The sequence below is a fragment of the Equus asinus genome, chromosome 23, assembly GCF_041296235.1.
Source record: "Equus asinus isolate D_3611 breed Donkey chromosome 23, EquAss-T2T_v2, whole genome shotgun sequence".
Lineage (NCBI taxonomy): Eukaryota > Metazoa > Chordata > Mammalia > Perissodactyla > Equidae > Equus > Equus asinus.
In genome coordinates, this window is record NC_091812.1 from 47,941,603 (window position 1) to 48,518,318 (window position 576,716).

The 576,716-nt window shown below is 38.8% G+C and overlaps 3 protein-coding genes, 2 long non-coding RNA genes and 1 other non-coding gene across 20 annotated transcripts; 4 read left to right on the top strand and 2 right to left on the bottom strand.

Annotated features, from left to right (window-relative positions):
• Positions 1-12,060: 12,060 nt before the first annotated feature.
• Positions 12,061-53,292, top strand: SNAPC3 (small nuclear RNA activating complex polypeptide 3). 2 transcript variants are annotated; one of them, XM_044757061.2, is made up of 10 exons: positions 12,061-12,597; positions 13,282-13,359; positions 25,198-25,282; positions 33,355-33,459; positions 35,783-35,932; positions 43,295-43,377; positions 44,914-45,078; positions 48,017-48,124; positions 49,342-49,980; positions 50,698-53,292. In XM_044757061.2, the coding sequence occupies exons 1-9, from the start codon at positions 12,281-12,283 to the stop codon at positions 49,487-49,489; spliced, it is 1,239 nt and encodes a 412-aa protein (XP_044612996.2). In that variant the 5' UTR covers positions 12,061-12,280; the 3' UTR covers positions 49,490-49,980; positions 50,698-53,292. The 2 variants fall into 2 exon arrangements, with proteins under 2 accessions (XP_044612996.2, XP_044612997.2); XM_044757062.2 differs by lacking the exon at positions 44,914-45,078 and having other exon boundaries at positions 12,242-12,597.
• PSIP1 (PC4 and SRSF1 interacting protein 1) lies at positions 52,528-91,492 on the bottom strand. Of its 5 annotated transcripts, XM_044757053.2 has the most exons (16): positions 91,048-91,492; positions 90,334-90,540; positions 87,382-87,458; positions 75,489-75,627; positions 73,110-73,214; positions 71,808-71,870; positions 67,454-67,550; positions 66,312-66,387; positions 61,647-61,875; positions 60,275-60,393; positions 57,546-57,601; positions 56,903-56,973; positions 56,581-56,682; positions 56,250-56,463; positions 55,113-55,224; positions 52,528-54,327 (listed from the first exon to the last, which is right to left on the bottom strand). In XM_044757053.2, exons 1-16 carry the CDS (start codon positions 91,327-91,329, stop codon positions 54,267-54,269), a joined length of 2,010 nt encoding a protein of 669 aa, XP_044612988.2. In that variant the 5' UTR covers positions 91,330-91,492; the 3' UTR covers positions 52,528-54,266. The 5 variants fall into 5 exon arrangements, with proteins under 5 accessions (XP_044612988.2, XP_044612992.2, XP_044612993.2 ...); XM_044757057.2 differs by lacking the exons at positions 52,528-54,327; positions 55,113-55,224; positions 56,250-56,463; ... (1 more) ...; positions 56,903-56,973; positions 57,546-57,601 and adding an exon at positions 58,319-58,862; XM_044757058.2 differs by lacking the exons at positions 52,528-54,327; positions 55,113-55,224; positions 56,250-56,463; ... (1 more) ...; positions 56,903-56,973; positions 57,546-57,601 and adding an exon at positions 58,319-58,917.
• A 37,117-nt stretch (positions 91,493-128,609) lies between these two features.
• On the top strand, positions 128,610-424,049 carry CCDC171 (coiled-coil domain containing 171). 10 transcript variants are annotated; one of them, XM_070495541.1, is made up of 26 exons: positions 128,653-128,780; positions 137,950-138,107; positions 146,743-146,878; positions 162,981-163,155; positions 168,455-168,645; positions 171,342-171,473; positions 182,287-182,433; positions 201,207-201,299; positions 205,275-205,435; positions 209,378-209,516; positions 228,757-228,859; positions 241,499-241,605; positions 243,368-243,457; positions 244,497-244,697; positions 247,296-247,463; positions 249,001-249,189; positions 270,985-271,489; positions 272,271-272,387; positions 288,713-288,939; positions 289,840-290,022; positions 297,818-298,003; positions 336,316-336,461; positions 338,468-338,522; positions 355,100-355,231; positions 382,227-382,379; positions 422,087-424,049. In XM_070495541.1, the coding sequence occupies exons 2-26, from the start codon at positions 138,064-138,066 to the stop codon at positions 422,306-422,308; spliced, it is 4,002 nt and encodes a 1,333-aa protein (XP_070351642.1). In that variant the 5' UTR covers positions 128,653-128,780; positions 137,950-138,063; the 3' UTR covers positions 422,309-424,049. The 10 variants fall into 10 exon arrangements, with proteins under 10 accessions (XP_070351644.1, XP_070351642.1, XP_014698973.2 ...); XM_014843487.3 differs by lacking the exon at positions 128,653-128,780 and adding an exon at positions 129,088-129,367; XM_044756726.2 differs by lacking the exons at positions 128,653-128,780; positions 422,087-424,049 and adding exons at positions 129,088-129,367; positions 414,862-415,771.
• Positions 424,050-457,838: 33,789 nt separating this feature from the next.
• Positions 457,839-457,945, top strand: LOC123280316 (U6 spliceosomal RNA). Its single transcript, XR_006519123.1, has one exon. It is a non-coding gene; the product is annotated as a U6 spliceosomal RNA (small nuclear RNA).
• Positions 457,946-465,495: 7,550 nt separating this feature from the next.
• On the top strand, positions 465,496-507,696 carry LOC123280165 (uncharacterized). The gene is made up of 3 exons (XR_011497271.1): positions 465,496-465,701; positions 492,856-493,014; positions 493,988-507,696. It is a non-coding gene; the product is annotated as an uncharacterized lncRNA (long non-coding RNA).
• Positions 507,697-518,256: 10,560 nt separating this feature from the next.
• Positions 518,257-531,962, bottom strand: LOC123280166 (uncharacterized). The gene is made up of 4 exons (XR_011497272.1): positions 531,824-531,962; positions 527,216-527,302; positions 526,356-526,456; positions 518,257-519,943 (listed from the first exon to the last, which is right to left on the bottom strand). It is a non-coding gene; the product is annotated as an uncharacterized lncRNA (long non-coding RNA).
• Between the last annotated feature and the right edge of the window lie 44,754 nt (positions 531,963-576,716).

Consider the following 576,716-nt stretch of genomic DNA (forward strand, 5'->3'; position numbering starts at 1 on the left):
AAAGTTCATGTTCTGAACTTCCATAAGATCCCTCAAGGGGATGACTCGGTGGCATGATGGTTGGGTTCACACGCTCTGCTTCGGTGGCCTGGGGTTCGAAGGTTCAGATCCCAGGCACACACCTACACACCACTCATCAAGCCATGCTGTGGTGGCATCCCACATACAAAAAACAAAGGAGGATTGGCACAGGTGTTAGCTCAGTGGCAATCTTTCTCACCAAAAAAAAAGAGGAAAAAAATTTTTTTAAAGATCCTTCTATATCTTTACAGAAATAAGAACAACAACCACTTTCATCTAGAAAAGGAGTTGGCAAACTTTCTGTAAAGGGCCAGATAGTAAATATTTCAGACTTTGCATGCCATACAGTGCCTTGTAACTACTCAACTCTGCTGTTGTAATGCAAAGGTGGCCATAGACAATATGAAAATGGATGAGCATGGCTGTGTTCCAACAAAACTTTATTTACAAAAATCAACAGCAATACCATTCTCCAACAAAAGGAACCAGGGCTTCTTGGAGAAATGACTGATCTAGGCATTAAGCAGGGACTATATGTATAAGGAGCATCTCGTAGTGCCAGAAAGTAAGGAAGTGCTCAAAAAAACAAGAAGACCGGGAGAATGTGGGGGGGATCAGAATTTGCCACCCCAAAATATGTCTCTTTGGCATAATAATATTTTAGGACAAAAGACTCAGAAAGAAACTTTGACGTCCCCCTTAACTGCCTAAAAGAATTTAAGATAAAAGACCTGTTCCAGGAAGGAGCTAATATCTTAAGACAACTATAGCATAATATGAAGTAGATGTGGTAGACAGGGAGGGACCTAGCAAGGCCCATTTAATCAAAGTCCTCTCCATGTCCCATTGTTTTCACAAGATATGGCAAACATTTGTTGCCAAACATTTGCTTTTCCATCTCCATGTAAATTACCTGCCTCCCCTTTGAAGTCCCAAACCACAACCCCCAACATCCTCCTTTGTCTTTAGCCGAAGATGGTATTTAAGGTGGTAGCTTCAGGACAGCCTGGTAGCACAGCAGTTAAATTCACATGTTCTGCTTTGGCAGCCGGGGGTTCGCCAGTTTGGATCCCAGGTGCAGACCTATGCACCACTTCTCAAGCCATGCAGTAGCAGGCGTCCCACATATAAAGTAGAGGAAGATGGGCGTGGATGTTAGCTCAGGGCCAGTCTTCCTCAGCAAAGAGAGGAGGATTTGTGGCAGATGTTAGTTCAGGGCTAATCTTCCTCAAAAAATTAAAGAAAAAAGAAAAAAGGTGGTGCCTTCAGCCATTTTGGCAAGTTACTCAGTTTTCCTGGGTTTCTTCCATGTGTACATATTATAAAGCTTTGTTTGATTTTCTCCTGTTATTCTGTCTCATGTCAATTTAATTCTTAGACCCATCAGAGGAACCTAGAAGGGTAAAGGAACAGTTCTTCCTCCTCTACCCCTCTCAAAGGGACACGAGATCCAACCTGAAAGAGCTCCCATTAGTCAAAGCTGGAAGGATCTGAGCCATAAAAGAAATAAGTAGTTGTTTTAAAATGTTAGCTTTTATCATTATTCTTCTATGGTGAAGGCTAACAGATCAGGAGACAGACGACTACCGGTAAAAATATTGTTCCACAGGGTTCCTAAGAGGGGGCATTCCACACCACAGGGACCACACAAGGAAGCACTAGGATTGATCAGGAGGCAGAGGGAGCAAGGAGGAGATGTGTGCAAGAGGCTTTATTGTGGTTTCTGTGGGAAGGAAGAGGTGAGGCAGAGTAAACAGGTTTAGGATTGACTAGTTTGAATAATTTCAGTGGCTCTGGGGCATAGGGGCTGTCCCCAGTTGCTGGCACCTGGACCTGGCTAATTAGGGCAGAGGAATATTAGCCCTGAGCGTGAGAACCTGATAGAGGTGTTGGGGTTGCGGACTCCGGCTAGGTTGGTTTGCATTTGAAAGGAGCACTCAAAGGAGGGTCATTTATTATCTTTAGGAATCGGCTATCCCTGGGAGGGGCAGTCTCTCCAGGGTCAACAAAACCCCAGAAGTCAACGCATCTGGAAACATGGTTAATGCAGTAGTATTAATGATAACCCAAGGCGTAAAATACTGATGTAAATAAAAGACTGAATATTTTAAATAGATGGAGGAGAAAAGACAAATTTCCCTCATAGAACTCCAAATAATTTAAATAACTACTCCCCACTCCAGAAGATGAAGCTTATTTCCCACCCTGCCCTCCTTGAGTACGAACTGTGCTCAGTGACTTGCTTCCAAAGAGTGGATTACAGAAAGAGGAGGAAAAGTAACTTTGCAGTGCAAAGACGCTTTCCTTCCAAGATGGGACAGAATGTTATATCAGAGAGTACTTCATATCTGATCCCACAGCTTCTAGCCTTCAATCATTTTATATCATCTCCAGGATCTAATCCTCTTACATCAATGAATGTATCACATAGAGGTGCTGATACCAGCTCAACACAAGGTTGACATAAGGGAAGCGATATTGTAGAAAAGAAACCATATTGTAACTTTAAATAACCTCTGATTAACTAGCCAGACGTGTTCCATAGATTATAATGGCCCCTTCCAGCTGCGGTAAGTTGACAACTTTGTTCTTGTGAGTTCCTTAGGCATGTGATGACCCCCATGCAGAGAGCCCATGCTGATAGCCATCATCAATGACAACTGAAAGATCAGGGTATAGGGCATTGTTCAAGTCTCTGATGCATATCCAGTAAAACAAAAGGACTGTCAGAACTAAGACCAGACGTCTGCCTCCACCCAGAGACCAGCTGGTCCCCAACCCAGAAACCAGCCCCACATAAAACGGGCCTATAGTCTTTGTTCTGTAAGATGGTTCTTTCAGACTTAGTCAGCTATCTTCCCTCTTTCTAGCAAGCTGTAATAAAGAAAGCTTTTCTCTCCTACCCCACTTTGCCTCTTGACTATTGGCATGTCTTGCAGCGAGCAGATGACCCGCCTTGGGCAGTAACAATCCTAGGGTAACTTAAGCAGATAGAAGAATGTTTGGTTGCGGAATCTTAGGATGATGCCAGCCTCATGTCGGGAGAGTCAGACAATGTCCTGGTCCAAGGTCTATCCAAAAATGACAGCTTCTCCTAAATCTCCTCTCCATGTCCACAGTCCCCATAACCGAATGGGGCTAGAACGTTTCCTGATATTTTTCTCTGATTCTATATTTTCTGCTAGCAGTCTCTCACTCTTTGCTAATCCAAGATTTAAAACACCTTACAATAGATTTGGCATTGCCCTTGGAAATAGCCAATTTTTCCATATCAGTAGAACTGAAATGGGGGTAGTGAGAGAACAAGAAACAGTAGAAGTATCTTACAGCAATTAACCAGGGCAATTTAGAGAATAAAAAGAAAGGCATTATGCAAATACATCTCTATTAGCAGTTATTCAGCCTTGAAAAGGATCGTTGCTTAGAACAGAAGAGGACAATAGATTCACGTTTTCCACCTCAGTGCTTAAAATTCCTTATAATCAATGTCAGACCTCGGAAGAGTTATAAATCTGACTCCTCACTAAATGGTTGTTATTATTATTCCACCCACCGCATTAGGACTAAGAGCCTTCAGCTGTCTTTCCTGGTCCCACCCCTCCCTTTCTGTCCTACTCCTCCTTTCTTTGGCAGAGAGAAACCCCATGTGGTCCCTGGTTTCAGGAAAGCAACTCTCCACCTGAACACACGATCGATCTATTGAAGAGAATCCAGAAAGAGTTGCAAGCAAAAGGTTTTTCTCCTTTTTGTATTTTCAAGGAGGAATCCCCAACCGCTTTTGCGGAGAAGAGCTTGGCTCCTTCTTATTTCCTAAAGCCTTGCAATGTCTAAGGTGTGGGTGACAATTGCGCATTTGCCCCTGTTCCCTTCTCACTGGAAAACACCAGAGAGTTGGCTGTGGCAGCAGCTGTTCCACAGTGGCTCTTGCAGGCCTTTCTTTGAACCTGGTGGGAATGCCTGCCCCACAGGGCTGGAAGGAAAGAGAGATCAAGCACATTGTGATTGCCTCTTAAATTGAGAATTGAGATATGCTCCCCTGCTAATCATGGTCCAATGTAAACAATTGAATCACCAATTGGTTTAGGATATGATCAGAAGCACTGTAGCTTTGGTAATGCATCAATAGAGATTTAGGCTCAATTGAGGTGATATTCGATTGCAAAAGAATGCTTTTTACTTTAGAGACATAATTTCTATTTTTCAGATAAAACTCATCAGTGCTTTGAAACACAAACAACTCTCAACCAAAAAAGTCCTTTATATATTTATGAGTGTGTGTGTGTGTATCTCACAAAGGTGAAAGCAAAGAGTGGACAAAAAAGGAGACGAGTCTGCCTGCTCCCCCTTGTCTCTCTTTGATTATCCAGATTTTTCCCAAACAAGATGGTGACACCTCAAGGCAAGAATGTCCCCAAGTGGTGTCCCACAATTAGAAGCGCTATTGTCAGGGAGGAAAACAATTCCTCTCTCCTCTGTGGGTCCTTCTATTGGTCTAAGAATTAAATTGACATGAGACAGAATAACAGGAGAAAATCAAACAAAGCTTTATAACACGTACACATGGGAGAAACCCAGGAAAGCTGAGCAACTCAGCCAGCATGACTGAAGCTGTCACCTTAAACACCATCGTCAGCTAAAGAGAAAGGATGCTGTTGTGGTAGTAGTTTGGGGCATCAAAGGGGAGGAAGGCAATTCACACTGAGATGGAAAAGAAAATGTTTAATAAACAGAACTTTGATAAGGATGGGCTTAGCAAGGACCCTCACAGTCTACCGGTACCCAGGTATCTGTGGTGATGGCCTGTCCTGGGGACAGACCTTCTATCTTAAATTCTTTTAGGCAGTTAGGGGGAAGGTCAAAGTTTCTTTCAGAGCCTTTTTTCTTTAAAATTAAGCCAAAGAGACACATTTTGAGGCGGCCAATTCTGATCCCCCACACTTTTCAACAAGATGGGACCAACAGAATCAAAAAAAGATATCAGAAGAATGAAGATGCCATTCAATATGAAGAGCCCTTTCTGACCAAGCTCATAGTTTAATGGTGATTTTAATGGTGCAAGAGCATTTAATGCTCTGAATCAGTCATTTTTTGAAATATTGCTGTGTATGAGTCTTCATTCATTTTTATTATCATCACACATAATTTTCACCCCTACCCCACCAAACTCCTTGCTTTCTAAGATGTATCCTGTGTTGTGCTGGCCTAAGCCCCAGAGCTTTGCTCCACTGAGGGTCTCCTCTGGGTATCTCCTCTGGAGCCTGAGGTCTCCTCCTGCTCGTTTTTCTACCACATTTGTGTTCTCTGTTCTCCATCTCAACAATCTCATTTTTATTATCGCTTTATCTAACATCCCCCTGAACAGCTCTACAAGTCTGTGTCCTTAGCACTGTTCACTCTCATTTAGGTTCAACTTTTTATCTCCCTAACGGACATCTCAACTGCACTTCACATTTCCTGTGCCCAACAGTAAAGATGTCTGGATATAGACCTGGATTTGAGTCATGACTCTATGACATCAATGCCATCACTGAAACTTTCTCTGCCTCAAATTCTTAAGTAGGGAAAATAAAAAAATCCACCTGAGACAATCACTCTGAATGTTACTATTTCTCCCTCCATTGTTCCCTGTTTCTGTAATATTATCACCATCTTCCAAGCCAGCTAGGCCTGAAACCTTGGAACCATTCTCCTCCTTTCTTCTGTCTCTCATCTTTCTTTTTCTCTGTATTTCTCTCTGTAGGGGAGGAGGACATTTCCTCTCCCCAAATGGGGGTTCGTCTGGCTGGAGAACGAATTAAATTCACCTGAGACAGAATAGCATGAGAAAATTAAACAAAGCTTTAAGAGGAACCATGGCCCGGGGCCTTTCTTCCCGAAGGAAGAAAGGGCACCAAAGAAGTGGGGTGCAGACAGTGGTTATATACCCCCAAACGGGGTGTTTCACATGTGATTGAGATGTCCCTCCCACAATAGTCACAAGATTGCCCTGTCGGCACAGTGCTTGATGGACACAGCAGGTAATGGTCTGCTATCTCGGTGGGCGTAGCAGGAGGCAAGTCTATGTCTGGAGCTGGGCAAGTCTATGTCTGGAGCTGGGCGGTCACAGGTGAGCGCAGCAATCAGTTCCTAGCCTAAGGAAAGATGCTTAATCCTTAAGGAATGCCAACGTTGGGAGGGGGAGGGAAGTCAGTTACGGGAGGTTACCAGACTAGCACAATAAAATGCAGATTTTAAGTCCTTGCCTTTGGTATTGATTAAGAGTTTTTGGAGAGTAGGTCATCTCCTTTCTTCTTCCTGGTACAGAGAGGGAGGCACCTTTTACAGATAGAGATTTACCTTACAAATGTAAACGTGTCCTAACAAAGGGCAAGTTCCATTCCTCAGAGCCTCTTTCCCTGTCCCAGTTTATCAAAAGCAATCAACCTCAAATAGTCCTGATACCAAAGAGACATATCTTGGGGTGGCCAATTCCAGGTCCCCACATCTCCTTAATCCTTTTCTCTATTCATAGACCCTCTGTTGCCTCTTGACTGGACTGTTACGCTTATTTGCCTGCTTCTTGTCTCTCTGCCCAGGCCCCCTGGATAGATTTAACCTCCTAATGTATGGTTCTGTTCGCATCACTCCTATTACTTATCTATTGCTGTGTAACAAATTACCCGAAGATGTGGCAGCTGAAAAGAATAAATATTTATTATCTCACACGGTTTCTGCGGGTCAGGAATCTGGAAGTAGGAAAGCTAGATGGTTGCAGCTCAGCCTCTCCTGAGTCGTAGTCAAGTATCGGCAGAACTACAGTCATCTGTAGGCTTGACTCGGCCGGCGGGTCTGCTTCCAAGGTGGTTCCCTCACCTACCTGAAGGGTTAGTGCTGGTGGTTGGTCAGAGGCCTCTTCTTAGTTCCTCACCCTGTTGGCCTCTCCATAGCACTGTCTGAGTGTCCTCAGGACATACAGCTAGCTTCTCGCAGGGTGAGTGATCCAAGAGAGTACAAAAGAAAAATTTTTAAATAGACTTTTTAACTGGGACCAGAGGACAGATATCCATGAGCAAGATGACTTCTTGCAAGATTATTCATTGCTACATTAATTGTAACAGCAAAAGACTACAAATATCCTAAGCGTACTTCAAAAGAGGACTAGTTGAAGAAATTTGACAGATCTATACGGAGGAAGAATTAGGATGCTCTCTATATATTAAGATAAAAGGATGTCCAAGATATAACCTTACATGGAAAACACGACGTATGGAATATAGAACAGCATGTATAGAATGCTACCACTAGTGCAAAAAATATATTTATCTATGATTTCTCGGGAAAGATACAGAAGAAACTGTTAACCGGAGGAAACTGTTATAGCTGGAGGAAAAGGGAAAAATGAGACTTTTGCTGCATGATCTTTGCATCTTTTAAATTATGTGCCATGTGAGGCTATTGCCTATCCAAAAATTATTTTTAAAAATCTAGATCAATTGGGGGCTGGCCCTGTGTCCGAGTGGTTAAGTTCACGTGCTCTGCTGCAGGTGGCCCAGTGTTTCGTTGGTTCGAATCCTGGGCGCAGACATGGCACTGCTCATCAAACCATGCTGAGGCGGTGTCCCACATGCCACAACTAGAAGGACCCACAACGAAGAATATACAACTATGTACTGGGGAGCTTTGGGGAGAAAAAGGGAAAAAAATAAAAAATCTAGGCCAATTGTACACTCAACAAAAAAAAGCTGAAGCCAGAGGAGAATAATAAAATACATGATTTATCTATGGGAAAGATGTAGGCATCAGAGAGAACTGGATGCAAATACAACTTGGACAGACAACATTGAAGTCGTGGGAAACATACGATTTCAATTCTAGGTGAGGCTTCCAGGTACCTATAGTCTAATTCTGAAAGAGGAGGTGTTGGGGCCATGGTAGAATTACTTTGGAAAGCAAGCTGAAAGTTCACATGGGAGATTACATAAATTGGGAACTGGATGGATTTCAGAGATAGTAGATCAGACTCACAAACTGATGGACCACAGGCCAGATGCCCACGTGTGGGTTTGGTCTGAATACTGTTTTTTGTTTTGTTTTTTTTTTTGAGGAAGATTAGCCCTGAGCTAACATCTGCTGCCAATCCTCCTCTTTTTGCTGAGGAAGACTGGCCCTGAGCTAACATCCATGCCCATCTTTCTCTACTTTATACGTGGAATGCCTGCCACCATGGCCTGCCAGGCAGTGCCATGTCTGCACCCGGGATCCAAACCGGCAAACCCTGGGCCACCGAGAAGCAGAATGTGCGGACTTGACCGTTGCACCACGGGGTCAACCCCAAAAAGCTTATTCTTAAATGCCTTCAACTCAAAATAATTTTTATGTCACAGTGGCATATTCTGGACCCCTTCAGCCTTATCTCAATGGGGGGCCGCTGATGATAAGATTCAACTGACTGCCATGTTGTCGTAACTCCTGCGGGCGCTCACCACTAATCTTTCTTTCCTCACTGATCCCTGCCATCCACGCCTCTTGAGCTGCTGTTCCCCAACGCCACACCTCACAGTGACAATGAACCACACTCCCCTGCTATGCTCATTTAGTCCTGCCCCTAGACACTGCTACCCAGGAACCATTGTGGTCTCCACTCCTGAAGCCAAAGTTACTAAATCTCCAAATATATGTCACACTTCCTGCACCTGAAGTGTGACCTCATTCTCTGGAGCAACAGCTGCCCCCATTGAGGGATTTGGACCACGTCTTACAGGCCATGGAAGACTATTTGTCTTCAGGTTGTGAGAATCCAACACAAACCAGCTTAAGATAAAAAAAAAAAATTACTGGGGCCGGCCCAGTAGCTCAGCAGTTAAGTGCACATGTTCAGCTTCAGTGGCCCAGGGTTCGCCGGTTCAGATCCCAGGTGCAGACATGGCACCGTTTGGCAAGCCATGTGCTGTGGTAGGCGTCCCACATATAAAGTAGAGGAAGATGGGCACGGATGTTAGCTCAGGGCCAGTCTTCCTCAGCCAAAATAAGAGGACTGGTAGCAGATATTAGCTCAGGGCTAATCTTCCTCAAAAAAAAAAAAATTACTGGTTTACATGATGGCAAGTCTAGGGGAGAAGATGGCCTCAACCACTCCAAGTCATGTGACTTCTCTCTTTCTCCATCTTCCGTCTGTGTTTATTTAAACTCTTGGCTTTCTTCCTTATAACTCTTCTATAGCCCGTGTCTAGGGTAGATCCTTAGGTCCTCAGAACAGAGGGAGAATTTCTGAGCTTATAGACAAAATCCCAGAGGAAGATTCTGATTGGCTCTAGTTGAGTCACTTGCTCATCTTTGAGCCAACCACTGTGGCCAGAATGGGAAGGGATCTTCTATGATTAGTAGCCCCAGGAAGAGCCAAAGGAGCAGGGAAGGCCAGTTCTAAGAAACAGAACACTAGGGAGACAAGAACAACAGATGTCTCCTACCACGCTGTACTGATAAATACCAGGCCTCCTATAAAGAGACACATAGCCTAATTTAAAAGTGCACAGAGGACTTTGTAGGGGAGGAAGAACTATTCCTCTACCCTCTAGATCCTTCTGGCTGGTCTAAGAATTAAATTGACACAAGACGGAATAACAGGAGAAAATCAAACTAAGTTTAATAACATGTATACGTGGGAGAAATCCAGGAAAACCGTAACTTGCCAAAATGGCAGAAGCTACTACCTTAAATACTATCTTCAGCTGAAGACAAAGGAGGATGTTGGGGGCAGTGGTTTGGGACTTCAAAGGGGAGGAAGGTAATTTACATGGAGATGGAAAGGTAAATGATAAATGTTGACCATGCCTTGCAAAGACAGTGAGAGATGGAGGGGACTTTGATTAAAAAGCCCTTGTTAGGTTCCTCCCTGTCTACCACACCTTGTTTATATCAGACTATAGTTATCTTTTAGTATTATCTCCTTCCTGGAACAGATCTTCTATCTTAAATTCTTTTAGGTGGTTAGGGTAGAAGGTCAAAGTGTCTTTCAGAGTCTTTTGTCCTTAGAAATAATTACGCCAAAGAGACACATTTTGGGGTGGCCAATTCTGATCCCCCACAACCTAAATACACATTTCTCCAAACATATATAAATGGCCAACAAGCACATGAAAAGATGTTCAATCTCATTTGGTACCAGGAAAATACAAAACAAAACCACAAGATATCACTTCACACTCACTAGGATGGCTATAATCAAAAAGTCAGACAGGGGCTGTGCCGGTGGTATAGTGGTTAAGTTCTCATGCTCTGCTTCAGTGGCCTAGGGTTTACCGGTCCAGATCCTAGGCATGGACCTACACACTGCTCATCAAGACATGCTGTGGCAGCATCCCACATACAAAATAGAGAAAGATTGGCACAGATGTTAGCTCAGGGCCAATTTTCTTCACACACACAAAAACGTCAGATAATAACAAGCATTGGCAAGGACATGGAGAAATCGGAATCCTCATACAATGCTGATGGAAAACAGTCTGGCAGTTCTTCAAATGGTTTAATATCATTATCATACGACCCAGGAATTCACTCCTAGATAGATCAATCTCCAAGAGAAATGAAAATATGTCTGCACAAAAACTTGTACATGAATGTTCGTAGCAGTGAATAAGGATTCATAATTGTAGAAACAACCTTTTGATGAACGGATAAACAAAATGTGGTATGTCCATACAATGCAGTATTATTCAGCCCCGGAAAGGAAAGAAGTACTCATACATGCTACAATATGGATAAACCCTGAAAATATGCTAAGGGAAAAAAGCTAGTCACAAAAAGACCACATATACGATTCCATTTATATTAAAAGCTCAGAATACATAAATCTAAGAGACGGAAAGATTAGTGGTTGGCTAGGACTGGAGGAGTTGGGAAGACTCGGGTAATAGCTAAAAGATACAGGGTTTCTTTTGGAGTGGTGAAAATGTTCTCAAATTGATTGTGGTAATGGTTGCACTACTATGTAAATATACCAACACCATTGAATGAATGCTTTAAATGGGTGAAGTATATGATATATGAAGTCTATCCCAATAAATAAATAACCAGGGCTTCTGTATGTCCTGGTACCGCCTCTAGAGCCTCTGAGAGATGGAGGAAGTTCCATGTGAAGCAAGACAGTTTGAGTGCCAATCTTGCTTCTATTTCCTAGCAGTTAATTCCTTCTTCAGCAGCAACATAGGGATGATAGGCCCTACCTGGAAAGGCAGATGTGATTTTTAAAAATACTTTTGTTGCTGGTGCCATGAGAGATTCCAGCTCCCAGCAACACCCTGTGTATAGTAGAGCAGAACCCTGCCTGTTCTTTTGGGTCATCCTCTCACCTTCTCGTGCTGTATCAGACCAGTGCTTTATCAGACAATGCTCCGCTGCTATTCGTAGGGTTTTCTTGGTGAACTTTTAAAGAAATTGGTGGCCAGGTCGTTCTTCCTAGTCTGTCTCAGTCTGGAAGCTCCGCTGAAACCTGTCCACCATGGGTGACTCTGCCGGTGTTTGAAATACCGGTGGTACAGCTTTCAGCATCACAGCTACACACAGCCGCCACAGTATGACAACGCAGCGGGTGGTGTGGTTCCCTGACCGGGAAAGGAACCCAGTGAGAACGCCCAATCTTAACCACCAGACCAGCAGGGCGGCGTTTAAAAATACACATTAGGGTTAATCATGTACAGTGATACATAGCAGACGCTCAACAAGCACTGTTGTGTGTGCCGACAGCAATGCACAAGGTATATAGGTGCACCCCGGGCGTTGGGGAGGCTCTGAAGGAACCGGCTCTGGAGGGCCGGTCATGTCCCTGGGCTCAGCCCTCGCTCCACGGCTCTCAGGCTCTGGGGCAGCGAGGCAGCAGCGCAGCCCACGAACTCTGGAGTCAAGGAAAAGTCTCGTACCCCGGGCCGAGGACAGCAAACAGCAGGACCGAAGGGCGTGGCCAGGACGCCCTGCCCAGCCGAGCGCGACGCTACGGAACCATAGGGGCCGGCCACCAAGGCCGACAGGCTGCGGAGAAAGCAGAGCCGCAACCGCCCCCGAGCCGCCCCGAGCGGAGAACAATGCGCTCAGCCCTGCGCTCAGGGCCTCGCGGGGCCGCGCCCGGGGACGGGCCCGACGCGGCGCCTGCTGGGAAACGTAGTGTCTGAAGCTCGGCGGCGCAGCCCAGTTGCTTGCCAGCGCGGGCCACGCGCAACTACAAGTCCCATCACACTCCGCGAGGCCTTGATCGCCCGGCTTGTGCAGGGAAGGGAGTGAGGCGAACATGGCTGAAAGCAGCCGGGGTGGCCCAACGTGCGGCGGGGTGGGCGGCAGACAGGATCCCATGTCCAGCGCTGGCGGCAGCAACTTTCCAGAGTACGAGCTTCCCGAGCTAAACACGCGCGCTTTCCACGTGGGTGCCTTCGGGGAGCTGTGGCGTGGCCGGCTGCGCGGGTCAGGGGACTTGTCGCTGAAGGAGCCGCCGGCACCCCCACTGCCCGGGCGCCGAGGGGTCGCCGACGCCGGCCGGGAGGATGCCGCGGTGGCCCGGGATCTGGGCTGCAACCTGGAGGCGGCAGCGGAGCTGAGAGCGGTGTGCGGGTGAGTGCGGGGCCTAGGGGCTCTTGCTCTTGGGGCCAAGTGGGTGCAGCCTTGCTCCTGCGCTCCCCTGGGACTCATCCTTGGGAGGGCCGGTCGTTTACTCCTGGGAGTAGCGGGGAGCCTTCAGAGCCTTCCACTTGCCAGAACCAGATCTCGTGATCGGAACGCACAATTTCTGCGAGTTGGAGTGAAGGGACGAGAGAACTGCATCAAAGATTAATTTTCCTATTCGCTAATTTTTAAAGTGCTTGTTAGTATAGAAAAGCAGAGTAACAGCGAGGTGTATCTACCATTGACAGACACTTTGACAATGGAGGAGCTTTGGTAATAGGCTGGAAGGAGAGTTAATCAGAGGAGTTTTAAAACCTTGGTTAACTGGTCTCTTTGGGGGACTTCCCGGGTATGCTATTAATAAAGTTTTCCCCAAAAGTACCTTATTTGGGGTGAAAAATATAAAAATAACTTTTAACGAGCTCTTTCTCCATTTAACAGTGTTGGCCACCTTCAACCGGCCATTTATTCTTTTCTTTGTAGAATGTTGGCACAGAAATCATTGCCTTGAACTGGCCTCCTGTGAGCCGCCTGCTGGATTTTATGACTTCTTAATTATTCATTGATGTATTTAGGACACAGCCCTGACTCGCTATGGACAAGATGCATGATTGCTTCTCGTTTTTGTTTTAGCCTCGATAAACTGCAGTGCCTTGAAGAAGGCGAGGATCCGGAAGTCATCCCAGAGGATACTGACCTAGTGACTTTGGGGTATGGAAGACTTTGCTTTTATGATGTACTATTTATTTAAATATTTTTCAACATTATATTATTCAAAAGTTAAAAGTATAGTATTGTTATCATCTATAAACCCACCCCGTAAATTCAGCTATTGTTAACATTTGACCATATTTGCTTTAGCTGTATGTGTTTGAGATACCTCCTGTCTTTTTCTCTTGTTGAATCATTCAGTAAGTTGCACACATCATGATAATTGACCCCTAAATACATCAGCATATAGCTCCTAAAAGTATCGTTCTCCTGCATAATCAGAGTGGTATTACTACGCTTGAGAAAATTAGCAGTAAATACATACCCTCTCATATGCAGTCCACATTCAAATTTGTGTCTGTTTTTGAGTGTGCGTTTACAAAGGTACAGTTAACCCACTTAGCTAGGTTTCAGGTGCCCGCTAAATACTCTGATAGTGCTTCTCAAACTATCTGTGGGAAAGGACCAGTTTTATTATTTTTAAAATTTTGACAGATCTATACTTTTGTAAAATAGGATGAAAATGAATTATTAGAAAAATGGAATGAAAAGACAAACACAATAAAAGTCCAAATTTTTTCTTAAATTCGATAGTAAAAAAAAAAATTCCACAGTGAAATTGCTGTCATATTGCTATAAATGTTTCTAAATGCTTACTCTCGTTTTCTGTCCTGACTGGAAGACAAATAGCCCAGAGATCAGTTCCGATCTGCCAACCACATTTTGAGAAACACTGCTTTATGCTAATACTACTATAGAGAAACTATGCGTGTGATATATAATTTCCAGTTTGTAGCCCACCTGGCTTCACACCGTTCAGCTCTGTTGTCATCCTTGATCCTGCCCTTCTATTGTCTACCTTAGAAATTCAGGAAGGTATTTCAAGTCTACGTTGGTTTCTTTTGTAGTAACTCCCAAGTCTGTTTCCCTTATCCCCACTGCTAATTTTTACATCAGCAGCACTTGGAGCACTGTGAAAGGCTCCTGTCTTTCCTAGGTCTGGTCTTTTTTTTTATTCTGATTTATCCATCATGCTATCACCTGAGCAGGCTCTGTTGCTGAGAAATTGTCAATGGCTTTACCTTTCCTACCTGGATAAATTTCAGACTCTTTACTTAGATATTTGAAGTCTTCCACATAGAGCCCAAATCTGCCTTTCCAGATTTATTTTCAACCACTTTTCTCTTTGAAATGGCTCAGGATGTACATGGCTCCTCTCCCATCTAAAACCTACCCCATCTTTGAGACCCTAAGATTCCTTTCCATATTACTACAACCCAGCTCTCTCCCTTAGGGAATAGATGCACTTGTAATATCTAGAAATCTTCTAACATTTCTAAAGTCCTTGAAGGCTCATTGAGAATCCAAACTCCTCCATCTGTGTGTTACCTTTAAGCCTGTTGTACTGCTTTGCTCCAATTGGTTCTCTTTAACTATTGTTGATTGATTAGTTGAATTTCCCTAAAATGCACATCTGATTGTGTCACTCTCTTTCTTAAAACCTTTCAGTGGCTCTTAGGCTAAAGTCCTGAGTTAAGTGGCTCACGAGGGGCCCTGTGGAATGGATCTTGCTGATCTTTTCACCTCTATCTCTGCAGTACTCCAGCCACACTATGCTGTTTTCAGTTCCTGGAATGTGCTCTCTCACTCCAAGCTTTTGCCTAGAACACTCTCTCTTCCTTATCCCCCTGGTCTTGCTGCCTTCTGCTCATCCTTCCAGTCTTAGCTGAAGGACTAAGGACTCCATTTAGGTCCACTTTCTGCTTATATAGCCCCCGATACTACCTCCCTGTTGAAATATTCATCACACTTATAATATACTTGTTTAATTTTCTGTCGTCTTAGCTAAACTTAAAAGTTCTATATGCTGTATGTGTCATGTACACTAGTATATCCCAGTTCCAAGAACTTTGGCACATAATAGGGAGTCAGTAGATATTTGTAGAATGAGTGGAATAAATGAAGCTTTCATAAACCTAAGGAAGTGATTTTTAGAGATTGGCTTAAATAAAAGAAGGTTGCTGATAATTGTAAACAAAGCATACTTTTTTTACTATAGTTAATAACATACTAGTTGGTTTATAATGATTTTATTAAGCCATATTAAATAGTAATTATAGACTACTTTCCACATTGCTTCCTCTGGCTGTTTTCCATTACTAGATCAACTACATCTCCATGGTTGTCTTCTAGTCTCTTCCATAGGGAATATGGGTAGAAATATATATACAATATAATGTAAAAGGAGTTAGTACAGCATTCCTCAGCTAGGATTATTTTGATATACTTTGAAACTATTATATTTAAAATATGACTGGGGCCAGCCCCATGGCATAGTGGTTAAGTTTGGCACACCCTGCTTTGGTGTCTGGGGTTTGCGGGTTCGGATCCTGGGCACAGACCTACACCACTTGTTAGCTGTGCTATGGGGGTGACCCACAAAAAAGTGGAGGAAGATTGGCACAGATGTTAGCTCAGGGCTAGTCTTCCTCAGGGAAAAAAAAATTGACTAATATTAATCTTAACAATGCCACAAGTAAATTAGACTTGTGCCAAAAGTCAAAATCTATATCTCTATGTTCTTTCTCTAAACCTTCCTTTTTTCTCTGCACCAATAACTTAAAAACATAAAAATGAAGACAAAACCTCAGTATATGATCCCTTGATTATGGCATAAAATAAATCAATTTCTAGCACTTTTTCTTTTGCCTATCAGAGGAGCTACTTGACTCATTTTATGCATGTAAGGGGAAAAAAAGGCAGTTGATAGGGGTTGATTCTCCTTTGATGTATGCCGATCTCCTTAATCCATAGCAAGCTAAATAACTTACCTTCAGCACTTCTGAAATTTTTTGACTACTTAAAGAGAAGATTTTAATTCCTAGGAATAGGAGATAATTGCTACCACATGGATGCTACTGAAACTTATCTGTCATTCCAAAAGCTTCAACAACATTACATTTAATACAATACTAATTTCAGGTAAATTAGCCTGCCCATCCCTCTCACTTCTCTGGCTAAGAAAGCACTGTTCACTGTGCCATTTGAAGGATGAAAAGGGGAAACTTTCGAGTCCTTCAAGATAAAGAGAAACATAAAATTGGAGGACTCTCTTACCTTACTATCAAAACAAACAACAAAAAAGAAAACTCTGATATACCTGGGCTTTGTTAGAATGACAGGAAACGGTATCAGTAAACTAGAAATCTTTTAAACCATCCCCCCACAAGTATCACAAAATGAATAGGAAGAAATAAAATCCATAGAGAATTTATTGCAGATAATCAGGAAATAACACAAATTAACTGAGGAAATCCGGAAATAACACAAATTAACTGAGGAAATCCTCCCTTCCCCCAGAAAATAACTAGGAAACAAGAAAGGTCTAACTCTGCACTCCAAACAGGATTTGAATATACTGAAACAAGCATTTGAGGATATAAAAACACTTTGGATCTGAAATTTTAAAACTAAGAATAGAAAAGAAAAACAGAAGAAATGAAAAAAAATGATGGAACTCAGGAAATGGAAGAAAAAGACAAAATTATCTCATGAATTATGAGATTCTTAAGGAGAATAGACACAAATTTAACAAGAGGCAATGAAGAAAGTATGAATACAAGCAAGAGTTTGAAAATGCCATAAAGGGAGACATTAAATGAGTCAGCGAAAGTAGTGGGAATGGAAGACAGACAAAGAAGACAAAATATATTCATATTGTCAGTCTCTGAAGAAGAAAAACAAAGCAATTGAGCAAAATTAATATTTAAGAATATTGTCTAAGAAAAAATTCCAGAATTGGAAAAAAACTTGATTCTACAAATTAAGAGGGCTCACTAGGTACCTGGGAAAATTAACCCAGAATTATCAGCTCTGAGACATACCCTAGTTAAAACTATTACATTTCAGAGATGAAGATAAAATTATCAAGGCTTCCAGACAAAAACAACACATAATTTACAAAGCAAAAGAATTAGACTAGTATCATACTTTGCAAAACAGACGTACAAAGGAGGCCACAGTGGAGCAGGATTTTCTGATAGCTCAAAGTGTGAACCAAGGATTTTATTCCAGCTGAGATTCCCCTCAGACATCAAGGCTATAGAAAAAAGTTTTTCACATACAGGGACTTGCGTAATTCTGCACCCACCAGCCATTTCTTAGAAATACGCCAGAGGATGAGCTTCATCCAACCAAATGATGTCTGGGAAATTTTCAGCAAAATGACTAATAGAGTAAGGATGAGAATGGAAGGCTAATGTACAGATGTCATGTACTGTAACAAAATAGAAGACTGCATCTAAAAAAAATGGGGTGAGAAACTAGGAAGAGGATAATGTGTGGGCATTAGGTGGTTTTAAAGAATACTGGGGGGAAAATGTCCCCCCAACCTTGACAAACTACATAGTAAAATGTTAAATAAGTAAATGGGTAATGAAGAACATTAAAAAATATGTAAGTATGAAGGTAGCCACTGGAATAAATATACAAATACCAAACCTCTCTCAATTTCTAGAAAATAGACCATCAAAAACTACATATCTCATAATGAAGAAGGCAACTAATAGAATGAAATATGTGTAATTAGAAAATGTGATGGGGCCAGCCAGGTGGCGCAGCAGTTAAGTGCGCACGTCCCGCTTTGGCCACCTGCAATTTGCTGATTCGGATCCTGGATATGGACATGGCAACGCTTGTCACACCATGCTCTGGTAGGCGTCACACATATAAAGTGGAGGAAGATGGGCACGGATGTTTGCTCAGCAACATCCAGGGCCAGTCTTCCTCAGCAAAAAGGAGGATTGGCAGCACATGTTACCTCAGGGCTAATCTTCCTCAAAAAAAAAAAAAAAAGCCTACAATAAAATATTTAAAAAAAATAACTACAATAAAATATTTAAAAAAAAAAAGAAAACGTGATAGAATTGAGACCAAAGGCCTCAGTCTTACACAGTCTATCAAAAAGGGTTTGGATTCAGCTCACAAAACAAAAACTTTGCAGAGACAACAGACATATCTAAAATAAAGTGATTCAGTGATTTATTTAAAAATAAAACCTGGGGGGGCTGGCCCCGTGGCCGAGTGGTTAAGTTCGCGCGCTCTGCTGCAGGCGGCCCAGTGTTTCGTCAGTTCAAATCCTGGACGCGGACATGGCACTGCTCATCAAACCACGCTGAGGCGGCGTCCCACATGCCACAGCTAGAAGAACCCACAACAAAGAATATACAACTATGTACCGGGGGGCTTTGGGGAGAAAAAGGAAAAAATAAAATCTTTTAAAAATAAAACTTGGGCTAAAGTATATCAGATAAATGGAAAGAAAAATTGAGCAGATCTAGCAGTCCTGATATCAGACTGTTAGAATTCAAGCCCTAAAACATTAAATGTGACAAAGGACACTTTTTAATGCTAAAAGCCACAAACCACAATGAAAATAGAATAGTTATAAATATATGTACACCAGATAATAGAGCAACCAACATTATAAAACAAAACTAGGAGAGGCAAGAAACACAATAACAGTAGGACGCTTTCATATGCCAATCTCAGCACAAGACAGATCAAATGTTTAAAAAATAAGCGAGGAGATAAAAGCTCTAAATAACATAATAAGTAGGATATGTCTTAGGGATATATACACACACATATAATTATATAATTTGCAACCTGATTATAGAGACTACATGGCATATTCACAGAAATTGATTGTATATTAGGTCACAAAGGAGACGTCAGTAACATCTGTAAAGTAGGAATACTACAAACAACACTCTCTGATCACAACATAATAAAACTAGAATTTACTAACAAAAACAAAAATCAGACTGTTACACCTGGAAATTGTAAAACTTATTAAATAACTCCTGAGCAAAAGGGAAAATACACACTGAAATTACAGAATTTTTAAGAAATAATGACATTGAAAACACCACATATCAGAAGGTAAGGAATACTTTTAAAGCAGTTATTAGAGGGAAAGTCATTGCCCTAAACAGTCTATTAAAAAGTGAAATAATACAAATAAGTGAATTAAATTTCTAGCTCAGAAAACTAAGGAAGAACAATAAAGTAAACCAAAAGAAAATAAAAGGACAGAAATAATAATGATAAAAGCGGGAATTAATGAGGAAAAGAACAGAAAAAAAATGGATCTAATTAATCAAGATCTTGCCTTTTTAAAATAATTCATAGGGGCTGATGCAGTGGTTAAGTTCCCAAGTTCTGCTTCTCAGCAGCCCTGGGTTCGCCGGTTCAGATCCCAGGTAGGGACATAGCACCACTTGGCAAAAGCCATGCTGTGGTGGGCGTCCCACATGTAAAGTAGAGGAAGATGGTCATGGATGTTGGCTCAGGGCCGGTCTTCCTCAGCGAAAAGAGGAGGATTGGCAGTAGTTAACTCGGGCTAATCTTCCTCAAAAAAAGAAAAGAGAAAATAATTCATAAAATAGGTAAACCATTGGTTAACTTAAGGAAAAAAGTGGAAGAAACTACAAATATACAAAATGAGGGAGAAACAACCAGTGAAACAAATTTTGAAAATTGTGAGAAACTACTTTGCAGGAGTTGGCAAATAGCCCACTGACTGGCTGGCCGATTTTTACAGAAAGGCTTATTGGGACAGGTCTGCCCATTTATTTATGTATTGTCTGTGGCTGGTTTTGTACTATAATGGCAAGTTGCAGAGTCATGAGAGAGACCATATGGCTCACAACCTAGAATATTTACTATTTGGCTCTTTAAGGAAAAGTTTGCTGATCCCTGCTCTATAGAAATAAATTTGAAAACCTAGATGAAATGGATAATATTATAGGGAAATGCACATTACTGAAATTAACCATTTTAGAGGAGAAACTTAAGTAGACTAATTTCTGTGGAAAAACAAAGTTATTTAAGGAACTATCCCACAAAAATTCCAGGTCTAGATAGTTTCACGGGAGAATTCTACCAAACATTCAAAGACCAGATAGTCCCAGTTGCTCTAGGGCCTTGAAAAGGAAGAAAAACTGCTTAATTCTTCTTATGAGGCAGGCGTAACACCAATACTTAAACTGGATAAAGACATGACAAAGGAAGAAAACTTGAGACTAGTATCACTCAACACTCAGCAAATATTAGCAAATAATCCAGTGCTATATTAGGAAAACAATACACCATGACCAAGTGTATTCCAGGAATGCAAGGCTGGTTCACTATTAGGACATCTATTAATATATACCATATTAATGAATCTAAGGGAAAAAAAATCATTTGATTATTTCCAGAGATGCTGAGAAAGCCTGTAATAAAATTCAACACCTATTCATGATAGAAACTTTCAGGGAAATAGAAATTGGAGGGCTGCTGTTCCAACAAGGCAGAAGAGATATACCTGAATTGTAAAGTTAGTATCTTATTTAACAGAGAAGCAGTACAGGCATTTCTACAAAAATCTAGGGCAAGGCAAGTGTGCCTATTGTCTCCACTTCTTTGTAACATTGTACTATAAGTATTAGCTATGCAGTTTAACAAGAGAAATCAATTATAAGCATAAGAATATATAAAGAAGAAAAACTAGCTCTGTTTGGAAATATGATAATGTATCTGGAAAAGCCAAAAAAAAGTCAATGCTAAAACAGACAAGAAACAAGAAAAACAAGAAAAGAATTTAGTGTAATAACAGGCTACAAAATTGGTATATAAAAACCAGTAGACTTCATAGATACAAAGAATGAATAATCAGAGGACATAATGGTAGAAAAAAATCCCATTTACAGTAGTCAAAAAGAAAGTTAATACTTGGGAATAAATGTAACAAGAAATGAGTAAAACTTAGGTAAGGAAAATTTTAACACACTCCCAAAAGATTCAGAAAAAGACTTGAAAAAATCAAAAGATATTCTGTTCTTAGATAGAAATGTTAAACATCGTAATGATGTCAGTTCTTCCTAAGTTAACATATAAATTAAGTACAATTCCAATAAAAATACCAAAAGTATTGGTGATTTTATGGAGTTAGACAAGTTGATAATAAAGTTCATATGGAAAATCCCCAAGAATAACTAGGAAAAACTCTGCCTGGGGGGGAGAAAATTGTGAGGGTGAGTCATTTTACCGGATATTAAAATATACTGCAAGGTTCTTATAGTTAAAACAGTGGGTACTAGCTCATAAATAGACAAATAGAAGAGAAAATCCAGTTAGATTCAAAGACATACGGAAATTTAGTATGACACTATACAAAAGAATAAACTCCAAAGGGATCAAGGGATCGAAATGTAAAGAATGAAACATACAAACCTTGGTATGGTGAAAAACTTTCTAAATATAATTTAAATCCAGATGTAATAAAAGAAAAAGATTGATAAAGTTGACAACATAAAAATTTTGCATGACAAAAAAACACCATAAACAAAGTCAAAAGAGAGCTGCCAAACTTGAAGAAAATATAACATATACTACAAAGAGCTAATATTCCTCATGTATGAGAACTTGAAAGTTGAGGGGTAAAGACCAAAAACCCAATGGAAAAATGAAAAAAGACATGAACCAATATTTCATACACAAAAAACATAGAAAAATGACTCCTAGATATGAGAAAAATGTTCAAACATATTCATAATTAGGGAAATGCAAATTAAAATGACACTAAGATACATTTTTCTCGTTTATCAAGACTGGCACAAATCAAGAAATACGATATATTCTTCTAATGAGGCTGTGGGGAAACAAGCATTTTTGGACATTGCTGATGGAAATGCAAGTTGGCACTACCCTTCTCTAGGAAAATTGGGTAATGCCTAACACAAAATTACGTAGGCACTTATCTTTTGACCCAGCAGTGAAATCTATACTGAAGACACATTTCCAACAATATGAAAATACATGATGTACAGGTTATTCATTGCAGCATTGTTTGTAATTGCAAAATACTTGAAATACCATGAATACACATACATAGGAGAGTGTTGAACAAACTGTAGGACGTCCACACAGCAGAGCATTGTGCAGCTCTACTAAAGAATGAGGGAGGATGAAGCACTAGAGGATTTCTAGGAAATACTGTTGCATGAAAAGAGCAAAGCCCACAAGTATATTCCCCTTCATATAAGAAAGAAGATTCACCAGGTATCAGTTTATATTGGCTCTCATCTATAAATTTACCTTGTTTGCCTGCTCTGTAAAAAATGGGCCTTGGCCCTTTACATATTTTTCTTTTGCCGGCTGCCACAGTATTAAGCTTTGTCGGTAAATGGTGCAGGAGAGAGTTTGCAGGAGGAAAGGATTTTGCTTCCCCGTCCGATGTGCTGGCTCAGCAGGGTCCTGCCGCACACACAGTGTCCCCCTGCCCAGTTCCTGCAGTACCCAGCGGTAGCACCCCTGGCCCAGCAGCTTTTCCTGCTGCTCCTCTCACCTTGACACCTCCTCTGAATAGCTTTTCCTGCCACCTTTGAGGGCAGATTTCTAGCAGGTTCCCCTGCTGGAGCAGCAGCTTAGCTTCTTTGCCGTCGAGTGAGTGTCAGCCAGGCCTGTCCGGCAGGTCCGGATCTCAGTCCTGGTGGAAGGAGAGGGAAGCTTCCTTGGCACTCTTTCTCAGTCCAAGGGGTAGGGTAATCCTTGTATCTCCTGTTCCTGTGTTCTCTAGAGTTCTCTTATTTGCCAGTCCCTCATTTCTCCAATCCTCTGTTAAAGTTAATAATACTTTAGATTAAGCTTTCTCTGTTCAAATTACTGTTTGGTTTTTTTCTCCTAATTGAACTCAGATTGATACAGAAAGGGATATAAGAAAATACACAGGTATCTGCTTATTTGAACAAAAGAAATGGAAAGGATAAACCAGAATTATAGAGATTGGTTGCCTACAGCGGGTGGTGGGAAAGGGGTAGAAAAAAAGGGAAAGGGAACAGGTTAGAGATAAAGAGGGAATGACACTTCTCTGAGTATGTATGTTTTTTATAACTCTGACTCTTAGAACCATAGTAATGTTTCACATATCTTTCACACACCCCAAAAGTAATCAGTTAAAACCAACCAGAATGGGGGTGGTGGAACCCAAAATAGAATACAAAAACTAACCAATGAGCCTAACTGTGTTCCAAATGAGTAACAACACTACTGAAGAGAGCAGGGAAGGAAGAACTAAGTTTGTACAGAAGTGTGTCTTGATTCGGTGTTATAAGGCTGAAGACAAAAAGAACTGCTCATGAGTTAGTGTTCCTCACAGGGGTAGGTTAGCAATTCTGAAACTATATTTTGTAGAATTGAACAAATAAGTTAATAGATTATAGATAATAGGAGCTGGGTTTTTCACTTATGGAGAAAGAAGTTATAAACAAGGAAAGGTTGAAGGCTAAACAATCCTGTGATTTTTGTTTGGGATTAGAAGTATCAGTATAAACTTATGATTTTAAATATATGACAGATAGACAAATACAGATATTTGTACATGTGTGGGTTAGCATACCTATGTATGTTTCCTACATCTCTCTGCTGAGAGGCCTGGAAGCTGTGATTGCAGTAGCACAGAGAACCCCTCATCTCTATAAACACCTCTCCCAATGAAGGAACTAGGGCTCTTAGGAGAAGTGATTGATTCCAGGGCTGAGACAGGGTGAGCCTTGAGCATCTTATGGTACCAGAAAGTAAGGACAGGAAATGCTCAAAAAAAAAGATGAGGGCTTGTTGAAAGTACAGGAGCTAAATTGAAGGAGCTCCTAATGGCCAAAGCTAGAAGAATTTGAACAACAAAATAATGATAGTATTAGATTTTAACCTGGAGAATAAAATAAATTTCAATGAGTTCAGACTCGTATAAATAATCAAATAAGTAAGTGGGAGGAAAGAGACAGGTCTTCCTCATAAGGTCAAGGAAGAAATGTAGAAGGGAAATAGATAAACACCATTAGGCATATAGCACAGTAATAAATGTTGCAGACAAAACTACTTTTGAATGCTAAAATTCCTGGGTGAAAGTTTGAGAAGTAAGATTTGCATAGTTTCAAAGTATCTTCCCTCAAATACTTAGCAAGTATAAAGGAAAAGAAAGTATCTTTCTGGTGTAGGAACCTGGCAGATAGGAACTTTTCCAAGGTAAACACTTGCCAGTAATAAGACATACTAATATTAGCATCATGAACCTCTTACCGTGATACAGTGAGGAGGACATCATCATTCTTGTGATATTCTTGCCAAAGATGCATCAGCTTACTGTACTCGTGAGGGAACAGCAGTCAAACCCGCATTGAAGGACATTCCACAAAGTAACTCTTAGAGCTCTTTGAATGTATCGAAGTCCTGAAGGACGAGGAGAGATTGCAGAACTGCAAAAGGCTAGAGGGGAAAGGAGAAATAAGAAATGCAATCTGGGGGCTGGCCTGGTGGTTCAGCGGTTGCGTGCACACGTTCCGCTTCGGCGGACCTGATCCTGGGTGCAGACATGGCAGCGCTTGACACGCCATGCTGTGGCAGGAGTCCCGCATATGAGGTGGAGGAAGATGGGCACAGATGTTGGCTCAGGGCTAATCTTCTGCCAAAAAAAAAATGCACTGTGGTGTCCTGCATAGATCCTGGGATAGAAAAAAGGCATTAAATTAAAAAATTTGTGAAATTCAAAAAAGATTTATAGTTAATAACACTGTATTAATGTTAATTTCCTGGTCTTGATAATTATTCTTTGATCATGTGGGTTGTTAACATATGGAAAGCTGGGTGAGAGAGATACGAGAACTCTTTGTGCTATTTTTGCAGCTTCTCTCTAAGTATAAAGTAAAAGTAGTTCAAAATAAAAAGTTAAATTTTAAGGATACTTGGGAAGATCCAGTAAAGAATATTGAAGTTTGATTTTTCTTGGGTCTATAACAGGGTTAGAAAGAAGCTCCTAGAACATCGGGAAGAAACCATAACAATAGATCGGGTCTGCAGACAAGAAACATTTGCTTACGAGATGGTAAGAGTCTCATCTTTTTCACCTTTTCCCACAAAACAACAACCTCTCTGGAACTGGGTGTTAATGATGACGGTATGGTGGCTTTATACTGGACATGCTTAGTTGAAAACAAACTAGAGAAACTTCATTGGGACTGGGAACTAGTAGGAAAAAAGACCTACAGAATTCAAATCATGGCATATTTGACTCTTTCAGATTGCTGCCTTTATTTTTGCTGTTAATTTGGTTTTACTCTCTGTATTAGGCTAAATTCGTGCCTTTTCACCACCCTACTCCTGGTATTTTTATCTGTTCCTGATTTTGGTTTAGCCACATTCTTTGCTAATCCATCATCTCTTGTGTAAATCCTCAGAAAGATTTAAGATGATGAGTAAGGAGGAATTAAGTGTTAGTAGACATGATGGGTTCATTCAGCACATATTCTCGAGAAGCTGCCACGTGCCAGATGCTGTCTTGGGCACTTGATAGTGCATAAGGGCATCTCTGGTCACTGCCATTTTTTTTATTATGGTAAAATTTAAATAACATGAAATTTATCTTTTTAACCATTTGCAAGTATTCAATTAAGTGACATTAAATGCATTCACTATGCTGTGTATCCAGCACTGCTATTTCCAGAACATTCTCCTCCTCCTGAGCAGAAATTCTATACTGATTAAACAGTAACTCCCCGTGTTCCCTTCCCCCAGCCCTTGGCAAACCTTTATTCGACTTTCTGTCTCCATCAGTTTGTCTATTGTAGATCTCTCATGTAAGTGGAATCATGCAATGTTTGTCCTTATGTGTGTCGAGCTTATTTTACTTAGTATAATGTTTTAAAGGTTTGTCGGGGCTGTAGCATGTATCAGAACTTCATTCCTTTTTGTGGCTGAATAATATTCCATTGTATGGATAACTCATTTTGTTTATCTGTTCATCTGTTGATGTACATTTGGGTTATTTCCACCTTTTGGCTGTTATAAATAACACTGCTGTGAACATTAGTATACAAGTATCTGTTTGAGTCTGTTTTCTGTTCTTTTCAGTATATACCCAGGAGTGGAATTGCTTGGTCATATGGTAATTCTAGGTTTAACATTTTGAGAACCAGCAAACTGTTTTCCACAGCAGCTGCATCAGTTTACATTCTCACCAGCAGTGCACAGAGATTCCAGTTTCTCCACATCTTCCTCAACATTTGTTATTTTTATGGGGTTTCTTTTGTGTGTGTGTGAGAGGAAGATTGGCCCTGAGCTAACATCTGTGCCAATCTTCCTCTGTTTCATGTGGGATGCCGCCACAGTATGGCTTGATGAGTGGTGCTAAGTTGCGCCGGGGATCTGAACCTGCAAACCCCTGGCTGCTGAAGTGGGGCATGCAAACTTAACCACTCTGCCACGGGGCCAGCCCCATCTGGTTTTTGATAATACCTAGTGGGTGTGAAGTGATGTCTCATTATGGTTTTGATTTGCATTTCCCTAATAATTAGTGATGTTGAGCATCTTTTCATACACTTACTGGCCATTTGTGTATCTTCTTTGGAGAAATGTCTATTCAAGTCCTTTACCAGTGTTTTAATTGGGTTGTTTGTCTCTCTGTTATTTTGGTGTAAGAGGTCTTTCTTTGTACATTCTAGATACTAGATCTTACCACATATATGCTTTTAAAATATTTTCTCCCATTCTATGGGTTGTCTTTTCACTCTCTTGATAGTGTCTTTTGATATACAAAAGTTTTAAAAGCTGATGAACTTCAGTTTGTTTTTTTCTTTTATCTTTGCTTTTCATGTCAGACTTAAGAAACTATCACCAAATCCAATGAGAAGATTTTTCCCTATGTTTTCTTCTAAGAGTTTTATAGTTTTAGCTCTTAGTTTAAGTCTCTGATCCATTTTGAGTTAATTTTTATGTATGGTATAAGGTAATCTTTTAACTTCATTCTTTTGCATATTGATAGTCAGCTTTCCCAGCACCATTTGTTGAAGACTGTCCTTCCCTATTGATTGGTCTTGGCACTTTTGTAGAAAATCAGTTGACCGTATAAGGTTTATTTCTGAGTTCTCTATTCTATTCCGTTGGTCTGTATGTCTATCCTTATCCTAATACCACATTGTTTTGATTACTGGAGCTTGTGGTCATTTCTGAAAGTGGGAAATGTGAGTCTTCCATCTTTGTTCTTTTTCCAAATTTGTTTTGGCTATTCATGTTCCCTTAAAATTCCAAATGAATTTTAGGGTAGGTTTTTCTATTTCTGCAAGAAAAAAAAAAAAAAAACACCACACCATCGAGATTTTGATAGGGATTGCAGTGAATCTGTTTATCATTTTGGTTTGTCGTCTTAATAATGCTAAATCTTCCAACCCATGAGCAAGAGATGTCTTTCAGTTTATTTAGATTGTCTTTAATTTCATTCAGCAATGTTTTATACTTTTTTAGCATACAGGTCTTTCATTTCCATTAAATTTTTTCCTAAGTATTTTATTCCTTTCAATGCTATTTTAAATAGAACTGTTTTCTTAATATCCTTTAGAAATTATTCATTGCTGGTGTATAGAAATACAACTGATTTTTGTATGTTGATTTTATATCCTTCAACTTTGCTCAGTTTGTTTATTAGCTCTATCAGGTTTTTTGTGGATTCTTTAGGATTTTGTACATAGACGATCATGCATGTCATCTGGAGAGATAACTTTATCTCTTCCTTTCTTTTTTTTTTTTAAAGATTGGCACCTGAGCTAACAACTGCTGCCAATCTTTTTTTTATTCTTCTCCCCAAAGACCCCCAGTACGTAGTTGTATATTCTAGTTGTGAGTGCCTCTGGTTGTGCTATGTGGGACGCCACCTCAGCATAGCCTGATGAGTGGTGCCATGTCCGCCCCTGGGGTCCGAACTGGTGAAAGCCTGAGCTGCTGAAACAGAGCGTGCAAACTTAACCCCTCGGCCATGGGGCTGCCCCTTATCTCTTCCTTTCCTATTTGATTCCTTGCTCTGTCTTCCTTCCTTTTTCCCTTTCTTCCTTTTTTTATCTAATTGTTTTAGCTAGAATTTCTAGTACTATGTTGAATAGAAGTGGCAAAAGTGCACATCCTTATCAGTCCTTCACCATTGAGTATGATTTTAGCTGTGGGTTTTTCATATGTGGCCTTTTTTGTGTTGAGGAAGTACCCTTCTATTCCTAGTTTATTTAGTGTTTTTATTGTGAAAGGGTATTGGATTTTGTCAAATGCTTTTTCTTTCTTTTTTTTTTTTTTAAAAAGATTTTATTTTTTCCCTTTTTCTTCCCGAAGCCCCCCAGTACATAGTTATATATTTTTCGTTGTGGGTCCCTCTAGTTGTGGCATGTGGGATGCTGCCTCAGCGTGGTTTGAAGAGCAGTGCCATGTCTTCACCCAGGATTTGAACCAATGGAACAGTGGGCCACCTGCAGCGGAGCACACGAACTTAACCACTCGGCCATGGGGCCAGCCCCTCAAATGCTTTTTCTGCATCAATTGAAATGCTTTTTTTCTATCATTCTGTTCCTGTAGTGTAATACATTGATTGATTTGCATGTGTTGAACCACCCTTGCGTCCTGAGGATAAATCCCACTTGGTTGTGGTATATAATTCTTTTAATATGTTGCTGAATTTGGTTTGCTAGTATTTTGTTGAGGGATTTTGCATTTATATTCATGGGGGATACTGGTCTGTAGCCTTCTTGTAGTGTCTTTGTCTGGCTTTGGTGTCAGAGTATACTGATCCCAGAATGAGTTAGGAATTATTCCCTCCTCTTCAGATTTTTTGGGAGACTTTGAGAAGGATTGGTGTTAATTCTTCTTTCACTGTTTGGTAGAATTCACCAGTGAAGCCATCTAGTCCTGGGCTTTTCTCTGTTTGGAGATTTTTAATTACTAATTCAGTCTCCTTGTTATAGGTCTATTCAGATTTTCTGTTTCTTCTTGAGTCAGTATTGAGTGTTTCCTTTCTTCTGCCAGCTTTGGGTTTGTTTGCTTTTCTTTTTCTAGTTCCTTAGTGGATACAGTTAGATATTGATTTGAGATTATTCTTTTTTAATGTAGGTGTTTGCAGCTGTATGTTTTCCTCTGTGTACTGCTTTCGCTGCATCCCATTAAGTTTCTTATGTTGCGTTTTTATTTTAATTTGTCTCAAGGTATTTTCTTTTCTTTTTTTCTTTTTAAAGATTTTATTTTTCCTTTTTCTCCCCAAAGCACCCCGCTACATAGTTGTATGCTTTTAGTTGTGAGTCCTTCTGGTTGTGGCATGTGGGACGCTGCCTCAGCGTGGCCTGATGAGTGGTGCCATGTCTGCGCCTGGAATCTGAACCGGCGAAACCCCAGGCCACCAAAGCAGAGCACACAAACTTAACCACTCGGCCATGGGGCCGGCCCCCATCAAGGTATTTTCTAATTTCCTTTGTGATTTCTTTTTTGACCCATTGGTTGTTTGAGTGTGGTATTTAATTTCCACATATCTGAATTTTTCAGATTTTCTCATTTTACTGATTTCTAGTTTCATTGAATTGTGATCAAAAAAGATAATTTTTATGATTACAATCTTTTTAAATTTATTAAGAGTTGGTGCTCTGTCTTAAAAAATGGTCCATGTGCACTTGAGAAGAATGTATTCTCCTTTTGTTGGATGGGTGTATTCTGTATACAGACAGTCCCTGACTGACGATGGTTCCACTTAACAATTCTTTGGTTTTACAATGGTGTGAAAGTGATATGCATTCAGTAGAAACCTTCAAATTTTGTATTTCAAATTAGTACTTCAAATTTTGAAGTTTGATTTTTTTCCCTGGGCTAGTGATATGCAGTATGATACTCTCTCATGATGATGGCCAGCAGCAGAGAGCCACAGCTCCCAGTCAGTCACACAATTATTAATTAAGTCACACAATAATTAAATAACTGATACACTTAGAAGCATTCTGTACCCATACAACCATTCTCTTTTTCACTTTTGTTACAGTATTCAATAAATTACATGAGATATTCAACACTTTATTATAAAATAGATTTTGTGAGATGTTCAACACTTTATTATAAAATAGGCTTTGTGTTAGATGATTTTGCCCAACTGACTAATGTAATTGTTCTGAGCACATTTAAGATAGGTTAGGCCATGAGCCAGCCTGGTGGCGTAGCAGTTAAGTTCGCATGCTCCACTCAGTGGCCAGGGATTCACTGGTTCAGATCCCAGGCGTGGACCTAAGCACCACTTATCAAGCCATGCTGTGGCAGGTGTCCCACATGTAAAGTAAAGGAAGATGGGCACAAATGCTAGCTCAGAGCTAATCTTCCTCAACAAAAAAAAGATAGGTTAGGCTAAGGTATGGTGTTTGGCACGTTAGGTGCATTTTTGACTTAAGATATTTTCAAGTTACAATGGTTTTATTTCAATGTAACTTCATCGTAAGTTGAGGAAGATCTCTGTGTCTGTTAGGTTTCATTGGTTTATGGTGTTCAAATCTTCTATTTCCTTATTAATTTTCTGTCTGGTTGTTCTACTAATTCTTGAAAAAAGGGTATTGAAGTCTCCAACTATTGTTATAGCACCATCTATTTCTTCCTTCATTTATCTCAGTTTTTGCCTTATATATTTTGGAGTTCTGTTGTTAGCTGCATATATGTTTATAATTAATGTATCTTCTTGCTGGATTGTACCTTTTATTATATGTAATGTCTTTCTTTGTCTCTTGTCACCGTTTTTGACTCAGAGTCTATTTTGTCTGACAATAATACAGCCATCCTAGCTTTTCTTTTGGTTATTATTTGCATGGAATGTCTTTTTCTATTCTTTTACTTTCAACCTCTTTGTGTCTTCATATCTAAAGTGAGTCTTTTGTAGAATGTGTATAGATGGATCAAGTTTTTTTTCTAATCCGGTCTGCCAGTCTTTTTGCCTTTTTAATAGGAAAGTTTAGTCCATTTACATTTAAAGTAATTACTGATAAGGATTTACTTCTGAACTTAGCTGTTTGTATGTATATTTTTTTTTGTTCCTCAATTCCTCCATTACTGCCTTATTTTGTATTTAGTTGAATTTTTATGGTGTATTGTTTTGTTTCCCTTCTTTCCTTCTGTATATGTCCTACTTTTTTCTTAGTGGTTACTTTGGGGATTACAATTAACATCTTAAAATTATAACAAGCTAGTTTTAATAATACCAACTTTATTTCAGTAGTATCCTGAAGCATAGATACTCTGTTATACATATAGTCCTTCCCTTTTATATTGTTACTGTCACAGATTACACCTTTATATATTATGTGTCTGTTAACATAAATTTATAAATATTGTTTCATGCATTTGCTTTTGGAAAAAAAGTTAAAAGCCAAATGTGCAGCGACTCTGGCTTTCACATAGACCTCTGCGGTTAGTGTTCCCGGTGTTCTTTGTTTCTTCATATGAATTCAAGTTACTGTCAAGGTCTTTTCATTTCAGCCTGAAGAACTCTCTTTAGCATTTCTTATAGGGCAAGTCTACTGGTAACGAGCTCCTTCAGCTTTTGTTTATCTGAAAATGTCTTAATTTCCCCTTCATTCCTGAAGGGTAGTTTTGCCAGGTATAGAATTCTTGGTTGACAGGGTTTTTCTTTCATGGCTTTAAATATATCAAACCACTGCCTCCTTGACTCCATGGTTTTTGGTGAGAAATCAGCTGTTAATCGTATTGAAGAACCTGATTTCCTTTAGTTCCTTGTCTGTGGTTTCCTTTAGGTCATTGAGTATATTTAAGACAGTTGATTTAATGTCTTCGACTAGTAATTTCAGTGTCTGGGCTTCCTCAGGGGTAGTTTCTGTCAAATTCTTTTTTCTTGTGAATGGTCCATATTTTCCTGTTTCTTTGTGTGTTGTATAAGTTTTTATTGAGAACTGGACATTCTGAGTATGCTTTTTTCCTTATTGAGGGCTAGAGGTATCTGTGACTTATCCTAACTATTTTTCCAATGTGTGTGTTCCTTGTTGTGTATAGTCACTGATGTTTCTGTTTCATTATTTCTGTGGTCAGCCAGAGACCTGGCCAAGATTTCTTTAAATGTCTGCCTCCACAAATGAAAAAAAAGGGCCCTATTTCTTTAAATTTTCCAATAGCTGCTCCTAGGGGAAGCCACTGCTGACAAGAGGGCCAAAACCGAGGCAGGTGTGTGCACCAGGCCCTCAGGTCATTGCCAGACCAACCAAAACACACAACCCCAGTTTTTGGAGAACAAGGTCCCCACTGCCTGTCCTGGCCTCAGCCATCTGCTCCAGGAACATGGACTGCTATCTACACTCCTGTGATGGAGCTGAGGAATGGGGGGTGGTCATTGGTTGGCACCTTCTGCTTCCTTGTGGAAGATCAGCAGCTTATCCCTTCATCAAGCACTCCCCTGGTTGATATAAGAGTCTGATCAGGTCCAGACTTCAAAATACTTGGTTTCCATCTTCCTTTCCATCTTATTGGTTGCTTTGGTGGAGGAATTGATCCCTAGACCTTCCTACTATGCCATTATGTGTGATGTCACTTCCACTTATTTTTAAAACATCTTTTGCACCTTTATTTCTTATCCAGTCATCCAGGTGGCTCCCATTTTATAGTTATTAAACACATATGAAAGAGGGTGATGTATTAAAGATGTGACAACGTTGTAAAAAGCAGAGGTTTTAGAGTCAAACGAATCTGTATTTGCATCCTAACTCACTGATTTACTTGGGTAAATCTGAACCTCTGAGCTTCATGTGTCAAAAGTATGTCATAATAATACGAAAGGAGGCATGTAAAAGTGTTGTAAGTGCCAGCGTTACACCAACATTAGTTGATGCTCTGTTTTATCATCAGTTGCTAAGCACTTATTGCCAAAAATCTTATTAGAGTCTTTACGTACACATTCCCAGCAAGAGTTCTGTAAAATAAATATTTATTGTTTTTTACAGAATATGTAACTAAAGGTTAGGGAGGTTTTAACAATTTTCTTGAAGTAGAATCAGGAGTCAAACCCAGGGCTGTCTGACTCCAGCCCTTGCGTATAGCCATTATTCCACACTGCCTCTCATCTGGGTCACAGCGTCTGATTTTAAGGTCTCTTATTAATGCGTTTTCCTCCTTTAGGAGTCACATGCCATAGGAAAAAAGCCTGAAAATCCCGCAGACATGATTGAAGAAGGGGAGCTTATCCTGTCTGTGAATATCTTGTACCCTGTTATTTTTCATAAGGTGAGTAGTAAAATCTTTTGAATTTCACAGATAATATGAGTGACTTTTGTCAAAGCATTTGATTATTTGAAGAATCACCTTCCTTGGGGACTCAAAATAAATGCAGGCATATGCTATCTTATCTGAAATGCTGGCTGTAATTTTGGGTTGTTTGTTTTAATAATGAATATCATAAATAAGGTCAAGTTTCAAATAATCTCTTGATAAATATGATTTTGATTATAGTGTTGGAATATATACTTGATTTCTGCACTAGAAGCAACTGAAAGTATATATAAATCCACAATGATTCTAATTATATGAATCCTTAAGGGTTTTTTGCAGATTAGGTGACTGGTGAAGGAGTAGGGTGACCTTTGCTCATCAGTTCATAATACTTGGAAACTTAGTGAACTAGCTAAAGATGGTGCTTCTTTGATGAAAATAAAGAAAAGTAACAGGTCGAGGGTATCCAGGAATTTCTTAGGAGTATCTAATAAAAAGAACTCTGTCCCAGCCCAGAGGGAATGTATTCTTGATTCCCCAAATAGATGTGTCATAAACCTTGATAAGGTTTAATTGCAGTGTTACTATACATAAATTCCACTTGTGAATAAATAGGCTTTTATGAAGCATCTGGGATATAGTTAGTACCAATTACCTTGTTTGATTAAGAACTCAGATTATCAAACAAAACTAAACTATACTAAACCAATAAAACTGAACCTCTGGATTTATAACCTGAGGGTAGCGTATAGATTGCTTGATTTCAATGAGGTAACTTCCAGGAAATTTTAGAAGACAGTGCTGCAGATGAAGTTATATTCTAAAGGCTCTTTAGGCTAATGTCATTTTTAGTAGCATTTTGATTGTAAAGTTTAGCTCAAACTAAAAAAGTTCTGTTGCCAAGTATCTTAGTCTGTTCCAGCTGCTGTAACAAAATATCACAGACCAGGTGGCTTATAAACAACAGAAATGTATTACTCACATTTCTGGAGGCTGGAAGTCCTAAGATCAGGGTGCCAGGATATCAGGTGAGGGTGCTCTTCCATGTGGCAGACTTCTCATATGGCAGAAGCGGTAGGAGCTCTATGGGATCTCTTTTATAAGGGCACTAATCCCATTCATGAGGGTGCCACCCTCATGACCTAATCACCCCGAAGGCCCCACCTCCTGATACCATCACGAATTGGGCATTGGGATTCCAACATGTGAATTTTGGGCAGATGCAAACATCCAGACCATAGCAGCGAGTGTCTCAACTGTACCCATGTACCCAGGTGACTGAGTGCCAACACTAGAGGCTAATGCTGTTGAAAGAAGTTTTTTGGCTTTTTTTTTAAGATTTTATTTTTCCTTTTTCTCCCCAAAGCCCCCTGGTACATAGTTGTGTATTTCTAGTTGTGGGTCCTTCCAGTTGTGGCATGTGGGATGCCGGCTCAGCATGGCTCAATGAGCGGTGCCATGTCCATGCCCAGGATTCGAACTGGCAAAACCCTGGGCCACCAAAGCAGAGCGTGCAAACTCAACCCCTTGGCAATGGGGCCGGCCCCTGAAAGAAGATTTTCATTACTTACATTTCCTGAGAGGAGGGGCTAAGCCACACTGTGCAGGGCCACAGGGAAGCACAAGTGTCAGTCGAGAGGCAGCAAGGATCGAGGGAAAAGCACAGGCCACAGCCTTTATTGGGGTTTTTTTGAAGAAAGGCAAGGTAGGACAGGGTCAACAGTTTAGGATTGGCTAGTTTGAATAATTCCAGTGGGCTCTGGGGTATAGGGGCTGTCCCTAGTTGCCTGGTACCTGGCTCTGGATTGATTTAGGACAAGGGGAATGTTGGCTTGGTGTGTGAGAGTTAGATAAAAGAGGTGGTTTCAGAATATAGGCTCTGGGGCTGGCCCCGTGGCCAAGTGGTTAAGTTTACACGCTCTGCTTCATCTGCCCAGGGTTTCAGGGTTCAGATCCTGGATGCGGACATGGCACCGCTCATCAAGCCATGCTGAGGCCGTGTCCCACATGGCCCGACTAGAAGGACCCACAACTGAAAATATACAACTATGTACCTGGGAGCTTTGGGGAGAAAAAGGAAAAATAAAATAAAATTAAATTAAAAGAAATAAAAAAGAATATAGGCTCTGGATCACAGGGGAGATATAAACAACTTTGACCATTAGTTTGGACCTGTAATTAATGGATGCAAAGTAGACAAATAAGAATCTAAGAAAATGCAGAACACCAAAATGAGGATAACTTAAGAAAACTAGTAACTTTTGATTTGGTCATATCAAGTTTTATAGTTGAATTGCTTTGTCTCTAAGTGAACACTTATTTACCATTTGACTTTTAGCACAAAGAACACAAACCATATCAGACGATGCTGGTATTGGGCAGTCAGAAGCTTACAGAACTGAGAGATTCAATCTGCTGTGTCAGTGACCTCCAGATTGGTGGGGAATTCAGCAACACTCCTGATCAAGCCCCTGAGCACATCAGTAAAGTAAGATGGGTTTTTTTTTACCCCCATAAAATAAGAGAAAATTAAATAATAATAAGCTAAGGAGGTAGTGATTACTCTAGCAGGCTCGTAAATATTCCAGGAAATGCTTTCTTCTTCTGTGCCGTTCCATCATGCCTATCTCTTCCTCTCTCTCTTTTTTTTTTTTTTAAAGATTTTATTTTTCCTTTTTCTCCCCAAAGCCCCCGGGTACATAGTTGTGTATTTTCAGTTGTGAGTCCTTCTAGTTGTGGCATGTGGGATGCTGCCTCAGCATGGCTTGATGAGCAGTGCCATGTCCGCACCCAGGATTCGAACCGGCAGAACCCTGGGCCGCTGAAGTGGAGTGTGTGAACTTAACCTCTCTGCCACGGGGCCGCCCTCTCCAGACCATTATTTTAAGTACCTACTGGACATTTCCACTTAACCTCAGTGCTGCCTGGCATTTTTACTGCACTTCTGTTGTGGATTCACGCTGCCACTTTTCAAGGCAACTCTTTTATTCCTTCTGAAACTGCCAACATCTTTTCCTCATGGCTTACCTTCAGCTGAAACCCTTGCTGTTTATTTCACTGAGAAAATAAAGTTATCAGAGAAGAATTTTCCGTCATCTCTTACCCATGTTTACCCATCTACCCATCTGCCGGTACACATTGCTGCCCACTTGTTACAATGGATGGACTAAGCCTGCTCTCTAAGGCCAATCTGTATGTCCACTGGACCCCATCCCTGACTGCACAACCAAGGACTTTGTTCTCGTAATTATCCCCTCTTGTTCCTGCATCATCAGTTTTTTCCATTCTGTTGGCTATCCCATCTATAAACAGATGTGCTGGAATATCGTCCATCCTGAAACCTCCTTTTAATCATGTGTCTTCACCTACCAGCTTGTCTTTCTGCTTCCTTCTCAGCAAACTGACTCAAGAGTTAATAATAGTTAATAATGAATCAATAATAGTACCTAAATTCAGTTTCTCTTTTTCTCCCCCCACTTTATTTTGCACTCAGTTTTGTTCCTGCCACTCCACCAAAATCACTTTTATTGATGCCACGATAGATTGTTAGCTTTTATCTTTGATGTCTCATCAGCTTGTGACACAATTGAATATTCCTCCTTCCTCAAAACACTTTCTTTACTTGGCTTTTAGAACATTATACCCACCTGATTTTCTTCCTATCTGACTGATTTAATTCCTTTGCTAGATGCTTCTCATCTTCCTGATTTATGTTATTAAGCCCTATGAATCAATCCTCAGACCTCTCCTCTATAGATACTCCCTAGGTGATCTTGTCCAGATTCATAGCTATAAATACCAGGACTCCCAGATTTATATCTCCAATTTCAACATCTTCTCTGAACTCCAGACTTAAATATCCAACAGCCTCCCTGACATTCTTTATTAGATGTCTAATAGCCATCTCAAATTAATATGTTGAAAAGCAAACTCTGGATCTCTCTTCCCCCTCAAATCTATACCTTTCTCGGTGCTCCCATCTTAGTAAATACGCCCATTCTGCACCTGCTTACTTAGACTAAAACCTTGATGTCATCCTTGCCTCCTTTTCATCCCACATTGAAGGCATCAGCAAGTGCTTTGGCTCTACTTTCAAAACATATTTAGGATCTGCCCATGTGTGTGATCCTTAACTGGTACCGGGCTGGTTAACCCACCATCATCTCTTGCCTGGACTCCAGCAGCAGCCTATTGACAGTCCTCCCTGCTCCCGTCCACCCTCCTAGTTATCCACTGTGCCAGCCAGAAGGATGCTGTTCAAGTATCAGTCAGATCTCCAGAGGCTTCCTCTAATATCCAGGGTAAAATACAGAGTCCTTATTGTGGTCTACAAACAGTCCATTATCTGGCCCTTTCTCCCTCCTAACTTCATATCCTAACACCTTCTCCCTCAGTTGTTGCCTTCAAACCACATTGCCCTTCTTGCTGTTTTTCATGTATACGAAGCAGGCTCCTGCTCGGAGCCTTTGTATCTTGTGTTCCCTCGCCCTAGAATGTTCAACACCCAGATATTCAGATGGCTCATTCCTTTGTTTCTTCCTGGTCTCACATGTTGCCTCAACAGAGAGGTCTTTGCATACAGCATCCAGATTACAATTCTCTTCCCCTGTCAGGCTGTATTTTCCTTAGTAGCACTATCACTACTTGACATCCTGTATTTGTCTGTCTTGCTTAACTTGAACATAAGCCCTACGAGTGTAGGGACTTTGTTTTGCTCAGTGATGTGTTTTTATTGCTATGCTGATGTGTGGCACAGAGGAAGCACCCAATTATTTGCTGAATAAAGGAATGAACCACAGATACCTCAAGCTCAAGGTTTAAATTAATATGAAACTCATTATTCTGCCATCTCCCTTTTTCTTCAGATGACACTCTCCCTTTTCATTCCTGTTTATTCTGCCTTAATAGCTCCAGATTGTGTTTTTTCCATTGTCATGTGCTTTACTTCAGCTTCTCGGCATCTTCTTCTGAAACTATTGTAGAGACTTCCTAACTGGTCTTCCTTCCTTTAGAGTGTCCTATACATGCCACTCAAGATGTCTTCCAAAAACAAATCAAACACTAAGAGTGAACTCTGAGGTAAACTGTGTACTTTGGGTGATTATGAGGTGTCAATGTAGGTTCATCCTTGGTAACAAATGTACCATTCTGGTGAGTGATGTTGGTAATGGGGGAGGCTGTGCATGTGTAGGAGCAGGGAAATCCCTGTACCTCCCTGTCAATTTCGTGGCAAACCTAAATCTGCTTTAAAAAAAATTAAGTCTTTAAAGAGCAATCAATCCTGCCATTCTCCAATCTAAGAATCTCAGTAGGTCTCCAGTGCCTGTAGTCGACTCCTTAGGCTGATTTATAAGACCTTTTGTAATGATGAATCCCAAGCTAACTTTCTATACTATTCACCCCCTACTTTTACACCTTAGGCTCCTGCCGTGATAAATTTGTTTCTCTTCCTCAAGCAGGCCATACTTTTTTTTATGCTTCTGAGTGTTTGAACATGGTAGGAAGCCCTTTCCCTCCCTCCATCTGGTGAGTTCATGTTCATATTTCCAAAGCCAGCTCAAAACTCATTACATGAAATTTTCCCTGACTCTCCTCTCCTCCTGGCTGTGGCACCATTTCATTTGTCCACTTTGGAGCTTATAATAATATGCTGATACTATTTGATGTCTGTCTGCCCACAAGGCTGGCTGTGTTTCACTCTTTTTGGTGACTGTCACGGAGGCTAGCATCACTCACATAGATGTCACTTAAATAGTTTTTGAGTTATGTTGAAAATGGTTTTAAGATATTTGGGTTCTTTAGGTTTGCCATCCTAGTGCTCTTGGAGATAAAGATTAGATGAAAGAGAAATATGTGGAGTTTCAAGGCTGTATGCAGACCGGGAAATAAGAGATTTCTCTTTTCTTTTAAAGGAGAAGTAATGTTCTGCAAAGTTTCTCAACCCTGCAAAAAAAAGTGTAACTATAAACTTTATAAAATCAGTTTAATAAGAACAATCTGAGTTCATCCTCCTCGTTCCAACCGCGTCATCACTTGCTCAAGGCGGTTTGAGTCATATCTGGGAATCAGTCTTAGCTCCAGGAACCCTGGAGAGAGTTTTAAGCAGCTGGGTTAGTTTATTGTGTTTGTACATCAGTGATGATGCCTTCAGCAAAGCTTCCTAGGCAGGGGGCTGGATGACTCACAGTCGGACTTTAAAATATTTACCCATCTGCTGTTTTATTCTTTCTGTCTCTTTCATCTGTTAAACAATATCCTCTGATTATTGAGCACTTACCATGTGCTAGATGTACAATACGCTGTCTCTGGAAAGAATGATCACCATTTTACAGGTAAGAAGAAGATGGGGCGGAGCATTGTCATGAGGTGCCTGTGTTCAATAAGCAGTGGCGGAGGCTGGATCCAGACTCTTGTCAGCTCACCTTCAAAGCCCCATGTGCTTTCTGTGCCGTGTTAGCATTATGTCTGGTTTGCGATGTTTTTCCCCACCCTTGTTTACTGAGCGGAAACTTGAGCTGTGCTGTGATCAATGACGAGCTTCTAGTACATGGACTTTGTGGAAACTTTGCCTGTTCAGAGACTTGCTTTATTTGCTTCCTTGTTCTCCAGCTGTTTTAGAAAGGTGAACCCATATAAGTAAGTGAAATTTTGCCGATGCTAACAGTTGTTTGGCCCGTGAAAGATTTTTATTTCGTTGATTGGTATTTTTATTTTATGATGGTTTTTTTTTTTTAAGTTTTGCCTTGCAAAATGTTAAACACACACACAAGAAAGAGAATAGTATAATGAGCCCTTATGTACACATTACCCATCTTCAACAGTTCTTAGCATTTTGCCAGAACTATTTCATCTCTTCACCTCATGCCATTGTCACATCTAACAAAATTGAAAATAAGTCCTTAAGTCAGAGTGCTTGCTTTGACAGGGAGATATTTGGCATGTGTTCCACTGGTAGTCGTGGAACAAGGAGTAAGCTGCAGTTCTTGCCCTGGGGAAATTGGAATCTTTATTCCAGCCGATAAGCAAGACTTTTGAATAAAATACTTTCTTTGACTGATTTGGTACGTGAGAAGACTAGAATTGGGCCAGTATATTCAAGTCTCTTTTAAAAGCTTATGTCTAAAATGTAATGTTTTGCTAACATTTGTTTTTGGACTATAGTACTTCAAGAATGGAGTGCATTTTAAAATATACGTATAAAATCAGTGCCAGTATTTTCTGCTTAAGTTTTTTTTTCTTTTTACATATTCCCTCATGTTTAAAATGTCTGATCTGTTGATCGTTTTTACCTTGCTCAGATTAATCTTTTTTTTTTTTTTAAGATTTTATTTTTTCCTTTTTCTCCCCAAAGTCCCCGGGTACATAGTTGTGTATTTTTAGTCGTGGGTCCTTCTAGTTGTGGCATGTGGGACACCGCCTCAGCATGGCTTGATGAGCGAGCGGTGCCATGTCTGCACCCAGGATTTGAACTGGTGAAACCCTGGGCCGCCGAAGCAGAGCATGGGAACTTAACCACTTGGCCACGGGACTGGCCCCAGATTAATCTTTTTTTGTCAATAATCTCTTAGGGTCTTTCTTAGAGAAGCTCTAAGAAAATCCTTTACACACATATTATTCTGTTACTTGATATAGGAAAAACAGTAACATAAACTAAATTGTAAAAATTTCTTTACCCGTGTTCTCCAGCACTTCTTTCCATTACCATTTTCCTCACAGCAGATCCTAGGACTGTTTCTGAAGTTCTAATGTAGTTGATTTGAATGTTAGCAAGAGAATAAATGACCAATTGATGCCTAAAATTATAAATAACGACTTAGTTCAAATGATCATATTAGTTATCGAAAGTTACTTTGTTTATAATATGGAAATTGTAATAGTAGACTCTTATGTAACATTAACAACAGAAGTAACTTCTTAGACAAGTTTTTCCATATTGGATGGTGATTCCTCCCTCATACCCACCTTGGAACTTGGTCAGCTAAACCAGCTGACAGAATAGGGAAACTAGTTAGTGAGGATCTCTGGTTACCTTTAACAATTAACTGGTCTATCCATTTGTATACTGAGATAAGAAGAGGTTATTAATGGATGATTTAGGATTTAGATGGAAAACATTCATGTCCTTTTAGTGTTCCCCTATGCCAAAGGCATTAAGATCCCTAAATCACTCAAGATGACATTTTTTTTTTTTTATAAAGATTATTTTTCCTTTTTCTCCGCAAAGCCCCCCGGTACATAGTTGTATATTTTTAGTTGTGGGTCCTTCTAGACGCCGCCTCAGCATGGCTTGACAAGCGGCGCCATGTCCGCACCCAGGATCTGAACCGCAAAACCCCGGGCCGCCAAAGTGGAGCACGTGAGCTTAACCACTCGGCCACGGGGCCGGCCCCCAAGGTGAAGTTCTATAGAAGCATTTTGTAATGAAAAAAATTTTATATACACCAAACTTTGTTTTTGATTCCAAAATAAGGCAACAGTTATTCTTTCAGAACCTTTATTTTGGACCCTAGCTCACCTCTTTGGGGGTTTAGGAGTATATGCAGGCTTTGTGTTGAGTAGCCAGAGGTGGCTTTATAGTAGGTCACATCCTGTTATCTGTACAACCGCCTGGAAAGACAGTAATGGCGTTACTCATGTTTTGCACGAGGAAGCAGGATCAGGAGATTTAGTGAGCAGTCCAAGGAGAAATAGCACAGCCGGTCTTGTAAGGGTGTCTGATGCCAATGCTGGATATCTGTAACTGGGGGAATGAAGAAAATTAAGAAAAATAGAAGCTTCAGAGAAGTAGGAGAGAAATTAGGCTATTTTAGGGTAAAATTATCTTATTACCTGAAACTTACCTTTTTTTACAGTTCGTAAACTGCTTTTGATTCTCATCACAGTCCTGTAAGATAGCACGGCAGATATTACTCTCATTCTACAGGTGAGGAAACTGAGGTCTGAGGACTAGGTGTAGGTTAAGGAAAAGAACCCAGGTCTTCTGACCCTCACCCAAGGGTCTAATTCTACACATATGGGGAAAGACAAGTCTGACAGAGTGGTTCTCAACGCTGGGTGCACATTTGAGTCTCCTGGGGGTCCTGGGAAAGCACTGGTGCCTGGGCCACATCCTCAGATTGTCATTTAAGGGACCTGAGGTGAAACGTGGTCTTGGATGTTTGTGGATTCTGCCATGCAGTCAGGATTAAGAGACGCCCCTCTGATGGAAGGTCTGGTAGACTGAAGGTTAGGAAACCTGAGGGTTCAGACCAGTTGTGCAGTGACTGTGGTATTCTGGGCAAGACTGCTTAAGTGAGAATAGAAATTCACATTCTGCCTAAGAGTTACTGAAAATATAGAGAGAGAATTTTGAGAAAAGCACATTGAAAATAGTTTTTAAATGACAGAAAATCCTCTCTCCATGATCACTGCTGTTATGGGAAACATCAAAGACGTGACTTTGTTTAGTTTTTTGTTCTATCCAAAATAACTCACTGCTGTGTATTCATATAATAAAATAATATTGAAGTTTATTTCATTTCTAATTGGATTCCTTTCATGAATCTCGGGAGATTATATAAATTTAAATCAAACCTAGTGATTAAAACAGCAATATGATAAAACTGAAAATAGCAGCAAGAATCATGTCTTTACAGCTTTATCTCTGGTAACTAACACAATCCTTGTCACATAGGAGGTTCCCATTAAATATTAAATTAATAAGCTGAGCCTATTCTGTGAGTTGCATAAAGTTATTGTTAAAACATAATTAGTATGGTTTTATGACATACAAATTTTGAATTAATACTTAGAGCAATTTCATAATTGTTAATTAGTGAACTTTCCCTTGATGCCATCTGTTTTCTTGTAGGACCTCTACAAATCAGCCTTCTTCTATTTTGAAGGAACGTTTTACAATGATAGAAGATACCCCGAGTGCAGGGATTTGAGCAGGTAAGTTCCCAAGAGTCTCCTCCAAGTCTTTCCTGTTTCTAGTTCTCAAAATAATGCTATCTCCACAACTCCTATTAGTGGTCTCTTAAGGCTATTGCTTTGGGGTCAACCTTGAAAATATTTTCAAAGTTATTTCATCTGGTTGGCCTAGGTACTAATAATCAAAATTAATCAAAAAGTAATCGTAAATTAGTAATCCAATAAATTAAAAGGTTAATCAAAAATTTTTACTCGAAAAAGAAAATTTTCCTACTAAAGGCATAAATAGACCATTTCAAGACCTTTGCCAGCTGTCCGGAATTATTTTTTAAATGTATTATCTACTATTTTAGGAATTACAGTAAATCTTGTATTGAGCCTTAGATACATCTAAAAAAAATTAAATTCCACTTCAACATTTTATTCTTCTCTGTCTTCATATTTAGTTGATAGCAGTAAATTAATCTTTCACCATTTTTTCTACATGTCCAATGTAAACTATGATTTGTCCTAGATGAGTGTATATATATATGTAGGTATATATATATATAGTTGGTTAAGTACCTACATGAAAAATCTATATCTAGTATTAGACTGTACTTTTATTGTGTCCTAGCAACTAGAGTATATATGCCTATTTTTTGTTTATATAAATTCTTTTTCATTACAGCCTTTTGTATCTGTATTCTTTTTTTTTTTTTTTTTAAAGATTTTATTTTTTCCTTTTTCTCCCCAAAGCCCCCCGGTACATAGTTGTGTAGCCCCCCGGTACATAGTTGTGTATTCTTCGCTGTGGGTTCCTCTAGTTGTGGCATGTGGGACGCTGCCTCAGCGTGGTCTGACGAGCAGTGCCATGTCCGCGCCCAGGATTCGAACCGACGAAACACTGGGCCGCCTGCAGCGGAGCGCGCGAACTTAACCACTCGGCCACGGGGCCAGCCCCTGTATCTGTATTCTAATATAGCAGTTCTGAAACTTATTGGTCTCAGCACTCCTTTATACTGTAAATAGTAGACTCCAAAGAGCTTTTGTTTATGTGGGTTATAACTATCAATATTTTACCATATTAGAAATTGAACTAAAAAATATTTTAAATATTAACTAATGTAAATAATCCCAATACAGGTTAACAATTAACATTTTGTGAAAAATAACTTTTCCAAAATAAAATAACGAGAAGAGTGGCATCACTGTACATTTTCCATTTGATCTGAAGTGATAACACATCACGTAGCCTCCAGAAAACTGGTCATTTATGAGAGAATAAGAGCTTAAAAGGGCAAATGACATTTTAGGTTTATTGTAAGGATAATTTTAATCTCACGAACCCTTGTGGGGTCTCAGGAACCACACTTTGAGAACTGCTGCTGTATGAGTGAAGAAAAATTCAGAATTCCTAATTCCAACTTGTATCAACCACTTCAGTTTTCATCTCAAGATGGCAACTATCCAGTCATTCGAGGGAGCCAGGTTTTGTGCAGTGCTGCAGTCACACACCATCTTCTGTCACAGTGAGCTTTCTGTGGAGCAATGATACTTCTTCACCTTCCCCCTCAGAACCATCATTGAGTGGTCAGAGTCGCATGATAGAGGCTATGGAAAGTTTCAGACTGCAAACATGGAAGATTTCACCTTCAATGACTTGTATATTAAACTGGGTTTTCCTTACTTATACTGTCACCAGGGAGACTGTGAACATGTTGTTGTCATTACCGACATAAGGTAAGTGGCAGCACTCGGGACATTTTGTTCTTTGTTCTATTCTCTTCTTTATTTCACAGTATAAAAAAAACAGGTGTTTTTTTTTTTAAATAAGAGGAATAAAAGTAATCATTGCTGCCGCTTGGCTCGGAAGCAGCAAAAGTCAGTATCTGCTTTCCGTGCAATGACCAACTCTGCACCCATTTGCATCCTGTTGTTCATTGTTTGGAAAGTCTGTAATAAATTCTTTACTGTTTATTAGAAGGTTTTAGAAATCTGTAAATACTTTTAAAGGTATCTCCATTTGTATATTAGACGCTGTCAGTAAGGTAGTTGTCATCCACTTTGTATCTCCTGTAGGCCCTTTGCTTTACTAATTTAAAACTGTTTTTCTAGGTTCCTTGTCTTTTTGCCAAAATGTTGAAGGAGATAAAAAGAACTAAGGGAAGAGAAGAGTAATTCTAACGTTTGGCAAATGTGAAGTCTTGATGCTTTGATAGAGGTTTGAAGTGGGAAGAACTAAAGTAGTCTAAAATGAGATTGGGGATTAATCACACATGTTGTATAGCTGCTATCTCTCTTCCTCATGAACAGGGCTATTCATTTCCTCACTCAGGCAATCTCAATTTATGGAGGACTAATATATAGGAATGAGCTCTGCTCTTTCCCTGGTTTGATTCTTCTGAGAGGCCATTTTAAAGGTTTTTTGTGGAGCAATGATATACCCAGGCTGTTATTATCCCACTAATAGGAACTGCTTTTAGAAAGTCCCTGCTTTTACTTTTCTTGCATCTTAGTGACCACTCTCCAAAAATTTACCTCCTGTGCACTCATTCTCAGGAAGCTACCATAGGAAGTACTTCACATGAAGACTAAACCTTAAAAAAGAAAAACATGGAATGCAAAGCTGAATAGATAAGACATAAAAGGAACTCAGTGATAGGAAAGAGAAGTCCCAGAATGATGGTTGGATAGCAGACCTAGAGAACAGCTTAGTCCAGAGATTGGAGCAGGACGGGGGACCCAGGAAGGATTTCTAGAACTGCTAGACCTCCCATTGGTGCGTAACCCACGTGGAGAGAACAGGGAACTGAATTAGTGACAGGTACACTGAAACCTAAGCAAATGTAAACGTGAGAGAATTAGTAGCTGGAAAACATAGTGTTACACAATAAGAGGAACCCACAGTCAATTGTGTAGCTTAGGTGGAAGTAGTATTAACTCATCATAATTTAAACATTAAATTCTATTCAACCAAAGTTACAATAGTTCTGTAGAGGGGTGCTGAGGAGCTAAATTAAAAAGAAACAGTTAAGAATGGAAAACAGTTGCCCTAGTGGAAGAATTGATGAAGCAAGAGTCACGAGAGCACATACACCTCATGGATTTATATGACTTAATTATGTACGTTTCTTTCTTCAATAATGTGTTCTTTAAATGTTATATAAGCTGTTCTGTCTGCTTTTCCACTCACTGAAGGAGAATGTGCCTCAGAATAAGCATAAAATGGAAGACAGTCCACTTTTCTCTGATGATCTTAGTTTCCTTCCATTTCTTAGAGTGCAGGCATATTGCTGTCCAGTGTCATTCCTTAAACTCAAGGTAACTTGGAAAAACAATTTACACCTATTAAGCATTTGCAGTAGGATTTTCCTAAGTTGTTTTTTGAACCTAATTTAGAATACAAGTCATTGTTTTTTCTTTTGCTGAAGAATTTTAGTCCTGAGCTCACAGCAAACTTCTGTTGCTAATCTTCCTCTTCTTTTGCTTGAGGAAAATTAGCCCTGAGCTAACATCTCTGCCAGTCTTTGCTCTATTTTATATGTGGATCGCTGCCACAGCATGGCTGACAAGTGGTCTAGGCCTCTGTGAGGGATCTGAACCCGTGAACCCAGGCTGCCTAAGCAGAGTGCGCCAAACTAAACCACTATACCACAGGGCCAGCCCCAGAAAAGTCACTTTTATCTTACAGGTGGATTTTTTCATTCAGTGCCATTCCACAGTTTAATAGTTGACAAACTTAAAAGTTTAATAATCATTTTCTGGTGAAGTTGATATATTGCTGCTCTTTCTTACCAAAAAGAAAAATCAAGTTTTAGAACTGTCAGAGGCCTTTAGAATATTCTTATCAGCCCCTTCATTTTTCAGAAAAGAATCTGAGCATGGTTAAGGGATTTACCCAAACCCACTCAGCTCATTAGTGGCATAGTGGAGATTGACTTCCACTTAGAATTTTTTAATTCTGACACCTAAAACTAAAGTCCTACCAATTCACATTATACCAGGTGCCAGATTTGGATTCTAATAAGGGGGACAGTAAGCAACAAGAGCCATGTAGTAACACATAACCAGTTAATCTAGGTAAAATAGCTAGATAAAATAGTTAAATGAAACAGTTGCTCAAACTATGTTCCATAAAAAAAGGGGGCTGGCCCAGTGGTGTAGTGGTTAAGTTCATGTTTTCTGCTTCGGCAGCCTGGGGTTTGCAGGTTTGGATCCTGGGCGTGGACCTACACACTGCTCATCAAGCCATGCTGTGGTGGCATCCCACATAAAAATAGAGGAAGACTAGCAACAGATGTTAGCTCAGGGCCAATCTTTCTCACCAAAAAAAAGGTACGAAGTATCGAGCAAAGATTCTTTTGATGGAATACATTTAAGAAAAGCTGCATACAGTATCTCCCTCTTAGAGTTACAGTGCACACTATCATAAAGAGATTTGAGAAGTTCCACAAGAAAGAAAACATTGTTTAATCCAAAATGCTCTTTTGGAGATAGTGTTTTGTGGAAGACTATTTGGTCAAACCCAGTGTAACAAGTCAGTTTGTTCGTGTATCTTTGTAAGCAAAAATTTGAAAAATAGACCTGCTGTGTTCTTAATGTTGAGGTACAGATATATTTCTATACAGATCACAAAACCTGCACTTAGTATCTTCATTTATTTTCTCATGTACAAAAGGCTTGTGCATCGTGATGACTGCTTGGATAGGACACTTTATCCCCTTCTTATCAAAAAGCATTGGCTATGGACCAGAAAATGTTTTGTTTGTAAAATGTACACAGCCAGGTAAGTGATACCTATTTTTTGAGAAGTATTGGTTTTCATTTGTCAAGTACTTTTCCTTTTTGGTATTTCAGTTCTTTTCTATTCTGAATCTGAGGACTTATGCTTTGGGGTATAAATAATACAAAAGTGCTTTATCTAGTAGGGAAGTGCTGCAGGTCACTTTAGTAGGTTACACCCACGTTGTAAACAATAAGGAAATGAATTCCCACGTACAGTGGAAGTCTGGTGTAGGGCAGACTCTAGTTTGGTTGATACAATGCTCAGTGTCATCAGGGAGCCATGTTCTTTCTGCCTCTTGTCTGTAGTTTACAAAGTCAGCTTTTCTTCCATGAAAACCTAACAGCATTTCATATATGAGATCAAAGTATGGTTTTATAAAATTTTTGCTGTACATGATTCTGCATGTTTAGATTATTTCTTAACTGTGGATCAGAATCATAAAACCATTCAGAGGAAAAGGGAAGAATTTAGTATCATCAATTTGTTTTGGGCTCCTCGCTTACAATATGCTTTTCTAAATGATTAATAAGAAAACATAATTAATAAATTATTTATCAGATCAAAATGGAAATCAGGAAATGTTAAAGCATTCCATGAGATGTAGAATTGAGGTAGACCAAAACATAGCATTTTCATCTTACTATGACCAGTAACATCTCAGGCCAAAAAAAAAAGCAAGCCTCAGTTGAATAATGTTGCCCATATTCCCATTTGTATACACTCTAACATTTTTTTAGGTAAAACAGCTGGAGTTTCACATTAACCAGTAATAATTTACCAGTTAGAAAGATAAATTAAGCAAAAGTTTATCAGGCCTGTAGCATCTAATTTATTTTGGTTTTTCAAGATGGCCTATTAGAAGAAAACGATGTTCATATTAAAAGTTACTTGGGGTATAGGTATGTCATGGCAAAAGTATATGATGCTTTCAAATACATATCTATTATTATTCTCTACTTACCTTTAAAAAGTCTTTCAGAGAAACAGCTTTCTGCAGTGTTTCTGTTAATTGCCCTTTTGCCTTATGCAGTTTTGGTAGTGATATGTCTATATATATATAGAAACTCATATAAAGGATTATTGTAATGTATTAAGATAGAATGATAAGGCAATAGTGGGAATGTTATGTATACATATTACTACAGATCATAACTTACAGCATGTTAAAGCATGAGAAAGTTGATTGTAATGCTATACCTTTTTTTTTTTAACTACAGATGGGTGACAAACAATGACAGTTTTGCACCTGAGGACCCATGTTTCTTTTGTGATGTTTGCTTCCGAATGCTCCACTATGATTCAGAAGGCAACAAACTGGGGGAATTCCTCGCCTATCCTTATGTTGATCCTGGAACCTTTAACTAATAACAAGTGTACCCTTGTGAAATAACTACTCTTGGATGGTGACTTTATTTCCAAGAAATGCCACTACGGAGCAGGATCCACTTGAAACAATCAGCTAAAGTTACCACCGCCCCCCAACCCCCAAAGTTCAAATCACAGATTGTCTTACAAAGTAACTTGATTGCATTTAGATGTTTAGAAATAAATTAAATTACTTTAGTATTTATTCCAAAGTACAGTTTTCAGTTAGTGCTTTTTGCCCATTTTTAAGTGAGTTGTTTATCTTATTGAGTTGTAGGAGTGTTTTATATATTCTGAATATAAATACTTTGTCAGATACATATATTCTGATTTTCTCCCAGTCTGTGGCTTGCCTATTCATTCTGTATCCATAGTACGTTTTGCTCATCTATCATTAGCAAAATTCAATGAATAATACATCAAGTGGTGGCAGTTTTGAAAATTCTTTGAAGAATGTGAGAGCTACACCTTGTACCATTGAGGCTTCCAAGGTAAAGATGCTTCAAATATCTGTAATGAAAATAAGGGAGAAGTTAAGAATAAAAGTTTATTTAAAAAATACAGTATTAAGAATAGCTATTGTGTAATTTAATCTCACAGTGGGCTCTTTTGTAATCAAGTTAGGTTTTGTTTGGGTAGAATATAGACCACTGAACATTTTAATGAAACACTTCATGAATAATGAATATAAAAAGATCTTGAGTATATACTCATACCTTCACAGAAGTAACATTTAAATTGAAGCTTCACTTCTTGACAAGAACTTCTTGTGAATCACAAATGCTGAGTTTAAAATGTATGTTAATTTAACATTTTTATGATTTAGAAAAAATCACAGATTTTATGTAGTATGACCACTGAGACATAGTAAGTCCTGGGAATTGCTAGCTCTGGCTCACGTTCTTGAGCAGTAATACCCAGTATTCTTTTTGCAAAAAGAAAACAAACACAGGAGTTCCTCTGGCTCAGCTCTTCCATTCTTCTGGCCCCCTTACTATGAAAATCCTAGTTATTCTCTTCTATCATTCTGGTCCAAGGAACAACTTTGATACATTCCAAAGCCTAAATCATCAGAAAAAATTGTAGCTATTGAAATGTTTTTCTGGAAAAGTTTTTCGGTGGAAACTTTCTGTTTAAGACTTTTAGAAATGTTATAAAATAGTTCATTTTAAATGTGTAATATTTATATTTCACTTTCTCTCTTCTAGGTTGTCTTAAATGTGACTGAACTCCACATTCCCTGGATGACTAAGAACATTTACCATATAAATCAAAAACTGATGAAGACTGTCTAAGCCTGTCTGTCTGAAACATTGACAGTGAAATGTTTTATGGACTTAAATGCCACATAGCCGATTGAGTCACCTGGTGTGTAGAGGACAAGTGCCTGTTTCCGGTATGTCTAGTGGTGTTCTCAGTCACTGAGTAAGTCAGTACACTGGCTTATGCTACTGCCTCAATTTTTACTTTCATGTTTCCAGTTATGCTCAATTTAACAGACTGAAAATTCTGCTGGAAAACCATAGATTTATGCAATTTCCAAAAGTTCCACAGGTAAAAATGCATTTTCGCTTCCTTTATTTTTACACTGCATTCCTCATAGGTCTTGCATTAATTAGTATGCAAGGGTCTGTGCACTTTTATTCATTTTCATCATTTCATATTCTCAAAATGGCAAATCCCAGGAAGTGAACTGTCATAATGGAAGCATTAATACACATGTGGTGCCAATCAATTCATAAAAGAAAGATTGTCAGTTAAAACATTAACTGCTGTTGAAATTCTTGTTGTATCATTTATTGAGAATGTTATCCTGCTGGTTCTTAAGGTTAACTTTTTAACTGAAGTTACAAAGGCTCAGATACCTTTCTATTATCGTTTCCTGGTGAAATGTAGAAAGGAAAAGCTAACTAGGTTACTCCTAGAATTTGCCACTGTATCAGTTATACAGGTCTCCCACCAAGTTCAAGTCAAAAGAAGCTCCTAAATTTGAAATAGGCATAAAAGATGTCTTGAATCAGGGATTTTATAGCTGCGAAATTCAGTATTAAACACAACATGACTGAGTACATCTACAAAGAAAAAAGCAAATATGAAACTGTCATGAATTTTCAACATCCTCTGTAGTGTGAACCGAATTAGATTTTGATAAAATAGTGGATGGTCATGCATGAAATCACTACTTAGGTATTTATTTCCTTAAACATCTTTTTCAGGCTTCAGTATCCTTAAAGGATAATTTCACCTTTGTTCCATTTATCATTACATAGCACAAATATAAACACATTTCTACCTATAAAGAAGCTTCATTTCTTAAGGTGTAATGATGGGTTTGCTATTTCCAATAGATCATCCGTTCTCTAGCCAATGGGACAAAATAAGTTGTTAGCAGAGCCTTCGCTTTTGTATAGGACTAGATGGCAGACTTCATCTTGACCTGACATCTTGAGCCAGGTAAGTGTGTGTGGGTACACTACAATCAGTTAACAGCAAAAACTGGGTAAAATCAATCATCCTACTAAAACACAGGATATAACAGCAACTGTAAGGCTTTTCAAGCTATTTACACATACAAAATCCCGTTCAGGTTCTGTAATTCATATATTACATCTGAAATTTCTCCTAGGCAGCCGAGAAAAGCTTCCAACAGTTGATTCCGCTGGGTCATGCATAATTTACTTTTTTAAATGTTATCCAGTGGTTAAAAAGCACCAAGAAATAGGTGTTGTTTATACATACCAAAAAGAGTTGTTTTTTTGTTTTGTTTTTTTGTCTTTTTTGCTAGCTTCTCATTTAAATTATCCCCTAGTGACTTGTTCAGCTGTGGAGTTTTGACCAAATACACAAAGTGAGCCAATGCTCCTGAAAGTGGTAGTTATCTGTGAATCAACTTACAACAAAGAGAAACATTTCTTAAAATGAAGATTCAGATAAAAGAGAAGGCAACTGTGTTTTAACACTACATAAATAACTGGTTAGAGCAAGGTCAGCCCACACAAGCAAACAGATTATCGAGAAAGCTGCTATGTATCTCTCTAGAATTTGAATTTGCTGTGGTTTCTTGGTAAAACTATCTAGATCTGTTGGGTCACAGAAAAAAAGGGAGGAGGAATGAAAAATAACATTTCCTTTATTTTTATCATTTTGAGCTTACGTTTTAATTACCCTGTCTCCCCAAACAACACAATCTCTATGCCAAGTTAACCAAGAAATTACTCCCTTAGAAGCAAATCCAGAATTCCAACACACTTTTTGTAAATAGTAAAGAAGTAATTTACTAGTAGAGTTTGATAGAAAAATTCTTTAATCAAAACAAGTTTACATGTTGACACCTATGGCTTAACTAGAATAAATCTGTCCAAATTTAAATTGTATTAAGGACCAAACAGATATAATGTAATAGCAAGAGTTCCCTCGAAACAGTGGGTCCTAGAGACCTCTCGAAAGCAAAACACCAATTATTGAAATAATTAAAACTTTCCATCTATAGATGAAAACAATTATCCGAGAGATCAAAACATAAATGCATGTCACATGCAAACACTGGTATAAGCCTTTTCCCCATATTCATAATTTCAAAACATGAAAAGTCTTTCAGCTACTGAAAACCACCAACTGACCTAATATCCAAAATCTCTTAGAAATTCTGCGTGTTAAGTTTTCCGTAGATTTGTGTTACCCTCAGTTCGCCTGATTAGTCCATATATGAATATACAGACCATCACAGCACTCCTTTACTTGATCTGCTGCCTCGGAACAACGAATGATTCCGCTTTTTGCAAGCCTGTCACATGTATGATATAGAAATAAAAATTCCTTATGTTTCCTTATATAGTATTTACTTTTATTTACTGCATAAGCATCATGGCTGGTTTGTTCCCAATTAAAAAAATACTACTTACTGACTTCCTTAATGAGTGACTTTAAAAAATTCAGCAACTTGAGACATTCCTTGAAAAATAAACTTTTATCATTTAGTTTTCAGTTTCAGCTACTGGTGCCTATAAGGGCTCTTAGATGGTTGACCCCTAAAGCCAGATCCATTCCTATATATACCCATTCTGCTCTCTGCAGGTAAGTCATGTGACTCGAATTCCCAGCCACAAAACTAAATTACCTTCGAAAGTTCACGTGAGTTTTGTACCCTGTAGAATTGTCAGTTCCATGTCAGTTGGATAAAAGGCATACAGACCACACATTGTTACAAAGCAGCAGGAGAATATAGCACAATGTAGACTGTGAGATTAAAATTAACTTTTTGATAAAAGAACGGAGTGAGTACTTGTATAGAAGTAACATTTTATCTACCATAAAAATGCATAACTTCTACAAAACCCACAAACAGTGAAAAGACAGTCTGGTAAATCCAAGATTTGTAAAAACTATGCACAAAACCCACAGTATTTGGGAAAAAGAGGAAAGGTTTTTATACAAGTAGCAGTTTTAAAAATGTAACTTCTACTATCAATTACACATTAACATACACACACTAATTGAAAATATGCTACAACCAATGTCTGGAAAAGCAGTTTAACATTTCCTAAATGGATTTTCCCTCACATTTACTGTATAATGTAGCTGTTAATACTGCACAAGTACAATTAGCAATAACGTTTAATTACTTTTAAACTAAGATAAAGGGATTTTCTCCCTCAAAACAAGTTTTAAACATCAAAACCTATGCTTATAAAAATTTTAAACTTTCAGCAGTCTAAATATTTCAAATGAAAACCATTACAAACTTCTCAAATGTTCTTTATATTCCAGGTATGTCAAACTAGTTATCTAGCGTAGACTCCTTCAGAGATATCTCAGTCTCTCTCTCCTCACTGGATGGCCTACAGAACAGGGGGACAGAAAGGTGTGACAACTGGGATTAGGGGCTTTTTTCCTCAGGAGAAAAAAAAGACATTAAATGCATTGTTTTTTAAATCACCAAAAGATTAAAAAAAAACAAAATCTTGACTTTTTGTGTTCAAAATTTTGTTTTACCCTGTTGTGTCTTCTTCCCAAAGTAATATGCAGATCAAGCAAAATAACTCAGGGAAGCATCATGGCCCAGGCCCTTTCCATCATTTCTAGCTTTAAAATGAATTGTCTTTTACATGAAAGTGTTTCATCAGTGATACCAACATATTACAAACTTTAGTAGAAAGAAGGGATGATATACACACACGCAAGATTTTTCTGCATTTCGGAATTAGGGATGCTTGATTCCAAGTTCTTAAACAGAACAAACCAAGACTTGGGTAACTATAGTTCCCTATCTAGTTATTTTAGAGTGGGTACTATAATACAAAAGAGGCTGTGATTCTAGATCTGATTTTTGTATTATCGTGTCACAATTCAAGAAAGTATGAACATGAGTCATTATTAAAGGTGTATCAGTGAAAGGAGTACAAGGAAGAATAGTTCTTTTTTAAAACTGGATTCCTACCTAGCTCTCTTCCCTTGAATACGGTGGCAAATTAGTTATAAATTTTGCCCTTTTGATTTTTATCCTTCTTCCTGAATTCAGGGAGTGATCAAAATACAACCCCCTTTACAAACAACCTTGGAACAAGAATATGATTTAAAAATTAAACAAAAGCCCACATTACCACCCATTAAAACATGTCCTCACTTTTTCTTACTGCTGGCCTCATGGCTGTCTTTGCTGTCTTCATTGCTATCTCCATTATGTTGTGGTTGATTACTGTCTTGAGCATCAGATCCTCCATTTAGAGTCTTTGAACCTTTAGAAGGATCCGGAGGAAAAACTGTTAGATCTTCTAAAACTTTAAGATGGTCTCTCAAGATCCAAAATCAAAAATAAAACATGGCCCTGAAGTTTCTAATACTTAATGTATTTTATTTGAAATTACACTGTAATCCTTGTGATAGGTGAGGCACAATAAGAAGCAAGGTTACTACATATATCTGGGTACAAGAAGTAGAGTATTAATCTGATTATTCCATGTTACCATTATCAGGAAGACTATGGGTGGCACAACTCTTTAGAGCATTAGGATTTATTCTAGTTCTTAGAAAAAACAACTGTGAATCACAGTAAAATTTTGTATTTATCATTATTGGTATTTTAGAACAAAGTGTCAAAAGCAGTATTTCCTAATTAACATGATTTTGTGCCCTATTACTAATTAAACTATGAGGACTTCCCTGTATATCTTACTTCATTAACAAATCTCTAAGGAGATTCCCTATTAAATGAGTAAAAAATTCCAACTCCTTTGGAATGCTGGTTTCTAGATTAAGCAGCTGTTGCTAAGACATTTAATAACAGGAATTAGAGGCTGGATAATGGTACCATGCTTTTAAGAGTGTGTCAGAGATACATCCTAAAATATTTATGGTTGAAATGGCGTACCTAGAACTTGCTTCAAAATAATCCTCAGGGGTGTCAGAGAGAAACTTGACGGGGGTATGAAAAAGCAATGATCGTCTATCGATAATTGCTGAAGGTGGGTGATGGGGACATGGGAAGTTCATTTCTACTTGTGTGTAGGTTAGAAATTTTTCCTAATTTAAATGAAAAGAGGATTAACAACCACTACAAGTAGTAGTATTTAACTACAACTAATTTAAACTTGATGAGAACTTAAACTGGATTAAAAAGCAGAAGCTAAGGTTGAGCACTTTACTACATTCTGCTAAATGCTTTGATTTTTTACGTCATTTAATGTAGATAAGGTATTAAGCAGATTGTACATCAAAGCCATTTCTAAGAAGCAGTCCCTGTGAAGGATTTATTCCCACTTACCTGTTTGTTCCTTTTCTAGTTTTTTGTTTGGCCCTTTCTTCCCTGGATCTTTGGTTTTATTTGCTTCCTCATGCTGTCTTTGTTCGGCAAGAGATTTATTCAGCACTTGTGTGATCACAGAATCTCCTTCACCAACCAAAAACATGTTCTTAAACTTGTTATACAACATTGTAGACTTTTCCATGATAACCTGACTAACTTTGAATCGCCGTATCTGAGAAAACAAAATACACATTCATAATTGTTTTCCTGATTTTTTTAAAGTTACTTTTTAATGAAGTGGTGATAATAAGGAAATTTTAAAATTTCTGCATAACTCCACATCACTTACTTTTTTCAGTGTTGTAATCATCTCTGTGTGTTTCTGAGCTTGCTGCATTGTGACCTGAAGTGAAGCGAGTTCATCCAAGGCCTCAATACATCTGTTCACATCCTTCATGACAAAACAGTGATTTCATAACTGTTAATCACCACAACCTATATAATCTATTTCTAAAGTTTATTTTTCAAATCTCAAACAAGGCAGTTAAAAATAACCAGTAATAGACCCTGTTACCTTAAATTTACACATACTTATAAAAATCTTGTGAGAAAATAAAATATGAAGCTATAAAAGCAGCACTGTATTTTTAAATGAGGTATTAAACACTTACGAGGTTATCAATTTTGAGTGAATTTTTTATTTCAGCATGTATCCTTTGAAGTCGAGAATCCATTGATGTTTCTATAAATTAAAATGTGAAACACAGTAAATAGTTTTTCCAAACCCAATATTTCTGTATCATCTAAGCAAAATATAATGGAAAGGTTTGGTGAATTTTAACAAATGTTCTTAGTAGTCTGCCTACGTCACGAAGAAGTTATCTGGCATTTTTACTATTTGGTTTAGGAAAGTCACATTCATCATATAAGCAAAAAGAAGTCTAGCTGCATATGTTTCTAAAATAAGCAGTCTGCAACCTTAAACACCTGCTTCACCTTACAAGTTTGACCAAAAATAGAAAATCTATCTGAAACCATCTGTCAAAAATGGGAAAACATGTAGCTTTTGGCAATGTTGCAAAAATTTGACTTCATCAGATAATGAGCATTAACACGACTCCTTAGCATCTTCACCTGATTACAGTTAAAATTCAATGCAATGTATATAGAATCCATTAGGGTTTGAAAAAGTCTATTTGTAGGATTTAAGAACATAAGATGACTGATTTCAAAACTTATACATGAAAAATTAAGTGTCTATAACTTCCTATGTTTAACATAATTTTATACATTTTAGAAAATGAAACAACTAACCTCGCTTCTTCTCCACTTTCTTTACTTCTGGCTTCTTTCCTTCATCTTTATTCTGCCTATCAAATGTTAACACAAATATTTCAAAATATTGGAACTCTGTGATGGATTACCAAATGCCCACAATCCCTTAAGTAAAAGTTAAAATTTAAGTCAGTAGCCTAGATCACAAAGAATTGACTGATTTTTAGAATGCTGCAATGCCACAACATTAGTATTAACTACTGTAAGTATAAAACTCAAAACATGTAAAAATTAACATGCTAAAATAAATACTCTAACAATATAATTTTTCAGTAGCATCACAAAATAATTTTAACAGTCATCATGGTGAAGTTTTTTCCCAGCAACAGTGTGTTGTTAAAAGACCAATCTCGTGGTCAATGGTCAAACAGGTCATAGTGGGAAAAGAATGCCTTTGTTTCATAATTCTACATCACAATTATTTTTAAGAGTAGCAGTTCAAAATAGACTGATTTAATTGTTCCCACATCTCCAAAGGATAGATAATTGAGAGGTGTGAAGTCAGTTTCAAGGTTAAATAGTTTATATTAAAATAGTTTCTTTGCCAATATATCAAACTTAAATGACATTCACTAACATTTACATGTTTCACAAATAAAATTACCGTTTTACTGTAAATCACAAAAATAACCATTTAAAAATGAATTCTTAATCATTTCTAGTACCTTGGCTTGGAGTTCGGGCCCTATTATAAACCAATTCAAATAGACAAGAACAAAAAAAATATCTAAAAATCAGTTTGTTTTTTTTTTAAAAAACTTTATTTTAAAATTTTGGTTACAGTTTCATTTTTGTTTTCTTAACAAGTCTACTGTTTAATCTCTCAGGATTAAAAAAACAATTATTAAGATTCTAAAGAATTAAACAACAAAGGAATGTCAAGGGAAGGGCGCAGCTGCCCCATTCTCTAGGGTAGTATAGCTATTCCAGTTTAACACCTAGCTTAAACAAAATGAAGTTTTATATTTTCTAAATGAAATAATGTACAACCACCGTCTTCATCTGACCTTATTATAACTTCCAAACACAAAGCTTCATTTTAAGCTTGGTAAAAAAAAACTTAACAGGAATGATGGCCGACCTTAGTATGTAGTGTGTACCTTACAGGAAGTTTTTTTTTTTTTTTTTAACAATCATAACACAGTAATAATGCCATTAATGAAGTCCTCAATTTAGAATCTGGAACATTCTTCCATCAAGGGGGGGGAGGGGGAAATTCAGTCCAATGAGTCTGTCTCAAGATCTTCATCTCTTGTTTGCTCCACTTGTATTCTCTTTTCAGTAACTGGATTAATGCTTTGAGCCCAAAATGAGATATATTTTTTATTACTGTAGATTACATGTTGTTTGGCTGGGAATACAATACAATAAACTTTATTTTGCATAATGCATTTCACACAAGCTGCATCTGAAATGCTTTACAGAGCAAAACTGTCCAAGTACAAAGTTTTGTAATAACAGGAGAAGGAAAGAAAACACAAATATTAGAATTTGAGAAAGTTACATTCGGAGGACATTCAAAAGAAACTGAAACACATAAAGATAACTTTGAGATACTGAAGAAGGGTTGGGCTAGATTAGTAAATCAACAACTAATTTTATATCTTAATTTGGGAGCATAATAAAGTTAAAAGCAACAACACACAGTCCAACTTTTCAGTGAAAGGATAGAAGAGGGCAGGTAACAATTTCAATATTTACAGAAATGATCAAAATCTAACAATTAGAGGGAGTAACATTTCTGACTGTTAGATCAATTTTTAAATTACTCCCTCAAGCAGCTCAAACTGCTTATATATCCTCCAAACAACTAAGAAAGCAGATAGTCAAATGCTATACTTGTAAATAAAGAAAAAGTACAAAATTATTTAAGAATACTTTAAAGAGTTTCACTGCTTATCATTAGGTTTGTCTTAGTAACCTAGAACATGTTTCTAAAATCACCACCTCACGAAAACAAAATAAACAAATTTTAGTGAGAAAAATGCAAGGCGCTTCACAAAGAAACGCTTGTCAGAGAAAGAACCCCAAAGGGACAGTCTAAAGATAACTAGGAAAACAAACATAACAACACATGAAGCGTAATCATCATTGCCATTGCTGTTTTCCTTCTAATACACTTATTTTATAGAGTAAAATTAAAGGGGAAAGAAATTCCCCCATGCTAAGTATATGTTGTCTCCAAGTATCAAAACTTAAAAGAGAAATCAGCTTGGAACTTGATTTACATGGCACACATCTAATGCAAACCCTGTCAGCCTTTTAGATTTACTTTTACTGGCTTCTTGGATTTCCAACTGTGCTCTTCTTATTTTTGGCTGGTCTTTTGGGGGAGGCCTGATGGTGGTATGAAAAATAAGGATATTTCTTTCTCCACCAATATATTATCACCACTCTCTGTATTTAACACTATACAAGTAAACAGTAGAGGATGAGGCCATTTTCTGGAAAGCCACTAACAGTTAAATCCATCTGCACTTTCAGATTAAATTAAAAATAATTCACAGGGTGATTACATCAGTGAATTTCATCCTCTTACTCAGAAAAGAATGAAGACTGAAACACGATTATCATATACTGAAGATGTTCTTCTAACACAAAGGAAGAGTTGCTTCTTTAAAAGGCTTCATAAGGTCTGGAAAATGAGATTCTACTGTTTAAACATTTCATGCTAGCTTAAGAAACAAAATTTAGGAAACAATACTTACTGCTCAGTTTCCATTTGTTCCTCCTGCTTGCGTTTTCTATCTGATGCCTCTTTCTCATGTTGTCCTTTCAGCATATTCCTTCTGTGAGCAGTCTGAAAGTTTCTTCCACCTTTTCTCTTCTGTTTTGAGAATTAGGATGGATTTATGAGTTAACTGTTAAATCAAGTGACTAGTGCTTTTATGATTACAATCTTGGGAGAAAAAAGCAACTGGTTTTCTTAAGGAATAAATACTTAAAACTACTAATTTAGAAAAATCTCAGAATTACATATGTTGCTGCTATCTAAGTTTAACTTTCCCTTCTAGGCTCTAGAAGGACAATCAAATGATGCCAATGCTAACCACATAATTACTTTTATGGATACGTTCAACTACAGCAATCCTATAAAGAAATACCACGTGAAGCTTGGATGAGCTGTTGCTAACCTTTTTACTGTTCAAGGAATTTCATTGAGATTTTTACAAACTACACAATTACATCAGTGGGTTTGAGAGCTGGAAGGGACTCAGATCATATAGTCCAATCCATTCCACTGGACAGATAAGAAAATGACAATGCAAAAGGTCAAACAATTTGCCCAATGTCTCAATTCCAAATCCAATGACCTACCAGACAACTGCTTCCTTGAACCCTTAAGAGATTAAACTGGAACAAAAATAAAATCTATTTTCTGCACAATAGGAGTAATGTTCTTTGGTTAAAATGAAGTATGTTCTTTGGTTAAAATGAAGTACATCAGGCTGTTTGCCTCTACACTATGATTTTTGACTTAAGGACGTGTTTACTGATAAGTAGACTGCTCATCCTATTCGATTTGAAAATTTTTGGCTTCTAAAGTACTAACGAATCAGATAAAAATAAACAAAAGATGTACACAACCCGGGTGTGTAGATCTGCAAGGCTATACACAAAACTTGTTTTTCTACAGAGAAGGATATGTATAGCTTTAATGAAATTCCCAAACTGTGGCATCGAAATAAAGTACCATTGATAAATGAACACTAAATAGGTCAAAAGAGTGGTAAGAGTATCACTGGGATAATTAATAGAAAAAAATATATATATATAATTGCACCTCTTTTATATCTGTCTTCCTTGCTCACAGCCTATTTTGCTTAATCTCTACTTTTCTACCTTTTCTAGGTGGGGTTTTGGAAGTTTATTATATAATATTTAATTTCCATTTCTTGTGAAAAGGTAAGAAATCTAGAATGTATTTTAACACAGCTAATTCAAGTTTATTCAGAAAGGTAAAGAAACTCAGTTTATAAAAGTTAGACTTTGAAAGACACTGAAAGTTTACTAAGATTAAGAACTAATAGGAATCTAAAAGTAGAACAAATATTTTATTGGGTACATAAAATGTTCTACCTTTTCACCTTCTTGATCGTCTCCTTCCTCTTCAGAATCAGAGGCTGATGTAACCCCTGTTTTAGCTAAATTTTTCCTTTTTGATTCAACTTCTTTCTTCCCCTCTTTTTTGTCTGGCTCTTTTCTTGGCTTATCTTCTTCCTTCTGGCCCTCTTCATCCTTTTTAAGCTGTTTTTTAGGTTGCTTTTCCTCTTGCCCTTTTTTCTTACTTTTTTCTTCTTCAGTTACCCTATTTTAGAGAGAGCAAGGGTGGACAATGAACTTTTATGTATCATTAATACTTCTCCTTCAACCATACTCTCCCAGTCAACTGAATAAGTATTTTGGATAACAATAAGCTATAATTTATTTTTTATTTAAGGACTAATTTAAAATACCTTTAAGTAAAATATAATGGAGTGTCTTTACCATCCAACCATAAAAGGGAAGAACCATCCTTTTCATATCCTTTTCATATAATAAATGAAAAGATACAAAAACTATAGTGCCATTAATGTAGCAGACAAGTGATTTTCCCATTTGTTTTCCAAGTTTTTTGTAATGTGATTTACTCATTGATAAAAATAACATGGAGTACCATCTTATATGCCAAGGTACTATTCTTGACTCTGGGGATACAACACTGTATAAAATGGATGATATCCCTGCATCTTATGGAGGTTATATTCTACATATTTATTATAAATTATGTTTAAAAAGTAGATACACTGGGAAAAAAGTTGCAGAAGTGAACTGTATATGATCAAATATGGTCATTTTAGAATTCAAAGAAATATCCCCTGCAAGGGCAAGGCTCCCAACTTACACATACAGTGGTAAAATATATGGCCAAGTAAGCATAATATCAAACAGGGCTGAACTCACTGCATCTAAGCATTCCTATCACCACTGGATTTCACTGACATCACTAAACAGGTCAAACTACAAAAACTGCTCAGTAATCCTAGTATTAGTATTGGATGATATTTATGCTGTGTACAGCAGAAATTAACATGAGTATTTATGTTATGACAGTAGGCTCTAGAAGGACAATCAAATGATGCCAATGCTAACCACATAATTACTTTTTATGGATACGTTTAACTACAGCAATCCTATAAAGAAATACCACGTGAAGCTTGGATGAGCTGTTGCTAACCTTTTTACTGTTCAAGGAATTTCATTGAGATTTTTACAAACTACACAATTACATCAGTGGGTTTGAGAGCTGGAAGGGACTCAGATCATATAGTCCAATCCATTCCACTGGACAGATAAGAAAATGACAATGCAAAAGGTCAAACAATTTGCCCAATGTCTCAATTCCAAATCCAATGACCTACCAGACAACTGCTTCCTTGAACCCTTAAGAGATTATTAAACTGGAACAAAAATAATTCACTTTTTATCTTTTCAGAAACTTTTTTGTCACATAACTATCATTGGGTATGCTTATTTTCAAATGTCATATGGGTTTCACCTTTTAACTGATAGAAGGAAAAGCATGCAACTAAAATCATTCAACTTTCTTCAATATTTCCATGTATGTAAATACTGTGATAATCAATTTCATGGAGATGGGAATAGACAAATAAATATAAACAGCATTTTTATGGCTCTTAAATAGATATTGACCAATTGCCTCCCCAAATTGTTACTCCCTTACAGAAGGAAGCAGATATTAAAAATGCAAATACCCTTTGACCCAGCAGCTCTGCTTTGAGAAATGTCTTCTAACCAATACATTTGCACATGTACAAAACAATAGATGACAATGTTTTTAAAAGAATGTATTCATACATGGGATAGATCTTAAGAATCGTGATACATACACAGTGGAATACCATGCAGCTGTTCTTTTCTTTTTTAAACATAAATTAAAAAGTCTATCATAAGGTCTTAAGAAACGGGATTATTATTTCGAGGTTTTTTTAACATTATCAAAGCAGAGAATTCCCATAAACCATAACTATCACTGCTTGCTACAAATAATGAGTCTTTGCCCACTGGTCCTCCTTACTTCCTTCAGACTTCGCCATACTAACAATTTCCCTTTCTAATAGGTCAAGGTACAGAAGGAAAATTGTATTTGTAAATTTCTTTAGTCTTTTAATATATGTTAACACAAGCGAAAACTTGTGCTAAAAATGCAAACACAACCCCAGACATCTCAGCGGCTTATAACAAATATTTATTTAACATGAGGATTATGAGACAGTTTCAGCTCTTCTGGGCTCTGTTCTACTGTCTTATCATTTCAAGACCCACTGCAAAGAAGCTGTCACTAACAGATACATGCTATTCTCATGGTGGAAAGCAGAGGTTTCAAAAGAGCTTAAATAGTTGAGCTCTGCACTCCACTGACTTTATGCCCAGATACACAGCCAGGAGTAGCTACAGTCAATGCCCAGCCGACATATAGCATAAATAATAAATCAATATTGTAGACTACTGCTATTTTGGGGTTGTCCATCACCTTAGCAAAAAAGCTCAATTAACAGAGAAATTGATACCAGTAACAAAAACCTAAAACATGTGACAATGGCTTTGGTACTGGGAAATTGAAAACCTTAATATTTTACTATACAATGGGTAAAACTGTCACCTAAAAGAAAATTTATTCAGTGACCTTGTTTATGCTGGCATCTTTAGCTGGTTACTATCAAGATACTATTTTTTCCTGTTTTTTTCTCCCCAAATACCCCCAGTACATAGTTGAATATTTTAGTTGTGGGTCCTTCTAGTTGTGGCATGTGGGATGCCACCTCAACATAGCCTAATGAGCGGTGCCATGTCCGCACCTGGGATCCGAACCAGCGAAACCCTGGGCCGCCGCAGCAGAGCGTGTGAACTCGGCCACGGGGCTGGCCCTAGCAAGATGCTTTTGATAGGGCACTTCGAGAAAGAGATGAGTTCAAAAATAATAGGATGACAAAGGAGAACTTAAAAATTTCAGTGTTGAAAGTCACTTCCACCCTGTACAAGATTTTCACATTCAGACAAAGACTGGGGTCAAAGATCCAATAAGGGTATAAGCTGCCAGCCTTTCCTTAAGAATTCAAATTGGGCTACTTTGATCCTTCAGATGGACAATTGGTTCTAGGAAAAAGAGAGCAAGGGGTCTCTTCTGAGGAGAACCTGTAAATTCAAGGTGCCTGTAATTAAGTATAAAAAGATAAGCATGTCTGGTGATGTACACTCACTGCACATGAAGCTGAGTAGAATGAAACAGACACAACCCCAACAATGAAGTGTTATTACCAAAAGTGACACCAGCCTTCATCAAAAGAAAGTAATGGAGATCTAAAAAGGAACCATGGGACCCCAACTCCCTATAGTTTGAAAGCACACTGAGAAAGTAACTCAGCTGAGAAAGGGTAATGTTCTCCAAGACCTTTTCAGATGCAACAAAAGATGATACTGAAAAAGCAGAGAACTCTCAGAGGAATCAGCCAAAAGCCATGGAGAAATATGGACTAGGAAGATGCTTTCAGGGAAAATTGAGGCCCAATCAAGGGCACATTCCTTATATCTAAAATATGGGGCTCTCACAATATTTTCCCAGCATTCAGATTTCCTAGGGACAATGACTGCTGTGTGCCTCTTGATCTTGTCCTTTCCAAATGGAAGTAGTACTTATTTTGATTCCCCATCCCACATCTACATGTATGTATGAAGGTGAGAAGGGAGCAGATACTTGTATTTCTAGTTCCAACATAAAGCCTTGATCATGAAATCCTAGACTTTCTGCCTGATGCTATGATCAGACATCTTACTTACAGAGGGGATGAGTGAGATTTATTTGTCATGTTTGGAAACAAAACCCAACTCACCTGCATGTACCTAATTTCTTAATTTCACTGCAGTAGTTAAAACCATGTTGTAATTTTGTGCCACTATTTTTGAGAATACTTTAACAGTTAGCTTGGTAGTAAAATAAAATTCTTCAAACATATTTTGGTTGAAAAGTACCAACACTCCAGTATTCTGTAACTAAAATTTCCTATAAAAATGTTTCATTCAAAACACTGTAAATACATTTTTAAATAACATACTTACTTGAGCCTTCTCTATACAATCTTTAAACACAAAAGCTACAAAACATTTTGCTCTCGTTGTCTAAATATACACTCCTTCTGGTGAAGTTTCTACCCAGAAAAGCCAACATAAACAAGATCCATATGGGGAAAAGTGTCAAGGAAAAAAACCTGATTATTTTGTTGACAACTAAGTAGTTATCATTCAAAAAATACTTTAAAATTTTAAATTTACAAAAATAATTTTAGTGTTATTTTAAAATAAAACTTATTCTGGAAGAGCTAAAAAAGATTTGTGGAAATTCCTTCAAAAATACTTTGTCTAAAATTTCCTTAAACATACAATCTTGCCCAATTTCCCTATTACAGATTTTACCCTGCATTATATCTAACTATCTTTATATCCTATATATGAAGAAAATGTCTTAATTAATGAAATCACATCAGATTTTTCCTGATTCCCCAATATTACCTTTTACATAATAAAAGTTTTTCAACAGTTTTCCCCATAATTTTTAGAAATAGAAACTGTAATAGCAACAAACATCCTGTAAAATAAAAGTGGTAAAAACACACAGAAAGTTATACTTATTTAAAGTGAAATGTCTCATTTATTAAGTAACTAATTATACGATAAAAATAAACTCACATGTCACTCTCTGAAGGACAGGGCTGTTTAACCATTTTGGGTCTGCCTCTTGGTTTTGGAATCTTGACTTCTGTAGCTAACATTCACAGGAAAAGAAAATTTGTAACTACCAGCTTTCCCTTTATGATGGAAATCTCACATACAAAGATTACAAATGATATACTAAGAATATTTGTGGTTTATTACAATTATTTTAAGTTTTAAAGATAATATCCCCCCAGTAGTTTAAATGAGCAACAGAAGAAAACTGAAAGAGGCACATCAACAGAATAACTTTCTTGTCCTTCGTATGGCTGAGAGGGCTTAAAAGAACACCCTTCATTGTTGTTTTAACAGGAATATCACAAAATTCAACTTTATTATAGACAGCAGGACTTACACCCAATATTCATATGCATATTACAATATTATGTGTATATGTACATTCACATTTTTGAATTCACTGAATTTTCTACCACCACCATTAATTTGATCCATTACAATATTAAATTCCAACATAAAAATTACGTAAACAAATTCTCAGTTTTTTCTTTTCTTTTCTGGGTATTACTCATCTTACCCCTTATCAGCAAGAATCCTATTATGAAGTAGAAAAAAAAAACTGGCTCTATTTTGGTTAATTTTCTTTGTTTTTACTTTGTATTAGAGGCAGATCCTTCCAAACTATTTCCAATTTGCCAAATTAGGAAAATACTTTAAAGAGGCAGTGCTGAAGACAGCTGCATATTGTCAAGGTCCTAAACAAAGAATGCAATAATTGAAAATATTAATAGCTTTAATTATTCAAATGATGTTTCCCTTGCTTTCATTATGACTCCATTTGGAAAACTTGTATTTTCTAAAGTAAGAGGTAAAATCAACCTATCATTCATGGAATTGAAACCTCAACACAGCCTTATTTGCACCTATTAGAGGAAAATACAACAGGGATAAAACAGAAAATGAGAAAAGTCCCAAGCAATTATTTCATATTTAAATACTTTATTACACAGGACAGAAACAATCATGTTCATCCCCTTTGAGATTTGTGTATTGTACAGAACCAACTGCCTATCCACTTATTCCAAAGCAGCTGATGTACAACACTTTCATGGACTGGAATATTAATCAAAAGCCAGAGATTGAAACATTAAAAATCCTACCTGCAGGTCGTCCTCTTTTAGGACTCACTTTTAGATTAACAGACGCTGTTGCTGTTGTCACTACTCCTGCCTCCTCAGTTTCTACTTGTTTTTCTGCCTGAATCACAAAGATTTAATTAACGTATTCAGCAAATAGTAGGCATTTCAAGTTTAAATCAATGGCAAAAATACGCTACTCTAAGATAATGAGTTCAAGTATAAGCATAACTTCTATATGATCTTTATTATTTTTCAACAGTCAACTCCTCACAGAGTGACATCCCCAAACTTAGCTTATAATTCTCGTGAACAATTCTAGGAAACAAAAAATTTGACTTTTTATATATTCTGAACCTAAAAGTCATTTGTAAAAATAAAGCTAATATTCTTAATGCAAAATGGTGACCAAAGTATGCTGTAATTACACTAACAATTCATACATTGCTTATAAATGTATTTTCATTGAGTATCTCAAAATGCTAACACTTTACATTGTGTACTTATGATACAGAACCTAAGTTAGTATTCTAATACAGTCACGCGGTCGCTTAACAACAGGAATATGTTCTGAGAAATGCGTTGTTAGGCAATTTCGTCATTGTGCAAACATCACAGAGTGCACTGACACAAATCACTACACACCTAGGCTATATGGTACTAATCTTAGGATACCACTATCTTATATGTGGTCTGTAGCTGAAATGTCATTAGGCAGCACATGACTGTATTAGAAAATGCAAGAAGTTGCTGATACACTTCTTAACTTTGTTAATACAAATACGTTTTACTTTTGAACTGAGATTGAGATCTGCTGGTCTTCCCTAGGAGTTATTCTTATTTTCATAAAGAGATTTACTCTCACAGAGTAAGAAATTCCAATCACCCTTTGCAAACTATAATGTCCCCTAAACAGACAATAGCACCAAACGAGAATCAGTTTACTTGGTTCAGGCATTAGAAGAGAACAAAGGTTAAGAACTACCGATTAGGTATGATCTGCAAACATTTAAGAGATAATGCCCAGTACTGGTAAGGATGCAGAGAATCATTCATATATCCATTACTGATGATCAGTAAGTAATAATCAACAGACTGCTAACACCTTTCTTAATATTGTTATGAATATCAGCAATAAAGAATACACAAATCTAACTCAGTAATCCCACTTCTAAGAATTCATCCATTTCTTTTTTTAAGCTTTTTAAACATTATTTTTGCTTTTATAATTGGAATAATGCATATTCAAAGCATTATTAAAAGTCAATAAACTCACTGAAGGTAACCCTTGAACTGCTCCCTAAACATTAGCTCAAGGTGCATTTCTAGCATTTTAAGAATTTACAGATCACCTAGCCCTGCCCCAATCCTGAATCAGTAGCTCTGGGGTAGGGAGCCAGGCATCTACCAAACTCCCCAGGTACCAAAGGTTGAGAACCCAAGACTCTATGAGAGCTCCTTTACCACTGAGGAATTAAGAGGGCAAAAGTTCAATAAAATTCAGTTCAAAGTGATGAGCTCTTCAGTGCAAGAAAAACCCTCTTCACTCACACTTTCTGCTTTTGGAAATAAATCAAGACACCGCATGAGAATTACAAGTAAAACGGATCATTCTGAGGAGATACCAATTTAAGAGGTAACAAGTTCTTCAATAACTAATACTATAAATAAAAATATATTAACACTAATACTAAGCAAAAACCAGCCCTACCATGGACACGTATTCTTGACTGTTATAGCAAAATCATTCCTTATGAAAATAAAATCAAAGAATAAGAAATAATTTATCCAGAGAAAGGACAGTTATTTCAAATATACATATATTTAAATATCTTAAATGCAAATATTCTGACTGAAAATTAATTCCATATTTTACCTGATCTCACTAAGACCTCTAACCCTTTGACACAATTTCTCCCCATTTATTACCCACCCCACTGTCTAGCTCTACTCCTCTCATGACCTTACCTAAGGCCTACCAAAATCACCTCATGGGACTACCACTCACACACATCCTTAAGCCCTCCAAATTGTTTCGCTGCACCGCTCCCACAAATCTCCACCAGAGGATGACTATAAAACTTCATCTTCCCTGCTCTTATCCCCTGTTGCTGAGCCCCGCTAAAAAAATCCTACAGACGTTTATTCATTTTATGCACTCTCAGTTGGGATCTCAAAGCCATCCATTAATCCTTTACCCTGTCTGTTGTCATGCTCTCCTCTTCTCCCCTCACTAGCATAAACTTTCAATCCTTTCTTCCAGCCTTATACCATACGTGCAGTTTTCTTTTGAATTGGGTGGGGGAGAAGGAAGACTGTAGCCAACAGAAAGGAATTCTCTTAATTTCCCAGTCTCCGTAGAAATTAACAGCCTCCTCCAATGCCTTTCAAAGTTAGAAAGAATGAAATGTCCATCTCCTTCCAAAGTTCCTTCAAATGTGCCCTCCCTTCTCTCATCCAGCATATGCTTACATACAATAATTTATACTCTTTCCACATCTCCGATCTTTCCTACTTTTGCAAAGTAAAAGTGTTAAAGCCTCTACTTATATTTTTTCACTTTAAACACTCTCTTTGCAAATCCCTGTTGCTACATTCTTTCTCTTTCCCTTCAAAGGTTTCAAAAGTAGTGTAACTTTAACCTCAAACATTTTATTCTCCAACCCACTTCATCTATCCTTACCACTTGACCTTAAAGTATCCAGGGGGAGCCTACATGTCAAATATCCTAGTGGCCTCCTCTACATCAGGACACCACCAACCACTCCCTCATTCTTAAACTCTGTGCTCTCTTGTTTAGCTTGATTTAGCCTCTTACATTTTCTCCTGACAGTTCATTCTCAGTCATAATTTTACAAAGCAACCTGTCAACTCAATTATATTCCCTTGGGGTTCTGGTTTCTGCATTCTCCCCAGTAAATTTCTCCCTTGACTACTTTATCTATTATCCAATCTTTCCGCAAGTGACTGCATCTTTAACTTTTACCTTTCCCCCTTTGGTTCCAGAACAATATATATCTTCAGTCCAATTCCCACAGGTGTTTCACTTTCTCCTCCCCATGCCTCTGTTCCAAACCGACATCCCTTGCATTCTCAGAACCTAATCTAGTCATCCAAGCCAACACCCTGGAGTCATCCTAGATTCCTCCCCCCTCCCTTTATACCCACTTCCAATCAACTATCCACTGTGCCTCCTAAAGTGCTCTTAAATCCATCTCACCCACACTACTAAAAAACCTGCTATAACATAAGGCCCCTCTTGCCCTTCCAATCTGATGCTAATTCCTTAGAAAGGCCTTTCACAACTTAGTTCCCAAGTCACTATCCTAAGTCCCCATTTTAACTCTCATTTTATGTATTTATTGTCTGTTTCAACAAAAACCTAAGTTCAATGAGAACTGAGACCTCCTCTTCTTTACTCACTACTCAATTCTGTGCCTGGAAAGTGAATGAATGAATTAGCGAAGCCCCATCCTTCATACTGCTTTAAAAGAGGAGGCATCTAAAATTTTAAATGATTCACTGGCTTCCCTTCCTTTTTCTAAGTTCAAGTTCCTCAGGATAACACGGGGTTTTTTGTACCCCTTTCCCTCAAACTTTATAGTCAGGTAATACTGAAATGCAATACTTGAAATGTTTGGAATGAAATTTTCTCTACACCTATACTATTCAAATTGCCTCACATCTCCTTCCCCTCCTTCATATGACTTACAAAATTCTGCCCATCTTTTAAAATCTTGTTAAAGTTATCACAGCCCCTGCCACTGTAATTATGTTTTCATATTTTGCTTCCTCGAGATACTGAACTCTTAGTTTTCTTTGTATCTCTGGCATACAATAAGAGCCTGAGACATAAATAGGTCAGAAAAAGCTGTGATGAACAGAATTTCATATAGAGAAGAAACTCACACTGATTACAATCATGAGGTACCTAGTCCTGAACTGTCACATACTCTCCTATCATGCAACAATGCTGTGAAGTAACAACAACATCATAACAGACAACACTTACATAGCAGTTACTATGTACCAGGATTTATTATGAAGATTTCACTTGTGTTAACTCACATAATCCTCTCAACAACCTTATGAGTATATATTATCCATTTTACAGAGAAAACTTGAGGCAGTGTCATTAAAAGAAATGAAAATTGGTGCATTTTATTTCCCTCACCATTTAACTTATCTTAAGGGTGCTATATCTAGGAAAAGATACACAGATAAGTAAACGACATAACCTACCCTTTAAAAAAATTAGAGGATTTAGACTAAAAGGCCAAGTTTAAATTAAATAGTAAGGTTTCATTATCTCTATTTTTCCTCAATGCAACTAAAATAAAAATTCTTTTAAGATCCTGTGGTTAAGCAGTAAAATTACCTTTCTCTTTCTCCCTCTTCTGGCAGCTTTTGGAGTGGTTATGTCAATTGCTTTAGTCACATCCTAAAAAAAAAAAAAAACAGATGAAACGGAACAAATTATATCAAGACTGAAAGAAAATTTTTATTTTTTTAAAGATCGGCACCTGAGCTAACAACTGTTGCCAGTATTTTTTCTTTTTTTTTCTGCTTTTTGTCCCCAAATCCCCCAAGTACATAGTTGTATATTTTAGTTGTGGGTCCTTCTAGTTGTGGCATGTAGGACACCGCCTCAACATGGCCAAATGTGCGGTGCCATGTCCGCGCCCACGATGTGAACCGGCAGAACCCTGGGCCGCCAAGGCAGAATGCACGAACTTAACCACTCAGCCGGGAGCCATGAAAGAAAATTTCTTAAAACTAAAAGCCACAGACATGTTTCATTAAAAGTAATAGGGAAACTTGTTTTGCTTCTCCGACATTTGAAATTATAAACATTAAAAGTCTTAACAGTATCATTATAAAGTGAAATAGCCAATATCTTTGCCCCAAAAACCTTTCCTCTGTCAGATCAAATATAGAAGTCACCCTTGCTAGTACATAGGAAGTTTGTCTATTTAAATTTACAGAGCCACTTTTTCTACAGTAGAATCTGGAACTTTAGGGCTGTAAATTTTAAGAGATGACTGAGACTTGGGCGATGATCTGACCACCATTTTATGAGGCCTAGAAGGGCTAAATGAGCATCCCCACCCAGAGATAATGAGAGTTGGAAACAAACCACGGTTTTTAAAAATTTGGTTCAATGCCCTTTGCAGTACATCCATCAAACAATACCCTGCTTTAAAAACACCCCTGACAGGGGCTGGCCCCGTGGCTGAGTGGTTAAGTTCGTGCGCTCCGCTGCAGGCGGCCCAGTGTTTCGTTGGTTCAAATCCTGGGCGCGGACATGGCACTGCTCATCAAACCATGCTGAGGCAGCGTCCCACATGCCACAACTAGAAGGACCCCCAACGAAGAATATACACCTATGTACCAGGGGACTTGGGGGAGAAAAAGGAAAAATAAAATCTTAAAAAAAAAAGAAAAACCCCTGACAGTAACCACTCTCCTACAGCCAGACCTCATATTTTGCACAGCAAAGTAACTTCAAAGAAACATCCAGGCATCTTAAAGATGCAAAAATTATTTTAGAATACAAATTTAATATTTACACAAGGAAATTTTAAGAGTACTTTCTACTTTGTGATCAATTGACCAACTTATTTTACAATTTATTCCTTGCAACAAAATGGGTTTAAAATGCAAGTGAAGTCAAACACACCTCATTGCTGGCTTTTTCTTCATGGTCAGTGTCTTCCTTTGAAACACTAGTTTCTTTTTCTTCAACTTCAACATCAGATGATGCATTTGATTGTTTAGTTGATGCCTATGAACAATCAAGTCTATTAATTTGACAAAATAAGATTTTACCTCAACTTTAAAATTTCTTACCCATGAAAAATCAAAAGCCTGTGTGCAAGGAAGTTAGAAAAGTACCCACATTTCTGTTCCATAGGACGCTTTTAATATATACAATTTTTAAATAGTTTTTAAATGCTCTGATTTTCTTCTAAGTCTTATTAAGGGATTGGATTCCTGTAGGTGAATATATACAAGTGCAGAGGATAAAACAACGAGGCTGAAATGAAAGGATATTACAAAGAACACCATTCTGATGTTCTAACCAACAAATATCCAACAAGATACAGTGGAAGTTGATTGAGAATAGCACAGACCTGCACTGTATTCAGCTACTGAGATATTCTGGAGAGACAAGCTTATCTATGTACTCTAAGACAAACAGCTTCTGCAAAGGATATATATCACAGCTTTATTTAAAGACTTTGATTAGTCTATACTTCAAACTTAGTTTATTTATAATGCAGATTCCTGAGACCCAAACTTAAGTGATTCTGATTTAACAGGTACTAAGTGGAAGTCCAGTAATCATCACTAGATTTTAAAAGTACCCCATGGATGATAGATACTTAAGTGGGTGATCTAGGGCCCAAGACTCTACTAACACCAACCAAAAAGATAAGTAACAGAAGCAACAAAGCACATCTTGGGAGGTGAGGGTACGCACAGATCTACAAAGTAGCACTGTGATCCAAACTGTGCCCCTTTCCAGTTCCATGTATTCTAGCTAAACTTTTAAACTGTAAACCCATTTCCTCTTTTGTGAAAAAGGCAATGCTGATAACCCACAAAATTATTATGAAGTTATAACAAAAAAATGTAAAAATGCCTTCAAAATTACTTATAGCACTACAGAAATTTTCATAAATTATGATGGCCATTTTTTGTCTGTCTGTCTTGTGTAAGTATGGGCATCACGGCCTTTCCCAAACCCTAGAAATATGCCACTAAGGATGCATCTGGGCAGAGAACAGAGTACATCACACCAGGACAATCATTTGTACTTTTGTTAAAGACAGAAAATTCTTGGGTTTCATACATACAACCCACTAAAAATTTCATTGTGAAATGGAAAATTCCAAGTATATGTGGTGAAAACTACCTGGAGATTAAGTAGGTAGATAGAACAGAGAACAGGGTGACCAAGCTGTGCGATCTGGTGGATGAGAGAGACCTTGAAGGTAGAATCACAGGACACGTGATCCAAGTGAAGTTACAAAATGTTAGCTTCAGGAAATAACCAATTCAGTCTCCTTGGACTCCCATTACACAGTCAAGGCAATAATGATGGGAAACCATTCATCCATTCTTACATTCATGCAACAAATATTTAGTGAATACCTATTCTTCCCACACACAGAATAATGCCAGGCACATAGGACATACAACGTCTTTGTTTATGGAGTCAACGCCTGTGGTAGTTAAGACAAGTACAGCCAGCAATTATGATATGACATGATGAGTACTCTAACAAATGAGTTTTGGGTGATAATGAAGGCATTTAGGATCATCTAATGCAGCCTTGGAGCATCAATGAAAGACAAACATTCCAGACATAACAGCCTCTGAAAAGTTCTCAAAGACAAGAAAAAGCGTGACACATGCAAAGTAAAAAAACATAGGTTTAAAAGTAGAAAGTTGCAAAAATTTCAATTTGTTGCCATCTACTTCTTTACTCATACTCTTCCTGGTTTTTTACTACCTCAAGTCTAATAGAAATGAACAAAAGCTCTGGACACATGGAAAACAGAATACAAAGGAGGTTTAAGGATGTTCTTCTAGACACCAAAAACATTAAGTGTAATTTGCATAGTGCTGTAAGTACTTTTGTCACATATTTAACTTAACCCAAGTGAGGATCATTTCCTAATACAATTTTACAGATTTAGAAATTAAAGCAAATAAGAAAAAGAACACACACCCTTCAAGTTACAAAACCTGAATTTAAGAGAACAGTACACATGGGTTTAAATTCAATAACACATTAAACAAAAACTCTCAATCAGGAGCTAAATAACCAAATATTTCCCAGCTTTCTGAGATCTGTTTAACCATGCAAATAATATTTTCATCAGTTCATCTAGATATGAAAGGTCAAGGTTCAATCTCACAAATAAGAACAATTTAATCTGAAATTCACAAGGCTCTTAAATTAGTATTTATTTTCCTACAGCTAGAATAGTGATTATTCCTCAAGACTGAATAAATACTACTAAACTAAACGTGACATAAAATGACGCACCTGTTGACTTGAAAATTTCACTTTCGGATTGTTATCTATCTCCCATAAACCTTCATTAAAGCCTTTTCGCTTATTTGGTTTGCCGTACTTTTCCTTATTTTCTGAGTAAGGAAATATATCCTTTGGGCCTAAAAAAGCACTAAAAAAGGAGAGGGGAAAATGTGAGTGCAAAGCAATCTCAAATATATAATAAGTTATTAAATAGCACTACCCTATGATGCAATTATCAAAAATTCTTAATCTAAAATGCATTAAAAATCTTACATAATTAAAGGGTAGACACAAGTAATTATATTTAATTCCAAATACTTTTATTAAATTCAGTCACAAGCTCCTAGATCCATAATCCTGTTTTAAAAAAACATGCAAGTTGCACAACAATATGAATGTACTTAATGCCACTGAACTGTACATTTAAAAATGGTAAAACAGTAAATTTCATGTCTATTTTACCACAATAAAAAAAATGCACAAAAGTGAAAAAAAACTATGTGACATAACTGCATTAATCAACATATTTAAATGCAGTCCAAATATAATTTTATTTGAAAGTAGTTTGGTATATTCCACAACTCATAAAACACTGTCAACAAGGTATATTACTATATGTATATTTCTTACATTTGTACATACATATACACACATCTTAAATTTTTAGAGTAAAATGAATATGTGTTAAGAATTTTACTTTATTCAATGAAAGAATCAGATGCTATAACTGGTTCATTAGTTCATTCACATATACATATATATAAAAAAGTCAATTTTTGTATTTGTGGTAATTATGTTCGATGAAGTCACTGTGAACACTGAATTAGTAAATATTGTACCACTGCTCCAGGGGAAATACAGAATAGGTTCCTGTGAGCCTCTCTCTGGTCACAAAATTTTAGTTAACCAATCAATGCATAACCTTGTTTTATGTGTTTCTGTTTAACGACACCTTAGTTAATACATATTGGTAATTAATTAACAATGAACTCACAGCCAACAGCTCATGACATACCTTCTCTACAAGGCACAGCACAACGTTCTTGCACTTGAGAACACTAAATAACACTTCAGCACTATGGTTGGGGGGCTATTATAAACAGTGAAATGACCAACAAAACCACAAAAATACAAAAACCCTGGAGATACATGACTGCAAAAAGGACGCCTGTTTACAGTCTGAAATCTGGAACAAGAAGGCAGAGCACTGCCTCGTCCAGCCTTAGCTAGGAATGTGTGTATCAAGTTCCTCATTTTTTTGGGCCATTTTGCACAGACATGACCATGAAGGTGCCACAAGCACTGACTTGAGATTACAAATAAATTTTAATAAGCAAGTAAATCCACAAATACGGAATCTGTGAATGATGACCATCAACTGTTTTGCTGTGTGTACATACACCTATATATTTACATATATTCTCCGGAACAGAGCCCCTATGTCTCCCTAGGTCAGTCAGTTCTATAGAAGTCTGTCAGTTCTATAAAGGTAGATGCACAGTATATATGAGTTTTTTGCTATGAGATGGTTGATAGACATGTATTTTCCAAAGCAAGAGGAAAACCAAATTACTACTCATTTCCTCTAAAATGTGCTACAATTTAAGATTAATTATTAATTAGGTACATATCACAAATTCCTTATCTGCTGAAATTCTTTAAGAATTAGGGACCTAATGACTACAGTTAACACTCTAGTTCGAATATTTAAAAAGGCTTTAAGATAAAATTTAAAGACTGAGAGCTCTATTTAAATATATTCAATGCATATAAAAGTCAGCTTTACTATTTAAATTCTGTAATTTAAGAATACTCATTATATCCATGTATCTTAACTGCACCATCGATTAAGGCACACTTAAATCACCATCATCTCATTTGATCCAGAAATTCAAACTTTTACTAGGCCTCATTCATTCCTACCCATAATCTCAAATTAGAAAAACAACACATTTAGTTAAAACAGTAAAACAATTCCTACTATGTAATCAGTTTAAAACTCCAAGTAAATGACCCGAGTTAAACCTCCATCAAAAATAAAGTATACCAGGCTGGCCTTGTGGCCTAGTGGTTAAGTTTGGCGTGCTCCACTTCAGCAGCCTGGGTTCAGTTCCAGGGCACGGACCTACACCATGTGTTGGTGGCCAAGATGTGGCATCAACCCACATACAAAATAGAGGAAGACTGACAACAGATGTTAGCTCATGGCAAATCTTCCTCAGCAAAAAAATGAATGAAGTACACTTCCAGTTACAACAAAGCAATTCAACACAACACAAATTCTCTCCTAAAAGTCCACAAAAACAACTCATAAGGCGAAAGACAACAACAAGAGAGACGATATCAACAGAGATCTGGAAGCTGGAAAGAAGACTGAAAAAACTGGATACTAAGCAGCAATATAAAAAGACAGCACCCTCATTTATAGTTCAAAATCCCCAAAGGGCTCAAAATTGGTGGCAACAGGAATTTCAAGAAGTGGAAGGGATCTTAAATACTTAATGAAATTACAGAAAAACGGGTGGGTTTTTTTTTTTTTTTTGAGGAAGATTAGCCCTGAGCTAACATTTGCCCCCAATCCTCCTCTTTTTGCCGAGGAAGACTGGCCCTGAGCTAACATCCGTGCCCATCTTCCTCTACTTTATATGTGGGACTCCTGCCACAGCATGGCTTGCCAAGCGGTGCCATGTCCACACCCAGGATCCGAACCGGCAAACCCCGGGCTGCTGAAGCAGAACATGCGCACTTAACCGCTGCGCCACCAGGCCAGCCCCAGAAAAATGTTTTAAGACCTTAAACAGATCAAATCCTGGGCACGGACATGGCACTGCTCATCAAACCACGCTGAGGCAGCGTCCCACATGCCACAACTAGAAGGACCCACAACAAAGAATATACAACTATGTACCAGGGGGCTTTGGGGAGAAAAAGGAAAAAATAAATAAATAAAACCTCAAACATAGGGCATTTTTAGATATGACTCTAAACTTAAAAGCTATTCAAAAGAGAAGACTGATTCTACCACGATGTTATTTAGCATATAAAGGTCTGAGTTAAATTTACATGGATTATTTTTCTTTTCTCAAAACAGGTAGTCCTCACATTGCGTGGCAGTGTGAAACCATAACAATGATCATGTAAGGCAAGCTTAATAAACAATGGGAAAAATTACAATTGTTCCATAACCTTTAAAAACTGTCAAAACATTAAACACTCTATTAAGTGTTAAAAGTAAAAAAAAAAATACTAAATTATTTAGTACACTGTAATTTAAAACATTAGAAACCTCGAGGTCAAAGCGTTTCATTTCTTTGTAAAAAGCTGAAGAGTAGTTTGAACAGTTCATATAACTTATGACACCACTGAGTGGCCATATTTTTTATGCTTTGGCAAATTGTTATACTCTTTTATAAGTCTGATCGTGATCAGCTTCCAACATTTTATCCTGTGCACTTTCAATGTTCTGAAGTATCTTTAATGTTTTCTGTTGGTGTCACTTCCTCTGAGACATCTTCATCCTCTTCATCACAACCACTTTCCCTATTTATGTTGCTGAGCTTGCTGTGAATTATGTTCCTCTGGGTGCAGATCCAGTCTCTCCAAATGCAGCATGTCTACAGTCACAAGGTTAGCTACTTATTCTAGAAGTCCACTTACATTCAACTCAAATTTCACTTCTAGCATTATCAGTTTGTTTCTCTGCTGCCCTTTCATCTTTCTTAGCCAATTCCCTATTTTGTTGGTTTTATCTAATGTAACCTGGGTGGGTATATGGAGACAGAGGCAACAACACAACTACACTTCGCTGTCTATGCATGAACTGAGAGACAGATGCACACTGCCCAACACCAAGACTCTGAAGTAAGTGACATCTATGCATCTGTTATTTACACCTTCATCTGTGCACTGAAAAGCTAGCCACAAATTTTGTAGTTTATGCAATTACAGTTCATATTCCGGGGTAAGCGAAATCTGAACCATGTTGTTGGGGGACTGGTGTGATTTAACTAAACCATGGTAACCAATATGCATGTAGACTTGAACTATGAAAAGCTAAGGACTGCCTGTACCCTTCTCTCCTCTTCATGCTTCGACTTTAAATTCTACTTTTATCAAATAGCAATACTGCTCTTCTTGCTTCCTTTGTGACTACATTATACTGTTACTTGGCCATGTCTTGTTTGAACCTTGTCTCACAAAGTAAGACACAGCGAGATTATTAATCCAACCCAAAGTCTTACTAGAACTTGATCTAGTCACATAATGCAATCACTTATTTGGTTTTATACCACCTCGTTCTACATATACCTTTTTATTACACGTGGTTAACCTTTATTCTTAATTTTGCTGAATAGTTTTTAAAAAAAATTCTCCTGCTGCTCCTCCAGATTCAAGTTTTCAAGCTCTACTTTCTATTATTTTACTATTATGTTCACATGATGTCGTACTTAAATGTACATCTTTATCACTATACCAAAAATTAAATAACTATGCCTTTCCAACTGAGAGAAGACCTTTACAAATATAAATAATTCATGTTATGTATCAAAGGTTAAAAAAAATATTCACACATGAAAAGATGCTCAACATCGTTAGCTGTAAGTGGAATGTAAATCAAAACCACAATAAGATACTACCTTCACAACCACCAGGACAGCTTTCATAAAAAAGACAGATAATAACAACTCTTGGCAAAGATACGGAGAAACTGGAATCCTCATTCATTGCTGATGGGATTGTAAAATGGTGGGGGGCTGATTTGAAAACAGTCTGGCCATTCCTCAAAAGATTAAACATGGAGTATCATTTGACCTAGGAATTCCACGGCTATAGAAATGAAAACACGTCCACACAAAAGCTTGTACACAAATATTCCACAGCATTATTCATAACATTTAAAATTGGAAACAATCCAAAAATCTATCACCTGATGAATGGATAAGTAAAATATGGTAGATCGATACAATGGAATATTTGGCAATAAAAAGAGATGAAGTACTATCATATGCTACAATATAGACAAACCTTGAAAACATGCTAAGCAGAAAAAGTCAGTCATAAAGACCACATTTTATAGTTCCATTTATATGAAACACCCAGAACAGGCAAACAGATCAGTGGTTGCCTACAGCAAGACAGGAGGGAGAACTGGGGAGAAACAGGAAGTACCTGCTAATGGGTACAGGGTTTCTTTTCGGAGTGATGAAAATGTTGCGCTAATGGCCACACTACTCTCTGGATATACTAAGATCTATTGAATTGCACACTTTAAATGGATGAGTTGTTTGGGATATGAATTATATCTCAATAAAACTGTTAAAATATTTTTGAGTGAATGAATATCATATCCTATCAAAGAAAACAAAAATGATCCATAGTTTTACCAACTATAGACAGCCAGTTTTCAGTCTTTTTTTTTTTTTTTTTTGATTTTTGGTGAGGAAGATTGGCCCTGAGCTAACATGTGTGGCTAATCTTCCTCTTTTTTTTTTCTTCTCCCAAAGCCCCAGGACACAGATGTATATCTTAGTTGTAGGTCATTCTAGTTCTTCTATGTGGGATGATGCCACAGCATGGCTTGATGAGCTGTGTGTAGGTCCACGCCCAGGATCCAAACTGATGAACCCCAGGCCACTGAAGCGGAGCATGCAACCTTAACCACTCAGCCATGGGGCCAGCCCCTCAGGACACTTTTTAGTTGTATATATACATATAAATATGTAATTTTAATGTATTTGATACATATGCATCCATAAATACTTTTTCAAATTAAAATGAACATCTTTTAATGTCAACAATTACTTAACAACTACATACTATTTCATTGAATAACTATCCCAAAATTAATTTGCCTATTGTTGGACCATTTTCTATATCAAATTTTTATTTATTTATTATAAAGTAATGCAGCTATAATAAACATATTGCTCAATCTTTGCACATATCTTCATAATAAATTCTAAGTAGAACCGCTGAGTCAAAGGATATGCTCAAGACTAAGGGGCACCTTAATGAGACTCAAAAAACCTGGATGAAAAAGATGGTGGACAAAAAAAGAATCCTCCCACGTTCTCCTAATAAAAAAGAAATGATAATTATAGGACACGATGGAGGTGTTAGCTAACCCTATGGTGGTAATCATATTTCAACTTATAAATGTATCAAATCAACATATACACAATATATGTCAATTACATTTCAATTAAAAAAATATGAAAACACACAGAACCCTCCCTGGGGATGCAACCCCACCCACTTGGTGAAAGGGGCCTGGACTAGTCTGTAGACGGCCATCACCAGTCCCGCAGGGCTTACGTGGCTGCAGCTCTATTATTCTTCAAAGCACTGCATCTTAACATGACATCATCATCTCAAAGAAAACACAGTACAACATTCAAAAGTTTAGGGGGTGTTTCTAAAACACAGGAGTAAAAATGATTTGTTTTCTTTGTATAGAACTATCCTTTTATGTTGTTTAAAAAATTTAACAATGGGGGCTGGCCCCGTGGCCGAGTGGTTAAGTCTGTGCGCTCCGCTGCAGGCGGCCCAGTGTTTCGTTGGTTCGAATCCTGGGCACGGACATGGCACTGCTCATCAAACCACGCTGAGGCAGCGTCCCACATGCTACAACTAGAAGGACCCACAACGAAGAATATACAACTATGTACTGGGGGACTATGGGGAGAAAAAGGAAAAAATAAAATCTTTAAAAAAAAAAAAAATTTAACAATGAAAAAACATACATTAATTAAATTTACCCACTGAAAAGAAACTTAGGGATCACCAAAATTCTCATTTTTTTTTCCCTTAAAGATTGGCACCTGAGCTAACAAATGTTGCCAATCTTCCTTTTTTCTTCTTCTTCTCCTTCTCCCCAAAGCCCCCCAGTGCATGGTTGTATATTCTAGTTGTGGGTCCTTATGGTTGTGCTACCAAAATCCTCATTTTAAAGATGAGAAAACTAAAAGCCAGAAAGATTAAGTGAGTCAGGCAAGGTCATCTACTATACAGGAGAGCCTCAACTCTGTACAATGTTCCTTAAAAAGGTATTCAGGGTTTCCCTTATCCACTGTAATATAGTCTTTGAAACACCTACCAATAAAATATCGATGCCATATCCCTATACCTGTGAACTCGGACTTCAAATACCAATGTCAAAGCCCACAAGAATCCAAGCTAATGTAAAATATCCTAAGAAAACATCAAATCATTAACTACAGTACTAATTTTATATAATTCTGAAGCAACTTAAATCCTGCAAATGTGTTTCTTACGTGGCATACCCCTAAAGGTCCTGTCTTCCTGTGTATCCCAATTTTCACAGAATACAAGTACACAGAAAAGCAGTTACTTCTCTAAATTCACCCTTTTGTAAACAATGTGTAAAGGCACAAGAACACCGACATGTATCCCTCCAAAGCTCAGTTACCACAAAGCTAGGACTCTTCCTTTAAAGCAAACCAGAAGTTGCATATAAAAAATGGGAAAGCTTATCAGAGCTGATGATACAAAGCTCAAAACACATTTAACTGTTGCCAAATAACACTACGAAACAGAAAGTCCTACTTTCTAAAACACTGATTCTAACTTGCTGCTTCATTTCTCCATTATTAAATCACAAAATATGAAACAGTGTTTCATAACTAGATTTTATATTTTACAACAGCATGCTTTATAATAGAAAATGATTCAATAAACAACTGAATATACATCTACCATGTGCCATAAACCTCTGGTATAGAGATGAACAAACAGTTCCTCTCATCATTTGGTATAAGGCTTACAAGAAACCAGACAAAAGTCCCACACTAACACATGCAGAAGTTGTACACAAGAACCACTGTAGAAAAAAATAAATTCTTATCCTATGATTCATACCTTTATTCTTTTCTTGTGGATAGGTTATATGAAAAACTGACTACCACCAGTACCTCCCCATTTACCTTCACTCCTAAAACTGTATATTAGGCAGGTTTTAAAACAGCCTGTGATGGACATTTTTAAAGTTCCTAGAACAGAGAATCCAACTTCCTTGCACTAAGACAAGAGCAGTAAGAAGATAAAAGCAGCAAGAACACCATCTTCATGTAAATTTTCTAGACTTTAGAGAGATAGACCCTATCTCTGAGAGTATTCTCTCAATTAGCAATGGTAATAAGCCAGCAAAACTCAAACAGCATTTCAAACAATTTAACAACACTACAGCTATTAGTCTTGGAAAAATAATATGCAAGACTATCTTTAATAATAGCTGACAATTATATAGTGTTTACTACATGTCAAGCATAGTTCTAAGCATTTTTCATGTAGTATCTTGTTATTTGCACCCCAAAATTCTGAAGTGGAATATATTATTATTCCCATTTTATAAATAAGGAAGAAAAGCACACAGGGCTAAGTAACCTGCCCAAGGTCATACAGCAAGTAAGGCAGCTAAGATTCAAAGACAGTCTTCTGATCTACTTGTTTTAAACACTACATATAAATATTCATTAATGGACAGCAAATTCAAAATCAACAAATGATTTTACCCAGGGCATAGAGCTTTCAATCTATCACCAAATATGTATTTAACAGCTACTGTGCACCAGGCACTTAAGTAAATGATGACAAACACAAAAACCAAGGTGCCTGGCTCTCCATGCTCTTCACTTATGAGTGAAGGAAAAAATTTCAGTCATTATTACAATTGAGAAAATACACATAAAAAGGAGGATTTGAGCTAAGATCTAAATGACTGAAAATCTGAAAGCATTGCTCAACAAAGGGAAAATAAGCAAGAAGGACCTGAGAGAAGATAAGCATATTTATCTAACAGTAAAATGTGATGAGGTTGGAGGGGTAAGGATAGGCTAGTTCATATATGGTCTTACAAACAGCACTTGTAGACAAAATCTGGGGGTTTTGTTTGTTGCTAATGTTAATAATGGAGCCACTGGAGGTTTTCGGTCAGGGAAATGACATGATCTGATTGGGACACAAAAATCACTTTGATGGGACCGGCCCCGTGGCTGAGTGGATAAGTTCGCGTGCTCCACTTCAGCGGCCCAGGATTTCATCAGTTCGGATCCTGGGCGAGGACATGGCACCACTCATCAGGCCATGCTGAGGCGCCATCCCACATGCCACAACTAGAAGGACCCACAACTAAAAATACACACCTATGTACCGGGAGGCTTTGGGGAGAAAAAGGAAAAATACAATCTTAAAAAAGAAAATGAAATCACTTTGACTATATATGAAAAGTGGAAACTGAGACAAAGCTAGTGTTAGGACACTATTTGTAAGAGTTAACTGTGGCATGGACTTGAGTTGTAGTAAAGGAGATGGAGAAAAGTGGACAATCAAAACGCATTTTAAAGGAAAAGAACAAGACTCGCTGGCTGACTAGATGTGGGGACAAAGGGGAAAGACTAATACGTAATCAAGGAAGGCACTAAGACTTTTGGTCCAGCAAAGGACTGGGTCCACGTCAGTCTCATTTACTAAGACTCTGTTTTGAATATGTGAGTTTTTAGATACCTAATATATGGTCACAGTTGGCATACATCAGGGCTCATTATTGTCTAATATTCAAAACTTGATTGCTGGATGAATATACTGTGAATGTCATAAAATGCTAAGAAAAATCAGATGTTTGCAGGCCAGGAAAAAATGCAGTTACAAAAAGATTCTACTCTAAATTCACAATAAAAAATATCCTAATCTATAAATTAGTTATGAGTGAGTACAGTTTTCCAAATTACCATTTCTTCTTCTATGTTCTTCCTTTCCCATCTCCCTAACTACAGCCTGTTAGAGTAAACTCCCATTTATGCAAAATCCGAATTGAAAGGTTAAAATAACTACTCTCTCAACTTTCAAGGGGTAAAAAGACAAATCATCAAAGATCTAGTTTCTAAAAATTAACCTTAAGTATAAAAAAAGTTAAGTCACCAAACCAACAGACACAGCAGCACTGCCAGTCCAAAGATAAATGGTATACTTAGAACACTGAGGCACAAAACATTGCAAGTGCACTTTGAAATAAAAAGTTAGTATCATTAGCTTAATTTTAAAGTTACATTCTAATTCCTTGAATATATTCTAATTTCTTGAATATTAATAATTCATTGTTTTCATTAACCGCTTTATACTACTGTTTTGTTATTAACCAAAGAATGCTTATAAAAGTTTAGTTATTTGGTGTAGTTTGTTTTAAAATTTACAGATATTTACAATATAAAAATCCTCATTTTTAAATGTTGGTGAAGGTATGATCACTCTTCTAAATTTAACATAAGAATGAACTATGTGTTCTATAGAACTATAAGTATATAAAAGGTCTAAAATCTGTCCCATTTCAGAAAAATCAAATTTAAAAAATTCTAAACTTGTAAAATTGAAAAGTTCTAAGGACTGTCTACTAACAGTACTCCAATACAGTGTTTCCAAACTTCACATGCATCAGAATCATCTGGAAGGCTATTAAAACAGACTGCTAGGCCCCACATGTCAGTTTCTGATTTAGTAGGTCTGAGATGGGGTGTCCAAGAATTTGCATGTCTAGCTAAAGTTCCCATGTGATTCTACTGCAGTGTGACCTGGTACCACATTCTGAAAACCCCTACTCCAATACACAGTATACAAAGTTTTCATTAAAAGATATCTTTACCTATAAAATTTATGGAAGAATTTTTTTTTAAATGGTAGATTATCCCATGGACTCAGAAATTCATCATTTCTTACAAAATTAAACTTATATAGGATATACCTAAACCCAACTCAAAGTAATTATGGTGAAGACCAATCCAATTCTGGACTCAAAACTGTATTTTAAAGAAAATAATTATGTGGCACTGTATACCATGAATATGAATGTCCAGAAGTGGCAAATCTAGACAGACAGTAAACTAGTGGTTTTCTGGGGCTGGGGAGGAGGGAATGGACAGTGACTGCTAATGGGTATGGAAGTAAATACACTAAAATCCACTAAATTGTACACTTGAAACAAGTAAACTTTATGGCATACATTATATCTTAATAAGGCTGTTGAAAGAAATTATGTAAAAGTTCACACAGTAGCTAAGTAATGTTAAACCAAATGTTGCCAGCATAGACACTCTCAGGAATACATAATTCTAATTAGAATCTCAACAGCTTTGTTTCTCCTAGTCCCAGGTAAACAAGCCTACTTTACCAAAATTACTGCAAATTCTAAATTTCAAGTCCAAAGTCAGTGAGATTATATAGTACTCATAAGGCTATAAAATTATAAGTATGTAGGATATTTTCCAAAATTAATGAGATAGCCTCTAAAGCAATCCTATGCACCTAGAACTAACAGTTCAATATTCAGTTGCAATTTTTGAAAAATTAATTTGCGTCACCAAATCGGTTCTCTGTCCACATATCCACCAGGGGCAGCAGAGCATTCAAAGTGGCTCTTGGGACCACATAAATACACACAAAGGGAATTAACCAGCTCTCTTCTCACCTTCCCCACAATACACCATTTGTGTGGCTTATATCACAAATCTAAAATAGGGTGCCAGCTTGTCGTTATGAAAAGGGCTTATTATACTAAATATGAGCACTGAATGGCTTGTTAAAACTTTCCTTACATACTTGCGTCCAGCAGTCATTCTCCTTGTTGCTAACACAATCCATATGTATCGTCCTTTTATGATTAAGGAAACATCTACCCCAATGAAAGTTAAACCTACAGTGTCTAATTTTTCTACCTTAAAAACAAATTTAAAAAGGGATACTTGAAGACTTTTCCCAAAGTTCAAAGACGATTTTCAAGTTTCCTACTACTTTACTATTTTCCCTTTGAATTTATCTTTACTTGTTTTCTATTTTATGCCTAAAGACTCTGCTAAATTAACTCTGATTTGCCTTTAGAGCTAAAAGGACTTACGTCTCATGAGTTCCAAAAAAGAAAATGGGTAGTTTGTTTGTGGGTGGTTTTACAGCTCCATCCGGAACTTCATCTACCTAAAAGAAAGATCAGAAAAATTAAAAACTTTCAAATTATATACACCTCAACACACCAGAATAAACAGAAAACAAGACATCCAAAAGGGATCTGATATAAAGTGGACCAGTTTTACATGTCCACAATCTCCTATCCCCAGTTCTGAAACCCAAGAAGTTCTGAAAATCAAGATATTTCTCAAAATTCGTTTGGTGGGAAAACCTAGACTGACACTGAAGCTATTCCATCATTTCTCTTATCCACTAGTGTTTCTACCGATGCTCCTCTGCAGAAATATTGTGTTAGATTATCACGTGCCAGCCCAGAACTTACCAGAAGCAAAATATATGGCATAGGTACCATCACTACCTTTCTAAAATCCCTAAATTCTGAATTTTTAAAAATGCCTGGCCCTACGCATTTCAGATAAGGGAATCTGAATCTATTCAGAAATCCTAAATGCTATTTCCGCAGGGAGGCTATGCAATATCAGAGTAAGGTAAAAGCAGACATTAACAAGTTTAAAGCATTATTTCTCAAAGTCTGAAACACATTTTCTGAAAAGATCATACACCTACATGGCTGAATCATGAGGTTACCTGTTCCTTTTTCATTCCTCTTCCAATCCTCCTAATTAAGTAGGGAAGAAAATATCAGGTGCTGTTATGTCTAACACATGTGCATATTTCTTACTTTCTCTTATCAGTAAAGGGAAAGCAGACCTCAGAGTTAAAGCCATCAGGTAGTAGTATCTAGCAAGAATTTAATAACATTTCTATTTTATTTCATTACCTATTCATTTATTTAAACTTCATCATAACATTCCTTTCTCATAATTTTCCTAATTCCAAAGACACTTTAATTAAAACATCAGTTGACTTTGTAAAGAACGGAGCAGACCAGAGGACCTACTATGCTCTATATACATTGCCATGTTGAAGACCATGAGGGTGATCTGACTGGTTGGCAGTCTCGAGGTTTCAGACACCAACAGAAGCATTACCACTCAACACCCCTAGGGACTTTAATTTCCTCACCTATACAATGATTATACCTGTCATTTCAACTTTGTGAGAAGGCCCCAAGCATTGTGAAAAACCTTAGAGGTCTTAAGGGATATTTTCTGTCAACCCAGTTCATATGCTTCCATCTGCTAGCAAACACCTTTAAAAATCTGTGCAAATGTCCAGCACCTACAGAGTTTAATAAATGTTAGGCAGTTTTTTTAAGTTGACTTTAAAAACGATTTTTACTGGTATAGGATTACAAGAATGTGCAAGACTTAAAAATTATCAGCACTAACTCTTGGTTACCTAACATACTGAAGCCTATGGGGAGGATGATTTGGAAGAGTAGATCATTTTTAAAACATTTCCATTTGGCTTTTAACTGCATTGTGGCACTGAAATCTGAATATAGATGTTATCCCATACCCTCAGATTTTATAACACCTCAAAATAAATAAGGATGCTAAAACCATGAAGAAAGTATCTTGGAGGGGCCTTAAACCTGGCCAGTTTCCCTATGCTCTATTTAAACACAAAATACAGTGTTTTATAAGCACATGATTGTACACTAGGGACCATGGGGGTAGGAGGATAAAGAACTTCAGTTTATGTCTACTACCCTCGGGAAGCTTACAATCTATTTGGAAGTCAAAGCATGCACATAAGTATTAAAAGGTTATCACAAAGGAAATAGACTGGAGTTGTCAAATATACAGACAAAAATTATGATTAAGGATTGTTCAAGTAAGACTCCACTGAAAAGGGACACTTGACAGACTTGGAGGAAAGGAAACCTGTAAACCGGAGTCTGTAAAGAGCTAGATGGGAAAAATCAAGAAACAGTAAACATTTTGTACCTGGATAGCACTTAGCAACTCACTCCATGATTCTCCGTAACCAATGGGTATGTTTCCTCCCAGATGACATAATTAAGACTATAGGATTTAATTATCTTTTTTAAAAAACACCCCTCAAAGAGGAGTAAATTAGTGGAAATTACAACTTTAAAACATCACATGTTTACATTTAAGAAGGGTCTTGAACTTACTGATCTAAATAAAGCATCTCAACACTTTTTAGGTTCTATCACTTTCTTAGAACCTGAGCCCTACCATAAAGTAACAAAAAGGCCTCTTTTTCTGAAAATAGCGCTTAGATACAGTCTCAATTTCTAAATACCACAAAAAATCCTGGTTCCTTAATCCTCTCTCTGTACCACTAGGTGTGAACCCAGGAATCCAGGTCTACTCCTCTTTTGCCTATGGGAGACAATCAAAGAAGCAAAACAACTTCTTCAAGGTCAGAAGGCAAATTTCAGCAATAAAAAATCGTGAAAATAAATTTTCTAGATCCTCTTTGGTGCTAACTTATTGCAAAATGTTTAAAACTATCCAGTGCTAAATCTCTTTATTAAACAAGCAAATACAGAAGGCCTCAACAACTACAAAACATACGAAAAAATACCTGTACATCCAATTTAAATACATATAACTCTGTGACATCCCAGAGCCTGCATAGATGCCACTGATATTTTGCCTTTTCCTCAAAATTAGGAAAATGTCAATGTTTCATTAATTTTTCAAAATAAAACCCCTTTTTGATTATTTCCACCTATAATGGGACATTAACTGTAATCTCATTTAGATCTTTCAGATTAGGAAAATCTGTCAAAGTCTGCGATAAACAAACCACAAGGAATTAGACCCTGGATTTTCACAATTACATGGGAGATTACTGGTGAAAAGAAAAACTACAGTGGAAGCTCAGGTTACAAATGAGTAAAGGAAAGAGGGAGAGAGAACAGGAGAAAAAAAATGAAGAGAAAGCGTAGGAAGTAGGCCTCGGAGGAAGGTAGCACCGCTAAATGCGAAGGCTGTAAATCACTTACTCGAGCTGGCCAATGAGGATAACCTTTCATCTTGGCGAAGATGAGGTCTCCAGGTTTGAAATCGCGAGTCATGTTTCGGGGGCGAGGCCGGGGGTCCGAAGCCCGGGGAGAAGGTGCGGCGGGAGGACGGCGCGGGGATGCGGGCGGACCGGCGCCGAGGCTCCCGGGGCGCGGGGAGGGGGAGGATGCCTCGGTGTCCCGACGCGCCTGCCAGGGAGAGCACGGAGGGCGGTTAGAGCCGAGAACCCGAGAGGGAGGGGCCGCACGGGGAGGGACGGGGGAGGGGAGGCCCGGGCGGGGGCGGGGGTGGGAGAGTGAGGGGAGAGCCGCCTCCCGCTCCTCCTCCGCCAGTGCGCGGCCTCCGCAGCCCGAGAGCCACCCGCCAGGTTTCCGCAGGTCCCCCGCTCGACGACAGAAAAGACGCCACCACCTGAGCCAGAGATGCTGCTCAGCCCCACGTTCCCCTTCCTCCCGCCCCATCTTTCTTCACCAGCTCCGAGCGAGAGGAGGGTCTGGGGGAGAGGGAAAAAAAGATGGCAAAAGACAAGGGGAACGCTCCCCTGCCAGGCACACGCGCCCTCTTGCTCAACCTGCTCCCGACGGCCGCGGCCCCGGCGGCCCCTCGGCTCCTCAGCGGGCCGCGGCCACTTCCCCGCTACAGCCAGGAGCGAGGCCACCGAGGGGGGGCGGGGCGAGTGCCTGCCGCCCGCTCACCTGCCGGGGCGGCGGGCGCTGAGGCTGCGGTGGCGGGCCGGCCGCCTCTGCCCGCGTCCACGCAAGCCACCTGCGCCACCAGCTGCCGCAGGGGCGTCTCAACGGCTCCGAATCGCAACCGCCGCCGCCGCTGCCGCCGCCGTCGCTGCGCTGCTCCCGCGCGGCTCCCGCTCGGCGCCCGCTAGCACTGGGGCGGGACCAACTGCTCGCCGAGGGAGGGGGACAACGCAGCACCCACCTAAGGTGTGTGGCTCCGAAGCGGAACTTCCGAAGCCCCTCCATGCGCAAGTCCGCTTCTAGTTAACAGTGGCAGCCAGCTGGAGAGAAAGACGGGTGCGAAGGAGAGAGGAGCGGGCGAAAATAGCTCGGCCCGCCGCGGCTCCCCCCCGCGGTTTGAGGAGTGGTCGGGCCCGGCCCGCCCCTGCTGGCCGCTCTGCGTGTGTGTATTTGTATGTGTACTGTATGTAAAAGGCGGGGAGGGAGGAAACGATTGTTGTGGACGGGGTTTGGGGGCGGGTATCCGGGCCTCCAGCCCTTGGCCGTGTGTTAGGGAGAGCCTAAGTTGTATGTTCTCCCATCGTTTCCCAGGGTCGGGGGCGGCTTTAATGCTGCACTTGCGCGGTTTGCACCATCCAAAAAAGAACTGTACAAAACCCCATAGAAGAAATCGGAGCGTGAGGCCGTGGCGGGGTGTGCAGCTTGTAGGCCTCCGATACGTCGCTGAATGAGCCTTGCAGTCTCCTTTTCCTTGAAATTGTAATATGAGAAAGCCCCATTTCTTTTCTTTTAAATTTAAAGCAGCAAGAACTATTAAGAAAAATGCAATCCTAACGAATACAAAATGTGAAGGGTAGAAAACAATGACAGGAAAGCGTAAGCCTTTTAGATAGGATGTGGGTTTGGGCCCGTACTAAATTTCACCTGCATCTAAATTTTGTTTCCCTCGCAGAATGGTAGCTGGTAGGTGGTACAGTGTGGAAGTGTTACTAAACCTCAAATGTTTTCTCTCTTAAAATACTCTTCAAGGAATTTCTAAAATTATTTTACTTTTTGATCCCTTAGCCAATACATTTTTTAATATGTTGGTAGTAATATGCCCAGCCTTCTGATGTGAGCTGGTGTTTTAATATTTTTACTGTACCAGAATTATGTCATCAGAATTGTCTAATTTTATTTAACCATTAATGTTCGCCCAGATGCCAAATAAACGTAGTAAATAAGGCATTTTGAAAATTAATAAAAATCTTATTTATTTCATCCTTCATTGAACCACTCAAAAAAGTCCCTACTGTGTGTCAAGCGCTCTCAGGTGCTGGGCATGAACAACAAGCACAGATACCCGTTTAAAACAGAGAATGAAAAAGGCGTAAGAATATTAAAGTATATAAATACTAGTATGTAGCTCATACTCCTTTAAATGAAGGACTCACAACTCGGAATAAATCAGAAAAAGCTTTATTAAGTAGGTAAAAATTGAGAAGAATTTTTTGAAAGAGATGCACATGCCTTTAAAAGAAGTGAATGAAGATGTTCCCAATGCAAATGTCCTGCAATATGCGGAGGGTCCCAAGTGGTTCAAAGAGAGAAGCTGACTGGCAAAGGAGAGGGCAGGATTGGAAAAATGTCTTGAAGTTTCTCATCCTGAACTTGAGTTTGATAGGATGTGTACTAGGAAGCTGCCATAGGTTGCTGAGCAATAACCGGGTAAAGATGAGTCTTTAAAAAGTTATTCTTGCTTGCTACAAAGTAGGTGTTAGTAGAAAGAGGCTGGAGTTTACTATTGTACTCCCTAAGTGACCCATTTCTGGATGAGACTGGTAACTATGAAAGGGGAAAGGAAGGGCACAGCTCAGTACACAAAGGAATAATTGTCAGCTGTTAGTCATAAATCGTGCACAAGAAAAAGTGGAGAAAGATGTATTGAAGAAATTCCAAGACACCGAGCAGGAGAGACCAAAGCATCATCCAGCAGCTAGTTCTTGGGCACTTTGCTCTAGGCCCCGTAAGGCCTTTGCAACTCCAAGTGCAGTTTGGGGCCCACCAGCAGTGGCTTCACCTGGGAGCTTGTGAGATGAAACACAGCCCCTCCCCAGACCTGCTAAATCAGAATCTGCATTTTAACATGATTCCCAGGTGATTCTTATGCATATTCAGGTTTGAGAAACTACTGCTATAGAGGCTACTACGGAATACAGGAACTTAAAATCAAGTAGGGAAGACATTTAATGGATAAATTATGATTAATATAAAAAGATAACCTTTTATCAGTGCTAAACAAGAAGTAAGGAGGGTATAGTTATTGCGTGGTGGAGGTCCTCAGATAAGAAATGGAAAATAGAGGAAAATGGAAAAGCATTGATGTTTTAGTGCTAGTGTTAAAAAAAGAAAGTACAAACTTAGCTCTTGCTATCTTTAAGTTTTGGCAATTTCAGTTTGTGATAGACTGTAGAAAATGGGCGATACCTTTTAAACAATAAGTCAGGGCAAAACAGGTGGTAGTTTAAGCCTGCAGAGAACAAAAGCCCAGGATCCCTGGAGCAGCAGTTCCCAACGGGAGCGGGAGGAACGAGGGAGGGCCGGGCTCAGCAGAGCCACTTAGCTTTTCTGAGCTACTGTGAGCCTGCCCTCCTCCCCAGGAGAGCCTGGCTCACCCCTCCCCCATAGTCAGCCTTCTTAGTGGGGATGCCAGGAAAAGTATAGCAAGATACAGGTTAGAGGAGCAATGAGAAAGCTGTAAGGAAAAAGAGTACAATTTCCGAAACAACTGAAGCAAGGGGGAGGCAGAAAGGAGAGCTAAATTTGACTGACGTTCTCTCATTTAATCTGGGTGCTACTATTCCCATTTTACAGATGAGAAAACAGACTCACCGAAGTTCAGTAACTTGTCCCAAATCACACACCAAGTGTCCCAGGCAACGTTCCAGCCCATCTGTTCTCAAGTCCACACCTTTGTGTGATCCTACACCACCTCTAGGTGGAGCAGGGGGCTAGGAGTGCTGCAGGCAGAAGAGCTTATAATTAGAAGAAGATGCTGGAAGTAAAAGCAGCCCAGCATCCTTCCACCTTCCGCCTTTGGACTTGAAAGTATTGCCAGCTTCAGATTTCCCAACAACCTCCCTCTACCACCCCCCCCCCCTTTCCCCAGCTTGTCCCCACCACCAGCCCATTCTGTTTAACTCCTTCTAGTCCTAAAGGGCTCAACCCAAAAAAATCACTTCTGGAAAGGCTTCTGACCTCATCTTACTGTGGCATAATTTCTTTTCTTTTCTTTTTTAAAGATGAATTTTTTTTTTAAGATTTTATTTTTCCTTTTTCTCCCAAAGCCCCCCAGTACGTAGTTGTATATTTTTAGTTGTAGGTCCTTCTAGTTGTGGCATGTGGGATGCTGCGTTAGCATAACTTGATGAGCAGTGCCATGTCCACACCCAGGATCCGAACTGGTGAAACCGTGGGCCGCTGAAGCAGAGCGCAAGAACTTAACCACTCGGCCACGGGGCGGCCCCACTGTGGCATAATTTCTCTATTTACGATCTTTCCTACTAGTCTTTAAACTACTTAGAAGTAGGCACTATCTTAGTGATCAGTGCCTGGCATTTAGTGGACACTCAATAAAATTTTTCTCAATAAATATTTGCTGAATGAATGAGAGGGAGGGGCAGGGAACTCCCTTGTCCTTTAGGCTGAGAAAGCAAATAAGAAGACACTTAGGGCATTTGTTTTTGTTTTGACTTTGAGAATTTTTCATGTATTTGAAGATTAACTCTTTAAAAGCACTGACATTTTTCTTTGATTACAAATACATTCATTTTAGCCATTTTAATAGAGATCTTTCTAAATGAGGTTTTACTTATCCTAAAAATTTAGAGATAATAATCCCTTCCTTCACATCTTTTACATAGACTATACATAATTCCCCACATTATTACACAGTATTAGTAACATACCTTAAATTTCATGTGAACCCCAATTATTGAACTGTTTTCTTATGTGTGATACTTTAGGCCTCGTGATGGAGAAGTTAGTAAGAATATGGGGAAGATAAAGAGCATTAATCAGAGCTAGCTCACTCAGAGATCTCATAAATCTGGTCTAGGCCTGGAAATCAATACGCATGTGGAACTTTAGGAGGCCTTTAGGAGAGGGAAACCAAGGTGCACTAGTTTATGAGGCAGTGACTAGATACATTGCTAAGCTGGTTTACCTGAGGAGGGTTGTTCTCTGACACAGGATAAGAGAAGCGCTAATGCGTCCGGTTGGTCATGAGAACAGCTGGAAAGAAGCTGGCCCAGGACAGGGACTGACAGTTGGCCTGTGTTGTTGGTGCCTGTTCTAGGCTGTGTTCTGTTCCAGTATAGTCTTTTAAATCCCTGCACAGCTTCCTCTGTAATCACATCTTTCTTTCTTTCTTTTCTTTCTTTCTTTTTCTTTCTTTCTTTCTTTCTTTCTTTCTTTTTGAGGAAGATTAGCCCTGAGCTAACATCTGCCAATCTTCTTCTTTTTGCTGAGGAAGACTGGCCCTGAGCTAACATCCGTGCCCATCTTCCTCTACTTTATATGTGGGACGTCTACCACAGCATGGCTTGATAGGTGGTGCCATGTCTGCACCCAGGATCCAAACCAGCGAACCCCAGGCTACTGAAGCGGAACATGCTAACTTAACCACTGTACCACCAGGCTAGCCCCTGTAATCACATCTTATCTCAGATGCTTGGTTTGCATCTTTCTTACATCTCCACATCTAGTCTCGGTTATCCCACATGTCTGTGAACCATGCTCCTCTTTTCTCTTCTGCTTGTTTTTTGTGCCCTTTTCCCTTCTTCACCTCCTTATTCTTTCTCGTACATTCTTCCTCATTTTCCTGTGTGTTCTCACTTACTTCCTGATTTGGGTAGCTGAGAGGTGTAGCTTTGAAAGTAGAATGACCCCTCGTTGCCTTTTTGCCTTGGATTCCTCTAGGTCAGCCTTCCCAGAGTATGTTCTGAGAACAGTCGTTTATCTTGAGAAATTAAATGGTATAAATTGGGGAAAGGGGAATAGTGTAGACAAGCGGATTTGGGAAATGTTGAGTCAAACAAAGTTAAGCAGGTTTCTTTAGAGTAGGACCTCTCAGAGCCATTCATATATTAATTTGCTTTGTGAATTTCTAAGAAGGGTTTTTATCCATCAGTCTAAGGTTACTTGATAATGGAATTCCCACGTTTTCTTCCTGGAAAGCCCTCACCTGGGAGCACTGATGGTAAATATTGTACTATGCTACATTTCGGTGATATGCTTTCTTATGGGCTCATTGATATGCAGGGAGTGTGAGGGTAAGCTGTGATAGCCAGACACTGGAGGCTTTGCTTTTTCTTTAATTTAATTTTATATTTAGAAAAAGTAAGAAAGTCACCTGCTGGATGTTCAATTACAGAGAAGAAATAAATAGTCAAAGCTCTGATGTGGCCTAGGAAAAGAGAGCACAGGCTTAGGAGTTAAACTTGAGTCCTGATCATGGCTCTGTCACTTCCCACACATGTGATGTTAGGCAAGTCTTTTTGGGACTTTTCCTATCAGTGAAATGTCAATAATAACCCTTGCCTTTGAGGGCTGCTGTGAGAATTAAATTAAATGATAAATATATAATGTGTGTCGTACAGCATCTGGTGAAATCTTCTTGGATATATTTACAGTCTAAAAAAAATTGTCTTCCATATATGCAGATGGTTATACTGTAGCTGGCTTTAAAATCCAACCAGCTAGAAAGGAAAAAGTTCACTAACAGAACTGTACTTCTAAGGACTGCTTGATGACATATGACTCATTTAACTTTGCTATTTTGTTGGTGTTTTTAACCGCCAAAGTCTATAATTTACAGTAGGGTTCACTCTTGGTGTTGTACATACTGTGGGTATTAACAAATGTATAATGGCATGTACCCACCTTTATAGAATCCTACAGAATAGTTTCGCTGCCCTAAAAATCCTTTGTGCTGCACCTGTTCATGCCTTCCTTGCCCCTAACCAGTGGCAACCACAGATCCTTTTACTGTATCTATAGTTTTGCCTTTTCCAGAATGTCTCATTGTTAGAATCATACATATGTTGCCTTTTTGGATTGGTGTTTTTCATTTAGTGATATGAATTTATGGTTCTTCTGGATCTTTTCATGACTTGATCTCTTGTTCCTTTTTAGTGCTGAATAATATTCCATAGTCTGGATGTACCACAGTTTGTTTATCCATTCACCTACTGGAAGACATCTCAGTTGCTGCCAAATTTTGGCAATTATAAATAAAACTACTATAAATATCTGTGTGCAGGTTTTGTGTGGACGTAAGTTTTCAACTCCTTATGTCCAAGGAGTAATGTCAAGTAAATACTAAGAAGTGTGACTGCTGGTTTGTGTGCTATTGGTTTTTGTTTTACACTTTTCTCCCTGTGCCTTTCTTCACGCATTATCACCCTCAGAAATGTCCTTCAATTACTCTCGGCTTATTCGTTTTTTTTTTCTTCTCTTGCTAGTCCAACCTAGTTACACCTCTTAGATCCTTCCTTCTTACCCTTGTCATCCTATTCTGAAATCCCATATTCTCTACTGTCTGTAGTGCTCATTTTTTTTTGAGGAAGATTAGCCCTGAGCTAACATCTGCTGCCAATCCTCCTCTTTTTGCTGAGAAAGACTGTCCCTGAGCTCACATCTGTGCCCATCTTCTTCCACCTTATATGTGGGACGCCTGCCACAGCATGGCTTGCCAAGCGGTGCCATGTCTGCACCTGGGATCCAAACCGGCGAACCCTTGGCCGCCGAAGTGGAACGTGTGCACTCAACCACTGTGCCACCGGACTGGCCCCTGTAGTACTCATTTTTAAATTAACATATCGCCTCAGTTTAAAATGTTTTCATCTTTAATTAACAGAAAACTGCTATAGTGGCTTGTGCAAAAGAAGTTAAGAGAGAGACGCTGGCACTGCAGCTGGATGACTTCAGGGCCAGTGTCTCTTCAATTCACTTGACCTTTTCGTCACACTGACTGGTCTACTCATGAGCAGAAGATGACTGCTGTTCTGGGAACCACATCTCAATTTTAAGTAGGAAGAAATGACATAGAACAAAGGGATAGGCTAACCAGGTCCATCTCTTTTTATTTAGAAAACAGAAGCTCTACCAAAAGTCACATCCACCAGACTTCTTATTTTGTCTCATTGGACAGAATTCTGTTACATAGCCACTCCTAGCTGGAAAGTACAGGTGAGAAAAGGGTTGTGAAGAGGAATTCAGTTAGCCAAATAATGATGTCTGCCATACATATGCATACATATCTGTATAATCCATTTGCATAAATCTTCTGTCTCTCTAATTAGTTTGGAAGATCTTTGAGACCAGAGATCCAATCACAGTCATTTCATACTTCACACCAGAGGAATGTAACAGTCTTCCTAAATTCATATGTTTCTGCTGCACACAACAAATAAAGAGAGAGGGTCCAAGATGGTGGCAAAGGAAGCCCCTGAACTCACCTTCTCCCACAGACACACTGAATCTACACTTACATATAGAGTAATTCCTCCTGAAGAAAAACTGAGGGCTGCACGAACAGCTTCTATACAACAAACAATAAAGGGACCACTGGAGTCAAGTAGGAGAGATGGAGACACAGTGTTAATGGGAACCCCACCCACCACGTGGCAACCTGCAGTAGGGCAGGATATCACTGAGGGGACAGTGCACAGGCTTGCACACCCTGGGGCAGAGCAAAAAAACAGCAGTTTAAAGGACACCTGGACTATACATGAAGGAAATCCATCTATTTTTTTTTCCATTTTTTTTTATTGAGTTATTGATAGGTTACAATCTTGTGAAATTTCAATTGTACATTAATGTTTGTCAGTCATGTTGTAGGTGCACCACTTCACCCTTTGTGCCCACCCCCCACCCCACCTTTCCCCTGGTATCCACTAAACTGTTCTTGGTCCATAGTTTTAAATTCCTCATATGAGTGGAGTCATACACAGATTATCTTTCTCTCGCTGGCTTATTTCACTTAACATAATTCTCTCAAGGTCCATCCATGTTATTGCAAATGGAATGATTTTGTTCTGTTTTGCAGCTGAGTAGTATTCCATTGTATATGTGTACCACATCTTCTTTATCCATTCGTCTGTTGATGGGCACTTAGGTTGCTTCCACGTCTTGGCTATTGTAAACAGTGCTGCAATAAACATTGGGGTGCACAGGACTTTTGGGATTGCTGACTTCAGGCTCTTTGGATAAATACCCAGTAGTGGGATGGCTGGATCGTATGGTAGTTCTATTTTTAGTTTTTTGAGGAATCTCCATACTGTTTTCCATAGTGGCTGCACCAGTTTGCATTCCCACCAGCAGTGTATGAGGGTTCCTTTTTCTCTGCAACTTCTCCAACATTTGTTGCTATTAGTTTTAGATATTTTTGTCATTCTAACAGGTGTAAGGTGATATCTTAGTGTAGTTTTGATTTGCATTTCCCTGATGATCAGCGATGATGAGCATCTTTTCATGTGCCTATTGGCCATCAGTATATCTTCTTTGGAGAAATGTCTGTTCATGTCTCCGGCCCATTTTTTGATTGGGTTGTTTGATGTTTTGTGATTGATTTGCGAGAGTTCTTTATATATTAAGGATATTAAGCCTTTGTCAGATATATGACTTGCAAATATTTTTTCCCAGTTAGTGGGTTGTTTTTTTGTTTCAATCCTGTTTTCATTTGCCTTGAAAAAGCTCTTTAATCTGATGAAGTCCCATTTGTTTATTCTTTCTATTGTTTCCCTTCTCTGAGAAGGCATGGTGTCTGAAAAGATCCTTTTAATACTGATGTCAAAGAGTGTACTGCCTACGTTTTCTTCCAGAAGCCTTATGGTTTCAGGTCTCACCTTTAGGTCTTTAATCCATTTTGAGTTTATTTTGGTGAATGGTGAAAGAGAATGGTCAATTTTCATTCTTTTACATGTGGCTTTCCAGTTTTCCCAGCACCATTTGTTGAAAAGACTTTCTTTTCTCCATTGTATGTCCTGAGCTCCTTTGTCAAAGATAAGCTGTCCATAGATGTGTGGTTTTATTTCTGGGCTTTCAATTTTGTTCCATTGATCTGTGCACCTGTTTTTGTACCAGTACCATGCTGTTTTGATTACTGTAGCTTTGTAGTATGTTTTGAAGTCAGGGATTGTGATGCCTCCCGTTTTGTTCTTTTTTCTCAGGATTGCTTTAGCAATTCGGGGTCTTTTGTTGCCCCATATGAATTTTAGGATTCTTTGTTCTAATTCTGTAAAGAATGTCATTGGGATTCTGATTGGGATGGCGTTGAATCTGTAGATTGCTTTAGGTAGAATGGACATTTTAACTATGTTTATTCTTCCAATCCATGTACATGGAATGTCTTTCCATCTCCTTATGTCGTCATCCAATTCTCTTAGAAAGGCCTTGTAATTTTCATTATATAGGTCCTTCACTTCCTTAGTTAAATTTATCCCAAGGTATTTTATTCTTTTTGTTGCGATTGTGGGAAATCCATCTATCAATCCTAGAGAATCGCCAAATGGGCAGGGAACTAAAGGAACTCTCTCTGGGGTCGGAGGTGCTGGCAAGCAGCCATTTTTTGTGTTCCCCCTCCACCTTGATAGCACAGGCAGAGCATGGTCCAGGCACTAGATAGCCTGCCAAGGCTTCCCTAGTGTGCCCTGGGCCCCTGGCCCACACCAGCTCCAGTTGTCCCCTGAAAGTGGCTCCAGCACAGCATACCACAGGCCCTCTGCCTGTACCCACCCCAGTTCCAGCCATCCAGCCAAGATGGCCCCAGTGCAGCATGTCCTGGGACTCTCCTGGCCTCTGCCCAATCCAGCCATCCCACCAAGGAGGCCCTTGTGCAGTACACCCTGGGGTCCCCCAGTCCACAGCTGCTCCAGTCCCAGCCATCCCATTGTGGTGGCCCCAGCACAATGCAATCTAGGACTCCTCCAACCCACACCAGCTCTAGCTCCAGCTGGCCTACCAAAGCTGCCTAGCACATGCAGTCTACACAGAGGATACTTCCTCACAACGCCACTCCTTTAAGACCAGGAGAGGTACCTGTTTTGCCTAGTTCATAAAAACAAAAAGAAAGTCAAACAAAATGAACAGACATAGGGATATGTTCCAAATGAAAGAAGAAGATAAAACCCCAGAAACAAAAGCCTAATGAAATGCAAATAAGTGATTTACCTGATAAAGAGTTCAAAGTACTGGTCATAAAAATGCTCATCAAACTCAGGAGAGGAATGGAGGAACATAGTAAGAGCTTCAACAAAGAGTTAGAAAATATAAGAAAGAAGCAATCAGAGCTGACGAATACGATAACTGAAATGAAAAATACACTAGAGGCAATCAACAGAAGATTGGATGATACAGAAGAATGGACCAGCAATCTGGAAGACAAAATAGTAGAAAACACCCAATCAGAGCAGCAAAAAAAAAAAAGGAATTTTAAAAAAACAGGATACTTTGAGATGTCTGGGACAACATCAAGCATACTAACATTTGTGTTGTAGGGGTCCCAGAAGGAGAAGAAAGAGAGAAAGGAGCAAAAGCTTATTTGAAGAAATAATAGCTGAAAACTTTTACAACCTGGGGAAAGAAACAGACATGCATTTCAAGGAAGCACAAACAAGATAAATAAACAAACCAGAAAAGATCCACAACAAGACATATTATAATTAAAGTGGCAAAAGTTAAAGGAAGGATCTTAAAGGCAGTAAGAGAAAAACAGCTAGTCACATACAAGGGAAACCCCGTAAGACTACTATCAGCTGATTTTTCTGCAGAATCTTTGCAGGCCAGGAGTGAGTGGCAGGATATGTTTAAAGTTCTTAGAGGAAAAAACTTGCAATCAAGAATTCTCTACTAGGCAAGGTTATCATTCAGATTTGAAGGAGAGATAAAAGTTTTCCAGACAAGCCAAAACTGAAGGAGTTCATCACCACTGACCTAGGCTTACAAGAAACGTTAAAGGGTCTTATTTAAGTGGAAAAGGAAAGGCCATACTAGAAATAAGAAAATGTATGAAAGAAAAAAATCTCACTGGTAAAGGCAAACGTATATTAAAGGCAGTGGATCAACCACTTAAAAAGCTGGTATGAAGGTTAAAAGACAAAAGTAAAGTCAACTATAACCACAATAAGTAGTTAAGAGATATACAAGATAAAAAGATGTAAAATATGACATCAAAAACATAAAATAAGGTGGCCAGCCTGGTGGCACAGTGGTTAAGTTTGCATGTTCCACTTTGGCGGCCTGGGGTTTACTAGTTCAGATCCCAGGTGTGGACATGGCACCACTTGGCAAGCCATGGTGTGGTAGGTGTCCCACATATAAAGTAGAGGAAGATGGGCAAGGATGTTAGCTCAGCACCAAACTTCCTCAGCAAAAAGGAGGATTGGCAGCAGATGTTAGCTCAGGGCTAATCTTCCTAAAAAAAAAAAAACCCAAAAACATAAGACATGGAGGGGGGAGTAAAAATATAGTGTTTCTAGAATGCATTTGACCTTAGGTGACAATCAGCTTAAAATAGACTGATATATATATATATACATAGACATATATGAACCTCATGGTAACCACAAACCAAAAACCTACAATAGATACACAAAAAATAAAGAGAAACGAACCCAGATATAACACTAAAAAAAGCCATCAAACCACAAGGGATGAGATCAAGAGCAAAAGAAAGGAACAGAGAAGAATTACAAAAACAACCAGAATTGGCATTAGCAATCAGTACATACCTATCAATAATTACTTTAAATGAAATTAGACTAAATGCTCCAATCAAAAGACATAGGGTGGCTGAATGATAAAACAAAAAACAAGACCCATCTATATGCTGCCTACAAAAGACTCCCTTCAGATCTAAAGACACACACAGCCTGAAAGTGAAGGGATGGAAAAAGATATTTCATGCAAATGGAAATGAAAAGTAAGCTGGGATAGCAAGACTCATATCAGACAAAATAGACTTTAAAACAAAGACTGTAACAAAAGACAAAGAAGGGCATTACATAATGATAAAGGGGTCAATCCAAGAAGAGGACATAACATTCATAAATATTTGTGCACCCAACATAGGAGCACCTAAATATATAAAGCAAATGTTAACAGACATAAAAGGAGAAATTGACAGGAACACGTTAATAGTAGGAGACTTTAATACCCTACTTATATCAGTGGATAGATCACGCAGAGAGAAAATCAATGAGGAAATATTGGCCTTAAATAACACATTAGACCAGATGGGCTTAATAGATATATACAGAATATTCCATCCAAAAGCAGCAGAATACACACACTTTTTCAAGTGAACATGGAACATTCTCCAGGATAGATCACATATTAGGCCACAAAACAAGTCTCAATATTCAAGAAGATTGAAATCATATCAAATATCTCTTCCAAACACAATGGTATGAAACCAGCAATCAATTACAAGAAGAAAACTGGAAAAAACACAGATATGTGGAGACTAAATAACACGCTACTAAACAACCAATGGGTCAACAAAGAAATCAAAGAGGAAATAAAAAAATACCTTGAGACAGGGCCTTGAGGTGGCATAGTGGTTAAGTTCACGCACTCCACTTTGGTGACCCAGGGTTCATGGGTTCAGATCCTGGGCGTGGACCCATATACCTCTCATCAAGACATGCTGTGGTAGCATCCCACATATAAAATAGAAGATTGGCACAGATGTTAGCTCAGGGACAATCTTCCTCCCCACAAAAAAAAAACAGAAAAAACATACCTTGAGACAAATGAAAATGGAAACAAAACTTTCTAAAATCTATGGCATGCGGCAAAAGCAGTTCTAAGAGGGAAATTTATAGCAATACAGACCTACTTCAAGAAATAAGAAAAATCTCGAATAAACAATCTAACTTTATATCTAAAGGAACTAGAAAAAGAACCAAACAAAGCCCAAAGTCAGTAGAAGCAAGGAAATAAAGATCAGACTGGAAATAAATGAAATAGAGACTAAAAACACAATAGAAAGATCAATGAAACTAAAGCTGGTTCTTTGAAAAGATAAAATTGATAAATGTTTAGCCAGATTCATCAAGAAAAAAAGGGAGAGGACCCAAATAAATAAAATCAGAAATGAAAGAGGAGATATTTCACCTGACACCAGAGAAATGCAAAGACTCATAAGAGACTACTATGATCAATTATATGCCAACATATTGGACAACCTAGAAGAAATGGATAAATTCTTATAAACACACAACCTTCCAAGACTGAATCATGAAGAAATAGAAAATCTGAATAGACTGATTACAAGCAATGAAATTTCATCAGAAATTTAAAAACTCTCAAAAACAACAGGACAGGACCAGAGAGCTTCACAGGTGAATTCTACCAAACATTTATAGAAGAGTTAATACCTTTCCTTCTCAAATTATTCCAAAAAGTTGAAGAGGAAGAAATGCTTTCAAACTCATTTTACGAAGCCAGCATTGCACAGATACCAAAGCCAGACAAGGATGCCACAAAAAAAGAAATTACAGACCAAAATTCCTGATGAACATAGACACAAAAATCCCGAGCAAAATATTAACAAAACAAATTCAACAATACATTAAAAGGATCGTATATTACAATCAAATGGGATGCAAGGATGGTTCAACATCCACAAATTAGTCAACATGATACACCACATTAACAAAACAAGGGATAAAATCATATGATTATCTCAATGGATGCAGAAAAGGCATTTGACAAACAACATCCATCTATAATAAAAACTCTCAACAAATTGAGTATAGAAAGAACATACCTCAACATAGTAAAGGCCATGTATGACAAACCCACAGCTAACATCATACTTAAAGGTGAAAAGCCAAAAGCTTTTCCTTTTAACATCAGGAACAAGACAAGGAAACCCATTCTCACTACTTTCATTCAACATAGTATTGGAAATCTCAGCCAGAGCAATTAGTCAAGAAAAATAAATAAAAGGCATCCAAATTGAAAAGGAAGAAATAAAACTGTCACTATTTACAGACGACATGTTACTATCTATAGAAAACTCTAAAGACTCAATCAAAAAACAATTAGAACTAATAAATGAATTCAGCAAAGTTGCAGGATACAAAATTAATGTACAGAAATCACTTGCATTTTTATACACCAATAATGAGCTATCAAAAAGAGAAATTAAGAAAACTATCCCATTTACAACTGCATCAAAAAAGAATAAAATACCTAAAAATAAATTTAACCAAGGAGGTGAAAGACGTACTCTGAAAACTATCAGACATTGATGAAAGAAATTGAAGATGACACAATAAATGGAAAGATATACTGTGCTCATGGATTGGAACAATTGATATTGTTAAAATGTCCATACTACTCAAAATAGTCTACAGATTCAATGCAATCCTCATCAAAATACCAGTGGCATTATCACAAAACTAGAACAAAGAACCCTAAAATTTGTATGGAACCACAAAAGACCACAAATAGCCAAAGCAATTTTGAGGAAGAAGAAAACTGGAGATACTATACTCCCTGATTGCAGACTATACTACAGAGCTATAGTAATCAAAACAATATGGTATTGGCACAAAAAAAGACACGTAGATCAATGGAATAGAATGGAGAGCCCAAAAATAAACTCACACCCATATGATCAATTAATCTATGACAAAGGAGGCAAGAATATTCAATGAGGAAAGAACAATCTCTTCAGTAATGGTGCTGGGAAAACTAGACAACTATAAGCAAAAGAATGAAACTGGAGGGCCAGTCCTGGTTTCCCAGTGGTTAAGTTCAGTACACTCTACTTCGGCAGGCCAGGTTTGGTTCCCAGGCATGGACCTACATTACTCACCTGTCAGTGGCCCTGTTGTGGCGGCTGCTCACATACAAACAGAGGGAGATTGGCAATGGATGTTAGCTTGGGGTGAATCTTCCTCAGCCAAAAAAAAAAAAAAAGAATGAAACAGGACCACTATCTTACACCATATACAAAAATGAATTCAAAATGGATTAAAGACTTGAATGTAAGACCTGAAAACATAAAACTCCTCGAAGAAACCATAGGCAGTCAGCTCTTTGATATTGGTCTAGCAATATTTTTTTGGACTAGTCTCCTCTGGCAAGGGCAACAAAAGGAAAAAATAAATGGATGGGATTACATCAAACTAAAAAAATTTTTCATAGCAAAGGAAACCATCAATAAAATGAAATGACAACCTACTGAACAGCAGAAGATATTTGCAAGTCATACATCCAATCAGGAGTTAATATCCAAAACAGACAAAGAACTTATGCAACTTAATATCAAAAAAACCCAACTCGATTAAAAAAATGGGCAGAGGACTTGAATAAACATTTTTCCAAAGAAGACATACAGATGGCTAACAGGCACATGAAAGGATGCTCAGCGTCACTAATCATCAGGGAAATGCAAATCAAAACCACAATGAGACATCACCTCATACCTGTCAGGATGGCTATTATTGAAAAGACAAAAAAATAACGAGTGTTGGTGAGTATATGGAGCAAAGGGAACCCTCGTACACTGTTGATGGGAATGTAAATTGGTGCAGCCACTATGGAAAACAGTATAAATCTTCCTCAAAAATTAAAAATAGAACTACCATACAGTCCAGCAATTCCACTTCTGGGTATTTATCTGAAGAAAATGAAAACAATAATTCAAAGAGATATGTGCACCCCTATGTTGATTGCAGCATTATTTACAGTAGCTAAGATATGGAGGTAACCTAAGTGTCCACTAATAGATAAATAGATAAAGAAGATGAGGTATATACAGTCATACATTGCTTAACAAGAGGGGTATGTTCTGAGAAATGTGTTAGGTGATTTCGTAGTTGTGTGAACATCATAGAGTGTACTTACACAAACTTCTGTGGCATAGTCTACTACACACCTAGGCTGTATGATACTAATCTTACGGGATCACTGTCATATATGTAGTCTGTCATTGACTGAAACATTGTTACACAGCGCATGACTGTGTATACAATGGAATATTACTCAGCCACAAAAAAGAATGAAAACTTGCCATTTGGCACAACATGGATGGACCTAGAGGGTATTATGCTAAGTGAAATAAGCCAGAAAAAGAGAGACAAATACCATGTGATTCACTTATATGTGGAATCTAAAAACAAAACAGAAATAGACTCATAAACACAGGAAGTGAACTGGTGGTTACCAGAGTGGGGAGGGGTGGGAGGCGCAAGGAAATAGATGAATGGGATTAAGAGGTACAAACTTCCAGGTATGAAATAAGCCATGGGATATAATGTACAGCATAGGGAACATAGTCAATAATATTGTACTAAGTTTGTAGGGTGACAGATGGTAACTATACTTATCATGGTGAACATTTTGTAATATATATAAATATCAAATCACTATGACGTATGTCTGAATCTAATAGGATATTATATGCAAATTATATTTCGGTTTAAAAAAACCCAAAAAAACAAATAGAGTTCTTAAATGGGGATTTTAAACCAAAAATAATTATTCAAGGATTATTTAGTTAGCTCAATTTTTTCTGAAATTAATAACTTTTTCAGTCGAGGAGGCAGAACCACTATGAGTTATGGGAGAAGAATTCCTTTTTTCTTTTTCTTTTGTATCAGAAGTAGACCTTACACAATTGTGGGAGGAACTTGAGACGTGAAGGTCCGGGAGGTATATCGGAAGATCAGAGAGGTAGTAACTAAGGAGTCAATCTGAGAAACCAGTCATGGCCAACTGCCAAAATAGGACTGTGTAGGGAAGGCTTAAGGGGAGACCTGTGGGAAGTTGTGCCTCTGCTCAGGTACCACCTCTGTGGGTCAGCTGCCAAGCATCTGGCATTGGGCCTGGGACCATTGTTGGTCAACAAGTTCAGGAGTTGGGAAGAAGAGCCAGATGGGGATTGGGGGAGAATGAGGACAACCTCTACATCTGTCTCTTCCTGCATCTAACCACAATGACCTTCAGAGTAATGACTGCTGCTTCATTTCTACCTTCCAAATGTGTCTCAAATTCTTCTTTTGGCCAACTCTAATTTGGAATTCTCCAGGGAAGGGAATTTTGGGAAATGTAATCCAGCTTAATCAAGTTGACATAGAACAAACCACCACACTAAGTAAACTATGCAAATGCAAGTCGAATCTCTAATCACTGGAGTACTAGAATGACTGTATTGCCTGGAGAGCTGGGACTGTGTCTTAGTCCATTTCTTCCATCCCTTTTGTCCTAGCCAATAATTTGATTCTCAAATCACACGTTGTCCTCACTGATCTCATTGTGCAAGCTAGTTTTCCCTGGCCCTGGTACTTACCTCCTAGAGGGAAAAAGGGGTCCCTTCTTTGGATTTAGGCTATAAAATACTGCCCAGGCAGTCTTGTCTTTTAACTTTTACTGGTCATTTTTTTCTTTTTGCTCTTGGTTCTTCTGTTTCTGTTGTCATTCCTCTCCCATTTCTCTATTCTGGGTATAATTCTTGTACATTCTCTAATACATCCAGCTTCTCCTTTCCTGCGTAAGCATGTTTATGAATCACTACTTCTAGCTGGTAATTTATCTTTGAGTAATGTAGTTCCACCATTTTTCTTTTAACAAAAATATATATAAATATACATCTATATTAATTTATTATAATGTATATAATTATACACTATTTATTTATATTTATGTATTTATTAATTTATTACAATAATGTTAATATATATTCAACTGCAGACATTTATTAAACATCTAAGATATCATCCTACTCCATAGGAGCTCAAAATACAAAAATATCTATAAAGCATGAGAAGAAGTAAAAAATATCAACATAGAGCAACAAATAAGCAACCCTCAGAGTTCAGAGAAGGGATTGAATCCTGTCTCCTTATGGCGCTTCATTTACCTTTTACCAGTCAAGGTAAGTTTTACCAATTTACCTATTTTACCAATCAAGGAACTTTGTATAAGCTTTCCAAATTGTCATAATATGGTTCTATTATTTACATTATAATTGAGCTAAAAACAGAAAAATTAGTTGTTTGATTATACAGGATTTGAACAATATTAAATAAATCATGTTGAAAAAGCTATATAAATATGTTTGTAAAGGAAGATATAAATAATTTTAAACCACTTAAAGATGGGAGAAACACTGATTATGAAAATATAAATACAGAGCTAAGAGAACTAAGGCTGTAATTTTATTTCTACTGTCTTTTTCAAAAATTATTTTCAGGGCCGGCCCACTGGCACAGCGGTTAAGTTCGCACATTCTGCTTTGGCGGCCCGGGGTCCACCGGTTCGGATCCCAGGTGTGGACATGGCACCGCTCATCAAGCCATGCTGTGGCAGGCGTCCCACATATAAAGTAGAGGAAGATGGGCACGGATGTTAGCTCAGGGCCAGTCTTCCTCCGCAAAAAGAGGGGGATTGGCAGCAGGTGTTAGCTCAGGGCTGAGCTTCCTCAAAAAAAGAAAAATTATCTTTCTTTTGGTAGTGTTTCAGTGACACGGACTTCTGGGACTCAGAATTATTTAGTGTTACATGCATTCACTCAAGCTTGCTTTTCTTATCATAAAATCTGTAATTTAATGGCATGAGTAATCAATACCCTGGCAGTGGTTTGAGAGCATTTTATCCATATGCACCCTCATCACTGATGAATGCCAGAACAGTGTTTTGAGGACTATGCAGACATACGGGATTTTATTTTTTCAGAACACTTACACATTTCCTCTTCGTATAAAAATTAAATACCATAAACTACTTAAACGATAGTTATAATTTTACATTTGTGTGTGTGAACAGAAAAGGGAACTATGACCGTGCTCACTATGAAGTTCAAGTGTGTCAAACTTCACATGTCTGAAGGGCTGAGGAAAGGGTCGTTAATGCTGTGCAGAGCTGAGAAGCTGTCAGTCATTTTCTTCACTGACGTTTTAGATAAAGGGAAAATTAAGGCATAGAATTAGTTTTGAAGGATGCAAAACTCAGCTTCTCGTTCAGTTTAGGCTCCTCAGTCCAGCAAAGATTGCTCGAGTATCTCAAGTTTATTTATTTATTTATTTTTGAGGAAGATTAGCCCAGAGCTAATATCTGCTGCCAATCCTCCTCTTTTTGCTGAGGAAGACTGGCTCTGAGCTAACATCCATGCCCATCTTCCTCTATTTTATACGTGGGACGCCTGACACAACATGGCTTTTGCCAAGTGCACCTGGATCCGAACCTGCGAACCCCGGTCCGTGGAAGCGGAACGTGTGAACTTAACTGCTGCGCCACTGGGCCAGCCTCTAACTTAGTATCTTTTTACCCACTCTTACTTCTTGCTTCCTGGTTAGGGTAGAACAAAAAGGAGGAAAGGGATATACTAAATTTTTATCTTTATCGCCTGTTGTAATTTACTATCAATATGGCACCATAAGGCTTTCAAGAGAATTCGTGTTTTTTTCTATTTCACGATACCTTACAAAAGCCAGGGTAACTATCTTAAAAAGAACACTTCTTTTTTTTTGTTGTGGTAAAATATAATGTAAAGCTTACCATTTTAAGCATTTTTAAGTGTACAGTTCAGTGGCATTAAGTACATTTACATTGTTGTATAACCATCACCATTCTCCATCTCCAGAACTTTTTCCTCATCCTAAAAAGAACACTGCTTTTTCTAATAAGTTAGGTCATTGGGATAGAGAGGTAATTAGAAAAAAATAGCATGTTCTATGTGTTAGTCATGACCCTAATGGAAAGAGAGAGTGAGCAAGAGAGTTTTGTTTTTTTGGTGAGGAAGATTGGCCCTGAGCTAATCTTCTGTTGCCAATCTTCCTATTTTGCTTGAGGAAGATTGTCACTGAGCTAACATCTGTGCCAATCTTCCTCTATTTTATGTGGGATGCTGCCACAGCATGGCTTGATGAATGGTGCTAGGTCTGCGCTTGGGATCCGAACCTGTGAACCCCAGGCTACTGAAGTGGAGTGCATGAACTTAACCATTAGGCCACCAGGCCAGCCCCAGCAGGAGAGTTTTGACCTTGGTAAGCAGTCTACCTCATGAAGAAATACGAACAGAGAACAGCTCAGTAATGCACACTGTTCCTTGCTTTGTCATCATGTCGTGGATCCCCTGGGTGTAACCCTTGGATTTGTTGTGCTGGGTTGGATCTCAGGTGATCTTGTAGTATTTTTTTTTTAATCCCTGTAGCCTCAAATCTCACTACAAACAGGCCAAACTTGTCCGTTCTTAGGGGCCATGGAAACTTGTCTAGAGTTGAAAAGAGGCACAGGAAGATGAAGCCAATAAAAAGAGTGACAAGGAAAGGGAAGCATTTCTCTTGAACGCATAGGGCAACCGGTCTAGAACATCTACCCCCTCTGTGTTCTTAATCTTGGGCCCTGCTCTGAATTCTCCTTGGTCTTCTAGACAGGGTGGGGGGTGGGAGGATGAGATTCTAGCTCTTCTTACTACACCGGCTACATCGAAGGGGATGGGATTAAACAACCCAAAGAAATAGGACATTCTAAGAGAATGAAATTGCAAAACTAAAATAAAAACTGAGAAATGCAAAAGGGATGAAGCAATCAAAAAAGTCCTCCCAAAAGATCCTAAAATAATGATAATAATAATAACAATAACAATAAATGATTGCATGCTTATTGTGTGCTCACGGATATCTTATGAGAGAGGTACAGTATTTTCCATTTTCTGATGAGGAAACTGAGGCACAGAGAAGACAAATAGCTTTATCAACTCATTCATTCCACTAATACTTATCTGTTTGGTGAGAGGGTGAGGATTACAACAGTAAGCATAACGGATATTGGCCATTCTGCCCTTGTGGAACTTACAGTCAAGTAAAGGAGACAAACCAACAAAAAAGCAAGCAACAAATGAATAAAATGATTTCAGGTTGAATCAAGCGGTGTGAAGGAAATGTATGCAGAGGAGGGTGAGTTTGGGGCTAATTTAGGCACGGTCATCAGGGATGACCTCTCTGTGGAGATGAGGTTTACACAGCCTGTCAAAGGAAGAGAGAGCACTTGTCATTCAAAAGGTGAAGGAAGAGCTTCAGGCAAGACGAATAGCATGTGCAAAGAGTGTGGAATATTCCTGAAACTGAAATAAAACCTGTTTGGCTGGAGTGTGGAGAGAAGGGTGGGAACAAGGCATCAGATGACATTTAAAGACTCCAGATCATGCAGGTCTTGTGGAACACAATAAACGGTTTGGACTTTCATCTCTCTTTTTTATGTATACCAATATCTTAACTGTCAGTTGCTCCTGGCAGTCCAGTTACAATTGGTTTTCAGACTTTTCTTCTCCTTTTTAAACCTGTATTTCTAGGGTTTCTAGATCAAACATACATTACTTATGTCAAAACAAATATGAATCTTTTTTTTTTTTATAAATTTTTTTTTTTTAAAGATTTTATTTTTCCTTTTTCTCCCCAAAGCCCCCCGGTACATAGTTGTGTATTCTTCGTTGTGGGTCCTTCTAGTTGTGGCATGTGGGACGCTGCCTTAGCGTGGTTTGATGAGCAGTGCCATGTCCGCGCCCAGGATTCGAACCAACGAAGCACTGGGCCGCCTGCAGCGGAGCGCGCGAACTTAACCACTCGGCCACGGGGCCAGCCCCCAAATATGAATCTTTTTTCTTTTAAAAATGTATGTGATATTATATGACTCCATTTATATGAAATGTCAATAAATGGCAATTCTACAGAAACAGAAAACAGATCAGTGGTTTCCCAGAGTTGAGGTGGGAGTGGGTAACAGGCATGAGGGAATTTTCTGGTGATGAAAATGTTATAAAACTGGATTGTGATGATGGTTGCCCAACTCTATAAATTTATAAAAAACAAACAAACACACAAACGAATTTAATTGTACACATACAATGAATAAATTTTCTGCCATGTAAAAAAACACCTCAATAAATCTGCTTAAAAAATGGAAGTGAATACAAACATGGGATGATTTCTAAAACCAGGAAACAAGATAAACCACCCGTAGAAGGCAAAAGGTTCTGGAGCTTGTAAAGGACCTTAAAGCTTTATCCAAATTTGCACTCTTTTGCAGAACTGTGTCTGCTGCTTCAAGGCGCTCCTGCAGCTCGCTTCTGACATCTGCCCTTAATCTAAAAGGAGTTGAAATGAGAGGTGGGGTGGGGGATATGAGCAGAATATAAGGATAATACACTATTAATTATAAGACAAAAATAGTCAAATAAACCGTAACGGAAATAAAAATAAGGGCTTTGGGTGTGACCATCAAACTATTTGACTTTCTAGGACAGTTCTTTAGGGTTAAAAATTTTTCGGCTGCTTAGAATCTTTGGAAGAGCTTCTTCAAATTTTGATAATTCTCCACAGCAGGAATCTGCTTTCTCAAAATTAGAATCCCCAACCTTATATTATCCCAGACTCTCTTGTTCCTAGACTTATGACCTAAAGTCCACCGATCAGAAGCATTTGCACAAGCCTTTGATTCAGAAGTGATGACACAGGTAGGGTGGGAAGCAGCCATTTTGCTGGCAGAAGTACCCGCAGAGGCAGCGTGTTTCTGAGATTGGCGGTGGTGGCAACTTTCTTACCAGGTCAGTTCTGTGGTATGATCTTGCAAGCTTTTCCCCCTCAGAGTTTGGGAGCTGGTTATTTATTGCTGTGTAACAAACTACTTCAAAGCTTAATAGCTTTAAACAACTGCGTTATTATTTCTCAAAATTCTGTGAGTGAGGAATTTGAATAGGGCACAGGGGGATAGTTCATATCTGCTCCATGTGGTGGTACAGGGCTTGGGCCATCCAAGATGACTTCTTCACTTCTTCACTTGCATGTCTGGCGCCTCAGTGAGGGTAACTCAAATGGCTGGAGGCCGGCTGGAAGAGCTCAACGTGGGTCATATGTCTGGGGCCATAGTTCTCACAATTGCCTGGGTTCTTCAGGTCTTCACTATCTAGTCTCGTGTCTCTACTTCTCCATGTTGTTTCTGCATCTGGTTTCTCCCATGGGGTAGCTGGACTTCTTACAGGCAAATAGCTTTCCCAGAGTGCAAGAGCAAAGGCTGCCAGGCCATCCTAAAACTTAGGCCGAGAACTGGCACAGTGTCACTTCATTACATTCTATTGGTTAAAATAAGTCACAGGGCCATTCCAGTTTCAAGGCACAGGGTCTCCACAAGGGTTTGACAACCAAGAAGCATGCTTCATTATAGGCCACCAAGGTAACTGTCTACTACACTTAGCCTAGAGCCTTTTCCTTCAGCCCTTTCAATTATTCAGTAAGCTATTGCATTAAAGATAACAGATATTGCTTCATATATCTAGAGTAAGATTCTGTTGAGTGTAACAAACAACTTTGCCTTATGCAATTCTCAATGCAAATATTTTCTCTATGATTAAAGGAAAAAAAGATCCCAATAACAGTAGCAACTTTATTTCTCTTCTTCTTACTCTTACATGTGATTATTCAAATTCCAACATGATCCTTCAAATCCTTCCACGGTTATTTCTAGGAGTCCTAGTGGTTGTTTCAAGTCAAAACTCTTCCTCTCCAAGAGACACCAGGCATAGAAGATGTAAAGGTGAGTTTTTATCAACTGTTTAAAGAAAAGGTTATTCTTATAGTATTTGAAGATGAATATGAAAAGATCTCTAATTCATTTTACAATCCCGTATAATGTTAACACCAAAACATATAAAAAATAGCATGAAAAAGGAAACTATAGCCCAATCTCATTTATGAAATAATTATAAAATTAAAAAAGTAGCAACTCAAATCCAACAGTTATTACAGATACAATAAATATAAATTTGAATCTTATGATCAAGTAGTTTCAGGATTGCAAAGATGACTCAACGTTAAAAAATATTAATGTAACATCCTATTAATACAGTAAAGTAGAAAAAATGATCACATGGTAGGATATTAAACATGAAGTTTTGACAGTAATGAGGGATCAGTTTCAAAATGAGTCATGAGATAGACCAATATGCAGGTTTTCAAAGGAATAACAACACATTTTGGACCCCATATTCACTCTAAGAGCATTAAAAAGGGTCAGGTTTGTGGAGATTCAAGGACTGTTCTGAAGAGATTTCTTTACAGAAAAATTTATGATATATTTCGCATCCCAAACGCACCAAGCAACAGAGGTAGAAAGTTCCTCTCGACTTCCAAGTCAGAGGCCTTAAGAAGATCTCTTAGAGAACTTGATCCACGAACCCTGTGGTAGGGAAACATAGACAGTGGGGCAGAATGGAGTCTTGTTGACTCCTGACCAAGAAGACTTGAGCAAAAAGCAATGACAGTCCAAAAGAGAGACCATGTGGAGTACTATCGGAAAACCAGGAGCTGAATGGAAAGCAGCAGACAGAAATTCTGTGGTCCATGTTATAGGCATTGTAGGTGGAGGATCCAGCAAGGGGGCTCAGAAGGGTCCACAAAAGTCTTCAATGCAGGATAAGATAGCTTTAAATATTTACTAGACCTTTGGAGCCAGTGATTCCAATCTGTATATACCCAACAGAAAATGTATACATGTGTACATCAAAGACATGTACAAGATGTTCATAGCAGAATTATTCATAGTAGCCCAAACTGAAAGCTTCCCAAATGTTTATCACCAGTAGAATGACATGGAATATTATCTAGCAGTTAAAAAATGTACTACAGGGGCCGGCCCGGTGGCGCAGAGGTTAAGTGCACACGTTCCCCTTCAGTGGCCCGGGGTTTGCCAGTTTGGATCCCAGGTGCCGACAGGGCAACGTCTGGCACGCCATGCTGTAGCAGGCGTCCCACATATAAAGTAGAGGAAGATGGGCACGGATGTTAGCTCAGGGCCAGTCTTCCTCAGAAAAAAGAGGAGGATTGGCAGATGTTAGCTCAGGGCTAATCTTCCTCGAAAAATAAAAAATGTACTACAAAGGTACAATAATTGAAACAGTGTAATACTGGCACATAAACAGATAGATAGATCCATTGGACAGGATAGAAAATCTGGAAATACATCTACACATATCGCAAACTTTCATTCTCTTTTAAGGGTCATCCGTCTCAAGTATATTTTTTAAAAGCGGAGGGATTTGTCTCACAGCTGTTTCCGAGTTGACCATTACTTCTCTGTTGGTGGGTCCCTCAGTGGTGCTTCTGCCTTCCTTTGGGCTGCTCACAACCTGGAGCTCATGTACTGCGTGTACCTCCTTCATCAATGCTGGTGTCTCCACAAGGGCTTCTAGAGAGGGCTTGAAGAGAGTAATACGGGGTAGGCCTCACATCCCGTTGTGAACTGGACCTTAATTTCATCTACAACTCTGACTGTAAAGTTGTCAATTTCTCTAACAAGAGTTATAACATTTAAAACCATATGTTAAATGTGACTTTTCACAAGGCTGGAGACAAAGATGCCCACTAAGTCACACACTTCTTAGGAATCCACTGTGAACTCACTTGGTTCTTAACTTCTCTCCTCAGTCCTCAGATTCATCCTCCTTTTTGCCATAGTACCTCCTTTTCCCTTTTGGGAAATCTTATTTTCTAACCACAGGAGGATAGTCTTACTGTGGGAGACATTCTATTCCCCAGAAATATAGTTCTCTTCTTTTTTTTAGGAAGATTAGCCCAGAGCTAACATCTGCCGTCAATCCTCCTCTTTTTTTGTTGAGGAAGACTAGCTCTGAGCTAATACCCGTGCCCATCTCCCTCTACTTTATATGTGGGACACCTGCCACAGCATGGCTTGACAAGTGGTGTGTAGGTCCATACCCAGGATCTGAGCCAGCGAACCCCGGGCCGCCAAAGCAGAACATGCGAACTTAACTGCTGAGCCATTGCGCTGGCCCTGAAATATAGTTCTCTAAATTTGAATTATTTCATCTAGAACAATAGCTCAGAGCTTCAACAGGGAAGTGTAAGGTGAGCTTTGGGAGATGAAATCCTGTGTAGCAGGCCCATACAGGTTGTAAACAAATCTGGACCTCTTTCAGATCTTTCCACCAGAGATAAATGCACATATCTTCTTTATTATTTTTTTGGAAGTCTCTTGGGGGGGTAACATTGGAATTAGAAATAAATACATTCAGATCATTTAAGGATAAATATTGGAGAGTATTAGTCTAAATTTACAAGTAGGAAGAGGAACACTTTCTTATTGCCCATAATTTGTAGAGGGATCGCTAGCCATATTGGAGTAATTACTGCACATTGTTATACATACTGATTTTAGTTCCTTTCTTCCATCATTGTCCTCACTCCCACCCCTTAACATTTCTGCTTTCAAACTGTGCTCTTCATATCAGCTAGGAATAATAATAAACAGACTCAATACTCAATATATTTCTTTAAAGGATGCTACCTTATCTACAAAGACTTGGCTACAGCTTTATAATTATTCATCGTAAGCTTATGAATTAAATTCTTAGACTTGGTAAATTCTCCTCTTTAATTTCTGATAGCAGGGGTAGGTGGAGTAGCGGTTTTATGCTTCCAGTTACGTAAGATAAAAGTGGCATCTCTAGAGGTTACTGAATTTCATTAATAACCAAATGCGAATTGAAAGAACATTAAAACAATGATGTATCACTTTTTGCCTATCATATTGGAAGTTTCAATACCACAAAAATATCTACTGCTGGCAAGGGCAAAGGGAAGTAGACACTCTCATACAGCGTTGATATCTCTTTAAATTGATACACTTTCTTAGATGATAACTTAGTACTATGTGTAAAGCTTAAAATATGCTATCAAATGTTGACTCCTCAAAAACACATCATAAAAACTGTTGTTGAAGCAAAGTTAAGTTTATTAATTTACTGCAGCAGGGAGGAACACCACCTTGACTGAGCCTTAGTAGGATCTCAAAATAAAAAATTAAGACAAGTTATTTTTAAGGTTTTTGGGGGTTGGGCTGAATAATTTTCGGGAGGGTCTCGCCAGTCAGGGCAATGATTGAGATTAGACAGACTTTGGGATAGAATAGCCTCAGATTAGTGGGCACAGTAAAGCAATGGTTTTGAAACATTTCGTGGTAAGTAAACTGCTAGTCTTCATAAGCAATCTAGTAAGTTCCCAGTCTTATCTTTCAGGAATAAGTATTGACTGGAACAAGCAACCAAGTTGTTTTTGGTACCAGAATTGTTTAACATAAATACAGGAAAGTATGTCTAGTCCCAGTACTATGTAAGATAGAGACAGGCAATTACGTTGGTTTCAGTTTTCAATGCTCATCCTTTTAGCCATCAATTTCTATTCTAGGAATTTATACTATGACTTCAAAAAGACAAGTATACAGAATATACCTACGAAGACAGTATTTTTATTTTTAGTTTTTAAGTAAAGGAACAAATCAAAAACAACATAGATGACTGGATAAAAAATTGATGGGCATTCATAAAATAGATTACAGTGTAGCCATAAAAAAGGTATATATTTTCATATGGACATAGAAAAGGGTCTATGCTATATTGTCTAGGAAAAAAAAGCATAGAATTACAATGCATCAGGGAGCACTTGCTTGGCTTGTAGCAGTGATGTGCTAGATCTGGCTTCTACGACGGGCTTGAGCCAGCACAGGGCTGTTGAGAACCGAATGCACACATTTCTTCTTAACTCTGCAGTCAGAGACTGCATGTTAGTGGCTTGAAATTAGCTAGGGCTGCAGTATTTAGAATATTTACATCAAGGAAATCAGCACACCAATGCCTTCAAGCAACAGAAAACAGGACTAGCACAGACTTGAACTCTAAGGCCACTTATTGCTTAGGTCAGAAGTGGTAGGTAGTTCAAGAAGGGGCCAGCAACTAAAGAGTGTTATTGAGGATCAAGGCTCTTTATTCTCGCCTTGGTACATGCACCTTTAGATTCCATTGTTCAGAACTGGTCACAGAGCCAATCCTAGCTACAAGGGAGCGTCGGAGAGCCGGTAGCTGGCAGCAGGAAACAGGATAGCATGATCGGAGTATCAGCTCCTGGAGTTCTACCTATTTTTACTGCAAATAAATCAGGGTTTATCAGTAAGGATGGGTAAGGAATAGATAAAAAACTAACAGTGTCTGCTACTAGTGTGTGTGTGTACGTGCATAAATATAAAAATAAATGAATAAACAAAGTACATTCTTTTAAAACATAAATTTAAAAGAAATAAAAGGGATCCACATTGGAAAAGAAGAAGTGAAACTGTCACTCTTTGCAGATGACATGATGTTATATATAGAAAACCCTAAAGAGTCCACTAAAAAACTTTTAGAAATAATAAAGGAATACAGTCAACTTGTGGGATACAAAGTCAATGTACAAAAATCGGTTGCATTTCTATACACTAACAACGAAGTAGCAGAAAGAGGAATTAAGAATACAATCCCATTTACAATCGCAACAAAAAGAATAAAATACCTAGGAATAAACTTAACGAAAGAGGTGAAAGATCTGCACACCGAAAACTATAAAACATTGTTGAAAGAAATCGAAGAAGACACAAAGAAATGGAAAGATATTCCGTGCTCTTGGATTGGAAGAATTAACATTGTTAAAATGTCCATACTTCCTAAAGCAATCTATAGATTCAACACAATCCCTATCAAAGTTCCAACAACACTTTTTACAGAAATAGAACAAAGAATCCTAAAATTTATATGGAACAACAAAAGACCCCAAATAGCCAAAGGATTCCTGAGAAAAAAGAACAAAGCTGGAGGTATCACACTCCCCAATTTCAAATTATACTACAAAGCCATAGTAACCAAAACAGCATGGTACTGGCACAAAAACAGACACACAGATCAACGGAACAGAATTGAGAGCCCAGAAGTAAACCCACACGTTTATGGACAGCTAATATTCGACAAGGGAGCCAAGAGCATACTATGGAGAAAGGAGAGTCTCTTCAATAAATGGTGTTGGGAAAACTGGACAGCCACATGCAAAAGAATGAAAGTACACCATTCCCTTACACCAGGCACAAAAATCAACTCAAAATGGATTAAAGACTTGAATGTAAGACCCGAAACCATGAGACTTCTAGAAGAAAAGATAGGCAGTACGCTCTATGACATTGGTCTGAGCAACATATTTTCAAGTCCCGTGTCTGACCGGGCAAGGGAAACAAAAGAAAAAATGAACAAATGGGACTACATCAAACTAAAAAGCTTCTGCACGGCAAAGGAAACCATCAATAAAACGAAAAGACAACCTAACAATTGGGAGAAGATATTTGCAAACCACATATCAGATAAGGGGTTAATATCCAAAATATACAAAGAACTAATACAGCTCAACAACAAAAAAAACACAACAATCCAATTAGAAAATGGGCAAAAGATCTGAACAGAGATTTCTCCAAAGAAGATATACAGATGGCCAACAGGCTTATGAAAAGATGCTCAACATCATTAGCTATCAGGGAAATGCAAATCAAAACTACAATGAGGTATCACCTCACTCTGGTCAGAATGGCTATAATTAACAAGACAGGAAACAACAAATGTTGGAGAGGATGTGGAGAGAAGGGAACCCTCGTTCACTGCTGGTGGCAGTGCAAACTGGTGCAGTCACTATGGAAAGCAGTTTGGAGTATCCTCAGAAAATTAAGGGTAGATCTACCATATGATCCAGCTATTCCACTGCTGGGTATTTATCCAAAGAACTTGAAAACACAAAGGCATAAAGATACTTGCACCCCTATGTTCATTGTGGCATTATACACAACAGCCAAGACTTGGAAGCAACCTAGGTGCCCATCAAGGGACGAATGGATAAAGAAGATGTGGTATTTATACACGATGGAATACTACTCAGCCATAAGAAATGATGAAATCCGGCCATCTGTGACAACATGGATGGACCTTGAGTGTATTATGCTGAGCGAAATAAGTCAGAGGGAGGAAGTCAAATACCATATGATCTCACTCATAAGTAGAAGATAAAAACGACGAAAAAAAAACCACACACATAGCATTGGAGATTGGATTGGTGGTTACCATTGGGGAAGAGGGGAGGGTGGAGGGCAAAAGGGGTGATTAGGGTCACATGTGAGGGGATGCACTATAATTAGTGTTCAGGTGGTGAACATGATGTAATGTATACAGAATTTGAAATATGATGTACATCCGAAAAAAATAAAAATTACAAAAAAACAAATTTATGCATCAAAATATGTATGTCAAGAAATATAACATACTCCTAACTTTACAGAAATATAGTATACTCCTAACAGTTTTTATATCTAGGATAGAAATGTAGGACTTTGGGGAGACTTTCACTTTTGTACAATTGCCCTAATTTCTTAAGTGACTGTGTGTCATCAGAGCAAATGATAAAGGTATTTACATTTTTGAAAAAAATTAGAATAAATGTGAAACCACTTAGCATAGTGCTTGGCACATATTACATGTTTAATAAATAATGTTACCCATATTTAAATCTTTTATGTTAACCTATATATCTTAAAATTTTTAATATAAGGCCATGCCTTCCTCTTATTACATTTATTCTCAGATATTTTGTATTTTCCATCGCTAGTGTGAATGAGAGGAAATATTCATTGTGAGACAGGAGAAGGCAAGGCTGGAAAGGCAGGTAGGGATAAGACTAGGGGTCCTTGACTTATGGGGAAAAAGCTTGGTTTTATCCAGTAAGAACTGGAGCCATTAAAAGAATTGATCAAGAGGGTAACACAATCAGAGTTATGCTGTAGAAGAATCATTTCTGTTGTAGCATACCGAATAGGGATTGAAGGCAAAGGACCAGAACCACTGAGAGCATCAATTATGGCAAGGCCTTGCAGTTCTAAGAATTGATACCAAAAAGCAGCATAATTATCAAACACCTGGTGTTTGAACCTTCTTGGGGAGGTTACTGAAGGGTCAAAAGGATATGGCTCATCTGGTGCTTAAAAAACCCTGAGGCTCACATGCATACAATCAGCTCATAATACTGCCCTAGTGTCAGAAGGGTACACATGTGCCTTTAGGCCTGCTTTTGATTTTTTCTGCTTTTTGATCCTCTCCTCTCATATTTGTCAGTTTAAAAATGCCCTAGATGTTAGCTGACAACTTGTAAAAATGTTGAGAATTTGCACAGAACAGGGAGGTGAGTGACTTGCATCAGGCCACAGAGAAGGTCTTGATCCCAAGTGTCTGAATATAAAGCAATAAGGAAACAAATAAATGAAGATGTTTAGAAGTAGGTGCAGAAGGAAGACAGGAGACTTAAAAAGTAAGTAGGAGTTAGTGATTCTTAGATGAAGGAACTGAGAGCTTGAGAGAGAACAAAAGATTCTCTGGGTTTTTTTCATTTGCGTGCCTAGGAGATCAGAAGTTTTATAAATAGTTAGAACAGTAGTTTGAGGGGTTCCAGGGAGCCGTCGGGGAAGATAATTAAATTTTACATATATTGAATTCAATATAGCCGGACATTAAAATGGCACTGTTCGAATGAGTTAAAAATTCAAAACGAGAGCTCTGGAGAGGTCAGAGATGGACATAAAGAATTGAAGATTGTGGACCTAGAGTTCACTCTTGCAGGAATGGATCACATCACCAAGGAAGCTTATGTGGTAAAACATGAAAGTTGAGGGCTGTCAAACTGAGCAAATATCACTTCGAGGGGCAAGAAGGGGATAACAGTTCCCTGAGGAGCAGCTAAAAGGTCAGAGGGTAGGAGAAGCCAAGAAAATTGATTTCTTGTGAAAATTAATCAACAGAAACCTCATTTAAAATGGAGTCAGGAGGCCAGAAAGGGAAGATCTAATGCCCTAAGATGATAGAAGAGCCCAACAGCAAGAAGAAAGATTTCCTCTTCCTGCTCAGCAGGAGCTCAGCCAATGAGAGACTATCACAACCAGCCGATGGAAAGCCACTCCACTTCAAACTCTCAATTCCGCCAATGGACTCTCTGTTTACAATAGGCCTTCCTACTTCCTCTTCCTTTCTGTAAAAGAGTTTTTCTTCCTGTTGTTGCTCAGAACTTGCACATGGCTCACTACAGTGGCAGATCGTGAACTGCAATTCTTTAGTGATACCAAATAAATCCATTTTTGCTGGAGAAATAACTGGTTGTCTATTTGTTTCAGGTCAACATTTGGTGGCCCATACAGGGATCCAGAGAAGACCCCAATAACTCTCAGGCTGGTGGACAAACAGGTGTTAGTGCCCACAGAGCCCATTGAGCTCACTGCTTTTCTCACGCCCCTGGAGTTTGAGGATGTCTTTCTCCTGGATCCAAGCTTCTGCTGTCTTTGCATTTTGAAGCCCTCCAGACTATTTGGGATCTATTTTAAGGCTTTGTCCTTTTCTGGTTAAGGCCTTGTTACTTGGTTGGCACTTCAGGTGGACTCTTCTGAATCAGGCTGTTCCACTGGAACCGTGCTGTTCAGCCTTCAGTGCAGTTCCTCTGGACTATTTCCCTGGAACTATGCTGTTAGCCTTTGACCCAATTCCTCTGGAACTGGGCTGTTGTATTGGAACTGTGCTGATTAGCCTTCAGCCTAACTCCTTAGTCATTAGGCTGCTCTATTTGAACTGTGCTGTTCAGCCTTTGGCCTGACTTCTTTACAGTAATTGATTCATGCACTGCATTCTTTGGCATTCCAGTTGATGAAGGTAGTCAGTACTTTTTTTTGCCTTCGCTTGGGAAGGAAAACAATTCACCTGCAAAGTAATGCCTCAGAGTTTTACTGAGAGCCCTTGTTATTTTTCACAAATCCTGAAGGCTGATCTGGATGATAAAAAGTTCCATACAGGTTCTACTTTGTTGCAATATGTAGATGATTTGCTTCTTTGCCCTCCCTCCGAAGCTTCCTCACAGGAAGACAGTATCCACTTGCTAAAGCTTTTAGCGTGACAGAGACATAAGGTCACCAAGGAGAAATTGCAGTTTGCCAAAGCCAGGCTTGCTATTTAGGGCATCTGATATCAGAACAAGGGCTACACCTACATCCAGATAGGCTTCAATGGTGTCCTAAGTTTCCCAAAACCTAAAGCTAAATGCCAACCATGATGTCTTCTTGGGCTAGCTGGTCTCTGTATGTTTTACTAAAAAGAACAAACAACCTCAACCAAATTTTATGGGAAGAACTGGACAATATAGCCTTTAAGGACTTAAAGGTGAGATGGATGAACCCACTTGCTCTTGGACATCCCAGTTATCAGATTTCATGTTTCTTTTTCCTATATGCAAAGCAAGGGAATGCCCTTGGGGCACTCACCCAAAAACATGGGGACCACCATCAACCCATAGGGTATTATAGCCAGCAACTTGACCCTATGGTACAGGGATACCTGCCTTACCTTAGGGTCATTACTACTACTGCTCTTTTGGTTAAGGCCATTGATGAAATCATTGTGACATCTCATTAGCCATCTTTGTACCTCATGCAGTAGAAGCCCTTCTGAATTCTCATCACATTCAACACATTTCCGTCAGCCCCCTTACTTCCTATGAAATCCTTCTGTTAACTGCTCCTTAATAACTCTTGCATATTGTAACGACCTTAACTCAGCCATTCTTCTCCCCTCCATTACTGACAAAGCCCTTCACTATCGTTTAATGCTGATGGAGCACCCTCTGACCCATCATGATCCTTGGCAGGAAACTCCTTTGAGTAACAGTGACTTCTCATGGTTCACTGCTGGTTCTTATTTAAAATGCAACAATGGCAAATATTGTTCTGGGTATGCTATTGCAACTCCTTTTGACTTCACGGAGGCAGCACCTTTACCTGTGGCTACTTCGGCCCAATGAGCTAAATTACATGACTTAAAAGAGCTCATTCTTTAGTCAAGAGCAAAACTACCAAGATTTATCCTGATAGTAGATACACTTTTGGAGTAACGGATAATTTTGGAATGTTGTGGAAGCAATGTGGCTTCCTTACTTCCAGTGAAAATAAAATAAAAAATGGCCCCTCTGTTCAGGAATTATTGGATGCTATACTTTTACCTGCTGCTTTACATATTATTAAGATCCTGGGGCATTTCTAAACTTGACTCTTTAAAAGCTAAAGGAAATCACCTTGCTGATACTTCCACAAGGAACGCTACTCTTAAAGGAACCAACCACAGCCAAACCTCTGTCATGGTCCAAAGGGCTATTATCCTAAATGATAACTTAGAAAAACTGGCTAGAGAAGCCCAACAATTGGCCTCAGAAAACAAAAAACAACAGTGGAAATTCAACAATTGTTGGTTTGATAAAAAGAGAAAGCTCTGGTTTGGACCAAATAACAACCCAGCCCTACCAGAGACTCTAAAATTCCCACTCTTAACCACTGTACATGTATTTAACCATTGGTCTACTGACAAAACGTTAGCACTCATGAATCAATATTGGTGGGGAAATATTAATAATGCCACAAAAGTGTCCGTCTCTCTCGTCCCACTTGTCCAAAATACAATCCAGGGAAACCTTGTTTGTACTGCTCCTGGACATTTTAAGCTGCCTTACTAGACCATTTGAAGTCTGGCAAATGGATTTTACACAACTTCTCCTGTCTCATGGATATAAATATGTTTTAGTCATGGTCTGTATGTTTTCTCACTGGACAGAAGCCTTCCCATGCAGACAGGCTACTGCCTCTTGTGTGGCTAAAGTCCTTTTGGAAAAGATTATCCCTACCTAGGGAACTCCTCTTGAACTTCAGAGTAATCAAGGAACTCATTTTACTGGTCAGGTACTTTAAGTCTGCACTATTTGGCTGGTTTTACAACACTTTTCATTGCACTTACCACCTTCAATTTTCTGGTTTAGTTGAACATACTGATGGCATTATTAAGACTCAAAATTTGTAGAGACCCTCCAGACAGCTTGGCCAAAAGCATTGCCATTGGTCCTTCTAAATCTCAGATCCATCCCCTTTGGAACTCATAAACTCTCACCCTTTGAGATAGTCACCAGACGCCCAATGCACTTGTCTCCTGCCTCTTTTGACCCACAGCTGATAAAAGGAGATACATTCCAAAATTGCAAAGGCCTAATTGCTTCTATTAAAAATAACCATGTTTTGGTGGAGCAGTCTTTCACAGTGCACTCTAGGGAGACGAAGACCTTAAGCATCACACCTTGCAACCCGGAGATTTTGTCTATTGGAAAAGACACCTCCAGACGGGCTCTTCAACCTTGCTGGAAAGGCCTCTATCAGGTACTGCAAACTAACCCTTGTGTTGCAAAACTCTAGGGAACAGACTCTTGGATTCACGTGACACACCTAAAGAAAGCACCAAGCCTGACTGGACCTGCACATCATCTGATGACCTAAAAGTAAAGATTTCCTGGCATTAAGCAGATGACAGCTGGTGAGACAGCTTTCCCAAGGTGTTGGACAAAGCTTGTGGAAGTTTATCCGCCAAACCTTTGGCGATGATATAACGCTTCAGACAATCTCCAATGCCTATGATCTTGCTAACATACAGACTTTAGGAAAAAACATGCTTCAGAGTTCTCCCTCCTACCCCTTCTTGTTACTTGAATGCAACATTAATAGGTTTCCAATCTGTACACTTTTCCTCCGACATGGGACACGACACCCAACAAAGGTCCTCATGCTCTATGAAGATGCCCAGCAAGAGCTCAGCCAATGAGAGACTGTCACAACTCAGCCAGTGAAAAGCTGCTATACTTCAAACTCTCAATTCCTCCAATGGACTTTTTGCTTATAATAGCCCTCCTAACTTCCTCTTCCTCTCTATAACAGAGTTTCTCCTCCCCTTATTGCTGGAACTTGCAACTCCCCCATGGTTGTAGATCCCCATGTAATTCTTTGTTGATTCCCCAAAAAACCCATTTTTGCTGGAGAAATAACTAGCTGTCTATTTGTTTAAGGTCAACACACTTATGCTGGAGAGAAATCTGAAGAGGATCAAAGTGTCAGTGAATTTAAGGGCTCAGGGTTTGGCAATGAGGTCAGTGACTTTGGAAGCTGTTTTGGTGGAGTGGTAGAGATGGATCAAATAATATCTCAAAAGGCTTGGTAGAAAGAAGAGAAAAGAACGAGGTGAGTATTATAATTCTTGAGGCTAAAAGGGAAGTGTGTTAGCATCTTTACCTACAGCTTTTCTCAAGTAGTAATAGCATGTTAGGCAAACGACAGACAACAGAGAATTGACCTTGTAACAATTAGAAAAACATAAAAAATCGCCAAGGATTTTAAAACAGTCTGATTTATTTTGTAATTATTGTAACTTTTCTGCCTAATGCCCTTCATTAGCTTCATTGTTTGATAAACTAATGACCGAGAAGTGTCTCCGTGATCTGGATTCTGCTTACTTCTCCAGACTTATAGCTCACTCCTGCCCAACCCCGGACACATAGAGAGCTTCTTCCAGCTTTCCAAAAGCCTCAAACTGTTTCTGGTGCTGGTGTTTGTAGCTTCCATGTCTTCCAGTTCCTTCTCAGCTTGGTGAACCATAACCATCTTCCCAGACTATGTTCAAAGTTCTTTATAGTCTCTCACGGTGCTCAGGGTTGATACTAACATATCCCTCTTCTGATTCCCACTGTACCTATATTATGTATCTTGTTTCTATCACCTAGCTCCAGGCTGGGTATATAGTCTATTTGATAAATGTTGAATGAACAAATAAATGAAGATTGCAAGTCTTCATGTTGCATCCATTTTTCGTTAAAAAAAGTGTGCAGTATAGCACAGTTGGTATTTATTCTTGCCATACAATACTCAATTTTGTGATTTTGTTAAAACAAATAAGAAACCTTGTAAATATTATTTAAAACTTTTAAAGTAAAAAAAGCCCTAATCTCATTAGTCTATGTAATTTTCCATTTCATTTCTAAATGTTAAAGTGGGCTATTTTTTCTTTTTCATAAGCTCTTTCCTTTCAAGCAATTATCCTCTTTCTGGCTAAATTATTACGAAGAGAGATGGGCTTCTTTTTAAATCCAAAGGACTAAACTCAAACCAATTAAAGTTTCAGTGTTAGAGGCATCAAGGTGGTTTTAATCTCAGTTTATATGTGCATTTATGACCGTTGGCTCTCCCCAGCGAGACAAGGGAAAGACGGCCCCTACACCTGGTTTCCAGGTTGATTACAATCAACATGGGACAATGTTAGCATAAAAGGCTCATTTTATATTAAACACCTTTTTGGGAGGAGGAGGCGGTGGCGGTGAAGATAAAAATCCTTAATCAAAATCCTGCCAATTTGCATTGTTCTTTGGAGAACAGGCTTTTAAACGCCAAGGAACAAAAGAGGATTTGGTTTTCCCATCTCCTCGAGGCCGCAGCAGATTGTGAGGCAGCTACTGGTAGAAACCAAAGTATAAATTATCAACAGGAGGAAGGCGTGTGTTTGCGCCCGTGTGTGTATGTGTGTGTGTGTGTGTGTGTGCGCGCGCGCGCGCGCTGGCGGTGGGGGTAGGGTAGGAAAGAGACGGAACACTTGCTAAGGCTCCAAGGACTTTTTTGAGAGATACTTCGTTATGTAATATTTATAATGAAAGGCGCTGCAACCGCATCAGCGCACTGACCCGCATTCTTCCGGCCCTGTTTACAACCACAAGCTGGGATACAATGGGGATGGGAGGAGGGGGCAAGCAGTGCCGTGCAGGCGAAGAGCGGTCCAACAGCGGGAAACCAGCCCCTGGCGCAGAAGCCGAGCCCGGAGGATTTCCCCCCGGCTCTGGCACCCGTCCACGGACCCCGAGGCGCTGTACAGGCTTTAAGGATCAGCAGGAGAGCTGGTTTAAAAATGCAGGATCTGGGATCCAGCCTCCCAAGATTTTGATTCGGTAGGCGGGGAAAAGGGGTTAGGGCTTAGGAATCTGCAGTCAGTCCGCTCTCTGGGGATGCTGAGACGGTGACCTGGGGACCTCACGCTGACTATGGCACACTGGAGCGTGGGCAGCGGCGGTGTCGCGCCGAGGGGGCTCGCCTGGCGCGGGACCGCGCGCGATCGCGAGCGCGCCGCTCCCCAGCAACGGCGCATGCGCCAGCTCGCCGTTCAGCGAAGCCGCCGTAGCTTCGCGGGCCCGGCTCCTCCAATCGGAGCCCGGCGTTCTCCGAGCGCGTCTCCTGGAGCTGCGGGCTGCGGGAGGCGGGAGGAAGGGGCGGGCCCGGACGGCCAGCGAAAGTCTGGGGAGGTCTGCGACGCTCGTCAGGTCTCCGGAAGTGGCCGTTGTAAACACCTCCGTGGGGCTTGTCCCCTGAAGTCCCCTTTGCTATTTGTCCCCCCCCCCCCCGGGTCCTAGAGTCCGTCAGTTTCCAACAGTTTATGCTCTGACCCCCGCCATCTGCCTGGGCCTCATTCTACCATTGAGATTTGAAGCCGCCTCTGGGGTCTTGGGTGTGCGGTCTGGACCACGGGAGCCCCCCTGAGGTAACCACGGGGTGTCGGGGCTTCGAGGCGAACGACTTTGGCGGGCAGGTGTTGAGAGGAACGGTATAGGGGGCTTCGGTGAGAGTTGTGGGGGACCCCGAGTTAGTTTGGAGGTGTCTTTGGGGCAATTCGCGTCGTCTGTGGGGACACGCCTCCAGCTCCCTGGACAGGGCCTCCCCGCCCACTTGGAGGAAGATGTCCCTGGAGCATCCTAGCCAGAAACCGCTGCCGCAGTACCCAGAGGGCTGGGTAGGGACCAGAGGGCAGGACCCAGGGGGCCTGCACTTGGAGCTGCTTAGGTTTCTCCGGACTGCCGCTCTCTTTCCCTCTCGAGAGTCAGTAAGTCCTTCGAGGACAAGGACCACGGTTTTTGACATCCTTTTTGAAAAACGCCAGCGACACACTAGACACTGTATAAATATTTGCTAAACGGAAGAGTGAGTTGTGCTAGGCTGTCTTCTGTAGCTTCTCCTGCTTACCCTTCAGGACTTTAAGAGACTTAGAAAAGTCAGCCGTGAGTTTTTCTGAGGCTGTAAATTTTCTGCAGAAGTGGAGTCTCCTTTTGACTGTTCCTTATTCCATTATGATATTTTCTTAGGCAAATACATGTTTTTTCGTTCTAAGCAGATCTCAAATGATACTGCGTAAGTTTACTTGAGAAGCCATTTCACTTGGTGTCCGACTCTTTTGAATACATTATACAATCGATGTTTTGCAGTTGTTCCCATAGTCTTGCAGAAAAGAACCTGTCATTTGTCATTTGTTTTATTGAACAGTTAGTGCCTGCTAACAACAAAACAATGGTAGAGCAGGAAATGAACATGTTTTCCCCATGAAATGAAGAGGAAAGAAAGGCAGTGCAACCTGCTAAGAGGAAAGATGAAGGGAGTAGTTTTAGGCTGGAGCTTTCTGGATTAGTCCTGGCCGACTTTGATTAGCTGTGTGACCTGAGCAAATAACCTAAGCTCCCCAGGCATTAGATTCCTTATGTGTCAAATAAGAAGGATGGACTTGGTCTGTAAAGTCCCATTTAATTCTAAAATTCTTTGATTGTCTCAGCCCATGTGTCTTGGTCTTCTTTTGAAGGAACCAAACATCCCCTTTAAAGGTGAAATATGTAGCTCTTCAGATATAACTCTTCAGACATCACCAACACAGATGTGGTTATGGTTGGAGACACCACTGTGTTATGAAAGAAGATGGACTCAGGAGATGTGGCTTTGAGTTCTAACCCTCCCACTGAGCATCTTTTTTTTTTTTTTTTTGAGGAGGATTAGCCCTGAGCTAACTACTGCCAATCCTCCTCTTTTTCCTGAGGAAGACTGGCCTTGAGCTAACATCAATGCCCATCTTCCTCTACTTTATACATGGGATGCCTATCACAGCATGGCTTTTGCTAAGCGGTGCTATGTCCACACCCGGGATCTGAACCGGCAAACCCTGGGCCGCTGAGAAGTGGAACATGCTCACTTAACCGCTGCACCACTGGGCTGTCCCCCTGCTGAGCATCTTTATACAAGTTAGTCAAACTATCCAAGCCTCAGTGTTCTCATCTGTGAAATGTGCATAATAATCTCATAGGGTTATTGGGAGGATTCAGTGAGATCAGGTTATGCTTAGTGCAGTATCCAGCATGTAGTAAGTGCTCAGTATTGTAGTTTTTATCTTTTCATCATCTCCCCCTCCTTTTTCCCGTGATCTGTGCAGACACACTGGGAGATGAGTACATTCAGGATGACCTGCTGAAGGACTCAGATGTGGGGTAGGAAAACTTTGAACCAGCAGTGGCTCTGAAGTCTAAAGTAGAATTGTCTTTCTGGCTGGTACTTCTCAGGATGTCCAGATAATTGGTCTTTTGGCCTCAATTGCTCTATGACCAATTTCTAAAAAACTTCTTATTGAAGAATGATATACATAAACATCCCCCCATCTATTTTAATAAGAATGGTGAGACTAGTCCAACTCCGCTACCAAAAGAAGATTGATCTATTCATACGTTAACATAAAAAGCTGATCTAAACGTTGCCTGTATCTATCACTGCTGTAGGATGGCCTGGTTTTGGTCCAAGCCTGTGGAAGTGCCATCTGGATTGAGAATCCACCGGAGGTCTGAGTCATCTTTCATTAAGAAGACTCTAACTTGTAGTTAGTTTGCATGGGGAGAAGAATCATCTGTGTTTGAGAAATATGCAGCAGGGAGCAGGAGTGCTTCCCTGATAACTGAGGTCTCACGTGCTCCCTTGCTGGGGATGAGCCATGTCTTGAAGGCCAATAGCAAGGCACACAGCAGAGTTCTGGAGTCAGCCAGTTTGGGTTTGAATCCAGACTCTGTCACTTACTAGAGATGTGACTTTGGAAAAGTGACTGACTATCTTTAAGCCCTAGTTTCCTCGGGTATAAAGTGAGGATCTTAACAGTATCTTCCCTTGGAGTTAGTGGAGAGTGAAGTAAGATAATCTATAGAAAGTTCTTAGCACTATGTCTGGAGAAGGGATGTTTGTCATAGTTGGGATGATAACAGCAGGCAATGGATTTGAGGTATCAGGTAATTGGTTCGTAGATAATGACGTATTGAATATTTTCAAGTGGAAAGCACTGTCTACAGAGTTACACAGATATTGAAGACAAAGGCTGACACTGACCACATCGCATAAGGAAGTTTTAATTACTCATGCAGATTAACCTGAGTATTTAACTTGTGGAGTTTGATAGGGAAGTTGCAGGTAAAGCTAGGAACACATATTATGTGGGGACCCTGCATTCTTTGACTTAGCTTACTGTTCCACTGACATTTTCACTGCTGTACCTAGCTACTTGACTTTCCTCATGTTTCCTTGCTTTCTTTTCACTCTGGTGGATGAAAAGGGAGATTTTGCTACATCTCTGCCATGTTCAATAGCATAGAAATCCCTTTGTAGTTTAAATTCAGCCACAGACCTAACTTTGGCTCTTCATTGATTTAATATTCCTAAAACACACAGAAGTAGGCCCTTGAGCCCTAGTGTCATCAGGAGCTAATATCAGAGAGAGAGGAAGAAAAGAAGAGTGCTAAAGGAGACTTTAGCTAGGATTTTTTTATGATGAGGAGTTTTAAAAATTGAGATATAATTCACATAGCATAAAGTTCATCATTTTAAAGTATATAATTCCATGGTTTTAAGTATATTCAGTAGGTTGTACAACAATCACCACTACATAATTCCAGAACATTTCCGTCACCCCCAAAAAGAAACTTTGTACCTATCAACAGTCAGAGCCAATCCCCCCCTCCCTACCCTCTGGCCACCATGAATCTGCTTTCTATTTCTGTGGATTTGTGTATTCTGTACATTTCATATGAATGGCATCATACAAGATGTAGCCTTTTGTGTCTGGTTTCTTTTACTTAGCATAATGTTTTCAAGATTCACTTATGTTGTGGCATGTATTAATACTTCATTTCTATTTTTTTTGAAGATTTTATTTTTTTTCCTTTTTCTCCCCAAAGCCCCCCAGTACATAGCTGTATATTTTTAGTTGTGGGTCCTTCTGGTTGTGCTATGTGGGATGCTGCCTCAGCATGGCCTGATGAGCGGTGCCATGTCCGTGCCCAGGATCTGAACCGGCGAAACCCTGGCCTGCCAAAGTGGAGCGCGGAACCTTAACAACTTGGCCACAGGGCTGGCCCTTCATTTCTTTTTATGGTTGGATAATATTTCCTATTTTATTTGTCCATCGATCAGTTGGTGGACATGTGGATTGTTTTCACTTTTTGGCTATTATGAACAGTGCTTCTACGAATATTTGTGTACCAGTTTTATTAAAGTCCAGTAATTATCTTAGAATGTATCATTGTGTTAGTTGTGCTGTGTTCTCAGATGTGCAGTTTGTTTTTCGAAATGCAGATTAAAATCTTTTTGTATTTCAGGAAAGTTTTCTTGAATTACAGTTTTTAGTGTTTGTTCTGTCTCCTTGCTTTGATCTTCTTATTCAGGACTCCTGTTATCTGCATGTTGGTTGTTCTTTGCCTATTTTTCAGTAATTTGTCTGTCTTTTGAATCCTTTTGATCTCTTCCTTCATTTTTTTATTTAAACATTTTTCGTGTTTCATTTCCTATATCTTTCAAGGCATTTTTGTCATATCTGTTTACTCTCAATGTTCCCTCTAATTTAGTCTTCATTACTGAAATGATGTTTTCTTTTATTTCTAATTTTTTCTGATAGTTGTCACCTTATTTCTGAGTTTTTTGAATTCTGATTCCTATTCTTTCATGTCCTATACCATTTTGCTAATGTCTTTTAGCTCATTTTAAAATAGTAAGTGATAGTTTTCAACTGTTTTGTGGGCATGTCTTTCTGTTATGCTTTCATTTGTTGGATTCTATTCTGCTCCTAACTCTCTTTTTTCTTACATTAACTTTGTATGAGATTTGACTGCACTACTTCTCTTTTGCTTATTTTTCTGGAAGATTCATTTATCTGAACTTTGAGAATGGGACAAGATTCAGGAAAGCTTTTCGAACTTCGTAGAATGCTGTCTGGTGTTGTTTTTTGTGAGTGTTAAAAACTATGATGGCTTGCTTTCTTACATTTCTTGGCCCTGTTTCCTCCTACAGTTTGGTCTGGGCCATCTCTTTACTTTGTCTTTATTTTCCCCGTCCTGCTCAATTTTGATTCCATCCTCAGCAGTTTCTCTTTAGTGTGGGCCCCTGTCCAGGAAGGAGGCCTTGGCAGGTCAGTGTTGAAAGTTCATGAAGACTCTCTTACCATGTACCCATTTCATGTGTCAACTCTTGGAATGGGCAGGCTTCTCCCAGTTTCATCTGCTGCTCTCAAATTGGCCTACTGTGCTTTCCATTAAGTATCTCTTGACTCTTTGGGAGTTCTGTTAAATGCAGCCTTGTTCTTTCCCTCTGTTTTCTCCTCTGTAGACACCTCAACTCCCATGCAGGTTTTGTGGCTGCTGGAGGTTTGCCCTTATTCATTTGTATTTTATGGTTCTTTTTGTTGTCAATGTTGCCCATGATTTTCTAGTTTTTCTTTGTAGTTACCTTAGATAGGGTTTTTAAACTCCCTCATTTAAGTTAATAAGGAAATTAAACTATAGAAAAACAGAGACTTTATAAAAGACTTAGACAAGCAGGGCTGGTGTGAGAACGCTGTTTTATATTTTACCTGTCACTCAACTTCTTTTTTTTTCTTTTTAACTCTGCAAGAGCATTTTCAAGCTTCTTATCCATATTAGTTTTGTATTGTTGTGTAACAAGTTACCACAAACTTAGTGGCTTAAAACAGCACCCATTTATTATCTTTTGGTTTCTGTAAGTCAAGAGTCTGGGCACAGCTTAGGTGGACCCTTGGTTCAGAGTTTCGGTAGGCTGCAGTCAAGATGCTGCCTGGGCTGTGTTCCCATCTGAAGGCTTGACTGGAAAGAATCTGCTTCCCAGCCCATTCAAGCTCTTGGGGGCATAATTTATTTCCTGTTGACATGTATATGACTGAGAGATCCAACTTTTTATTTGCTTGTTGGGTGGAGGCTGCCTGCAGTTCCCTGCCATGTGGCCCTCTCCATAGGCAGTTCACGCCATGGCAGTTTGCTTCTTCAAGGCCAGCAGGAGATTGTCACTTTAGTCTGCTAAGACAGAGTCTTACATAACATAACGTAATCATGGAGGTGTTATCCCATCACCTTTGCCATATTCTGCATCCCATCACCTTTGCCTTATTCTGTTGCTTACAAGCAAGTCAAGTTCTGCCCACAGAAGAGGGGAGAGTATCGTACAAGAGAGAAACACCAGGGAGCAGAGATGATGGGAACTATCTGTCTACTGTGTTATCTGTGTCAATGATCTGGAAATTGGCTAAATTTGCTCCTGAGCTATAAAAGACACTTTCTGGAAGACCATTCAGATTTTAAGATGTTGGATACCAAAATAATGCACTGAACAATGATGATTCTCTTCAATATAGCTTTATTAAAATAGCTGTATTAAAATTTGGTAAACTACCTCTTCCTACACTTCTCTGCCCAAGATAAAAACAAGCAAAAGATAACAGACATTATTAAGACCCTAACTATGTAAATTCTTCCCCTGTGAGGTAAATAGAGGTTCTTTTTTGTGCCTCTTGTGACACATATGCACACATACGTGTGTGTGTATTTAGTCTTTTTCACAAAAATGGAAACTTTTATATATGTACTTTTGAACTTTGGACATTACTCTTAAGTCTGGAAGAGTCCATTCCTTCTAAGTTCTACGTCTTTTACATCCATTCTGAAGGCAGTTTCTCTGGAGTTTGGGAGCATGGTGGTGAGGTGAAAATATTTTGGGACTTAGTTTCAGAAGAGCTTTGTTGAGTCCTCAGTGGCTCCCACTTAGTAGCAAATCATTTAGCCTCTTCGAGTCGGGTGAGTTTCCTTAATTGAAATGAGGATAATAAACCTGAGGTAAGATGATTTATGGTTCAACTCTTTGTAGCAACAGTGGCCTTGTAGAAAGAGCCTAGGCTTTAGAGTTAGATAGTTATGGGTTTGAATCTTGGTCCTGTAACTGTGTGTCTTTTGGCAAGTTACTTCTCATTTCTGAGTCTTAGTTTTCTCCTTTGAGCAATGGGAGGATCTTTACCTTGCAGTGTTGTAAAGATCAGAGTACTGTATATAAAGTACTGAGTACGGTGCTTGGCACTGTCGTAGGTGCTCAGTAAGTTAACGACAATGGTATTTGTTTGTCTACCACTATTCCCAGACTTAGTCTTTTAGGTCCTTGGAGAAGTGGTTCCCCCCCGCCCCATCTGGGTGAAAATTCCATCCTCTTTGTCCTAGGTCGGACTGTGCTACTGTCAGCCACATGAATTGCTGACTGTTTTAAAGATCCCTTGGTATCTGTCTAGAGGAGCCATTAGTCAGTTCTTAGCACTGTGGTTGAGTCTACGTCTCAGTTGGCTTGTTTGAGTCCTTTTCCTTCAGTGGTCTCTCTGAAGGGGGGTTGTTTATTGGGAGTGAGGACAGAACAGTTCAACCTTTTTTTTTTGGGTCTTCAAGATATTACTCTGCACCTACAATTTCACTAAACAATTCTTTTACTTTCTTTTCTTTTTTATTTATTTTTTTTGAGGAAGATTAGCCCTGAGCTAACTGCTGCTAATCCTCCTCTTTTTGCTGAGGAAGACTGGCCCTGAGCTAACATCCATGCCTGTCTTCCTCTACTTTATATGTGGGATGCCTACCACAGCGTGGCTTGACAAGCGGTGCCATGTCCGCACCCGGGATCTGGACTGGCGAACCCCGGGCCGCTGAAGCGGAGCGTGCGAACTTAACCGCTGCACCACCAGGCCGGCCCCAACAATTCTTTTATTACATCTTTCTTCCGGACCAAATCACCCCAAGTATCACCCATTCCCTTCATTTATCTGGGATCATTATATTTTCTCAGAGCGTTCTTTGTTCTTCAATAGAAACTGACAGTGACTGAGCACTGTATATGTGCTGTATATATTATTTAAGTCTCAAATATATATGTTGATATAGTTGTTCCCTTCTTATGGATGAGGAAACACCCTCAGAGAGTTTAAGTGACTTGCCCACGGCCACATACTTGTAAGGTACTTACTGGAATCCTAACTCAGGTCTCTCTGAGTCCAAAGCTCATGGTCTTAGAATATTAGACTTTTTTTTTTTCCTGCTTTATCTCCCCAAACCCCCCCGTACACAGTTGTATATCTTAGTTGCATGTCCTTCTAGTTGTGGGATGTGGGATGCTGCTTCAACATGGCCTGACCACTGGTGCCATGTCCGCGCCCAGGATCCGAACCCAGGGCCACTGCAGCGGAGTGCTGAACTTAACCACTGGGCCATGGAGCCGGCCCCTATTAGACTTTCTTTTGAGGAAGATTGGCCCTGAGCTAACATCTGTGCCCATCTTCCTCTATTTTATATGTGGGACTCCTGCCACTCCTGTTTAAAATGTTTACCCAGAGATTCCTTCATACTGTAGTAAAGTAATTTACTTTAAATGGTTGGCTCTATCTCATTTGGAGTATCTCCCATAGAAGAGGGTTCCAGAGAGAAGGCCAGTGTAAGTGACGATACTCTCCTCTTTTCTTCTTCCTGTTTATCCCTTGGGAGAAGGCCTTTGAAAATTACCATGAGATCTTTTGTTTGGGAGTACATTGGCCTCTTTGATTGTAACATTGCAGCAAAAATATCTCATTTATGAAAAAACTTTGGGGACCCAAAAATGTCCCTGGACTTCATTATCTTTCAAACTGAATTCTGTGCCCTAGAGATAGGCACTACATGTTCTTTTTCTAGTTCAAGAACAATTTGTCACTGTTTTATTACACTATTTTTTCTTTTTATTTGAGAAATTAAAATAATCTAATAGTATTATTCTTACAAGAAGGAACATCTTTCCAACATTTTGTCATTTTTGCTTCTAATCTTTTTTCAAAAGAAAACATCACGGCTTTAAAAATACGAGTATTTACGTGTTTCTTAGACAATAATTTAAAAAATACAAATACGTCGAAGAACAAAAGAAAAATCACCTGTAGTCTCAGGATTCACATATATAACCATATTATATCGTTTACTATTTTAACAGACTTCAGCCCCTCTAACCTGTAAGCCACAGACATCTTGGACAGTTTTAATCATCAATAACGAAGTATATCATTAAGAAACAGTGGGGTATTTTGAAAGAGTTGGAAAACGTATCATGAGTTTGAACACTTCAAGTAATGCCACTGGTGATACCCAAAGGTAAGCCTCCTGTCTCTTCCTTTAGTCAAGGAATGCTTTTGTTGCAAGGAACAGGGAGAAGTAAGTGTTGGAGGGGTTGATTGGAAGAATTCTCATGGAATGGTAAGGGGAGGAGAAATTTCATGGGACTGGAGGAGCAGGAGTGATGCCTCATGAGAACGGGAGCTGCACCTGAAGACTTTGTGCTGCTCTTTGTGCTCCTTCGCTACCTCGGTCCACACAATCACAGGTCTGTACTTTCCCCTGCCCCTTGAGACTTGCTTAGTCTCCTCCGTTTCTCTGCATGTTTTCTTCTCTGTATGTTTCTTCTTATTCACATTTCTGGGTGGTCATTACTTTGGCTTGCCATAATCTCTGTGGCTCCAATTCCTCTTCTTTCCTCATTCTCCCAACTCTAGTTCATGACTTCTTTTCAAGCTTTCTTTTAGTTTTGGCTCCTGTTACTAACGCCTTTACTTGGAGTTTATACTCCAAGAATTGCTATTGCTCATCTTTTTTGTTCTATTGATATCTGCCTTTGGGTGAGGTGCCTGCCTTTGGTTTATTCCCCTGTGTTGTGAAAAATATAAAACTCTGAGTCTATAATATAAAATGAAGCCATTTTGGAGGGTGAAACCCAAAGTGTGGTTTACAAAGAAATAAGTGCAGAAATTGAAAGTAAGCATTTTGAAACTTTTATGATCATGTAACAGGGTATTTTCTGTTTGTTGAATCTAATAATAAGACACTTGGGGTTGTATTTTATCTGTTTTTAAAATTTCTTTTTTAGTAATCCATTTTAAATATCTTTGACAAAGGCGTCATTTGGTGGGGGGAATAGTCCTTGCTCATGTTTAGTGTGAGAAGAACTGGCGTAGACTGCCTTTTCAGCAAGGCTGTGTGGGTGGGGCAAGTCCCATGACTAACATGTACTTCACCTATAAATAGGATTTGCTATAGGAACATTTTCCACCTACCTTTAGGAGCTACCTTAAGTCCTTTCTGAACAAGGTAGAAAATAAATGAATAACATAGAAACTTTTTTCTTTGCCAAACTTTCACCTCAAAGAGTACTTTTTTTCTTTTATCAAATGTTGCAAGGGTTGAGAGTGAGGTCTTATCAGCTTGTTCTTCACCGCCACAGTGGAGTATGGTTCAAAAACTGCCGAAGAGAGGGTCTTCAAGGTTCCTTCTTGCTCTGATTTTCTGTTTTATATATGTACCTGTATATATATATATTTTAATGCAAATAATACAGGTATTTTTAGAAAAATTAAATAATACAAATGAATAAAACAAGAAAACTACTTATAATCCTACTGCTTAGAGATAACTACACCTGGTATTTTGGTATATACTTATCCAGACCTTTTCTTATGAACATATAAATGTATATATGTTTATATTTTTTTTTTGAGGAAGATTGGCCCTAAGCTAACATCTGTTGCCAATCTTCCTCTTTTTTTTTCCTCCCCAAACCTGTACACATAGCTGTATATCCTAGATGCAGGTCATTCTAGTTCTTCTATGTGGGATGCCACCACAGCATTGCTTGATGAGTGGTGTGTGAGTCCACGCCCAGGATCCAAACTGGTGACTCGGGCTGCTGAAGCAGAGCACGTGAACTTAACCACTTGGCCACAGTGCTGGCCCCGTAAATATATATTTCCAAAATTAGAATAATATTTCACATTATTTGGTGTCTTCCCTTTTCAGTTTTGGGGGAATATCTTATCATATCAACATACGTCTGTCATAAGTTTTTTGTTTTTTTTTTTAAACATTGGCACCTGAGCTAACAACTGTTGCCAATCTTCTTTTTTTTTTCTGCTTTTTCTCCCCAAATCACCCCGGTACATAGTTGTATATTTTTTTCAGTTGTAGGTCCTTCTAGTTGTGGCATGTGGGACGCCACTTCAGTGTGGCCTGACGGGTGGTGCCATGTCCGCGCCCAGGATCTGAACCAGCGAAACCCTGGGTCGCTGAAGCGGAGTGCGTGAACTTAACCACTCAGCCACGGGACTGACCCCTGTCATAAGTTTTAATGGCCAAATTACTCTTCAGAATTCTAGAATCTGGATAAGTGAAGTTACTTAAACTCTCCTATTTACCACTAATCTACTTTCTGTTTCTATAGATTTGCCTTTTCTGAACAAATCATGTAAATGGAATTATACAATATATGGTCTTTTGTGGCTGGCTTCTTTCACTAGGCATATTATTCAGGTTTATCATGTTGTAACATGTATCAGTACTTTGTTTTTATTGCTGAATAATATTTGCTTGTGTAGCTATACCATGTTTTGGTTACCCATTCACTACTTGATGAACATTTGGGCTGTTTCCACTTTTTGGTTATTAAGAATAATGGTGCTATGAACATTTGTGTACAAGTCTTTATGTGGACATATGATTTCATTTCCTTTGGATGGGTTTTTAGGAGGAACATTGCTACATCGTGTAGTAAATTTGTGTTAAATTTTTGAAGAAACTGCCAAATTGTATTCTAAAGTGGCTGGACCGTTTTACATTTCTACCAACAATGTATGAGAATTTTGAGGTCCCTCCGCATCATATCCAATAGTTGTTATCTTCTGACTTTTTGATTATAGCTATTCTAGAGAGTGTGAAGTGATATGTCATTGTGATTTAATTTGTATTTTCCTAATGAGTAATGATGTTGAGCATCTTTGCATGTGCTTTTTTGCCACTTATATATCTTCATTGCTGAAAGTCTATTCAGATCTTTTGCATATTTTTTTGTTGTTGTTGTTTGAGGAAGATTAACTCTGAGCTAACGACTGCCAATCCTCCTATTTTTTGCTGAGGAAGACTGGCTCTGAGCTAACATCCATGCCTATCTTCCTCTACTTTATATGTGGGACGCCTAACACAGCAACGCTTTTTGCCAAGCGGTGCCTTGTGCGCACTGCACCTGGGATCCGAACCGGTGAACCCCAGGCCGCTGAGAAGCGGAATGTGTGAACTTAACCGCTGGGCCATTGGACCGGCCCCTCGCCTATTTTTATGTTGGGTTATTTGTCTTTTTGTTATTGAGCTTTGAGTTCTTTATGTAATCTGGATACAAGTCTTTTATCAGATGTATGGTTTGCAAATATTTTCTTCCATTTGTTGGCTTGACTTTTCATTTTCTTAATGTCTTTTGCAGTGCAAAAGTTTTTAATTTTTGTGAAGTCCAGTTTATCAGTTCTTTCTTAGGGTTTGTGCTTTTGGTTTCATATCTAATAAATCTTTGCCTATTTTAAGATTTTTCTCCTATGTTTTCTTGTGGAAGTTTTATAATTTTAGTTCTTACAGTTAGGGCTGTGCTCCATTTTAAGTTATGTTTTATGTGTGGTGTAAGGTAAGGGTCTAAATTCATCTTTGTGCATGTGGATATCCAGTTGTTTCAGCACCATTTGTTGATGACACCATCCTTTCCCCATTGAATTGCCTTGACACTTTTTTTGAAAATTAATTGACCAGACATGTATGAGTTTATTTCTAGAGTCTCAATTCTGGTGCATTGATCTACATGTCTATTTTTAATTCATTTACACACTGTTTTGACTACTGGTGCTTTATGGTAAAGTTTTGAAATTAGTAAGTGAAAATCTTCCCATTTGTGCTTCAAGATTGTCTTGGTTCTTCTGGGTCCTTTGCCTTTCCACATACATTTTAGGATGAGCTTGTCAATTTCTGCAAAAACAGCCTGCTGGGATTTTGGTAGAGATTGTGTTGAATTTGTAGATTAATCTGGGGAGGATTGCCACTGTAATAATATCGACTCTTCTAATACATGAATGTGAATGTGGAATGTCTTTCCATTTGTTTAGGTCTTCAATTTCTTTCAACAGTAATTTATATTTTTCAGTGTACAAGTCTTACACTTTTTGGTTAAATTTAATCCTAAATCTATTTTGTTCTTTTTGATGCTGTTGTAAATGAAATTATTTTCTTAATTTCATTTTTGGATTGTTTATTGCTAGTATATAGAAATGTAACTGAATTTTGTATATTGATCTTATATTCTGTGACCTTGCTGAAACTGTTTTTTAGTCCTTGTCTTTTTATTTCTTCATGGATTTCTTAGGATATTCTTACAGGATCATGTCCTTTGCAAGTAAACACAGTTTTACTTCTTCTCTTTCAATATATATGCCTTTTATTTCTCGCTTTTTGTGCTTTTTTAATTTTTGTTTTTGCATGATTGCACTGTCTAGAACCTCCAATACAGTTTGGAATAGAAGTATTCATAGCAGACATCATTTTTGTCCCCAATCTTAGGGGAAGCTTTCAGTCTTTCACCATTAAGTATGATACTAATTGTAGGTTTTTCATAGATGCTCTGTATCAGATTGAGGAAGTTTCCTTGTATTCCTATTTTGTTGAGAGTTTTTATCACAAATGGGTGTTATCACAAATGGGTATTATCACAAATGGGTATTAGATTTTGTCAAATGCTTTGTCTATCAGTTGAGATGATCGTGTAGTTCTTGTCGTTTATTTTAGTAATATGGTATATTACACCAATTGATTTTCAGACATTATACCAATTTTCTATTTTGGGGATAAATCCCACTTGGTCATGTTGTGTAATCTTTTTAAGATGTTGCTGGATTTGGTTTGCTAATGTATTTTTAATTAATTAATTAGTTTATTTATTTTGGGGAAGACTAGCCCTGAGTGAACATCTGCTACTAATCCTCCACTTTTTGCTGAGGAAGATTGGCCCTGAGCTAACATCTGTGCCCATCTTCCTCTACTTTATATGTGGGATGCCTGCCACAGCGTGGCTTGATAAGCACTGCGTAGGTCCATGCCTGGGATCTGAACTGGCAAAGCCTGGGCAGGTGAAGTGGAGTATGTGAACTTAACCACTATGCCACTCGGCCAGCCCCTTATATTTTTTATTTTTATTTATCTATTTATTTTTTTGAGGAGGATTAGCCCTGAGCTAACTACTGCCAATCCTCCTCTCTCTTTTGCTGAGGAAGGCTGGCCCTGAGCTAACATCCGTGCCCATCTTGCTCCACTTCATATGTGGGATGCCTGCCACAGTATGGCATGCCAAGTGGTACCATGTCCGCACCCGGGATCCGAACTGGTGAACCCTGGGCCACCGAAACAGAATGTGCGCACTTAACCACTGTGCCACTGAGCCGGCCCCTATTTTTATTTTTATTATTTTATTTTATTCTTTTCCCTTTTTCTTCCCAAATCCCCCCAGTACATAGATGTGTATTTTAGTTGTGGGTCCTTCTAGTTGTGGGATGTGGGACACTACCTCAGGATGGCCTGAGGAGCGGTGCCATGTCCGCACCCAGGATCCCAACCAGTGAAACCCTGGACCGCCAAAGTGGAGCGTGCGAACTTAACCACTTGGCTCCAGGGCCAGCCTCGGTTTGCTAATGTTTGGGTGAGGATTTTTTGCATCTGTATTCATGAGGGATATTGGTTTATCATTTTCCTTTCTTATGAGGTCTTTGTCTCACTTTGGTGTTAGGCAATGCTAGACTAACACCAATGAGCTGGGAATTGTTTCCTCCTCTTCTAATGTGAGGATTGCTATATTTCTTCTTTAAATATTTGGTGGAATTTCTATTGAAACCATCTAGACTTGGGCTTTCTTTGTGGTTAATCTTTTAAATTATTAATTCAACATCTTTATCTGTTATAGGTCTATTCACATTTTCTGTTTCTTTTTGAGTTATTTTTGGTAATTTCTGTCTTTGTAGGAATTTAAATTGTCTAATTTGTTGGTGTAAAGTTGTTCAGAGTAGTTATTATAATCCTTTTATGTTAGTCGTGTCTTCTTCTTTCATTCTTTGTTTTTATAATTTGAATCTTTTCTCTTTTTCTTTGTCAGTCTATCCAAATGTTTATAAAATTTGTTGATTTTGTTAAAGGACCAAATTTTGGTTTCATTGATTCTCTCTATTGTTTTATTTTAGTCTTATTTTAAAAAATTACTATTGCATATGCACATCATTTGAAGAATCTTATTGTTCTGCAAAGCTTACTTACTGCTCTTAGGAAAATAGCAGTACTGATTTCCTGAGACAGATCACTTTCTTGTTCCCTAGAAACAATCTTTTTCATCTCTCTGAGATGATTTTAAATCTATGTCTCTTTTTTTCTGTAGTCTAATTTTTATCAGTCACCATACATTACAAGTCATTTTATTTTATTTTATTTTTGAGGAAGATTAGTCCTGAGCCAACATCTGCTGCCAATCGTTCTGTTTTTGCTGAGGAAGACTGGCCCTGAGCTAACATTTGTGCCCATCTTCGTCTACTTTATATGTGAGACACGTGCCACAGCATGGCTTGCCAAGCGCTACCATGTCTGCACCCGAGATCCGAACCAGCCAACCCCAGGCTGCCAAAGCAGAATGTGTGAACTTAACCGCGGCGCCACTGGGCCAGCCCCAGAAATCTATATCTCTTAAAAAAATTTTTTTATATTGCTATTTAATTCTCCAGGTTTTGCCATTATCTGCTGACTCCCCAGTACAGAAGATCATAGTTTTCATTCATTCATGCCTCCCCTTTCTCTCCTTTCCACATATAGTGGTTATAGTGATATTGTAATCTTGCTTAGATTAGTTATTCAATGTTTACATTATTATAATTATGAAAACTTCCCAGTTGAGCCATATACTAATTTTTAATAATTTTTCTCTCTTGTACATTTTGTTTTCCTTGGATTTAATAGTTGTCTCATTTATCATTTAGTTTGCTTAAATTCTGTGAACTTAATCATGAATTCAACTTCATACTCCAACCAAGTTGTATAAATCTCTCACTATGTTCAAATAGTGCAAGTGTTTTGTAGTTTTCTGTTTTCATCATCTTAAAGAAATCGCTCCTGGCAGCTTGGGCCAGTCCAGTTGGGACAGATGGCCCTTTACGGGCTTTGCTGCACAGTTGTCACTGGTGTGTCCTTTCTTCACTATCTTGGAAATCCCTTTGCTATTTTCTTGTCTTAAATACTCTGCTTCTAGGATCCTGTGTCTTTCTCTTTCTCAGTTTAGGTTCTTATTTTGGTGGAGCAAATCTTCCATTATCCTGTTGAGAAAGTTCATGGGAGGTAAATATTTTGATGCCTTTCAGATCTGAAATAGTCTTTCTCTTACCCTTGTCTTTGAGTGGTAACTTCTTGGGCATAAAGTTCTAAGTTGGGAATTATTTTCCCTCAGAATTTTTTCAGGCATCTAGGAGATTGTTCTTTTACATTTGTTTATTTAATTTTTCATTTCTTAGTTTGTGTTTTTGATTTCCCAGAGCTCTTTTTTGTTCTCTATTTCATTTTTTATCACGTCCAGTTTTTGTTTTCTGAATGTTATTTTCTCTCCTATTTTTCTGAGGATATTAATGTTAGTTTCTCTCTCTCTCTCTTTTAAAGTTGTCTTTTCCCTGCATTGTCTTCAAGGGCTTCTTCCACCCCTCCGTACCCCCCCCCCCCCCCCCGGTATCTGTCTTTCATATTAGATGCCTCTTGACTTCTGGTGATCCTTAGCTATCTGTTCGTATTTAAAAGTAGGGGCCTAAAAAGATGGTTGGAAGCCCAGTGTGTGAGACTTTTTCTGTTTGTGGCTTTCTCTGTAGGGTGATCTGGTTAAGCTGTTTTGCTGGAGAACCCCTGGTATTAGCCTCTTTAGGTTTTTTTTCACCCTGTTGGTTAGATTCTCCAGGAAAGACCCTTCCCATTTCTGCAGGGCTCTCATTTATTAGATAACTTTTTACTTGAGCCTCTTGTTTTTAGTCTGGAGCCCTAACTCCATTTATATCTGAAATCTCCAATCCAGAGACCTTCTGTTTTATCATCTCCAGGGAATAAACTCCTAGTGTTGTGCCAGAGTCGGGAAGAAATTGGTACCCAGTTGTGTGGTTTATAGGGTAGAGGATCTGAGGATCTCATTATTTGTTTGGCAGACTTTCAACCAATTCTCCTATTTTCTGCTCTACATTTACCCCCTTTTCAAAGGTGTTTCCAATTAACTGCATTTTTTGGGGCTCTGGTGTAAATCAGGTTAATTTCCCCACTGTTGGCTTTGAATTCAACTGTCTTATGTAAATCACTTACCACCTGTCTACTTGCTTTCCAGCTTCCAATGTGTTATTGCTATTGTTTTGTCTTCTGTGCTCTTTCTCCTTGTGGGTTTATACTTCTAAATTCTCTTTGCTGTTGTTTTAATTAAAATTTTAATTTTAATTTTTTGGAGAGAGTAGAGTGCTTTAGTCTGCTGTTTTTAAGCAGGAATCTGTATTCTCTTATTTATGCTTTTTCTTTTTGTAATACATATTACATTTACAATCAATGAAATATATCATTTAAAAATGTAAAAAGGAAAGAACTCAATCTCTTCCAAAACTACTCAGCTCATGATAGGATCAGACAGTCTTTAAAAAGGTACCAATCTTGAACAACGTGGTGGTTTCCCAGTGGACAGTGTTGTTTCTTGTCATATATTGCTTTGTGTTTTTACCTAGCTTTTGCAGTCGACATCTTTTACTAGACTGTAAGTTTCTGTAGGGCAAGGACCGTATCATGTTCCCTGTGTTTTTTGGAAAAAAAAGTTATCAGAAATACCAGAAATGTAGTGATATATAACTTAATGAGAATTATATCTTATTATGATCTTATTTTATAGGTTAAAGAATGCCTCATCTGATGTAAAACAAATGCTTAAAAGTGAAACAGACTTAGATGTTACTGCTGATCTCAGAAAGAAACTCCATCGGGCTAAGAAAGAAAAATTAGAAATAACAACTAAACACAATGCAGAGGTAGAATTTATTTTTCTCTCAAATAATATTAAAAGTAGAGTTTGATTATTTTAGATTATTTCATGTTACAAACTTCATGTTTAATGTTTATCACTGTAACATTCTTGTGCTAAAAAGGGAATGATAAAGAAAACATATTTTTTTAATACAGTGGAATAGTGTAGAAGTGTTAAAGTAGAAATTTAATGAATTATGTTTATTTATGTGTTGTCTTAAATTTATTTTAATTAATGGGTTAAGCTTGATAAAAAGTATTAATTGATGAATGTGTTTGTTGACTAAAGGATTTGTAAACTAGATGTTTTTGGAATCTTAGTGTAGATTCCTTGTGGTCTCAATCATGGAACAATCTCTTAAGTATATTTGAGTATGGAATTTTTATTTATAGTGTAATTCATAAATTATCTTAGTTTCTTTGTTTTATTATATTATTATATCTTTTATTAGTATGTGTGTATATATAAATGTATATCTCATATGTATATGTACATATTCCAAGGACAATTGTTCTCTTTCCCTCTAAGATAATTTATGAATTGTATGTTTATGTCTCATCTGTCTGTTGTGTTTTTTGCTCTGTTTTCTCCTTTTTTCTCTATTGAAATCTTACTCATTCTTAAAACTCAGCTTAGGCAGCCTGGTGTAGTGGAAGGAATATTGAGTTACATGCCTTAGACTCATTGTTGGCCCTTCCATTTACAAGATATGTGACCTTGGGCAAGTTATTTATCCTGTACATCATTGGTTTCTCATTGTGAAATGCTGGTCCCAAAGGGTTGTGGTGATAATTAAGTGAAATGGAATTTGTGAAGTGCCTGTGCACTGTAGTAATAGCTGTAATTTATTGACAGTTAAGCATAAACAGTGTGTTTTCCTTCTCTTTTTGCTAAATTCCCGTATTGTTCTGTCAGGAAACCTTTTAAAGCCTCCCTAGGTGAACTGATTATTCCTTCCTTTGTTCTCCCATAACATGTTGCTGTTACAGATATTGTAGAGCTGAAACTCTTTTTTCACACTTCCCTGCCTGCTTCCGTCTGTAAGCTTCCTGAGAGCTAAGGAAGTGACCACACTTTGTCTCTGTATCTCTCACGTTACTCACTCACACACAGTAGGGCCTCAGTGGCTGTGTGTTGAATAAATGTTTGAAAAAATGATTTTCTCAGGCTATCTAAGGAGCAGTGGTTTCTGATTAAAATAACAAGCAAGAATATATGACTATTTTATTTGTATCTTTAGTGGCAATTGAGGTAATTTTAAAGTGGTAATTGAAGTAATTGCTTTTTTTAATGTTGTGATAGTACATACTGAATATAAAGTGGTATTTGTTCAATGTGTGCTAATTGTTCATCTCTGAAGCTTATTTTTTAAAACCAAATATGCATTTTACTTGAGAATATTAGTGTCATGATAATCATTCATCTTTTACATATATTTGAAGTTGTCATCAGATTTCTCTTGGCATAACCCTCTATTTATTCTCTTTTATTTGATCAAAATGTTTTGAAGTATGTGTTCACTTTAAAGAGGTAGGAAATTATCTCAGAGAAGAAAGAGAATTTCCTCAAACAGGCAGTTATAATGGGTTCAACTGAAGGTTTATATTACTGTTCATTCTTATTGCTTCAATTACTTGTTTAGATGATTTTACTTATATTGTGTAGTAATGTTTTTTTTAGCCATATAATCGCCAAATATGCCCATTATAAAGCAAGGCAGAGAGGAATGAAGCTATCCAAAAATTAAGGCCATATATTTGTCTTATTGGATACTCCTAATGCTGACACACGTCATGCTGGATGATTGTTGCAAAATGTCTTTATAATCTAGGTGTCCATTGATGGATGAATGGATAAAGAAAATGGGTATACAGTGGAATACAATGAAATATTATTCAGCCATCAAAAATAATGAAATCTTGTCATTTGCGACAACATGGATGGACCTTGAGGGCATTATGCTAGTTGAAATAAGTCAGAGAGAGAAAGAGAAATACTGTATGATCTCACTTATATGTGGAATCTTTAAAAAACTGAGCTGATAGGTATAGAGACCAGATTGGTGGTTGCCAGGGGTGGGGGGTGCGGGTGTGGGTGAAATAGATGAAAGGGGTCAAAGGTACAAAAAAGTACAGACTTCTGGTTATAAAAGAAATAAGTCATGAGGATGTAATTTAAAGCATGTGACTATAGTTAACAGTACTGTACTGCATATTTGAAAGTTGCTAAGGGAGGTAGATCTTAAAGTTCTCATCACAAGAAAACAAGTCTTTGTAACTGTGTATGGTGACGGATGTTAACTAGACTTACTGTGGCAATCATTTCACAATGTATACAAATATTGAATCATTATGTTGTACACCTGAAACTAATATAATGTTATGTGTCAATTTTACCTCAATAAAACAATTAAATTAAATTAAATTTTAAAAATCTTTAAAATGACTTCTCTAGGAGTTTTATTATTGTGGGTTCTTGGACAAGCTATTTAATATTTCTGAGCCTTAATTTTCTTTGGTAGGTATAGAAATAATAGATTAATGTTGGGAAAATTTATTAGTAGGCAGAGGGTTTGGGGAGAGGAGTTGCTTATAGACTCAGCTTCTAGATGAGACCAAGCTGCATTGATGTGGATGATTGGGATGGGAAAATGCCACAAGGTTTTCATTGTTGTAGTGGTTCTTAGAATCATTTGAGCCCAATAATATGGATGTATAAAACAGGACAAGAGACCGTGAAGCTGTTCATCTATCTCATTGGCTCAGATAGTGATGATAGAGTAAGAAAATCTAGAGAAATGAGGATGGGAGAGGTGAAGAAGAAACATATAACTTTCTCTAGCCAGAAGGTACTAGAAACCTAAGACCAAGCAGTGAGCTTTTTAGGCTTTGGGACCTGAAGATGTTGTTTGACTGATCCAGCCAGTCTTCTTCTGAGGAATTCTTAAGCTGGGGTCCTCAGAAACAGAGAAATCAGGGAATCCATGTACTTGGATGAGGAAAAATTACATTTTTATTTTTATTAACCTCTAACTCATATTGAGCATTTCCTTCAGTTATGAAGGGTTTGACCCAGCCAGTCCTTTTCACAATAAACCATAATAGTATTAGCAGTACTTTTGCCTTTATCATCAGTAGAAATCACAGATACATACCACAACTCAGTTATTGCCAATATTTTGAAATATTGTTTATACTTGTCACTACTTTGAAATTACAATGCTTATTAGACCTGCAGGTGGAGCTTGTTATTTAATGTGTTATTAAAGAAGTACGTCGAGGCCAGCCTGGTGGTGTAGTGGTTAAGTTTGTGTGCTCTGCTTTGGCAGCCTGGGGTTCATGGGTTTGGATCCTGGGCATGGACCTACACACCTCTCATCAAGCCATGCTGTGGCAGCATCCTACACATAAAGTTGAGGAAAATTGGCATGTACGTTAGCTCAGGAACAATATTCCTCAAACAAAAAGTGGAAGATTGGCAACAGGTGTTAGCTCAGGGCCAATCTTCCTCACCAAAAAAAAAAAAAAAAGAAGAAGAAGAAGTACATAGATTATGACATCACAAATTTGTTTTTAGATTATTCATTTGTTTTTGTACTTTGATTCTCTTTGTTATCCTGTGTATTTTATTTTATGCAGTTAATTACATTATTCTGAGAAGGGCCATATTGCCAAAGAGGGTCATGGCGTAAAAATGGTAAAAAACCTTTCTTTTAGGGCTGATATGCTTTAGAGGGCATAAAGGAAGATATGGAGGAAGATGCAGAGAGGAAGTTCTAAGATAGTTGGTTGAGCATAAAAACTTAACAGAATGAAGACATGTTTTAAAAAAGAAGGGCGATACCATTTTGCTGCTGTTGCATCGTTTAGTGCATGTGTTGAACCTTGAGTGAGAAAACCTCATGGATAGCAGATGTGTTTCTATCAGCTATGCGGGTAGCTCTGGAAATCAGGTAAGGTCCAATCAGGGAAAAGGAGGGACATTGCTAGAGGGAATTGGTTGTACAGGTGGTGGAAGACTTAGGAATCCAAACAGGGAATGATGAGGCCACCCAGAGATTAGTAATAGCAGGAAACTGCCACCACCTCTAGGCCAGAGGGCCAGTGGGAGGAGATGATGTTCCTAGAGTCCAAAGGTTGGGGCTGTCTGGTGGGAGGTAGAGCCATGGTAGGAGCTGTTCAGCTAGTGTTGGGATATTGGAGGGGATGGATGGGGAGCTGGAACCTCAAACAAAGTGCAGCTACTGTCAGAGACATGGCCGGACATAGAGCCATCTGGCAGTGGAGCATGGGAAATACAGTTCTGTGATAAAATAGAGTAGAGCGAAAGAAAGGGGCTGGGGAACAGACCCAAGATCAAACAGCCAAATGATTGACAGTGCACACCTTTTGCTCTTCAGCATTCATTGTCACCCTGCTACTCATATGTAATTCCCATACAATATGTTGTTCCTACATAACATTGCAAGTTGCAACTCAAATATCCTCCATACAAAGATGCTTTCACCTTTTCCAAAATGGGAGACAGAAAGGCTTATTAGTCATTGCATTCATCTCACAGATGATCCATGTCCTCACCATCACATCCTTATAATTTGATGTCTCATGAATTCAATTGAAAAGTTAAACACCACCAACATTCTTTATGTAATGCCAGAGGGGAGGAGCAAAGAAAAAAACATCAGTAGTAACAAATATGCAAAGTTGCTGCAATGCTTAGAGCTGGTCCTAAGGTTCTAAGTTGATATTTATCATTTTTGTCACAACCGATTCCGTGTTCCCCTTACCCTCTGCCAGCATTTCCCCTGGTAGAGTGACCAACCCTTTATTCTTGAAAAGCTTGATTCCTTAATGGTGCTGTCTCCAAGCTTCCAACTTAATGGTTTTTTTTTTTTTACTTTTTTATTGTGGTAAAATATATATAATATTTGCCATTTTAACCCTTTTCAAATGTACAGTTCAGTTGCAGACAGTGCTGTGCAACCATCACCAGTAACTATTGTCAAAATTTTTCATCATCCCAAACAGAACTTCTGCACCCATGAAGCAGTAATTCCCTAGCTGTCCTTACCCCCAGTGCCTGGTAACCTCTTAATTTACTTTTTATGAATTTGCATATTCTAGATAGATACCTCATATAAATGGCATGATGTAATATTTGTCCTTTTGTGTCTGGCTTATTTCACTTGGCAGTGTTTTCAAGGTTCATTCATTTTGTAGCATGTATCAAAATGGATAATTTTTGTTACATCACTTGGTGGAAGTATTCACCCCTTAGGAATTAAGATCTCTATTAAAAAATTAAAGCCTAAAGTTGCAAGGATTGAGGGGACGATAAAGTTATTAGAGGCTAGGTTATTAGAGAGAGGCCACTCCCACTTCCATCCCCTAATTCTTGGACCTGTGTGTGGGAGACAGAGTATATGCTAGTCTCCAGTTCAAAGCTTCTGCCTTTCCCATTGGGAAAAGCTTGGGGGAACATGTACAGTATATACTTGGGGCAGCGCTGCTTCAGGGAGCTTTAGTCAAGGAGTCTGGGAACTGACGGAGAGGTATGACTTCATATTTTGGAGGGTCAAGTCAAGATTCTGCTCACTAGACTTAGAGTTTTTCTGTTTGTTTAGATCAAATAATGCTTTAGAACTGCTTCTCCAGTGTGGTAGCCATTAGCCACTTGTGTCTTTTGAGCACTTGAAATGTGACTAGTCTGAATTAAGATGTGCTGTAAATGTAAAATACACACTGGATTTCAAAAACTTGGTACAAAAAAATGTAAAGTATCTCACTAATAATTTTTCATATTGATTACATATTGAAATAAGGATAATCTTGGATATATTGGGCTAAATAAAATATTAAAATTAATTTCATGTATTTATTTTTACTTTTTAAAATATTGCTACTAGAAAATTTAAATTACACATGAGATTTGCATTGAATATCTATTGGATAGTGCTTCTTGAGAAGGCTGCCTATCTCTTTAATTCATGTGTACACCTTGATAATTGATACTACCGCAATACCTGGAGGTCAAAAATGCTCTGATTGCTACTGTACTCCTGCTGTCCATTATAGTAACTGTGCTCACCTTGTTTCTAATGGTTAATTGCTACCACGTAGGCTTTGCCACTCTGGAATGCCATCATTTTGATTGAAACTGCGGAGTCTGTCTCAATTGTGACATACCCCACCATTATCTCCATCATCTACTATTATCTCTGGCAGTAGAGGTTAGCCACCAGAGCTTTCTAATGATGCTTGTGCTGCCTACTCCAGTGTATTTTATAGCATTTTAATTAGGAAAAGAATGTCCTTTAGGCCCTGGAAGAGGATGTAGTCGGGGAAAAGGGACGTTTTGGTTTACTCGTAATAAAACCACCCCCATCTCCTTAAATCTCCAGATTATGTCAGGAAAGTACTGGCATTTTAACCTTATTAAATGATTGTAGGCTGATGTTGAATTCAATTTCCAGTCACCCATCCAGGCAAACTCTCAGAGCTAGCTTATTAAATCCAAATCAGTTCTCTATAGTATGTTCTGCAGGTTCCTGCTAATGCAAGATTAGCAAGATCTTGGAATTGTTTTGCCGTACAAACTATTTTCTCCTGGAGCAGACTGAACATTTCTCCTCCTGTGGCATGCTGAGATCTGAATCTATCTATGGCAACAAAGAGTGGTGGAGGTGGGTCTTGCATATCCTCTTGCAAGACAGCTACTTCAGGTTTGGTCATTCCTAAGTCTTTAAGCAAGGGAAAGCTACTTACCTCAGACAGGGAGGAGAGGCAGCTTTTGTTGGTAAGGGATGTTTCCGGGGAGATTTGGGAGTTCACAGTTTTTAGGTTTGTCTAATTCCAAAAGCGCTCATCCCATCTCCTTCCTTGATACCCTCTTCACGTTAGAAACTTGGTGAAGCTCTTCATTCAACTTGTAGTGTAATTCTGCATTCCCCGTGATTAGATTTTCTGTCTGGCCCTTAGCCTGGTTTGCTCTGGGGCTACAAGAAATAAGAGATTTTTTAAAAGTTGAGGTTATCATTTTGTTTTTGTAAGTTCTCTAGCGTAGTCAGCTTTAGCCTTCCCACCCCACAGGTCTTGTAGTAAACAATTCTGCCATAACGGTCAAGAGCACTTGCTACTGCGCTTCCCAAAGGTTCATCCTCAACTGGCACTTCGTTCTAAACAACTGCACATACTTTAAATAATAGTGATCTCACTGTATGCCATGGATCACTAGGATCCCCTTTCTGCATTGTGTTTAGCTCATCTAGGTTTGCAACCCTGTATCAGAAGCCCATCTTGAGACCATTTCTGATACCAAGAGCAATATTACTTGGTAATATTGGTGTCCAGTCAGGAAAATAGAAATGGCTCCAGGTCTTTTGACAAAGGGACGTTGGTAGAGGGAATTGGTTACGTAGGTACTAGTAGAGCTGAAAAGACAAATAGGGGATGTTAAAGCAACTTAGAGGGTAGCAACATTAGGAAGCTGCTTCTACTCCTAAGGTTGGTAAAAGCCAGACCATTTAGAGGGAGCTAGGGCTGTGGAAGGACGGACTATCCAGAAGGAATTTGCAGCAACAGAGAAGACGGAGATGTTGCTCGAGGTAGATCTAGAGTGGGAAAAATGCCTTGGCTACTTCTCTCCTCCCTCAACACCACCACAAGTGCCTTCCATTGGTCAAACCACGTGGGAAGCCAGCTATCAAGGCAGCCTGGGAAATGGAGTTCCTACAATAGTGAGACATGCTGGAGAAGAATGTGGAGAGGATCTGAGGGCCAATAGGTAAATGATTGGCACAACCAGGAATGCCCAAATGTTATTCTTTATTCTTTTGAGGAGAGAGAGGGAGTGGGCAGAGAGGGGTAGAGTGGTTCTGAAACAAATGGAGTTATCTAGAATATGTAATGAAGATTCTTCTATGATTTTTTTTTTTTCTGGTGAGATTGGCCCTGACCTAACATGGTTGCCAATCTTCCTATTTTTTTTGCTTGAGGAAGATTGTTACTGAGCTAACATCTGTGCCAATCTCCCGCTGTTTTTTTGTACATGGGATGCTGCCACAGCATGGCTTAATGCACAGTGTGTAGCTCCGCACCTGGGACCTGAACGCATGAACCCCGGGCTACTGAAGCAGAGTGTGCAAACTTAACCACTATGCTACCAGGCTGGCCCCTATGATTTTCTTCTTTAACTGTTAAGAGATATTTGTAAATTCTTATTTTGTAAGTATAAGTGTTCTGAAGACATTTGCTTTTCTAAAATTTTTTTTCACTGTTACATCATCCTTTCATTATCTTACTGTATTGCCCAAAGCACTGCATCATCTTTTAAGACAGTATAAAAAAATATGGAGATATTATCTTTGTAGTTTATTTTTTTATTGTGGTCTAAATAGTGTATAACATTGTGAAATTTCAGTTGTGCATTAATATTTGTCAAATGCCATATAAATGTGTCCCTGCACCCCTTGTGACCCACCCTCCCTGAGTAACCACTAAATTGTTCTCTTTGTCCATAAGTTTGTTTATATTCCACCTATGAGTGAAATCATATGGTGTTTGTCTTTCTCTGTCTGGCTTATTTTGCTTAACATGATGCCCTCAAGGTCCACTCATGTGGTTGCGAATGGGATGATTATGTCTTTTTTAATGGTTGAGTAGTATTCTGTTGTATATATATATACCACATCTTTGTCCAATCATTGGTCATTGGGCACTTGGGTTGCTTCCACATCTTGGCTATTGTGAATAATGCTGCAGTGAAAAGAGGGGTGCATAAGTCTCTTTGTATTGTTGATTTCAAGTTCTTTGGATAAATACTCAGTAGTGGGATAGCTGGATCATAAGGTAATTGTATTTTTAGTTTTTGGAGAAATCTCCATACTGTCTTCCAAAGTGGCTGCACCAGTTTGCATTCTCACCAGCAGTGGATGAGGGTTCCCTTTTCTCCACAACTTCTCCAGCATTTATTATTTTTTGTCTTGGTGATTATAGCCATTATAACGGGCATAAGATGATCTATAAGTGTAGTTTTGATTTGCATTTCCCTCTTGATTAGTGATGTCGAGCATCTTTTCATGTACCTATTGGCCATCTGTATATCTTATTTGGAAAAAGATCTGTTCATATCCTCTACCTACTTTTTGATTGGGTTGTTTATTTTTTTGTAGTTCAGTTGTGTGAACTCTTTATTTATTAGGGAGGTTAACCCCTTATCGGATATATGATTTGCAATTATTTTCTCCCAGTTGGTGGGTTCCTTTTTCATTTTGATCTTGGTTTCCTTTGCCTTCCAGAAGCTCTTTAGTCTGATGAAGTCTCACTTGTTTATTTTTTCTTTTGTTTCCCTTGTCTGAGTGGACATTCTATTTGTAAATATCCTTTTAAGGTTGATGTCAAAGAGTGTACTGCCTATATTTTATTCCAGAAGTTTTATGATTTCTGGTCTTACCTTCAAGTCTTTGATCCATTTTGAGTCTATTTTTTATGCATGGAGAAAGATAATGATCTACTTTCATTCTTTTGCATGTGGCTATCCAGCTTTCACAGCACCGTTTATTGAAGAGGCTCTCCTTTCTCCATTGTATGTTCTTGGCTCCTTTGTAAAGATAATTGCCCACACATGTGTGGTTTTATTTCTGGGCTTTCAATTCTGCTCCATTGATCTATGTGCCTGTTTTTATACCAGTACCATTGCTGTTTTGATCACTATAGCTTTGTAACATGTTTTGAGGTCAGGGATTGTGATGCCACCAGCTTTGTTCTTGTTTCTCAGGATTGCTTTGGCTATTCTGGGTCTTTTGTTGCCCCATATGAATTTTAAGATTCTTTGTTCTATTTCTGTGCAGAATGTCATTAGGATTCTGATTGGGATTTCATTGAATCTGTAGATTGCTTTGGGTAATATGGTCATTTTAACTATGTTTATTCTTCCAATCAGTGAACATGGAATATCTTTCCATTTCTTTATGTCTTTATTGATTTCTTTCAGTAATGTCTTATAGTGTTCCTTGTATAGGTCTTTCACCTCCTTGGTTAGATTTATTCCTAGATATTTTATTCTCTTTGTTGCGATTATAAATGGGGTTGTATTCTTGAGTTCTTGTTCTGTTAGTTCGTTATTAGAGTATAGAAATGCTACTGATTTTTGTATGTTGACTTTGTATCCTTCAACTTTGCTGTAATTGTTGATTATTTCTTATAGTTTTCTGATGGGTTCTTTAGGGTTTTCTACATATAAAATCATGTTGTCTGCAAAGAGCGAGAGTTTCACTTCTTCCATGCCTATTTGGATTTCTTTTATTTCTTTTTCCTGCCTAATTGCTCTGGCCAAAACCTCCAGTACTATGTTGAATAAGAGTGGTGAGAGTGGGCACCCTTGTCTTGTTCCTGTTCTCAGCAGGATGGCTTTCAGTTTTTCCACGTTGAATATGATGTTGGCAGTGAGTTTGTCATATATGGCCTTTATTATGTTGAAGTATTTTCCTTCTATACCCATTTTAGTGAGAGTTTTTATCATGAATGGATATTGGATCTTGTCAAATGCTTTCTCTGCATCTATGGAGAGAATCATGTGGTTTTTGTTCCTCCTTTTGTTAATACGGTGTATCACATTGATTGATTTGCAGATGTTGAACCATTCTTGTGTCCCTGGTATGAATCCCACTTGATCATGGTGTATGATCTTTTTAATGTGTCGTTGTATTCAGTTTGCTGATATTTTGAGAATTTTTGCATCTATGTTCATCAGCAATATTGGCCTGTAATTTTCCTTCTTTGTGTTGTCCTTGTCTGGTTTTTGGATCAGGGTGATGTTGGCCTTCTAGAATGTGTTAGGAATATTTCCATCTTCATCGATTTTTTGGAATAGTTTGTTTGAGAAGAATAGGTAATAAATTGTCTTTGAATGTTTGGTATATTTCTCTAGAGAAGTCCTCTGGTCCTGGACTTTTATTTTTGCGGAGGTTTTTGATTACTGTTTCAATCTCTTTACTTGTGATTGGTCTATTCAGATTCTCTATTTCTTCTTGATTCAGTTTTGGGAGGTTGTAAGAGTCTAAGAATTTATCCATTTCTTCTAGATTGTCCAGTTTGTTGGCTTATAGTTTTTCATAATATTCTCTTATAATCTTTTGTATTTCTGTGGTATCCATTCTTTTTTTTTTTTTAAGATTTTATTTTTCCTTTTCCTCCCCAAAGCCCCCCGGTACATAGTTGTATATTTTTAGTTGTGGGTCCTTCCAGTTGTGGCATGTGGGACGTCACCTTGGCGTCGCTTGATGAGTGGTGCCATGTCTGTGCCCAGGATCCAAACCAGTGAAACACTGGGCTGCCGAAGCAGAGCGTGTGAACTTAACCACTCCGCCACAGGGCCAGCCCTTGTGGTATCCATTCTAATTTCTCGTCTTTCATTTCTAATTTTATTTATTTGAGGCTTCTCTCTTTTTTTCTTAGTGAGTCTGGCTAAGGGTTTGTCAATTTTGTTTATCCTCTCAAAGAACCAGCTCCTTGTTTCATTGGTCTTTTTTTGCAGTCTTTTTTGTTTCAAGTTCATTTATTTCTGCTCTAATTTTTATAATTTCCCTCCTTCTGCTGAGTTTGGGCTTTGTTTGTTCTTCTTTTTCTAATTCTGTTAGGTGTAGTTTAAGATTGTTGATTTGAGATTTTTCTTGTTTGTTAATGTAAGCTGGTATTGCTGTAAATTTCTCTCTTAGGACCTCTTTTGCTGCATCCCATAAGATTTGGTATGGTGTGTTTTCGTTCTTGTTTGTCTCCAAATATTTTTTGATTTCTCTCTTTATTTATTTGACAACCCATTGGTTGTTCAGTAGCATGTTGTTTAGTCTCCACAGTTTTGTTTCTTTTCCAGCTTTTTTCTTGTAGTTGATTTCTAATTTCACCGCATTGTGGTCAGAAAAGATAGTGGATATGATTTCAATCTTCTTAAATTTACTGTGGTTTGCGTTGTTTCCCAATATATGGTCTATCCTTGAGAATGTTCCATGTGCTTTTGAGAAGAACGTGTATTCTGCTGTTTTTGGATGGAGTGCTCTCTACATATCTATTAAGTTCATCTGGTCTAGTTTTTTGTTTAAGTCCACTATCTCCCTGTTGACTTTTTGTCTGGATGTTCTATCCATTGATGTAAGTGGGGTGTTGAAGTCCCCTACTATTACTGTGTTGTCGTTGATATCTTCTTTTAGGTTTCTTAGTAGTTGCTTTATGTACTTTGGTGCTCCTGTGTTAGGTGCATACATGTTTATAACTGTTATGTCTTCTTGGTGGAGGGTCCCTTTTATCATTATATACTGCCCCTCTATGTGTCTCATTACCGGATTTATCTTGAAACTTTGACAGAAGTATGGCAACACCTGCTTTCTTTTGTTTGCCATTAGCTTGAAGTATTGTCTTCCATCCCTTCACTCTGAGCCTATGTTTGTCTCTAGAGTTGAGGTGTGTTTTCTGGAGGCAGCATACTTTTGGGTCTTGTTCTTTAATCCATCCTACCACTCTGTGTTTTTTGATTGGGGAATTCAATCCACTTACATTTAGAGTGGTTATTGATATCTGAGGGCTTAATACTGCCATCTTATCAGATGTTTCCCAGTTCTTCTGCATTTTCTTTGTTTCTTGTCCTGTGTATTTCGGACTACCTATTTGATTAGATAGTTTTTTCTGTTGGTTTTCTTCGTTTTCTGCTTGTTTATTGTAAATGTCTCTGTTCTATTTATTTGTTTAGTGGTTAACCCTTAGGTTTGTATAAAAAATCTTGTAGCTGAGATAGTCCGTTTTCTGATAGCCTCTTATTTCCTTAGACTATACGGATTCCATCCCCTTTGTCTTCCCCTTGTAAGTTATCTTTGTCGTATCCTTTTCCATCTTGTGTTGTGAGTATGGTTAAAAAGATGAGATCATTTTTGTTTTGATGTTTTCCTTTTCTTTACCCTTGATGTTCAAGTTAAGTGTTAACTAACCTGATCTGATAGAGAGCTGCTGTTTTCTGATTATTACCTACCTATTCATCTCCTTGCTCAGGGCTTTGTAGCCCCTTTTCTATTTTTTTTTTTCAGGTAGGAAGGCCTTCTTGATGATTTCTTGTTGCGGGGGGTGGGGGTGATCTCTATCTGGGAAAGGTTTTTTTTTTGAGGAAGATTAGTCCTGAGCTGACTCCTGCCAATCTTCCTCTTTTTGCTGAGGAAGACTGGCTCTGAGCTAACATCCATGCCCATCTTCCTCTGCTTTCTGTGTGGGACGTCTACCACAGGATGGCTTGCCAAGTGGTGTCATGTCTGCACCTGGGATCCGAACAGGTGAACCCTGGGCCACTGAAGCAGAACGTGCGCACTTGACCACTGTGCCACCAGGCCAGCCCCAGTCTGGGAAAGTTTTTATTTCTCCATCATATCTGAAGGAGATTTTTGCTGGATAGAGTATTCTTGGCTGAACGTTTTTGTCTTTCAGGATTTTGAATATATCATTCCACTCTCTCCTAGCCTGTAAGGTTTCTACTGAGAAATCTGCTGAAAGCCTGATAGGGGTTCCTTTGTAAGTTATTTTTTCCTGTCTTGCTGCCTTTAGTATATTTTCTTTGTCCTTGACTTTTGCCAGCTTCATTCCTATATACCTTGGAGTGGGTCTTTTTACATTGACAAAGTTAGGAGATCTGGAGGCCTCTTTCATGTGGATTTCCAGCTCCCTTCCCAGGTTTGGGAAGTTCTCAGCTATTATTTCTTTGAACAACCTTTTTACTCTTTTTGCTCCATTCTCCTTCTCTTTCCCCTCTGGAATACCTATAATCCTTATGTTGCATTTCCTGACTGAATCAGATATTTGTCTGAGAGCTTCTTCATTTCTTTTTAGTCTTAGTTCTCTCTTCTTCCTCTGAAGCATTTCTATAGCACTATCCTCTAACTGGTTGAGTCTCTCCTCCATATTGTCAGCTCTGTTCTTTAGAAAATCCAGATTTTTCTTTATTTCATCCACTGTGGTTTTCATTTCTAGCATTCTGATGGGTTCTTTATGGTTTCAATCTCCTTTGTGAAGAAGCTCCTGAATTTGTTAGTTTATCCTTCTGTGTTTTCTTGTAACTCGTTGAGTTTTTTCTGTGATACCTGTTTTAAATTCTTTGTCATTTAGCTTATGGATTTCTGTTCCTTCAGGATTGGTTTCTGGGTACGTGTCACTTTCCTTCTAATCTGGAGCTTTAATATACCTACTCATACTGCTTGATGGGGTAGATTTTTGCTTCATCATAGTGTTCTTATCAGGTCACAGCTGCCACGTACTGTCACAGGATGGGGATCAGGCACTGTGTATTCTGGGTCTGGCATGAGCAGGGGCTCCCCAACTCCAGCCACTGACTGCGTTTCTCTCTGGGCAACTGATCTATGGCAGATCTGGAGCACCAGGCACGGGGGAGGGTACTCTCCTTCCTCAGTGCTTCCCTCTGCCCCTGCTTGTCGCTCTGTACAGAAAGGACTGTGCACTTTCCCTTTCTCTGCTGCCGCTGCCAAGCTCTCTGCACCGTGCTCTGGACGACTCTGGGGCTGTTCACTTTTCCCACCACCACCGCCAAGCTCTCTGCGCCTTGCTCCAGGTGAACCTAGGGCTGGAGTGCCTGCACCCTTCCCCTCCCCACCCCGCCCCACTCCACTAACCTGCTCACCGCACTGTGCTCTGGATGATTCTGGGGCTGGAATACGGGCAGGGACAGGATGCCCTTTTCACCTGCGCACTTTGTGCTGCCATGGCCCATCTCTCTCCATGGAGCTCCTGGGGATCACCTTCCACTTCCTCCAGAGGATCCAGCCCCACCACCACCTTCAGGTGTATGGCTCTGTGGGTCTCCCAGACATCTTTTGTGATCTGTATATATCCTCTGTTGGTGTATGAATGTCCTTTTGGTTGTATCTTAGAGGGGAGAGTTCAAGGGAAGAGCTCACTCCACCATGATACTGATGTCACTCCTGCTTTTCTAAAATTTTTAAAAATTTCAATTGGAAGTTATTATTTTATTCTTTTATTATTTTTTGAAGAAAAGTGTACCTCCTGCTGCACTCTGCATGTTAACAGCTACTTATGGGAATTTCTGATGTTGCCCTTCAGAAATCCTTTTGTCTTTTCTTATTTGATGATTGGACCATCTGTTTCTAGCCTGGTGTAGTAGCTGGGAAAGAAAAAGTCTCAATGTTTTACTACATGATACCTTTCTAGCATTCTCCCTCATCCACCATCTCTTTCTCTCCCATCAGCAATAATAATTTTGCTTTTCTTTGAACTATCATAACATTTGTACCTCTTTTATAAAACTTATCCCATATGGCTTTCTATAGCATTTCATTCCTTGAGATCAGGGACTCTATCATGTTATTATATTTTTCACTGTACTTGACACATAGCAAGTGTTTAATATTATTTAATGAATTATTGATTAGATACTAGAATTTCAAAGTGGGAAAGGACTTTATGAGTCATCCTGCTCTAACTCTCTGATCTGTCTTCTGTCACACTACCTCATGGAAAGATATTAGATAAATTAGATCTAGTCATTAGATACCTGGTTATCTAGATGTTAGATAAATTAGATATTAGTTCATTAAAATCCCTTCAAAATTGGCACTTTTATTGCTTTATGCTCTATCAATAATGTCATGATCAAGAGAAATGATATAGGCAATATTTACCAAATTATACTTTGATGTAATTTGCTTCTCGATTTCATTTAAGGAACAGAAGGAAGAGAAGAGAGAATGAATTTTTAAGTGCTCACTATATGTCATGTATTTTTTTCATTTCCTAGGTATGACTATTTCTGATTAAAACTTGTGATTTCTCTTTGTTTTTGTGAGAAGTTCATAAAAGTTCTTTTGGTTTTTATTGTTTTCTGTAGTGGATTTTCTAAAATAACAAAGATTAATGAGTGTCATTTAATAAGTAAGGCTAGTGCTTCTTTTCCCCTCTTTCAGAAAGTATAGATTTATAAATTCTTATCTTGTAAATATTATAGAAACACGTTTCTCTAAGAAATTTAAATGTTTGGGTGCATGATCTCATAATCTTGGAGACATATTTTAATATTGCTTCATGATATCAGAAATCTGTTTTTAGCTGGCAAGCTATGAGAGCCAGATTGCTAAGCTACGATCCGAGGTTGAAAAAGGAGAGGCATTGCGACAAAGTCTGGAATATGACCTGGCCGTGGCTAGAAAGGAAGCTGGTCTTGGAAGACGGGCTGTTGAAGAGAGATTAGCTGAGGCACATAGGATCCAAGAAAAACTCTGTGGTAAGACTATTTCCATTTCTTCCTGTGTTTAGGGTTGTAACCTCATTGTGTATCATTGCTTGTTGTTGTGTATACATTCCATATAGGGTTAGAGGTAGGGTTTTGATTCATTGACTGCCCTTTGATGGACAGACTTCTGGGTGAGTATAAAGTCTTCTGGCAATTCTGTGAACTTTCATCTACTTTAAAATAATTTTTTTTATGTTGTGCATGTATGGAAAAATTCCGTTAATCTTTTTTAGAGCACTTATTCCAGAATGAACAGCAGAATCATATTGAAATTTTCTTTTTTTTGCTGAGGACGATCAGCCCTGAGCTAACATTTGTTGCCAGTCCTCCTCTTTTTTTCCTTGAGGGAGATTAACCCTGAGCTAACATCTGTGCCAGTCTTCCTCCACTTTATATGTGGGTTGCTGCCACAGCATGGCTGATGAGTGGTATAGGTTTGCACCTGGGATCTGAACCTGTGAACCTGGGCTGCTGAAGTGGAGCGTGCCAGACTTTACTACACCATGGGGCTGGCCCCTCGTTGAGATTTTTTTTAAAAAACGTTTATCCTAGGCCTCCTATCAGACCTAGTCTGATATAGTCTGGATTAGAATCTCTAACTTGAGAATCAGTATGGTCAAGGAGCACTGCAAGCAATTTTCCAGGTTTAGGAACCACTGGGTGGGGCCTGGGAAAGAAAAAGTCACTGGATTTAATCCTCAAAAGTTATCTGTTATATAGCATCAGAACATTTTAAAACTTTTTATTTAAGTATAGTATATATAAAGACATGTGCCTGGATAAGTGTACAACTCATAATAAGCACCCAGATCATGGAACCAAGATCTGGAAACAGAAATCCCAGAAAATTATCAGAATGGATAACTACTATCTTGATTTTTAATAGTAAGGATTAATTTTGCCTCTCTTTTGTACTTTATATAAATGGAATCATATGGTATGGACTCTTTTGTATCTGGCTTCTTTCCTTCAACATTGTGTTTGTATGTTCACCCATGTTGAGTTTAGCATTACATTGTGTGAACATATCACACTTATATTTATCTATTTCTATGATGGGCATTTGGGTAGTGTCCAGTTTTTGGTTAAGAATAATGTTGCTGTGAATACTCTTATATACAGTAGGTTTGAATTGAGAACACTGAACATGAATTCAGAAGATTTAGATTTAGGTCCTGGTTTTACCATTTACTTACTGATATTTGAACCTAGGTTATTTTAAGGATGAAATGAGAAAATGAATGTGCTCCATTAACTACACGGGGCTAAACAAATGTTAAGTTACTATTATTGTAAAGGTTACAGTCAGTTTTGACCAACTGTCTTGGGTTATTGCCTTTGGTGAGAAGTATTTTTGATTAACTGTAGCATTTAATAACTACACCACTACCTGGAACTTAGGGATATAAGAATTGAAAGGCACTAGATATACAAGTTAATGACTTTCATTTAATTTTGAGGAAATTGAAGTCCAGGGAAAATGGGAAGTTACTTGCCCAAAGTCAAGTGATTTTAGCAGACACTTTACAGAGGAAGATAGAATGGCCATTAATTGCATCAAAAATGGCTAACCTCACTTATCAGGGAACTGCAAGTTAAAACCACAGTGACTGTCACAACATCCCCATCAGATGGCTCTAATTGAAAAGACTGGCAATACCAAATGTTGGTGAGGATGTAGAGGAACTGGAGCTCCTATACTACTTTGTTAGTGGGAGAGGAAAATGATGGAAGTACTTTGGGGAAAAAACTGGCATATTCTTTTAAAATGAACATCATTTATCCTATGACCCAGCAGTTTTACTCTTTGGTATTTCCCCCCGAGAAACATTTGTCCACAATTGTCTAGACTTGTATAAGAATTTCATAGCAACTCCATTCATGACAGCCCCAAAGTGGAAAAAAAACTCTGAATGTCCATTGACAAGAAAATGAAGAAACAATTTATGTTATATTCATACAATGAAATACTACTCAGCACTAAAAATGAACCAACTACTGATAGATGCAATAACATGAATGAATCTCAAAAACTTTATGCTGAGTGGAACTTTACAGAGACGAGGACATCCTGTATGATTCTATTTATATGAAGTTCTAGGACAGAAAAAACTAATTGTTTGTGAAATAAATCAGAACATTGGTTGCCTCTGGGATGGGTCGTCAGTGAGGATTGAGTGGGAAAAGGTATGAGGAAACTTTTTGGATTGAAGAAAATATTCTATATTTTGATAGGGCTTCATGAGTGTATGCATTTTTCAAATCTCTTTCAATGGTACACTTAAGATCTGTGCATCTTATGATCTGTAAATTTTACATGCAAGAAAAGTAAAACTATATTGACTTCTAGTTATTGATATGAATACTGAGCTATTTAGGAATGAAATGTACTTTATTGCAACTTGCTTTGAAATGCATAAAAAAGTATGATGGTCTAATGAATGGATAAATGAATGGATGCATGGATAGATGGATGAATGTCTGATAAAGCAAAAATAGTAAAATCTTAAAAATCATAGAGTCTAGTCTGGGTTTATGGGTGTTCACTGTATAATGCTTTCAACTTTCTGTATTTTTGAAAATTTTTATGATAAAATGTTGAGGGTAAAATAAAAAACAACCTAATGGAGTTGTGGGATATTCAAAGGGATAATCCTATAACGATTGAGATAATAGGAGATGTGACAACAGAGAAAAGTTTGGAAGCTGGAAAGCAAATGGACGAGGGATAACTGATTTAGCAGACTTGAGATGTCAGAATCCTAAGCCAGGAGTGGGGAAAGTTGGCAGATAACTTGTTAGATAGTCAAAGGCTCATGAACTGGAAGCACCAGATACCTTTGGAATTAGGAATTAGAATGGTAGTAGTGGGTGAAATAAAGAGGGTTACATGAAAGCTGTTGGCTCTAGAGGCAGTTAGATTCTTAGATCCCCTTCTCAAGAGCATGCTACTCTGGGATTACTCCCACTTCCTAGGAGGAAGGCTTAGTTTCTGGAGATGATAAAATAGAGGGTCTCCAGAGTGGCAAATGCAGGAAGATGGCATACTCAATGCTGAATATTGAGGAACTGTCCTTTCTGGCTTCCTTTTTCTGTTGGCTTCCCCAAAAGCTAGCACCCAGATTTCTACAGTCCAGGTGGGAGCTTGGAAGACTCTTCTGTAGGTCAACTGACCAAGCCAAGAGGAAAAACATAATGATACCGATGTTGAGGATCTCCTAATAAATGGGCCAACCAGGTCCTCCTCCAGTGAAGACCACCATTGCCAAGCTCCACCCTCAAGCTCAGAATCTAGGTGGTGGGTAAATGGGTGTATATAAGGTGTGTCAGCCTTCTAGTTACTCTTAATTGAGAGCACACAACCAAGAATTACCAGATACTTGAGGAAAGCCTCTAAAGTGGAGAGAAAAAAATTAATTTGGAAGAACCAGAAACTCTGCAGGGAGAAGATTTAACAAGTAAGTAGTATTAATATCCTCAGAGCTAGAAGAGAATATCCATGATGCAAGAACCAGATGCTATATAAAAAGGGAAGCTCTTAGAAATTAAAATATGAAATCAGAAATGAAAAATGTCAGTAGGAGTATTGGAAGATAAAGATGGAAGAAATCTCCCAGAAATTAGAGTAAAAAAGACAGAAGTGGAAAAATAGAAGAGAAAAGACAAAAAATTTTGAGGAACAGTCTGAATAATAGGGAATATTGAAAGAAAAAGATAAGAGAGAAAACAGAGAGGGATAAGTCATCAATTAAATTATGTAAGAAAACATCTTAGAACTCAGGTTCTGAGTTGCCAGATTAAAAGGGCCCATTGAGTATTCACCACTATGGAAGGACATAGACCCACCTGAAGGCATAGCATTATGAATTTCAGAAAAAATAGAGACAAAGAGAAGATCCTAAAGCTTTCAAGAAGAAGAAAAAAGAAAAATGGGCCACATGCAAAGAAACAGGAATCAAAACGGCCTCAAACTTCTTGCTGCAATACTGGATGCTAGACCATGGAATGATGCTTTGTAGAAAGGGCAACTGGATGGGAGGGAGACTTTTTGTGCCTTTTATGCCTATGACTTTTGAACTTTTTGAATAATAAGAATAATTTAAGAATAATACTACTAATGGTGGCATTTTTGTTTGTTTAACAAGTGTGTTTGTATATATCTCCTCATTTTGTCTTCATGACAACTTAACTAGGAGGGATTCTCTTCTCAATGAGGGTTAGAGAGTCAGAGAGGTTTAAGCTGGTGGTGGGTGATGGAGCCGGACCTGGAAGCCTTTGATTACTTCTTTTCTAGTTGCTGAAACAGAGCAGCAGCCGAAGTGAGTTCCGAGGTGTTGGTTATTGTTGGGGTAATACTAGGATGAGAGGTCCTTTGAGCCTAACTTGGGGGAGTAAATAACTTTAGTTCTAAGGGTTGAAGCAGTGGTTCCCAGCCTCAGTGTTGTGACAGTCTCGTGGGTAAAGGTGTGTCACAACTAATTTGTAGCCAGTGGTCAAATATCAAAGTTTGTAATCTGTGCTTAATGAAAGTAGCAGTATAAGTCACAGTCTTTTTAAAAAGACATTTGATTTATTTTCTTGAATAGGAGAAAAAGCAGTAGAGTTGCTACTGTGCTAGAGGGGCTCCTACTTGGGCATGCCTCTAGGAGTATGTCATACTTCTACTGTGCTAGAGGGGCACCTACTTGGGCGTGCCTCTAGGAGTATGTCATACTTCTACTGTACTAGAGGGGCACCTACTTGGGCATGCCTCTAGGAGTATGTCATACTTCTACTGTGCTAGAGGGGCACCTACTTGGGCATGCCTCTAGGAGTATGTCATACTTCTACTGTGCTAGAGGGGCACCTACTTGGGCGTGCCTCTAGGAGTATGTCATACTTCTACTGTGCTAGAGGGGCACCTACTTGGGCGTGCCTCTAGGAGTATGTCATACTTCTACTGTACTAGAGGGGCTCCTACTTGGGCGTGCCCATAGGAGTATGTCATACTTCTACTGTGCTAGAGGGGCACCTACTTGGGCCTGACTCTAGGAATATGTCATGCCGTTTCATGGCAAAGTCATCTTTGTCTGGAGGAAAGAGGAGATTGAGATACTACAGAATAGATTGGTTCTGGAACAGTGAGCTTTTCAAAAGTTTACTGGTATGAAGAGGTTAAATGTTTTGTCCTAAGATCACGCTGTAAGTGGAATCAGCTCTAATGCCTAGGTTTTTGGTTTTTATGTTTTCTTAATGGTTTTTTGTTTTTATGGTTGTAGATATACCTATTACTCTTTTATATTTTTAATAGCTCAGAATACAGAACTTCAAGGAAAGGCAAATGAGATCGAGAAAGTGTTCCAGACTTCCCAGCAAAAATGGAAAGAAGAGTGCAGAAGATTTGAACGTGATTTGGAGGAAAGAGACAATATAATTCAAAATTGCAATCGAGAATATGATTTACTTGTGAAAGAAAAAAGCAGACTAGAGAAAACTCTACAGGTAAAATATTTTTTATAAAGGAATTTTGCTATATATACTATTCATTGAGATGTGTTATACGTTATTTGAAGTTATCCTTGGAAAGGAAAACAGCTACCAGAAAGGAAAAAAAGTCTGATTTCCTTCTTTCCTACCTTGGTCCTTCCTTGTTCCTTCCTTCCTTCTTCCTTCTTTCCTTCCTTCCTTCCTTCTTTCTTTCCTTCCTCCCTCCCTCGCTCTCTTTCTCCCTCCTTCCCTTCCTTCCCTCCATACCTCCCTTCCTCTCTTCTTTACTTTTTAGAGGCATTCTTGCTGATCTCTTTTGTAATATGCTTTAGTAATATATTAATATATATATTCTTTATTTTTGTGAAAAACAATTTGAGATCTCTGATCAAAATTAAAAAAAAATCCCAAGCCAGCCCCAGTGGCCTAGTGGTTAAGTTTGGCGTGTGCCGCTTTGGTGACCCCGGTTCGGTTCCTGGGTGCAGACCTACACGTCAGTGGCTGTGCTGTGGCAGTGCCTTACATACAAAAAAGAGGAAGCTTGGCTAGCTCAGGGTGAATCTTCCTCAGCAAAGATAAATAAATAAAAAACTCCAAAACATTTATATGAGCCTATTACAAGAACCTACTGCCCCTTTGGTCCAGCAGCATGAAAATTTGGAATTTTAGAAATAAAGGCTCTAGATTTTCATCTGAATGTACAATAAATATAGAAAAATATTTATATATCTGATGTAAGCTTCATTATCTGTATAGAACACATTCTATATAGATATGATGTGTAAAATTTTGATGACCTTTTACTAAAATTATTGTGAGCTATTTATTCTCCCATTTTTTGTTCCTTTTTACTCTCTAAAGTATAGTCTAAAGTTAAAATTGCCAACAGCTTAGAAGATAGATTTTGACTTGCCTATATTTGCCATTTCTTTGAAGTATCAGTTTAAAGTTAGAAAAATTCTTGATAAAAATGCTCTCCATTTACCACTGGTTATTTTTTTTTTTTTTTGAGGGAGATTAGCCCTGAGCTAACTGCTGCCAATCCTCCTCTTTTTGGTGAGGAAGACTGGCCCTGAGCTAACATCCACGCCCATCTTCCTCTACTTTATATGTGGGACACCTGCCACAGCATGGCTTGCCAAGCAGTGCCATGTCCGCACCTGGGATCCGAATCAGTGAACCCCCGGCCGCTGAGAAGCGGAACGTGCCCACTTAACCATTGTGCCACCGGCTGGCCCCTACCACTGGTTACTTTTGATTTCCTCCACGTCAATAGTCATAGTTTGTGTCTCTTGCTTCCTGCCATGTTCCTAGGCCTAGAACAATGCCTGGCATACACAGGGGCTCCATAGTATTTGAATGAGGGAAGTTTAGGTGGCAATGAGTGCTACAAGTCCCTGGGTGGCCCTGTGTAACCTTCCCACATAAAATGTCTTGGTGCTAAGGGGGAAGAAGGCCAGTGGTGGTGGCATTCCTTACAGTCTATCAGCCTGCACCTCAAGTTATAAGATCTTGATGTGATCTCGATCAGCTACTTGGTAGGAGAATTCTGATTTTCCGCTGTGGGCTTTGACCTGATCTGTACAGAAACCGTTGGGGACTTGGGGTATAATATGAGTCATTATTTAGCCCTAGGGTGTGGGAGAAAGCCTCAAGGCTCTTTGTGATGGCTTTCCTTAGTGAAAGTTCTGAGGGCAATCTTTATTATGCAGATGACCTACACTACTGGACACAGAGGCTTTCCCTCTCTCATAGAAACCACAGAATCTTTCTCCTTGTGTTAATAGGGACTTAATTTTAAACCCTATAGGTTAGAAAATTGGGCTTCTCAGGAAACCAGCGTTTTATATTTTTGAGATTTTTAACCAAATTAGATCTTGTACATGTAGTACAACTAGGAAAATCCCCAAAGAAAAGCCTCTTGCAAATGTTGTTTATCTGTAGAACTCGAAATTACAGTCCAAACCTAAAATTTTTTTGACTTTTCAAATTTTTAACATTCTAGAGTTTTCTTATCCTAATTTGTTACACAAAACTCCTTCCTCCTCCCCTTTTGCAGATAGTGTTCTCTGTCAGATTTATATATAAATTATCAGAGATAATTCAAACAGCTTGTTCATAGGTAATTAGAGCTTTCCACATATCTACTTTACATATAGATTACATATAATCTACTTCGTTTTTGTTTCTTTATCATATCGTAGAAGTTAAATTTTTTAGAAAAATTGGGTTAAATATATGTCTATATGTATATATATGTATGTATAAAATGTTGCTTAAATTAAAAGGGTAGCCATAGTTTCTTATTCAGATGTACATTCTGATGATCAAAATATAATAGTTCTGGGGCCGGCCCCGTGGCCGAGAGATTAAGTTCTTGTGCTCCGCTTTGGCGGCCCAGGGTTTCCCTGGTTTGGATCTAGGGTGCGGAGATGGCACTGCTCATCAAGCTATGCTGAGGTGGCATCCCACATGTCACAGCTGGAAGGACCCACAACTAAAATATACAACTATGTACGAGGGACTTTGGGGAGAAAAAGGAAAAAATAAAATCTTCAAAAAAAAAGTTCTATTAATGATTTTAACATAAATATAATGAATTTTAATAGTCTATAGGTAAGGTGAGCCCTTTGTACATTTAAATTGGGGATGAAGGAAGGAAGATAACTTTTATTGATCTCATAGTAAAGCAAGACTTTATTCATATAAAGGAAGCGTTGGAAAAACATCAGCAGGAGAAGAATGAGATGGAATCCCATGTCAGGGAGACAGCACTGGAGGAGTTTAGATTACAAGCAGAGCAATGGGAAGCAGAAAGAAGAGAGTTACAATTTATAGTACAGGTATTTTAAAAATAGTACTTAACTTCCTTAAATAAGTTTTTTTAAATGCTTGTGGTATTAAAAATTACGTTAGTGCAATAATTGCCTAGCTTACTCAGGGTGAAAATAATTCCTATGGGTCTTTGGTCTCCAGAAGGCCTGTTTCATTTGTGGTTACATGACAATATGGGCAACTGTTACCAACAGATACTATTAGAATCAGAGTTGGGTTGACTTCCTTTCCATAAGTTATGTGATTCTGAGAGGAACAGATATACATTTGGTATTTTATTTTTCCAATTTAAAATATGAGACTGTTAGCAGTCTTTAATAGCATAGAGAAATAGAATAATTGGATTTTGGATATTAAGGGATGCTTATAAATCATATCGTGTAGTCATTTTTGAACTCTTTTTAAGAAGTGCAAATTCTTAATCATGTTGTATTAAACCCTTTCCTCCCAACACACAGAATCCTCAAGGCTTCAAATAGTCCAGTTTGAAAATCACTGATGACATCCAACTCCCGTTATAGATGAGCACATGGAGATTTATGACTTACTCAAATCACAGACTGAGTGATTAATATGGGGAAGGACTACAAGTCGCCAGATTCTTGCTCTGGTTTACTTTGCGTTTTTCAGCAGATTATATATAAAACATTTTGAAGGAGAGAGAGAAGTTCAAACTATTAATTCATTAACCAACTAACTTAAAATTTCAAAATAATTTTTCATCGTTTCTTCTATTACTTATTTTGTGAAAAGAAAAGCATGTTTTCTACCCACAATGACAAATTGAAATATAGTCTTTATATAAATGTCAAAGATAAGCATTTTTCACAGAATGAAAAATATCTATCTAAAATAAATTTTGGAGTAGCTTTGTGTTAGAAACAACTTTATAAGATGAAGGCGACCAAAAACGGACAGAGAATAGGAGGCACTCTATTTCTTTGAGAGTGAAATCTGGCAGTAAACAGTGAAATACTGAATTTACGGTGTATGTAAGTATTCAGAATACCAAGAAAGCCACAGCTTTCCCAAACCTTTGGTCTTTGGGCAATGCTTTTCTTCCCAGTGCCTCCCTTTGTAGAATCTAGAAAGATGTAGCAATCACTCTTTAGACCTCTTGATATTCTTAGATAGTCTGTAATTTGTGTCATTAGTTAGTTCTCTCATTCATTCATTTATTCATTCCCTAAGTACTTACTGAGTTCCTGCTGTGGGTACTGAGGATATAAAATTGATTAAGATGTGATTTCTGTCCTAAAAGATCTTTTAACAGAGAGAGACATGTAAAGACAGGAAATATATTGTTTAATATAATAACATTTCGAAGAAAATGCTATGGGACCGTAAAAGAGAAATTGATCAACTGTCTTGGAGATTGGGGAACAATTGTCACAGAGCAGATGACATTTGAGCTGTTGTTGCTAATTCTCTTAAAGGTCACATGAAACAAACAAGCAAACACTATGAAATGAAAATAACCCCTTCATTTCTAAACACTCAGAAATCTCCAGCGCCACCAGTTAGACGCCTGAAACTTGTAATACTGTTCAGAGACCTATATTTAAATGTGTGGATGCTGTGATTTTGGTGCAGTTTCCTGGTCAATGCTATAAATATCAGATGAAACTTATGTGATTATACCAGATTTTATATTATAGAGTACTAAAATAATTTAAAATTCCACACCAGTCTTTAATTATTATGTGTGGAGAATAGGAGAATATATTCCTTAGTTACTACCACCTTTTGTGAGATATATTTTATTGTATTTTATAACTGAAATGTTCAGAGCTCTGTCTCTCAATTTCTTGTCCTTTTTATATTAACAAAAGACAACTGATTTTCCTTTTATAAAGCAAGCTTAAGAAACTATTTATATAAAAGATCTTTTTTCAAATAACTTGAGGGATAGATTGAAATTCTCTTCTCTCTTGGCTGCTAATGGGTTTAGGTTTCTATCCTGTAATTAGGTGTTTGTATCACATAGCGTTCTCTATGTAGATCTCTAAGGGAATTCAGTTTTTAAAATAAATTTTTAAAAAACCTAAGTGAAACCCCATCTTTAACAGACAAAGCTGGTGTAATATTTCTCACATCTGGGCTTTAGAATTCAGACCTACTGTAAAAAGAAAATCTCAATTTTATGCCATCTCTCCTTTCTTTACTAGTAATTAAAGTGCTAAATAGAGGTATACTTCTCTGGAATATTACTGAGAATTCTCAGTGGAGTTACCGCAAAAGTTTTTAAGAAAGTGTTTCTCATTTTTTAAAATGCATACCCTCTTTTGAGAAACATAAAAATTCCATATTGGGGCCAGCCTTGTGGCTGAGTGGTTAAAGTTCTATGTGCTCCGCTTCAGCCACCTGGATTTGTGGGTTCAGATCCCAGGTGCGGACCTACTCCAATTGTCAGCCATGCTGTGGAGGCGTCCCACATACAAAATGGAGGAAGATTGGCACAGAAGTTAGCTCAGGGCTAATCTTCCTCAAGTGAAAAAAGAGGAAGATTGGCAAGGGATGTCAGCTCAGGGTGAATCTTCCTCACCAAAAAAAAAAAAAGAATTTTCTTTTTTATCTCTATTTATTTAAATTTTTTATTTGAAATGAACATTTGTTTTGTTCTTATTTGTTTTTTCTCATTCCTGCAATAGCAGTGTGCACTTTGAGGGTGCTTATTTGCCATAAGCTTTTCTGTGGTTGGCTGTGTGGGATATACAGTGGTAAAGCTTTGTTTTTAAACTAGCGTACCCTTTCCTTTGTCACTTTTTCCAGTTCATTTCAATGTGTGATCTATCAGTAATATTGAAAGCATTTAGAAGATGAATGTATGTTTTTTGTATTTACTTCATTTTCAACATTGTATAACTCAACCAGGGAATAAAATGATCCCTTCCTCATTCATTGACTAAATTTGGTTTATGTTTCTAGTGATTAGGGAGTAGGAGAGCTGGTGATGGCAAAGAGCATGGGAATTGTAGATGGAAAATAATACCATAAACTAAAGAAAGAGGAGGAAGAGTGGAGAAGCAGTAGGGAAGGTATGGGACCAGGCTTAGGCATAGGTGGGCTGTGTGATAAGACAGCTATTAGCGGTTGGGGTGCGACATGACCTGGTAAGCACAATTATGCTCTGGGGACAGCTTGCAGGGAGTTCCATGAAAAGGAAGTATTTCAGAAGTTTGCCTTAGATGATCTAGGGCAGCAAGGAGCATTTCTTTCTAGTTTCCTGGGAAACTGCTGGTGCCCTGTGTAAGCAAATGGCATAGAAAGTGACACTGGCACTGGTCCTGCTTGTTGTTACCAAACAGGAAATATCTTAATATTCAATTTACAAAATTACTATTTATTGTGCTCATTGTAAAAATGCCTCTAATTTTGGACAATTTAAAAGCAGAAAGTGAGGGTTTTGCCCTCTCCTCCTGGAATCCCACTCCTCATCTGAGAGTATATGAACATATATTAATGTATTTACATAAATGAAATTGTAAGCCTCTGTAATATTTGGTGTCCGTGTTTTGATGTCCTTACAGTATTCTTGTAGTGTTTTCACGGTTTTATGGCATTTGCAAACTCCTAATATATTTAAGGAATCCCTTATTCATGGACATTTTATTTCCTTCAAAATTTTTTGTTCTAGTTAAAAATGGTTCACTAACATTCTTGTCTGTATCTTTGAGCTGTTGTACAAGTGATTAGCTGTGTAAATGTCTAGAAGTCTAATTGCTTGGTCTGCAAGCTTATGGATATACAATTATGATAGGTATTCCACAAAGTTAGTACCAGTTTCTACTCTACAGCAGCAAACACTATGTTTGACCACAGAGCTCTGCTGGCTTTGGGGATTGAGAGACGGGGAGCTTGTTCTGCCTCTTTCGGGAGATAATCATGTACTAGTTAAAGTTGGGACTAGCCATGCTGATATATTTCATAAGTTAGGAAGGAGGAGTACTTTAGCTCTGATGTGTTTCTAATTCTATAATTCTTTAGACTTGAAACCATGTTTTGGAGTGTGAGAAATGTTGTTTATATGAGTACATATAAAGAATTGTGTTTTTGGGCTATGTTTCTGGAAGATGTGGAAAGAAAGCAAGTTCATTTTCTAATAAAACAATGTGGTTTCCTGTGATATTAAATGCTAGTTCAAACACAAGCCTCGTTTTAAAATATTTTAAGTTCAACACCTCCCTCTAGTGGAAAAAAGAAAAACTCCCTCAGTTTCCACTGGCCTTAATATGATTTTATTTGACACACACACAAACACACAAACACACACACACTCTTACTTTTTCACTATAAGGATCCAGGTAGCTTTTGATTTGATTGGAAAATAAATTCTGTGACAAAAATTGTAAAAATTTATTTGGGACAAAGCAAATTAATCTTGATGTATAACTGCATGGGGTATTTTATAGTTCTTTTGGGATTTTCTTGTATGTTATAATGCACCCAGACTTGAATTGTGTTGATAAAACCATGAACTTAAAGTAAATATTTGAAAATTAAAAAACATTAATGTTAATATTGTATATAATATTAATAAAATTAATATTAATATTGATATAACCAATACCAGTATAACCAACCACTACCATTAATAATGCCAATACTTACTGTCTGGACCATGTTAGTGTTTGACATATTTGATTCAGAATTGCAAACAAACAGTAAATTGTTATATCATTAAAGACTGACTATTCTGAATTACTTCACTGTCCTACCACCGCCCCACCCCAAGAGATAACCATCATCCTGAAGTTGGTGTTTAATTTTCTGTCTGTTATACGTTGATAGTATATTACATTATTTTAATATTTTGTGTGTTTTAATGATGTACATAGAGTATCATATGGTATGCATCTTTGTCCAGCTTGTCTTTTTCACCTGTATTTTGGAGATTTATCTAAGTTATTAAACTAACTCTGGCTCATTCAGTTTAACTGCTATATTTTAACCTGTACATATACCATAATTAATTTACCCATTACCCGATAGATTGAGAGCTAAGTTCTTTCCAAATTTTAATTATTACAGACAGTGCGTCCATGAATAGCAAATGTTTTTGTTTATGTGGGGATGTATTTAGTGTATATGCAATTGTTAGGTGGTAAAATATCTGCCAAATTATTCTCCCAAGTGGTTGTACTAATTTGAGAGAAGAGTTCTCTTCCCTTACAATCTCTTGAACACTTGGTATTTTTCAGATTTAATTTCTTTTGTAGTAGAATGTATGTGAAATTCCATCTCATTCTTCCTTAAATTTCTATTTCCCTGACATTGACATGTTATGTTTCTTGGCCATTCATGTTTCTTCTTTTGTGAACTGCCAGTTTGTATTTTTTCCCTTTTTCCTTTTAGATTGTTTGTATATTTTTATTGACTTATAGGAGCTTTTTATATATGTGGTTACTAATCCTTGGTTATTTAGATCCTCATTGCAAACATCTTTTTCCTTTTTGTGGAGACATGGAGTAAATTTACATTGTGTTTGATGTACAGTTTTAAATTTGAATGTAGATGAATTTATCCGTCTTTTCCTTTATGGACTGTACTTTTTATATCTTATATAACCTAAAGTCATAAAGAGAGTATATATTTTTTCTCTATATAGTATGAGATGGGATCTAATTTTGTTTTTTTCCGAGTGGATAACTGCATGTCCTTGTACCAGTTATTCAACTGTCTGTTCTATGACCAGCTACTGACTTATAGTGTCTCTGTCATATACCAAGTTTTTTTATATCTAAGCCTTGGTTCCTGGGTGCTCTGTTCACATGCTTATGTGTCTGTCTACTTCTGAATCAATACTAAATTTTAAAAAATTTATCATGGCTTTAGAGTAAGTCTTGGTGTCTGGTAGGGCAAGTTCCCCTCTCTGTATTCTTAATATTTTGGGGGGAAGAGGAGAGTTATTCTTAGCCTTTTACTCTTCCATGTGAGTTTGAGGATTGGCTTCTTGTATTCCACCAAGAAAACTTGCTGTAATTTTGATTGGAATTGGATTAGACTTATAGATACATTTGGTGTAGTGTTGACATCCTTAAAGTCCGCATTTCTTCTATTATCCATTCTTTTATATTTTTGCTCTGTTTTCTGGGATACATCCTCAATTTTATATTGCAGCCTTTGTATTGAATTTTCATTTCTGCTTTTGGGTTTTTAATTTCTTGTTCTTTGACTATACCCTTTTATAGTAGACTCTTCTTGTGTCATGTTTGTAATATCTTATTTTAACTCTGTGAGGATGTAAGTCATATTTGTTTTGAAGGTGGCTTTCCCCTCCTTCCTTGATTATCTTTGTATTCTCTCAGTGTTTGGCCCCATTTGTTTGTAGGAGACTCTGAGTTTCACAAGAGAAGCTTTTCTCAAATGTCTGATGCTCTTTGGCTATGTGTTCATATTTAAGAATGAGGCACTAAAAAGCTGAGAAGAAGCTCTGTATGTGTGGTATCCTTCCATTTAATTGGGGAACCTTAAAAATGCCAGTATCTGTAGCTCTTTTCTTGTGAACAGGTGGTTTCCTAGAAAGGAGTCTTCTAGTCTCCTCGTGGTGCTTTTAGTACCTTAAGCCCAGGAGTCTGTATTCTGGGAGCTGAAGAGAGAAAGGGAGCTGTGAGCTCTCACTGCCCGCTATGCATATTTCACCTAATCTCCTAATTTTTCATAAAATATCTTACCGTGACCCCGAGTTGTGTCTGGTTTTCATGATCTCAGGTCTGTTTGGGTCACCCTGTCTAGTTAGTAAACTCTTTCCCTTTTCCAGGATGGAGAGGGGCATTTGCCAGAAAGGGAGCTGGCAGCAATGACCTGAGGATGTAAGTAACTGCAGCTTATGGAGGCTTCCAACAATGTTCTGTGTTCATTTCTACCCCATGGCATGGTGGCTTCAGGAATAACTGGTGCTTCCCATTTCTAATGGTTTGTGGGTGTGAATCAGCTGGCTTCTAGGCTCCTCTCTTTTTAAGTGTTTGCAAAGTTGAAAAGGCTGAACCCTAAGTCATTTATCACTTGTCCATTTGCTGTCTGTCTTCTAAATTTGTTTTGATGTCTTTTATTGGCTGTCGTCTTTTCTGCCATTCACTTTTTTTAAATTGAGGTCATAGTAGTTTATAACATTGTGAAATTTCAGTTGTACATTCTTATTTGTTCATGGCTGAATAAATTCCACTGTATATATATTACATATAGATATATATACACCACATTTTCTTTTTCTTTCTTTCCTTTTTTTTGGTGAGGAAGATTTGCCCTGAGCTGATGTCTGTCACCAATCTTTCTCTTTTTGCTTGAGGAAGATTTGCCCTGAGCTAACATCTGTGGCCAGTCTTCCTCTATTTTGTATGTTGGTCACTGCCACAGTGTGGCTGATGTGTAGGGTACGTCTGCACACAGGATCCTAACCTATGAAGCCAGGCTGCCAAAGTAGAGTGTGCCAAACTTAACTGTTACACCACCAAGCTGGCCCCTACACCACATTTTCTTTATCCATTCATCCATTGATGGACGCTTAAGTTGTTTCTGTGTCTTGGCTGTTGTATTGAGGCTGTTGATTTTCAAGGCTATCAGGAGCTGGGGTAATGGGGTATGGGATTGGGCAAGTTAAAATGCCACAAAGCTTGCCATTCTTATCGAGATTGAACTGATTTTCGTGAATAAATGCTTCTTGGATTATTGCAAGCCTTTGGTTAATTTCCAGTTAGGAAAAATTTGATTTTGACATTTTTTGCCAGTGTTCTTGTTGCTTTTATGGAGGAAAGAATTTTTCGTGGTCCTTAACTCTGCCATTCTGGAACTGCTTATGTTCTCTGAAGATCTTGAAGGTTTCTTCTCTTTATGTATGTTTCTCTCAGGTTGTTTTTTTCCCCTCCCCATTTGATTTAGGTGTCATCTTTTATGTTGGAGAATTTTTTCAAATATCACCTTTTCTTATGTTTAAGAGTGGGGGACTAAAAAGCTTATTAGAAGCTCTGAGTGTTTGGGTTACCTCTTCCTACCATGATTTTTGCTGTAGGATTGTCTGGCTGGATATTTACAACAGATATGTATATATTCCTTCTGCCTCCCTCAACTAACTTGAGAAGAGATAGAGAGTGGAAAACCTGATCGAGTCAGAATTCCAGGCCCATATTGCTTCACCAATGAATAAAAAGAAACATTCAAGAAGCGAATAGTTTCAGTCTTATATAGACTCTGCCAGAGAATGAAAAAATTTTGATAACATACCAAACTGACAAATCTTGCTATTAAACTGACAAGAACACAAGAAAAGATAATTATAGCCAATCTCCCTCATGAATATATGCAGAAATGTTATACAAAATATTAGCCAACTGAATGCAGCAAAATATTAAAAGGATATAATATAAAAAGCCTTTATGCAATAAATTCCAAGTGAGTTTAACATTAGAAAATCAGTGTAATTTTTAATTATGTAATCAGTAAACTTAATTATGCAATATAAGTTTCTTGGATATGTGAATAAAATTCCTAAGGATGTACACTATTTGAGGAAAGCAGTTTTTTTCTGTAAAAACTGTGTGTATGTGTTTATATCCATATCCAAGAATCTGTAGTAATTATCACATAATATTAATGAGTACTTGACCTCTGCATTTGAACTGTGATTGTTGGGTCAGAGTTTCATCTACATCTTGAAGGACTTTTATTTAAAAACTATTTGATAAATAATATTTAATATGGGTCAAGTATCATAAAGTTAGAATCTCACCAAGATAAACATAGTAAGCCCTAACTGATCAGCCGTTGATTTTCCAGCTGTTCTTTTTTATAGGATTAAACTCAAACTCGCATGGAACGATGGGCATGCTCTGTTTGGGGTCTTGGTATTTGGAATGATTGTATGTTGTCTTTTTATACTATTTGTCAGTCGAATGGGAATCACAAGTCATATTTTCTTGTAAATAAATCTCATGAGACTTCCTGAATACTTTAATTTCTTTTGCTTTATTTAATAAATATTGTTTGAAATAACTGCCATCAACTAGGATACAAGCATCTTTTGGTTATGGACTTTATTTTGTTTTTGTTTTAAGTTATTGGGTTTTACTTTGTGATTAACCTTGTAAATTATTGTTTATTCATTTAAATATATACAGCATACTTAAGTGAAGGATTGAAAGTTGGAGATTATGTATTTGTAAGTCAAGAAGGCATATAATGTAACAGTGAATTTGAATTAATAGATGTAATATTAACTGCTTACAGGAGGGAGACCTATCATGTAGAATAATAATAGTATCTTATACAGTATTTAATGGTCTTAAAAGTCCTTTCATGAGGGCTGACCCAATGGCACAGTGGTTGAGTTTGCATGTTCTCACTTTGGCGCCCCGGGGTTTGTGGGTTCAGCTCCCAGGCATGGACCTACACACCACTCATCAAGCTATGCTGTGGCAGTATCCCACAGGCAAAGTGGAGGAAGATTGACACAGATGTTAGTTCAGCAACAATCTTCCTCAAGTAAAAAGAGGAAGATTGGCAACAGATGTTAGTTCAGGGTCAATCTTCCTCACCAAAAACAAAAATAAAGCTGAACCAAACCCAATTTCCTTTCATATATGAAGGTACTCTTATGATGAAATTACTTTACATAAGGCTGTTCATAATACCATTTGTTCCCAAATCCAGAGTGTCACTATAAAAACTGCGAGTGCTATCTGCTGGTTGCAGGAGTGTTGGCACACTTTTGCTCTGGTACTCAGCTTTGCTCTTATCTATGATTATTTAAAGATTGACAATGTGTAAGTAGATGAACTTCTGTATATTAAGAAATTGCTATTACCTGAAGAAAACAGTTCTTAAGAGTTCATTTGTAGTCAGCTACAAAATAGTAATCTTGTGAATGAGGGATATGGAGAGAAGAATTAAATTGATTTTTGTTCTTCACCCTTTGACTGTGGACTATACTGCTGGGTACTTTTCATACTAGAATCTTTTTATAGAGAATTATATTTGGTGCTTGCAATATTCTCATTCAGATTCTGATGGTACCTTCTGAGTGGCTATTTATATTGGAAGCATGTATAAATACATATGTGTTTATGTCCCAGAATAAGATGATGCTGGTGAGGAAAAGGTGGGAAAGAGGGCTTTGTGAAAGACCCTAAGTGAGAATGATGAATCTAGATTAGTTACTGTGGAAATATCTTTGATATGTCTGTTAACTTTGTGTTTGAACGATAAAATTCAACTCTGATTTCTGAGTTTAGTTGGAAAAAGAGATTGAGAGACTTAAGTAGAAGATCTCCTGAGGTTATTTTTCTTTCGATAGTGCAGCAAAGATTTGAAAACTGAAGAGGAAATGAAACATAGCCATCTAGTGGATGCAACTTTAAGAGCTATAAGCATAAAGTACCATGAGCTCACATAAAAATCTCTCAAGGGTCATTATTAGGCATTCAAGCTAATCACTCCTTATCACACAAAGGGGCACTATACATGTGTATTACTAAATACCTTAAAATTTTAATGAGAAGGGAAACATTACCTCTGGCAGTTGAACTACAGCATTCTGTACATACCCTAATTGAACTAGCATAACATTGTCGTAAGCTATACACATTTTTCCATTGTAATATGTATTAATAAGATGTTTTAAATTATATAACTCCAGTAGTGCTTTTTATTCTGAAATGTTATATTCTGAAATGTTGCTGGAAAATATCTAGTTCCCTCTTTCCTGTATAAATTAACCTATTATTATGGTTGAAGCACAGATTTACTCACTCACTTCCTTCTGTAGAATACATTTTAGTCATTGTTGGCTTATACACTTCATTGATGCAAAAATGAATTATTTTCTAGGAGCAAGATAATGCTGTACAAAGTATGCACAAGAAAGTAGAAAAATTAGAAGCTGAACACATGGACTGCTCTGACCTTTTACGGCGACAAACAAATGAGCTTGAATTTAGTACTCAACGAGAGGAACGTCTTAGAAAAGAATTTGAGGTATATTTTCTCATTCTTTTATAAGATATATATGTTACCCAGTCAGTAATTTGAGGTCAGAGAAAGTTTTGCTCTGCAATAAAATATAAAGCTATTTTTTTGCATTTATTTTTATTGAATATTTGGCTTCTTTGAAAAATTTTGTATCACAGTAAATTTTATTTTGCTCCTAATTTTTAAAATCTATCCATTTTTCACAATTACTTCTCATGGAATATTTGGAAAGTTTGAGGGTAATTGTTTACATTATAAGGTTGAGGAAATAACACAGGAAAGGATTTTATACACATAACATTCAGTTCTAGTTTTGCAGTTTGAATCATGTATAGTAGCTGTATGGTTTTGTGGAATGCTTTTCAGAAAAGGTAAGACTTCAGATGGGGAAGGAGCATCAGTTTACAAATGAAAAATATGATTTTTATGAGGCAGTGATACTGATAATCACTTTAATTAATCTTAAGAGAATTCCAGTTTAATTGTGTTTAAAATTTCCTTTTGCTTTATGGAAAATTAAGTATTCTAATAGATGAAGTTTTGTTCTAAACATAATTTATAATTGTTATTAGGTAAATAAACATGTTTAAAGAGAATTGAATGATAAAATGCTAGAGATGGTTTTGTTAGACTCACTTCTGTCATTTAACATTGTTCTGAGAATTTTAGCCAAAGATATACGTAAAGGCAAGAACAGCAATGAGAATGATAACTTTTGGAAGGAGAGCTGTATGATTCTTATTGTGTTCAGATGATATGCTTATAACTCTGGATACTTAAGAAAATCAACTTTGAAATTATTGACACAAGCAAGAACATTCAATAAGGAGGCCAGGAAGAAAATAGTATATAACAATTATGCTTACATTCTTACATACCCGCAATAATCAGAGAATAAAATACAAATAAGTTTTCTTCACCATAGTGACAAAATAGGAATACAATTAACAACAAATACATTAAAAATTATGAAATTTACCTGAGAGTCTTATAAGAAAATGGTGAGACATTTTGGGAGCACAACACTGTAAAGATAGTGAATTTTCCCTAGATTATACTATGGGTTTAAGCAGTTCCAATAAAAAATTCAATGGAATTACTTTGGGAAGACAGACTCTGAAATTCATGTGGAAGACTAAAGAGCCGGATGCGAGTCTCTAATACATTTTGATAAGAGTAATGACTGGAGACTTGTTATACCAGAAGTTCATACACACTGTGAAGATTCAGTGAAGTGCCATTTGTGGTTTTTTGATTGTATGCAACAGAAACCAACTTTGGTTAACTTAAAGTGGGAATTCGGTGAAAGAATATGGGAATCATGGTCACAGAATCAGGAGGAACACTGAGGAGTCAGACTCAGAAAGCCTGTGACTCCCAGAGCATCTCCAGAGGTCTTAGGAGCACAAATGATGGATGAAGTGGGATGAATTGGTACCAATAATTTTCATTGTTTTTGTAACTTTACTCAGGATTCAAATCCAAGAAAGAGAACATTTGATTGAAAGAGGTAACTTGCTGCAAATAAATCTCTCTCATTTCTACTAAAAAAAAAAAAATTCTTATAGAGAAAATCACGGTGTTGGTACCAAAAAGAAGAGGACAAGATTGTTGAGTGGCCAAAAAGTACAATAATTCTAAGACCAGACTTTCTATGAGATGGAACTGAAAGGCCAGTAGGAGACTATATATAAAAATTTAGTATAGTAAAATATAGTTTTAAATCAGTGAAGATGGGAAAGACTATTCAGAGAATTGTGTTGAAACAATTGCCTAACTATTTGGGACAAAGTAAAATTAGATTCCTATCTTATATTCTAAAATAAATTCCAGTGGATTAAAGAGAATGGAACATTAAAGCAATGATAAACTAAGAAGAAGAAAATTTAGATTAATATTTTTCTGTGGTCTGAGTGCAGTATGACTTATTACTAATCATTAAAGCAGAGGGACAAAATCATAAAGGAATAGATTTATAGCTTTGACTCTGAAAAATTAAAGTCGTACATAAGTAAAACCCCTACTTCAAATAAAATAAAAAGACAACCTAATGAGACAAATATTTACAGGAAAGGGTAAATATATCTTTATTTCCATGTCTGTCTTATCTCTATATCTAAATCCCCTACTCTTTGGTAAGGAAAAGGGGAAAACCTTTATAAAAAAAATATACCAAGGACATCAAAGAAGATATGATATGAAAGAAAATTTTTTTAAATTTATTTTATTTTTTTCGGATATACATCATATTTTGAATTTTCTGTACATTACATCATGTTCACCACCCGAAAACTAATTATAGTCCATCCCCTCACATGTGAGCCTAATCACCCCTTTTGCCCTCCCCCCTCCCCCCTTCCCCAATGGTAACCACCAATCCAATCTCCAATGCTATGTGTTTTTTTTTGTCGTTTTTATCTTCTACTTATGATTGAGATCATATGGTATTTGACTTTCTCCCTCTGACTTATTTCACTCAGCATAATACCCTCAAGGTCCATCCATGTTGTCACAAATGGCCGGATTTCGTCATTTCTTATGGCTGAGTAGTAGTCCATCGTGTATAAATACCACATCTTCTTTATCCATTCGTCCCTTGATGGGCACCTAGGTTGCTTCCATATCTTGGCTATTATGTATAATGCTGCAGTGAACATAGGGGTGCAAGTATCTTTATGCCTTTGTGTTTTCAAGTTCTTTGGATAAATACCCAGCAGTGGAATAGCTGGATCATATGGTAGATCTATCCTTAATTTTCTGAGGATACTCCATACTGCTTTCCATAGTGGGTGCACCAGTTTGCACTGCCACCAGCAGTGAACGAGGGTTCCCTTCTCTCCACATCCTCTCCAACATTTGTTGTTTCCTGTCTTGTTAATTATAGCCATTCTGACCAGAGTGAGGTGATACCTCATTGTAGTTTTGATTTGCATTTCCCTGATAGCTAATGATGTTGAGCATCTTTTCATATGCCTGTTGGCCATCTGTATATCTTCTTTGGAGAAATCTCTGTTCAGATCTTTTGCCCATTTTCTAATTGGATTGTTGGTTTTGTTGTTGTTGAGCTGTATTAGTTCTTTGTATATTTTGGATATTAACCCCTTATCTGATATGTGGTTTGCAAATATCTTCTCCCAATTGTTAGGTTGTCTTTTCGTTTTGTTGATGGTTTCCTTTGCCGTGCAGAAGCTTTTTAGTTTGATGTAGTCCCATTTGTTCATTTTTTCTTTTGTTTCCCTTGCCTGGTCAGACATGGGACTTGAAAATATGCTGCTCAGGCCGATGTCATAGAGCGTACTGTCTATCTTTTCTTCTAGAAGTCTCATGGTTTCGGGTCTTACATTCAAGTCTTTAATCCATTTTGAGTTGATTTTTGTGCCTGGTGTAAGGGAATGGTGTACTTTCATTCTTTTGCATGTGGCTGTCCAGTTTTCCCAACACCATTTATTGAAGAGACTCTCCTTTCTCCATCGTATGCTCTTGGCTCCCTTGTCAAATATTAGCTGTCCATAAGTGTGTGGGTTTAATTCTGGGCTCTCAATTCTGTTCCATTGAGCTGTGTGTCTATTTTTGTGCCAGTACCATGCTGTTTTGGTTACTATGGCTTTGTAGTATAATTTGAAATCAGGGAGTGTGATACCTCCAGCTTTGTTCTATTTTCTCAGGAGTTCTTTGGCTATTCGAGGTTTTTTGTTGTTCCTGAAAGAAAAATTTCAGACGGACAACAAACACATGAAAAATGTTTAACCTCGTCATGATGTAAGAAAGACTATAACACTTGTAATACTAAGATTAAAGACAGCGATAGTACCCAGTGTTGGTGAGGGTGGTGTTAAAACTTCCCATACCTTGCTAGTAGGAGTGTAAATTTATAAAACCTTGACAGAGTCCCATTTGGCAAATTTACAGGCTCTGTCCTCAAAAAATTATCACATGCTTCTGGGCCTCTCTTTCTCCTGCCCCATCTCCTCCATGTCTCTCTAGGCCTATGACACAGCCATCATCCCAGGACATCCTTACCCTCTGTTGGATCCCGTTTCCTAGGTCCCATGCCTCCCTTGTTTCAATGGAATACAAGGTCTAGTGGTTTCTAAAGAAAGGGTGTATGGGAGCTAAATTTTATGTTATCTTGCATGTTTGAACATGTTTTTATCAATAAGGTATTAGGGTAGATATAATTTCGCTGAAGATAGAATTTTAGGTTGAAAGACATTTCCTCTCAGATTTCGAAGGCCTTGCCTCACTGATTCCCAGTCTCTTCTGTTGCTGTTGAGAGACCTGATGCCATTCTGATTTGTGCTCCTTTGTTGGTGACTCTTTTCTCACTTTCTTCCTCTGAAAGTTTTCTTCATCCTCTATTTTTTTAAACTTTTTTTTAAATGGAAAACTTTAAATATATAAGAAAGGTAGACAGAGTAGTATAATGAACCTAATGTACCCATCACCAGCTTCAACAATTATATGTTTATGGGCGATCTTGTATCATTTATCCCCCATTTACTTTCCTCTCTCCCTATTATGATGAAACAAATCTCAGGCATTGTATCATTTCAACTTTAAATATTTCGAGGCTGGCCCCATGGCCGAGTGGTTAAGTTCGTGCGCTCTGCTTTGGCAGCCCAGGGTTTCCCTGGTTCGAATCCTGGGTGCGGACATGGCACTGCTCATCAAGCCATGCTGAGGTGGCATCCCACGTGCCACAACCAGAAGGACCCACAACTAAAAATACACAACTGTGTACCGGGGGGGCCTTTGGGAGAAAAAGGAAAAATAAAATCTTAAAAAAAAAATTTTCATTATGATTTCTAAAAAATAAGGGGTCTTTTATCAAACTCAAGTTGTTTAATAGTAATTACTTAATATAATCAAATGTCCAGGCATTATTCAAATTTCAGATTGTCTCACAAATGGCACAAATGTAATGATTGCAGTTAGTTTGAATCAGAATTCCAATTAAGTCTACACATTATACTTTATTGAGACGTTTCTTAAAAATTTCTTTTAATCTATAGGTCCTCCATCTGTAGCTTTCTTTTTTTCTTGTGATGTATTTGTGAAGACACCAAGTTACTTGTGCTGTCGAGTTCCCACTGACTGAAATTTTAGAATATCAAAAAAAAAAACAAACCAAAACAATTTTTCTTAGTGTAGATCTTTTTTATTCAATATGCAGGGCATTTGGTGGCCATTTTCATTAGGAGACTCATATCCTTGATTTTGAGGAATTCGCCCGTTTTATTTCTTCCTAATTTTCTCCTTTGGGTTTTTTCTGCTCTCTCCTTCATGGGCTTTTATTATTCAAGTGTTAGACCAACTGGATTGATGTTTTACTTTTCTTACCTTTCTCTTGTCTTTTTCTCTGTCTTTTTGTTGTTGTTCCTTCTGGGGAGATTTACTTGACTTTACTTTTATCTTCTAATTGAATATTTTCTTTTTCTTTCTTTTTTTTTTTTTGAGGAAGATTAGCCCTGAGCTAACATCTGCTGCCAATCTTCCTCTTTTTGCTAAGGAAGACTGGCCCGAAGCTAACATCTGTGCCCACCCTCCTCTACTTTATATGTGGGATGCCTACCACAGCATGGCTTGCCAAGCAGTGCCATGTCTGCACCCGGGATCTGAACCGGCGAACCCTGGGCTGCTGAAGTGGAATGTGTGAACCTAACTGCTGTGCTACGGGCCAGCCCTGAATATTTTCTTTTTTTATTTTAAATTTATGAGAGCTCTTGTTCTCTGTACCATTTTTATGGCATCCTGTTCCTATATTATGGCTACTGTATTCATGTTTATTCAGTAAATACTTATTGAAAGTGTCAGGCACACTTCTGAGGCATAGCAGTGAACAAAACAAAGCCTCTTCCCTCTTGAAATTGACACTCTAGTCAGAGAGAGTCACACATTAAATGAAACAAAACGCGATAAGCCCTGTGGAGAGGAGTAAAGCAGACTTGGGAGGTAATGAGTGATGGGACAGGACGGTTCCCCTTTTATGTTAGTGGTCATGCAAGGCTGACTTGATAAGATGGCATTTGAGCACGGACCTGAAGGAAGAAAGGGATTGAGCCATGTGGATATCTGGGGGAAGAACATTCTAGGTAAAAGGAATAGAAAGTGCAAAGGCCGTGAGATGTGAGTGTGCTTGGAATGTTTGAGGAATAGCAAGGCCATTGTGACCGAAATGGAATGAGCAAGAGAGAGACTAGTAGGATATATAGAATGGTAGGCAGATTTTATAGAATCTTGAAGGTCTTTTGTAGTTCATTGTAAGAACCTGGACGTTTTTCCTGAGTGAGATGGAAAGCCATTGGAAGGTTTTGAGCAGAGGAGTGACATATCCTCTCTGATTTGTTTTAAAAGCATCATTCTCTATACTTTTTGGAGAATAGATTGTTTAAGAGGCCATTTAGGAGACTATTAAAGTAATCTAGATGGCAGATTATGGTATTTTAGACCAAGGTAGTGGTAGAGGAGGTGGTCAGTTTTGTATGTATTTTAGAAGATAGAACCAATAGGATTTGCGGATTAATTGGACCTGGCTTGTGAGAGGGAAAAAAGGGAGTAAAGGATAATGCCAAAGATTTTGGCTTGAACATATGGGTGAATGGCATTACCATTTAGTCACTGGCAAAGAATGCATGTGGGGTAGATTTGGGAGGGATCAGGAGTTAGGTTTTAGATATGCTAAATTTGACATGCCCACTAGACATCCAAGTGGAGCTGTTGGGTTGGCAGTTGAATATATGAGTATTGGTCTTAGGGAAGCCTCACTGTAGGATCATAAGGCGATGTGCCAAATATTCACTGGGACATTTTGAAATGTTACAATCTATAGGTCTTTTCTCTGTTGTTTCTTTAGTTTCTGCAAAGAGTGATCCGACAGTTTCCTCTTTGGTGGTTCGGAAATGGAGGAAGAATCTGGGTATCTTCAGAATGCAGACTTTTTTCTGGTTTCAGTCTTGCACGCCCCCCTCCTCCCCACCCCATGTATCCCTATGTTCAGCCTCTGCTTTAGATTCACATTCTCCAGATAATAAACCTCCAGTTTGTGTAGTGATTAGGGAGGGATAGTTGTTTGGCTAGTTGGGGTGGAGGTGGATGCTTGGAAGGTTAATTTCTCATACTGGTGATATTTAAAAAGACTTTATTGAGATATAATTTTTATGCACAAATTCACTCACTTATAGTGTGCAGTTCAGTGACTTTTAGAATATTCACAGAGTTGTGCAACTATGACCACAATCAATTTTAGAATGTTTTTTTATCACCTCAGTAAGAAACCTCATACCCACTAGCCATGACTCTCCTGTTCCCCATCCCTGTCAGCCCTCAGCAACCATTCATCTACTTTCTGCTTCTATAGATTTGCGTATTCTGGACTTTTCCTATTAATGGAATCATGCAGTATGTGGTCTTTTGTGATTGACTTTTTCTTCACTTAGCATGATATTCAGGATTCATCTCTGTTGTATCATGTATTAATAGTTTATTTCTTTTTATTACTGAATAATATTCCATTGTATTATATACAGCATTTTGTATATCCATTCATCAGTTGATAGACATTTGTGTTGTTTCCACTTTTTGGCTTTTATGAATAATGCTTCTATGAACATTTGTGTACAAGTTTTTGTGTGGACGTGTTTTCAGTTCTCTTGGGTATATACTTAGGAGTGAATTGCTGGGTCATATGGTAACTCTATGTTTAACTTTTTGAAGAACTGTCAGACTATTTTACACAGTGGTGGCACCATTCTACATTCCCACTACTGATGTATGAGGGTTCTAATTTCTCCAGATCCTCACCAAAACTTGTTATTGTCAGTCTTTTTGACTATAGCCACTCTAGTAGGTGAGTAATGGTATCTGATGTGGTTTTGCTTTGCAGTTCTCTAATGACTAATGATTTTGAGTGTCATTTCTTGTGCTTATTAGCCATTTGTATATTGTTGGAGAAATATCTATTCAGATCCATTGTCTGTTTCTTAATGGGTTATTTGTACCGTATGAATGTAAGTTGTTAATAATAGGGGAAATTATGTGTGGCTTATATAGGAACTCTCAGTAATAATGCCAAATATGAACTTGGTAAAAAAATTACTCATACTTTTACCACACATGGTCTAATTTTATATAATGTTAGATAAATAAAAATGAAATTATCTTCTAGGTAATATTTTTAGCTTATTTGTCACTTGTGCCGAACATTTTTTCAGGCCAGTAAATTCAGGAATATATCATATTTTACGTCATCATTTTTTTTAACATTATGTGGTTTGTGAATGGCCTACTAAAAAAGGATTAGAATAGAGTTAAAGTTCTGAATATACTTAGAATTTTAGAAAATCCTTTAGAAGTCACTTTAAGGATGATGTAAAACTCTATGATCATCACTAAAAACGTTTTAATTGACTTATAGGTATGAAGAAGTACTAGGTAACAGTGATTTCTTTTTTGTTGATAAGCCCATGTTGATAAGTTTCTTGGTAAGCCCATTTTGACTCAATTGAGGAAATGTCTAATGCCTAAACTTTCGGATTTGTTTTTGGATAACTCAGTATTGACTTTTTCATTGTAAATACTTACCTGCCTCAATTTCTTTTTTTATTGATTGATGTGGTAAGTATATAATTATTTTAGACTAGTCTTAACTTTGTAGTTTTTCTTAGCTACTCTGTGAGTACTTTTGTAAGACCAGGTCTCTACTTTTGGAGAATTTGAAGCTTTGAGGTTAGTCCAGGTAGTCTCTATTTTTGTTCAACTTATAAGAATTTTATAAGTGGACAAACATAGTCCTCTGACTTATCTATGCTTCTTCATATTTAGACACCTTTAAAAATTTTGCTTTATATTTAAGTGAGTGTATTTTTGTATTTGCTATTTGAACAGAAGATGACACAATGAAGGAGAAGTTGAATTTCTAGAGAGTATTTTAGGCTAATTTTATGTTCAATTTTGGAGACATTAACTGCTAGTAATTCTAGGTACTTAAGTAATTGTCAGTAGTATTTTTTAAAAGATTAATGTAATATAATAATAAAGAGGAAAATTGTTAAAATTTTAATTTAATATAACACATTATTTAATGTCAGTAATATCATTCTAAAGCAACTAATATAGTAGACATTTAGCTTAATAAATGTTTTAAATTTTAGTGAAGCTTTTTAACAGTTGCATTTCATGAAAAGCTGATTTCTTCATGTGCCTGAGCCAAAGAAGTTTACATATATATATACTTTTCAATCTGATAAGCTATATACCATTGTGTGGCTTAATCATCTTAACATGGATCAATAGTTTCTTAGATTAAAAGAAAAAACCAACTCCCAATCCAATTTTCTAAATGTGGTGCTAGATACCACAGAACCAGGGGAAAAGTGAACTGGAAAAAGAAATATCCATGGCTTTTATAAACCTCTTTGCAACTAGAGGAATTTTTTTTTTTTATCATGGGAAATAAGCTTAACTCAATAAGAAAAGAGAAAAGAGAAGATGCAAACCTAATTCCGAGAGAACTGAAGGATCTTGTGAAGATTACAGTGGAGAGAGAACAGTCTTTGCAAATAAATTCTGAATTGCTTCTGTCAGTCATTTTCTATATTATAGTAACATAAAAAGGGTAGAATATAGCCTTTTCTCTACACATATTCTACACTCAAGTGAAAAAGGAAAAGAAAAATGAATCTCACTTTTCATATTGTCCATAAAGGCCAGCTCATATGTCTCATCTTTTTAAAGTCATCATGTGATTGTAGGAATTATTTTTAAACACCTATTTTTGTTGATTACTCACTATAAAGTAGGTAAACGATGAAATTACCTGGGTTATACAATTATGCTTGTAAGTCTTATACATTTTTGTATTTATATTCATAATGGATTTTAAAATTGGAAGTTCATTAAAAAATTTGTTAAATACTGAAGCTTTTGTTGCCAGAAAAGGTAAAGGTGATTTTTAAGGATGCTAAGTTAATTTATTACCATGCTACTCAGAATTTGTGGCCTATAAATTATGTTCCTGAAGTTTCCTATTTCCATTATCTGTGGTTTCTTTCAGTATACCTACAAGTAATAACTTTTTTCCCTTTAAACTGCTTAATAATTTGAGTGATATGCTTCATTATGCATTCCTTGTGAATAAAAATAATTGCTATGTTCTCCAATTTTGTTTCCTATAGTCATCTTGTTGCCTTCATCTGCCTGTTCTGAATCCGTTAAGCCTCTGATTGTTTTGCCATCCTCGGTGACTAACCCTGAGGTTCCTCTCCTGAAACTGCACAGTTAACCATGGTCAGCATGACTGCACAGAGAACTCTGAATATTTGTATATTCAGCTGTCGCTTGAATCTGCTGTGTAATTTTAGAGTGAGGAACACTTTAAGTTAGCCAGTTTATGTAAAGTAATCTGGAGGATTCTGGAAAACAAGTATGATTTGGCTATCAATGAAATAGTTGCAAATGAACTGTAATTCATAGCAGAGAAATATAAGGAGTGTCCCTTAGAGGCAATTCAGTTTTCATCCATGACAAAGGTCTTCTCTTCCTTACTTACAGTGGAAATGCTTATAGATGTGTCAGCACCCCTCTGGCCTTATATTAAAGGGTGAGGACTTAGCATGATCTCTGGCATATGGTAGGTGCTCTTTAAATGTCCCATTTTCCTTTTTGGTTGGCCTATCTAGTAAAGTAAATATCAATGAGATTATCATGAAAAGATGCAAACTTGTTCCTTTTTTTAAAAAATAATCTTGTAAGTGTTTTTATAAAGTAGCATTCACTTAATGGGGTTAGGAATAAATATAACATGTTTGGATTTCTGGGTAGAAATCCAGCAGTTCCCATGTTCTGAGTCACAAAAGGATTAATTTTGCCTCTGACTAGAGTTGTTTTTCTCACATAGTGTGCTGCCTACATGCAAAGTAAGAGAGCTACTTAAAAAAAGCCAAATCTTCAAATCAGATGCCTTAAAGATTGAAAATATTATGTACTATATTGTATTGGCCTGTTTTGTAAAACATACCATATTCTTGTGTCAAATGACAAAATACATATGAAACTCCTTTGAGAACTGTAAAATATTAGTATTCAATTGTAGGATTGATATCATTAATGACCTTAATATAAGTACACTCTTTCGTGTAGACATGACACTCAGCAATATGAGTGCTTACTTAAAAAAAAAAAGAGCCCATATTAAAAGTCAGACTAATTGAATAATAACATTACTTTTCAAATTCTTTGATTAGGACAAGGATGATAAATAGTAAAGGAATCATGGGGGCTGGCCTGGTGGTGCAGCGGTTAAGTGCACACTTTCCGCTTTGGTGGCCCGGGGTTCGCCGGTTTGGATCCCGGGTGTGGACATGGCACTGCTTGGCATGCCATGCTGTGGTAGGCGTCCCACGTATAAAGTAGAGGAAGATGGGCGCGGATGTTAGCTCAAGGCCAGTCTTCCTCAGCAAAAAGAGGAGGATTGGCAGCAGATGTTAGCTCAGGGCTAATCTTCCTCAAAAAAAAAAAAGGACTCATAGATTGTTCTTCATTATGACTCCACAATGTATGACTCAAGTTAAGTGGTATGATATTATGGTGCTTCTGTTTTTCAGATACTTGTCAAATAGTTAGAAACTTTGACCCTTTAAGGTGTCTTTTTTGGTAATGAAAAGTACTTTGACATCTTCAGTTTAAGACATCAATGTACAGTACTACTCTTTCCCCCCCCACACAGGTAGGGAATAGGTATGTGGTTAATTGTTAATACACACATAATAAATTATTTATGGCCACTCACATATAACAAAGTATACTTACCACTAAAATAACCGTTATACAATTAATCAGTTTATGATGATTCAGTTCATTAGAATCATCTTTTTGAAGCTGAATTATTACTATATTGGTTACTTGTGAAAGTGTCCATTAATGGGAAATATCAGGTGATGAAATCTGGAAAAAAAAATAAACAGCCGCTTTCTATTTACACAGCTGTTGACATTCTGGGGTAAACTTTGTGCACCCGTTTTGGAAACAGTGCTATATAACTCACTGCTGAGAAATCTCTCACTCATGTGTACTTGCGTGATGTTTCCTCCCCTGTTCTCTTGATAGCCAGTTTAGTGGGCTAAATTGCATGTATCCAAGTTTTTCTGTTTGGTTAATTCCTTTAAGTTCATGTATACCTCTGAGCTGGATATATTCTATTTAAGGAGGAAAGGATGTAGTAGGAGCTGTTTTTGCCCAGTCTTTCAGCAGATTTGTTGTACACACGTTTTCATAACGTCTGTGAAGCTTGCAGCAGGCCATGGAAGCCATGGGAGCACCATTGCTGGGGAGAACAGAGGTGGTCTGCGTCTGCATTTTCAGTTCTGCTGCTGAACTGGAGTTGGCAGCTCATGGCCCGAGTTGTGATAAAATAGCACATACCAGAGTTGGACAGGACCCATCCGTCTCTATATTACCTTCTTCAAAGAATGAACACTCACTTTTCTCGAGTGGAGTGGATTATCTAATTGAGCTTAATGTGATTTAAGTCATAAATTAAAAAAAAGGTACAATGAACACGTAGTATTTACTGAAATAAAAATCTCTTGGCAGTGTATTGCAGTAGAGAAGGACATGACAACCAGCTAATAAAGGATAAAATCTGGGATCCTTTTGTGTTACGTGAAGAACTCTGCTGTTCATCGTCTTAGGGAGCGGACACGTAATTCTTGTATTACAGGCAAACTTGTATATAGTTAAATTGATCTGTGGTACATATGAATTTGTGCTGGATTTTGTATTTTGATCTGAATTCTGTTGTGTTTCCTGCCCTTGTTTTGTTGATTATATTGGGATTGGATCCTAACGAGACAGTTTGTGATGGTTGTGCTAGTTCTCTTAGGCAGTCTTACCGGAAAAAAAAATTCTGTGAACAGCATGTTGATGTTCCTCTAGCACCCTCTGCTGGATATAAGAATTAATTCACCAGACGAAAAGTTTAAAAGATAGATGTATTACGAGGGCTTTAATTTAATTATGTCTAGCAACAAAGCCCACTCTTGGAAGGAGTTTGTTTAAAGATTTGAAGATTTTTTTGCTGTCCTTTCTGATTAATTGATACTTTTAGTAATAATAAACCGTTTATAAATTTTTTTTCTTCTGGACATTTCATTTAAAACAAGAGGGTATGAAAATGAAGATGTGATCTCTGGTTTATTATTTCAACCTATTTGATTTTGGTCTAGGCAGGAAAAATAGAACCTCTTCTTGACTTTTAGAGTGAAAATCAGATAATTAATTAATGACATAACATATACATTAGAAATGGAAAGAAGACTTGAATTGTTGATTCTTTTATCTTAGAATCACTGAATAGTTTGCATTTTAATAAAATATAAGAGTATTATTTTGATAGAGAAGCTTACACATATGCTTTTTGGAATCTGAAAAAATACATATTAACATTCTCAGACTAGTTTCTTCCCTATAACTGCCCTTTATTAGCGTTTTGCTTGTTTTGATCCTTTTTCTCAATTGTCTGTGGGCTATTTCGTTGTGACTGGTTAGACTTCTGACTTATGGAGTCTAAAATGAGCGCCGGAATGCTGAGAAAGTTGCCTAATTCTTTAAGGATAGGAACTTCATCTTGTGGCATTTACATAAACTTTTTTTTTTTTAACTAGCGTTTGGACTACCTAGGGTAATGCTCATTTTAATCTGGCTAAACATAAGAATTTCTCTGCTATAGTATGCACCATGGTTCATACCTGCAACCCGTGGAGGTCCCTTGTTCTAAGAATTCAAAGTCAGCATTTAGAGGGAAATGTTTTTCACAAATCAAGAAGCTTGACTTAGCTTTGACATTGGCTTTGGTTCTTCCACTCAGGGATTTTAAAAAAATTTTTCATTGAGATGTGCTTCATATATCATAAAATTCACCCATTTAAAGTATACAATTCAGTGTGTTTTAGTATATTTACAAAGTTGTGCAACCATTACCACTATCAAATTCCAGGACGTTCTCATCACCCCAGTAAGAAACTTCATGCCCATTGGCGATCACTACTCATTCCTCCTTCCATCTAGCTACTGGCAACCATTAACACACTTTCTGTCTCTATGGATTTGCCTATTCTGGACATTTCATATAAATGAAATCATACAATATGTGGTGTTTTGTGTCTGATTTTTTCACTTAACATATTTTCAAGGTTCATCTATATTGTAGCATATATTGGTACTTAATTCCTTTTTATGGCTGAATAATATTTTGTTGTATGGATATAACACATTTTGTGTATCCATTCATCAGTTGATGGATATTTGGGTCGTTTCCAGTGTTTGGATATTATGAAAAACGCCACTATGAACATTTGTGTATAAGTTTTTGTTTGAACATGTTTTTCTCTTGGGTATATAAGCAGGAGTGGAATTGCTGGATTGTATGGTAACTCTGTTTAACTTTTTGAGAAACTGCCAAATTGTTTTCCATAGTGGTGGTACCATTTTACATTCCCATCAGTAGTGTATGAGATTTCCAATTTCTCTACATCCTCACCAATGCTTATTATTTTCCATTTTTAAAATTATAGCCATCACAATGGGCATGAAGACGTATCTCTTTGTGGCTTTGATCTGCATTTCCCTAATGGCTAATGATGTTGAGCATCATTTCACATACTTATAGGCCATTTGCTTATCTTCTTTGGAGAAATTTTTATTCCAGCCCTTTACCCATTTTTAAAATTGATTTGTTTGTCTTTTGTTGTAAGAGTTCTTTATATATTCTGGATACTAAATCCTTATCAGATATATGATTTGTAAATATTTTCTCCCATTCTCTAGGTTGTCTTTTCACTTTCTTCATAATGTTCTTTGATGCTGAGAAGTTTAAAATTTTGATGAAGTCCAATGTATCTATTTTTTATTTTATTATTTATTTATTTATTTTGAGGAAGATTAGCCCTGAGCTAACATCTGCTGCCAATTCTCCTGTTTTTGCTGTGGAGGACTGGCCCTGAGCTAACATCCGTGCTCATCTTCCTCTACTTTATATGTGTGACGCCTACCACAGCATGACTTGCCGAGTGGTGCCATGTCCACACCTGGGATCCGAACTGGTGAACCCCGGGCCACTGAGGCAGAATGTGTGGACTTAACTGCTGCACCACTGGGCCGGCCCCTATTTTTTCTTCTGTTGTTCGTGCTTTTGGTGTCATATCTCAGAATCTGTTGCCAAATCTGAGGTCATGAATATTCACCCCTGTATTTTCTTCTAATAGTTTTATGGTTTTAGCTCTTATGTTTAGGTCATTGATCCATTTTGAATTCATCTTTATATGTGATGTGAAGTAGGGGTCCAGATTATTCTTTTGCATGTGTATATTCAGTTGTCTCAGTACCATTTAACGGAAAAATGATTCTTTCTCATTCAATGGTCTTGGCACCCTTGTCAAAAATCAATTGACCACTGATGCCTGGGTTTATTTTTGGACTCTCAGTTCTTTTCTGTGAATCTATATGTCTTTCCTTATGCTAGTTTCACACTGTTTTGATTACTGTAGCTTTGTAGTAGTTTTGAAATCAGGAAATGTGACTCTTCCAACTTTGTTCTTCTTTCTCAGGATTGTCATGTTGACTTTTCGAGAAGTCCTTTAGTAAAGAAAATTGTTTGGCTTTAGTCCTGTGTTTCTCACATGCTTATGATGATGAAATTGCTTTTTTGTATAATAGCTAATAACATCCTATGGGATTAATATTTGGTGTGAAACTGTCCTGAGAAAGATGAAAGTGAGTATGAAGGGAATATTTTCTTTGATTTATCTTAATATTTCAACAATATAGGTAGGAATTGATTGATTTAAACTCCCACCTTCCCATTTACTTTTGCTGTTTAGGTATAAATGGCTTAATTTATTCTAATAATCTTTTGTTGTCAAAATATAATTTTGTTGGGTAAATAATGATACCAGCACTATACTTTCTCATTAACCTTAATACTTTGCTTTCATTGCTGTTTAAAAAAATTTTTTCATTGGCTGGCTCTGTGGCCGAGTGGTTAAGTTCATGCACTCCGTTTCAGTGGCCCAGGGTGTCGCTGGTCCAGATCCTGGGCGCGGACATGGCACCACTCATCAAGCCATGCTGAGGCAGCATCCCACATGCCACAACTAGAAGGACCCACAACTAAAAATATACAACTGTGTATCAGAGGGCTTTGAGGAGAAAAAGGAAAAATAAAATCTTTAAAAGAAAAATTTTCAATATGGAAAATTTCAATGACACATGAAAGTAGAACGAACACTATAATAACTCTCTGTGCCTATCACTCAGCTTCAACAGCTATCAACTTATGGCCAATATTCTTTCGGGAACCAACCCCTTACTTGTAACTCTCAGCTTTGATGATTTTAAAACAAATCCAGACATCATATAATTTCATCCATGAACACTTTAGTATGTATTTTAAAAAGCTAGGAGTTTTAAATGATACCAATTGTTATCACATGTAAAAAAGTAATTAAAATCTCTTAGTATCATTAAATATCCAAATTTCCTCATTTCCGGTTTTTCTGAATGTGTTGAGTCTTCAGACTAAACTATGAATATGTTCCAGTTTCTTCTTTCAGTGGATATAAATATCAGATTTTACCTTCAAAGAGATTATACTTAAAGTATCAACTTATTCTTTTGGATTTAAATTATCTTTAGACCCAAAAGGATCATATTTGGACTTACTGCTTTATCTGCCCTCTGGAAAAAGATCTTTTCTAGTGTATTAACTCGTTAAGAACTATGATTGACAGGATTGCACAATTGAAATAAAGCAAATAGTTCAGTGTAAAAAATATTTTTGGGGTTTCATGTTTGTGAAACGCAAAGTGGTTAACTCCCTAGGAAGAGTTGCTTCTTGACTATGAAGGCCATTAGTAGCAAGTGATATCTGAAAAGGCCTCTAGAGAAGAAGAGATATCTGTGTTTATGCTCTGCACCCTAACAGACGTTACGGGAATTACTTTGCTCAAAGAAAAGTGTAGTCTTTTCTTACTTATTTATAGACTGCTTGATTAGTTTGTGGATTATCCAGCTTTTAATTTATGCCCCTTCTTGTTATGATCCATTACCATCTCTGTCTGTAAACAAAAAGAAATGGTGAGAGAAAAGAGGAAAAAATCAAATTAATCAAATTGAGTGTTTAAAAAAAGCTTCACCTTAGGCTAAATGATAGAATAAACATAATGAATAGAAACTTATTTCTTGCCCAAATTTTAGCTAGGAAAGAAAATCAGATTAGTAATGTCTTTCTCCGTCACTATCCCACTGTCTGTATTTGACAGGACTCTCAGCATGGCTGTTCTTTGCTGCTGGTATCTTGAGACATGTGCAGCTGGTGTTGCCATAACCCTTCCTGCCCAGACCCTAGTAGGCTTTTGGTGATGACCAGTTCCCTCTTTGGGACTAGGAAGCCAGTGCTTCCCAGGGTTGCATTTTCTCAACAAAAATGGCATTCAGAAATAAAGCTCTTGATTTCTGCTTCTGGCCAGAAGTGGACTCTTGCCTGAAAAATTAATATGTTAAATGTTATCTTAGTGAACGTTTTGCTTTGTGAAAAACACTCTTAAGAGAATGAAAAGACAAGCTGTAGACTGGGAGTAAATATTTGCAAATCACATATCCAACAAATGACTCGTATCTAGATTATATAATGAACTCGCAAAACTCAATAATAAAAAACAAACAACCCAATTTAAAAAATGGAGAAGAGGTTTGAGGAGATACTTCATCAAAGAAGATATGCAGATGGGTAATAAATAACATGAAAAGATGCTTAATGTCGTTAGTCATTAGGGAAATGCAAATTGAAACTAAAATGAGATACCGTTATGTGCCTATTTGAATGTCTAAAAACCCCCCAAAAACAAAAACAGAAAAAACCAAAAATGACCATGGCAAGCGTTAGTGAGGATGCATAAAATTGGAAGTAATTTGGAAAACAGTTTTTCAGTTTCATAAAACATTAAACTTTAAACATGAAACATACTATTTGACCCGGTCATTCTACCCTTCACTATTTACTCCAGAGAAATGAAAGTGTTTGTCCATAAAAGACTTGTACACAAATGCTCATAGCAGTTTTATTTGTAATAGCCCAAACTGGATGCAACTCACATGTCCATCAACAGGTGAATAGATAAACCAGCGTGGTGTATCCACACAGTGGGACACTTTAACAATAAAAAGGAGTGAACTGTGGATACGTGCAACTGCGTGGATGAATCTCGGAATAATTATGCTGGGAGAAAGAAGCCGAACGATAAAGAGTACACATTGTATGATTCAATTTATATAAAATTGCAGAAAATGCAAACTGATCCATAGTGACAAAAAGCAGATTAGTGGTTCCTTGGGGATAGTGGTGGGGTGGTGTGGGCCGGATGAAGGAGTTACCAAGGGAGACAAGGAATCTTTTAGGGCTAATGGAAACATTTCCTATCTTGGTTGTGGCAATGATTTCGTGCATGTATATATATATCTCAAAACGGATCAAATTATACACTTTCAATATATATAGTTTATTATATGTAAATTGTACCTCATTAAAAAAGAAAAAGAAAGCAAGCTCTGGAGTGTTCTTCCCGAGTATGGTTTTTACCTGATTTTTTTACACGACTTTTACACTCCTACAAAGTAAAAAAAATGAGGCTATGGTAATCTAAAGTATTAGTAGCTATTTGGGAATATAGTGATCCATGTCCGCTTTAAATACCAATGTTTATGAGTTTTAACTTTTAATTTGTTTTCAGGCAACTACTCTAAGAGTGAGGAAATTAGAAGAAAATATTGAAGCAGAAAGAGCAGCACATTTGGAATCAAAATTTAATTCTGAAATTATTCAGGTAAAATGTAAACAAACATTTTTTTTGTGGGCTTTATTAAGCTGGGAAAAACCAGCCTTATGTTCAGAGAACTAAGGTTTTCATTTAGAATGGGTGGCATATTAAGACACGATTTCCTGTAGGGATGTAGTTGAGGAGAATCTTTGATGTATTAGAGGAGGAGTTGGCACACTACAGCCCACAGGCCATGTCTCACCCACTGCCTGTTCTTGTGGAGTTTTGTCTCATCTGTGGTGCTTTTGTGCTATGGTGGCAAAGTGGAGTAGTTGTGACAGAGACCCTAAGACCTGCAAAGTCCAAAATGTTTACCATCTGCCCGGTTACAGAAAGATTAGCTGATCAGAGTATTCTTTTTATCAACAGCCATGGGATGAATTTCTTTTTGAAAACATTTAAAAAATATGCACCTTCAGGGGCCAGCCCCGTGGCTGAGTGGTTAAGTTTGCGCGCTCTGCTGCGGCTGCCCAGGGTCTCGCCGGTTCGAATCCTGGGCGTGGACATGACACTGCTCATCAGGCCATGCTGAGGCAGCATCCCATATGCCATAGCTGGAAGGACGCACAACTAAGAATATACAACTATGTACTGGGGGGCTTTGGGGAGAAAAAGGAAAAAAATAAAATATTAAAAAAAAATGCACTTTCATTTATTGAGTGTATATCCTGTGCATATCACCTAAGATTATATTAAGAGCTGAAGATAAAAAGGCGAATGAGCTCCTTTTGGGACTTACCTTCCATTACCAGAAATACTATCTCTCTCTATATTTATATATCCACATCTATGTGTAGATAAATGTATAGGTGAAATATGAAATACTGGAATACTGTGGGAACATAATCAAGAGAGGGATTAAACCTGAGAGGAGAATTGAATGAAGGCATCCTTAGGAAAGTGTCCTTTTCCCTATGTCTTAGAGAATGAGAAGGAATTTGTAAGAGAAGTGAAGGCATTTTAATGGGGGGTTGGCAAACTGTTGCCCATGGACCAAGTCTACCCTCAGCCTATGTTGTAGAGAAAGTTTTACATAAAGTTCCGTAAGTCTAAGTTCCTTAATTTACTTTGTATTTTTTTTAAGACTCAGACTTTTTCTCTATATTAAATGTTAATTAATAGAATTTACAGTTTTACCTTATTGTTTAAACAGGTCTTAATATAAGATGCAACTAAATTTGTAAGAATTTTATAACAAAATGTATTTGATTTTTATCTTTAATGAAATGCCCCCTTTACCTGCAAAATTCTCAGACTTATGTATTTGAGTATGTCTATTAAGCAAACGAGTGTAAGTTGAGCTTTTTTTTAAAAAAAATGATTGAATCACCCAAAATGGCATCAATGAGCAATAGGGCTAAACTTTTAAATTCATGAAAGAAGTATAATTCAAAATGAAGTTTTTCATTGTAGCTATAATATATCACTGGGAATGTATAGTTAATAGGTATAAAAATGAAAATTATTATATGTGTATTTTTACTCATATAGTTAAAAATTCATATTTGATATCTAGCTAAGTGCTATGACTTAGGAAAAAAGCAAAAGTGGTATTTGAACCGTATATCTATAAATATTGACAAGTATTTTCAGTGAGGTACACCTAGTAAAATTCATTTCAGACTAGTCTAAAAGCAAATGAGACTACTAAATAGTTGTAATTAATCACCATCTTATCATAAACTAGTTAAGTGTATTTTAGAAGTATTCTGTTATTAAATTTGTTTGGATGCTGTGTCATAAAAATGAGAAAGTAGGGTCAAAAGAGTTGACTCAAAATCGGTAATTGAAGTCTACTTTTATTTTACTTGGATTGGTTTATCATTTGTGATTGAGTGTGCTTATTTTCTGAAAGAAGATAGCAGTATAGACAGAAGAAAATGTTTCCTCAATTTATAGGGTTTTTTTAAAGATTTTTAAAATTTTTTCCTTTTTCTCCCCAAAGCCCCCCCAGTACATAGTTGTATATTCTTCGTTGTGGGTCCTTCTAGTTGTGGCATGTGGGACACTGCCTCAGCGTGGTTTGATGAGCAGTGCCATGTCCGCGCCCAGGATTCTAACCAACGAAACACCGGGCCGCCTGCAGCGGAGCGCGCGAACTTAACCACTCGGCCACGGGGCCAGCCCCTCCTTGATTTATAATTTTACTTATAAACATTGGATTTAGACAAAACAGCAAAGAAAAAGTTTAAAAGACCAAATTTGAAAATTTACAAAGTTGTATCTACCTATTTTACTTCCTTACTTTAGAGTAAGAATGAATGTTTCAATTATTCCAAAATATTTTTGGATAATTAGAAATAATAATTCTGGTGATTGTTATTTGTATAGATTAATTTGTGAAACATTTTCATATCGTCATAGGCTTCATTTTTTTGGCGAGTTCATCTTTCCTAGCTCAGGTCGTCTTTTGCCATCCCCTGGGAGGGTTGTCCCATGCAGAGTTCACAGCTTTTCTCTGATTTCAGGCCCTTTGTTGTGCCTCTGTGACAGGAGCGCCTACCACATTCTGTGTGGTCTGTCCTCTCCTGAAGACTGTGAGCTCCACACGGGCAAAGACTGTATATCTATATTTTCATGATTATGGTATACATCTTGTGTACTAGCACATTGCCTGGCACATATTAAATGCTTAATAAGTACCTATTTAATTTTATTAAATAAATATTATCCATTTATATTTAATATTAAGTAAATATTAATATTAAGTAAATATTGTCTCAGATCTTTGGAGCAATGCTATAAAGTATATAGTCTGTACATTATTTTTATTGTTATTTACCAGTTACAGATGAGGAACTTCAGGTTTTTGGAGTTTTAGTAATATGCCCAAGTTCACATAAGTTAATTTATAAATCTGGGATTCAAACCCGTTATGGTCCTAAATCCCATTTTCTATCTAGTGTGAAGCATTTTTTTTCTACTCCCCTTCTTTTTTTGAACTTTAGTAAACTATTTAAAATTTTTAACTTAATTTTCTGAGAAGGAAAAATAACCACATAGTTAAAAAATCACAACAATATTAAACGATGGAGAATTCTTGCTTTCACTCCTGTCCCTCCCCTTGCTCTACCCTCTTGCCTGTTAATTATTCTTACCTTTTCCACTTCATTTTCCAAACCTTAGAATACGATATACAATGATCTGGACCTTCCTCTTTTCAGTATATTAACACTACACAGAGAGCTTCCTTTTTGGAAACTGTTCTGTAGCCTGATTACAGCTACATGTTATTCTTTTATGGGAATGAACTTTGTTTATCTATTCTACTGTTGGTGTATATAGGGAATCTAGTTTTTAAAGTATCCTATTATGTAAAATTTCAATTATATGCAAAAGTAGAGAGAATGGTAAAACGAACCTGCCGTGTACCTATCATTCAGGCTCAAGACAACCTCAGACCAACTGAGTTTTATCTATTGCCCTCCTCCACTCCCCACCCCCAGATTATTTTGAAACAAATTCTAGATGTCGTATTACTACACCCATAAGTATTTTAGTCAAATACTATTATTTGATAATAAAACTTCACATTTCTGCAGTAAGAAATCTCCAGGAATAAAGAGATCTATTAACTTTCTTAGGCTTATAAAGATGTTCATGTAATGTGTTTCTCATAAGAGAGGAAGAATACTTCCCTTGAGTTTTCAAAACCCACTTGATTTGTCATGTTTTATAAAAGAAGTGTCCAAATGGATTAGTAGGTCAGGATGAGGCACGTTGATGGGATGGGGTATATTGTGTCAGCTTCTCCTTTTTCATAGCACAGTTCACTCTTCATTCTTTCACTTGTCCTCCCTTCCGTTAAGCATGTGGAGAAAGAGAATAAACTGTCTTGTTTATTTTCCTTTTTAAACCAAAGCAGAAAGAAAGAAATGTTTGGATGAATGATAACCTGCTGTTGATCCGTTACTCTCCTCAGTTTGAGACTGACGCTAGCATTCCCTTACTTGCTTTCCTGACTTCTCTGTCATCTGGTAGTTACGGATTCGAGACCTTGAAGGAGCTTTGCAGGTGGAAAAGGCCAGCCAAGCAGAAGCTGTTGCTGACTTGGAAATGATCAAGAATGAATTCAAAGAAGTTGAAAGTGCCTATGAGCGAGAAAAGCATAATGCACAAGAGACCTTTGCAAAACTAAGTTTGTAAGTGTTTTGCTTTAAAATTCTCTAAATATCAAGAGGTTGTGAAACCTGTATAAGTCTGAATGTGCAGGATTTTAGATCTAACTCCCGTTAATGGCAGTGGTAGGTTGGAGGTAAAGGACTTGATGAAACATAGCTGTACTTCCCTGTATAGGTAAATATGGAAATGCTCTTTTGGATTTTGAAGTATCATGGCTATTCTAAGTAGTCTCAAAAATGAAGTACTTACACTAGGAAGTAAGTATATTAATGTATTTTATATTGTATTTCCTGATGTAATACAGTATCTTTAAAGACCTTGATTTCTAGGCCACCTAAAATGGTCTATGTGGAGATAGATGTTTCAAATCTTCTCAAACTGCAGAAATAATAGTCGTAGGAGTACTACTGCTCCTAGTGGCTAGCATGCATTGTGGCTCACTTTGTGCCTGGCATTGCATGGGTCCATTTAATTTACTTAACACCCTATGAGGCAGCTCCTCTTTTTTTTTTTTTTTGAAGATTAGCCCTGAGCTAACATCTGCAGCCAATCCTCCTTTTTTTTTTGCTGAGGGAGACTGGCCCTGAGCTAACATCCGTGTCCATCTTCCTCTACTTTATATGCGGGACGCCTACCACAGCATGGCTTGCCAAGCGGTGCCAGGTCTGAACCTGGGATCCAAACCAGCGAACCCTGGGCTGCCGAAGTGGAATGTGCACACTTAACCACTGTGCTACCGGGCCGGCCCTGAGGCAGCTCCTCTTTTTATCTCTGGCTTACAGATGTGGAAATTGAGGCTTAAGGAGGGTAAGGACATACAGCTAATAGGTGGCAGAGTCAGGATCTTTCTGACTCTACTAATTTTAACCTTTTTCAATTGAAAAGCCTTTCATCTGGAATGTTCTGTGGGTTGCTTTAAGAAGTTTATAATTCTTTAATATGTTTAAAAAAAAGTCGATAATAGACATTTTAAACCATTTCCCCCCAGAGGGTGATATGCCTCCCACTAGTAGTATATGACATGATAATAGGTTGGTACATTAGAGTTATGTATTTATTTTTAGTGTTAGTTTCTATTTATGACAAATAGATAATGGTTTTCCATTTATAGCAGTAATATAAAGATTCCTTTTAAAATACTTCATTTAAGTAAAGAGGTGAGTCAAAGAAAAGTATTATTTAAGTAGTAGTGATTATTATGAGTATGGCAAAAATCATAAAGATGGCACTTGAAATATTGAAGTTGAAAAAATTTAAAACTCTAACTATGATTACCTTTATTAGCAATGCTTATAATATTTTAAACCAGTAATTCTGAACTGAACTTTCTTGCTTCCTCTAGGATGACTCAAATGACATTCTGTGAATGTTGTTCTAAGGCCTTCTCCTCCTTTACTTTCTTTGAACCACTGCTTGAACTTGCACATTTATATATAAATATGTTTGAAGGGCCTTTATGTAGAATACAGTGCAGACTTCTTTACTGTTGCTCTGAGGTAATGATTAGGACCTACAAGTGAAACTGAAAGAAGTCAGACTGTACCCCCGACAATTACACTTTTCCAACAGTGAAATAATAGGCTTCTTTGGGAAACCAGTGAGCTTCCCTCATTGGGAAGTTCAAAACCGAGGGTGGATGATTCTCTGCCATGGATATTGAAGAAGAAGAGGGTCCTGCAAAGGTTGGACTAGAGGAATTTTAAGATACCTGTGAACGATTCTAAGATTTTAACCTATGTGCTCTTCTAATTTGACCCCAAAGCAAATTTTTTTCTTAAGTTTGTTTTGCTATTATTTGTGTTTTGGTGCTTGAAAAATTTTACTCAAGTTTTGCATTCCAATTATCACCAACTAACCACTTTTTTTGGGTAACTCATCTTTATTTTTCTTTATAGCACATTTTATTATATTCTTTGTTGTTTATTGTCTGTTTTCTGATGTGGAGAGGAACTTTGTTTTGCTCGTTGCTGTCTCCCAATGCCTAGAATAGTGCCTGGCACAGAAGAGCTGCTAACTGAAGATTTGCTGAATCATCAAAGGAATGAATAGTTAATAATTGTTTCATTTTTAAATTGTATTAGTTTATGTGCACCAATCTTTAAGTTATTCTTAAACTCTCTGACAGAACTGAAAATCTCTAATTATGTTCCTACACCTCAGAAAGTCTATCGTATGTAAGTTTTGTCTAAGAGTCATCCCTCCTGGACTCCTTTCTCCATTATCTCCATGCTGGATAAATTGTTATTTAGGCTCCCTTTTCAGTCATCCTGGGACTTCCCTTCACCATCATCCTTGGAATTTCCTCTACTTCTCTTCAATATTGGATCTCTTGTTTGCTGATTTTGTGCCTTCTTTCTTGTTTGATTTACTCCAAGTAGCTTCTTGAGAAAGTCCACATCAGAGGAAAAATTTTAAAACTTACATACTGAAAATGTCTTTTTTCGATCTCTACCTTCTTTCGTACTTCACTGGTTATTCATTCAGTTCTAGTGTCAAGAAGTCTGAAGTCATTTGATTCCTGATCTTTTGTATGTGGCCCATGTTTTCCTCTGGAAACTCGTACAGAGTGGCCACCAAGTCTGGAAACAGGCGACTATCTAGAAATGGTTTACTCATATTACATTATAGCACATGATAAAATAATAATATATATGAATTTCCATATTCTCTGGACACTCTGCAGCAACTTCTCTTTGTTCTCAGTGTTCTGAAATTTCATGATGATGGGCCTGGCATGGATTGTTTTTCATACATGCTGCGTACTCATTGAGCTCTTTCAATTTTAGAAACTCAAGTAATTCATTTCTGGGAAATTCTCTTGCATTATTACTTTGCTGATTTTTTCCCTTCCATTTTCTTTTGCCTTTTCTTTTTGGAACTTCTATTATTTGTATTTTAGGATTCCTGGATTGATTTTCTTATCTTTTCTCTACTTTGATCTGTTTTTGTTGTTCAGTTCCACTGTCTGGAGATTTATATAAATTTAGTGTCTAATCCTTCTATACATTTTTATTTTAAGTTTTAGCTACTCTACCTTGGAATATCCTTGATCTAAATGGGAATATACAAAAGGGTTGGCACTAGAATTGTCTGTGTTCCATTGTAGAGAAAGGAGTGTTGACTGTTCAGAGTAAGATCATGTGCCATTCAAAAATTAGCTCTTTATTTGGTTACGGCCTGACTGTAGTGTGGATTTGGTTATACTGCATCATCCTATCTCCCGCATTCCAGTTTAAAAATCATAGGAAATGGGTCTGCTATATTTACTGGGAAGACCTCAGATTAAAAATAATGGTAACATTTTAATTTGAATTAAAATTATTCTTTCGATGGATTACCTACAGCAAATTTTAAAGTGAAATACTTCCAAGCTGCCTTCATCGTATATCCATACAAGAATGTAAATACAGTTTAATACCAGCTTGAGGAAAATTTAAATAGGAAGGCAAATCCTTTGAAGAGAAATTTATATTTTTTACAGTGAATATGATTTGTGATTACTCTTGCTTTTGGGTTTTCCATAGCACCACACCAGTTTCACTTGTATGGACTTTCAGGAATAAACACTTATTCCATTTCTAATGTTATACTTTAATTTGAAAATTATTTGATGGGACTGGTTTCTGTTTTGAGGTGGTTTCTGAGCTAACTGAACTGTGGTGGGTGGGTTTTGTTCATCAAAGATAATGGTGATACCAAATCAACATAACTAAATCTATTAGCTTATAACCTTGGGCTTGGTACAAATATCTGCTAACAAAAGTGGGGAGATATTATTCTATTAGAGTCTTTCATTTAAGAATGTGCAGTTCTTTTTATTTGAAAAAATGAGAGGTGGTCTTTAAAAGCCTTTTGGCTTGAAAATGTGATATATAGTACATCTGCCACTTATGTTAAAGGTGTATAATAGGACTTGATAAAAGCATATTTGAAGAACCTGCTCTGACACTCTAACTTTTCAGACTAGAAAGAGAGTATTTCTCCCAAAACAAGAAACTAAATGAAGAGATCGAGGAACAGAAGAAAGTAATTATAGACCTTTCAAAGAGACTCCAGTATAATGAAAAAAGTTGCAGTGAATTGCAGGAAGAGCTTGTAATGGTAAGTATAAAAAAGAAAACCCTATGGCAATTACTTTATTGGGTCAAATTTGATGTTTAACAGGTTTTTTTCCTCACTACATGCTGTGAGATAATAGTGTGAAAGTAATTTTAGTAACATTGATATAAATTTTCAAAACTTGAGATGCTGCTTACAACGAAGATGTACATAATGAAACCTCTCTTCTTTGGAATAATTGGGAAAACTAATGAATTAGTGAAAACTCTGAATTATAGAATGTTTAAAATTTATTCAGGGTTTTTCTTTTTTTGTGTGTGTGTGTATAAAACAAGGTTACCTAGGTGAAGGGGGGATCAGGGTTTATAATGAATAGGTCTAATGATTTCAAAGACTCCCTTTTGTAATCGTTTTGTACCTGATCACTCTATCTCTATTTCCTGATAATCTAGCTTTCACACCATCACCAAATTTATCTTTCTAAAATACTGATCTGATCTTGTCACTCTCCCTTTACTTAAAAACCATTGATGTTTCCCTGTTGCTTTCAAAATAAAGTCCAGTTGCTTGTCATGTAATCGAAGGCCGTTTTCTTTGGGCTCCATGTTAACTTTTCCAGCTTCTTCTTTTGCCATCGTTTACTGAGTGTCTTGCTTCAGCCACATTAGAGTACTCTTGGCTTCCTCAACACATTATATACTTTCGTATCTTCCACCTTTTGTTCACACTGTTCATTTTTTTGACCCACATTGGCTGAAATGCTCCTTCTCTTCTTTTCCATGAACAAATTCCTATATATCCTGTGACTCCCCTCTCTGATATCTTGCAGTCTGGGAAGCTTTCCTCCATTCCATCTTTCCCTACTCTCCCATCCACCTAAAGTCAGAATTCTGCCCCTTCCCACCTTTGTTTCTTTAATACTTAGTTTAGCATCTTCATCATTACATCATCAAAAGCTGATGTGTATTATCTCTCTCAAGAGACTGTGAATGCTTTGAGGTTAACTTAATTCATTTTACATTCCAAGTTTCCACTATAGTACTTGGCTCAATAAACGTTTGTTGGGTGGATTTATTTGGTTGATGCAGCATACTCCTGCAGTTTCCTGGAAACCCCAACAGGGAGGGCATAAAGTGTATAGTAATGCCCTATTTCCTCTTTGTTTTGTTCCCCGCAAACATACCTTCCTCACAGACTTGCTGCTTTACTTTCAGTTATAGCCCATAACTCATTGATATCAGTTATTGAGGAAAATGAATATTTTTTATCCTTGTCAAAAAAAGCTGAAGACTGTGGGTTATACTAAGAAGAGGTGGCCAAACCAATGCTGCCCAGATAGAAAGGTAACGATGGGATGGAATGGTAATGATGGGATAAAATTAATACTCTTTATCAGTTTCAAATGATCCAATGTTATATACAGTCTCCATTCAACTCAAGATAGTCAATGTTTTACGAGTCAGGGGTTGATATCATTGCTTGCTCTGTGGTTGAATTTATTGTTGGAGTAGTTTGGATGTGGGGTTTTAGAAAGTTCAGAGCTCTTGGTGTAGCATACTCTGGTGCCTGTTCACTGTTATGTGCTACCCAAAATTCCGTGGCCCTCCCACCTCTGAACTCCCCGTTCTGAAGGATGAATCAGTGGTGGAGAAAAGCATGTCAGAGTCATTAAGCTGAGTCTTGAGTTTGGTGTGCTTGCTTATTAGACACTGTACTCAATAGTCTGGAAAGTGAGCCAGAGTTATAACTGAGATGGCAACAGCAAAAACACAATCAGCAATATAAGTTGCATGAATCTTCCTAATTTGAGCGTTCCAGGACTCCAGTGGCTAGATGCAAAATAAAAGAAGCTGGCTTAATTCACCACAGAGGGTATGTGCTTTTTGATTAAAAAATTTACTTGGTGCCAACAGGTTTTTATTTTATAACTTTTACAGTTTGGTGGAAGGTCTGAAATAAGGCAGGGTGCAGCTCACTAGCAACCGTTGTTTGATTGTTTGGGTCTTTGGCACTCATCCTGTTGTTGATCAGAACACCATTGTTTTGATCATAGTGCTGTAGATTGTAGACTGTTTCTTCAAAGCTTGATGCATTACTAAAAGCTGTTGCAGATCTGTGAATAGTTCTTTGCTGAAGAGCTAATGGGATGTTTGGAAAACTTATGCAGGTTGCAACCTAAGTGATTTGCAGTTTATATGGTTCTACCTAACTATTTATATATTCCTCTCCATTTTTTCATCTCTCTTAAACCCCTGGCTCTACGTCTTATTTTCTTCCATCTTTCAGTTTTCTTTTCCTCCTTTTTTTTTTTTCCCTATTATTGTCTTTTTTTTAGCTTGTTCCATTTTATGCTTCTTAGAACTGTTACTCTCCATCTCTTTACCTGACTATAGTATGAAATTTAATTTTAGTTTTTTTTCCCTCCCCAAAACTGCAGAATATAGTTGTAGATCCTAATTGTAAGTCATTCTAGTTCTCCTAGGTGGGATGCCACCTCAGCATGGCTTGATGAATGGAGTATAGGTCTGGGCCCAGGATCTGAATGGGCGAAAACCCGAGCCACCAAAGCTGAGTGCGTGAACTTAACCACTTGGCTACGGGGCCTACCCCCTATAATATGAAGCTTAAAAATTATTAAATCAAAATACTATTTCTTTCAATAGTAAGTGCAATGTTTTTCTTTTTGTTAAAAATTCATCACTTTTCCTAAATATATTTTTCTTGCACATATTCCTTTATTGTTTTTTTTTTCAACAGACTAATGGCTTTTGTGGGGGGGAAGGTTTTAAAAATTTCTCTATAAAGAGATATCTGTCAAATTAAAAGTTTTAAACCATAAAAAATGGAGTTTTTCTAGTTCTGCATCCTCAGGATCTGGCTGTTATTTTTGCTGTGAATTCATAATTGCTTTTGACTGAAGAGAAAATGACCCAAGAGGAAGCTTTTATCTTTTGCTTTTGGAAATGAGCCTTTGTTTTAATGACATCCCAAGATCTTGTGTACCCTGGTATGGCTTTCCCACAGTTATATTTCTTTTGAACATAGTAGTCTCAGTATTTTATAGAATATAGATGGAAAGCATAAATTACTTACAGGTAATTTTTCTCTCCCTTTGAGGTAACAGCTTGTTTTCTAGTTTAGGCCATGGTCATGGCTCTTATTCAAGTCTTGGTCTTTATTTTCTCTGCTGCATTGCAAGAGAAAATTAAAGCCACTTTCCTCTCTGGGTTTACTAGAGAGATCAAAGTGTTATTAATAATATGCAATGACTTCAGGAAGTTTTGAGACTTAAAGATAACGTGTATAATGTAGCATATTATAGCCTTTTAGAGCTGGAAGAGGCCTTAGAGATCATCCAGGTCAGGATACGCAAAGTGTTAATAAGCCAGTTGGAAAGTGATAGCTCCCCCATTTCAAGAAACAGATTACAAATAATTTTGTAGTAATAGTATAGGACAAAATATAAACCCAGCCAACTTTAATTGTACTTTTATATTAATGAAATTCCTCCTATTCGATGTATGGATTTAAAGGATACAATTAGTAAATGAATGGTATATTATTATTATCTTTAGTGTCATGGAATTAATAGAATTTCAACATAGGACATCTAAGGATTTAACAAAATTAATTTCATGTTCTGTGTTATACACTATTGACTTTGGCTTTAAAAGGTTTTGATTAAAATTGAACTATTAATTTCAAGATCTATGAATATAATAATGATTTAATCAACTACCAAATAAAACTGAATTTCTAGTTTAAGCTGCTTTAGTGATCATGCTTCTTAAAGTCCATCAGAGGCTCAAGAGATCCAGTTGGGTCTTTTAGTCATTACTGTGAGTTTTTATATCTGCTTCTCTCGAAGCAGGGGAGCTATCATTTTCAAATTGGTATTATTAGGACTTGCTTTGTGCTTTCTACAATGAAATTTTTTTAAGTCCATCATTTCTTGAGATTTGTTTTTCTGCCACTCAGTAATATTTAGTTACAGCTCTAGGAGAGACCATATATTGAAAAGGGAATTTTAGTTCTCATGAGGTTTTGCTCAAAGAATATTTTATTCTCTAAAGAACTTGTGATTGAAAATAGTCAAGTGTATATTTTTTCCCTATACTCTGGGGGCTGGACTGATTATATAATAATAGTGATTGCCAGCATTAGATAGGATTTTGGAAAGTGCTTTGATTGCTATGCTTTGTGGAAAAGTTAATGTTTCTTGATAATATCTTTGCTTCAAATGAACTATTAGGTTTGCTTTAGAAGGACATATTTCTGATTTTGCAGGAGGCATTCGAAGCTAATGGGCTAAAATATATTCTATTTTGAATTTTTACTAAAAAATTGTTGATTCCCGTTTTTTTCTCAGAATAGGGGTAGTATTTATATATAAGCATTGTTTTTGTTAATATAACCATCACTTTCTCTCTTAGTGGCCCATGAAAATTTAATACTATTAAATAGTATTCATCAAATGCGTGTTTGTATTTGTGTATGTAAATATTCATTATATGATTGGCTTCCTAAATTTATATTGTGGGCATAAAGCTTTTTGAAATTTATTCTTATATACATTACTGAGTTTTGAAAATTCAAATCTCATTTTTGACCTGTGAAAAAATAAAATGGTGTATGTGAGAAAGGGAGAGAGAAAGAGAGAGTGAGAGAGAGAGAGAGAAGGAGATGTTTTTATGTCAAGGCCCATATTCAGAATGGAAGGTAGTGTCTACTGAAAAATAAACTAATTGTAAAGCTATGTAAGGGAGGGTGACATTTCATCATGTGAGATAAGCAGTTAGGATCATAGAATGCTCATATCCTTGGAAGCAGCATAGGCAAGCAAGGAGGGAAAGAAATAGTAAACAGTTTTATGAGGAAGAGATGTTAGCTATCATTAATTTGATCAAGGAGAAGCTGCAGATGGTGATGATTTGGGAAGCTCACGAGATCAAATTCAGTTCAGCTGAGCAAGCTCTCCCTGAGTCCTTACAAATGCACTGGGTCTGGAATGGTAACAAGGTGGAAGATAGGCTGAAAAGGTGAGCTGTGGAGCAAAAGTACGTGATGTTGATTATAGGTTCTGATGCTCCTGTTTTTACTTAGAACCGCTTCATAATAACTTAAAATATATTTAAATTAAATATTTAAAAACTTACTTGAGTTCAAAAGTGTTCAGAAATTATAAGCATTATGTATCACTGTTTCAAAAGTTCAACCTATGTTTAAAGTTCTAATTTTATTTAAAAAAACTTCTATTTATTTTTTACCTATTATTTTTTCTACTGTTTTAAACCTTATTAAGTGTCCCTTAATTGCTTTTACTATTTTTTTATGGCTTGAGTCAACTTTTTCCATTGCAGTTCAGCAGGGCCCATTTGCCAATTTCTAGATATAAATGTTTTCATGTGCTTTTTATATGTTTCTTCAGGAGTTTTCATTGGAAAATTTTGTTTACATGCCTATCCAATTTTGATATTCATGGATGGTTAGCAGAAAAGTGAGGAATAAGTTTTTGCAGACTCAAAGAAAGATATGATGATTATGAAAGAAACAAAAAGGATGGCGTGCCAGGTTAAGCCAGAAATTCATTCATTTTAGCAATGTGTAAGATATGGTATACCAAGGTAGAAATATAATGTAGTTCTTTGTCATCTTATTTGTTCTTTCTGGTTAAAGATATTTTATAACGAACTTTGACTCCTTTTTAATAATACATTAAGGTCTGCTGGTCACAAATTTTTCTGATATTTCTTTGAATATTTTGATATTTTTAGTCCTCTGTCTACACAGGTTGTGGATTCCTCATGACTTCTAAAGTAGTCGTTGGTTCATGATGAGTGATCAGTAAATGTTCATCTAAACGTCATCTGGTTAGCCAACATAACATTAAGGGACTTGTATTCTTAGAGTAACAAACTCTTTATGTGAATTACGTCCAAGGCAAAAAGAAGTGAGTCCTTTTATCCTTCAGTTCTCTCTTTTAAACTTCCATAGATTTCAAATTACATGATTTGCTCAGTCAATAATTTAACATTTAACCTGAACTTACTCTTTATGTCATGGTAAAACATGTCAAATAAAAATTAGAAACTTAGTATTTTATCTTTGGTTGGCATTTTATTTTCAATCCAACGGTTTTGTTTGTTTAGCTGTAGATTCTGTTTTCATTCTAGAATTTCTTGCACTTCAAAAGGCTATTAAGAGAACTAACAGCGTTGGAAACAAAATTTAAATATAAGTCCAATCCACACTTAAAAAGAAAACCCCAAACATTTTTGCTATATGAATGAAGAATGGAAGTTTCGTTTATAAAACCAAAACAATTTATTAGGGGAAAAATATTTGTCAACTGTAAAAGAAGGACAGTTTTTCTGGTCATTAGCTTGTTTGTAAACCTAACTATTAAATATAAATAAATTTTCTATTGTCTATATTATAAGACTATTAGCCAGATATCTCTGTAGAAAGTTGTAATTTGACTAAGTATAAATGTAAGGGCAACTTTAAAGCATAGTTAATTCTTTTAAGCCTTGTCATTGATCAAATCTCTTCTTTGTTCTTTGAAAAAATTTACACCTGTTAATGTTTCATAGCTAATTTGACATTAAATCCAATTTTAAACTATAATTGCATTGAAATTTTAGCTCATCTTTCAGTCAGGATTGAGCCCTACACTTGGAAGAGGATTATTGTTGAGCTAGGAATTTAATTGAACCTTTGTATTAAGCTGACTCCAAGTATGCAATTTGTCTTTCTTTCTACATTTGTATTTCTGTGAACTTTTATTCCTTAGTATTGATGGGGACTTAACCTCAGTCAGCATGGCATAATATAAAGAACATATATTTTGGAGGCAGATTGATCTGGGTTTTAATCCCAGCCCTATCTCATAATAGTTGTGTGACCTTTAGTGATATTAGCCCTCTGAATCTGTTTGTTCATTTGTAAAATGATACTAATAATCTCTATCGTGGAGGAGTTTTGATAAGCATTAAAGATAATATATGTATTGACATAACAGAGGGTGTGTGTGTGTGTGTAACTTGTGAATATGATGCTGGAGTTCCTCTGGAAAGATAATTATGTGATAATACTAGGAGAATACTATTTAAGAAGACTTAAGAGCGATTAAACCTTTAGGATATTAAAATGTTTTGGAGGGAGGAAGAACTCCTGGAATGATAGAATAAGGAGCTGGGTGAGCCCTCTACTTAGAAAAACAATTTAACTGGTGAAAAGTTTAAAAAAATCAACACAACAATCATATAAATCTCTGGAAATTGTCCTAGGGCATAGTAGAAACTTTTATTGAAGAAAATCTACTAACCATCAAAATTAAAACCTTAGTGCTTCAAAGGACACTATCAGAAAAATAAAAAGACAGCTCATAGAATGGGAGAAAATATTTGCAAATCATATATCTGATAAAAGAGTTTTATCCAGAATATATAAAGAACTTTTATAACTCAACAATAAAAAAACTCAACTGACAAAAGACCTGAACAGACTTCTCTAAAGAAAATATACAGATGGCCAATAAACTCATGAAAATGCTCAATATCATTAGTCATCAGGAAAATGCAAATCAAAACCATAATGACATATTGTGTCACACATACTAGGATGACTATAATAAAAAATACAGGTAATAATAATTGTTACTGAGGTTGTAGGGAAATTGGAACCCTCATACACTGCTGCTGGGAATGTAAAATGATGCTGCCCCTTCGGAAAATAGTTTGGAAGTTCCTCAAAATGTTAAAATTTGAGTTACCATATGACCTAGCAGTTGTACTCCTAGGTGTATACCCAGTAGAAATGAAAATATACATCCACACAAAAACTTGTAGAAGAATGTTCATAGTAACATTTTTCATAACAGCAAAAAAATTGAAACAACCCAAAAGTCTGTCAACTAATGCATGAATGAATTGATGAACAAAAGTTGGTATGTTCATAGAATGGAATACTATTCAGGCACAAAAAGAAAGGAAGTATTGATCAATGATACAATGTGGGTAAACCTTGAAAACATTAAGCTAAGTAAAATAAACCATACTCAAAAGGTCACATAAAATGCGATTCCCTTTATATGATATGTCCAGAATAGGCAAATCTATAGAGATAGAAAGTAGATTAGGGTGGCCTAGGGCTGGGGAGGTTGGGGGGAAATAGGGAGAGATTGCTAACAGGTATGGGGTTTCCTTTCTGGATGATGAAACTGTTCTAAAATTGTTTGTGGTGATGGTTGTTCAACTCTATGAATGTACTAAAAACCGTTGAATTATATACTTTAAATGGTTGAATTGTATAGTATGTAAAAATTATTTCTCAAGATAGTAAAAAGAAGAACATTTATTAAATTTCAGTAAGAACAGTGAGAGTCTGTGGCATTTGAGTGATGACCCATTCCATGACCCGTTTTCTACTTCTGCTTCATGTTCTAGAAGCTCTACCCCAGGTGGATGTGGCCAAGAAGATGGGCCCTTCCTCTCTCCCTAGCTCCCAGGCTGGGGCTATGGTGTTATCCTGGGAAGGGCAGACTGCTGGAATTTCTCATCCCTCAGAGCCCTGTGTTGTAGCAACCCTATTCCAGGCAGGCATGTCTGAGAAGACCAAATCTCTCTTCCTCCATTCAGCCCTCACTTGTAATGTGGAAGCTCCCACTCCAGGTATAGCAGACCAAGAATGTTGGGGCCAATTCCTCCTACCCCGGAAGACCAGGGTTTGCAACCCCCCTAATGGTCACTTATAGATCAGGATTGTTCCTCTGGAAAAGTGGGTCACCATCTCCAAATCCAATGCAGTGGCACAGAGGAATGTCCAGGGGGAAAGGCAGGCTGGCTATAAGAGGAAAGAGCTCTGCAACTCTGCTTCAGGGGACTGACCTTATTTGGAATAGAGAACGGGGAACCCCTTGTTTAAGGGTGTTGTTGAAAACAATATGGATCTTGGTGAAGAGCAATTAAAAGGAACCTAGTACCTTATGATACAATGAAATAACAGAGCAGGCAGAAGTTTAATAGAACTAGAGAAACACAGCAAAGAAGATCCCTACTGGGGTCGCAGTTAAGTCTAGGGGTTGAGAAGGCTCTGTGCATGTGGTAGGCTGAAACCTCTCAGGAGCACTCAGAACAGGATGTGAGGCAGACTTGAAAACATGCCCCAAGACCCATTAACGCAGAGTGAAAGACTCACTGGCACAAGGGACCAAGGAAGAGAGGAGACTCAAATTATTAAAATCATGAATGAAAGAGAGGACACAACTATTGACTTTACAGACATAAAAGGAATTTTAAGAGAAACTGAACAACTGTATGCCAACGAATTAGATAATTTAGATGAATTGGACAAATTTCTAAAAAGACACAAACTACCAAACTGATGAAGAAGAAATAGAAAATCTGGGCAGAACTATAACAAGTAAAGAGATAGACTTAGTAATCAAGAAACTTCCCATAGACAAAAGCCTGGACCCAGATGTCTTCACTGGTGAATTCTACTAAATGTAGGAAGAATTAACACCAGTTTTTCACAAATTCTTTCAAAAAACAGAAGAGGAGATAACACTTCCTATCTTGTTCTGTGAAGTCAGTATTATTACCCTGATAACAAAACCAGACAAAGAGATCATAAGAAAAGAAAACTTGGACCAGTATTCTTTTTGATTATAGATGTGAGAATCCTCAACAATATACTAGCAAAGTGAATCCAGCAAGATATAAAAAAGATTTTGCACTGTGAACTGTGATCAAGTGGAATTTACCCCACGAATGTAAGACTGGTTTAACGTCTGAAAATCAATTAGTGTAATACATCTTATTAGTAGAATGTCAAAAACTAAATGATCATCTCAAGAGACATAGAAAAACATTTGATAAAATTCAGCATCCATTCATGATAAAGATGCTTAACAAACTAGGAATAGACAGGAACTTCCTCATACAGATAAAGAGCATCTATGAAAAACCTACAATTAACGTCATAGTTAATGGTGAAAGACTGAATGCTTTCTCTCCGAGATCAGGAACAAGGCAAGGATGTATACTCTCACCACGTCTAGTTAACATTGTACTGGAGGTTCCAGCCAGGACAATTAGGCAAGAAAAAGAGATAAAAGACTTTCATTTTAGAAAGGAAGAAGTAAACTATGTATTTGCAGATGATGTGATCTTGTATATTAAAAAATTCTAAGGAATATACACACACAGAATTATTAGAACTAACAAATGAGATTAGCAAGGTTGCAGGATACAATGCAAGACTGATACACAAAATCAGTTGTATTTACATACATTAGCAAGAGCAATCCAAAAATGAAATTAAGGAAATAATTCTATTTATAATAGTATTAAAAAGAATGAAATACTTAGGAATAACTTAACAAAAGAAATGCAAGAATTGTATGCTCAAAACTGCAAATTATTGCTGAAAGAAATTAAACAAGACCTAAGTAAATGGAAAGACATCCCATGTTCATGGATCGTAAGAGTTAATATTGTTACCCATTAAGATGTTAGAACTCCTGAAATTGATGTATAGACTTAATACAATCTCTATCAAAATTCCAGCTCGCTTTTTGTAGAAATTGACATGCTGGTGCTAAAATTCATGTGGAAATGCAAGAAACCTAGAATAGCCAAAATAATTTAGAAAAAGAAGAAGAAAGTTGGAGGAGTAACACTTCCCAATTTTAAAGCTTACTTCAAAGTCATAGCAATCAAGACAATGTGGTATTGGCATAATGAAAGATATACAGATCAATAGAAAAGAATTGAGAGTGCAGAAATAAACCCTTACAATTATGTTGAATTGATTTTCAAAAAGGGTGCCAAGTCAATTCAGTGGGGAAAAAATAATATTTTTCGCCAAATACTGCTGAGAGAACTGAGTATCCACATGCCAAGGAATGAATTTGAACCCCTACATGAAAGTTAAAAGGTTTATAGACTCAAATATAAGAGCTAAAACTACAAAACTGTTAGGCAAGGGTTTCTTAGGTGCTATGCCAAAAACACAAGTGACGAAAAGTAGATACATTGGACTTCACGAAAATTAAAAACTTTTATGCTTTAAAGGATACTTTAAAGAATGTGAAAATACAACCCACAAAATGCTAGAAAATTTTTGCATGTCAAATGTCTGATAAAGGACTTGTATTGAGCATATATAAATACCTCTTACAATTCAATAATAAAAAGAGAAATAACTCAATTAGAAAATAGGTAAAAAGTTTAAATAGATGTTTCTTCAAAGAAGATATACAAAGTGCTGATAAGAAGTGAAAAGATGTTCAAAATCATTAGTCAGGGATATGCAAATCAAAACCACAATGAGATACCTCTTCACACTCATTAGCATGGCTGTAATAAAAAAAGTGGACAATAGCAAGTTTTGGTGAATATGTGGAGAAATTGGAACCCTCATACATTGCTGGTGGGGATGGAAAATGGTTCAGCCCCTTTGGAAAAACATTTGGCAGTTTTTAAAAAAATTAAACCTAGAGTGCTCATGTGACCCAGCAGTTCACTCCTAAGTATGTGCCCAGGAGAAACAAAAATCTACGTCCACACAAAAACCTGTGCATGGAGGTTCATAACAGCATTCTTCATAATAACCAAAAAGTGGAAACAACCCAAATGTTCATCAACTGATGAATGGATAAATAAAATGTGGCTTATTGATATGATACAATATTTTTGGCAATAAGAATACAGTACTGATACATGCTATCACATGGGTCAACCTTGAAAACATTATTCTTTATGAAAGAAGCCAGTCATAAAAGGCCACATACTTTATGATTGTATTTATATGAAGTGTCCAGAATAGGTGAATCTATAGAAATAGGAATGAGAATGGAGTTTGCTTAGGGCTTGGGGTGGTGATGAGAGAATGGAGAATGGCATATCTTTTAGTGGGTACAACAATGTTCTAAATTTAGATTGTGGTTATAGTCGCACAACTCTGTGAATATACTAAAAACATTGAATTGTATACTTTAATAGGGTGAATTGTATTTCATCTCAGTAAAATTTAAAAAAAGTATAAAGTTACCATAATTAAAATTTTGGTACTGACAAAATAGAGAAATCAATGAAACAGAATAGAAAGTTCAAGAATAGCTGTGAATATGTATGGGAGCTTAGTATATGATAAAATTGGTTTGTGTAAAGGAAAACACTTTAACTCTAAGGAAAAACACGCTCCGGTATGTCTTCTCTCTCTACACACAACACTGCTCACACAAGACACTTCTAGTCACCAAGTGAGTGAGGATTTCCCCACACCAGGGAATTCTGCCACATCAGCTAGGTATCCTCTATTTTGACACAATTCTGACACTATGTACTTAGATTTTGTGTCATACTTTCCTTACTCCAAGATTATAAAACAATTATAGTTGCCCCTGTCCCCCACAATCCAGATGCCAGTCGCAAGTCCAAGTTGTTACCCGTGCTTCTGACCAACCGGCTGTAAGTCAGAGATTCCCACCACCCGCTCCTCAGGTTTGATCGATTTGCTAGAGAGGCTCGCAGAATGCAGGAAAACAGTATATTTACTAGATCACCGGTTTTTAATAGAAGGATATAACTCAGGATCAGCCAGATGAAAGAGACGCATAGGGCAAGGTATGTGGGAAGAGTCCCTGAGCTTCGGTGCTCTTCCTGGGCCCTGCCACCCTCCCTGCGTCTCCAGGTGTTCCCCAACCTGGAAGCTCCCCAAACCCTGTCCTTTTGGGGTTTTATGGAGGCTTCATTACGTAGGCAGGAGTGATGAAATCATTGGCCATTGATGACTGATTCAACCTGTATCTCCTTTCCCCTCCCTGGACGTTGGGGAAGTTGGGCTGAAAGTTCCAGCCCTCTAATCACAGGGTTGGGTCTCCTGGCAACCAGCCCCTATCCTTTGGTTATGTAGGGGCTTTCCAAAAATCACCACATTAACATAAACTCGGTTGTGGTTGAAAGGAATTTGTTCTGAATAACTAAAGACACCCATTTCACCTTTATCACTCTGAAGCTATTTGAGGAACTAGGAACAAAACTAAATATTATAAAAAAAGATGCCCTTATGGCTCTCATTAAGAAATTACAAGGATTTTAGGGAGCTGTGTGCCAGGAACCATGGAGGAAGACCAAATATATATATTTCTTACTATAAATCACAATATCATAGAATGTCAAATCAGTGTCTAAAGATATATTATTCCATAAATAGTTTTTGGATAACTGGCTATACATAAGAGGAAAAAATAAAACTAAATCCTTGCCATATTGCTTGTATCAAACAAATTTTAGATTGATGAAAGAGCCATAAAAGAGGAAGATGAAAAAGCACTGAAAGAAAAAGGGAATTAAGTGTTTTGTAATCTTGGAGTAAGGAAAGTATGACACAAAATCTAGAAGTCCCAAAGCAAATTATTGATAAATTTGATCACTTGCTTCGGCGGCCCGGGGTTTCACCAGTTCGGATCCTGGGTGTGGACATGGTACTGCTCATCGGGCCATGCTGAGGCGGTGTCCCACATGCCACAACTAGAAGGACCCACAACTAAAATATACAACTATGTACTGGGGGCGCTTTGGGGAGAAAAAAGAAAAAATACAATCTTTAAAAAACTGCAGCTTTATGTTTAGGAATATAGTTGGAAGACAAATGACAAATTTGCAATAATGATTTACAACATGTATGACAAAGGGAATGTTTCTGTAATTTCCCAAGGACTGTTATATATCACTAAGGAAAATATGACAATGTAATATAAAAATGGGCACATGATATGAAAAGACAGTCATAGAAAAGGAAGTACAGATACCTAGTAAATATATGAAAAGATGCTTAATCTTATTTAAAATTAAGAAACGCACATTAGGGCCGGCCTGGTGGCGCAGCGGTTAAGTGCGCATGTTCCACTTCAGTGGCCCAGGGTTTGCCAGTTTGGATCCAGGATGCAGACATGGCACCGCTTGGCACACCGTGCTGTGGTAGGCATCCCACATATAAAGTGGAGGAAGATGGGCACAGATGTTAGCTCAGGGCCAGTCTTTCTCAGCAAAAAGAGGAGGATTGGCAGCAGTTAGCTCAGGGCTAATCCTCCTCAAAAAAAAAAAAAAAAGGAAATGCACATTAAATGCTTACCATTGGAAAGCTGTTGGGAAATAGGCATTTATACTGTTTATGGTAGTTTTGTTACTGAGCCCTAAGGGACCAGTGTCCTGCAAGTGGGTCCTTTTGCCAGGAGCTGATCACGCAAATAGAACAAGACCAGGTTCCAAATAGCAGAGCAGAAACTTTATTCATTGATCAATGAGTGGAGGAGGCAGAGCTCATGCTCTAAAACACCTTCTCCGCAAAGGGAAGGTGAGAAGAATTCTTATGGGATGTGAAGGGGGAGGGGGTCTCTGAGTCATCACTCGGGGTGAGGCCATTTGGGGCTTGCGCAGATCTTCCCTTCCGTTTTGCACACATTTCCTTTTGCACATGGCACCCCATTGCCATCTTGGACCTTTCTGGTTTGGACTGCTTCTGCTGTTTGGCCATCTGGCAATGTTCTGCCTTGGTTCCCATAAGCAGGCACAACTTAGACGTGGAAAATGTTTTAGGGACTCCCCTGGGTGACAGTATGCTCTGATGGGACTCTTTGGAGAGCAGTTTGGTGACAGTTGTCGAAAAGCAGTTGTACTTACTCTTTCATCCATCAAATCTATTTCTAGTTTGTTGAGTAGATATACTTGAATGTGCATGCAAAGATATGCAAGTGCACATACAAGGATGTGTATTGTAGTATTACCACTAGTAGCATAAAATTGTAAGTAACCTATAAATCTTAGCAGTAGGGGACTGGTTAAATTAACAATACATCTAAACAATGGAGTATTATGCAACTAAAAAAAATTTGTGATATGGAAAGATGTCAGAGACATACTAAGAATGGAAAAGTAAGTTATATAGTAGTGTTTATACATGATCCTATTTGAAGAAAAATTATACATAGTATATATTTTTTATATAAATAAAATTTAAAAATTTTTTAAATTTAAAAAATTATATATGTTAAAGTTTCTTTAATTATAAAGCCAACTGTAAATAAAACTTACCTGTGAGGATTGAGTTACCTTCTATTTGTCTTTATTTTTTTAACTGTCATAATATAGGTAAACTCAGAGAATTTAATAGAATATTTTTATTTATTTATTTATTTATTTATTTATTTATTTATTTATTTATCTTTTTGAGGAAGATTAGCCCTGAGCTAACTGCTGCCAATCCTCCTCTTTTTGCTGAGGAAGACTGGCCCTGAGCTAACATCTGTGCCCATCTTCCTCCACTTTATATGTGGGGCACCTACCACAGCATGCCGTGCCAAGCAGTGCCATGTTCGCACCCGGGATCTGAACCAGCGAACCCTGGGCCTCCGAAGCGGAACGTGTGCACTTAACTGCTGTGCCACCGGGCTGACCTCTAATAGAATATTTAAATATTTAATAAATAAAAGTAACTTTATAATGTATTATCTTTATATATATATAAATGGTGCTTTATAAATACTTTTTAAGATAAACTTTGGTGGCCCTTGGTAATATATTCCATTTTGATGCTTTTACTTTTTTATTTTTTAACAACTGAAACGTGGTGTTTCTTTTTCTATGAATATGAACCTTACATTGGTCTGTGAGTCTGTGTTTTGATAATATCCAGAAATCTCCATCTGGGCCTCTTAACTCAATTGGTCCTCATAGCTTTTCCTAATACTCTAGTAAAGTGCATGTATATCTTCTGTAGAAAAGTGTTTTCTTTGTTTGTTAGCTTGTTTATTTACTGTTTTTCAAAAATCTAATGAAATTTTTGAATAGATAATGGGTACACATGATACAAGATTTCAAAGATGCAAAAGGTTGTGCAGTGAAAAATGAAACCTCTCTCTTCCCAGGCCTTAGCCACCAGATTCTTCTCTTCCCAGGGGCAACCATAGTTACTACTTTCTTGTGATTCTGTGCAGAGATTCTCGCTACATTTACAAACATACACACACAGACATTTTACACATATGGTAGCATATTAAACAGACTGTTCCCCTTCTTTTTTTCCCTCTGTTATTAACTTGTTTAATATTACAACATTAAAAAAAGTCTTACTGATGGTTTGCTAATGCAGGAAACTTGAAGTCTGGTTTTGCTTCTGTTTTGCATCCTAACTCAGAGGGCTTTCAGTTAGACCTTCTATCATTTATTTTATAGAACACACTTTTTTCACCCCCTCTTTTGTTTTTAGCTTAACAACAGAGCTTAGAGGTCTTTCTATATTAATACATGAAGAAGAGCCTCCGCTTTCTATTTTAAGTCTGTGTTGATGAATTGTAATTGACTTAACACACTTCTGTTGATAACATGTACTATAATTTATTCAACTATTTAACTCTTATTTTAGATACTTGGTATTGTCGAGGTGCTGGAGATACACTAGTGAGGCCAAAAAAAAAAAAAAAGATTACATTTACTCCCCTCATGGAGCTTATATTCTATGAGATAGACATTAACGAAAGACCTACTCGAATACCATAGAATCATAATTGTGATGAGTGCTGAGAAGAATCTAATAGAGGGAATTGATATAGTCAGGGAGGTAAAGGATAGCTTTTCCGAAGAAGTGATAATTGAACTGACGTCTACAGAAATAATTATTAGTTTGCATATTTTATGGATGTATTTTTGTCATGTGATAGCTGTTCTCCCATTTCTTCTGTATCTCCTTCACCAGTGCCTCAGGCTTGTCAGCTTTTAAATGTGCGTAAGTTTTTCACGTACTAAAAAAAACCTCTTCTCCGACCCACTCTCCTTTGCAGCTACTGCCTTTATCTCTGTTTCCCTTCTTACCAAGAAAGGGTTATCTAAACTTCCTGATTCTATTTACTTATCTCTCAATCAATTAAGACCCAAAAAATTCAGGCTTAATCCTCTTTAGCCTGTTGCAGTCTGGGTTATGACAGATTTCATCAAGCTGACCAATAACTTCCATGCCCAGTGAGCACTTTTTAGTCTCCATTTTGCTTGAATATTCTGTGACATACAACTCTGTCCTTGAAATGTTCTCTTATCTTGGTTTTTGTGATGCTATACTCTTCTGTTTTTTCTTCCTTTTTTTTCCAGTCTTTGCTGGCTTTTTCTTTTCTATTAAATTCTGGAGTTCCTTAAGGCTTTGTCCTAGGCTCTTTTCTCTTCCTATCAAACACTCTCAAGGCAAAGCTTCAGGTCATACCTGTAAATGATTCCCAAACCTATGCCTGACCTCTCTTCTGAGCTTTACACCATTATGTCCAGCTGCCTTCCATATTTTTCTACTTTGTTTGTTCTTTGTTGGTTCAAATATATTTATTTAGGGCCTGTTATTTGCCAATCTTTGTGCTGGTGATGTGGGATCGGTGAGCCGAGGAGTCGAAAGAAAGATTTCTTAGACTCTCAAGATCTGGCAGTAGTGCTCTTTTATTTAGAGAATAGTGTGGAATAGCATGGGGACAGGACCCATGGGCAGTCAGAGCTTCTGCTGCCGCTGCTTCTGCTGCCCCCGCTGGCATGGGGACAGAGCCCATGGGCAGGCAGAGCTGCTGCTGCTGCCCCCGCTGGCATGGGGACAGGACCCATGGGCAGGCAGAGCTGGTGCCAGGGGACAGGACCCACGGGCAGTCAGAGCTCCTGCTGCTGCCCCGAGTTGAGGGTTAGGGCTAATTTTATAAGGCATGGGTATGTGAATCATCTCTTTACAAGACAAAGGGAAGAACATGAAAAAAAGTTAAAATGCTATCAGTGCAGGTGGGATATGGTCATTGGGTGATCCCATGACTTTTAGACAAGAATCAAATCGGATTAAGTAAAGGTTAGAAAGGTTAGACGCCACCACCCTAAACCAGTTACATGAGATTGCCAGACAGCAACCAACTTAAGTTCTTGCCTTCCCCATTAAGAGCTTCTAGGGACAAGGTCATCTCTCCTTCTTCTTCCTGGTACAGAGAGGGAGGCACCTTTTACAGATAGAGATTTACCTTACAAATGTAAATGTGTCCCAACAAAGGGGCAAACAAATTCCACTCCTTGGAGCCTGAATCTCATCTGTAGTTTTAAAACTAACCAGCCTAAAAATCCTCATCATAAGCCATTTTAAAATTAAGCAGCCTAAAAATCCTCATCACTGGTACTGGGAGTGTCTTAAAGGTGTCTCCAATGGAATATGATTGAAACAGAATTCAGATTCATACTCCCCACCCCAAGCAAGCAAGTAAATAAACAAATAAAAACAGCCAAAATAAGACCTTCTCTACCTCCATTGTTCTCACTCAACAACTGAAATCTACTCAGTTCTCTTAGCCTGAAACCTTGGGATCAGTCTTGACTCCTCCTTTTATCTGAGCACTTTCCCAACCTTATCCAGTCCAATCTAGTTCAATCCAATCCAGTCTAATCCCATCAATGTAGTTGATCCAGTGTAATGTTGCCAAGGTCTGGCCTTTGCACCTTCCAAGTATCATTCCACTTCACACACCCCCTCACCCTTTTTCACTGCTGAGACCTTGGCCTAAGCGGCCATCGCCTCTCGAGTAGACTGCTGCAGGTCTCTAATTGGTCTTACTGCATTCACTTTTTTTTTTTTAGATTGGCACCTGCGCTAACATCTATCGCCAATCTTTTTTTTTTTCTTTTCTTATGCTCCCCAAAGACCCCCAGTACATAGTTGTATATTCTAGTTGTGAGTGCCTCTGGTTGTGCTATGTGGGACCCCCCCATCAGCGTGGGCTGATGAGAGGTGCCATGTCCGCGCCCAGGATCTGAACTGGTGAAACACTGGGCCGCTGAAGTGGAACGAGAGAACTTAACCACTTGGCTACGGGACGGGCCCCTGCATTCACTTTTGACCACTCTCTGGCAATTGGCCACGTGATGGCAACCATATTCCTTAATTCCTCAGTGTCTCAGTTTTCTTATCTGTAAAATTGGGATAATAATAGCCCTTTCCTCATAGGTTTGTTTGTGAGGATAAAAAGAGTTACTACATATAAAACCTTTAGAATAATGCCAGGCATTAAGGCCTCAGTAAATTGTTATTGAGACCTTGTACACTGTTACAGTAAACCAAGTAAAAGATATGATTAAGATAGAAAAAGGTTTATTAATAATAGATTTAAATGGAGTAATTATCAGATTGTACTTAATTGTGCTGTATATGTTCACCCAAAAACTCTGCAGCAATGTGTGACCTTATTATGTGTAATTTTTTTCTTAATTAACAGGCTAAGAAGCACCAGGCTTTTCTAGTAGAGACATGTGAAAATAATGTGAAAGAATTGGAATCGATCTTGGACAGCTTTCCTGTGTCGGGCCAGTGGACATCAGGTTAGTTGAAGGTATGAAATGACAGATGCATCTGTCAATGTTCCAAAGTCCCTACATTTTGGGAATTCTGCAGATGCCTCTTACAGTCCCTCATCTCAACATGTTTTGATCTGATGACATGATCAGAGCAGTTCTCACAGCAGTCAGTTGGCCTAGCTGGCTGGGAAAGGGTGATGGAATGTGGACCTGCTGTTGTCCTCCCAGAACTTGATTTACAAGTGTTGGGGTCTGTATGATTGGACAGACAAGGGCTCACTTGCTGTGTTCTGAATCCAACTGAGAAAAAAGTCCTTACAGTCTACCTGCAAGGGGAACAGATGTTTCCATCAAACTGAGCCAAATTCTGAGGCAACCTTCAGCAACTTAAAGGTCATGCATTCAAAAGGTTATGTAGGACACAGGCTGTAACATAGTGCATATTCTACACTATTGCTTTCTAAGCTGGTTTTCACCTTCATTTCCTACTACCATACGTATATATTCTCCAGATAAGAGTGCTTTGCTTAGGTAAAGTGTTTTGACTTTAGTATTAGCACACTTAATATGATAAAGGACTATAAAAATTGTGTATTAGGTAGGCATATTTTGGGAACTAGTGAAAGCATTAGTCGGCTCATGAATGCTGTTCATGGTTTCTACTTCATTAATTTTTTCTGTTTATGCCATTGTATGTGCTATAGTAGCTCTGACTGAAGTACTTTTACTTTTTTACCTCTGTTTTCTTTGGCCATACTATTGGCCTTGAATTATTTAGTTGTTTTCTGACTCAGTTATGTTCCTCAAAAAGCACCTAAAATTGAATTCCTTACACTTGAAAATTGAGCTCCACGACTGTTTTTTAAAAGAATCAAACAGGTATCTGGCAAATGAATTCTTTAGGAAACTCTGAAGTTCAGGAAAGTTCCTTGTCCTCAAAAAAGCAGAAATATATGATCAAGGCCCATTTTTACCTTGTGCATCTACAGATCTCTATTGGTGACCTATCAGAAATTTAGTGTGCTTTGCTATTATCTTTTTCGGGGTCTGCTTTTATTCTTGATATTCTTTTAGCAGTAATTTTATGAAATTAACGTGTAACTTTCTTTGTGTTTATTTAAACTTTTTCCAAAAGCATTAGTGTTTCATAGTTTCTTACTGTGGAAAAATCAAAGAGTATAAAAATGACATAAAAAATAGATATCCAGTTTTCAAATATAGTTTGTGAAGCTTTGGATAATAAAATTTTCTTTTGCAATGGTACTGTTTTATTATTGAAATGTAGCATTGTTTAATAGTATTAGGATCTTTAAAAAATTTTAAGTTATTATCATAGCATATCTTATGCCTCAATATTATTTTAAATATTTCCTCAGAGTTGAATTAGAAAAGCTAAGAATGGTCAGATCATGTCTCCTTTGAGTTTTAAAATGAAATCATTGATAATAAAGCAACTTACAAGCTATTACTAAGACTATAGAAAAAGAACTGTCTTCTATTAAAGTTTTTCTTTTTATACTTATCTTTTAGTAACTACCCTTTTTTAACTTCCTAGTTTCCCGTATATATGCAAACCCTCTATATTACAGAGAAAGAATTTCTGGAAAAGGGACAGTGCACTGAATTAGTGATTTTGTACTCTTGTAGATTGGTCTTTGTTTCTGTACTGTGGTGGTTCTTCACTCTTGTACCCCCTGAGAACTGTTCTTCTCTGGTCTCTGGTTTGCCTTGTAGAGGCTGACCTCTATGGACTGCATGATCTGGGCTCGTTTGCCCTCTGGCTTCTGGTTAGATTTAGACAGTGGGTCTACCAGCAGGAGGTTAACAGCGTAGAAGAAGAAGGATAAGAAAAGAAAGAAAGGAAAGTCAGAGTATTTATTTCTCCTGCTCCCTCTGCTCCAGTGCATTCCTGTAGTGGCTTCAGTTTTCAGCAGCCACAGCTCCTGTCAAGCAGGTCCTCTTCCACAGCTGTGGCTTGTATTGGACTGTGGTGACAACATTTCCTCCACTTGACCCTTTAGGCTTAGGCATGGTGTTGGTTTTCCATTCTTGCTTGTTCTTGGTGCCTCATCATATCTTACTGCTTCTCTTAACCTGTCCACGTTTCTGTAAGTAGTCTCCTCATTAAATTCTCTTCTGATGAACTCTTCTCAGTGTGCCATCTCTTTCCCTGCTGATACCCTGACTAATTCACATACCTGCTTGGGACCTGTAGGGGAGGAGGACATTTCCTCTCCCCAAATGGGGGTTCGTCTAGCTGGAGAACGAATTAAATTCACATGAGACAGAATAGCAAGAGAAAATTAAACAAAGCTTTATGAGGAACCATGGCCCGGGGCCTTTCTTCCCGAAGGAAGAAAGGGCACCGAAGAAGTGGGGTGCACAGAGTGGTTATATAGCCCAAAACGGGGTGTTTCACATGTGACTGAAACGTCCCTCCCACAATAGTCACAAGATTGCCCTGTCGGCACAGCGCTTGATGGACACAGCAGGTAGTGGTCTGCTATCTCGTTGGGCGTAGCAGGAGGCAAGTGGATTGTCTGGAGCTGGGTGGTCACAGGTGAGCTCGGCAATCAGTTCCTAGCCTAAGGAAAGATGCTTAATCCTTAAGAAATGCCAGCGTTGGGAGGGGGAGGGAAGTTAGTTACAGGAGGTTACCAGACTAGCACAATAAAATGCAGATTTAAGTCTTTGCCTTTGGCATTGATTAAGAGCTTTTAGAGAGAAGGCCATCTCCTTTCTTATTCCTGGTACAGAGAGGGAGGCACCCCCTACAGATAGAGATTTACCCTACAAATGCAAAGGTGTCCCAACAAAGGGCAAATTCCATTCCTCAGAGCCTCCTTCCCTGTCCCAGTTTATCAAAAGCAATCAACCTCAAATAGTCCTGATACCAAAGAGACATATCTTGGGGTGGCCAATTCCAGGTCCCCACAGTCCTGATCTCATTCTTGCTCTTGGCTTCCATGAAACCATCCTGTCTAACTGTAAGGACTCCCTTTTTGCTTACACCAGCTCAGGTTGGGTTTTTGTTACTTCTCTAAGCGGGACATAAATAATAAACTTTATTGCTCAATATTTTATTTTATGGAAGAGCCTGAACAATTAAGATTGCCTACTGCATTAGACCTGGCTTCAGCTACACAAAGATGACCAAATATTTTGTTCTTCCCAAATGAAGTAACTTAAAAACTTATCCTAGGCGAATAAAAGGATATGTGTGTGTGTGTGTGTGTGTGTATGTGTGTGTGAGATATACATAGGCATGTATATATCTCACAATATTTATGTCTTTGAGAAAAAGTCTGTTTCAAATAGGGACATATTCTGACTATGTGATGGTAGCACAGCCTTATAATTTATTACAAAGTTAATTCAGTTATCTTGGGGAAGCTTTCCAGAGAGATCCTTTTTTTTGCAGCTATGACGAGTAGGCAATCGTGCTTTCCCCCCTTTTATTACCTCTTCATACCTTTCAGCTAAATATATACTCTGTCCCGCCCCCCATTTCAGGAAAAGTAATCCATGGTAGAAATTTAGAGGGATGGTTACAAAAAAAATTTTTGACTTGCTCTTTAAAATGGAATGAATGAAAATTATTTTCTTGAATGAATTTTAGTCCAGAGTTGACAGTAGTTGGCAAGTGTTCTATTCCCTGTCTTCTTCAGATTTTGTGGTCTTCTACATTAAGAAATCTTTCTGAAGCAAGAGCAACCCATCAGCTTATCTTCATGTGACAGATAAGGTAAAGTTTCAGTTAGTCCAAGACATTCAGGCATCTGTTTCCATAGAGATTTCACCTGATCTCCTCACCAATGGTCAGTGTGACAGTTTGTACCTTGTTTCCTAATGCCTCCAACACCTCCTTCCCATCTGGCTAGTGTTCTCTCTGCTTCCACCTTGCCCTCCTCCAGTCTGTTTTCTCTATCGCCACCAGAATGATCTAACATGCTCTAAACCTTGCTGGGCTCTGTATTTCACTAAGAGTAGACACCAAAGTGCGGGCAGTGGCTTGCAAGACTCGACCATGGGCTGCCCCTACCTATCCTTTATCACCCTTTTGACCTCGTCTCCTACTACTGTCCCTCTCCCTCCTTCTGTTTGGACTCCTCTGGCCTCTTGCTGTTTCTTGAACACACCAAGCATGCTCTTGCCTTGGGGGCCTTTGTGCTGGCCATTCCTTCTACCTGGAAAGTTCTTCACCTAGATATAGCTGTATAGTTCTCTTTCTTGTCTTCCTTAAATCTATGCTCAAATCACATCTTCTTACTGAGGCTTACCCACTATCTGTTCCCATGCCACTTGCTTCACTACCTCTCTCCCTATTTTGTTCTACTATTTTTTCCCCATAGCTTATTGCTGTCCAACATTTCTAACATGTTACATGGTGCATTTGTTATTATATCTGTATTGTCAGGGTTCTTCAGAGAAACAGAACCAATAGGAGATATATAGATATATATAAGAGGAGATTTATTACAGGAATTGGCTCACATGGTTATGGAGGCTGAGAAATCCCAGGATCTGTCCTCTGCAAGCTGAAGAACCAGGAAAGCCAGTGGTATCATTCAGTCTGAGTCCAAAGGCCTTAGAATCTTGGGGCTGCTGATGTAAGGCCTGGAATTGGAAGGCCCAAGAACCAAAAGCTCCAGTGTCCGAGGGCAGGAGATGGAAGTCCCAGCTCAAAAAGAGAGAGAATTTGCCCTTCTTCTGCCTTTTTGTTTTACTGGGGGAAGGGCCGGAGGTGGGTGGGGCGGGCCAGTGGATTGGATGATGTCCATCCACACTGGTGAGGGTAGATCTTCTTTATTCAGTCTACTGATTCAAATCCTAATCTCTTCCAGAAACACCCTCACAGACACACCCAGAAATAATGTTTTACCAGCTGTCTGCACATCCCTTAACCCAGTCAAGTTGACACATAAAATTAACTATCACAATATCCAAGCTCCATGAGGGCAAGGATCTTTGTCTCTTTTATTTAGTAATGTATTTTAAGCAGCTAGTACAATACTTGGCACAAAAAAGGCACTCAATAAATATTTGTTGAGTATGAATCAATAAAAGCATGAATGAATTAATATCAAGTTGACGGTCTATTTTACATTTTAATTTTTGAGGTTATAAAGTAGTCCTGGAGTTTCTTTCCAAATTATAGCAATCTTTTGGGTAGTAATCCATAAGGAGTCACCAAGAAGATTGTCCTTCAGTGGAAAAGATGTACAATCTAACATGGGTCATAGAAATGGCCCTTTGATTGCCTACTATCATTAGACAAGATAGCCTCAGTTTATTTGATCAGGGACATTTATATCCTATTTCTGTTTTCTACTTTACACTGAATTTGAAGCATGAAAGCTGCTCATATCTCATTTATTTTCTGGTGGAAAATCATATAGTAGGGTATGTATGGGGAGAAATCCTTTCCCACTTTGAACCCGTGTAGTCTTTCTGCCTCAAGTGTTTCTTCTAAAACAGTTTCACCTCTGCCTGAGGATGTTAGCAAACATATAGAATGTGACTTTTCCTTCATTAAGTTCATGAAAGAAGGTTTTTCTTGCGGCTCAGTCTTGGGTCCCCCTCAGGGTGGTTGACTTTTCTGTTGACTGAGACAGACCCCTCCAACCTTCTTCAACCTTTCCTTCCTTGAGGAAATCATTTGTCATACTCCAGAGGTATTCTTGTTCTTTTGACTGGAGAAGCTGAAGGACCCTAGGAAATAATAGCAACAGTGTTTGATGCCTTTAGGCATGTATATATCACCCAGGAATTGTGCTGTCTCAGGGACTGCTCTTTGGAAAATCAGGACAAGAAATTGGACTTTTCTTCTCTTCTCTCCTCCTTTATTTCTTTAATAAAGGATTATTGCCTAGATCTAGTATCTTCTTGAGAATTTTAATTGTTCCTGTGAACCTCATGACTGGTGCTTTTATCTAGAGATTCCTGGGTTACTGAGAAGCTGAGAATGCATATAAGAGCAGTGCACAGGCCTCTTTTGGTGTCATTTACCAGTTTCTTCTCTCTTACTTCCCTCACCTCCCAATTCACTAAGGTTTACAAACCGAATTTGCCCTACTTCATCATGCTCCTGGCTTTGGTTTGTGAAGTCCAAGGGAGTGAGTTCACTGAACGTGTTCAGCGCTCTTTAATGGGATCGTTAATTAATCACATGATTATGGAGGCTGAGAAATCCAAGATCTGCAGTTGGCAAGCTGGAGCCCCAGGAGAGCCGATGGTATAGTTCCAGTATGACTCTGAGGGCCTGAGAACCAGAGAGCCGAGGGTGTAAGTTTCAGTGTGAGTCTGAATCTAAAGGTAGGAGACCAATGTCCCAGCTTGAAGACACTCAGGCAGAGAGAGACTTCTTTCTTACTTAGCCTGTGTTCTTTTCAGGCTTTCAATTGATGGTATGAGGCCCACCCATGTTGGGGAGAGCAATCTGCTTTACTCAGTCGACTGATTCAAATGTGAGTCCTCATAGACAGAAGCATCCTCATAGACAACCCAGAAATAATGTTTAACTACATATCTGGGCCCATGCCCCAGTCAAGTTTACACATAATATTATTAACCATCACATCCCCTTTTCTCCCTCCCCCCAGCTCCTGGTAACCACCATTCTTTCTGTTTCTATGAATTTGACTATTTTTTAAAGCATGCCTTTTTTTTTTAAAAAAGATTTTACTTTTCCTTTTTCTCCCCAAAGCCCCCCCGGTACATAGTTGTATATATTTTTTTGAGTTGTGGGTCCTTCTAGTTGTGGCATGTGGGATGCCGACTCAGCATGGCTTGATGAGTGCTGCCATGTCCTCGTCCAGGATCCGAACCGGCAAAACCCTGGGCCACCACAGCGGAGTGCGCGAACTTAACCACTCGGCCACGGGGCCAGTCCCATGACTATTTTTTAGGTACTTCATACAGTGGAATCATATAGTTTTTGTCTTTGATGATTGGCTTATTTCACTTAGCATAATGTCCTCAATGTTCATTCATGTTATAGAATGTGACAGGAATTCCTTCCTTTTTAAAGCCAAATAATATTCCATTATATATATAAATCACATTTTGTTTATCCGTTCATCTGTTGATGGACCTTTGGGTTGCTTCCACCTCTTGGCTATTGTGAATAGATGGATGTACAAATATCTCTTCAAGACCCTGCTTTCAATTCTTTTATATATATACCCAGAAGTGGGATTGTTGGGGCATTAACTTTTATCACAGAACGTGAGTATACTAATGGATGCCTTGTGGGATCTTCTGCATTCTAGACATACTCTTCCTTACACCACTTTTCCCTTGATAATCAAGACCAATTGTCCTGATACAGAAGAACTTTCTTTGCTCTTTGGTTTCCTGGCATGAGGAGTCCAGAAATGCCCAGGTGACATTCTCAGCTTCATTAATTTTTTTGGTGAGGAAGATTGGCTCTAAGCTAACATCTGTTGCCAATCTTCCTCTATTTTTTGTATGTGGTATGCCGCCACAGTATGGCTTGATGAGTGGTGTGCAGGTCTGTGCCTTGGATCTGAACCTACGAACCGTGGGCTGCTGAAGTGGAGTGCATGAACTTAACCACTGTGCCACTGGGCCAGCCCCAACTCAGCTTCCATTTTAATGGAACCATTGCTGTGTCCTATGGTAGACGCATTTCTCCTTTGGGAATTAAGACTTAGACCAATAAAACCCAGTTTCTGGGATGGGAAGCAGACATTTCACTAGTGGAACATTATGTATTACAGTTAGATGATCCACTCCCATTTCCAACATTTGATTCCAGGATCTATGAATCCTGGCTGTGGTAAAAACACACCATATATTGATTGCTGGCTCAGAGCACATACTGTATCCTGGAAGTTATTATCCTTATTCCATAAAATATTACCATCCAGCCAGTGCCATGAATCTTCAAAAGACCATTCTACTGTTCTGTATGTGACCTACTTCAGAATGATGGGAAACATAGTAAGACCAGTGAATTCTATGAAAATGAGCCCATTTCCATACTTCATTTGCTATAAAATGAGTTTCTTGATCAGAAGTAATGCTATGTTGAAAATGTAATGGTGAATAAGGTACTTTGTAAATTCACGGATGACAATTTCAACAGAGATATTATGGTCGGGGAAGGAAAATCTCTATCTGGAGCAAATAAGTAAGAATTAATTTTCTTAGTAAGAATAAAGCATTGCTTTATTAAGCGATACTTAATAAAGCATTTGTAATCGTATCAGTCTTGGTGAATGGAAGTCTATGTTGCTGAGCCCATGTATTTACCTCCATCCTTGCTGCCATGACTCTTTTGTTGTAAGGATCTCTGCAGTCTTTCTAGGGATGTGGTATTACTTTTGATTTATTATTTTGGTAGGTAAAATTTCTAGCGACTTCCACTGCTTTTTTCCTATTTGGTTTTCCTCTGTGAATTCCTCACTCAATGGGTCAGGTAACCAAAATATGGACATTGTGCTAGTTCCTGCATTTGTCTTTTCTAACTGTGCATTCCCAAACTGGAGAAATAACTCTGAGGTGGGTTCAGGTACCTGTTGGCCCCACTGGAGATAGACCTTAGGCACAACTCAGTTCATCACTGACCTCTGTAAGCTCCTAACTTAGGCTTACCCTAAGTAGTGAACCACAGTGGTATTTTGGATCTCCAGGATTTAGTGTCAGCTCAGACCTAGTGTTCAGTTATCCCTATTAAGTGTACTTAATTCCCCTTCCCCAGTGCATCGTCACCCGGTGACTGGTTGCATGTTTCTCTGAGGAAGGCTGGGAGGAAGATTTACAGTGTAGTCTTCTGGTAGTATGTGAGGGTTCCTAAAAGGGACCCATCCTCTTCATTCAAGGGGCACTGGGTCTGTGAACCAGCTCAAGTCTGAGAACTGGTTGAGGCTCAAGAGTCTCTTTTGTGTTGGTTTAAGTCTTGCTTCTGGTAATCAGACTTAGAGCTTTTCTACTTATACAAATCAAGTAACACTTAGAGTGCCTGTCTATTTTACTCCTAGGAACAACATGATCAGTTAGCCAATGCCAGCACCCTCCATGGGTAAAACCATTTTGTTTGTTGCTTTGATTCCACCGCCCAATATAGTAACCATGTCCATTTTGTCTCTGGAAATTAAGTGCTACCACTTGGCCTGTGTCACCTGAGATCCCATCATCCTTATTGAATTCAGGGAGCCCAGCTTGATGGTACCATTTCCCACTGCTACCCATGATCTTCTAGCAACACAGAACTTATCAAGGACCTGGGGTTCCCCTCACCTTGGTAAAGGAAGTAGTTTTTGGACTTTCCCGGGAGATGTAGTTGCGGGTGGGTGAGCAGGACTTGCATAATACTCTCTATATGTTAGAAAATTTATGAGCCATTTTCCTTAAAAACTCCAGAATGGGCTTCAATGTTTGCAAGATAATGAAAATGTTTGTTTATGATCTCAGTGAATAAGATGAGTTAATATACAGAATGTAGTCTGAGTTTGGAATGTATAACTGACTGCTACATGTTTATATTTAGTGCTTTTAAAATGAAAAAGAAATTTTCTTAATCATTAACGTATTGAATTTTTGGATTTCTCAGTTGAAAATAAAACCCATTTGAATGTTATTTTCTGTGTTTTACTATGTGACTAAGAATCAACATCAAGCAACAGGATTTTTTTTTCCTGTTTGTTGTAAGGATGAACTCGACTACTCATGTTCTGTAATAGATATCTTTAAAAACAAAAAGCTCAATCTTTTGTCTTATATTTTCTCTCCATTATTTCTTAATAATTCTCCCCTTTTGGGGTCTTGCAGGAGACTTAAGGAGATTAAGAGAATGGTTGAGAAGGTGGAGGAGATAGCCTCACCTCATTCATTACAACTTATTCTTTCTACTGTGGACCTATATGTTACTGAGCTGATAACACCAGCTTGAAAAACAGTGGTTTATCTGAGTCACATAAAAATATTTAGTTTTTGAGATTGTCTAAAAGGAAACATTTAGAAGAGAGCTTAGAACCTTTTCTTCTACCCCACTCCCTCCTGTGGGCTACTAATTCAAAGAAAAGATTTGCCAAGGTGTACCCAGACTTTAAACATACTAAAAATGAGAGAGAGAGATTGAAACAGGCAGTGGTGATGTGAAAGCATGGTGTGGCATCCATGTACAGAGACACACATGTACAGGGGGAGGAACAGAGAAACACAGAAGATTTCTTGTTGGTGTTGTTGAAGTATAAAACGTTCTGAAGTGTTCTGTTTCTCATTTGGACTTTGACCACTGAAAAGCTATTTATGACTATTTGATTTTTTTTACTTCTCTTTGTATGTGAGTTTTTAGACTTTCCTTTGCTAGGATAATTTTAGTACTCTATTATTTTTTGGGCCATTATGTAGTGATTAGAATATTATTAGGTTAAATCCAATTAGTCACTAAGTTCCTGGGTCCTGAGTGACCCTTTCTTTTTATTTGTAAGCATTTTGTTACGTTAAGGGACCAGTAAGTATTTCTTTTTGTAATAGATGTGAGTGGGACATAAAGTGTACTTTGTACTTCAGCTGAACTTTATTGTATAAACATTTTCAGGCAAAAAAATTTGTTTTATGTAGAGCATAAGAATGTGCATGGGTCAGTAAGGAGAGGGCATTTTGTCCCCTTACCCCACAACACTCATGTTAAGATGAGTTTATTCTTCTGAATTTCTAACAGGAAGTTTTCTCTCTTATTGCAAAAGCCAGCAGATTTCCCGAGTGTCCTTGAATGATTTATTCATGGCCTACTTATGTAGTAGCAAAAGAAAAGAATTATACATTACTTTTTTTTTTATCTTGTGCAAGAGAGCAATTTTAAAAAAATATATTTGGTAAGACCTTTAATAAAATTTTTAATGAGTTGTCTTTCCAACTCATAGTCATTACAAAGAGCGCTGTCTCCTCCATTATCATGGCTCAGAGGAGTCTTTTTTCCCCCCTAGCTGGAATATGTGTTATTTCTGTATTATTTTGGGTTTTTAAGTTAAATATTCTTCTGTTTAAGAAAATCTGAGGTGTACTCATACATAAGATAGTGTTTAAATTATACCTTGATGAATGTAATAAATTTATTAATAAAATTTTTTCCATGATTAAAACACTAAATATCATCAATACTGTGAGATTAATAAAGTTGGTTTATCATCAACCAAATAACTTTTCCCCTTTCTTCCTCTTTTCTTTCCTTTATTACTGCCTTCTTCCCCCATCCCCCAAAGTTCCAGCAATTGAATACTTGAAGAATGAATGAATGATTTCATGTAATTATTTATTTATTATCTTTCTGCCTCTTTTTTCTTTTTTCTTTTTTTGGGGTGAGGAAGATTGGCCCCGAGCTAACATCTGTTGTCAATCTTCGTCTTTTTTTCCCCCTCAAAGCCCCAGCTAGGGAAGTAAGTCATTCTAGTTCTTCTATGTAAGTAGTAGTAGTAAGTCATTCTAGTTCTTCTGTGTGGGACATGGCCACATCATGGCTTGATGAATGGCATGTAGGTCTGTGCCCAGGATCCGAACTGGTGAATCCTGGGCTGCCAAAGTGGAGCACATGAACGTAACCACTTGGCCATGGGGTCGGCCCCTCTCTTCCTCTTTTTTGACTGTAAATTCTATGAGGCTAGAAACTACACCAATCTTGTTCACTTCCGTGTGCCTAATGCCTAGGATTAGTACATAGTAGGAATTCAGTAAATTAGTTGAATGAATGAATCAATGAATAATAAAACATATATTATAAATGCTTCTTTTAAAAATTATCTTTGTTGAAAATCCGTTTCTTGTCTGTTGAAATATTTAGATTGTAAAATATAGGGAGAAGTTATAATAGGAAAGGAAAATATTTTTAATAAGAATGTTTTTAAATTTGCTACTTGTTTTTTAACAGTTAAAGAGTACTACAATAAGCAATCAATTTAAAGTGGTTTTTGAAACTAAACTTTTGATTATTTTGGATTAATATTTTGAACTACGTTTGACCATGTGACCTTGATTAGCTGAACTAACTTATGGCCAACTAAATTAAAATAGTTTGAGGACAAAATATGGAAATACTCATATTTTTACAATGAGTATCCGTTTTAAGGGTTTTAATTGAAACATGATGTGGGCCTCTGTAGATAATAGCATTTTTATTATTTATTTCAAATTGTAACTTGAGAATTTTAAGGATTGAAGAATATTTCCAAGTATAACAGAAAATTATGTGCTCTTGGGTTCAGAAATTATTATTTAAGCAAAATAGGCCTGACTGATCAGAAACACATAAGTGTACATAACTCTCCCAAGCAATGTTAGTGTAGACTGTTCAGTTAATTGTTGGATAACAGGTGTGTGCAAACACTTCAGTTACTTAGGAGATAGGGAAAAAAAGAAAAGAAAGAAAGAGCTCACTACTAACTACACTGTGGGCCGTGGTAAGGTACAAAGTAGCCATAAATTTGAACTTGATATATTATGAACTTAATTTGACCACTTGTTAGAAAGGCTATTTAATACTTGGCTCTACAGCAGTACACTTTGGAGAATAAGATTCCGCTCAATGTTTCATAATATCTTTTCAGCTCTTATCCACTTTTAATAGCTCTGTTACTATTTGCTTAGCTTTTGTCTCTTTGTGACTTTAAGACTGTATTTTCATCCTATATTTTTCTCTAGGCATCCACAAGGACAAAGATAAACCTCCCAGCTTCTCTGTTGTCCTTGAGACTTTGAGACGTACCTTGACAGATTACCAGAACAAGCTGGAAGATGCATCTAATGAGGTAACATTGCACTGTTTGGCTCCACACATATAGCCTTCGGCCTGCAGCAGTCCGTATTCCTTGCTTGTTACAAAGGTCAGAAAGATTGGGAATGTTGAATTGACAGCTTCACAGATACAAAAAATAATAAATTGTCTGTCACTGTTCTTTCTTTCAGTGTGGCCTAAAGTCGTGTCTCACTTAGGTTTGTGTAACTCTTCACTCACACTATTATTTTCAATGTTATAAAGACTCTGTCACTTTTTGGTCTTCAACATTTATCTATTTTAATTTAACAAAAGCTATGCAAGTCATTGAAGTTAATATGTGTTATATTTAAATGTAAATGTGTTTTTATAAAATTGGGAGTGGGTAGTGGAAATTTAGGTTTTGTCAATATTTTAGGTTAAGTTTTCTACAAATTGTGGAAGTCAATAAAAACATGAAGTTAGTTTGCATTCTCTAAAGGGAGTAAAATATTGTCAGAAGTTTTTAAAAACAAATGTAGCCTGGAAGCTTTTAGTTTGCTGATTGAAAAAGCTGGTGCTTCTACTTATTATCTCATTTGTATTGTTTATGTGACTTTATTGTTTTGTTTATATGTGTGGGTTGATAATTTTCTTGGATATTAAAATATTTTATGAATTTATACTTTAAAAATTGAAGAGTTTGCTTAGTTACATCTTGTATTAGAGAATACGAAGTAATTACATTAAATACAATTAGCAAAACAACAGATTGTTTGAACCAAAACAAGCTACATAGCATGGAATTTAATGTTTATCCTTCTGTTTATATGCTTCTTTCATATACTATAAAGATCATGAAACCATTGCAGTTCACATTTCAGAAGAGGCTTATTTTACTTTAGTTTACTAAGGTGAACAAAGAAGGAAAAGTGAGTCTTCTTAATAACCTCTGTAACTGTTCAAAGGCGTAAAGGAAGTGACTCTTGAAATAATTAAATTTCTATAAAGAACAAATATTGCTAAGTCTTTCCCAGTGAGACAAGACAACTTGTGTCGTTAGTAGTTTATGAGCCTCTTCTGAGGCCTGGGTCTGGAGGCTGCTGGGGAACTAGGAACATATTACCCACAGCGAATTGTTATTTGGGAGGATGAATGTCACATGATCCTCAGCACAGTTGAAAAGTCGACTCAGCAGGCTTTGGCTTAGTAATGCGCTTTGTTGTGAACCAGTGCCAGAGACAGCAGTGGGGAGACCAAGGGGGTGGCTGCAAAGAAAGCAAAAAGAGCAATCTGACAGAAAGAAGAATGAACTGTCAAAGAAAATAAATCACAAGCAGAGCAGGACCAACTGATGACCTGCCACAAGCCTTCCCAGTAGGACTGCATGTGACCGACCCTGAAGTTGTCATATGGAGTGAGAGACCAGTGAATACCCTCATGATGTACAGAGCAGTCTTCTGCTCTGCCCTTTATTCTTTCCTTATAGATGCCACTGCTTCTGGCATTTTGGTCCAGTAGGATTTTAAGAATAAAGTTATATTTGTTTACAGTAAGAATGAAATCCTTTATCCAGACATCAGGAAAAATACAATGGCATCACTGACATTTTAAGCTTGAATGCTTTCTTTTCTTTTTAGCCATGTGAGCTTGTGACAGACGTTACGTAGTTAACCAAAAGAAATAATTTTTTAAGACTCTTAATTACTATTGAAAAATTTATAGTAAGTAACCGCATGAAACACATTTAAAGATTGGCTTTCAAGTTACCCATCCTTGAAAAATATAAAAAAGTTACTTACATTTTCTTTCATCAGCTAAAGAGCATGAATGATGCTAAAGAAAAGACATCTAATGAACTTGATTCTACCAAACAGAAGATAGAATCTCACACTAAAAATATAAAGGTATTATGATTTAGAATAACTTTTTCCTCTTGTATTAAGAAACAAATATAATTATTTAGAGAATATTTTTAAGTAGATGTATCTGAAAATATATCTTCCTATTTCTTATTAAGTACATTTGGATATAATTTTAATTTTTTATTTTTGATCATAGTAACAAAAATGTTTTCATTAAAAAAAATCTTGATTAGAAATTGTTTTGTTTAGAGGAAAAATTCATTTCCAGGTTTAATTATAATACTATAGATTTGAAAAAATGATTTAAGATTTAAAGTCCATCCTTAGATACATATTAAACATATTTTACATAAGCACATCAGTATTTGGAGTCAATTTTCATCATTTTAGGGTGGAGCCATTGTTTTTAGTACATCATGCCTAGTGATGGGCTGAGACCACACCTGGCTAAGATCCAGGACAACAGTTTATTTTATTTTCTGCACTAGTTTTAGGTACTACATCTTTGCAAAATTATACTGAAGGAACTCTCAGAGTTGCTCAGTATTGTTGGAATTTTTTAGTGTTGGTTCATGTTACGTTTGTCATGGACATACTCCAGTAGAATTTGTTAAGGTTAAGGATTAAATGGTTCAGCAGAGTCTTATGCCACATATTTGAGATTTGTATTAGTATTTGGAATGTCATTGGGAAGAAAATGTTTTTATATTAAATGTAAGGGATTTATTTTTTAAATGTTATTTACATGTTACTTAAAATTTTTTGAGCCTACCAAGTTATTTTTTTATAATAGGTTGAAAGGAAAACTCCCTTTCCAAAGAGCTTTCTGGAATAAGCTATCTTATTAACATTTTATGTTTAAATGTTATAACAACAAATTTTCTAATTTTCAAGCTAAAATATTATACTTAGGAAATACATTCAGTGAAATACCTTGATGTTGAGTGTTATAATCAAACGCTTGCCTTTGTGCTTCTTTTACGTTAAAGCTTTGGCAGTCTTCAGTATGTATTTGTGTTTGGACCCCCACTCCTTTACTGGCCGGCCTTCGTGCAACCTCTTTATTTGATATCTCTGACAGGACCTTCAGGATAAACTGGCTGATGTCAATAAAGAGTTAAGTCATTTACGCACTAAATGTGCCGACAGAGAGGCTCTAATAAGCACTTTAAAAGTGGAACTACAAAACGTGCTGCACTGTTGGGAGAAAGAGAAGGCGCGAGCAGCCCAATCTGAAAGTGAACTGCAGAAGCTTTCCCAGGCTGTCCATAAGGACACGGAGGTATTACCTGCGACAAGATCACTGTCGGCAAAGGCCTTTCACTAATCTCAGATTTCTAAATTTACATACATCAAGTGACTATTTTTACTCTTAGGTGATTTAATTCAAAAAATTGTTCTGAGCTGACTGTTTTGAAATATTCATGCCAGCTGCAAAATCAGTCACTCCATTACTCTTGTGTCATCTTTTTTTGTGAGAGAAGTAATATAATTTAACCCTTCTATCACTTGTACAATTAATTTTCTCTGTTCAGAGCATCATATCTCAAGCAGCTATGCTCATAACAGTTCTTTCAAGCTTTGTCTGTTTGCCAATGACAAAGTTATTTTTTATTTCAGTAGTTTAGTAGCTTAGCCTGGTGGAAAGAATATGTTTTTTGTAATTGAAAGAGCTAGACTTGGATAGTGGTACTTCTTTTTACAAACTGTGTGAATATGCACAAGCCACACAGCTTAGTTTCCTTATTTGCAAAACAGGAATAATATCTACTTTAATAAATAGCCTCCTTACTCTTTATAGTAATAGGGTATTAATCAAAATTTAGAAAAATACAAGTCCCACAAAATTAAAACTTTATTTAGATGCCCTAGAGAGTTGCCTATCCATTTTTATTTATTAATGGCTTCTTAACATATTATGACAAAACTTTCATATTCTGTATGAGCCTGTGTGAATGGAATTGTTATCTTATATTTTCTTTTACCCGTGGGATCTAGAGCTAGCCTCTCTAGTGTGGAACTGGTTTGTCTGAGTCGTCCTGCATATTGAGTTCATTACTCCAACAAATATGAACATGAATGCCAAGAGAGTAAAAAGGAAACATTCTTTCCACTCTTCTTACAGTCTGGGATTTAAATTGTGTCCACATGAAGGGGCTGGAATTGTTCTACACATCAGATAATGATTAAAGTGAAGGAAACTGGAAGCCTGACTGTATTGTAAAGTCAGCGTGTCTACAGCGTTGTGGTTGGGTTCAACATGTGTGAATTGGTTTTGGATCTTGAGATTCTCTTTTCACGCCAAATGGATGATTACCATGCATGGTTTATCACAGCCCAAGCAAAAAGGACATAATGGCGACACAATGAATTATCCTTGAGGATGAACTCAATCACTTGGCAAAATGAGGACAGGAAAGATTTTAGTGCCTGAATGTTACATTTGGTTAGTTATATTTAATAAGATTTAAAAATATCTCAACCCAGTTGAACATGCAAAAGACATTTTTAATTGCTTAAAAAAGAAAAAGACATGGCATATTTATGAAGATTCTTCTGATATCCTAACTCAAGTTTGTGGTTTTAACTACACATTCAAATTTTTTTTGGTTTTTAAATTGTTATATTTGGACGAAAGTAAGGTGGCATATAAGGAGAACTAAAGATATACGTTTTGAAATATATATAAAATATATATTTTGAAATATAAACTTTCCCCACAATTTCTAATGACAAAACCTTTATGTATGCTATATTCAGTTTTTCTTATCTGGAAGATAAGAATTTCCACTTTTTTCCTCTTAAATTTTTTCCTTTTAAAAGTTTTCTTTTCCTGTTGATCTATTAAAAAAGTCTTGAGGGAACTTATTTTATCTACATGAAATGTTCATTTTGCAGTTTCAACACTACCTTGTCTTAAGTTCCATTCTTTGGAATTTCATTGATGAAAAACCTTATAAAAACAGCCATTTGGCATTTTATTAGATAAACTCTGTTTGTTCAAGATGGGATCAGTTTTTTACTGAATTCTACAGGATAGTGTTTCCAGGTCATTAAACAATGGATAGTCTAGTTACTGCAGTATATGTAATTTTAAATGACTTTTTTTTTTTTTACATATTTCTAAGTGGACACTTTTGAAAGTATGTCTTGGGCAGCTATGTCCTTTGTTTTTTTTTTTTGGCCTGTTACTTTGTAGTATTTAAACACCTACAAATGCCCGGTGTGCCAAATCCTATATGAACTTATAAGTGGGGAAAACAAATGAGCCCATCTTCCATATCTTTCATATCACGGTCTGCTTGGCCTAAGGGGCTTGGGATAGATTTCCTATAAGTGGTAAGTAAACTGCAATCTCTGGGGGAGGAAGAAAGCTGAGTAATTGTGTACATGTAAAGTATAGATATTGGTATAACTTTTTCTTTGACAGAGTTGAGTAACACTCCTCTCTATATTGGGTTTTTTACTTAATTAACATCTGTATTGGCAAATGAAAATATGAAATTATAGAATTACTATACTGACTTCCAATTAGAAGGGCTTAGAAACAACTAGTCCAGGTACCTCCCATTACAGCTGAGGAAGGTGAGGCCTGAACAGGCATTTACTCAGTAGTAGCTGAGCTGGGGTCAGAACCCCTGTCTTTTGGCTTCTAGACCTCAGATTTTGGTTTTGAATACCAAATGTAAGCAATTTCCAGTTTATATCTATTGCTCAGTTTTAAATGTGAAAAAAAAGGTCACCAAAATGACAATATTCTGAGACTTGAGTATTTTAATTCCTTTCTGGATTTTTGAAATAAATTCTTCACCATGTGTGTTATGTGTTTTAGTTATTGCAATGTTTATATACTGGAATTAATTTCTCTTTGTCCTTACAGGAGAAGCTAACCTTCCTTCATACCTTGTATCAGCACTTGATAGCGGGCTGTGTGCTCATGAAACAACCAGAAGGCATGCTGGATAAATTCTCTTGGTCTGAGCTTTGTGCAGTCTTGCAGGAGAATGTTGATGCCCTGATCGCAGACCTCAACAGGGCTAATGAGAAGGTAACTGTCCTCAGGCACCAGATACCTCTATTAAATTCAGTGACATTTGTCCACATCACAGTATCATTAAGAGGGGCTGACATTCATCTTATTTCAAAAAGAATTTGGATGTTAATAATTCAGTACCATTAATTATGGCTTGTCTACAACTCAGTTTGATGCCATTGCTGTGGGCATGTAAATGTGACTGAAGTCTGTATGAAGTCTCTAAGCTCCACTTTCTGTGCAGGACATGCTAATACTACTAGCCAGTATTAGCCACAGGGACCTAATTAAAAGAAAATAAATTAATCTTACTGATGAAGCAATTCAAAGAACTTAGTCCTTTACATTAATAAACCAACTCTTTATGTTAGCATAAAATAGAAATAAGATACAGTTATTCAAAAACATGATCTTAAAATTCTTTGCTTAGGAAATAACGAAGTGCTCCTTTAAAAGCACTTAAAAATTTTAAATTATGTTTATGACTTATTTCTTGAAATAATGTATATTACAAAACTCATTCAGTGCTTTAGAATGTAAGAAGTATGTATTGTAGGAGAAAACAGTAGATTTTTATGATCACTTTATCATTCACAAGCCTAGGAATTAAGTCTTTCAAAAAAAATTTAAAGACCTTTTGGTTATAGAAAATTGAAATGGCTTAGCAGACCAACATATGTCACCATTAAAGATATTGATTCTTATCATGGATCTCTTGAACTGGTTAGACCTGTATTTACATGGTCTAGTTTCCAGATCTTAGTTGCAATTACATTTGCTCTTAAGGGACATGAAAAGAAAAACTGTTCTCTAAGTTTTTTTTAATCTGTTGAAGTAATGAAACAACATCTTGGCCTGATTTTAGGGTGAGAGCATTTTAGCTTTGTCTGATTGTCAAACACAACCATAGACACTGAGATTGAGGAAATGAGGGAATAAATTGTGAGAAGCACAGATGCTGTTCATGATTGTGAATATGTGTATAAAGGGTTTGAAAATTACTGATAATGAAAATGAGTACATGTTTTAACCTTCTGAGATGGTGTTATGTTTTAATAGTTTTTCATAGTTTCAAAATATCAGTAATTGTCATATATACTAGATGACTAGGATTTTCTCTGCAGGATTTTGAATGTGAGATAAAAAATGGTTGGAAGGTCTGCTTTATTATATGTAAAATGTTTGTAGATTTGTAAGTCTCATTTAAACACTTCCTTTCCCATTGAGATATCTGAATAGCTTGAGCTTTGGTTCTAGAAGTAAGAACAGTCTTAATTTTCTCAGTAAAATTGATTATAGAATGAGTAACTTTATTTGAAAGAGAAAAATAAAAGATTTGTCACCTAAGTGTACAAATAACATTTTCTGCTAAAATATAATTTGCCCTACTAATTCCTGTTTCTTAATTTCTTTGGTTTTCATTTTAACTTAAAATTTTTATATGATCTTAAGGAATAAACTATAGTAGAAAACTTCAGATGGTTTTTGGGGGTGGTAATACAAAGGATGGTTTGTGAGCATATTTCATTCTCTGTTGCATTTCCCCATTTAGATAAGTCATCTAGAGTATATCTGTAAAAACAAATCTGATACGATGAGAGAGCTTCAGCAGACCCAGGAAGACACCTTTAACAAAGTGGCAGAGCAGATCAAAGCCCAAGAGAGCTGCTGGCACAAACAAAAGAAGGAACTGGAGCTGCAGTATTCGGAACTCCTCCTGGAGGTGCAGAAGAGGGCACAGGTATGCTGCTTCTCCGAAGAGCTTTAAAAGATGAGATGCTCAGTCTTCTACTGTTTCAAGTGTTTCCTTTTAGTATCAGTTCCAAATCAGGTTAAAACTTCTTGAGAACCACACACAACTTATTAGACACGTATACACATGATTGCACAACCCCCCCCCCCCCCCGCCCCGCCTCGCCAAATGGATGTGTGTGTGTGTATTAAGGATTGTTTTTCACTTAAGTTTGGAAGTAGATGGGTTTTGGTTGAAACATCCCAAAAGGCATTGATCAATTAAATGCTAAAATTTTATTTATTTATTTTTAAAATAAAAGCTTAAGAGATTTGGTAAAATATTATCAGTTTTAGTGTAGATATTCTTTTACCCAGTTTATTCCATTTGTAGGAGTTCCTTTGTGAACTATCATTTTAATTCGTTTGGGGTTGAAATTTATCATACCTCCTAACGTTGTATGAGAACTAGAGTTATAGAGTTGTAGACCCTGTAGCAAAATTTTTGACTGTGAGATGTATCATGTCTTCTCTTGGATTTGATTGAGAACAGAAGTTATGGGTAGTTAACATGACCATATTTTTTCCTATACAAATTATTGCCAACATAATTTATATTGTTAACTATCGTCTCTGCCCAATCAAGAATAACATAATGATATTATTATACAGTATGGAATAGTGTATATATTTTTTCTATTGAATTTAATAAAAAGTCACTTGTTCTCAAGATAAGATACTTAGGAACCAGAAGATTGTATATTCTTCCCGTGCTTGATTCAGGAGTTAACCTCTTTATTTGGTCCATTCATGCTTATATTTATATAGATAAGTCTAATTTTAAAAACCCGTTTTATTCGTTTGGCAATAAACAGTGTCAGATTACTTAAAACAAGATCATTCTGTTTTCCCAGACATAAGGGCCCTATATGAACTTATGCCTTTCTCTATGAATTTGAATGAGTTACTGCACTCTCTAAAAGTAGTCATTTGTTCACTGTATGCAGGATGCCATGTGATATGTTCTGCATTTTCTACTACTGAAATAAAAGGTCTAAATAATTTATTTTATTTTTCTTAGAGGTAATGTTGACAGACAGTGAATCTTAAGTGTACAATTTGATGTTGTGTTCGATGTAAAGACCCATGTAACCATCACCCCATTTAAGACAAAACGTTTTCGTTATCCCAGGAAGTTCTCTTGTGCCACCTTGCAGTCAGTTTCCACTCCCTATAGGCAACCATTTATCTGATGCCTGTCATCATAGATTGCTTTTACTTGTTTCTGAATTTCCTGTCAATGGAATCATTCGGTATGTAGTCTTTAGTGGTTGGCTTATTTCACTCAACATATTTTTTTGATATTCATCCATGTTGTTGTGTGTATCAGTAGTTCATTGTTTTTTATGGTCAAATAGTATTCCATTTTATAGTTATACCACAATTTGATAGATTGTGAGTTGATGGATATTTGGATTGTTTCCAGTTTTTGGGTATTGTAAATAAAATTGCTACGAACATTACTGTACAAGTGTTTTGTTGACATATCTTTTCATTTCTCTTGATTAAGAGTGCAATTGCTAGGTCATAGGATATGTGTACATTTATAAAAAATTATCAAAGTTTTTTCCAAAATGGTTGTATCATTTTATATTTCCACCATCAAAGTGTGAGAGTTTCCATTGTTCTAATCCTCTGCAACATTTGATATTGTCAGTCTCTTAAATTTTAGCCATTCTAGTTGTTTTAAAATGGTATTTCATTGTTATTTTAATTCACGTTTTCTTGATGATTAATGATGTTGAGCAATTTTCATATTCTTATTGGCCATTCATATTCTTTTCTGAAGTGTCTTTTCAAGTGTTTGCCAATTTAAAAAGTTGTTTGTGTTTTTATTACTGATTTGTAAGAGTTCTTTATATATTCTGGATACAAATCCTTTGTCATGCATATGTATCACAGATATTTTCTTCCAATATCTCACTTGCCTTTTTATTTTTTAATTTTTCTTTTGATGATCACAAGTTTTAGAATTTTGATGAAATCCAACTTATAAATCTTTTTCTCTTTTGAGTATTTATTTTTATGTGCTAAACAATCTTTCTATACCCCAAGGTTGTGAAGATAATTTCCTGTCATTTCTTCTGGAAGTTTTATAGTTTTAGCTTTTATGTCTAGATCTGTGATCCATCTCAAATTAATTTTCGTGTGTGATGTTAGGTAGAGGCTGGGGTTCATTTTCCCTCTACATTTATTGTTTCCACACCATTTGTTCAAGACTTTACTTTTCTCACTGAATAGCCTTGGCTCTTTTGTGGAAAAAGAACTGACCACGTATGGGAACCACAGGTTTGTTGTCCATCCCTACAGTTTTGCCTTTTCCAGAATGTTATATAAATGGAATCATATAGTATGTAGCCTTTTGAGTCTGGCTTTTTTCACTTGCAAAATATGTTTGGGAATTATTCACATTGTTGCATGTATCAGTAGTTCATTCCTTTTTAGTGCTGAGTAATATTCCACGGTATGGATGTACCACTTTTTTTTAATCCAGATACTTGCTGATGAGCCTTTGGGTTATTTTTATTTTTTGACAATTATGACTAAAGATGCTTTAGACATTGATGGATAGGTTTTTGTGTGATCATAAGTTTTCATTACTCTTGGAGTCTAATTTCTGGGTTATACGGTAAGTGTATATTTAACTGTATAAGAAACTATCGAATTGTTTTCCAAAGTGGCTATGGCATTTTTCATTCTCACTAGCAATGTAAGAGAATTCTAATTACTGTGCATCTGTGCCAGCTTGTGGTTTCATCATCGTTTCTTTTTATTTTTATTCATTCTTATAGGTGCGTAGTGGTATGTCATTGTGGTTTTAATTTACATTTATCCCTAATGAAGAGTGTTGAGCATTTTTTTTATGCTTATTTGCCACCTGTGTATCTTCTTGGTGAATTATTTGTTCATATTTTTTGCTCACTTTTTATTGGGTTGCTTGTTTTCTTATTGCTGAGTTTTGAGAGTTGTTTATATATTCTGAATATAAGCCATTTGTCAGATATGTGATTTGCAAATATTTTTCTCCCATTCTCTTAACCGTACTTTTGCAGAGCAAATGTTGTTAAATTTTTTGAAGTCCAGTTTATCAATTTTTTGTTTTATGTATTGTGCTTTTAGTGTTGTGTTTAGAATTCTTTGCAAGGTCCCCAGGATTTCCTTGTATTATTTCTTCCAGACATTTTATAGTTTTAGGTTTTACGTTTAGACCTATGGTCCATTTTGAGTTAATTCTTATAAAGATGTAAGGTACGGGTTGATGTCCATTTTTTTTTTTTTGCATATGGATGTCTAGTTATTCCAGTACTATTTGTTGAAAAGACTATCCTTTCTCTATTGACTTGCCTTTGTACCTTTGTCAAAAATCAATTTACTATATTTGTGTAAGTCTATTTCTGGACTTTATCATCTGTTACATTTATTGATGTGTCTATCCTTTTTTCAATTCTACACTGATTTGATTACTGTAGCTTTTTAGTAAGTCTTGAAATCAGGTAGTGTGAGTCTTCTGGCTTCATATTCTCTCAGTGTTTTGAACTCACTTCTTTTATTCTAAATCTGCAGGAAGGCAGAGTAATTCACTTTCTGAAGTAAGGGAATTTTTTAGGAGAAGTTCTTACTGAAGTCTTTTCCCTGAAGATTGTATAACAGCCTAGGTTTTGATCCATGAGTATGCAAATGGAAAGTATTATTTTTATTATTCTTAAAAGTACATTAAGATTATATATTGGCATATAGTCTATATTATTTATGTACATATTTGAATTTTCATAAAATATGATTGAATACATAGCAGCAATTCATTTAAGTTTTATATTTGGTAAACTGCTATTATAATGCATATTATAGGACCTATAAATTTTATTTTAGAAAATCTTGTTGTGATTAATTCTGTATCTCTGCTTTTCTCCCCAAAGCTGCAATGCAAATAAAAATATTTTTATTTGAAAGTACTTAATGCATTTTCAAAAATTATGTTGATAAGGACACGAGGGGGAAAATTCCAGCTGTAGCAGAGGATTGTGGGTTGTAGAGGATGTTTGCTGTCAGATGAAAATAGCCATTAATAGAGGCTGTCTGCTGGAAAATAAATGACTTATCTATAAAGCCCTGTGTTTAATGTTTGGATATTGTAAAGAAGTGATTAGTAAAGGACAAGTAGTTAAATAAAAAACAGTTTTTGGATTTGAATTGCTTTTATCTGAAAAAATGTAGTAGAGTTATTTACAAGGCTTTTGAATGTGTAATCTTTAAAACAATTAGTGGAAATGCTGTTAGATAAATGAAACTTGTAGAACAGGAAGCTTGGTTTCAGCATCACAGCATGTTTTTAGCATTAGGTAAAATGTGCTAGCCAAATGGTTGGGTAATTCTTGAGTTTAAATACTTTGGAGCCATCACGTAAATATATCTCAAGCATCTATGCCTACTGAAGCATCTGGGCTGAGTGCCATATTACCTTCCTCTTACTAACGTGGCTTTTGTAATCTTAGTATTTATGTTCTTCTTTCTTTTCTATCTGAAAAAGATGAAATTAGTGGAACAAGAACTTCCTTTCTAGAAGTAAAGACTTTTCACTATCAGTTAAGTATGGTTAACGCTTGATGTAATGTTTATTGTAAACGCTTTAGGTTTATTTGACATTTTATTAAAATCAAGTGAATTTAGAATGGAGAGCAAAAATCAGACATTCAGGTTCATCATACTATATTCGGTTTTATTCCTTTATATCATGGTATTAGGAGTACATTTGGCAAGAAGTCTGGGTTAGTCATTGAAGTGTGATTAGATGTTGAAACTTTTTTTCTTTTTAATTGAATTCCAAAAGTATCCAGAGATAAAGTGCAACTTTTTTATATTGTTGGAGCTGATAGGTCTGCCGGAAATGATTCCCAAGAAGTCAAACACAGTCCTGTGCATGGTGTGTTTTGATTGACTGTGCATTGGTGTCAGTGGGCACCTCTAATGAAATATTGGACAGTCCTCTGACTGCTTTTCAAATAATTGCTTTAGAAATTGTTTCTCTTAATAATAATAATATTAATTGAATTTGCATAATGCAGGATAGATTTTTCAACACTTTTGCATACCTTTGCATGCCTCCTCTTACGGGAGCCCCACCACAACCAGATGGGACAGGTCATAGAAGCATATCCATTTTACAAATGAAGAAGCTAAGGTTCAGAGAGCTGATACTTATGTGTGCAGTGAGGAAGGCCTAGGGGTAGGATTAGAATGGAGATGACAAGTGTAAAGTGTTTAGCGCCTCGCTTGGCATTTAGAAATCACAAAGTGAATGTTTTGTGCTGTTTTAATAAATCATCATCATGCTTATCTTCCAGTCCTTTTTTCACTGTGCTGCAACCTGGTTTCTTTTGTAAATATGTGCTATTTTTGTGTATAAAGTAAGGTCTGAAAATATGTCTAGTGACAAGTCAGTTTTATATTTCTTGAACTCACGTTTCCGAGTGAATCTTGTTTAACTAATAATTAAACAGAGTATTGTATGAAAAAGCTAAACAATGCCACACTGTCAGCCATCCACAAATGGTAGGCCCCTTATCTCTTATTCCTCTCAGAATGTTTTTTTCTGAGAGAATGAATTTTTAGTATACTGTATTGCAAAATTGCTACTATAGGTAAGAATATCAAGGCAACTTCTACATAATGTAGTTAGTATTAATTAAAAAAATACTTTACATGTTATGTACCAGACATATAGGACACTGTATTTCATACTGTGTTACTAACAAAGAGGTGTAATACTTAGTTTTTTCCTCAAAATTGTCAAATGTAGTTGGGGAGGCACTATATAAACTCATGAAATATTAAATAGTATAAGGTTTATCACAAGGCTGTGTGTAATTAATTGCCAAAGGATGCTATAAACTTAGAAGAGGAGGTAGTCAAAGTTTGAAGGCTTCTTGGAGGCGACTGGAGCCAACCTGGGCCCTGTTGCCAGGATCTGAAAGCCCAGAAGGAGGGGAGACATGAGACAGATCAGATGTGAGAGGTATGCTAACTGTCCAGCAGTCTGAGGTAATATCTTTTAACAATCAGCAAATCAGGCATCTTGCCTGTATCAACACGTTTAGTCTAAGAATAAGGAGAACTCTGTTCTTTTGAGGGCTTGACTTATATAAAGGGTGTTTTATAATTTGTATTGCCTTACAAACAGAAGAGGGAACACAGGCACATACCATTTTTGGCACATACTATTTTCGACATGCTAAATTCACAAAATGAAAATAGTGTTTTTAAGTTAAGTAAGTAATCATTATGGGGTTTGAGTATATATATAAGAAGCCCAGATAATGGAATTGCTAGGTCATATGGTAACTCTATATTTAACTTTTTGAGGAACTGCCAAACTGTTTTCAAAAGCTGCTGCACCATTTTAACATCTCCACCAGCAATGTACGAGGGTTCCAATTTCTCCACAAGATGTGCTTTATTTTTAATGAGAAACATTTACATCATAGTAAAAGCACGTGAATTTATGTTTATTTTGTTTTAAAATATTACCATTGCATAAAAAGAAAAGATATGTAACATAAAAATAAGACATTTTAAATGAAGTACTTTGATGTATATGTGTCATTAAATGCCCAGTTTGCAATTTGTCTTTTTGCTAACATAAAGAATAAGAACTCACAGGGCTGGCCCCATGGCTGAGTGGTTAAGTTTGTGGTGGCCTACGGTTTTGCTGGTTCAGATCCTGGGTGCGGACATGGCGCTGCTCATCAAGCCGTACTGAAGCGGCATCCCACATAGCAGAACTAGAAGGACCTACAACTAGAATATACAGCTATGTATTGGGGGGCTTTGGGAGAAGAAGAAAAAGAAGAGAAAAAAAATAGAGGAAGATTGGCACAGATGTTAGCTCAGGGCTAATCTTCCTCAAGCAAAAAATAAAAAAATAAAATTAAAAAAAAAGGAATAAGAACTCAGCAAGCAAAAGTGATAAAAAAGAATTTTACTCCCTAGGAAAATGTCTAATTTCTAGCCCAAAGTCTCAGAGTTCATGCACTGCTATAAGCCAATAAGGTGTCCCTTAGAGCTCGTGTATTTCAGGAAGTAAGTTCGTGATTCACTAAGGAAAGAAGCTGTCCTCTGCCCCCCATTTTGGGTACACTTTGAATTTATCAGAGAGTAAAGGAAAACCAGTGAAATTAAATAGTATTTTTGATATGCCAAGGAAATCTGTGTAAGAGATATACATCCCATATTTTCAGGGTTTAAAAAAAAATCTTTTCAAGATAATGTTTTTTGGAGGGAATTTGAAAATATTATTTTTGAAATTAAACACAAGGCTGTTTTAGTACTAGGAATGCTTTTGTCCCATTTCAAGGCGATGTTCCTTATGTTTGTTTAAAAAATATTGGCCTTTAATCTCCTTGGGTAAAGAACATAGGGTTTTTTTTTTTAAGGAAAATTTGTTCTTATAGCTGTTTCCAGCTTTACATTCAAACAAGCTGTGTTCTTCAAGAATAATTCAAAGTAAATAATGCAATACCTCTGAAAGTCCCTGTGGAATATCAGAATTAATTTAAAACAGAATTCTGACATGTTGATAAGTTTCAAATTATATTTGGAAATTATATCATTTTTGGTTATATTTTCTTATCTTTAAAAATTTGTTTTATTTTAGCTGAGGAAGATTCATCCTGAGCTAACATCTGTTGCCAATCTTCCTCTTTTTTTGCTTCAAGAAGATTCACCCTGAGCTATCATCTGCATCATCTTCCTCTATTTTGTATGTGGGTTGCTGCCTCAGCATGGTTGCCTACAAGTGTTGTAGGTCCACGCCGAAGTGGAGTGTGCAGAACTTAAGCACTAGGCCACTGGGCCAGCGCCTATATTTTTTTCTCTTTACATTTGTAAAGGTTTTTATTCATTGGGTAGTTATTCAGTGCCTGTTATGGGCAAAACACTGTGTTAATCACCAAGGAACATTTTATAGAGGATCATTTAATTCATTCACTATTTATCAAATACCTACAGGGTATACAGCACTATGGTGAATAATTCCTGGCCTCTAGGAACTAGCACTCTATTGTGTTTGAGGGAGGGTAAATATACACACAGGAAATAAGTAAGGAGCAGTGTAAGAATGAAATGCCTGAGTGGTATAATTAAGTTCAGAGAAGGTCAATGTCAGTGTAAGTGAGAATGACAGTAAAAGGTGTCATGGAATAGGTAGATGTAGAGTGGGCTCTGAAGATTGTTAGAGTTTGAATAGCGTTAGGGCAGTGGGAAGGGACAGGACCTGGGGCTGCTAGAGAACGTGGGTAAATTGTGGAAAGTGGTGGTGAGGTTCATGTCTGGATCCTGAAGGAGCAGACTGTTCTCTCCTTTTTCATCAAGCTGAGGATCTTGGGGGAAGGTGAAGTCTTTACAGAAGACGCTGTGTGGGCGTGTTGACTTGAGAGGAGAACCTGGTTCAGTAGAGACAAAGAGCTTAAGGCAGTAGGAGATTGGATAAACCTAGCCGGGGGACCTTGGGTGAATTATTTAACTTCTCTAAACCTCATTTCAGTATCTGTAAAATTGCATTTCCTCATTGGCTCGTTGTAAGGATTACAGGAATTAATATATGTAAAGCATTTAGAACAGTGCCTGGAACACAGTAAGCACTATAATGTCCAAGCTATTACCATCGTAACAGAGAAATCAGAGGTCCCACAGTATCCATCGAGACTTGCGTTTTAACAGGAGTGAATTGAAATGAGAACAAATTTCTACCAATATGGCATTTTTTCTCTGTTGGTCAATCTTTTTTTTTTTTTTTCTTGAGGAAGATTAGCCGTGAGTTAACATCTGCCACCAATCCTCCTCTTTTTTTAGCTGAGTAATATTGGCCCTGAGCTAACATCTGTGCCCGTCTTCCGCTATTTTATATGTGGGATGCCTGCCACAGCATGGCTTGATAAGCACTGTGTAGTTTTGCACCTGGGATCCGAACTGGCGAACCCTGGGCCACCAAATCAGAACATGTGAACTTAACCACTGTGCTACTGGGCTGGCTCCTGATCAATCTTTTTTTTAATGCCTCTGGAATTTTAATCATAATTAGCAATCCTATCTCTACACCAAGGTTAAGTAATTTACCTATGTTTTCTTCTAATGGTTGTGTGGTTTCATTTTTTACATATAGATCTGTGGTCTATTTGGAATTTACTCTTGTATAAGATATGAAGTATGGATCAAATGTTATCTTTTTCTTTAAAAAGCATCCATTGTCCCAAAGCCGTTTAGTTTGTCTTTTCCCCAGTGCTTTGAATTGCCACTTTTATCACTGAATTTTTTTGTGCTTGCATCTGTTTTTGGATTTCCCGTTCTGTTCATAGGTCTTTTTGTCCATTCGTGCACAAGTAACATGACGTTTGAATTAGGGGTTTTGTTGTGTGTTTTAATATATGGTAGGGCTAACCCCCCTCAATTTTCTTCTTTTTTTTATTTTTAAAATTGAGTCCATAATAGTTTACAACATTGTGAAATTTCAGTTGTTGCGTTGTTACTTGTCCATCACCATATAGGTGCTCCCCTTCACTCTCTGTGCCCTCCCTGCAGCTCCCTTCCCCTGATAACCACTCAACTGTTCTCTTTGTCCATGTGTTTGTTTATCTTCCACATGTGAGTGAAATCATGTGGTGTTTGTCTTTCTCTGTCTAGCTTATTTCACTCAACACAGTACCCTCCAGGTCCATCCATGTTGTTGCGAATGGGATGATTTTGTTTGTTTTTTATGGCTGAGTAGTATTCCATTTATATATATATGTTATATATATATTATATATATGTATATATATGTATATTATATATATGCTCTTATATGTATTATATGTATGTATATTATATATGTATATACACCATATCTTCTTTATCCAATCATCAGTCGATGGGCACTTGGGTTCTTCCACATCTTGGCTATCGTGAATAATGCTGCAGTGAATATGTTTCTTTGAATTGTTGATTTCAAGTTGGATAGATACCCAGTAGTGGGATAGCTGAGTCATACGGTATTTCTATTTTTAGTTTTTTGAGAAATTTCCATACTGTTTTCCATAGTGGCTAAATGTTTGCATTCCCATCAGCAGTGTATGAGGGTTCCCTCTTCTCCACAACCTCTCCTCTTTTTTGTTTTAGTGATTATAGCCATTTTAATGGGTGTAAGGTGGTATCTTAGGATAGTTTTGATTTGCATTTCTCGGATGATTAGTGATGTTGAGCTTCTTTTCCTGTGCCTATTGGCCATCTGTATATCTTCTTTGGAGAAATCCGTTCATATCCTCTGCCCAATTTTTGATCAGGTTGTTTGTTTTTTTGTTGTTTGGTTGTGTGAGTTCTTCATATATATAATGGAGATTAACCCCTTGTTTGATATGATTTGCAATTATTTTCTCCCAGTTGGTGGGTTGTCTTTTTGTTTTGATCCTGGTTTCCTTTGCCTTGCAGAATTTCCTTAGTTTGATGAAGTCCCACTTGTTTATTTTTTCTTTTATTTCCCTTGTCCGGGAAGACTTGGTATTCAATAAGATCCTTTTAAGATCGATGTCAAAGAATGTACTACCTATATTTTCTTACGGAAGTTTTGTGATTTCAGGTCTCACTTTCAAGTCTTTGATCCATTTTGAGTTAATTTTTGTGTATGGCATAAGGTAGTCATCTACTTTCATTTTTTTGCATGTGGCTGCCCAGTTTTCCCAGCACCATTTATTGAAGAGACTTTCTTTTCTCCATTGTAAGATCTTAGAACCTTTTTGCAAGATTGTTTGTCCGTAGACGTGTGATTTTATTTCTGGGCTTTCAGTTCTGTTCCATTGATCTGTGTGCCTGTTTCTATACCAGTACCATGCTGTTTTGATTACTATAGCTTTGTAGTACCTTTTAAAGTCAGGGATTGTGATGCCTCCAGTTTTGTTCTTTTTTCTCAGGATTGCTTTAGCTATTCAGGGTCTTTTGTTGCCCCATATGAATTTTATGATTCTTTGTTCTATTTCTGTGAAGAAAGTCATTGGGATTCTGATTGGGATTGCACTGAATCTGTAGATTGCTTTGGGTAGTATGGACATTTTAACTGTGTTTATTCTTCTGATCCATGTGCATGGAATGTCTTTCCATTTCTTTGTGTCATTATCAATTTCTTTCAATAATGTCTTATAGTTTTCCTTGTATAAGTCTTTCACCTCCTTGGTTAAATTTATTCCTAGATATTTTATTCTTTTTGTTGCAATTGTAAATGGGATGTATCCTTGAGTTCTCTTTCTGTCAGTTCGTTATTGGAGTATAGAAATGCAGCTGATATTTGTAAGTTGATTTTGTACCCTGCAACTTTGCTGTAGTTGTTGATTATTTCTAATAGTTTTCCAATGGATTCTTTAGGGTTCTGTCTATTTAAGATCATGTTGTCTGCAAAGAGCGAGAGTTTCACTTCTTCATTTCCTATTTGGATTCCTTTTATTCCTTTTTCTTGCCTAATTACTCTGGCCAAAACCTCCAGTATAATCTTGAATAAGAGTGGTGAGGGGCTGGCCCAGTGGCATAGCAGTTAAGTTCGCACGTTCTGCTTCTTGGTGGCCCGGGGTTTGCCGGTTCAGATCCTGCGTGTGGACATAGCACCGCTTGGCAAAAGCCATGCTGTGGTAGGTGTCCCACATAGAAAGTAGAGGAAGATGGGCACAGATGTTAGCTCAGGGCCAGTCTTCCTCAGCAAAAAGAGGAGGATTGGCAGCAGTTAGCTCTGGGCTAATCTTCCTCAAAAAAAAGAGTGGTGAGAGTGGGCATCCTTGTCTTATTCCTGTTCTCAGAGGGATGGCTTTCAGTTTTTCCCTGTCGAGAATGATGTTGGCTGTGGGTTTGTCATATATGGCCTTTATTATGTTGAGGTAATTTCCTTCTATCCCCATTTTGTTAAGAGTTTTTATCATAAATGGCCATTGGATCTTGTCAAATGCTTTCTCTGCATCTATTGAGATGATCATGTCATTTTTAGTTCTCATTTTATTAATGTGGTGTATCATATTGATTGATTTGCAGATGTTGAACCATCCTATGTCCCTGATATAAATCCCACTTGATCATGGTGTGTGATCCTTTTGATGTATTGCTGTACTCAGGTTGATGATATTTTGTTGAGAATTTTTGCATCTATGTTCATCAGCAATATTGGCCTGTAGTTTTCCTTTTTTGTGTTGTCCTTGTCAGGTTTTGGTATCAGAGTGATGTTGGCCTCATAGAGTGTGTTAGGAAATATTCCATCTTCCCTAATTTTTTGGATAGTTTGAGAAGGATAGGTATTAAGTCCTCTTTGAAAGTTTGGTGGAATTCACCAGGGAAGCCATCTGGTCCTGGACTTTTGTTTTTGGGGATGTTTTGATTACTATTTCAATCTCTTTACTTGTGATTTTCCTATTCAGATTATCTATTTCTTCTTCATTCAGCCTTGGGAGGTTGTAAGAGTCTCAGAATTTATCCATTTCTTCTAGATTGTTCAATTTGTTGACATATAGCTTTTCATAGTGTTCTCTTATAATCATTTGTATTTCTGTGGTATCCATTGTAATTTCTCCTCTTTCATTTCTAATTTTATTTACCTGAGCTTTCTCTCTTTTTTTCTTTCTGAGTCTGGCTAGGGGTTTGTCACTTTTGTTTATCTTCTCAAAGAACCAGCTCTTTGTTTCATTGATCCTTTCTACTGTCTTTTTTGTTTCAATTGTGTTTATTTCTGCTCTGATTTTTATTATTTCCCTCCTTCTGCTGACTTTGGGCTTTTTTGTTCTTCTTTTTCTAATTCAGTTAAATGTAGTTTGCTTATGTGGGGTTTTTCTTGTTTGTTAAGGTGGGCCTGTATTGTGATGAGTTTCTCTCTTAGAACTGCTTTTGCTGCCTCCCATATGAGTTGGTATGGTATGTTTTCATTTTCATTTGTCTCCAGATATTTTTTTATTTCTCCTTTAATTTCTTCAGTGATCCATTGGTTGTTCAGTAGCATGTTGTTTAGTCTCCACATCTTTGTCCCTTTCTCAGCTCTTTTCTTGTAGTTAATTTCTAGTTTCATAGCGTTGTGGTTGGAAAAGATGCTCGTTATTATTTCAGTCTTCTTAATTTTGTTGAGGCTTGCCTTGTTTCCCAACATATGGTCTATCCTTGAGAATGTTCCATGTGCACTTGAGAAGAATGTGTATTCTGTTGTTTTTGGGTGGAGATATATATATATATATAATAATATATGTCTATTAAGTCCATCTGGTCCAGCATTTCATTTAGTTCCACTGTTTCCTTGTTGACTTTTTGTCTGGATGATCTATCCATTGATGTGAGTGGAGTGTTGAGGTCCCCTACTCTTATTGTGTTGTTGTTAATATCTCCTTTTAGGTTTGTTAATAGTTGCTTTATGTACTTTGGTGCTCCTGTCTTGGGTGCATAGATATTTATAAGTGTTGTGTCTTGTTGGTGGAGTGTCCCTTTTATAACTATATACTGCCCCTCTTCGTCTCTCTTTACCTATCTTATCTTGAAGTCTACTTTGTCTGATATAAGTATTGCAACACTTGCTTTCTTTTGTATGCCATTAGCTTGGAGTATTGTCATCCATCTGTTTACTTTGAGTCTGTGTTTGTTGTTGGAGCTGAGATGTGTTTCCTAGAGGCAGCATATTCTTGGGTCTTGTTCTTTAAACCATCTTGCCACTCTGTGTCTTTTTATTGGAGAGGTCAGTCCATTTACATTTAGAGTGATTATTGATATATGAGGGCTTAATGCTGCCATTTTAACAGACAAAACCATTTGTTTTCCAGTTCTCCTGCATTTCCTTTGTTTCTCGTCCTGTGTATTTTGGACTACCAATTTGGTTAGGTAGTTTTTTAGGCTGGATTTCTTAGTTTTCTCCTTATTTATTATTTGTGACTCTGATTACTTTTTTGTTTAATGGTTACCATGAGGTTTGTATGCAAAATCTCGTAGATGAGATAGTCTGTTTTCTGTTGACCTCTTATTTCCTTACAGTAAGCCGATTCAGTCTCTTTCCCCTTCCCCTCCTACATTGCTTTTTGTCACATCTTATTCCATCTTGTGTTGTGAGTTTGTGGTTAAAATGACAACATCATCTTTGTTTTTGGTGTTTTCCTTCCCTCCTTCCCTTTTTTTCTTTTTTTTTTTTTAAAGATTTTTTATTTTTCCTTTTTCTCCCCAAAGCCCCCTGGTACATAGTTGTATATGTTTAGTTGTGGGTCCTTCTAGTTGTGGCATGTGGGATGCTGCCTCAGCATGGCTTGATGAGCGGTGCCATGTCCGCGCCCAGGATCCAAACTGGCGAAATCCTGGTCCGCTGAAGTGGAGTGCATAAACTTAACCACTCAGCCACAGGCCTGACCCCTCCTTCCCTTTATTTCTAATGTTTTACATAAGTATTTGCTAACCTGTTCTGCTGCATAGCTCCAATTTTCTGATTTTTTTTATCTCCTTATTCAGGTCTTTGTAACCCCTTTCTTCATTTTTTTTTTTTCAAGTATGAGGGCCTTCTTGAGGATTTCTTGTAGGGTTGGTCTTGTGGCGATGAACTCCCTTAGCTTTTGTTTATCTGGGAACGTTTTTATTTCTCCATTGTATCTAAAGGGTACTTTTGCTGGATAGAGTATTCTTGGATGAAAGTGTTTGTCTTTCAAAAATTTGAATATATCATTCTACTCTCTCCTGGCTTGTAAGGTTTCTGCTGAGAAATCTGCTGAAAGCCTGATAGGGTTTCCCTTGTAAGTTATTTTCTTCTGCCTTGCTGCCCTGAGTTTTTTTTTTTTTGTCATTGACTTTTGCCAGCTTCACTACTGTATGTCTTACAGAAGGTCTTTTTGCAGTGATAAAATTAGGAGATCTGGTGGCCTCCTTCATGTGAATTTCCATCTCCTTCCCCAGGTTTGGGAAGTTCTCCGGTATTATTTCTTTGAACAAGCTTTCTACTCCATTCTCCTTCTCTTCTCCCTCTTGAATACCTATAATCCTCATGTTGCATTTCCTAATTGAGTCGGATAATTCTCAGAGACTTTCTTCATTTCTTTTTTCTTCTTAGTTCTTTCTCCTCCTGCATCTGAAGCATTTCTAAATTTTTGTCCTCGATCATTCTGATTTGTTCCTCAATGATATCTGCTCTACCATTCAGGGAATCTATATTCTGCTTTATCTCAGCCATTGTGTTTTTCATCACCAATGTTTCCGCTTGGTTCTTCTTTATAGTTTCATCTCTTTTGTGAAGTAGCTCCTGAACTCATTGAATTATCTATCTGTATCCTCTTTCAACTCATTTTTAAATGATAGCTATTTTGAATTCTCTGTCATTTAGGTTATAGATTGCTGTGTATTCAGGATTAATTTCTGGGTACTTTTCATTTTTCTTCTGGTCTGGAGATTTAATATAATTTTTCATACTGCTGGAGGTCGTATATTTGTGCTTCTGCATTGTGGCAGTATTTGATTGCCACTTCCACCTTTCGCCACTAGGTGTGGGTCAAGGGCTGCATATTCTGAGCCTGCTATGAACCAAGGGGACAGCTCCAAGTTGCTGCACTGTGGCGGGAGGGAGAGGAGCACTTTCTTCTCCTGTGCGATCTTGGGGGCTTCTCGCTCTGCCCTTGCTATCTGGTCTCCTGGGGAGTTGGCTTGATGCAGACACCCCCGTGATAGCTAGTCCTCTCTGTGAGGGGCTTTTCTCTGGGCTGTGAGGAACTTCAGGGATCTATGGTGTTCCCTTGGAGGGCCACCACTCCCTCCCCGCTTTCCTCCTTGTGGCTGTGTGTAATCCCCGGGTCACTGTCCTTCCGTGAGGAAGAGAAGTATTCTCTTACCTTGATCCAGGGGGGTGGCTCCAGCTCCTCCACTTCAGGGGTTTGGCTGCAGCTCCTCCACCTTCCTACGTGTGGCTGCACGGGTCTCTCAGATGTCTTTTGTGTTGTGTGGATGTCCTCTGTTGGAATATGTACGTCTTTTTCATTATATCTTTTGGGGGAGAGTTTACTTGGAGAGCTCACTCTGCCATGATGCTGACCTCATCCTCCACTGAGGCCATAAATCAGCTTCCTTTTTTTTCAAAGTTAAAATCAGCTTGCCTAGCTCCAGAAAAAAACCTTGTTTTTGTTTTTTAGTGGTATTTTATTACATTTTAAATTTACTTAGAAAGAATTGACATCTTTGTGATATTAAGTTGGCCTATTGAAGTTTGAAGTGTTCTCTTGGTTCTTTCAACTGTGTTTAAAACTTTTCCTCAAATAGATTTTGCACATTTTGGGCTACATTTATTCCTAAGTGTGCTACTTTTTTATTATGGAATTGGAAATGGGCTTTTTTCTTCCATTATCTTATTTTTTGGTGTTTATTTGTATATATACAAATTTTGATTCTTAAAATTGTCATAAAATCTACATAAAATTTACTATTTTAAAAAAGTGTAAAATAAAGTGGTATTAAGTACATTCACAGTGTTGTACAACCATCACCATTTTATCTAGTTCCAGAACTTTTTCGTTATTCCAGACAAAAACTCTGTAGCCATTAAGCAGTAGCTCCCCATTCCTCCTTTCCTCTAGCCTCTGGCAACCACAAATCTGTTTTCTGACTCTATAAATTTGCCTACTGTGTACATTTCATATAAGTGGAATTATATATATATAGCCTTTTATGTCTGTATTCTTTCTCTTAGTATCTGTTTTCAAGGTTCATCCATGTTGTAACATGTGTCAGTGCTTCATTCCTTTTTATAGCTGAATAATACTCTATTGTATGGACATACCACATTTTGTTTATCCATTCATCCCCTGAGAGGCATTTGTATTTTTTTCACCTTTTGGTTATTGTCAGTAATGCCGCTAAGAACAAAAGGCTATTGATTTTTGCATGTTAATGTTATATTCTCTAACTTAATTGAACTTTTTTTACTGTTTGAGTTATTTAGTTATATCATTGGTTTTCTTGGGATTTCTAGATTTAGTTACAAATAGAGGTAGTTTTACTTCTTCTTTGCCAATTCATATGTCTCAAATTGCTTTTTGTTGCCTAACTGCATTGGCTAATAACACCACAAGTACAATGTTAAATACTAGTACTTGCCTTGCTCCTAAACTTGGTAAGAGTACCTTAGGTATTTCTTGATTTTTAAGATGCTGACCTTAGAATGTCTCTCTTTCTATCTCTACCTATATCTGCACAAACACACACATGCACACATATACATTTATATACATCAAAGGTAGTTTTACATTTGAGAATTACATACTGTTACAATATTGATACATAACCTGCTAAAGTTAGAACAAAGAATACTAAAGATGGGTCTCATTTAACAGAATCTAACATCTTATTAAGAAAATAATAAATCATGATCAAGTAGATTTGCTTCTAGAAATGCAAGGATGGTTCAATATTAGGAAATCCATTATTATATTTTGACATTTTAATAGAAACAAAAGAATAAAAATAATTTGATTATCTCTCAGAAAAGGCCTTTAACAAAATCTAACCCACATTCCTGACAAAAACACTTAATAAATAAGAATCAAGGGATACTTCCTTATGTAAGAATACATACACATGTAAATATATACAAAATATAATATATTTTGATATTTTACTATAAGCATATTGGAAATTGATAGGTGAGTTTTAGGCAGGAGCAATATAATCTGACATGAAGGTAGCATTGCAACACCAGCATGAATACTAGTGGTGATGATAGCTAGAACTAGGGTGGTAGCAGTAGAGATGGATCTGGATGTATTTTGTAGGTAAACCAAACTGTGCTTGCTGATGGCTTTGATTTAGGAATGCAGAGGATAGAGTGAAAGAAAGAGGAGTTAAGACTGACTATAAAGTTTTTGACTGAAACAACTGGCTGGATGTTGGTGCTATCTACTTATATAAAAAGGACTATTCTGAACATGGTTAGGGGAAAGTCAACAGTATTGGATTGGTATTTTAGCTTGAGATGGCTATGAGATATCTAAGTGGAGATGCTTAGCGGGCAGTCAGATCTGTGATTCTGGATTTCAGTGGAGATGCCAGGGATGCAGAAATGTAATTGTTAAGAAATTAACAAAACTCTCATTAGGTATTAATATTAGTGAGGTTTTGCTTTTTGTTAAACTACTGTTTGTCAATAAGAGCTTTAAAAACTTAAATGTTTAATTTCATTAGTTTTAAATCTTTAATTAAAATAGCCCACTCTGCTAATCCTAGTTATCTAGTTGAATATTGGCCTGGTTGAATTTAAAAAAAATAAGCCTTGATACTTGATATCTTGTTTATAATTACTTAAACCAAGAATGATTTAAGACAACAGATGGTTGTTAGATAACTAAACGATCTTTGAAGGTTTTTTTTTGTTTATAAACAGACTCCACGTGTATTCTTAGCCCTATTTTTGTTCTTTTCGCAATTTGTGAATGGCTTCTCTTTCTTACAATACAAATTATACGAAGAGTCTCATGAAATCATCTCTAGTGGTAATAATTAATATTAATCAGAACTTTTTAATATATAATTACTACAAATGATCAAAATTTGGCAGCCATAAAATGACACAAGAATCTTCAAAAATTGCTTTATTACATCGCTGCTACTTCTAGTAGGTAGCCTAAAATGAACACTAATTGTGTAAGTCCAGAATCTCAGTTCTGTTTTTCAAAAATTCCAGTGTGTTCCTGTTTTCTCTGCAGAGAGAGAAGTGGATTTTTTTTGTAATGTATTTTAGATTTTTATCCATTTCTAGCCATGTTTTGATTACTCTCTCATCCTTACCCCAGGCCTGCCTGTTTCTGGCTGCCTCTCTAAAATGCCTTTAGCTTTAACCTGATGGTCTTTGGAAGTGGACCAGCTGTATGCAGTAGAAGAGATTGAGATCTATCATGTGCTAGAATTAAATCTTCTCTGTAATGGGCTTACTTTGCTTTGAGCTCTCCTTCAACAATCCATTTGATTTTGACCAATGACTTTGAAATACTTAAAATATCACTAGCAAATATATCTTTTCACTGTTTTTTTTGTTATTCAAAAAAGGTAATTTTTGTTGAAAATCCACTTCTGCTTGAGCCTTTGAGATTTGTAAATACGTAAATAGGCAGCCACCTAGAACCTGATCAGGTCATTTTTATTTCCACTGCCTAACTATGACCAGTGTGCCTCTTTTATCCTAGATTTTCTATAATTTTCCTTTAATTGAACTGGTGGAATTGATTTTGGAGAGAATATAGAAGTAGCCTTTGTAATTTCCTTTTACTCCTCTCATTCTGCCCCGACTCCTTGCAACTCTGCTGCTCCTCTTGGCAGTCTTTATTAATGTTTCCAATTCTCCCGTCCATTTACTAAAGCTTAGTGACTCTTCCAGGATTTTACGGCTTCTCATAGCTTTCTGGATGAAGTTTAAATTCCTTAGCTTACTCATCTATTATCTACCTACTTCTCAAATTCCATCAGTCTCCTCTTTTCTTCATGTATTCTGAACTATTTGTACTTCTTTGGAAGACATTATTCTGTTTTCTGGCTCTTACTTTTCCACAAGCTAGTTTCCCTGCTTTCTCTAGCTATGCCCAAAGTGTCAGTGTTCCCTTTTCTTCAAGGTGGCCTCCCTTAGAAGGGTCTCTCCAAGGGTTTCTTCCAAGCAGTCGCCTGGCTAGTGCTTCTCAGAGTTTCTTGCTCCTCTCAGCTGCTCCTGGTGGGATTCTGCTTCCTTTGCTAGTGGTGTTCACGCGGAGCTCTGGAACACAGTCCCGTTGACAGGATGCTGCTGCCACAGCCTGGCTGTCACTGGAGAGGTGGTGAGGGGTAAGCCACAGTTCCTTTATTTCTCCATTCCTTTATTTCCTGTAGTACTACCACAGGTATGGCTGGATCAGACTTGAGGAGAGTTGGAGTATATAAAGGGTATTAAAGTATAGTATAGAAACGTTTAAAACTGTGTCTAAAATATACTTTTTCCCTGCCCAAGGGAAAGCATTTAAGAAGTTGAATCCTCGGAGAGTGGCTTTTCAATACTTTGTTACTCTTTTGTACTCAGGACTGTACCTCTGAGTCCTCCTTCTGCTCACTATCCACCTTTGGGAAACCTCATCCCCTAGCCTTAGGATTGATTTTGGCCAGGAGTTACTTTCCTCAGCAGTGTATTTATACAACTTTGACTTTTTTTGGCGTCTGCCTATCAGTATTGTCCGTGGTAGGCTTCGACACCCAAATCTTGCAGAGTAGTCAAGAGTTTATATGATTTGCTCCAAGTCTGATCAGTTTTGAGTCTTCCTGCCAATGTAAATTTCAGAAATGCCTTTGATTCTTCTTCTTGTTCAGTGGGTCACTCTTGCATCAGACACGGACTCACCATAAACCTCTCTCAAAGATCAACATTAAATTTAAGACAGATTACAGTCTGAACCAATGATACAAAGAGAAATATTTTCCTTAGTGCCCCTAAAAGGATTCTCTCATAATGAACACAACACTTCACTTTGCCATACATATACAGAACACAATTTCTCTCTGTCTCCAGCTGACCCCCTTATTCAAATTGAACTCCCTTGGCCTGCTTTTAAAAAGAAGGGTCCATGACCAAGTCAGGGCAGCTCGCCTGGCTAAATAAAGATCCAAAAGAAGCTGTTAAATCACGTTAGATTAAATTATGATAGGGTAGCTATTGGCTAGTTTCCTTATTGGTAGAGTAGGGTTTTTTTTCTTTATTCTTTCTACTGCATACCACAGTCCCACTTGTCCTTTGTCATGTCCCTCCAAAAGACTGTCAACGTCATTTTGTGTAAACACCCTTTTGTGCACCTCTGGCAATCTGGCATACCTCTATCATAGCTTTATACCACAATAATTGATTTACTTGTCTATTTTCCTAGCACAAGGAATTTAGTGAGTAATCAATAAATGTTCATTGAATGATAAAGGAATCAGTAAAGGAAAGTGAACTTGTTATCTTCTAAAATTTACTCTGCCTCAGCAGTTCCTTAATGATTAGGCATAAGATTTCATGGAGAACTGGATTGTTTTCTAGTGATGAAAATATGGTGTCTGCAGTAAAAATTTCTTTGTGTTTCAAATTAAGTTTTGGACTGTAAGTGCCTTGATTAGGAAAAAAGGACCAGAGAGGTGCTGAGGCCCAGCTCACAAATAGTATTTCCTGCCACTGCTGGAGCTGTACCTTGTACAGCCTTCTGTCTGGGGGAAGTAAGAAAGAAATCCAAGAAGAGTGTATGCTCTGAAAGTCAGTCCCCTCTCGTCTAGTTAATTTCAGACAGCCAAGTGCTGTGTGTTGTATCATTGATTTAACCCTTTGCTTATTTTGGCAAAAAGTAAGGTCTTTTTACATATAGGAAAGCCTCTATTGGTGGTGTAACTTCTGTTTAAAGTGGAAATACAAGTTGGTGAGGAATGGAAGAAGAGAAATTACAAGGAATGGAAGAGGAGAAATTTTTTTCTTAATGTGTGTGTTTATGCATGAGGTACAGGAAATTCATGAAGTACTTTTAAATTTATGTGTTCTACTTTATGTAAAGCTTCTATGTAACAGGATTTAAAAATCAATGTGCACATTCAGATCCAAGCTGGCCCACTGTCGCTCTATTACATGTATTTTTTGGATGTTTTAGAACATGCATCTTCTGAAGAAAAAAGTAGTTGTCAGTAAAAGTTTGTTTACTTTCTATAAAGAGGAATTAATAAAATGCTTATTTGTTTCATGATCTGATACATTATTTGACTTCTCTTTTTATAGAAATTTCAAGAAATTGCTGAAAAAAATATGGAAAAATTGAATCGTATTGAAAAGTCACATGAACAGTTGGTTCTTGAAAATTCACACTTCAAAAACGTGTTATCACAGACTCAAAGGGAGCAAACATCCTTGCTGGCGGCTTGTGCATTGATGGCTGGTGCCTTGTATCCTCTCTATAGACGATCATGTGCCTTATCTACACAGAGAGATTTTCTCCAAGAGCAGGTCAACACCTTTGAGTTGTTCAAGTTGGAAGTCAGAACTCTAGCCCAGGCTTTGTCATCTGTAGAGGAAAAGAAGCAAGAGGAAGCTAAGGTGAAGAAAAAACCATTCAAAGGATTGATACGTGTCTTCCGGAAAGCTGTTATTGCAATTTTGGCAGCAAACAGACTCAGGATTTTGGGCCAATCGTGTGCCTCTCTTTTTACATGGTTGGAAAGTTTCAAAGAAGGCATAGGCATGTTAGTGTGTACAGGAGAGCCCAAAGACAAGCATAAATTTCCAAGTAAGATAATTTGTGCTTTTAAAAATCTAAGTTGAGTATAAGTGACATATAATGTGAATATGTTTGGCCATTATGGAAAAAATTTAAAAAAATCGTTTATGATGTCAAATCATGCAACATAGTCCCATACGTATGTAGATATGTATGTGTGTATGGATAAATGTATATTTATGTATAAATTAGGTTTTGATATTTTATTATAAAAATTAAAATATAGAGTAGTAAATATATATGATTTCAAGTTTGTCTAGCTTTCTTTATGTTTGAATGCTCTTTTCATAGTAAAGTGTGGAGTTTACACAGTAGTTTTTCCATTAAGCCAATCCAGAGATTCTGCCCTATTTAAAATTAATCAGCAGTATAATTTATTTTGACTTTTTATAAATGAGTATAAAATGATCAGAGTTAAAAATCTATTGAAGAATGGAATGCAAATGAGACACATATAAACTTTCCAGCTAATTTTTTTTTTTTAATGCTTGACTATTCTGAGGAAACAATGATTTCAATTCTTAACTTTAAAAAGTAGGCTATTAAGTACTATAAGTAGAACTAAAGAAAATTTTCTTTTCTTTTTTTTAAAATATCAGTTAACAGTTATATATATACGTAAATAAATAACGTTGATCAAATCTAACATTTCTTGTAGACTTTTCTGCACCAGGCAAAGCTCTGCCTGCAAATTTTGATCTATTTCTTAAATAGCTAAACACTGAATTTGAAACATGGATTTCCATCAATGTTTGTAGTGTTGCATAATGGTTTTTCCTCATTTTTGCAGAACATCAAAAGGAGCAGTTACGTTGTGTGCAAGCGCTCAGCTGGCTCACCAGTTCTGACCTTCTAGCTGCAATCATCACTTCCATGGCTGAGTTACAGGACATTATCAGTAAAACAGGTGTGATTCTCTCTTTTATGTCCTTGCAAATACATTTAAAAGTAAATGTCGAGAAATGCTTTATGGTACAAATTCTAATAAACCATCTAGGAAGAAAATGTATTTGTTCTCATCTTTCTTTTATTCAGGTTCAGAGAGATTGTTAAATAGATATTTAATGAGTAGAGAATTAATGTAAATTTTGATGGGTAATTTTGTCTTTATGGGGAAATTATTTAGTGGCATTTCTTGGTTAATGTATCCACATTTTTTTTTTTTTTCCTTTGTGATCTGATTTTCCTGTGGAAAGCTCATGGTTTGCTTTTTTTTTTTTAAGTAATACTGGTAATATTCTTTCGATGTTTTAGTCTTCTTTTTTTTCTATTTCTGGCTGTAAATTTTAGAAGTTTAAGTAATAACTGAACCAGTAGAAAACTTTTCTCTCTCATTTGGTGAAGTGTTTTTAATTTTTCTAATTAATTTTAAATAGAGTTAGTTGAATGGTCTGCTCTTTTCCACCATATGTGGAACCACCTATAATCAGTGATTTCCAAAGGTCTAAAATTCAAGTTTATTTTTTCATGGCTCAGATTGCATGATATGTTTATGTGAAAGGTTCAATGAAAACTAATTTCTCTACACTAAAAGAATAACGTACAGTTGCCTACTGGTTAAGCTATGTCATTGGACTAATTATGGTTATTTCAGACATATTAATAGTAAAAATAGTGTAATGGACTTTTTAATAGTTGCCTGCTTAATGAAATATTGTAAGCATTAATGAAATAATAATTAGGATGTAATTTAATTCTTTAGACAACTCTGCCATGTAAATATAGATCATTTATTATGATTTCAAATATCTAAACCTAGCCTCTTATAGTAGAAAACTTATGATTCAAAGATTATTTTTAGGTTGTGGCCATTGATGTTGGTAAGCAATGTGCATATTTCATGTATTGGCAAAAACTCAACGTACTGGGTTTGGAGTCTGAAATAAAAGTCTAAATAAATGTATTGTAAGGATGTTGGTATTATAACTTGAAAGCAAAACTGTTACGTTCTTAAAAGAACTTAATAAAAGGTTTTGGATTTATTTTAATGAACAGATGGTTTGTGTTAGCCATATTCTTTGTAGGACGTCGACACTTAAAAGTAGATTCATTTCTTAAGCTATAATCTTGTTTATTATTACTTTAATATATTTTTTTCCTTATTATTGTGCTATCTATACTTTAGGAGATAAAAGAAAAATATGTGGCTTGATCTGGACCTCTGGAAAATGCACACAACGGTTATAGAACAAAAACAACAACTCATGAACAACTTTAGGCAGAATGTAATCAAGGGCTGGATGAGGAAGTACAGGCTTTAAAAGTAAAAAACCATAGAAGGTGCAGCTCAGTGTGGGCTTGTGAGAAGTGAGAAGGCTTCAGGGAGGAACTAATGATGTAGTTGGGCCTAGAATGATAGTACGCTAGAGAGGAGAGATGGTATTCAGATGAAGGGCATAGCTTAAGCCGAGATGGAAAGGTAGGAATAAGTGTAGAATGGGAGGAAGGGACGTTAAAGAGATGAGAATGGAAGTCCATGCCTAGCAGCCCTGGCTTGTAGATAGTGATTACTCAAATGTATTTTCTATTATAAACATATTGGGGAGTAGTGGGAGATGGTGGATCATTGGCATGGGATCAGATTGTAGAGGTTTTATAAAACGAGGCAGTGATTCCCCCTGAGCACATTTTCCCAAAGTGGTTCCTTGAAACACATTTAAGTTAAAATATTGACACAATTATTATTGAGACTGTGATAAAAATATGTATAGGTAAGACCTATCAAGTAGAAGGTAGCCCAAGAGTGGTGACTGTAAGTGCTTGCCTTCCTCCAGGAACAGAGCTGTCTTTAATGTTAGACCTGGTTGTACCTCCAGTAGTGTGAGGAAATAGCAAGTTCAGGGAAACTTATTTTTAGGAAGCCTCTAAATTTTGTTGGCTAAAAACACTACTTAGGGAAGAAAAAGTGATTGTTGCTTAGAGGGGAAGAATAATTAATTTATCGAAGTCCTGAAGAGTATTAGAAAGGATATGGTCTGGACAGATAATTGAGTATTATTGCACTAGTACAGAAATGATCAGCGTAGACCTTCTGCAGAGATGACTAGCTGGGCTTATAGAATAATTCTTTCAAAACGTGATGAAGGGTTAATATACTATCTTTTCCGGGCAATGTGTTTTCATTTTAAAGTGTATCCTAGAAGAAGAAGTTTCAGATATTTTAGCTGAAAAGATGGGAAAATGTTTTCAGACAGTTAAAGTATATGAGTGGTTATCAACAGATAATAATGAGCGTAATAAATATAAAGCCATAACAGCTTATGTAGTCATGTTAAGTTTATAACTTAAGTGTATGAATAATCTAAATAGGCAAGCATTATGGTATAGCAGAAAGAGCATTAGCTTTGAACAAAGCAGATTTGATTTTGTATCCAGCTTTGCTAGTTACAAAAGTTGTGTGAAATTGAGCCATTTATTTAATTTTACTGGGCCTCAGACTCTTTGCCTGTAAATGAAGATGGCATTATCTTCCTGGTGGTTAGGAGGATTTAATGAGATAACACTTATTGAATATTTTGTGCAATATCTGGCATATAGTGGGTGCTAAAAAAATTTTTGTTCAGTTACTGTCCATCTCGCCATGAAAGTAGTGTATAACATTAGTGAAGACACACAGGCACACACATCTACCTGTATACATTTTTGGACTACTAATGATTAATTTCCTGTTGTAAAGTTGCTAAAGTGGTGTACAGTGGAGGCGACACACTGTAGGGTCAGGCAGAGATTCTGCCTGACTGAATGCTGGTTCTGACACTAGCCATGTGACATGGGCAAGAAGTTTAAACTCTCTGTGCCTCAGTTTCTTTATTTGTAAAAGGGGAATAGAAGTATTACCTACCTCAGAGTTGTTGAGAGGACTAAATGAGTTAATTTGTAAAGTGCTTAGCATAGTCTTGTTTACTAGTTTGCTTACTTAGTTCAAATATTGGTCATTATTAAGATTAATTACACTAGCTGAATAGTAACAAAGAAATTTCATAAAAATTGAGTAAACCAAATGAAAATACATTCGTTTATCTCAAAATTTCAAGACAATTTACACATCACATACAACTCTAACTTTTTTAAAATGTAGTTTTGTTATAAATTAGTATATAAAGATCAAGAAGAAATTTCTTTCTCTCAATACAATGATGTATGTTTGGGGCCATCACAGGTCTGCTTTCTTTGTAACTAACAGAAGACCCCACTTAAAGTAGCTTAATTGTATAGAGTTTTTCCTCCCAAATAATAGGAAGTTTGGAGGTAGGTAGAAATCCAGGCTGTGTCTTTCTGCTCAGTCATCCTCAGAATCTTCGTGTTTGTGTGCCTTAGTTTTGAGCTGGCATCTGTACTTTCAGGCATCAGGATGGTGTTTGGGCAGGAAGGCAAAGGGAAGGACAAAATGTGAAGGCATTCATACCTTGCTGGCAGGAGTGAAGAATGACGTAGATGCTTTGCAGAACAGTCTGGTGGTTCCTCAAAATATTAAACATACAGTCATCATATGTTCCAGTAATTCTCCTCCTAAGTATATATCCAAGAGAGATGAAAGCATACATAAGTACAAAAACTTGCACGTGAATGTTCATTGCAGCATTATGCATAATAGCCAAAAAGTAGAAACAAACCCAAATGTCCATCAACTGATGAATGGATAGATATCTAAACAATAGAACATTACTGAGTCATAAAAAGGGATGAAGCACTGATACATGCTACAACGTGGATGAACCTTGAAAACATTCTGCCAAGTTAAAGAAGCTAGTCACAAAAGATCACCTATCTTGTGATTCCACTTATTTGAAATATCCAGATTAGGCAAATCTAGAGACAGAAAGTAGATTAGAGGTTGCCTAAAGCTGGGGAGGGGCTTGGGATTATGGAAAGTGACTGCTAATGAATATGGTTAGGATTGTTGTGTGACTCTATGAATACATTAAAAATCATTGATTTTACTCTTTAAATGAGTAAATTTTATGTGGATTATGTCTCAAGAAAGCTTTTAAAAATGTGAAGGCACTTGGCTGCTAAATATATCCCTTTTTATCCGGAAGGCAAGAGCTCTGGCCCCCTCTCCGCAGGCTTCTGCTCTTGTTTCATGGGCCTGGATGGATCACATGTTTATCCCTAGCTGGCCAGCTGGAAGTTAGCAAAAGAGAAGGAAGAGTTTGTGGATGGAATGAATCAGCTAATCAATGATGTCTGCGATAGAGAGGATACATTTTTTTAGAAACAAATTTCCTCCACCTCTATTGCCTCCATTATAAAAGAAAACTGGTCAATTCAGAAAACTTGAAAAAAAATCGGAGAACAATAATAACAAAAACAAAAATATTTTCCCATCATATAGGAAGAGTTACTATTAACATTTGTATATGCTCTTCCAAACTATTTTATCCCTCTTTCTCTCTTTCTATCCATTCCCCTACCTTTCGCTTCCTTCCTTCTTTCCTTCTTGCCACCGACTCATCCATCCACTAACAGACTAACATGATATAAATGATATCATACGCCACACACTGTTTTATGTTTTCATTTAAAAATGTTTTGAAATAACCCCAACTTATAGAAAAGTTGCAAGTATAAACAGAAAACTGTTCTTTTGCTGAATGATTTGAGAGCAAGTTGCTGACGTGATGCTCTATTAACTCCCTTGTATTTTAGTGTGTATTTGAAACAAAGACATTCTTCTGCATAACTGGAACACAATGCTCAACATCAGGCAACCAGCATTGATTCATTACTACCAGTCAGACCCCATTTGACTTTCTCTAGTTGTCCTGACCATGTCTTTTTGAGCAAAAGGATCTGGTTTAGAATTACGTGTTGCATTTAGTCATGTTTCTTTAGTCTTCTTCATTATGGAAGAGCTCCTCAGTCTTTCCTTCACCATCATGACCATGAAGATTACAGGCCAATTATTTGTAGAAAATACCTCAATTTTGATTTGTTTGATGTTCCTTCATGATTAGATTCAGTTTATGCTTTTCTTGGCAAGAGTATCGCAGAAGTGGTGCTGTGCTCGCCTATGATACACAATCATGGCTTCAGTTTAAAAAGTCATTGTTTTTTAGGATTTTTCTCCATTTCTAGAGAGTGTATGTAATGTCTGGGTAATATTTATCAGTTGGGCATTCTGTAATTTATTTAACCAATTCACCATAGGATGTTTTCATCATAGGACAGGTATCAGGAATATCACTTCAGCTTTGATTTGTAATTGACTCATTGTCTCTGGAATCATCTAATATTATGAGCAGTATCTTAATTTTTTCAGCTGAGTGGAAAATTGAAATAGCAAAATCTTGGGAAAGTCTTTTTTAGGACATAATCTGAAAATTCTGAAATGAAAGAAGATATTTCTTAGAATTATACTTTTTCTTTTTTGTTCCTTCTTTCTATCTTTCTCTTCCTTTTTGAAGAACTTGCTGAAATTTAAACCATTTTACATGTCAGGACCACATATTGATGGCATCACTGTTACTTTCTTCCTTTTAACCCCTGGGAAAACTGGTACATGTATGCCAATACCAAGTAGTAGTTTCTACTATATTAAATAATAACTGTATTGCTTCTCATATTATCTTTGTTCTAAGGTAAAAAAAAAAAAGTAAATTACTGTTTTTAAAAATTACGTTCTTATCTTTTTAGAGTAAGTTCTGAATTATACACCTACTACTAACTATCTAAGAGAGAAATTTAAAAATTGTCTAGGAGAGAAAATTAAACATGTTGGATACATAGTGGAGTGTGGATTAAGAACCTGGACTCTAGGTTTGAATCTGGGTTTCATTGTTTACTCTGTGTGTGACAGTGGGAAAATTACTCAATTCCTTTCAGCCTCAATATCTTCATCTGTAAAATTTAACTAGGAAAAGTTTCTAGCTCATATGGTTATTAGGAGTAAATGTAACTTGCTTAGCCAGGTCCCTTGTATATGTAATTGTCCAATAAATGTCTGTTTTGTCTCCCTTTTGTGCACTGATTTTTCAATGGGACTAGTATGTTACTTTATACCTTTTCATGAAACTGGAAGTTCAGTAAAGGTAACTGGAATTCAGTGCTCAGAAAGTGCTGAAGGTGGTTGCCCTTGCTACCTTCTTAAACTTTGACGATGTCTTTATAGGCAGTGGGCAAAGAGTCCAGTTTCCATGTTGCCTCTGTAAACACTGGACAGGTGGCAACCTTCTTGCTTTCATTAAAGAGTTTGCCCACTTGAGATAAATGACCTCTTCCAGGTATCCAAATGGTGTGCCTGCAAGAGATCATTTACCTCAAACAGGGGAGAATGTTACTTCCACTGAAGCGCTGGGATATCAATCATTATGGGAATGGACTAAAGAACACTTTAGATAGCTGAACATTTTCATATGACTGGTCCAGATTGAATTTCTCAAGATAGAAACAAATGTGCTGATTTGCTTTGAAATATCTCTGAACAAATGCAGGAGTACATGGGTATTGGTAGAATGTTCATACATTTTGTTACATATTTCAATTATAATTGAAGCTTAATCATCTAGAAGATAGATGACCCAAATATACATGCCCCTGCTAGTACTGTGCAGAACCTTCTTTCATTGTATACTTTGAGTTAACTTTCTAAAGATCATTGCAACTCTTAGGCAAAATTCAGAAATCTGGGTTGTATTCAGCATAGCATTGGGATTTCATACTTAAGTTCAAAGCAGTAAGTAAAGATATTTGTATTAATAAGTTGTTATTTTATATATTTAGAAACTTTAAGACTTTATTGAATCCTAACAAGTAATAAAAAGAGCCTTGCTACTCCAAGTGTGGTCTGTGGACCAGCAGCATCAGCGTTTACCGGGAATGTGTTAGAAATGCGTAATCTCAGACTGTACTCTGGAGCTCCCCAGTCACAATCTGCATTTTAACAAGATGATTTATGTGCATGGTAAAGTTTGAGAAGAAGTCACTTAGAGGATTTTGTTATTTACATAATTTCACTCATATCTGAAACTGAAACAAGTACAATCTGACCATCTATCATTCCTGGTACTTCAGCTACGAGTGTCTGTTTTGAGGAACCACATTTAACTTATTCAATTTTCTTTTATTTTGTGATATTCTTTTTTATTATTATTAATTTTGCATTTTCCCATATTTTTCAGACATTTTATTATGAGAATTTTTAAGCATAAAGAAGAGTTGAAAGTACTTTACAGTGAACAGATGTTTTGGTTTTTAAATTAACATTTTTTCCCTATCATAATTTTTAAGAAAAATTTTTGAGTAGATAATTTATCCTTGGCAGTGTTCATGACTAAAAATTCCAGTGTCACAACTTTTATAGAATATTTGTTAATAATGTTAATTATTTATTAAAATAATGTACAAAATCAAAATTATTTTAAGAAACATAGATGAGGCTTTAACATACTTTGCAATTTGTATGTGGTTTTTAGGAAACTCTAAGAGCCTGAAACCTTTTCTTAGAAGGTCTCGTTGAATATCCAGATACTAACAAAGCAATATAATTACATTTTCAGGCTTTTGTAAAAGAACAAAAGAAAACATTCCCCCTCAAATCTATACTAAAATGTTATATGTGTACTTAGAAATATTTTTGCACTCCCACTTTGTTCCAGAAAAAAATTATAGCTTAACAGGTATTTCTTAAATATGGCTATAGGCTCTCTCTTGTAATCTCCCTATCCAAGAGTATGATTAATCTTTATGTGTCCTTATTTCCAGTTGTTCTGTATGTATTTCAATATGACTGGGTCATTCTATATACCATTTTTCATTCTTCGCTTTTTCTCATTTATGTTAAATAACTGTAATAATAGTACCATTTCATTGGCTGTTGTGAGGGTTAAATGAGTGATTGCATGTGAGCAGTGCTTGGTCTGTCACCTATCTTTGTCCTCAGAATCAGCAGCAGTATTGGTCTCCATTTCTTACTCTTTAGTTGGGTGTACAAGCCTCTTCTGGATCTGATTCTCATCTGTTTGTACGGTCTCACTTCCCACTGCTCTCATCAGTAAACCCGCAATTTAGCTAAACTGAGCTGCTTGTTTTTCCCCAGATGTGAGATGCTTTCTTATTTCTCCAAACATATGGAACAAACTATTTTTTGCTACTAAACCTTAAGAGGAATTTATTACATGGATTATCATATTAGAAATACTGAATAACATCACAGTTTCTGTCTTTAAAAGCTACTTCATAGAAGATGCAGAAGTTTTTTCTTGTCAGTGTTACTTATATTCATCTTCAGTAAGAACTGACAGCATAATATTATATTATAGTCCTCTGAGTAGTCCAGGGGTGCAGCTTTCTTATTATTTAAGTTGACTCGGGGCAGAGGCTCAAGGTTATAGGTTTATGATTGACTAGTATATTCCTTAGTCGGCCATGGTGGTCTGGTGGTTAAGATTTGGCACTCTCACTGCTGCAGCCGGCTTCGTTTTTGGTCAGGGAACTATATGTCCCATCTGTCACTTGTCACACTGTTGCAGCTGCATGTTGCTGTGATGCTGAAAGCTATGCCACCAGTATTTCAAATACCAGCGGGGCCACCCATGGTGGATACGTTTCAGTGGAGCTTCCAGACTAAGACAGACTAGGAAGAAGGACCTGGCCACCCACTTCTGAAAAAGCTGGCCATGAAAACCCTGTGAATAGCAGAGGAGCGTTGTCTGATACAGCGCTGGAAGGTGAGAGGAGCACACAAAGACCAGGCAGGGTTCTGCTCTGCTGTACACAGGGTCGCTAAAGGTCGGAATCGACTGGACGGCACTAACAATGAAATATGTTCCTTAGATAAGGGGTCTCTTAACCTGGGGTGGTGGTGACAGATCGTGATAATATTGCCAGCATAGTGAGTTTGTTACCGATAGAAATCACGGATATTTTCATATTGGAATACAGTTGTTGCAGCTGTCTTCAGATAAAGTTTATGCTCATCTTTACTAATCAGTAATCACGGGACCTGTCACATACATGGCGTGTAATCACAGTCTTCTGTGTGCACTCGGATGCTGATGTAAAGTAGCTGGCCAAGAATCCGGACAACTTTGCACCTAGTAGTGGGCGTCTATGTTCTTCACATCTGTGTTGCTCTCCAGTCTCCCCTAAATGCCACATTTTCTGTTATTTCTTTGAAAGAGCAACCTTCAAGCACCTGGAAACACTTCATAACTCTTTCAAAAGAGTTACTAAAGTTCCTTCTATCTTTGTAGCATCAAATTTGAACCATAGATTCACAATCCTTTTTCTTTTTTTTAATTAAGATAACGTTGGTTTATAACATTATATAAATTTCAGGTTTACATTATTATATTTTGACTCCTTTCTAGACTATGTCATATTTACCACCAGAAGTCTGGTTTATATCCATCACCGTACAACTGTCGTTTTTCTTTCTGATGTAAATTGTATTGAATGTGTTGACCTAGCAAAAGATCTCACTAACTTTAGGAGAAAAAAGTTACCACGATAGATTTTGAATTTAAAGGCCTCGGAGAATTCTGGTATTTTTTGAGAGAGCCTACCTCTACCTTGAAAGGGAACTGTAGAAGGTTTAATTACATTGCAGCAGTATCTATTTGTGAATGGGGATTTTCATCACTTTTGAATATTAAAAAAAACCCAATTTGATGGCCAAGATGAACATGGCATATATGATGCCTTTTTGTTTTGGTGAAGAAGATTGGGCCTGAGCTAACATCTGTTACCAGTCTTCTTCTTTTTGCTTGAGGAAGATTGTCCCTGAGCTAACATCTGTGGCAATCTTCCTCTATTTTGTATGTGGGACAGTGCCACAGCATGACTTGATGAGCGGTATGTAGGTCTGCGCCTGGGATCTGAACCCAGGAACCCCAGGCTACCAAGGCAGAGCATGTGAACTGAACCACTCCACCACCAGGCTGGCCCCAATGATGCCTTCTTAAAGATCACCTCATAGTTCAATGTTCTTGGTTTGGCCAAGCAACAGCTTTTGCTTTCTTTAAAATTATCTTTAAAGACAACTATGTCTTTAAAGAAAATTAACTTTAGTCTATATTTTAAATATATTGTCTTACATTTGACACATTACTAATCAAACAAAACAGTTTGATAACTGTGTTTAAATAAAATTTGGTTCCTTTGTAATCCTACATATTTTGATTTATGCATTTAAAGGTATTATTCTGCAAAGGAGATCCGTAGGTTCCACCAGACTACCAAAGGTGTCTACAGGACAAAAATGATCAAGAACTCTACTTTTAGATAATCTTTCCCCCAAATGTTATTCGTCTAAGTCAAGATACGTTTTTGGATAGTCTTACTATTGGGCATTTATATCTATAGTATTATTTATAAATAATACTGGTAGAAAGAAGAGCTATTGATTCTTAATCAGTGTTACAGGTTCCCTATCCCCATTGCCTCCACAGTGCCTTTATACATAGGAGCTCCTCTATGACTGGCTGTTTAATGATTGAATGAGGAAGGCCATGCACAGTGCTTTGTAAAAATAGTTTTGTTATTTCTGTAAAAGTGCCTGTGCTTGGGGGTGCCCAGGGTTTGCAGATTTGGATCCTGGGCATGAACCTATGCACTGCTCATCAAACCATGCTGTGGTGGCGTCCCATATACAAAATAGAGGGAGATGGGCACTCATGTTAGCTCAGGGCTGATCTTCCTCAGCAAAAAAAAGAAAAAAAGTGCCTATGCTTGGTGTAAAAACTTCACACACTACAGAAACCTTCATAGAAGAAATAAAAATCACCCAAAGGGCCATCCCCAATCATTCTTAACACTTTGATGATTTCTACAAATCTCTCATACATGTGTACACATGTGAACACACAAACACACAGTTTTACATGAGGAAATCATACGGTCATGCCTCATTGTAACTTTTTTCTTCTCAGTGGCTAATAAATGTCTTTCCATGTCAATAAAGTAGGGGTATATCATTAATTGTATTTGGTCACACACTATATTCCATTGTGTATATGTATCATAGTTTATTCCGTGAATTCCCTATTGATGGATGTTAGTGTTTTTTCTTATTTTTTCACTATTTTAAACAATACTGTAGTAAATTATGCTGTAATTAACATGTTTGTGCATAAAATCAGTTCACACTTCTACAATTATTTTCCTGGCTAAATTCCTGAGAAATGAATTTGCGTATTTTGCATTTGGACAGTATTGCCAAGTCTGTCTTTCATAGAAGACTTTACATTCCATTCCCAGGGATTGTATTGAGTGTTCTGGTTTCCTCGTAATGCCTTTGGCACACAAAGTTTTGACAGTCTTTTTCATCTTTATCAATTTGAAAGGCAAAAGAAACTGTATTGTTATTTGCACTTTTGATGGTTAGGTTGCATTTGTTTTCATTTGTTCTGTATCTGTCCATATTCTCTTACAAATTATCTCATTATGTTCATATATGTGGAGTTAGGTTTGTTTTTTATAGAATTATAGGAACTCCTTGTCTATCACACTTATTAACACCTTGTCATATATAATGTAAATAACTTTTCCAGTTTGTAGTTAAATTTCATGTATTTTAAGTTTTATATGATTAAAATTATTAATCATTCACTTTATGATTTTTCTTTTGGTGATTCACTTACAAAGGCTAGCCTTACCTCAGGTTGTATTGCTCGTATTTTGATCTAGTATTTTCAATTTTTACTTTAAATTTTGGATTTATCTGGAATTATTTTTAGTGTAAGTAGTGAGGAAATAATTAAGATTTATTTGTGTCCAATGAGCAGCTAGTCCCAATACTTTTTAATTTAGTCATCCATCTTTTCCCTCCTGAATTAAGATATGCCATTTCATTTATATTAAATTATTATAAGTACTTGGATCTATTTCCTGTCTCTCTAGTCTATTCCATTAGTCTCCCAGTCTCTTCTAATTCCGGTATCATACTGTTCTTTCATGAGTATATCTTGATGTTTTAAATATGGTTAAACAGGGGCCAGTCCCGTGGCCAAGTGGTTAAGTTCGTGCACTCCGCTTTGGCAGCCCAGGGTTTCGCTGGTTTGGATCCTGGGTGCGGACCTGGGACTGCTCATCGAAATACACTGAGGTGGCATCCCACATAGCAGAACTAGCAGGACCTACAACTAGAATATACAACTATGTACTGGGGGGCTTTAGGGAGAAGAAAAAAAAAAAGAAGGTTCGCAACAGACGTTAGCTCAGGGCCAATCTTTAAAAACAAATATGGCTAGACGAATTCTCTCATTACTTTTTTTAAATAGTATTTTGGGCTGTTTTCATTTAAAACTTTTTTCTTTTTTGAGGAAGATTAGCCCTGAGCTAACTGCTGCCAATCCTCCTCTTTTCACTGAGGAAGACTGGCCCTGAGCTAACATCCATGCCCATCTTCCTCTACTTTATATGTGGGATGCCTACCACAGCATGGTGTGGCAAGCAGTGCCATGTCCGCAACTGGGATCTCAACCGGTGAACCCCGGGCCACTGAGAAGCAGAACGTGCACACTTAACCACTGCGCCACCAGCTGACCCCTGAAATTTATTTTAGATAGAACACTGCTTTGAATCTTATCATAATGATTGGCTATCAGGGTTGAAACTGATATCCATTTTCACTCTTTCCGAATTATTAACTGTTTGGAGACACAAGCAATATTTTTGCTCAGAGGAATGCTTTAAGATTGTGATGTGTTGAGGTCACTTGAAAGGAGTTGCATGTAAAAGAGATAATAGTGAAAGATGTTCCTGGAAAAGTAATCAAGGATCAGACCATGTATGGCCTTATGAGCTGTGTTTTAAGGAGTTGGAGATTTGTTCCTAAACCTGAAGAGGCTCATTGAGGCTTCAAAGCAGGGGTTGTGACAAGATCCTATTGGTGTTTTAGAAGTCACTTTATCTACAGTGGAGGATGGATTGAAGAACAGCAAGACTGGAGAAGAGTAGGGAGACTCTTTCAAGAATATAAGTGAGATAAGGCCATGGTCACAGAGAAAACTGGGTAGATTGGGGAAGCATTAACGACAGGATGTGGGGAAGATGACAAGGGAGATGGAGATGTCAAGGACAACAAAATGTTTCCAAGTGTACAGAATTGAGTCAGAATTTAATGCAGTTAACATTATGCATGATTAACATTTTTAACATTGTTATTAACATTACTCATTATTATTACTGCTGATTATTATTATACTCATAACTAACATTATTAAATTGAATAATTACATATTTACATATATTAATTAAATAATTACTCACCATTCTCTTTTTTCATTAAAGGAGTGTTTCTCAATCTTTCTGAGAGTCAGGACTCCATTTTAGTAAGAAAATATATTGTGGACTGCTCTCTCCGCACATATAGTTGTTATTTTTAGTAGCAATTGACTTCTGTAATGCTTTAAAGAAGTTTTAATTTAAATCCTCACAACATCATGAGCATATATTATTCATGCTGTATATATATGTATATTTTTTTTTTTTGAGGAAGATTAGCCCTGAGCTAACATCAGCCTCCAATCCTCCTCTTTTTGCTGAGGAAGATTGACCCTGAGCTAAGATCTGTGCCTATCTTCCTCTATTTTATATGTGGGGTGCCGCCACTTCATGGCTTGATGAGTGGTGCTAAGTCCACACCTGCGATCTGAGCCGGCAAACCCTGGGCCACCGAAGCAGAGTGTGTGAACTTAACCACTACACCACCAGGCTGGCTGCATTCATGCTGTATATATTTTTAAGGCTAAATAAAGACCAAATGGCAATAATTACTTCAGTTAAAAATGGTGGAACTCTCACAATAACTTTTCAGCCTCCCCTCCCCGCTGCCCAAGATCTGTAGTCCACAGGTTTAGAACTAATGGTTGAAATAATTCTTTATGAATTTGTTTTTAAGATTTTAACCTTAGATGTGCAATATTGCCACTTCAATTGGAAAAAGTAATTGCAGAACATAGAGTCCTCTTCTTTCTTGAGACACATGCTATTAAATAGGGGAAAAGTAATTAACAAATGTATTTAACATAAATAAGAATTTGTTAACTGTAGCAAGTCAAACATTTTAAATAGTCTAGACAAGTTTAGACGTGAGGAATTTTAGTGACCTTATTTTTTTCTCTTATTTCTGTATCATTATACAAATAATTCTACAACTGTGTCACTAAAGAATTTTTTTGTTTCTTCCTTTCCTGAATATTGAATTAATTGTACTCTATACTGTATAATGTGAAGTTGTAAAAACACTTCTTACTCCTCAAAGCATAAATTATTTAGTGCTCTTTCTGTAATTCATTGAAAGTAGCGATCAGGAACTTAGAGTGTGTACCTTTTTCCTACTTCTTAAAAATTCAGAAGAATGCCTTGTGGAATTGTATTGTCACTTAATTTCACCTTTCAGAGTGGTTAGTGTATACCCAACACATTTCTGTGATATTGTAAAAAAACCACTATTCATTAAAATTTAATTTTAGTTGACTTTTGCTTCTAAAGGCTCTTTGTGAAAATTTTATTACTTTTATATTCCTGAAAATTTCCTCAATGAGCTTTTATCAAATTTATTTAAAAAGAATAACTTTTGACATACATTAAAAGTTAATATTAATAATTTCTCTTTGTATTATTGAATGCACTCTTGTATTCAGCATTGTTGCAGCTGCTGTGGAAGTAAAAATAAATATAATTAATCCAACAAACATGTAAAAAATACTCATATATGCTAGGCTAGCACAATGAAGGTAAAAAGTTTACTAAGATGAAAAATGACACAGTTAAGGAGTTGCAAACTAGTTGGAGAAACAGGGAATACATATATTAGGTATTGGAATAATGTATTATATTGAATATTATATAGAAATAAGTAAATTTTCCTGTTTGTCATTTATTCAGCAGTGACCTATTAAATGCATACTGTAGTACAGTAATTGTTTAAACTCAGTGTTCTGCATTATATGTTGACTGTATATAATGCTAAATTCTTTTTCATTCATGATTTACTTTAAGAATATGATTGTTAACATAGGAACTGTGTATTTTAGTTATACTTCGTATACCTTCTGTGCATGGGATTCTCAGTATTTATGAGAGGCATACAGAATTAAACTTATATTACCTTATATTCTTAGAAGTCAGTTCATCAATAACTGACAGAAATAAATCCAAATGGAGGATAGTATGCTTTTATCCAATTAACAATTTGTATTTTATGTATAACTTTTAAGCAATGTGGTTTTCAAATTCTGACTGCTGCATAAATTTAAAGATTTATTTTTCTTTTTATACATTGAAGAATAAAAGAAATAAAATAAGGCTCAAATTTTGAACACAGGGCCTCTGTGAGATGGTTCTTTATGACACAGAAAACCATTGATTGATCACCTTCTCAGTCAATGTTGCTCTTTAGTGTTGAAACATATGTAGTCCTAGAATTATAAAACATTTTTCTATTTGATAAAACTGGCCAAATATGCTTTTTTGTGCTTATGATGTAAAGATAAGATTTAAATTAACTCCAGCATCAGAGGCTCTTGAAATGTAGAATGGTATACTACTGAATTTACATAATCTCTTCATGCTTGTCATTTTACATGGATAGTATCATAGACAAGTAATGACAGATTAAGACCTGCCTAGCAGAGGGAAAACTAAATTACACGACTTTTATTAAGGCATAAATAAACCTATTAACCGTTATCTGGAATACCAATTAGTAGAAAGAGCACTGACAATTTTATTTATCAACATTAAACACAATTATTAATTACAGACCTGATGAATCTAGCAGTAAGCATGCCATGTTGGATATGCTGGGACCTTAAGTCCATTATATGAGAGAGATGATTACCAAAATCCTGTGGGGAAATAAGTAATTGTAGCTGTAAAATTTTAATTGCCTTGGAATAAGGCAAATTATATTTTCCTGTCTGAGAATATAAATAGTATGACATTAAGGTAACAAGCTTTGGTAGTTGTAAATAGAAAATGAATTTATGTTGGGTTTTAAAACAAAGAAAAGGGTGATGATAAATTTTTAGTGTCATGGTGTTCAGTGTGAAAGACATACCATAAGTAAATTTTGTAGATTTCTTTAGATAAATGTATTGTTTAGTAAGTGAATTATGTTTTTCATAGTGAAAATTTATGTGGGAGGGGACTTTTTGAATGAATTCCCAGAGGTAAATGGGAATTATATAATTGAGAAAATATTTTCATTGTGTTGTGATTGGCAGTGTTGTGAAATGAACAAGAGACAATTCACATTTTTCTGTGTCTTTTTGTCTTTTTTTGAAGATCCAAATTCCAGAATTTGTGGACATTTACTTGTAGGTGCAGCCAAGAATTCTTTTGCAAAACTCATGGATAAAATTAGTCTGGCGATGGAGAGTATACCTTTGCATAGTAGCTGGAGTATTACATATGTAGAAAAAGACTCCTTGGTTCAGAGGCTGGCCCGAGGACTTCATAAAGTAAACACACTGGCCCTGAAATACGGTCTTCGTGGCTATGTGCCCATTTTGGTATGTATACAATTTCAGTAAATAGTGACTTTTGGATTTGAAAATTTAATTCTGAATCAGATGTTTATAGTTTAAATTAGTTGTACCTCAATGTTTCTAGATTCCTTTAGATTTCATGTAATCTTTTCATATAATCAATAAAAGCACTTCCAAATTTGCTGTTAGTGTCCTCCAGTTGATTCCAACTCCTAGCGACCCTGTGTACAGCAGAGTGAAACCCTGGTCTTTTTGCGCCATCCTCTCACCTTCCAGCGCTGTATCAGACAACGCTCCACTGGTATTCATAGGGTTTTTGTGGCTGATTTTTTCGGAAGTGGGTGGCCAGGTCCTTCTTCCTAGTCTGTCTTAGTCTGGAAGCTCCACTGAAAACTATCCACCATGGGTGACCCTGCTGGTTTGAAATACCCGTGGCAGAGCTTTTAGCATCACAGCAACACGCACCTGCTACAATATGACAACCGACAGATGGGTGGAGTGGTTCCCTGACGGGGAAACAAACCCAGGCGGTGGTGGTGAGAGCCCTGAATCTTAACTACTAGACCACGAGGGCTGGCTGCTTCCAAATAAGTGTCCAAAATATCAAAATACAGAAGTTCTGGCATGAGTTATGAATTTACTATTCTCTATAAGTATAGTGCAACAGAATTCTATGAGACATAAACAGTTGTCAATTACATTTTCTTGCCATCTAGATTATTTATTTTCTTTAGTTGTTCATTTCATATGAGCCAAATTATTGGTCACATAAAAAATACAGCTTTCACCTCTAAGTTTCAGTAGCAGATGGTATTGTTCTCTGTATAACGTAAGTTACATTTAATTTGGCAAAATGGTCATTGCTATTGACTTCTTAGTAAATCTGTAGTTACTGCTTGTAAAATTGCTTTTGTTTGACAACAGAAAAGCACGGCATCATTACAGAAGCAAATATTTGGATTTACACAAAGACTGCACGCAGCAGAAGTTGAGCGCCGCTCACTGCGCTTGGAGGTCACGGAATTCAAACGAAATGTGAATGAAATGAAAAAGGAGCTTGACAAAGCCCAGGGGCTCCAAATGCAATTAAATGAATTTAAACAGACTGTAAGTATGTATGATTTAAAAAACGGTGGCTTTGGTGAGCTCTGCTCTGACAGTATGTGCATATTTGTATGCATATATACATGTACACATATACACCCTATCAGAGAACAAATGTGTATTTGTTTTCCTTAACTTTTTATGTTTGCTTTTTCAAATAATTCAAAATCCCCTTAATAGGATTTCTTTTTCTTTAGAAAACTTCTAAAATGCCCCAACAATGTTGTATTATATACTTCAAAATTGCTAAGAGACTAGATCTTTCTCACCACAAGAAAGAAATAATAATTATGTGATGTGATAGAAGTATTAGTCAATGCTGCAGTGGTAATTACTTTGCAATATATAAGTGCATCAAATCAACACATTGTACACTTTAAACTTAGTGTTATATGTCAATTTTTTCTCAATTGGAAAAAAAGAGTTATACCAGATGCTTAAAGAAGTGTAGCTTCTAATAAAGGTCATATATGACAAACCCACAGCTAATATCATTCTCAATGGAGAAAAACTGAAAGCTATCCCTCTAAGAACAGGAACCAGACAAGGATGCCCACTTTCACCACTCTTATTTAACATAGTATTGGAAGTCCTAGCCAGAGCAATCAGGCAAGAAAAAGAAATAAAAGAGATCCAAACTGGAAAAGAAGAAGTGAAACTGTCACTATTTGCAGATGACGTGATTTTATATACAGAAAACCCTAAAGAATCCACTAAAAAACTTTTAGTATTAATAAATGAATACAGTCAAGTCACAGGATACAAAATCAATGTACGAAAATCAGTTGCGTTTCTATACACTAACAATGAAGTAGCAGAAAGAAATTAAGAATACAATCCCATTTACAATTGCGACCAAGAGAATAAGATACCTAGGAATAAACTTAACCAAAGAGATGAAAGATCTGTACACTGAAAACTATAAAACATTGTTGAAAGAAATTGAAGAAGACACAAAGAAATGGAAAGATATTCTGTGCTCTTGGATTGGAAGAATTAACATAGTTAAAATGTCCATACTTCCTAAAGCAATCTGTAGATTCAGTGCATTCCCTCTCAAAGTTCCAACAACATTTTTCACAGAAATAGAGCAAAGAATCCTAAAATTTATATGGAACAACAAAAGACCCCGAATAGCCAAAGGAATCCTGAGGAAAAAGAACAAAGCTGGAGGTATCATACTCCCTGTAGTATATTCAAAATATACTACAAAGCTATAGTAACCAAAACAGCATGGTACTGGCACAAAAATAGACACACAGATCAGTGGAACAGAGCTGAGAACCCAGAAATAAACCCACACATATATGGACAGCTAATTTTTGACAAGGGAGCCAAGAGCATACAATGGAGAAAGGAGAGTCTCTTCGATAAATGGTGTTGGGAAAACTGGACAGCCACGTGCAAAAGATGAAAGTAGACCATTATCTTACACCATGCACAAAAATCAACTCAAAGTGGATTGAAGACTTGAATGTTAGACCTGAAACCATGAAACTTCTAGAAGAAAACATAGGCAGCACGCTCTTTGACATAGGTCTTAGCAGCATATTTTCAAGTACCATGTCTGACCAGGTGAGGGAAACAAAGGAAAAAATAAACAAATGGGACTACGTGAAACTAAAAAGCTTTTGGTCAGCAAAGGAAACCATCAACAAATTGAAAATACAACCTAACAATGGGGAGAAGATATTTGCAAACCATGTATCAGATAAGGGGTTAATATCCAAAATGTACAAAGAACTCACACGTCTCAACAACAAAGAAACCAACAACCCAGTTAAAAAATGAGCAAAAGATCTGAACAGAGATTTCTCCAAAGAAGATATACAGATGGCCAACAGGTACATGAAAACATGTTTAACATCATTAACTATTAAGGAAATGCAAATCAAAACTACAATGAGATGTCACTTCACTTCAGTCTTGTTATAAATTAACAAGACAGGAAACAACAAGTGTTGGAGAGGATGTGGGGAGAAGGGAACCCTTGTACACTGCTGCTGGGAGTGTAAACTGGTGCAGCTACTATGGAAAACTGTATGGAGTATCCTCAGAAAATTAAGAATAGATCTACCATGGGGGCTGGCCCCGTGGCCGAGTGGTTAAGTTCGCGTGCTCTGCTGCAGGCGGCCCAGTGTTTCGTTGGTTCGAATCCTGGGCGCGGACATGGCACTGCTCATCAGACCACGCTGAGGCAGCATCCCACGTACCACAACTAGAAGAACCCACAACGAAGAATATACAGCTATGTACCGGGGGGCTTTGGGGAGAAAAAGGAAATAATAAAAAAATCTTTAAAAAAAAAAAAAAAAAAAGAATAGATCTACCATATGATCCAGCTATCCCACTGCTGGGTATTTATCCAAAGAACCTGAAAACACTAATGCATAAAGATACATGCACCCCTATTATGTTCATTGCAGCATTATTCACAATAACTAAGGCTTGGAGGCAACCTAGGTGCCTAAGAAGGGATGAATGGATAAAGAAGATGTGGTATTTATACACCATGGAATACTACTCAGCCATAAGAAATGATGAAATCCGGCCATTTGTGACAACATGGATGGACTTTGAGGGTATTATGCTGAGTGAAATAAGTCAGAGGGAGAAAGTAAAATACCGTATGGTCTCACTCATAAGTAGAAGATAAAAACAATGACAAACACATAGCAGCAGAGATTGGAGTGATGGTTACCAGGCGGGGTAGGGGGAAAGGAGGAGGATAAAGGGATGATTAGGCGCATGTGTGTGGTGATGGATTATAATTGGTCTTTGGGTGGTGAACATGATGTAATCTGCACAGGATTCGAAATATATTATGATGTTCACCTGAAGGTTATATAATATTATAATCCAATGTTACTGCTATAAAAATAAAAATTAAAAAAAAAAAGTGCAGCTTCTGTGCCAGCAAAACTTGTGGCCCTGTTAAAATGTGTACTGTGACTGAAAGTGTAGAAAAAGTGTAAGTTTTAGTTAGGATAGCTTAACTGCTATAGCACATAAACCTCCAAATGTATAGTAAAAATTAATAAATAAGTAAAATGCCCCCAATTGAGGAGCCTGCTGTTTGGAGTTGGGGGTGGAATTTCCCCTCTTCTCTTTTTACATTGAATATTTTGAGTAAGTTGGATTATTTAGTGTGAAATGAAATTGTTTTTCCTAAGAAGTGTTCAATTTGTCTAACTTCCATCAAGGATTTATATATATTATTTAAAAAAGCAGAAGATAGCTGAGAAAAGAAAGTCTATATGCCAAATAACATTAGATCAAGATCAAAATTGTAAATATATGAAGCACAATAAAATGGAGATACCCACATATTTTATTTGCACCCAGGTTAGTTATTAACATTGCTGTTCTTAATGTGGATGTAATAATATAGAGTTAAAAGATTACCCTGAAACTTCAAAGCTGCATAAAACTGATGACAGCTAATATAAATATGAGTACTTATATTCATAAGTTGCTCACATCTAGCAACAAGCTCCTTTTAGTGCTCCTTTCTTTAGGAAACCTAAGTTTTGCAGGTTTAACTTCAGTTTAAATGTACTTTTAAATGGTTAATTTGGAATTTGTAGTTTTAACATTTGTGAAACCAGAGGCAGCTGCAGATAGCAGTTATTAATCCTGTATCATATAAATTGCTAATGTTAGTTATTATTTGAAATAGCTGTACCTTCGAAGGGCAAAAAGTTCCTATAAATTTCACAAGTCAGATAATTGTGAATTACCCTTCTGACTGAAGATAGTAAGAGCTTTCTTGTCAGTGAGTGTCTAAAGACACCACAGTTTTTTCCTCACTTTCTTAGTTTTTTTGTTCAGAGAAGGTAAAATTTAGGAGTTGCTTCAGCATTTTTTTTATGATTATGAAAGTAATATGTGATAGCCATAAATAAAAACATAAGAAAGCATTTAGAAGAAAGCTCAGATCACTCTAATCTTACCACCAGAACCAATAGCTGTTTAAGTGTGGATGAATTTTGTCCCCACATTTTTCTTTGTGTGTATGTGCATGTGCATGACCTTATGCATGCATATTTGGAATGATTTTGCAGGTACAATTTGCAAAAATATATGTATAAATATATATATTTACTTAAAATACTGTATTTTCCTGTGTCATTTATTATTAATTTCGTTATAGACTATTGAATACTATTCTATCATATGAATGTATCAGAATTCATTTGACTTTTCCACTATTCATAGGTATTAATTTTTTTCCTTTTTTTGCCATTGTACTTAAATCATATAGAGCTGATTATACTTTTATTTATTTATTTAGTTTTTGGTGTGGAAGATTGGCCCTGTGCTAACATCTGTACCAGTCTTCCTCTATTTTGTATGTGGGATGCTGCCACAGCATGGCTTCATGAGCACCATTTGGGTCTGCGTCCAGGATCTGAACCTGCTAACCCTGGGCCGCCAAAATGGAGTGTGTGAACTTAACTACTGTGCCACTGGGCCAGCTCCTCAATTGTATATAGTAATTAAATTTGGGATCTTGAGGTGGTCTGCCAAAATGGAAAGAGACAGCCATTGATGCAATTTGAGGTTTAGAATATAGTCAACTATATTTAGGTTTGTATAGTAGTGACTCTCCTGAAAATTGGAAGATTATGTATGTTGTTCCCTGGAATATGTATGAAGAATTCTAGGTATTCTACACAATGTGAATTCCTAGTTCATAGTTAAGTATTAGAAAAACAGGCTAACGTCTTTGATTAGTTTGGAAGCAGTCAGGACTTGGTTTCTATAATCTAGAGAGAAGATTGGCATTTGAAGAAAAGTTGCTGGAAGGTGACAGAATCTTCTGGTAAGGACTTTGGTTGAATAACCGGCTTACAGCAAAAGCTGAGAGTATGTTCCAGGAAATTTTTAGTGTGAATTACTTCCACTAAAGTTTAGAAATAAAAATAAGATTAATTTAGGTAATAATTGAGAAAATGAGATATGTCATTTTTTGTATTTTGACTTAAAATTGTAAGGTATACAATTATAAAGTGATGATTTCTAACATTTAATGACTGTATTGACCATGTGTTAGGCATTGACCCTAAGCAGTTTAGGATGTTGATTCATTTAGTCCTCTCATATTAATAATGGGTTGATACTATGATTATCCTTATTTTATAGATGAGGAATATGGAACACAGAGCAGCTAAGTAACTTGTTCAAAGTCACACATTTAGTAAATGGAAATGACAGGATTTGAACCTGGGTAGTTGGTCTCCAAAACTCATTCTTTTAGCCACTTCACTGTAGTGATTAATGTTCATATCTAGCTGTGTTAATAAAGGATTGTTTTATTAAAAACAAAATAGATGGAAAATGATGCTATTTTCTTCTAAAAAAATTGGGGAATGTGCCTGCAACCGTCATCTGTCACTGATTTCAGGCTAAGTATGTAGGAGGGAAATAAAGTAGCTTTTTTATAATTGGTCTAAAATTGTAACATAAAGGGAACACCCTGCCTGCCAAAAGCTATTCAGTACTTTCATTGTTCTGCAATACCATGTTCATCTACTGACAGTTGTTCTTTACCAGCTAATTCCCATGACCTTTTGTTGGTTTATTAGCTCCTTACAACTGCTTTCACATACCACTTCTTTATTAATTTCCATTGTTACACTTGTTTGATCCGATTTACTTGTAGAAGAGTGAACAGAATTGTGCCAGTCTCTGGGAGGGATAAATGGACAAAAGAGAGGCTAAAATCAACTAAGTTTTTAGGTAAAGGAGAAATTTTGTAGGAGTGGGAAAGTCTTGCAAAATGATGAGGATCATGATTTATAGAGGTCAAGTGGATTGCAAAGGACAGAATGGTCTGATGGCAAGCAGTGGAAGTTTAAAAAACATAACAAATAAAAGGTAGAAGAAGTACAAAAATATCTGTTTACCAGAGCCGGATGAGTGCTATTGTGTCAGGGAATAGAAGGATGTTAAGACTTGAGATGGAGCTGGAGTGCTGAGAGGAGGCTGTCAGAGTTGATGGTTAGAAAGTGGAGTGTTTAGTTGTAATAGGACAATATGGAGAGTGAGGCAACTGTTAAGAGGAGTAAAAAGATATGTTTCCTAAAATCAAACACTGTCCAAGTATCAGTCATGTATTAGACACACCTTTACTAGATGACTCTCAGGAAATGAGACAACTTTCCCCGTGTGACTTGTGATCATTTTTATTACTTTGTATTAACCTAGGTAAATCCTTAGGCATCTATTTTTATGCTACACCGTCGCTATTGTTCATTTGTTACTTTTAAAATTTAATCAGTGTTGAGGAATGCATTATATACACCTTCAAAAAGGCAAATAATAGTAAAATACAGTTGCTTTTAGGAGGTAGCAGGCAAGGTAGCTGGTGCCAAAGTAAAACTCAGTGCTAATATATTGTGATATAGAAAGATCCATGTAATAAACTTATTCTCAAACTTGGTTCCAGCAACAGTTTTTCTCTCTACATGAACTGCATGCTTGCTGTTGTTGGCCCGTGAGGAAACTATAACTAAACACATTTGTCTCATTTGTCAGAAAGTTCAGAGAGAAAGTCCACATTCAACTGCAGTAATTTACATATTCCAGATGTCTAGAATCAATAGGATGTTTATTCAGCTCTTCCCTCCTCCTAGATTTTTAAAAATTTTAAATCAGTTTGCTTTATATTTATGGTTAATTATATTGATCCACCTCAAATTCTTTTCAACAATGGGAAATTTATCAGCCTTAAATAGATACATGCACACTTAGCGTGATGAAGTGACCTGCATGGTTCCTGGTGGTTTTCCATATATATTTCTCAGATTACCTACCTTTTGTCAAACTTTCCTGTTCTTTGTACTTCAAGATCAAGATGTCTCTTGTTTGTTGTAATTAATTTTCATTTGCTTAAATGTTTTGAACAGGAGCTAATACAAGTGTATCCTGCCCTGGATTCTATACCCCTTAAGCGATGGCCAGTCTAGAACTATCCTTAGTTATTCCAGAGTGGAGTGCTCGGCTCTCCAAAGCAGCCAGGATATTGTAGAAACTGTGTTGTATATTATACTGCACAATTTTATTGGTATGTTTATAGATGAATATTCTTTCATTCAACAACTGTCTACTGAACACCTACTGAGAGCCAGGTGCTCTTCTGTGTGTTGGGTGAGCAAGCTGAACGAGGTCCCTACCCAGTGGAGCTCACATCCTTAAATATTTGGTTGGTAGCAGGGAGTGGACAGGAAATAAAAAAAGTGAACAGCTATATGAGATGAATTTAGATGGTGACAACGGCTGTGAAGAAAATAAAAGCAGGAGGTATGATAATGTGAGAGGTGGTGGAGCCAGGGAAGTATGGTTTGGTAAGGCCTCTCCAAGGAGGGGATGTTGGACCTGGGAGACCCAGAGTGGTAATGTACACTGAACGCAGACTTTCAGGTGATCATTTAAAAGCTAGGGACTTGTTGAAGGCTTTAATTCCCACAATCCTAATCTTTATAAAAAGTGCTCACGTACAAACATTTAAACTGAACGTTATGGAATTATTTAGAACTGGAAGTAAGTTTCCTAAGATTTTATTTGATTAAAAATGATAACTTTTGGAGTATGGCTGTTGTGCTTTTAAAAACCAGAGTGATGTTTTTTATCTTGACTTATGAAATTAGAAAAAAACCAAATTGTATTTTTTGTCATGTATCAGACATTAAGAAATGTTTGTATTACACTCCTTATGTTAGCAAATATAGTTCTGAATATTAAATGGTACAACAATGCAGCCAGCTTGTAATTAAATTTTTTTTCCTTTTTTCAGAAATTGATCACCCATGAGAAGTTTGAAAGTGCATGTGAAGAGCTGAATAATGCGTTACTTCGGGAGCAGCAGGCACAAATGCTGTTGAATGAACAGGCACAACAGCTACAGGAGTTGAATTATAGACTTGAATTGCATTCCAGTGAGGAAGCTGACAAAAACCAAACTCTTGGAGAAGCTGTTAAGGTCGGAAAACATCCTTCACGTAATGGTTCATGTCCTCGAGGTGTGGGTCTTTGGAAGGAATTGTGTATGTCTGCTGAATAGGGAATAGATCCCAAGATATGAAATTTTATTCTATAAGAGCTTATAAAGGATGGAATGAAACATGATTCTGGGACCTCGGTTCCAAGCATGCGTTCACATGTATTGAAAATGTAAAAGTAGACTTTACATGCTAATTGAAAGCAAAGTGGAAATTTTTCCAATAATAATTTTCTTCTTTGTTTCATTTATCTTCCTTGTTTCTTCCTCTCTTGGTTCTTTTCTTTTTCTTGTTTGATGCCCTCTGGACATTGAAACTCCACGAATCTTTTGGATTTTGAAAGATTTTGAGTGTTAGTCTCTCTGATTCTTATATAAGCGCATGTTTGTGGAGGAGGCAAGTTTGGTTAGGAAGAATTGTTCTCCCTGTTATATATTTGTGGGAAAGCTATTTAGAAGGGAAAGGAGAAATTACAATAAAATAGTTGTCATTTAGAAAATTTCATTCATGGATTTAGCACTATGGTATCTTTTGGAAATGTTGACTATAAAATATAATAGAATTCTAGTTTATGATTATAATACTTGTGGAGTTTTCACTAGTGGGGTGGTACACACTAGAATGGAACAGCTTATTCCAGGATAACCAAAATGATAAAACAAAGCCTCTATATTCGTTGTCATACCTGATACTGTAAGCAACTCAGAGCTATATAATTTATTATACAAATATTATATATTTATTCTAATAGCTAAGTACTGATACTAATTCTACTAATAAAATAGTCAAAATTTATTGAGAGCTTCCTGTTTGTCAGGCACCATGCTAAATACTCTATAAACAATTATTTCATATAATCCTCACACAAACTCTATGGGGTTATTCCCATTTTGTAGAGGAAAAAACTGAGCTACACAAAGGTTACAGAAGTTACACAACCATTAATAAGTGGTAGACCTAAGGAGTCAGATTTCATATCTGCCTTCCCAACTTCCACATTCTATGGGCCATTGATTGACAGCATACGCATGCCAGGCTCCATGCTGCAGTGTCTACGTGAAATACCTTACTTCACTCTTAAACTACCTACTACTATTATTCCCATTGGTTTTTAATAAACTTGAGAGAGTTCAGTTGATTTGCTCAGGGTCTCCTGGCCTGTAAATATTGAAAATGGGATTTAGTTTTTGGGAAAAATTAGAATATATTGAAAACTAAAAGAAGAAAATACAGATGAATTTAAAGAAGGAAATATATATGAAGAAGAAAAAACTCGCAGGATACTATTAACATTTTAAAGTATATTTTTCCTAATATATGTTTTAAGTTGAACCATTTGAAATTGCTGTTTTTATAAGTAAAAAAACAGACAAATGCAAGCTGTTTCATATGGCTCAACCTAACATATATCATTTTTCTTACGTAAGTGAGAGCATACTAATATACTGTTTTGTGACTTATTTGTATTGATCCTAGTTGTAAACATTTTTACTTACCAACTGATATGATTCTATGATATCAGTGTTTTTTCTTTTCTCCTTGTTTCTTTTACACAAGTAGTAAATATTCATTGTGGAAAAATAAGGAAATATTGATGAATAAAAGTTAAAATTTAAATAATCCCAAATCATATCACCAGTTATATCTACTGTCAAAATTTTGATATATATTATTTCAGACTTTACATTTTGCAAATACAGAAATATAACCTAGTATAGGTTAATAAGAATACAACCATACTATTATATGTTAGTTTCTAATTTCCTTTTTTAAAACATCATGTGAAGAATTTCTTTCCATGCTAATAAATATAGCAGTGTCATCATCTTTAATGGCTGATGGAATTCTTTGAATATAGATAATTTATTAACCTAATTTCTTATTATTGTTGATTTAGATTCATTTCAGTTTCTTTTTCTTTCTTTCTTTTTCTTTTTTGCTATTGTAAGTAATTCTAAGACGAGCAACCCTGTAGCTTAATCTTTATGCACATATCTGTGATTATTTCCTCAGGATAAATTCCTAGATGAGGAATTACTACATTAAAAGCCATGTAAGTTTTAAAGTGTGAATGTTATCAAGTGGGCTACAGCAAATTTTTACCACTTACGTTCTCTCCTAAAATGTACAAGAGTTTCATTTTTTACCCCAACTGGCTATTACTATTTAAAAAGTTTTTGCCAGTTTGATCAATATGTTGATATTATCCTAATTTGTATTTCTTGTGATTACTAGTCAAGGTGAACATTTTTATAAATACGTTGGTCCTTGAACAACATTTTTGTGCTTCCCGTTCCATTAATAGATGAGGTGTACTTTGGAAAAGCCCATAACTGTGTCATATTGGAGTCTTTTCTTTTCGTAATAGCTTGTAGTTTGTGTTTAGGTGTAGTGTCTTCCAGCAGATAAAAAACTGCTCATATTAATTTCTTTAAAATGCCAGTAGCTTAAATATTGTTGTCAGGAGTGGAGAACTGTTTAATTACCGTCTCTTAATTAGAACTAGCAGGTGGTAATGTGAAAATGCTCTCTTGTGGGAGGCAGCATGGTTCAGTGTAGAAAGCACTGGCCTTGGAACACGTGATTCCAAATTCAAATCCCAGTTCTGCCACTTGGGCAAATAACTTAACCTTTCTGAGCCTCAGTTTCCTCTTCTGCAAAATTAGGGATGATGATACTTAAGTTGCAGAACTTTTGTGAGAATTAATTGAGAGTGTTTGAAAAGCAAGTATATGCTTCATAAATATTCTTGTGTGTTTTTCAATAATACTTAAGCAAATAGTTTTTTTAATGTGTCCTGTGTGTAACTTCTTTTAAAAAACTGTATTGCTGCTACTTCTTTATAAAAACAAAATAAGATCATGAATAGAAGATATGGAAAATACAGAAGAGAAAACAAGTTACTGATATCATCTGAAAATAATCGCTCTTAACATTTTGAGATTTTGTTTTTAATCGTTCTTCTATAGGTAATACTTTTAATAAATCATACTTTTGACTTGATGATAGGAATGGTCTTCTCATTATGATGCAGCTAGATTTTGGATAAGACACTTCCTGTATTACAGCAGTGCATTAAAGAGTAAAGGAAATCTCTAAGGACAAAAATGTAGCAAACACCACCAACAAATCCAAGTGAGCAAAAATCATGTTTAGCACTGTGAACAGAAGCTGGGCTTACCATGCAGGCAAATAGCAAAACCAGTGCTGGAAGTAGGAGACTAAAGTTTGGGCTCTACCAGCAGATCGGGCCTCGTACCTGAGATTCGCGCTTTAAGGAATTGCCTAGTAACTTGAATGGCATAATCTCGTGTCAGTAGTGGCTAGAAGCTAATGTAAAATTTTCTCTGGAAGAAAGCCTGCCTAATTTAGTTCCTTCAGGAGCCCCTACAGACTAAGATCAACCAAGAAACTGACACATGAATAAACAGAGAGATACGTTAATCTTATATTCAACCACATTGCTAAACTCTCTTGTCAATTCGAATAGTACTTTATCTGTACTTTCTAGGGTTTTCTGCGCAGACCATCATATTACTTGCTCTGTAGCGACAGTTTTGTTTTTCCTTTCCAAAGCTTAATCCTTCAATTTTTTTTCCTACCTTATTGCACTGGCTAGGATACAGTGAGTAGAAGTAGAGACAGGAGGCATCCTCATCTTGTTCTCAATCTTAAAGAGAATCTTTCTAACATTTCTCCATTAAGAACCAACTTTCCTACAGGTTTTTTTTTTTTTTAAGATTTTATTTTTTTTCTTTTTCTCCCCAAAGGCCCCCAGTACATAGTTGTATATTCTTCGTTGTGGGTCCTTCTAGTTGTGGCATGTGGGACGCTGCCTCAGCGTGGTTTGATGAGCAGTGTCATGTCTGCACCCAGGATTCAAACCAACAAAACACTGGGCCTCCTGCAGCGGAGCACGCGAACTTAACCACTCAACCACGGGGCCAGCCCCCTCCTACAGGTTTTAAGTTGATAATCCTTACTGGCTTAAGGGAGTTATCTTCCTAGATTACGCATAATTTCAAAAATCATGAATGGATGTTGGATATTATCAAATACATTTTTATGCATCTGTTGAGGTAATCCTATGATTTTTCTCTCTTATTCTGTTAGCAAGTTGAAATCTATCAGGGATTTGCAAACTATGGCTGACAGCCTGTGTTGGTATGGCATGTGAGCTAAGAATGTTTTTTACATGTTTAAAGGATCGTAGAAACAAAACAAACAAAACCAAGGAAGAATACGTGACACACTGTATGTGGCACACAAAGCCAAAGTATTTCCTATCTAAAGTTTGCTGACCCCTGAATTATATTATTCAGTATTCTAATGTTAAGCCAGGCTTGCATTTCTGAAATAAACCCAATTTGGTTGTGATGATTTTTCTTTTTGAATGCATTGCTTCACTCAGTTTGTTAATTTTTCACTTAGGACTTTTAAATCTATGTTCCTAATTGTGATTGTTTTGTAATTTATCTCTCTCATACTGTCCTTGTCATTTTTTGGTGTCAAGGTTTTGCTTAATGTGGAAAGGCTTCCCTTCTCATTTCAAAAACAGGAAGTGGAAACTAGATAGAATATAACAAATGAATTGTGGGGTATATAGCCAAGCTTAAAAGAAAGCAAGCAAAATGCTTGGATACTAGAAATAGATACTAGATACTAGAAATAAAGACGATATCCAAAACCAAATGGTGAGAGGAGCTCAAGTCTAAATAGCTCCTTGGAGTGTATAAACCTAGCTGGAGGCTAGAGTTGATAATCATAATATTAGGGAAATCTAGGCCTCAAGCCCTCTGGATTAGAAAAGAGCTACCTGTGTGAAGGTAGTCTGGAAGGGTTGTCCTACTGTGAAATGGGGCCTAGAAAGCCCCTGCTTACTAGCTACAGGGTAATTTGATATTTACTCTGGACTTTGAGTAGGAAAAAATTCACAAAGAAATTGGAACCCCAAGCCTGTGCCACAAATGAATGTAAGGTCTTAGTTTACCTGTATGTCCAAGGACTGTTCAGCTAAGAAATTGTCTTCAGAATGGACCAACCCTTGTAGAACCAGTGTGACCTTGTAGAAGGAAACTTGGAATATAGCTTCTATAGCTCAGAGAACACTCAAAAGAATTTTATTGAAAATTCCAGATTACAAACTATGTAAAGAAATGAATTGCATATCAAATGAGAAAATGTACACTTTTGAGGGTAGGAATATTCAAAGTGTTGAAACATACTTTAAAAGATAATTTAAGTGTTTTTAAATATTCTAAGAGATAAGATTTGAATAGAAATAATAAGACAAGAAATGAAAATATAAATGAAAGACAAGAAATTGAAATTAAAAACTCAACGAATGGTTTGAACGTTGGATAGACTGGTGAAAACTTATTGGTGAATTGGAAGTCAGCTGAAGATATCACCCAGAATGCTCTGCAGAGGGACCAAGTGATGGATGACAGGAAGTTAATAGAGAAGAAAAAGAGAATGAGATAGATTTAATAAAAGAATGAAAGTAGGATAAGATAGAATGAAATAGGTTTAATAAATTTTCAAAAACAGAAAATTAGGGCAAGTCAAGATTTTGAGCAAGAATGACTGAGAATTTTATAGATTTTAAGAAAGAGTAACTTCTCAGATTAAAGGAACCCACTGTGAGCGGGATAAATAAAAATGAATAAGTACCGAGAAACATAATAATGAAGCTGTAGAATAACAAAGGCAAAGAGAAAATCTTAAAAGCTGTGGAAGAAAAGGATTACTTAGAAAAGAATGACAATTAGATCCTAAGAGTAATGACTTAATTTGTAAAATGACTTTATTGAGATATCATTATAACAATGTAATGTATACTTTAAATATGTATGGCTCAGTGCATTTTGACACATGTATGCATACGTGTAACCACTACCACAGTCAAGATTTAGGATATTTCCTTTATCCCCTAAATTTCCCTTGTACTCTTTTCCATTCAGTTCCCTTTTCTACCCTCACCCTGCTCTAGCCTGGCAATCACTCTAGATGAGATTTGCTTTTCCTAGAGTTACACATAAATGGAATCATACAAGATGTATTCTTTGTGAGTGACTTCTTTCTTTTGGTGTAACGTTTTTGAGATTCATCTATGTTGTTTCCTTATATTGTTGAGGAGTTTTCCATTATATGGATATGCAGCAATTTGTTTATCCAGTCATCTGTCGATGGACATCTGGGTTGTTTCCATTTAGGTCTAGTATGAATAAAGGTGCTAAGAGCATTCTTGTACAAGTCCTTATGCAGATACATGTTTTGATTACTCGTGGGTAAGATCTAGGAGTAAAATTGTTGGGTACCATGGTAAGAGTAAATCAATTTTTAAGAAACTGCCAAAGTCTTTTTCCAAAGGGGCTGCACGAGTTTACGTTTCCACCAGCGCTGGAGTGTGAGTTCCGTTTACGTCATATCCTGGCAAATACCGGGCACTGTCAGTCTTTTTAGTTTTATCTGTTCTAGTGGTTATGTGGTGGTATCTTTTTTGATTTTAATTTGCATTTCACTGATAACTAATGATGTTACGCATTTATTAGTGTACTTATTATTAGTCATTCGTATGTATTCTTTGTGAAATATCTGCTGAAATAATTTGGCATTTTAAACTTTGGGTTGTTGGGTTTTTTATTCAGTTGTAAGAATTCTATCTTCTCTGTAAAAGTCCTTTTCAGAATAATATTGAGAATGTTATCTTCCAGTCTGTGATTTACCTTTTTCCTTTTCTTAACAGTATCTTTCAAGTGGAAGTTTTAAATTTTGAACAGTTCACATTACAACTTTTAAATGTTGTGTGCATTTTTGTATTTTATCTAAGAAATGTTTGCATACTCTGATGTCAAAAAGATTTTCCCTATGTTTTCTTTTAGAAAATTTATTACTTAGCTTTTACCTTTAGATCTGTCATTCATTTTGAGTTAATTTTTATATATGGTTTGATGTAAGTGTTGAGGGTTTTTTTCCATATAGATATTTAGTTGTTCCAGTGCCATTTGTTGAAAAGATCGTTTCTCTCTTCAGTTACCTTGGCCTCTATATTGGCCCCTGTGTTGCGTGTGTATGTGTGTATTTACTTATTTACTTCTGGACTTTATTTCTGTTTCAGTCATCTATATGTCCTCCTTTATGCTAATTATACATTGTTTTAATGACTGTGCCTTTATAGGAAGTCTTATAATTCCTATTTTTGAGGTAATTTAAGTCTTCTACTTTGTTTTTTTTTTTTAAATTGTTTTGGCTATTTTAGTTTCATTGCATTTTCATACAAATTTTAGAATCAGCTTGTCAATTTCATGTAAGACATTAAATTTATTGGTATAAAGTTGCTTATAATATTTCATTATTATTTTTTAAATGTTTGTAGGATCTGTTGTGATAATTAATCCCTCTTTCATTCCTGATACTGGTAATTTGTGTTCTCTCTCTCTTTTTGTTTTCCTCTAGTTAGGAGTTTATCAATTTTGTTGTTCATTTCAAAGAACAACTTTTGGCTTTCACTTACACTATTGTTTGTTTTCTATGATATTTATTTCTGTTCTTATATTTATTATTTCCATTCTTCTATATGCTTTGGATTAGATTTTCTTTTCTTTTTCTGTCTATTAAGGGATAAGCTTATTAGATCAGAGATCAGCAAAGTATCACCCACAGGTCAAGTTGAGCCCACCATCAGTATATAAAGTTTGACTGGACAACTACCATGCCCATTTATTTACATATTTACTAGGGCTGCTTTCATACTACAATGGCAGAGTTTAGCAGTTGCAACAGAGAGCATATGGCCCGCAATGCCTAAAATATTTACTATCCAGCCCTTTAGAGGTATTCAGTACTTTTTAAAACTTTTTAAAATCCCTACTATTGGCTAATTAGGTATTCATCTTTGTTTTATTTTTTACGGGTTGTTCTATTGTTTGCAATTTGCTTCTTTTACTTGTCACAGCCTATCTTCAAATAGTGTTATATCACTGTATGTATAATGTAAGAATCTTACAGCAATATACTTTGATTTCTTCTCTCTCATTCTCTTTACTGCCATTGTCATAGATTTTTACTTTTACACATGTTATAAACCCCACAATACGTTGTTAGTATTTTTGCTTTAAACAGTAAATAAGACTTTTAGAGAAATGGAAAAAAATAAGGAAACATTTGTCTTTTATCGTTGCCCACATATTTACCATATTTAGCCATATTTCCTTTATATAAGACTTATGTTTCCATCTAGTATCATTTTTCTTCTTCTTGAAGAACTTCCGTTAGCATTTCTTATAGTGCATGTCTTTATTTTTGAAAAGTATTCAGTACTTAGCCATGTGGGTAACTACACTTTGAGAACCACTGGTGTAAGATTCTTGAGAAGCCTGGAAAATGTAAGAGCCAAGGTACAAGTGGAGGAATTGGTTTTAGATAGGAGGGATGCCTCCCTTATTGTATATGTAGAAAAAGAGCGGGTTCGATGAGGGGAGATACTGGTAAATGTTCTCAATGATGCTTCTTTTTTTGTGAAGCAGGCAAACATATGCCTTGAATGAGGAGGGTATTTAGAGGAGGAAGGCAGTTGGAGAGTAGAGAAGATTTGAAATAGTCAAATAGTCATTGTAGAGGGTAGGGAGACCTATTCAGCAGTAGAAATATAGCCAGAGTGCTAGGCAGAAATATAATTGGAGTGCTCTTTTGAGAATGATCATTAATTTGTGGTAATAATAGTTGGCTTTAAGGCATTTGGCTGCTTAGATGTATGCAGTGAAAAATGGGTTCATGTAGTTATTGAAGAATTGGAGTTTTGGTGGATGTATTAGTCAGGAAGGCAGAAGGGTAAGGGATGATAGAGTGCAAACAAGAGTATTATTAAATTAATTGGCCATTGGGTCTAACCTAGATTAAAAGGGAAATGAAGAAGGGAGACGGCTAATGGACTGGGAGATCAATGAATGGTCATAGAATTTATAGTTAAACAATAAACCTGAAAGAATATTTGTTTGTTATCAGACAGCAGGGTGGCTCAATTAGTGGTTTTGGATGCAGAACAAGTTCATGGGGTAACAGGGTGCAGAGTTGGAGTATGGAGTAGAGGCGATGAAGAGGTCAGGGAAATGGACAGGTCAGATTTTTAAATGGGTTACCCATAGCATGGTGGAGTGGATATCGGAGTGAGAATTAGTGGTTTTGGATGCAGAACAAGTTCGTGGGGTAACAGGGTGCAGAGTTGGAGTATGAAGTAGGGGCGATGAAGAGGTAAGGAAAATGGAGAGGTCAGATTTTTAAATGGGTTACCCATAGCATGGTGGAGTGGATATTGGAGTGAGACAAAAACTGTGAATCAGAGGGACCAGCCCAGTGGCATAGTGGCTAAGTTCATGTGCTCCACTTCGGCAGCCTGGGCTTCACTGGTTTGAATCCTGGGTGTGGACCTGTGGACCTATGCACCGCTCATCAACCCATGCTGTGACAGCTGTCCCACATATAAAATGGAGGAAGATGGGCACAGATGTTAGCTCAGGGCCAGTCTTCCTCAGCAAAAAGAGGAGGATTGGTGGCAGATATTAGCTCAGGGCTAATTTTCCTCAAAAAACAAAACAAAACTGTGAACCAGATACATGTGTCTGAGAATCAGCATAAATATATTTGTCATGAGCAATATTTCCAATGTATATAATGGAGTCCAGTGCCTAGATATTATCTGCACTATCCAGTGTGGTAGTCACATGTGGCTATTTAAATTTAAATTAATTAAAAATTCAGTTTCTCAGTCACACTGTCTATATTTCGAGTGCTCAGTAGCCTTGTAGCTAGTGACTGCCATGTTGGCAGCACAGGTACGGAAAATGTCTGTCATCCCAGAAAGTTCTACTGGACAGTGCTGGTGTAAAGGACAGGTATCATGTGAAGCAGCTAGGCCTGTAGTAGACCCATTAGTCATGGAATCTGAAACTTAGCTGCAGTATTCTTTTAGTCAGGCAGAAACCCTTCAGAGCCAAAGGGCTTAGGAAAGAGAGGCTCTTTCTGATGCTGCTCTTGAGTGAATGGAACTGCTAGTTTAATAGTTACAAAGTTCTCTAAGAACTCTTAAGTTAGTGAAGGGAACATACTTTGAAGGCAGGAACTATAATTAGTTAGACAGTACACCTCTTTGTTATTGGGAAGTATAGACAAATGAATATAGAAAATATTGTATGAAAAAAAGTAGAATTAGTCAAGGATTTGTTTGTTTTTCATTTTTTTCCACACCCCCTAGTCCATTCTTGAGATATTTTATATTGTTGACCTGGTCTATAGTATCTTTAGTGCTGCTGAACCTCTGAAGCACTTCTTTTAGGCAACATTTCTTTATTTAATATGGCGTAGTTCATAAGACAATGAAAGCTAAATATCCAATGTATTTTATTTTTTCCTTGACTTTAAGTAAGCTTGAATTTAAATTTAGTAACAATTTATACTAACCATTTTGTCTTGGATCCTGCCTTACATATTTTGATGTTCAGGAGATCTCAGATTCTGTTGAGTGGTAGACACTCCATGTTAACGGAGTAGGTGAAAGAATGATTGAAATAAACAGAGTTACTTTAGTGAAGGAGTGAACCTGTGGGTAAAATGCTTATGGGAGCTAATACAGAATTTGTACCTTAAATTGGGTTGCTGCTATAACCAATACCTAAAGTATGAGGCACTGGCGTAGAGATCAGGCAGTTTGTGGTGAGGAAACTGATATCAGAGGTGGAAAGATGGAAATTCATGTTAAGCCATGGCAAAACATTTAATAAAATATACTCATGATGATTTAGGAGGCAACCTTCCCCTTTAGTTCTAGGGGAAGTGGTTGGAAAGAATTGATGATAATGTGTGTTGGCTTTGACATTCTGCTTTGAACAAGGTACTGCATGTCAGAGATGAATCCAGGAAAGAATGTTAGCTCATGAGAATAAATAAAAGGGAAGAGAGAGAGTCTAGAAATCTGGGGTCTAGAAGGAGCCCAGTATGATTCAGTCCCATGGCAAAGAACAAATTAGAGGTATGGCTTTCTTATTCTCACCCGTTATCTTGTATGGCCTCAGGGTAACCACCATTAACTTCGAGTACCCACGCTATCCCTGCGCACATGGGTGTATGGAGACAAGGAAACCAGTAGTGGGGGTAACCTCCAAGAAAGAATCTTGGTGTACTTATTGGCACACGGCACTGACTGGAAGCAAACAGATTAAAAGCCTACCAACTTTTTGAGGCAATTGTGTTGCCAAGAAACCACACGTTTGCACTCAAGTAGCCTTATACTCTTTAAGTCTTAAACAACAAGTCCTAAATGACCTATCCATTTATCATTTTAATTGATGCACAGAATTCCATACATCAATAAGTTATTGTTTATTTAGTTATTCATCTGCTGATGAGCAGTAGGTTTGTGTCAACTTTTAAATTATTGTAGATTGGAGTAAGGAGGCTGAATTCTTGACAGGGTAGAGCTAATTTTGGTGTCTACCTGAAACTTAATAATTTTTCGTTGAATTTAGTCGAACCATAGAGTTACTGTTTGCATTTACATAAACAGTGAAATAACAAGTGGTCAAGATAATTAAATTTTAGAGTAGGGACCTGTGGTTTGCATTTTCAATAACTGGAAGCCTTTGGGAATGCCATGGTATTGGCATTTGTGGTATTCCTCTTGGCACTTGTGGTATTCCTTTGGAAAGGGATAATTTTCCTAGCGTTAATCAGTTACAGATAAATATTGAAAAACAAAGCATCTTAAAAGGCTCAATCTCCTCAAATATTTCTGCTATCTGTAGCTGGTACCAGCCTAAGACTGGGCTCATCTTCTGACAATCCTTTCCGTTGTCCCCCAGTGAGTTGGTCTGTCCTAGTTAGCCGACACATTGTAATTTGATGATGCACTTCTTTGAGAATATATTTGATGTTTGCATAATATGTTAAAAATAAAATAAACCATGGGCTCATAGATAATATGCTGATGGGGGGGACAGTATAGGAGTAAATTAGACTCCTATAAATAAAAAATTAGGAAATGATACTAATTTATGAATTGCTAGCAAACAATGGGAACATTACAGAAACTGAATGACATAATGACTTCCCTGAACTGACATTGCTTATATGAAAAGAGATTTTTTTATTTTGCTCTCTCCCTAGTAAGTTTGACATTAAGAATGACTGAATCACTTAGGATTAGAATAAAGCTATAACTATATTTCCTTATTTTGTCTTGGTAAAGGGTAGTTATCTATTCCTTATAACTTTCAGTTACATCTGAAACACACTAGATGTGTTTATTATTTATGGAAAGTTTTAGTATATTTTTATATTTATAGGATCATTTAATAAAGCAAAGAATCTTTCTGTGAAGTTAAAAAAATAACCTCCTATTTATCTTTCTTAAAAAATAAATTCTGGTTATCTAATTAATTAATACATATATTTGAGCCTTTAATGTGTGGAAAGTACAGTACTTGGCTTTGTGGAGAATATATTGAATTTAATTGAAAAGAATACCTACATCTTAATGGTTGGTGAGATTTTTGATATGACAATGGATGAGACCTTCTGAAACTGTTATAAAATCTTGAATTCTCTAAATTGTCACAATTCTGTAATTCTGTCCATGAAAAAATTATAGACATTGGCTGAGAGAGAATGGCTTAGGGAAAAAAATAAAGATTTATTTACAACCAATCTCCCAAATAGTTACTTTGTCTACCTCTGATCCATCTCTTATTCTTATGCCCCCTTTCATCATCATTTTCTGTCATCTGCTTATTTCTGCTATCTTGTCTTCCATCCCATCAGCCTGTAGCAGCCTCATAGGCTCTCAAAGACTCATGCATCTTCCTTGCTCCTTGTATCTTTCCTTACCTGCTTGCAGCTGCTTTCACTTTATCAGCTCATGTCTCAATTTTAATAGAAAGTGAATTCTGTGTTTTATTATTTTCCATTCTCAAAACTTAGTTACACTTAGACTATGGATGAGAAAGAAGAAATAAGAAGAAAAAAGAGTATATTTTTCAAATTTCAAATGGAATAATTTGCAGAGATATTTTAGAGTTGTAGTGATTATGGCGAAGGGTCATATTTTATGAATATTTACCTTCTTTTTATTTAAAAAATGCCCTAACCTTTATATTATTAATAAAATTATTTGCCATACTCTGAGTGTTTAAATTGTGAATGTTGCAAGGAAGTCATTTATTTACGTAATTTTGGACAAATAACCATATTTTCTTTTCTTTATTTTTTACTTGAGGTGACATTGGTTTATAACATCATATTTTCTGTAGTAAACTTTTAAACAAAAGAGCCCAAAATTAATTTAGTTTAAAAAATTTAAACATTTTTTAGTTGATAAACCCTGATAATAATAATAATTAACATCTATCACATAACCCATTTTCATAAAGTAGGATTATTAACGTCATTACTTAATTTAAAAGTCTTATCATTTTTTACTTTAATCCCATATATTTTTTATCTTCCTAATGACTTATACCATTGAGACCCATAGGGTAGTCAATTATATTTCAAGGTCAGAGAAAAAAGAAGTAAGAAGACAACAACTGTCAGATAATTTTTTAAAAATAATAGTTTAACAGAGAAGATTCAAGCTGGAAGATGCATAAAAAGTTGTTATTCCCATTTTTGTTAGACTGAACAATGGAAAAATATGCAATAAAATACCTTCTCTGCTTAAACTTAATATGACAAGTTTTGTTCAAAGTGCAGATTCTCATATATAATTTTAAGACACTTTTTCCATGTTTAAATTTGTCCTCAATGAATAGTAATTTGAGATTAAAATTATCATTTATTTTAATTGAGTATTTACCTTTAGTTAGATCATGTTTTGAATACTACTTAAAATATTTTGCATCATAGAGTTCAACTTTGTATAAAATTTTTTACAAATGTTACCTTAATTTGTTTTTTCTGATTAAACATGTTCACAGTAAGAAAAACTTTAGAAACACAGAAAAAACAAAACTAATTTGTATGTAATCCCATTATCACCCATATAAACCTTTATTAATATTTTGGCGAATAAAACTGGAGATATGCTGTATATGTAGTTTTGTGTTCTGTTTTTTGGCAGAGTGACATTATTTACATTTACATTTATATTTATGTCATGCAAGCATCTACTAGAATATGGGCCATGGGTATGCAAAAGTGAGAACAGAGAGACTGGTTATAGGGTAACAGTATAATCTAGACCAGAGATGATGGTGGCTTAGAATGGGATGGTAGGAATGAAAAGTGGTGAGATTCTGATTTATTTGCATTTTGAAGGTAAAAATTACAGAATTTCTAATGGATTGGATGTGAAGTGTCAAATGAATGAATCAAGGATGATCCTCAGCAACTGGACGAATAGGATTGACATTTATTGAGCAATTAAGATTATTTTAAAAACTTATTTTAATGAGCCATATAATATTCCATTTTATGAATGTGCTGAAATGTATTTAACTATTTTCCTGTTGTTAGATATTCAGACTGTGTCCATTTTTCACTATTAAAAATTAAGATGAGTATCTTATAATTAAGTCTTTGATGACGTACCTGATTATATTCTCAAGATAGAGCTCAAGAAGCAGATTTATTGAGTCAAAAGATATAGGTACTTTAAAGTAGTGTGTATGTGTTTAAGGCTATGACTGTTTTTTCAGATCTGATGTTTACGTCTGGTGTATACATCTGAAAGGGTATATAAGAACACTTGCCTGACCCCATTGTCATCAACATTGCATATCATTAGATATTATCTTTAACACACCAATAACAACAAATCAAAACCAAGAACCTTTGCCAGTGTGACAGATAAGGAAGGATATATTTTGTTTTGCTCTGAGCATAAAAAGCAACAATGAATTTTCTCCCACACAGATGTTTTTGTTCAAATAATTTTATGTAAACTTAATTTGCTATTTGTAGTGTAGTTTTAAAAAGAGGAAGAACTAACATTTCTGAGCATATACTTTTGTTAGACACATTGTAAGACACTTGATATTATTTTATTTAAGTTACAACATGTTAAGTAATGTATTACTTACATTGTATAGATGAAGAAACAAAAATAGTTGCAAAGAACTTGACAATACACGTGATGAAGTTGCTTTGACATAAAAGCCAAATGCATTTGTTAATAATGCTTAAAAGGCTTCCCTTTGGGCCCTTAATAGCTTTGAAGAGTGTTACTGTTGAAAAATTGTGTTATTAATTTGTCACAGCAGGAAGTTTTCATATTTTATATTTAAGAAAAATAAAATGCTTCATACCTATTTAAAGGGAAAGTTGACAAATGCTACATGTTTTCTTTGTGTATTATAATATAAGATATAATATAAATATATTATAATATAATATAAATATAAGAATATTTTCATAACAGAATAAACACTTATTTGCCTTTTAACAAAAATCATTCTTAGGTTAGTTTTAAAACAGACATTATTACTTCTAGACTTGAAAATATGCATATTCCTATTACCTGTCATGTTGCCCTCTTAAAGAAAACTCAATAGCAATGAATCTCATTTTCCCCTCTCAAGCCATTTGTCCATATTCTGCATTAGGCTACATGGTAGAAAAAATTCTGTTCTTAGCTTTACAAGAAGAAATTGTACAATTTGTTTTCCAAATTTCCATTTTATTAAATAGAAAAATGACATACCGGCTCTTCAGTTTCCAATCATGTTCATATGTATATATAGCTATATATACACATATTCGGTTATATGTATAACACACTGTACAATTATATAGTTTATATGATTATAGACTTTATATAAATAAATTACATATATTTTATTTATACATTTGTTATAACATGCAAAATGCAATTTATATACAGCATAATTTTATATGTAATTATGTTCTTCTATTTACATATTAATTTTATGTGTAAACATCTAAATTATATGTATGCATTTCTGAATGTATGTTTGTATTTTGGAGTGCATATTGTTAGGAACCTATTCTATGACATGTTGTAGGTGTGGTCTTTGTCATTTGCATGTTCAGTCTTCTATTGGCTCTTTGTCCTTAGGTGGCTTCAAACAGTTAGTGGTCTGCTGCCCCCAGGTGGTGGCAAGTGCTTTCATTCACGTGATCTTAGGGTTTGAATTTTCAAAGCTTGTGCTTTAGAACTGTGAATTTCACAGGTTTTCTTTTTTTGTAATTAAGAAAAATCTATTAGAATAGCTGAACGGAGCAAAGTTCATGCAGGAAGCTGACTGATTTCTATCAGGTAACCTCTTTAAGAAACATCTGTGTGCAATTAGATATCTTTCTTAAGTCTGTCCTTAGACTCCTCATCACACCTTGGTTAGAATGGTCCCTTCTAATTTACTCTGACAGCCTCTAGTCGTCAGATCATTGTCTGAATCCCAACGTGGCTGACAGTACTATTATGAGAAAGTCTTTATCTAAGCGGTCACTGCTGTTAAAATGTTAGCTTGCCTCTTGAATTCTCAGACTTGGATGGCGGTAATCTTTTGCTATACATAGGGAAGTAATATTAACGAAAAATTGGAAGGAGTTTGCTTTCCTCCTGCTTTGTCTAACTGTCTCATGTCTCTCTTCTGATGGCATGGAAGCAGAAAATAAAGCGAATCACCCCAGCTTTTCTTCTTCCTCCATCTATGACTGCATCTCAGATGAGAATACTTTTCTAGTTCACACTATTAGAAATAGAACGTATTGATTTGCCTTGTGCTTGCAGAATTCTTATTGCTATAGCCTCCTGCCTTAAAAACAGCAATCATTTGATTGATAATTCAAAGTACAGACAAGGAGAGATGAGACCAGGCAAGGTAGATCGGTCATCCTGGCATTAGTTCAGAGAGTGTTTCTTTGATGATGTGGGCAGAGTGGGCGTGTGGCTATCACACCTGTGGATTCTCATGAGGATTTTGAATCATGCTAATAATGTAACCATTATGAATTAGATGCTTTATGTACATTTTCTGCAATCTTCACAATTACCTGGAAAGATAAGATATAATAATACATAGATATAAATTATAAATAATGAATTAGGGATCAAAGTTATTAATACATTTACCCAAAGTCACATATTTGTAGGTTTTAGAGTCAGGATTTGAACTCAGGTTCTGCCCAACATCATAGCCCACTCCATTTCCAATACAGCATTTTCTTTCAGAGTTTGGGGCATTTTATTTTCTCTCTCTGAGGGATTTTTTAAAAAAGAAAATTGGTTAAAATATCTCAAAATGGAAATTGGAATAATTCTAGCAGTGTCTTAATCTGCAGCCATTTAGCTTTCAAATGCTTTTCTTCAAGCGAGTGTTTGTAATTTAGACTACTTCGAGTTCAGTTCAGAGTTGGTGGCAGGTGAGTACCCAAATGAGGTTGATGCCAAGCCTGGGGAGGATTAACATCTTGGCTTTGTGAAATAATATTTGATAGACACTTCAAAATTCAATCTCATTTCCTCCTGTGTTTTTTCATCTTCTCTCTTTCTGGAACTCCTGTTAGTCTGTCAGAAGTTGAAAATCCTGCCTTGATCCTCTATGGTTCTTAGATTTTCTCTGATATTTTCTGTCTTTTTGTTTTAGATTCTAGTAAAGTCTGCAAGTTTCTCAAATTTTTTAACTACTTTATATTGGTACTCATACTTTTAATTTCTAAGAATTTCTAAGAATTCTCTGGTTCTCTTTTGATAACATCCTTTTTTTAAAAAATAGTTTCTGTGTATTCTTAAGCTGTAGTTTTTTATTGTGTGTTTAACAGACAATAAACAATTATTTAAGTTTTCTTTCCTTCTTCTGAGGTCTCTGTATTTTTTGTGTGGTTCCACTGATCTCTTTCCTTCATGTTGGAGGCTGTGGGAGATTGTATTTTCCGAAAATGGCCACAACTGTATTTCTGGTCCCACAAATGCTTTTAGAATCTTGCCACTCTTACATCAAGAGGTGGAGTCTGTTTCCCTGTCTTTGAGTTGGGTGGGCTCTGTGACTGCCCCTATGAGTGGAATAAGGAAGAAGTGACTCTGCATGACTTTCAGGACCCTGTCGTGAAAGGGAACGCGGCTTCTCCCTCTTCCTTCCCCTCTTGCTCTCGACTCCCTCTGCACTCTCAGTGTGCTCTTTTGGAATCCAGCCATCATTCTCTGAAGAGGCCCAGGTCACACGGTGCACTGTGGATGGCTGTTTTCAGCTGCAGGCCCCAGCGTCCCCTGCCAGACGGGTGTGAATGAGCCTGCAGCTGACTTCACACTCCAGCCTTCAGCTGAGGCTCCAGTCATCAAGGAGCAGAGACCAGCAGTCCCTGCTGTGCCTTGTTTTGTTTCCTGATCCACAGAATCCACTAACCTAATAAATAGTAGTTTTATACCACTACATTTTGGAGTAATTTGTCATGTAGTCCTAGTAACTGGAAGCAAGGCTTTCCTCAAATTCATGGTTAGATTTGTTTGGTCATTCACATTGAAGAATGAAGAAAAAGAACAGCTGATTTGGAGTGTTTTGTTTAGAGACAAGACTTGGTGACTGGTTGTCTTTCCTTTAGAGTGAATGGGCTATGAGCTGGCTGTTACGCTGGGTGACGCCCAAATGAATACACTGGTCTTTGTTCTGTGGCACTGCCACTAGGCACCTAGCTGCCTGGTGCTCCCTTAGAGAACTCACCCAATTCTTGTTTGGTTTTAGCCTGTTTTATGGAATACACTTTTCTCTTTTTCTCCCTTGCAGGTAAACGTCTGTTTCCAGTGGGTTCTGCATGGTTGGGGGAGGAGCATGTGGGGGTTGGTCATTCTGAGTGTAGACGTTCAAGTATTGTGCCTTGTGTTTTCCCGTCCTGACCCTCTTCTGGGGTGTAGAGCACCACTCCTCTTTTCTGTACGCGTCTTCCACGTGCACGCTAGGCCGAAGGCTGAACCTGCTTCTGCTGCACTTCCTTTACCAGCAGTTTCTGGCTTTCATATACAGTTCTTGAAATCTTTCTTCTGTTGGTGGCCCTTCTCCCTTTATTCTTGTTGTTGTTTGTTGATACTTTTTCCTGACGTGGAGTTTTGGTAAGGAGAGGAAGTTCATCTTGAACTGGACTTTGGGCCTTTTTGAATCTGTTGCCTGACTGTTTACTTTTATAGAAATCTTTCATGTCATTCAAGTTTGAAAATGTGCTCCACATATACCTAGGAATATGCCATACCTTTCTTTGTAATCATTAAAAGTTTACATTTATCTGATATTATCAACTCCTTATTCCTAATTTTGTATCTATGTGCTTTTAATCTGATTGAGCTAATTGGGTGAGGGTGTCCTAAGTTTTGTCTTTTTTTATGTTGAGTAGGTCCCTTAGGTTCAAAGATCTTGTGATGTTTGAACCTATAGTTTGTTGTGGCTGAGTAAGCTTTTCTGCTTCTAAGTGTCCTTTCTTTGTGCCTGAGCAATTAATGTTAGAATTCTTCATACCTGACCTGCTCTCCTCTGGGCCAGAATGAGGGAAACGGATTAATCTTGTTATTTCTTACGACCCATTTAAAAAAAATCTGAGATGAGGACCTTTCTTTCTTATAAGTCTTCAATGGTAGGGCTTCATAACAGAGTAAATTTAGAGAGAATAGGAACAGAGAGGAATAAAGATGAATCAATAGTTTATCTTGTAAGATTAATACTATTTCTAACATTGAGAAATAGGGTGAGGGATCAGTTTGAGGAATGCAGGAAAGATTATGATTTCAGTTTTTGGTTTTATTTAATTTGAGACGATCACATATCTGAGTGAAGAAATGTATAGTTAGTAGTTGTAGTAAAGAGTCAAAGATGTAAGGAGTAGATGAAATATCTTGAAGATGTGAAAGAAATAGCAGATAAATTTAGGAAAGATCTAAATTTGAAAGGCAGTAAGGAAAAGAGGAGGTAGAGAAAAACAGGACCTAGAAAAGTCTATGTGATGAATTTCATTGAAAGCATGTTAAAAGATATCAAATGCCCAGAAATATTGTGTAGTAAGCTTGAATATATGTTGAAAACTTTATTTAAAATATTTCTTCATATGCACAGATTTATATGTAGAAACTCTTTAAAAGAAGATAGTTTTCAAAGAAAAGATTTATTCAGCAAATAGCTGTTCCTGTCCTCAAGTACATCTCAGTTAACTGGGGAAGAACAGTTATGCGCACACTTACGTGTAATGCAGAGTAGAGAGGCCATCATAGAGAGAGGGTACTACGGAGACTGAATGCTATTATGTGTAAAAATTGTAGCTTGTCAGAGAATTGTTGTTTCACATTAAAACTATTTTTTCTCTGTAACATTATTTCACTCTTTTCTAAGAACACCTCAGAAAATTAGCTTCTGTTGATTTGAAAAAATAATCAACAGGGTTTGTATACCTTTAGTTCATAAGTGAAGCTTTCTCCTTGACTGGCATATGGAAGAGGCTGGGAACTGGACACTAGCATGTTGAGTCCTGCCTCTGCTGGGAGAGTAGTGAAACCACAGGCAAGATTTCACATGGCAAAGGATAGCAAGCATTTAATTTATTGAGGGATTACTGTTTCTGGTTGTCTGCTGGAAACTTGAAACATATCGTCATGTTCATTTCTCACAACCACCTATGATATAGGCAGCATAATTTCCTTTTCTACAGAGTAGGAAAACAGGACTCGGGGATGTTAGTAATTTGACCAAGCTTCCTCAGCTAGTAAATATTAAAGTAGTAATTTACATTTAGATCTGTTGTCTCCAAAATTCTTACTCTTTTATTATATCTGGTGTATGGATGGGGAATGAAAGTAGTAGACATAGATTTTTACTTTTGGGGATTTAACAAGGACAAAAAGAAAAGATGATACATGGTAAGTTGAAAGATGATGATGGTCAGGTGAAGTTTAAAGAAATTGGGACCGCCTAAGTGTGTCTGAACTGAAAGCCGTGATTCCGAAAGCACAGGACGATGAGAGAGAATGAGCAGAAAGAAAGGAAGAGAGACAAAAGATCTGAAGATGTGAGATTGGCTAAACAGGGCACCATGAAAGTTAGTTACTAATTTTAAGGTCTAAAGCATCTAAAAATTAAATTGCTATCAGTTCTGCTTGCCATGTGTTTTTCTCTCTTACTGAGAAGATTCTGCAAAACTCACTATGCAAAAGATTCATATTATATATGTTAAAGATACGTGTAAACTGTGTAAAAACTATTTGTAAAGACTGTGTGTCATAATGGTAGCAAATATCAAAAGAAGCTCACTACCGAATGAGTGAGATTGAGGCAGTCTATGGAGATTATTAAGGATAATAAACTTCTCTGTTGTCTTTGCTGAAGGGGTTGGTGTTCCTCTAGACTTATTGAGATTTGAGTGGGTCGGTGGTCCTCAAGTAGTGATACAACTGGTGGTGCCCAGAAAATTCCTTGTGGGATTGCTGTTTGGGATGTTTTTATAATTTCATAAGTGACTCAGGCATTAAGTGAATATCTGGTTTAAACTAAATATCCTTACAAGAAAGTATCTTTATTATTGTTTTTTTCAACGGTGGTGAAAAGTTATGAGAGGTAGGACATGAAAGATCCACCAGATCTAGATGACCTGCTGAGATTTCCTTTAACTTTAAATGTCTCAGATATGCTATAACCAGAGTGTACATGGACAAACTCTATAGTATTATAATTCATGTATTCTTCTAGTGACAGAAGACAGCGGGGGCATTTATTTTCTACATTCTGTAGTACCGTTTGCTGCTTATTAGAAGGAAAGCATGTTAAAGAAGAGATTTCCCCCAAACAAAACAAATAAACCCCCACAACAACTACCTGGTCTTCAATCAATTCTAATATGATAAAGTCCATAATAAAAGGAAGTGCAGACGTTGAGAGTTACATGTTTCCATTTAATGCAATTCTCTTTCTCATGTGAAACCATGTCCCAAAGTCTTTGACTATAATGTCAAAAACTTTTTCTCTGAAATACTGATTCTCTGCTTATTATTGGGAGTAGAAAGTGAAGCCATTGGATATTGGAGGGCAATCAAGAAGCTACTGGTACTGTGCATATTTGCAGTTCTATAGAGATAGATTTCAAACACTGTTTAAGAATTGTGTAGAATCTTAAGTATTTAGAAATTGAACATGGAGATCCTGTTAAAGAATTTCTTTAAAGTTGAGTGATTCATTATATTATAAATGAGTTCCTTTCAGCCATTTAGCAATTTTGGCTCTTTTCCCCCTCTTTTCTTAAGGCCATATCTTAATTTTTATGATCACAAAACTGTACTTTGCAAGTACTTTTTAAAAATGTTAGCAACTTCAAAGATCAAATGAAAATGAAACTAGAAAAGTTAGATCTTGTAAAAGAAGAGAGCTATACTAGAAATTTTTTTAGTGTCTAAAGAATTATAACCACACTTGACACTTTCTTAATCTTCTCTTTCTATTAACTTATGAAACCTGGAACTGGAGGCTTAATGGTATTATTTCTTCATTGTAATTATACTAATAAACATCTCTGTCCATGACCTTGGAATTTATAGTGCAGCAGGAAAGATTTACTGACTTATGCTTTGGAAGAAAAATGAGATTATTACTTAAGTAGATGCATGTTAAGCACATGCAATTGCATACCATTTATTCCAGTTCGTTTGAGCTGTAACTTGTCTTTAGATTTTCTTTCAAAAAATAGAGAGGGTTCTTGTTAAATCCGGATTCCTGAGAGATCTTTGTTATATTATTAAGGCAACTACAAAGTAACTACTTTACCTTGAAATGTGCAAAAGGAATCAATAGGCCTACAAAACTGCCTTTTAAAAAAATGTTTGAAATCATGTTTTTCCTGGTAGCCTGAATATCAATGTGTATGACTTTTCCGGGTTTCTTTCTTTCTCTGGTTTTGTTGCACTATTAAAGTCCCTTATAGTTAAAAGGTGTTTGAGTATTTTGGCTTTGATTTCTTTTCTGTCCCCTGCCCTGCCCTCCTGTTTGTTTGTCTTGCTTTTTGTAAAGAAGTACTACTTACAAGGAATTTTCCGTTGGGTGCCTTTACTTTTCGTCTTAATCAACTTTCCCCCGTGGTTTCTGTTTCCTTTCCACTCAAGTTTAAGTCTATAAAGATTTTTAGTTTTAAACTTTTGATTGTGAAACACAATAGAAAGGCCAAATAAGTCTACAGTGAGCATTCACATGTGAATCTACTTCTCAATGATGTACAAGTCCAATCTCTTTCTCTTCTAATTTGACTTTATTCAGCTGCGGTTGGCATTTGATCTCTCGGCACTCCATGCTTAAATGAAGCTGCATTTTAGTCTGAAATATACATTTCAGTCTGAAAACCAGAATTTTCAAGTGATGTAAACTAATTGTAATTTCGTAAGTGATATTTTTACATTTATATTATGCCACATAAAATATGTAATGACTGAAGTTAATTTTTGCCATTGTTAAATGAGAGTCTTTAGTTTCTTTAAATAATTTCCCATGTGGTTAATTGAATTGGTAATACACTAAAAATACTTTATGTAATATAAATATGCAATTTTATAATCTTATGACTTGTATTTGCTCAGTGGTTTGTTTTGTTACTGACTTCAGAGGGATTCTCTGTGATCATATAAACCTCTGTGTGCACTGTGGCTTCAGGGACTGTGTAAGTTTTGTTAGCATCTGTCCTTGCGTTAGATATTATTTTCTCAGCACTCTGCTAAGTAATTTGAAAGTAATCTCACCTAATCTTTAAAGTAATTTTGGAGATAAATATTATTGTCTATAATTTGTAGATGAAGAAACCAAGGCACAGAGAATTTAATTTGCCCCGGGTTGTGGGGCTGGCAATTGGTAGAATAGGAAACTGAACCCAGAGATTTTTATTGATGAGGATAATAGTAAGACTTTCTCTATTAGAAAAAAATTATTCCCCCGAATGCACTGATGTGAAAAATGACCCAAACTGTATACTTTAATTACAAATATTCCATGGTTAACTATGAAAATACTTTTATTTGCTGTTTCAATGGGCCCATTTTTAAATTAGTAAAGAGTATAATATAAGTTAAAGGGCTAACCAAAATTTATTTACTCTCTGAATGTGCTTGTTTTAGTTTTCATTCATGAGACTTAGTGATGATTTTGTTTCTGAAATATTAATTTGTGATCAATTATAGTAACCAGCATTAGGATATTACATTTGTAACCGAATGAGCATAAATTTAAATGCCTCAGACTTTGGAGGTAATTATCTAATCATATGATTATATTTCTGACGTGATTAGGTGGCAGTATTTAATTCCTTTTAGAGGTAATTTTACCCCTATGTGGAACTATGTAGTCTAAATCATGATATCTTTCTGTTTATAGGAAACATTTAATTAACATGCTCAAGTTATATTTGGAAGTTTAGTAATATTTCACTGCTACATCACTAACTTAACGTGCTATCAGAAAAGACCAGTGTTTGCTTATCTTAATAAACTGCATTTTATGTTAGTATTTTCACAATTAAAGGGTTACCTAATGAATATGACTTTATAGTGCTTTGATCTAATGGAATGCTGGCAAGTATTATTTTCTATGTTTTAATTCCAGAAAACTATATAACGTGGTATTAACCTCTATAAAATTAGAATGCCTGAAACTGTAAAGGATAAAGCACATTTGTCAGTTTTGTCTTCTACAGCAAAAACCTGGCCAAATTCCAAAACATAGTTAGGGAGGTATATGCGCCTTACAAGGATTGTCTTTAAGAGTACCAACAAGGAAAATCACAATGATAGATGAAACAGGAAATACCTTGATAGTGGTTTTATCTTATTTCAGGAGTAAAGTTAGAGTATCAAAGTGGACCACAATCATCAAGAGCGCTTCTGTGATGGAAATAGAATTCATCTGTTTTTCTGATCTAAGTCGTGTGACATAGAGTCCTTGTGGAATTTAGAAAATCATTTATTTGTAAAAAATGTGGATTTAGGGCTTCTATGCCGTGTCATGGCTAAAAGACTTAAAAAGATGCAGCTTTAATTACAGAGGGGGTTTGACAAAACCCCCTAAATCAGATGGCTGTGTATTATGATGTGACTATCAGCTGAAGAAATACTAAGGTCCTTATTGCTTATTCTTTGAAAGGAAGACAAATCATTGAAACTTTCTTTCCAAGGCATTGGATAAATGATATTGATTAAATTTAACTATATGTGTGTGTGTGTGTAGTTATATAAAATTTTCATCATTTGATAAGAGATTATAAAACTGAGTAATTTCTTATTGTTGTTTAGTAAAGCACATTTAAGAAAATCAATTTCAATTACTATTGTTATGATATCCTGTATATAAATTTAAACTAAGATTTTGTGATGAAAGTTAATCTTATGAAGTTGCATTTTTTGATTGCATAAAGTTTATACGTATTATGCTGAAAATAATGGAAAAATACTAATAAGAAAAAAGAAAAGAGTATTTCTGTTGCCATTTTGGTGTATAACTTTCAAAATTTTAAATGTATACATTTATGTATTTACATGCATATTAGTAATGTATATCATATATGTATTTAAGAATATGAGATATCATGTTCTACAGTATTATAATGCCCCTTTTCAGATTTATAAATATGTATGGCCATTTTTAAATGTCAGTAAGAATAATTTATTTTCAATAAGGGAAAGAAAAAGAACAAAGAATTTCTTAGATATATTTTCTCATTAGATCTTTTAGAGTGGAAAATATTAAATTAAAACATGATAATACCAAACATAAGTTAGAGAAGGCTTTGGAAGAACATGTTATTTATGAATTATAGTTGTACAGATAAATTTGTTTTGATTTGTAGTGTACAAACTCAACACTTTCCTGTAAGGTAGCAATATACTTTTATCATATCTTTATACTGACTAAAAGTCAAATGACTTGCTGTAGTTTTTAATATTTAAATTCATTTCTTCTACTGATGGTCCAGTATTAAATCAGGTTGGAAACTGATTTTCTAAAGTATCCACTGATGATTTCATAACTGTACAAATTCTAGAGTAACTTGCCGTATGTGGGAATAGAACTGTATCAGTCAGGAAAGCTTGTGTAATGTTGTTAACAAGTGATTCCAGAATTTCTTTCAGTGGCCTTACTCGGGTGACTTCTCACCTGTTATACCCGTCATGGATCAGCTGGGCTTCTGCTTCCTGGGTTCCTCATTCTATGAATAAGGCTAATAGAGCAGCTCTTATCTTGGATCCTGTTGATCTTGTGGTAGATGTCTGCATGTATGGCATTGCTGGTCTTGTGTCTGCTAGGAAGTGACATTTTTTACTTCTGCCCGAATTTCATCAGCCAAAGAAAGTCATTTGAGTCAAGCTGGACATCAGTGGGACAGGAGAGTGTACTTTCCCCTCAGGGAGGTGAAACAAATGCAATCCACTATAATAACTATGTTTTTTTTTTTTTTACTTTACAAAATACAGAAAAGATAAAGAATCTGTTTTCTAGCTAACCATATTGACCAAATTTGGTATAACTTTACATTCTAACATATGTGGCTCTTTTCCTCTGGTTTGTTAGCAGAATTGTAAATAGTGAGCCGTAATGTCTAGTTGGCACTTTTGTCTCTTGCCCTAGAGTTTTTATTAGTATAAAAATAAGAAGATTATTCAGTGTGTTATGCTGTTTTTCTTTGAATAAATGTGAGTGTTCTAGACTGTCTAGACTCGGTTAACCACATTTTGGTAAAGCATTTTCTAGGCTCCAGAAGCCACATGCCTGACATTTCTAGGAGTCACCATAGATGGTGATCTTGCTCACTTAGAAGGCGGAATAGCTGTGTGTTTTTCTTCAGGTAAATGGGTTGGTTACAGACAGATCAGAAATGTAAACCATGCTAATTTTACGGGAAGCGCTTTGTAATCCAAATAGCACTATTTATTCAGTATGTATGTATACACACACACTTGGGTACATGCACTCACACGTACACATCCTCACAAAGGAAAATTTCGTTTGAAGCAAAGCTATAAAATAACGTGTTTTGCTATATCAAGTTACTTCCTTGGAATATATACATTTTCAACTGTTAGTACCTGAACAAAGAAGTTTTGCTAAGCACAGTTTCTCAAGAAATTGCACTGAGGCTTGGGCCCAGCCCTCTGCTTTTTCCTAGTACTTTGTTTGAACTTGCTAACTGTTGCTGAAACTGTGCTTGTTTTAGATGTGAGCCTTTGTCTTTGTTTTAATAACCTATTTAGTCCTCAGCTTCAGTCTCTTTTTCTATGATTCATAGGCATGAAGCGGGATTAAAAATGATATATTTCGCTCAGATATGTTAAAAAAATAACTTTCACGGTTCATTTATCACATAATGGGAGAGCTGGTACCAACCCATTTAGTTATTTAGAAACCTCACTTAATGGTTATTGTCAGTGGTGACCTTGTTCTAAACATTTTTTCTTCAAAATAGCCCAAGATAATAACCAATTCGTTATTGGTAAAATCTAAAAAAAAAAATTTTAAACTATAGACCAAATAATGTAGTTCTCCTTAGAAAATAATCACTAAGTTTAATTATTAACTCACTTTTTGGTGCCCCTAAAATAATATGTTCTTTTCATCATATATTTCTACTGTGACTCAGAGTTTATGACTCTCTGTCATATGATTCAAATAACTTGTGGGAATTCATATCGTTATTAGTAGAAATAGAAAATATATGGCTAGGATGCTGAATTTATATAAAGTAAATATTTAATATGTACTCTCTGAGTAATGTAGAAGTGAATTTGATAGAATGCTCTTTAGCATACTAAGGAAAACTATCTGTTACAAGCCAGTTCTTTTTAAAATCCTCTTTTATCTAGTATATCACTGAATCTTTATCCTCAAAAGTGAAATCTTATTAAACTCTCGTTAGAGTCCATCTGAAGATGTGAATGAGCTGTTGCAGTCTGGCCAGAATGATCTCTTGTGTTTATCCTAATTTGGCAGCTATGGTTTGTAGATGTGATCCCTGAGACAGAGATCAGAGAATGCTGCTCCACGGCAGCTTCCTTCAGCAGCTTCCCATGGCTTTCTATGATAATAGCTGACAACGTTTTAGCCATGGAACCCTTATTTGAACAAAATCTTATACAAAAGCTCATAGAAAACATTAAAGCAAATTCTGGTTGAAAGATGAATGGGGGTTGGGAGTCCACTATTTCAAATGTTTCCCCTAAGATGTCTGGATGCATCTCTCTGGAGCACTGTATAAATGTCATTTGTGAAAAAGTCTAGTTTTCTGACCATATCTGGCCTATATGTAACTTTCTGGTCTTTTCTCCTGCCATTCTCAATAGTGCCTTATCCTTCAGCCATACCTTACCTCTTGTATTTCTCAGAACACGCCATTTTATTCTGCTGAGAATGCTCTTCACAACACTGAACACCCAGATTTAATACTAGCTGCTTTTAAAACCTCTTCTCATCTTTCTAGATAGGAAGTCATTTCCGATAGGAGTATATTCTTTGTATTTATTTATTTATATGTCAGACTGCCTGCTTTTGAACTCTGGCTCTGTGTAGTCCTGGTCAAGTTGCTTGAACTCTGTGCCTTAGTTTCCTCATTTGTGAAATGGAAATCATGGTAGTACTAACTCACAGAGTTGTTATGAAGACTGCTCGTATTCATGTTTGGCGTAAGTACTCAGGAAGTGTTAGCTATTATTGTTATTGTTATTATTTATGGCTTTGGCATGGAGAGGCATACAATAAATGTATGTTGAATGAACAAAGAAATACCGTAGAGTCACCTCCTGTGTTGAGGTTAGGTTTTAGAATCAGTGTATAAGGCAAAAATCTTGCATAGGCAAAAATATCTTTAAGAATCCCTTAGGGAAATCTAACAGGGGATACTTGATAGTAGAAAAATGATTGAGTTATTTTGTTTTTTTTAACTCCTTTCAGTCTACCCAATTCAATGAACTGTTTCTATTTGTTTTTATTCCTTTACAATGTCTCTTCTGGAAGGGCAAATTAGAGATGACATATTCTAAACAAATCCAAAACAGCCAGATTTTCTTCTGTGTTGGAATATGTTGCCATTTCTTCAGTTGGGCACCAAATGAAGAAGTTGCTTTATGTTCGGGGCCAAGTTGAATGACAGTACATTTTTTATTCAGGGGACTCCGTCTCACTGTTGCCTCCCTGTTAGAGTCCTGGCCGGATCAGGTGCGTGGGAGGCGAGGGCAGCTAGGTGAAGCAGCAGGTGTTGCTGTGGTTGCGCTTTGCTTCGTCCCTGTTTCCTCTCACAGGCTTGCTGCAGGTAAACGTTTATGACCCGGAGTGGCACCAGAGCTACTGTATTTGAATCGTTGACCTCTCTTTCAGTTCCCTTCCTGTCCCCATCTCCTCTCTTTCATCCCTTTCAGAGTGAGTGTAATGAACTTCTTTTAAATCAAATGCACCTCTACTTTCTTATCTGTGATTAATGAATTTTGTACTAATTACTAATTCTTCTGTTACTATAACATTATAATATAATCTGTGCATTTCTGGGATTAAATTAGTCACATAGATGACTTTTTCCGTAGCAGCTGAAATCTCCTTAACAGGGGGAGTTAGCTACAAATGCTCATGTTATAGAGCTTGATACACTGTTGTGATAGCATGGAGATCCTGTAATAAATATTTAAAATGTTGATGTTACACTAGGCAGCCAGATTGCAAGATATGCAGGGAAAATTCAATGCTATTGTTGCTAACTTATAAAAGAAAGAGATGCAGAGATCTCCAATGCTCTTTGAAAGGTTAAAAAAAAGCAGCAACACAATGTGGTATTGAGCTATATAAAATTCCATACTATAGTGGAGTGCTATAAAATTCATCCTTATTTTGTAAACATTTATTTTTTATTTCATTATACATTTTATAAGTGATGACAGTGATCCTACTTTCACACAAGGAATCTTCAGTTGTGTATGCTTTGATTTTTTATTTTTTTTTGAGGAAGATTAGCCCTGAGCTAACATCTGCCAATCCTCCTCTTTTTGCTGACGAAGACTGGCCCTGAGCTAACGTCTATGCCCATCTTCCTCTACTTTATACGTGGGACGCCTGCCACAGCATGGTTTGCCAAGCGGTGTGTAGGTCTGCACCCCAGATCCGAACCTGCAAACTCCGGGCCACCGAAGCGGAACGTGCGAACTTAACCGCTGCCCTACCAAGCTGGCCCCTATGCTTTGATTTTTCATTGAAAGTACTTCATTATATTACACTAAAGTCCTTGTTGGAGTTCATTTCACTATAAATGGAAAGCAGCCATTTAAATAGATTGCAATACTTTACTGAGCACTTGATAAATAGGTGAAGTACTGGTTTTACACTTCCATGGGGATTTCCCAGTTAGTGGATTTTATGGAAAATCTGGTGAGATGGTTACTAATATCATAGTAGTGATAAAGAAAAAAGGTTTAGATTCAGAAGACTTGGGCTCACATTTTGGCATAAACCCACTTAGTAGTTTCATGACCTTGGGAAAGTGACTTAACTTCTCTGATTCTTAGTTTCCTTGGGTAAAAATAGGACTGATGATGGATCTACCTCACTGGACTATGAGAAATCAAAGGAGTTAATGTGGCTGCTGTAAAATGCTTGTATGATGATGATGATGTGGTTCACTTGTCCCTCAGCTATTTTTTTCTCCCAGGATTTGGGGGAAATAAGTCATAATAGTGAACATTTATTGAATACTTACAGGGACAGGCATTGTTCAGGAACAGACCTAGTGCCTTCATACAAAGGTGAGACGCTTCAGGTAGTGAATGTTCGTAAACGTTTGCTGTTCAGAACTTTCCCCTTGTGAATATACCTCTAACACTGAGATAGAAATCAGTGGTAAGACACTTGAATACACAAAGATTCATCCAATGAATTAACTTTTAAGAAAAGACTCAGACTTTGTTTCATTTACATTTAACTTTAAAAGAACCTAAGTTTATTTTTCTAATTTAAATTTGACCTTCAGATTCTCTTAAATAATTGAGTTTTACTCAGCCAATATTTGACTTACTTTTATTAATATTATTTAATAAACAGCATATTCTAGATAAATGGTCATTTAAATTCTGTAATGCAGTGAAAATATTAATGTGAGAGTATTTTAATTATTATTTAGAATTACCTACCCTATTATTCAATTACATCACAAAAAGAATTTTTGAAATTGAAAAATTCTTCCAACAATTCTTTTTATTTAAATGTCAGGAACCCACCTATATGAAGCCCTATATAAATTATTCATAATCTTTCAAATTATTCTTAGACAGTTGTTTTAGGTAATTCTCAGATGATTTTAAAACAGCATTTAATTCTAAATGTTATTTTTCTACAACCTAATTCATAACTTGACTCACTTAAAATATTACCAGGGAATTCAGCAACTTTTTGGATCTTGTTAAGCCTAGGATTGTCAGCTGTGTGAAGTGTTTGGAACCTGATGGGTAGTCTGTAGCTGATAAGGTCCAACAGAAGAACCTATGTGTATTCTCTCCCCGTGTATTTCTTAGAGATTCATTGAGAGAAGGTAGAGGTCATAAAAGAACTGATTTTGTTATAACAACATCATGATGGTTGTCACCTGCATCTAGTTTCTGTCTCATAAGGTCTGTAGTGCAGCTAAATGCAGTTTGTTTTACACTCCGAGAAAACGTTACTGCCACATTACTGCTTACATGCCCTGTGTCACAATAAATCTAGCTACCACTTGTCTGTTCTGTACTTTTCTGAGTGTACTTTCCAGTTGAGAGAGCGCTCACGATTCTATTTATTATCCTCTTTTTTGTCATTTAAAATGTTCTTTAACTATTTCTCTCCCACATTACCTCATTATGTTCTGACACTTTTAGTCTGCCAGAATTTTGTAGTATATATTTGAGGCTTAGAACAAACAGCATTCAGTATCTTTTGAACACTTTTATGAGGTTCCTTTTCTTTCCGTTATGTTTTACTGTTGATCACTTTCAGCTAGTTGACTGGGAAGGATTAACTTTTTCATTTTATATTAATGAAATTTAGGAGGACGTTTTCAAAGGAATATGTGAGAATATGGTACCAATAATCATAAAGCATTTTACAACAAAATCTTACAGCATACTTTGAAATTTTAAAGGTGAATTTTCATCGCTCCTTTGCTCCATATTTTGATAATCATCTACCATATGGCCTATTTATAAAAATAACTTATTTTATACTTGTTTTTGTTAATTTTCTTTTACATTTTTCAAGCGGATAGAAATAGGTATTTTAAAAAGTATATATATTTTTATATATATTATGTACATGTATTAATGATGATGTAGAAATAATACAGAAACTCATAAGTAGCCACATATAGGTGGGGATTTAAACAAGACTGTGTAATGACGCTACATGTAGAAGTGTAAGTATTGCGTTAGTTATGCATATTAAATTTATGTAGCCTTTTACGATTTATAGGATACTTTCACATCTGTTGTCTTACTAGACATGTGGATTCTAACTAGAACTGTCATTGATTCAACCCCAAAAGTGGGTGACTTATTTGATCTTCAACGTCAGTTTATAAATACGTCACCTACCTTCTGCCTGGGATTCTTGTGAGAAAATAATGAAAGATGTGTCCCTAAGGAAGATGACTTAAAATTGCAGAACTTTTCTTTCAAATTATCCATATAAAATACAGAAGACTAAGACTGAAATTTTCCTATAGAAATTTTACCACATACCAGGATCTTTTACTGTTGTATATTTATTGTAAATTCTCTAATTGCTTCTCTCGCAGATTTTCAAGCTTTATTGTAAAATCTCTTATTCTTTAGTTTCATCCCTGACTTGTATGCCCATTGTAGACTTGCTGGTTGTATCATTTTAACTTTATACTTTCTGTGGCAACCTGCACAGTTTGATCCACTCAGCAGTTACTCAGTTCTTGATTAATATAGCGTTCTAGTTGTCACATTATAATAGTAGGGCTGAAGACAGTGCTGTTTCCTTTTCCGACATTAGTTTTCATGCCCTGAGATGTTTTACCCAATTTATCACAATCTAGGAATGTTTATTCAGAAGTTACAGGCAGACAGCAGTAAATTAAAAAAAAAAGTTAGAGATTTTTTTTCCTGACCTAGGAAATGTAGCTTAGTTCTTTATAACACTTGTGTTGTTGTCTTGCCTTTCATTTTGTATGGCTAACTTTTACACCAAATTGAATTAGCCATTAGCTTTTAGTCTGCAGGAATGTGGATCCATACATATTTCCCATTAGACAAAAGAAAATCTATAAAAGCGATATCCCCTGGGGCTCAGTCTTCCTAGCTGGCCTAATGGTCTGAAGCACTGCTATACTGTACCCTCATGAGAAGGAACTGTGTGGGATGATGCCCGTAACATCCAGAAATATTAACTGGAGAGTTGTGCCCATTCTTTCAGATAACTTTAACTTTTGTGCTATACCACATTTATTTATTTATGTATGTGTTTATGGCGAAGAAGATTGGCTGTGAGCCAACATCTGTTGCCAATCTTCCTCTTTTTTTTCCCCCTGCCCAAAGCCCCAATACATAGTTGTATAGCCTAGTTGTAAGTTGTTCTGGTTCTTCTAGGTGGGACGCCACCCCAGCATGATGAGCAGTGCTAGGTCTGCGCCCAGAATCCAAACTGGGGAACCCTGGGCCACCGAAGCAGACTGTGAACTTCACCACTTGGCCACGGGGCCAGCCCTCTAAACCGTATTTATTAATCAAATATTCTGATTCAGGGAATTCATGTTACAAATTTTATATTTTTGAAACTATTACTGAACAAAATTATAAACTTTGTATATCTTGTGTAGTTTAAAATTAGGGTTTGGTGAATGAGACATTCAATATTTAGGTAGCCATATCGTTTTCATAAGTTTTGTGGTTTTTATTTTTAAAGAACTTCTTTTTCAAAATAGACCTCCACTGATGATGGTTGCACAACTCTGTGAATATACTAAAACCCACTGAACTGTATACTTTAAAAGGGTGAATTATGTAGTTTGTGAATTATATCTCAATAAAGCTGTTAGTTAAAAATATTTCCACTGCGCAAAGTTTTATCATAGGTGCAAACTAATAGAAGTTCAATTTATATTTACAATTCATTTTTAAAAATGTTAGCCTTAATAAACATTTAAAGCTTTAGATGTATGAAATTATGTGACTTAAAAAAAAATTTGTGTTCTTATTCAATAGTAATACATATTTATTATACACACTTCAGAAACTATAGATAAGAAAAAAGACATTTAAACATATATGTTTTTAATATTCATATCTGCCATGTATTCTATCCCTAAGCTTTCCCTCTACTTGGTATCCTTATTTTTCCTGCTAGCTTTCATGAGTAGTAAATACTTTTTGTGACCATCTTAAGAAAACAATCAAATGTAGAAATATCTTCTTATAAGAGTAGTTTAGTGAAAGCATTGACTTTTTTTCCTGGACTATGACAGTTTTACATGAAGGTGAGCAAAACATCATCTAAAAAGAAATACAATAAATATATTGCAGAATAGATTTTGAAATACAGTCAGTTTTGGATTTTGTTGTAAAATTTTGCTTTGAAACATTTTTGATTTAAAGTGAAAACTCAAGATCTTTGATAAATCATATTGTGGCATTGGTTCTTGTGTAGGTGGAATTTTTTTTGTCTTTTTAAAGACTCTCATTATCATATTTAGCACTAACTTTCTAACAGCTAAAATTGTTCACAACACAGTTTAAAGATAAATGCAGTATCAGGCTTTGAATATTTTTTTTTTGTAAATATTAAGACCTGAGTACAAAATGAGGGCTGTGTTGTGGATTAAGTGAAATATCTCAAGGCTGTGCTGTTCTGATAACTGAACCTGAAGTGACCTTTCTCAGACACAATTACAGAGCTGTATGTTTTTCCTTTAATTTCATCAGGGGTTTAATTAGTATACAAATAAAACTTCCCTTATCTTCCTTTCTACCTAATTGGCTTGTCTTCGCTTATATATGAAGTATGTGAAAGTGGGCTGTAATTAGGGTGACCGTGTTAACCTTTTTTCCTCAAATGTACTGTTGCCTAAAGGCCTCAAGGCCTAAAAACAGTGCTTTGGATTATTGCTTTGCAATCACTATGGCTGTCCCATAGGTTTTCTCATGAGCAGAAGGGCTTTGGGTGCTGCAGGTTCCCACTGCTTAACAGGATCTTCATTCTTCTCCCCACTAAATGTTTATTGATTATCTCGCTGTTCCAGGCTCAGCTTCCAACAACTTAATATCAGGTGACAGTCAGGAGAGTTCTCCAAGTAATTAGAGTTGAGCATTGGGGGAACAATTAGGAGCAGAGTTATTAAACTTGATTTATCCTATTCTCTCCTGAACAGTTTCTTGGATATCAGAACATCACACTTTCACAATCTACCCTCGTTGAGAAATTAGTGGCTAACCTGCTGCTTATCATTGTTGCCTTGCTGCCTAGAGGCACACCCTCTTGGTTTCAGTCATTCGGTTAGAAATATTAGAGTCCATAAAGTTTATCATGGGTTTTAATTAGATAAATCTGAACAGGAGAAAAGAAAAGCTGAACTAAAATTTTATATATCTGCTATATAATATATATTATGTATGGTGTAGGTACATATGTTTGTATATGATATATATGTGTACACATATGTAAATACATTTTTCTTTCTTTAAAGCTCAGTGTTAGGATTTCTAAAGATTCTATTTTTGTCATCAAAAACAAAAAAGGTGATTATTAGGGAAAAGACATATTATTGAATCACTTTCTATGTCTTGGTGTTTTGTACACATCTCCATGAACCTTAGGATCCATTGATGTATATAGACTCCATTGTGATGTCCCTCAACTCTTTGAAATGAAAATTCTGTGTCTATAAGTTATATGACAACAATTATCCTTTTTTCAAAAACTATATTATCTCCTAATTTTCTTTCTTTTTTTTTTTTTGATAAAGATCAGCCCTAAGCTAACATCTGCTGCCAATCCTCCTCTTTTTGCTGAGGAAGATTGGCCCTGAGCTAACATCCATGCCCATCTTCCTCTATTTTATATGCGGGACACCTACCACAGCATGGCATGCCAAGCGGTGCCATGTCCGCACCTGGGATCTGAACCCGTGAACCCTGGGCCATCAAAGCGGAACGTGCGCACTTAACTCCTGTGCCACCGGGCCAGCCCCCTATCTCCTAATTTTCAAACCAAGGAAGTGTAATCCATATCACTTTGTTTATACCACTTTTTGTTTATTTTCTGTAATTTCAGTCTTAAAATAGGCTATTCTGCTACTCTCTGAAATAGTGCAGGCTTTAGAAGAGGTTGGTGGCTCCCTCCCATTGCCCCTGAGAGATGAAGATAAAAGCCAGAGGAAACAGGAAGATTTAGATCATCGTAAAAATTCTAATGCTGTGAGTTTTATCTTCTTTGAAAGGGTATCGTAGGATTCCTGAAAAGTCAGTTGTGTTTTACAATGATTCCAAGGTCATGTGTTCTCTCAGATTGGTGAGCTGCAATCTGGACAAGGCTGGAGACAATATCTTGAACACTCCTCACAAATATAAACCTCTAGTCATAAGAGTTACTGAGCAAGAGAATTTGAATGGATTGGCACAAATCTATCATTTCTGTTGGAAAAAGAATTCAAGCTTTATGTGTAACTGGTGGTGGATCATTAGTTTTATCTTCACATTTGAAAAATAGCATTTTTCACTCCCTGAAAGATGTCAGACATACTGCCTTTAAAAGGATTCAAATGAGTTTTACTTTTTTAAATAAAGAAATCTTGTGACACTTCAATGCCTTTAAATATCTTAACATTGGCACAGAATAAGTAGGTTTAGCATGGCTTTTAAAAATCTATTCTTTGTTGTCTTTTTAAAGTTGGTTTGAATAAGAGACTGTTTCCATCATGGGATGTTCTTGATGTTCTGTTAATAATAAAGATTTAAAATAAAATATGATATCTAATAAGTAGTCACAATTTGCTTATTTTTAATTTTTTGACTTGTGTTTGATAGCAACTTGACTGTTTGAAAAGTGAAATACTCAATTTAAAAACTTTTAACATTTTTATATACCTGATTTGACTGATGATTTCTTTCAGTTTACTAGCGCTTAGACTGAATTAATTGTTTTAGCTCTATGCAGGCAGCTTGAGTTTTTTATACTACCTGTTGTGAATGCATTAACAGAATACTATTAGAAGAATTTGAAATCCTCGCATTTTGGTTATTTTTTACTGGATATTTGAAGCATCGTTGTGTTAATGTGTGGCTAAACTCTGAGCAAGAAGAAAAAATATTATGTGTATGCAATCAATTATTTAGTTCACTGTCTAAGAAATTTAATGGAAAAACTGTTTGATAAGCTCATATTGTAGAAACTTCATAGGCAAAGGGATGAGGCTTTTAGTGCTAAGGGATCCTCTGGTCCCTATACTGTTTTACATCCTAGAATTTTAAATGAGGTCTAGAAAATATTCCTTTAAATTGTGAGTTTCTGATTCTAAGACCTTTAGCCCTAAAGTTCCAAGATAAAGTTGTACACGTGGATCTTGAGATTTTTGTGCTAGGTGAATATTTCAGATTAAAGCAAATAGCAAATATCAATCAACAGATTTTATACTTCTGTGACCGGGAAAATATTTATGGGATATAAATAATTCCAAATGCAAGTATTATTCAAAACTTTCTCTGTTGAAACATGTTAATCACATTTGTATTGCTATCCTTGACGTGAGAGTTATTTATGGGAAGTAAGTGAATTTTATTTTAGAGTCTGATTTGTTTGTTCACCGATACATCTAAAGCCACCTAACTATTATAGATATATTTATAAAGAAAGCAGTGGTGCTATTAAGTCTTGGATTCCCCATTCTCTTGTAGGTATTGCAATCCACCTTCGTCTCAATCACATACACACTTTGGGCATATGATTGTTCTTGTTTTAAATAGATTCTAAATTTCATATGCTTTCACCCCTGAAATCTTTGTTTTTTTCATCATTAAAAGAAAATGCAACTTGAGATTTTTATAATCAGATGTTTTTACAAAGAATAAAATTTATTTGCCTGGCAGTATGTTAAAAAATAAAATAGAATTGTATTTTGTAGCTAAACATTTTTCAAAATCTTAGCAGTTCTGTCATTTCTAATTAGTAAGTATGTAAAATTTTTGCAGAAAATTTGTTAAACCTTGATGTGTAATGACCCAAGTGTACTTCTCAGTCAGTCTGTGTCCTTCTTTGTTTAATAGCCTATGGCACAAATTGAAGTTAATTATCAGGGCTGACAAGTAACTCTGTTTTCTGTCTGCTTGCAGAGCCTCTCCGAGGCAAAGATGGAGCTGAGAAGAAAAGATCAATCTCTGCGTCAGCTCAATAGACATCTTACCCAGCTGGAGCAGGACAAGCGTCGACTGGAGGAGAACATCCATGATGCAGAGAGTGCCCTCCGCATGGCAGCCAAGTGAGCATTTGGACCTTGGGGAGATCACTTAAAACAGACAAAAGATCAATTCTTACTTTCATGCTCCGGGTTTTAGCCCTGGATAATACAGTGTTAGAAAACAAAAGTACAGCTGTCTTTCTTTGAAATTCTCTGATATATCCTCAAAAAAGAAAACTCTTGACTCAATATACTAAATGTATATTTTATTGAGAGACTTCAGAAAACCATAAGTTTCTGTATAACCTTTATGTGTACTTTGGGCTCTGTTGTAGTGTTACATGTTTGAAACTATGTTTTCATTAATATGAAATGTAAGACTCTTTATTTGAAAGTTTTGCATAGTTTCTTCTATCATATATTGCTCATCCCCTTCTGTCCTACTGCCCTCCAAGTTTTGCTCTGTGTATATTATAGTATACTAATATTGCAAGTAACATTTCCATAAGGAAATGTTAGTATACAATCAACATGTGTATCATTGCATCTTTTTAAGTGCAATAAAAACATATTCATCATGGAAAATTCATTTCATTTTATAGCTGTGTATTCTAATATGTTAAACAGAAAAAATGTACAGTTTTCAGAGTGGGCAACGATGTAAATGTGATGAGAGTGTTTTTCCTTTTACCAGGTAATCAAGTTGACATACACTGTGAAGTTCAAATTGAACAGTTCTCTTGGGTATTTTTATTTGTGCCCCACATCAAATTTTATGGAATACTTTAAGACAGTCCTTTGTACAATAGCATGGCTTAAAGAAAATCTATTTATGGATTAAACAAACGCTTAATTTTAATAAACTCAGTGATTTCTAAATTTGGAACTCTGGATTCCTGTACTTTCAAAAACATGTATATTAATTAAAAATTTTTCTGAGACAAACTCTCTTTTTAAGCATAAAACATCATGAAATATGAATTTAGTCTGTAAAATAAATCACGGAACAGAGAATTTGCAATCTTAGGATATCCACAGCTTTGCCAGTGGGCTTGGAAAATCACTCATAGGTAATGAAAAGATGAGTTTATACAAGGCCAAAATACTGGCATGTTTCAATTGCCACCAGTAGTTTTTTTGAAAATTGTAAAGCTCTATAACATTGCACCACCATATAAGATATATGTAATTGTCATTTTTAAAAAATATAAGTGTGACTAAATCAGCTTTTCGTTGTCACTGTTTGGTCTTATTTTCCCAATGTCAAAGGAGAAGCTTAGCCTAGGTAATTTCTAGTGTGTCTTATAGCTCTGAAAATTCTGGGATTAATGAAAACAAGATTAGAAAACCTCCAGATTCATATTGTGTCTTCAAACCTTGCTACTAATTCAGGAATTTGGCATGTGTATGATCTGTGATCATGGACGCATGTTCTTATAACACTAAAGAAAGCTGATTTGAAATTTGGAGAGCTAATACATTATTTACAGTTCTCAATTTATAATTTACCATTAAACTTTTGTCTTCAGCATTTTCATTCACACTTTTTATTTCATTATTAAGGCTAAATTCAGTATACAAAGTGATAGAAGAAATTAGTAACTTTGCATAGTTCTAGTCAGGGTCATAGAGGATTTTTGTGCAATTTTTATAGCATAAAAAGTCTATGTAGAAAGGAAAATATTATTTTGCCTAATATGGTCATTTATAAATATATCACCACCACTAAGATTTTAAAAGTTTTGTTCATTATAAACCAAAAGAATAAAAGTTTAGCCTTTCCAGCACATTTTAAATCAATAATGTAATCATAATTTCTTTTTTTTCTTTCTTTTTCACTTTTTTTTAACTTTGAAGATATCCTTGAGATTTCCCGCCTCTAATTTATGGCAGGCATAACTGAAGATATGAGTTAAATATGAACATATACCAGTTAAATATGAAAATATGTTTAAGTTTTACACTTTTAGAAGGAGTACAATGATAACCAGCCTTTATTTTTCAATAATAGTGACTTATGCTAAAATGTGTAACAGTTGTAGTAAGGCTTGGGTTTTACTAACACCTAATTTTTTATTTTTTTATAGAGACAAAGAATGTGTTGCTAATCATATGAGAACAGTAGAAAATATGCTTCATAAGGTACTGTAATTTTTCTTACATATTGTTCAATTTATATTATGACACAGTTCTCCTAGTCATTATTTTTATCAACTGCAAAGTACTGTAATTCATTTTATACTTCTTTAAAAATAAATCAACAGAAAGATTCTTTTAAATGGCTGAAAATGTATTATACAATGCTGTATTGCATAGCTATTTTTCAGAATTCACTTTATGTACTTAATAAAACTATGAAAATAGTGGTTTCCCCAAACTGGTATAATTGCACTTGAATTATTTGTGGTCTTTGCTGCATGAACCAGAGGTCATTAAGATTCTTACATGTCTCATAATAATAAAATGTTTGACCACATCGTCTAACCTCTTACCACTCCTAAATCTACTATCCTATATATGTATATGGAGAGACATAATGTATTGTACTTGGCAGTACTCATATACCTTAACTAGACAGTAATGTTTTTCAAGTTGTAATTTACCTTCTTATAAGAATATATTCTTAAAATAGAAAGTTAATACATTTAATATGATTATATTATTCTCAAATTTAATTACTTCTGTATGATAAATTGACTTTTAATTTGTAGTGATGAGCACCATAACAAGGATAACATGCTATTACTAAAAACTTAATATATTAACTATGTTTTGTTAGCATTTCAGATTCAATGTTCTCACTATTTCATTATTTAAAAATAGAGAAATTTATTTGTGTGTTTCTGTTACTGTCTAATAGGCAATTTGTTGAAAATATAAATACCTAGTACTTTTAAGATATATGGGATTTATGAATGAATCATATTTAGAATAATTTTGTGAATCAAATTTGTTATATAATATAGTTTGTAAATCAATTAAAAATACCCTAAAAACTAACCTTTTTAAGGAGATATTAAATAAACATGAACAAACTAATATTTAATACATTTTAACATTTTAGAAACACCGGGCCTCTGTATTCTTTTAGATATTGAAAGTGATTAGCATTATTTCATAATGCCAAAAGCATTCTGAAAAAAAGATCTAATATTCTGAGTGCTATTTTTTTTAAGTAATATTTGTTTGAAACTATGATGTCTCCCCCTCTCCATTTAAAAAAGTGTAACTAGTCAATATAGTTTAAATATAGTCACATCAAATCTGTATATGCTAAAAATCTGAAATTTAAATTTGTAGGAAAAGAGACATCTTTCATTAGATTTTTTTGTACTTGGTAAGACTTTGGGTAGGAAAAATCAATTGTCATATATATGGCATACCTTTTTATATAGTTAACTTTTCCTTTGAAATCTCATTGTTTGTTCATCTTCCCAGCTGGAGGAAAAAAATGTGGGATAGCAGCTGTCTTGGACTTTGACATCAGAGAAAAACCATTATCAATATGAAATATAAATGTTGTACCTTATCCGTTCCTTATGAGAATGGCAAAATATATTTTTTAAATATAATAAAGACTGATTGCAACAGGACAATTATATTCATACAGCTCTTCAGTTACAGTTCATCTTTTGATTTGCGTGTCTTATGGAAAGACAGGTGCCCGCAGCACTGGCCTGCAGTCCTCTAGATCTGCTTTGCTTTCTGGCTTTTTTTGCCTTCAAATTTAATAGTTAATTATTTTGATTTATGTATTTGGAATTTTCTAATTATATAATGGTTTTTAAATTGTAAATTACTTTTCAAGCTTGAAGTGAAAATTTAGGAAAGGCTGATTGATTATTGGGCTAATTCCCTTTTCTGTGAAGTTTGGGTGAGAAGGAATTGATGATAAGGAAGTGGCCCAGGGAGTCCCTCTGAAGCTCTCAGTTGGTTCAGCCCACCTGTCCTCATGCGGGAGTTCACAGGTTTACTTTTCTGGCCACCTTGGGCCGTGCAGTGGCATTTCAGTGTCTTGGAGAAACTAACAGTAGTATAGAAGGAGGGTCTAGGCTCTTTCATGGTGCTGTAAAAATGGTGTGTTTACATCCAGACCCTTTAGCAAAGTTTACTGTACATAGTCAAATAGTATAGCTATTTATATTTCTCAAGCACATGTGTTTTCACATCAGTTGTTCTAGAATAAAACTATTTTTTACCTTCTGAGTTGAATTTTAATACTAACTTCTGACAATAATCAAATAGAAAAAACTTGTTTTCATGTTAACATTGTTTCTTTTCTAACATTTTAAAGAACTTAAACTGAATGTCTTTGTTTTTAGGAAAAAAATTACATTTTGTTAATGTTATTAGTTTTTAAATTTGACACGTTGCATTCAACTTTTCAAATCCTAAAACTGTATAATACAAAGCAGTTGACTAGATATTATATTTTAAGTCTCATTTGGGACTGATGCTAGTATTTAATAAGGAAGCCCAGTCATTTTCATTTAAAAGCATATATTTTTCAAAGAAGCAGAAGTTTTATTTTAATTGAATTTAAATATATATATTTTATTATGCCCATTTTTAATGTAAGTCAGAAGTTAACTTTTTATTAAGAAACTTTTTTGGGGCTAATTTCAGGTTATTGGGATTAAGAAAAATAAGAACAAGAGAAAACAAAATCGTCATCACAACTTTTCGTGAGGTGCATTTTTCATACAAACACTTCTCTATTTAGTTGAACTCTCAACTGCTTTTTCTATTTTGCAAAAACCATAACTATGGAACTTTTTAAAAAAATGACCATTTTAAACTGTACACTTCAGTGGTTTTCAATACGTTCACAATGTTGTGCAACCATCACAACTCCCTAATTCCAGAATATTTTCCTCACCCAAAAAGAAACCCAGTAGCCATTACACAGTAACTCTTTATACGTCCTTGTCCCATTTTGTGGGTTATCCTTTTACTTTCTTAATAGTGTCTTTTGATGCACAAAAATTTTTAACTTTGATGAAGTCCAATTTTTTTCTTCTGTTGCTTGTGTGTTTGGTCTTATTTCTAAGAATCCATTGCCAAATCCAAGATCATGAAGATTTTCCCCTATATTTTCTTCAAAGATTTTTATACTTTTAACTCATATTTAGGTCTTTGATCCGTATTAAGTTAATTTTTGTGTATGGTGTGATGTAAATATTTGACTTCATTCTTTCACATGGCTATCCATTTATCCCAGCACTATTTGTTCTTCCCCCATTCAATGATCTTGGCACCCTTGTTGCAAATCAATTGACTATAGATGTATGGGTTTATTTCTGGACTCTCAATTCTATTCCGTTGATCCATATGCCTGTCCTTACATCAGTACCACACTGTTTTGATCACTGTATCTTTGTAGTAAATTTTGAAATAGAGAAGTGTCAGTCTTCCAATTTTGTTATTTTTTCAAGATTGCTTTGGCATTTCAGGGTTCCTTATAATTCCATATGAATTTTAGGATCAGCTTGTCCATTTCTGAAGAAGAAAGCAATGGGAATTTTGATAGTTAGGCATTGCATTTATAGATCAACTGGGGAAGTATTACCATCGTAATATTAAGTCTTTTGATCCATGGGATGTCTTTACATTTAGATCTTCTTTAATTTCTTTCAACAATGTTTTGTAGTTTTCAGTGTACAGATTTTAAGACCTTCTTGTTTAAACTTATTCCTAAGTATTTTATTCTTTGTGATTTTCTTAATTTCATTTCCTGGTTCTTAATTGCTAGCATATAAAAATATAACTGATTTTTATATGTTGATCTTGTATTCTGCAACTTTGCTGAATTTATTAGGCCTTACAATTTTTTTGTGTATTCTTTGGGATTTTCTATATATAAGATCAGGTAAACTGCAAGTAAAGATAGTTTTACTTCTTTTTTTCTAATTTGGATGCCTTTTATTTCTTTTTCTTGTCTAATTGCCTGTGCAGGACTTTCAGTATAATGTTGAATTGATGTGATGACAGCAGGCATCCTTGTGTTGTTCTAATTGTAGAGGAAAATCTTTTGGTCTTGCACCGTTAAGTATCATGTTAGCTGTAGGTTTTTCATAGATGTGTTTTATCAAATTGAGAGAGTTCTCTTTTGTTCCTAGTTTTTTGAATTTTTCTTATGATGAAAGGGTGTTGGGTTTTGTCAGATGCTTTTTCTGTCTCAATTGAGATGATCATGTTTTTTTCCTTCATTCTATTAATGTGTACTGCATGGGTTGATTTACATATGTTGATCTATTCTTGCATTCTTGGTATAAATACCACTTGGTTATGGTGTATAATCTTTTGAATATGCCACTGGCTTTGGTTTGCTAGTTTTTTTTTTTTTTTGAGGATTTTTTCATTTATGTTTATAAGGGACATTGGTTTGTAGTTTTCTTGTGATATCTTTGTCTGGCTTTGGTATCACAGTAATAATAGCCTCATAGAATGAGTTAGGAAGTGTTCCCTCTATTTCAATTTTTTGGAGAGTTTGAGAAGTATTGGTGTTAATTGCTTAAACATTTGGTAGAATTCATCAGTGAAGCTATCTGGTCCTGGGCTTTTCTTTGTTGGAAGTTTTTTGATTGCTGATTCAGTTTCTTTCCTTGTAATAGACTTTTTCAGATTTTCTGGGTTTTTGAGGCAGTTTTGGTAGATGCATTTTTCTAGGAAATTGTCTATTTCGTGTAGGTTATCTGTTTTTTTGACATATGTATTCATTTTCTTAGAAATATTTTTATTTTTTTAAAGTCAGTAGTATGTCCCCATTTTTATTCCTGATTTTAGTAATTTATTAATCTTTTTTTCTTGGTAAGTCTAGTTGAGGTTTCTTGATTTTGTTGATCTTTTCAAGAAACCAAATTTGATTTTCTTGATTTACACTATTAGGTTTCTATTCTCTGTTTCATTTATTGCTACTCCAATCTTTATTATTTCCTTCCTTTTTCCTTTGGGTTTAGTTTGCTTTCCTTTTTCTACTTTCCTAAGATGGAACGTTAAGTTACTGATTTGAGACCTTTTTTCTGTTTTAATGTAGGCATTTACAGCTATAAATTTCCATCTGAGCACTGCTTTCATTGCATCTCATAAGTTTTGCTATGTTGCATTTTTGTTTTCATCTGTCTCATAGTATTTTCTAATTTCCTTGTGATTTCTTCTTTTACCTATTCATTGTTTAAGAGTGTGTTGTATAGTTTTCAAAATATTTGGGCATTTCCCAGCTATTGTTTCACTGTTGAGTTCTAATGTAATTCTGTATGGTTTGAATAGATACTTTGTTTGATTTCAGTTCTTTTAAATTTATTAAAGTTTGTTGTATGGTCCAGAATATGGCCTGTTTTGGTGAATGTTATTGTGCATTTGAAAAGAATGTGTATTCTGCTATTGTTAGGTTGAGTGTTCTACATATGTCTGTTATGTCTAACCGGTTTGCAGTGTTGTTCCAGTCTTCTAATTCCTTGGTTATCTTTTGTGTAGTTGTCTTATCCATTGATGAAGTGAGCTTTTTAGGTCTCCAACTATTACTGTTGAACTACTTTTCCCTTCAATGTTCTCAGTTTTTGCATCATATATTTTGGGATTCTGTTGTTAGGTGCAAATGTATCTGGAAATTGTTGTATCCTCTTGGTGGATTGACCCTTTTATAATTATATATCTTTCTTTGTCTTTTGTAAAAACTTTTGTCTTAAAGTCTGTTTTGTATGATATTAGTATAGCTATTCCAGCTCTCTTTTGGTTATTACTTGCATGGAATATCTTTTTTTTATCCTTTCACTTTCAACCTATCTATGTCTTTGTATCTAAGATAAATCTCTTGTAGACAGCATATAGTTGGATCATGTTTTTAAATCTATTCTGCCAATCTCTGACTTTTACTTGAGGAGTTCGATCAATTTACTTTTTTTTTTTTTTAAAGATTTTATTTTTTCCTTTTTCTCCCCAAAGCCCCCCGGGTACATAGTTGTGTATTCTTCGTTGTGGGTTCTTCTAGTTGTGGCACGTGGGACGCCGCCTCAGCGTGGTCTGACGACAGTGCCATGTCCCCGCCCAGGACTCGAACCAACGAAACACTGGGCCGCCTGCAGCGGAGCGCGCGAACTTAACCACTCGGCCACGGGGCCAGCCCCCGATCCATTTACATTTAATGTCATTAGTGATAGGAGGGACTTTTGCCATTTTCCTTTATTTCTATATGCATTATGTCTATATTGTTCCTCAATTCCTATGTTAGACCACTCCTCTTTTTTGTGTTAGATCTTTTCTAGTATAACATTTGATGCCCTTCTCCTTCGTTTTACCAAAAATTTTTAGTTATTTTATTAGTGGTTGCCTTTGAGATTACAATTAACATCTTAATTCACAACAATCTAGTTTGAGTTAATGCCAACTTCATTTCAACAGTGTACAAAAACTTTGCTCCTATATAACTCTGTCCCCCCGTTTATGTTGTTATTGTCACAGATTATATCTTTATACATTGTGTGTCCATCAACATAGTTTATAATTATTGTTTTATGTAGTTGTCTTTTAAATCATATAGGCAAAAGAGAGGGGTTACAAACCAAAAATACATAAATACTGGCCTTTATATTTACCTATGCAGTTACCTTTACTAGTGTTCTTTATTTCTTCATATGAATTTGAATTACTGTCTAGTATCCTTTCATTTCAGGCTGAAGCACGTCCTTTAGCATTTCTTCTAAGGCAAGTCTCGTGGTAATGAACACCTTTGGCTTTTGTTTATCTTTGAATGGCTTAGTTTCTCCTTCATTTTTGAAAAATATTTTTGTTGGATGTAGACATCTTGGTTGATAGTTTTTTTTTTCTTTCAGCACTTTGAATATATCAACTCCAAGATTTCTATTTGGTTCTTTTTTATACTGTCTATCTCTTTATATTTTCTCTTTTGGAAGACATCATTTGCATGGTTTCCTTTTTTTTTTAATATATGGTTTCCTTTAACTTTTTAAGACTATTTAAAATAATTGATTGTGTGGTAAGTCCAATGTCTAGACTTCCTCAGGGACAGTTCCTATTAATTTCTGGTTTTCTTGTATATAGGCCAGAATTTATTTCTTTGCATACTTGATAATTTTTGTTGAAAAAAGGATATTTTGAATATGACAGTGTGGTGACTTTGGAAACCACATTCTCCCCATCTCCAGTGTTGTTTCTGCTTACTCTAGAAGTTGTTGCTTGTTTAGTGACTTTTCTGAACTAATTTTATAAAGTCTGTATTCTTTGTCATGTGTGGCCACTGAAATCTCTGTTCTGTTAACTTAGTGGTCAGCTAGTATTTTGACAGAGATTTTCTTAAATACGAAGATTCACGTGTTTGTTTCTTGATTAAGTTTTTCCTGGTTGCTGTAAACTTTCAGTTAGTTTCTGGAGCTCTGAAAAAGTTGATTATGACAAATTTTGCCAGTTTATTTGCTGTTTTTGTGGAGGGACTGGTTTTTTGGAGCACCTTACTCTACCATTTTTGTTAATATCACTCACTAAAATCATATACTTTTATTTTCCTAATAACTTTACCAGTAGGCTTCTAATATTGCTGATAATACGGGCTCTCAGAAATTGAATTTTTAAAAAATCAAGAGCCTCTCTAAACATGCTTAAATATTTCTATTGTATGGAAAAAAAGTGAAATTACAATAATTATATTAAAATAATTTTCAGGATGGGGTAATAACTGGATGGATAGGATAATGTCTGGATTATTTAGGGTTAGGTATGAGAAAATTAAGTTAAGAAGCATTTATTGGGCACTAACCAAGTGCTTAGTGGAGAGATGTCTTTGTTTACTATATCTGGGGGTAAAAGTAGGTAGATTTGGATAAAATTTGAATGTAGAGAAGAATCTTAACATTTTTTATAGTAATTTTTTGTTATTGTTGAATTAACAGGATGACTGGATTCTTGAGGCTTGAGTCCTACAAGTTTGGAAGAATTAACTAAAGTGTTTCCTGTGTATGATCGTAGTGTAATAGGAACTTTAAAGGCACCTCTGAATGTTTATTGAGAATTGGTAAATGCCTTTTCAGTAAATCTTCCTAAAGATAATACAGAAAGTCACAATTCAGAAACCCTGAAAGACTCTAGAAGACCTTGCATCTATAAATCCTGTAAATTTATCAGGCTGAAATGACACTGGAACAGTAACGAGGAAGTTACAGGAGTTTTTCCTGACACCCTTTTGAATTTGTTTCTACAGTAAAGTTTCTTAAAACTGCTAATCCGTCAAATACAATATTTACTAGAAATGGTTGAGTTCTACAAATGCTTTTTGAGTATATATTATGTGCCAGGAACTGTACCTTCCTCTGGGGAGATATATATATATATATGTCTCATAGTCCCTTCCCTCAAGGTAGAGACAGATAATTCCAGTATACCATGGTAAATATGCATCCATAAGATGCAGTTCCATATCCATTTAGATAGAGTTACTCATCTATGAGGTGTGTTTAGAAAACCCAGGGGTTGGCTGGAGGTTTCTTATAAGAAAATTAATGCCTGGATGGGGTTTTGAAGTGTGAGGAAAGATGGGAAAGTCATTCTAGCAGAGAGAGTAGCTTGTGCAAGTTCATGGAAGCATGAACAGCCAGATAGCCTCAGTTCAGCGTTAAGTGCAGGGAGAGCGCAAGAGATGAGGCTGAATGAGGCAGGTGGAAGCCAGGTCAGGAAGAACTTTTTTGATGTTCTGAGAACCTTGAGTCTTTATCATGGAGGCAGTAGGGAGTTGACTAGGGTTTAAACTTTGGAGTGATCTGGTCAGATTTCCTTGTTGAATTTGGGCTCTGGAGGGCAGATTTGCAGACTGGATGCAGTAATGAAGGTTGTTTTAAGAGCCATGAACGTGTAGGCTGGATGAGGTTTGAAGCAGGATAGTGATGGTAGGTGGTATTAGAGGCAAGGATATGAAACCTATTTAGTAAAATGGCCTGTGAGGATGAGAAAAACAGGGCAGGACGATTCCCAGGATGGGCCAGTGTGATTAACTGATGTTGGGAATACAAAAAGAGGAGCAGACTTTTTTCTAGTAGAAGTAGGGAGACAATGATGAGTTTTGTTTTGGAAATACCAAGTTTAAGGTAATGTGGAATGATCAGCAGGATATGTGAGTCTGAACCTCAGGGGAAAAGTCAAGGCTAAAGATAAAGGTTTGAGATTGATTAACATAATACTCTCTGGCAAAGAAAGAAGGCGATATAGCAATTGACAGGAGAAACAAGACATTATAGATAAATGGGAGGCTAGGAAATGCATTTTGAGAGATTAATTATGCTACTAGACTTTGATATCCTTGAGGGATGGAATTCTGTCTCCTTAATTTTTATATCCTCAGCATCTATCAAAGTGCCTGGTACCCAGTAGGCATTTAATGAATGTTTGTTGAATGAGTCAAACTTTTACCATCACCCAGTCTCTAAACCTAACCAAAGACATTTCTAGATTCCAGTGGAAGTCTTGCTGATATTGTAGCCTGCTTTGTTTACTTGATCACTTAAAATAGCATGTGTATTTACTTTGCCTAATCAAGAGCTAGAGGAGAAAACCTAAATTCAATTATAAGAATGTTTCTAAGAAACAGAGATATGCTAACAAAGAATTTATAGGTAACACCTAGTTTGACTCCTGTGAAGTAGAAGGATGGTTACTTCTATTGTTAGAGTGGATTGTGGGATAGAATAGAGTTAATTATCTGACAGGTGAAGACTCTGCATAGCCAAATCTTTAAATATCATTTTATAATCTTATCTTAAAAATGGTTAACCGGAATATTTGATAACACGTAGTTATCTCTGATTTTTAGTTTTCAGTGCATTTTTAAGGAATACAAAGACCATAGAATAATTTTTAATTTATGAAACTGCTAGTATTTTAAAGGTTGAAACGTGATCTTTTGCCTCTAAAACCCAATTTTTAGTGACTCATTTATGACTCTCTAAATGTTACTTATATCTATGAATTTCGCTCCATTCTGAGTTTCTTGATCCTTAGTTCTGGAGATCAGCTGTGCAGGACATACAGGTGTTAGTACAGCTGGCTTGCTGATGACAACTCTGTCCATATAGCTGTCTTGTGTGTCATCATTCATATTGTTCAGTGTCATTCTGACCTAACCAAGCTAAAAATGGTACTCCAGCTCAGGAGGGATTTAAAAACCTTGACAAACTAAAGATAAGACACTGCAGAATTCATGTATATATGCTTCACAGTTTTTAGCTTAATCCCATCTAAATAATTTCAGTGTGCATTTGTCTTTATACTTTGAAATAATTTATCCTAGGAAAGAAAATATGTCTGTTTGGAGTACTGTAACAATTCATAAATACATTTCTCTATTTTCAAGTATGAGTTTTGTGTTTGTTTAAATAGCTCAAGGTCACAGTAATCTATTTGTGGGGTGCATTCTATAGTATATAACCTACACCACAGATTCATCATGCTGCCCAGTGCATTTATAAGATGTCCATGATTAAATCACCTTATTTTCCAGCTCGATAATTTGATTTGAGGGGTCCGTTTTTCAGATCCTTAATTGGGATGTGGCCAGCTTGATAATTTGATTCAAGAGATCAGTGTTTTGGTTCCATAACTGGGATGTAACTCTAACGTGTGGGGTGGTTTTGGTGGTGGTGGATTTTGCCCTCTTTTCTGATGACAGCAGCTGGCGGTCATTGGAGAGTTTTGGCTCTGCTCCAGAGTTGTAGGTTAAGTTAAATAACCTGCCAGCAAAAGAAGCTAGTTTCTCACTTCTGTCTTTTCAAATTATGAGTATCTGTGCTTGCTGCAGTGCCATTGGAGTGCCTGCTTCTGCTGAGGGAGTGCCCAGATCTCCTTCCCATAGGTATGGAGCACAGCAGGAACTGTTGCATATATTTGGGACATCGTAGTTTGGGGATCTTCCATGTGAGATTGTAACCGTGGTATAAGGATGATGGCTACACAGGTAACATGTCTCTCAGTGTAATAATTGTGTGTGTGTTGGAGGGGGGAAGGGTGGGGGAGAGAAAACATGAACAAATGAGAATGCCCTCAGGTCCAATGAAACTACTGAAGAGCATAAAGATGTTTAAGTAATAGTCTCCATTGCTTGTCACAAAACTACTTTTATGAAACTTAAATGTTTTTGTTAAGATTGCCAGACAAGGGACAAAGAAAAGGAAAAAAATTAGTGGTGTTTTTTTGTAGGGAAATAGAAGAAGTACCAAAATCTTAAACAGTTTCCTAACTATTAACTGTTCATTATAAATATCAAGAGATATTATTATTTGGTGCTAAGAACACTGGGCTCAGTACCCTCACGTTAGGGATGGCAGTAGCCATTTTGCAAGGTGGATGGCAGAATCAAGTGAGGTAGTGTGGAGAGTACTTTGAGAAGCATGAAGTATTTTTGGAAGTACTAATAGTATTATTACTAATAGAATTGGTAGTGTACTCTATCCATTTCATTAATTAAATAGTATCAAGGAACAAGTAAAGAAATAGGAAAATATCCATTTAGATATAACTATCCAATTCATGAATGTCATTTCCAATGTATTAATAAGCTTTAATCCCTGCTTCTGTCACTAGGCACGTACTAGAGTCTGGAACTGTCTAAATGTCTTTTTTATTATTTTCTCTTTCTGCTGCCTTGTAGCATTCATGAGTTTAGAATAACATTCTTATTTGACCATATATTTACTAAGAGCCTCTGTATGCATAGCATTTTTCTTGTTACTGGTGTTATTACAGAGTATACAGTTAGCTCTGGCTGATTCCCTCCTCTTTCTGTTTACAAAAGGCTCTCCTGGATGCCTCTTCTACTTATTTAACCAAATTTTCTGTTGATTAGATATTAGGATGGGTGACAGTAGTTGTGCCAGGAAAGTTAGACTCAGTCAAGTTGTATATTAGACTATATAAAACTTGAAAATACATCAGGACATAGTACACTTATTTCATGAAACATTTGCAAAAAGGAGCCAGAAAGTGTCTGTGAAATGGTACCCTGTGTTAGTAATAGGAGGTTGACTGACTAGAAATTGTCATACATTCTCTGGTGAGATGTGGTCATTTTTAAAGACTTTATAGATGGTGAAAAATATTATCTTTCCTTCTATACCTCCAAGGCAGGGGATGGCCAACATTTTCTGTAAAGGGCCAGATAGTAAATATTTTAGGCTTTGTGGACCATCTGGTCTCTGTCTCAACTACTCAGCTTTGTTGTTGTAGCAGGAAAGCAGCCAAATACAATACATAAATGAATGGGTGTGGCTGTGTTCCAATAAAACTTTATTTACAATAACAGGTGGTGGGCTGGATTTGGTCCCTGGGCTGTAGTGTGCCAATTACACACTGCTCTCTGGTGCATAGGTTGAAAAATAGTGCATAGGCTGCTCTAGTGTGTAGGATGAAAAATAGAGTAGAGAGAAAGGAAAGTAACAAGGAATCAATAGAAGTAGAAGGAGGTACAGAGAAGGGAGTAGGACAAAGGAAGGCAGGGAATGGAGGCAAAGTAAAACATAAACACAATGTTAAGAATGGAGGCTACAGGAAATATTGTGGAGGTCTGTGTTTGATGGGAATATCTCTGGTCAGAATGTTTATTTTGAATCAATGGAGGCCATAATAAATTGGAGTAAATACAATTTTAGGCTGATTAAGACTATGATGTATGGTCCTAATATCAGTTACTTTTCCTACATATTTCAGATTCGGGCATTGTATAGATCTCTTTACATGTGTTAAGTGTATCTGACTTTCTATCTGCAATCCTTACTACTTCTTCTTTGGTATCCTATTGGTAAAAACACGGCTAGTACTACATTTCATAAGGTTTTGTTTTTTTTTATTTGGAACCTTGGGTCCAGAGAGATTTATAGCTGTGCATGATAAAAGATGCAGGTTCACATTTTGAGAGTTGAGCAGTTTTTCTAAAAATAACTAATTTAATTTCATAGTTGATATATCTAGCAGAAATAGCCTTTTTGGTGTTACAGTAGAAATACAGAAAATTAGAAAATAGATTAGTGGCTTGTGAGGAAAGGCTAATCGGAGGAGTAGAAACAGTACACATGGATTTTATGAATTACTTAAATCTGGAACTAGATTGTTACAATAAAATAAATATATATTTTATAGCAATGTTTTGACTTCTTGAAAGTTTCATTTATTTTTCTTCATACATCTCTTGTTTCTTTTGACATATTTATTAGAAACATGTGCTTTCTGAAAGTATATAATATGAAAGGAAGAAAGTAAACTCTAAAAATCAGAATTTTAGAATGGAGTAATGTAGGCATGTTTTTCTTTGTTCTGTGTCAAAATATTATGAAATTGTACAGTTGTGTAGCATGTTATAAAATGTATGTAATTTAACAATTGAGATTTACATTGTGATATTCTATGAAAAAATTCATTATAGGTTAAAAATGAACTGTTAGCCATTTGAAGTAGAAAAACATTGTAAATATATTTGTTATTGCTCACATCTATAGATAAATCACAGTGAAAAGGGTATAGAATCTTAATTATAGGATGAATAATGATGTGCTGTAAACAAAATTAAAGACTGGCTTTTGAAATTATAATTTAAAATTAATTTGAAATTATAATTTAATCCATAGACAAATGATAAAGATGGTTTTAATCCTAATTCACACTAAAATCTGTACTTTAAAAGGTGAGCCTACTTTTTCCTTTAGGAAAAAAAATGATTTTCCTATTCTAATATTGTTACTTCAAAATTTTTTGCCAATGAAGAAATTTATTTTAGATTCTTATGTTGGAAAGGAATAATTTTGTATAAAGGGCAGTATTTCCTAAACAAATCCTACTTCTCTCTTTTCTGTTTTTAGTTACTTTGTTCTCAGCCCGCCTGTTCTATTTTTCTCATGGACAGATTTAATGCAATAAGAGAGAGTGCTTTTTCGTACTGTTCTGTGTTGAATCTCTTCTGTTTACCCTTGTTCACACCCTGAAATTCAAACTTGCCTTCTGCATTCTTTCTCAACAGTCTCCCCCTTCCACCTTTCCACTTTTTCTCTTCCTCGTCATCTTTCCTTCCTGCTCCTTGGCTGCATGCAGCATTATATTTTTTCTTGTTCTAGTGTTGGCTGTTTTGTATTCTCTCAACATCATGTTTTCACTCCCCTTACCCATTAAAATAAAAGAATTCCTAGCCAATCCTATTTCAAGACTTAAAAAGCTTTTCTAGAAATGTTCGGAGAACATTTTAGATGCCTACTCTCAAAGTTTTGGTTTAATTTAAAAGTGGAAAACACTCTTAATTAAATTTTAGTAGAAATATTTGTGATATTATTTCTATCACGAGTCATTGTCTCTCGCCGGCACTGTTAACATTCAACAGATAATTTATAGCTAAATGAAAGTATTAACACACGCATATTATCCAGATAATGTATATGATGCCCATCATTAGGTTTAGCAAAGCAACTGCATTTTGAGTTTTCTTTTTCTAAGATAAAGAATTCTTTAATTTGACAAGTTAAATAAAGTTGTAGTGAAAATGTTAATTTGACAATAAATCACAGTTTTAATGCCCCCAAATGCCTCCATTTAATATTGTTCAGAAAGTTTGTTTAGAGAATATAAAATGTGGCTTACTGCAAGTTCCTTATGTCAAGCATCACAGATGAAGCATGGTGCCTGATATTAATCGGGTTAAAGGACCCCAGTGCACGAACTGTGTTGTGGATTATACCTACACTGCTTATGGTGCCCCCTCCCTGCTTTGCCCATATTAGTAATCTGCTTTTGTACTTTGACATCCAGGATTTCCCTAGTGAATTTTGTCACAGAAAAAAGAGAATCATCAATATCGCAGTTAAACTTGACTTTCAAAGCTAATAGTATCTCATTTGGGGGCTCAAATTTAATAAATTTTCTTTGATTCAGGGTGAGTTTTTAAACATCAAACAATGAATTGGCCAGGGTGCAGTAAAATATTTAGATCTATTGACTATGGTTCAGAAGGGTAGAAGGCAAAACACTAGTGGTTTGATGTTGATAAATTCTCGGTACCTTAATCCACATTAATGTTTTCTTTTATCTGAGTGCACATTGGTGACAAAAAAAAAAAAAAAAAAAAGCAAGAGAAGGTATCCATACGTATAAAATATAAAACCTAAAGCAAATGTATTTGTAAAATGTGATTTATTTTGTTATGTTATGTAAGTTAAAAGTGTTCTCATCTTGACTGAAGACTCTGGAAAATGTTTGTTACAGATAAATATACATTCTAAATTCGGACTCCAGCGTGCAGATAATACTCACACTATTCTAAAAATTGCATTATAGTGTAGGATTTACAGCCTACACTTTGACATTCACTTATTGACAGAAATTCCTCAGATCAACTTGGAAGTATAAGGATTTTTATGCCCATAGAATTGCATGAACAATTAAAGACATCATCACATTTGTGTGTGTTTGCTGGTTTAAGGAAACCCTATGTAGTATGATATTTTGTTCATAAAATAAGAAATAATTCAAACAGTTTAACAGGCTGCCTAAGCAGAATTGAAAAATGAAGGAGCGGTTTTTCTAACATATGTTGTTGCCAAGTTACATTTGAAGTTGCTCAAGTAGAGAAATAGATACATTTATTTGAGCAATTAGTGTTATTTTTTAGTTCTCCCCATTTTTGACCTTTGCTACTTCATGAGAACTCTTTTTATCCTGTGGCTTTAAGTTAGTTGTATAATATTTATCAAATATTTTTAAAACCAATTCAGGCATAAGGAAAGTTAGAAAATATGCTTACATATGAAAACTTCTATCATTAAAGTATATGATTAAAAATGAGACCCTACTGACCTTAAAACCAAACTAAACTGTAGAATTCTAAGGCTTTAACTAAGTTTAGAAATTAAAAATGAAAATATCTGTTTCTGAACATTTTCTTATATCTATTTATATTCTATAAGGAGTATTTTCTCTTTTGTCCAGAAGGTGGCAGTGTAATATCGACTGCATGTGATTCCAATACTGGCTGGAGAATTGGTATTTCTCCTGTATCTATGATATGTTTGTATTGTTACCTTTCCGAATGCTTAAAATGTAGTCCACATACTACTGATTTTATCCATTATCTTATTTAGAAGTTGCATGACCGAGTTTGTTGATATGTATTTAATTGTTAAGACTCAGCTTAATGAGTAAGAAGGGCACACAAACCTCTTACCAATAAATTTTCAAGTCTCCTTGTGTGTTGAGTATATTTGTTTTTATTTCAGGGTACGTGGTATTGAAGTTTTCTTTTTAAAGACTAGTACCTAATAACTATCTTGTCCGATAATCTTGTCCAATTAATACCAGTTAAATTACACATGTTATTAAGAAATGGATAATAATTAGGAGACTGCTGTTTGTTTTCGATTTTGTGGATGTTTTTTCCTTCTTTCCTTTTTCTTTTGAGGGAGGAACAGTGAAAAAATAATTCAAAACCTCTGATCAGAAGAGCTCCAGCGACTCTTCTTCCCTCCCTTATTTCAAGCAGGAGGATGCTTTTTCTTCTTAACATTCTCCCCCAGCACTCTGAATTAGAGATTTATTTGCAACGAAAAATCAATTAGTCCTAAATTTATTCATGGATTTCAGGTCCAGCGATCAATGCAAGTCCACTCAGTGGGCTCAAGGGGACCCAGTTCATCCCAGTTAATGTGTCTGAAGGGGAATTACCATTGATGCTGTTTTTTTCCCTTTAGGTCAGAGATCAGATCTCGCTGTCACGGACTGCGGCAAGTAGGAATGACTTCACCCTGCAGCTACCCAAACTGCACCTGGAGACCTTTGCAATGGAGGGGCTCAAGGGCGGGCCAGAGGTTGTAGCGTGCCAGGTTAGAGTCTAAATAACATTGTTTGCTGCTGAGACGTGTGGAAAAATAAATTGCACTAACTGGAGAGAATGAAAGCCTCAAAGTATTGTGAATAACTTAAAGGAGATGCAAATAATTTTTCTTCTATCATGTAACACTACATTTTATAAATAATTGTTTTTTTAAAGTCTAGAACTAGCCTGTTAAACCAGAATAGTATTTTTACCAAGGAAAAATGTGTGTGTTATAGCTAACTACAGTATTAAAAGGAAATACTTTCCTATCAGCAGAGGACAATAAGAACCAGGCTGTTACTTCTTGAAGCCAGTCTCACTTTGTTACTCTTATTGTTTTAAAATAAATAACTTGAGATAAAATTATCAGGAGAGGTATTTGAAATTTTTCAATGTTAATTCCGTAGTATATCCAACATTTCTTAGGTGATAATTTAGTTTCAGCAAATCTAGAACGCAACTGTACTTGGCATTAAAGAGTATTTTACCCTTTAAAGTTTAGTTTGAATGAACATTATAATGTGTGCAAACTGGTTATTTCGTTTATAAAACTCAGAGCAGCAAATCATAAAACCTCAAATAACTTTAAAAGAAATTTAATCAAGAAAATTATTTTCAAAAACATATTCATTTTCAGATGCTGCAGGTATGTTTCTAGTCTAGGTTACTATTGTGTTATTGTAAGCATTTTTTTCCTTAGGATTAAAAAGTTTTTTAATTGGACAAAACAAAACTCAGTGTGTGCTTTATTCTCCTTTCAATACCCAATGCCTTTATTAGAAAAATCTATCTACATTATGTAAACTATACGGAACCTAATATTTCAAAAGAGGTTGTCCTTGTTCCATAGCACTCTAGATTTTTCAGTATATTTGAAAGAGAAATATCTCTTAAAACTTAGTCTCTGTTTCACATTTTGAGGTTTAAATTAAACTTTTTCATTCTTCAGTTTATGATCCTGTGAAATTTTAATTTTGTGTAAAATTAATGTCAGTCCAAGTGGAGTTATGTTAATTTTTTCTACATGCTCCATGCCCTAATTTGTTTTGTTATTAGTACCCAAATAAATGCTCTACAAAGAAAAAACACTCATTTCTTTCGTTAGATTGCCCACCAATATATCTAAAATGTATATGTAATTGTAAAACTTAGCATAAAATATTTTTATTTTCAGTTATAAGCTAGAATACTGTACGGTTATTTAGTGCAAGATTAAGATGTATGTTTTAAACTTGATTATCATTATTGATGAATTCATTGTAACCACAAGTACAATATGATTTGAGATTTTTCTAGTGGCTGCAAAATAATCCTTTACTTGACTATCTTGATTCAGAATCTCACAGGGCTTAGTACTTGTCATAATTCACAAATAAAGACTCCTCCTAAACTCTAGATTTTGGTGATTTGGAAAAAGACTGATTCCTAGGAATGCCGTTTTTGGGGGCAAAGCATAGTCTCTCTGTGGTTCTGACATCCGTGAATAACAAGAAGGAAATGTAGAGACCCATATTTTAAACTGCTATTCTTTCCAAGTTCTAATAAAAATAGTTATTGTGCACATTGCCATATACCTAAAATACTTGGGTAAGTTTTGCACTGACATGCTGTAATATACATTGTAGTTTAGTAATGTATATATTGTAGCTTAGTATTCCATGCAGAGAAGAGCGCATGATTTGGGCCGTAATAGTGTTTTTCACAAATACACGCAGACACACACAACTAACGATACGCTTTGGAGTACTTTGAGAAGAAAGGCACTGTAGTGATTGAAGGCCTTAATTATAGCAATAATAGCTACCATTTCAGTGAGCACTTACAATGTACTAGGTATCATGCTTAGCTCTTTAAATACATGATCTTATTTAATATTCACAATAGACCTGTTAAATAGATGACATTACAATTGAAAAACAACTACAACAGGTAACTCTGGTCAGATCAATAGCCAGTAAGTGGCAGGGCCCAGAGCCTGAATTTAAGTCCAGGTGTATTTGACTGAAAAACCTGAACTGGTTAAATCTAGCAGTAGAACATCTAGACACCTATGTTAAATGGTAAGAGTAAAACCTTTGAAATCTATAGTGGAATTTTTCTTCCATTTACAAAATATTCATTATGCATTTGTGTATGATGTAGGTCATAGTTTATGCTTATTGTAGACAAATTCAGAGATAAAAACTTTTGTTAGCATTTGACAGGCTAATATTATAGAACTCTACTTTTCACCTTTTTGCAGAATATAAATATGTATATTTATGCTGAGTGGCTACATATTTAGGAATTGAGGATTTGCTTAGCTTTGTACTCTGTGCTGATAAAGTGGACTATTTAGACTGCATGTGCTTGGTTGTGATGAGGAGAGGATCACCATGCAGCATGTGGTAGTGTGTGAACCGTTTGGTCACCCTCACAACCATCATTTAGAGCAGTCAGAGGTGAAGTTTTCCTACACTGTCTGTCTCTTCCAATGGGGCTTTATTATAGACACAATCCTGCATTGAAGGAAGATCAGTGAGCATGATTGAAAGGCAAGGAGGATGAGTGGATTGCCTTTTCTTTCTGGACCCAGAAGAGCACGTGACTGATGCTCTCCTACCGGATAAAATTCCTTCAACTAGTCTCTGAGATCTGCTAGCTTTTAGCCTTAATTTCCTTATCTGCAAAAAAGTGGGATGCTACTGATTTCTCAGGCTGGTAGTAGGGTTGTGTGAGGCAATGTGTGTAAAGTAGAGAGCACAGTGCCAGCACAAAGAAGGCAGGCAATGTGTGGGGGCTGTTATATTGCAGCCATTAGGGGACCCATTGTAAAAAATGAAGAAAGCGGCAGTGTCTTGTTTTCATGACTTGTAAGGTGTGTGTTGAGGGGGAGAGTTGTATTTTGAGGCATGGTTATTTAGGATCTTTTCCTCTATATCTTTCCGTTTGGTTCCTTCATGCTTCCTTGTTTCTTCAGAAGCTTTAAATAATTTTAATGAAGATCAACTTTGGCTCCCTATTTACTTTTCCATGTTACTTGCTGTTCTGATGGGGCCATGACTCCAATGAAACCCTCCAGTGTCATGAGAACCATTATACTTGTGCTTTTATGTCCCAAATAACAGTATATCAGCCTACTAGAATACTGGAAAAAAAATAAAAACACCTAGATTAGACAAGTTAGTTTTAACTGAAAAGTCCAGCACAGTGTGAATGCAGATGACTTTGTAATAAAAAATATTCTGCCCACACTTTATAAAAATAATACCTGTTACTCGTTATCTTGTACTTTGAATTGTGTTTTTTCAATAATTATGATATGTAATGCTTTTAATACTTAGCAAATATTAGCAAGCATCCAATAAATGTTTGTTTATGTCTCCAGCACCATTCAACAATAAACAACAAAGAACAATATTAATAGTTAACATTTGTTGAGTGCTTGTTCGGTACCAGTTACTGTGCTAAGCACCTTACATTTACTATCTCATTTAACCCCTGCAACAACCTTATGAATAATAGGTGCTCTGCTTTCATCGATTTTACAAAGGAAGAGGCTGAAGTTTATTGAGGTGAAGAAAATTGCTAAAAGTCACATATCCAGTGAGTAGGGTAACTGGTGCATTCATGCTTTTAATCATCCCCTTCTGCCTTTTGTAAACCATGGCGTACTGTTGTCTGTGTGTGTGTGTTTTAAGATGGCTGAGAGGGAAAAAGAATAACGGTAGCATCTGTCTGTAGAATACAGTTTCATTTGCGAGGAAATAGTGGAGAGAATAGAAATCCAAAAGAAGTTAACTGGAAAAATTGCTTAAATTGTGTATTTCGGCCTCTTCGTCTGTAAGATGAACATAACAAGAGTTTCTAACTCAGTGTTAGTGTGACAATTAAATGGGTTAGTACATCTAGAGTGTGTAGAATAGTGACAAGTACATTATAAACCCTCAATATTTGTTAGCTATCCACTAACATGAAAGTTTCATAAGGCCAGACACTTGATTTTGTTCACTGCTGCAGACCCAAGCTCAGGACCATGCCTAGCACAGAGGATGCCCTCAGTATGTGAGGGTGATGAATACTTGATTTCAGCCCCTGGACAAGTTGACTCAGGGAGCTGCTTTGATTAGGCTGTGCGTGGCCTTACGAGACTTGGTATCAATTTTTTACTTCTAGGCCCACTTCATTTAAGAGAAAAAGTTCCCCAAACCATCTCATAAAAGTGTTAAAGATTTAGGGCATAATAACTATACCTCTGGAAATGTAGTATATTTTATAAATATATGTTTATAAACACTTCATTAAGAAGGCTTCATTGTGAAACCATTTATTTATGAAGATTCTAAACAACAGAGCCTTCCCCATAAATACAGTAATCCTTTAATCACCCGAAGCCACCGTGTCATTACATAGTCCTTACTTGGTGTTGTTTTTCATTATGTGTTGTACTCATGACTTTTCGGATGCCATGGTTTTTACATTTATACTTATTTTGCAGGCATAGAAATTTCTTCCAGCTATTTTGTTGTATTTATAAAGTTAAATCATAAGGAACTTTTTGAAGGGAATTTTGTTACTTTTTGAAGGGAATTTTGTTATTATTTTATGTATAGAAGGAGGATATAATTGTTTGTACCTAAACTGTCAGGGAATAAAAATATCAAGAATCACTCTTGGTAATTTTGTACATGTGTTCTCTGTTACACTGCTTAATGCAGCACCCTTCTAATTGCTGTGCAAGAAATTTCTCCATTTTTGGACATTAAAGAGATGTTAGGCAATTTCACTTGAAAGATCGTGTTATTTAGAGGTCTTCTTCTTCATGTTATCCCATTCACATAAGTGAATTTTCAGATACCTGATTATTTCTTAAAACATGAAAACCAGCCATTTTGAATGGAAATCTTGCTATTAAATGTGTCAAGTGCTGTTTTTTTTAATAAGAAGATTATAATATACCTATTTAAAAATTATTATGCTGGTTCATTATTATATATATAAACTGTAATATTATAACAATACTATAATATACTCAGGTGTATAATGACATTTGCCTTCAAGCACTATAATAACTTCATAGAAATTTTACTAATATTAAAAGTTTGCTTTAAAAAAATTATAAAGTTTGGGGGCTGGCCCCGTGGCCGAGTGATTAAGTTCGTGCGTTCCACTGCAGGCGGCCCAGTGTTTCGTTGGTTCGAATCCTGGGCGGACATGGCACTGCTCATCGGGCCACGCTGGGGCAGCGTCCCACAGGCCACAACTAGAAGGACCCACAACGAAGAATATACAACTATGTACTGGGGGGCTTTGGGGAGAAAAAGGAAAAAAATAAAATCTAAAAAAAAAATTTATAAAGTTTGTACATGACCATGAAATAAGAAATTAAATTCTAAAAAGCATAGGGAAAAATTAAGATCAGTTGAAAGTCTGCCATTCAGAGATAACCAGTGTTCACATTTTGGTGTATGTATATTCTTCCAGCTAATTATTCTACTTATTTTTTAGTCATAAATACAAACACTTAATGTACATATCATTTATATATATCTCTATATATTTAAACAACAATTGGGCCACACTATTTTGTAAGCATTTTTTTAAACCTAATAAGATATCGTAGATCTCTTTCTTGTCAGTAAATGTACATTCCCCTCGCCATTTTTGATGATTGTGTTATATTCACTACATGCCTCTACCACAGTGTATAGAATCAGTTTTCTATTGATGGATATTTGAGTTATTTCTAATTTTTTCGGTTATTATGAATAAGGTGGCAATCAATATCTTTTTGCATAAACTTTTGCCTTGATCTTTTATTTTTTTCTTTAGGATAAGTTAGTGGAATTGCTGCATCTAAGATTAGGCACATTCTAAGACTTTCAATATATTCCCCAATTGCCCCTGAAAGAGACTGCAGTTTACTCCTAAACGACGTCTGTTAGTTCTTTAGTTTGCTTTAAAAAGTATCGTTATTTCTTTTCTGATACTAAAAGAAGGTTTTGTCTTCTTTTTATAATTTAGGTCTCCCTGATTTTCAGATGCCCATTCTCGCTGGGTCTTTAATTTGCAGAGTTACCAGGTTCAGTCTAAGAGTCTCCATGGTGAAGGAAAGAGAATATATTTGTGACAGCTGTTTGTCTCACAGATATTCTTTTTCATTTATTTCTGGCTCCATGACTGTGCTTTGAATGTTTGAGATTATTGGAAATCTGACCTTTTTGGTAAGTGGGATCATTTTAGTAATAAGGTATCAAAAAGATTTTGGGGTTATCTAAAGTGTTATCTTTGAGAGTTTGTACAATTTTCTTTAAATCCTAAAATCAAAATGTCTTTTAAATTAAAAAACATAAAATGATTTTAGAATTGGGTTGTGGAATCAAACAGAATGTTGAAATGCTACCTTCTTCAAAGGTTGGAAAGTAATTCCCAGAGAAGAGCTGTTTGTTAGGGGAAAACAGTTGGCTGGAAAAATCATGTAGTTCATCTGAGAATAAATGCATTGTGATGGGAAAATGCCGTTCTTTGTCCGTCTAGCTGCTTGACAGTTGTCGTGTATAGTTCTACAGAATGTAAATTGTGCCGATGAAAAATCTCAATGTTCTAGATTTGAGGCCTAACTTGAGAGTGAATATAAGAATTAGTGAGTTTGATTTTTCTGTTGACACCAGGAAGAGTAAATGGAATTTTCTGATGGAATATTGTCGGAAAAGCATTGTTGTTATTTACTAGTCAAAATTTTAGATTCTACTCTGAAGATTTGATAATGCACAAGCAGACATTAAGTTTCTTCAAAATTTCCTGGTTAATAGAGCTGTAAGCAAGGGTAAATGAAACAAAATATCACGAGAAATAAGATGTTAGTGTGTAAGGGTGTGTCACAAATTGGGATAGCCATGACTGGATAGTTAAATAATGGCATTTGAACATTGCTTATGGTCATTGTGAGTTGCGCCTTGCCCTCAATCTGTATCTCCTCCTAAGATTTTAGTTTTTGATGACCAGGAAAACTTTGCTGGAGACTTACCCTAGCAGGTTAGCCATTCTTAGAAAAGCTTTGGTGTCATCACAGAAGTCTTCTCACCCTCCTTTTCTCTCGTCCTCCTCCCTCCCCTTCCTGTGCCTATTTGACTTGTTTTTCTGTTTTTTGGGTTTTTTTTTTGGTGGTGGTAGAGTAGAGGAGGAGAATGCACCAATCTGAATTTTAGAACATAATCTTGAGAGTAAAAATGTATAATTATGGGGGCTGGCTCAGTGTCGTAGCTGTTAAGTTCCTGTGCTCTGCTTCAGTGGCCTGGGGTTCACTGGTTTGGATCCCGGACATGGATCTACACACTGTTTATCAAGCCACACTGTGGCAGGCATCCCACATATAAAGTAGAGGAAGATGGGCATGGATGTTAGCTCAGGGCCAGTCTTCCTCAGCAAAAAGAGGAGGATTGGTGGCAGGTGTTAGCTTGGGGCTAATTTTCCTCAAAAAAAAAAAAAAAGTAAAATTCTGCTCTTTTGCACCACCTGTTTTACCAGGTTATGTCTGCTACTGTTCTTTTCTTAGTCCTCATATTTTATTTTAAAAGATTTATTGTAAAAAAAGTATTTTTCTTCATATCTATTGTTAAAACATAGTCTTGGGCAATAACTGATAGCTAAGTTTTCTAAACATTATCTGTTAAAGGTAGGAGCTCTGAAAAGTTTTTTTTTAATATTTAGCAGATGAGATTTTACATCTTGTGTCATGGCTTTATTTCAGATAGCAGTGGTCTGAAACAACAGGGTTTTTTTCCTGTTGGGACTTTCACCTCTTGGCCTTTTGAAAATGACAGGAAGACATCTGAGGGCAAGTAAATGCATCTGTAAAAAGCTTCTGCTACACAGGATCTCATATTGAGGGATCTCATAGCTCCTTGCTCCTTAACTCAGCTGAAAATATTTATGAATTATTCCCTGTGGGAATGATCTGAGGCAACACTAAGTAAAATCTGATAGGAATTCTTTAAAAACTAGGCATGATTCATAAAGTCCTTTGTCCAGTTTCATTTTTGTCATTTCTTCCTTTGTTTGTTATGGGGAAGAATAATTAGGAAGAAATAAAAACGTAGCAGAGTCAGTATCACAGAAGGTTGAAGAGGTTGTGCAGCTTTGCCAGAAAGTAGTAGGATTGGCCATAGAACAGATGAAATCTGTCCCCTTGTGCATATAAATTACCCAGGACCAGGAATTCTCAGTATTTTATCCGATTGTTGTCTTGTTCTCATGGAACACAACATTGTCCTTTCTTGTGAAGGATGAGTATGGGTTATCATCCTTGTGGTGCTGAAAGTGCTACTGGAATTCTCTCCTAGAATCACTGTTTTCTGTGAGCTCTTGGCCCTTAATTCTGACACGCAGCTTCTCATCTGTAACGTGGAGATGACGATAGCTGCCCTGATGCATCTTGGGATGATTGTGAGGGTCACACGACATGTATGAGGGAACTTTAAAAATTAAACAACACTAATAGATATTTTTTTAATTGTTTCCCTTTAAATATTTGGCATATAAATGTTCCTTGATCAGGTGTAAGCTTGCTTAGTTTTCAATTTCAGGTTGCGATTTTTGCCCTTCTAAAAGACAAGCGAGTAAATCAGATTATAGGGAAGTTGCTAACCATGAATCTGTGCAATTTTCTGTATGTCATTGAGTTTTCTGGAAACATCATGTTGAACAGAATGGGAATTACTTTCCTAACAGCATAAAATAATTCCGTTTGCTGGGAGAAGAGGCAAGCAACGTAGTATTGGAGAAGCCTATGTGGAGTCAGAACGCCTGGATTGGCTCTGTAATTGAACCGCCTCAGCAGGTCACTCAACAGCACTGAGCCTCCATTTCCTCATCTTTAAATGGAGACAGTGAAGCCTGTCTTGCTTTTGAAGGCTTCCAGGATTGTGGGGCAATCAGATGAGATAGTGTGCATGCGAGGGTGCTTTTTACATTATCAAATGCTAAGTTAACATAAGCTGCATTGATCTGAACTGCAAACAGCCTTGGGGTCAGGAAAAGTGACCTAAATATATTGAGAAGTGTTTTAGTGTTTTAACTCTTGGAGGTTTTTGACTGATGACCTGTTTGATACAAGTTTCACTTTAGTAGCAACATGCTCAATCAAAAGAGTAAAACGTCTCACCACTTCAGTGTTTCCTTACAGTTCAGTATAAAACCATTGCTAACACTTTAGTGAATGCCTGTCTTATACTACTATTTGAGTAATTATTATACAAAGCAATTCAAGCATTACTATTGTTTTCATATTTTCTTTGAACTCATTTTGTTCCCTTTATTTATACCATTAAAAAAATTTTTTTTGGACTTCAAATTTCAGCTCTCAAATGGTGACAGTATTTGCCTGTATTTGAAATGTTTGAGACACACTTAGTAAAAAACAAAAACAAAATCACAAAACATAATGAAAGCACAGAGCTTTTTTGGGGGGGAGGGCAGGTTATAACTTTTAGTTCTGGGTAGCTTGAAGTAGAAACGCTGCTGAATGAGATGAACATAATTTCTCTGTCATTAATGTTAAGAGGCAAAAGCTAAATCCCAAACTTGACCCTTTCTTTATCTTTTCTTTTTTTAATATTTGAAGCCTCTTCAAGTATAACTCTACTAGGTAATACCTTTTAATGCTTATTATTGAGAGACTGAAGCCTGTGAGCGCTTGAACTTTCAAGTGCTACATCAGAATTGCTATTCATTTCAGCTACTTGGACAAAAAACAGTGTTTGATGGACTGCCTAGGTGAAGACCTGGAAAAGGAAGGGTTATCTGCAAATTGAGTGAGTTTATTATGGCTTAGTGATTTGCTGATTGATTTCGTTTGCTGTCAGTTAAGGCTCTCTTAATGTCAGTTTTCTTTGCATAATACCTTGAAATAAAGACTGATGAAGTTCTTCAGATTGATGCTGCTTATATAAACTGACCCTGATTTGCCCTATTCTACATGACAATTTAAGTGACAGCAGTTAGAGGAAAATACAGCAATGAATATGCAACTTAAGGATTAGAGGAAATGCAGTAAATCATTCAGTCTAAAACTAGGGACAAAAGTAATTTCTTGTGATAATTCCACAGATGCCTTAAATTTTATTAAACACTATTATTACTACTCTCAAGAGTGTGTGTGTGTGAGAGAGAGAGAGAGAGTGTGTGTGTAGAGGGAGAGAAAGAGAGTTGAATTGAAAAGAGATCTAAAAGTGATCCTAAATCTTTTCAAATTATAATAAATCTTCCTCTCCCCACTTACTTAAACTTGGAGTTGTCAGAATCACAGTTTAAAAATATTTTATTTGAGGTTGCATAAGTGCTGTATATTAAGTAACCAATGAAATGTAGAGTGGGTAATTTTGAAGCTTTAAATGCTTTTCAGTTTCAGAGCCTTCTAGTAACAGTTGGAGTTGCTTTTTTTTTTTAAATCTCAATGGCCAGAAATCTCATAGTGCTGACTACAAAGAAGTATAACTTTTTGGGGAAAGACTAACCTAAGCAGTGACTCACTAAGGAAAACATGAAGTATTAATATCTTGGTTTCTTTTCTGAGTGAGGGCTGCTTAACTCACACCAGCAAGCAGATTTTCCCTGTGGAGTATATGCCATTGCTTCAGTGTTGCAGAGCAATATTTTGTCTGGAATATATTTTATAATGCATATTAATCAAAATGAATCTGACTTGGTATAACTTCATTTAAGGATTAAAAGGAAAACATAGAAAACCAAGCACTAAAGCGGAGGTTTAGGTTCTGTTCATGTGGTAGAGGGTTAGCAAACGGACATTGAAGAAGCCTAAATCATGTCTGTGACATATTTAAAAGGGGCATCAGTTCTATCTTTGCCAATAAAGCTTAAGATAGTTCTCAGACCTTAGATCTTTGGTTGAATGATTATCTGATAGAATGATTTAACCACAAAATTTAAAATCTAAAAGAAGAAACTCCATGTCTTTAATCTTTCTAAAATAGAGAAGGAAATTATGATGAAATTAAAACATGCAGTTTAACTTTGTACATTTTTAAATTATGCCATAGGACAAAATAGAAAAGAAATTTCTGTGAGACAATTAGCGCAGGATCTTACAGAAAGCCCTCAGCAGACAGCAGCTGTGATGATGATTGCTGAAACAGTGTGTATGAGTGAAGGAACGTTATGATTCTTCAACAAGTGCAAAGAAATTCTTTGAAAGTTTTGGGTGTCTCATGTTATCACCCAATTTTTAGTTACTACAAATTAAGAGGTGAAATGATTTCTTGTTAACATTCAGTGGTAGGTAGCAGGAAAATGCCCACAGAAATGGTTGACTCGGAGACAAAACCTGATTTGACCTAATTTTGTGGCAAAACCTGGGAAGAACTTACATGAAGCTCTTGATCGTCTCAGTTTATCCCCCTCAAGGGGGATTATTCAAATGTTTTGGGGTAGAATGTATTTGATTAGAGTCTGGGGCCTCAGATCCCAGTGAGAGTGTTCCTCAATATATGGTATATGCCCTGTTTCCCAATCTGAAAAATCCTGAGCTCCAAAGCACATTTGGTCCCAAACTTTCAAATAAGGGATTGTAAGAACTGTATGAGTATTACAAAACAGATTCCACACAAATAATGCGTGTTATTGCTTCCTGCAAGCCTTTTGTTTTTCTTATAGTGAGGCACATTCAGTCTGTGGGATGGTATTCTGGAGTGAAATTTAAATTTAATATCCAGTATCTCTTGCTTTTTGTTTTGAGTCATAGAGGAATTTCATAGTAGTTTGTGCCATCTGAAACTCAAAGAGTTGAGTTTGTATTATATACTAATCAGATATGGCTCTTGTTTTGCTTGTATCTAATACCTGTTTGCAAACTAAAGGCACATTTCTTTCTGTGTGACATGTGTCTGAGATGTTATTTTGGGGCCCCTCTCACTTTCTATTCTGAAAGTAGAAAGGATGAAATTCCTTGTCACATAATCTGCTTATCTTTTCTCACCTATCCTTCTAATTTGTTCCTGCTGGTTTAGATGATGCAGACTCTTAAAGGGTCTGGAGAAGCCGCCTCTTCTAGTATCCAGACAATTGCTCTAGGTAAAGAGAGTAGCATCTCTCGGGAGTCCAAGGGCCTGATTGTTTGTATCCCTGCCTCCTGGTAATCCATAGAAAGCTTAGGAACCAGAATGGTCTTTGCTTCAAGGTCTTCCACTTACTCTAGAGGAAAAATGGAAATATCATTTGAGTGTATTTAGAAACCAGTGTGAACCAGCAAATTAACTTAAAAAAATAAAATGGTCAGCTCTCCTGCTCGTATAGATTTGGCTATGGCTAATATCATTTAATGATGTACTGAGCACCTGCCAAGTGCAAGGAATTGTGTTATGCTCTGGGATGTAAAGGTGAGTCAAACATCCTTCTGAGGGGAATATGAAATTTCAGATTGCTATGAGATGGAAAGCATGATTGCTGGAGGAGAGGCGTAGATAAAGTACCGTAGCCTGCCCTTTAGAGAAGAGTGAAATTCATTCTTGCTGGGAAAATTAGGAGAGGCTTCTTAGAGGAGGTGGCATTTGAGTGGGCCTTGAAGGTTATGTACTAAAAATCCCCTTTCATATAAAATGTCATTGTCATGAAATACAGATGGGAACTCTCTGGAGTTTGAATCTCAGTCACGAGATAGCTTTCCAGCAGTGCAATCTATGGGATGGCCTCATCTGCACACGGAGTTGAACTAAATGGTTGGTAAGATTCTTTTCAGCTACTGAAGCTCTGTGATGTTGTGAATAAATTATGATCTCTCTGGGATTTCAAGGCAATCTTATTATTTGTTCCTTCATAGTGTACAAAAGGTAAATTCATTGATTTAGTAAAGTATTAGAAAGCACCTTAGAACAAATTTGTCCTTAAAACAATATAGCAACAATATTTTTTCACAGATATAGTTTAACATACTTCAATGAATTTGGTTATAGAGTAGAGATTATAGGGATTATTGAAGTAAATGATAACCCTGACAGAAGCATGTAGATTCCCAAACCAATTTGATGTATCAGAATCTGAAAATAACCATGGTAATAAAATAAACTCTTAATAAAAGCATAAAATATTTTCTCTCCTCTCTTTACTGATTTGTATTTATTAGGTATATTAAAAATTGTTTATATTGGATTTAATTAAACCACAAACAAGCCCATCAAATTCTTATAATTCCAGCTAAATGGCTTTTTAGCATCTTTTTCCAAATTAATTTAAAGACACCAATTATGGATGTTCTTCGCTGAGATTCTTTTATAAAGCTAACAGTTTTACGTGGAAAGAGGAAAGACGAAGCACTCAGTGTGGGTATATTTACTCTGTTTCAGTAGCTTAGATCAAGTGCACTTTCTGAAAGTTGCTTGTTTTGAGGTAATGAACTGAACAGTTTTGCTTTAGTTGTGGACAGCTAACTCTCAGCCTGGTACGCCATTTATTTCTATACCTTTTCTCTTTGTATTAACACCACTCCTTTAAGAAAATTTGTATACTGAACCCCCAAAAGATCAAAATTAGGATATGTCTTTGGTACACTGTCAAATTTGACTGAGGCAATTGGATCTTTGTAGGTTGGTTATGGAACAAATGGGCAGTTCTAGTTATCACTTGGTTCAGTCTCCAAAAAGTGTAAATCAGAAAGAGATTATTGGAATGTAAAGTGCCCTTTTTTACATCCCAAATAACTTTTGAAGAGGATAAATAGGCACTCTCAACATAGTACACATTATTACTGAAATTGGAAGCCTCCCTAACTCTGAAATGAAGAATACAAGTATTCCCTGTTAATTTCATCAAGCTGAACACGTGTGTGTGGAACCCTGCTCTGCATCCAGACCTGCGCTTGATGGCTGAGATGGCAGAGGACGAATGCACACGCTGGGAGAAGGAATTAAAAAAACCTTGAATGTTACGGTTCCTGATACAAGAGGAAGAAAACCAGCACTAATATGGGATCCATCAAGTGCCAGCATGTATGCTAGGAGCTTTTGGGAGATCTGAAGATCAGGAAAGGGCCTGAATGTGTCACTAACCTTGTTTTACAACCCTTCTGCTCAAAAAACTTTTTTTTTTTAAACAAGGAGAGGCATTTGCCTTTTTGAGGAGATAATTTTCTTTATTAGTGTTTTATCCACTCAGTTTCAATATGAAATTTAAAAATCTATTATTTTTCCAACTTGAAAAATGTGAAGGAGAACTTAACCATTCCTGTCTTCTTATACAGCTACATTCCTGTCTTTGCTTAAACGTCATCTCTTAGAAGTCTTCTCTCCTCACTAAAATCGCCTCCCTTCTCCCTTCACTCTTGATAGCCCTGACCTAGTGTATTTATTTTCTGCCTCTCATTTGAATGTAAGACCCATGAGGGCAAGGCTTTGTCTTCTTTACCACTGTGTCTTCAGCACCTAGAACATAATAGGTGCTCAGTAGTGTTTATTGAATTCAGTAATGAATGAACTGAGGTTTTCTCAAGTGTGTGGCCTTTTAAACAGGCAGAACTGTCTGCATATTAAGGAAAAGAGCAAGGAGTTTGGAATCAGATGGACCCCTGATTTCCAGTTGTGCCACTTATTAGCAATATGTCCTTAAGAAAGTTATTTATGGACTCTGAGCCTCAGTAGCTTTATAAGTAAAGTTGTGCTAAATAATTCCTGTTTTTCAAGGATAGTGTAAAAATTGGAGATTATGCATGTTGCCACAGAAAACAGACGATGCTCAGATTCACATACACTTTATTTAGTGTATCTAGAAAATGCCCTCCTTTTGGGTGAGGAAGCTAAATCACCCCGCACGGGTGTATCTATTACTTGATGAGAATTAGAAAATAGTCAAAGTAACTGTGATCTCCAAGCAGTATACTCAGATGTCAAAAGTTCAAACATTTCTGCGTATCAGTGCCAGACGTTATGGTTTTGACATTTGGACAAAGCCAGACTGCCTGAATTCCAGCTCACACCATTACAATTGAATCAAAAAATTCACGTATCACTCATACCATACTAAGTCTTATCTGTATGTCAATAAAATATCCATTGTAAAGCTCCCGGTGATGTCAAGACATGGTAGGTGCTTAAGAAATTGTAACTGTAATAATATATCTTTTTCTGATGGAGAGCTAAAGTAATGAGGTTCAACTTCTTCATGGTTTGCTATGAAGGCCGTTTATTAGGCCGTTTTGCAACACATTAATAAACCCAATGCCAACTCTATAATTTACCTATATGATGACCATTTTGTATATTACTTAAATTTTAAGTCCCTAAAGCAAGGCAATTTATTATTATTATTATTATTATTATTGATCAGGCAGTATCTGCTGAGGAACTCATTCCTCTTAGAATTTTTCTAAGATCACGGTTGCTTTTTACAGCTTCATGTCCATAGGCATGGGTTTCCAAGAGGAACTTTTTTTTCAGTCTCTGATTATTTTGATGATTCCTTTTCCATATTCTTGTAGGAAACCAACGTCATTTCTTATCCCTTTGTTTTCTCTTTGTATTAACCTTTAGCATAATAAGAGCAGTAACTACCATCGATGTAGAAACTGCAGTTAGCTTCAAGTTGGGCTTTGATTCAATTCTGGTTGGAAATAACATATTTGAAAAAGAATTGTTCTTGTTTTTGGCACATTTAAGTTGTATATGCCATGGTTGAATGGAGGCCAGAAAAAAGTTTAGAGTCTAAACATGATACAAAGAAAACATCATTTAAAAAAAATCTGTTGCAAAAGTATTCTGCAACTCTGCTGAATATGGTTTTCCCATGGGACTCCTTCTCATACCTGAAAAGCTACTATATTTACATCCTTCAAAGTGGTGCCAGTAAAAATTTTGAGTAATGGGTTAAATCAAGTCCAGGGCCATTTCAAATGGCAAAAAGAGGAAAATGAACTGATTCTTTTTTTCTTATATAAAATAACACCAGCAAAAACATACCTGAACTATATGCAACATTGTGTTAAGTCAGTTCATACTATTTTGTCTTCAGTTGTGCATTTGCAGTAAATTTTTTTCTTCTAATAATCTGACACATTTACTGTCCTTATGATTGTCACCATCACCACTAAAAAGCATTTCTGTATCAGTGAATACATTGCATTCAGTACCTAGTTACGCGTGGTTTTAACCATGCCCTGTATTAAATAAATGTGAGTCCACAATCTTAAGTGGACAGCAGTGACCCAGACCAGTCCCTAAAGGAAACATAGTAATTCTAGTATATGCACACAAACCCCCTAGGATATCTAGGGTCAAAAGTGGGCTGTCCAGGAATGGGAAAACATCTTCTTTGAGAGAGGGGGAAGAAACATAGTTCACCAAAATCCTAATTTCTACATAAAGGAAAGATAATTTTTCCTGCCTAGGAAATTTTCCAGATTTGGCAAGATGCAATCCTTCCCCAATCTTAGTAGGTAGGATGGAAATGAAATGTAACTTCTCAGAGTCCCATTCCTCTGTATGTATATCCAGTATACGTGGATCTCATTCAGAATGAGAATTTATGAGTCAGATGAGCTAATCCTGTGTGGGTAGGATTTGGGATATCACTATCTTGGTATTTTGCTTGAAAGTTCTTTACTGATGGTATCAGATCTTTAAGTCAGGTTGCTGAGAGATGCATGACACATTGTCATTTTACATATATAAGTCAAACACACTAGAAGTTGTTTGCCAAGTTTTCTCTTTTTCAAAATAATCTTCTGTTGTGTGGATAATTTAATTATCCACAAATTATAATTACTATAATTTGTAAGTTTAATTTTTTTTTTGCATTAAAATTATCTTACAGCCTTCTTTCAAATTACACTTTTCTAGAATCAAAAGATGTTTTGGGGGAAATGTAGATTTACATGATATATTTGGTTAGAATAGAGGTTCATTAATATGTTACAAATTTTTTGTTTGTTAGTTTTTGAGGAAGATTAGCCCTGAGCTAACATCTGCTGCCAATCCTCCTCTTTTTGCTGAGGAAGACTGGCCCTGAGCTAACATCCATGCCCATCTTACTCTACTTTATATGTGGGATCCCTGCTACAGCATGGCTTGACAAGCAGTGCATAGGTCCATATCTGGGATCCGAACTGGTGAACCCCTGGCCACTGAAGCAGAATGTGTGAACTTAACCGCTGCTGCGCTAGGCCAGCCCCCAATATGTTACAAATATTTTTTGAACCCATTTAACAGAATGAAGTCTCCAAGAAAATATCATCTGAAGTTCTTTTACTTGAAATAAATATTTATTTCCATTACATAAGCAAAAATTGGTAGCTCAGCATCAGTGTAGTGTAATAGTTATTAATGAGTTTGAGATCTTTGAAAATCCTGGTTTCATAGCAAAATTCAAGAGGGCTTTGCTTTTTACCTTTTTCAGTCAATAGAGAAGAGAACATGGATTAAATTGACATTTATATGAATGTTGTGATAGACTAGCCGTGCAATTTTGCGAAACTTGCAAATCCTAGATTAATTCTACTGATTTCACTGAGAAACTTTGTATGATAAACAGCCCAAAACAAACCAAGCAAAAACCACTAACTAATCCAAAGAAAACTGGAAAACTTGCAACGCATGGAATGAGCATGGGCTTTGCAATTGGACAGACATGGATTTGAATCCCAGTTTCATTCTTTATTAGCTAGGTGCCCTTGGATAAGGTGCTTAGCATCACTGAGCCTTAGTTTCTTATTCTATAAAATAGAGATAATATGAGTCTTACAGGGTTATTGCCAGAATTAGGAAAATATGTAAAGCTCATAATGTGATGTCTGGCACCTGGTAACTGTTGTTGTTAGGGTACCTGGTAACTGTTGTTAGAACTGGGATCCAGGCACGCCTTGGAGAATGGGAACTGTAGAGGAAGTGAGAACACCTTTGGGCAAAGATTTGGTCAAGCCTAGGCTTTGTTGACTCCCATATGTTCCAACTCATTTGGTGATTCCTGGTGGCAGAGTGTGAGGTTCGCCCCCCTCATTTGCCTGCTTTGGGGCAGATGTGGATTGACTTTGAGTGGAGCGTTGAGCTGAGTGCAGATGCCCCTCAGATTTCATTGACTCCTTTGAGGCTACAGGCTGTGCTATGGCCCCAAAATTGCTGGCGTTGCTGTGACAGTCAGTGAGCAAATATAGACAGGTGTTTGAGATCCTTTCAGGTTGAGTGTGATAAGCAAAATGCTAGGTTGTTTTATTCAAGTGTCTGCGTAAAGGAGTCTTTAGGAGTTAGGGATAGAAGACTGGTTAGTCTAGTCCAAATCTTTACCTGAAAAATAGGTAACACTTAAAATAGAAAAAGTTTTGTTCTCCCTTTGTTTCTAAAATATATGTAGGTATGTATATAAATTTGCATATATCCCCTGTTTTAGTTAAATGTTCACATACTACACACATACCCACACCCACTCACAAATACACACGTATTTTATATATACATAAATATATATATACTTTGCTTTTCTTCTTTTCCTTTTTATTTTGAAATAATTACAGTCATGTGCCACCTAATAACTTTTTGGTCAATGATGGACTGCATATGCGATGGTGGTCCCATAAGGTTATTACTATATTACCATACAGCCTAGGTGTGTAGTAGGCTATACCATCTAGGTTTGTGTAAGTACACTCTACGATGTTCACACAATGAAATCACCTATTGATGCATTTCTCGGAATGTATCCGTGTTGTTAAGCGATGCATGACTGTATAGATTCACAAGAAGTTGTAAGAATAGTACAGAGAGGTCCCTTTGTACCCTTCGCTCAGTTTCCCCCAATGTTACATCTTAAATAACTTTAGGACAATATCAAAACCGGAAAGTTGACAGTGGCACAATGTATATGTATAGTTCTATGACATTTTATCACATGTGTATATTTGTGTAGCAACCACCACAATCAAGGTACGAATTATTACATACCACAAAGATCTCCCTCAGCTAACCACTTTATAGACATATTAACCCCCTCCCCCAAATCATCCCTAGCCCATGGTAACCGCTAAATATGCTAGGTCTGTGCCTGAGATCCACGCCTGTGAACCCCCGGCTGCCAAAGTGGAGCACGCAAACTTAACCACTACGCTGCCAGGCTGACCCTGGAGCTTGTCTTTTAATTTTTGTAGCAGAATATTTTGCAGAGCAAAAGTTTTAATTTTGATGAAGTTCAATTTGTTGATTTTTTTCCCTTTGTGGATCGTTTCTAAGAACTCTTCACCAAGCCCTAGATACCAAGGATTTTCTCCTACATTTTTTTCTAAAAGTTTCATAGTTTTATGTTTTACATTTGAATCTATGATCGATTTTGAGTTAATTTTTGTGTAAGATGTGTGGTTTAGGTTGTGGTAATATAATTATAAGATGATCCCCAAGATACTTCCCCCTGATGTACACATATTGTGTACTTAATCCCCTCTCCTTGAGAGTGAGTGAGACCAGTAAATATGAGATTATCCCGGATGGGCCTGACCAAATCAGATGAGCCCTTTAAAAGAAGGAGAAGTGTTGAAGACACGCTCTTCTGCTGGCCTGGAAGAAAGCAAACAGCCATGTTATGAGATGAGGAGTCCATTTAGCAAGGACCTGAGGGCAGTCTTTAGAAGATGAGAGTGGCCCTGGCTGACAGCCAGCAAGAAAATAGAGACCTTTGTTCTATGACTGTAGGGAACTGTGTTCTGCCAACAACTCGAATGAGCTTGGAAGAAGACTCTGAGTCTCAGATGAGACTGCAGCTCCAGTTGACACCTTGATATCAGCCTGGTGAGACCCTGAGCAGAGAACCCAGCGAGTCCATGCTAGACCCAGGAAAACTATGAAATGCTAAATTCGTGTTGTTTTAAGCCATTAAATTTTTGGTAATCCGTTATGCAGCAATACAGATTTTGGTATCCTCGAGTAGGGGGCTGCTTTCGTGCTTACGTAGATGAGAATTCTGACGATTGGAGCTTACATCTGGGTGTGAGGGAAAGAAATCGGACATGCATGCTGCCAGGCACGATGGGTTGGTAGATTGTCCTTTGGATATGGAGGCTTCCTGAGCCCTACTTTGCCTTTCTGACTCTAGGGTCCTCACTCACTGTTTTGGTCACTGGGGACAAACGCCGCTGCCACCTTCCTCAGCACCAGGAGGGGAAGAGGGGGCTAGCTCAGTTGCTTCCCTTGTATTCCCCCAGTTAGTGATCAGATGATGCAGAGGACTGCTCGCCAAACTTGTTGATTGCTCACTCTTACTTTTGAGCCAGCATCCCCAATATATGGAAATCTATTCCTTTATAAATTATATACGTGTTATTGTTAAATAAGCTCTATAACGTAAAATATAAAGAAATAGAAATTTTTAAAAGATACAATTTTAAAAGATTTTTTTAAAAAAAGATTAAAAAGTTGATATAAAAACCATGGAGACAATAAAAAGATCAGTGATTGCCAGGGATGAAGAGGCAGAGCACATAGAATGTTTAGGGCAGTAAAACTATTCTGTATGACACTATAATGGTGGATACGTGTTGTACATTTCTCAAAACCCATAGGATATGCAGCACCAGGAGTCAACCCTTATGTAATCTGTGGATTTGGGGTGATGACGTGTCCATGTGGGTTTGTTGACTGTAACAAATGTACCCCTCATCCTGTACTCATCTGTGCCAGGATGTTGATAGAGAGGGAGGCTTTGGCTAAGTAGGGGCAGGGAGCATATGGGAACTTTCTGTCCTTTCCGCTCAGCTTTTCTGTGAACCTAAAACTGATCTAAAAAATAAAGTTTGTTAAAAGAACTAAATATAATATAAAATAAAATCTCTATATGGAAGTTCTCTGTTTTTTTCCATTTTAACTCACTTTGGAGACTGAATACATCCCATGGGTATGCAAGACAATAGATGTCCCTTTATTCATAAAGTAAGAAATAACATTTTTATTTTTTGATACCGATTGGCACTGGTGTCTTCACTTGGTCCATTTTTTAGACATTAACATCTCGTATAAGGTATGTTAAAGGAAAGGCAGAAGGATTTCCCAATGCAGAGAGGCTGAGAGTGCCATCCTCACTCATTTATTTACTTTGTGTTTCAACATGAACTCTTATATACCCTGTGTGGTTAAGTAATTTATAGATTAAATTATCTTACATAGTGTAATCTTTATAATAGTTTACAATGAGATAGGAGGTGGTCTTTAAATCTTCTATATAAAATTTGCTGTTTTTCTTGTGATACAGTGCTTCAAAGTACTCTTAAACTTGAGCATGAATTATGCAGTTTTCTTTAACAAAAACAGAGGGGTTCCAAATCTGTAGAACTTTTCTGGGATGGCAAGTGGCTATCAAAAGCGTGCTACCTAGAAATTATTTTTTAAAAACCACCAAAACAAAGCACATTCTGTCACATCAAGGTAAAGTAACATTTGTTAAAAGAAAAAAATTACTTTATTCAAGGAGTTTTATGGAGAAAGCATTATCAAAATAGTTGTTTGGAAATATTTCCAGAATTATAGACTTTTTTCCTAAAAACTGGTCCAAATCTACAAAAATTTATATATGTACACATGAGAAGTTCAGAAGCATAATTTCCTAATCAAAGAGTGTGTTTTGAACCTTTGTTAAAAATATAAAATATAGGAGGCAGCCTGGTGGCATAGTGGTTAAGTTCGAGTGCTCGCTTTGGTGGCCTGTGGTTCACAAGTTTGGATCCCAGGTGCAGACCTACACAGCACTCATCAATTCATGCTGTGGTGGCATCCGGCAAACATAATAGAAGAAGATTGGTACAGATATTAACTCAGGGTCAATCTTCCTCAAGCAAAAAGAGGAAGATTGGCAACAGATGTTAGCTCAGGGCCAATCTTCCTCACACACAAACACACACACTATATATATAAAATGTATAAAATATATTTAATATAAAACGTACTTGTTAAAGATATAAAAACAAAGCATATATTAGTTAAAAGAGGAATTGATTAATTCAGGGAAGTTGGAAATTTTCTAGCCAAAATTTCAGTTAAAACTTTTGTTTGATAGACAGGATTGAAACATGAGTGTCACAATTTGATAAACACAACCAATGGTGCACTTCTGCCATTTGCATCTTACCTATTGAGCCATGTGTTGTGGGAGTGGCAAGGATGGTGACTCAGAATTAGACTTCCAAATTGCTGTATCACAAAAGTTATACCACAAGATTTTTAAAATTATAAAGCATGTACAATCATATTTCTTTCACTAAAAATCATTAGTAATAACTTTTTGTTGAGAGTGAAATGTTTCAGGTCTATTGATGACGCAAGGTTAAGCCCTTCCCCCACTTCTCATTGCCGTTTGTGCTTAGCTGCAAGCCCACCAGTGGCTGGCTGCACCTTTGCAGGAGTGTTCTCATGCTTGTGTTTTGGATAGAGTTGCTCTAAAATTGTGTTTCTGGTCCCTTGTACTTTCTATTCTTGTCAACTGATATCAATCTTAGCAGCTTTTATGCATGCACACCCACCCAGTTCCGTGTGGCGAAGCAAGGAGGTGGATGGTAGTCTGCCATTCTGTTGCAGCCTTTCCTACACGACCTTGTACAGGAGTGTCATGGGGAGCCAAATATTTGTGGACAGGGCCAGGAACCAAACATCCGGACTAAAGAGTCCAGTTCTAGATCTTAGACTGGATCGTAATTGGGAACAGGGTTGCTATTCGTACACGACTAGTAACAGACTCTTTAACTCTCATTCTCTGCTGTATCCCTACCTTTGTAAAATATTGGAATGAAAGTAAGCCTACTGAATGAGCAGCTTTACCAGAGGAATGTTTGGATAATGAAGAAAATAATTTTCCTTTAATTCCAGGTGCCAACAAACAAAATTTGGTGCTAAAGACTACAAGCATGTTGTCATTGTAAGGCTTTCTTCCTTAGAAACGGCGTCATAAATAGTAACTTTTATTATCAATGGGAAGTTGTTAGGAAGTAAATATTCATTAAAAATTTTTTATGCTTGAAAGGATTTTAACATATTCAATGTTCAACATGAATAGAATATCCTATATTTAAAATACTTATGTCTAATAATAGCCCTCAGAAATATTGAATCTTTCTTTTGTGAGTTAAAATAGTAATTTTCCTAATTTGATGTCGTTATCATTATTATAGCTAACATTTATCTGAGTATTTACCATGTGCCAGATAGTTAAGATCTCTTCATGTATTAATAGTCACTTAATACCCACAAGATCTTTTATAAGGTAGGAATAATTATCCTCATTTTATTGAGAATTTACTATATTTCACATATTTGGTATGCCTGGTATATCTATTTTACATGGTATATTTACGTTGTATATAGAGAGAAATGAAGTATTTCTATAGTTATATAATTTAAAGTCAGGGGTTTTTGTTTCCCAGTTACTTACTAAAAAATGTAAATAAAAGATTTACTATTTTGGCATCGAGGCCTTATGACGTTCTTCTCCTAGCATCAGGTTCCTAAGGCTGCCATTTTCCCTGAAGTCCAATTTTAAGTTAGTCTCAGCTATATAAAAATGTATACATAACAAGTTAGAGAAATAATATGCTAGTCCTCAAGTGACAGCCACCTATTTGTATCTCAGAATTTTTAATATTCTGAAACACTTATACTTTTCCTTAAAATGGGTAGGATGTGAAATTTTATGTGTTTGGATTCTCTCATCTTATGTTGATTATAAATGCTATAGACTATCTCTAAAACAAAAGGCTGTTCTTGTCCAGAAACCGTCCTTTGTTCTGTTTCTCATGTGAGCAGGTGAGCCCCACTGAGCTACATCTCACTGCACGGCATAGTGAAAATCCCCTGGGCCGGGGATGACTTGGGATGAGTTCTCAAATGCTGGGCGTGGTGGACACACTATCATGCTGTTCTGTCGTTGTTTCCTGACGTAGAAAGGTGTGATGTTTTAATATGAGAGGGAGGTGTGTTGTGATAGTTACCTTTAGGAGATTCATAGGGAGGTCATGAGATGCTTGCTCCCTCCACCTCCCACCCCGTCAGTTGATTCAGACTATTTCCATTTCTTCTGCCAACTTGGCACCTTTCCTTTATGTTAAAGAGTTGGATTTTTCGCTGGCATCCTTTATTGTGTGGTTTGAATCACTTTTTAATACTGGAAGTTATTCTTTATTCCTCAAAAGATCTGTGGCTTCTTTGAATAACTTTGTGATTTCACTGACACTCCTCCATACCTTCAGTTCTGAAAGAGGTTTTCATTTTAGAAGAGTATGGTATATTTTATACATATTAATACCATGAAACATGCTTTCTGTATTTATCACTGTAAATGCTGCTGCTCTGAAAAAACATATAGTAAGTGTTATAAAAAACTGCTTTCATCTCTCAAATGAAATACTGCTTTAAAGATTTTAGATGCTTAACAGTCTAAATCCTAAGCAAAAAATAGATTATTGTTATATTCTTCTTAGTGTTATAAAGAAGTAATATGTAGTTTCTTTTAATACTGTACAGAATATTAGAATTTAGCTATTAAAAGTAGATCAAGGAAGGAGCCAAAATAATCATGACTGTGTTCCATCCACCATATAAAACTTCAGATGTAACTTCTCAAAAAAGTATTTTATTTTTTTAAAAAAAGGTTTAAAGGAATATCATTTAATTGTTTATTCCTTTTGGAATATCATGTATGTAAGAATTTGTGAAATATGTTTCTCCAAATTTAGGAAATGGGATAATTTTCTAGATGTTGAACTTTTTTATCCTTAAATATTAGAGGCCAATTCTATTGTGACTTCCAGTGAAATAATATTCCAGGATGCTATTACTGATGGAAGGGTACTTTTTTTATTCAATAAACATTTCAGAAGGCATGTTTTTCTGCCTTTTATACATTTTAGGTCCCTAGACAACAAGGACATATGTATACGAACCTCCCCATCTCAGATTGTCTCATTAAGATCTTAGTGGAGACTTTAAAAATGGAGCAATAGTAATGCCACAATGAAATTCAGTAGTTTATCATTTTTAGAGGGCTTTCTTATATTACATGCAATGTAGTTGAAGGGTTAACAGAATTGGCTTTGCTTAAAATTTTTGATTTTCTGAGTTTTACAACAGTTTTGGAAGTAGGCAAGAAAATGACTCTTTTTCGCATTTCGTGGAGGAGATGGAGGTGCAGAGAGGTGACGTGCCTGCCCAACAACATAGAGCTAAGTAAGTGGCAGAGTGAGGGCCAGACGAAAATAGGACTTGTGAGTCCTGTCCACTGTTTCAGTGGAAAAGGTGAAAGAATTTATAAGAGTGGAGACAGACTTGGCATAGGAGGAGATAGATATGATTTTATAGTTTCTGATTTTTACATACTTTTGAAACCCAGGGAAATATTTTGTGTTAGTATTAGCTATAAGCTTACCTTGAAATGACCCCAATTTGGGTAAGGTAGGTTTAGGACGTGTGAGATGTTCCCAAACATGAGGGCACGCCATGTTTGTTTAGTATTAGGTAATAGAATCACTTTTGTGTAAACAGCTATGCTTTTGCTTCCTTTTTTGACTTAAAGTATGATTAATAATTTATTCATTAGAATGTTAAGATTATATTTTCCCAAATATCTTCCTCCTCTCCTGTAAGGTATTCTATGCCAATATATGGCTTCAACTTGTGGGTTTTTAAAAATCTTTTTCAGTTTTTCATTCATTTATTCAGTCGGTCAGTCGTTCAAACGAGTGCTCACTGTGGGCCACTGTCATCCCTGAAGATAGAGATGAGTAGGCTTAATAGCTGGCATAAGGAGCTCCTCAGTCTAGGAAAGATAAACATGTGAACTCATATATTTCTGCTAAAGCAATAAATGCCAAGGAGAAGCAAGGATGAGGGACCTACAAGGAACCAGAGTAGAAGTTAACACTGCCTTTAGCCCCAAAAGAGGTTTCTGGAAAGAGATGGTGTCTGAGCTGGATTTTTTAGGGCAAACAGGAATTTGATAGGCAAAAAAGGTGTGAATTTTCTTACTCTTACCTACAAATAACTAACCTGTGTCTCAGACGTTATGTACGTTGTTTCTTATTCTTTGTTCACCAAATTATTATTTCATATCCATTTAGAATTGTTCAAATATCTAGTTCTCAAAGCTTTCCCAAATCAGACTCTTCAGATTGAATATAACTTGGAAATTCTCAGACTGTCTGCCGTTCTACTAAGTTGTGGCTGTGATTGGAAGATTTTTTTTTCTTGTAAATAATATAACACTATATTTGAATATGTCTTTGAACTGTTTGATTTTATTTTGCGACATTTGAAGTATTTAGAAAGACTTTTTTAAAAAAGGTATAATAGTATTCTTGGGCTTAAAATTCACTAGAGATTGCTTTAGAAGAAAAAATTCTGTAAAATATGATTAAACAATAATATGGAGGTCCAACAATCACCTGAATATTATGCTATTTAGAGGAGAGAAAAATTTACTAGCACTTGCTTGTGTCGTTTATTTTATTTTATGTAGTCTAATGCAAGAGCATTCCTCTGTTATATGAATGAAAGTAATTATGCTTATCTTACAATGTAGGAATCACATTATTTACTCTTAAAAAAATCACAGGATTATTTCAACTCCTTTTGTTTCAAAACATATGTTTTTTTAGGTGGGTTGAAAATTTTCTAACTCAGCTTATTTGGAAATATCTTGCTTATATATGCATCTGTTGTGTGTCTTAAGATTGAAATTTAGGTCAAATTACAACTTGAATTTAACTTTACAAAGAAAATAAGTGTGCCGTCTTTAAAAAGTGCATTCTAAATTTTAAGCACAATAGATCAAAGTACATCTTGTTTAAATAAATGCTCTGGAAAAGAAATCTCAATTATTTTCTCCCAAACTTTCTTAAAATACTCACTGTTCTCAATATAAAATATAAGGTTTAGCTTTATTATTTTAAAGAAAGATGAAAAGTTGTTTATTTTAAAATTTTAATGATTTTGCTTCCAAATTATGGGAATTCTCCTTTGGGGACAGCTTTATTTGAATTGTATGTGACATTATTTTTATTTCTTAAGGCTATGATTAAAAGTTTCATGGATGTCTACCAGCTTGCGAGCGCTCGAATTGCTACATTAGAGAAGGAAATGACATCTCATCGAAGTCACATTGCAACCTTGAAATCAGAACTTCACACAGCTTGTTTACGTGAAAATGAAAGTTTACAATCAGTAAGTCCTGCATATGTTTTTCTTCTTTGGATCTTGGGTTACATTTACATTCATGCTTTTATTGCTCATAAGATCACTCTCCAATATATATAATTTAGGGTAAATGATCAATCAAACAACATAAAATTATTAGTGTGGAGAAAATTTTGAAGGAAGAAAAGCAATTAATTTTTCCATTGTAACGTGTGTAAAGATATGCATATTGTTATCAATGCTAAAACACTACATCAAGATTCCTTTGTGTTTGGCAGTGCAGCTGACAGTTGGATTTGGCAGTATGCATAGTTAAATCTTGCAACTGTCTGAAGATTCAGTGTGTCCCATTAAGACAGAATATTATTAATTATGCGTATAACCAAAATGGTAATTAGAACATGTGATTATTCTCTGTAGAAAACTAGACTTATCCATAATACATGCCTAGCTAAAGATGCATGTTGTGATTCATCTATATGATTAAAATTCAGTTTCAGCAGTCATTTTATATCTTAAAATTTTAGCCCATGATGAAATTTGGGCTCATTTAAGACTAAACAAAATTTTCTACATTTCAAATATGTGTTTGGGGAGTATCAAAAAATGAATATATTTGTGACATAAAGGAATGAAAGAAACAGTTGAACTTTTTTCTCAAAAAGGAGATATATCAATGGTAAGATTCAGAGGGTTACCTATAATTGGACTGTCTTTTTTCCTTTGGGTTTAAGTACAATGGATCAGGGTAACTTGTAAGGGAAAAACAATATCATTTTGCTATTCAGCTGTTGACCCATTTCAAATGATATATTCAACAGAAGAAGAGTTAGCAATTAAAGAAATTAGATGTACAGCTATGGTTTGGTTCTTCAGTTCCTTGAGTTCTTGGCTCAAGTGTCAGCATCCCAGGGAGACCCTTATGACCACAGTGTTTAAAACTGAGACCACCAACCCTCTTCCCTGACCCCTAAAATCTGTCTCATTCTCTCCCCGTATTGCTTATGTACCTGCCACCTTCCTTGCTTTATTTTTTCACTATAGCACTTACCATCATTTGATATATAGTGTATTTTATTTATTTGCTTTTGGTTTGCTCCCTACCCTCAGTAGATATAAGTTGCATAAACACAAGAAATTTTGGGTGTTTTCTTTACTGTTCTGAAGGAACTCTAGATCCAAGAACAGTCTGGCCCACGATAAGTGCTCAACAAATGTTTACCGAGTGAAAAATAGTAGTAATTTATTCAGTAAGTGAAGAAACCGGTTATTTAAGACATGAGATATGAACTTCAGTCTTTTAAATGCCTTTGTTAATTTCTTAAAGACAGAATAGTAAATTTGACTCCACCAAGAGAAATTAAAATGAAGAGGAAACTTTTTTGAAGGTTTGAACAAGTATTTGGATTTTATTCTAGCCTTTCTTTGAAACACATCTTCCTGATCCTACTGGTTAATGATATATTATATAGTTCAAGTCATGTCAGCTTTGTTGGGTCTAACTATTATTTATTGTTTGTTGCTGTTATTCATATAAAAATAATTACTTGTATTTTAAGAAAGGCCATACTTGATAAGGTGGGATTGTTTCCCCATGGGTTCAAAAAATTTTTTACCAATTATTATGCTACTGAAGTTTTAGTGGAGGTGTCCTTAATATACCGCACTGTCATAATAAATTTCTACTTCTATACTTTTTTTGTTTTCCTTCTGAACACATCCTGAGAATATGCTCATCATCTCATTAGTGAGAAGTGGTTCACCCTGGCAGTGATTCTCAAAGGGGATGTATGTAATGTGAAAAATTTCTGATGTGTTTGTCTAGAAGAATGTCGCCCAATCCCATGTCTCTATGAGATGTATGTTCTCTGGTCTCTTCCTTTAGTTGAAAATCACTATTTTTAAAACAGTAATGCATTTGTATAATAATTGTTATTCTTCAAGACGTTTGTATATACATTTTCTAGTTTTAACTCCTTAAGAGCTCTCTGAGGGAGCTAGAACAGCCTTAATCTCTGTATTTCACAGATGAGAGGTGATATAGTTTGGTAGATAAGAGCATGGGCTTTGGAATTATATCCATTAGGAGTACAATCAAGCGTAAGTAACAGGAAACCTGACTAACGTGACTTAAAAAATACAGATTTTTTTCTCACATAGCAAGAAGTCTAGAAGTAGATGGCTATTGTCATAGTCTAGTGGTTCAACTTCTCTGTAATTTCTCTGCCACTCCCTTTTGTCATAAGACAGCAGCCAACTCTAGGATTTGCAATCACATTCAAGTCAGAGAGATGGGATGGCCCAGCAATATCTGTGCTATATATATATATGGCTTTCCATTAAAAATATATTTAAATATTTATAAATTTTAATGTAAACTTAATAGATAACAGATAGTAAATACATATATAAATATATGTTTAAATATTTATATGTTTAAAAAGGGAAGGCTTTCCAAAGAAGCTCCAAACATATTTGCACTATGTCCCATTAGCTGGAAATGGGTCATGTGGCCACCCCTAGCTATAGTTAGTCAAAGGATGAGAGAATGAGGAATAAATGGGTATTGCATTAACCAATTAATAGTGTGTGCCATAGAAGTCAGATAAATCCAGATTCAAATTCCAGTTCTGTCAATTGCGAATCATGTGTCTTGTGTCTCAGATTTTCGTCAGTAAAATGGGGACAACGATACCATTCCCTAATAGAGATGTTGGGAGGTCTAGTGCACAGTGTTAAAGTACTTTGAACTTTGCCTCACGCTTAGTGAGTAGTCCCCCCCGAAAAAGTTAGCTATTATTTTTATCACCATTATCTTGCTAGAAAGTAATTGGATTGCACCACAGGAAAAGATTATTTACAAGTCTAACATCTTCAGCTGCACACCTTGTCATTTTGTTCAGCTTCCTACTGTAGCCTTGAGCATATAACTCCTCATCTATGATCAGCATCAGTATATTCCAATGGATGAGCTCTCTGCCCTTTCCGCAGCCTGTCTCCCTCTCCTTTCATTGACACATGCTTGAAAAGGAGTCTATCCTTGCTTCTTCTGTATACTCACCTCCCATTTACTCCTGAGCTTTACTGCTATCTGGCTTCAGAGTCTATCATTCCACTGAAACTGTTTTCTCAAAAGTCACCAATAATTTTCTGTTTGCTCTGTCTCTTTATTAGTTCCTTCTCATCCCTTTTAATCTTTCTGCAACATAGGAAGCTTTTAACTACTTTCTTCCTTAAACACTCATCTTGTTCGTTTCACTTGTTATAGACTTGCCCTTCATTGGCTCTCTTGCCTCTACTTGCTTGAACTCTTCCTTCTTTATATTATTGTTTGTTAATTCTTTTCTTTATCCATCAGTTCTGTATTTATTCAGCATCTATTCTGTGGCAGGCACAGTTCTGCTCTTGGGGATGTTGTGTGAACCAAGACAGATAATTCTCGTTCTCGTGAGCTTAAAATCTAATAATGGAAGTAATTATTTTCTTGGAATCACACTAATTAAGGTGTAATTACTAACCAAGATAAGTGCACTGAAAGAAAAAAAGCTTAAGTGTATAAGCATTTTTTAAACAAATGAGCCTGCCCTAGACTAGTGTATCAGTTGTATCAGTAAAGCCTTTTCCAGGTCAGTGATGCTTGAGCTAATATCTGAAGACTGGGTAGGAGTTATCCACGGGTGGAAGAGAGTAATGTTCCAGACCAGGAGGAGGGGACTGTGAACATCTACAAAGTCTCTGGAATGGAAAGAAGAACTCAAGAAAGACCAGTGTGGCTGAAATAAAGAGAGCAAAGGCAAGGGTAGTCTAAGATGAGAATGGACTGGAGAAAAGGGCAGAGGTCAGACTTTGTTGTCTTAGTCCCAAGAGCAAGGGAAAAGTCATTGGAAAATGTTAAAGAAAGAGTGATGTGCTCAGATTTGCATTTAAAAAAATCATTTGGCTATAGTGTGAAGAAACACTGGGATGTGAAGAACAAGAGATGGGGCGTGTCAGACAATTTCTTGGTTTTTTGCTTTTGGAAATGGATCAATGACCTCATTTATTGAGAGGGAAACAATGGAATAGCAGGGGATATTGTGAATTTAGTTTTGAGTATGTTAAGTTTGAGGTACATTGAGACATCCAACTGGAGATGTCAAAAAAGCTGCTTGATATGAAATTCAAGCAAGATGGCAAGCTGGAGATATAAATTTTAAGCATTGTCATATAGGACTTGAAACTGTTGGAAGAATGGGACTATATAGGGACAGGTTATAGAGTAAGAAGAGAAAAAGGCCTAAGAATGAAACTTGAAAAGCTCCAACAAATAATGCTTGAGGATAAGGTTGCAAAGGAGGCTGTGAAGGAACAGGCCAAGACATAAGAGGAAAACCAAAACAGTATGATGCCGTGAGAATAGAATATTTTAAGAAAGATGACATGTTAATAGTGTCATATGCTGCTGAAGATCAAGTGAAATGAAGATTGAGAATGGCCTTTGGATTTAATGCTTGGAGGCCCTTGGTAACCTTAGCAAGGGCTCTTTCAGCAAGAGGTGGAGAAATAAGTGGGAGTTGACAAAAAAAAAAAAAAAGAGTGAATTTAAACAACTATCTCAAGGATTTAGCTGTTAGGTATGAGATATAGGAGTGGAGTGTTCAGAAGATTAAAGGAGTTCTGTTTTAAGATGGAAGTGACTTGAGCGTGTTTCACTGTCTTCTTAACTATAGGCCTCCAGAAGTTTGGTTTTGGCCCAGTTCACTATTCTGTCCATTTTTGTAATTTCAATGCTTACCTTTTCACATGCCAGCTTTCTTTTGACTAGCATTTGCATGACTTATTTTTTTCTGTCCTTTTCTTTTAACCTATCTATGTTTTATATTTACGGTGGATTTCTTGTTGAAAGACATAGTTTGGTTTTGGTTTATTTACCCATTTTACAATCTCTGACTTTTAATTGGGTGATTAGACCATTTACATTTAATATAATTATTGACATTTTTGGATTTTTGTCTACCATTTTATTTGTTTTATGGGGACAAAGTGTTAAGAGATCATCTCTGCCCTTGTGGGTTTCTCCTCCAGTGAGGAAAATAGACATATAAGGAAATCACAAAAATAGACGTGGGAACACGGATGAGAGAGGACTTCATTCTGCCTAACATCGTCAGAAGAAGACACTGAGAAGACGAAATGTTTGTGGGAGTCTTTGAAGAATGTATGACAATTTGATACTTTGTTAAGGGGGAAGAGCATCAAAATATATATTTTATTTTCTTCTGGGGAATAGGCCTAAAAATAGTACATATGTTTAACAAGTTGAATTATATAATGCATTTCTTTGTATAATAGAAAATGTATTGTTACTATCATGCCATTCCCCTGCTCAGTTAGACATCCAACTCACCCAAGCAGCCTGTACCCACTGAAGTCCAATACTGCTTGCAACAGTCACTCCAAACGCCACCTCCATATTTCCCCCATCCGTTCTTGCACCACCCAACCCCTGCTTTTTACTCTATAGTCTGATTTGATTCCATCTCTGACCATTGTGCTCTTGATGTTCTTGTTTGGTCTCTCTAGTATTTGTTAGTTTGGCTATTCTCAAAACTCTATTATGGGGTCCTCAGATGAACTAGCTCTTTTCTCCAGTACCCACCCTGCCCACCATCGCCTCCTTCCCATAGGTCCCTCATACCAGGCTTTAGAGTCAGGCAAGCCCGGGTGTGCTTTCTGGCACTGTTGTTTATTATCTATACCATGCTCTAAGCATCAGTTTCTGTATTTGTAACATGTAGATGAAATTGCCTACATTGTAGGGTTGTTGTGAGGATTGAACAAAGACAGAGTGTCTGGCATATTAGCAGGTGCTCAATAAATATTAGTGTTCTTCCCTACACATAGAAAATTTTTTATAGTTACATATACTTCCTACAGCTAAGCTATACAGATAGCTTTAAGAAATATATGTAATATATGTAACTATGGGGAAGTCTTTTTCTGAGTAGGCAAAAGATAAAACAACTCTTAAATCATTGCTTTTAGCACATACTAAGTATGGTATTAATGCTAGTTGTTGTTATCACTAATTTAATGAACTAAGGACAGTCAGTATATTCTCATTACAGTTTTTTCCAGCCTTTCACCTGATAAGAATAAAAACAATTCATTATTGATCAAAAACTTAATATATCATGGTGTTGTAATGCATACACACTTGTAATGCAAGAGATCGATCATATTGTAGACATGAATAGTCATCTTTAAAAACTTTATCCCTCTTTAGGTGACATTTTCATTTTTTGTTCAGCAACATGTAATCATAATGCTGGAGTTTATCTGAGAGTTCTCATCAATTGTACACTTGCCAGTACTGTAACATTTTCAGTATGTTGGTCTTTGACCCATTAACTTAGGGGTGCTCTAGAGCTTTTATCTTGAGTAATAGTAACCAGAAAGGGCTTTGAGTAAAGAGCTTTTGAGACCCATACAGCCCAGTAGAGAACAGTACAGCAGTCAGAACCAATTACATGTGGGTGTTTGGAGACCAGCACACCCACAGCTGTGGAGAAAAACACATGATATTTCAATCTGTGAAACAGAGAATGCCAAACCCAAATACTTTGCTATGAATTATGATGCTTCGGGCTCCAGTATTGATTTGCCTCATTGCCACTGTATGTTTAAACAGTATGTTTTTTGATTCTATAATACTTTATTTATGAAAAAATAATAAATTACAAATCAGAGGAGTGTTCTAGTTAGTGTCTTTGCAGGAGTGATATCTTCGCATCATTGCTCAAATTATGTCAGATTTGATAGTTGTAAAGTGGTATTATAATGTTCATAAAGGTGAAAGGTCTAGATATTTTGGTTCAGTTAAGATAAAAATAAGAATCTCCTTTCTCTTAAGTTCTCAAATAATATTCCATCACATTTGTTTTTATTACATTTTCTTGAGAGAGGAAGGATTCTTTGTTACTACTAGTGTTGTGTGGGTAAAGAAACTGACAGAATTGCAGTAACTTACTCTCTGTGAGTTGCTGTCATAAACTTTCAAATGCTTTATCTCAGTTGATTCATGATGTTTATTATTGAGGTTTTTAGCCCTTCACGAAAAAAAAGCTTTTTTTAATGAACCATAAGCCATGACTTAATTTGTTGAGAGAGGCTATACAGTGCAGTTCAGTGGGATAAAGTACAGATTCTGGAGTCTCGCTGCCCGGTTTTTAATTAGAACCCAAAAAGATTGGAACCCAAGGACTCTGATTCCTTTTCTGATGCTTTCTATGAGACTGCATTATGGATTGAGACAAATCTCTACCATCAAGGCACTTCAAGTATAGTTGAAAATACAATTATTATACAAATAATTAAAAGAAGGCTGTTTAAGTGGAATCACAGAGTGCCATGAGAGCATGTACCCGGGGCTTGGTGTGGCCTACTTGAGGAATTGAAATCTTACTTAAAAAAAATGAAGATGAAGTAGGAGTTGATGGGGAAAGCATGGAATGGAATGACGCCTGTATGACTGAAGCAGAGTGAATTACACCGAGGATTGTGAGAGATGTGGCTAGAGGAGTAGGGGGCCAATCAGTGTGGCCTGTAAGCTGTGATCCTCAGCTTTCTGAGGAACTCTCTGCCTGAGATGCCTCCGACAACTGCATTGCAAAATGTCTATTCCCTTTACTTTGTGTATTTACTTTTCCTGACTCCAAATTTCATTTTTTCCTGTTTATTCTCAAAATTCACCTACATTTGATGCCATAATGACACTCATTTTACCCCTTGCTAAATGCTTCTTAACTGGATACTCATTAAATTCTCCCATATTTTTATCACAAGCTTGAGCTCTGGCCTTTGGATGCTAACAAAGCTAAATAAAGGTGTTGGGGAGGGGAAAATTTCCCCTTGTCCCTTTTGGTTCTTTTGGTTGATCTAATAATTAAATTGACACAAGACAGGTTAACAGAAGAAAGAAAATTTTGTGCATATGGAGGCCTCATAAATACAGGACCGAGGAAGTGACCAAAGCAGGCTGTTTATATACCTTTTAGGCAAAGGAACAATAAATGTGTGAAGAATTAACAACGAAGAATCTTAGGTGTGGGTACTAATTAGTGAAGAAACTAAGCAGAGTTTGTTTACATAGACTTCTTGGCCCTGAATTCCCTATCTCTGGGGATGAGGATGTCTCTTTACCTCCTGGTGCAGGAAGGGTACCTTTCATGTGGGAGATTTATTTCTTGCTTTCAGGAGGACAGAGAGGAGGGTCAGAGTGTCCATCTTACACTGGCAGTTTCTCAAGTAACTCTAGTTCAAAATAATCACTGTGCCACTTTGGCATATTTTGGAGCAGACTGCCCTGAGCCCCATCAAGGGAAGCATAAAATATCAAAAGGTGGGACAGTGCAGTCAACATGCAGACATTACGCTTCATTCTTGACATACGTTTCTAGACTTTTAAAGGTTTCTTGTAGTCCAGAAACTCAAGATTTTTTTGTATAGTACACAAGGGCCTGGAGGTAATAATATGTGTTCCATTGGCCTTGTACCTCCTTTCTAGTCTTTTATTTTATTGTATGATGCAGTTTAAGACAAGCCACTTTCATGATGAATGATATCTAGATAGTGACTGTAGGGGCATGATATTATAAATTTTATATTTATATAAATACATAAATGTAATATATTAATTATATAAATAATTTGTATGCTATATAAATATAATTTGTACAGTAAATAAACATTTTGTAGATATATAATATTTTACATATAAGTATAAATATAAAAATGTCATATATAATAAATATAATATATGTATACAATTCTATTCTTCAGTGATGAAATATAATAAAGGTGGAGCAAGGAGTGGCAAGAATGAAAATTTCAATTGAGATTTTCAATTGCCTGTTTGATGTTCAGAAATCTCTTCTTCGATTTTCTGTAAACACTTCAAACTCACTGAGGTCCCAAACTGAATATGTATCCAACTCTACCACTCCCCATGTTTCCAAATTCTCCTTTCCCTATGCTCCCTATCTGACATAACTATCCACCTTGCAGCCTGAAGTAGAACCCTTAGCATTTGTTCCACTTTCCCTCTACCACCAATTGTTAATCAATTGCTAAGTCTTATTGTTTCTGCCACCACAGATCTCTTAGATTCATCCTCTCCTTTCTACTCTTGTGGTCACATTAACTTTTCCTTGAGTTATTGCAATGGTTTTCCAACACGTTTCCCCATATCTAGATTTTCCTCTTCCATCTTGTCTGCCACATTAGTGTCAGAGTTATCTTTCCATCACACAGGTATGGTCAGGCCATAGCTTGACTCAAAACATATTTTGGCTCTACACTTTCTTCATGATAAGGTTTATATTCTTTATCATTGACATTCATTTTGTATCTGACTCCATCTGGTTTTTTAGTTCATCTCCCCACGCAGAAGTAAGGGTTCTCTTTGTTATGCTCATTTGTCCTGTATTTACCTGTCTGAGCACTATATAATAGTCTGGCTTATATAATCAATTAGTTGTGTATGTATTACAATGTTGTGAGTCTGTGAAGTGATATCTTATTCATTTTTTATAATCAGTTATTATGATCTGACTTCAGTAAATGTTAGTTGATTTGAATTGAAATTAGTTGGAAGAGCACTCCAATAATATTTGCTCAATACATACTTGTTATAGAATATATACTTTGCACAAACAATAGGGTCCTCCCAAATTTTTCCCAGACAAAATTTTCTTTTAAATTAATTCCCATATAACTATATTTAATATATTTCTCTAGCAAACACTTAATGAGAATGCATAGAATAATTTATTTATTATTATACCAGTGTAAAATTTTAAGTAAATATACTTTCAAATAATGTAAATTGGATGTATCTTCTCCTCTTCAGCACTCTTCCAAAAAGAAACCAAAAATTATTTTTGACAAAGAACTTTTTTTAAGCATACCACGTAAATAATTTTAAACTTCGTCAGATTTTTTTGGACTCCTCCTTCTGTATGTTTATCCACATAGAGAAAAATGACAGTGTGATATCTTTTGCTAACATGGTGGGTACTCAGTAAATGTTTGTTGATAACGATGATATACCAAATTAAAATTAACTGTGCCTGGCCTAACAAAAAGTAAGAGTATGTGAGGTTTGTTTCAGAAATAGAAGCCTAATTTACACAAATCAATAGAAAGCTTGTTTTCAAAAAGATATTTCCTTGAACCCTTATTTCACATCATATAAAAAATTAGCTAAAAATGAATCAAAGACCTAAATGCAAGAGCTAAAACTCTTAATAAAAAACTTAGAGATAAATCTTCATGAGGTTGGATTTGGCAATGGATTCTTAGATATGACACCAAAAGCATAAGTGGCAAAAGAATAAAATAGACACATTAGACTTCACCAAAATTAAAAACTTTTGTGCATTAAAAAACACCCCATAGAATGGGAGAAAAATATTTGTAATCATATATCTGTTTATAGTCTAATATGTAAAGAACTCTTACAACTCAACAATGAAAAGACAACCTAATTTTAAAAATAGGCAATGGACTTGAATAGGCACTTCTCTACAGAAGATACACAGATGACCAACAAACACATACAAAGATGCTCAACATTATTAATCAGTAGGGAAATATGAATTAAAACCACAATGAGATACCATTTCACACCAACTAGGAATGCCATAAAAAGAAAAAAAAAGAGAAAATAGAGAATGTGCATGGCATCACTATTCACAATAGCCAAAAGATTGAAACATCCCAAATGTCCATCAGTTGGTGAATGGATAGACAAATGTGATATCCAGACAATGGAATTTAGCCATAAAAAGGAATGAAGTACTGACACATGTTACAACATGGATGTACTTTGAAAGCGTTATGTTAAATGAAGGAAGCCAGGCACAAATGGCCATATATTGTTCAATTTCATTTATACGAAATGTCCAGAATAGGCGTATTCTGTCTCTATAGAGACAGAAAGCAGATTAGTTGTTGACAGGGGTAGGAGGAGAGGAGAGAATGGAGAATGACTGTTAAATGAGCATGATGTTTCCTTTTGGGGTGATGGAAAAGTTTTACAGCTAAGATGGTGGGGATGGCTGCATAACACTGTGAATGTACTTAATGCTACTGAATTGTACAGTTTAAAATTGTTAAAATGGTAAATTTTATGTTGTGTGTGTTTTATCACATTAAAAAAATGTTTCTTTTAGTTCTTGGGTGGTGTGGGATAGGCAGCTAGATTGTTGCTTACAGAGAATGGCAATGTGTTTTACTGGAAAGTAGCATGACAGAGAATCAGGGGAGCTTGGATTCTAGAACAAGCTTTATCAGCTCACCACAAAGCTTTGGGAGATAAGTGACTCGATCTCCTTGGTCTTGGTTTTTCCTGGCTGTAAAAACCTGGGTTTTCAACTAGATGAAATCCAAATTCCCTCTCAGCTCTAAAATTCTTTGACTGAAGTTACAAATACTGATTCTGAATACTTAGATTCCAGCCATATTTTGTTTTGGTCTTGCTTCAGTTTACAACAATCAAATGAGTGTGTGTTTCTGAATTTATAACAACATAATTATATTTTGAATTTGGTTATATTCAACACCAATAACCCATTTACAAATGTATACCAGTTATATAAATCTCACAATATAGCTTGTAACTAGGTAGTCAAAAAGTCCCCAAAGTAGTCTGAAAATGTATTAACGTATTTGTAAGGAGTATTTCCTTTTCTTTATGCAAAGTTTTTTTGATATTTAATATGTTAGGAATGTGAACTTTTAACTCGTCAAACTATTGTAACATATTTGAAAATTATAGTAATTTGATTAAAATGTTGCCTATAAGGCAAAAGGTTTAGTTAATAGAATCCATATGTAATTAAAATGCAGAACTAAATGTAATCAGACTCCAGTGACTAGTGCCTTCATATTGATGGTTTTACAATGGCCTCTGGGGTTGAAAGTTTAAATGTTACACAATGCAACAACGCTGCAGAAAACTACTTCAGCTGGTAATTTAGCTGTTTTTAAAGACATCAACACGATTAGTTGATAAGATATGACTATCACAGCCTAGATTTTCATCCTTTTCGGAATATCTTCAGTTGGCAGGTGGTAGAAGCACATGACCGGTGTGCCAGTGGACAGCCACACTCAACAGCACTGTTACATAAACAACCCAAGATGACGGTCCCTGCTATGAGCCAAGCCATGGACTCCTTTTTTTCTTTTTTAATAACCGAGTTGCTTAATTTGGGTGAATTCATTTGAATCATATGAAAGTTATAGACACAACACTATGCACCAAGCCACAAAAAAAGTTAAAAAAATTTTTCCTGAACTTAAAAAAATTATTTTCTCTGGACAGTTTTAAGAGTCGACATCCTGTGTTAGAGTTCTCTAATCATCACCAGCACAATTTACAATCAGAACACACAGAGAGCCAGTTTAGACCAGCTCATCTGTTGATCTTGGCAGAGAAGCTTCATCTCACTGTGTGCAGCTGCCACTTGAGAGTTGGGGGACTCAGTGGAGAGCCAGAGGAGGGTGGGCTGCAAAGCTGGTCAAGGCATGAACACACATGCCTGCTTCATTTCAACAGTTGTATGTTGCTAAAAAAAAAATAGTCTTTTTCTTTTACTGCCCACCCCACCTCCCGCCACCGCTTCTTTTTAACCTGAAATTAAACGAGGACCTCTCATGAGCCGCTGCGCTCCAGGCACAAGAAATTGTAATGTCTGGCTTCCAGAAACTGTCCCGTCAAAATGTGCTTCTGATTAGGTGGCTTAATTACAGCTGTGAAAACAATGTTGATTTAGGCCTCAGGATTCCAGGGCATGTCAGCCGTTATTAGCTAACCTTGGACTGAATCCACCATTTTAAAACTCTGTACCACCAAAGTCACCCTGCTTGACAACTTTTTATTTAGGCAGAAAAGTTGCCAGAAGCAACACATTTTTATGCAAACTATTGTTTGATGCACAATTTCAACTGCAGCACTATTCATGGTCATTAAGGAGATAGTTAACTTTGCACTTTATCAAGAACAGGGAAATTGTTTGTAAAAATAGTAAGTTTTGAACAGTATTTTTAAAGGATTGACTGACAGAAGAATTAATTTTAATTCCTTTAATTCAGTTTTATTTCAAGTCCAGCATGTTGGTTTAACCACCCAATTTTATTACACCTAAATTTTCCTGACAGTTTCATTTGCTGTTAGGAAATAAAATTGCGATTTTTTTCAACATGGGAAATAATGGCTAGTTTTAAAAACGTTATGTTTGAAACTTCCCTTGCCTCAAGCTGGTTCAGACACAACCTCAGTTTACTTTTGGAAGGAAACGAACCTCATTAAATAGTTTTTAATATTTTAATATAATGTAAGTGTGTTTTTTCATAGTGAGAAAGCTTATTAGACTCATGTATTTACACCTGCAGGGGAAGTAGAAGTCTTAATAACTAGACGGTTCCAATGCTTTGGAATTTTCAATACAATTGTCACTGATATCATAAATATTATAACTACATATTTAAAGTAGTTCCAGTTCCATTGTATTTTAGATATCTAAAACACCCCTTGTATGCTACGAATGGTTTTTCTTTGTTAATATTTTTAAAAGTGGACCTTAACTAGAAAGCAATACTAAAAATGTAAGATGGGCAGTTGAACAACAAATGTAAAGAGTTGTAATTCTCATAATAATTTTGGAAGAAACTTTTGCTTGAAAATGCATGATTTATGCCAAACCGAATACCCAAGAGAGAGCTAAATGATTTCTTTAAAATGAAATCTCCCACACCCAAGACATTAAATCCAGCAAAGTGGGTGGTCAAGGCCCATCTTTTTCTACGACTCAGACTCATTGAACGATTCACTAATTCACTCGGCACCAGGTATGGACAAGGAAACTTCTGTTCAAGTTGAATTAAGAGTTAATACCTAGGCAACTAATTGTGAGGAATGGGGGGCTGAACAGTTGTGTTGATGATACAGTATGTGTGTCTTGAAAGAGAAAGCGAGGTAACTGATTCAAAATTGAGTTTAGATTAGTAGTCCCATAATCTAAATAATATCAGCAACATCTTCTAATTGCCAGATGCTATAGAGACACGTTACCACTATATATATTCCATCTATTATTTAATTTAATCTTAATATCAATCTTATGAGAGAAATGTTATTTCCCCATATTGCAAATGAGGCAACTCAGTTCCAGAGAGAATACATAATTTGCCCAAGATCATGTTGTTTGGGATCTAGGTTGGGACCCCTGTCTGTGTGTGCAAAGCCCACGCTCTAACTAAAGATGGAAATAGATATTTTTCTTGGAAAATGGATTCCAGATTATGAAATAGTAGGGAAACGTTAAGAATGGCCAAGTTTATGTTGAGTATGCCTTTAGACTGTTAAGAGACAAGAGCAATTAAACTTGAATAAAAGTGTTATTAGTTTTCCGTTAAAAAATAGCCATTTTTTTTAATTTTAGTAAAAAATGACTGTATGAAGACTAACAAATTCACTAGGTCTATGGTTAAGGCCTTTTACCTAGAACAAAAGGACCTTCCTCTTTCCTTTTGAAGTTGCCTTATGCACAGAGAATTGAAAGTATACATCCTTCCATGTTATACTGGTTTGAAGTTTGGTATATAGTATTGCGTTTGTTCTTAAGATTCTGCGTTAGCTGAGAAATTGGGAAGAAATAGCTATCTTAGTTTCCCAGAACTTTGGCTTAGGGCATACTTTCATAGAATCTGAATTCAGCTTATTCTTTTGGATATCCTTTTGTTCTCAATGTTTGCCTGACACCAATTGGAAAGATACCCTTCCAGAATGTGAGGGGCCAACTAAGGTTACAGCTGTATATTTCTGTCCCCACCATCTTATTTCTCATGAATTCTAACTGAAAATATGAATTTGGTTGAAAAAAATGTGCAAGATAGAATGTATACGGCATAGATTATATCTAATTTTATTATAAAAGAGTGATTGTTTTGATCCATCATTTTGTTAATCCCCCTGGTGGCTTATGACAATTTAAAAAAATATTTTATTAAATGACGTATTGGATCTTATAGATTCTTATGATTATAATTATGAATTCTCTGTTTTTGCCTTTTCTTGATAATATAACCATCTTTTGGGAGAAAAGAAAAAAGCCTTGAAGGAGTTTTGAAACTAGATTTATTTGTATATCTATACAGATATTCTATATCTTATTCTATATAGATATAAGTATTCATTATTTTGGGGTATTGTTATATTTTGCCTATGGAATAATTTTTTTAATATCCTGGTTCATGTACTTTTATTTCCTGATCTGTATTTATTTGAATATAAAATCCTGCAATTCTTTAGAATATGCTAAGTGTTTTTTCTAAAGCAGGTAAAAAAATCAGAAATTTGAAGTAAGGTTATTAAAATAATCCAGTTTTTATAACCACATTGTTTCTTATTTTAATGGCACTGATAACAGAAGGCATCAGGTGTGTAGTAATGCTTTTTAACAATGTTAAAAAGAGTTTACATTGGTCACTATTTCAATATTAAGAAAGCATGAAAAGTGTATGGGTATATCATTTATTAGAAACAGCCATTGAGGAAATCTCATCATCTTATTTATCCATGTGTCATATGGATACCTCAGGATGGGAGTGGGGGAAGCCTAGAGAAAAGATTTTTCACCATCCACCCCTATTCTAAGGAGGGTAACTTTACTTTTATCTCATTTAGGAATTAAATTTCTGAATAAGATTTCATTTAACCAAAGGATTCTGCTATTAAAAAGTTTGAAAGCCCTTTTTATATTAAGAAGACACACCAGAACAGTGATTTGTTAAATAAGTAGTTATTTAAACATGCCATAAAGTATAGATTATATACTCAATTCGCCCCCCAAAAAAAGAAAATAAAAAGAATGAGTGATAATCTGATAACTTCTGTACTTTGTAAAATCATTTTTACTTGCTTCATGGCTGCTTGAAAACCTAAAACTAAGACTTGTTTCTGTTTGTTCTAACAAATATTTTTGCTTTACTTTATGCATAAACTTTTTTAGGAACTACTGTTCAAGATCTTGATTGTTGATGCTGATTTTGTCATTAAATATATTACTTTATATCATCTGTTTGGGGGAGAATAGTGATATACATATTTTTGGTAAAATCATATAGTTAACCTTTGAAGAAATAAAATCATATGTTATCATATGTTTTGCAGTCCAGATCTTATTCTTGACTTTCATAAACCTAGTATAGGCTGTTCAGAGTACTATACTGAAACATGGCTTTCCTACCCACAGTCTTTGATCTACCTGTAGATCTCAAAATCTTATCCAATTAATCTTCAAGTCAGTTATGGTCGCTTCTCTTTTTCAATGACTGAAGGGAATTTACAAGGGAACGAAAGTACAATGATAACTGACTTGACTTCTCAACTTCCCGCTTGGTGGGGGCATTCACAGAATTTCTTATTGGGAATAAGGACAGGACCCTTTGTATAAAGCCAACCTTGCAGACCAAACTTGGGAACCAACAAGGATATAAAAATTGGCCAATCTATCAAACATTTCGCTGATTTTCCCTCTGTGTCTCCCTCAGCGCAACTCATACATACTCACTGCTTCTATAGCTTTGTCTCTTCAACATTTCTACCTATTATTTTTGAGGTACAGAGGAGTTGAAGGGATATTCTCCCAATTCTGTGCAATGGAAAGCAGGCTGGACTGGGGTGTCAAGAGTTAAGAACTTAGTCCTGGCACTGCCATACTAGCTGTGTAATGTTGGGTGAATAACTTCTCTGGGACTTTCCACAGTTGTAAAAGGAGGAGATTGGACCAGGTGATCTCTAAGATGCCTTCCAGATCTAAGCAAATGTTTTTTCTTTCATTTTATTATTTCTCTACAACCTTCTACTCTGCTTGGTAATCTTCAGAAGTATGTAGGTACAAATTAAAGGCTGTTGTCTCAGGGATTTGTGTCACTTCAGTGTTACCTTACCCCATCTGGCAGGTTGTTTCAGAGGATTCACCTCATTAATGATGGTAATGGCATCTATTTCAGTTTCTGCATTTTTAGATTAATAAATAAAACAAGTACTTAAATATTTTCACCTTTGGAATGGAATGTTGACAGCCCCCAAATGCATAGAAAGTCAGTATGTTGGTTAGTGGAGCTCACAGGTAGTTCTCCAAATTCAACACTTGATTCGTTTATTTCTTAGTTCAGCACTTTTGGACACCACCATGATTTTAACCATTCTTATAATTTAACTTGTTTTTATTCTTATTCGTACTTAATTTGCTCCCATAGTGTATCATTGGATGGATAGGAAGCTAAAGAACACTGATGTTGAAATGCAGTGGTAGTAAGAAATCCAAAAAAAAGAACAGTTATGGAAATTTATTTCAGATGATGTTCATCAGATCCATAAGTTTCATTCATCTGGTCGAAATTCTTATACCAACACTTTTATATTTTTAGTGTTTCAGATTCAGTATTAAAAAGAGAAAATTGTGAAGTTTTATTCAAATTGGGTGTACATTTATTGAAATTCAAGACCTACAATGTGTAGTTTGAAAGGTATCCTAGACAATACATAGCAGCTTAAAACCCTCTTTTAACAAGTCATTTAGAAAAAAATTACACAAATATAAAATAAGCCAATTTAAGCACAAAATGGAAAGACCTAATAAGGTTATCAGTTCTAGCATTTGTAGGGTTACCAATCTATTAGTTGTGGGGGTTTTTTTTACGTAAATTGGTTTGTTTTTCACTTTACTTAGTAAAAACTAGTACCAGACTGTCCCTCTCACCAGCCTTGTTATATGCTGATTCCGTCGTCTCAAATATGATTTTCTGCCTTATGCCTAGTTGATTTTTTTCCCGAAGTCTCTCCCAAAATACCATATTGTATTATTATAACACTAATCATACCCTATTGTAATTGATTGTTAATTGACCAGCCCTATTAGAGTGGAAGTGTCATGTGAATAAGAGATTGTTCTACTCCAGGTTGTTAGCACAGTATCTGGGACATAAGGAATAGTTTGCTGAAAGTTCCATTACAAATTCCAAATTATGTGGCCTAACTTAAGGCTCACCAGCCTGTTTGGAAGTTCGGTTATCAAAAAGCCAAATTTGTGGTTCAGAATTTCTTTATGATTAAGATCATCTGTTATGTCAGGTTATTATTGGGAATGTCATTTCTATGGTTTCTCCCCATCCTCTTTCTTAAGGGAAGGAAAACAGGAGAGGAACGAAATTTCTGATGTGTGGTTGTATTTGAATTGTCCACCTGAGGTCAGGGACTGTGTCTTTGTTTATATCTTATTCAGTACCCAGCATGCTATTGGAGTACAGTAAATAAGTATAAGGTGATGATGAGGAATATAATAGTAGACCGTCTGTAGCCCTTGAAAATAATACAAAGAATTAAAAAACTATCCTTTTAAGTTCTAAGTTTAAGTAAAGAGAGTGCTTTCAGATACATTTTTTAGTTTAGTAGAAATCATAATTTCTGCAACAAATGATCCTTATATGTCAACCTTCTATATCTCTAAGAAAAAAAAACTTTTACTTTTCTTTACCATAAGAAATTCAGAGAAAGATATAGGGTGTTCTAGAAGTTTTAAACTATGATCAGGAGCTCCTACAACATTGATAGCAATGCAGAACAGTAAATTAGAAAATAAAAACAGAAGAAGAAACAAAGCAGTTTAAGAATCTGGTGGTAGGAATGTCAGCCCACCTGAGAATAGCCCTGAACCCTGAACTCTTGCTGCTGAACCCAAACCAAACTGAGCAAGGGGACAGATCCTGCGTTAAACTACTGGCTGTCTTGTCAGCTCTATTTGGTGTCAGTTTTCCCTCTGAAGATTCCTGTTTCCCATCAAGCTCATGGCAACGTAATAGCGATTCTACAGTCCATGTGTGTTTCTCAGCATTGTTAACAGCTTTGTCACTATTGTCATTGATGCATTAAATTCAGTGACCCTAGCGTTGGCATATGGCAGTTGGGCAGTTTCATCAGTTTAAGGACAAGAGAAGCAGAAATCTTTAAAAGGAAATGTAAAAAGAACTTTTTAGGTCAGTGCCAGAAACAAACACTTATTTATGAATTCAGAACTTCTGAGATGCATATGGAGTAAATCACATAAAGGATCATAAGAAATTGTGCTTGCTTTTATTTCTGTAAATGATGAGAGCACTGTATGTTTAAAAAAACACGCTTACTGGGCCTGGCCCCATGGCATAGTGGGTAAGTTCAATGTGCTCTGCTTCAGCAGCCCGGGTTTGCAGGTTTGGATTCTGGGCGCCGACCTACACCACTTGTCAGCCATGCTGTGGCAGCCACCCACATATAAAGTGGAGAAAGATTGGCACAGATGTTAGCTCAGGGCTAATCTTCCTCAAGTGAAAAAAAAAAAAGAGGAGGGTTGGCAACACATGTTATCTTAGGGTTGCTAATCTTCTTCAGCGAAAAAACCCAGAAAAAACCAAGAGGAACCCCAAAAAACCAGACTTATCGACATGAAATCATATAACAATTAAGCATGTAATAGCAATGAGTTAATATTTATTAAATAAATAAATCTCAGCTTAAAAAGTCTTATATTTATTGGGATCATATAGGAGAATTGAGTTATAGCCCCTCAATAATTTATGATGGGATTTATTATGCACTTGGTGTTATAAATTTATTTTCGAGTTATCAGACTATCCTATTCCCATTCCACCTCCTTCTGAGGTTCCAGCCAGCTCCAGGGACTGTCCTTGGCTTTGAAGAGATCTTGGGAGCATTGGTAAACTCTCTCTTTTACTGATTCTTACCAGTTTAGGAAAAGAGATAAAAAGGGTCAGCTCCCAAGAATCAACTTAACATTTCAGGGAGGATGCCAGATCACTGCTGCTCGTTCAGACCAGACCTGTATGTCTAGAACTAGATCAAGATCAAGGCCTGCAGGCCTCTGTACGTTTTATTTTATTTTCCAAGGAAGATTAGCCCTGAGGTAACATCTGCCGCCAATCCTCCTCTTTTTGCTGAGGAAGACTGGCCCTGAGCTAACATCCGTGCCCATCGTCCTCTACTTTATATGTGGGACACCTGCCACAGCATGGCGTGCCAAGCAGTGCCATGTCCTCACCTGGGATCCAAACCATGAACCCCAGGCTGCCAAAGCAGAATGTTTGAACTTAGCCGCTGCACCACCGGGCCGGCCCCTCTGTACCTTTTTGATTTTGCTAAGCTTGGAGTCTAGAGGTCAGATCTGTGTTTAATCATTCTTATGGCCTTAGTACCCACATTGTGCCTGGCTCATTACTAAGTTCCCAACAAAAGTTTGTTGAATCAGTCAATGAATTTTGTTCCCTTTTGAAAAGTTCTGAAATCTTTTAGAGTTCTTTCTCCTTCCATGTTTTATGCAAGAAAGATAGTTGTATCTGTACATGGATTGAATACAAAAAGGCATAATGAACAGTCTCTGATTTGATGGAACTTATAATCTAGTTGATTAGTCAGGATGGACTCACGTAAAGCAATAAGATGATAAGTGCTCATGGAGTTTGAAAAGATAGAGTTTTTTGGACTGGGGTGGTTAAGGAATATTTTTGAGACTTTGTATTTGAGCTTGATTTTGAGGGAATGATAGGGTTTGAACGTGGAATTCTGGACAGGGAGAACTGTGTGAGCAGAAACAGGACGCTGTTGGCTTACACACAATAAAGGTCAAGCTATGACGGGTTTTTTTTCATAATGATGATAATTTTGTTTGTTTTTATAACTCTTTACAGCTTTCAAAATGCATCAATATACATAACCTTATAACTTTTTCTGTGATAAAGATATTATTTATGAGATCCAGAAAGGTTGGATATTTATGCAACATCATCTAGCTAGTAAGCCAAAGAGCTGAGGCTGCTGGCTCTTTGTAAACCACTGTGGCCACCACTTTTCTTTTTGGCTTAAGTGATCTATGTTTTCTTATTGAAGCCCCTCTGTGACCAAGAGAAAGTGTCTTCCAGGCAAAGGCACAGTCTATGAACATGAAACAGAACAGGCTTGTTGATGTAAGTGGTTTCCAAGCTAGCACGTTGTTATAGAGCAGGAAGAGGAGGAGGAGGAAGATTAGTTAACATTTATCCAGTACGGTCCATCTGTGAGACGACATTCTCAGAAGCTAATATGTGTTAACTTATGTAATACTTGCAACACCCCTGTGGGTCTGTGTTATTTTTCAGTACTATTATTATCTCCATATTGTATGGCTTACCAGTTGCTGAAGCAAAGATTTGGACACAGCCAGACCAACCCAAGAGCCCGTTCATAGTGGCTGATGTGTGGGCACTGGAGTGGGAATATTCAAATCCTGGCTTCACCTCTTGCTAACCATGGGATCCTGGTTCAGTTTACAGCCTCCTCAGGAATGTGTCAGTTTCCTCATATATAAAAATGAGGATAATAATAGCTCCTCTCTCTAGGCTTGTGTGAAGATTAAAGGAAAGTATACCTGTAATGTCCTTGCTATTATTATTAATGCCATTTCTATCATGTTCTAATCAATTGACCACAGAATTAAAATTTTTACTTGTTCTCAAAGTAGGCAGGAGCTACCAGGGCCTCAAAGTACCTCCTCTCACAGTACCTCAGGCAGAGCATTGCAGTTAGCATTAGAACGCCCTGTGATGGGCATTTTTGTGTCTCTGACTTTAAACATGTTATTTAGTTAGATTTCAAGATCTGTTGTTAAATGCCTGGCTTATTGATGGCAGGGGGAGATAATACTTTTATATTTTAATAATTTTTTCTGAATGCAGGGGTTTTATTTCTTAGGTTGTAAAATTAACATTTTAATCTGGCTCTTCTTCTGCATAAATAATATCCTATTATAATAAAATTATGTTCATTTAAAAATTGAAAAACATGATCCTAGCAAATCAAGCTACTTTGGGATTTGGGAGAGACACCAAATTGCTACAACATGAATTTGGGTAATGGAATAACAAGCAATGTGTATCACCATGTTATAAACCATTTCTGCATGTACTTATTAGAAAATTATAGTTGCGCATATATTATAGAAATTCTGAGACCTTAACATTCATAGACACCTAAAAACTTGTTTTGGGACCGGTCCAGTGGTGTAGTGGTTAAGGAAACACTCTGCTTTGGCAGCTGGGGGTTTGCAGGTTCAGATCCCTGGTACAGACTTAGCACTGCCCCTCAAGCTGTGTGGTGGTGGCATCCCACATAAGATAGAGGAGGATTGGAACAGATGTTAGCTCAGGGCCAATCTTCCTTACCAAAAAAAAAAAGAAAAACCTTCTTTCATAGAGTGTTTGTGGAATTTTTGGAATAAAGTTTATGTTTATCACGGCATCATTTAATACACTTTAAAAAGACCCTACTGCTTTCTGAATGTATTTGGTTTATAATGAAAGTAAAATATTAAGCAGTTGGAAATGAAAAAATGGCTAGTTCACTTTAAGATATAACTACTCCTCAGAAACTATTTGCTCCATTTGCTTAGTAACATTTGAAGACTAAATATATGTCTTCACCAGAAATGGTGTTCATGAACAATGATCTTTAAAAGTTAATTGGGCCTAGGAAGTCCACAAGGTTTTCCTGAACTAATATTTAAGCTATTTAAAACAGTCTGAAATAGAACTATATATGTACCCTGAGCCCAAAATTATAAGAATAATAACCCTAAATCGTTCTGTCTTATGATGTTAATAGTTGGAGTAGTAGGCTGAATAAAGTCCCCTAGAAAACTCATGTTTATCCAGAACCTCAGAATGTGACCTTGTTCGGAAATAGGGTCTTTGCACATGTAATCAGTTAAATTAAGATGAGTTCATACGGATTAGGGTGGGCCCTAAATCCAGTGGCCTAAGTCTTTATAAGGAGAGACACACAGACAGTCAGAGAGACAGAGAGGGAAGATGGCGTGTGAAGACAGAGATTGAAATTGGAGTGACACAGCTACAAACCAAGGAATGTCAAGGATTGCCAGCAACACCAGAAGCTGGAAGAGACAAGGAAGGATTCTTCCGTAGTCTTTGGAGGAAGCACGGCCCTACTGACACCTTGATTTCAGACTTCTAGCCTCGAACTGTTGGAGAATAAATTTCTACTTTTTTCAGCCACCCAGTTTGTGGCCATTTGTTATGGCAGCCCTCGGAAACTAATACAGTTGGTAAGTTTAAGGTGGGGTTTAGTTTTACGAAAGGCATTATTCAGAGTAGCTGTAAACTGAAATTAAGTTTTAAAGTTTGGCCAATCTCTATTTATACTCTATTTATAAAAAAAGAATACTAGTACACCCCTATGTGTGTTGCAGCATTGTTCACAATAGCCAAGACTTGGAAGCAACCTAGGTGCCCATCAAGGGACGAATGGATAAAGAAGATGTGGTATTTATACATAATGAAATACTACTCAGCCATAAGAAATGATGAAATCTGGCCATTTGTGACAACGTGGATGGACCTGGAGGGTATTATGCTGAGTGAAATAACTCAGAGGGAGAAAGTCAAATACTGTATGATCTCACTCATAAGTAGAAGATAAAAACAACGACAAACAAGCACATAGCAACAGAGATTGGCTTGGTGGTTACATAGGGGGAGGGGGGAGGGGGAGGCCAAAAGGGGTGATTAGGCTCACATGTGTGCTGATGGACTATGATTAGTTTTTGGGTGGTGAACATGATGTAATCTACACAGAATTTGGAATATATTACAATGTACATCTGAAAGCTATCTAATGTTATAATCCAATGTTACTGCAATAAAAAAAAGAACATAATAAACATGGTGATCAGGATAGAAAAAAATACTAGTAATTTTTTTTGATTGCAAAGGATAATTCTGTTCTCTTATCTATCTTTACTTAAGGGACATATATTAACAAAACATGACCTGTCATTTTGGGTGCATTTCAGCCTGGGAAGTACTCCTATATTTTATCAATCCAAATTCCTGGTCTAGTTAAGATGTTCAATAACTTTGGGATGGAAAAATGTAAAGCTATTTTCAGGGGAAAAAAAGGAATTAAAAAAAATTTAATGGTGTCCAAATAGAACCTTCATTTCAAATAAACAGTTTATTTGCATTCTTTAAAAATTCTGTAAATAATGAGGTCTTCCTCAAATTAGATAAGCAAGCCATTGAATCCTTAAAATAGGAGGATACATAAAAAATGCCTATGGAGCAAAGAAGAACTTAAATTTTTTTCTCTTTCTGTTGGTTCTGTTATCTGTTCAGAAAAAATTAAGACAATTCTTACTGATTTTTTAAAATGTAAGTACTTCAATTCTTATTTATTCTATAAAAATGGTACCATCAGAACTCAAAGTTTTAAATCCATCCCGTTCTTTATGAACAATTTTTATTCTTTATACCATCCTGAAATGAAGCAATAATTAAAGAAGTACTTAATTATTCCTTTACCAAGTCTTTATTGAGTACCTACTATGTGCTACATACTTTGCCAAGTGCTAAAGATGTAATAGTAAGAATAATAACAGCCACCAATATTTATTGAAGGCTTACTATGTGTCAGCTACTATGTTGAGCACTTTGTGTATATTAATTACTTTAATCCTCATTCTCCTATCTAAATTAGGTTATCATCTCCTCCTGTCAGATGAAGAAGCTATCAAGTAGAGAGTCCACGATTTGAACCTAAGTAGTGTACTCCCGAAGTCCTCGCTCTTCAGCATTGCGTTATATTACATCCTTAAGAGGGGTCTGATGGTTTGTGTGAGAAGACAGACATATACATGAATGCTTGTAATGAACTGTGATGAGTCATATTAAAGAAGTTCAAGTGAGAAGTGAGAATTATCTGTGTGAGGGGGTAGCAGTGGAGATGGAGAAGGATTAGATTCTAGATAGTTATAGATGGAATAATTGACAGGACTTAAGGAATAAAATGGATGCAGGGTGATTTCTTCATTGCCCAGGAATTCACTCAGGAACTGCCTCTGCCTTGAGCTCCTGGTTAGAAGGGAGCAGTGTTCAAAACAACAAATAGGCATTTTATGAAAAGAAAGATTTCCTTCAATTTGAAGGCATGTCACAAAAGGAGTGCTACTTGAAGACCTGACTCCAAAAGTGTGGAGTCTTCTCAGACTCACCGAATGGCAAGGTGTAGTTGAACTCTGCTTTGCCTGGGGTAGAGTAGTGTGAATCCACTAGGATTAGTTCACGGTGGGGGAGGCTAGAATGCCTCATCCCTGTAATTAGATGTTCAGCTCTGATTATTGACAGGATACTTGGAATTGAAATCGTAACTCTGTCTTAATCGTAACTATAAGGATCTGCATTTGCATGTCAATAGTAGAGAGTCCTATCATTAAGTAACTTTTCTGGTGGCCTCTTCATCACATAGCTTTACAAATGTAGGTTTCCAAAGGCAGTACAGTTTACGTTCCTTTTTTTTTGGTAACATTGTTTCTTTCATAATTTTCAGAGTGGGAATAAATGAAAACTGATTATATGCTTAAGTGTGAACATATTGGGAGATGAGAGAGAATGTGTAAATTGGTCAGATCGGTTTTCAAAAGAAGTATAAAAATTTTTATTTCTTAGCCAAACATATTTTCAAGTACAATGTATTTCATCTGAAAGACTAAGTAGCATGACAAAAATTTACAGCAAAATTATTGTTGAGTTTGTCAAAAACAAGTGCATTTTTATGAGCAAAGGCTGCATTCCTTACTCTTGAATTGTGCCTAGACCTTTCTGCCTTTACTTGTCAAATGCTCTTTTTCTGTGCCAGGTCATCTTTATACAATACTACTATTAATGACCTAGTGGAAAAACTAACTATAAGTTGATTGCAAGTCAATAATAAATTTTGGTAATCTAAAAATCAAACCTTCCTCTCAGAAGGGCCTAAAGAACTGATATGAAATTTAACTTGAGTCATCTAGAGATCTGTTTTTGAGCAGCTTAATGCATCACTGTAATATTTCCTAGATTCCTGTCCAATTCGATATATGAAATGACTAAATTGTAGTCATACTAGTTCTGAGCACGCAGGCAAGAAGAAAAGTAGTTAAACATCTTGCTGTGTGTGAGCGGTTCGAGGGCAGGCAGACACCATGCACCTTGACCACCTATTATGAAGCTTTTTGCTGCTGTGTCAAGTGAAAGCGAGTTAATTGGGTGAAGCTGTGGAGCATGTTAGGGGCCTGGTAAAGGGTTGCTGTCTGACAGCTGAATGTCAGCAAAAGCCAGTCAAGTGTAGCTGAGAGACAGAGACCTGTCACAAAGTTCCCGCAGACGGGAGCGCAGTGAGGAGGCTGGGTACGGTTCCGTCTCACTTTCTCCCTCATTGAGTCCAAGCACCTGAAAAGATTTTACACTGTATGTGTCAACTCTTGTTCCCTAAGCTGTTTCCCCCTAACTGTCCTGCATTCAAATGATCGAACAAAAGATGCTAATGTTTAGCAAAGTGAATGTAAATTCCCTCTTTTCCCTTTTTCTGCCCAAGCAGATAGACATTCAACTCGAAGGGAACTTTGAAGGTTTACGCTAAACAATTAGACTGCCTCCAAATTTAGCTTATAATAGAATCTTTTTCTCAAGAGAGTATAAAAATTGAAAATGAAAGCAGGAGAATAAGCAATGCCTTTTCCTCTGATATAGAAAATCTAGCAAGAGAGCTGGGATTCCTGCCTGGTGTCTTGAGAATGGACATGTGCCAGGATGACTGCCCTCTTGTCTTTTGTCACAGGCTTCTTTCCTTTTTTTTCAGAGTGGCCTAAGGTCAAATGCCATAATGACACTCACCAGAAGGTCAAGAGAGATAAGACAGAAAGGAACAGTGAGGTCCGTCCTGAAACTTTAGACACTCTAGAAAGGAGGACTTGAAGAAAGTTAGATTAAAGAATAAAAATTAACCTTTGTGAGATAAAAATATTTTCAGAAAAAGTTTAATCTCAGAACATGCCATACTTACTGTCTTTCTTTGGAGTATAGATTAGAAGGAGCCCACTCATTCCACGACAGGCAAATGTCTAAAGTACCTGCTGTGTGCGGTCACTAGGGGTAACACAGGAACAAACCAAATAGTCTGTGCCTTCAAGCCGTGACCGCTCTGAGCCGGCAGGGCAATGTGGCTGTTGAGCACTTGGAGTATGGCTGTTGTGACCAAGGAACTGAATTTTAATTTAATTTTACATTAACTTAAATTTTAATTAATTTAAAATTAAGTAACTATGTTTGGCTTCTGTATCGAAGAGCATGAGTTCAAGCAAACAGCAGATTGTGATAGTGTCCTGTCATGAAAGTGTGTGGGGGATGCTGTGATAGCACAGAAAATGGACATGGACCCCAAATGTGAGGTGAGAGGGGGCAGGGGACGTTTGGGGGCAAGGTGAGACCTGAGGTGAGTCAGGAAAAACTGTAAAAGTCTGACGAAGAAGTCTCTTTTTAAGTAGAAAGAGCAGCATGAATAAGAGACTCCGAGAGAGGAGAAAGCAGGGCATGCTTCAGGATCATCATTTTGATTAGAACTTGGAAACAAAGGTGTTTTATGGGAAGTTACGATTGATGCAACGGTAGCCTCCGAGTACACTATCAGGCAAGTCATCCGAGAGGTCACAGAACAGAAGCTCTCACAGACCAAATTAAGGTACTCAAATCACATGGTTTATCAAATCAATTTAAAACACACAGCAAGAAGTATAAGGTAGGGAGCCAGGAGGGGGAGGGACCGTACTCCCTGACTCCTTGGTTATGCAGGGTTCCTCTGACCTGTCTCTCTTGGCTGCATCAGCCTTCTCCACTCTTCGTGAGGTTATGAGGACCAGGCTGGGGGTTTGAGAAAAGGGGCTTAGGAGACAGAAGGTGCCTGGGACCACTTCTCCACACTTCCCTTTTAGGAGGGAGGCAGGACAGATATTTCTAGCCAATAGCTGTAGCCTGCCACTTAGGCTGCTGGACAGCTTTGGGCTTCATCTGCAGTTCTGGGGCCAATTTAAGGATGACATTAGCCCAGAGGGGGCATATCTCTACCTTATGATGTGGTCTTTCCATCCCTTTCTGTCTATAAATAACCCTGTATTACAGGTCACTAACTTGCTGTCCATTCCTAACATAGGGATTCTGTGTATTCTCACAGACTACTGGCTGATTCATTCTCTCTGCTTAACACTTAGGAGTTTCATCTATCCTATTTTTTTTCTTCTCTTCAATAGAAGTTTGGATATTCTCAATTAATCAGCAAATATACAATAAAGAAGAGATGAAGTAGGAAATAGAGATATGTCTGAAGGGATGACTTGTTTACAGAAATTAAAAGGGCATTTAGGCTAGAGAAGGTGAAGAGACACTTACAAATAATTGATGAAAAAATTTTAGTAAAGAGCTTTGAGGGCTATGTCAAAATCATTATCTTGTGGCTACCCTACCCTGAGCCCAAACTGCATTTCGAGCAAGTTTAGGCCATTTTGAAAAACTGGTGTGCAGGCTCTTAGGGAATAATTTGAATGAGGGCTTTGGTGATTGTTGAAAGACTGACTGGTGGAGGTTTTGTGGGCAGGTACCCAGAGGACAAGATGGGAAGTGGAGAGAACTCCCTCGTCCTTCTTCTGCATGCAGGCCTACGGACTGGCATCTGGACTCTTAGAAAAGGATACCCACAGGTGGAAGCTGAAAGAAATGTTTTATGACACATTGTGAGACACTGGGTTCCAGTCAGAGTTGCCACTGTTTTCCGATGACAGAGAGGGAAGGTGGGCATATGGCCAGTTCTGTGTAGAGACATCCCCGGATGGCACAGTGAGCCTCCACTGTACTAGAGGCAGGACCTGGTGCAGGGATTGCAGATGCCCAGCAACCCTGGACGGGGCCTGTACAGGGGCACTTGAGGTCTTGTGTGAGCAGATCAGGGCAGTACCAGGGAAATGTGACTCACTGCTGGGACGTTGTCTGTATCCACAGAATGACGAGACTGGCAAACTCTCAGTGCCGTCACACAGCAAAACTTAACACAGTTGTGTGGTTACATAGGATTTCAGCAAATTATCATTCACGGAGAACTGGCTCCGGATGCAGAGAGGACAGTTTGAACTCCCTGAGGGCAGAGAATTTGTGTGTGTGTGATTCAGCGCTGTGTCCCAGTACCTAGAACAGTATCTGGCACGTTGTAGCACTTGATAGATATCTATTGCAAGAATTAAGAAATAGAGCTAATTTAGGATACTAATGATGGATGTGGGTTTAGATATGCTTTGTGCGTTATGCAACCATGGGGAAAATCTATCAGATGGAATTGATCATGAAGGGAATAGATTCCTGAAATGGAATCCATAGTCTATTTCTTTGGAATTTTGTGGTTGCTGCATTATTCTCACAGTTCTATAGGATGTTCTCCCTAGAGATGTGTTTGGTTTGAGACTGCTGGAAATGGCCTGGTTCTATTAGAAATAACATTCCTGCCTATCATGTAAAGGAAGCGTCATTGCCAGCTAAGTGGTTTGTTTTGGAACTTTCTCCCCAGTGCATTGTGATTTGAAGGCATTCTACAGATGTGAACCCCAGATCACATAATTTGTCTTATATCTGAAGTGTCCCTCTCTTGCTGAGAAATAAAGAGACCACATTCTTTTAACTGAAGATAACCCGTCACTCCAGAAAGGCCCATGTGGCACTGGCCAAGGAGTCAACAGACCTCGGGAGTACAGGACTTACACCTTTATTTCCCAGTGGGGAATAAAGAGTGTTTGCAACATCTCCTGAAGAATTGCTAGGGATCTTAGGTGTGATAGAGTGGAATGATGAGGGAACATGGTTTAAAACAGCAGTGGAAAGGAGGGGCGTGGAAAACGTGGGTTTCAGATGTTAAAATGTGAATTTATTGCCAGTTTTATTGAGTTATGTGACTGACAGATGCTTACAATGTTAGTATGATTTAGGAAAGTCATCTCTTTCAAACAACATTAAATTTTAGATGGTTCTTTCCTTCCTCTGCTCCTCTGTACTTGAGCGCGTGCTCAGTAATTCCACGCAGAGAAAAACATACTGCTAAAAGGTCTAAGTTTATAGCTTCCAGATTATGACTAAATTTTTGACATTGTGTTAAAAAGGTTTATAACTTTAAGAGGAAATTCTTCAGTAATGAAAAAGTGGTCAGAAAACTTTTGCCTAATAGTTCCCAGAGAGAGTGGGACATGTGTACATTTTGACCACAGAAGTTGTAATTTGGCAGCTGGAAGTGCTATTTGGAGTAAAATGAAGGCACACAAGTTGTAAGTAGCCACTCTACATAAGGAGTCACGTTTGTGCAGGGCAGGGGTACAGGTTACTCCGTAAAATCATCCGTGTTATGTGTTTACTTAATGTCAGGTTGTAAACATGAGTTAGATAACAAAGTGTTGGAATAAGAAAGTGTTACTAGCTAAATTAAAATCTTTTCAAAACTTGCAAAAGGCTTGTTTAAAGACGCACCTTCTGAGACCTCTAACAAACCAATTACATTTTCATTTTGACCACACCTCACAGTCATAACCATACTAAAATATGAGTTTCAGTATAGATAAAATTCATCTTTTTAAATAAAGGGTTTTTAGTTATAAAAGTAAGGCATGCTTATTGTAGATAATTGGAAAATAATTTAGGAAAAAAATTCCAACAATTCCAGTACCTCGAAGCAAGTATCATATGTGATTTTGCACATCGTCTTTTACTTCTTCAGTCTAGCTCGGGGGTGGAGGGTGAGGTACAGCCTGTGGGCCAAATCTCCTGGCCACCTGCTTTTGTATAGCCTGTGAGCTAAGAGTGGTTTTTACCTTTTTAAATGGTTGGGGGAAAAAAAACAAAAGAAGAATGGTATTTCATGACATGAAAATGACGTGAAATTCAAATTTCAGTGTTCGTAAACGCAGTTTTGTTGGAGCACGGCCGTACTAATTCATTTACATATTGTCTGTGGCTGCTTTGGGGCTACAACAGCAGCATTCAGTAGTTGTGGCAGAGAACATATGGCCTGCAAAGCATAAAATATTTATAATCTGACCCTTTACAAAAAAGGTTGCTGACCCCTGGTCAAGCCTAGGCGTTTGTCCATGTTCTCCAAAAGTTTATAACTATAAATTTTATAGTCATAATATTCCATCAAGTGACTATAGCTTACTTAACCGTACTTCTATTGTTGAATATGTGATTATTTCCAATTTTTGTCTGTTATTGTTAATAGAAGGAACCTAAGCATAAATGGAATTGTTGGATCAAATGATATTAACTATTTAAGACAGTTGCAAACTATAGTCCAAATGGTCCTCTTAGTTTACACAATCACTAGCAATTTGTGAATGTCTATTTCATAATGCCTTCATTAATATTTAGTATCTTAATTTTTTAAATTCAATTTGATTGGCAATAAACATCTCATTTTACTTTCCATTTTTGATTAGGTTACCATTTTTTCTCATTTACTGTTAATCAGCTGTGTTTTTGCTTTTGTGAACTGCTAGTTCATAGCCTTTGTTCATGGTGTCAACAGTTTTACAGATAAAAAAACCATGGAAAGAAAATATTGAACTTCTAAGCTTTTTCCTCCCAACCCACTCTAATTTATTCCCTTTTTCTAAAGATAATTAACAGTTTCTTGTGATTCTTGTTTCAAAAAGAAAATAGGTATATGTATGCATGTATGTGTGTTTATGCTTTTTTTTTTAAATACAGATTGGTTCTCTCTCTCTTTATACACACACGCATACACACACGCACATTGTTTTGAACCTCTATATCAGTACTTACATATTTATATTTACCTCAGTTTTGTTTTAATTGTTGTATTCTATGATTGTGCCAAACTTCACTTATATAGCACTCCATTGATGAACATTTTAGTTTCATTTAAAACATGTTTTTCTATAAAAAATGTTTCAATGAATGTATCTGTATACTCGTCTTGGTGAACTTTTGTGAGTGTAGCCATAGAAGAAATGCCTAGCAGTGGAATTGCTGGATCAAAGGGCAGGTACAATTTAAATTTTGTTTTGTTTTCCAAAAGGTGGCACCAGCTTACATCCCTGCCTACATGGTATGAAGTTGCCTGTTGCCCTCTCTTCTCAGCTGTGGCATCAGCAGACATCTAAATTTTTGCCTGTCTGATGGTGAAAAGTAATCTTCCAATGTCACATTTTGTACTGCATTTCTTTAATTATGATTGAGTTTTAGCACTTTTTGTATTTTTTTGGTTATTTGTACTCCTCCCTTCCCTACCAGACAGCCAATTTGTGTCTGAGGCAGAGGCTGCCAGTAGTTTCCTGATTGTTGTTTTCTCTTTCTTTCTTAGTAATAGAACCTCTGAATATTACCTGGGCCACTAAACAAAAAAGCTGCATTTCTCAGACTCTCCTGAAGCTAAGTTAGCCATGGGACTAAGTTCTGGCCAATGATATAAGCAGCAGTGTTGTGATTTTAGGAAGTGTCTTTAAATGTAAGTGGTTCCTCTTTCTTTGCTTCATCCTCCTTTCTTCTGGCTATATTGCAGACATAATGGCTGGAACTTGAGCAACCATTTTGGACCCTGAGGTGGAAGCAGCATACTGAGGCTGTGCAACCCAAGATAGAAGCAGCCTGGATTCCTGTTAGCTTCATATAGCTATATCAGAGAGAAATGAACTTTTATCTTATTTGAGCCACTAACATTTTGAGTTTTCTGATACAGCTGAACCCAGTCTTAATAAATACACTATCCTTAGCCTGTTTCCTAATTAGGTTCTTCTTTTTCTTGATTTGCACGAGCCTTTTGTAAATTAAGAAAGTCACCCTATGGCCATCATGTGTGCTGCACATATTTTTATCAGCTTGTCATTTCAGTTTTTCAGTGGCATTTTTCTATATAATATGCTGAAGTTTTTATTTATTCAATTTTTGTACACTTTTTGTATACCTGAGTATATGGATGTATTTACATTTAAAATTCTCTCTGAGTTGTTTGGGAATATATAGTTGTAGGAGACGGGGGGAAAAATTACCTCCTTTGCATTTTTCTGGCGTTCTCTGCCGTCAAGTGTATCAGAATTGCCAGGACAGGAGCAGACGGGGGCACAAGGATGTGAAGGAGAGCAGGAAAAGAAAGAACAAAAGCCATCTGGGAAAATTCTTTGACTCTTTTTCCAACCTCGATCATGTCAGGAAATCTAAACCTCTAAGAGAAGAAAATGGGAATTGTTATCTTGTCAGGCACAAGACATCTTTGAAGTAATTTAAAATTAAAGTTTAAATGTTCTAGTGTAATTTAAAACTTCAGTGCTGAATTTTATCTCTGAATATAACAACATGTAAGCTCTTTTGGTGAAGGGGCTAGAACTTTTGTTTTATGTAAATACCATAAGATCTATTTATCTACTCCAGTACCATGGATATTCAAATGTTGAACTATAATAAAATATGTTATCAAAAATATAAACATTTATTTTTAGCCTCTAGTACAGTCTGTGTACTTTTATTTTCCAGTTTCACAGAGATTTGTTGAACCTTTACTATGTGTATGAAACAGCTCTGGATATAAGATAACCCTGGGCTGTGTCTTCTTTGGGCGGCATGATAAGGTCGTGGTCAAACATAGGGGAGAAGAAGCAGATAGATTGCGAGTCCCACCCTTTCACCACTTACCAAGCTGTGCTACATGGAGCAATTTATTCTACTCTTCTGAGCCCTAGTTCTTCAGCTGTAAGACGAGGGTAATAGTAATACTTTCTCATTGAGTTGTTGTGAGAATTGAGATAATGCTTAGAAAGCTGAACCTAGCACAGTGCCTGACATATATGCTCAATGTGTGTTAGCTATAATTATAAATTTGGAGTTTATCATCACTTGAGAAGCGGAGAAAGTGAGGTGGAGAAGGGGAGCTGCTGTGTGCTATGCGTTTTTGTGTATATTATTTCATCTCATCCTTATGACGGCCCTGTGAGGGAGTATTCTTCCAACTTCACAGCTAAGGATGCAGGCCTGCACAGGTTAAGTAACTTATCAAAGATCACATAGTTAATACGTGGCAGAATCAAGTTTGGAACCCGAGGTCCCTCCAACCTCAAAGCCCCTGTCCTTTCCTTTATACTGTGCTACTTTAATTGGGACATAATCTGTATATATATGAAATAACCGAATAGCAATACAAGACCAAAACCATGAAGTAATAACATGAGTAGTTTGTTCATTCAGTCATTCATCAATTAGAAATTTTACTTAGTCTCAGATACTCTGCTAAGTGCTAGGAATGCAAAGTCATGACTCTATCACATTAGGTGCTCATAGTTTATAGAGGAGACATCAGTGTGTACAAATAAGTAGAAACAAAAAAATAAATGCTCATGAAGGAACGTAAAAGTGTGATTGGATATTGTAGCTAACTGTAGTTGGGGAAGGGTGGGACAAAGATCTGGAAAGCCCTTACAGAAGGAAACCTTGAGCAGAGTCTGAAAGGTGGAGAAGGCATTCTCCTCACAAAGGAGAGAAGATATCCCACACAGTGGACAGACGGGAGGCGGGTGTGAACTATGGGAGCATCCTGTTTACGGACTCGCAATTTCCGTGCAACTGGATTGCAGAGTGCAAGTGAGGAGATGGCAGATGAGGCTGGACAGGGAAGCAAAGAGCTAGTGAACCAGCCTGCAAAGGGCTGCAATGTCACACAGCAAAGGGCATGCCCATAAGGAAGCATGAAGAATCGAAGCCATTAATCCAATTAATCTACCACATCAAGCAAGTAGTCGAGGCTGAATTTGAACAAGATAGATTGACTCAAGAGCTCTGGCACTTGAACCAAAGCTGACTGTCTGCCTGAGGACAAAATTGTTGAGATGTGAATCAGGCTTGTTGTTAATATCTTCTACCTCTGTTTTTTGATTTGCTTCTACCTCTGTGATTACCCTTCCTTCTTAATCTCTAGGTACCCATGCCTCTTAAGTTGTTTTCTGTCTACCTAGAGACTCCTTTACAATGTTCCATTGACTCACATAACCACATAGATCTTGATGTCACTGAGCTAAAGAGACACACTGGTCTGTACTAAGATTTAATGACTTATGGGGAGAGGAATGCATAAGATACTGCTGCTGGTCTGGTGTTGGTAACTAAAAGTTAGAATTGGTAACTACAAGGAATAAATATTTAATGATGTGGTAGCTGGTGTATATATATATATACACACACATCTACACACATCTATGTATGTATATATAATGTGTATATGTGAATGCATATAGCGAGTATATACATGTGTGTGTCTATATATATATCAGTTGCATGCATGTGTGTGTGTGTATTGTGTGTGTATATATGTATAAGGTTTATAATTGAGCATTGCACAAGAGAAAACTATACATGAGTACTGCCAGCTCTGATTGTGTAAACTGCAGTGTCCCATGATCTCAGCATGGCAGAACTGGACAAGAGACAGGTAGAATTTGGCTCACTAACTTGAAGTATTTGGAAGGAAGAAAACTCTGTGAGACTGAGTGCTGAGGCTCCGGCAGTAAGAACACATCAGAAGCTAAAGTAGAGATGGCAGGGGACCTTCACTGTAAGGCCCTCTTGTGGGTACTTTGATTCCTTCATCAGTTGATATGGAGCTGCACACTCTACATAAAACCAGTCAATAATTTACAGAGCTTAAAACATCATCATGGAGGTCGAAGTAATAAAAAATGCGCTACAGAGTTTAACTGAATGAAGCCACATCCTCTAAACTGTGGCTAATTTCTTTAAATCTGTTTGTCTTTTTTTCTTTTAGAATCGTGTGCAATATGTATCCCTTCCCCTTAACAATGGCCTATCTGTAGCCCTTCAAAGTCTTAAGTATTATATTTGGGAAACTTTGATTTCTGGGTCAAGGTCATCCCCCAAAGTTAGGTGTTAACGTTACATATGCCATCATGGGTGGAATTGTGATGCGCCTGTAGAACTTCAGAACTGGAAAGAGTCTGGCTCCTCATTTTATAGGCAAGGGAAGTGAGAGCGAGAAGGACTGATTCACCTGCCCAAAATGACCAGCTAGATTGTAAGAGAACTGGGGAAACTGTGGTCCTCGGGTCCCCAGTCTAGTACTCTTTCCACCATGCTGTGTGCCTAGCGTAATCTCCATGCGACACTTTTCTGCCTGCTAAATCACACCGCCCCTCACTTTTTATAATACTAGATTCCGGAAGGCTTAACTTGATCATAAATGCTACCCAGGAGACAAATGGCTTAGTGTCATTGTTTCAGAAGCCTTGGTCTGCAAAACAGCTTTGATTTATAGACAATTTATTGAGTCATTATCTTATTATTACCCTAATGCTTTATTTATTTATTTTTTGTTGAAAAAACACTGTTAGAAAACGAAGATATTAAAGTCTTGAAAAATGGCTATTGGACATGGCCAATTACTATATTTCATAAGATTTCTAAAATGCAGAAATTTAGTAGACACATTTTGTATTGTGAATATATATTTAGCTGATGGACTATAACAGTTCAAATAGAATCATTTACAGCTTATTGAGTAAATAAAAGTGCTTCCATAAAGATTCACATGGCACCTAGCTTTTATTTCAGGTAACTAATTTCTTTTTTGTAAATTGCTTAAATCTGGATTTACATGAGAGACTCCCAGAACACCTCAGCATTTTAAAAAGTAGCTTAAATGACCATAGATTTTACAGATTTAAAATATAAGATCAGGTGGTAAATATTAACTTTTAATGGTCTCTGATAAAAAGTTATTTAACTGTCTTTTTCTCTGTGTGTTATATTAAAAGTATTATGATATATTTCTGGATATTGTTTGTAACAAGAAAAATAGTTCATATTTACTTATTTTAACATCACATTCTCAAATCAGGATTTTTTCTGGCTTGTTTTTAATTTATAAGTGACTTTAAATCAGATTTTATCCCATTTCATGAAAAAAAATATTTTCTAGCAGTGTATGGAATATAGCAAATGACCTCGTAAGAACAACAAACAATTTTTATTTCCATTTACACAAAAGTAAACCTGTTTACTTGGTAGAGGACATACGTTTTAGGGGTGCAAGCCTTTAAGGAAACCTCTTTTTATTTTAGGCAATTTTCCACATTTAGGACATAAAGTCAGAAGATAGTATGCAAAAAGCTAGACTCTGATGTGCAATACTAGAGAAATACTCAATACCCCATCTCAAGGTTTTTTAGTGAAAAAATGTTATATTAGATTAAAAGATTCTTTTAGACAGCATGGCGGAAGATAGACATACTGTATTAAAAAGTAAGAGGAGAAAAGGAAAAAGAGAGACCCCTTTGTGGAGTGCCAAGATCTGCAGAATACTGAGGAGAAATGAGCAGGTACGGGCTTTCCCTGAAGGGCGGGCTTCCTGGTGTGTAATTAGGTTGATGGATGTGCTAGATTGATAGAATCACGGGAAAAAAAAAGGAAACTTCACGACAGAACATAGGTTTGAGTAAATTTTAATATCTAATATTGCAAAACAGATGTGATCGGCCAGTTGGACACCGTTAGCTTTCTGTGGTCTAGAAGAATCTAGAAGAAAATACCCTCAGAGAATACCTGAGCTTCCTTGTCTGATTCTGCACGCTCCTTTCTTTTCATATGTAGTTTTCTTAGACCAGAGCTTGACGTATAAAGATGTAACAACAAACTGTTGAAGGCTTCCCTGACAGTATTCTTTTATCAGGATAGAGAATACTAATGCTAGAAATAAACTCTATTAAGAAGCAAATTGGGCCCCACCATCTCCACCCTTCCAGCCTTCTCCTTACCCCCAGGGCTGACAGAACGGAAAGCTAGTAGATGGCCTTGTAGTCTTTACAGCAGCAAAATCTATCAGGTAGTGACACTGCCAGTTCCGACACACAGCTAAAACAATCAGAGAAGGTGGTTCTACCAGCAGTTAAAGTTCACCTTCACTCTGATGTAATGAGATGCCTCTGTTCTGGTCTGAACTGATACGCTCTGGCCCAGCGTTCAAGTTTTGCAAGTGAAACCTCTTCAGCGCCGCTAATCAGGGTCAACACATGATCTCAGGAATTCCCTTCCTTCCATGGGGAGAAGCTAAACCCTCTCCTTCATAAAGCCAGCCAAGTGGCCATTTTAGGTGTTTTTTAACATCCAGCATAAAAAGAAATGATTTCCATCAGCTGTAGGCTTGCCGTGGCGTATCAAGAAATCAAAAGAACAGAGATCAAAGAAAATTGCTGAACTAGGTGTTAGATGCAGCCATTGATTTTTCTCCAGTTGTAGTTAAAAAAAGATCCACAAAAATGGTAACGCATACAACAGCTGAATTTCTAATACTTTCCTAACGCCGGCGATGGCTTCCCTCTTGTTTTCACGTGTGGAAACTGTTTTGTATAGCATGACATAATAAAGCTGATCTTTAGAGTTCACACTATTTTGTTGTCAAAATTGTAAGAGAATCTACCAGAAAGATTTTTTTTAAAAAACTCTGCAATATAAAATGTGGTTTTTAGTGGAGACACTTATGACGAGGCTTATTATCTCGGCAACATTTATTTGCTGGAAATCTGGAAGACTCTTGTCATACAATTGATCACTATTTTCCTACTATCTATGAATGTCATAAAATAATACCTTTCTGCTTTATTGGTAAGATTTCATTCATGTTAAATGTTAACTACTGATTACCAGTGTTCCTTGGGGCTTAAATGAATAGCTTCATCAAAATATTAATTCTGTTTTCAAGTACTTCATGAGTATTTGGGTTTTCAAAGTTTGATTTCCAATAGTTTCTAGATACCAGTACTGTTTAAAAATATGTGACAAATTGTTTTCATGTTGCAATCTCATATTTTGATACATGATTTCCTAATACTTATAATAAAACAGTTTTAGGGCCCGGCCCCGTGGCTGAGTGGTTAAAGTTCCGTGTGCTCTGCTTCAGCGGCCTGGGTTTGCAGGTTCGGATCCTGGGTGCAGACCTACTCCATTCACCAGCCACCAGCCACCAGCCATTGTGGTGGTACAAAAAAAATAGAGGAGGATTGGCACAGATGTTAGCTCAGGGCTAATCTTCCTCAAGCGAAAAAAAAAAAAGAGGAGGATTGGCAGTGGATGTTAGCTCAGGGCGTATCTTCCTCAGCAAAAAAACCCAAAAACCACCACAACAAAAACCCCAGTTTTTATTAAAACACGGTGGTGGCCTTATTATTAAAGGCAAAGGCAAAACATTCATTGCACTAGCATTTTATATCTCAGGGTGCTCTTTTCTAGAGGTCACTAGGATTGACTTATCTTTCTTTGTGCTGTATTCATCAAGTAAATGTCAGGCTGATAGATTTTAAAAGCATAAATATCCATAGTTTGTTTTCTACGCCGTCTAATTTTCCATATTATATAGAACATATTATATAGCATAATGAAATAAACACTATTAGCATGGGTTTTTGTAAATTGCCAGCGGATAGAAGCAGAGGTAAAAATGCCTGATCGTATTGACTCCGATTCAATAAGTTTATAAAAGTTTTATACAATGTTTTAGTATTTGGGCAAACTCCTGATGTCCTGAGAAGTTTATGACATGGAATAAATAAGAGATTCAATCACACTTGGAAAGTAATTTAATATTAATGTATTATCATATAGATTATACAAATGAGAATTTCTACCTCATTTCATATTATAGTGATTATTAGTCCACCTCTGTGTTTATGGTTTTAAGCTCCAATTAAATGTTGTCAGTTCTACGTTTAGTTTTTTTCTTTTTTATGTCGCAGACAGGATCACGAGACCATTCAAATCTCTCCATTCCTTCAAGAGCTGCTCTTCCTGGTGACACAATTGTTGTTGGAGATTTTTTGCCATTGAAAGGTGAACTTGATACAACTTACGCTTTCTTAAAGGAGACATTCGTAAATCCTGCGCCCCTGACATCATCTCAGTCCTCTCCAGTGACCATGTCTGCTAATGCCAAAAGACCAACGCAGATTGGATTGTGACTTTATGAAATAAAAGAAAAATGCAAGAAGAGTTAACAGTACAATTAAAATTGTTTTGAAGGGGGATTTTCTTATCAGTTGAATTTTGTTTCAGCACAAGTGGCAGTGGATTTGTAAAAACTGGGTGATAGCTTGATGTGTGCAGGTGTCTATGTCTACTTGAATAATGAAATAACCAACTTTTTCCCCTCTAAGTTTTATTTATTATCACAGTTGCTCATTTTTATGTAACATATTTTTAAATGTTAAAGAATGACACATTTTGGGTAATTTCCTTCAGACTTAAAAAAATCAATAAGCCATTTTAGTCTCTATCTATCAAAGTTGTTTCATACTTGTCTATTTTAAAGCAGGACTGCAATACTTTAATAGGATTGAGAGAGCTATTTGAAATGTATGCCAATGATTCCTGTCATTTCATGGCAGCCCTGCCATGGTTCACTGAGCCCCCTCTTCTCTCTTGTCAGCTCAACTGAAGACAAGCATTTAGTTGCAAACTTTAAGCAGGTTGTGCAAAACAGAAATGATGTGACTGCTTCTCCTCCTGCACAATAATGTCACTCCTGGTCAATGTGAGAAGGTCAGGTTGCTCCTTGTAAAGCTACATGATACCACTTGCCCATTTGAACAAGTTAAGTTAACTGCTGAATCTGGTCCCTGCAGGCATTGAAAACTCGTCCTTTTATCAAGTCTGCATTTGATAAGAAAGTAGAGCAATTGTGCCGGGAGGATTTCTGTGGTGTGTTTAGGCACTGTATAAGGACAGTTCCCACACCAGTGTAGCAGGTAATATGTTTAGTAGAAGCTGAAAAACTTCGAGGTAATGGCTGTTTTGACCTTCGAAATAGACTCCTTTTTTGTTTTTGTTGTTGGTAGGACCCAAGAGTGACGCCCATCTTTGATGCTGACAGAATTTAAAACAAGGCCATTGCCCTGCATTTTCTGCCTTGTAGCACACAAAAGTAAAATTGTATGTCAGGCCGAGATGTCGGGGAGCTGACAAGATGCCCCAGTGACATTTCAGCTAGAAAGAGCAAGTGTCTTGCAACCAAGTGGTCAAATATCAAATAATAGGTCAAGCAGGAAGGAGCTGAGTTCTAACCACAAAGAGGTTTCTGGTAACTTACTTGACAAGCTTTTGGGCGCTTTGTGGCTTGACAAAGTGATGTTCTGTTGGGTATCGCAGACAGACTGTTCTTCATCGCCTTCAGAAGATCAGACATTGACATTGATTAAACTCTTTAACCCTTAAAGGTTAGATCCTCGCAGTTTGCATCATGGTAAGTGAAGAACAAAAGAATATTTGTAATATGTATTTGTGTTTGTATTAATCATTTAACTCCCCAGTGATGTTAACTTCTGATGTGAACTGTACTTTTTGACAAACAGTTTTGATACAAAATCCATATTTTATATTATTTTTCATTATGGAGACATTAGAAAATAACAATATGTATTATGGAATCTACATTGTCTTAACTTTGCAGTGACATTTGTTTCAAAGATACCGAACTTCTGAGAGTTTTTTTTTTATTGGCCTCAGTAAATAAAATTTGTATACAATACTAACTATTTATGTTATTAGCCAAATTACCCAAATGACTTACGCCATCTGAGGTAATGCAGCATGTCACTGTCATACTGTTTAGCACGTATTTTGTATACTGCTGAGCCAGTATAATTAACTTTATATAAATCTTTAAAAAGCTGTTTTTGTGGAGTAAAATTACATCTTTAACCAAATTTTTCTCAATTCTTTCTTTGGAATTCTTGTTATTAACCATTCTGGGTTTTGAGTGTTACAGAATATGCCCTGTGTAATGTAACATGAATGAAATTCAACTTGCAAATTTATTGTAACACAGAAAATGCTATTGTTTTTATATAGATCATAGAATAATTTCTGCACATTTCAAAACACTTTCTTCTGCCATTCCATACAATGATTAAGATATTGCCCATATAGAAATCTATATATAGCCTTTTAGTTGTGACATCATTGAGCGTCCAATTCTCACACTGTAGAAAAAAGTCTTACCCTATATCACTTATGTGTCTGTGCTTGTGTGTATGTGTATGTTTCTGTTGAATCTATTTCCAGGTCCTACAGTTTAAGAGGAAGAAGCACCTTTGTAAACTTTCCCTTGGACTGATCTTGGTCTTCTTGTCCTAATTTTACAGTTTGTTAATGGGATATCACCCAAAATAAATGTATATGTCTCTCTCTATATGTGGGTATCTGATTTTACAGATACATTTTGTGCAGTAAGTTCTGAACTATAAATTCAAAAAGATTATTAAATCAAATCAAAGCATGTCACATTTATAACCAACTAGATGCTAAAGGCCATGGAGACTGAAGGATGAGCCTCCTGAGCAATCATTAGTATTCACTACCAAATATAGTAATTTTTATACCATATGCTTTTTTCCCAGAAGTCAGGCCCAGCAGGAGGAGAAGATTTAATGACATATCCTATGGAGATCTGAGAAACTCTAGACTGCTTCTGAGCACCTTAGTGGCCAATCACTGCATGTTTGAGATCTGTGTTGTGTTGGCAAGGACAATTGCTCTATCAGCTTCTTTACCTCCTTAAGAATGAGGTATAAAGTAGACAGTTCTCAGGAGAATGACTTCAAATATTTTTGTAGGGGAAAGGAAGTTTTACCTTTACACCTTAGTATGTGGATTTTCTTACTAAACTTCTGTGATCTAGAAAAATACCTGTATCATCCATCACTATCCAAGGGATTCTTAAAGTTATTGTTTTGATACCTAAGTCACACTTACTTATTGAGGCTTTGCTAGCGTTTTTAATATAAACATTTTGGAATGACATAACACAAATGCAAAAAAGTGTAGGAAATTGCGAGAATTGACAATTCAATGATAATTTAATGACATAGGTAAATAACCTTTTAAACAATAGAATGATAACTTTAATTTACCAAATGCCTGACTCAAAACTTAGCAACACTATTATTTCACATTTTTAGTATATGCTGTTATCAAGTGCTTAGTGAGATCCTTACTATTTTCCTGTTACTTAACTTACCAGTTATATCTGAATTCATTCTATAGATCTCCCTGAATAATGGTAAATTGATCCTATTTTACTGTGCACGTTTTTTTTTTTTTGAGGAAGATTAGCCCTGAGCTGACATCTGCCACCAATCCTCCTCTTTTTGCTGAGGAAGACTGGCCCTGAGCTAACATCCATGCCCATCTTCCTCTACTTTACATGTGGGACACCTGCTACAGCGCGGCTTGACAAGTGGTGCATAGGTCCACACCCGGGATCCCAACCTGCAAACCCCGGGCCACTGAAACAGAACATGCAAACTTAACCACTGAGCCACCATGCCAGCCCCAACTGTGCACTTTTCGTAGACAGGTTTTCTAATATAAAAGGTGGAAAGTAACTAATATTTATTGAGCAGCTATTCTATTCCAGCCATTATAGCAACACTCTGATGTTCTCCCAATAAAACTCTGGAGTAGGTATTTGCATCACCATTTTATCAATGCAATACATAAAATACAAACTGAGTATCTGGTAAACTGAGCCCCTAAAATGTTGTGCATTTGACTACCAAGATTACACAGAACCTAGTAAGTAGTAAGCCCAGAGCTGTAACTCCAAATCCCACATTATTTCCACTTTGCCAGGCCTGCCTTTCAGAAATAATTGGCACGTTTTAAAGAAGAGAAAAAATTTTAAATTGTCCTGACCAGTTAGGAATAATTTTGAGAAGTGTATTTTGGTTTGAAGCCTAGATCACTAATCCATTGATTAGACAAGATGAAACAAAACACATCCATCCATCCATATGACTAGTAATGGAAAGAATAGTGACATTTGTTCCTATCTTTCAAAGGAAGCAACACCCTTCTTGTGTTGCCCAGTGTGTCTAACTTGGGCTGAGAGACTACACAGATATTCTCAGGGACAGAGCCTCAGTTGAAAGATATTGATGGTGAGCCAGTCTGACCAAGCAAAAACTTCTCAGTGGAAAATAATGACAGATGCTGAGTAAAGCTGATCAAGAAAGCATTAACTTGTATAACTCCTAGGACGGAGATGGGGATTTTAAAATATAGTTTTTGGACTGGCTTGGTAGACTGAATAATGACCCCAAAGATATCCGCATCCTGATCCCAGGAAGCTGCGACCATTACCTTATATGGCAAAAGGCTTTTGCAGATGTGGTGAAGTTCAGGGTCTTGAGATGGGAGATTATCCTGGAGAACCTAGGTGGGCCCTAAATGCAATCACAAGTATCCTTATAGGAAAGGGAGGCAGAAGGTGATTTGGCTACAGAGAGAAGGCGATGTGATGATGGAAGCAGAGATGGAGCCATGTGCTTTGAAGATGGAGGAAGGGCCAGGAGCTAAGGATCACACGCGCTGCTAGAAGCTAAGAAAGGGCGGACGACAGATTCTCCCCTCAGAGGCTCCAGAACGATAAGAGAATAAATTTGTGTTGTTTTAAGCCTCAAGTTCATGGTAATTTGTTACAGCAGCCATAGGAATCTAATACAACTAGTAAACTTTTAGTCTTTTTAAAAAAGATTAATACATTAATCTTTTAATATTTTCAAAGAGAAAAATCGTTCCTTCTTTCAAATCATCCTGATCAATTGCCTTCATAACTTGAATTAACAATTTTTTTAGGTTTTCATTTTATATTCCTGGCTTATGAATATAATAAACAGTGGTTGTCTATATTGAGACACCTAATCATACTCCATTGCCATCATTTCTGATAATTTTTTAATTAACCTATTATTTCAATTTGTATTTTGATTTCTATAGTTTTAAAAAGGTATCATGCTTTAAATGTATTAAATTTATCTTAAAGGTCTACTTTAAATGATTGTTTTTATTTGATTCCACTTCTGTTGGCATATTTTTATAGCTTTCTTACAAGAGGAATTTAATCTTGAAAGAATTTATATTAATCATAGCTTAAAATAATGATTTGGAGTTTATAAATTATATCTTAAATGTGCCAGAGTGTGTTCCTTTGCCATTTACCCATGAGTTTAATATATGCCCCTGGTCATTTATCCATGCCTTTTGTTACAACTGAAGTGAAAGAATTTTAATAATTTCCCCAAACAAAGAAATCTTTGAAAATTTTTATTGTATAATATTGGAATCTATGTTATCTTTACTTGGATGAAATCATAAAGCTTTTTCCTAGTGGTTTGGTCCAATGAGAGCAATTCTAACTGAAATGATTAAATGTTCGGTATAATAAAACCTAAAGTATTGAAGATTTAAACCTAGAGTGTTAAGTATTTCAAATACAGCAAAAATGAACACAAACAAAAACCCCTGGTTCTATAAGGAACACTTCCAGCCCTCCTGGTTAAGTGAGACATAAAGACATGCATTTACGTATTGGTAGATGAGCTCCATCTTTTCTCTTGAACCTCGGCAATTTTATTATAAGACTCTTTTCTGCCTGTGGAATGTGTTGATGGACATACCCAGATATCAGATGTCCTGTGAGTTCATATTGTGCGTGCTTACATATTTTTTCTGAACCATTCCCTGCAAAATTTTTGTTTATTTGTTTGTTTTAAATATATCTGACTCTAAACGTCTCCCAAACTGTATCTTCTGTGCAAATTAAATTTCCACTGACATCTCAAAGGGAAAATTTGTTCTTAATCTTTTCAGTAGTGAGATCTAATTGATACTGCATACTGGAAGTTGTAAAATTTCTGGATACAGTATGGGATGGAGAAAATCAAAACACAGTGTTGCTCTTTCCTCTAAGTCATCTTGTGTGGGGTTTGTTAGATGCTTAGGCAGTTGTTTTCAAAGCACTGACCTTAATGCTAGTCATGCAGCAGAAGCCCCACGTAGGTTTTGAAAACTACTGGGTTAATGTTATCTGAAGGCAGTTTTTTTGCGGTTTAATTGAGTCGTGCTTCATTGTCTTTTATTGCATGTTAATGCCAGGGAAATGCTGATTGTTGACAGAGTCCTCCCAGTGAGGCGGCTCCAGAAATGGTGTGCTGCTGTAGGAAACTGCGCACAATAAAAAGTCTTATTTAGATCTGAACAAGACTCAGCTGACAGGTTAAGAGCTATCAGATATTCATAAATATTTACTAATGACAAGAAAGGAAGGGGAGCTACCTGTCCTCAATAGATCCCTTCTATGTTTTGGGGTATCCATATAAGGGAAGAATCTTACATGCAATCCAGAATGGATGGAATCATATTGGATGCCTAGTAAAAAGTACCATACAAAAAATAAATATAGGATGTGTAATAGGACATCTGATTTTTGCCCTTTTTCTTCCAACAATAAGGAAAAAATATTTTTCTTTACTTTGTCTAAGCTCACTTCTGGTCTGAAAATAAGAGGCTTCCACAGTAAAACTGTGCATGGAAAGCTCTGGAACTTAGACTCACCCCACAAGTCATTTAGGACCTGAGGTGTAAAGGCAACAGCTCATTCTAGTGACCTTGATGTACAGCTGACTATTGAACTTGTTGTAAGTGCTTTTATGGTTACAGAAGCACCACCTGTGAATACACTTAAGTTTTCCTCTGGGCTGAAGAGAAATATTCTAAATATGTACTGTGATGACTATAGAGAGATTCCTGTGGAGCAGAGTTCACATTCACAGTCACGATTAAAATTGTGCTGTCAGATAATTAATGTTGGTGCTGTTCTTACTGCAGTGTGCCTGGGTCCAAGACTCCTTGAAGGACATTGCAGGGCTGCCAGCAAGCACAACTTCAGGAGCACCATCTACTTCATAGTCTGCATGACACATAGTCTAGTGCACAACCTGTAGGGCTGTACATAACAGTCCTGGCACGTGGGCGCCATTGGCAGCTTCAGAGTCATTTAATAATCTGGAGGGCTTCTGATTCTCTTTAATCTGTAGGGAGGCAGAATCCCTGTTCTTCACAAGAGAAACTCCTGAGGAAATCCAACCCGGTCTTCCCTAAATATCAAGTTAATCAGAGTAGATACCCTGAGTCATTTTATCACTAAATAACTTTTGCAATTGACAGTCATCCATTGACTAGGTTTTTCTACTTCATAAAATTCAAGTAAGAGTTCAAACACTAAGATTAGAGCACGTGTATATCTTTTAAAAATATTATAGCTTTATTGAGGTATAATCCACATATCATATAATTCATTCCATAGTTTTTATTATATTCCAAGGGTGTACAACCATCACCACGTTTTAATTCCAGAACATTTTTATTACCCCAAAGAAAAACTCCATACCTGTTGGCAGTCACTCTCCATTCCTCGTCCCCCCCCCCAGCCCCTGGCAACCTAAATCTGCTTCCGGTCTCTGTGGACTTGCCTATTCTGAAAATTCCATGTAAGTAGAATCATGTGTATTGCGTTTTTTCACCTGGCTTCTTTCATTTAGCATGATGTTTCCAAGTTTTATTTATCTTGTAGCATATATCAGTACTTCATTCCTTTTTAGGTTGAATAATCTTCCCTTGTAGGGATAAACCACATTTTCTTTATCCATTCATCAGTTGGTTGACATTTGGTTTGTTCCTACCTTGGGGTTATTATGAAGAATACTGCTATGAACATTCATGTACAAGTTTTGTGTGGGCATATGTTTTCATTTCTCTTGTGTATGTACCTAGGAGTGGAATTACTGAGTCATATGGTAACTCCAAGTTTAAGTTTTTGAGGAATTTTCAGGCTATTTTTCAAAGTGACTGCACCATTTTACATTCCTACCAGCAATCTGTGAGGTTTCCAATTTCTCCACATTCTTGCTAGCACTTGTTATTATCCATCTTTTTTTTTAATTTTTATTTTTTTGAGTAAGATTGGCCCTGAGCTAACATCTGCCGCCAATCCTCCTCTTTTTGCTGAGGAAGAGCTAATATCTGTGCCAATCTTCCTTTATTTTATATGTGGAACGCCTACCACAGGGTGGCTTGATGAGCAATGCATAGGTCTGCACCTAGGATCCAAACTGGTGAACCCAGGGCCACCAAAGCAGAGTGCATGAACTTAACTGCTACACCACTGAGCCGGCCCTATTGTCCATCTTTTTGACAATAGCCATCCTAGTGGTGTGATGTGGTATCTCATTATGGTTTTGATTTGCATTTTGCTAATGACTAATGGTGTTGAGCACCTTCACATGTGCTTATTGGCCATTTATACATCTTCTTTGGAGAAATGTCTATTCAAGTTCTTGCCTGTTTCTTTCTTTCTTTTTTTTTTTTTTCGCTTGAGGAAGTTGTCCCTGACCTAACATCTGTGCCAGTCTTCCTCTGTTTTGTATGTGGGATGCCTCCACAGCATGGCTTGAGGAGCGGTGGGTAGGTCTGCATCAGGAATCCAAACCCATGAACCCTGGGCCACTGCTGAAGCAGAGAGCATGAACTTAACCACTACGCCACTGGGCCAGCCCCTCTTTGCCTACTTCCTAATTGATCTATTCATCTTTGTATTCTTGAGTTGCAAGAGTTCTTTACATATTCTGGATACAGGTCCCTTATGTATATATGATTCGCAAATATTTTTTTCCATTCTGTGACTTGTCTTTTCACTTATTTATTGGTGTCCTTGAGGCACAAAAGCTTTAAATTTTTGTTAAGTTCAATTACCTATTTTTTCTTTTGTCTCTGATGCTTTTGTGTTACCTCTAAGAAACCACTGCTTTACCCAAGTTCACAAAGATTTACTCTGTTTTCTTCTAAGAGTTTTATAGTTTTAGCTCTTACTTTTAGGTTAACGATCCATTTTGAGTTAATTTTTGTATGTAGTGTGAGGTAGGGGTACAACTTCATTCTTTTTTACGTGGATATCCAGTTGTCCCAGCACCATATGTTAAAAGACTGTTCTTTCTCCATTGAATCGTCTTGGCACTGTTTTCAAAAATCATTTGACTATAAGTATAAGGGGTTATTTCTGGACTCTCAGTTCTAGTCCCTTGACCTATATATGTCTATTCTTAGCCAGTACCACACTGTCTTGATTAGAGTAACTTTGAAGTTAAGTTTTGAAATTGAAAAGTGTGAGTCCTCTAACTTCATTTTTTCTTTTCAAGATTGCTTTGGCTATTCTGTATCCTTTGCATGTCCATGTGAATTTTAGAATTACCTTTTTGTCAAATGACCTTTGTGCATCTATTGAGATGATCATGTGGTTTTTTGGTCCTTTTTCTATTAACATGATGTGTTCCACTGATTGATTTTCACACGTTAAACCAGCCTTGTATTCCTGGGTTAAATCTCACTTGGTCGTGGTGTGGTGTATAATCTTTTTTTATGTTACTGGATTCCGTTTGTTTGGATTTGTTGAAGATTTTGCATCTCTAGTCGTTAGGGGCATATTGGCCTGAAGTTTTCTTTTCTTCTCTTATGTTTCTCTGATATCAGGGTAATACTGGGCTCACAGAGTGAATTGGGAAATTCTCCCTCCTCTTCTATTTTTCGGAAGAGTTTGGGAAGGGCTGATGTTAATTTTTTCATTATACATTTAATAGAATTCACCAGTCAAGCTGCCTGGGCCCAGACTTTTCTTTGTGGGAAGTTTTTTAAACTATTAAATTTTTTTTAAATTGTGGTAAAATATACATAACATAAAATTTACTATTTTAATGAGTTTTTTGATTATTAATTCAATCTCTTTACCAAGACCAGGCTATAGTGTTTAGCAAAACTTTAATGAAGACTTGAGAATAACTGAAGGGGCTTTTATCATAGGAAAGAAAAATCTTAAACCTGGAAATAAATATAGAGACTCCCAATGTTCTTAGGAAAAGCTCTTCCACAGAGTGACTGCCATGTTTCAGAGGCAAACTTACCTTTGCACAATAGGTGTGCTCTGTAGCATGTCTTCTTTACTCGGAGTCCAGCTACTCCACCCATATAGCGAATCCTAGAAAGAGTGGGGAAATAACCTCAGCTTTCCTTCCAACCTACTTCCTAGCCAGTCTACTCACAGACAACTGCATGTGTAATAAAGAGAGTTTTAGATATAATTACACAAAGCAGTTAATGTTTTCTGGAAATTTTTTATTTCAAATTATGATCTTGCCTTCACCTCTATAGAACCAAAAGGTCTATTGAAGTGGTTTTCCAGAACCAAGGATTATCAGCCCCAAAAGGTGAATTCAAGCAAGAGCTGAATTTCTGAAACTACATGTTATTTTCAAGATTTCAGAACCAATTCTTGAGCTGGACTCCAGTCAAAGTTCTTGAGCTTCCCCTGGTCCCAGCGGTCTCCTTAGCTCAGAGCCCAGAGAGGGGTGCAGCAGCTGACCCTCCCCCCTCTCTCAGCACCCTCAGCATCTGGATTCTGTTCCTGAGACAGTAGCCTGCATGTAAGGCACTGCTCCCCCCATGCCCATTTTTTCCACTCTGGATTCCTTCTCAATGGAGATCTACTAAAACTATTTTCTTAAAAGCCATTTCTCATGGCCTAAAACCACCTTCAAAGATCTTTTCTTCAACCTTCCTAAAATAGAAGGGCTTTAGTATTTGTCCAAAAGTGTATCATTCTTTTCGGGCAGACCTTTGTATCCCATTATAATATCATGGCTGACATTCTGAGGTGTTGCCCACACGGTTATTTTTCCTTTTAATAACTAGTTCAAAGCCTCTGTTACAGACTGAATTCTTTCCCCTCAAAATTCATATGTTGAAGCTCTAGCCCCCTGTGTGATGGTATTTGGAGATGGGGCCTTTGGAAGGTAATTACAGTTAGATTAGGTCATAAGGATGGGGCCCTCATGATGGAATTAGTGGCTTTCTAACAAGAAGAAGAGAGAGATCAGTCTCTCTCCGTCATGTAAGAGCACAGTGAGAAGGTGGCTGCTCAAGCTGGGAGGAGGGTCCTCACCGAGAACTGAGTTGGCTGCCATCTTGATCTTGGTCTTTGCAGCCTCCAGAGCTGTGAGAAACAAACAGTGTTTAAGCTACCCAGTCTACAATACTGTATTTTGCTACAGCAGTCTGAGCTGACTAAGACAGCATCCTAACTTCCAGTGAAAGTGTCTAATTAATGTAAGCAGTCTTGATTTGTGTATGGTGGGGATGACAAATAGGTAGAAAGATCTGTCTGAAGCAGACAAGTAGAAGATTTTTAAGTTGTAGCTACCTAAACAATGCTAAGTGTTCTTTGTGGACAGAAATACCCAAGTCATTTTAAAGTAGGCCAGAAAAACTGGGAGGTTCCGACTACTTCAGAAACAACGTCTTACCTTTTCTTCTCCTTCTCCCCACCCCCGCTTCTGACTCCGTCCGTCTCTTTTCCATATGCTCTCAGCATGACTTCCTAAAGGTACAGATTAAATGGTTGGGGTTATTTGAAAAAGTGTCTGAAGTTCTCCTCCAAGCCGAAGGAATTGTACTATAAAGTAGAATAATTTGAAAGGGAGGAGTTTGTCTTTTTTCATGCACAATGAAAAGCGTTCAATTCTTTTAATAACTGAAAAGCCTTATACTTCTGTTAGAGTCTCTAAGAACTTCTGATAAAGTTCATATTGTAGTTGTAGTTTATTTCACGAACCGGGAGAATGCAAACTTCTTTTGCAAAGCTTCTGGCTTGCTCTCCGACGCACTTCCTCTTTTATGGAGCATACTTAGTGCTGATGTAGGAGTAATGCAAATTCAGGTGTTCTGTTTATAGCGTAATATCCAGGAAGAGATTACAGCACAGACCCGGCCTTTATGCACTTCTGAGGACTTCTTATCAATCAGCACTAATTGGGCTGGTATTGTGTTTATGGCCCAGAGTGGTGGTGTCAGAAGTTAGAACCAATTCACTCAGCAGCTGTGTGACCTTAGGCACGTTATATAACCTCAAGAACTTAAGCTTCCTCTCCGGGGAAAGGGAGATAATGACACTTTTTTTTTCACCGAGCTCTCGTGAGCATGGTGTGAGAGAATATTCAGCGCACAGCTAAATGGCACAGAGTAGTCACTGTCTCTGATGGGGTGATTCGATTATGAGGCACCACATCCCACTCACAATTATCGGAGGAAAAGGAGGATAATTCAGGGAATCCCAGGGCAGGGCGTGCAGCCAGCCTCCAGAGGAAGCAAGGAGTCTTTCTCACAACACAGTTCTTTCTCCTCTGTTTCTGAGGCTCCCTGTGCTCTTGTCACTGTTTCTCTCTGCTTCTGCTCCTCTCCCTCTGCTGACTGGCTCTCAGCTCCATTTGCACATGGCCCAGGCGTGGCCACCATAACTCTGGTCCACATAATTTTCCAGTTTAAGAACCTACAACAGCTTAGCTTGTAACTCTTGAATCTTTGTGGCCCACCTCCCTGCAGTCGTCTGTGTCCAGGGAGGAGGGCCTGTGGGCTGTTACCCACTCAGCAGAGGCCATGGGAAAAGACTGAGTGGCACATGGTAGATTCTGTAAGAAAGTGTTGTGGGGTGAGGAGGAAATAATGGGCAGCTCCAGAAAAGTCACTCAGGAAACATTCACTTCCTTTCTCTCTTGAAGGTCACCTCCCACCCGTAAATCCTGCCTAAGTGTGGCAATTTTTGTCCTTGACTTCCTATGCAGCATTTAGCTATGATTTGTTCCTACTTCTAGAACTTTCTATTCCAGCTCCCACCTAAATACATGATCCTGGTTATCCTCCTACTTCTTTGATAGATTCTTCTTCTTTTCTGACTCCTCTTCCTCTTTCCCCTTAAATAATGAACACTTTTTGAGTTTGTATCTTGGTATCTTTTCTCTTTTCCTACATCTCTGTCCGTTGGTAAACTGAACCACGGTGTACTTGGAACACAGTATTTGCCAGGTAAATGGGAGTCCTCTGCATTTCTTTTTTCTTTTTTTTTTACATCTTTAATTTCCAAGTAATATCTAGCTTTTCTTTCTTAAAAAATGATATTATTATTATTTGTAGCTTATTTCCTAGACTCTCTTCTTAATGTTTTGAGACCTGGTTATATGAAATATTTCCTATATTTTATGCAGTTTGTATTACAGATTTTATGATAAGTTTTGGTTTGTGTGTGTGTGTGTGTGAATCTCTGATATATGTAAAGAATATCTAGGAAAGCAGCTAATAGATGCTCAGCACCTTTTTAAGGGATCCTCAGTTCTGCTCCCAAAGTCCCACAGGCAGTTGTTCCTGGATAAATAGTTGTGTTGAATACTGTTTGGAAATCTCTTTGTCTGTTGCCAGATAATTGTGTAAGGAGTTATCATAAGCTGCTCATTGAGATGAATGTGGTTGCCTGAGATGAGAACAGTCTATAATAATCACTTCATTTATGTTTATTCACCCCAAGTTAGGGAGACAAGAACTAAAATGTGTGTGTGTGTGTGTGTGTGCGTGTGTATTGGCCTTTGGGAACTAAGCACTACTCTATCAACTTTACCTCCCACTGTAAGATAAGGAAGAAATTTGAAGTAGGGATACCGGTAACTCTGCTCAGCAGCCGTCTTCCCATCCAGAACCACTGAGGCAGCCTGCAGAGCCCTTTCCAGTCTGCTGCAGCGCAGAGCCTGGGGAGGCTGTAGTCCTCGGTGTTGGGGGAGACTGCATGCGGTCTCACCTCTGGCAGAACCAGTCAGTATGACTTTGAAATAGGAGAGGGCAGGTGGGCAGCAAGACAAGAGAGAAGGTAATGCCAGTGAAGCCATGGCCCTGCACAAAGGTGAGGTACTCCAGATAATTTGGAGGCCTAAGGGCTATTAGGGTCGCAGGCAGTATAGACACCCGGGGCTCAGAAAGCATTCCACAGTGGATGGAATGAAATACAGCTTCGTGCCTATCTAATTAGAGTGGATTTTTAGAATGATGATAACTTTGTATCAGTAGTAGTGCCACTGTGGGTAGTAGGTAAATAAGTACAATCATTCTGGAAAGCGTTTGGCCGTATATCTTTTACTCTTAAGTACGTTCCTTATCTTTGATCCAACTTATAGGAATCTTTCCTAAGGAAATAACCAGAGATGTGTACACTAAGATTTCTCTGTGTGATATGCATCACAGGGTTATTTGTAAAAGCAAAATAAGAGATTGTCAAATTTTGTGTTCATACAGAGGTCTGTTATGCAGTATTCAGAATCATGGTTTCATAGAATATTTACTGACATTGCAAAGTTCTCATGATTTGATGTTTGATCAAAAAGATAGGATGCAAAACTGTATATGGAATTTGCTCTTTTTTTTGAGGAAGATTAGCCCTGAGCTAAGTAACATCTCCTGCCAATCCTCCTCTTCTTGCTGAGGAAGACTGGCCCTGAGCTAACACCCGTGCCCATCTTCCTCTACTTTGTATGTGGGACGCCTGCCACAGCATGGCTTGCCAAGCAGCGTGCAGGTCCACACTCAGGATCCAAACCAGCGAATCCTGGGCCGCCGGAGCAGGGTGTGTGAACTTAAACACTGCACCACCGGCTGACTCCAGAAGTTGCTCTTTTTATAGACTTTCCACTTACAGATTTTCATAGATGTGAACTAAGCCACACAACAGAGCAAAAGGGATTGATTTTACCCAACAACAACAAATGTTGTTCCAAGTTTAAAGTCATTATGGGCTTTTGAACAACTGGATTTACATTTCAGGGCCAAGCCTGTTTTTAAGTAGAAGTATTTCCATGTGCAAAATGACTTTGATTTGATTTACGTGTATACATAACATAAATATCTATCTTAGTACATATTTGAGAGAAAACACACCAAAATACTACCAGAAGTATAATTATGAATAATTTTTATTTTCTTTATAATTTTTTTCATCGTACTTTTATGTATTTTTAAATTTTGTATGAACATGTATAATTTTATGTTTAGCATAAAATAAGCTATAAAAATAGCAAAGGAATTGTGGATACAAAGAGCTGCACAAGAAGGGAGGCTCCATAATGTGGCAAATGGAAATAGTCTTGCTTGAAACAAGTGAAAAGACTTGGGGGTTGTTAAATGGATCGTGCCTTTTCCCTTACTTCCTAAATCGAGTAAGAGACACGTTCGCAGGTGGGAACACAACTGACCATTTACTCATTCAGATTACTCTTGTTCATTATTAGTATCCTCGATTTAGTCTGCAAGACACCAGTGATACTGACACTGTTAACAGGGACAGTCCCTTATTAGGATGTGTCCTGGTAGCCAGGCTCTGTGCAAAATCATTATTCATATTATCTCGTAATTTCCAGAAATGTTCTATTGTTTTTCTGTGTTACAGTTGAGGATACTTAGACTCACAGGATTAAGTGATTTACCCAAATTAGGCAGTGAGGGAATGGCAGACTCTCCTGAAGCCCCAATCTTTGATATACTGGAAAATACTGACAATTTAGGAAGAAGGAAGTTATATTGTGAAATGCTGAATAATTGGCCATCGAAAGATGATAATTCAATAGTTATTTAAAAGGGAGAGAAAAAGAATATGAGTCTTGTACCCTTTGGCAGGCCCAACTGGAACCTGGGAAGACTTGATAGCATCCATCATGAAGTGGCCAGACTACTTCCTGAGTTTTGTGGGCAGCTGTTGATAAAGTCAGATAGAATGGTTAGTCAATGGAGAATTTTAGGGCACTCTTTTTCTTCCCATTATTGGCTGGTTGTGGACTCTGTCCTTGGTTGAAAGACACTACAGAACAAGTGATGAGCAAGAGGGGCTAACTTAGTAGAGGAATGAAAGCAGAATTGTAAGAAACTGCTGATGTTTAGGAAATGAAAGGGGCTGATAATAGCAATTAATGATTGTGAAATCTGGGCCTCTGCTGTGAGTCTTAAAACCAGTTCTAAAACAGAAGAAGATTAAAATACATATCGATCTGCTGATTGGCCAAAGGTAAAGTTTAAAAGAAAAGAATTGACCAATATGTATTCCATTAATTAAACCCTTCTCTGCGATGTGAATAAACACAAACTGGTAACTGGTGTCTGTGAGTTCCTGAATTGATTCCGCACTGAGCATACTTCAAAGATGCAGGGCCAAGTCCGTCTGCAATCACCTTCAGAAAGGCTGTCTTGCTGCAGAGGGATGCCAGAAGACACTCAAAGTTCTCGTGTGCAACTGATCCCCCTACTTACTTTACTAATACAGCAGCTGTAATAGCAACAGGCTTTGAAGTGCAAAGCTTTCCTGGAGTTATGCTCTCATTAAAAACTACTATGCTTTTGTAAAATCCAGGAACTCTGATGGGAAGGATTTCACATTAAGGGGTCAACAAGAACTCAGGTTGCCCCAATCCGTGCCCTCTTGCTTGCTTGCCTGGCCCCCACTGAAGAGTGGACCGTCTTATTCAACTATGGACATAGCACTCTGTAAAAGTGGTGAGGACCTTGTAGAACTTTCCTATTGATGTACATGTAAGTGAATGTTTCCATTCTGTTGTTTATCTCGTTTTTTCACATGTGGCCAATTAACACAGGTTCTGTAAGGATCCTAAGGGAGTGAGGAGGCTAGTAATTAAGAAATGCTATGGGAATTTAGAGTGTGTAAAGGTGGTATTTCAAATCAGTGGAAAAGATGGGTCATTTAATACATGACAGTAGAAGCCATTTGGAACTGACAGCCATTTGGAAAAAAAATAAAACTAGATCGCTTATGCGAAAGTAAACTCCAGAAAATTAAAGATTTAAATACTTTAAAACTGTGAATGTGCTAGAAATATACATAGGTGATTTGTTTTTTGTAATATTGGTATAGAGAAAGTCATTCTAGGCAAGACTCTCAACATAAAATTCGTAACAGAAAATACTCATAAATTTGACTACATACAAATTTTAAATTTTGTAGAGAAAAACGTACCACAAGCAATGTCAAAAGATAAATAACAAACTAGAAAAAGAATATTTGTAACATATTTCAGAAAATGAGCCAATTTCTTTAGCATTTAAAGTAGTCTTAAAATTGGTATGAAAAAGATAAACACTTCAATAAAAACTGGACAAGGACATGGAGTGTCAGTTCCCAGAAAAATAAATACAAGGAGAGTCACAGCAACCTTATTTATAATAGCCAAGTCCTGGAAATAAAAGTTCTTCAGTGACATGGCTTATTAACTAAGTTATGATAACAGCTGTTAAAATGAATGAAGTAGAGTTACATATATTGATATAGAAAGATGTTCATATGTCCAAAGTAATAGTTTTAAGTTAAAAGTACCTGGTAAGTTGCATAACAATGTTTACTATAATCCCATTTGTATATAAAAATATATGCCAATCTGGAAGGATATACAAGTTAATGGTTAACTCTGGGGATTAGGTGTGGAATATAAGAGAATAATTTTAGTTCTGTACTGTTTGAATTCTACATTGTATTACTTTTGTAATAAGTTAAAACACCATCTAATTAGATAAATGTGAAGGCAAATTGTAGTAAAGGCTCAAACCCCAGGTAATGAAAATGGAACATAAGACCAAATACATCATGAGAAGAGTAATCAACAAGGCTTAGTCCTGAATTGGTACAGGGTGAGGGGATTGCCCGCTGTGTCCCAGATCTCATATTCTTTTGCCATCTGTGTCAGTGTGGGTCATTCGGGAAGCAGATGCTGAGACAGTTAGGAGTGCAAGAAGTTTATTGAGGAGTAATGCCTGTGAAAGAAAGGGGGAGGGATCAAGACTGGGGAGGAAAAGCCCTCAGACTGTGGTGCTGATCTGACACCTAAAGAGGCGAAGACGGGAAGAAGGATTAGATCGAGAGGACTCCCAACCACAAGGCAGACCAGACAACGCCAATCCGACAGCGAGCTCTAGTGCCCAGATGTCTATCAGAGGAGGCCTGTTTCGGGCAGAGAGCGCCAGACTCTAGTACCCCCACTGTGCTCAGCAGTTAGCTGGGGACTCCCAGAGGAGCACGGCCTCAGCTCCTGCGCCCTTGTGGATGCCAAAGGTGCTGCAGCTGGAGGCTCAGTTTCAGCACTCCTTCCAGCAGAGCAGCAAGCTCTTTCTTGAGGGGAGATCAGAGTGGGCCACCTCATTGGCCACCACATACATGTTCTTCTCCACATACATTCAGGGAGTAGCTCTTCCAGGGTGCCAGTGGGCCTCACTGTCGGAGGGGAAATTTAGAAGAGGGAGATTAGAGAGACAAACTACAGCCCCTGTTGCTGCATTTCGTCCCGGGGCTGCCAATGATGCTCATTCTCTCCCTCCTCCACTATCTATTTAAAAGTCCCCTTGCCCTTGGCTATCACCTCTGCTCATCTCAGTGACTACCTGGTGGCCTTACCCAAGTCCTCATTCCTGAGGGATTTGAGCACCTCATAACCATCCCATTCTCAGGCCCTTGTCTATCCACTATCAAAACTGGGCAAGGAAGTGCCAGGATGGGGACACTGTTGGCTGTGGGGGCAGGATAATTCCTCATTGTGTGGGAGTCACATTGCACATTGCTTCCCTCATAACCCCCATCATTGTGAAATCCAAAACATGCACACACATTTCCATACATCTTCTGGCTAAGATCTATAAAACTCAGAAAGTTTGTAAACTTATAAACCCAAAGCCTTTTCTCTCCAGATTATTGTCTATACAAGAAGTTTCAAAAACAACGAATTGACTTTTCTGCTTGCCACAACCCTCCTCCAGGAAATGTGCATCTCCTGAATTGCCTAAATACTTTGGGTCTGTGTGACAAGGAGGTGTGGGTGAAAACAAACTGTTTAATACTTCAAAAGGTTTGAGGTGGAAAAATTTTTTAAAAACCATCTTTAAGGCTTGCCATTTTCCAATAAAGTTGAGGTGAGGCTGTCAGCAGACTGAGGGTGGGGAGGTAACTGTGGAGATTTGAGGAGAAGAAAGAAGACGTGAAATCTCATCTCCGAGAACGGGAAGAATGCTGCTTAGATGGAGCCTGTCAGCTCAGCTGTGTGATTTTCTCCAGTGGTTGCTCGGGTGAAAGCAGGAAAATTGCTGGGTTCCTTCTGCAATGGGGTTTGCCCCAGATACAAGAGGAGATGGGAAAAGATGTTGAGGGGACTTGTGAGAAGGTGTTGGTAACGAGGGGCCGTAGCATCTGATTTGGACAAGGATTGATACTCCTCCCTCCTTTATATAGTTAACATTTCCTTGTCACCTGGTTCCTCTTAAGACTGGCTCATGTCATTAGTCTTAGAAACATCCTTTCTTGGCCCCATTCACATCTCCTTCCAGCTTCCACTCTATCTCTTGCCTCCTTCACAGTCAAATTTCTCAAAAGATTTACCTATACCTGTGATCTTCATTTCCTCACCTCTCATCATTCAACCCACTCCAAACCAGATTCTGCCTCAGTTGTGAACTTGTACAGTCTCATAAAAGTCACCCGTGACTTCTGGACCACTAAGGCCAACAGATATTTAGGGACACTTCTTAGCATTGCCTTATTTGATCTCTTAGGAGGATTTGGCACTTTTGACCATTCACAAAAGTATTCGTGAATACTTTTGTCCCTTTGGCTTCTATGACAAACATTCTCTTAGTTTTTCTTCCTATCTCAATGACTGCTCCTTCATTTTCTTCATTCTTGACTCATCCTTTTCTGCCTTACTTTTTCAGTTAGGATGGAGTGTGGATCCACTTAACAGAAAAGAAAAATTAACAGCAGCTTTAAAAAGATGAAAGAGTAACTCGCTCGTGAATGAAGGAAGCCCAAAGGTAGGCCATACAGGGATCCAGTGCCTATCTTTCTGTTTCAACATCTGAGCATCCTCAAGGTTACCTCATGGTCCAAGATGCCAAGATGGGAGCCATCACATCTGTATGCCAGGAGACATCAAAAGGGAGAGAGAAAAGGCAAACTGTTGCACTTTCTAGATGAGTCATTAAAGAGACTTCTCGTAAGCCCCATACAACCCCTTGGCTTATATTCTGTTGACCTCCCGGCTATAACAGATGCTGAGAAATAGTGTCTTTTAACTGAATAGATCAGGGCCCTATTACTAAAGAAGAAGGGAGGATGGATACTGGGGAGCTAATCAGCAGGCAGATTGGGCATCCCTGGGGCCTTATCCTGAGGCTCTCCCTTTCTCATCCTATACTCTTTTGAGACGAACTCACCCATGTCCGTGGCTTTCAGCACCATGTTCTACTATTGATTACAAAGCCATTTTTTGTCACTCCATGCTCCCTTGACCAGAGCTTTTTTGGTAGACTGTTGGCCTTCAAGTCCTGAAGGAGCACTACACTGTGAGCTCGCACTTGGACCTAGGTGTGCCCATCACCTAGGACACATTCAGGATTCAGGAAATATCATCTGAATGCAAATAATGTTAGAACTGGGGGAATTGAAGAAGCCTGGAAAGGAAAGGGCCAAGGGAGCCATTTCTGTGTGATGCAGCTCCTGTGTCAGGGCGACCGGGAGCACTGAGGGGGAGTGAGAGGGCTGAACTGCCCCGCTTCCACCTCCTTCACTGAGTCTGGGGAGAGACACTTCGCTGCCTTCCCAGGCCTTGCCGCCTGCGCGTTCGTTCCACAGTGACACGTCTGCACGCTTATCCCTGCAAAATCTTCGCTGGCCTGGAGTAGCGTGCAAGCAATCTGGGTATGAAAAATATTCAGTCCAAGAAGTTTTTATTTTACTGAGCATTATAGAATTATAAAATTTGGATAATGAGAACCATTCACATAAACTCAACAGGAAGTGGGCGAAGGCCTATTCTGTGGAGGGGCTAGGCTAGATACAGGGGAGAGGCGAAAACCTCATCTCCACAGAGCGCACACACAAGCACACACACTCACACACACACACTCACACTTGGGAACATTCACATTTCCACTCTATTTATTCAACAATTTCTTGTTTAGGTTTCTACCCTATGCTGCATACTCTCTTAAGGCACTTGGGATGTAAGGATATAAATTACTCAGAATAGGAAATAGTTCCTTTTTTTCCTGAATTTTAAGAATGAAGAATTGAGGAGGATAAATTCTTGTTTTGGAACGTTCAATTTGCCTGTAATGCGTGTTTTAGATCTAGGAGATTATTACCCTTAACAGTCTGCTTTCAAGATTTATTTTTTCCCTCAAATTTATTTTGATAGTAGTCCAAGTAAAATATGTTTTGTGAAAAATTAGTTCCATTTTCCTTCCAAATAATACTGGACTAAATAACTCAGAACTTTATCTGGATTTAAAAAAAACACAAATGCATGTCACTTATATTCACATTATTCTTGTTAAAGGCATTTGAGTGTTCTAAATTTTCTACCAATTTGACTGTTGATGTATGAGCTTGCCTTTCTGCTTTGGACAATATTAGACAATATTAGAACTACTAAGTGATTCTCACTTTCTTACCCGAAAGAACCATAAGGGAAATGATTAAAAAGCTTAATGATAGCATATCCAAGATAAGAATATATTTTCTTGAAGCCCAAATTGGAACTAAGACGTAACTCTTCTTTTGGTTTTTTAATTCTTTAAGTAGGAATATTTCTAATTGGAAAATCAACAACAGAGCTAAGAAAAAGCAATTGTGATACGCCAGGTTCTAGCAGGGTTCCCGGAGACTGTACCCCAATACTTGACGTCTTATTTGATGGCCAGAATAGGGGGAGGAGGCGAAGTATCTTCAATTTCAAAGTGGCCAGAAGTTTCCTTTTTAGCTAGAAGTAGATACTGACTTCCCACCTGAGGGCAGACAGCTCTTTTGATTTAAGATTGACATTTTTGTGAGCCTTTTAGTTCTGCAAAGTTAAAGCCAGATCTTTTTCTGGGACAAAGTGTTTAAGATAAAGAGGACCTAAACTGCTCTCCATAATAACATTTTAAAAATCCTTACTATGAGCAGAGTTACATCTTTGTAAGATTATAATGATGGTGACTTGGAAGAAAAGGTTTTCTTCTCCTTCATACAAAGGGAGAGATGGGGGACTGGTGGAGGACATGCTTATCTGGAGGAGGTCTGGCGATGCTGGCACTAGGGTGATGACCAAAGGACAAAGGTGGGAGATGTCCTGGGGATGCTTTGTGGATCGCAAGGTGGGTAGAACCTAGGATAGCAACACCCAATATCCAACGGTGTGTTATTGGCTCCTGTGTTGTAATTTCCTTCTGCTTACCCCATGCCTTCAGTAAAGTTGTGTTAAATGTTACTGCATAATCTTAGCTGTGCTCTGGGAATTAGGAGTGAGGCTTGTGGCCATGCTTGGGGCCCAAAAATCCTAGGAGAGGGACAGCAGTCAGAAGCCGTGACAAAATGGCAATAATTGGGGGCCAGAGAGAGAGATGGCTGCATTTCAGGACAAGCAACCACTAGGACAGACCCATGTTATACCTAAGCATTTCCTGAGGGCTCTCAGGAAGACTTGGGGGAAACCTGATAAAAAAATGACATTTCTGCATTCATGAAAGATGGGAACTCTGGCCGTATTAGATGAGATTAAAGGAAGGGATGACCTCTGAAGATTAAGAATGTGGGACATCTATGTTACAGACTTAGAAGAGATCTTCAGAAACCTGGAAGGATTGCCAAGACCATTCAATGGGGAAAGAATAGTTGTTTTGACAAATGGTGCTGGGACAACTGGATAGCCACGTGCAGAAGAATGAAGTTGGACCCCATCTCACATCATATAACAATTAACTCAGAGTAGAGCAAAGACCTAAATTTCAGAGCTATAAACTGTAAAACCTTCAGGAAACGTAGGAGTAAATCTTTGTGACTTCAGATTTGACAATGGAGTATTAAATATGACACTGAAACATGAGCAACAAAAGAAAAAATAGATAAATTGAATGTCTTCAAAATTAAAAACGTTTTTGTGTCAAAGGACACTGTCAAGGACATGAAAAGATAATCCATAGAATGGAAAAAAATACTTGTGAATTATATATCCAATAAGAATCTCATAGCCAAACTATGTAAGAACTCTTACAACTCAACAATAAGAAGGCAAATAACCCAGTTAAAAAATAGACAAAGGATCTGCATAGACATTTCTCCAAATAAGATATAGAAATATCCAATAAACACATGAAAATATGCTCAATATCTTGCAAATCAAAACCATAACGGGATACCACTTCATATGCACTAGGATGAGTATAATAAAAAAGTCAGATAACATCAAGTGTTGGTGAGGATATGGGGAAATCAGAATCCTCATACATTGCTAGTGGGGATGTAAAATGATGTAGCCACTTTTGAAAACAAGCCTGGCAGTTTCTCAAATGGTTAAACATGGAGTTACCATGTGATCCAGCAATAATTCCACTCTTCAATGTGTGCCTAAAAGAAATGACAACATATGTCCACACAAAAACTTAGACACGAATGTTTACAGCAACATCATTTATAATAGCAAAAAATGGAACCAACCCAAATGTCCATTAGCTGGTGGGTGGATATATGAAATCTAGTATATCCATAAAATGGAATATTATTTGGCCATAAAAAGAAATGAAATAGTGATTCATTCTACAACATGGAAGAACCTTGAAAACATTATGCTAAGTGAAAGGAGCCAGCCACAAAAGAGCACGTATTATGTGATTCCATTTATATGAAATGTCCAGAATAGGCAAATCTACAGAGACAGAGTATACACTAATTGTTGCCTAGGGTGGGCAGAGTGGGACTGACTGCTAAAAGATAGAGGGTTTCTTTCTTTTTTTTTTTGAGGAAGATTAGCCCTGAGCTTACATCTGCTGCCAATCCTCCTCTTTTTGCTGAGGAAGACTAGCCCTGAGCTAAAATCCGTGCCCATCTTCCTCTACTTTATATGTGGGACGCCTGCCACAGCATGGCATACCAAGTGGTGCCATGTCCACACCCGGGATCCAAACCGGCGAACCCTGGGCCGCCAAAGTGGAAAGTGCGAACTTAACCGCTGTGCCACCTGGCTTGCCCCAATAGAGGTTTTCTTTTTAAGTTGATGAGAAAGTTCTAAAATTGACTGGTGATGGTTGCATATATCCATGAATATACTAAAAACCACTGAATCGTATACTCTAAATGGGTAAATTGTATAGTATGTAAACTATATCTCAACGCTGATATATATATATATAAAGCTGAGATATATATGTATTTATATAGTAGGATCATATATATATTTATATAAAAAAGAATACGCCTAGTTTGCCTTCCACTGTAGATGCAATGGGACAAGTCATGCTCCCACGGCCAGACTCTTGCATAATGTTAAAAGCTCTCAGGGGAAGGAGATTTACCACCTCTGGCAACTCCCAGCGTCAAACAAGCCTCAAGGGCAGCACACTGTCACTCTCTAGTCCACAGACCCTTGCCTAGCTCTACTAAGAAACCTTGATATTCTACAGCTTGATATCAAACTTAGACACCTGTAGGGACAAGCCAGGTCACAGAAGTGTGGCTGTGGCTCAGTGGAAGGGAGCCACGGGGCAGTTGGTGAACTGGGGGGTAGTGGGGTGCTACCACACTGGGAACGCGCACCTGGAGTCACACAATATGCAGTCCGGATAACTCCCCAAAGACTTTCAAAATGAAAACAAAACAGAACGAAACACAACACAAAGCCAATACTTGGTCAAAGAAGGAAAGCATGCCACTGGGCAAGATTTCTCCCATAGGTCATGGGTTCTTGGTCCTTGGTCTACAAGAGACGAGCAATAGCTGTAAGTATGTTACTTTTCCTTTTCTTGTCTGAATTTTTCCACATTCTCAAGGGCATAGAATCTTAACAGAATCATCTTTTTTTCTTTTGTTTATTTGTCATCTCTGGTGCTGGTTGTACCCTGGGCTGACAAATTAGTTAAAACCTCCATTTCAACCAGGAAAGCCTCCTGTATCTGAACGTCTGCTTTGGGCCATCACTACTGGCTTGTATTACCCAACTTTGAGTTTGCAGTGTTCGAAGGTGAAGTGGACAGACGTGGTGGTTGCCATTTCTTGTGCTTCCGTCGTGTCTTCAGATAGCCTGGCCACATCATCTGCAAACTCCCACTTGCTCCTCTCTGTTCCCAGCTGCAGCCCTCATTAGTGTTGAATTGATTTCTGGGGCTGCAGCACCCGGTCAATGGCAGGCCCTCCTGCCCCCCTCCCCCAGTGAGAGGTAAAAGGCTGCAGGCCCAGTGGGGCGCTTGCGCTTACTGTAAACCCATCCCGACTCCCCACCGAGTGTGTCTGCACACAGCCCTGGCCTTTTCAGCTCCTTTCCACAAGGACTCCCCTCCGCAGTAAACATTTTAGCAAAGTGCATTGCGGGGGGCAGGGGGAGTCGGGGAGGGGTGAAATATGAGCTCCAAAGGGACACTTTGTAGTTAGGGGAAAACAGGACACCCCAATTCTCATACATATAACACTCATTAATGGCCAAGGGTGAATATTTGGATTTTATCTAAGCGTGGAATTCTGTTTCTAAATTCCCCTGTTATCTAGCGATCAGCAGGATTAGTTTCACTGGCAAATAATGAGACAGAAAAGGCCCAGTTAGAGTATTTAGTCCTTATATGGTACATTTCATCTCAGTGATTCAGAGCCTTTTTTAATAGTTATAAAATTTACCCCCCCCACCCTCTACCCCCAACAGCTTCTCAAGTAGGTGAATGTTATCATTTTGGAACCTAAGTAAGACACGCAGTTGAGCCCAGGAACTTGGCCTTCCAGACAGTTCTTGACACTTAGGCACCTTCTCACTGCTGTTTTTCTAACGTCGCTAGTCAATTTCAGTGCAAATTTCCCTTCACTGTGTGCCCAGGAGATATGAGGAAGCCATTGTGTTATGTGACCATTTGATTTTTAAAGAAGGGGACCTTGATCTCAGACATGTAATCCTTGAATCACAGCTGGAAGGGACCTTAGAAATCACTTGGTCCCTTTTCCCTCAATGAAGATATTGTTCAAGAGACACAGAGAGGGTGAATGATTTGCTCAAGGTCACACAGCAAGGTAATGGCTGAGATAGGAAGTTGGGAGATTTTTGTTTTGTTGTTTTTTTGACAGCTACTAACAGATGTAGAAATTATGTCAGTGATTCCCAACATGGTGAATATGCAGTGTGAGCATTATAATGGTGAGATACAAAGACGTCAGCCAGCCTTTGAATTTAGGTGATTGAATGGAGGACCACCCTCAGCCCCCACCACACACACACGACATATGATAAATACATACAAAAGAGAAAACAGCCCTCTAAGACTTCATTCACCACGTTAATCAGGATGGTAGTGATACGGACAGAGCGTAGGGAAAATTGAGCTGGGCAGCCTGAGTTTGAGGGTACTATCTAGTTTTCCTCAAGGGATCAGGCTCTGTATTTAATGGACTCAAGTAACCTGGCTATTGATCAGATAAACTTTTTCAGAAGGGTGGGGATAATCCATCAGGCTTTTCAGAAATTGGACAAAATGTCCCACAAGATTGTTCAACTCCTTTCACTCTGATGACACAGTCTTCTGTCAACTATCTGATTCCTACCTTTGTACTCTAGTCAGCTGGATCCTGGAAAGGTAGCTCCCTCAAGAGTAGATAGGACCTTTGAGTCACTGGAAAGTTCTATCTGCCATTATAAATTAGTGCATTGGCTTTCTGATTTATACATCAATCTCTTACAAGTTTGGTTACTGTGAATCAGCCAATGATTTCTGGATCAGCCAATCATCATCTTCAGACCATGCAAAACTGAGGACCAGAGATGGGACCATGATGACCATCCCTCTCCATTCACTCCTCACCTCCTCCCTCACCAAATGCTATAATTCTGTGAGGGCCAGCTGGAGACAGCCTCCTTGTCTCATTACATACTGCTAAAATCATACATAAGTGGATTTTAGGAGGGAAAAGAAATAGGAGAAGATAACATTTAGTGTGACTTAGAGACAGTGGCTGTGGCAGGTTCACACACACAGTAGGTGAAGCGAGGGAGAGTCTCTTCTTTCTACTGAGGAGGCGAAATTTCCAGAGTGGTTTGGTAAGTGACAAGGAAATAGGGAATCAAAAGATGTCTATAGACATACATAGACGGGCAAGACACGGGATGTTCACACTCAAATTCTGCCTACACCTTCAGCTATCCCTCCTTCTGAGGACCCTGAGGGGAGTACAAGCGTAGAGGACTAATCTAGACAAATAAGAGTTGCTGTTGACTGTGATTTGGTGTCAAAGCCTAATCTAAACGTCTAAGGAGTCAGAGCGGACCATATGGAGGATTCCCTTCGCCCAAGCTAGTGACAAGAGGAAGAGCAAGAGAGAGGAAGAATTTTCCCCTGAGAGTAGGTCTGGCTTAGTTCACTTGCAGCCCCTTACTACTGCGGGGTCTAGGGCAAAAAAGGAAACTCCCAAGAGATGGGAGTTCTAAGGAAGAATCCACTCTGTCCTTAGCATTATAGACCAAATAATGTCATTGGTTTTGAGCAGGACTCCGGTGAGCATGGGACGGGGGTGCAAATGAGAAAGAGCGGCTGGGGTCTGAAATGCCTCAATCTAGATCCATGTGTAGAAGCAGAGGAGGTGAGGAGAGGAGACTTAAGCTCCTGCCAGAGGCCTGTAACTTGACTCATGTGTGTGGGATGAAGGGCACTGGCCTTCCGTGTACATGATGCCCATTAGGGGAGGGCTCATAGACAGCATTTGGGCTTTAAATGAGGATGGTGAGTGGGATTGTCGGATCCCTGGGAAACCACGGTGGAAGTGAGTTAGTCAGAGGTGTCCCAATATGGGGCTTCAAAGCAGGGGTATTGATCTTGCTTCTGAGCAGAAGCCCTCACAGTGAGTCAATGTATCTTAAAGCCACAGGCAAAGAAGCCAATTTTAGCCCAGACATTGAGGAACAGCCACAGCAAGATAGTCCTGGAAACAGGACTGAAAGATGCAATTTGAAGGATAGTTAGCGGTATGAAAAATGCCATGTTTTAAATTTTTTGCAGTGTAATTCTCTTAGAGGTGAAGTTTTAATAATCCATATGAACTTATTATTCACAATTTTTCTGAAGAATGACAGGCAAAATGGTCTTCTTTGTTGTTAGGAGTGACAACGGAGCCCAATTATGCAGAGTTTTTTAAAATAATGGAGCAGAATGTGCATACTTTTTAGAGGCACGGCCAGCAGCCACTGTCACCTTTTCTTTGTAAGAAAAGGAGAAATTCATCCATTCCTCCATGTGTTCATGCAGTCATTCAGCATTTACTGAACAAGGCACTAGGACTGGGTAAGTGCCGGGTAAAAAGTGCTAAATAAGGTAGAGCCGTGCTCTCCCAAAGTTTACAGTTAATTGAGGAGACAGATAAACAGGAAACTATAGCAGGGTGTGAGAAGCTCAGCAGAAACTCAAGCATTCCTCTTCTTAGAGGAGATCTCACCCCTGCTCATCAGCCAGAGGTTGACTTGTCCCTTGTCTTCTCAAGGATTGCTGGCCTTATCACTAACACCAAGACACCCTGGTGACCCAGATCCTTGTTCCCAAGGGGCCAGTGTGTCCATTCCTTCTTTGTGGAGCCTGAGGAAATGATGAGAGAGGATGCTCTCCCTTCATTCCCTGATCACTCTGTCCTGCTGATAGCATCAGACCCTTGTGGACTGCTTAGCAAATAGCAAGTTCTTGCCTGCAAGTTAGGGCAAAGATAGGAAGGAATTAAATTCTGGCTAACTGGAATTTTCCTCTGTGCTGCCCATGGTAGGCCCTTCAAGACTGAAGCCTTCACATGGACAATGTCTCACGTGTGGCCCCAGCTGTCCACTTTGTTCCCATGCCCACAACATCCATGACGGTGGCCTGTCTTTTTAGCTCTGGAAGATTCTAGGATCCCCTCATCCTTGGTGTGAAGGTTTTACAAGGATGTATCTAGGTATGGTTCTCTCTCTCTTTTTTTTCCTCCCCAAAGCCCCAGTGCATGGTTGTGTATCCTGGTTGTAAGTCCTTCTAGTTCTTCTGTGTGGGTTGCCACCAGAGCATGGCAACTGACAGGCAAGTGGTGTGGTTCCCCGACCGGGAAGTGAACCTGGGCCACTGAAATGGTGGGTGAGAGTGCTGAACTTTAACCACTATGCCATCAGGGCTGGCTGTGTGTATGGTTCTCTTATTTCTTGTGCTGGAAACTCAATGGACTCCTTTGACATATAGACTGATGAGCTTTCCTTCTTGTATTATTTCCTTCATTGGTCAGAAGTTGGCCCTCCTGGATTCATCATCTGGGTCTCTTTTCTCTTATTGTGTCTTAGGTTTTGTTAATTACTTGGTCTGCTTTCTGGGATATTTCCTTTACTTTGTCTCCAAATTTTCTGTTGAAATTTTGTTACGATGACACTAATAATTTTCATTTCAAAGAATTCTTTATGGATTGCTGGTTATTCTTTTATAATAGCAGAATGTTTTCATTTCATGGACACAGTTTTGTCTCAAATCTCTTGCAGAATACTAATGAGGGTAACTTTGGTTCACTGAATCACCTCCAGTTCCTCTCGGGTCATTTGTTTGTGTTTGTTTATCTTGGTCTTTCTTACTCATATTTGAGATCTCCTCAAGTGTCTGATATTCCTTTGTTGTCTGTTCACGGATGATTGACAGGATTGGTGTGCCTGGATGGAGAGTCTGTAGACTAGGTGAGCAGGCAGGGAGCCAGCTGGCATCTGAGGAACTTCTACAAGTTTGAATTTGTAGGTTTCAGCCTTGGGATCTCAACCCTCCCACTGGCTGCCGTAGGTTTCCTGCCTGAGTGTTTGAACTTCTCAAGCTCAAGTCTGACACTTTCATTTCCCAACAGCCTGAGGAACATCTTCACCAATGAGATCTACTAACATTTTCAATTCCAGATGCTCCCAATTTACTCTCTTCCTTCACAATCCTGTTTCCCTCCCTGGGCTTCATATTTCTGATAGCTACACTATCTTACCAGTGTTAAAACCCGGTAAATATTCTCCGTATTTATTCTGTTCCAGAGCCTTGAAGATACTTCTTGTCCACCTCCCTCTTCCCATTGCAGCCTCTCCCATCAGGTTGTCATTATTTATTGCCTGGAAAAATTCCAAGTTTCCCTCTGGCCTCTTCTCTCTCACTAACAGGTTAATATTCCCCGAATGTAGTTCTCTTTACATCATTCTGCTGCTCAAAATTCTTTCCTGGATCCCTTCTCTTTACTCGTTAAGGCCCAACTCCATTAATCTGGTGTTCAAGGGTCCAACCCACTTCTCCCCCCGCATTGCCCACAGGAGGCACAAGCGTACAGCATGGGCTCTGGCGCCAGAGACACAGTCAGGTCCTAGCTCTGATGATTGCAGGGCAAATTATTTGCCCTCTCTGAGCCATAGATTTCTCACCTCTAACTTTAGGATAATAAAAGTAACTACTTCATGGATTACTGAGAAGACAATGAGATGATGCTAGCAAAAGCAGCAGCATAGGGCCTGGTTCATAATAAACACTCCTGAAAGGCTATATTGCTGGTTACTACTATTGTTATTATTGGTAATTTCACTTCTTGAGTCCAATATCTTTCAATCAAATTGGTCTCCTCTCTGTTCCGTGACTGGGGCCCATCCTGTCCCACCTCTGTGCTCTGGTTCATGTTGTTTTTCTACCTTAAGTGCCTTCCTTCCTCTCTACAATGTCAATTTTTTTAATACTTTTTATATTGTGGTAAAATATATATAACATAAAATTGAGCATTTTAACCATTTTAAGTGTACAGTTCAATGGCATTAAGCGCATTCTCACTGTTGTGCAACCATTACCACTATCCATCGCCGGAACTTTTTCATCTTCCCTGACAGATATAATAACTCCCCGGTCCCTCCCTCCTCAGCTCCTGCTGACCACCATTCTCCTTTCTGTCTCTATGAATTTTGCTATCCTAGGTACCTCAAGTAAGTGGAACTATTCAATATTTATTCTTTTATATCTGGCTTATTTCAGTTATTATTATGTCTTCAAGTTTCGTCCATGTTGTAGCATGTGTCAGAATTTCTTTTCTTTTTAAGGCTGAATAATATTTTGTCATATGGATACACCACATTCTTTATCCATTCCTCCATTGTTGGACACCTGGGTTGCTTTCACCTTTTGACCATGGTGAATAATGTGGCTATCAACATGGGTGTGCAAGTATCTGTTTGTGTCCCAGCTTTCACTTCTTTGGGGTATGTACCCAGAATTGGCATTGCTGGATCATATGGTAACTCTATGTTTAACTTTTTGATGAACTGTCCTACTATGTTCCACAGCAGATACATACGCTGTCAAATTTTAAATGTCCTTTAAGGTCCAGTTCTGTTGCCACCTCCTCCATGAAGCTTTTCAGAACTCGGGTAGCATTACGATGGTGCCACTCCGGAGCGCAATCCACCACCGTGGGTGATGGTGTCTCACTGTAGGTCGCCTTTCCTCAGCCTCCTTCAGGAGAGTCTTCTTTGTTTCCCGCGCTGCCTCACTCAGAGCAGGGGCTCGGTACCTCTTTTGTGAATGAAAGGAAGGGTGAATGAATAGAGTAACGACAAGCCTTGCTCTCAATTACCAGGAGATGCTGACACCTCACAGGGAGGGTGCAGGAGAGGAGAGAAAACTCCCCGCCCCAGAAGAGGTCAGCTCCAGATGCTTCCATACCTGAATGGAGGTAGTTGGTGCACTGTTTCTGCAGGCTCCTCACAGAGCTCCATCAAACTCTCAGTGTTGCTTTCTTGGCTCAGTCTCCCCTGTCACATTAAGAAGCAGCATGTGTTGCCAGTGTCTGTCAGATTTTCCTAATAAGGAAAACAGGTTGCCACTTGGGTCTGCGGAGACATTTTGGATGCATTGTATTTAAATTTTGTTTTCATTGAAAATTTATAGCCACCACCTTCTACTCTAATGTAATGAATAATTAGAAGCAATTACAAGGAAATTTAGCAAATTACTAAGCCATCTAGGAGTAAAAATTAGTGTTTATGGTGTTTTTCCTTGGCTGTCTGGCAATCCAAAGTGATGTATGATGTGCATGCAGACACCAGGCACAGATCCCCTTCCATGCACCTCGCAGTTTTCCAGTAAGATCATAAAAATCAATGCATGGCAGTAGAGTCTTGTGACATTAAAGGGCCTGCTTAATAAATATTGGATGATGGGAGGGGGATGATGAATTTGAATGGTAGAAACTTAGCCACAAAAGGTTTTATGTTGGTGCATTTGGAGATAACTTTTTTTAAAACAGTTTATTTTTCTATTTAAAAATGTACATTTTAATTAAAGAAATTAAAGGGAAAACCCAGAAAAGTGAAAGAAATTTAAAAAAATTCTGCCTAGCTTGTCACCCAGAGCATACTATTTTCTCACTTTGGCATGTTGACTTTATATTTTCCATGCATATTTGCATGTTTTACTTGTCATATCACACTGCACAAAAAATTTACCATTTTAATTTTAAAATTTAGTAGAATCATATAGATGTACCCTCATGTTACTACGGCCAAGCCACACAGACAACCTGATTATTTTACATTCCTTATGACTGTAGTTTTAGCTTGCTTCCACCTTCTAATTATTATAAATAATACTGCAGTGTGTGTCATAGTACATATAGCATTTTTCTATATTTTAAATTAGGATTCTAAGAAGAAAGATTCCTAGGTCAACGGATATAGACTTTTTAAGTTTCTTGATTCTTATACTCAATCGCTTTCCTAAGGGTTTATACTTGTTTTTCAACCTTCGATGTTGAGAATGCCTGTTTCATTGCATCTGCACCAGTATTACATGGTATCATTAACGCATTTTGCTACTTTAGGAGGCAATTTTCATTTCTTTGATTGTAACTGACGTTGGGTGAACTTGGAATCAGTCAGGTTCAGTAGCAGGGAACAGAATTCACTGGATCCAGTTTATGGGGAAGACTCATCTCATTACGTGCTCTACAGAAGAAACAGGCCTCAGTTGAGCTCTCATATATGACTTGGAGGGCTGCGCCACAGACTGCATCACAGAAAGAACTGCTCCTGCCACATGAAGCCCCCACAGCTTGGGAGTCTCTACAGGAAAACCAGAGAGCCCAGCCAGCAATTGCCAGTGGAAACTGCAGAAGGACCACAAAACACAGCCTTACCACACTTCTGCCTTCAACCGCTTCTGGAGCCCTAGCTTCAAGGGAGTCCCATAAAAGTGGTTTTGAGATTTTGAGCTTCTCAAGTACAGGAAAGTCCAGGAGAAGGAGGGCAGAATGGATGTTCAACATTGTTCGATGTGTTTGTGATGTTTGTTAACCTGTTGTATTGCCTCTTAAATGAATTGTCATTTTTTGAATTCTTTCTTGACTAACTTGTAGAAGAAGCTGTGAGCAATGAGAAAGACATGATGTCATTATTTCTAAGAAGCTTATAGCCAGCCTTATCTTTAGCAAAACTGGAGGCTGGGCAACAGTGAGAAAGGGCAGGAGATGACTCCATTGGTTGCCATACCACAGAGGGGTCCAAAGGTCTAAGGTGGGTTTCTTTGTACGTATATCAATTAATATTGAAGCAACAGCAAGAAATAATTTTTTGTTGTATCTAATGCAGCAGCATAGTAATTCCAATATTATTATTTTCTCTTCCTGATAATACTTGAACCTTCTTCATTCATTAACTTCTTAAGCAACTTGGGTCTTCATTGAATAAATTCTGATCATTTAAGCATAATCAGCAATGAATCAAAGACTCCCTTCTTACCCTCAGCTCACCTTCTAGGGCTGCATAACCCCAGGGATCACTGTTCACACAGAATATAATGTGAATGGCCCCTGACGTAGTCGTGCTCCAATGCAGAGGCCTTGTCAACCCCCTCAGTTCATTGGAGGATTGGTTCTACTTTTCCTCCTTACCATGCTTTTCAGAAAGATGCTGACACTCAGGGAGCTACAGAGGGTTATGGGGAACTGGACCCTTAGAAAGCCTAGAATGGCCTTTTTTCCGAGATGGTGTGAACTCAGAAGACATCACCCAGACCCACCAACATTCTTTTCCAGAGAAATCCCTCTCTAGTCATGGCTTTTTGTCGTTTGAATTAGCAGCCAAGATTGAACAATTTTGCCTATGGATAATAGGCTTTTACTTTGAGGATTATTTGGAAGACTGACTAAATCTAAAGAAGTAGTAGATTAATTTAAGAAAGTAGGAATAAGTCTGTTGCAAAGGCAAAACATTAACAGTTTCCTTTCAACGTCCTTCTCCAAAGCCTTAGATTTGGGCATTGACTCCTACCCCATGACTTTTATGGAATGGCGCCACATTGCCCTGCACACCTAGAGGAAGGATTCTGAGTTCTGACCTGTCTCTCCAGCTTCTCCTGTCTAAGAACCAGATGCAAGTCCCTGGAATGAACATCTTCAGATGTTTGTAAGTGATGGGAACAAAGCTAAGTGAGTTGATGGTTCCCATCCAGCGCCTGCTGATAGTAAATTGGGTGGCATCTGCAGGTGGATGGATGAGGGACCATTCTAAGTAGAGCCCAATTCCTTATGGAAGGAACTTCAACTTCTGTCATTAGGAAGACAGAAGGCTCCCAGACTTTGGGTGTATTCAATCATTGTTTCATAGGCAAGGGAAAGAGTTGAGCTGCAAAGGCAATGTGGGTTTAGGTAAGGGGTGATAGGGGTGTACGTATGAAAGAGAGAGAGAGAAAGACAAGCCACAGTTAGAGAAATTTCACTTGTAGAAAGAAAAATAACCCTCTACCTGGGCAATGCTAAGTCAATTAATTAGTTGATTTATACCAAGAAAATACAAATACCAAAAGGAAGGTGTTCCTATTTTATTTTTTAAGCACTACTGTTGGTTTTGGAACAGCTACAATCTATAACTACCATATATTCTGGATTTTCCAGAGCAGTCTGGATTTTAAAGATACGCTTTCATTATCTCCATAAAACATCAAAATATTCTGGAAATGCAAATATTTCGACAACTGGTTAACTGAAGGACTCAAGGCATTAAGCATGACGAATGTGTAAATTCATTCTGTTGATTCTGAGCATGGATTCAAGGACCTCAAATGGAAAGCTTGATGTCACTGATCAGAGGCTTCGAGGCAGCAGAGAAGTCATCCATGGGCTCTGGCACTGAAAAATCTCTTTTAAAATGTGAATGAGTTATTCAGAGACTTGTCAGAAGATGTTTGGGGAAAAAAGGTAAATAAACAATTACTGAACACATGACGTTCTTCTCATAAGGGTAAGTAGGCAAATGTGCTGGCAATTTCACCAGCAGACGAATACCCAGGATGAAGGTAGTATTTCACTACTTGTTATGTGCTTTTTGCTATATTTTACATTTTTCATTTAAACTTTCCCCTTTCAATAAGACAAGTCTTTAAATATATAACTGATTTAATTGTATTTTTGTAATATTTTTCACATAAATAAGCTTAGAAGTCGGAGAAAGTTCTCTTAGTGAGAAAGCCAAGTTACTTAAAAGCAGGGATGTGGGACTGGGACTCCAAGGCAGTTCCGGCCACTTGCTGGATTGGCAATAAGTGACTTAATGTCTCTAAGACTTGGGTCCCTTGTTTGAAAAATGGAGGAAATAAATATCTCAAAAGTCTGTTGTGGTGGGGATCAGATGATTGTAACGTGATTGACCTAGACTAGGTATTCCATAAAGGATAGCTGCTATGAAAAATATTAATAATGAAATGTGAGCAAAAAATGTGACTTTAAGAGTCAGTACAAGATCTGCCGTGCTCACTTCAGCAGCACATATACTAAAATTGGAACGATACAGAGAAGATTAGCATGGCCCCTGCGCAAGGATGACACGGAAATTCGTGAAGCGTTCCATATTTTTTGGGGCTGGCCCCATGGCTGACTGGTTAAGTTCGCTCGCTCCGCTGCAGGCAGCCCAGTGTTTCGTTGGTTCGAGTCCTGGGCGCGGACATGGCACTGCTCATCAAGCCACGCTGAGGCAGCGTCCCACATGCCACAACTAGAAGGACCCACAACGAAGAATATACAACTATGTACCAGGGGTCTTTGGGGAGAAAAAGGAAAAAAAAAAAAGATCTTCCATTTTCCTCCCTTCCCCCATGTGACTAGCTGTGCTCTACATGGTGCAGGATCTGCTGCCCGAGACCCAGTGAGGCCAGTGTGGAGCAGAGCCCCCTGCTGACCAGAGATGAGCACACGGAATGAGTGAGAAATACACTTTGGCGTTATTATGCAACTGAAATGTGGGGGTTGTTTGTTACCGCAGCCTGAGAAGCCTCTCCTGACTGATGCAGGAGGGAACCCAGAACCTTCGCTGCTAGCCTATGTAGGACCCAGGGAGAGAGAGGTGATTAGGCTCAGGGGCAAGTAGTCACATGGGCTGGGGATGGAGTGGTAGTGACTGGAGGGAGGCCATGGGCCCTCCAGCAGTGAGCGGTAGAGTATAGAAGAAACTTCATATCCGAACAGACTTTGAAACAAGGAAAATATTATTCATTTGGGAGGTATCGAATTTACTGGCTCAGTTCCAGGAAAGTCTCAAGGGAAGTTAAAGGAGTCTGGAGACCTCCCACGTGTTCTTATAGCTGCCATCTCTTTATCCTGTCCAAACTGACAGGATGGAAATGTCATGTTAATTTCTGCAGAAGGGGGACCATGGGTTGGGTGACTGTGGCTGCTCTGAGGGCCAAGAAGGCTTCCCACCCAGCAGTAGGATATACTGCTCTTGCCGACTAGGTCTGTGGAGAGGCGAGTGACTGGTGGTAACCACCTCATCCCTTTGCCACACCAGTTCTCCAGATTCAGCTAGGGAGCCCCTGAATGGGGACTGCTGTCCTGTGTCTGAGTTCCTGGAAAAATACGTTGTCTACCGGGAGATGTTTTCAGATACAAAACGTAGTAGTCTCTCCATATTCCTGCCAGGTGGGTATACTTCATTGCTGAACCTAAAATTGAGATCGTGTGCAAATAAAAAGGCATAAACTGATGGTATAGCATCTTTGGGCCCTTTGGCTTTCTTTCCAGGCCCCTTTGTTCTCTGTAAAGAAGAAAGATGGGATGTTCTGCTTCTGACAGAGGATGGTGTCCTCCTCAATCCCACCAGCTGAGTCAGTTGCAGACCCTGCAGCAGAGGCCTTTGTAGAGTGAAACCTTGGGGTGCTGGCATTTCACCCACAACCAAGAGGTTGACGAGTAGTAAACAACCTTCTATACATTGAATTATCAGTACCCTGATCAAACCCTGGACAGAGCATTATCATCTCCATAGTTAATATCCTGATTCAGTGTTGTCCAAGATCTGTTCCACGGAACCCAAGTTCTAGAAGACATAAATAGGTGCCCTGCTACTAAGGCGTTCTGAGGTCAAAGAATGTAGGGGTACATTGTATTCTATATTCCCCTTTTAGTGATTTGAACTGCTTGTTCATTCTGACTAACAACACTCTCGTGAACTTCTTGAGGCTCTGACAGGTCCTCAAATTAAAAAATCTCTTTGACTCAAATAGATTTAATTAGATTGGAACTTAACTGTGTTTTTCTCAAATTTGTTTGAATTTGACTGTGAGCCATTGTTAGTATGGCAACATAATCAACATCCTGAGAAACAAGGAAGCTTGACACCTTGACTTAAGAGCTGATACCCTAATTTATCCCTCATGATTTGGGGCAGTGCAACCCCTGGCCTTGTCCAAAGAAATAAATTTGTGAGGCTAGGGATGGAATTCTTGGGCCATGTTCAGCCCAGCCAAGATGTTTGCATGAAGTCCATCAAGGAGTCAGAACTTTTCAAGTGGGAGACCTGAAGAATAGGCAAAGATGTTTGTGAATTTCTGGGGTTCATTGGGCATTACCAACTGCTGTTCAACATGTTTTTGTTTTTCACTTTGCATGTTCCAGTAACTGTTCATCTCAAGATCAGTAAGGAACTCCACTGGTCAGTCACAGCTGAGGCCTTTGAGTGTTCAGATGTGTCTGTGTTAGACAGAATAACGCCTCCCATTCCCCCTAAGATGTTCACATTCTAATACTGGGAACCTGGGGTTATGTTAGCTTACATGGCAAAAGGGACTTTGCTGATGTGGTTACGAATATTGAGATGAGGAGATTGTCCTGTGTTGTCTGTGTGGGCCCAATGTAATCAGAAGGGCCCTTATAAGAGGGAGACAAGAGGGTCAAAGATAGAAAAAGGAGATGTAAGGAGTGAAGCAAAGGTTGGAGTGGTACTCTTGACGATAGAGGAAGGGCCATGAGCCCAGGAATGCAGGCTGCCTCGAGAAACTCGAAAAGGCCAGGAAATGCACGCTCCCCTAGAGCCTGCAAAGGAATGCAGCCCTGTCTCCCCTTGATTTTAGCCTGGGAAGTCTTATTTTGGACCTCTGATCTCCAGAACTATAAGTAACAAATTGGTGTTGTTTTAAGCTACTAAGTTTGTGGTCATTTGTTACAGCAACAATAGAAAGGAATACAGTGCCTTAATCCTGTCCTGTCTCCAACTAGCCCAGATCCACATAATCAAACTTGTAACATCCACTCTAAAAGGAGACTATTCTGAACTAGGAGGAGCCAGCTCCTAACATCTCATGCTTCCTGTCTACCTCTGGGAAGGTGGACCCTTTATGAGAGCAATTACTCCAAATGGGAGTAAGAGTTATTGGTATGTTGAGACAGACTTAGTAGTTCAGGTCCAGAACAGGGACCGTTGGCCACTTTCTTTCACAGGTTTGATTTTATCTTCTGCTACATACCATGCAGCCAGCCCTAGTGGTCTAGCAGTTAAGATTCGGTGCTCTCACTGGCTGTGGGCCTGGTTTGTTTCCAGGTTAGGGAACCACACCACCTGTCTGTCAGTTGTCATACTGTGGTGGCTGCGTGTTGCTGTGATGCTGAACGCTATGCCACTGGTATAGTTCAAATACCAGCAGAGTCACCCATGGTGGACAGGTTTCAGTGGAGCTTCCAGACTAAGCCAGACTAGGAACAAGGACCTGGCCACCTATTTCCAAAAAGTTGTCCATGAAAACCCTATGAATAGCAGTGGAGCATCGTCTGATATAGTGCTGGAAGATGAGAGGATGTTGCAAATAGACCGGGCAGGGTTCTGCTTTGCTGTCCACAGGGTCGCTAGCAGACTTGATGGCACTAACGAAAAAAAGGCATACCCTGAACAACTCTCCCCATTCTGGAATCTAGAGCACAAATCAAGAGGTAGTCCCATCCCAGCAAGTCAGGTGACCAAAGGAAGTTGTGGCCATGCATCTTGGACGTAACAAATAGAAACAATAAGCAAGAGGATTTATGGAGAAGGTATATCTACACATATGGCATCTGAGATTTAGGACCACTCAGAGATAGTCCTGGGAGGCCCAGTATGTTGGGATGTCTTGCCCTTTAGAATCTGGCACTCCATAGACAACCTCAGGAAGATGATCATTTCTATCTTCTGCACAGACTCCACCTGCATCAGTTATACTCTTTTTTGAAAAGATGTTTTACCTCCACGGATACCCAAGTCACCTCTTATTTTCTTTTTGTTTTTTAGGGGGTGGGAGAAATGGAGGGCACTGTTTGCTTTTTCATTTCGTCCCTTGGTGGGCATCCTGGTTTGAGAAGATGCTGTCAAAGCCTTTCATCATAATGCTTACCTATCCACTCTCTTCTTCCCACCGATTATGGCCAGATGGAGATTATCAACCAGGTACCGGAGTACCGGAGTCACATCTCTGCTGCTGTGCCTCCTAAAACAGTATGATTAATTCACCCATTTCACTGGAGAGGACCAGGGTCAAGGAGTGGGTGGTAACCCATGTCTCCTCACACGGAAACCTAATGGTTTTAGAGTTCTCAACTTGCTAGATCTGAGGACATCCAGAGCCAGAGTCTCAGCAGATGCACGTTGTGTTGGATAGACAGGGAGAATCCCCCAGTCATTAGCGATTCCTCAAACATTTGTGCTCACTTGGTCACCTCCAGTGAAGGGTCTCTGGCTAAGAATCAGACTCCCCTCCTGGGGGTCTCAGTTACTGTCAGAGAGTCACCGCAGCTGCTCCAGGCATCTGGATTCCAGCCAGTGGGTCTCCAGTCCTTGCTCCCTTCCTGCCCCAGTCTCCTCCCCTTTGACCTCCTGGGCCTCCGCTTCACTTCCCAGTTAACCTACTCTTGAATCTTGATCCTCAGTTTATGACCTGTGGGTTTTGCTTCTCAAGTGACCAAAGGAGAAGCATCCACTTCCGCCCGTTCCTGTGCCCTCACAAACCTGCCCCAACTGCTACGGGAGGAAGATAAGACAGAGATGACAATTAAGGGCTTAGTGGTATTAGGAAAATCACTGAAACTGGAGACCTAACTGGGTGCTAAGATCTGAATATTTGTGCCCCATCCCCACTGCATATGTTAAAATCCTAACCTCCAAGGTGGTGGTATCAGGAGGTGGGGCCTTTGGGAGATGATGAGGTCAGGAGGGTGGAGCCCTCACGACTGGGATTAGTGCCCTCTCAGAGAGGCTCCAGAGAGGTCCATTGACCCTCTGCCATGTGAGGACCCAGCAGGAAGTCAGCAGTCTGCAACCCAGAAGACGGTGCTCACCCGAGGGTGCTGGTGCCCTGATCCCAAGACTTCCAGCCTCCAGATCTGGAAATGAATTTCTGTTATTTATGAGCTACCCAGTCTGTGGTATTTTCATAGAGCAGCCCAAACGGCCTCAGACACTGGGTGAAAACGAAAAAGTGGGAAATGCGGTTTCACTGAGGAAAAAGCAAAAACAATGGAAGCATTCATGAAAATGTTTATCTACGTCTGATTGTAGCAGAAAATGATTAGGTACCCTGGTAAATATGTATTATATTAATATATCGTCACTTTAGATTTCCCCAATTAACCCTCTACGAGTTTACTCAGCCTTCATAATTTATCGCTCACGAAGCACGGTCATCTGTTTCCAACCTGGAAAATTAGTGGGCGTATTCCTCGGGCTTACGCGCTATCAGTTCTGCGCTTGACACTGTGCCTGGAGATGCAGGCCAGAGGTAGTGCGGGGGTTTCTCAGCCCAAGGTTGAGTAAACAGATGTCCCGGAGTTGATTTTCCCCAGAATAATTGCATACAATGAGCACAAATGTTTAATTAATCAGGAATCTTGTGCTTATTATCTTTTCACTGGGTTTCCACTGATAATGACCCAGAGGAAAATTCTTTTCCTTTGTGTGAATGATATTTTATTTAAAGGTTTTCATTTCATCATCTGATTTCCCTCCCTTTTCTAGTGGGGGAGAGAGCAAGAGCTGAAGCAGTGAATGCCTGTGCCATTCACGAAGGGCGGGCACACCCCACCTCGCGAAGGGGCGCAGGCTGCATGGCGCCTGGAGGGGGCACATACTCACTAGCCAGTCAACCGCACACCTCCGCTAAAGTCAGCACAATTTAATATTTTATAGTCACTGGATGCAAACTTCCTTCCCCCAAATCAAAGTTAGGAAAAAGGAAAGGGAGTTAAGAAAAGGTTTGACACACAAGAAGATGGAAAGACACTTGTTATGAAATGAGGTTTGAGTTTTCAGGACCGAACGATGCAGTTCAGGCTGGCTCACTAATGAAGGACCTGCTCCCCTAACCTGGTGCAGGCACAAAAAATTAATCAGGACATTGTTTGCATTAAAGGGCTGAGTTTCTGGTGGGTAATCATCAGGGAAACCCAGTCAAGGGCGGACAAGGACGGCGGCCTGATTAATTAAACATTTGCACCCGGGCTAAAAGCATGACTTACCCTGTTGGCTGTACAAGAGCTGTTGATATTAATGCCACACATGGAAGCGAGAAATGTTGTTTGCTCAAATCCACTCTGTATGGAAAGCTTGGCATTCAGGGCACATCAAGTATGTCTTTCTATGTTATTTTGGCTTCTGCCTGTGTCACTAGGTGTCAGGGATTCTGGGCAGGGCAATGGTGTACATAGCTTAGCTCTTCAAGGGGAAAGCAGTGTTTGAGCTGGCTTTGAAGCACAGGTCAAATGTGGAAATGCAGAGGTCTGGGGGGAGGCTGTTCTGGGAAAGGCATTCCAGGGAGGGGAACTTGCATGAGCAGAAGCAGGATGTCTGGAACTGTAGGGTGTGTCTTGATAACCACAAGGTCTGGTCTGATTGGAGTGCAGGGGCTGTAAAGGTCAGTGGGAATCAGGGTTGCAAAATAAGGCTGAATGTCAGCCTGAGGAATTTGAGGTTTATTCTGAAAGCCATGGCAGCTAGTGGAAGTTTCTTGGGTGGGGAGGTGGCATGACCAGGATAGTGTTCCCAGAAGATGATCTAGAGGAGTGGGGAGGATGGGTGACTGAGTAGGAGAGAGACCAGTGGGGGAGAGACCTGTTAGGACTGAAAAGATGAAGGATCATGACAGAGAAAGCCTAGTACAGAAGAGCTGCTGTTAGGGTTGCTGGAGAAAATATAGGACATTTGTATATGGGACATACTTAGACTAAAAATTATTCATTATTTATCTGAAATTCAAATTTAACTTGGCGTCCTGTATTTTCATTTGTTAAATCCAGCAGCCCTCGCTGCTGTTAGTTACCTGGTGTGGCAGCTCTGAGAATGCACCTCTCAGATTTCCAACTGCGGGGAGAGTTATTAATTGGCCGAGGCCTCAACTGCTGTCACCTGAGGTTGTTGGGTTTGAGCCCAGGCCGTGCTTCCTGTGGCCTGCTCTCAGCCAGTGACCCAGCACAGCAGGCATGCTAAGACACCAGACTCCTCTGATGGGTGACCTTGGCTCCATGACTTCCCAAAGGCCTTGCAAACTTGCCTTAGGACTGCACTGCGGGTCAAGGGGCTTCCACCCAACCTTCCTTCCTTCTCTCTCTCCTTTTCATGGGGTCAGACCTGCATTGCCATATGACAGCTCTCCCAGCCTCTCCTGGCTCCTTCCACACTTTCTCTCATCGGTCTTTACCCTGGTAAACTTTGCACATCTAATCGCATCCTGACATCTGCTTCGTGGAGGATATATCTGTCCTGGTATTGGTCTTGGCCTAATGTACCTGGGGTCCACATGGAAGATGTCAGGAGCTGGCAAGGGAAAGTTCAAGATTCGTAGATGTGAGTAAGAATCAGTGAGGGTTATAAGGCAGCTGGTGTCAAAAGTAGAGGAGAGAGAGGATTTGGAGGGGCCAAAACTTTCTGGTTTGGGTTCGTTTAATACTTAGTGCTCAGTGAAGAGTGCACATCGAAAATCGTGCCCACCTTTCGTGCCTGATTTAGATCTTAGGTGCTGTTCAAGCACCTGTGATGCTGATGCTCAGTCCTGGGTGAAGAATCTTGTTTTAAAGGACCTAGATCAGGATGGGAAATAATTCTGTTTCCAGAAGAACTCTGATAAATTGGTAGTGACCTTGGAGGGCTGTGCTGCGAAGGGCTGTGCAGCCATGTGGAAGGGCACTGGGATCAATTAACATAGTCTGTTCGGGCTGAGAGAGCAGGGGGTGGCGGGGTGAGTGTGTGCCTCTGTCGGCCCTGCCCATGTGGGTGGACTCTTAAAGGCAACATCCCATGCCTGAAAGGAAGCTACTGCTGTAGTCTGGGAAGAAGCGAGAGGGCCTGAAAGAGCCAGAGTTGAAGAGGAAAAGACAGAGAGGTAAATATGAGATTTATGGAGCTGGAATGAGCAAGCCTTGGGAACCAAATTGGTGCACGAGGTAAAGGAGAGGGAAGAATCAGATAAGATCCTGAGGTTTCAATGACTGGTGTGTGCATGTCTGTGCATGTGTGTGTGTGTTTAACTAATTAGACTATAAATGCCTTGACAACTGGGACTAGTAATTTGAGCTACTCTTCACATACCTGTTGGTAGTGGTAGTATTATCATCCTCATCAGTCTGACTTTCCATAGCCATTATACATGTGCATGGGTGTGTTTTTATATGGGTGGAATGTTCGGATGAATAGATTCATTCAATTGTATTCACTCAAATACACTAAATAGATTCCTATTTAGTCATATACATGTTTGTTCTTCATATGTACATATGTATATAGTAATTTCATCTGTTCTGAAGTCACTTCAAAAAAACCTGACCATATAGTCCACTGTAGACATGTATTATTCAATTTCTCTTTACTGGAAATAAATATGCTGATTTTAAGTGAGTTTAGATTAAGATTATGGACAGCACTTGATACTCAAGAGCAGCAATTTGCATGGTTGTGTCAAGGACAAAAGAACATCTGTCTGGCCCTGCCTCACACCAGGAGGCCCCATGCTTGGTCAGGCGTGCACCCACAGGGAGGGAAGAGGGTGACAGAAGCTGTGGGGCTCATCACCACAGAATTCAGAAGACTGACTCACTTCCCTTCTTGAGATGCCGGCCATGGTTTGTGGTGGTGGCTTACCACACTGGCCAGGCACTGGCCTTTCTTGCCATTCCCATTCCATGTGATCTCATCCCAAGGTGCCAGCTCCTGGCTTTCCATCTTGGGGACGCATACATTTTTTCAAGAGGGTGGAGGGAAAATCAACATGAAGATTAATGGACTTCAAAGCAGGGAGGGAATGAAAATACTGGAAACTTCTGCCCATGATTCAACTTTTGGGGGCACAAGAGTACACTACAGACAAGGAGGAGAATGAAATCTAGTTTTGAAGCCAGAACCTTGAGTTTAAAAGATCATTTAGAGAACTCACCTAATGCAACATAGTCATGAAAGTAGTTGTTGAATTCTGCCCACATTCTCTCTCTCTCTCTCTTTTTATAATGGTAGTCGGGGCTTAGCTTTAAAATGAATTTTAAGTTTAAGAGAATTCATTTAAAAATAGGTTCTTCATCCTGCATTTATAAAAATAATTTCTCCCAACGGAAACACAAACACATGTTCCACATATGTGGTCATTCTATTGTACAACATGCTTCTTCTGAATACCACACAAAAATAAATTACTAATCTAATTTTAAGTAGCATGGGAAACTTCTTGTGAATAGCAAATTCAATATTTCATACCAGAAAAACTTTTAAAAATGTTCAGCATAAATCTAATAATAGGTGTTAGGTCGTACATATCCATTCCCACTCTTTGTTGTGTATGTCGGCAATAATCCAGCTCAGCTCCAGTCACAGTGTTTATTGTGATATGCTAAATTACCTGAATCTGTTGTACCTTGATTTCTCTTTTAAAAACTCAAGTTGTTCATTGCCAGCGAGCTGCTCCCTCAACTGGATCTGTACAGGGCTTTAGGGAAATCGGGCGGCCAGTTAAGTTAATCACAGGTGTGAATTCCTTATGGGCCCCCAGAGGACAGCCTGTAGAATGTGTTTCCCAGCTGCAAGAGGTACCCTGAATTCTAATATGTAACCACTTCCTGAGGGGTGGGTACGATCCCTGGCTGCCAAACAGGGCCATTTTTGTAGAGGCTCAATTAGGTGAAACATGTTTAGGTGGAATAGATACCATGTACCATGTTCATGCCCTCAACCCCTGGGTTGAATGAGGATGTGGCAAATCACAGGGCTCCCCTGTATAGGCAGCCCATAGACATGGGCAGGGACTGAGCTCGCCCTTCATCATTTACCACTGCTCACTCTCCAGCAGGGGGAACTTGGCCAACGCTGCTCAATTCACAAAATGGCGCCAAATGGACCCCGAGAGAAACATTATCAAAGGCCTTTTTGTCTCAGAATGCATCAGTGCTGAGGAAGGGAATGTTATGCATGGCATGCATGGATGGGTTTTCAACCCACCCAAGTCCAAACCTCATTTTCTCTCTGGGAGAGAGGAAGGTGGCAAGAGAGGAAGCCAAGAGGCCGGGATGTTGCCAACATTCAAGTGGGAAGGGCCCTCCTCTGGAATGAGCACGTTGGCAGAGGAATGGGGCAGAGGAATGAATTTTAGAAATGTTGTGGTGAATGAGACACCAAGATTTATTTTAAAATGAAAGATTTATGAAAATAGCCTGGTACCAGAGGAAAAAGAGACTTGAGAGTTGAAATAGATGATGGTTTGCGAGTTGGAATGATGTGGAACACGGAGAATGATGTGGCAGGGAGGAGAAGGCAAGAGGCCAAGGAGAGAGTCCCTGGGAGGGTGCAGTGGACGGGGCACAGTCTGCCAGTCTGGAGGCTTGCTTCTCGTCCTACTTCCACATTGGTTCCCATGAGCAGGGAATTGGATTCTTCATCTGTGCAGGGAGGGGGGCACCAAGACACATTATTCGAGGAACAGAAGTCCACGCTGGCGCCAAGAAGCAGATAGTTGACTGTAATGAGAGGGAGTAGCTCCCAGAACCTGAGGAAGGAGTGAGGATCAGGGCAGCTGCAGGGGTGTGGAGAACAGGGACAGATAGACAGGTCCTTTAGAGCCAACTTTAATTAGCTCTGAAAGTTTTCTCTCCAGGTGCCCTCCTGCCTCAGATCCACATTCCCAGAAGGGCAATTCCAGGTGGTCTGGCTTGGGTCACATTCTCAGCTGTTGGCCAGAGGAGGGCACCCAAACCATGAGCAATGGCAGAGAGGTTCTCCAGGAGAAAATTGAGGAGCTCTCATCAGAGAAAGAGGGAATGGGAGCTGGGCAAGCAAGAACACAAGTGCCCACTGCAGAGGATTAGGACAAAGCCACCGCAAGACATTGTCTCAGGTACCACGGGATCCTGAAATGGAAAGGTTTACTTAGTATGTGCTTGATGTCGTTACTGCCTTTATTTCTCACAATTATACTGAGAGAGAGGAAACTGAATGAGGCCTCAGGAAATGTCCCCGGACTCACAACACTCTGGGCTGACATCCAGTCATGGGGCCCCACAGCAAGTGTACCTTCTGGTTCTCTGTGGTGCCCACACAGGGAGTACCAGTGGCGAGGGGAGTGGAATGGTATTTTCCAGCCTGAAGCTGCCCCAGAGTTCTGAATGCTCAACATACACAGAATAGTGTCTTTTCACCTAAGCGTCTTATATAAATTTGAAGTCTGAGTGCTTATCCCATATCTTAAATATTTTCAGGAATGCTGGAAGAGGGGCGGGGGACTGCCACCCAGTAGCATTTCTGGAAAGAATTACCTGGGGAAAGGAAGGTAAAACATGCAAGGCTCAGTCACCGCCTTTGGGCCACTTTTGGTCACCTCCTTGTTTCTGTATCAAGATGCTTGGTTCCGGTTGTTATGTTGCTGGGTTCCCATCAGTGGCCCCGTCTATGATTCCTCCATACAATGAGATGCAAAGATTTAACGGTTTCAAGAGGGAGGCTACCTAATTTGACACACATTTGACACACACATTTGACACATTCCACGCATTCCCATGCTTGAATAACACCACCTGTAAGCTGGTGAGATGGTGTTTTCCACGGGTGGTAACCCAGGAAGCTGCCCTTTTCACCCCGCTGTGGGAAGGGAGGTCTGATGCATTTTTTCCACAGTAATTTGATTTCATCTGAGAACAACTGTGGAGCTACTGTTGGGAAAGCAACCCAAGGTTCAATGTTGAGGTCGTTATCGGTATTAGATGTTCCAGGTCTGTGACATAGTTGAGTTCTATTGAATTCATCAAGGAAGTCTCCTGTCGTGAGTTCTGTCCATCAGAACGGGCAAGGGGCCAGCATGGCACCACTGTGATCCTGGGGGACAGGTGGTTTGAGTGTTTTGAAAAGCCAAAACAGCCCAACACTTTGCCTACAAAGCTGCCCTGGACCCTGGATTGGCACTGCAGTCATCTTTTTCATGTTCTGAGTTTTATTCTCCAGAGTTTTTTTGTACAGAGTCCTCTGTTCAGTCTCCAGGTTCTGTGGGACCAAAGATTAGCTTGGGGGATGAGGTCTAACCTCCGTTCTCCCCAAGCCAAGCTTAATAAATACACAATTTGAATAGAAATGTGGCGTACTTGACACATAAAGTTTCAAATCAAGTCTGCTAGCTCCCCCTTTCAACCAGATGGCCACCCCTAAGACTTTCCTAAGGAACTTTTGGAGATTCCATTTGTAGGCTCGATCTAATGAGTAGCAGACTTAGAAAAAAGAAATCCTGGGTAAGGCTGCATCCTTTAGGGGGAACTGCTTCTTTAGCTCCCAAACTTTGGCTGCAGCTCTCGGCTAACCCACATATCTATTTATAACAGCATTTGGAGAGATCCTTGAATTTGGGTGTTAAAAACGAAAGCCGAAAATAACGTATGAAGAAGGAATCCACAGGATGATTTCAACTACATATATTTTAGTACATTATTAACATGGGTATTAATGTGTACAAATAACTAACACAGTGGGTCTCTTTAAAATTTTTTCAGTTCCTTCTCCTTAAATCCCTTATGCAGATGTTCCTAACAGAGTTGCTTCTGTTTTTTGTGGGGTGTACTTTATCTTCTTTTGAGGAAGATTAGCCCTGCGCTAACCACTGCCAGTCCTCTTCTTTTTGCTGAGGAAGCCTGGCCCTGAGCTAACATCCGTGCCCATCTTCCTCTACTTTATATGTGGGATGCCTACCACAGCATGGCATGCCAAGTGGTGTCATGTCCACACCCGGGATCCGAACCGGCGAACCCCAGGGCGCCGAGAAGCGGAACGTGTGAACTTAACTGCTGCGCCACCAGGCCGGCCCCTGTAATTTATCTTAATGTAACACTCAAGTTCATAGGTGATCCCCTGCTGGGAGGGTCTGTGTGGGATGTCCCTACCTGGGACAGGGCCCTTATTTATGAACTGAAGAACCTTCTCCATCATGGTGTATGTGCTCCCTCCACGTCCACTCCAAGCTGTGAGCCTTTAAAGAGGTCATTTTCCTCCAGCCTTCTTTGCTAACTGCCTGCTTTGACTTACTTATTTCTCTGGGAAAGATTTATTTTTCTCTTGGCACGGCCGTGCAGCTTTCTGTCTCTTTCAATACTTTCTGCCTGCTGCCTCTGTGCACTGCATGATCTCCTTACTGCAGAGTGGAGGAAATGTTTGATATTTTGTTCCAACAAATATTTTTTGAATATCTACTATGTCAGGCACCGGGCTAGGTGCTACGTGGAATGGTAACTTCCAAATTTAATCTGAGTTGAAAACAAATTCCACTGCCTTGCAGAAACATGCACACCTTGATCTTTCCTGGGAGATGCTATCAACACCTTCCTGGTTGCAACAGTTCAGACTCTTACACTTAACAATTTTATGCCCATAGTGGAGGCTATACAATCACCGAGGGCAGAGCTCATACAAGAGAAGTATTTGAGAAAAGTTATTGGTTGCAGAGTGCTAATTATTTCCTCCAACGATCATTTCCTACGTTCCTCTAGGCCTTCTTTCTAGAGAAGTTCTCTGTCCAGAACAGCCCCAAAGGAAGTTCCTTAAGTGCTAAGAGACCCTGTCAGTGTCTACAGCTAATTGTATTGGATGTGGATTCCTAACCTGAGATAAGCCAGCCACATTTAGTCTAAAGACATAGAGACTACATTGGTTATCTTGGGAACTTGAACTGGAAAGGCAAGTAATTGTGAATGCAGAGACCTATGCTTTGTGGCTCCATCATGGACCAAATGGAGGCATTGCCAAGGAAGCCATTAGCACAGGGAGACAACAAAAAAATTTGTCTGTCTTAACCAGAGATCTGGGTACAAAGAAATGCCTCTCAACTGTGAATCAAGAATTCGGAACCAAGAACCTAATAATGCTGTACTTAGGTTTGAGGTTTGAATTTATGCTATGGATATGGTCTATGAATATTTGATATGAGATATTAACATAAAAATGTGATTCTAGGCCATGATGCTGTGCAGTCATGAACCAAATACAAAACTCTCTATTGAGTCACAGCCCAGGCCACACAGGATCCCCATAAATAAAGCCACACTGAAGACAAGCTTACCCTCCAAAATTACAAAACTTATGGGAAACAATCACCATGAGAGAGTATCAACAGATAGAACAGACATTGGGATCAGATTCCCAATAACTTCAGATAATAGATCTATTGTACAGAGACTATAAGTATGTTTAGGATGCTTATAGACATAAAATAATTAAAAACGTAATAAATGTACAAGGTACTATGAAAAAAGAAAATACATATTTGAAAAAGAAACAAATAAAACTTATAGAAGTAATAATTGTAGTCATTAATTTTAATGGACTAGATATGGCTAAACAGAAAATTAATGTCCTGGAAGAGAGATTTGATTCCAATTCAGAATGCATCACAAAGACAAACATATGAATGAGTAATTGCAGATATGGAAGATAGAATGAGAAAGAATAAGAGTTTCAGAAGAGGAGAATACAAAAGAAAGAGAAGAAATATTCAAAGGCAAAAAGTTTAACAGTTGTTGAAGATAAAGATCATGAGATTCAGGATGCACAAAAAAAGCCATGAGCTGAATAAATAAGGATAAATCCAGACCTTAAGTCCACTGTAATGAAATTGAGAACACCAAAGCCAATGAGTTCTTAAAGCAATCACAGAGAAAAGACCTATTTCCTACAAAGGAAATATGATTAGACAGACAGGAGACTTCTCAACAGCACAAGAGAAACCAAAAGTCAATAAGATAATCTACCCAAAGAGTGAGATCCAAGAAGGGAAATTAAATTTAAACAAGCATTGTCTATAGGAATAACAATGAAATTGACAAATTTTAAGAGCATAGAAAAATGTGGAACTGAAATATTGGGCAACAATATGTAAGAAGATAGGGAGATGATTAGATCTCTGAAGATTGGTAGGTGGGTAGAGATGCTAAATAGTTTTTAAAGTCGAGGATGTGTGATAAAAATGTAAGGGTAACATCTGAGAGGAAGGGTAACAAGTGAGATGTATAATTGCCAAAGCAGTAGAAAAGGAAAAGAGGAAATAAAGAAAACTTGATCAGGGCAGTAAAAGGCAGGTAAAAGGTAAGCAAAGATCCTAAATAGCAAGGTATATACAAAGCCCAAAATAAGATGGCAGAAATAAATCCTAAGTAAATATAAATGGACTAAATGTGTCAGTTAAAACACAGAGATGGTTAACTTGGATGAAAAAATAAAAATCTACATGGTTTATGAGACTCACCTAAAATATAAGGGCAGAGAAAAAAAAACAAAGGCAAAAGAACGATCAGACCAAGAAAAAAAAGATGGAATTACATTTATACCAGACTTTAGGGCAAAATTCATGATTAGGGATATAGATTATTATACAAATATAATAATTCTAACATGTACCCAATAACAGCCTGAAATAAAAGGCACAAATTGAACTCCGAGGAGGAATTATCAAATATATAATCGTAGTAGGAGATGTTTTAACACATCTTTTCAGAGAGGTAAAGAAAATTGTAAAGAGTCATAAGGAAGAAGCTTGAATAAGTTATTTTGGGGTTGATAATGACAACTGTCCAAATAGTACTTCTGGTTCCAGGTCAGAAAAGGCTAGGGTCTCTCTCCATGAAATTCAGTTGGGAAGGCAAACTTTCCACAGGAGACTCTTTTTGGGAAGGTGGGAGCGGATTCTGTGACCTTTTCTTTGACTTGTGCCGAACCCTCTAATGTGGATGAGGCCCGTTCCAGCCTTGCCTCAGGGAGGGAGTAACTTTGGCACGTGAATCCTGCTGACTGTTATGTAACTTGGCTATGACTTTTTTTTTCCTTCTGCTTTTTAAATTAGTGCAGGCTAGTATGGCCTCAAGATTCTCTGCACACAGCTGAGGCAGCAGAAAGTCACATGCATTAGTCAAGGTACAGGCTAAACTGCTGTCATAAAGACACTGAAAAATGCAGTGGCTCAGGTGAGATTCTTCACTTCCCTCGCAGTCCAGATGCGGGCGGGCGGGCAGTACCAGGCAGGTATGTGGCGCTGCTCCATAAAGTCATCAAGCTGCCTGCTGTTGTGTTGTCCTCCTCTTCATTCCCACATTTGCATGTCAGCCCACCGGAAGGGTGAGCCTTTTGAAAGCTGTGGCCCAGAATTTGCACACAACACTTTCACTCATGTCCCTCTCTCTGGAACTTAGTCACATGGCCAATCTGAGCTGCACGGGAGTCTGGGAAACATGGTCTCCAGCTGGGCAGCCATCTTCCTTGCTCCTTAATAAGTGTGTGCCTGTGTGTATGTGCGTGTTTTGGGGTCATTCTACTGCTCCAAGGAAGGAGATTGAACAGGATAGCTGAGGAAGCTGAGCAGTGTCAGTCACAGCATAAAACTTTATTTTTAATCATAGCCCAACTCATTACATGTGAGGGACATTGGAACCTCTCAGAACCTCATCTAGAAAACTCTATCTCACAGAGGTGTTACAATGGCAATCAAGATGAAGAGAGTGAAAGTGAGGGCTCGCAGGGCTCTCTGTGGGCCCCTGGCTCTGTATCCCTCCTCAGCGCAGAGCAGAGGCCCCAGCCAGGCACGCGCGGCACCACGGGGCCACGGGACTCTGTGGGGGGTGAGCCAACAGTTGACCTGCTCCTGCCTCTGGCTGCTATTCCTGGAGCTCCTCTCTCCTTCTCCTGATCCCCTCTTCTCCCTCCCCCGCCTCCCCAATGGAAGGTTTCTGCAAATTGATGGACTGTCACCTGGAAGGTCGAGGCAGACCCCAGATCCCTGTGTTCTCGCTGGAAGGAAGGATTAATGAGCCCCTCAGAGCTGTCTCTGGCTGGAGCTCATCTCAGAGCTTGCTCCGGCTGGGACGGCCCACCGCCGAGAGAAAGGCGGGCGGTCGCAAAGCTTTGGTCATGCTGCCCTGTGTGTGACCTGTCAGGTTTTGTTTGCGATCCGTTTGTGCCCAAAGGTGCAGGTCACATGCTGAGCTCCTCCCAGGAATCTGATTGTTTGCAGTTGTAAAGTGCAGGAGCTTGGATCTGTCCGAGCAGAGGGTTAAATCATGGAGTGTTTTACAAGGGCAGCTATAGAGAATGTCTTGTTTTCTCCTTATATGGCTATTTTTCTCAGTCCAGAATCCCAGGGTGTATTTTACGTGGTTGAAATACACAAATGGAGTCATAGTCTTAGCCAAACATGCTATGTGGCTTTAAAATTAACAAGCCTCTCTCTACTTCTGTACCCCAAACACACGTTCACACGCACGGCTTCCGTTGAGACTGTGGAAAGATACTCCCTCCTTTTCAGCCAAAAACATTTGATGGAGTGGATATCTACAATTCCTTTGCTTTATGCATGAGAAATATTTCTTTTGATGAGAGTAGTTTGCAAGTATGTGGGTCAAATCTAAGTATCAAGTTTTTAATGAGTGTCTACTGTGTGTGAAGTACTAGGTTAGCTTAGCTCTGGGGTAGACAGAATGGGGCACCAAACATTCAAATATGAAAAGGAAAGTTGTTTAGTGATAGTTCAAGATGATGCTAGAAGTATCAGAAGGTGAGTAAGAGCATGAACTTGCCACCGGCACTCACTGGAAGGAGAGATCTGTTCAGACTGGCGACGTCAGGGCAGGCTTCACGGAAGAAGTAGAGGTTGAACTAGATGGATTTAGTTAGGTCAAGGGGAGTGAGGGAGGCATTCAGGGTGGGTGGGGCCTGAAGGAAAATGCAGAGGAAGGAAAATGAAGAGGCCCTTTAAAAGAAGAGAGCAAATGATCCAGAGTGACTACAGCATGTGGTTCTTGGAGGAGAAAATGAACTTTGGTGGGAAAGGTAGACTTCGGCTGGGAGTGGACTGGGCAGTCAGGCTGAGGAGCTGGGGTTTTCTTGCACGGCAAAGGGGAGGCATTGAAAGCTTTGGGGTATTTATTTGATCCGAAAGAGTCTGGGCACCAGGATTCTCAATAATTTATGCTTCCAAAACTTAATTTTTTTTTTTGGCTACCTCAGTGAATATGACTTAATCTAGATAATTAAGATTGGAATAATTAAGTATGATCTTTAGGTGTTAAAAATAAGACTCCTTATTGAAAGTTCCTTTTTGGTGATTTCACAAATGAGAAATTCCGAGTTTATTACTGAGTAAAATTCTTGGCCACACCTTCTGGAACACAGACTATGAACTCAGGCTTCGCAGGGGGAAGTTGATTGACCAACTTTCATTCTTTGTGGGAAGAGAGGGAAATTTTGGGGGAAAAATCAGGCACTGGATTCAGATCCAGAAACACCACATTTTAAGCAAATTGTGATGAAAATTTGCATTTCAGGGCCATTTTGGAGATAAAATCTGGCATGGGAATTATGCCACCAAAAGCTCAGTTTTTGAGTCCCATTCTATTTTCACTTGAGTTTTCTTCCAGAGATAGAGCTGGGATTGTGATGTCTATTATAAATGTGAAGATATTGTAAAAGAGCTTTAATGACTTTCCCAGACTCACACAGCTAGTTCATGGCAGAGCAAGATTCTTGGGAGCCTGGAGGGGTCCAAGCACTGTCCTTGCAATTGTGAGTTGGCAGCGCCCAGGCTCCAGTGGGTAGAGGCGCAGATGAATAGTCAGAGACAGCCTAATGAGACAGAGAGGTTGTCCCAGGTGGGAGTGATGACAGGTGACTGGGGAGGAGGCAAGAAACAGATAGTCCTGGTGAAGAGGAGCTTGAGGATTCTGGTCTGAGAGAATAGTGACACCACCAACCCAAATGACAGCCCCCCCAGGCTAGGTGGTGTGCCACTGACAAGGAAAGGCTCCTGGGCAGGGCCAGCCTGAGTAAAGATGCTGAGGGACCTTGGGCAAGTCACTTGACTTTTCTGAGCCTCAGTTTCCTCCTCTGCAAAATGAAATGAATTATAGCCCCTGCCAGGGCAGGTAGTATGAGGATTACATGAGACAATGAGGGCAAAGCGTCTGGCTCTGTCCCTGGGACATGGCTATGTTCAGTACAGATTTTTTGAATGAGAGCCATCAAGAACTATGAAGCAGGTGAGCTAGAAATGATATGAAGACCTGCAGTCTGTCTACGGATGAGGGTGGCATTGGGGTTTACATCTAAGAACAGAAGAGAGCTCTAAGGGACCGGAGCTCTCTTTTTGTTATCATTTCTAATAGCTCACTGAAGACGATCAGGCAGAAGAAACACACGCACACACATGCACACACACATTGGGTAAAACTGAGTGGCTGTTCCTGCTGAGGACATGCTGTAGGTGAGAAAAGTAGACATGGAAAAGGCTCCCACTGGTAGATACCCAGTCATGGATTTATCAAGGATCATTTGATGATGATGCCATTTTTCAGTTTTAAAACCTTCTTCTAAAATATTTAGTGCTTGCAAGGGGGAATGCCAGGCTTCCATGTCACTTGCACAGATATTGTGTAGGTGTTAAGCCAGGCAGGTGTGATAAATCCAAGTTGTGTCTGTTACAAGATCAGCATTGACATACACGATGTCACAGAATGGTAAAGCCAGAGAGGTTGGGGAGAAAAATCAGGATATACATGGGTTCTATATAATTGTTCGCTATCAAAATACAAATTATTTGCAAATGTTTATTGTAAAATCTATTGTGTAATACAGCTCATTCTTGCCTCTGGAGAGCGAAACTATTACTATGTATTGCCATGTGCTGCTATTAATGCCATCAATGTACCTGTATGTTTTTGTATCTTGGATGAGTCCGTTGTTTATTTATTATGACTGTATGACTCATTTTGGTGGGCTACATTACCAACATTTATTTAGGGTGTTGAAGAGCAATAGACACATTGGTTTAGCAAGACCACAGAATCATGAGGATGAGTACTAAAGTGTGTAGAACCTGGCCAGTTACGATAACCCATTTAATAAATCAGCTTTGGACTTTGGTGTCCTGTTTGCTTGAGCTCTTCCAGAATCACATTTTTGCTGATTTTTTCCTCCTTAATTTCCTGAACCACATTTCTAATAATCAAGACCTGGTGTCAGAAAGTCCCACAGCATTATTTGTTTTGAATTTTTCTTTTAAACACATATTCAGTAGGCTCAGCCCCAAAAGGACCACATTTACTTGGGCCACTTCAGAAATGGAATTCTTTTGAGGAGAGACTGGCAGGATGCTCTGGAAGAGGCGATCTTTGGATATCGGATGTGGCTCTGTTCCTTACTTCTCCTTTGTTGGATCTTTTTCTACAATAGTCCTTGCAGAACCTAAGCTATCTATCCATCTCTTGTAGTGAATTTGAGGGAGGTTTCAAGAAATCAAAATACTGAATCTTAATACGGGGGCTGTTTTACAAGTTCACTATTAGGAAGAATCAAATTCTTGCTTGAGTTTCAAAGAACAATGCGATGCCTCGGCATCACTCAGATATGTCCATTTTAGTTGAACTTACCCTTGTTCCCAGAGCTGGAATGCCTGGCTAGCATAGGCAAACCCAGCGACGGGGCGAGCACTCACTGCTCACCAGGGAAAACCATGCCATTTATTCTGAGAATGTGCAGAAACAGCATTTGATTGGGAAGAGGCCTTAGGTCATTTATCTCCCACTTTTAAAATGATGAGATCAATGTGTCTCCCCAGTGGCTGTCCCCCTTCTATTCAGCAACAATACACCACTTCTTTTCAAAGAGAAATATGCTTCCAATAAGGGGGAAGGGAGGCAGGGGGTGGTAGCAAACGGGATCAAGCAACTTTCATTGAAGGATTCATTTTTGATTTAAATATTTTGTTCTAATCTCCAACTTCCTTTTTAACTTGGCAGAATGACCAAAAGAAAAACAATGTCCCTCCCTAGCCCAGTTTACAGCCTGCCAGAGCAGAGGATCCAGTTACTTCTTCCAAATTGTATACATTGGGTTGTTCAATATATTAGTTTTTTTTTAAATCTATTGCTCATATACGTAGAGCTTTATTTTAATGGCATGTCAAGTGGACTTTGGTGAAAAACCACAGGAGAAAAAAAACAGAATGAAAAATATAGATCAAATTTAGCCAGCTATTTAATACTTTTTTGGGGGGGTGTCTTTGAGTATGTTGTGGAAGGAATTCTCTGCAAGTGATACATCCTGTAACTGTAGGCAGATGTAATCCCCCGGCCGTGACACCAGCAAAGATTTCCCTTCACGTTGGAGACATCTGCAGCCATTTTGTTCCCTCCCACAAAGAGGAAGTGCACAGGGAGGAAGCCATTCTGGACCCCGTGCACTCCCTGCAATGTTCCACAGTCGTGGTTACAATTCCCAGGGGACCCTGTGAGCCTGATCTGGGAAGGGAAAGAAACCCAGGGTGTTGCGACCTGCAGGTGGAATCTGGGGAGCACCCACAGGGACGCTTTCTCTTCCCAGAAAGCCCTTTCTCCTTTCTCCTCTTGCTGCCAATCTGCCCCCGTCATTGCTTGGAGCTTCCTTCAAACTCACATCCTCAAGGACACAGGCTGGGGTGGACGGTGCCCAGATCCAGGCTCTGTTCTTCTCAGTGCTCTCTAGAGTGTGTCCTAAGAGGTCACCGTTTGTCTCATATTCATCTGGATTTTTGTCTTTTCTTTATAAATATGAGAAGAATATATTTTTTCCTCTGGTGGGAAGCACTTTTTCTAATGGGAGATGGGAGATGGGTTCCACCTGCTTAATCAGAGCAGAAACAGCTGGAGGCATGTCTTGTTTGGGGCCCCCGAAGCACACCCAGAGACAGTGATTTGAGTGCAAATGGTTCTTTGGGAGGGGATCCCAGGAGATCCCAGTAGAGGAGTGGGGAAGGGAGGAGGGGAAGAGAGGGAGGCCACCGAAAAGCTTCATCAGGCTCGTGGCCACTGTGGGCAGCTGGGTCTTCATCCTGCCAGGGAGGGTTTCTCAGCCTCAGCACCGCTGACATTTTGAGCCAGATAATTCCTTGTGGGGCTGTCCTGGGGATTGTATGCAGTTTAGCAGCATCCCAGGCCTCTACCCCTAATATGCCACTAGCAAACCCCCACTGTACCTGTTGTGACAATCAAACACGTCTCCAGACAGTGCCAAATACCCCTGAGTGGAGACAAAATGGCCCATGGTTTGTTTAGAACCCCAGGAGCCATGGGGACTCCTGGGCAAGGTGTAGGTGTTGGCTGTCAGAAATCTGGCTGGTGTGCGCTGAGATGGTAAGGCCAACGGGATGCCTTGTGCCGTGGGTAGGAGCTGGAGTGTCTGCTGCCCCCTCTTCTAGAGGCAGAGGAGTGAGTGGAATCCTTGTCACTCTGTTGTTGGCTGACCGCAGACAGCTGCTGGAGGAGCAGGCCTGAGAAAACACGGGTGGAAACACTTGTTTTCTGTGACTCCTCCTAACTCTACAAGCTCCCGTCCACCCATCAAAGGTGCCCTCTCATTCTTTACCCCCATAGAATCCTCTCTGAGAAAATGCCAGATCAACCCAGGCTCTCCTTTCCAGACTACTGATGCTGTCAGGGCCTGGAGAGTCTTGAGCGGAAGGAAAACACTGTTTCTTGAGCCTCCTAGGGGTGAGGCAGCTTCTCATGGGCTATCGCATTTCTTCCTCAAACTAGCCCTGCAACTAAGGTCTTGTTAACCTCTGTTACACACTGGTTAGGCGGCCACCCCCAGGCACACAGCTACTGAGGGGCAAAGCACAGATTCGAACTCAGCTCTCCCTGCATCACAGTGCATGGATTTTCTGTTCTCCCAGTGGGTTGGTGACGGAGGGGGGCAGAATATTTTAGGAAGAGGAACATTTTCAAGAGGCTCCAACACATGGATGAATGCTGAAAAAACCAAGTGAGGAATGAAATGGGGTCTGAGCGTGGGGAATTAGAGGTTTTAAAGGAGTGTGCTGTGTTGGAAGAGTGGCTGCTTCCCCTTCTACCAAAGTCTAAACAAGTGGAATTGTCCCCAGAGCCCCAGTGGCTTTAGTCTCCAGGAGTTTCCTGTAGGAGCCTCCTTTTCCTTCACCGTTCCACTGATGCTATTCTGGCAAAAATCCGGCAGAGATCCTCAAATTGGCCATGTCCAATGGATATATTTCTGTCTTCCTCCACTTGACCTTGGCGTTTGACACGGTAAGCCAGCCCTTCTGGAAAGCATCTCCTTCAGTCGTTCCCTGGGCATCTTACCTGCTTCTTTTCTCCATTTGCTCTATCATTCCTTCCCCGTCTCCTTGGCCAGCTCTCCCACAGTTACCCTTAAGCATGGGCTCTAAAGACACATCCTTAGCGTACTTATTTTATCATTCAGAGTTTCCCTGGATGAGCTCATCAACTTGAAAGTATTTGTTCTTGAATTTAAGATGGGTGACTTGCAAGTCTACGATCTCCAGCTCAGACCCTGCTGAGGGCAGTGGGGTCCTGGCTCAGGCTGCTATAATAAAAATACTATAAGCTGGGTGCTTTATACATGATAGAAATTTGTTTCTCACAGTTCTGGAGGCTGGAAGTCCAAGATCAGGTGCCCGCATGGTCAGGTTCAGGTCAGGTTCTGGGTTGTAATCTGCCAGCTTCTCATTGTGTCCTCATATGGTGGAAAGAAAGAAGATAGAGGAGGTGCGCTCTCTTGTGACTCTTATAAGGGCACTAATCTCATTCATGAGGGCCCCATCCTCATGACCTCGTCTACTTCCTAAAGGTGCCACCTCCTAATGCTATCACTTAGGGGGTGAATGTGAATTTCAACATGTGAATTTTGGGGGGTTACAAACATTTAGTCCTTAACAGGATACATTTCCATCTGAATATCCTTAAACTCAGCAAGTCCCACTAACTCAGACAGAACCCACTAGTCGTCCTCCAAGTGCCCTTAAGTCTGCTCCCTTCCTGTAACCTTTCTAGGTGGTGACTCACCTATCTACACAACTTCTCAAAGCATAAATCTGGGGGGTTCCTAGACTTCTCCCTTTCACCCCACACCCTTCCACCCATCTCCCACCCAGCAAGTCTCATTCCACCTCCAATATCTCTCAGACCTTTCTCCTCTTCATACCTCCCGCTGCTGCTTTAACGCAGGCGGCCTTGGTTATTCACCCCCAAGTACCATGGTGCCCTCTGAACTGACCTCCCAGTCTCAGAGTCCCTGCTGACCTTTCTTTCTAAAAGGCAAATTTGACCACCACCAGATTCTATTGGGAATTTCAAAAATATTTCCTCCCACTTTCCAGAGGAACTCCGAATAGTTCGTCCGGGTGTACTAAGTCCTTTGGTATCGGAGGAGAGAGAGTATCACCGTGATCGAGAGTCAACACGCCCTGGATTCCAATCCTGGCACCTGTCCTCTGTCAACCTCAGTTCCCTCAAATGTAAAATAGGGACCAACAGTACCTGTGTAAGTAATTCATAAGAAGAACTTGTAAGAGGACCTGACCCATAGGAAGAGATCAATAATAGTTCTTTACCATTATTAATTGCCTGACTTCCAAGCTTGTCATGAGTGTGAAGTGAGGTGACACTTGTGGAAGAGCTCTGCCCCCCATACATTGTCTTATTACGCCATCTAGTTCCTCATTTGTGACACAGAATCAGTGGCTCTGGGCTGGGTAGGGAGTGGGGACGCAGGAAGGATCAGCACAGTGCCAGCATTGGCACGTCTGTCAATCAGGAGGAGAGGCCCCCAGTGGAGAAGGACACGTGGGGGGCGCCTGGGTGAGGAGCAGAGTGTGAGTCTTTGCTGTGTCCAGCGATGAGCTCTCACAAGTTGGGCGAAGCACCGATTGACCCATCAAAGTTTGACCTTGGCTGCGAGCCTGAGCAGCCTCCTGTCCAAGGACTCATCAGTCTGTCCTGTGAGCCTCCTGGGGAGCATAACTAAAGGGTCTAGAGTGTTCTCAGGACACGCTGCCTGACCAACTAACTGGTGGAGCGTGTGGAGCCCTTATTGTATGCAGACGGCACTCCTCACAGCAGTTGGACTGGCCAGAAAAGGTGCAGGCTGGCGGGCTGGCGTGGGTCCTCTGTGAGGCCTCATGTGCTGCCCCAGGCCTCCCACCAGACCTCTCCAGGAGAGAGCCTGCTGTGGAGGGAGGACCGGAGGTCCCCTTGGAGGGCCCAGCTTGGAGGGTGAGCTGGAGGCACTGGGTGAGGTGTGGGCAGTGAGCCCACATTTCTGCAAATGGGTAGTTACTTCGAGTCCTGCTACCTCAGTGACAGTCCCTCAGTTTCTTCAAGGGTCGCTTCTGACGCTTATCCCTTAGTGGTTTCAATCACAGATTTGGGGTGAAATTCTGAGGTCTGCCACTTACTAGCTAGTGTGACCTTGGGAAAGTGGCTTTACCTCTCTATGCCTCAGTTTCCTCATCTGTAAAGTGGGGATAATAGGATACACCCAGTGGAGTTGCTGTGAAGATTTAAATAAATTATATGCGAGGTGCTTAGAACAGAGGCTGGCATGTGGTAAGTGCTGTTGGCAGGAGTATGAGCAATGATTTGAAAGAGGCATTTAGGCTACAACCCCAGACTGAGAGACAGAAGTGCTGGGTTCTGGTCTCATCTGTGTCTCTGACGATCCACATCACCCGGCCCCACTGGCCTCAGTTTCCTTATCTACAAATAGTTTGGGGACAATGTATGTCCTCAGTCAGCAGGCCCCAGGCCTCGCTTTGGATCCCATCCCAGGAGGGTCCCAGGCTGTCCTCTCCCTGCCGTCTGCACTCACCCTCTGTTCTCAGCAGCCCAGCTGGGCTTGCTCAGCTGTCCCCTTCACCAGTGAGCTGTCTCTCAGGGGTCGACCTGCCAGACCCTCCTTGACCTTTGGGACCCTGTTGTGGCAACAGCTCTCCACTGTGACCAGCTCTCAGGGACCACCCCATCCTTTGTTTTTTTTCCTAAACCCAACCCACTCTCTGGTTAAAAAAATCTCTGTATTAATCTCTCCTTGTTACCCAGCTTGAGCGTGCCATGACGGATCTGAAATGCAACCCCAGCAATTCGATCCAGAGTGTGCAACCACTACGGCATCCTCATCGTCTTGGGATCCAGTGATGTCACATCTCTTTCCTCTTCTAACTAAAACTGACTTGAGCCCCCTCCGTCATGGGCTAGTGGGAAGCCCGTGTTCTGATGGAAACTCTTGCTCCCTCTGAATTGCCCAGCTCAGCCCACGGGGCCCCGTGGAGGGAGGAAGAGAGGCTCTGAGGAGACCTCCCCGGTCTGGGTCCTGATGCCCTGCTACTGGTTCTCTAGCATGTCGCCCCGGGCTGTCCCCGGGGAAAGCTGGCCCTGCACAGTCCGACCGTCCTTGTCTGCTGCTGCCATGTGGCTCTTGCTCACTGGGGCTGTTTCCTGCCCCTGAATGAGTGACTGCACTTTCAGGGGGAAGAGACTGCTGGGTTACACATGTGCTGTGTCATTTTATTCCCAAGAAATCCTTATGAGGTATGAACTTTTCTTCACCCCAGAAATGAGGAAACTGAGGCTCAGAGAGGTTTACTAACAGCCCTGCATTATATATATTGGAGCTTTTCAATTTTTAAAATGAAATGTTTGCTTCCCAAACCTAATTTCTGCTGTTAAAATGTTCTTAAGAGCCAACTACAGGCCTGCCTACCCAGGGCCCAGCTCAGTGGTAGCCTCTGTCCTCTGGTTGACGTGCTCAACGACCCCTGGTGCTGAATTTGTCCTGTTTTATCACTTTCTCTTTCTTCCTCTCTGTTCGCCCCACAAGTCCTCTTCCCTACTCTCCTCCCCGCCGAGTTACATTTTGAGAGGTCGTTAAAAGCCAGAGTGAGTGAGCAGGTCCCAATAAAACTCTTTTTCTTTTCAAGCAGACCGTGAGCTTTTCCAGCTTCCCTCCTCCCCTTGCCCCGCTTGCCATCCAGCCCCGTTTAAGCCCACTGCTGACAGACGGACTTCTGCTCCTGCCGAATATCGCCCTCCCCAGCCAAGAATATTCTATGCACGCCTTGTTGCTGGAATGGTAACGTTTGCAAAGTCTTAACATTCTGAGTCTCATATCCTCGGGAATAATTTCTCCCAGAGGTGTAGCTGGATAACTCTTCACCGACGGGCGTAAGGTCTGAAGATCACAGCATTTTAGAGCTGGGAGGCCTCTTGGAGAGTCCAGGCAGCTCTGCTCTAGACAGGGGAGGAACCTGAAGCTGTAGAGCTCAGGGGACCTGCTCAAAGTCACCCAGCAACTGAGCCTGGACCAGAACCCAGGCCCACTGAGCCTCAGGCAGCGCCCAGCAGCTTTCTGACCATCTCGCATCTTCTTCCACCTCCCACCTCATGATAGCGCTGCCTGAGAGCTGTTAGGGTGGGAGAGTGTCAGGAACAAGGAGAGATCTGGGGGGATGGAGGGAGAGGTCAGGGCTCCCATCTCAGCTGTGCCACTTACTCTGTGCCCTTGGGCAAGTTACTGTGCCCGTGTGAGCCTCAGTTTCCTTGCTGTTGGCTTCTTTTGAGGATGTGATGATGCAAACAGCTTAGCAGGGTGTTTGCCACAGATGTAGGCGGAGAAGTGATTGTCTCTCTTCTCTCTCCCTCATGCTCCTTTGCCTCTCCAAAAAGCAATGCTTGGGTCAGCCTTGCCTCCTGAGTGTGGTCCCTCACTATCAATGGTGAAAGAAGCTGCTATTTGTCATGAGGGCTGGATCCCCAAATGCTGCACTCTCTTGGGCCAGAGAGAGCTCCTAGCGTGACTCTGACACCTGCTGAGGCCTTCAGGATGCTGGCTCCCTCATTGTGGCTGCACTTCTTCATTTCGCAAGCTTCTTGGAGTGATGAGTATTAAGGCACAGTTTCAAAAGTTTCCCAACAGGAGATTTTTGAGTCCACCGCTGAGTATAAATCTGGACATCCCTTCCCCTAGGCAAGCTGCTTCTCCTGTAATTGGTGCACTCAATTTCTTGCCTCCTATTAATACTCTTATTTTAGTCCCAGGACTGAGCTGGCTTTTGTCAAGGGGCAGAGGGGTTGGTGTTTGTTCCTAGCACCTGTAGCCCGGCCTGAGGATGCCCTTTTTGCCTCCTACAACACGCCCTCCTTTTTCTACAGGGCTCAGTGCTGTTTTTCAAAGAGTGCTCATGAGGCCTTCCCATCTTTGAGTGCATGGAGGGATGTGGTCCTTCCCAGGGTCCACACGCTGAGCCTGGGGTCCAGCCTGAGTAGCAGAGGTTGGTCCTGATACCGGCTCCATAGACAGCAGCCAGACTGTGGCCAGAGAGGGTGAAGGGAGAGGCCTGCTCATGGCTGTTCGAGCCATACCCTGGTAACTCATTGTCCTGCCACCCTGAGATTGTCCCTTCCCTCAAGGAACTCTCTAACTAGTAGGGGAAAGATACGTAATATGTAATTGATACATTGTGACGGATGCTATCAAGCAGGTGTGCACTAAGCCCAGTGCTGGCGTGTAGGAGAAAGGAGGCTGTATCTGCATGGAGAGGTCAGCAAGGGCTCCCAGAGGAGGTGACATCTAGAGCGAATTCTCTACGATTAGCAAGAGTGACCCAGCTAGACGGGAACGGACAATCTAGCTATAGTGAATCCTTTGCACTCTCCAAGGATCCTCTCGTCTCCTTCTCCCTCGACCACGCTGGAGATTCCTTGATTAGTGGAGGCTGACTGTGACAGGCCTCCAGGGTGTTTCCAACAGTGCAGGCAGAAGAAGAAAGTAGGGAGGGATAAATACAGAAACAGCTGGCTTCCATCTTCCAAAAACCCCGTTCAAACTAGCCGTTTAAAAATCTCTTCCAGGTTGCCATCTGATGGGGAGAGTCTTTCCAAGCTGGGTCTGGGGATGAGATTCATTCATAAGAAAAAAAGTAAGAAAAATAAAGAAGAACCAGTTTCAATACTATGCATTGAGTGCTGGCCCTACAGCCTGGTGGTTAGGAAGGCAGACTGTGCCTCCTACTACTCCTGTGACCTTGAACAATGATTTACCCAACTCTGCCTCAGGTTTCTCAGCTGTAAATCAAGGGCAGTATTGGTACCTACCTCATAGAGTTGCTGGGAGGAGTAGTGAGTGTGGCATAGTACGAAATATATGTTTGGTCTTTGTTCCGGTTCCTGACACAGAGCTCCCAAATGCCTTGGAATTTCCCAGGTGATAGGAGCATCTTTTGCTCTAATGACATGACTCTTGGTGGGCCTCTAGATAGTGTCTGGATGGGGGCTGGTCACCAGAAAGACCAAGCCTTGATTAGAAGCCTGGAACTTTCAGCCCCACACTCTGACCTCAAGGAGGGGAAAGGGGCTGGAGATTGAGTGGATCGCTGATGGCCAGTGATTCGATTGGTTACACCTGCATGATGAAACTGCCATAAAAATCCTTACACTATGGGGTTTGGAGATCTTCTGAGTTGGTGAACACATCCAGTTGCTGGGAGGGTGGCACACCCAGAGAGGGCATGGGGGCTCTGTGTCCATTCCCCGACACCCTGCCCAGTGCATCTCCTCCATTTGGTTGGTCCTGAGTTGCATCCTTTATAATAAACTGGTAATATAAGTAAAGTGCTTTTCTGAGATCTGTAAGTTGTTCTAGCGAATTCTCAATCCTGAGGACGGGGTTGTGGGAACCCCTTGAATTTATGGCTGGTCAGTCAGGAGTACTGGTGACAACCTGGGACTCGCAACTGGCATCTGAAATGGGGACAACTTTGGGGACTGAGCCCTTACCCTGTGAGACTTGATGCTATTAGGTAGCTAGTGTAGGACACCCAGGTGGTGTCCAGAGAATTGGAGAACTGGTTGTTAGTGTGGAAAATACACAGTAATGTTGTGAGTAAAAATGGCCCAGAGGGGGTTAATGTGACAGACGGGATAATGGACCCATGTAATGCCCACTTCCCAATCCCTGAAACCTGTGAGTATGTCACCTAACATGGCAAGAGACTTTGCAGATGTGACTAAGTTAAGGATGTTGGGATGAGAAAATTACCCTGGCTTATCCCAGTGGGTCCAATGGAATTACAAGTGTCCTTACGTATAAGAGGGAGGCAGGAGAGCCAGAAGATGGAGAAAGGGGCCACAGCCAAGGAAGGCAGGCAGCTTCTAGAAGCCAGAAAAGGCAAGGAAGAGATTCACTCCTAGAGCCTCGAGCAGGAACATAGCCCTCCTGATGCCTTGATTTTAGTCCAGTGAGACCCATTTTGAACTTTTGACCACCAGAACTGCAGGGTAATAAATCTGCGTTGTTTTAAGCTGCTAAGTTTGTAGTAATTTATTACAGCGGGAGTAGGAAGCTGGTACAGTTAACGCAGGTAGAGGGCTCAGAACAGAGCCTGGCAGGTGGGAAGAGCTCCTGAGAGTTGCTTATTATTGTTGCGATTTCTCTCCACCAGCTTCTAGGTTAGAGTTGGGGGAGGTGGCAGTGAAAAAAACACCACCTGCACAAGGTTCCTGACATCGTGGAGTTTACCTTCACATGGAGGGGACAGATTACAAAGAAAGAAGTAAACACATGTTAACGAAGAGAAAGCCAGCAAAGGGGACTGTTACTGACTGGCTCCTGGGGCTGGGGTCTGTTGCAGATGGTGAGGGCAGGACAGGCCTTCTGCAGAGGAGGCCACATTGGAGCAGAAGCCTGAGTGTGGGAGGGAGGGCCAGTGGAGCTCCCCAGGCTGATGGAGCAGCCAGCAGGAAGGTCCAGATCAGGGAGAGCAAGAGGTCATGTGGGGGGCGGGAGCAGGTGGGCAGTGTGGGGCTGGGAGGTGAGGATAGTGCGGGGGGCCTCCTGGTCATGGTAAGAAATTAGGATTTCATTCTGAGTGGGATGGGGAGCCAGGGGAGGGTTTGAATCCTGGGCATGGACCTACACACTGCTCATCAAGCTGTGCTGTGGCTGCGTCCTACACACAAAATAGAGGAAGATGGGCACAGTTGTTAGCTCAGCAGCAATCTACCTCCCCACAAAAACAGGAAGATTGGCAACAGATGTTAGCTCAGGGGCCAATCTTCCTCACCAAAAAAAAAAAAAGAAGAAGAAGAAGAAAGATCACTCTAGTTCAGAGCTTCTCAGTCGGGGGCGATTGGCATTTGGGGGAGGATAATCCTTAGCTGTGAAAGACTATCCTAGCATTTAGGATACTGGTCCCCCAGGCACTAAAGGAAACAGCATTTTTGTGTCAACTCCAACTGCTCCCGCATACTTCCAAACATTGTGGGGGAGGGTGGGCAGGTGGAACCACCCTGGTCGGGAGGCGCTGAGGGGCACACGTGGAAGCAGAAAGACCAGTTAGGAGGACAGTGGCACGGCTGAGGCAGTGAAGGGGAGAAAGGAAGAATTTAGGGGATTTAATGATGAACTAGGTATTAGAGAAAGATGAGAACAAGGAGGAACCCGGGCTTATGAAAATTAATGCATCCCCAGGTTTGTTTGTTTGATGAGGAGAAAGGGGTAAAATCACATTTTAATTGTGAGATGCTTAGAGGGGATGTTCAGGTGGGAATATGAATCTGGAGTTCAGAGAGAGGTCAGGAGGCAGAGAGAAATTCGGGGGTCCTCCTGGGCCGTCATGGTGGTTAAATCACGAGGCTGGCTGAGATCTCCTGGGGAGAGGCGGTAAGTAGAATGAGTTCCAAAGGAAGAGGCTTGGGCCCTGGACACTCAGAGATCAGGACGCAGAGAGGATCCAGCAAAGGGGATGGGGAAGGAGCAGCCAGCGCAGGAGGAGGAGGACCAGCAGAATGGGGGTTCTGGAAGCTCACTGGAGAGTGTGTGCCAGGCGCTGCGTGGGGCCCTTGCAGGTAAATCACCTCATCAGCTACTCACATCACCCGTGAGGCTCATGGTATACACAGAAAGAATGCTCTGAGAGAGCATAAGCCTTCTACTTTAGCTTTTGGCAAATGAAACATGTAATTTCATGATGATTACCCTCGTTCTGCAGCATGTTGCCCCTACTTAGCATCTGCTGAGCACAGCCCTAAAGTGGCGGGAGATGGGTGTTCCCATGCATGATGACACTCGTGTGGCCTCCGCCATCTTCAGAGGCTCAGGAAGGGAGAAGAAGCTGCCACTGCTTCCAGTGGGTCATTCCTGGACCTCAGTCAGCTGTTCCTGGATTTTGCCTCTGTTCTTAGTAAAATACAATCAGTCAGACACTACCATAGAACGAAGCGATTTCTCTGGCCCTTTTTAAAGCTAGCAAATTTGAAATTTTACCTCATTTTGTTCAAGAAAAATTCAAATGCCTGCCCTCTCCAGGCCTAGCCGGAGGGTAATCGCACCTCTACTTGATGAAATATTCTGCAGCCATTAAAAACGTCTATGAAAAGTAGGCAATAGCATGGAAAAATGCTTAGATTTTGAAGTTAAAAAGGCCGACTGTAACATTGCATATTCAATAGATCACAGCCATGTAATGTAAACAAACCAAAACAAAACAGATGTGCAGGAAAAGAAAACATTGTAAAGACTCTGCCAAAATATTGATGGTGGTTTTCACTGGGTGGTGGGAAAATCAGAAATATATTTACCTTTTTCCTGATTTTATGTATTTTCCAAATTTTTATAATGAGTAGATATCATTTTAGAGCAGTGTTGCCCAATAGAATTTTCTACAATGATGGAAATAGTCTGGATTTGTACTGTCTAATCCATAGCCACCAGCGACATTTGGCTCTTGAGCACTTGTAATATGGTTAGTGTGACAGATGAGCTGGATTTTTAATTGTGCTAAATTATTACTAAGTTAAATTTAAATATTAGTAGCCATACGGGGCTACTGACTACTGTATTTTGGCAGTGCAGGTTTAAAGTGCAAAAAATCATATAAGGAAATGTGTATTATATCTCAATAAAGTTGTGAAAAATAACGTAGGCATTTTAAATGTGTTCACCATATCAAGCCTTGACATTTTATTGCAATGTGGGAGTGAGTTTGGACTTCATAATAGGGAATATGGACACAGCACAGAAAAACATCAGAGTTTTTATTTAAATAGTTTATTTTCTAGCTCAATAAAAGGTGATCCAGCATTAAGCCTGTTCTTGGCCAAGTTCTGTTTTATGCTGGAAAGAAACAAACAATAACCCGGATGGTCTTCGTCATTCTTCAGCAACAACTTCTGCTCTTAGGAATAATATTCTTTTGTATACCCGTCTAGGTCTTCATGCGGGTTCCAAGCATGTGAGTGGTATCTTTTGAGGTGAGAGCAAAGCTTGTTAGCCCCACTTTTTAGATGAGAAGATAAGGCCGATGAAGGTTTGGTTCCCAAAGTCATGAAACGAGAAACAAAGGCAAAGCCTCTTATTTCTTGAAGCCCAGCGGATTTTATTATCTTTCACAATATGAGCAGATCAATTTCTGAAAAACTGTCTTGGGAAGGGGACTTCCCCCAAGGAACTGGGAAGATTTGCTGCTTTTAAGTCCTTTAAATGAAGTTTTAGAACCGTCCTGAGATTAGTTCACAGAAGGCAGGGCACTGTGCACCTAGCAAAAGTTGCCCTTTATTTGGTTGGATCTGTGTCTTTACGCTTTCCATGGAAATGCCAAGCAAAAAAACACTTGTCTTTTCGTGTGACCTTATTCTAGACCCCTCACCTCCATCCTCTGCCCTCCCTCCACCACTCACAGAACCTCTTGCCATGTGGGGACTTAGCCAATCGTAGTTCCACATCTGGCAATTTAGAAAGATTTAGAAAGATGCCGAGCTCTCCTGGGATCACGTTCCCTGGACCACTGAGGTGCAGGGGACGTGGCATTAGAGAGATGACTTCAGCCGAACAGGCCACCCCCACCCTGGGCTCTCCTCGTCTGGGTGGCCCCGAGGGTTTGCTAAGAGCAGCAGGCAGCAGGCAATTGAACACAAATGAATCCACTCAATGTTTTCAAACCTAAAGGCTCGATCCTTTTTGCTTCAAGTTCTAGGAAAAGGTTGGAGCCAGTTATGATTTAAAAAAAAAAAAAATCATAAAAAATTGGTTCACCCGTCTGTCAGTACCGCCAAGAAATATTCACATGAGGAGGAGTATCCAAAAAAATGAAGAGTAGCTCTTTTCCAAGACAGATCTCTGGAACTCTCTCCCTCCCGTGCTCAGAACCACTTCCTCTCCTCAAATCTCACTTTAAAACCTTCCTGTTTGCTTTAGCCTATGACTGACTCAGGCCCCATTCATCTTTCTTTCCTCTCTCCCCATGACCACATCCTTCCACTCTCCCCTCACCGTGCACCGTGAGAACACTCGCCTGCCTCTTTCCTCCTCCATCTTTCAGGCCCTTCTCTGTTCCCTGCAGCCACAGCCGGGCATGTCGGGGTGGCTTGCTGGCCTGCCCGAGCCACCCTCGCCCCGTCCAGACGGGTTTAAGCGTGGGGCCTTCCCCACATGAGTGCCAGCCCTTCTCCCTGAGGAGGAGGAGGCCATGAATTTCAATGGTCCTTCTGCCTAAAGAGGCGCTTTGCAAGTTGTATTTCACCAGTTACTGACTCAGAAACTTGAGAAGCAGAACACAAGGAGACCTTGTCAGAGACCTGCAAAGATACCAAGCCCCGCCCTGTTTCCCTTGGGAGGCTTCAGGGAAAGCCTGAAGCGGGTGGGAAATAAACACAGGCCAACCCGGAGCGGTTGCTCACCTCCAGAATAGAGTTATAATTGTCTCCGCTGCGCTTCCTGTTTCCCTCAGGTAAGGAGGAAGGTGCATTCCTCAGCAACGTTCCAAGGAAGGATTGGCCCCGGGAAAACAGTCCCAGAGTGAGCCCAAGTGTTTGAATTCTTTTTGTTCAGGGTATACACACGGTATTTTCTAAAGAATGTGGTTTCAAGTTGGCTCTCTGGACAACGGGCAAGCTGTGGGCTTCTCCATGATGCATCACTCTCCGCCAACCCAAGATGGAGCCTTCTCCCGCAAACATGGAGGCACGCCAGTCTGCTCCGGCCTCCACGGTGATAGTTCCCCTGATAGCTCCCAAAGAAATGCTTCGAGACCCAAATGCCCCAGATTTCATCTGATGAAACACATGCTTGACTCCCATTTGATCTTCTCACAATAACAACAGCTGCCATTTTTCTCCCACATCATTGTTTCCACAGCACATTCATATTTGCTATGTGAAGTGCGTAAGGCAGGTATTAATATTCCCATTTTATACTTAAAGGACTAAGGTCGACGTGACTTGCCTAAGGTCACAGAGGTGGTGAGTGGTGGAGTTGGAATCCACATGAATCTTCTATAGGAAACCCGGCCCAACTACAGACATGCCCAGATGAGCACACCAGTGCCTGGAGAGGAAAAATCTGGAGAGGCCTTCCACATGGTGGGTAACGCAAATAGCGTTAGAGTTGGCTTTCCAGTGGATTATGGGGGTTTTCTTTGATTTTTGGTAGCAGATCTTCTGTTTATCATGCTTGCCTCGCTTAAAAACTTCAGAGTGAGTCAGTGTTACCCAGGCTCACCCAACAGGTGGCAGAGTGATGGGCCTCAGAATTATGCTTGTGGTTAAGCCAACCTGGGATTAAGTCTGGAGCAGTTAATTCTGCTGTATGAAAAACAAATAATAAAGAACACATTTTTTAACAAAACTGGAAAGAGAAATGAAAAACAAGTGCCCGACCTAACTTTTGAGGGATATATATATATATATATCACATGATATATATAATATTAGATAGTAATATACAATATTTATACATTGCATATAATATACTATAATGTACTATATATTATGTACAATATAATATATACAATATACAGTAATTATATATATATAGAATCTCCAGAAGTTTCTCTGGAGGTTAGGGGCTCGCCCTACACTCAGATGTCAGTGCAGATCCAGGTCATGAGCTCTTGGACAGATGTGACAGATGATCTGGGGAAGGGAATAGGGAGAGAGAGATTCGTTAGTATGAACACTGGGAGTTTGAGAGCCATTTCTGGGTGGAGGCGGGGAAAAAAGGGAGCGATGCCACAAGGGTCCTTGCGTGGTGCCTCCATGCCACACCTGGGAACCGTGACTTGCGAAGTGGCTGACGTGTTTATTTGGTGTGAGGTCAGCAATAGCTTTGAGAGCAATAACACAATCCTCATAAAATAGATCCCCCAGCCTGGGCCACCCGCCTGCTTGCTGCCAAACAAGGGTGGTGGCCTAATGAATGAGACACTGCTGTCAACTCTCCATCAATGGTGGGTTCATTCACTCTATGGATCATGCAGCCTCTTCCTTGCCTTCCCATGTCCATGCTGTTGATTACTTTTTTAACCCATTTCTTGCTTTGTGCTGCTTCCTTCAGGCGAAGAGAAAGGGAAAAGAGTTTTGATTTCTGTGCCTATTAACCACTCTGACAGAAGGTTTTGTGAAGAATGACGTTGAAGCTCTTGGTAGAAGTTAGAAAAAACAGTCTAGTTACAAGAACAGCAGAAAAAGACCTGAACTTCAGAGTGGACCACAAACCAATAGGAATTAAGAACACAGCTCTCTTTTCAAAAGCCAATGCAAAATGAGGATGTGTTTATGCAAGAGCAGCTGTTGTTACCCTGGGCTTATTCTCGACATTCTTTCATATGTCACGGTCAGACCTAGGAAATTCCCTGGGAAGTCCCCTCCCTCCCAGTGCCTGCAGTTTCTCCCTTGGAGTATAATGCTGTTGGATCTTGAGAGATCTTTTGATCTTCAGGAAGCTGTTATCACAAAATGGATCTTCCTGGAGTGAGGAGACAGCGTGGTACACCGGGAGACAAAGGCAGTGGACTGCGGAATGGGAATCTGGGTCCCAATGTCAGTTCTCCCACCACCTGCCTGTGGCTTTAGGAAAGGCCTGTTCCTTCCCTTGCCTCCATGGCTTCATCTGTCCAATGGAGTGACATGGAGATGATGAAAGTGTAAGTACCTGCCATCATGCTTGTAAGTGCTCAGGAAATGCTTCCCTCCTGCCTGCCCTCAGGTTTCAGCCTGTAAAGTGAAGGATGGAACCAGCACACCTCCGAGGCCCCTTCCATTCTGACACTTTGTGACTCTGTTGGCAACACCTTAAGAAATTTCCAGCTAACACTCCAGTGAGCCTTATTCTACAAGATTCCATCCACTCATGACAGCATTGGGATTTTGACTTTGTGTTTTAATTTTTACTTTCCCTTATCCTGATTTTTAATTTATATTTTCTATTTTATGGCTTTTGCCTTTTTAAGTTGTCACAAATCCTTTGGGGAATAAGACAAAAGTATAACAAATTGTATGAAAGAATGCATTGACTGAAAGCCAAGGAATGTTATCAATGCTAATACTAATAAATTGCTTTTATTGGATATTTACTATGTATGAGGAACTGTGCTAAACCCTTTATAAACATTAGGTCACTTAATTCTCACAATAACCACATGAAGCCATAATTATCATCCCCACTTTATAGACAAGGAAACTGAGTCTTAGAGATATCAAGCAAGTTGTCCAAGGTCACCCAATTAGTGTGTGGTGGAGCTGAGCCACAAATCCAGGTCTGGCTAAATCAGAGCAGTTGTGTGCTGACAGGCTCTCAAAAAACGAAAGCAAAAACGACCCCCTAAATCCCTGATGTGTGGCGTTCACTGATTTCCACCGTGTAAATACTCCCACCAGGGCCAATTTCAAGTTACCAACAGTTTAAAATCAGCTCCAAAAGTTTCTGAATATTTAACAATCTGCTCTTGCAAGCCAGTAGGCACCAACCGCAACACGCTCCAGAGAGAGCCTGTGTTGATCACCACTGAGCACCCATGCATGCCTGGATCATAGGCTGGGCCTTGGGAATGGTAGAAAAGAAACAAGAAAGGGGACATAGCCATGGACAGAGACACAGCCGTGAGAGGACATGTTCATTCATTCATTCATTCGTTCGTTCCCTTCACAAAGGCTTATTGAGTACCAGCTAAGTCCCAAACCTTGTGATACACCCTTGGGATTCAGGCATGAGTAAGATGAGCAGGGTGCCCAAGCCTGAAGAGCCCAGAGTGTGTTGGGGAGAGAGAGACATGGAAACAAATAATTGAACACATTAGGTAATGGAAGCGTGTATGAGTGTATGGGAGCTCAGATGAAGCAGGAATGAATCTGCCCCCCGGGTCTGGAGGATGGAGTTAGCCACGTGTACATGCAGGCTTCCAGGCAACACAAATTTTGCTTCCTTTCCAATTGATGGAGGGGCTTCCTCACTAGAGAGGTGTGCTCAGCTTGACTCTTTGCAGTTCAGAACTAAACAGAGAATCCAAAGATGGGGTCAAGAAAGGGACAAGGATGCAGAAAGTAAGCTCCCTGAGTTAGGGATGTTTCTGATTTAGCCCGATATTCCTGACACCTAGCGTCGTACTGGGCACATAGTCTGCACTCAATAAATATTTGTTGACTGGATGAATCGCTGGTGAATAATGATTTGTGAGCTTCAAGGAAGGTTGTTTGAGGAAAGGGGACTAGTGATAGGTAAGAAGTAAGCAGTGTAAGTCTTGACCCCTTAGCATGGAAGGGGCCATGTGGCGGAATGGAGTGAACAGAGGGCAGAGCACGGGCAGGGACTCTGGGTGCCCTGAGTGGGGGTCAAGTGTGCAGAAGAGTGTGTGTCCTGGAATGCCACCACGTCTTGTCACAAGCCTGCAGGGTGTTTGATGTGCTTGCGAATGGCAGGAATTACACCAATCATTGCTTTGGCTTCAAAGTTCAGCATGGGAGAAGCTAAAAAGTAATTGATGCAGTGAAATTTGGGGATTTCAGTGGATTCATTCACATTTGTTTGTTCTTGTCTTCCTCTGATTACCTGAGAGGAGGCTGCTGTTATGGAAAACCAAGGGCTGTTAGAATATTCTTTCTTGGGAGCCAGAACTGTTTTTGTAAGAAGCGGGCCTGCATGTGTATTTTGTGGATTATTTTCATTGTAACAGTGTCTTATATTTGTAGATGGTTCCTAGTTTCCAAAGATCTTTTCCTAATGACTTTTGCGGCATCCCCCAAACAAGGCCATGAGGACGATAGAGAAGATGCAGACATCTCCATGTTACAAAGGAGAAAGTGCGACTCAGAGAAGTCAAGTGACTCAGCCAAAGTCACACAGCTGAATTCGAGCAGAGCAAGGGCCCCAGGTGGCTCATGCTAGAGGTGAAGACCTTCGTATTCTCCTAGTTTCTCTTATAATAATGTCACCTCCTGGAGCGAGCAAGTCCTGGCTGAGACACAACGGCATCTAGAAACAGTCCTGACTATTTGAGAACTTCTTCCTCTGTGGTGAAAAACTGAACCGGCCTGCCCCATTTTCCCAACCACCTCACGACTCGAAGAGCAATTGCTTTAGCTCTGACAAAATTAGGCCACCTCCGACCTAAATGGAGCCCATTTTCAGAGTAAGACCCTGCGTGGAGACAGCTCTTTCCTGGAAGGATAACAAAAGCATGCTTTTGTGTGTATTTCACTTGATGGAAAGGAATCCCCAGTGAGGCCATTTTTTCCCCCTGATTTCTCCCAAGTCCAGAATGTATCCAAGTTTCCAAGATAATCTCAGAAGAGCCATTCGTCTACCAAGATGGCCAAATTGTCTTCCAGCTCAGTAGACAGGGTGTGTTTGAGAGACAAGGTGAGGGGGCGAGAATAGGGGTGTGGGAAGAGGGTGAGGGAGCTTGAGAGCAAAGGAGAAAATGCGTCGCCGACAAATGCTGACGGAAGATGAAAGAAACCAAAGGGCCAGCCCCGACTCTGGGGTCCCATCTGCCAGGGACATTTTCAGCTCATTCTTTTCAGGACCTGTCACAGTCTGCCTGGCGAGCCGTCACTTCTCATCACTGGGCTCTCACTGAGGATCTTTGTGTCATCACTGTCATGAAGAGACCTGGCAACTGGCAAAGAATTTCCTGGGGCGCTACCCGATACACCCTTATTCGCCTCTTATCATCTTAGCAGAGTAGTTACGCCGCTGTCAGAGGTAATGGAGACCATGCCACTAAGAAAATTGGCTGTAATTTATTTATCAATTGTTCCTGCATACCACAAAAGCGGCCTTCTACTTTATGGCTGGGTCTAAGGTATTTGAGAGCTCCCGAAGTTCATGGTTTTCCGGTATTCTAAGTTCTACTTATGGCCTTTCCTGTATATGACACACAACACCACCCTTGTGGCTTGCAGGCCGTTTTCTTCTTTGCTTTCTTTAGTCACAAATCATCCTGAGGCATCCCTTAAGTGCATTTGTATTGTTAAGTGCACCGGCTTGATTTGGTGTTAATTCAATTTGAGTGCCCTTAATATCTTGTGGGGGTGATGCAATGCAGGCCGCCTGTACCTTGTAAAATCGGGTCCCAGGTCTGCCTGGGAGCAAAGCACCTTTCCCATAGCCATTTACCAAAGTTGCTGATAAAATTTTCATAAGGGAACCTTTTTAGTCTGACCCTATTGTGTTATTCTACCATTAAACCTCGGAGAACTGAGCTGGCTTCTAGTGACATCTTATCACGCTCTCCATTATTGCTGCCTGCCCCAAGAGCTAACTGGCTGGGTGCAGTGCAACTCGCTCCCTCCCTCCCGCTTCTGGTCCATTCTGGGAAAAGCTTATGGGCCAGCACCTAGGGGCTAATGTGCATTCGTCTCTCTCTGGGTGCCAGAGAGCTGAGCTCTCTTCCTGATGAACTGGCTCCCCTTCACCTTGGGAAGCTTGGGAGGCCCTGCAGGACTTTTGGAGCATGATTAGAAAGGCAGAAGCGAACGGCAGGCTGAAATAGAGTAAGAGTTACAGAGCACTTTACTTAAAACTCAACCCCAGAAGCAGCGATGATGATGTCAACAGCAATCTGACACATAGCTTGTGTTAGAGGATTAGGCCAGGCATTTGACTCTGGAATATTGGCGTTAGAAATCTAGCAACATAATTAACTCAAAAAGAACTCCAAAATCCAGGGTCAGATGTACCTGGGTTTGCAGCCGAGCTCAACAGCTCACCTGCTTCATGCCCTTCATCAGGTTATTTAGTCTTGGAGCTTCAGGGTTCCCATCTGTGAAACGGGAATATCAACATTTACCTCACGGGCTTTTTATGGTGATTAAGGGAGACAACACATGCGAAGAGCCTGGAGAGTGATTGGCACATGGACAGCGTGTTATGTTAACATATCCTTATCTTAGAATCCAGGAGGCCCTCAGAGGTCACAAGGTGAGCAAGCTGGTTCAGAGAGTGAAGAAATTATCTGGATCCCACAAGATGAGAAAGAGAAAGAGATAAGTCTAGAAACCTGGTCTCCTGGCCCCCATCTAGATCTCTTTCCATCCCTCCCACTGTCTCCCCGACGCTGTCCATGGACATTGGGAGCGTGGGTGGATTTGGGGAGCACGAGGCCACTTTCCACTTCCTTGATGATGACATTTCTTAACAGCAGATGAATCTTTTCTCGGTCATTCTGCCTTGTTTTGATGGCTGTGTCTAAGGAACAGCTTGAGCCTGCTAACAGTGTGAGTACTGGCCCTCTTGTTTCTGCTGCTTTGGTTGAAAAGAATGGTGGTCTGAGAAATAGAAATGGGAGGTTCTTTTTCAAAATCACATTTACAAATTATTCCTGGGGCTGGCCCAGCAGCGTAGTAGTTTAGTTCATGCATTCTGCTGTGGCAGCCCAGGGTTCGCAGTCTTGGATCCTGGGAGCAGACCTACATACCACTCATCAAACCATGTTGTGGCAGCATCCCACGTACAAAATAGAGGAAGATGATCACAGACGTTAGCTCAGGGACAATCTTCCTCAAGCAAAAAGAGGAAGATTGGCAACAGATGTTAGCTCAGGGACAATCTTTCTCACCAAAAGAAAAAAAATTATTCTTATAAAAGCAATACATGTCCACTGTACAAATGAGAAAATCTAGATAGAATACAGCTACTATAGTGAAAGGAACAAAAAACACCTGTCATCATACCACCTGTCACTGTAAGATACTGTGCTGTATTTTCTTCCAGGCTCTTTTCTGTGCATACACACACACTCGCTTGTTCACGCCCTTGCTGGCTGCAGCGTATCGTAGCGGTTAAAAGAGCTGTCTGGCTCCACCACTTGGGCAAGTTATTTAACTTTCCTGCTATTGTTTCCTCATCTGTAAACTAGGGCTTCACGAGAGTGCCTTCCTCAGAGGGTAGTTAAGAGAAGCAAATAAGCTAATTCATGTAGAACACAGCGCCTGGCAAGCAGTAAAGACTGCAGAGGGGTTTTCCTTTACGATTATTATTATGTACTTATGTACAATAGAAACCTGAGATCATACGGTATATTCTGTAGGAAGTGCAGTTTGTATGGGGGCCGTTTCTTCTCTGCTTGTGCCCAGCGACTAGAATATAAGGCTTTCTTAAACTGCTCCCCCAGACAAGGTCGCAAGGTCAGGCTGAGGCTGCCCGCCTCCTGGCTCAGCACGCCAGGGCTGAATGATGATAATTATGTGTTCATCTTCAAAAGGATCTGACAGTGTTAACACACGGATTCCCATAGCCTGACTCCTGGTGGCGTTTATCACATCCATTTTACAGGAGGGAGAATGAAGACTGAGCAGGGACTGACGCGGCTTACGAGATCTCCAAGCAGATGAGGTGGACTCCCTGGCCGGCGAGAAATGAACAGCGCGGCCCGTGGAAGAGCGTGGGCTGCTGTTGGGCTGGGGTGTTGCCTTTATCACACTGGAGATTTATGCCTGCACTGAGCAAGGGGTGAGGCTGACACCAGGAGACAAGTTCTCAGAGACTGGTCTCTCACGGAAAAGCTCTGAGAGTCTCTTTGATGTGGGTTTGTGTGTGTGCATGCATGTGTGTGTGTATTACCATTTTGGTGTTTTTAAGCATCCTTTTGTGGGATTCAAACATTCTGAGAGTGAAAAATGATCATTTTAAGCCAGATTGGGTAAGGTAGGGTCATAAATCAGGAAGGAAGATCAGGGTCTGTCCTTGTGTGTGTGAGTACACGCGCATGTGTGTGCATGTGTGTATGTGTGTACATGCATTGCGTGTGTGTACCTGTGTGTGTGCGCACAGAGAAGGCGCCAGCAAGCGAGCCTCCTGGGGTGAGTGGGAGGAGCAGATGTGGGTCTGCGCAAGGGAGCTGGTTTTGATGAAATATTGGCTAACGCTCGGGGCACCGAAGGAGAAGAGGCTCTGGTCAGGGAACTGTGCTGCATTAGAATTTATAATAGATTAGCTTATCTGCCCCTTGATCTTCAAGGGTATTTGGGGAGCTGAGGATGAGCCATTTCTGCCTTGATTTTCGCAGTGAGAGGAAACGTCTGAAACAGTATTCCCAGCCTTTCCCTCTGCACAGCCCAAGGCGGTGAGAGCTTGGTATTCACACCCCCACTCAGGTCATTCGGAGGAGGCTGACAGTGCCCAGGAATGCTGACATGCTTCAAAACATCACACAAGAAAGAACCCACTCAGATTCCTAAGGGGAGTTGCTGTCGGTCCATCCTGAGCCGGAGTGCAACATTGGATGTGATTGCCATGGCTCCCCCTCCCGCTGCAGGAGCTCGAAATCCATATTCATCCACGATGTCTGCAGGACTCCCCTCTCGCTGTCCATCTGTCTGTCTGTCTGACTCTCTCTTCCTCGCTCTCTGAGGTAAAGGGTGCTCGCTATCCTGAAAAGGGGAGCGTGCCAGAATGTTCCAGATGAGCTGCTGGCAGCAATGTTACTTTAAACACCAAGGAGCTGAAGCGGCCGGGAAAGAAAGAGTGAGGGGTGAAGTGTGGTTTGATGTCTCGGCGCACTGGGACATCATGATTCATATAACATGAGCTCCTCGGAGTCCTTGCTTAAATCCTAGCCTAGCACCCCCGGCTGAACTGGAACTCTGAAGTCCAGCCAAGGAGCGTTACTGGTCCTGCCTCAGCAAACAGTTGGTGGGTCACAGGCAAAGAACAGTGTAGGGGTGCTTTTTTCACTGGAAAAATTACCTGCTGGGAAAGGAGGAATCATATGATGTGTGTGGTGGGGAAAACCAGCCAGGAAGGACCTGGCTCTCACATTACAAGGCTGCTTTCTGAAGTCAGAGGGACTTTTTATTCCCCCCAGAGGCCTGCGGGCCCCAGCCAAAGTGGCTGTGCGTGGCTCTGAAGGGTGTGGTGTTAGGGGCACTGCACGCTGGGGCTCTGGATGCCAGGCTGGGACGGGGGAGGGAGGAGAGCTGGGGACGAGGCTTCACTGTCCTCAGACTCACTCTCTTAAGGCAGGAGGGAGATGAAGAGGAGAGAGAGGCTGCCCTGTTTCCCCTCTAGCCAGGGGACGGGGCCCTCTATTGCCTCCACTTAGGACTTTCTATGACATTTCACATGTCTGGCCACTATTTCCATCTCCCGACTCCTTAAAACTTTCCCCTCTCTCACTGTACCCTCTCTCTGCTTCTCCGACAGCCTTCACTCCCTCTTTGCATGGAAGTTGCATAACGATCTCTCACTTCATGACGCCCCCTTTCCCAATGCTTAGTTCATGTCGGTTTGAGCGGGGAGACTTTGGGGCGTGTGAGTCAGGACTGGCCAGCATGTTTGGTTTAAGGATGGAGCTGTGGAGCCAAGAGGGTCCAATCAGAGCCAAACCTGGAACTTCTGTTGGAAACTTTTGTTGGAACTTTTGGGATAGAGAAGTTCTCTTTCATCTGGGGTTGATGAGATGAGAGGATGAAAGCCTGGAGCTTCCAGGGGCCACGGTGATGAGAACATCTGTCTGAAAATGATGCCACTGGAAAAGGAAGAACAAAGAGATGGATAGAGATGGATTTCTGAAGGCATGATTTGAGCACCAGGATCTAATCATACCTGAGGTCAGGATCTAATCCTGGACTCCTCAGTTATACTAACTAAGAAATTTCTCCCTTTTCTTCTTTATCCAGTTGGATTTTTTCCTGTTACTTGTAATTGAAAGTATTGTATTTATATGTTGGGTCGATACCCGCTTCTGTCTTTTCTGCATGGAGTCCCCTCTCTCCCTTTCTGTGAGTCCTCAACTTTCTGTGTCTTCTTTGTTCCCCTTACTCACTCAGGCTTTCCATCCACTCTTGTGGTGTCAACTATGACCCCTGTGAGATTCTCGTGCCCCACTCCCACATTTGGGCATCTAGCTTAGATCTTGTTCTCGTGTCCAGCCATGTATAACACAGTTCTGCATGTGCCTCATGCACGTGGACATGCACAGCTGCCTGAAGTTAATGTGACTCCTGATCCTTGGGAAGGAGAGGGCCCCCCTTTTCAACCACCTCCTCTTCAACCCTGGCATCTGATCCCCCTGGTTCAAAGCCAGAATTATCTTTGATTCCTTCTTCTCTTCCTTCCTGTCCCCCTATATTGAATCATCCATCAAGTCTTCCAAAATTTCTCTTGTGGATGTCATTTTTTTCTCTATCTACCACCATCCTCTGGTCTAAGATCTCATCATGATCATCTCAAAACCCTCTTACCTGCCTTTCAAATACTCATTTCAAACTGTCTCACCCATCCAGCACACTCCTGCTTGTTTAACTTCCTCAAATACCTTTCACCTCACAGCTTGCCTGAAGAAACCAGATTTCTCACTGTTGCGCATCTCCAGGTCCCTCAGATGCTGGCATTCATGAAGCATGAGAAGCCACAGGAGCACCCTTCTGGAATACTAATTTGACTGCAAGATTTCTTGGGATGTGGGAAGTTAAGTGCTTTAACTAGAAAGAAATTAAAAACATTTTTATATTAAAACAGACCAATCTTATGTAAAGTAGAATGCAATACTCACGTGAATTTTAAAGATTAAACATAGATTTCAAAGAAGTTCTGAGACTGTAAAAGTCTACTTTCAGCCACCACCCAAGAGTTCTGGGATTCTTTTCCCTCTGCCGTTGGGTAGAAAGTTTGAAAAAGCATCAACATGTCGAGTCATTTCTAACCTTCTCAATCTGGTGTTTCTCTCACCTGGCCCTATCTTTCGTACCCTCCTCCTTTTCTCTCACTATTTCCTTGAGGTAGAGGGCTCTTCTGGTTGTTCTTTGAACTCAACACTCTCATTCCATCCCTGTTTCATGCCACCATATCCTTTTCCAAGTGATCTCCTTTCTCTTTTTATCAGCCTAAATCATCTATCTCTTTCAGGCTTAATCACCAGCTCACAATGGTCTCTCCCTTCTGGAATTCATGTCAATAAATGAATTATATGCTGGACAAGAGTCACTCATCTGCTCAAAACCCTTAAAAGCGTCCTTATGTTCTGGCTGTGGAATGAAGTCTAGACTCCTTTGTATGACACACTGGCTCTTGGCTGATCTGGACTCTGCCTGATACTTCAGTCTCAGTTGGCCTTGTGACTACCCTTGATCTTTGCTGTTCAGACTTCAAGAACCGCTGTAGTGTCCCCAAAGCACAGTGGTCACTTTCACCTTATCTTTATCCTCTTCATCTCCTTCTCTTTCTCTTGGCTTTACCCATTAGGACTCAGCTCAGTCATAATGTCCTTCTTGGCCATCGCTCCAAAGCTATCATAGCCCCCTGAGCAGATCTCCATCTCAGCATCATTTGGAGCAGCCTTTCTTACCTCCCTCTCTGCTGGCCAGATGGGGAGCTCCTTACTGCAGAAATAAGCCATCTTTGTTATCCCTGCTGTAATATTTCTTAAATGAATTAATTAATGAACAAACAGGATGTATCAGGAAACTTAGGATTTAGTTTCTTTCCATTATCCATGTGATCTTGGGCCTTTCTAAGCTTGTGTATCATTTTATAGTCAAGTCTGTTTCATACACACAAATCTTTTGATCTCTATTTACCTGAGGGTCCCTGGCAGTATCAATAATTATACAGATTGGAGCTGAAAACTGGACCTGGGACTAAGACACAAATGAAGAAGTGGGGATCAGCGGATGAGCAGGACCAAGCTTGCCTCCTTCTCTCCAAGATGGCACACCTTGCATAGAAAAACATCCACATACTCAGGGTTGGTTTAGGAGCTCTGGGTAAAGGTCAGCAGAGATACAGTTTTGGGTGAGATACAGCACATTTTATACAGATTATTCTGTCCTAGCCCACAAGAAAGCTGTCAATTATATTTTTAGATTCCAAGAGCTCTTACTTATTTGCTGAAAATCCTTTTTTTCCCTACTTTTTCTCCCCAAATTCCCCCAGTACATAGTTGCATATCTTAGTTGTGGGTCCTTCTAGTTGTGGCATGTGGGATGCTGCCTCAGCGTGGCCTGAAGAGCGGTGCCATGTCCACCCCCAGGATCCAAATCAGTGAAACCCTGGGCTGCCGAAGCTGAGCGTGCGAACTTAACCACTCGGCCATGGGGCTGGCCCCTGAAAATCCTTTTTATAAGCACTCTGTTCTTGTTTTATAGATGTAGAAATTTCTCTTCTCTCTCTTAGAATCTTAATTATGTTGATTGTTTAAAAAAAATATTTGTTCTGTTCTCTGCCTTGTTTCTATTTCCTGTGAATTCCCTTTTTGTCTCTTCCTTTTAGGTTAGTGTTTTCCTCAAGTGCCTAAGAGTAGAAATTCTTTATATTTATACATATTTAAGAATGAGGGACCAGAAGCTAGTGGAAAAACCCACACATAGGTGGGACTGTTGAGTGGTGGACCTCACCAAATCTGGCTGTGCATTTGATGTCAACAGGGTGGGTCTTTTCTACTGGACTTGTCAGTGTCTGCCATCTCCTGTCCCTTCCTGTCACCTCTCTGAGGTGTGGCAGACAAAGTAGGTGATGGACTGGGAAGAGGGGTGTCAAATCCTTCTTAATCTTGTTGTCAGTACGGCATCTCACGTCTACTCTCTGCTTTACCTGTCTCTAAGTCCAGAGCCCTTCTGGAATGATCTAACCACAGTGTAAACCTCTTTTCTTTTGCTTGGATGTTGGGTAGTTTGTCGGCATCATTGGGCTAGATGAGAGGATGGGGGTGTGTGTCTACATTTTCCATAAAGACGTTCAAGCAAGCTATTTTCAGCCATCTAGTCTACCCTTAAATTCGGAAACACCCAGCGCCTTCAGTTACTGAGACTTTCCAGTGGTTTGTGCTTTGATCTTGCTTCTTGCTTCTTAGTTTTCATGCCCACCCACCCCATCTAGGCTTCATCTTTACTGACTTTGATAAGCTATCGCCAATAGCTTTCTCTTTGTTCTAGAGGAATGCTTGCTTTTTGTGTGTGTGTGTGAGGAAGATTGTCACTGAGCTAACATCTGTGCCCATCTTCCTCTATTTTGAATGTGGGATGCCGCCACAGCATGGCTTGATGAGCAGTGTGTAGGTCTGCACCTTGGATCCAAACCTGTGAACCCCAGGCCACTGAAACAGATCGTGTGAACTTATCACTATGCCACCAGGTCAGCCCAATTTTATGTATTTTTAAAAAATCATTTTACTGGTGTTTTAGTGAAGTATTTTATTGAAGAAACAGAGACAAATGCACATGCTAATTCTGCCACATTGAACCAGAAGTTGGGCTGATTTTCTTTTTAAAAAAATTTCATTATTACTATACAAATACTTTTTGGGATTCAGTTACTATATAAAGACTTTCCACAAAGTTTTCGTATGCTGGTCAGTATCCTGGGCACTAGAAGTACACTGAGGATCACCACAGACACTGTCTTTTCTTCACAGTCCTTACAGCCTAGTTAGGGAGATAGACAGTCAAACAGGAAAGTTACAAGCGAGAGGGGTGCTATGAAAGGACAAGTTCATTCAAGGCTTTGTGGAAGAAGGAATATCTAATCTAAGATGGTTTAGATAAATAGGAGTTAGCTAGGTAAAGAGGCAGGAAAGATGTTCCAGATAGAAGAACAACCAACAAGGTTTGGAAGAAAGGGGGAGAGAGGCATATATGAAAAATAAAATCAATTTAAAAATGCTACAGAAAGTGTTGAAGAGAGCGAGCTATGAAATTTGGGGCTGGAGAGGTGAGAGGGACCAGATCAGATGGGGCTTCACGAGCCCTGATATTGGACTTTGTTCTGAGGGCAGTGAGAAGCTACCCGATGCTGCAAGTACAATCGTGACTACATTTGTGCTTTTATTTGAGGGTGGGGAATATTGCTTTGTTTTCTATTTGTCCCAGTTTTATCACTGTTACTCTATATATGTTGAATCTATATTGTGAGGTTCATATATGCCAATGATGGTTATATGGTTCTTGCTTTATTGATCTGGATATTTTTTTTTTGTCTTGAATACCATTGTCAGATATTGAAACTGAGACTCTGGGCTTTGACTCGTATTTGTCCTGAATATTATCTTCATCCTTTCACCTTTACGTTTTCTTTTAATTTCTCTCACATATTGTGGATACTTATGTTAAACAATTTTTAGCTAATCTGAGAGTCTCTCTCTCTCCTATGCTTATATTTATTTATCCCTGTAGCTACCTCAGATCTATCTATCATCTATCCATCCATCCATCGTCTATCTGTTATTTATCATTTGTCATCCATCTGTAATCTTCCCTTGAAAGGACATGTTAGCACATTCTCATGTCTATTTGGTACCCATGTCCTTGTTGATATTATTTAAAACTTTTGTTCTGGCTCATTATGGATACACGCTTTCTTTTTTTGCTTCCTGAACTTTTAGACAGCAATAAATTCTACTAAATTATTTGAATCCTTTTATTTCCCATATTTCCTTTAGTAATCTCCTGGATTTAGTTCTTACCCGAGTTTTCTAAATAGTTCTTTGTGTGGCAAACTGCTAAAGCTCTGTGTGCTTGAGATTATATCTACTGAGCCCCCATATTTAAACCATAATTTGGCTGAATATAGGATTCTATATTAGAATTGTTTTTTCCTTTAGGAGTAACAGTTTCCGTGTCTGGTTATCTATATTGATGGAGGGGATTGAACCCAGCTCCCTGAAGAGGGGCAGGGGCGAGCTCCAGGGCAGAATGCTCCAAACACAAAACCGTAGCCCACAACTCCAACTTTTTTGACCCTCCATTAGGCCACACTTTTGGTCAGAATCCTCCCTTAAATGCTCTGAAAAAGCAACTTGGGAAGGAAACAATCCCTGTGGATAAGTTTTTCAAACTCTGGGTGGCAATCCATTAACGGATCATGAAATCAACTTAGTGAGTCAGCCAGTAAGGGAATGGGAGAGAGAGAGAGAGAGAGAGAGAGAAAGAAATAGAACAGAACAAAATAGGTTGAAAAATATAGAGGCATCCCAACAATAAGCACATTGTTTTGTGAAATTTCCCTTCATTTGTCCAGGCCGTATATGTACTGAGTCACCACGTAACTGTATTTCCTTGTTGAGGGTGTAAGTCAAAATCAATTTGAAGAACAAGCTTTTGATTATGATCCACCAAACCCGAAGCGAGGGGGCATGGAGGAGGTAGAGGAGTGAGTGCTCAAGGCCAGCTGGCCAGTCTGCTTCTTTTCATCAGTGCCTCACCCCACAGGGTGTTGGCACTGACCTGGGTTTACCCACTCCTGCCTCCCACCCGGCTGATGCTGCTGGCTTCTTTTACACTGTGGGGCAGGCGACTATCTTCCAAAGGCAATGTGGGCAAGAGCAGAACTTGAGAGCTGTCCCTCAACCTGTTCTCCATCGCTTCACCTGATACCCTCAGCCCAGGTTGGTCCCCACTGAGTATTCAGCCTACCAAGGGGTTCCCCACAGTTTTTATGTTAGTCCCCCAAATCCACTCTTGCTTTTTATTTCTATAGTTCTTCTAGATTGACCGTATGGGAGAGAGGCAACAGCTGAGTCTTGTTTTCATCCTGTCAGGAAGCAGAAAACTCATTCGCAATCTAACCTAGAGCCACCATGGGCCTGTGTCCGGCTCTTCAGCATCCTATGCTCTGGCAGCCTTCACCCTCTCTGCACACCACCCCACACCCTCCCACTCAGTAAATCCTCATGCTGAGTTCTCCTCCTCCCCCCATGCACTATCTATTTTTACTTCTGCCTTTGCCCGTGATTATTGGAAACCTCAGGCTGTAGCCAGCAGGGAAATTTATAGCTAAACAATTACATTGTTGAAACCCTGACAAGTCCACCCTGGTTAATGGCTCTGAAAATATGGGAGAGGTGAGAACAACTAAATCTACGAGGCTCCATATTGTGGGCCTGCGAAGGTAGATTTGGAGGACCTGTTTACTTTAACAGGAATTTTTCATTTTCTTTTCCCCTTACGTTATTGTTCCAAACGCTAGTCTCACTCAATATGGATTCATTACCTGGAGAATGGCCTGGATATTTGGATAATCATCTTCTAAATAGTTTCTTTTTCCCTTTCCTATTATGATTTTTGGAACTCGGCCAACAACAATGCAACGGGCAAGCAACAGACTGAGGAAAAAAGCAAACAGCGCTGGGTTGCGTTAGTGAATGAGCCTATATTAGATGCAGGTGGGATTGTTCAACGTCCCAGCCTTGCAGAAAGCTTTTAATAAAATAGCAGGAGAAGGGAGGAGCTGCTTTTGCAAAGGGGATGTCATAGAATTTGGGGAGGAAAGGGGAAGGCGGGATAGCTCAATAGTCAAAAGACAGTGCTGTGGGAAGGGCAGGTATCGAGTGGGCGAGCCATCATGGGCGACCTGCAGAACTGGGCTTCTGCCTTACCAGGGCAGATCAAATTATTGGTCTGATCCATCACTCCCTTGTAGCAGTGTTATCCCTGCACACCTTTTACGTGGTGGTGGTGGGGAGGTACTTGCCCATCCCTTGACTTCAGGCTTGACTAAGTGATTTACTTTGGCCTATAGGGAGTTCATGGATTGGATGTGAGCACAGGCTTGAAATACACTTGTGAGGTTGGGCTCGCCCTCTTGTGCTCCCACTTTTTGCCATGGAAAGAACATGCCTCAGGTAAGTGCTGGTCCAGGGAAGATCAGAGACATGTGGAGGAGCTCTAATAGCAACCCACAGGTTGGAGCCAAGCTCACAGCTAAACCCCTGTCAACTCATAGATGTGTGAGTGGGAAAAAAAAGCTTTTTGTTGATTTCCACTGAGATCTTTTTGTAGTTGTTTGTTATGCAGCAAACCTGACTGATGCACTCATTTAATGGGCTGCTGCTGGAGAAACGGGACAGGCACCCCCTGCCCTTTTCTGAATTGCTACCTGAGTTTAAGAAGTGGAGGTGGTTTCAAAGCCCAGGAAAACTCTAAGCCATTGCTTTCTGTGGCAAGATGACCAATCCAAATGGCAGCGCCCTCCTCTTCAAGGTATGGGTCTGGAGGAACAAGCGGAGACACAGTCTCCAGCACTTGCTGAGGTGCAGCAAGGAGAGCCAAGGGATCAGTTCTAGCAAGGAGCAGGGAAACAGCATTTCCAAATGTGGCTCACCCCGGGATGCTGAAGTGAAGGCCTTTGGGTGATCTGCATGTAGCTGTTCCAAGATAGAGAAAAATGTCCCAAGACCTTTTATGATCATGGCTTAGTTAAGAGCGAGCAGGAATCTGCTTTGCCTTGGCTGATGTGGCTTCTAATTCAATGCTGGAAGTTCCACTGACTTTGATTTGACTGATACCAGGTCTCAATCTTCAATACTAAGCACAGTACTAAACAAATAGAAGATGTTCAATAAATCGACTGATAATTGATAGATTATGAGGAAACTTTTAAACCTAATCACAGAACTGCCATTAATTATGTGACCCCAGACTAAAAGCTTAACCTCTCAGTTCCCTCGTTGAAATGAGCATGAAACTACTTGATGTCCGTGGTCCCCCTAATTGTTGGAGGATAAAAAGAGATGAGGATGGAAAAAGTATGCAGTGCTCCAGAAGTGATGGAATATTATTTCCCCATAGGTACTGCTGTATTGCGTGCTTGGTACTTGAGGAGCAAAAAGAATGCTAAAGCAAGAATGTAGCCTTGAAGGGGTCAGAAAGAGATATTTTCCCTTGTGGTCTCTACAGGAAAAAGGACCAAGCAATATTGCTCTGTCCTCTCACCACTGTAATTTGTGAGGCCAAGTCAGGTCTCTGGGTTAAGAAATCAAGCTTTTTATTGCACCTCAAAGTGCATGCTGGGAGTCCTGGTTTGACCTATAATTGTTTTGTAAAAGCGTGTCCTCGATCGGCTGCATTGCAGGATTAAACTAGCAACATCTCTTGATCATAGGCCATTTGGCTTCTTTTTAAAGATCCCCAGTGACATGGTGTTATGGCTTGAATTGTGTCCCTCCAAATTCCTATGCTGAAGTCCTAACCCCTAGGACCTCACAACGTGACCTTATTTGGAGATAGGGTCTCGACAGAGACAATCAAGTTAAAATGAGGGTGGGTCCCAATCTGATATGATGGATGTCTTTATAAAATGGAAAAATATGGAGACAGACATTCCTACAAGGAGAGCTCCCCGTGAAGATGAAGGCAGACAGCAGGGTGATGCTTCCATGGGCCAAGGAACACCAAAGATTGCCATCAAAGCAGGAGAAGCTCGGAGAGAGGCATGGAGCAGGTTCTCACAGCCCTCGGAAGGAATCAACCCTGTGACAGTCAAACTTCTAGCCTCCAGAACTGCGACACCACGAATTTCTGTTGCTTAAGCCACCCAGTTTTCTCATAGGAGCCTTAGCCAGCCAATACACATGGAATCTCTGTTTATGACAAAGTCAGTTCTCTGCAACAATAGTAGAGACTTACACGGTGCTTATGACTTGCCACACATAGTTCTGAGCATTTCACTTATAACTCATGTATTCCTCATAAGAGTACTATGATGAAGGGGCTCAAGGTATCCTTATTTTGCCGATGAGGAGACTGCTGAAGGTTACAGAGTCAGTATGTGGCAGAGCCAGGACATGAACCCAGGCAGACTGGCTTCAGGGTCTGTCCTCTTGCCTTCCATGCGTGTGATGTAGGGCACTTAATGGGGTCCGCTGATTCTTACAGAGAAGTCAAATCTGCTGCCTTGGTCTCTGCTCTCTGGAGTAACACAGAGTGACTGTATTTCCAACTCTACAGGATGACATCTCCGCTACATTTATGGCATGATTTCCTGAGCCTTTGACCTCTCAGGCATCCTCCTCTGAACATGCCCTACTTTGTCAACACTACCCTTACCCTACCACAGGTATCCAGAACCCCAGATGTGGTCTGATCCACACTTTTCTGGAAAATGGTGAAATTATCACTTTCCATGATCTAAATATTACATTAATTTTTTCGGAAGTTGCATTACACTAATGATCACATATTAAATTTGTAGTCAACTGACAGACCCAATCAAAACTCACAGCTGTTGAACAGGTATTCCTCTGTCTGCATAGTAGATTCTTTCAACTGAAGTAACGGACTTTGCATTTGTCCCTAATCATTTTGTTGTGTTTTTTTTTCAACATTTGAGACTGTCAAAATTATTTGAATCTTGCTTTCATAATCCATGGCCATTTATCATTGTATGGTGGATTTCTTCTTTGGGGTATGTTGTGGACAGCTAGTCTTCTAGGAAGTTCTATCATTTCTACCTAATTCAGGATGATTTAAGCCAAATAGTTACTTTGGTCTTAATGATATGAAAATTTCAGGCAACAGTTTGTGTGTGTGCGTGCATGTTTATGTTGGTGTATTCTATATAAAAATTTTTAAAAACTTGCTTTGCCCATAGTTTTCTTTGAATTTTTAAAGCTCCTTAATTGTTTCCTACCTCTTTTTCTCTAGCTCCAAAATAGAAATATCAAAGCATACTCAGACCGAAAGGCCACGCCTTCTTTTAAGCTTGATTGACCCGAGATGGGCACCATCACGTCTCCTTCTCTGCGACCTTCCTAAGGCAACGCAGCAAGTTAAGAATTCCAGTCTACTCACCTTTTGGGAGTTCTTGGAAGATCCTCCTTTATGAGAAACATTATTATTCTATAGCCTGGCAGAGAAAGCAGGGCTAAGCAAGTGTTCTTAGCAATTAACCCAGGACTCTGGAATAATCTTCACCTCTTCGTCTCTGAACCCTAACCTAACAGAAGTACAGAATTCCAAAGTCTCCGTCTTTTTGATAGCAGAGTGACTTTTGTCTTCTTAGGGGCATTTGGGCTCTTCTGCTGCTGCCTTGCTGTGGTCTCCACGCTGCTGCTTGCTGTCCTCAATCAGTAGCTGCTACTCCTGATTTTGCTGATATGAGAAATGTCTTTGTTTCTACTAATTTTATAGCTCTTATAACAGGGTCTGCTAAAGTTTCAGGCTATTTAAATTTATTTGTAGCCCTCTCTCTTAAGGAACTTAGAATCCATTTTCCTGGGGCTAGGTGGAAGCATATCGAGTTACACTCAGAGACACCCCTTCCTACTGACAGTGGACCACTTCCCACGTAAATTCCAGACACACCATTAGAGCAAGATTGTTCTCACCACCTCTTCTGGTAAGCCCATCGGGTTCAAGATGGACACTGTCAATTGTTCATTAGTAGCACTTTCTTCCTTCCTGGCAAAACCCTGATTGCCGTCAGATTATCAACCTCCACACCCCATGCAGCCCATTAACTCAAGTGAGGTTCCTTCAATCCCTAGCTCCAGGGGTAAGTCTTGCCTGGTCCAAGCTCTTCAAAACAGCTCCATCTCCCTGGTAGGTCATTTCTTCTGCAACCAGGGCTTAGACAATTCACACTTGGTGGTCTCTGGCAACTACTGGTTCGGGGTGGCCATGGGGCTTAAGTTGGCCAAAAAAGACTAAAGGGAAGGATTTTTATCCACAGTTGGGAGAGAATTTTTGTCCCTTGCCCACTGAACATGAACAAGGAAAAAATATAGCCCTAGAGCAGATGATAGCCAATTCGCAATCATGAAGGAAGCCAGCTTGAAGACAAAGCCAACATGCGCAGAAGGGCCAAACTGAGAGATTTCAGAGCAACAGAGCCTGGGGCATTCCTGCCAGGTGAGGTAATACATTTCCTCATTGTTTACCCCTCTTAGAGTCAAACTCATTCTAATTGATACAGATCCTTAAGACAATAGGAATCTTGGCTTCTCACCAGGTGTGGTGGAGCTCCTGAGGTGGGTTTGCATAGGGAAAGCCCATGTTTTAAGCGGTGAACTGTTGGCTGTGTTTGTTTAATGAAACTGAAGTATTTGCTTCTTATTGATTAGCTTTTTTAACGCTAATCAGAGATGCTCACTGAGCTCTCAAATGACTTCTCCAGTGATCCAGTATTTTATCCCAATTATTCCACCTATTTTAATTATATAGTATGGGTGATCACACAGTGAACTGAGCACATCTTATAAGTGATATATAAGAACCTTAAAAAACGCTCAAAAATCTGATGTTGGTTTTGTAAAGCTGTCTAAATTATGTTGGAAAAGGGAGGCATTTCATTTTCATATGACTAAAAACAAAAGAAAAAATATATTATGGCCTTTTGTTTCTAGATGGTTGCTCTTAGAAAAGGTAGTTGGTGTCTTCCTCACAAAAACGTAAATATTCTTGCTAGTAGCGTATCTCTAGTGGCCTAGAGAACTTGGAGAATGAAGGATTTTATGCTGTAAAATGGTTATTTCTGCATTTCTAATCAAATAGCTTATGAGGAGATGAATTATATATGGTTCAAATTGGTTTGATGCAGAATAAATTCATTCACATCTTCGTGCTAGAAATGACGGGTTTTTACGTTTTAGACATGAAGTCTCTTTTCTTTTGTGACTGCCTCACTTTAACACCTAAGGACTGGTAACCTCAGCTTTCCTGAATCCCCAGTTCTCTTTGGCTGATATAAACTTTCATCAGTGTTTCTGACCTGGATGGGGGGTAATTTGCTTTTTTAGGGCAAAGAAGTGTCAATTCTTGAAAAGAATAAACTTTCCTAGTTTCATTTCAGGTAACTAATGTGTAACTTCTAGTCTTCCTTTTAGTTGAACTTATGAGTCTGTGGGGGGGGGGGGGTGTGTGTGCTATGTACACACATGCGTGAGCTTTTTATAAACCAGTAGCAAACAACTTAAGAGATGTGGTCACATAGAATGGACTGTGCATCCTTTTATTGAGTGAGAAGTAATAAATCATTCTTCTCAGGTGGAATCTTTTATTTATGCTTTGGGATTCCATTTTATCGAGAAAGCTTTGGTTTTCCTTTTTGGCTTTGTCTAAGCTGTACTTTAGCAAGTAATTCAAATCAAGCTGACATTTATTAGTGAGGACATGGTCCACTCCAATCTCATACTCACAGTCCAGCTGTTGCCGTACCAACTTTGTGATCGCCTCTCCTATTTGTAAGGATGTGTGTGTGATGGCAATGTTGTGTGGTTGTAGATTTATTGTTTATAAGTCAGTGGAATAAAATCACTATCCACTCCCATGCCATAGGAATTGGTCATCAAGCGTTTCTATTTTGTTATGAAAAGAGTGATGACTTAAAATCTGAGCAATCGCATAGGGTTACCATAATCAGGAATACAAGATTTTAGTAATGGGTTATGCTGAGAATATTCCTATTTTCTAAGACATTTCATACTCAATAATCCTGGGGGGTCGGGAGGGCACATGCATTATCCCTATTTTATAGCTGAAGAAAAGCAACTCAAGGAAGCAAAGTAATTTTTCCCAAGGCCACTTGACTAAAAAGTTGCCAGTCCTGGGGCACAAATTCAGCACTTCTAAGTTCCACTCTCCATCACAGGAAGAAACAGTTTGAAACAGTACTCTGGGAATTGCCAAAATATTGCCTGTGTTGTTCTTCATATTGATTTTTTAAGATATCCCATGGAGATTTTAAATAACTCCCTTTGTTGGAAAATGGAACTGTTTATTTGGGGTTTTCTGGCTGGCATGCGTGTAAAATCATTTTAGTATTGTTAAATATTTCTTAGGAAAAGGGTGGACGTGGTTCTAGAAAGACAGAGTTTCACATTCCTTTCTTTCTTGGACACCCAGAAATTCGGATTCTCAGGAGACGGAGCCTCTTTAAGCATGGGCGTTGAAAGGATATTTTGATGTTGTTAGCTCCCTCATGGGAGGGTTAAAAAGTTTCAATACTCTTTCTGCATCTAAGACAGATGATTTTGTCTTGATAACAATATCTCCGAGAATTCTCTCTGTGATTTCAAGAACTCAGTTAACAATTTTTTGAGTGTCTATATATGCTGGGCATGCTCAGCCCCTCCCTTTAGTGATCTTACCATATTTCCTTTTTACAGCGACTGTCTTTGGGAGCAAACAGTCGATTTTGCTGAGATTAGTAATAGACTAAAGAGACCGAAACATTGTTTTTCTACTTGAGTTCCTCTGCTCTCACAGAATATTCCATTGAGTGAATGTCGGACACAGGTGGTTCCTTTTAAACTTGAATCAATAGGTTCCAGAAGTTGTGCTATTAACGTTTGAAATCTGTAAAGCAGAAGGCTTAAAAGAAAGGGTGTTTCTTTAAATGGGGGAAAGAGCATGTTTGGTTCTGGGTGCCATTTTTGTGGAACTCTGAGGAACACCAGAGGTGGTCTACTGGCCACCTGGCTGGGGTGTGGGGAGTGGTGGCCCCCCCACCTGCCCCCAGCAGAGGGCAAGTCAGGCAGAGCCAGGCGGGGGAAGGGAGGAAGTGGCTCCTGTGTTTCCTTGTCCCCTTCTCCGTCTACACTCCCTCCTAAATGATCTCGTCTCATTCCAATGGCTTCCTGCCTTTCTCAGAGCTTGATCAGGGAAAGAGAAGCCACTCTAGGTATTAGAAACATGAATAGTTTTAATTCAGAGGATTAGAGGCTCACAAAACTGCTGGAAGGCTTGGGGAACTCAGGTCAAGGAAGCTCCCACTGCTGATCCCAGCTGCCTGCAGCCCTGGAGTGGGGAATTCTCCAGGCTTGCCTGGAAGTCACCATGAATTTCAAGTCTCCAGGAATCCAGGACCACTGGCCTACGGCTCTGGAGCATGCGATTTGCTGGAGCTAGCCTGGAAACCCCCACATCTGCTGACTGACCACGTGTCTGCCTGGAACTCTTGCTGGAGAACTCTGGCTTCCAAACTTTGGGCAAGGGCCTCTGAGAGGCAGACTCTAACCCACAACCACAGGGGGAAGATTCCTGAGAAATGTGTTTCCAGGCTCCTCCCCTGTAATGCAGAGGACAATGCAGCAGGAAGTGGCCTTGATGTCATTATCAGCTGACAACCAAGGACATTGCCTGACTCTACTTTGTTTTTTTGAGGAAGATTAGCCTTGAGCTAACATCTGCCACCAATCCTTCTCTTGTTGCTGAGGAAGATTGGCCCTGAGCTAACAACCATGGCTGTCTTCCTCTATTTTATATGTGGGAGGCCTGCCACAGTATGGCTTCATAAGCGGTGCATATGTCCAAGCCTAGGATCCGAACAAGTGAACCCCGGGCCACTGAAGTGGAGCCTGTGAACTTAACTGCTACACCACTGGGCCAGCCCCACCTGTATCTATTTTTCAAACATTTTTTCAGTCCTCACTACATGCAAAACACTGCTACAGTGCAAGAAAACCTGGGACCCAGGATCCATGATGAACACAAATATGCAGATGAGTCCTAATTGAAATTTGATAGTCTTTAAAAATTGCTCTTTTAGGGGGCCGGCCCCTTGGCCGAGTTGTTAAGTTTGCGCTCTACTTTGGTGGCCCTGGGGTTCGCTGGTTTGGATCCTGGGTGTGGACCTACCCACCACTCATCAAGCCATGCCGTGGCTGCATCCCCCATAGAAGAACTAGAATGACTTACAACTAGGCTATACAACTATGTACTGGGGCTTTGAGGAGAAAAAAAAAAAAAGAGGAAGATAGGCAACAAATGTTAGCTCAGGGCCAATCTTCCTCACCAAAAAGCATTAAAAAAATTGCTCTCTTAGCAGAAAAGTAGGGAAATAAAAATGAAGGGAGAAGGAAACCAGTAATGGCCTCACTTTAACCTTTCTGTCCCCAAAGCAAACAACTTCACTCACAAGGGAAGCTAATTTTTTAAAAAAATTAATATTACTCATTCCAGCTACTCACTGAGTCTCTACTAAGCCTGAATGAATTTCAAGTATTGGCTGAGAATAGTTTATTCTGAAATAAGGAGAGAGATGCCTAAATCAACAGTTCCCAAAATGTCTGATGCAGTGAAGCACTTCTAGGGTATTCATGCAGTGAGGAAAAATACCTTTCCTTTTAAAAGTAAAAGGGGATGATCGGGGAAATAGAAAAAACAATTCTCATGAAGCAGAGAATTGTGCCCTGGTTCTTCCCTCCAGCTGTTTCTTTTTTAAATCCCCCTTTCATCGTTTACTTGCTCTCCAATTCCTCTTTCCCTCCTCACACCAATTGTGCCATTTGCTCTTCCTTGTCTTTGTTTTTCCAAGGAGACTTGGCCATAGCCAGGGATAGTCATCCCCCACCCTGGGAATCCTGATTGTATTAATATAAATCATTTGTGGATAACGTATGATTAGCCGACTGCTCAGGCCAGTAGGTCTTGGAATGTGTCCTCCTCTCGAAGGCCCTCCTCCCTCCCACATACATCTTCATCACTGGATTTCAAAGACAGATGATGCACAGGAAGAAGGAAGAGCCATTTTTTTTTCAGCATCTCCTCCTCCCACCAAAACTCACTATGGTACCCAGTGGGAAAGAAATGAGATAATTAGGGCTTTTTTTCTTCGAAAAATTTGCAAGATGAAGCTCAGGAGACAGCGTGCCAGATGTTGTAGAGAGCATGACCGCTTAGTCCCTTTGGCCACACATGCTGAAGTCATGAAGCCAGGAAATCTGACTCGGGAGTCGCCATCCAGTGCGGGAGCTGACGAAGCACTGAATGCTCTGGGGCAACTGGTAACACAGCCAATCCCTGGAGCGCAGGCTGGGTCTGAGGGTGTGCTCGGGCAGGGGTCAGCTGGAGGGAGACTGAGAGGCTGGGACTGCTTCAACACGTTCTGGGAAACCCTGAAAGGTCAGATCAATGCCAGGGGCAGGATAAACTGTGGGCTTGCTATCCCTGCGCTTGCAAGGGAAGTCCCGTTGATGCTGTTGGCTCTTCCTGAGCACCTGGAGTCCACCTGGGAGAAAGGTATGGTACCTTGGATGCGTATGCCTGAGATGAGTAAGACATGATGTCCAACAGGTTAAATGAGAGAAAGTGAGAAAGCACAGACTCCCATGCTCGTTCTATTACAGCTTTGTCTTTATTAAAATTACGATGTGAGTCAGTCATCACTTCACATAAAAATGAACAACAAAGACACAAGAGTAAACAAGGTTTTACATAGAGGCTCTGGGCTTAACTGGTTCCTCACTGAGCCCAATTACAATCACTTCCCACTCCGTCTTAGGCTGTTGTTCCACGTCGAAGTGGCGTAGTTAAGTCTTGTAGGGATTCAGAAGGCTTGAGCACTATGCTCATTTTCTCCAGTCTTGACACAACTTGGCAAAGCAACAGGATCTTCGTCCTTGGCCCTGCTAATCACCCCTGGGACCCAGCCCCAGCTGCCTCTGCTTCCCTGGAGACCAGAGCACCCTTCTGGGCTGACTGTATCCAGCGACATTCCCGGGTCATGGGGTCCTGTGATCAACATTGCCCCAGTGCCCTGGTTCTCCGATGAGTTTGCATAGCAATTGCCCTGAAACTTGTTATAAATGCAGATTCCAGGCTGCCAGCCCCCATGGTCTGCGGGGGCCACTGCAGACCACTGCCTTTCTCGTAAGTTCCCAGGTGAGGCTGACAGCGTTGCTGCCCGGGACAGCTGCGTCAGGCACTTCTTCTTGCAACCATGTCTCTGCATGCCTCCTTTGGTTCTCCCACTCAGCAGGAGCAGACATTTGCTAACAGAAGTTCTTTACTGTATGTCAGAGGGTTTTACAACTAGCCTTCTGCAGAACAGTAAAAAACAAGAGAGTTCAACTTAAACATAGCCAAACAACTTTTAACGGAGCAGTAAAGTGATTTCCTCACCGGGCTCTGCTCTGAAGCGGATCTGAGAAGCTCTGTTCGCTCTGGACCGTTTTGCAAGTTTACCCTGGGCCCACCTCGGAAACACCCTGGACTGCCAGGGTGAATCTAGTCTCCGCGGACCATCACACTGGCTTATTTCAGACCTGCGTCCCCAGGGGTAGGTGGGAGCTGGCTGAGGCCTCAGGCCAGCTGGGTAGCAGAGCCTTGTGCCCAGTGCTGCCTGGTGGCCTTCTGAGCTCTGCGTCCTGGGTGGTCCGCATACTGGCAGAGTGCAAGGCTGCGGGAGTTCACAGCCCCCTCTGGGGGACATGACGAATGGCCTTGCTGACAAAACGTGGTCTGCTTTCCATCTCAAAGCCATGAACGGTTTCGTTTTCAAAGCAGGAAAACAAACCACGGGAACCAGACACAACACACGCAGGCCACAAATGATACAGCCATTTTCTCGTCTCAAATAGGGGACCTGCGAAGGTAAAAGAAAAACAGCTTTGTGAGAATTCTTTGATGAAAAGCTAATATAGAAAACTCAACCCGAGCTTGTAATGAGACCTCCTGTGCCCTCCCTGGCTGGTCCTTTGCCTGACCTGGTTGAGATTCAGTCCTCTCTGGTGGGCAGACCTGCCTGAGACTGGTCTTTTCCAGGGGCTTTCCAACTGTGCTCCAGCCTGGCGCTTCCCAGGCCACCATGGAGGGGTATTTGGGCAGGCCATGCAGTGCTCTCAGTCCCCCTGCACAGACCAACTCCATTTCTATTCGATTCATTAATATAGTGCCACTAACATCTCTTTTGAAGACAAGGACATTTGAAATATTCTAATCTACTCTGATCTCACATGCATCCCAATGTGGGGTTCCAGTGAAGAAAGGAGAAGAAAAGAATAGCCAGTTTGCAAGAAGTGCACTGATTTCTGTGCCCTTCCTCTCTCTGATGTCGTCCACCATTTCCCTTTTTAAAACTTTGCTCCTTCCTTTAGGGATGTGCGTAATAATTTAAGGCTGAGTTATCAAGAGCCAGAAAGAACTAGCAAAGGATTATGTCTCTTTATATTGTGAATGACAAGACAACCATGTTAGCTATACAAAATAATGAGTGAGTCCCCTGCCTCAGCCTCTCCTGGTTGGCAGACGGGTCTCTGGGATGCTTGGGTCTTGTGTGCCACACTAGCTCGTGGACATAGAGCCTGTCTTCTCTATGGTCCTACAGCAATATAGGAAATAGATAATTTGACATGGCTGCCTGGTTAATAATGGTTCACCCTTCTACGCCCACCCCCATAAATGAGTGCTACTCGCTGGCCATGTGTATAATAAGTGGCTTTGTTCCCCTAGCCAAAGCTAACTGGAGAGCCAGTCTGGGCCAATGAGTTCTTTTTCTTCACAGTGTAGTGGTTAAGAGCATGGACTCATGCTAATGAAGGAGGTATGGTAAGAAGTAGGGTGATAAGCATTGTGGGTGGAGAGGAGCCAAGGTAGGGAGGCATAAATGAATAAAGGGTGCCTGGTAGGCTGGAGGGAGAACCTAGAAAGGAGGGTGGGGCCTCTGTTGTGTCGTGTTCAAGTATTTGGAATATTCTCTTAGGCTATCAGCAAACATTAGGAGATAGCTTAAAGAAGGAAGTGAAATGATCAAATCTAAATATTACAGAGTCAACACCAGTGGCTCAGTGGAACATGGAGAGGAAGTGGAGAGATAATTAGGAGAATCATTCTCAAAATGGTTCATTCATTCAGTCATTCAAAAAATCTTCATGGAGTACTCATTGCGTGTCAAAAGAGAGAGGATAAGGGCTTAAACTACAGCAGCCATTGCGAGAAAGAAGGAGGAAGAGATTCACGGCACAGATCCAACAGGACTTGATGACTGCTTTGATGTGGATGTGAGGGGAGGGCAGGAGTCAAGGGTTGCTGAGCCCACAAATGGACTGATAGAGCCATTATTCCAAAAGGGACAGGTAGGAAGGGGAGCTCTTTGGGATGGGGGTGGGGGAGTGGTGGGATGTATATGGAAGTGGGTTTCCTGCCTAACATTCAGAGCACTTTCAGGAGACTTAGTATCAATCCACACCTTCTCCAAAACTAATGTGAAAGCAAAGAAGTATATTTATTGTGTGATGACGTGAAACAATCAGAACATGCTAACAGGGAGGTCATCAAAGCAACAAATTATTAGAAAGGAGTGTGACCCCAGCACTGATGGGAAAGCCCTTCAGGAGCATTTGTGTCTCTCAAAGACTCATAGCAGGGCCAGGACACAGCGCCTTCCATGCGAGTCGGCTTCTCTGGAGAACTTAGGTAAATATTCGGGCCCATGGAAAAAGGCTGGCTGAACTTCTTTTGGGAAGGATGCTCAGGGGAATGAGGTAAGAACAGAAGATTCTAATTTTTGCCAGTTCTCTCTCCTTCTTCACTCTCATTCTTTTAGAACTTTTCTCAGAGGCGGTCTCCCAAGCTTCTGAAATCCATACTTGGCTCTCTTTCCCTCTCTCTCTCTCACACACACATGTGTGCATGCATTGAAATTTGGAAAACTCTGTGAGTTATTAGGATATTTTTTCTGTATCACATACTTCCCCATAGAAATGTTAGAAAGACGGAGTGGTGGGGAATACTAGAAAGAACAGGTGGTGCCAGATGAATCAGGTGTCTAGTTCTGCCCGAGCTGACTGTGGGCAAGACACTGACCTTCTCTGAGCCTCAGTTTCTTTAAAACTTCACAGGGCTACTTCAATACTGGAAGTGATGTCTATAAAATATGTAGTGCTTATTAGGCACTTACTGAATACGAGAATGAAAGTAGTACTATGTGACTATAGACTTTGAAGGTTTCCATGTTTTATTGCTCATCAGAACGAATAATGGTCCCAGCATATCTTCCAACAGGTAAAATTCTCTGGAAACAAAACTTTAGCAAATATCAGTGTGGAATTTATTCATGTTTTATTTAATTACTTGGGGCATTTAATGAAAGAATGAATTATTAAGTGAGAACATTGATTGTTCCCTGTGTATGGCAAGAAGATCTCCTGTGTATGCTTAAAATAGCTCCATAAAATGTAGAGCAGGCCATAGTAAATTAAAGAAAGGAAGGAAAATGGAATGAGGATTGAAAACACAATTTAACCTGTAAGTCCGCATAAAATGACGGCCACACCCCAATTATCACACCCCCTCCCCCACACCAAAGACTTCTAGCTATCTAGAATGATGGTGAGTCCAAACCCAAAGGAGAATTAAGTGCCGCTGTAAAAGATTGAAGATGTGTGACTGCTGGGTTCATGGTCAGAAGAAGGCAAGTTCTCTTGGGTTCCTGCGCCCTTGTAAACACTCTTACCCTCTTCACCCCACTGTGTGGTCTGGAAGCCTTGCTCTTTGGGTTTGTTGGGTTTGTCCAATGGGAAACCCTTGCAGGATAAGGAAGGGAGGGAGGAGAGAAGGTTTGCGGAATTATCCTCCTGGTTCTCTCAACTGGGGTTATGCCCCTCTCCAATGGGGTCTCTCTCTATGACACTCTCCTTCCAGGTTCTAGAAACCATTCCCTCCCTTCCCCTTTTGGGCCTGCAGTTGGTAACAGCTCCCTTGTTTTTAGACCCAGGGTACAGCACCATCCCTTGTGTGGTACATTCTGCCCACACGTTGTAAAAGTTCTTCGCATCTGAGTGTGCCATCCGTTTCCCACTGGGCCCCTGACTGGAATAGTTAGCAGTGATATGAGCCGAGTCTCACTGGGACTGACACTGAGAAAACTGGAGGAAAGGAGGCAAAAGGAGAAAACAGAAAATCAGAAAGAAGAAGAGAGGCTATGAGGGTAACAGAGAGTATCCCTGGAGGACAGAGGAGTAGAGAAGGCAAGATACAAACTGGAGTAACACCCACAGAGAGGAAGAGTGATGCCTGAGGCAGAGATGAAACACCAACCTAGCAGGCTGGAACCATCCATCACAGACTCAGCAGCCCTTGAGAACCCCCCAAGTGTCAAGGTAGAGCCACACAAGCTGGTCCACACAGGTGGGCTGGAGTGCTTAGTGCAAGGGTGAATTGCATCCCACTTAAGTCAGAAACCTCTGAGCACTTCACTGTGTTAAGACACAGTCTAGGACTTGATGGGTACCATTTACATAAACTAGCATCTTGGAGATAAAGCCAAATTATATTCCCTATATTCCAAAAAGGAAAGCAATTATTTGTCGAGGGCCTACTCCTTGCCAGAACAGGTGTATTTTAATCCTCATAGCAGCTGAAAGTAGAATAGCACTAGCTCCATTTTATAGGTGAGGAAGTATTTTCAGCGAAATTAAGTAACTTGCCTGAAGCTACATAGCCAGTGTGTTTCAGAGGTAGGAGCCCAACACAGCCTTTTTTATTTCACTGAGCAACCACACTATTTCAAAAAAGGATGAATCCTTATCCAGAATGATCCACAAACATTTCCAGTAGTTGAGGCATGACTATACACTTCTATGTTCTGCTGGTTTTTCCACAGCAAACCTTGCTAAGACTGCATCGAATATAGGGTGCATCATTTACAATGAGGCTCATTGAAGTAAATAGGTGGATCTCCCTTGGCAGCCCTGATCTATGTTACTGGTGAGAAGCCAGAGGTAGGACAACATCGAGCTTCAAACATAGGTGTTGAGAGAGAAGCACACATTTTGTCCTCCTTTGTACCCCGTGCATTATGCTCCAGATGGTCAGCTCTGTGTTGGCAGCAGTCAGTTTCACACTGAGATATATTATATGGGACTAGGAGTTGGAAATGCCCACTGTAAGAAATGAGGAGAAAGAAAGTCTGAGCTTTAAAGGGAAAGAGACACAAAAACAATCAGCCTAGCCTTTCTAACCAAGTATTCTGTTCAGTGCAACCCAACAGTTACTGAGAACACACAGCACAGTCCAAATCAAAGCTTGGCTATCTTTTAGCTACCTGACTTTGGACTAGTTAATCAATATCTCTGAGCCTTTTTTTCCTAACTAATAAAATGGGGCTAATATTATTACCCTAATTTACAGGGTCATTTTGAAGATTAAATTACATTCAAGCATAATACAGTGCTTGAAATGAAGTGGGTCAAAATATATGGTCACCACTGCCATCATCACCATCATCATCATCAAGGACTTCACAGCCTGGTTGGAAGGATATGGGAATAAAAGCTGCTATTTAGAAAAAAATGTGTTCATTCTGAACAGCGTTTTTCAGAGGAAAACAAGAAAGTTGGCTTTGGTCTATCCCCTTGAGTTTTGGGACAAGCCACCTAATTTCCCTGAGCCTCAATTTTGGCATATGTAAAATGGGGCTAATAATGTGTCAGCTCCAAGAATACCGTGTTAATGACATAGATGAAATGAAACCTAGTGCCTTAGAACAAGGAATTACGTGTTAGCATGAGTGCTCCTGACTTGTAACACCGCTAGTCAAGTTTTTCCCACCTTTGATTGCTGTCTCAATGGTGTGCGTTCCAGAACCAACATTTGTAAGATCCCGTTCAGTTTCCAAAAGCAATTTCTTGATTCTTTTTCTTTGTAATGTCCCCTTTGGAAGAAATGGCCTTGCATGCATTAGCCAGAGATGGTGTGTGAGTTGGGATGGGGGGAGCAATAATGTGCAACGTGCTGTGCTCATGTGTAGGCATGTTGTGTTTCTCGTAAGATTGAGGCTGCTCTGAGAATTCCCAGCTCCCAGTAGTGGGACAGGGAGGGCTCATTTTGTAGCTCTGACATGGGATTGTCACTAAAGATATAATGATAAACCCTTATTTGGAAAGGCTTTCTTTGGAGGAAGGTTTTTATTTTAACGATTTCTCTTAAAACAGAAAACTAATTGACATTAAATCCAGTTGACTCAACAACTGTTTAGTGAGTGACTGTTATATGTAAGAGCCTGGGTTTGCAAACCCCATCTCTTTAAGACTTATTTAAACATCGATTTCTATAAGATTTAATAAAACAAAGCCCCATCAGGCTTTGGGCCATCCTTAGAGGGGTTAACATCCAAATTCCTCTTAGGAGCAGCTGCATGTGCCAGCTTTCAATAAAACAGGGAATGCGCCCTGTTCTGCTAAGTTGATTATCCTGAGTTTCATTTTCAGAACAAAGAGGAAAAGGGAAGGGGTTCAGGTAGTGAAGCCATTGCACGGAGCTCTGGGAAGGCTGCTGAGCAGGTGGGTGGCAAATGCAGGGGTGAAGGTGTGGTGGGTGAAACAGAGGAAGGGTAAAGCGAGCGTAATTGGACTTGAAGATGAATCAGCTGTTTCTGATTTCCTGCCGCAGACTAATTTCTAAGCATTTCTGATATTGTCCTTTTCATAAGAAAAATATCGTAGGTTACCCTAGTGACTCCTCTGCAACAAATTTCTGAGAAGCAGGTGTTAGAGGGAACCTGTGCATGAGCTGCATGCAGAGGCCAATTGAAGAGGGCATCTGAACCCTCATGAATATGCCCAGATGCCCATGTTGGCTATAACCTGCACTGGTTTGGCAATGGGATAGCATCAACAAGAAAGAAAGACCGTACAACCAAGGTATTAAATAAGAGTGATGATGAAGAAAAAGCCTCAAACAGATCCTCTTCTGCAGTCAGTTAGGAAACTCAGAGCAGACATGAGACAAGTCAATGTGTGTTGGCCAAATAGGAAGATGGAAAGAAAGAATGATTATAAAAACACCTACCCACCCTTTCAGTGGCCATTACTTGGCTGTGGAAAAGGCAGCTGACAACAAACTAGAGACGCTGAGAAACCAACACTGTACAGCGATAGCTTTCAGGTCAAAAAAAAAAATCTCACTAATCCCTGCTTTGCAAAACGAGTACATGTAATACTAGCAAAACCTGAGCTTTCAATAAATCAGAAAACAATGGAGGCATTGTCTGAACTCACCAAGCAGTCCTTTGCTCTCACCATGCAGAACACTCTAGTCTGTGTGCAGCCAAAACTGAGCCCAATCTTATCAAACTAAATGGATTTACGAGAGGAAAAACCTAAAAAGGGAAGCAGCAAAATAATGATATTAATTCTAATAATGCATTGACTAGGGCTTATATAAATCACTCTCCCCACTCAGATTGATTTCATAAGGGTAAGAACGCCATGCATAAGCCCATCTCCAGCCGCCCAGGCAGCCACCCAGGACCTCCTCTTGCAGATAGAGCACAGGAAAAATAGTGGGGGGGGGGGGAGGGAGGGGGAGGGTCTGTTGGAAGTTCATAGGAATTTTGCCTGAGAAAGGCCTGTGGGATCAGCCCCAGAGGTACCGATGTAATTGGCCACACACACAAATGTTGCCGCATCCGAACATTTTTGGCAACTCATGAAAGCCTCGTTCCTAGAGGCCACTTGAGTGTCCAAATAAAAGGGGATTTTTGTTAGTGAAAACTGGAAAGAATAACCCATCCTAGGATCAGGCTAATAGGGCCTGGCTTGTTAAAATGTAACACTGGGCTGGCCAGAGTTTGAAGTGTTGCTGGCAGGGATTTGGAGCAGCCATGAGGAGAGCCAAGCATCACTCACAAGGAAAACTCCTCTGCTGGTCAGGGGAGAGTTCCACGGCCCAAAGAGCCTGTATGGCCCATCTCAAGGGCAAGAGCTTCTTCTGGGGCCAGGAATCTTCCCCACAGGGCAGAGGGGAGAGAGCCTGGGGTTGTTTCTGCCTCCCCGTGGGCCCCAAGTTCACCCCCGCCCCGATCCCCTGCCCCACCCACCAGGCTGTGGTTCTAGGCAAGTGAGACTCTGTGGCTGACCTCGGGGACCCGTTTCTGCACATGGCCTGGGAACAGCAATTGCTCTCCGTGTGTTCGCAGGGTGTTGACAGCCGTGGGCTGAGGGAGCTGGGGGAAGGAAGCAGAGAATGCGATGCTGCAGAAATAAGGCCACAGAGGCCTTCTCTTATCACCAAAGGGCCCCCAGCTGAAGAAAGTTCTACTGCTGTTTGCTTCACAAAGGAAATGCCTTCTTCTACTGCAGGCCAGTCTCCGCCTTTATGTGGAGCAGAGGCCCTGAGGCTGTGCATCCAGGATTGCCAGACAAAATACAGGATGCCCAGTTAAACTGAATTTCAGATAAATAATGAATAATGTTTAAGAATAAGTATGTTCTAAATATTGTACGGGGCATAATTATACTAAAAAAATTATTACTTATCTGAAATTCAAGTTTAACTGGGCACCCTGTGTTTTTATTTTTTGTGTTAAACAGAATTCTCAGATGCTCCCCCAGTGACCCTCACCTTTGTATAATCTCCTCCTCTGGAGTGTGAGTGAAACCTGTGACTATTTGGGACATCCCTCCTGTGCTTAGATTACATTACATAGCCAAAGGGTCTTTTGTAAATGTAATTAAGGTAATTAATCAGTTGATTTTGAGTTAATCGAAAAGGAGATTATCTGGCTGGACTGCACCTAACCACAGGAGCCCTTTAAGTCTGGCTCTAAAGGCCAGAGACAGAAGTCCAAGATTCGAAGCAGGAGAGAATTCTTCTGTTGGCCTTGAAGGAGAAAACAGCTATGTTGCAGAGAAGGCCACACGAATAGCCGGGAACAGCGGTCAGCCTCTAGGAGTTCAGAACAGCCCGGGTTAACAGCCAGCAAGCAAACAGAGACCTCAGTCCTGTCCCATAATGAACTGGATTCTGGCAACATCCTGAAGGAGCTTGGAGAAGGACCCCGAGCCTCAGGAGAGATGGCGGCCTGGCTGACCTTGATTTCAGCTGTGCGAGAGACCCTGAGCAGAAAACCCATCCATACCACGCCAGACTCCTGACCCCTGGAAACTGTGAGAGAAAGATTTGTGTTGTTTTAAGCTGCTAAGTTTGTGGTAATACGTTAGGTGGCAATAGTAAACAAATATATTTGCTAAATCTAGCAGCTCTATCTATATCCTATGATCTCCAAAACACACTTGTCAGTGTTCCTGGTGTAGGGAGCAAGGACAGAAGAGGAAATGAAGGGACAAGGGAGCCCCGGATACACTGGACATCCTCTTGTTAGCAACCTCCACAGAAAAAGAGCAAGGAAAGGAAGGCTAGCCAGAGTATTGCCTGCTCTGGTGCCTGTGTCCTGGCAGACAGGAGAGACCTGGCCTCCTGGGCCCCAGAGCCCCAAAGTCTCAGTTTAGACCTGTAGACACACACGTGTGTACACACACACACACACACACACACACACACAAACGTGCATGCACTCTCCTACACACCTTCTTTCCCTGGGAGGAATGTGGAGGACAAGGTTATCTCTTCTCTCAGAGGCAGATATGGTTGCTAGTTCTGCAAGTAAACATGTGGTGTCAATCAGAGTCCATTACTGATCTGAAGCTGTAGAAACACAAGCATTCCATGTAAGGATAAACTTGTGTGTGTGTTTGTGTTGGGGTAGGTATGAATATACACAGAGAAGGCGAGGCTCTGCAATCTAGAACTTCCCTGGGCATTGTTTCAGCTTTCATTACAGCCCTCGTAATCTAAAAGAAACTTAGAAATCTCTTTTAAAAGGGTCGGAAGACCAGGTTTTGTGTTTCAATTCTCCAAATGTTCTTTTGTTTATGGATTCCCCTAAATTCTCTTTCCAACAGCTTCTTCTATCCCTCTGGCCTCACGTTGCCCTTGAAAGTGGCCGGAGGAAACTGTAAGGTGTCAGCCAGTCAGCATGGAGAGATTCTCTTTCATCCCCTGAGTGTCTGGAGATGCGAGTTTAATGAGAGGCATCGACCTTTGAATTATACAAATGGACCTCTTCAGCAATCACTTCCCTCCCCAGTCCATACCCACCCTCAGCTTTTAATCTTCTCAATTATATTTCCTTTTCATTGATTACTACTTTGCTAACTTTCAGATGGAGCAGGCAGTAAAACCTCAGCCACACAGGTAATGCAATTGCTTTTCAAGCCTGACGTCTGCCTTTCACCTCCTGAGGGGCCCTCAGGCTCCCCCCGCACCTGACTGGGACTTGGCAAGTCCGTCGGCCTTCAATTGATCTTGCAAGATGGCCCCTTCCATCCAAAGATCTGTGCAATCTTGGTTAGGAAGACGGGGTTTCAGTTCTGAGCTTTAAGTAGTGAAGATGAGGGGTTTGCATGCTGCTGGAGTGTGGGAAGGGCACTCAAGGATGCTGGCTCTGGATCCAGGCCAGCTGGGCCTGGGAGTGGGCAGGGATAGGCCTGGGAGCAGGGAGCTCTGGGTTCTGTTCCCACCTCTGCTCTGACTTTTTTGAGCGACCTTTGTTGAACCACTTAACTTCTGTGCTTTTCTCTTGGTGCCATCTGTAAGGGGGAGACAATGACACTTGTCTGTGAAAATGCTTTGAGGGATGCTGGCATAAAAGACGCAATGTACAAGCAAGTGATGAGCAATGTTTCCCATAAAGAGCCCCTTGTTTGCATCTGCAAGAGGCCCCGTTTGAGGGCTAAGAAGAAAAATTGAGAAATTTCCTTGATATCGAGGCCAGGCGGAGAATGTGGCTCCAGACCAGTTAGAAATCCCTTCTGTGGCTGGGGGCTCCTGAGCAGCCGGGATGGGAGCTCAGTGAGGTGCATGCTGGGACCTGGCTGGCAGAACAAACAGGTCCGAGGTCTCTGCACCAAGCAGGACGCAGTGCCATATCAGGATTAGCCGAGGGACCTGACGCACAGCAAGGGGGGCCTGCCTCCCAGTGATTTACGGGCATTGACGCAGGGACCTGGGGTGGGGAGGGTCGGAGAACTTTGGGGACATTTTCAAAACTGGAGGTCGTTCAGAGGAAATTACTCAATAAAAACCAGGTTTCTCTCACTGAATAGATCAATTTACAGCTCATAAGGTGGAAAAAGTCTGAGACTTCAAGATTCTGGCTGGGTGGGTCTCCTAAGGTTTCCTCCCTTGGCAGAGTGGCTGTGGCTTTGGCTCTCTCGGCTGGGCACCCCTTCTGTAGCTCCCAGGGCCAGCATTTTTTCTCTCGTCTTGTTTCTCTCTTTCTCTGCTATGATTCTTCCCCTTCTCTCTCTTCCTCTTACAAGCCTCCTACTTTCAACATTCACCTCCCTATAGTCCTATTAGAGAAGCCCCTATCATTTTTGTTTTCCTGATGATACAAATTCTTTTTCCGTGATTCCCTCTCTCCACTGCTGGCCGCAACGTCATCCCTCTTCCTTCTGTTTTTCCTTTAGGTCCCCAAAGCTCCTGTCTTTCTCCTCCAGCTGCCCGTGGTCTGTTTCTCCGCACACCTCTCAACCTCTCTATTTCTCCCTCTCTGCCTTTTATCTTCCCAGCCCTTCTCTTCGGTTGCTCTCTTGGCCTTTCTCCGTTGCTACTGCAGTAATTCATCGTGAGCATCCAGTAACACCATCACCTATTGACTGGACTTCTTTAAGTTTGCACTGAAGCAAGAGAGTTCTCAGGGAGGCAGGATCGTGGAAGACGGACAGGGCCCAAATGGAGTTGTATTGTAACTCCATAATCTATCAATCATCATTCATCCATGCACCTATCATCCATCCATCATCCATCTATCCATCTATCCATCTATCCATCCACCCATCCATCCATCCAAGGCTTCATTTAACCATTCATTGATTTATTCATTCAGCAAACATTCACTGGAATGTGCTATATGCCAGGCACTGGGCTAGGCACTTGAGGGAGAATGATGATCAGGTATAGATGTGGATCTTGACTTCCGTAAGGGCTAAGGAGAGTATGTGGAACCAAGAGACCATCTTGTAAGGATTTGACCTACTTACAAATGGAGAATTAGGCTGAGATCTGAAGGCTGAGAGGGAAGAACAGACAGGCAGTGGGAACAGCTTTGGAGAAAGCCTGTTGCTGCTCATCCCTACCAAATCCTCTTCCATTTGCTGGCCAGGGATTCTAGTTTTTCTAGCAGAAGTCAAGGCTTAGGCCATGGATTTCAAGTGCACCACATCCTTTAACCTGGTAACAGTGACTTAGAAATATTCAGACTAAGTGGTAAATAATTGGCATAGTTCATTCCTGGGAACAGGCTTTATTAGAGAGGAGAAGGGGCATTTAACATCTGAAGGCGGGAGATTGTGGGGAACAGGATCCTCCATGGTCTGTGGATGTGTCCCTAGGATGATGTGCTCACTCTGCATGGTGCCACGAGTGGACCCTGAGGGCTTGTGGGAAGAGCCCACGCTCCCAGGTGTCAGTTGGCTGGCCCAACAAGCTGCTCTTTCCTTCTTTGGGACCTCAGTGCTTCCATAAACTTTGGAGACCAGGCAGTTCTAGAAACCCAGCACCTCCCTCCTCCCTTTCACTGGCACTGGTCACAAATTCAAAGCGGCCATTGGGTTTCATGGCTTGATGGCCTTGTAATTGTTATTGGAACTTGCCTTGGATGGATTTATGGTAATGAACTCACCTAATAGCAAATCCGTCACGGGCCTCTTTGCAGACAGGATCTTTCCTGAGTGAAGATATTAGAAAACCATTCTGCAGAGGAAAAGCAATACTGACTGGTGATTTCAAGTTTAGGAAAAACACCACTGTTTGGGTTTTTCTGTTGGCCTCTAACTTTAAACACTTCATTGGCCAGTTGCTAACCAACACAGTTTTTGGCCAGGGCCCTGTTTATGTTGGCACCAAATGTATGTATCACAAGCAGTTTGTGTGTTTCTGGGCATGTGTGTATGAGTCTGTATATGTTATAAACTCCAAAACTTTTGAGCACAATGTTTTGTACTCTTTTTTGCAGATTCTTCTGGCCAAGAAAAGAGGCCACTAGCAGGTAGGGCATCTATATGCATTAATGATTTGCTTTGAGGCCGCCCCACTCCATCATAGCCACCCTCTGGCTTGGCCTGGCCTGGCACTGAGCTGTCTGTCCTCCCCGGCCTCCTGTCCTGCTGAGTTATGAATGAGTGAGGTGGCCCCTGCCAGTGAAGTGGGCTCCAGGGACAGTGGGTACTTTCTGTGTCCCCTCAGTCTGTAGGATCAGAAAGCAAATCATCAGAAATGCCGGCGACAAGGAATTTTCTCCTAGCTGGGGCCAGAAAGGCTCCATGTTTTTGTGGCTTGGCATTAAGCAAACAGCCGCTTTTTTGTTCTCTCCTCAAATTATTTGTCCAAACAAAAGGCAACTGGCATGGAGAGAAAAGCAGAATTTTTCCAGCGTTTGCCCCTGTCTGTGCCCCTTCTCACAGCACGCTTTCTGACTCTGTCCACTTTCACAGCTCAGTGTCGGGTTTCCAGCGGACAGAAAGGCAAGCTTTGCTGCTCTGGAACGTGAAAGCCAACTTCTGACTCTCAGGCCTCCTGACCCAACCCGACATCAGAGCGAAAGGCAGACTTCACAGGCTGGCACCCTCCCTCTCCCAAATCCCCAAGTTTTCCCAAGCCTGTGAATCATGAATCAAGAAGCATTCCCTTGGAGACTGAGAGTTCGGAGCAACAGTGAATCCTAGAAGAAAGAAGGTCGTTTTCCCTCAAACTCCCGTTTCTTTGGAAAGTTAGAAGTTGGATCTTCTGCCTAATAAAGGATTGTTATTTAATTGTGAGTCATCTTTTAGAAAAGACATAGCTTATCAATTTGCATCTCATTAGAATATGGTAAGATATGCTAAACACAACGACTAAATCATACAGAATTTAATTTTCCTCTGAGGCTTGTTGGGATTAGCCCATGTCCTTATCTACTCAGCACACTCATGATTCTCCTTCAAGACTTGGGGCAAATGTCACCTTCCTGATGGGGACTTCGCAACCCAGAGGCACCCTTACCACCCACGTAGAATTAGGGCCACCTCATCTGTGCTCCCATGACTCTCCCAGCACTGGCATGTTGCAACGTGTACACTTTCTGTTCCTAAATAATTTCAGACTTGTAGAAAAGTTGCAAAAAGAGTATAGAGAATTCCTGTGTACTGGTGTTTCTCAACTTTTTTCTCCTTATTGCTCCCTCAAGAGCTCTTTTAGACATTTTTTTTCCTAATTGCATTCTGTCATGAAATTTTAATACCACAGATATACCATATATCTGCTTATGGACTCTATGTATATCTATGCTTTATATGTAAAAAGCAAGATTTTTTTTTTACCCCCAGAACAGTTTTCATTCCTTTGAGTGCAATATTGCCTCGTGGAGGATGCATGCTATATATTCTTTACCCAGATATCCCAAATGCTAATATTCTTCCATATTTGCCTTATTTGTTCTCTCTTTAAGTGTGTGTGTATGTGTGTATATCTATCTACCTATATGTATAGATATATATCACACATAAATATATGTATTTATACATATACACATATATGTATATATATGCACATAAAAGCACTTCTTATAAACAAAGACTTTCTCTTTGCATTTTAACAAAAAAAATGTTTTTTAACATTTCCATCTCTTCTACATGGTTGTGAGTTTCTCATGGTCAAGAATCTGTGTCTTAACCACTTCTGAAGACTGAGTACCAAGGTAGGGCCTGGCATGTCAAAGGAGCTATTCTAAAATAATACATTTCTTTGGAATATAGCATATGCCATGCATTTCTATATAAATAACAGATATTATGATAAAATAAAATAGTTTATTTTAATGTCAAATATATAATATAAAATATAGCATGTTATACATAATAATACAAAAACATTTTTATTTACAAATAAATGGAAACCTCAGGGTCAGCAGTATAAACTTCAATCATAAAATAGTTTATAGCTTCAGAAGCTGGAAGAAATTGGGCTGAAAATTTATAGACTTTGGCAGTTGCTTCAAACGCAGTAAGTAACAAAACAAGAAACTATTCACCTGAGTCAATTTCATAAAACAAGGGCGACATGCTGAGTTAGGTGAACCTGGAGTTTCCCATCACAGTCTCAACAGCTATGCTCCTCTTTGGGAGGCAGTCTAATCCAGTGACTTAAGCACTTCCTCGTATTCTTGCATTCACTCACAAATATTTATTGGCAACCTGCTGTTTGACAAGTGAATATTGGAGGGTCTTGAATTTTATTTTTCTTTTCTATGTACTAAAGAAATAAATAAATAAGTTACCTAACTTATGTTTGCCTTGATTTCCATGGTTGCAAAATGGGCATCAACATATTATGCTCTATGCTGCTTCCTAAATTACTGGTTAATATGGTCCTAGGCATGTGGGGACAGACACTTCACGGATTCCAGAATAAGCAGATGTCGAACAAAATTCCAAGGCTTAGGATGACCCAGATAGAACTTCTTCCAGGAATTTGGCATCGTGAGTATGAATCCACTGAGTATGAATACCTATCCCACGAAACATGGAAATGATGTATAAAACATGTAAAACGTGTGTGTCAGGTTGATTCACTTTATGTAAATAACTTTGCTGAATTGAATGTTACCAACAATGACATAATACTATTTGATAGGCTTAAGCATAAATGGAAAAAAAATTGTTAATATTTGCTATTCTGACCACTATTGAAACATTTTCTTGATGTTCTTAAGGACTTCCAAACGCCACTGGGTCCTTGAGACTCTTCCACTCCAGCAAACTTTGAAGGCAGCCCCCTCACCAGGTTATCCCAAATCCCATGGGAGAGTCTTTGAACTTAGGGGAAAAGTTTGGGCCGGGGGAGCTGAGAGGAGAGCTGTGAGTTTCAATGGGTATAGAGTGGGAGTATATCAAAGAATGATTATGTTTAAATCACAGCGTTCTCAATGTATATTTCCATACTTTGTGCCTTTCATTTCCTCTACAACAAATGGCCAGGAGAAGATATTCACATCTTCCAAACTCTGAGACAAGACATCCAGGGACAGATCACGGTGAGGACCAAAATAAGTTATGGCACAAGGCCCCACATCACTGAAATCTGAGCTGAGAGGGACCATAGAGGGAGTGACATTTCATTCTGTAATTCTGTAGACAAAATAAGGTCCCTGGGAATGGAAGTGACTTGGTTAAGGCCAGAGAACAAGTTACCAGCAGAGGTAAGATTGAACTCCAGGTTTGGCTCCTAGTCTAGGCAGTTGGATAATTTTTTTTTTAATGCCCTTATTGGAAAGCTTCAAGATTAATGGATGAGAATGTTTTGTTTCCACTTCTCTGAAAGAAACAGCCTGAATAAATTTAAATACTTTACGCACTATCATTTGAGATGATCAAAGGGCCCAATTAAATATCATGTTAAACCCGTGAGACTAAGAAATAGAATAGTGTCCTCACCCATTTTTAATTTCCCCATTTTGCAGATGAGAACCATAGGGTCTAGCTGAAGGCAGTGGCAACACTGTGAGCTCTCCCTGAAGCGATGGCAGAGTTCAGACAAGGACTTTTTCCTAACTCACGTATATATGGAGTTTACATATACCTAACCCACATATATGTGGAGTGTATTAGATTACACTGTTTGGTGGGACCAGGTATTTTGGGCAGGCGAAGTTTGATTTTACCCTCTTCTTATGTCTCTTTTTGAGTACCTTATCTCCAAGGCCCTACAGGCCCACCTTACGGCACACTCTGGCTCCGTTTTCTTCCCCACCACTAGCTTTTCACTCTCCTAATAACAGTGGTGCCACATACCCTAGACTTCTTCCAAACCTCCCCCTCCATTGAAACATCTCCATCTTGTGTCCAGCTTTCTCATAGCCCTGTTCATCTACTAGGGCAAGATGGGTCCATCATAAAAATAGGTTCATCATATCAAATGGGTTCATAGGTTCATCATAAAAATAATCTATACCAATGAATAAAATAGCTAATGTGTTAGTCTTTTCATATAATATGTCATAACTAATTAAATATGCATATGGCTCTAAAAAATTCCCTCTCTTGTGGTAAACTCAACTTTCTTCAAGATTTTAGGTGTTTTATTGAATCATATTTACATCAAAAAGGATAAGTTACAAAGGCCCACTCAGATTGCTCTTCCTTTTTGAGGGAGACACGAGCAATCATTCTGCAAGAAATATTGATCTACCAGAGAATGAATATCTCTCAACTATGTAGGTCCAGGGTCAGGGTTGCAGGCAGGTTTACCTGAAGTAAACAAGAGCATCCAGTGGAATGAGGAGTCTAAAATTCTAGATGACAATCTTTACATCCAATTCACTGGAAACATGATTGTGTTCCCCGGTGAGAGAATTCTTTTTCAGTACTACAGCCTCTAAACCAGCTGAGTTCCAGGAATGAGAGGTAAACATTTTTGAAGTAGAGCTTTGGGTGAAATACTAGAGTTTCCTTTCCTACTTCTATGCTTTTGTTAGTGGATCCATATTTTCTGGCTACAGGAGAAAAGACACTATACATGGATCCCTGGTTCACAGCATGTGTTGCACCCTGCAGGTCTCATTCAAAACTTGGAGTATGGTATCTCCCAGATAGAGCTGGAACTGGATTTTTGAGAGTCCATTTTACCCTTCTGTAAGATCAGCTGCCTCGGGGTGATGGGATACATAGTAATATGTGTGAATACCATGAGCACAGTCTGTTGCCTTGCTTCTTTTGCTGAAAAACGAGTTTCCTTAGGCAGGACACAAAAGCAAACCATTAAATAAAATGTGATAATGGAACTGCATCAAAGTTAAAAAATACTGTTCTTTGAGAAACTCTAATAAGAAAATGAAACTGTAAGTCACAGATTAGGAGAAAGCATTCATAATACATGTATCTGACAAATTACTTGTTTCCAGAATATATAGAAGACTTTGACAACCCAATAATAAGAAAAAAGATTAAAAAGAGGCAAAAATTTGAACATTCCCCCCAAAATATAAAAATAGCTAATAAGCCCATTAAAAGATGCTCAACATCATTAAACATCAGGGAATGAAAATATAAACCATAATGAAATACACTATACATTCATTAGAATAGCTAAAATTAAAAACATTGACAATATGGAATATTGGTGAGAATGTATAGCAACTGGAGCTCTCATATATTTCTGATGAGAATGTAAGATGGTGCAACCACTTTGAAAAACACTTTCTTGGTTTCTTATCAAATTAAATATGCACTAACGATATGCCCCAGAAATTCCACTCCTAGGTATTTACCCAAGAGAAATGAAAACATTTGTCCACACAAAGACTTTATAAGAATGTTTATAGCAGCTTTACCCATGAGAAGCAAAATCTGGAAAAAACCCAAATGTTTATTAATGGATAAAGAAATTGTGGTATATCCATACAATGGAGTACTCGTTAATAAGAAGAAACAAACTCCTGATACTACTGATACGTGTGAGATAATGGAAGAATCTCAAAAACATTATACTGAATGGAGAAATCCAGACACAAAAGAATTTATACTGCCTGATTCTAGTTATATAAAACTCAGGAAAGAAACATCACATCTATAATAACAGAATCAGTGGTTGCCTAGTGGAGGCTAGGTTCTGGAGGTGGGGGGAGGGCTTGGGGTGAAGGGCACAAGGAAATATTCTGGTTTGATGAAAATATTCCTTGTCTTGATTGTGCTTTGGTTTTCCAGGTGTGTAAATTATCAAAATATCATTGAACGGTGTACTAAAGTGGGTACGCTTTATTATATGTTAATTATACCTCAGTAAATTTGATTTTTAAAAGTATATACTCATGTGATGTTGAGGATAAATCTTTGCCCTCAAACTCTAGAGCTCTCCGTCATGGTTCTTCTCTCAGGGCTTGGCACAAGCCCCATATACCATCCTCAACAGCCACTGACACTTCAAGCACCACTAGATTCATTAGTCAGAAGAGCTCTTGGCATAATTGCTTGCGTTGTGGCCTGAATCAGCTTCTCCCGCTTTCAACTCCACTCAAAGATAGTAACCTTATGTGTTACTCAGCAACAGGGTCAGAGGAGTGTGGTATGTGCTGCCTTCAAAATCCAAAGAGGGCCAATAAGTGCATTGCTTGTTCTTAGAGGTGAGGTGTCCACGGGACAACAAGTTTTCTGTCACTTTGGAGGAAATATTCTGATATTATACAGACATATGAACTTCTAGAAATGTCTCTGAGATCTCTGAATTTCCAATGGATGTATCTCCCAAACTCTGACACACATGGGTTTTATAGGGTGTCTAGGATATCTGCTCTTGCTTACTGGCCTGGTCAATTAGCGCGATGTCATCTAAACGGTGGTCCAGCATAATATTCTGTGGGTTAATAAGAGGCTCAAAAATCCCTCTGATCTAAATTATGGCATAAAGCAAAAAAAATTACTGTGGCCCCATGACCAGGATGGTGAGTATGTGCTGTTATTCCTGTCAGGTAAAAGCAAACTTCTTCTGATAGAGAAAATTCATTCACCCGATCAATAGCCATATAGCAGGCCTACAGAGTAAAGAGACAACATTTAGAACAGCAGCTTTAATGGTAGTTATTATCCAATAACACTTAAAATAATACCCTATCATTTTCTTTGTGTCTTTTGCAGAGGCCAAACAGGCCAGTTAAATAGAGATGCGGTAGAGATCACCACCTTTACAACTTTAAAGTCTTTGTTGGTGGACTAACATGTGCTAGTTCCCTGGGGATGTAATATTGCTCTTGGTTCATTATTTTGGTGTAGAGGGAAGGGCTGCAGGTTCCTCTGCGTTGCCTATTGTATCATTAAAGCCCTCACTCTACAAGTCAAGGAGTCAATGAGGTGATTCCGCCAGTTGCTGAGTGTATTTGCTCAAACTCCATTTTCAGGAACTATAGAAATAACAAAAGAATACGTTCATGGATGTGCTGGGACCACTGAGAGATGGAAGTCACCCCAAATTCTGTTTATCAAAGAACTCCCATAAACGTCCATTTTAACCTATGGGTCATGGTGGTTTTCTGGAACCCTAATGATTAGTTTAGAATCAATGTCCAATAATTCCTAAAAGATCCAGAGAGCTCTCTTTTTCTGGTGTGAAATTTTCTGTAACTTGCTTTCCAGTCTGCCTCAAAGCTTACCACTTGTAATTGTTTCTTGGATCTGTTTGCTCCCTTTGACCATCCCCTTTTGGCTCTTGAGTTCATGACCCCCTGCTTTAGTCTCTTGTTCAACCCTTGTGAGGGCCAAGGCCCAGAAGAAAATAGGACTGACTCACACCAGGAGAATAAATGTCTTTTGAAGGAGAAGATTTCTCTTCCATCCCCCAAACCAGTCAAACCTTCCAGGAGTGACTCTATGAGCTCCCTGCCAATAGGGAGAAGAAGCCATTCAACAAGGAGAGAGCAAGACTAACTGCTCTAGGATACAGACCTGTGGTCAGCCTTTAGGCCAGACCAGGGCAGCTGCTCTCCCAGGGAATGTCCCACAGTCATGAACATCTCCCCCTAAACTACTTTATGACCTGGTAAGGTCATAAAGCCCAGAGTCCTTCATCTCTGTGTCTGACTTGTGAACTCTCCTGATCTTGAACCTTGTCCCCATCTCAACACCCCCTCCAGGATGACCCAGTTAAGCACTAATAGGAGAGGCCGCCAAGATAATCAGTGAATTTTCATAGAGACTGTGATGGTTTGAAAATATATCCAAAAATTCTTCGACAGTTCTCCACTCAAAATGTAGAGCCCAGTTCTTCTTCCCTTGAGTCTTGGCCAGAATTATCACCTCCTTTCTAAAAGATAGAATGTGGTGGAAGTAATAGTATGTGACCTCCAAACCTAGATCATAAAGGTATTTTGGCTTCCTCCTTGCTCTCCCTTTTGGGCTGCTCGCTCTGAGGGACAATGTCGTGAGAACATTCAAGCAGCCCATGAAGAAGCTCAGAGGAAGAAGAACTGAGGCCTCCTACCAACAAACGGCACCGTGTGGGTGAACTATATTGGAAGTGAATCCTTCAGTGCCAATAAAGCCTTCGGACGTCTGCAGCCGCAGCCAACATCTTAACCGCACACACCAGGAGAAACCCGGAACAAAGCTGTTCCAAATTCCTGACCCACACAAACTATGTGAGATGAGACATGTTTCTTGTTGTTTAAAGCTGCCTCAGTTCTGGCTAATTTGTTACACAGCAATAGACACAGTGACTCAGCAACAACCTCTTTTTCTATTCAAGCTGTTGCTCATGCCAGCCATGAGAGTTACAAGACAGACAAGAGGGAACAATCCATGGTACATCAATGGGGAAGATATTTCGGGAAATGTGACCATTCCTCAAATCATACCTCTTCACGAACTATGATGGCCCCACTGTGTGATCTGTTAAACCACGAGATTTGTAGGGAACCTTAGAACTTACAAGGAAATCTCTCAAATATTTCTCTACATTTGCTTCCCAACAGCTCTGTGGAGCAGCCAGGGCAGACATGATTTGCCTCCATTTAAAGATGAGAAAACTCAGGCCCAGAGTTTCAAATTTCAAATGACTAATATGTGACAAAGCTGGGATTTGAACTGACGCCTCTCTGATTCCACATCTGGGTTACCCCATGTCCCTTTAAAGTGATGCCATTCCTACCTGTGGGTCAGTTAAGGTCAATTCAGCATATTTAAGGGCGAGAGATAATATTTACAAAGCGCCTGGTGCGTGGTAACATCCTCACTAAGTGTTAGGCTATTATTAGCATTTACTGTATGCCAAGTGCTGGCAACACAAGAGGTGAACATGACCACGCCCTTTCCCTTAAGGAGCTCAGGCTGAGAGGATAAAGCAGACCTTGCTGGGGGATCTGCTTCTAGGATTGCCTTGAAAAGCCAGCAACTCTGATTTAAAAAGAAAAAAGAAGATTCCTGTTTAAAGTATGTGTAGGCCAGGCAAATTCAGGCCAGGAGTGGAAGGCCCAGGGCCCTTTATGGATCAATGTTCTGTCTCTTCTCAAAGGTAGGGATGGAACCCTCCCACTGCAATCAACAGGCCCCAAAGCAAGCACCCGCAGACAGGTTGCTGGAGAGGGAAGAAAACAGTGATCATTAGGAACGCCCCACCCTTCCATTTAGACAATGATTATTGCCTTGTTTTCTTGGATCTAATGTGATTGGCTGAGGGGTAAGACTCAGTCAGGACGTCTTAGGAGAAAATGCCTGGAATAAGATCCCTACCTCTGTGGCGGTTGCCCAGGAAACGATACACTCATATTTCTTCCCAGAGCTCACAGGACAGAGGAATGGTATTGGTTAGGGTGGAGCAGAAGGAGGACGTGGGAGAAGTGGAGTGGAATTGCTCAAGTGGTCCATGGAGAGACAATGAGGACCTGAGCACTAGAGAGTGGCTTCTGTGACACGAAATGCATCCAGAGGGTCCCTGAGCCACCAAAGGCTTTTCCTGAGGGTGGCTAAGAACTGCTCCAAGCAGCTTCTCATCATCTTCCTGGACAAGCCCTGAGGATGGCCTGTTTTTGTTTGATTTCTCTTGTTTTTGTTTTTTTATTTTTTTGAAATGATCACCAAATTCCCATCATACTTTGTACGCAACACCCATTAAACCTAAGCAGTTCTCCAAGACAAAGAAAACACCATGTCTAGGGACACGTGCCAACAAGAAGTACATGACCTTCTCTTCCTGGGGCACTGGTATTTTTAAAGCAACAAATGCATGATATTGAATATCCCAGTAAGGCTCCCTTCCGAGCAGATCTAACCATGGTCCCAGAGAAGAAGCTAACTGGGAAATGCCCCCAAACCACTATGGGGCACTCACAAAAACAGATCATCGAATTCCTCTCCCTCATCAGGAAGGCAGGGGGTAGGGTGTGCATGTGCCTGCATGTATGAGAGACAGCTGCTTGTCACGGTGCTCAAGACCCACTGCTGTCCATTTATGAGCATAGGTGAGGGCGTTGGGAGTTTTACGCCCTCTGTGCCGCCCCCCACCCCCCCAGCCCCTGACGTGAAAACACAAGACACTGTATAACTTCTCTCCAAGGATATTTTCCACCGAGAAGTCTTTGCCTCAAGGCAAAAACGTTTGGCCCTTGCCAGGCCTTCTGGAAGCCGAAAGCCCTCACTTGGCTATGTAAACAACTGACTAAGTGCTGGGGCTTATGTGGCAGAGAGAGCTCGGCGAAGCCAGCCAGTGAAGGCGAGGACATGAGCAGGTGGAGCTGAGCCTGGTGGGGCCCATCACTGCCTCGGCGGCTCCTCTGCAGCCAGAGCCCCAGCCCCAGGCTTCCCTTTGTTTTTCAGCAGCAAGTGGAGGCAAAGGTTGAGGAAAGGGAAATGTGATCTCCGGTGAATTGCAATATTTTGTTTTCTCTAATCCTATTCAGGTGGTGACTGTAACAAAAAGGAAAAACAGGCTAACACGCAGGATGGATAAAAACCCTGATTATTAACCCCGATGAATGTGCATTGGCCCAATTGAATTCAAGTCCCAGTGATTCATTATTAATGCGCCTCAAGTTCTGAGCTGGGGTTGGAGATGGGGCTCATGTGAAGAGGGTGGGGGTGGCCGTGGGAGAGTCCCTTCCCTGGAGAGGAGCCGGGCCCGGGAGCAGGCAGCCTCTGAGCCTGGCCCAGACCGCAGCTGGCCGTGGGCCGGGGCTCCCTCCAGGACTGCCTACTGCACACCTGCGGCTCGGCTTCTCCTGTCTCAGGGCTGTGCTGCAGGCGATTTATTCCCCCCTGGAGCCTCCTCGAGGCCGGGCTCGGGGAGAGAGTGTGCAGAGAAGGTGTGGGGGGACCACGCTCCATCTTCTCCGTTCCCCAGTGAGGGACTCTCCAGTGAGGAGAGTGGAAAACACTGCCTTGCATGAATAATATGCCTTCTCCTTTGCTCTTTTGAAGAGCTCAGAGCACCCAGCACACAGGATGTTCTTCACCCTCAACAGCTCCCTGAGGCTAAAGCAGGTTTTGCGCCCCTTCACCCCCAATCTGCCTTTCTTTTAAACAGATGAGGAAATGAGGGCCCAGAACAACCAGTCTCTGGGAGTGAGCTATGTTGGGGCAACAGGAAGCAGGCAGGGAGGGAAGAGCTGACTTGGTGCGAGTCCTTTACGGAGGCAGGAATTCTCTTGGCTAACCCCATGCTCACTCACTATAGGCACAGGAAGGAGATCAGAACTATTTAAAAGTCTTGGTGTATTTAACACCTTGCCCCAGAAGCTGGTCTGCTAATAGGGTTTTTGGTCTGTTTTAACTGGCAAGGGCGTTCTCTTCTCACAGGATGCCTCCAGGTCCCATAGCAATAGCATCGCAACTACCCCTAAGCAGTTACAAAGGCTGGAGCAGAAGGACTGATTCTTTCAAACTGGAGTCCGTTGAGCTCAGGAAATGAAGGCAAAAATTCCCTGTCAGATGTCTCAGAGATGATTCCCAGGTTTTTCTGCCAAATGGATCAAACAGGAAGAGAGATCCAGGTTTTTCTATGTGATAGACTCACCGGTGGGTGGCGGGGACTAGTCTCGAAGCTTCTTTGACCTTTGTTCTTGTGCAGACTCTTGCTGCCCTATCTCACTGCCCCCAGTCTTTCTTTCACCCACTGCAGCAAGAATGATCCTTTATAAAAACAAAAATCTGATTATACTATTGCTGTCCTTAAAACATTCAATGGCTTCTTATAGTCTTCAAAATAAAATTCAAACTCCTTAGCACAGCATGGAAGACCCCTATCATTCCCACCAGATGTGTGAGACTGCCTGCTGTGTTTCACACTCCATGCTCATTAGTTCACTCATTTGTGCAGACATCAAACTGCCATTTATTGAGGGGTTAATATTTTCCAGCTGGTTCACCAGGCACTGGGAATAAGCCACTCCCGGCGGTGCCTAGAACATGGTCTGATCAAGACTCATGGCACCTGCCTCTGGCCTTAGAACTTCTCTCTCTGTCTGTAACTCCCTCCTCTTCCACCAGCTAGCTTTACTGTTCCAAGAGTTTTCTTCTTCAACCTTCCCATCCGTCCGAGATGCCACTCTTGAGTACTCTGATAGCACATGGTACTGTAATTAGGTGTTACTTATCTTTTTCTCCACTTTGTCTATGAGATTCTTGAGGACAAGGACTTTGTCTTATTCATAGCACCTAGCATAGGGCCCGGCTTGTGGTAGGTGACTCTAGTGGTCTTGGTTCCATGGCTGCATTGACTTTGGCCAAGGAGATGTGAGGAAAGGTCTGTTGGGGGTCTTCTGAGAGAGAAAGTTCTAAAAGCAACTGTCCCTTATTTTCTCTTTGGTATCATATCTGGAAGTGATGCCTGGAACCCCTGCAGCCATCTTGCTGTCTAGATGGAACTAGCCTTAGAAAGAAACCAATAACAAGGACCGCAGGGCAGAGAGTTGAAAGGAACATCAGCCTGAGCTCACCCGGCCTCTGGACTTGAAGTTATGAGACTAGCAAATTTCTTAGGTTTAAGCCATTCTGAGTCAAGGTCTTCCCTTCCCTTCCTTTCCATTCTTTTCCTCTTCTCTGTCTCCTTTTTCTTTTCCCTCCTTCTTCTCATCCTCCTCCTCCTTCCTCTTTTCCTTTTATTTTTTTTTTGCTGCCGAAATCTTCCTAACTGATTTGGAACTCCATACCAGTCCTTGGTTGGACTGTGTAGGGCCCAGCACCTGAGTCCAATTGACAGCATGTGGTATTAATTGTATTTATTTATATGTTTTGTCTGCCCTATTAAATTATAGGTTCTCTGAGGGGAGGAAATCCATTTTGTCCAAAATTGTCCTATTTTTCTCCTCTCCCAATTATCTGCCTAATGCCTGTTACATAGTAAGGAGCTCTATAAATGTTTGTGGAATTGAACCGAAGTCTTTAACTACCTTTTTTCTCCTTTTTCCTAACCCTCAATTTGTCACTTATTTTTGTACCATGTATTCTAGTATTTTATTCTATACTTTTGTTCTCACATTGTTTGCCATTGAAAGTCTCGCACTTCCTAAGAAGATGTTAAGGTCCTGAAGAACAGCACCTGAGCCTCATCTCCCATTTCTTTGGCAGCTCATACGGTTCTCAGCATTGGTAGGGCTCATAAGAGGCATCTAAGAACTTCCTGATGGGCTAATCCTCTGTAACCTTGTACAACATCAAATCCTACCAAAGTTTGTAATTATGCATTCTTGCATGTCTGTCTCAGTTCCTTGATGGCACAAGTTCTCACCTTCTTCTTCTTTATTCCATACCCTAACAGGCACAGAGCCGGCATCAATAAAGCCTTTGTTATTAACAGATGAGAATATTAAAGTACTGTCTCCCTACATATCACAATCCCACAAAGTGATTTTGGTGAACTGAAACCTCTCAAGGACTGGAGTGTAGTGGAGGTGGAACTAACATTCTAAAATATCTTTTGGGGTGGGGGCTGCTTTTGGAAGTGACACCACACACTGGTATCCTTGTCCAGACATTGAGACCACTTTGCTGTTATCTGTGGGTAGTTAGGGAGCCCAGTTTTCTTTCTCAACCTACTGGACATTTCTATCTTAGAAGCTCTACTTCCTAGGTGTACCCCTCTGGGTCTCCAAAAAATCCTACTGTTTGCTGAAAGGGCACTGGGCACTCTGTTTTCTGTCCTTGAGAAGGTCCTCTGATGAGATGCTCTGGCTGTCTGTGTTTCACACTTCGCCACAATGACCGATATGTGAGAATATAACTCAGCAGTGTAAATTATTTACACTGACTTGCAACAACCCACCAACCAGGGAGAGGTAGATTCAGGGACCTATATTTCCCCACCCCTTCTTTGCCATTTTAAACAGAGTTTCTCCTATCTTGGTGATGGATTATTATTATTATTTTTTGAGGAAGATTAGCCCTGAGCTAACTACTGCCACTCCTCCTCTTTTTTTGCTGAGGAAGCCTGGCCCTGAGCTAACATCCGTGCCCATCTTCCTCTACTTTATATGTGAGACGCCTACCACAGCATGGCGTGCCAAGCGGTGCTGTGTCCGCACCCGGGCTCGGGACCAACGAACCCAAGGCCGCCGAGAAGTGGAACGTGCGAACGTAACCCCTGCGCCACCGGGCCAGCCGCAACTGGTGATGGATTTTGACTCTGGTTATCATATAGTATCTCCCAGAGACAATATTTTAAAACCTTAAAACCAAGAGAAAACAGGGAATGAGTAAGAGTCAACAAATTCGTCCTCATTTTTTCCTCCTTATTTTATGTATCTTATTTTACATATATTTTATGTATCTTCTCTCCAAATCTGATGACCAGGTTTTCCCTTTGAAGATGGTTATCCATCCTTTGCCTTGTTTACTTTCCACCCACGTGTGTGAAGGTAGTTGTGGTGAATTACGTGCGTGTTTATGTGTCAGGAGCATCCACAATATATACAAGGGAATGCAGAAAGCAGGGCTTTTAAATGTAATCTCCTATGTCAGTGCTCTACTATCAGTGAAGACATCCCAGTTTCAGACAGCTTTTGACATGTGAGACAGAGTGCTACATGCCCTAGGGGACAGAAGATGTGTCAGACATATTCAGATCCCCCCGGTATGCTATGGGCTATAGGTAATTCAAAAGGGGGGGGGGACTGCTTTTTTTCAAAAAGGAAAAAATTTTAATTATAAAAGTAATTCACTGCTGTAAAACTTAATATAAAATAGAAATGAATAAAGAGACTAAAATTTCTACTTCTCCATCTCTAATCCCAGAGATTGGCACTATTAAGGATTTTGTTGTACTCTTTCAGAATTTTTATGCATTTAGAAATATGTGTTTTTATATAATGGGACATATTATACATACTGTTCTCTGAGCTGTATCAGGACATATAGATATATCTTATCTCTGTTTTACTTTTTCACTGGCTGCGTAATATTCCATTGTATGTGTATACCATAATGTCAGTTACTGATCAACAGTTGGACTCAGTTCTCTGAGGTTATATACTCCCTTAGAAATAGTGTTGTAGTGAATATCCTTGTTCATTTGTTTTTCTATACTTGTTGAACCAATTTCTTCTGGGAAGATCAGGAAAGATTTCAGAGAAAAGGTAGATTTCAGTAGAGCCTGGGGCAGAGAATGGCATGAGCAAAGATGGAAAGTACAAGGTATACTCAGGGGTCTGTGGATAGACCTTTTTCGGTGAAGTGTAGGTTGTGTGGTCTCAATCTTGGGCAAGAGACTCACAATAAAGATGAAGGGGGAGTTTGCAAGGGAACACAAGTTCTGGTGGTTTAGAAATTTTGAGTTTGTAGTGATACCATGATACCTAAGAAATATCCCACATCCATCTGGGAATGGAGGGTGTTGGGTGGATAGGAACTACCAGAGAGTAGAAGGCACCAGACTTTCCAGGAAGCACTGAGAAAGCTAAGACACATGAAAGAGACATCAGGAGGGATGATTCAACAGGGCTTAATGACTGTCTGGATGTGAAGGAAGTCGGTGGCAGATACAGGCAGTTTCCTCATCCAGACAATGGGGACAGTAATTCCTATTGCTCAGGGTTAGTATGAGCCCCAAGCGAAGTAACTGGCAAACTTTCAATAAGTAACATTTACCACTATAATATCATTTCATTTGGTTACGAACTTTCCCTGTACTCCACCAAAGAATGGTCATCCCAACAGGGCTCTAGGAGTCACTGGCTGGATTGAAGAAGGTGGATTACAATGATCTTTTCAGAGAATTGTGAAGTCACTGAAGGAGGTTGGCTGTGTTTTCTCAGTGATTCAGTGGAAACTTAGGAGTTACCTCCAAAGATGTGAATCTTGTCTAATGACTTCGGGGCACTTTCACATCTGTGGTTACTGAGTTAGATTTTCCCTTTTATCTAATTCAATCCCCCCGCCAATTTACAGAGACCTGTTTTTGCTTTTAGTGCAGAAAGGAAGGATGGGAAGACACACTCCAAATATTTAGTTAGTTTCAAAAGTATGTGTTATTCAAAGCACCTTCAAGTACTAGGTTTCTTGAAATAAGAAACTCTATCATCTTGCTCTGCTGTGTTCCCTTTGGCAGGAACAATAACCATCCCCTTCAAGTGCATAACATTTAGCTATTTGCAGCAAAAGAATAACAGCCTGAGAGTTGGGAGAGTGAAATTCCGGGCTCAGCTCTCAACATCTAGCTGGGACGACTTCTCTGGACTTCACGTTCCTTATCAGTACCATGAGAGGGTTGAACATGACATCTTTATGTTCCTTATTTGTAGGATATCACGACTCTGTTCACAAACCCTTTGTGAGGTTGATAGGGCAGCACTATGAGGCTTGTTTTGAAGATTTGGAAAGGGTCACCCCCAAGAGGTGAGTGACTTGGCTAAACTGAACACAATTCCCCTCCTAAGAGATAGGACCAGAACCAATGTCTGCTAGCTGACTTTCTAGCAGGTGACACTGTCTTGTGAAAGTTTCTGTCTGAGTTCGGTTGGAAGAGAGGCTTCCAGAAGGTCAGGAGTCTGATTTCCTTCATGTGGACAACCACCTTCCACCACCTGGCAGCCACAGTCCTCAGGCAGACCACCACTATTTCCTCCCTTCCCACTCCTTCCTCACACTCTTGTCCCAGCCACACTAAACTACTCTGAGTTCTCCTGACGGCCCCACTCCCTCTCACCTCCTGGTCTTTGCATAAACTGGGTTTATTGTTTTGGCTTGGAAAAAAAATTTCTTTTCTCCAATCATCTCTTTCCCTAGTTAACTCCTCCTCTTCCTTCAGGTTTTCAACCTGCCATTGCTTCTTTCAGATAGGTTTCCCCAACCCTCCTTCAAACCTATGCTAGAGGCAATTTCTCTGGACCCCATAGTACTCTGTCCTTCCTAATGGTTGTGATAATAATACTTACCACCCCACGTGGTAAGCGTCTGTTAACTCGTGTCACAAATGAAAAATACACTTGGTGATTGTCCCAGAATTGCAGTGGTGCAAACAAGATAAAAGTTTAAGTTTCTCTCATGTAACAAGAAATTTGTTTTTGGTCAACAGGAACCCAGGTCCTTAAAGCTTTCTGCTCCAGTGTCCTTAGTCTTGCCTCATGCTTGCAAGATGGCCGTTGGAATGCAAGCTGTCACATCCATGAAAGGGGCAGGAACTAAAGGGAATGTCTCCCAGGTGAGTCGGCCCCCTTTATGAAACTTTCCTGTAAGTTCTACCAAGAGATATCTGCTTGCCTATCTTCAGCTGGTAAATGAAGTCTTTTAGCACCTGAAAAACACTGGATGCCCTTGGAAAGGTGGGAGAGAGCAGCTGTTTGTTAGGCGATCAGCATCTCTGTCATCTAGGCTACTCGAGATGTGGTAGGCAGTCCACGACAGTCTGTGAGCAGATAAGTACAGAAATGTAGGCATTTAGAAACTTTTATAGCAACTTGACATTGATGTGACAAGGTAGCAATCCACAATGGATAGGTGATAAACTAGTAACAACTGGTCCTTCACCACAGAGTTTGAGAAGCCCTGCCTGCCACAAGTCCTCTGTCTTGCCACGAGACTGCAAGAGTCACGAGGGCAGGTGAGCTCTGCTGTCTGTTGTATTCACAGGTCCCACTACAATTCCTAACGAAGAGGTGCTTGGTGAGCCATTGAATCAGGATAAGCACCAAATCCACACCACATGGTTCTTACTCAGCTCACCTGCTCTGATATGGCTGAATTTCTCTCCTTTCCTGTGTCCCTTCGTGATCTCCTTTTTGTGCTCTTCTCTTGCCCTCCAGTCAGCATCTCCCATGTCCCTCTTTCTGAACCCTTGGATGTGGTGACTTCCCAAGCTTCAGCACTGAGCCCTTGGCCTCTCTCTTTCCACATCCTCCCGCTCTGGGCTTGCCTACTTCAGCAGTATTAACGCTCCAGCAAGAGAAAGACCCCCAGGTCCTGGCCCCAGGCCGGACTCTCTCCTGGCCCCTGGTATTTCCTAGGTGCTTGCTGGAATGTATCCAAAACTGAACTTTTCTCTTCCCCTAAGTCAAGCTGACTTCCTGACTCTTCCCCAAAAACTAGTGGGATTCAACACTCATGCCAGAGGGGCCAAGGCTTGAGTATGGGTGACTCTGAACAGTTGAGGAAAATGGGATGTGCTTCTGCACAGCACTCCTGTGACCAAAGGAGTCTCCTCACCCTTAGACCAGGCCAAGAAGGGCTCTGAGATGGTGGATGTGGCCCTGTTTGCAAACTACAATGTTCTTTGCATTGGGAAAGGAGGTACTATTAAAGATACTTCCTCCCTCAAGGATGCACCTTCGGTCACGGTGGGCGATTGCTCTTCTCTAATTAAGTGCAAGGCCCACCCACTGTGAGCTCACTCCCCAAGTCTATTCAGGACTGACCTGGCCTTCTCAGCTTGCTTCACAATCAATAGCTCCAGAAAAGGCAGCTTTATTCACTGAGATCACAGATCAATGAGACAAGATTTGCATATGAACTTAGTATATAAATCCTGGGGTGAGGTAATAATTTTTTTCCTGCTATCTCCTGATTTTCCCTCCTTCCTGTTTCCTCAGTTCATTCTCCCTTCTGCTCTTTTGTCCTTCTCTTTACTGATAATGTCCTTTCTTTAGAGACTCCTTTCTCTAACCCCTACAGCCCCAGCTGGGGAAAGCTCCCCTCCTCTGCGCTCCCTCATGCCCTGCATGGTGATTGTCTGTTAATTTGCCCTCCCTCCAGCTGACCCCAGGATTCTGTGAGTGCAGAGAAGATATTTCCCCCTGGGTCTCCAGCTTGTGCCAGGGGGCTACCTCATGGCAGATGCTCAGCACAGTTCATGGAACCAGTGAAGCTTGGACAAACTGCTCTGCTCCTCTCTTCCTCCTCATCTATCCTCCTTTTGCCTGGGAAAGGCAGAGCTAGTGTATATCACCACAGTTATGACTTCCACATCCCAGAGGCCAAGGGGTCACCTAGGATAATTAGGAATCTGTTTCTTGCATGACAACATGACCGGCTATAATGTTCCCCAGTGTGCTCCCTCACCCCCAGGAGACTTGAAGAACATGAAAAATATTGGTGTCCTTCTCTTGATTGAAGGCTTGGGGAGTTTCTCTTGGAGGTGGAGGCACCATTTGACCAAGATGGCGTTGGGGAAGCCCAGAGAACCTGGCCATGCTACATCTCTCCAGGACATAGTGCCCATGGGCTTCTCTTTCTTGTTTATATTGACCAAAAATTTGTAATTCATGCACTGTTTCAAAACAGATACAACTTTTGGTTTTATTTTTGGCAGCTCTATCATATTTCCAATTGTTCTAATTTTCTTTCACTTCCTCTGGGATATTGAAAAAAGTAGCACTGGCACATTTAGGGGTCCTTTCCTCAATGTTACACTTACGTTTAGAGATAGGTAATCTTTTGAAATAAAAATTGGCATGGATAACTGCCAAGACCACTTCCGACATCATTAGAGATTAGAAAGGAACCTCAGGTCCCATCTCACATGTTGGCTGGTGGAGATCAGAGGCCCTAGGGTTTTGTTCTTGTTATTTACAACAAAGGTACCTGCTGACACTCCTGTTGCATGTTACAATGTGCCTCCATACATTATCTGAGTCTTGTGCCAATGCCCATGATGTCAGTTGTCATAATCATATCCGTTGTAGGTGAGTGAATTGAGGGTCCGGAAGTTATGTAACTTGCCCACAGTTGCATAGCGGGGAGGCACCTCCTAAAGTTCAAACCTACTTTCTGTTGCTAAATTCCTTGCTCTTCCTGTTGTGTCATATGGTCCAGGTCTGAGCAACGCCCAAGAGTGATTACCATGATGGGAATGTGCTTGGCCTGAGTCACCTGTCATGCTCTTGATGGCCTCCACCAACCTAGCTGACAATGTAGGAATCATCCCCTGATGAAGCCCACTTTTCCTGGGGCAGAAAACCTGCTCTTTGGCGAAGGACGTGCCAATAGCTGAGCTTCTCTGCTCCAGCTTCCAAAAAAGGCTACCAGGGCCCATTGATAGGATCACTTTCAAATTGTTCCAGTCTCTTCTCTTCCTGTGCACATGTGACCTTTCACTGAGCCTCTCAGCACCCTCCTTCCTTCTCCCTCCTGCTCTCTGACGGTACCAAAGCCCATTAATATCCGTTGTCTTGGTCAAAAATATTGTGCAGTTACTCTCCTGTCCCAACCTTCCCTGACAAAGAATCTGGTTAATTAACATTGATTACAATCCACCGACTGCAAGTAAAAATCGATTGCTGGGGTCCCTAATTTGAATGCACTTCTCTCTCCTTATCTCTTGTGAGAAAGCAAGAGACAGAGTGTGAGAAAGAGAAGAGGTGAGAGGAGAGAGGGTATTTTTTTTTAAGCAGTCCACTTTCCAAGGTCCCTGGTGAGGGAGGGACATTAGTGATGTGCCGGTCCTTAGATCTTGCCTGCGTTCTTTCAGCGTGGTCATTTTTCAGTGTGACGTCTAATTGCTGCAAATAGTCATTGTGCACATTTGGGCCTTGTTCATGGCTCCCTACTTTATTGAGAGAGGAGCGATGGTATTGATTCTGGATGGCCAGGGAGAATGCCAGAGAATATTAGTAAGGAGCGGAGAGAACACAGTACATAAACTTTTATGACACGGTGTCAAGCTGGATTGTGAAGACATAAATGAAAAGGACAACATGGTCTGTAATTACCACAAGCGCACATCTTCCATCTGCTGGGGACGGCGGCCTGGGCTGGCCAGGGCAAATGCGGAGGGGGAGGAATTGTCCAGCTCACAGAAACAGTGGCCTGTAGTTGTTGCTCCTCATTGTTTAGAAAGAATATGTGGGACATAAAAAAGCACTCGTTGTTGTTTTGTGTCGCAGTGTGGTCCTGAAGAAAGCGTGTGGATTCTAACCTCAGGTCTGTCATTTGCTACTAGCTATGTAACATTGGGCCAGACACTTAACTTCTCTGAGCCCCAATTCCCTAACAGGTAAAACAGAGATAATAATAACTCCTTTGGTTATTATTGACCAATGGTGCAATGTAATGGTGTAAGGATTAAATGAGATGATGCGTGCAAACATTTTGCATGGTGCCTGGAAAATAATGGACCCTCAGCAGGTAGTAGATATTGCCAAAATTATTCATTTTTTTGGATTCAATAAATATTTGTGGAGTGTTTGCTCTGTGCCGGCCTGTGCTAGCTGCTGGGGGTAGAGTGGTCCCCCAGCCTCATGTCTCACAGCTCTGTGGGTGAGACACACATTAACCAGTTATTGACCCACATAAATGTAAAAATGCTCCTGTGCTAGGAGCTGGAAAGGAAGGACATGATGCTACACAAGGAAATGTCTGTTGTTCCTGCTTTTTCAACAATCACATTTATTTGTTTAGTATCTGTCCCTCCAACTGAGGACAGGGACCTGGTCTGTTCAAGTCACTGCTCTGTCTCCAGTGTCTAGAATAGTGAATGACACATAGCAAGCATTCAGTAAATATTTACTAAATGAGTGAATAGCTACATAATTAGGGTATAGAGAAAGGACTAGTACCTGACTTTTCAGAGCTTATAGTTGAATGGGGTACGGAGAAAATGCATAACATTTAAGACTTAAAGGGATCATTAGCAGCTTTAGCTACAAAATCGCAATTAAACTTACACCTTGAAAACTCTCTTTACCAAGGCACAGGCATCACATACAAGCATGGGGCCTGATGTCACCCAGTTGCCATGTCCTGGCAAGTAATGAAAGGAAATGGAAAGACAAGGAAACCAGTTGTCCCTCCCTGAGTTGAGTGGCTCGGTTCATACAACAGGAGTGTCAGTCAGGGTAGGCTCTTATTTAGCAAACACTGCCCAGTCTCAGCAGTGAGGTCGGCAGAGGGACTCAGCTCTGCAAAGTATTCAGGACACAGGCCCTACCTTTCAGGTGTAGGGTTCTCCACTGGAGCTTCCACATCCAGCTGGCAGGTGAAGGGAAAGAGATCTAGAACATCAGGGAGCACGCCCGCTCCTTACTGCATCAACCTGGAGGGTGCCATGTAACTGTGGCTCATGTTGCATTGGTGAGACAAGTCACATGGCCTCAGCTAGATGCTGGGGAACTGCGGAGGTGTAGACAAGTAGTGTGTCCAAGAGGAGTAGGTGGTGGGCGCCATATGTCTCTACCACAGTGAGTTCAGCAAACACTTAGGGAGACTCCACTGTGTGCCAAACACTGGGATCCAGGATGGCCAGACCACAGAACCCTCCAAGAGGATGTCACCTAGTGGGCAAAACATGGAAATAACTACAGTCACACATTGTTTAACGATGGGGATATGTTTTCAGAAATGCATCATCAGGCGACTTCGTTGTTGTGCAAAGATCATGGAGTGCACTTACGCAAACCTAGATAGTATAGCATTCTACACACCTAGGCTATATGGTACAAATTTTATGGGACCACCGTCATAGATGTGGTCCATCATTGACTGAAACATTGTTATGCAGCACACGACTGTAAAGAAAGGCAGATCTTAACAAGTGCTGTAGTAGAGGGATCACGAGTATGATGGGAGTATAGAGGAAGGAGGGATTAATCCCATGGATTGTGGGGCAGGTTCAGCAGGCAGGGTCAGGTTGGAAAGGAGGGTCAGACTTTAATCCCTGGTGTGGTGGAGATGGCTAACTGTACACCAAAGACTTCTGTTCCCCCTCCTGTGGTACAGACTTGTAGCTGGTAAGCAGCTGCCCAGCTGGGTCTCTGTTCCACAGCCTTCTTTGCATCATCTAGGTGAGGCCTGGGACTAATTCTCAAAGTGAAATATTAGCCAAAATGATGATAGTTACCTCCGAGCCAAGTCAGTAAAGAAAAAGGTGTTCTTTCTCCATCCGCTCATTCTCCATCCATTGCCCAAGTGTTGATGCTCGGGGTTACCTTGTAAGCTTTATTTGGGGATGGCAGGGCTGCCAGTAGCCTGGTATTTAAGTGACTGGGTGCAACAAACCCACTCCCCTCCCAACACCCTGCTGGCATAGAACTGCCTTGGACACTAGGTGAGTGAAGAGGAGACGTTACTGGGTTTAAGGTGTTATACAATTTGGGTCCATTTGTTACAGACATTAGGTAGCTTAATAGAGGTGGCTAATGGGAGGAGAGTCAGGCTGTAGCCTATGGCTCTCCAGGTAGAGAAAACATTGAAAAAGACACAGAGGCGAGAAAACAAAGAGTGTATTCAATCTCCTACATTGTTGATGGAGGTGTAAAATGGTGCAACCACTCTGGAAAACAGCTTGACAGTTTCTACAAACTTAAAAATGCACCTGCCCTGTGTCCCAGCAATTCCACTCCTAGGTATTTACGTAAGATTAATGAAGATATATGTCCACAGAAAGACTTGTGCCAGAGTGATCGTAACAGCTTTATTCGTAAGAGCCAAAACCTGCCAACAGTCCAAGGATCCACCGACAGGTGAATGGATAAAACCCCTGTGGCATATGCATACTACAGAATACTGTTTAGTAATAATTAATAAATAAGAATGAATTACCAATTCCTGTGACAACATGTATGAATATCAAAAACATAATTTTGTGCAGAAGCAGCCAGACACAAAAGACTACATCCTGTGTGATTCCTTTACATGATGTTCAAGGCAGCCAAACTGGTCTATGGTGACAGCAGTCAGGACACTGGTTGCCTATGGGGGAGAGAATTGACTGGAAGGAGATGTGAAGAAACTTTCTGAGATATGGAAATATTGAGGAGGTGCTTACATGGCTGTATACATTTATCAAAACTCATCAGATGAGGCCCTGAAGATCCGTGCATTTCACTGTATATACATTTTACTCTAATGTTAACTAAACAGCAAGAATTTGTTCAGGGAAAATGAATGGATAATTTTGATTAGAGCATAAGGTTCTAGATGTGGGAATAGCGGTAGAAACCAGTAGCATATAAGACTGGTATAGAGTTTGGAGTATTTAATGCCAAAAGAGTTTGGAATTTTAGGTTTAGAAGTTTACCTAAACAATGGGGAGCCAGCCAAGGCTTTGAGAAGGGGAGAAACAAGCTCATGTACCAGTTCTGGGAATCTAAATGGTGGCGGTGTGGAGGAGGGAAGGCAGTAAGATAACAAGTTGCGATGGGGCATGGGCCCCTGTGAGTGTCGCACACACTGGAATTTCCCCATGCACGCCGCAACGGCCTGCCCGGGGAGATGGCTGGAAATCTAGCAGCTGTGTTTGCCAAAGGTCAAATCATGAAACAAACAGTTTCTTTCATACAGAGGATATTTTAATCCCTATGACTCTATAGTAAGATCAGGCCACGTGTTATGATTGGAAATGATTCCTATTATCAGTTCCTATTACTACTCTTGAACTGTGGAAGGCCAAGGCTTGGAAGGAGCTGGGAAGGACCCAGAGAAAGTAATGGTCTGTGAAGTGAGCATTTGCCAGAGCTCGGCAGACAGGCACCCAGCCTTGCAGCTCATCATTTTACGCTCCCCACTTTCACACCTCGGGCTGTGTTCCTCAGTTTGCGTCAGAGGCACCAAGAACCTGGAAGTGGTGATGGTAGAACCACAGGGCACAGGCTCAGAGGTGCCTGGCTGCTTAGACCTGCTGCTGAGCATCCCGTGTTTTCGCAAATATCCTGGGAAAGACTACAGTAAAAATGCCTCCACTCCACCCTGAGTTAGCACGTGGGTCAACCTCTTGGATTTCTTGAGGGTCCAGAAAAGATGTAAGAACCACCAAGACAGCTCAGAAAACCCTCGTTTACTAAGCCAAACATTTCATCGATATTTTCCGAGTGTTGACTCTAAGTTGGCGCTGGGACACAGAAGTGGATAAGCCGGATGAGGCCCCCTCACTTCTTCTGTTTCATTCTGATCACCCCACAGCACTTCTGTGTCGCGTATTTTCCAAGACGGTCCTGAATTTATGTATTTTCATCCTCTTCAGCAAAGATGATTCATTAAATGTCAAACCAAATGTGACCTTATTTTAGTACTGTAGTCAGATTTTTCTTTTAAATATATCCAAAAATCACAACAACAAATCCTTTGTCAGTGTGTGAAACAGTCTCACAAGGAGTAGTAATTGAAGTTGTAGTGTACACAGCAGGTGCTCAATAAGTGCTTAAAATGTGCCTAACCTAAGTCATGTGGGACACTCTGGAAATTAAAGCCAGGCAGCTGCTTTCCGGGTCCTGGGCATCGTGGCTCTGACACCCTGGGAGCTCCCATCTGACTGCAGACTGCAGGTGTTCAGCAATTTCATGGCATCCGTTCTTACCGAATTGTTGCAATGTTTGCGATCCCATGGTGACAGGGGTCTCTCGGTGGCCATGGGGGGCCCTCATTTAGTCCATCAGCTGTCCTGAATGCGCAATACTCATCAGGTTAAGAGTTCTTCAGGGGATCCTTGCCTGCTCTGAACAGCAGTGGCTTGGACACAAGGAATCAATCTTCTGGAAGCTGCAGATGGTCAGACTTCCTTCCAGACTTCCCTGGAGGCTGGACTGATTTCCAAAGATGACTAGCTTTCTCTTGCAGGGGGACCTGTTTCCTGCTCTGGGCGAATCTGGGGGTCTCGGAACCCTTGCCACACGTGGGCCTTTGTCATGAAGAGTCAGCAGAGCAGAGCGAAAAGCTTCGGAGGCAGACAGGCCTAGGTTTGAATCCTGCCTCTGCCATTTACTAGTAATGAGACCAACCTACTAGCCTTCAAGCCTCAGTTTCCTCATCAATGAATAGAGATAATAGTGATGACTACTTGTATCAATCAGAGCAAATAGTGCTAGTACCATAACCAATAACCATAACTATCAATGCCGTACCATGAGAAAGGTTTAGTTCTCACTTATGCAGAGTCTACTGTGGATGTTTTTCATAGCCAGGCTCATCTATGAGAATCGATTCAGAGATCAGGACTCTATTGTGCCTATCTCCTATCTTCTAGGGACCTGGAGTTCTATGGTTCCAGCATTGTCTTAGGTATTATAAGTTATCTAGAGATGATTTGAAGTATACAAGAGTATGTATGTAGGTTATATGCAAATAGTATGCCATTTGGTATAAGGCACTCAACTATCCTAGGACTTTGGTGTCGGTGGGGGATCCTGGAACCAATCTCTTACAGATACTGAGGGACAACTGTACCTCTGCTCACAAAATGTGCAGAAATGCAAGAGACCAATGAATTGTCTCCCAACAGTTGGTAGCTTGAAACTGACCACAATGGGAGTATTTATACCACAGAAAATGGCAAATGCTACAAGTCAGGGCTATTTCCCTCCAGCAACTGGTTGTTAAACATTTCCAAGAACATCGCTGGTCCCTTCCAGCCCTGAGTTAAATACAAATCGCTGGGGCTGAGCACTCTCCACAAGCCCTTTGTGTCAAACGATGTTTAAGAAAGAAGTGGTTCTGGGGCCCGGCTGGGGACATAAAACAGTTGGGTTTGCGCACTTTGCTTCAGTGGCCTGGGGTTTACCGGTTCGGATCCCAGGCGCAGACATCCACACCGCTTATTGAGCCATGCTGTGGCAGGCATCCCACGAATAAAGTTGAGGAGGATGGGCACAGATATTGGCTCAGGGCCAATCTTTCTCAGCAAAAAGAGGAGGATTGGTGGCAGATGTTAGCTCAGGGCTAATCTTCCTCAAAAAAAAAAAAAAAAAGGAAGGAAAGAAGTGTTTCTATTCCTGCCTCTGTGCAGAGGAGCAAGCCCTGGCTGCTAGAGAACAAAGAGTGGCCTCTGCCAGGATTTGAATTCAGTTCCACAGTGTCTAGAGGCTGGGTACTTTTTGCTAAGCCATGCTTTGTCTCAGTGACAAAGTCAAGAGCTTTGCCGGTGGTGGGAAGCATGACATCTCACATTCTCAACATGGCAAGCAACATTTGGGTAGGTCAGAGACGCTCTCCACCTGCATTCTCTAATCCTGCCTCAAAGTATTCCCCCGGTCTGGACCACTGGCCCAACTGCAGTCCATGCTACCGGGATTGAGAAGATTCAAGAAGTTGGGAAGCTCGGCTCACACAGGCTCTCCTTTACAACATCCCTGTATAGAAGAGCTGTCTCCTAAAAATGATTATTAATCCTGCACAGCAGGCACCTATGCACATGCCCTGTTTCCTAATATTAACATTTCCTACTATTGCCATTTTCTTTTCTGAGACCTCTGGGAACCATTAACAGGGTTTTCCTGCTCCCCAGGATTTGCAGGAGAATGCTGATGGGCCCAGCGCGGCCCGAGTGACGTCTGGAAGGATGTGATAGAATTTGCTACTGGAACTCCTGCTTAGCTTACCTGTGGCGGACATTCGTCATCGTTCCCCAAAATAGTGCGGACAGAACAAAGGCTTCTCTGGGTCTCTGGGCTAGCCCTGGCCTGGATCTGTTTGCACTGGGGGAGCGGGCCGGGCAGAGGGGGTGGGGGATAGTTCCACTCATCATTCCAGTGGAGGAAAAGCAAGGTTCAGTGCATTTCTGTTTGTTTTGACAAACTCAACGGGACCACCTCCATCTCCACCACCACCCAATTTGCAATCAGACCTTCCCCAGACTCTGGAACACAGCCGCACGCAGCCACAAGCTCCAAACAGCAGTGGATGAATGGCGAAGCCTGAAATGATGTCAACAGCATAAGCCGAGGCCAAGGAAAATATGTGGGGGCCCTCGATGGCTTCATCCCCGTGCTTGTTGCAACGCAGCTGCGAGTCGTAAGTTTTCCTTCCTTCGGAACAGACAGAGTACAGTACATGTGAATTCGATTCGAAACCTAGCATACCCTTTCCAGAGCCCTCAACCCCTCCTACTCCTCACCCTCCTGGAAAAACTAAAATTCCCCCAGCAAGTCAGAGAGGGGCAAGGGATGGAATGCAGGGGGGCTGGAACTGGTGGTAATTTGGAATTATTTTGGGGGGGAGCTTAAAGCCCACAAGTCATGGCAGTCGGGTTGGGGGTGGGGGGAATGAGAAACAGGGCAAGGGGCAGGGCGTCAGAGATGGAATTCCGTAGCCAAATGATGCTGAGAGTTGAGACAGCTGTTTTGATCATTCAAGTGCCTGTGCCTCCTTCCTCCTGATTTACACAAGTTTTTGCATTTCGTGTTTTGAAGGAGCAGAGGCTGGAGCTGCCTAAAATCATTGTTCCAATCTTCTGCTTGATTCTACTCGTGGAGACACAGCCAGAGGGGCTCTCAGCACACCGTTCATCCTTCGGGCTACTTGATGGTGGAGCCATCTCCAGGGTCAGTAACTCTGCTTTTGAATCTGAATCACACAGATGCAGCCCCAGGGGAATATCTTAAGTACCCAAGCGGTGAATTTTATGGATCAAATGACAAGTGGAAGCTGGATTATTTTTCTGAGTCCATCAAGGCCTTGGAGGCTGGGAGAGGAAGAAGTTGAGCCTAACTCCCTGGCTGCCTCCTCCTCCGTCCCCCAGCCGCCGCCTCCTCCCCTGACCCTCTCTCCATCGCCCTAGCCAAGTGAAGTTTGAAGAAAGTAGGGTCTGTGCGGCCTGACAGCATGATGGGATGCAGGACCTCTCCTCCTCCACACTGACCGCCGGGCCGGGCTGGGTGCGGCTGGCCATCGCAGGAACACTGCCTCTCCCCGCTCTTGCTCCAACCCCGCCATCGCCGACACTTGGCTTTCACTTTACGATCATGTTTATACAGCAAACATACTTTGGAAAAAGAAGAATTCTCCCATGGCTGCTGGCCATACCACCTTGTGGCTGCAGAAGCAGAGCAGGGCTGGGTCTGATCTCCGGGTGCTGCAGAGTCCACCCAAGGGGACCTAGGTGCGTGAGACAGTGGGGCCGGTGACTCATGTCCTGGCATCCTGTCTTGTGAGTCACCTGCCCCTGTGAGAAGATGACAGGACTTCAATTCTCCTGGGGAAGGAGCTGAGCCGTGAAGTCAGAGACCCAGTCTGTGTTTGTACCTGTAATGTCCATTCTCTTCTACCAAGAATAAACATAAAATAACCTATTGCTAGCAGCTCCCAGACTTCAACTGTCTTCCTCATTATTAAGGTACTGCTAGGCACTGTCTTGCTGCTTTGCAAATGTTTTCTCTAATTCTTACACCGACCCAGCAAGAGAGGCATTATTATCTCCATTTTAGAAATTTGGCTCAGAGAAGTTAAGTAACTTGCCCAAGGTCACAGAGCTAGGCAGTGTTAGAGGCTGTCCAACTCTGAAGTCTACACTCTTGATAGGAAAACCCACAGCCTCCTAACACTTCTTCTCTGTCCTCTTTTTTCTCTGTCTGGATAGACTGCACAGGGACAGACCACAAGCAGTACTAGATTCTCAGGGGCCACGGGGCCCTCAGTCTCTCCTTGGAGAGAAGTTGTCTCCTTGCTTCTCCTTCCCCTCACCCTGCGCACTGGCCTCTGGGACTCTTTAAAGAATCTCTGACATGTTTCTAAGTGGCAGAGCTGTGATGAGCGGTGGTCTTTTGGCCAAATGCCCTTCCCAATGTTCCTCATGGAAATGTTGAAAATATCACTCAGGGGTGGGGTTGGCTTGGACCCCAGAGTATCGCCTCCTGGGAGTGGCCTTCCCACCAAGCTGACTGCATCTCCATGTCCTTCCCACCTACACTGGGCGGTGTGATCCATATGATTCCGAGATACTTGGCAGGCCGAGCTCTAACAGCTGTGGGGGCGAGGGGAGATGGCCAGGAAGGGGGAAGAGGTCACTCAGTCAGGCCCTGAGGAGTGGGTCTGAGAAAGGAGGAAGCATGGAGGGCTGGTACCACACACAGAGTCCACCCAGGACCCCCGAAACCACGGCCACTGCAGCCACAGCCACTGCAGCCAACAGATTTCCAGGTTTAGTGTCCCACTGAAAAGCAGAGAAAGAGAGAGCAGTCTGTGACTCCAAGATCTGTGGTAAGGAGCCGGCATCGGCAGGCCCTCACCTGCAGCCGGCCCTTCAGCCCCAACATTCTCTTCTTCATGGTGTGGGCTTTGGTTTGGCCAAAGTTGTGTGTATGTGTGTGTGGGGGGGGGGGGGGCGGCGGCCATCACTATGGCCAGCACTCAAACTTCCTATGTCTGGAGTATGGCCAGGAATTGTCCAAGGTAGAACCCGTGAGATTGTTTGGTGGGAGTTAAACCAGGGCATCCTCATACATCCATAGTGGAATAAAAGAATGACCACATGAATGAATCAATGAATGAATCAACAAATAGAGGGGTGGATCTTGGGCTATTCTGGTCTTCCCTCTCCTTTCTCTTTCTCTCTATATACAAATTCTACAAGCTACCTGGAAGTCCTGTCTGCTACTTTCTAAATGAAGAAAATTTGAATCAATCTATCAACAACCCTCAGATACAGTATCCAGGTCATTGCCAAGGAGACCATCATCTCCCTGGCCTGTACCAGGCAGTCCGTGGAGAGCACTGGGGTGGAATCAGGAGACCCATCTTTATGCTCCAATTTGGCTCCCAGCGAACTGCATGACCTTAATTAGGACTATTCTCTTCTCTGGGCATTAGCTACTGCCTCTGTCAAAGCAGGACATGGCCTAGGTGGTCTGCTGGAGCCCATCAAAATATGATTCTCTATAAGTGGTCTTTGATGGTACCACAGCCATCACACACTTGGCCTTCCTTGCAGGAGCCACAGTCACCCAAATCCACAGACTCTTTAGAGGCTTCAGCTGAATTATCAAGTATCTGAAGCTCAGACCTATGTTCCTCAGCTCATGGGAATGAGGCAACGAGGGAGCCCAGTGGAATGGCTTCCAGTCCTGTTGACAGACCTGTCCTTGGAGCCATAGCCAGAGAGCGAGGGAAGAGGGACAAGGCTTCATGACGAAGAATGCCCAAAGAATGCCCAGGGTGGAGGTGAATTACAGGGAAGGGCTCCTCTCAGAAAGGCAAGTGGAGCCCAAAGCAGGGGGATGAAGAAGGGCAAGCAGGAAGACGCAGATTCTCTGGGCTCAAGGAGCAAACAACGGGCCTTTTAGTGCTGAGGATTCCCCTTTCTCCTATTCTCCGCCCATAATAGCCACCCCAGGGAAGAAGAGGGGAGAAGGGTGAGCTGGGGGTCTCTGTCCTATGTCAGTGGCTCCATACTGAGCTGATGATTCAGATGATTTAGTGATGATCTAAACAGAGTCAAAGAGACTCTGGAGGAAAAGCATAGCTTACCAAAAAACCTCGCTGGGAGTTTGGGTCAGGGTCTGACCAAACAGGGTCTAAAAGAAGAAAGGTCAGGAGAAACATCTGGAGGCCGGGCTGCGGGGATGGGGTGTGAGAAAAAAGCCAGCATTCACTACGCAGCTGCCAAGGAGACTGAATCGCAAATCACCTCCCTGGTGAGGGCCCAGGAGCTGGGAAGACAGCAGAGGAGCGAGGCCTAGATGGGCGGGGGGCTGAGGGGCAGCAGGTGTCAGGCCAAGGTGACTCCCAGAACTAGTGCTACCTAAACTGTATGCTCAGAGCTGCTGAGCAGGTCTTCTGTTCTCCCTAATTCCTAGCCCCTAATAACCTTCCCACGGGCACCTGGAATTCTGTCCAGGTGTGGAAAACTTTATTATTTAGAGAACTAGTGATAATAAGAGAAAACTTTTACAGAACACACACTGTGCCAGGACCTGTATTCAGTACTCTGTATCTACTGTATTAGTCAGGGTTCTCCAGAGAAACCAATAGGAGATCTAGCCATCCATGCATGCATCCATCCAACCATCCATCTAGAGAGAGAGATTTATTTTAAGGAATTGGCTCACCCAGCGGTGGGGTCTGGCAAGTCAGAAATCTGCAGGGCAGCGGGGCAGGCTGGAGACCCAAGGAAGAATTGATGTTGCAGTCTCGAGTCCAAAGACAGTCTGGAGGTACAATTCTTCCCTCTTTGGGGGACCTCAGTCTTTTCTCTGAAGGCTTTCAACTGATTGGATGAGGCCCACCCACATTCTGGAGGGTAATCTGCCGATTTAAATGTTAATCACATCTAAAAAATACCTTCACAACGACATCTAGTTTGGTGTTTACCAAGCAAATGAACATTATAGCCTAGCCAGGTTGACATATAAAATGAACCATCAGCTGTACTTTACTTCTTTTAATCCTACCCACAGCTCTGTGAAGTAGGAACTGGTATAATCCCCATTTACAGGCCAGGAAATTGAGACTAAAGAAAGTTCACAAGTTGCCGAAAATAACACAGCTAGCGGGTGATGGAGCCAGGACTCAGATCCAGGATTGCCTGATTCTGGAGACCACCCTCAGCCATTGCACTGTACTGCCTCCCTCCCTGGTTTTACTCACAAAGACCCCATTTGAAAACACATATGCTCGGCAGGGGTGTCATGTTAAATAACAATCAGTGAATCTCTTGCTCACTGCATCACTCAAATATTTGGGAGTATCTATGAAGAGCCAGGCATGCTATGAAGCAGTCTGGTCGATCATCTTTCGCCCCCCGGGTCAGCAGTTTTCAACCTTCTCCATTGGGAGCACCAGCATCTGACTGGTATTAATGGGGATGTCCAGCATTAGGGGCAATGCCCAGCACACTTGTGGTTTCTCTGTTCTTTTATATTGCACTCCAAAAGCACTTTCATTCTCAGATCGTTGCCTCGCTGAGACCCTTTCCAGAAATTCATTTACTTACAAATTCCCCAAGGGCATCAAATTGGATTTGGGGCTTCTACTTTCCCAAACCAAGCACTGTGTTGTCTGAGTGGCTGGGTTCCCAGACATTAGAAGCCAGGGTGCCCATCAGCCTCCAGAGGACCAGGCCATCCACCTCCTACCTTCACTGTCTGGGGTCAAGACCTCATTACTCTCCTGCCTGTGCTCGGAAACCTGAGGATCCTTCTAACACCCAGTGAAAGGTAAGAGACAAAAGGAAGAGAAATTTAAATTCCCATGAAGAGCCTCAAGAAACGATGAATTAGAATTGGAAAGTAAAACTTTTTTCCAGCTTCAGGCCCCCTAGAGAAGGGTGAAGAACCCAAGAAAATGAGGCAAGAAGGAAGTCATCAGCTCTGCGCCATGTCTGCCAGTGACCCCCTCACACAGCCCTCTCTCCCCTTGGTCTCTAGGCCACTTCCCCCTCTGCCTCCACCTTCTGTGTTGAGCTGGATGTAAACGGTCAGCAAAATGACCACCCTAATTCCTCCTAGCCAGTGTCCCTCAGACTGCATGTAAACACAAGACAAATGGTTCTGGCCATTATGAATCATGATCCTAACATGTTGCAGACCAGAAATCAAGCACCAGCAACTGTTAAGACTCCCACACTATTTCTGTTGTGGAATAATTTGCCTAATAAATTTCCTTTCCATTGTATGAGGGGGATAGGAAAGAGAGAAGCCAGTCAGCTTGGACAGGAAGCCCCACATGCTGAAGGTGTGGTGTTTACAGCCTTGCTGAGTCTCCCCTGTTCAGCACCAGCCACCAGGCCTTATTCAGCATTTACCCCCTGGTAGTGCCACAGACTGGTTGCTGGAAGAGGAGAAAGGCAGACAGATGTTGCTTCTCATGTTTCAGAGTTTTAGGAGCCACTGGCTCCACGAGATTCAAATACCACAGGTGTTTCTCAACTTGAGCCAAGATGGTCAAGTTACCCCGGGATGCAGAACCTCATTACGGGCAGAGAAGTGCAATCAGAGATGGGGTGGTGAGGGCCCCTCGAAGTTGCCGTTTAGGTCTGAATAAGTCAATTGATTGGTCTCATCCTCTGCATAGAAATCTGGGTTTCCTTTTTATTTGCTTTATCAGAGAATTGATTAAACAGGATTTTATCCCAATAATGATGTCTCCAAGAGGATGCTTCTGATCACTAGATCCACTCTCCAGCGAGTACTAGTTAAGGGCAAGACAAATGTAGAATAGTCAGAGTCCCCATGGTGGCCCAGCTATCTCCCAATGCCATGAGTGGGTTACAAGATGAAAGGGTATTTTCCATGTAAAGACCCACTGCAGAAGTCAGTCACATGTACTCTCTCCACTTGTGTCAGAGGAAAACGCAAAGGAAAAACAAAGTGCCTTTCAAAATAGCTGTCTTCTTAAAAAAATGATGTGAGCATCAGGGTTGACATGCAAGTGAGGGCCGTCAAATTTTCCAGCCCCACAACAACACATGGGTTACATGGGAGGATAGCAGGAAATTCCTATTTCCACTGGTATTTGGAAATGAAAGCTATTCTCTATCTAGTGGATGCCAATTGCATAATTACATATTTTTTGGGTTTCTTTTCCCCATCCTCCTTCCTTCCTTCTTCCTTCCATCTTTCTGCCTTCATTTCCTTTATGAAAACAGGACAATATCTAAACTGAAATATGTAAGAGTGAGCAAAGTCACTTAGAGTAGGTCTTAGAGTTCATGCTTGAATCTCCGTGTTACAGGACTAGGTCACTGGTCTTGGTACATGTTGGTTTGGATTCTCTTTGTGTGATTCTGAGAATCAGAATTTTACAGCTAAATTCATCACATATAAATCATATAGTCCAATTCCATTTTCTTCTGACAAAGGATGAAGCCAAGGCCAGAGAAGTTAAGATTCTCGATAATTATCACAGAGACAAGGTGAGTCCTAAAGTCTGAGTTTGGAGAAATGGTACCAATTACAACTTCAGACTGAGGAGAAGCCTTTCTTTTTCCTGGTGGAGCATGAAAACCTTTCAGAGGGCACTACCTGCCCCGTGAACTCCCCTCCTTTCGTGGGCTACGGTTTTCTCGCTTTCTGTCTCTCTGACTGCAGCCTCATGCTCTAAAAACAAGGGATCTGGAGGTCTTTCGTATTTTGCAAAAGGCTACTGGGGCATGCCTATGTTAGGCAAACAATTTTGTGAGGGTCTTAGTGGCCGAAGAAAACTTTAACTTGGAGAGCCTCTGAAATATTTTATCCCTCCTTTGAAAATGTCTTGATGTCAACTCAAACTGGTAAGGAGCCAAAATATCAGAGGAGGCTCACTCCTGGTTAATGCTCAAAACTGGAGATGCCGTAAATGTGGGTGTTATACTGTGTCATCACTTTTCAGAGCTGAGAATTACTAGCTATGGCATTGAGGGTGGATAGGCTAGCAAGGTGGTACAAATTCTACTTTTATCCTTTCCTCTTCTCCTGGGTGTCCAGGAATTCTTCCTTGTGTTCTCAAATCCATATGGAACAATCTTTGGTGTCCTGATTCTTTGATTTTATTGCCAAGTTCCCATGGTGAGATTCTGAGAGAAAAGGGTGGTCACACAGAGGCAGGAATCCATTTGGAAGTCAAACACACAGTTCTCTGGTGATCTTCCTGCCTTGAGATGGAAGTCCAATTGTATTCTTATTCGTGAAGAATGAAACTCAATATAACCAGATATAACCGGCCCCTGAAATCCACAGCCTATTCTCTGCACCGTAATAGGGCAAAATATTTTCAAAACTTAGATCTTGTCATTCTCTTGCTCAGAATCTTCCAGTGGCTTCCCTTCACTCAGAACAAAATTTAAAGTCCTCCCCATGACATAAAAGGCCATACGTGATCTGGCCCTTGCCTACCTCCATGGAATTCATCTCCTACCATTTTCTGTCCTTCATTCTGTTCTAATCACATAGGCACTAATAATACACAAAACAGGTCCTGCCTCAGGGCTTTTGCACTTGCTGTTTTATGTTCCTGGAATGTTTTCTGCACAAGAGCCATATATTTAACTCTTGATTCATTCACGTTTCTGCTCAGAGAGATTTCCTTGACCACCCTATAACACCTGATCCATCATTCTCCATTTCCTCCTCTTACCTTTCTTTATAACACCGGTATTTTTGTTATTTATTTCCTGTCTCTTTCATTCAAAATATAGATACCATGAGGCTAGTCACTTTGTCTATATTCTTAGACTACTACTTAATACATGGTAGATATTAGATAAACATTTGTAGAAGAAATGAATAACACCTTATATTAAGTGTTCACATATCTTTACATCTCTCTCTATGTATTTTTGTTCCAAGTACACACACATACCCCCCACACACATGCACACACACACACACACACACATCATACATCACACGTATACTAAGCACAAAACATTTAGGCATGAGGTCATTTCAAATTCATTAAGCATTAATTGAACACCCTCTTAGTACAAAGCCCTCTACCAGGTGCAGGGGCAAGAGGAAAGGCCTAGAAAAAGGAATAAAAATGATCTTTTCTCTCGGCAAAACCCCTTTTCATTGGCTCGTACCTAAATCTGTTCTACTTATTGTAATTGTAACATAAAATTTACATGGGAAAATACTTGTTTACACTCATATATGTTCAGAAATTTTACTTTGTTTTTAAGCATATCTCTTCTTTATATTTTTTCTTTTTATATCATCCTATCTTGGGATTACAATTACTCTTTTGCACGGAGTTGCAATTTTGGAATTCCTGATGAGGAATAATCCCAGTACTGAGGTCACACAATTAATTCTTCAGAATAAGATTAAGAAACTCTGCATTCTGGATGGAAGACCCTGTCTGGTGATTAGTTGCCTGGAAGAGCTTGTTACAAGCCAAATAGAAGGAGCTGTCATCCTGTTGATGGTTTCCAGGGACTAAGGCTCCAGGACCTGCAGTAATTTCATTTGTCATCATTGCAAAACCAGATAGTCACGTGAGCTGCCAAAGCCTGCAGCAGAGGAGGGTCACTTGCCAAGTGTCCTTAGGAATCGGAACACGAGGTAGACAAGGCAACTCCTGGAAGTGAATTATTTCTAGCAGTTATATTATCATCATCATAAAAAATAGAGGTAGTAAGGTTGGCTCTACTTGTAACAATTTCCTAACTCTAGGCAAAAACTTTTAGTGATGAAGATATCTCTGGAAATTGTGAAGATAGCTACCTTCCTGTCATTGTAAGAACAGGGTCTGAGACGCTTTGATCAAAGGGCAGCAACACTGGCCAGGAGGAGGAGAAAGAAGTGTGACTGGCAGAGCCGCCCTACCAGGGTGTTAGGTGTAAGGTGGAGGAATTGCCCCTGGTTGGAGAGCAAGCAATGAGCCAAGGGTATAAAAGTACAGGTGATACTGAGGGAAGCAACAGTACCAGTAGAACATGGGAGAATCCTCACCCCAACGGCAGGCAGGGCTGCACTCTTTTTCTGGTCCATCTGTCTGTCTGGTGATTCATGAAGTGTCTCAGCTGATAGCCAGGGATAAAAGGAAAGAACTCAAGTCCATGAGAAGGGGATTAGCAAGAGCTGAAAACACACCAAGACGTTCCAGAGCCAGGACAAGCTAAGTTATGTTGTAGAAACACAATCCCCAAGCTCAGTGACTTAAACCACGAAGGTTCATTTCTCACACATACTATATGCACATTGCACACCAGCAAGAGGCTCAGCTCATCATGGTCACTTGGGAACCCAGGCTGATGGAGCAGTCGCCATCTCAAATGTTGCCAGTCACCCTGCCGAAGAGAAAAGAGAGCTCTAGGAAGTTTTGCACTGGTAATTAAATGCTCTATCCCAGAACTGACCCACACAAATTCTGCTTAAAACTCACTGGCCAGAACTAGTTTCGTGACTGTTACACAAGGGAAAGTACAGTCCTACCGAGTTGGTATGTAGAGGGTGAAAAACTGGAAATACAGGGTGATTAGCATTAATGAGAGGTGCAACCCCTTCCTGGTCCTATGGCGTGCTCAGGAAATAGTGACGAGAATGTCATTCAAGTCAGGGCGTGAGATCCAGGGGAGTTTGGGAGTATGAGGGAGAGAATCTGGAGGATGAGAAATGGGGGGCCGAGGCAGAAGCTCAAGATTTGAGACAGCCCCAAAAAAGTGGAGGTGGGAAGCCCAAGGTGACAGAGAGGTGTGTTACGGCTCAGCGGCCATGCCTGCCTCAGGGCTGTCCCCGGTGATTGGGTCTGGTTGGCTGATAACTCAGCTCCAGATCCATCCTCTCCCAGTGGGGGGACTGAGTCCGCAAACATGTTCCTTCCCTCAGCGTGCTTGGTGGCAGGTTTTCCGGGCCTTGCTGGAGAAGCCCAAGGGAAGATGTGCCTGTGAGGAAATAGGGATGAGAAGAGTTGGGGAAGGGAGCAGGGGCTGACACTTGGCTCCTATCCTCCTCTGACTTAGAAAGTGCCTTGATTTTCTTTTCAAGGACTGTCATTGTGAGTCCCAAAACCCACGGGAATAGATGGAAGGAAGAATTTTCTGAAGGCTTTGAAATTCCCAGATGGGTTCGTCCCGGAGGTTGAAGAGTTCTGTTTGCTTAAGACTCTACAGCAGTGTTTCACAGTGTTGTTCGAGACCACCTGCGTCTGAAGCAGGGGGGAGCTTGTCAAACATGTGGTTTCTGGGCTTCTCCCCAGACTCACTGAATCAGAACTTCTGGGGATAGAGCCCAGAAATTTGCATTTTTGACAAGTTCCCCTGATGATTAAAGTTGGAGAACCACTGCCTTCAAATGGAATAAGATTGCCATTGTGGCGGCTCAGGTTGGTCTTCCCTAGAAACAGACAAGGAAACCCTTCTAGTCCTATGGTCTATGGTCTGCTGCTCCAGGGCAGCCGTTTAAGGATCCCAGTGGATTTCACTAATCAGTCTTGTTTTTATTCTGGTTCAAAACTATATTCCGGCTCCAACCTCTAAAACTGTTTCAACTTTCCCCAGCATTTGCCTGAGTCTGAGCTACCAGTTGCTGCGATGGGAAAGACAGGTGGCTGGGCCCATAGAGTAGGGGGTCTGCTCACCGCAGGAGACAATTACATGGTCTGAAAAGGACAACCATGGCTTGTCCTAGGCAACAGAGGGGAACTCTTGTCAGCATTTTAAAAAGCTGGCGCCATGCTTGAAAGGGGCTGACGGGAGCCACTGATGGGTCCGGCTGAAAAAAAATTGCTTATGAGGAGGATCAGTGTCAACTTTGAAGTGAGCCATGCTCGAATTAGCACCATTGTGGTAACAAGCAGAATGAGCAGGGCTGAAATGACATATTTAGTCAGGAAAGAGGCCTGTGTTTAAGGGAAGGACTCTTTCAAAGGAAACAATGCATGAGACTTGGATGAGAAGCTTCTGGCTCCTTGTTTGTCTGGCTTTAAAAAAAACCTCAGGAAAGTTCACATTCAGTTGAGTGGCTTGTTCCCTCAATTGAGTTACGTGTGTAGCTTCTGTATTTCTATGGCAGGTGCGACCTTCCTTTTCTGGATTGTTTTACGGGCTCCATCATTCATGCGCTGTGTGTCCTTCGGGGTCACAGAGCCTCTGTTTGCTCCAGCGTCTGCAAAGCTGGGGGTCCATTCCTTCTCTGAGGACTGAGGGGGTCTCTATGCAGTTCTCTGGAAAAAATGAACCACCGCTGCTGCACCCGGCGAACGTGGATCCGTTTTCCCCTGCTCTGTAGGGGTCGTCTCCCTCAAATGTATTTGCAGAGAGTGAGGGTGTTGTTTTTGGTGGTGATGGTGGTAAGAGAAGAGTTGAGTGAGCGGTGGTGTTATCCTCTTTCCAACCTCTGCTCTCCCTGTTTCCCCCTACTGTGTTTTGCTCTGCCATGAGCCCTCACTCATTGACTTCCCGTCTCAGCTCTAAAGTCCTGGATTCCTTCATGTGAGGTTGCTCCCATCTCTTCACAGAGCCTCCTACACAAAGCTTGTCATGGCCAAACAAGGTTCCTGGACCAGTCTCATCCTCCTCCCTAGCTCTGGGTGAGAGATGGGAAATGGGGCAGGAAGTTAGTTCTTCTTTCAATTACACCTTCATAAGCCTTTACTTTCTCAACTCCCTTGTGTATAAAATGTGGGAATAATATCTCCCTTTAAGGATAAAATACAATCTCTAAAAAGCCTAGCTCAATATTTGGCAAAAAATCAGCATGTGACATGTGTTTCTTGAGTTTAATTGGACTGTTTTGATTAATGTTATAAATATTATTATGATAATGACTTCCCATTTGAGAGCAGCATTGATTCAGGCTCCTACATCATCACATTAGGGAAGTTACAAAGGCAGGATTTTAATTCTGTCTGTGGCATACAACAAACAGCTCTACTTTACTTAACTTAGGGGCAAAGGCTTTTTGCCTCTTTTCTCTTAAAAGCATTCTGTAACAGAGCCCAAAGTGCACAGTTGGAATATGTCGTCCCATTTGTAATTGAAATCGGGAGTCCACTACGTATTAGCTTTCTGGACATGCACAGACTAGTTATTTAACACTTCTTCATTCCCGTTCTTCTCATCTGTAAGATGGGGACAATGTTCACTCCTCCTGGTCATTTGTCAGCTCTGCTGTAAAGATGAATGAAAGAAGAGCCTTCGAACACTTTCAATTCCTCAAAAGAAAAAGTTGCTATAGCAACCTGAAGCATTAGGCGAGGTTTCAGTTCACTGTTGGAAAATCTTTCAAAGATAGTTTTTGCATGGGGAAAAAAGAGGGGCATCGTGTTAAAATCACCCCTGTAGGTAACACTCGGCAACTTACATGCAGATCAGGAATCACTTCCGGAAGGTTACGGAGTGCGTTGGTTAAGAGGAACTTGCAGGAAAGGAAAAGCTGAGCACAGCTCCTCGTGGCTCAGCCATCTGGCGAGCCCCAGTTCTCCACCACCTTCTGTCGCTCACCTGGTGGAGCGGCTGCCCAGGGTCGGCAGGGGGCTGGTTTGCGGATCCAAGGCCAGGCTGGTCCTGCAGTAGCAAGCGCAGCAATCCAGCCATGAGACAGGAGAGCCCATTAATGGGCTAATTTTGCTTATAATGTTTGGTCACTGCTTGGCAGGCCCCGCTGTTTCTTGGGTCGTATTTACTTGGGCTCATTTGGAGAACTGGCCTGGCTTGGAATTATTTTCTGAATGGCTTGATGTCATCTTCTAAAGGCTCCAATCTAAGACCAACTCCCATGTCTTTCCCTTTGGCCCACTCTCTAGATCAATTCTTCTGGCCCTAGAACGTCAGCAAACCTGGTTTGCAGGTGAATCTCGGTAAGTCTTTCAAAACGTCTACTCTCTCTAACCTCGGACTGGCTCGTTTCAGGTGAAAGAGGATGACTGGGAACTCTAAGCTTGGGAATCCTCTTTCAACTAACACTTTAATCCACCATGTCACTATCCAAGGGAAGTCTCGGGTTTCTAAAGGCATCCTAGGTCTCCAGCACCAAAGGAAATAAAGTTCCCTGCAATCCTGACTGCAGCATTTTTCTCCTGGGTCGTGTGTGTGTGTGTGTGTGTGTGTGTGTGTGTGTGTGTGTTCCTAAGGCTTTTTGGTTCTTTGTGAAATTTTACTAGAAATTCCTGGACAAAGATGAGTCCACAGCTCCACCCTTTATTTGATGTTTTAGCTCAAGGCCAGTTACCTCTAGCTGTTTTTCTATTTCTGTAGGGTTTTGTCTTTCAAATTTCTTGCAGGTCTTGAAAACATTTCTTTTCAACTCAGCTTCATCCCAATACCCCACCCCAAAATTCTTCCTCCTCCAGACCTAGAGAGTGACCAGGTCTCCTACCAGCAACTTTAAGTCTTTAAGAACTTTATAACTTTAGAACCGTATACTCTCCTTCTTTTCCCCCTAAGAAAAGGGCATGACCACTTTCTCCATGTCTTTCCAGTCCTGTGCTGAAAATGCCATTTTATTCCTCAGTTTGCCTCGCTCCCTGTTTTATTTGTCAAAGATTTTCTGAAATCCCGTTTCCTTCCCAATGACCATTCTGCCCACTGAGGGATAGTGGTGACTTATAGCAACATCCAACGCACACGTGTCTTCTCGTCCTCCCAGCTCCCTTGGCTCTCGCATAATTAAGATTCTTTTATTTTCCTATTTGCCCAATGCCTGCCCCTTGGGGGGTGTGACTTCCCGGCCCCCTGGGTTTTCAATGTTCCACGTCTTCAGTGTCAGACGTTGTCTTTACCTAACCTGGTCCACTCACTCCTGTGGCTCCAGCTGCTTGGGGTGATTTAATTTTCCTGCACAATGATGAGGAACTCTGGTTTACAAACGGCAAAATGAGGTGCAGATAGATTCCTCAGAACAAATGAGTGGCTTGATTAGACATGAAGTTAATCTTCTAGTGCATGAGTTATTTGGCCACGTTCCCCAGAGCTCCTCATTTCTTTTAGATCCCACCATGTACGTGCAGAAAGGAAAGGAGCCGTTTTTTTGGTCCATGTTCTGCTCCATTTCCCCTACTACTTGGCGGACATTTTGTAAATGCTGTTTGATGAAAATGAAACCTCACGTTACAAAGAACAACAACATTTGAGCCTTTATCTAAGTTTTAAACTTCTAATAAGCTTTCAGAATGGGAGTTGTTTTTCTGAGGGAAATAAGTTAGTTAACAGTCAGTTACGGTTCTTCTCAAGGATAAGATAGAGTCATTGAAATCCAATTCCTTTTGAAGTTGTCCTTTTCAGTGAAATTGTAACTCTGGGACTGGTGTGTGTGTGTGTGCGTGTGCATGTGAGATATGTGTGTATGTGGGATGTATTTGTGCTGTGGTATGAGTGAGATATGGGTATTTGTTGGATGTGTTTGTGCTGTGGTGTGTGTGTGTGTGTGTGAGATATGTGTGTTTGTGCTGTGGGGGGTGTGTGTGTCTTGGGGTCCTGGTGAGAAGAGCATGACTGTGAGCATGTTGGAGGAAATGCTCATAACTAAATTTGAAGTTAAGAGCTCTTCCCTGAGCTCAAGTTTCACTGAAAACCTAAAACATGGGCCAAATTCAGCAAAAGGCTGATTTGCGGTTGTGACCCTTGAGGACCAGACAAACTTGATAGTTCATCAGGATTGGTTTCTGGGGGACCCCAGGTCAGTTTGTGGGAGAGAGTCTGTGTCCAATTAGGACTTGATGTGCGAGGGGGTTTCTTGTGACCTAAGGAAGAATTGAGGGTTCCTCTAAAGGGAAGCCATGCATGCACGCACAAACGCAGACGCAGACACACTGACAGACATCTTCTCTGGGTTTTATAAGGTTTGCATGAGAGGGGCTTTTCCAACTCCATTTCACTTGGATAGTTTCAAGTTCAGAGAACTGTACTTTAAAAAAACAAAACAAAAAAAGAGGCAATTTTCTGTGGTAAGAAATCCGGAAATCCAAAACAAAGAAGAAAGTGTTCCACGCCTCTGATGGCTTCATCGACCCGATTTCCTCCTCTAACTAGACTCCTCTGGGAAGAAGGGTGACAATCACCAGTGCTCACTTCACAACTCCAACTTTAAAGAAACATTTCTGACACACAAATAACTTGCAAGCGTTAGACCCAGAACAGGCTGGCATGGCTTCCCAATTACTAAGTGCAGACCAACACTCACATACTCTGCTCCCTAAGATTCTTTTTAAGTAAAACAATTATATCTGCCTATGTATCTTGTCACCAATCAAATCTTGCTTCATGTTAAAGCGAAGACAAACACAAGCCTGCATTCCTTGCACGGGGAAAAAAACATAAGTGAATTATTTGGAAAATTTGATTGTGAGATATGCCTGTTCCAAGAGAGAATATGAAAGGGCGGAGTTGAAGGTCCGTCCTTGTCCTATAAAACCCTCGCTGTTGTGAAATGAGTTCCTCATGTTTGCTGATGAATGATGGTGGAAAAGAATTAGGCAACTGCTACTTTTCTGAAATACCGTGAAAAGTAACACAAAAACAAAACCAAAAACAAGCCAGTGGGAAAAGAGAGTGTAAAATCATTTCCAGGTAGCAGCCGGGTAAGGGACACAAAGAGCAGCGTCTTTCTTCCTCATGCGTGTTAGTGTCTTTCTCTTTGTTTTGGCTCTAACCTCAGTTCTCCACATCTAGTATGATAGATAGCAAGAAGACTGAATTCTACAACATGGTTGACATCTTAAAGGAAGTTTCTGTTACACGGTTGAAGTCTAGAAAAGCTTTTCTCTATAGTAGAGGGAAGATGAGGGAAAAAAAGTGTGTATGTGTCCGCTCCTGGAGAATTTGTATTTAAAAACAAAAATTCTGTATGTCTGGAAATAATTGAGGCCCCACGTAATATATAAATCAATGAAGGAAAACACATAAACAATCCAGATAGCAGCTGAGAAACCGAGTAACGTAAAATAATATAATTCTGCGACACGCTGGCTTCTGCCTTCTTTTTAGGTAATGAAAACACATGTTATGTAGTCTGGCTTCCAGGACATTCCCTTTAAAGTATCTTCAAAAACATCATCTTATCTCTGGCTCACTCGCCTCTTAACCTTGGTCCGATGTCGGGGATAATGATGGTGAATGCTCACGAGATCTGGAAAGCAGTATGTTAACCACACAGTGTTCAAAAGTGTTCACCGGACGGAGACACCGGCATGTGAATATTCTGTGGTACAGCGGCAGAAAGGACGGATGGAGGGCCTTTATGTTGTCTGATAATGCAGCTCTTTGAAACATTGCTGGCAGACTCTCTTCACATCATGTCACACAGGACAAGAAATGGGACAGGCTCTCTCTGCTTCTCGATTCATCGACCTGCCATACAATACAACAAACCAGCTTTTTCAAGGCCCCCTGAATGAAGGCCTGTGCCTGCAAGGGAAATTTAATTGGATTTCTTTATGGGTTGCAACAATCCAATGAAAAATTATGTAAGAATGGCATGATTCAGTTTCAGCATGCACTTGAATAATAATAATTTTTTTTATTTATAACAAGAATTCTTTAAAAAATAATAAGAAGAATTTTTTAAATGAAAACACCCT

Excerpts from the sequence above, each read along its gene's own strand:
- SNAPC3 (XM_044757061.2), top strand. The coding sequence starts at position 12,281 with ATGGCTGAAAGCAGCCGGGGTGGCCCAACGTGCGGCGGGGTGGGCGGC. Across the intron at positions 25,283-33,354 it reads AAACATTTGCTTACGAGATG|GAGTCACATGCCATAGGAAA; the intron begins GTAAGAGTCTCA and ends TTCCTCCTTTAG. Across the intron at positions 33,460-35,782 it reads ACCCTGTTATTTTTCATAAG|CACAAAGAACACAAACCATA; the intron begins GTGAGTAGTAAA and ends TTTGACTTTTAG.
- PSIP1 (XM_044757053.2), bottom strand. The coding sequence starts at position 91,329 with ATGGAGGGGCTTCGGAAGTTCCGCTTCGGAGCCACACACCTTAGGTGG. Across the intron at positions 55,225-56,249 it reads ACTAGAAAAGGAACAAACAG|GTTCAAAGACTCTAAATGGA; the intron begins GTAAGTGGGAAT and ends ATCCTTCTAAAG. Across the intron at positions 54,328-55,112 it reads GAGGCCAGCAGTAAGAAAAA|GCCATCCAGTGAGGAGAGAG; the intron begins GTGAGGACATGT and ends CCTGTTCTGTAG.
- CCDC171 (XM_070495541.1), top strand. The coding sequence starts at position 138,064 with ATGAGTTTGAACACTTCAAGTAATGCCACTGGTGATACCCAAAG. Across the intron at positions 163,156-168,454 it reads GATCCAAGAAAAACTCTGTG|CTCAGAATACAGAACTTCAA; the intron begins GTAAGACTATTT and ends TATTTTTAATAG. Across the intron at positions 205,436-209,377 it reads ACCTTTGCAAAACTAAGTTT|ACTAGAAAGAGAGTATTTCT; the intron begins GTAAGTGTTTTG and ends CTAACTTTTCAG.